General features: G+C 40.6%; 85 protein-coding genes, 2 long non-coding RNA genes, 2 other non-coding genes and 1 pseudogene across 175 annotated transcripts in view; 54 read left to right on the top strand and 36 right to left on the bottom strand.

Annotated features, from left to right (window-relative positions):
* LOC103996858 (tropinone reductase homolog At5g06060) overlaps nt 1-1,354 on the bottom strand; it is a 1,476-nt gene extending 122 nt beyond the window's left edge. Inside the window, exons 1-5 of one of the 2 annotated variants that reach the window (XM_009417886.3) lie at nt 1,223-1,354; nt 865-1,072; nt 546-762; nt 341-453; nt 1-229 (exon numbers count right to left, since the gene is read on the bottom strand). The exon at nt 1-229 is cut by the window's left edge and continues 122 nt beyond it. In XM_009417886.3, the coding sequence (XP_009416161.2) occupies nt 53-229; nt 341-453; nt 546-762; nt 865-1,072; nt 1,223-1,323 (816 nt within the window). In that variant the 5' untranslated portion in view covers nt 1,324-1,354 and the 3' untranslated portion in view covers nt 1-52. The remainder of the gene's footprint in view (nt 230-340; nt 454-545; nt 763-864; nt 1,073-1,222) is intronic. The other variant, XM_009417887.3, reaches the window with a different exon arrangement.
* A 130-nt stretch (nt 1,355-1,484) lies between these two features.
* On the bottom strand, nt 1,485-3,869 carry LOC135592431 (noroxomaritidine/norcraugsodine reductase-like). Of its 2 annotated transcripts, none has more exons than XM_065081885.1 (6): nt 3,717-3,869; nt 3,424-3,631; nt 3,136-3,352; nt 2,953-3,059; nt 2,699-2,871; nt 1,485-1,623 (listed from the first exon to the last, which is right to left on the bottom strand). In XM_065081885.1, the coding sequence occupies exons 1-6, from the start codon at nt 3,863-3,865 to the stop codon at nt 1,548-1,550; spliced, it is 930 nt and encodes a 309-aa protein (XP_064937957.1). In that variant the 5' UTR covers nt 3,866-3,869; the 3' UTR covers nt 1,485-1,547. The 2 variants fall into 2 exon arrangements, with proteins under 2 accessions (XP_064937957.1, XP_064937958.1); XM_065081886.1 differs by lacking the exon at nt 1,485-1,623 and adding an exon at nt 2,337-2,534.
* Nucleotides 3,870-5,748: 1,879 nt separating this feature from the next.
* On the bottom strand, nt 5,749-7,436 carry LOC135592429 (noroxomaritidine/norcraugsodine reductase-like). The gene is made up of 5 exons (XM_065081884.1): nt 6,986-7,436; nt 6,691-6,898; nt 6,395-6,611; nt 6,199-6,305; nt 5,749-6,110 (listed from the first exon to the last, which is right to left on the bottom strand). The coding sequence occupies exons 1-5, from the start codon at nt 7,063-7,065 to the stop codon at nt 5,934-5,936; spliced, it is 789 nt and encodes a 262-aa protein (XP_064937956.1). The 5' UTR covers nt 7,066-7,436; the 3' UTR covers nt 5,749-5,933.
* Nucleotides 7,437-7,786: 350 nt separating this feature from the next.
* LOC103996856 (tropinone reductase homolog At5g06060) lies at nt 7,787-9,699 on the bottom strand. Its single transcript, XM_009417883.3, has 5 exons — nt 9,094-9,699; nt 8,806-9,013; nt 8,436-8,652; nt 8,246-8,352; nt 7,787-8,139 (listed from the first exon to the last, which is right to left on the bottom strand). Exons 1-5 carry the CDS (start codon nt 9,288-9,290, stop codon nt 7,963-7,965), a joined length of 906 nt encoding a protein of 301 aa, XP_009416158.2. The 5' UTR covers nt 9,291-9,699; the 3' UTR covers nt 7,787-7,962.
* Nucleotides 9,700-18,856: 9,157 nt separating this feature from the next.
* Nucleotides 18,857-21,305, top strand: LOC135592428 (L-type lectin-domain containing receptor kinase S.4-like). Its single transcript, XM_065081883.1, has one exon. The coding sequence runs from the start codon at nt 18,889-18,891 to the stop codon at nt 21,043-21,045; it is 2,157 nt and encodes a 718-aa protein (XP_064937955.1). The 5' UTR covers nt 18,857-18,888; the 3' UTR covers nt 21,046-21,305.
* A 2,083-nt stretch (nt 21,306-23,388) lies between these two features.
* On the bottom strand, nt 23,389-26,576 carry LOC103996853 (uncharacterized). Its single transcript, XM_009417881.3, has 5 exons — nt 26,492-26,576; nt 24,473-26,320; nt 24,156-24,360; nt 23,851-24,047; nt 23,389-23,764 (listed from the first exon to the last, which is right to left on the bottom strand). Exons 2-5 carry the CDS (start codon nt 26,277-26,279, stop codon nt 23,664-23,666), a joined length of 2,310 nt encoding a protein of 769 aa, XP_009416156.2. The 5' UTR covers nt 26,280-26,320; nt 26,492-26,576; the 3' UTR covers nt 23,389-23,663.
* A 91-nt stretch (nt 26,577-26,667) lies between these two features.
* LOC135592427 (uncharacterized) lies at nt 26,668-30,688 on the top strand. 5 transcript variants are annotated; one of them, XR_010479047.1, is made up of 3 exons: nt 26,668-27,007; nt 27,322-27,785; nt 27,881-30,688. It is a non-coding gene; the product is annotated as an uncharacterized LOC135592427 (long non-coding RNA). The 5 variants fall into 5 exon arrangements; XR_010479043.1 differs by having other exon boundaries at nt 27,322-30,228; nt 30,294-30,688; XR_010479044.1 differs by having other exon boundaries at nt 27,322-30,428; nt 30,491-30,688.
* A 436-nt stretch (nt 30,689-31,124) lies between these two features.
* On the bottom strand, nt 31,125-34,469 carry LOC135592424 (uncharacterized). Of its 2 annotated transcripts, XM_065081880.1 has the most exons (5): nt 34,054-34,469; nt 32,237-32,390; nt 31,988-32,020; nt 31,795-31,889; nt 31,125-31,599 (listed from the first exon to the last, which is right to left on the bottom strand). In XM_065081880.1, the coding sequence occupies exons 1-5, from the start codon at nt 34,405-34,407 to the stop codon at nt 31,363-31,365; spliced, it is 873 nt and encodes a 290-aa protein (XP_064937952.1). In that variant the 5' UTR covers nt 34,408-34,469; the 3' UTR covers nt 31,125-31,362. The 2 variants fall into 2 exon arrangements, with proteins under 2 accessions (XP_064937952.1, XP_064937953.1); XM_065081881.1 differs by lacking the exon at nt 31,988-32,020 and having other exon boundaries at nt 34,054-34,459.
* Nucleotides 34,470-34,563: 94 nt separating this feature from the next.
* On the top strand, nt 34,564-35,746 carry LOC135592426 (thaumatin-like protein). The gene is made up of 2 exons (XM_065081882.1): nt 34,564-34,968; nt 35,039-35,746. The coding sequence occupies exons 1-2, from the start codon at nt 34,908-34,910 to the stop codon at nt 35,716-35,718; spliced, it is 741 nt and encodes a 246-aa protein (XP_064937954.1). The 5' UTR covers nt 34,564-34,907; the 3' UTR covers nt 35,719-35,746.
* A 2,216-nt stretch (nt 35,747-37,962) lies between these two features.
* Nucleotides 37,963-40,455, bottom strand: LOC135592423 (laccase-4-like). The gene is made up of 6 exons (XM_065081879.1): nt 40,236-40,455; nt 40,000-40,151; nt 39,668-39,912; nt 39,452-39,580; nt 38,408-39,361; nt 37,963-38,335 (listed from the first exon to the last, which is right to left on the bottom strand). The coding sequence occupies exons 1-6, from the start codon at nt 40,326-40,328 to the stop codon at nt 38,205-38,207; spliced, it is 1,704 nt and encodes a 567-aa protein (XP_064937951.1). The 5' UTR covers nt 40,329-40,455; the 3' UTR covers nt 37,963-38,204.
* A 1,226-nt stretch (nt 40,456-41,681) lies between these two features.
* Nucleotides 41,682-44,717, bottom strand: LOC135581505 (uncharacterized). The gene is made up of 6 exons (XM_065081878.1): nt 44,559-44,717; nt 44,383-44,469; nt 44,156-44,218; nt 43,909-44,010; nt 42,147-42,405; nt 41,682-42,046 (listed from the first exon to the last, which is right to left on the bottom strand). Exons 1-6 carry the CDS (start codon nt 44,634-44,636, stop codon nt 41,937-41,939), a joined length of 699 nt encoding a protein of 232 aa, XP_064937950.1. The 5' UTR covers nt 44,637-44,717; the 3' UTR covers nt 41,682-41,936.
* A 337-nt stretch (nt 44,718-45,054) lies between these two features.
* Nucleotides 45,055-51,846, top strand: LOC103996847 (ATP-dependent zinc metalloprotease FTSH 8, mitochondrial). Its single transcript, XM_009417873.3, has 8 exons — nt 45,055-45,256; nt 45,346-45,580; nt 45,684-45,755; nt 46,912-47,045; nt 48,803-49,288; nt 49,532-50,299; nt 50,750-50,977; nt 51,198-51,846. The coding sequence occupies exons 1-8, from the start codon at nt 45,197-45,199 to the stop codon at nt 51,642-51,644; spliced, it is 2,430 nt and encodes an 809-aa protein (XP_009416148.2). The 5' UTR covers nt 45,055-45,196; the 3' UTR covers nt 51,645-51,846.
* A 2,297-nt stretch (nt 51,847-54,143) lies between these two features.
* LOC135594194 (laccase-4-like) lies at nt 54,144-56,485 on the bottom strand. Its single transcript, XM_065084606.1, has 5 exons — nt 56,332-56,485; nt 56,099-56,250; nt 55,756-56,000; nt 55,549-55,677; nt 54,144-55,435 (listed from the first exon to the last, which is right to left on the bottom strand). The coding sequence occupies exons 1-5, from the start codon at nt 56,443-56,445 to the stop codon at nt 54,336-54,338; spliced, it is 1,740 nt and encodes a 579-aa protein (XP_064940678.1). The 5' UTR covers nt 56,446-56,485; the 3' UTR covers nt 54,144-54,335.
* A 958-nt stretch (nt 56,486-57,443) lies between these two features.
* Nucleotides 57,444-65,007, bottom strand: LOC135581475 (factor of DNA methylation 5-like). 4 transcript variants are annotated; one of them, XM_065081871.1, is made up of 7 exons: nt 64,629-65,007; nt 60,746-61,649; nt 59,912-60,093; nt 58,954-59,043; nt 58,565-58,852; nt 58,206-58,418; nt 57,444-57,834 (listed from the first exon to the last, which is right to left on the bottom strand). In XM_065081871.1, exons 2-7 carry the CDS (start codon nt 61,635-61,637, stop codon nt 57,607-57,609), a joined length of 1,893 nt encoding a protein of 630 aa, XP_064937943.1. In that variant the 5' UTR covers nt 61,638-61,649; nt 64,629-65,007; the 3' UTR covers nt 57,444-57,606. The 4 variants fall into 4 exon arrangements, with proteins under 4 accessions (XP_064937943.1, XP_064937942.1, XP_064937946.1 ...); XM_065081870.1 differs by having other exon boundaries at nt 64,721-65,007; XM_065081874.1 differs by having other exon boundaries at nt 64,731-65,007.
* A 275-nt stretch (nt 65,008-65,282) lies between these two features.
* On the bottom strand, nt 65,283-71,225 carry LOC103996843 (triosephosphate isomerase, cytosolic). Of its 5 annotated transcripts, none has more exons than XM_065081875.1 (9): nt 70,791-71,224; nt 70,617-70,692; nt 69,646-69,769; nt 68,555-68,639; nt 67,707-67,839; nt 67,288-67,382; nt 66,441-66,519; nt 66,113-66,195; nt 65,283-65,598 (listed from the first exon to the last, which is right to left on the bottom strand). In XM_065081875.1, the coding sequence occupies exons 1-9, from the start codon at nt 70,899-70,901 to the stop codon at nt 65,548-65,550; spliced, it is 837 nt and encodes a 278-aa protein (XP_064937947.1). In that variant the 5' UTR covers nt 70,902-71,224; the 3' UTR covers nt 65,283-65,547. The 5 variants fall into 5 exon arrangements, with proteins under 5 accessions (XP_064937947.1, XP_009416140.2, XP_009416141.2 ...); XM_009417865.3 differs by having other exon boundaries at nt 70,812-71,224; XM_009417866.3 differs by having other exon boundaries at nt 70,975-71,221.
* A 573-nt stretch (nt 71,226-71,798) lies between these two features.
* Nucleotides 71,799-75,147, top strand: LOC103996842 (transcription factor AS1-like). 6 transcript variants are annotated; one of them, XM_065081866.1, is made up of 4 exons: nt 71,799-72,745; nt 72,838-73,506; nt 73,653-73,730; nt 73,898-75,147. In XM_065081866.1, the coding sequence occupies exon 4, from the start codon at nt 73,941-73,943 to the stop codon at nt 74,967-74,969; it is 1,029 nt and encodes a 342-aa protein (XP_064937938.1). In that variant the 5' UTR covers nt 71,799-72,745; nt 72,838-73,506; nt 73,653-73,730; nt 73,898-73,940; the 3' UTR covers nt 74,970-75,147. The 6 variants fall into 6 exon arrangements, with proteins under 6 accessions (XP_064937938.1, XP_064937937.1, XP_064937939.1 ...); XM_065081865.1 differs by having other exon boundaries at nt 71,799-72,330; nt 72,449-72,745; nt 72,838-75,147; XM_065081867.1 differs by lacking the exon at nt 73,653-73,730 and having other exon boundaries at nt 72,838-73,446.
* Nucleotides 75,148-77,164: 2,017 nt separating this feature from the next.
* Nucleotides 77,165-78,084, bottom strand: LOC135592421 (uncharacterized). The gene has a single exon (XM_065081869.1). The coding sequence runs from the start codon at nt 77,940-77,942 to the stop codon at nt 77,277-77,279; it is 666 nt and encodes a 221-aa protein (XP_064937941.1). The 5' UTR covers nt 77,943-78,084; the 3' UTR covers nt 77,165-77,276.
* A 3,125-nt stretch (nt 78,085-81,209) lies between these two features.
* Nucleotides 81,210-89,844, top strand: LOC103996840 (protein ESMERALDA 1). Its single transcript, XM_009417860.3, has 10 exons — nt 81,210-81,893; nt 82,464-82,533; nt 83,777-83,844; nt 83,943-84,031; nt 84,410-84,607; nt 85,367-85,571; nt 85,662-85,829; nt 87,263-87,430; nt 87,524-87,714; nt 89,009-89,844. The coding sequence occupies exons 1-10, from the start codon at nt 81,303-81,305 to the stop codon at nt 89,169-89,171; spliced, it is 1,911 nt and encodes a 636-aa protein (XP_009416135.3). The 5' UTR covers nt 81,210-81,302; the 3' UTR covers nt 89,172-89,844.
* A 110-nt stretch (nt 89,845-89,954) lies between these two features.
* On the top strand, nt 89,955-91,924 carry LOC135594193 (fasciclin-like arabinogalactan protein 4). The gene has a single exon (XM_065084605.1). It carries the CDS (start codon nt 90,530-90,532, stop codon nt 91,844-91,846), a length of 1,317 nt encoding a protein of 438 aa, XP_064940677.1. The 5' UTR covers nt 89,955-90,529; the 3' UTR covers nt 91,847-91,924.
* A 7,121-nt stretch (nt 91,925-99,045) lies between these two features.
* LOC103996839 (dof zinc finger protein DOF3.6) lies at nt 99,046-100,905 on the bottom strand. Its single transcript, XM_009417859.3, has 2 exons — nt 100,459-100,905; nt 99,046-100,286 (listed from the first exon to the last, which is right to left on the bottom strand). The coding sequence occupies exons 1-2, from the start codon at nt 100,507-100,509 to the stop codon at nt 99,321-99,323; spliced, it is 1,017 nt and encodes a 338-aa protein (XP_009416134.2). The 5' UTR covers nt 100,510-100,905; the 3' UTR covers nt 99,046-99,320.
* Nucleotides 100,906-106,225: 5,320 nt separating this feature from the next.
* Nucleotides 106,226-108,787, bottom strand: LOC103996838 (uncharacterized). The gene is made up of 2 exons (XM_009417858.3): nt 108,429-108,787; nt 106,226-108,267 (listed from the first exon to the last, which is right to left on the bottom strand). Exon 2 carries the CDS (start codon nt 108,096-108,098, stop codon nt 107,130-107,132), a length of 969 nt encoding a protein of 322 aa, XP_009416133.2. The 5' UTR covers nt 108,099-108,267; nt 108,429-108,787; the 3' UTR covers nt 106,226-107,129.
* Nucleotides 108,788-110,852: 2,065 nt separating this feature from the next.
* Nucleotides 110,853-114,527, top strand: LOC135592418 (vacuolar protein sorting-associated protein 2 homolog 1). The gene is made up of 5 exons (XM_065081862.1): nt 110,853-111,032; nt 111,247-111,377; nt 112,267-112,371; nt 113,914-114,174; nt 114,272-114,527. Exons 1-5 carry the CDS (start codon nt 110,996-110,998, stop codon nt 114,407-114,409), a joined length of 672 nt encoding a protein of 223 aa, XP_064937934.1. The 5' UTR covers nt 110,853-110,995; the 3' UTR covers nt 114,410-114,527.
* Nucleotides 114,528-118,081: 3,554 nt separating this feature from the next.
* On the top strand, nt 118,082-119,699 carry LOC103996836 (CASP-like protein 4C1). Its single transcript, XM_009417856.3, has 3 exons — nt 118,082-118,534; nt 118,613-118,748; nt 118,840-119,699. Exons 1-3 carry the CDS (start codon nt 118,269-118,271, stop codon nt 119,062-119,064), a joined length of 627 nt encoding a protein of 208 aa, XP_009416131.2. The 5' UTR covers nt 118,082-118,268; the 3' UTR covers nt 119,065-119,699.
* Nucleotides 119,700-120,673: 974 nt separating this feature from the next.
* LOC103996835 (syntaxin-52) lies at nt 120,674-125,905 on the top strand. Of its 2 annotated transcripts, none has more exons than XM_009417855.3 (7): nt 120,674-120,833; nt 122,154-122,386; nt 124,280-124,381; nt 124,605-124,708; nt 124,790-124,890; nt 124,996-125,040; nt 125,546-125,905. In XM_009417855.3, the coding sequence occupies exons 2-7, from the start codon at nt 122,169-122,171 to the stop codon at nt 125,675-125,677; spliced, it is 702 nt and encodes a 233-aa protein (XP_009416130.2). In that variant the 5' UTR covers nt 120,674-120,833; nt 122,154-122,168; the 3' UTR covers nt 125,678-125,905. The 2 variants fall into 2 exon arrangements, with proteins under 2 accessions (XP_009416130.2, XP_009416129.2); XM_009417854.3 differs by having other exon boundaries at nt 120,699-120,838.
* Nucleotides 125,906-128,162: 2,257 nt separating this feature from the next.
* Nucleotides 128,163-131,733, top strand: LOC135592417 (ras-related protein RABE1c-like). The gene is made up of 9 exons (XM_065081861.1): nt 128,163-128,320; nt 128,435-128,610; nt 130,268-130,340; nt 130,465-130,565; nt 130,675-130,740; nt 130,834-130,931; nt 131,071-131,133; nt 131,268-131,360; nt 131,429-131,733. The coding sequence occupies exons 2-9, from the start codon at nt 128,538-128,540 to the stop codon at nt 131,510-131,512; spliced, it is 651 nt and encodes a 216-aa protein (XP_064937933.1). The 5' UTR covers nt 128,163-128,320; nt 128,435-128,537; the 3' UTR covers nt 131,513-131,733.
* Nucleotides 131,734-134,541: 2,808 nt separating this feature from the next.
* Nucleotides 134,542-135,396, bottom strand: LOC103997245 (zinc finger protein ZAT11-like). The gene has a single exon (XM_009418415.3). The coding sequence runs from the start codon at nt 135,289-135,291 to the stop codon at nt 134,800-134,802; it is 492 nt and encodes a 163-aa protein (XP_009416690.2). The 5' UTR covers nt 135,292-135,396; the 3' UTR covers nt 134,542-134,799.
* A 2,672-nt stretch (nt 135,397-138,068) lies between these two features.
* LOC103997244 (zinc finger protein ZAT5) lies at nt 138,069-138,583 on the top strand. The gene is made up of 2 exons (XM_065084847.1): nt 138,069-138,452; nt 138,554-138,583. Exons 1-2 carry the CDS (start codon nt 138,069-138,071, stop codon nt 138,581-138,583), a joined length of 414 nt encoding a protein of 137 aa, XP_064940919.1.
* Nucleotides 138,584-139,145: 562 nt separating this feature from the next.
* LOC135581355 (serine/threonine-protein kinase AFC1-like) lies at nt 139,146-145,450 on the top strand. Of its 7 annotated transcripts, XR_010479036.1 has the most exons (14): nt 139,210-139,556; nt 140,063-140,234; nt 140,407-140,433; nt 140,622-140,775; nt 140,864-140,912; nt 141,000-141,114; nt 141,315-141,406; nt 141,625-141,781; nt 141,880-141,944; nt 142,814-142,911; nt 143,024-143,135; nt 143,252-143,530; nt 143,695-143,753; nt 144,063-145,450. XR_010479036.1 is itself a non-coding variant. In XM_065081857.1 (12 exons), exons 1-12 carry the CDS (start codon nt 139,437-139,439, stop codon nt 143,411-143,413), a joined length of 1,323 nt encoding a protein of 440 aa, XP_064937929.1. In that variant the 5' UTR covers nt 139,211-139,436; the 3' UTR covers nt 143,414-143,582. The 7 variants fall into 7 exon arrangements, 4 of the variants coding, with proteins under 4 accessions (XP_064937929.1, XP_064937930.1, XP_064937932.1 ...); XR_010479035.1 differs by having other exon boundaries at nt 143,695-145,450; XR_010479037.1 differs by lacking the exons at nt 143,252-143,530; nt 143,695-143,753; nt 144,063-145,450 and adding an exon at nt 142,328-142,425 and having other exon boundaries at nt 139,146-139,556; nt 143,024-143,064.
* A 1,461-nt stretch (nt 145,451-146,911) lies between these two features.
* Nucleotides 146,912-151,369, top strand: LOC135581343 (metal tolerance protein 5). Of its 2 annotated transcripts, XM_065081856.1 has the most exons (7): nt 147,063-147,202; nt 147,282-147,741; nt 148,073-148,182; nt 148,285-148,530; nt 149,587-149,667; nt 149,936-150,169; nt 150,735-151,369. In XM_065081856.1, exons 3-7 carry the CDS (start codon nt 148,117-148,119, stop codon nt 151,083-151,085), a joined length of 978 nt encoding a protein of 325 aa, XP_064937928.1. In that variant the 5' UTR covers nt 147,063-147,202; nt 147,282-147,741; nt 148,073-148,116; the 3' UTR covers nt 151,086-151,369. The 2 variants fall into 2 exon arrangements, with proteins under 2 accessions (XP_064937927.1, XP_064937928.1); XM_065081855.1 differs by lacking the exon at nt 147,282-147,741 and having other exon boundaries at nt 146,912-147,202.
* A 796-nt stretch (nt 151,370-152,165) lies between these two features.
* On the bottom strand, nt 152,166-155,427 carry LOC103996830 (actin-7). The gene is made up of 5 exons (XM_009417849.3): nt 155,292-155,427; nt 153,883-153,950; nt 153,379-153,772; nt 152,691-153,304; nt 152,166-152,607 (listed from the first exon to the last, which is right to left on the bottom strand). The coding sequence occupies exons 2-5, from the start codon at nt 153,937-153,939 to the stop codon at nt 152,542-152,544; spliced, it is 1,131 nt and encodes a 376-aa protein (XP_009416124.1). The 5' UTR covers nt 153,940-153,950; nt 155,292-155,427; the 3' UTR covers nt 152,166-152,541.
* Nucleotides 155,428-158,835: 3,408 nt separating this feature from the next.
* On the top strand, nt 158,836-160,127 carry LOC103996829 (uncharacterized). The gene is made up of 3 exons (XM_009417848.3): nt 158,836-158,991; nt 159,101-159,206; nt 159,611-160,127. Exons 1-3 carry the CDS (start codon nt 158,947-158,949, stop codon nt 159,760-159,762), a joined length of 303 nt encoding a protein of 100 aa, XP_009416123.1. The 5' UTR covers nt 158,836-158,946; the 3' UTR covers nt 159,763-160,127.
* Nucleotides 160,128-161,797: 1,670 nt separating this feature from the next.
* On the bottom strand, nt 161,798-161,914 carry LOC135594545 (U5 spliceosomal RNA). The gene has a single exon (XR_010480100.1). It is a non-coding gene; the product is annotated as a U5 spliceosomal RNA (small nuclear RNA).
* A 477-nt stretch (nt 161,915-162,391) lies between these two features.
* Nucleotides 162,392-166,653, bottom strand: LOC103996828 (elongator complex protein 5). The gene is made up of 9 exons (XM_009417847.3): nt 166,435-166,653; nt 166,247-166,339; nt 165,989-166,149; nt 165,856-165,902; nt 165,571-165,640; nt 163,954-164,177; nt 163,781-163,870; nt 163,567-163,642; nt 162,392-162,817 (listed from the first exon to the last, which is right to left on the bottom strand). Exons 1-9 carry the CDS (start codon nt 166,599-166,601, stop codon nt 162,612-162,614), a joined length of 1,134 nt encoding a protein of 377 aa, XP_009416122.2. The 5' UTR covers nt 166,602-166,653; the 3' UTR covers nt 162,392-162,611.
* A 209-nt stretch (nt 166,654-166,862) lies between these two features.
* Nucleotides 166,863-170,460, top strand: LOC103996827 (uncharacterized). Of its 2 annotated transcripts, none has more exons than XM_009417844.3 (5): nt 166,863-167,001; nt 167,399-167,632; nt 168,501-168,676; nt 168,751-169,042; nt 169,889-170,460. In XM_009417844.3, exons 1-5 carry the CDS (start codon nt 166,928-166,930, stop codon nt 169,944-169,946), a joined length of 834 nt encoding a protein of 277 aa, XP_009416119.2. In that variant the 5' UTR covers nt 166,863-166,927; the 3' UTR covers nt 169,947-170,460. The 2 variants fall into 2 exon arrangements, with proteins under 2 accessions (XP_009416119.2, XP_009416120.2); XM_009417845.3 differs by having other exon boundaries at nt 166,881-167,001; nt 167,436-167,632.
* A 465-nt stretch (nt 170,461-170,925) lies between these two features.
* Nucleotides 170,926-177,667, top strand: LOC103996825 (uncharacterized). 5 transcript variants are annotated; one of them, XM_018818688.2, is made up of 6 exons: nt 170,970-171,511; nt 172,615-172,703; nt 173,176-173,571; nt 173,707-175,101; nt 176,137-176,287; nt 176,377-177,667. In XM_018818688.2, the coding sequence occupies exons 1-6, from the start codon at nt 171,409-171,411 to the stop codon at nt 177,006-177,008; spliced, it is 2,766 nt and encodes a 921-aa protein (XP_018674233.2). In that variant the 5' UTR covers nt 170,970-171,408; the 3' UTR covers nt 177,009-177,667. The 5 variants fall into 5 exon arrangements, with proteins under 5 accessions (XP_064937925.1, XP_064937924.1, XP_018674233.2 ...); XM_065081853.1 differs by having other exon boundaries at nt 170,926-171,876; nt 173,176-175,101; XM_065081852.1 differs by having other exon boundaries at nt 170,926-171,882; nt 173,176-175,101.
* A 2,194-nt stretch (nt 177,668-179,861) lies between these two features.
* LOC135581274 (protein SODIUM POTASSIUM ROOT DEFECTIVE 2-like) lies at nt 179,862-181,139 on the top strand. Its single transcript, XM_009417839.3, has 3 exons — nt 179,862-180,466; nt 180,554-180,629; nt 180,759-181,139. Exons 1-3 carry the CDS (start codon nt 180,020-180,022, stop codon nt 180,902-180,904), a joined length of 669 nt encoding a protein of 222 aa, XP_009416114.2. The 5' UTR covers nt 179,862-180,019; the 3' UTR covers nt 180,905-181,139.
* Nucleotides 181,140-182,583: 1,444 nt separating this feature from the next.
* Nucleotides 182,584-185,390, bottom strand: LOC135592413 (large ribosomal subunit protein uL29-like). Its single transcript, XM_065081851.1, has 4 exons — nt 185,233-185,390; nt 185,032-185,167; nt 184,802-184,958; nt 182,584-182,876 (listed from the first exon to the last, which is right to left on the bottom strand). Exons 1-4 carry the CDS (start codon nt 185,234-185,236, stop codon nt 182,802-182,804), a joined length of 372 nt encoding a protein of 123 aa, XP_064937923.1. The 5' UTR covers nt 185,237-185,390; the 3' UTR covers nt 182,584-182,801.
* A 2,953-nt stretch (nt 185,391-188,343) lies between these two features.
* On the top strand, nt 188,344-190,456 carry LOC103996822 (exocyst complex component EXO70H1-like). The gene has a single exon (XM_009417836.3). The coding sequence runs from the start codon at nt 188,449-188,451 to the stop codon at nt 190,375-190,377; it is 1,929 nt and encodes a 642-aa protein (XP_009416111.2). The 5' UTR covers nt 188,344-188,448; the 3' UTR covers nt 190,378-190,456.
* Nucleotides 190,457-190,594: 138 nt separating this feature from the next.
* On the top strand, nt 190,595-193,588 carry LOC135592412 (ankyrin repeat-containing protein ITN1-like; annotated as a pseudogene).
* A 1,018-nt stretch (nt 193,589-194,606) lies between these two features.
* Nucleotides 194,607-198,207, top strand: LOC103996820 (glycine-rich protein A3-like). 3 transcript variants are annotated; one of them, XM_009417832.3, is made up of 3 exons: nt 194,607-194,762; nt 197,258-197,593; nt 197,742-198,207. In XM_009417832.3, exons 2-3 carry the CDS (start codon nt 197,278-197,280, stop codon nt 198,011-198,013), a joined length of 588 nt encoding a protein of 195 aa, XP_009416107.1. In that variant the 5' UTR covers nt 194,607-194,762; nt 197,258-197,277; the 3' UTR covers nt 198,014-198,207. The 3 variants fall into 3 exon arrangements, with proteins under 3 accessions (XP_009416107.1, XP_009416108.1, XP_009416110.1); XM_009417833.3 differs by lacking the exon at nt 194,607-194,762 and adding an exon at nt 194,781-195,594; XM_009417835.3 differs by lacking the exon at nt 194,607-194,762 and adding an exon at nt 195,601-195,737.
* Nucleotides 198,208-198,953: 746 nt separating this feature from the next.
* LOC103996817 (uncharacterized) lies at nt 198,954-212,681 on the bottom strand. Of its 9 annotated transcripts, none has more exons than XM_065081846.1 (5): nt 212,246-212,387; nt 204,595-204,704; nt 204,306-204,470; nt 199,608-199,740; nt 198,954-199,513 (listed from the first exon to the last, which is right to left on the bottom strand). In XM_065081846.1, the coding sequence occupies exons 4-5, from the start codon at nt 199,678-199,680 to the stop codon at nt 199,266-199,268; spliced, it is 321 nt and encodes a 106-aa protein (XP_064937918.1). In that variant the 5' UTR covers nt 199,681-199,740; nt 204,306-204,470; nt 204,595-204,704; nt 212,246-212,387; the 3' UTR covers nt 198,954-199,265. The 9 variants fall into 9 exon arrangements, with proteins under 9 accessions (XP_064937918.1, XP_064937916.1, XP_064937919.1 ...); XM_065081844.1 differs by having other exon boundaries at nt 204,306-204,388; XM_065081847.1 differs by having other exon boundaries at nt 199,608-199,716; nt 204,306-204,388.
* Nucleotides 201,152-203,482, top strand: LOC103996816 (glycine-rich protein A3-like). Its single transcript, XM_065081842.1, has 3 exons — nt 201,152-201,255; nt 202,782-203,130; nt 203,283-203,482. The coding sequence occupies exons 1-3, from the start codon at nt 201,250-201,252 to the stop codon at nt 203,480-203,482; spliced, it is 555 nt and encodes a 184-aa protein (XP_064937914.1). The 5' UTR covers nt 201,152-201,249.
* Nucleotides 212,682-214,480: 1,799 nt separating the features above from the next.
* On the bottom strand, nt 214,481-223,249 carry LOC135581199 (APETALA2-like protein 2). Of its 8 annotated transcripts, XM_065081840.1 has the most exons (14): nt 223,092-223,249; nt 221,191-221,353; nt 220,988-221,078; nt 219,169-219,342; nt 217,869-218,756; nt 217,755-217,780; nt 217,625-217,655; nt 217,425-217,512; nt 217,127-217,272; nt 216,630-216,674; nt 216,426-216,529; nt 216,186-216,319; nt 215,252-215,514; nt 214,481-215,159 (listed from the first exon to the last, which is right to left on the bottom strand). In XM_065081840.1, exons 5-13 carry the CDS (start codon nt 218,582-218,584, stop codon nt 215,275-215,277), a joined length of 1,530 nt encoding a protein of 509 aa, XP_064937912.1. In that variant the 5' UTR covers nt 218,585-218,756; nt 219,169-219,342; nt 220,988-221,078; nt 221,191-221,353; nt 223,092-223,249; the 3' UTR covers nt 214,481-215,159; nt 215,252-215,274. The 8 variants fall into 8 exon arrangements, with proteins under 8 accessions (XP_064937912.1, XP_064937908.1, XP_064937907.1 ...); XM_065081836.1 differs by having other exon boundaries at nt 214,481-215,514; nt 221,178-221,353; XM_065081835.1 differs by having other exon boundaries at nt 214,481-215,514; nt 219,169-219,364.
* Nucleotides 223,250-230,745: 7,496 nt separating this feature from the next.
* LOC103996814 (uncharacterized) lies at nt 230,746-244,410 on the top strand. The gene is made up of 14 exons (XR_010479029.1): nt 230,746-230,880; nt 231,463-231,562; nt 231,693-231,823; nt 231,941-232,097; nt 232,187-232,296; nt 233,755-233,838; nt 233,920-233,968; nt 234,108-234,199; nt 238,764-238,893; nt 239,030-239,109; nt 239,175-240,669; nt 241,968-242,081; nt 242,157-242,858; nt 244,151-244,410. It is a non-coding gene; the product is annotated as an uncharacterized LOC103996814 (transcript).
* A 4,245-nt stretch (nt 244,411-248,655) lies between these two features.
* Nucleotides 248,656-252,134, top strand: LOC135592406 (probable WRKY transcription factor 14). The gene is made up of 3 exons (XM_065081830.1): nt 248,656-249,924; nt 250,495-250,635; nt 251,247-252,134. Exons 1-3 carry the CDS (start codon nt 249,401-249,403, stop codon nt 251,749-251,751), a joined length of 1,170 nt encoding a protein of 389 aa, XP_064937902.1. The 5' UTR covers nt 248,656-249,400; the 3' UTR covers nt 251,752-252,134.
* Nucleotides 252,135-252,776: 642 nt separating this feature from the next.
* On the top strand, nt 252,777-256,489 carry LOC103997243 (uncharacterized). Of its 2 annotated transcripts, none has more exons than XM_065081831.1 (5): nt 252,777-253,641; nt 254,530-254,632; nt 255,043-255,876; nt 256,051-256,165; nt 256,273-256,489. In XM_065081831.1, exons 1-3 carry the CDS (start codon nt 253,376-253,378, stop codon nt 255,076-255,078), a joined length of 405 nt encoding a protein of 134 aa, XP_064937903.1. In that variant the 5' UTR covers nt 252,777-253,375; the 3' UTR covers nt 255,079-255,876; nt 256,051-256,165; nt 256,273-256,489. The 2 variants fall into 2 exon arrangements, with proteins under 2 accessions (XP_064937903.1, XP_064937904.1); XM_065081832.1 differs by having other exon boundaries at nt 252,778-253,641; nt 254,545-254,632.
* Nucleotides 256,490-256,566: 77 nt separating this feature from the next.
* LOC135592405 (fe-S cluster assembly factor HCF101, chloroplastic-like) lies at nt 256,567-264,437 on the top strand. The gene is made up of 15 exons (XM_065081829.1): nt 256,567-256,985; nt 257,065-257,181; nt 257,261-257,403; nt 257,485-257,535; nt 258,113-258,268; nt 258,460-258,603; nt 258,683-258,825; nt 260,048-260,117; nt 260,207-260,302; nt 260,518-260,607; nt 260,713-260,766; nt 261,884-262,007; nt 262,693-262,817; nt 263,355-263,477; nt 264,129-264,437. Exons 1-15 carry the CDS (start codon nt 256,820-256,822, stop codon nt 264,213-264,215), a joined length of 1,689 nt encoding a protein of 562 aa, XP_064937901.1. The 5' UTR covers nt 256,567-256,819; the 3' UTR covers nt 264,216-264,437.
* An 863-nt stretch (nt 264,438-265,300) lies between these two features.
* On the top strand, nt 265,301-266,467 carry LOC135592407 (acyl transferase 5-like). The gene is made up of 2 exons (XM_065081833.1): nt 265,301-265,444; nt 265,521-266,467. The coding sequence occupies exon 2, from the start codon at nt 265,623-265,625 to the stop codon at nt 266,163-266,165; it is 543 nt and encodes a 180-aa protein (XP_064937905.1). The 5' UTR covers nt 265,301-265,444; nt 265,521-265,622; the 3' UTR covers nt 266,166-266,467.
* A 183-nt stretch (nt 266,468-266,650) lies between these two features.
* On the bottom strand, nt 266,651-280,347 carry LOC103996811 (uncharacterized). 4 transcript variants are annotated; one of them, XM_065081827.1, is made up of 12 exons: nt 280,037-280,347; nt 279,703-279,872; nt 279,458-279,546; nt 279,266-279,365; nt 278,053-278,270; nt 277,396-277,964; nt 277,037-277,216; nt 276,906-276,957; nt 276,329-276,411; nt 274,111-274,225; nt 273,916-274,023; nt 266,651-267,227 (listed from the first exon to the last, which is right to left on the bottom strand). In XM_065081827.1, exons 1-12 carry the CDS (start codon nt 280,052-280,054, stop codon nt 267,106-267,108), a joined length of 1,824 nt encoding a protein of 607 aa, XP_064937899.1. In that variant the 5' UTR covers nt 280,055-280,347; the 3' UTR covers nt 266,651-267,105. The 4 variants fall into 4 exon arrangements, with proteins under 4 accessions (XP_064937899.1, XP_009416096.3, XP_018686828.2 ...); XM_009417821.3 differs by having other exon boundaries at nt 280,083-280,347; XM_018831283.2 differs by having other exon boundaries at nt 277,837-277,964; nt 280,083-280,347.
* A 4,901-nt stretch (nt 280,348-285,248) lies between these two features.
* On the top strand, nt 285,249-304,331 carry LOC103996810 (N-terminal acetyltransferase A complex auxiliary subunit NAA15). Of its 2 annotated transcripts, XM_009417820.3 has the most exons (26): nt 285,249-285,424; nt 287,229-287,307; nt 287,409-287,491; nt 287,580-287,729; nt 289,586-289,701; nt 290,587-290,692; nt 291,495-291,566; nt 291,752-291,867; nt 293,444-293,576; nt 293,915-293,992; nt 294,165-294,218; nt 294,329-294,399; nt 295,443-295,497; nt 295,583-295,678; nt 297,293-297,421; nt 297,530-297,612; nt 297,719-297,949; nt 299,134-299,266; nt 299,348-299,461; nt 299,636-299,767; nt 300,328-300,384; nt 302,792-302,889; nt 302,969-303,027; nt 303,100-303,211; nt 303,304-303,404; nt 303,534-304,331. In XM_009417820.3, exons 1-26 carry the CDS (start codon nt 285,374-285,376, stop codon nt 303,734-303,736), a joined length of 2,712 nt encoding a protein of 903 aa, XP_009416095.2. In that variant the 5' UTR covers nt 285,249-285,373; the 3' UTR covers nt 303,737-304,331. The 2 variants fall into 2 exon arrangements, 1 of the variants encoding a protein (XP_009416095.2); XR_010479027.1 differs by lacking the exons at nt 302,792-302,889; nt 302,969-303,027; nt 303,534-304,331 and having other exon boundaries at nt 285,266-285,424; nt 303,304-303,342.
* A 1,699-nt stretch (nt 304,332-306,030) lies between these two features.
* On the top strand, nt 306,031-310,065 carry LOC103996809 (auxin-responsive protein IAA1). Of its 3 annotated transcripts, none has more exons than XM_009417819.3 (5): nt 306,032-306,330; nt 306,785-306,966; nt 307,145-307,256; nt 309,540-309,601; nt 309,857-310,065. In XM_009417819.3, the coding sequence occupies exons 1-5, from the start codon at nt 306,101-306,103 to the stop codon at nt 309,874-309,876; spliced, it is 606 nt and encodes a 201-aa protein (XP_009416094.2). In that variant the 5' UTR covers nt 306,032-306,100; the 3' UTR covers nt 309,877-310,065. The 3 variants fall into 3 exon arrangements, with proteins under 3 accessions (XP_018673804.2, XP_009416094.2, XP_009416093.2); XM_009417818.3 differs by having other exon boundaries at nt 309,839-310,065; XM_018818259.2 differs by lacking the exons at nt 309,540-309,601; nt 309,857-310,065 and adding an exon at nt 307,794-309,525 and having other exon boundaries at nt 306,031-306,330.
* A 45-nt stretch (nt 310,066-310,110) lies between these two features.
* Nucleotides 310,111-316,959, bottom strand: LOC135592403 (ABC transporter G family member 36-like). The gene is made up of 24 exons (XM_065081826.1): nt 316,421-316,959; nt 316,212-316,332; nt 316,016-316,104; nt 315,828-315,912; nt 315,568-315,727; nt 315,404-315,480; nt 315,245-315,298; nt 315,034-315,124; nt 314,653-314,954; nt 314,292-314,573; nt 313,893-314,209; nt 313,642-313,802; nt 313,448-313,551; nt 313,190-313,352; nt 312,976-313,101; nt 312,749-312,894; nt 312,329-312,661; nt 311,954-312,244; nt 311,791-311,874; nt 311,564-311,697; nt 311,253-311,480; nt 310,998-311,169; nt 310,671-310,925; nt 310,111-310,578 (listed from the first exon to the last, which is right to left on the bottom strand). Exons 1-24 carry the CDS (start codon nt 316,741-316,743, stop codon nt 310,318-310,320), a joined length of 4,359 nt encoding a protein of 1,452 aa, XP_064937898.1. The 5' UTR covers nt 316,744-316,959; the 3' UTR covers nt 310,111-310,317.
* A 4,750-nt stretch (nt 316,960-321,709) lies between these two features.
* On the bottom strand, nt 321,710-325,760 carry LOC103996807 (uncharacterized). Of its 2 annotated transcripts, none has more exons than XM_065081825.1 (3): nt 325,547-325,760; nt 324,097-324,219; nt 321,710-322,147 (listed from the first exon to the last, which is right to left on the bottom strand). In XM_065081825.1, exons 1-3 carry the CDS (start codon nt 325,713-325,715, stop codon nt 321,909-321,911), a joined length of 531 nt encoding a protein of 176 aa, XP_064937897.1. In that variant the 5' UTR covers nt 325,716-325,760; the 3' UTR covers nt 321,710-321,908. The 2 variants fall into 2 exon arrangements, with proteins under 2 accessions (XP_064937897.1, XP_009416091.2); XM_009417816.3 differs by having other exon boundaries at nt 321,710-322,126; nt 325,547-325,756.
* Nucleotides 325,761-327,842: 2,082 nt separating this feature from the next.
* On the bottom strand, nt 327,843-332,194 carry LOC103996806 (uncharacterized). Of its 3 annotated transcripts, XM_065081823.1 has the most exons (7): nt 331,968-332,194; nt 331,822-331,861; nt 331,637-331,720; nt 331,310-331,499; nt 330,106-330,373; nt 328,236-328,455; nt 327,843-328,139 (listed from the first exon to the last, which is right to left on the bottom strand). In XM_065081823.1, exons 1-6 carry the CDS (start codon nt 332,043-332,045, stop codon nt 328,240-328,242), a joined length of 876 nt encoding a protein of 291 aa, XP_064937895.1. In that variant the 5' UTR covers nt 332,046-332,194; the 3' UTR covers nt 327,843-328,139; nt 328,236-328,239. The 3 variants fall into 3 exon arrangements, with proteins under 3 accessions (XP_064937895.1, XP_009416090.2, XP_009416088.2); XM_009417815.3 differs by lacking the exon at nt 327,843-328,139 and having other exon boundaries at nt 328,143-328,455; XM_009417813.3 differs by lacking the exon at nt 327,843-328,139 and having other exon boundaries at nt 328,143-328,455; nt 331,971-332,194.
* Nucleotides 332,195-332,885: 691 nt separating this feature from the next.
* On the bottom strand, nt 332,886-335,889 carry LOC135592401 (uncharacterized). The gene is made up of 8 exons (XM_065081824.1): nt 335,583-335,889; nt 333,995-334,037; nt 333,822-333,914; nt 333,673-333,735; nt 333,462-333,557; nt 333,236-333,313; nt 333,093-333,162; nt 332,886-332,925 (listed from the first exon to the last, which is right to left on the bottom strand). Exons 1-8 carry the CDS (start codon nt 335,729-335,731, stop codon nt 332,921-332,923), a joined length of 597 nt encoding a protein of 198 aa, XP_064937896.1. The 5' UTR covers nt 335,732-335,889; the 3' UTR covers nt 332,886-332,920.
* A 2,098-nt stretch (nt 335,890-337,987) lies between these two features.
* On the bottom strand, nt 337,988-339,324 carry LOC135592400 (uncharacterized). Its single transcript, XM_065081822.1, has one exon. The coding sequence runs from the start codon at nt 338,948-338,950 to the stop codon at nt 338,084-338,086; it is 867 nt and encodes a 288-aa protein (XP_064937894.1). The 5' UTR covers nt 338,951-339,324; the 3' UTR covers nt 337,988-338,083.
* Nucleotides 339,325-342,076: 2,752 nt separating this feature from the next.
* LOC103996803 (protein STRUBBELIG-RECEPTOR FAMILY 3) lies at nt 342,077-351,330 on the top strand. Its single transcript, XM_018818124.2, has 19 exons — nt 342,077-342,398; nt 342,485-342,557; nt 343,146-343,294; nt 344,644-344,773; nt 344,851-344,922; nt 345,157-345,222; nt 345,326-345,397; nt 345,488-345,559; nt 345,646-345,717; nt 345,796-345,861; nt 346,987-347,052; nt 347,306-347,670; nt 347,754-347,810; nt 347,885-348,168; nt 348,630-348,898; nt 348,985-349,123; nt 349,882-350,021; nt 350,139-350,295; nt 350,963-351,330. Exons 1-19 carry the CDS (start codon nt 342,383-342,385, stop codon nt 351,059-351,061), a joined length of 2,364 nt encoding a protein of 787 aa, XP_018673669.2. The 5' UTR covers nt 342,077-342,382; the 3' UTR covers nt 351,062-351,330.
* On the top strand, nt 351,066-365,482 carry LOC135592398 (secretory carrier-associated membrane protein 2-like). Of its 4 annotated transcripts, none has more exons than XM_065081820.1 (14): nt 351,066-351,207; nt 351,355-351,414; nt 353,152-353,214; nt 353,363-353,479; nt 354,879-354,941; nt 358,492-358,525; nt 358,672-358,794; nt 361,632-361,694; nt 361,795-361,888; nt 362,016-362,061; nt 362,157-362,224; nt 364,199-364,247; nt 364,694-364,759; nt 365,122-365,482. In XM_065081820.1, the coding sequence occupies exons 3-14, from the start codon at nt 353,209-353,211 to the stop codon at nt 365,206-365,208; spliced, it is 816 nt and encodes a 271-aa protein (XP_064937892.1). In that variant the 5' UTR covers nt 351,066-351,207; nt 351,355-351,414; nt 353,152-353,208; the 3' UTR covers nt 365,209-365,482. The 4 variants fall into 4 exon arrangements, with proteins under 4 accessions (XP_064937892.1, XP_064937890.1, XP_064937893.1 ...); XM_065081818.1 differs by having other exon boundaries at nt 351,086-351,175; nt 351,355-352,135; XM_065081821.1 differs by having other exon boundaries at nt 351,097-351,175.
* Nucleotides 365,483-366,156: 674 nt separating this feature from the next.
* Nucleotides 366,157-367,162, top strand: LOC135594192 (uncharacterized). The gene has a single exon (XM_065084604.1). The coding sequence runs from the start codon at nt 366,609-366,611 to the stop codon at nt 366,816-366,818; it is 210 nt and encodes a 69-aa protein (XP_064940676.1). The 5' UTR covers nt 366,157-366,608; the 3' UTR covers nt 366,819-367,162.
* A 5,940-nt stretch (nt 367,163-373,102) lies between these two features.
* LOC103996798 (receptor-like protein kinase THESEUS 1) lies at nt 373,103-376,614 on the top strand. 7 transcript variants are annotated; one of them, XM_065081815.1, is made up of 2 exons: nt 373,103-373,203; nt 373,289-376,614. In XM_065081815.1, exon 2 carries the CDS (start codon nt 373,846-373,848, stop codon nt 376,366-376,368), a length of 2,523 nt encoding a protein of 840 aa, XP_064937887.1. In that variant the 5' UTR covers nt 373,103-373,203; nt 373,289-373,845; the 3' UTR covers nt 376,369-376,614. The 7 variants fall into 7 exon arrangements, with proteins under 7 accessions (XP_064937887.1, XP_009416070.2, XP_018674156.2 ...); XM_009417795.3 differs by lacking the exon at nt 373,103-373,203 and having other exon boundaries at nt 373,249-373,444; nt 373,715-376,614; XM_018818611.2 differs by lacking the exon at nt 373,103-373,203 and having other exon boundaries at nt 373,249-373,444; nt 373,633-376,614.
* Nucleotides 376,615-377,351: 737 nt separating this feature from the next.
* On the top strand, nt 377,352-382,572 carry LOC135592396 (uncharacterized). Its single transcript, XM_065081814.1, has 7 exons — nt 377,352-377,867; nt 379,981-380,058; nt 380,434-380,468; nt 380,573-380,628; nt 381,513-381,614; nt 381,743-381,827; nt 382,281-382,572. Exons 1-6 carry the CDS (start codon nt 377,445-377,447, stop codon nt 381,799-381,801), a joined length of 753 nt encoding a protein of 250 aa, XP_064937886.1. The 5' UTR covers nt 377,352-377,444; the 3' UTR covers nt 381,802-381,827; nt 382,281-382,572.
* A 151-nt stretch (nt 382,573-382,723) lies between these two features.
* LOC103997240 (uncharacterized) lies at nt 382,724-384,431 on the top strand. Its single transcript, XM_009418410.3, has 2 exons — nt 382,724-383,768; nt 383,887-384,431. The coding sequence occupies exons 1-2, from the start codon at nt 383,177-383,179 to the stop codon at nt 384,318-384,320; spliced, it is 1,026 nt and encodes a 341-aa protein (XP_009416685.2). The 5' UTR covers nt 382,724-383,176; the 3' UTR covers nt 384,321-384,431.
* A 124-nt stretch (nt 384,432-384,555) lies between these two features.
* Nucleotides 384,556-386,553, bottom strand: LOC103997238 (QWRF motif-containing protein 4-like). The gene is made up of 6 exons (XM_065081813.1): nt 385,975-386,553; nt 385,423-385,542; nt 385,140-385,256; nt 384,986-385,075; nt 384,768-384,878; nt 384,556-384,694 (listed from the first exon to the last, which is right to left on the bottom strand). The coding sequence occupies exons 1-6, from the start codon at nt 386,473-386,475 to the stop codon at nt 384,638-384,640; spliced, it is 996 nt and encodes a 331-aa protein (XP_064937885.1). The 5' UTR covers nt 386,476-386,553; the 3' UTR covers nt 384,556-384,637.
* A 3,068-nt stretch (nt 386,554-389,621) lies between these two features.
* Nucleotides 389,622-391,087, top strand: LOC135580932 (F-box protein SKIP27-like). 2 transcript variants are annotated; one of them, XM_065081811.1, is made up of 4 exons: nt 389,622-389,772; nt 390,171-390,390; nt 390,475-390,549; nt 390,638-391,087. In XM_065081811.1, exons 2-4 carry the CDS (start codon nt 390,187-390,189, stop codon nt 390,854-390,856), a joined length of 498 nt encoding a protein of 165 aa, XP_064937883.1. In that variant the 5' UTR covers nt 389,622-389,772; nt 390,171-390,186; the 3' UTR covers nt 390,857-391,087. The 2 variants fall into 2 exon arrangements, with proteins under 2 accessions (XP_064937883.1, XP_064937884.1); XM_065081812.1 differs by having other exon boundaries at nt 389,670-389,772; nt 390,105-390,390.
* A 9,300-nt stretch (nt 391,088-400,387) lies between these two features.
* Nucleotides 400,388-402,825, top strand: LOC135592395 (sugar transport protein MST3-like). The gene is made up of 4 exons (XM_065081810.1): nt 400,388-400,618; nt 400,728-401,050; nt 401,408-402,037; nt 402,153-402,825. The coding sequence occupies exons 1-4, from the start codon at nt 400,486-400,488 to the stop codon at nt 402,624-402,626; spliced, it is 1,560 nt and encodes a 519-aa protein (XP_064937882.1). The 5' UTR covers nt 400,388-400,485; the 3' UTR covers nt 402,627-402,825.
* An 854-nt stretch (nt 402,826-403,679) lies between these two features.
* Nucleotides 403,680-405,039, top strand: LOC103996794 (uncharacterized). The gene is made up of 2 exons (XM_065084603.1): nt 403,680-404,418; nt 404,575-405,039. Exons 1-2 carry the CDS (start codon nt 403,957-403,959, stop codon nt 404,932-404,934), a joined length of 822 nt encoding a protein of 273 aa, XP_064940675.1. The 5' UTR covers nt 403,680-403,956; the 3' UTR covers nt 404,935-405,039.
* Nucleotides 405,040-406,036: 997 nt separating this feature from the next.
* LOC103996793 (chlorophyll a-b binding protein CP29.2, chloroplastic-like) lies at nt 406,037-407,301 on the top strand. Its single transcript, XM_009417788.3, has 2 exons — nt 406,037-406,609; nt 406,822-407,301. The coding sequence occupies exons 1-2, from the start codon at nt 406,109-406,111 to the stop codon at nt 407,182-407,184; spliced, it is 864 nt and encodes a 287-aa protein (XP_009416063.2). The 5' UTR covers nt 406,037-406,108; the 3' UTR covers nt 407,185-407,301.
* A 2,012-nt stretch (nt 407,302-409,313) lies between these two features.
* LOC135592393 (putative disease resistance RPP13-like protein 1) lies at nt 409,314-413,682 on the bottom strand. The gene is made up of 2 exons (XM_065081809.1): nt 410,087-413,682; nt 409,314-409,638 (listed from the first exon to the last, which is right to left on the bottom strand). The coding sequence occupies exon 1, from the start codon at nt 412,811-412,813 to the stop codon at nt 410,204-410,206; it is 2,610 nt and encodes an 869-aa protein (XP_064937881.1). The 5' UTR covers nt 412,814-413,682; the 3' UTR covers nt 409,314-409,638; nt 410,087-410,203.
* Nucleotides 413,683-413,813: 131 nt separating this feature from the next.
* Nucleotides 413,814-420,413, bottom strand: LOC103996791 (microtubule-associated protein TORTIFOLIA1). The gene is made up of 6 exons (XM_009417787.3): nt 419,190-420,413; nt 417,945-418,136; nt 417,707-417,800; nt 416,907-417,628; nt 415,104-415,985; nt 413,814-414,173 (listed from the first exon to the last, which is right to left on the bottom strand). Exons 1-6 carry the CDS (start codon nt 420,018-420,020, stop codon nt 413,997-413,999), a joined length of 2,898 nt encoding a protein of 965 aa, XP_009416062.2. The 5' UTR covers nt 420,021-420,413; the 3' UTR covers nt 413,814-413,996.
* Nucleotides 420,414-421,556: 1,143 nt separating this feature from the next.
* Nucleotides 421,557-423,240, top strand: LOC103996789 (uncharacterized). Of its 4 annotated transcripts, none has more exons than XM_009417783.3 (3): nt 421,558-421,813; nt 421,929-422,465; nt 422,556-423,240. In XM_009417783.3, the coding sequence occupies exon 2, from the start codon at nt 421,959-421,961 to the stop codon at nt 422,424-422,426; it is 468 nt and encodes a 155-aa protein (XP_009416058.2). In that variant the 5' UTR covers nt 421,558-421,813; nt 421,929-421,958; the 3' UTR covers nt 422,427-422,465; nt 422,556-423,240. The 4 variants fall into 4 exon arrangements, with proteins under 4 accessions (XP_064937880.1, XP_009416058.2, XP_009416059.2 ...); XM_009417784.3 differs by having other exon boundaries at nt 421,559-421,813; nt 422,559-423,240; XM_065081808.1 differs by having other exon boundaries at nt 421,557-421,813; nt 421,936-423,240.
* Nucleotides 423,241-423,330: 90 nt separating this feature from the next.
* On the bottom strand, nt 423,331-425,325 carry LOC103996788 (F-box protein PP2-B11-like). Its single transcript, XM_009417780.3, has 3 exons — nt 424,962-425,325; nt 424,280-424,398; nt 423,331-424,017 (listed from the first exon to the last, which is right to left on the bottom strand). The coding sequence occupies exons 1-3, from the start codon at nt 425,298-425,300 to the stop codon at nt 423,588-423,590; spliced, it is 888 nt and encodes a 295-aa protein (XP_009416055.2). The 5' UTR covers nt 425,301-425,325; the 3' UTR covers nt 423,331-423,587.
* A 1,153-nt stretch (nt 425,326-426,478) lies between these two features.
* LOC135592391 (putative disease resistance protein RGA4) lies at nt 426,479-436,311 on the top strand. Of its 4 annotated transcripts, none has more exons than XR_010479020.1 (3): nt 426,479-426,684; nt 426,783-426,887; nt 426,971-427,398. XR_010479020.1 is itself a non-coding variant. In XM_065081807.1 (3 exons), exons 2-3 carry the CDS (start codon nt 427,584-427,586, stop codon nt 435,952-435,954), a joined length of 3,444 nt encoding a protein of 1,147 aa, XP_064937879.1. In that variant the 5' UTR covers nt 426,479-426,684; nt 427,567-427,583; the 3' UTR covers nt 435,955-436,311. The 4 variants fall into 4 exon arrangements, 1 of the variants encoding a protein (XP_064937879.1); XM_065081807.1 differs by lacking the exons at nt 426,783-426,887; nt 426,971-427,398 and adding exons at nt 427,567-429,039; nt 433,967-436,311; XR_010479021.1 differs by lacking the exon at nt 426,783-426,887 and having other exon boundaries at nt 427,204-427,398.
* Nucleotides 436,312-436,894: 583 nt separating this feature from the next.
* LOC103996786 (disease resistance protein RGA2) lies at nt 436,895-440,616 on the top strand. Its single transcript, XM_009417776.3, has one exon. The coding sequence runs from the start codon at nt 436,959-436,961 to the stop codon at nt 440,376-440,378; it is 3,420 nt and encodes a 1,139-aa protein (XP_009416051.2). The 5' UTR covers nt 436,895-436,958; the 3' UTR covers nt 440,379-440,616.
* A 3,930-nt stretch (nt 440,617-444,546) lies between these two features.
* LOC135592390 (glutamate receptor 3.4-like) lies at nt 444,547-448,609 on the top strand. Of its 2 annotated transcripts, XM_065081805.1 has the most exons (6): nt 444,547-445,273; nt 445,578-446,923; nt 447,017-447,294; nt 447,394-447,425; nt 447,537-447,943; nt 448,025-448,609. In XM_065081805.1, exons 2-6 carry the CDS (start codon nt 445,589-445,591, stop codon nt 448,478-448,480), a joined length of 2,508 nt encoding a protein of 835 aa, XP_064937877.1. In that variant the 5' UTR covers nt 444,547-445,273; nt 445,578-445,588; the 3' UTR covers nt 448,481-448,609. The 2 variants fall into 2 exon arrangements, with proteins under 2 accessions (XP_064937877.1, XP_064937878.1); XM_065081806.1 differs by lacking the exon at nt 444,547-445,273 and having other exon boundaries at nt 445,502-446,923.
* A 4,274-nt stretch (nt 448,610-452,883) lies between these two features.
* LOC135594465 (ankyrin repeat-containing protein At5g02620-like) lies at nt 452,884-453,486 on the top strand. Its single transcript, XM_065084846.1, has one exon. It carries the CDS (start codon nt 452,884-452,886, stop codon nt 453,484-453,486), a length of 603 nt encoding a protein of 200 aa, XP_064940918.1.
* Nucleotides 453,487-458,475: 4,989 nt separating this feature from the next.
* On the top strand, nt 458,476-459,087 carry LOC135594464 (uncharacterized). Its single transcript, XM_065084845.1, has one exon. The coding sequence runs from the start codon at nt 458,476-458,478 to the stop codon at nt 459,085-459,087; it is 612 nt and encodes a 203-aa protein (XP_064940917.1).
* Nucleotides 459,088-464,793: 5,706 nt separating this feature from the next.
* On the top strand, nt 464,794-467,939 carry LOC135594191 (ankyrin repeat-containing protein At5g02620-like). Its single transcript, XM_065084602.1, has 3 exons — nt 464,794-465,410; nt 465,963-466,492; nt 467,187-467,939. Exons 1-3 carry the CDS (start codon nt 464,807-464,809, stop codon nt 467,760-467,762), a joined length of 1,710 nt encoding a protein of 569 aa, XP_064940674.1. The 5' UTR covers nt 464,794-464,806; the 3' UTR covers nt 467,763-467,939.
* Nucleotides 467,940-469,558: 1,619 nt separating this feature from the next.
* Nucleotides 469,559-473,461, top strand: LOC135594463 (protein ACCELERATED CELL DEATH 6-like). Its single transcript, XM_065084844.1, has 4 exons — nt 469,559-470,153; nt 470,635-471,257; nt 471,975-472,188; nt 473,277-473,461. Exons 1-4 carry the CDS (start codon nt 469,559-469,561, stop codon nt 473,459-473,461), a joined length of 1,617 nt encoding a protein of 538 aa, XP_064940916.1.
* A 2,227-nt stretch (nt 473,462-475,688) lies between these two features.
* On the top strand, nt 475,689-479,254 carry LOC135594190 (putative disease resistance protein RGA1). Its single transcript, XM_065084601.1, has one exon. The coding sequence runs from the start codon at nt 475,720-475,722 to the stop codon at nt 478,720-478,722; it is 3,003 nt and encodes a 1,000-aa protein (XP_064940673.1). The 5' UTR covers nt 475,689-475,719; the 3' UTR covers nt 478,723-479,254.
* Nucleotides 479,255-481,415: 2,161 nt separating this feature from the next.
* Nucleotides 481,416-484,493, top strand: LOC135594189 (putative disease resistance protein RGA4). Its single transcript, XM_065084600.1, has one exon. The coding sequence runs from the start codon at nt 481,447-481,449 to the stop codon at nt 484,408-484,410; it is 2,964 nt and encodes a 987-aa protein (XP_064940672.1). The 5' UTR covers nt 481,416-481,446; the 3' UTR covers nt 484,411-484,493.
* Nucleotides 484,494-487,141: 2,648 nt separating this feature from the next.
* Nucleotides 487,142-489,830, top strand: LOC103997231 (ankyrin repeat-containing protein At5g02620-like). Of its 3 annotated transcripts, none has more exons than XM_065081804.1 (4): nt 487,142-487,802; nt 488,177-488,715; nt 488,792-489,416; nt 489,495-489,830. In XM_065081804.1, exons 1-4 carry the CDS (start codon nt 487,217-487,219, stop codon nt 489,545-489,547), a joined length of 1,803 nt encoding a protein of 600 aa, XP_064937876.1. In that variant the 5' UTR covers nt 487,142-487,216; the 3' UTR covers nt 489,548-489,830. The 3 variants fall into 3 exon arrangements, with proteins under 3 accessions (XP_064937876.1, XP_064937875.1, XP_018686998.2); XM_065081803.1 differs by having other exon boundaries at nt 489,492-489,830; XM_018831453.2 differs by having other exon boundaries at nt 488,792-489,830.
* Nucleotides 489,831-492,608: 2,778 nt separating this feature from the next.
* Nucleotides 492,609-495,398, top strand: LOC135594187 (protein ACCELERATED CELL DEATH 6-like). Its single transcript, XM_065084599.1, has 3 exons — nt 492,609-493,228; nt 493,652-494,190; nt 494,268-495,398. The coding sequence occupies exons 1-3, from the start codon at nt 492,628-492,630 to the stop codon at nt 495,024-495,026; spliced, it is 1,899 nt and encodes a 632-aa protein (XP_064940671.1). The 5' UTR covers nt 492,609-492,627; the 3' UTR covers nt 495,027-495,398.
* Nucleotides 495,399-502,078: 6,680 nt separating this feature from the next.
* On the top strand, nt 502,079-504,737 carry LOC103997229 (protein ACCELERATED CELL DEATH 6-like). Its single transcript, XM_009418399.3, has 3 exons — nt 502,079-502,679; nt 503,148-503,686; nt 503,763-504,737. The coding sequence occupies exons 1-3, from the start codon at nt 502,094-502,096 to the stop codon at nt 504,525-504,527; spliced, it is 1,890 nt and encodes a 629-aa protein (XP_009416674.3). The 5' UTR covers nt 502,079-502,093; the 3' UTR covers nt 504,528-504,737.
* Nucleotides 504,738-505,251: 514 nt separating this feature from the next.
* On the bottom strand, nt 505,252-506,287 carry LOC103996785 (uncharacterized). Its single transcript, XM_009417775.3, has 3 exons — nt 505,938-506,287; nt 505,658-505,855; nt 505,252-505,584 (listed from the first exon to the last, which is right to left on the bottom strand). The coding sequence occupies exons 1-3, from the start codon at nt 506,259-506,261 to the stop codon at nt 505,432-505,434; spliced, it is 675 nt and encodes a 224-aa protein (XP_009416050.2). The 5' UTR covers nt 506,262-506,287; the 3' UTR covers nt 505,252-505,431.
* Nucleotides 506,288-507,563: 1,276 nt separating this feature from the next.
* LOC103996783 (putative HVA22-like protein g) lies at nt 507,564-509,892 on the bottom strand. 8 transcript variants are annotated; one of them, XM_065081801.1, is made up of 7 exons: nt 509,636-509,892; nt 509,492-509,551; nt 509,269-509,367; nt 508,382-508,438; nt 508,237-508,300; nt 507,951-508,151; nt 507,564-507,809 (listed from the first exon to the last, which is right to left on the bottom strand). In XM_065081801.1, the coding sequence occupies exons 2-7, from the start codon at nt 509,521-509,523 to the stop codon at nt 507,678-507,680; spliced, it is 585 nt and encodes a 194-aa protein (XP_064937873.1). In that variant the 5' UTR covers nt 509,524-509,551; nt 509,636-509,892; the 3' UTR covers nt 507,564-507,677. The 8 variants fall into 8 exon arrangements, with proteins under 8 accessions (XP_064937873.1, XP_009416046.2, XP_064937874.1 ...); XM_009417771.3 differs by having other exon boundaries at nt 509,492-509,546; XM_065081802.1 differs by having other exon boundaries at nt 509,642-509,892.
* A 3,454-nt stretch (nt 509,893-513,346) lies between these two features.
* On the top strand, nt 513,347-515,799 carry LOC135594186 (transcription repressor OFP8-like). Its single transcript, XM_065084598.1, has one exon. The coding sequence runs from the start codon at nt 514,275-514,277 to the stop codon at nt 514,869-514,871; it is 597 nt and encodes a 198-aa protein (XP_064940670.1). The 5' UTR covers nt 513,347-514,274; the 3' UTR covers nt 514,872-515,799.
* Nucleotides 515,800-519,385: 3,586 nt separating this feature from the next.
* On the bottom strand, nt 519,386-520,299 carry LOC135594185 (transcription repressor OFP13-like). Its single transcript, XM_065084597.1, has one exon. It carries the CDS (start codon nt 520,147-520,149, stop codon nt 519,493-519,495), a length of 657 nt encoding a protein of 218 aa, XP_064940669.1. The 5' UTR covers nt 520,150-520,299; the 3' UTR covers nt 519,386-519,492.
* Nucleotides 520,300-524,101: 3,802 nt separating this feature from the next.
* On the bottom strand, nt 524,102-525,006 carry LOC135594184 (uncharacterized). The gene is made up of 2 exons (XR_010480024.1): nt 524,694-525,006; nt 524,102-524,602 (listed from the first exon to the last, which is right to left on the bottom strand). It is a non-coding gene; the product is annotated as an uncharacterized LOC135594184 (long non-coding RNA).
* A 2,940-nt stretch (nt 525,007-527,946) lies between these two features.
* Nucleotides 527,947-536,347, top strand: LOC103996778 (SH3 domain-containing protein 3). Of its 2 annotated transcripts, none has more exons than XM_009417765.3 (10): nt 527,947-528,239; nt 530,261-530,383; nt 530,801-530,870; nt 531,007-531,155; nt 532,812-532,913; nt 533,025-533,222; nt 533,308-533,370; nt 533,456-533,545; nt 533,618-533,692; nt 535,972-536,347. In XM_009417765.3, the coding sequence occupies exons 1-10, from the start codon at nt 528,186-528,188 to the stop codon at nt 536,089-536,091; spliced, it is 1,044 nt and encodes a 347-aa protein (XP_009416040.2). In that variant the 5' UTR covers nt 527,947-528,185; the 3' UTR covers nt 536,092-536,347. The 2 variants fall into 2 exon arrangements, with proteins under 2 accessions (XP_009416040.2, XP_064937871.1); XM_065081799.1 differs by lacking the exon at nt 535,972-536,347 and adding an exon at nt 535,853-535,919.
* Nucleotides 536,348-536,725: 378 nt separating this feature from the next.
* On the bottom strand, nt 536,726-539,038 carry LOC135592387 (putative pentatricopeptide repeat-containing protein At5g37570). The gene has a single exon (XM_065081798.1). It carries the CDS (start codon nt 538,997-538,999, stop codon nt 537,296-537,298), a length of 1,704 nt encoding a protein of 567 aa, XP_064937870.1. The 5' UTR covers nt 539,000-539,038; the 3' UTR covers nt 536,726-537,295.
* Nucleotides 539,039-546,425: the final 7,387 nt, after the last annotated feature.

Genomic DNA, 546,425 nt, shown 5'->3' with positions numbered 1-546,425 from the left:
GTATTGCTTCTCGGAACAACATAGATGGCAGCAATCGTGGGTAATGGAGACTTCAATTGTTGCCGTTCACAGTCCGACCTCCATCCACGATGATGACTTGGCCATCGACGTAGTCGGAAACGGGGAGGCAGAGGAAAGCCACCACGGCCGCCACCTCTTCTGGCTCACCCAGCCGCCCCAGAGGAACGCGACGAGCCTCCCTCGCTACGAACTCTTCGTCTTCGGATAGCTGTTGAGATTGTAAACACTGGTGCGTCACACAGCCATGCAGTACGAGGAGGAGAAAGAAGAGTTCACGAGGTTTTGATGATTCCTATTCAGGAGGGAGAACAGATAGAACCATTACGGTCTGAATGAGTGGAGTTCTGATGTACGCGGGAGCGACGCAGTTAACTCGAATGTTGTCCTTTGCCCACTCGCAAGCAAGGCTCCTTGTCAGCTGGTTCAGTGCTCCTGAAGAAAGAAGAAGAAGAAGAAGAAGAAGAAGAAGAAGAAGAAGTACTATTAGATTCGTGATGCAAGACGGTTGTGTCTGTGACATGTACCTTTAGTTGCTGCATAGACGGATGCAGAATCGATGGCGACGAAGCCACTGACGGAGGAGATGTTGACGATGCAGCCTCTTCCTGACGCCTTGAGAAGAGGATGGGCAAGCTGGCTCAGATGGAAGGCAGAGTCCAAGTTGGTGCTAATCATACGTCTGTAGTCCTCTGGGGTATGCTCCACCACCGGTTTACAAATCAACGTCCCGGCATTGTTTACCTACACCACGAGCATCAGCGAGGACGAGGAAGAAGCGTAGATGTGTTATCATCTTCTTCGGATGGATTAAATGCTGACGCTTAAGACGGCCGACAATCTCACCAAGATATGGAGCTTTCCATGGAAGACGGAGTTCACAGTCTGCATCAGTTTCTCCCTCTCGACGTCAGATGAGACGTCGCAGACGGAGCCGGTGATCTTGAGGTTCAAAGCTCTCCATTGTTGCAAGCACTCGTTGAGCTCTGCTTCGTTTCGAGAGCAGGTATGGACGGCTGCACCAAATCTAGCTAGTTCTTCTACTATGGCATGTCTGATCACCATAAAAGAACGGAAGAGAAAACCTCATAATAAGATGGACATAAGCTCCTTAATTTCGGCAGGCATTAGACTCCAGATTTCAGTATGAACTTGTTTGTGCTGTGAGGTAGATGAGCAAATGTCTGAAGAAAGATGACGATACCCGATTCCTTTAGTGCCTCCGGTGACCAAAGCTGTAGTTCCTACAAGAGTCCATCTCCCCACCGCTTGGTTATCGCCGCACTTCTGGTCGCCACCCTCCATTGTTTGCCTTCTTCTTCTTCTTCTTCTTTGTTTCTTCCTACTTCAATCCATTTATAGCTAAGATGTGAAAACTGTATGCAGATTGGATCAATAGAAGTCGTGTCCACACACATTTTCCAAATTATATTATTATTTCTGTAGATAAATATGACTTACTCGGAAACTTCGTCGGTATGAGATGGGCAAAGGATTGTGAGATCCTTGACCTAGCCTTTAATGCTCTATCATCTCGCATGTGGATTTCCTCCACCATCCACTTCCTCTCTCTCTGCCTCGTTGCACCACAAAGTGTCCGGTCTCCTTTAAAAAAATGAAAAACAAATCACCGTCAAATCAACTGACATCTAAATAAATTAAAAACTAAAAAACAAATCACCGTCAAATCAACTGACATCTAAATAAATTAAAAACTAAAAAACAAATCACCGTTAAATCCGATATCTAAATAAAAAAAATACTCTTCAAATATTTTTATAAGATAAAAAATTATCATAAGATGCTTATAGTCGGAATTAATTATATATTACCTCATGTAATTAATTATTTTCAGTATTTCGATTTTTTTATATTTTTAAAATTTAAATTATTTTTTTTTATATTTATGAAAGTAAAATATTTAACCTCATTTCTTCTGTTAACTCTATCGATGAAAATATCAAATAATTAATTACTATGCACGTGCTGACTCTACCTCAATTTGACGTATGTGTAGTATTTCAATCGACAGAATCAACTTGAGAAACAAAGTTAAATTTTTTACTTTTGTAATTATAGGAATCCCATTATAAGTTTTGAAAATACATAAACTGAAATAGTAAGAGAAAAATAATTATAAAAGATAATTTATAATTAACCTTGAAAAAATATTGATAAAAAAAATATTAGCCTCCAACTTCACACAAGTCCAAAAATCATCATGTTTATAGTCATTTATGGTTAGAATGAATCGTAAAGTCTACCATTCTTCCTCTCTGTTACCTAATTCGTTTCGAAAGTATAATGACATATCATCATAGGGCATAGGGGTCACATCGAGCACCCTTTCCTTTATCAATTATAGTACAATCTGATACGACATTGAATAACCTAAAATGCCTCCGATGGGACGAAAGGTTCCTTGCAAGTTGAATCTCAAAACTCAGCTCTAATTTCTGGCCATTCGAATTCCCAATCGGCAATTTCGATTGGCGAAGCGTCACGACTGTCTGCTTCTGCACGCATCAATGTCTCCGAGCATCTTAATTAATTTACACACCGTTATCTAATTAATGTTACACATCGTTTCGAATATTTAGAAAGGTATCGCGGCACACGTTATAACAGATAAGATTTTTTTAACTATATTCGCTGTTATATCTACCGGCCGGAAGCTCACCGGTTGCCGTTCACAGTTCGACCTCCGTCGATAACCACGACTTGGCCGTTGACATAGCGAGAAGCAGGAAGACAGAGGAAAGCGACCACCGGTGCCACGTCGTCGACCTCACCCAGACGTCCAAGAGGGATACGATTAGTCTCCTTCGCCACAAACTCCTCGTTTTCGCATAACTGTGACTCACACATATATGCTACTTAGTAGACACAGTGATTCGAAGGGAAACTAAACGTCGCTAAGTTGGCGTCCATTACCGGCTCGATGAGTGGCGTCCTGATGTAACCGGGCGCAACGCAGTTTGCTCGGATGTTATCCTTCGCCCACTCACAAGCGAGGCTCCTGGTGAGCTGATTCATTGCTCCTGAACAAGACGAAGAAGATGATGAGTGCTTGCATGTTGAAGAGCTCATAGAGGAACCAAGTTATCGAGTGCGTACCTTTGGTTGCCGCATAGACGGCTAGAGTATCGATGCCGACGAGGCTTGTTATGGAGGAGATGAACACAACGTTGCCACTTCCTGATGCCTTGAGAAGAGGATGAGCGAGCTGGCTCAAATGGACGGCAGAGTCCAAGTTGGTACTCATCAGCAGCTTGAAGTCCTCAGGAGTCACGTCCGTCACCGGTCTCTGAAAGCCCGTTCCTGCGTTGTTGACCTACGCAAACAGCAAACCGATTACGGTCCATGTTACGCTCATTCTAAGGTCAACTACGAGACTCGACTCGCCAGAATGTTGAGCTTTCCATGGAAGATGGACTTGACATCCTCCATTAGTTTCTCTCTCTCAACCGGAGAGGAGACGTCGCACACGGACCCTGTGACCTTGAGGTTCATGGCTTCCCATCTTTGTAAGCATCTGCTGAGTTCTGCTTCGTTGCGAGAGCAGGTATGGACGGCTGCTCCAAACCTAGCTAGCTGTTCGACTATGGCATGCCTGTGAGGTTAACATGAATTAGCACTCGTGAACTGTGGCGATGCGATCCACGTGATGAACTTTGAAGAGCAGATGTTACAAATACCCGATCCCTTTGGTGCCTCCGGTGACCAAAGCTGTTGTCGCACGGAAAGACCATCTATCTTCTCTGCTGTTGGCCCTGCAATCGGCTTCATCCTGCATAGTTGACTCCTCTCCTTCGGCCGACAGACCATGGAACTTCCTCCCTGTCATTGGGAGGCATAAAGAATCGGGGACCATACATCAAATAAAATCAACTCTCATGGCTTTCGTCATCTTTCGGGTCACATCTGGTGCCACGTCATAGTTTAGATAAGGCTCATCTCATGTCACATGGTATCACGTGATTGTGAAGGTATGACTTTGAACGATTGAAAGATTTTTCCGATCCGATATTATTGAATAAATTGATAATAATATCTGTACAGTGTTCGAACAGAATTCATCAATAATTCATAGATAGTTTCGATTTGAGAGGACTTTTGTTTGATTCGATTAATTATTTTGAATCAAATCAGACCGATCTTAATTCAAAAAATATTAGTTCGATCGAATTTATTATCTTAAGTCATTAATCAAATCGAACGGATCCAAATACCTCAAAAATTCTAAAATTCCTAAGATCAAACCGTAATTTCACGAAATTTATCGGTCCGATTGAACCAAGACTCTGGTTCGATTAAATTGAATCGAATGAATTCATTTTAAAATATATATTATTAAAATTTAATTATAAATTGATTAATCGAATCAGGTTAATATATTTTGAACTAATTTGATAGATCCAAACTAGAATCGATTCCGATATCAACCGAACCAGAAATCGGTTTGGTTCGATCGTTAAACGTTCGGTTCGAACCAGTAAATACTAATTGGTATTGCCAAGCTGACCGAGCTTCTCCTTCCTTTTCATTATCTTTTCTATCACCGGTCGCCGGCACATGGTATGACGTGCTGCTACAGCTTTGGTTCATGCTTTATATGATCTTATATTATATACATCGACATCAAATTGTATATTTTTAATATTAATAATTGTTTCGTCCAATTATTAGTGATCCATGCTATTAATTTAGACATGGCTCCGATCGCCTGCACGTGGTATGACGTGCCAACAGCTTTTGGTTCATACTTTATATGATCTTATTTTATATACACCAACATCAAATTGTATATTTTTAATATTAATAATTATTTCGTCCAATTATTAGTGATCCATGCTATTAACTAGTGATATGGCATATTATGGTATCACCCTCATGGCTACAATCAGCAAACATGCTAACGTGGACGTGGAGCCTCGAGACTGAGATGGAGCATCGCATCGAATGTGTCACCTCGAACTCGGGAGGACGATCACCCCTTCCTGCATCGTCTGAATCTGCACGAGACAACGTCATACCCTTCCTGCATCGTCTGAATCTACACGAGATAACGTCATACGGTACAAAGCCACTTTGGAAAAGCTTGAAACGATATCGCACGATGTCGTTTCGTGTAGGTTGGTCGGCACTCGTACAGAGGTTCAAGCCGGCCACCATCATTAGATCACGTACAATCGATCTTCGCTCACAAGTATAAAAGCTCCTTGATCGGCATTAGGTAGGAGAATTATTTTTTTTCAGAAAAACTTCTCCCAATACTAACTTAACCTTCAAATGGATCGAGTCGGAAAATCTCCCTACCGACCTCGACTTGTGTTCAGGAGTCTCACGATAAAAAAGCAAGCCACTTGCCAAAGGAGAATACCGCACTCGAGAGACAAGGCTCAAGCTCAATCTGACTCAGCAGAGGCTCCCATCTAATAATCAACCGCACCGACGATCCTGTGCATCGGGGATCGAATCGAACCATACTGACACCTCAGTTAACAACTAGGCTGATACTTGAATCCACAATGGATAACGATGATAGACTTATATTGATGAATGTCATTAGTCCAACACGTAATGGATGAAGCTGATCGGATTCATTTTCTTATTGCCCGTCGATATCGCAAGCACAATCAAGGCCATCAAGCTCCTTGCGATGATGAAGGTATTCCTACCAGATCTTGTTCTGACATAGACAGTAGAACTAATGAAGATAGAGCATACTGTGTTTAAGCACACGGCGACATATTTATTAGCCATAACAAAGTAAAAATGACCATATGATGGTCGACAACACGTGTTTTTGATGAGTGATTCGAATAGCTACGGACGCATCTCTCGAGTAGCGCTCGTCGTCTTGGAGAAGAAAAAGGGGTAGCAGCGGCAGCGGCAGCGGCAGCGGCTGAGACTTAAATGTTGCCGTTCACAACCCGACCTCCGTCCACCACAACGACTTGGCCATTGACGTAGCAAGAAGCGGGCAGGCACAGGAAAGCCACCACCGGGGCCACGTCTTGTACCTCGCCCAGACGCCCCATGGGGATACGACGTGTCTCCCCCGCCACAAACGCCTCGTCTTCCAGTGCCTGCCATCAAGACCAAAAACATTAATACATTCGTATCCGATGGAATCCTTATGTCACTCGTCGAACAAATGCTCTGCGTCTAGATTACGTTTTGAATGAGTGGGGTCTTGATGTATCCGGGCGCGACGCAGTTGGTTCGGATGTTGTCCTTTGCCCACTCGCAAGCAAGGCTCTTGGTGAGCTGGTTCAGTGCTCCTGCAGGAGAAGAAGAAGACAGGATCTTGAGAAGAGCTTATTACAAGGAATCTGTTCGATGAATTGCCGGCTACATGATGAAGGCAGACCTTTAGTGGCAGCATATAGGCAGAACATATCTATGCCCACCATGCCTGCGATGGAGGAGTTGAACACGATGGTGCCTCTTCCTGATGCCTTGAGAAGCGGGTGGGCGAGCTGACACAGATGGAAAGCCGACTCAAAATTGGTAGTCGTGATGAACTTGTATTCCTCAGGGGTCACACCCAACGCAGGTTTCATGATTCCTGTTCCTGCGTTGCTAACCTGTGACACAAAGATCAAACCACTTCGATCCATCTTCATTTGTTTTCTTATGCAAAGATCAAACCACCACGAGGCTTACCAAAATATCGAGCTTTCCATGAAACGCAGACTTGACGTTCTCCATTAATTTCTCCCTCTCGACTGGGGAGGAGACGTCGCAGGTGGACCCTGCGACCTTGAAGCTCTTTGCCTCCCATTGTTGGAGGCATTTCTTAAGCTCTGCTTCATTCCGAGCACAGGTATAGACTGTTGCCCCGAGCTTAGCTAATTCTTCTACTATGCCATACCTTTAATTCACATCGGCCAGCATATCAGACACGAGTCAGAACTCAGTTCAGAGAACATACACTAGTATATGTGCGTGAGATACGTACCCGATTCCTTTGGTGCCTCCGGTAACCAAAGCTGTTCTTCCGCTAAGAGACCACCTATCGAGCACTGCGTTGGTAGCCATGGCTTCTTTCTCTCTCTGCCAACCTACCAACCTCAGGTACCTTCCTCCGTAAAGAACTCTATTGCTTGTGCAATGGAAAGGCCTACAGCATTCCTGTCTCTTATATAATGAAGTCACTCCTGGGTTTCGCTCAACGCCGTGCGCGATAGGACGCTCAGGTATGTGGACCTCAACTCTATGTAGAACGGTCAAGCAACGAACGAGAGGTGTCGGGTCTCACCTCAGTGTGGCAAATTCATAGGTTGGAACGATGACTCTGTTGTGCATGAGGAAGGCCAGAAAATTCCAACTATAATATAAGGTGGAAAAGGCGAAGTGATACATCCATTCTCTTGTTTCCAAGTGAAGCTGATGCATCAAGAGGAAGTAGATGAGGATCCAAGGCACGAAAGTCGCAGAGAAGAATTAGATGTTAAAGTGTGCCTTTTCTTGGTTTCTTCACCTTCTCCTCATCCACATCTAAACCAAAGGAAAGCATTCAGCCAACGAGATTTGGGTCAACGCCCAGAAGTTTACGACGCTGACGGGAAGCAAATGTCCTCTTCAGACGATTTAAAGATTGTTAACTCATCCACGGAGTTGTGCCAATTTTACCAAGTCAAGAGTTCGTGGAACGACTAATCTCGAGAGATCTTTGGGAAGAAGGCGATCACCCTGAGAGCGTTTGTAGAGATCCATACAGCGATATTGGATATATCCAAGTGATATCGGACGTCATCAATTGCTAAATCATCATCACACTATGCACATATATTAAAGTCATCAACATCGATGGAGTCATCATACAGGCATGATAAGCACATCTTAGTATTAAATAACACCCGTCATACGAAACCCAAACCGTACGTAACCCATATCAGATGTAATAAACTTGTCATCATCGATGATAGATGGAACTCACAGGTTGCCGTTGATCGTCTTCCCTCCATCGATACAAATCACTTGACCATTGACATAGCAAGAAGCGGGGAGGCAAAGGAAAGCCACCACAGCCGCCACCTCCTTTGGCTCTCCGAAACGCCGCAGAGGCACCCGACGTGTCTCCTTCGCTACGAACTCTTTGTTATCCAGCAACTGTGCTTAGCATGCAAAACCATTGTCATTTACTACAATCATAAGAAGGTGTTTTTGTGTCAACTCTGATGGAACGCAATTTGGATCAAGAAGAAGGCCTCGTTACCGGCCGAACAAGCGGTGTCCTGATGACACCAGGAGCGACGCAATTGGTCCGGATGTTGTCCTTCGCCCACTCACACGCGAGGCTTCTGGTGAGTTGGTTCATTGCTCCTGACGAAGAAGACGAAGGAGAAGGATAAGGTGAACAGGTGTGAAGAGCTCACAGAGGAACCTAATCAATTACAAGCATGAACCTTTGGTTGCTCCATAGACGGACGCCGTATTTATGCCGAGGAAGCCTGCGACGGAGGAGATGAACACGATGCTGCCTCTCGCTGATGCCTTGAGAAGAGGATGAGCGAGCTGACTCAAATGGAAAGCAGAGTCCAAGTTGGTACTCATGACATGTTTGTACTCCTCGAGTGTGACCTTTATCGCTGGATTTATGTAGCCTATCGCTGCATTATTGATCTATAAAAGAGAGCAAAACATCTTTGAAGTAATACCGACGATTAGATTCTCTTTGTACATTTGTATAGATCGAGATTTGTGAGTTATACTCTGTTTTAATGCCGTATATCTCTGAAGCAGAGTTGAAACTTCAAAGACGACCATGAAACTCACCAGAATGTTGAGCTTTCCGTCGAAGATGGATCGAGCTTTGTCCATTAGATTCTCTCTCTCCACCGGCGACGAGACATCGCAGACGGACCCCGTGACGGTGAAGTTCATGGCCTCCCATCGCTGCAAACACTTGTTGAGCTCTTGTTCGTTCCGACAGCAGGTATGGATCGCTGCTCCAAATCTAGCCAGTTCTTCTACTATGGCACGCCTGAAAGATCCACAGACACAACTCAGTTCTCATCGGCAAAATCACAAACAACAGATGATGGCATGGGAACTGTACAATACCCGATTCCTTTGCTGCCTCCGGTGACCAAAGCTGTTGTTCCGCGAAGAGACCACCTGTCGTCTGTGATGTTAGGCCTGCAACCATTCCCGGCCTCCATGGCCTTCTTCTCCCTTTCGGTCGACAACCTCAGCCGTGAATTCCTTGGCTGAGAACCGTGTCTGAAGAGATCAAGCCAAGTCGTGTTCACGTGACTCATCCCTTCTGGTCGATTACCGTGCAGCTGACGTGAAGAATCTCATATTTTGCTGGGTGGTTCAAGTGGATCATATGGAATTCTATTTGCAGTAACGAAGAGGTGTGCTACGTTCCAATGGTATGGGTCATTTCGCTTCCCTTTTCTACGTCGCCTTATCGAATCAACAGCACATGTGCTTAGGATCATGTGGCGCAACCAACACAAATAATTCAGCAAGACCAGGAAAATATCTTTTGTCAGCGATGATGTCGGCAGAAATGGAAGACTTCGCCTTCAAGAATCTGTCATTGCTCAGCCACCAATGGTCCTTCGCAGCGGCAGCGCTGCAGCAGCACGAGGACTTGTGGCCAGGTGTAATGAAGCATCTGTATGCCTCTAAAATGGCGTGGAATCCAACCCACCATTAACCCGGCCAAAGCTTTCTTTTAATGGATCATAAGGACGTGGAAATGAGATGAGAAGGTGATGGAAGGTTTCATCTACTATTTAATCGATCAATTTTTTCTTCTTTCTTCTCCACCTTACCCTTTTTTCTTTTTCTAATCTGTTTCTCTAGAGGATAGTGAGACAGATAATATCAACGATCAATTTTTATCCCATATGTGATCTTCGTATATGTCTAGCTCGAAAGAAAGACAGATTATCTTTCCTTGGTCTACTTATATGGATAAGCGTCAAGACAATCAATTGCATACTGTCTCTTTCCTATTGTGAGCTGTCTCCTTATGAAATATTTTATGATATGTTTTGTCCCTTTATAATCAAATATAAAAACTCATTTTTAATGTTCCTACAAGAAGATCATTTTTTTATCACCTGTAATTATACTCATCTATCTTGAGTTACTAACTTAAGCGTCGAAGGACTCAAATAAAAAAAACTCCTTCCCACCTCGGTTTTCATAGGTGGCATCTCGAAAGCTCGACATTTTCATCTCAGAAGTACCTTGGATAACCTTGTACACACGGGTTTGACCATGTCGAGCTTATCATTGTCCGATATCTCCTAATAATATTTTGTGTTAAAAGTAGATTCTATTGTTATAAGAACATTCGCTCATCGATCCTCTTAATAAACACTCAAGCAAAGAATTTTTGCTCTTGACATATAATACGTTCACCCAAGGGAGGTCGCAACCATCCTTTCTATATATCAATGTATCTCGGCACAAATATTGATGTGATACTAGTAACTATTTAATAACCTAGGTCTCTCACCCCTCGGGATAGTCCCGAGCAACCGACTCATCCCCACCAAAGTGTTCTTAGATCTTACTCAGCGAGGACAAATGCTAACAGGCATGATGCAGGTCGTTGCTCTACTTTTATCCCAATTGATCTAATAGGCGATGCCACCAACTCGGTCATAGTCTCTGAATCCACCACTATTAGCACATGTTGAAATTTCCCGACTCGACATAGTGCTGGCATCCTAGGAGTGCTCGAGGCCTGTCGAGTAGGAGCATTAAGGGGGCACTTCGGTCCACGACCATGGAATTCAGTGGAGCGCACCACCCTCAATTTGTCTCATTTGAATCTAAGGTCTAATCAACGAACTTGATGGAGGATTCCCTATGGACCCAACTATAGTGGGTGGAATGATGTTTAGAGGAGATACGATGAGAGCTCCAATAGACAAAAGGGGAAGCACTAGCCAACCATACAATGAGTCGATCATCGTTCACATAAAAAATTCAAGAGGAATGGATTCTAGTAAGCTTATGTCTTCTATCCTTAAAGGTATTTGATAGTAATATCGATCTAATGGAGTACATTGTAGCTTTCCATGCCCAGATGTCGCTATAGAGCACTTCAAACATTCTAATATATTACACTTTTCGACCATGTTAAAAGACCCAACACAAGAATAGTACATTTGCCTAAAACTACTTTCCATCTACTTTTTTGCCCAACTAGTAAGAGAATTTAAATTTCACTTCCTCAGGAACTTATATCATCGGCCATGAGCAACAACACTCCTCAGACTCAAGTAGGGGGAGAAAAAAATACTTGTAGATTTCATTACGTAATTTACCAATGAGATCCAAGGCATAATAGATGTTCATCCATTGCTCATAATATAGACCTTTATGATGAGACTCGGACTTTTTCATTTCTCTTAGTTATTGATAGAAGGACTATCTACGACTATACCTGAAGCACTTTAAAAAGCCAATCAATATATTATCGTCGATGTAATAGTTTCAAGCAAGTGTGAGGAGTCACACAAGAGATTGAAACAAGAGCGACCATAATCAGCCTTAACCCCGAGGTCACTGTGTTGGAGGAGAAATGAATGACTAGAGTTACCTTGCTTAAGGTCTAAACTTACTCCTCTAAATATGATGAAAATTGAGGTTTTCCTATAGATAAAAGAGAAGGGGCTTTTAAGAGACCCTCACCCAATGAAGACCTTGTTTGCGAAAAGTGACAAGTGTAAGTATTATTGATTCTACCAAGATTATAGTCATGATATCAAAGATTATCATAATTTGAAAGAGTATATTGAAGAGTTATAGACCAACATAGGTCCTTTAGTGATGAGCAGAAGAGGAACCTACTTCCTCCTCCCACGATCCACCTCGACGAATGAGCAAAAGAATGAAAGGTGCCTACTCCTATCGAGTCAACATTGTCGACGTCAAAAGCCTTCATCTAGGATGTCATACTCTATTGAACGAGTAAAACAATAATGTTCTCCTCTAGTTACTCAATGTTCAAGAGTTTCTATTGCCCGACATGAGCCCCTCTATCGTCTACCCTACATCGTTCGAAGTGGATGGACCGACCAATCAATTAAAGTTGTACACTATCCGACATAAGCCCCATAATTGTACTACAATGGTTCAAGTATTGTTGTCTCCACTGTCATGACTCATTTAACAACTTGTGGTAGAAGAGGAACCTAATATGGCTCATCCCATAGTTTGCCTTGGTGATGACTAACAAAGGAGCATGCCTCGAATCCTACAACAAATCGATTAAGAGCAAGCTTTTTCTACCCGAAATTGGTCTCTTAACAGATCAAGTAGGCCGATTATATCTTATACTATACAAAATTGACATCTCGATGGCTCCCCCCCACCCCCTTACCCCTAACTTTTGCATGGTGCACGTGTCGGATAAGTTGACTGTTGCACTTTGGGGTCTCTCCGAAAGAAACCCAAAAGCACGCATTCATAGGAGACAAATGATAAGAAAAATATTGTTGATCAATTATCATCTGACATATGGTCTGCTCATGCGGATAAGAGTCCAAGAAGGCAGACAGTTGTAGGTTGTCTCCCCTTATAGCCCATGCAGAGAAAAGGTAAGTGAAGATTGTTAGAGGCGATTTAGGACTACCTCCCTACAAAAATTTTCATAAAATATTTTACCCCTTTATAATCAGATATAAAAGCTCATTTTTAATGCGATTTTAGGAGGATTACTTTTCACCACTCAGAATCACATGCACTTACCCGAGATTACTTACTTGGGTTTTGAAAGGACCAGATTAATAAATTATTTTAATATTTTCATTTCGAAGACATCTCGAACAACTCTACGCATACAGATTTAGATCACGTTAGACTAATATTAATTAGGACATCGATGATATCTTTCTTCTTATAATATATAGTTTATTTTATAAATCATAAATAAGGTAATGGGGTTTATATAATATAATAGATGACAGAAAGTATCCCTTAGAAACTGGACGGAAGATCTAAGGATCTAAATTATCTATTTAATTATGCATTGAATTTAAAAATCTCAAACTCATTAAATGATTCGTCCATCAATTCAAACATTCTCCTACCAGGGTATTATGGCTTCGGCCACTGGGCAACCTACCAAATGTCATTTTCTTCGAATCACGTCATAATTTGGGTGGAAGGATGACTCTAACACAAGGGAACGATCAGTCACATGATGTGATTCGAATCATAACACGAACCGAATCAAGGCCAATACTAAGCATAGTTCCTATCATTTGTGGTGTGGAGCTGCATTTTGCACCCGAAACCACTCCCCTTACCAAACACCGTGTCCTGCCATCATCACTCCCGCCTTGCCCTTCACCATTACTCTCTATCAGGAGTCCTTTCGTCGTCACATGACCATGCTTTGTAAACTTTACTCTGCGTGGTGTCAAAAGATACATCACTGACTCTCACTTTAATCTTTTAGTATCACAGAAATCTTGGATACCTATGATCTTGTGGTCAATGATCTCAATCAACCTGAGTGGAACAAGTTGCGCAAGCGTGAGGAGAACGGCGACATGGGTGGTGGAGGAGCAAGAGAATCCGACGCCACTGCAGTTGGCCGACAAGCGTTCGATTTCGGCTGAAGTGGGAGATGCTGCTGCGCACGCCGTCAACGCCACCGGGGCTTCTGCTACTAGGCCGGTCAGCGTCATCCACTTCCGAGATGGGTGTGGATAACGCGTTCCATCATTTCATATCAGCCGCTGCTGTAGACTTCGATCCTGCGTCTGGAAGCCATGATATGTTTATGAAGAAAGGGCATCCTTTCGAGTGTTCTGGTCATCAACATCTTATAGCTTACTAATATTTCACCTTTGTTAGGATGATGCAAAATTCGGCTACATGATCGAAATGGATAATAACTCATCCTCTCGAACGTTTCAAACCACAAATTACACCAGAGATCATCGAAAGCTACAGAATGAAGAGCTGTCCATATCGTCCTTAGGTTTTTCCCTTTAGAACGTGACACTGAGAAGTTTAGTCTTGATTGTTTTCTGCTTGTCTGAAGTCATATATTGAGGCTATAGAAACCTGCTTATCGAAGAATGTTTAACACATGATCAGGTGCTGATCATAGATGTTGATATCTATCCGCCATGGGAGTTCCACAACTCCTCGAGAGATCGTGACGCCTCATGACACTTAGACGAAGTCAAGGCCGTATCTCCATGTTCCACACAACTTCATCATCATCATCTCGGTCTGTTCTTTAGTGCCGAAAGAGGTTAATCCACTCCGCCCACATATTAGACTTAGGTTTAGACGATGCATACTGTAAGACATCCGGAACCCTTCCTAATCCCACACAATGACTCTTCTAACTCCTAACCACAATGACCGTCATCTAAGAATCTCACCTTTCACATTGGCAACTTTTCTTCTTCTTCTTCTTCCTCCTCCTTAAAAAACTTAGGATAATTAGAAAGCTCAAGATGAACTCCTTCCCATAAGAAACAGGAATCTCTTCGTCACTACTTCACCGCAACATTAACCCTTCGAATGTCGAATAAACTATCACTAAGTATATGAAACAACGAAACATCATCGACAATGTCACGTGGATGAATGACATATACATGACATAATTCGATGTCATCAATTTTAGTTTTAAATGAATTTACTCAGAATATATCTCCGCTTGTATGAGCTGTGCTGGGTTGTGTTGAGGTTAGGTTAGGTTAGGTTAATCTCCTTTTTCTTAATTGATCTGACTTCCTGTGGGCCAAATCTCTCGTCTAAGATGGATGATATTGTTCCAGAAGATGGTAGAATTGCCACCTAGTGCGTCAACTGCACGCTTTTGACTCCCATCGATTCGAAGAAGGCTCTGAAACCAAAAAGTCAAACTTTGCTGCCACAAGGCATTCGAGCCATCTTGAATTCTGCCAACGTTGACAGGTTTCCGGTCAACACAATCCATTTGCAGCTGCGAGTTGGAGTTGGCGAACGAATTGAGATTGCAGTATCCACCACCTTTTGAAAGAAACAAGCAACCTGTTGTCCACTGACGCCGTTAAAGACCATACCGTGCCACACCCATACCCTCGGGTCATAGCATAATCTACTTGTTAGTGTAAACAACTTTCAGCGGTGGCCTCGAGGCCGACGCGACTCGGTTCATATCCAAATAATATGGATCTTTTCGGTATGACCCCCGAGTCCGTCGAGGTGGCCGATCACGGTGGTTCGATCGGGATGGGTCATCGCTTCCTCCGGGAGGGGACTCCTCGCCTGGGCACGCGATGGGAGGTGCCCTGTCTTTGTTTCTACACACAGGTCGGGTCAGGAGGCTCGACCCAACCCCTCCGACGATCAAGTTAGTTGATGTGAAGAGGATTTCAGATGAAGAAGTTTTTTTTGGTCTCTCCCTCCCGTTTAGAATGCGATGGTATTTATAGGGAAGCTTACTGTTTCCTGATGTGCCCACTTGCAGGGGATAGGCTGGTAGCGTCTGACATTGGTGTTGGCGTGACATGAAGAACCGAGCCTAAGCAGGCGTTAATGCACCTCGGTCGGCATTCTGGTCCGTTTGACCAGGTGCTGTTGCGTCGATCGAGGCGTGAGGCGTCATCTAACGTCAGCCGAGTCTTATCATAATTATTATCCTCATCATATTCCCCTCCGGAAAGAAGCTATGCATCGGTCATTGTAACGGGAGTCCGAGGCATGGCTTTAGCTTTCAGGCGGGTTGGCCGTGCAGGCGCGGTCTCGAGGAGCATGGAGCCGAGGGGCACGACGCAGGTGGGCTGGTCGCGCAGGCGTGTCTTGGGGAGCTAGGAGCCAAGGAGCACGATATAGACGGGCTGGCCGCGCAGGTGTGTCCCAGGGAGCAGGGAGTCGAGGAGCACGACGCAGGCGGGTTGGCCGTGCAGGTGCATCTCGGGAAGCATGGGGTCGAGAAGTACGATGCAAGCGGGCTAGCCGCACAGGTGTGTCTCGAGGAGCATGGAGTCGGGGAGCACGACGCAGGCGGGTTGGCTGCGTAGGCGTGTCTCGGGAAGCATGGGGCCGAGGAGCACGACGCAAGCGGGCTGGCCGAGCAGGTGTGTCTCGGGGAGCATGGAACCGAGGAGCACGACGTAGGCAGGCTGACCGCGCAGGTGTGTCTCGGGGAGCATGGAGCCGAGGAGTACGACGGAAGCGAGCTGGCCGCGTAGGTGTGTCTCGGGAAGCATGGAGCCGAGGAGCACGACGCAGGCGGGCAGGCCGCGCAGGTGTGGTCTCGGGCATTATGGTCGGGGAGCACAACGTTGGCGGGGAGGCCGCCCTAAGGGGAACTCGGCAGTCTACGACCGAGAGATGCAGCTCAGGCGGGAAGGCCGCCCTAAGGTGGACTTGGCAGTCTACGGCCGAGCCGTGTAGATTCAGAAGGGTTTAAGCCGGGTCTAACTGCGAGCCGAGAGGGGGTCAGGTATATACTGGACCTTCGCTCGGAAGAGACTAAGGCAGGGCTTAGATTTCTTTTCATAAGGACTTCATCGGGTAGCCACCGCGGGTGCTTGACCTCTCTTATGGAGCCCGCTGTCGGGAGTCGTCCCTTCTCCTCACAGCCGCCCAGGCCTCTGCTGCGATGTATCGGTTAGCCCGTTGGAGCATCTCTGGCACCGTGGTGGGAGGTCGCTCCGCGAGGGACCAGAGGAATCTGGAAGGTCGCAGGCCTATCATAAACGCCTGCACCAACAGAGAGGGGTGAGTGTCCGACGAACCCCGGATTTGCGTGGTAAAACGATTCACAAAATGTGAGAGGAGATCGTCCTCCCTTTGTTTGAGTCCGAGGAGCAGTGCCGCGGAAGGCTTCGACCGTGCATAGGCCACGAAGTGGAGCTCGAAGTCTTTGACGAGCTGATCGAAGGAAGCAATCATTCCGGTCTTCAAGCCGCCATACCACGCGTGGGCTGACCCTCTCATAGTGGTAGGGAACGCTCTGCACATCAGGGCATCAGAGGTTCTGTATAGCGCCATTTGGGCACGAAAAGCAGCTACATGGTCCGTTGGGTCGGTGGAGCCATCGTAAGCGTCCAGAGAGGGGAGCTGGAAGTCCGGGGGGATTGTCTGATCCCATATCTCGGGCGTGAAGGGAGACCCTTGGTGTGCGTCCTCCCCGAGCTCCCCCTTGGACCTGTGAACCTCTTTCTGCACCTCGTCGAGTCGCTGGTTGACGAAGCGCAACTGGGTCCACAGGGAGTCCGAAGAGAGTGCCTTGGGTTCCGGGAGGTCGCTCGAGTTTGCCATCACTGGATCGCCGAGTGGGGCCGGTTGGACCCGAGGCAAAGTGGGGGGCTTCGGAAGTGTCATGTGGGCCCGAACGGGCGCCTTGCGTTGTCGTAGTGGTTCGATTACAAGCGGGTGCGTCGGATGAGAAACAAGCGGGATAATAGTTTGCAACATACCCATCAGAGCTCGGACTTGACGGACGAGGTCCTGAAAGGTCTCGGATGACACAGGCGTCGAGTCAGCTGGGGCGCTGTCGGGCGGCGACAAGCCCGGGTCGTTGAATATTCGCCAATATCGTTCTGAGGTCGTGGCGGAGTGTTCGTCACGATGGTCTCCGTGCGGGGGATGTTCCCCCGAGGCTTCAGTCGAGTGCGACATCTTAGCCGTGGGCTCATATGAGCCGCTCGGGTGATCCCCTGTCATTCCGGGCCCTCCTTCTAGCGCTAAAATGTTAGTGTAAACAACTTTGAGTCGTGGCCTCGGGGCCGACGCGACTCAGTTCGGGTCCGGATGATGGGGATCTTCCTGGTACGACCCTCGAGTCCATCGAGGTGACCGATCACGGTGGTCCGATCGGAACGGGGTCGTCGCTTCCTTTGGGAGGGGACTCCTCGCCTGGGCATGCGATGGGAGGCACCCCGTCTTTGTTCCTGCACACAGGTCGGGTTGGGAGGCTCGACCCGACCCCTCCGACGATCAAGTTAGTTGATGTGAAAGGGATTTCAGATAAAGAAGTCTTTTTTGTCTCTCCCTTCCATTTAGAATGCGAGGGTATTTATAGGGAAGCTTACTGTTTCCTGATGTGCCTACTTGCAAGGGGCAGGCTGGTAGCGTCTGACATTAGTGTTGACGTGACGTGAAGAACCGAGCATGAGAAGACATTAATGCGCCTCGATCGATGTTCTGGTCCATTTGACCAGGTGCTCTCGCATCGATTGAGACGTGAGACATCATCTAACGTCAGTAAGTCTTATCATAATTACTATCCTCGTAACTGCTTTGATCTCCCAATGGCCACTAGTGGTCAGGTCTTCGACGTGATAGGGATGTGGACTTCACCTCCACGGGGACGGTATACTTTGTAGCCTGATGCGATGATCAGTGGAGTCGAACTATATCAACACCAAGATGATGACTCCGTTTCTTGCCTTGGGTCTCATTTTTTCGGCCGTGATGGCGACGTGTGGGCGCTGCTGTCCTTGTCCCTCCGAGTGGGGTTGACGGACGGGCCAATTGGTCTCGCGGATTTTGACCTTCGGAAGCCCGTCACCTCCTCCAGGGTGTCCGACGAGTACCGCCGCACCGCTCGTCCGCGACCCTCATCCAACGGTCCTGGTTCGATCACGGGACATTAACGAAATGGATCGATGCCGATGGCCGCGACTTGCTCACCGCACGTGGCTCCCGGGCCCACTGCGTCGTTCCTGATGGTTCACCTACGATCCACCTGTCCCGTTACGAATCTGAAATATCGTATTTAACCCTGTCAGCGTTTACTTTTTGAGGGAAATGGGACGCGATTTCCCGAAAGCATATGGGCTTTCTGGTAATTTTAGTTTGCAAGTCGTCGACATCATACCAACGGGACGCCTTCTTGGTTCCTCCCTCGCTGCTACAAAACTCTCCTCGATGGCCCTTTCGAGATCCCTCGTTCGCAAGGAATCCCCCTTTCCCCTCTCTGTACGGGCTATCATCTCCTCTCCGATGCGTCAAAGTTGGATCTTTTTCCCTCTTATTGTCTCTCTCATCCTCTCCGCCGCCGCCCAGCAAGATGAGTTCATCTACACCGGCTTCTCTGCCGCAGCAGACGGTGGCGTAAATGGCGGCGGGCGAAACATAAGCTTGATCAAGACGGCGGAAATCCAGGACGGCGGGATCCTGCGCCTGACGAACGAGACGACCCGGTTGATCGGGCGCGCCTTCTACCCGGAGGCCCTCCGGTTCCGGAACGCTACCGACGGCTCTGCCTTCTCCTTCTCCACCGCCTTCGCCTTCGCCATCGTCCCCGAGTACCCCAAGCTCGGCGGCCACGGCTTTGCCTTCACCATCGCGCCCTCCAAGGAGCTCCCGGGTGCCCAGCCCAGCCAGTACCTCGGCCTCATGAACTCCTCCGACATCGGTAACGCCACCAACCACGTCTTCGCCGTGGAGTTCGACACTGTCCAGGACTTCGAGTTCTTGGACATCAACGACAACCATGTTGGAATCGACATCAACAACTTGGCCTCCAATCGGTCCGCTGCCGTCGCCTACTTCGGCAGCGACGGCGCCAAGAACGACCTCAATCTCAAAGGCGGCCACACGGTCCAAGCTTGGGTCGATTACGACGGAGTAGCGAAGGTCGTCAACGTCACTGTGTCGCCCTTCTCCTCGAAGCCGGACACTCCGCTGATATCCTTTCCGGTGGATTTGTCCCCGATTCTCCAGGACGAAATGTTTGTGGGCTTCTCGGCGTCCACCGGATTGCTCGCCAGTTCCCATTATCTCCTTGGTTGGAGTTTTAAGATGAATGGCGTCGCGCGATCGCTCGACCTCTCCTCCCTGCCTTCGCTTCCTGAGCCGAGCAAGAAAAATATTCCCTTGATCGTCGCTGCCCCTGTCACGGCCTTTGTCGTCCTTGTCGCCGCTATAGCCGCTGCAGCGTACCTCTTCTACAAGATCAAGAACGCCGACGTGATCGAGCCGTGGGAGCTGACCTGCGGCCCGCATCGCTTCTCCTACGAGGAGCTGAAGCGCGCCACCAAGGGATTTCGGGACCGAGAGCTCCTGGGCTTCGGCGGGTTCGGCAAGGTCTACAAGGGGACGCTTCCGGGCTCGCGGGTGGAGGTGGCGGTGAAGCGTGTCTCCCACGAGTCCAGGCAGGGGATTCGCGAGTTCGTAGCGGAGATCGCCAGCATCGGCCGGCTACGCCACCGGAACCTGGTGCAGCTGCAGGGCTGGTGTCGCCGCCGCGGCGACCTCCTCCTGGTGTACGACTACATGCCCAACGGAAGCCTGGATAAGTTCCTCTTCTGCGACGATCGCCACGGCCAGCCGCCAGGGCCGCTGCTATCGTGGTCGCAGCGCTTCAGGATCCTCCGCGGAGTCGCCTCCGCGCTCCTCTACCTCCACGAGGAATGGGAGCACGTGGTGATCCACCGGGACGTCAAGGCCAGCAACGTCCTCCTCGACGCCGAGCTCAACGGCCGCCTCGGCGACTTCGGGCTGGCCAAGCTATACGACCACGGCGCCAACCCAAGCACCACCCGCGTGGTGGGCACCCTCGGCTACCTGGCGCCCGAGCTCACCCGCACCGGCAAGGCCACCACCAGCTCCGACGTGTTCGCCTTCGGAGCCCTGGTGCTCGAGGTGGTGTGCGGGCGGCGGCCCATCGAGCCGAAGGCGGCGCCGGAGGAGCTGGTGCTGGTGGACTGGGTGTGGGAGCGGTGGACCGCGGGTCAGTGGGCCGACGTGGTGGACCCGCGGCTGGGCGGCGAGTACGATCTTGAGGAGGTAGCGGTGGCCTTAAAGGTGGGCGTCTGGTGCTCACACCCGTCGGCGGCGGCCAGGCCGGGCACGAGGGAGGTGGCGCGGTACCTCGACGGCGGTGATGCGGCGGAGGTACCGCCGATGCCCGGCCCGGCGGAATACTCCGCCGCCGGCGAGAGCAGCGTTGGCTTCGACGACTTCGTGCACTCCTACCCTTCATCGTTCGAGAAGGTCTCCATGAGCTCGGCTGCCGTTGTCGAGGAGGCGGCGGGGCCCGCTTACTCCCCCCTCTCCCGGTTCTCACAAGTGAGCTTGTGAGCCCGTACCGACGAAAAGAAGAGGGCGCTAAGATTTGCGTGAGGTTGGGCTCGGTGGGTCTGTCGGTTCGAGCTGATCTATCGGATGTCGATCACGGGACAGTGTCGGTAGTCCGTCCGTACGGGAGGCTGAGCGAATTGGTCGAATAGGACAGTTTGGTGTGAGGCGAGGACACTTTGTTGCCTTCGCTTCGCCGTTAAAAATCATTCCTACTTGCCTAACTGTTTTGGTGAACACGATCCCGATTTCTTTCTATCAAATTTGGAAGCAAACCAAAATGGATTCGGTTCAAGAACGGAACCCACTATTTTTATTTATTATTTGTTCAAAATACCTCTTTAATTAGTTGAAAGAGATAAATTCATTTGATTTTTTTTTTTTGGAATCAGAACGAATTCTGATTCGACTCTGATTTCGAATTAATGAACCATCGATTTAATTCGACTCTGATTCTTAATCGATTTGGTTTCGATTCAAATCGGGTCTTTTAACCCGATTGTTTATTATGTAACAGTGGTGACACACCAATGTCCAGTTTGATGTAATAGCATAGTATATGCTGTGGCTGTATGTGCTTTGGTCTACCAACTTAAATTTTTACCTACCCAGAGGGGGGTTTTCAATGCACTGATTTGACCACGAGGCCATGCATTCTTGCAGCAAGACAACTCTCCGTTAAAGATCCTGCCTGACACGCAGAATAACTCTGCACCACCAGCTACAAAGAACAACTTTACAGCTTTGATCCGATGAGATCTACCGATACAAATATGGCCCGCTTTAAAGTCAGACTGCACAATGCTCTAAAATAAGCAGATATGCTATTCTGAATCCTTTAGCTGATCTGAGTTATAGACAATTGGGGCTGAGTTATATATATATATATATATATATATATATATATATATATATATATATACACACACTTATAAAGCTCTCAAATAATATATTTGCCGCTGCAAATTTCAGTACGGCCATATACACCCTCCAAATATCATATTATCTCTCGTAATTAATTATTATTTTTATATTTTTAAAAGTTAAATTATTTTTACTTATGAAAATAAATAATTTAATCTTATTTTTTCTCACATCGTTAATTTTATTGATGAAAATATCACATAGTGATAAGTCGACGGTAAAATCAACTCTATGATATTTTCATCAACAAAATCAACGATATGAGGAAAAATATAATTAAATGTTTCATTTTGATAATATATAATTAGCCCTCCTATTATCTTTCATATATACCAAAAGAATATAGAGTATCTAACATGTGCACAAAAACCACAAGAAGCACAGATTTGAGGATAAACCTAAATTGATTGAAGACATTGTTTGGGAGCTTGGTCAACCATGAAAAGTCTCTATCAAATGCAACAAAACAAAACATGATAAGAGTGCAGCAAAACAATGACATATACCAAAGTGTAGAAGTCCACAGGTTAGGTGCATATGCTGGTGATGTGACAGCATGAAATGTGCTAATTGGCACATATATGTAGCTTGTTCTTCGCATGATATAAACACCCATGCTGATACCATGCCACCACAATACGATATGGTCAGCTTGGATCATCTGGAACCACCCTCAAGAATCCAAAGCATATATAACATGCATAAGTCACTTTTGTCCATCACAATAATATTATTAGCCTCTTAATTTCGGAAATAAGAGTTTTTCTTGTTGATCAGTCTCATAGAACTCTGGAAATCTAAGGAAACCAACACCTTGATCATTTCAGTTCCTTGAGACTAAAATCTAGCAAAGCATGTAGAATTCAAACCAAGACAAGAAACATATTGAGAAAGATGTCCATGAGAAGCATTGCGGCTCCCTTGCTTCATAAGTACAATGGGTTTCACAAATATAAGCTTGACATTAGGTCTCATCTCTATAGATCAGACCATGAAGTTCCTTATAACACAGTTGGCATTAGGTCTCATCTCTCCGATTGACCACTCACATTTTTCTGATATCCAAGGCCATAAGTTTATTGATCTTTGCTATTCCATCTTAGTTATAACCATTCATAATCTTGTGGGATCATATTATAGGTTGAACAAGAAAGCAGAAACCATACACTTTTCACATACTGACTTTTAGAGAAACCAGTGACTCCAGCTGTGGCGGGCATGTAAAGAACAAGCTGATTAAGCAAGGACAAGTTCTAGAACTTTCAGTGGTTAACTTAAAAGAAAGCTAAGATACTAACAATTTTTGTTGTTGCCAGCATGCAAGTTCATCATTATTTAGCATAAGAAATTGCTAAAAGAAAATTTGCTTCAAATATCAATCATTTCTTTTGAAATCCACTGCACCACTTCTATCAACAGGACTGGTTTAACTTGCTATATTATTGGGGAAACGGAGTGATACAGTCCACAAACTTAAAAAACTAGAATAAACAAAGGAATAAATAAAGTAGACTACAACTACAATTGCCATGTCAACTATCACTTTCAAATTGAAAACTTCTACAGATGTACAATATGATGTCTGCATAAGTAGCACTAAGTGGACTAAATCTCAGTGTTTAACAACAACATACCTCTTCTAGAGTGAGAGCACTCCTCTTGGAGCCATTTTTGCTTTATTCTTTGACAATCCAATTTCATGTAAAAGCCGTATCTTCTTGAACCTCATCATCCTCTTTTATATCACCATCATCCTCCACATTCTTGCCAGCAGCCTGGATCACCTCATCATCAATTCCTGTGAAAATAAGAATGCCAAAGTTCAAGTTAGCAATTGGTCGTGAGTTCAATCATCAAGATATATACAATATAGAAGAAGTATACCAGCAAGGAAAGTTTCGGTTTCCTCATCATTTATATACTCAGATTGCAATTGAGTAGCCACTGGTTGGTTCAGCGTCATCCAATTGGAATGGTCAGCATCAGCAGAGAGCAGATCATTTTTCTCCACAATCCAGTCACCAACAACATCAATGTTATCGACGGATATAGGATCAAATGGTTTATGCCTCAAAATCTTCCTGTATAAATTCATAATTCATATTTTGACCATGAGTTGCAAGAGTATTTGATTAAGATACTATAATCTACCATCAGCATGCAACATGCCAGAACATCATCATAGTTACCTTTGCTGTAGCTGCAAGTTATAATGTACGAAGATGAGGTCACAAAGTCGTTGATGTTCTAAATAGTTCATTCTGTGGTTGTGAATTTGTTCAAAAGGAAGGTGAACTCGCTCACATCCCCTTGCACTGCATGTTTGACTGAGGATGCGTATCGCCAAACGCATTAAGTTCGGGCAAGCGCCTCCATAAGTGGACCACCATTCAGCTACAAAATAACCAAAAGAAGAACAAAATCACCAACAAAAAAATCAAATGACAAACAATTCTTGCGTTAGTATTACTTTGGAGAAGAAACAATATTTTCAAGTTTTCCTTACCAGGAAGCAAAGTATTCCTTGCTCTAGTAGCCATTTTCCTACCGAAGTCCCCCGATGAGCTTTTATAAAGACTGAGCTCCTTTTGGATTTTATCTTGGATATTTGCCTCGGGGATTAGTCTTTCTATACAATCGAGCACCCCGGATGAGATCTCATTGCACACATCTTCTTGAATGCTGAAGAAGAAGCGAGGGTTCAAAAAGAAAGCAGCTGCATAAAGAGGACTAGGCGGATGTCTATTCCACTTCCAGTCTATAATTTCCCAGTAAATCATGTAGTCAGCCTTCTTCAAAAGTTCTTTCCTTATTGCCTGTTTGACTTGATACATCGCGACATGAATATATCCCATGGCAGGTTTCTTATCACTCTCTACTAATTTATAAACCTGCAAAAGTGGTTCTGTTATCCGGACGATTGCATCACAAGAAGACCAAAATGGCGGACTACAAACAAGTTCAGATACTGCAAGTCCTCCGGGCTTCCTTGAATATGGCGAATCCAACCACTCCCCTGAAGTGACCATCATTGTCAAGTCCTCCTTTAAGCTAATCAGACTCTTCAATGTGATGAAGTTCATGGCAGACCGGCTGTCACAAGGAAGTATTAAATCTTTCCCATTCGTATACTTCCTCGTCATATTCAAGACAACTGCATTAGAGTAGATAAACCCTGTGATGGCTTTAGCATTCTCGATGACCTCGCTTATCGCTTCCAACTTCCCGATGTCCTCTAGAATTTCTTCTATGCATTGAGAAGCACATGGCGTCCAAAACAACGTGGGAAATGTTTCTGCCAACTTGCTCCCGGCAGCAACATGGATCTCCGAATAACTAGTAATCACCTGAACTACATTTCTCTCACCGACTCCTTCCACAACATGCTTAAGCAGCTCATATAGAGTATCAGCAGACGTAACTATGTGTGATGCATCAACTGATTTCAGGAACATCGTTCCTTCAGGACAGTATACCATAAAGTTTATCAGGGTCTTACCGGTAGTCGTAGTCCATTCATCTGCCAACACCGAACACCCAGTTCGGCTCCATGTTGCCTTGTATTGCTCCAATGTGTTATTCAATTCATCAACTGATCTCTTCAAGATCCAACCACGGAAATCATGATAAGATAACATTCCCAGCCCCGGTCCTGCCGAAGCAATTGCATCAACCATTGGTTGGAAAGACGCACAGTTCACCGCTTCCAAAGGCACCCCAGCCTCGTATAAAAACCGCCCGATAGCCATACAAACTTGATCTTTGTTGATGGTGCCTCCAATGAAAGGCTTGCCAAGATCCGACACCGGAGCAGCAGTTTGTAGGGATAGAGGAGGAGGAAGAAGGGGAGGAGAAGTATATCTTGCTCTCTTCTTCCGCCCCCTCTCCGGAAGTTTAGTCACAACGTCCTCCTCTTTTACTTCCACCTGGACCGCACCCGTGTCGACCATCTCCGGGAGCTGGATTAAATGCAAACCGGCGTCCACATCGCCACCGTCTGCCTGAATAGGGTCGGCCCTGCTCACCTCCTCCGCAGGCTTCAGCTTCTTCTTCCTCCTCGCGGCGGAGCCGTCCAGGCTCTGCTGCATCGCGACCTGCACCTCCAGCGGCACCTTGGGGCAGCACGATGCATTGCCCTTGTGGCGGGCGAGGTGCTCCTTGATGCGGTGGATGCCGCCGCCGAGGAACTGCTTCATGCAGTACACGCACCTGAGCTTCGTCCGGCCGGCCGACCGCACCATCAGGCAGTGCTTCCAAGCCGGGTCGTGCTTTTGCGTGCCGATGGGCAGGATGATCTCGGAGGTCGAGGCCATTCCGCCGGCCGCAGGCAACGGAATTAACTTCCCACCTTCACCTGAGATCGACAGGGGGAAGCCACGGTGAGCGGCGCGGGCACGAGGGTGGAGCCCAAGGAAAGGTGAAGGGGCCGCGGGGCCCGCATGTGGTCTTACAGGTGGCGAAAGGAAAGAGGCAGACTAAGATTTCAAGGAAACAACGTGGGTTGGGGGGGTTGAGAGAGACTTACTAGGCTTTTCGCGTCGCGTTGCACTCCTGGCTGCGGGAGAACCGAAGGAGCGAGAGAGGGATTTGGTCCGGTTTGGTGGTATTTATAGCAGGGGGAGAGGATTAGGGGATCTGACCGGCTAAACCGGTAAGGCGTTCGGACTGGTTCCTTGGATTAGCCGCGGCCTAATCGCTGTTTACCGGTCAAGGCCCTGGCTGGACCGGTTCCCTGGCTTGGAGAACCGGGACTGCCGGTTGCCCTGAAGGGGCGGCTCCCTCCCCGAGCGGTTCGCTCTGCGGCGTCCGCCCCGGCTCGGATCGGCCGGCGTGACTTCCCGATGATTCGATCTTTTCTCTCCCACCCCTCTCCGGTTTTATCACCCGCTCCGTGGCGAATCGAGAACCCTCTCCTCGTGGGATCGAATTCTCTCCCACCCCTCTCTGGTTTCTCCCTGTCGTCTCCTCCCTGCTCCTGTTGGTACGGAGAGATTGATGATTCGAGAGCGGTTCAAAGAACCGATCGGCGGGGCAACTCCAGGTGTTGATTCGTTCCTTCGAGTCTTGTGGCGGATTGCTTCGAAAACCGGATCTGTTTGGGTTAGGGCTAAAGAAATTGAACTAGGGTTTTTAGTCGATCTCGTTCTTCTGTCTTTGGAGTCGGATTTAGGGTAGAAAGAGGTACATGATTGCGATTAATTTTTCCGTTTGCTTCCTTCCTTTTTTGCTTCGTCGTGCTTGAGATTTGTAATTTCGAAGTGCTCGGTTGTGTACACTTGGCTTAGATGATCGTTTCGTCCGCTGCTGCTTCCTGTCTGAGTTTTATCCTATACTTGTTATTGATGTTCGTTGCAGTGTTGGAAGAACGACAAAACACGGAGGTCTCTGATTCTTCGGTGTTTGCTTAAGAAGATGGAGGAAGGGTTTAAGAATTGGGGGACAAAGACATGATTGACGATTTATGCTTGCAATTTTTTTTGCTTTTGAGATGATCCAAGTGCTCGATTAAATATAACTATTTTGAGATGACTGGGTTGTCTAGTGTTCCTATTTCCGACATAGATTGGTACGTTATCCAGATCCTGAAATCAGTCCCTGCTTCCACAAAAAGAATTGGTGTTCAAGCTTGTTATATATTCAGGTACGTTTCGAATTAGATTGGTTGCTTTTAATAGACTGATGATTGTGATTGGTGAAACAATGGGGTGAACATTCCTTATTTTTCCTCCTTTACATACAATTCTTAAATTGTACATTACAAATCCTGTGTTCTGCTATTGAAGGACTTAAGTTGGGATCTTTGGTTTGATTTTGTTGAGGTATCAATATTTCTCTTGTATATGTATATGTACACCCATCTTTGTTAATCTTTATAGCTTCTTGAGTTAGTCATTTTGAAATTTGACTTCTCTAGCTTGCAGGGTATTTGAGCATTATTGACATCATTGTTCTTCTTTCATCTTGAAGAGAAGGTGTGTTTTCTTCATCCAGCTTATAGCTGGTTTAGTTTTTTATATTGCTTGAACTATTGTTGGTCATTCCTGCTGGAATTGGTAGCAAAACGTGTAGGATCAGTTTTTCAGGCTTTTAGATGATGATGATACTCTGATAGTACAAAGAAAAATGATCAAGTTTCTCTTTTATGTCATGTTTATGTTCTTACATTTTATTACTCTATGCATTGGGTCTTGAAGATTGCGTTTTTTAAGGTTAATGTCCTATCTTGTTCTTGTGGAGCAACTTGCCTTTGTTCCTCTTTGTTCAGTTTCATCCTTATAATCTGTATTAAGTTTGTGGGTAGCTCCGGGTTACATTGTGGAAACAAAAGACGTTCTTTTGCTACAAACATTGTCTTAGCTCAGGGTTACATGGTGGTCGGTAACTTGTTGACATAAATTGTCCTAGCTGGCACTCTTTCGAGTGAGGTTTCTGCTGACCGAAACAAACACTATGCTTCCTAGGTGTATAAGCAAATCCTTTGGACAGTGTGAAGTTCCATACTGGTGTTGTTCTGTAATGGTACATGTTGGCAGGCATCTGCAACGCTTTTCTATTGTTTTTTCCTAAACTTCTTTCCTCCAACAAAATATGTGGTTTCTTCTGATTTGGTAACGCTAATAATATTTGTTGAATTGTCATCTAGTGCTCGGATCCACAATGTGGCTAGTTATGAGCCTAAGTTACTGGTTGACAAAAACGTAGACAAATATAGTGCCTTTCTAGCAAACATGAAGTGCTATACAAGTGTTTTATCAAATGAACAATTTAGAATGTAGAACAACAATAATAGCAAAGCCATAAGCTCTAACTATTTGAGGTTGGCTACATGGATCATTTGACACCATTGAGACTTGTAAAAAGCTATATGTTAAGTTTAGAGTCTTTAGAACGCGATTTATAGTTTATATTAAAGTTTTTCTAGGTCCTCTTCTATTTTTTTTTATACCACTAATATTAATTATTTCATTTCTTCTGACCATTACATTCAGAGGTCTTCTAGGCACATGCACATATCATCTTAAACTATTTTCTCTCAAATTATCCTCTATCGAAGTGATATCTAGTTGTTTACAAATGCAAATATTTTTTTTCTCATCTTTCCTAGTAACTCCACATATTCATCTCAACATCACAAACATTTTGCATATATTGTTTTTTAACTGTCCAACACTCATATCCATAAAGTTTAGAACGTAGAAAAGACACATAAATTGATACTATTGATAACTAATATGCAATACATTGTATCTAGTGGTTTTAAAAAAAAAGAAGCTTAAAGTGGGTATATTGTGATGGACTTGTGATTTGGTATTCGCTTATTACTGAACTGATTTGTCCAGTGCTCTCATTGACTTATTGTGAACTCTACCACTGTCAATTTTTATCAGAATCATGAGAATCAAGTTGGACTTCATATGGCACGTTTAGATGAGGGTAATTGATTGTGTCAAGAATTTAGGGTAATATTCCAATTAGGAGCCACAGAATAATGCAGTTATGTAAATTTGCCCCTTTTTTGTTTATTAAACTGGCTTCCAATCTTTTTAGAACAATTTTCCTGCCTTTTCTTCTTAGAGCAATTTTCCTGCCTTTTATAGTCTGAATAATAGGCTCTATTCTATTCTGAAATAGAACCTTTAGAGAGAGAGAGAGAGAGAGAGAGAGTTGGAAGTCAGTGATCTTGATGTTAGAGATTCTAAGAGCTGATAGTTCTTTTATATAATCATGAACTTTCAATTCACCTGTTAGCCGGCCCATCACTGACATCAAGGTACCAGCAGTTCCCTTGAGGATAGTGAGGGTGTTATCCAAAATTCCAAACCATTCGTGGTGCAGTGTGTATGGTATTGCCTTGTGCCTTGTTAACCGAAGCATAAAGAATCACAAGTGGATGGATAAGAACCAACAAAGACGTGGTCAAGGTTGCATTATAATTTCTCAATTCACTCATCATTCTTCTTTTTGCTTTTGCATAGTAATTTCTTATATCTTCTTGTTTGACTTGCAACTCTCTTTGAGGTGGAGTGAACTAGTTGTTATCAGAACCAATCATCCTGAAATGATGCACTTGATTACATCTTCATCAAAAATAAGTAAACCACGGTAGCTGATGGTGATGCTGGATAGTTTGATACTGTTAACCGTGGAAGCTGCATCATAACTTTCATTTGCTGGGCTGGGGCTGCACTTATATCTCTGAGGAAGATTGATCAATTCCTTAAATGTGCTGACGAGGCTGGAAAGCTTGAGCAAGTGATTGATGTATGCACACTTACATGTTGGTTTTGTTTTCATAATTGGAAAATGCAATTTACTTTAATGTGCAGAAAAGCAAGACTGGAAATCGTGTGCACCAATTGCCTGCTTCCCATCATCTGGGCATTTCGCAACACAATTTCTCTTATGGATTTTGCAGTTGCGAACCCAAATCACCATTAGCCAGGAAAACTACTGCATCCAAGGTATGGTGAGCAAACCTATCTGAATCTTAGTGTTGCTTCATCATATTTCGTCACACATGCAGGCAAGTGTGGTTAGAGCCAACACAATACGAAGGGAAAGTATACATACAGTGGGGACGGAGGTTGGAGGTAGTTGTACTTTTTAAGAAATAAAAAAAGAAAAGGGGGAATGCTCAGAAAATATGAAAATAAGGACAAATTGCCCTTTGTATTTTCATCGATCATGGTAGAATTATAATGTTATGCGTAGTTGACGTACTTGGGCATGTGGTAGAATCTTCTCCCTGCCGCTACCGCTTGTGTACCCATTAAAACTACCTCCTCTGCTTCCTACAAGCATCTCGTGATTTCGATCGCTACCCCCCACCTATTGCAGCAGCCTTCTCATCGGCTCATCGGCCTCTGTAGCAACGAAATGATGCAACACACCTTATTTTCCTAAGATTATCGTGAGCCAATTTATCAATAAAAATGATGCAGCAGCAGACCTGAATCTTTCCCAAGCCAGGAATAAAAGAAAGCTACTTGATCAACGTAGATTTCTAAATATTACACTGATTTAACATATTTGCAGCTGAAACACCCGCCACATCTACCAGAAAGAATCATTTGAACCCTTATATAGAAAGAAACACAATTTCTCTTCTGCAAGAAGATCACTTGAACAGACCAAAGAATTATGACTTGTACGCATCATTTACAGGTAACAAAATAGATTTTCACCACATAATAGAGTTGCATATACAAAGTTATAAATATAATGAACGACTTTACAAGAAATAAAACAGTACATGGGTGTACTAGCTTTGGGAAAACCCAAAGCCTGTAAAGTAGATGGTGAAACATACTGGTTATCAACCAGTCCACCTGTTATGTCTATCTAAACCAGTAAACACTCCATGTAAACACTCCTTGAAGCTTGCCTTAGTTAGACCTACAGCCCCAGCTCTTTTTTCAGCTGCGCAAGAGCGGCCTCAATTTCATCGATGCTATCTTCAATGCTGTCCTCCTTCTTACTTTGATCTCTTACACTATTTTCCTCATTTCCATCCCTAGAAGATGCTGAGGGGTTTCCATTCCGATATTCATCCCAGGAGCTCTCCTTTTCAACATCCAAATCATTAATGTTGAGTTCCTTCTCTAAGAACTCAACAAACTCCTCACCAATGGCCTGAAAATTCAGGAATCTAATTAGAGGCAAATCACATCTTGAACCATAGAAAGGTCAGCTAATAATATCACAGAGTTCTCTCGAGTTTGCAAGGCAGAAAACTATATGTTTATGCAAGGAAAAATGAAAGCTAATGGGATAAACGATATTCTGAAAAAGTCTGGTTATCACGACAATGGTCAAACTTAAACTTACAGCCAACTCCTCCCAAAGGCTTTTGGGTTTCTCTTGTGAACTTATGCCTGCTTCCCAGTTCCGAAATTCTGCTTGCAGATCTTGAAAGAATTGTTCTGCAACATCATTTTTCTGGTTATTTTTAATCAGAGTAGCTCTTCTATTATAAGAATAAGGATACGATAGCTTGGTTCCTGACAAGAGTAAAATCTACCTAGTGATATTTGTACATCTCTCAAAAATTCACCTGCAGAATAAATGGTTATAGACTTACAATTAACTTAGGGATCAGAGCCTAGATAATAATATTATTTTGTAGTTACACCATATAAGATCTGGAGACAGCTGGTTAAAATAATCATGCCATCCAACAATCCTTCATCTAATTCTAGAATAATAGATACATATAACAGCAATGATTCTTAATGTCAAAAACCAGCAAGGGTATGATAGTGATATGTACCAAAGCCATAGAATTCCTCATCTGGGGCACTTCTGCTCCTTTCAGCTGTTCTTGAAAAATCTGCACTTTGATTTCCATACTTGAACTGTGATTCTGAATTCATTAAGGTATTGTATGCATGTTTAATTCTCATGAATTTCTCCTGAGCATTTGCCTTCAAAGATAAGAGAATATACTAATCAATGCAATGACATTAGCATGATAGGTCAAAGGATAGTCTCTTTGTTACTACAGGTAAAATATTGAATCAAATTGGAGAAATAATATGTCTACAGTTCCAAGTCATCAGAAGAAATTGCTGAGTGGCTTCATAGAATTAAAAAAAAAAAGATGAACCCAATAGGCAAAATTTTGGAATGGTAGGATCAAAATTTTAGAAGACTCAATATTCACTTAATTACATGAAAAAACCATGACATGATGTCTTAAAGCAAGCTTGTCAAGATTTCTTTGAGGAAAAGATCCTCTAAAGCAATATTTTGTTGTGACCAAATGATATAGTCTTCTGGTCAAGAACTATTCCAGTACTCAATATTCAAGCCCACTAACATTAGTTCCAATTTATATTAAAAAATAAAATTTAATTAAGAAACTTTCTTTTATCAAACAACTAAATTTGATTAGTGAAAATATAAAAAATATTTCTTGAAAGGGTTCCTACGGTTATCGTTTGAAGGAATGGTTTGAGATCATACCCAGCCAGCTCGGAGAGAGCAGCAAAGTCCTTAACAACTCAGATTCCCAGCAGAGACAAGTAGGCTTTTAATTCAGGTTCTTGGTTGATACATAACAACCTTGGGAGAAATATGAAATTATGCTACTTATTTTGGAAAAAGAAAAGGAAGGAGTCCTTTAGAAAATGACAACTACCTTATTTGCGATAGGTGACTGTGCTTTAGAAAAGGCATTCTCAAATAGAAATGGCAACTTATGCTGATATCTTTTCTAGTTTGTTTAAAGAACCTCCAAAGTTCCTCTAAGAGGGCTAGAACATGTTAGTTGTATAAGTACTAAAAAGAATCTAGTTAGAGCATTTATCAATTATGTTGCCAATAATGGATTATTTAATCATGATCACTACTTGATTGAAGTCATTGTGCATGCTCTAAACCATTGAAACCATTGAAGCCCTCTAGGGCAGTTCTGGACTACGCTACAGTTTGAATATTGACGATGATGTCAAGCTTTAAATAGGGAAGATTATGACATCCAGTTTAGTATCACATCGAGAGGGAGGGATGGTTATGAGCCTATAAAGAACAAGATTAATTATTATCTTTAGTTTGGATTTAAGCATTTTGGGTCAGTGATTCGGGTTCATCAATTTAATGGATTAATTATTTCATTGGGTCAAGCCATGGCACATAGCTTGCAAAAAGTGCTCTCCTTAAAAGAGATACACAATGTCTTATAGAATGACTTATATCTCATATACAACATCAAACAACATCAAGACATACACCAGCATGATGAGACTCCATGATAGCAGTAGATCTAATTAAGCATATAAAGAAACTATACATAGCAATAGATCAAGATCAGATTCTTTTTTGGGTAAATTAAAGATAGTATCGTCAGTAAGAATGAAAGACATAAAACCTATCAAGATATCGGTTTTATGGAATATTCAAAAACCAAATTATGAGTGGAATAGGGCATACATGCAGAATTGATTCAAGACACCAACTTTATGGGTTTTGTTCAAGAAATCAAAGGAGGACAAGTAAAATTAGATCAAGAACGAAGATCTATAGGAACCAAGAACAGGAAATACCAGAAAGAAGAATCCAAATGTTCAAGAAACAACAGGTACCTACTTCCTTATTGACATCGGGATGGTACTTGAGGGCGAGCTTTCGATAGGCTCGCTTGATCTCTTGAGCGCTCGCCGAAGGGGAGACGCCCAGGACCTCGTACGGTGACTCCCTGCGGCTCGCCCTCATCAGAGTAGTGCGCCATCGCGGGGAATCGCCGGCCCGCCTCTTCTTCCGGCTCCATCCGAGGCTCGCCGGAAGGGAAGCGAGGGAGAAGGCGTCACGACGAGGTACACGGGGCAAATCTTGAGGAGGGGCGGAGAGGAAGAGAGAGAGGCGGAGGAGGTGGCGGCGGATCGAAGCAGAGCACGAAGGGGAGGAATGGGTGGAGGAGGAAAGAGCCGTTAGCGGATGCATGGAGATGATGGAAGGCCATCGATCCGATTATTGCCTATTTACCCTAATAATATTATTCGTGGATAATATTGTGGTGAGATTGGGTCCAGTTGGAGGTTAACCATAATCTAATCCAACATGGAAGTGGCTCGAACCAAATCCACTCTTTGTGGTCGATTTATTTCCCACATCATCGATCGGTCGGTCCGATTTGGTTTTTTTGGACTTGATATAGGTTTAATTTGATCTGGTCCAAGTTGAACCCGAATTACGCTCGGAAATGAACCAAGATCAACTCATTCCGACCCAACCGGCTTGGGTTAGCCGGGTGAAACCCAACCCAATCTCCTCTTCAGGTATCGGTGACTCTTCTCGTCTTACCACCAGGTGAGCAGTTGCCACTCTGCTTCATGACAACGAAATCAAAGGAAGCCCACTCCCTCCACTCAACCCCTCTCTCCTTCCTCTTCGTACCCTTCTAATAGCCACAAGGCAGACTAAGAAGACCAGAACGAAGAACAATGTCGACTTCGGGACGACACACCTTGCTCCTCTGCCTCTTCATTCCTATCTCATTATCATGTGAGGCTCGCCACCAGCATCACCAAAAGGAGTTGGGTTGTAACTCACGGCCTTGTCTTTGTTGTTTCAGGTGAGATCCAACTCGTACTGGTGAACCACTGCAAAGACGGCGTGTGGCCTGGAGTACTCGGCAGTGCCGGCCACAGCTCCCCGGAGGGTGGTGGCTTCCATCTGGGCGTCGGCCAGGAGGCAGTCCTGGACGTGCCGAGTGGATGGTCGGGGAGAATCTGGGGTAGGCAGGGTTGCTGCTTCGATGAAAACGGGAAAGGAAGCTGCGACAGTGGCGACTGCGGCGGCCTGCTGCGCTGCAACGGTACTGGAGGCACACCGCCGGCGACCGTGGTCGAGATGACGTTGGGGACCCACCGGTCTCCTCTCCATTTCTATGACGTGAGTTTAGTGGAGGGCTTCAATCTTCCGGTCACGATCGCTCCGGTTGGCGGAGGGAAGGGATGCGGCGGCGTGGCGGGCTGCCAGGTGGACTTGAACACATGCTGCCCTTCCAGGTTCGAGGTGAAGCAGAAGGGGAAGGTGGTGGGATGCAAGAGCGCGTGCTTGGCCCTGAAGACGGACAAGTATTGCTGCACCGGGGAGTATGGCTCGCCGGAGCGCTGCAAGCCCACCCTCTTCTCCCATCTCTTCAAGTCCATCTGTCCTCGAGCTTATAGTTTCGCCTACGACTCTTCTTCCACTCTCAACATGTGCAGGGCATCGAGGTATCTCATTACCTTCTGCCCTTGTGCAACCTAAATCAAAGTCACAGATGCATTCAGTATGATTGCCAATGCCTTCCATTACTAACATTGTTCTTGAAGCACTAAACCATGATCGCTTTACATAGACGTGCATGGAAGAGAGAGAGAGAGAGAGAGAGAGAGAGAGAGAGAGAGAGAGAGAGAGTTGGAAGCATCAAAATAATACAAATATAGAGAGAACGGGGAGACACGCATGAACAAAATCAACCAATCGATCGATCGATCACAAATATAGAAGAGGACAAAGTATGGGATTACACCACCACATAACTCGAGCTAAGACTAATCGCAACTCAAAAAACAAGAGTAATGTGATCTTGTGATCCTTTCTACAAACTTCTAACCTAACACAAACACGAGGATATGTACAAGAAACCAGAGTATCTCTTTGATTTCACCATCTCTCTCTGGTTCTGCTTCTCCCTTCTCCTAGTTCATATGATCTCTTCTTCTGCCCTCGTCAGCCAGCAGAGACATCAGGAGTAGTCTCTCCAGCAAACGAGCATGACGACACAGCGGCGCATAATGTAGAACCTTGACCTCTGTTCTTTAACCAGACTCGCCCACCGCCTGGAGAACGACTCCGCCATGCTCCTCCTCCCCGCGTCCCTCCTGCTTCCCTTCGCCGATAGCTTCCACTTCTCATCCATGTACAGCTCCATCTTCAGATCTAGATCTCGCGACAGCTAACGTGCCTGGTTATATAGATGGAAGGAGCAACAGAGTGTATGTTGATTGATTGACGCAGTGAGGGTGGCCTTCGAGCTAATCATCGTTTAACTAGTAGCAGAGAAGGAATTGTGAAAGGTATTGCTCGCTCATTCTGAGGTGAAATCACATGGTTGAGACAGGGAAAAGACTGGCGGTTTCAGTCTTCATACTTTTCAGCTCCCTACAGATTTGGCACCGGATGACACCTCTGCAGCTGATCAGCTTTTCATCTTTGTAGCTGCAGACCGGGATTTGGATCTTCCGGGAGGCCACCCTGGACACAGCGCATCACAGCCCCCAGCGTCCTCCCTCCGCGGCTGTTGTGCGGTCAAAGCAACAAGATAAAGGGGAAAAAAAAAGCAGGGTTTTGTGCTCTCGTCCTGAGACGAGGGACATCCATGCATGCGCCCTCAGTTCCGAAAACACCCGTACAGGTTTCTGCTTCCCGTAATCATAAGTACGTGAGTCACTAATTGTTCTTATGATCCGATAACCTGCAGTTTCGATACAAATGTCGACGCTCATCATGCATGCCTACTACACGTTGTGTGTTGTGCAGGGAAACAGTGGAGAGGGCAAAATTTTCAGTGGCGTAAAGCTTGTCCGCCATGTGGTATGAATAGACGCCATCGAAGGTGTTGTCACGGTGAAGGATACAGACAGGGCATGTGGTGGGCAGCTTCATTTGGCCCGACCTTATGGTGTGCGTGATTCAAGGCATCTATGGGGTGTCTCAGGTGAGACCATTGAGGGAGGGTTGGACATTAGTGGCACAAGCTAATGATTGGCTGCATTTGGTACTACTTTGGATGTGCCACAATGCATTTCTTTTTTTTGAGGTTTGCATAGAGTTTAATACTGGAAAATAAATTTACCATTTGTTCTATGACGAATTCTCGAGAAAAAAAAAATCATTTTTTAATTTTTTTTTCCCTAAGAAATGCCTTCTATTTTTAAAATTCTCAAACTATATATATATATATATATATATATATATATATATTCATAAGAACCCAAATAACCATAGTCACCTATTTTTTTTCTCCCTTTTCTTATGCACCGATCCATGGGGTGAATTACATCATGTTGTAGTAATTTTAGTAATATAAAAAACATAATAATAGAATAAAAACTATATTATGATTTTGTATTATGTTATAATATTTTTCTCAAATTGCTTAAAACACTGTAACATAGTATAAAAATATTTATTATAATATAATATATTAGATTATAGTATTTTTTGATATTAATAAAAAAATACTATAATATAGTATACAAATATTGTACCTGAACAGATTTATCCAATGGATCGATACATAGTAAAAGAGAGAGAGAGAGAGAGAGAGAGAGAGAGAGAGAGAGAAAAGATAGGTGACTGATTGTCAAATTAAGGATATATCAAGTATTAAGAAAAAAAATATTATTTAAATTTTTAAAAAATATGTGATACATACTTCTCGAAAAGAATCAAAAAAAAAATCTGAGAATTCGTCATCTGTTCATTCAGAGGATGATTTAAGGCAGGAACCAATTTTATTTTTATTCAATTGGAAAACCAGCAAGAACAATATCAAAAAGTCTAATCTGGGAGCTTGTGATGTGGGAATTTACAGTTCAAAATAAGGAAACCCAATTTTGACCGCAACAGTAGGCGGGGAGAGAGAGAGAGAGAGAGAGAGAGAAGAGACGTAGTAAGTTTCGATACACCACGACAAAATTCCAACCAAGCAAGCCCCAGAACACACGCGACCGATCCAGCGGTCAGCATCAACATCTTGGAAGATCGGACGGTGGAGGAGGGAGCTTCTGGTTGGGGAGTGGCCCGTCGTTGACCACCCACACCATCTTCAACCCCCAGCTGAGATGCAAGTCGATGTGGCAGTGCATGAGCCATGCACCTGTTCCGTACCCAAGTCAACGTCCAGCAACTAAAGAAACCACCAGTGAAGATAGTAGTATCTGTCACTTACCGGGGTTGTCAGCTCGGAAGCGAATGGCGAGCCATCCGCCCACCGGGACGCCGGCGGTGTTCTTCTCCACAGGGTCGACGAGATTGAAGTTACAAGGCTCGGTTACCGGGTCATAGTTTCCGAAGCCTTGTCCCACCACGTGGAAGTTGTGGCCATGGAAGTGCATCGGATGGTTCTCGATTCCTTGAATGCTGGTGTCCTGCAGCACCAACTCCACGCTGGTGTTGAACGGAAGCACCACCACCTTGGTTCCCTTGCTCACGAACGTGTTGTTGGGTGGAGTCCCCGTGTAGTTGAAGGGGAACGGAGGGATGTCCGGGAAGTCTGTGGTGTAGACCCCGTTCGACTGATTGTAGTAGTGAGCCTGGAGAAGAGCAGTGGAGGGGAACACAAAGGAGGCGTTGTTGACCGATGCAGCAAACTTGGTGCCATTGGGGCCTTGACAGGTTTGGTTCGTGGGACAGGGGTCCGTGCCGAGGCCGATCGTGAAGTAGAATCGCCGATCGACGGTTCGTGGTACGTCGGAGGGGTACCGATCATCCGCGAGGCTGCGAAGCTTGCTGGTGAAGTTCGTGACGTTAGCAGTGTCGTTAAGGGACGGAAGTGCCGGTCTCAGTAGCGGCAGCTTCGTGCTGGCTCTGTTCGGATTGTGGTATTCGAGGACGCCGGCCGTGGTGGTGTTGTCGAAGGTGCCCTGCCCGGTGGCATAAGGCCTCGCGGCGAAGAGGAAGGCGGCGTTGGGGAAGGTCGGCTTGGAATGCAAAAGCACGTTGGCGGTCTGGCCGGGGGTGATAACGAGGGCTTCAGCGTCGAAGGGCTTAACGTAACTGGCGTCGGTTTCCACGACAGTGACGGTGTGGTTGGCGATGCCGAAGAAGAGCTCGTCGTTGAGTGCAGCGTTGATCAGTCGAAGGAGATACGTCTTTCCGGGCTTCACCTTCAGCTTGAACGTATCTATCAAACATGCATATCATACCGTTAATCTAAACAGCATCTCGCTGTCGCCAAAAGTGTTACAAAGGGAATGACTCGGAATCCAATCACCTTTCCCCGAGCAATTATACAGGGGACCGGGGAGGCCATTGATCGTGTAAGCGTCGGAAACATTTGGCCCTCCGCCAGTCCGAAGAGCTTGGGCGATGACGGCCTCCGGGTCTGCATTGAACCACTCACCTGCATTGCCAAAAACCAAGCGATCAACCGCTCGTAAATCATGATTTAAGGGGGACTAGTCCGTCCAAGTCAAGATCTAGTGATTACCTAAGATGATGGGGACTTCCTTGTATGGTCTCGCAAACGGGTAAGGAACACCACGCTTGGGGAGGATGACGAGAGAGCCATACACGGTGGCCCTCAGCCAAGAGGCGTGTGCATGCCACCAGAGAGTGCCTCTCTGACCTGCAGTGGTGAAGTTGTAGACGTAGCTCTGCCCGGTGCGGATGGGGCACTGCGTGATGTACTCCGGGCCATCCGCCCACCCGCTCTGCACCTGCCGTATGCCGTGCCTGCACACGTACCCGTTCGAACTCATCAGACAAACGCAGCAGTAAGAGGCACTCGGATACGTAACTCGAAGCCAAGGATTTGGATACCAGTGTATGGTGATGTCACTGCGAACATGGTTCACCACCTTAACCACGAGACGATCACCTTCTCTGACGACGATCCTTGGCCCCGGGAACTGCCCGTTGACCGTCACAATGCTCTTTGTCCTGCACAACCTCGTCGCGTTCCGTAGGGTTATCTGCAACAAAGAAACATGCTGGTAACGAAGAAACACGTCGACTACATTAGCTTCCGCGGACACAAACATAAGCACGTTACACACATCAAACTTGTAATGCCTGGTAACACCAGCTGAGAGCTGTGCCGACGAGAATAAGATGCACACTGCAAGAAGGAAAGTTCTGACGCCACCCATGCTTCGTCGTCCCACAGCTTGCAAGTGGATGGATTGAAGGGTGTCGTGAGCGAGTTACGACCTAGATATTGGCAAGAACGCTATATAGGCAAGAAACGGTAAGAGACAAAATTCCTCGGGTTCTCTGTCGGGGCTGCAAAAGGCGTCAGGTCTACCTGAACTTTAGAGTGTTCACAAAGAAATATTCAAGTGTAATTGGCCTGCGCCATCAGTCGAATGTTGAGGCAGTATTCTATCAGTTGAAGAAGAGAGAAGGGGCATTTCTTGATCACAAAGACAGCTCTAAAATATTGGTTTGTTGGTTTTGGCATTGACTTAGAAGCATAGAGTTGTTGTCGTATATATCAACAGCCCCCACTCGAACTTGCCTCCAACTTCATCAACCCCTCACTGTCCCTCTCTGATAAATGGAATATGTGATTGGGGCATTAGCTTGTTTGCTTTGTGACCAAGAGATTACTCAGCACGCACTATTCTCTGGAATTCAAATCCCTATCATTGAACATGGAAATCTTGCGTTGAAATCTCAACTATTTCCATCTTTCGTTAGTTGAGGCAATAAAAAGAAGAGAGAGACTGCCATGCATATATATATACACACACAGTTGAAAACATTATGAACATCCCTATAAACCTAATTCTTCCACATATATTTTCACAAAAATTCAAATTAAGTGCAGTAGGTGAAGTTGCCCTTGTTTGAAGATGAATCGATGACATTATGAAGGGCATCCATGCTTCATTTTGATCATCTGCATGACGGTTCACCAAACCGGGCCTCATTGTACTTCTCTTCCTCCTCCTTTTAACTCCGACAGTTTTAGCATCAAAAAAACCTAAAAGAAGATTCTACCATGGATTGAGCTAAAAATGTTTGTGATTCATGTGGTAACTCCAACAGGTTTAGCATCAAAAACATGCATCAATAGTATGAATAAGTTGTTGCGTCGAGGTTAAGCCAGATTCGACTAGCTCACCATTTCCACGGAGGGTAAAGATAGTAGTAATATATTGAAGATCAGCGGTCAATCCTAACCCCTAAATAAGGTGCAAGAAAGCTGGCAAGAACAAAGCTGTAGATGATGTGTCCAATCATCGTCTTGTTCCTCCTGTCATCTTAAAATTGATGACATGCTTTTCTTGCACCAACACTTTCAACTTGAAGAACACGGAAACACCAGCAATCCACTTTATACTAATAGTTCAAAACTATTAAGTTAATGAATCTGTTATTTCACCAACCATATCTCCTGCATAATTATGAAGCTGATATACAAAACACAAAATTATCAGAAAGGTTTGGATCACAAGGAACTTTTGCCATTAGCATCCTATGAAAACACTACAGAATGGTTGACAATCATAAACATCAAGGTTTTCTATAAAAAATTCTTCTAATTCAGAATTATTTAGTCATAAACACTTAGCTGCCTAAATCTCACACAAATTTCCCATCAAAACTTCATGTTCATGTGGAGGATTCCAACTCACACCATTTCACTTCCAACTTTACAACAATGTAAAACCAGATGTCAAGAAGTTGCATCCCACCATTGTGTTCGGCTGTCATGAAAAAAAAATACAGTTTTCTCAGTCGTGTAGTCCAAGCTATCGAAGACCTTGACATATCAAGTATATCTCTCTTGAGCAAGATCTGGTCGCCTTGGGCCTTAACCATGACACTTTTGTGAAACGCAGTTTGCAAAATTTCATGAATCCTGCAACCATCAATCCAAAACTAAATGCCTAAAGGTGATCCGAAAATTAATATGCAATCAACAAGGCTTGTATGCATTGCATACTAGGGAGTGTATGTACCTGCATTTTCTTCACTCTCGAGAAGTTTAATCACAAGGTTGCCCCCTCGTCGAAGAACACCAACTTCGTTTGCATCGAGACCTGTGCTGTTGAGGTGTAACTCTGTATTGGAATCACCAGCTGAGCAAGGTAAAGGTACCTTACCAATAGCCAATGAGAGCGCGCGCATGCCAAGCTGACAGGATAGAGCAGTATCTTTTGCCGTGATCCCAGAAACTGTTGGACACATATCCGATAATATCACTGAAAAACCCCTTTCCTGAAAAGCATATATGTAACCACCAATGACTCATCTTCGGTTCCGAAGAAACTACTACACAGATGGAAATTCTTATTATTTGAGATACAAAAAAGGCGCCAGCAGACTCATGATTAAATTGTGATATGATATCTACAGCCACAGATGGACTCTCTTTTGTTATTTGAAAAGACAAAAAGAGGTGCTGATGGACTTCAAAAGCATGATATGACATCTAGAAAGTGAAAGGCACAGGAGATAACCATTACCCCTATGGTCCGACTTACATGAGTTATTTTCAAGACTGTAATCACAGGTTATTAACCAGGGCCTCAGGCCTCAATGTTATACAAAGAACAAAATAGGAAGAGATTGACTGAATACAAGAGGAGATCACAGTAACTGCAATAAGAAGAATATTGAGAAGCTGATGTTGATTGTAGTTTTCAGAAACCTAGATAAGGGCATTTAAGGCGAGAAATGAACGATGACAAGAAAACAGTCCATGGTTTCTCTCAAGATATTCAAATGTCAGGGGAGTTGAAGCATTTGTGTGCAAAAAACAGACCTAAAACACACTAAGATGCCTTATGATGTAATAATATATCATAGTAGCATGATCCACAGAGGTCTTGGTTCATAGCAATATCAACATCAACAATAGGATATAATTAAAATGCAATAATCATTGGTCAAATCAGATATCAACAAGACTTCTAAACTTCCAGTGACTTAAACAGGAGTCACAAAGGAAGTAATTTTAAGTTATCAATCTAATCCTCTTTGTAGGATTCCTTATCTTCCCTCCCTCCAAATGTTCCCAACATTATCGACACCCAATGACTTCAATTAGGGGGACAAACTACCTGCATTTGTTCAACAATTTAACTGGTTCACATATATAAAAGAAACACATCCATTCCATATGGATTGAGATTAAAAGAGAACAAACACCACATCCAGCTCTACAGAAGCTGCTATACCCGTCTAGGAGTTTCACCCATATCCCAATGTCAAGCTGTTCTTGTCCATAGGACCATAACCAATGCATATGTGCTGAAAATAAAATGGCATTTCGTGTCCTCTTTTGGAACAGTGCTGCTGTATATGTCTAAATATTCCTAAGTAGCTAATTCAAGTGTTCCCACCCAAATTGGATAAGAAACACTAGTTTTGCAAATCACTGAACAGATGAGAAGTACTGACACCACACTAATCTACAAAATGGAGTTGTTTTATATCCAAAATCCTCTCATTCATCCACTACATGGGCTACTGTATACATAGCTAATTTTCCTTCATCTATCTGGTTGCTCTTATTATGACTAAGACTATGTTGATGGAATGGTCCCACTGATATAAGGCATCAACCGCATACAAGTTTTTCAAAAGCAAGCCGAAATTAAAAATTCTGAGCAACTAGAGAATGTAATTTCATAACAAAATCTGCATTATTTTGGCACTTGAAAGATACTAAAAAATGAAAATCATCATGCAAGCCCAAAACTAAGAAACAAATGATACCTGAGGAGACATTGCTCTCACTTGCTCCTTCAACAGGCTCATTACATCCGCACAAACTGTTCTGACCCGAGAATCACAATGAGAAGAGGGAGCCTTCATTTTCTGCCCAGCAATAAAAAACAAAACGCAATAAATAAAAAAGGATGTCTACAAAGATCCATTAAACCATGCCATCAATCTAATCCATTTTTTCATCAGCATTTTCATAGATGTCCACAGAAAACCGAAGCAGATTCATGTAAGCAACCTTCAGATCAATACCCACGACCGCCCCACCCTTTTCCAGGGCACCCAAGCTCTGGCATGCCACCTAGCAACACTAAAAGATCACTTCTTTAGAACATTTATCGTGACAAAAACCTCATAACAGGACTATATTACAAACGTATTCCGAAGTGTAATGATATACTTTAGGAGGAGAAAATAAAGGAGGTAGCTTCCGAGACGAATAGAAGGAATCCCAGGGGGCGGTACCTGAAGCCAAGCACCGGGAGCGCATCCAAGATCCAGAACCGAAGCCCCCGGAGTTATCAGTTTATGCTGCTTCTGCATCTGTAGAAGCTGAGAAGACAAAGGGAGAGTATACAAAGACATAGGTTTTGATTCGAACCAAAAAGATCTCAACCAGGAGGGGTACGAGGAGGAGAAACCTTGAATGCTGATCGAGCGACATAGCCGAGGCGCTGAGCCTCTCTGTAGAAGAAGTCCGGAGCCCCGGCACCGCTCATCGTCGCCGTCTTCCCTCTTTCCCCTCCCACGGCGATGACAAGACCCGTCAGACCTGTGAGGGTTTGAGGAACCCCGCGATAAATGGGCCGGGTCGATGTGAGAGACTTACAGGCCATGACCCGACCCACATCTGACGTAAGAGATGGAAGTTGTGTACCGACATAAGCCAGACTCACATCAAGCAGATGTGGTGAGGAAGGGCAGTGCGAATCTCAACGTGCACCACATCTCGCACTCCCGTGAGTTAAGTCGAGTGTCAAAGCATCACCCACACCCTCCGATCGTGACTAAATTCGATCATCTAATTTTCGTGTCTCTATCCTATCCGTCCATTTGAGCCGAAGTCCAAATCACGTCTCGCCTCATTTGTTGTCGTAGTCGTAGTCATTGTCGCTGCAAATAAAATTCGCGGTACGCCTCGGGGCCGCTCCCCCTTTTCGTCGATACTACCCCAAAAACTCCCCTCGCATCTCCTCGTTGCCTCCTCAATCCAATCCCTGCTCGCTGCCCCATCTCTCCCGAAGGTTTCTTCCCATTTCATGCGCGACTTCCCGGAAAGATGAACTTCTCCGGCCTCGGGCGCTCCCTCTTACGATCGGTGCGTTCCCGATCACCCAAGGTACGGCGGTCCTCCTCCCCCCTTCTTGCCACTTTCTACTGCGAGACCTATCATTTTGTGCATGTAACTATTGGGGTTCGGTCGTTAAGGGTGCTCTGTCGGGTGGCTATGGCGCGCGGCCTGTGATTTCTAGCGAAGTGCTCCTGCAAAAACCTTGCATTGGACGCGATATCACCGCCGGTATAGGGCTTCTTAGGGGTTACTTGACTTCGGTGGGGGCCAATAAGGCGATCGGCGTGGGGAGCCATCTCTCGCATTGGAGGTTCCTGCTTGCGAATCCTAATTTCAGGCGATTCTTCTCTAGTGGCTCCCCCAAAAAGAAAAGTATTGACCTTTGGATGACATTTGATTTCTTTGTGCTTCTTCTTTCTTTTTTAGTCTGGCAGCTCTTTATTTTAAAAAAAAAATTTTTTTTTGTTATTTTTAGATTACGAGAATTACTATCCAAGGGATAAGAAGGAAATCCCCAAAGACTCCAGCAACAAATCAGATTCCAAAGGTATGCAACGTTCAAATTATAGTTTGTAATTCCAGATTCAGCTATCACTAATTTTAGAAAGAATTGTAATTTTTGGAGCGTCAGAGTTGGAGTCAGTTCATTGGCTGTGCAACTAATCCTTTTACATGGAAATTAGTTCAAATCCATGACTACAATTTGCCAAAAAATGATCATCATTGGTGTACTTTATCATGCCCTGTATGTTTGATTCTTGCAAAATTTCCTCATCTTCAATAAAATTAGTTCAAAGGGAAGATTATAGTCTGTCTGAAAAAGATCTTCTTTTGGTATGCTTCGACATATGCCATATGTCTAATCGATGCGCAATTTCAAGTTTTGTTCTATGTGTCAAAGAATATCTCCAGAAGTAGCCACTGGTTTTCTTTGTTAGATGTGTTTTCTATGTTTAGCAGGAACCTAATTCTTTGATGGTATGAGCAAGTTGTTGATGTATTGGAGCCTGTTAATTCGAAATATGTAATCCATGAATGTGAATGTGCACACACAATGAATTATCTAATATGGTAATGATGATGAAAAGGATGCTATGCACTAAGGATAGAAAAATTAGGTATTGTTGCTTGAAGGCATTGATATCTGTTTTATACCTGACAGACCTTGTTTTAAATGCCACTTACAATAAGTGATAAAAGCTCTCTGGTTCAAAACACACCAAGCAGAATAAATGCTCTTAGGATGAATTAAAAGAAACAATAGTATATGGAAGAGAAAATAAGAACAAAGTTTTTGTCCTGTTAACCATTCCCCAATTTCCCATAGCATTAGATCTTAATTTTCATTTTGCCATTCTTCTTGGGCCATTATTAATAGATCCACATTCATCAAGAAATATTACCAGCAAGCTTCTGGGAGTTATTGAACGATTGTACAATATGTGTCAGACGTATATATTATTTCTATAAGATGTGATACCTACATGTATCATCGTATTCATATTCAAGAAGCTTCCAGGAGTATGTAGGATTGAGAAATAACTGCCTGACAGTATATGTCTTCAAAATATCCACTTTCGTATAAACTGATGATCATCTATTATTAACACTATATATTCTTTATTTCTGTTCAGAATTTATGGTGTGCTTCAAGCAATTTACTTATTATTAACAGTATATATTACTCTTTTAATTATTCCCAGGGGATTCAAGCACAGAAGATCATGGGAATTTCCAGGAGAATTTTATGAAGCAATTGCAGAATTACATAGCTCCTCTTATATTTATTGGCCTGTTGCTTTCATCTTTTTCTGCTGGTACATCTGACCAAAAAGAGGTTAGACTTCCAGTCTAACCATCTAAATGCTTTTGTTTTTATCCAGTAAAAATTTCTTTTCTCTGTAAAGTGTTTTGGAAATGTTTTCAGTCATTTTCTGTTATTTGATTCTACACAACTTTCCTATGTTATGACGAAGTTCCAATAGTTGAAACCAAATATTTTGTTGCACTAATTTTCTGGAATCCCTTTCCATAAAATGATTAGGAGGTAATTATACATTTTTGTGTCTGGGCCTCTTCTCTATATACTGATACATAAACATCATTATCTCTATCTGAATCTTAGGAAGTAAGTGTCTCGGTCTTTGAGTCTTTTTCAGAAACGTGATTGCTTGGAAAATCTAATTATGCTGCCATCTTATTCCTATATTTCTTGTAGATCTCATCATAGTAACCTCCTGCAGTACTGATAGAAGTTTTGGCCTTTCTAATTCTTTAGGTCTAGGTGTTAGAAATACTTTACCCCAGGATCCAACTTCATGCTGCATGCTTGACATAAAATTAAAAAGATTTTTTTTTTGTAATTGTTAATACACTAATTCCCAAGGATTGGTCACTTACCACTATGAACAATTCTGCTTAGTATGCATCATATTATACTGTAGAACAGAAAAGTTTTTTTTTGTGCTCATAGGTTGCTTTAACTTGTGAGGCTACAAATATTGATCAACTTATGCTTATTTTCATTTTCCTTGCTTGGCATCTGTATTATTATAATCGGTAAAGGTGAAGTTATATAATCTTGTTTATCTAGCATATCAGATGACGTAACAGTATTTGTTTCTGGGACAGTGTTAATTAATGATCTCCATGAGTTTATTCACATTATTTTTTGAGGACTGAAGTATTGGTACCTAGTACATGCTACAAACACAAGCCATTGAGGGAATGCACCATCTTGGATTGGTAATCTTCGAAGCACTTTTCCATTCCATTTGTGGATGAGTAATGGAAAATGACATGGCATGTGTGTGCATAGTAAATTTAATAAAGAGCCAATGACTGACACATTTCGTCTTTTGGATTCTTTTATTTTTGCAATAATGAAGTGCCTTAAAATGTACTACATCCAAAGGTGTTCTTGGTTTTTACATTCCTATTTTTTTCTGTATAAGTTTCTGCTTTTATTCATCTTAGTTTATCAATAAAGCTGATTGCAAGCATCTTTAGTTGCTCTATTCGAGTTGCTCTCAACTTTGCTAAATTTTCTCTTGTATATTATCTATGTACTGATGATTTTTAGCAGTTTCTCTTTTTAATTGAGCAAGAGCTTTTCCTGCAGTTAGCATCGTTGTTTGTCAAGTTATGGTTCATAAGAGGGAGTTCAGGGCCTTTTAGGCTGGTTGATGCAAGAAGTTCTTGATATTTGCTGCAAAAATTGAGTGATATTTGATAGCCACTGTGGATAGACACTTAATTGTCGGTTACCTTTCTCGTGTCTGAAGTCCACTAGCACCTCATAATTTTTGTGATAGTTCCTGCTGTCCTGTTGAGTCTCAGTGCATCAAAAATTCCACAAACATGTGAGCTATTACCTTTTCTCATTCTAGTAAATACCATTTTTTATCGATCACATCAGCTCTTTTATATTTAATATGATTATTGGTTTCTGCTTTGCCATCTTGGAACGCTGATAAATGACTATTTGGTAAAAATTAGATTACAAATATATAATGTAGTACTTATATGTTAAGACTATGTTGAGTTCTATCATGGTAAATATTTCCCCCTGATGCAGATTCTTCTTTCTTGCAGATTAGTTTTCAAGAGTTCAGAAACAAGCTATTGGAACCAGGTTTGGTTGATCATATTGTTGTATCCAATCGATCAGTTGCCAAAGTTTATGTCAGGAGTGCTCCTCAAGCAAACAATCAGAAACAGGACAATGAAATTAATAGTCCAAAAACAGATGTTCCCAGCAGACGTGATCCTGGCAGGTACAGATACTATTTCAATATTGGAAGTGTGGATTCATTTGAAGAGAAGTTGGAGGAAGCACAGGAAGCATTGGGCCGAGATCCACATGACTATGTTCCTGTAACTTATGTCTCTGAAGTAATTTGGTATCAGGAGCTTCTGAAATTTGCCCCAACGGCCTTCCTTTTGGGTCTTCTGTACTTCATGGGGAAAAGATTACAGGGTGGATTTAGCATAGGGGGTGGTGCAGGAAGGGGAAATCGAGGTATATTTAACATTGGAAAAGCTCATGTGACCAAGATGGATAAGAATTCGAAAAATAAGGTAAGAATGCCAGGTGAAGATTTGTTGGTAGTTCTAGTTGTACTTTTAGCTTTCTATTGATCAAGTGAAAAGCACAGAGTTATTTTTTCTTGTTGTATTTGTCAATGATATTGAGTAACCAACAATTACATTTGTGTGTACTTGTTGCTCATCTCTCAATAGAAAGAACTGCTTGCAAGACCTATATTCTTTTCTCATATGTAATGGTGTAACTGTCCTTATTTCTCCCAATGTGTAAACCAGGTGTATTTCAAAGATGTTGCTGGCTGTGATGAAGCCAAACAAGAAATAATGGAGTTTGTGCATTTCCTGAAAAATCCTAAGAAGTATGAGGAACTGGGAGCTAAAATACCAAAAGGTGCCCTTCTTGTAGGTCCTCCTGGTACAGGAAAGACGCTTCTTGCAAAAGCAACTGCAGGCGAATCTGATGTACCGTTTCTGTCAATTTCTGGTTCAGATTTCATGGAAATGTTTGTTGGTGTTGGACCATCCAGGGTAAGAAACTTGTTTCAAGAAGCAAGACAGTGTGCCCCTAGTATAATTTTCATTGATGAAATTGATGCTATCGGTCGAGCAAGAGGTCGTGGAGGTTTCTCAGGTTCAAATGATGAACGAGAAAGCACGCTGAATCAGTTGCTTGTAGAGATGGATGGGTTTGGAACCACCTCTGGAGTGGTTGTACTTGCTGGTACCAACAGACCTGATATCTTGGATAAGGCTTTATTAAGACCTGGCCGATTTGATCGTCAAATTACAATAGATAAACCTGATATTAAAGGCCGCGAGCAGATTTTTCGCATTTATCTTAAAAAGATTAAGCTAGATAATGATCCCTCATTTTATTCCCAAAGATTAGCTGCTCTTACTCCCGGATTTGCTGGAGCTGACATTGCCAATGTTTGTAATGAGGCTGCTTTGGTTGCTGCAAGAAGTGAAGAAACACAGGTTACAATGCAGCATTTTGAGGCTGCTATTGATAGGATCATTGGTGGATTAGAGAAGAAAAATAAGGTAATTTTTTCTTCTACCTTATTGTTTTTCTTAAGAAAATGTTTCTTGTTTGTATTGACTCTTGTTCTCTTCAGATATGTTAAACCTTATTCTGTAGATTGTCTTCTTTTTTACCTTGTTACAAATATAAGAATCAAGAGTTAAACTTATCTTACTTAAAGAATAAGTGACGACATTTTGTATGGTTATCGTGCAGCAATTCGTAAATTTACAAAAACTGTCTATGTGTTTTGGATTTCATTAGCTATTTGATGACTTTGTTATGTGGAAAATGATGCCATAAATATTTAGTCATGCGGCTATTGAGCCATGGTGTTGTTTTCCTTAAGTGAGTATCAATATTCTTTTTAGCAGGTTGAGGTGGTGAGTTGATTACCGAACATGTTAGTATTGCGTGGTCTAAGAATGTCTTCACACATGAAAACTTATCTGTGCTTGTCTGTACTCTAGGTAATTAGCAAGTTGGAACGCCGAACTGTTGCTTACCATGAAGCAGGTCATGCTGTTGCCGGATGGTTTTTGGAGCATGCAGAGCCCCTCCTCAAAGTAACAATTGTTCCTCGTGGTACTGCAGCTCTGGGCTTTGCTCAATATGTACCTAATGAGAACCTCCTAATGACTAAAGAGCAGCTCTTGGACATGACATGTATGACTCTCGGAGGCCGTGCATCTGAAGAGGTGCAAAGTGTCCCTCTTGACAGATATGCTTCTTGGAATTTTTTTCTATTAATGAGTTTCGTCGATGTTAAATTCTAGATCTATTTTCTATTACACTTGAAGTAATTCATATAATCTTTGGATGGAGTCCGTGGCAAATTCTCTTTTGTGATTTTAGAGGTAGCCTCTTCACAAATGATTAATAAAAGCTAGCGGAGAATGATTGTATTGGTTGTTTCAGGTTTTGCTGGGGAAGATCTCCACTGGTGCGCAGAACGACCTGGAGAAAGTGACGAAAATGACTTATGCCCAGGTTGCAGTATATGGTTTCAGCGACAAGGTTGGGCTCCTCTCTTTCCCCCAGCGAGAAGATGGTTTCGAGATGACCAAGCCTTATAGTAGCAAGACTGGAGCCATCATCGACAACGAGGTGAGGGAATGGATTTCCAAGGCCTACGAGAAGACGGTTGAATTGATAAAGGAGCACAAAGATCATGTGGCACAGGTTGCCAAGCTGCTGCTTGAAAAGGAAGTCCTGCACCAGGAAGACTTGGTGCGGGTCCTGGGAGAGCGGCCATTCAAATCGAGTGAGCCAACGAATTATGACAGATTTAAACAAGGTTTTCAGGAGGAAGAGGAAAACAAGAGCAGCCTCGAGACACTTGACGACGAGGTCGTTCCTACATAAGCGTATGGTTTTCTGTAGTGTATTCAGATGCTACTTCTATAGATGCTTGTTCATCTTTCCGGATCCAAAATAAATGTACAAATCTGCATCCACATTCATAGAATAAAAAAAAAAGGGTTGGGTGTAACTTTTTTACTAAGTTAATGTACGTGAGGTCGAGATGCTCCTCCCCCTTTATGGTGGATCGATCCACATTGGATCAGCAGTTCTTCTTTTGGTGTTGATTTCACTTTGCCTTGCTAGTGATACAGGGTTTGGATGAGGCACGACCTGTTTGCTAATGCATCCTTCGATTACATAACCATCTGTCCACATATCCACTATTTTGGATTCTGTGGTTATGATCTTTGTCGACCTCTTCTCTTCTGAGGGAAGATGATGAAATGGATCTGATCCATGAATTGAAGGTGTTTTGGCCTTCTGCCTTGTGTATTAATTCAACAGGAGGCTTGTTTTTTCTCATTTTTTCTTTTTGTTTTCTTTTCTTGTTATTTGGCAAACGCGAAACATGAGATGGGGGCATAAGAGAAGAGGAAATGGTTTCCGGAGCAAAAGAACAAGCACGTATGGATATGACAATCCTCAACAAGGAACAAATCTTGGCTTCTTGAGGATGGATTCAATGGGGGTTTTGTTTCCGTTTGTTTTCTTTTTTTCACCAGAGAAAATTTACTTAATCCATATTGATTAATTTAGGAGATTTTTATTGATAATCTATTTTTACTATTTATAATCTCATTTTAATAACTTATATTATTTCTAAGATACCCTTCTACAAAAGTATATAAATACTTTAAATGTACCAATTAATTCCAACACTTTTTCAACCTATTCCATCTGACTTTTTTTTGTTTCTTTCTGATCTTGTTCTTTTTCTTTAGCTTTTGCAATCTCCTCTTAGTCGCTTTTTTCTTCTCCTAATTGTCGAAAATGGTCGGAGAGAATATAGTGATGTCGGACGAGAGTGATAGAATGTTTTTTTTTATAATAAAAGAATATATAAAAAATAAAACATAATAACTAAAAGATAATAGAAAAACAAATTGATAAGTATTAGACTCGCTTAGAATTATGAGAATACTCCCGAAATGAAACCTTGTACCTTCACATGTGGTATGTAGACGATGAAATCATATTATTGGAAAACAAATGAAGCATTCCATGATGAATTCATACCATGGAAACCTTGTACCTTCGTGTGACACGTGGATGATACAATCATATTATCGCAAAACAAATAAAGTCTTACTTCATGGAATCATACCATCACAAAATAAATGTGGCTTCGCACCAATGACACTCAAGGTAAGGAAAAGAACTCATTTCATCGATCCATTTTTGATTTATTTGCATTACAATATTCTTACCCCTTTTATAGGCTAAATTACAAGGAAAAAAATAAAAAAAATAAAAAATTATAATTGAATCAAATCAAATATATGATTTGATCTTTTCGATAATATTCTTGATTAATATGCTTATATTCTTATAAGATCAATCTTGATTATTAATTATGAATCTTCAATCATAATTATAATTTAATTGTTTTAAAAAATTCATATTTTCTTCTTCCTGAAGTAAAGTAGGAAACTATATCAAAATTATTAGTATGTTATCAAAATTATCACGTGACAATTTATGATATACAAAATAATCTTTAAACTAATCAAATTTATTTGAATAAAAGATAGATAAAATTAATCTACATCATAAAACCTCACCTCCAAGTTCATATAATTGAGATATGATCGATCTAGAACATTTTAACTAAACTAAGAACTATGATATCAAATATGATGTAGGATGATAGATTTTTTTTTTTTGATAATAGAGAAACATAAAGGAGAGGAATAGAATATAATAATAGAAAGATAATAGAAAAATAAATGGATAACTACTTAACTCACTCTAGCTCAAGAGAATATCCTCCAGATGAAAGTCTCGTACCTCCGTAGGTGGACAATGAAATGGTACTATTAGAAAACAAATAAGTAATATCAATAATATTACTTATCGATATGCTTCCATCCTTGTAGAGATTAATCTTCACAAAAAATTTTATCGTGATTTATAATTTTCAATCATAATCATAATTTATGTTTTTTCAAATCCTTTTGATATTTTTTTTCTTAAGTAAAGGAGAAATCTAGACGAGAATTATTTAGTATATTATCATGTGGTAACTCAAAAAAACTTTAAATTAATTAAATTTATTTAAATAAAAGATAGACAATATTGATTCAACATCATATCATATGGCTAGGATTGTGATATGAAAGGATGCTCATGATGGTTATATAAAGTAATAATAATCGAGAGATTAAACATGATTGATGATTGAGAAGTTATAAATATTAAAATTATTTTTTATTAATGTGATAGAGTTGACATAAACGTATCGACATTAGATTAAAATGAACCTATAAATAAAATAACATGAACCTATCAACACTAAATTAAAATGCGCATATTAAGCAAATATCAAAATTTTATTATGGAGCAAAATTAGTGATGACATGGATACGTCTTTATTGCCACGTCCTTTTACAAAAAAGAAAAAATAAATCACCTTCTCCACAATTAGGAGCCAAAAAAACCCAATACCAAGCAAAACAAACTCACGAGAACAGACACGAAAAGGGCTTGGGGAGAAGCCTCCCATGGACGAGCCGAATCCAAAGCCCTTGAAGTCTAGCATTTGGGAAGATCCGACGGCGGAGGTGGCAACTTTTGGTGAGGAAGGCTTCCATCCAACACCAACCAGGCCATCTTCAAACCCCAGCTCGTGTGCACCTCCAAGTGGCAGTGCATGAACCACACACCCGGGTTGTCGGCCAGGAAACGGATGGCCACCCAGCCGCCGGCCGGCACCCCTACTGTGTTCCGCTCCACGGGGTCCACCAGGTTGAACTTGGCCGGGTCCTTCGCCGGATCGTAATTGCCGAATCCATGCCCCACGACGAAGAAGTTGAAGCCATGGAGGTGCAGCGGGTGGCTCTCTGCTCCTAGAATGCTGGTGTCCTGCATCACAAGCTCCACACTGGTGTTGAAGGGGAGCACCATTAGCTTCGTCCCGTTGCCCACCAACGTGTTGTTGGGCGGAGTCCCTGTGTAGTTGAACGGCGTCAGCGGGGTGACGGGGAAGTCCGGCGTGTAGACGCCCCTCGACTGCCCCAGGAAGTGCGCCTGCAGGAGGGCGGTGGTCGGCAGCGCGAAGGAGACGTTGTTGACGGTCGCCGCGAACTTGGTGCCGTTTGGCCCCTGGCACATCTGGTTCTCCGGGCAGGGGCTCGAACCGAGGCCCACGGTGAAGAAGACGTGCCGGTCGACGGCCTGCGGTACATTTGCCGGGAACCGAGCCGTCGCCAGACTCCGTAACTTGCCGGTGAAGTTGGCGAAGAAGGAGGTGTCGTTCAGGGACGGAAGGGTGGGTTTATACAGTGGGAGCTTACTATTGAAGCTGGCCCGGGACGAACTATTGGGATTACGGTACTCGAGGACGCCGGCGACGGTCGAGTTGTCGAATGTGCCAGATCCGGTGACGTATGGGCTGGCGCTCATGAAGAACATGGCATTAGGGTAATCAGGCTTGGCGCGGAGGAGGACGTCGGTGGTTTGGCCTGGTGAGATGAGGAGGGCATCACTTTCGAAGGGCTTCACGTAGACAGCGTCGACATCGACGACGGTGAGGGTGTGGTTGGCGATGCCGAAGAAGAGCTCGTCGTTGAGTGCAGCGTTGATGAGGCGGAGCAAGTACGTCTTCCCCGGTTTCACCTTCAGCTTGAACGTATCTGCATGCATGCATGCATGCGGCAGCGTGCCATCCAGTCTTAGGCGTGGGATGCTACTCTCTCTCTCTCTCTCCGATATATATATCAATCACTTGATTTTAGAGCTTTGATACCTTTAGCGGAGCAATTGTAGAAAGGACCAGGGAGGCCATTGATGGTGTAGGCGTCTGACACATTCGGTCCTCCACCAGTCTCAAGTGCCTGGCTGATGACGGCCTCCGTATCAGCCTTCCACCACTCCCCTGCATCAAGACTAATGGAGTCAATCTATGGCGTCCAAGCATCAAGCCGAGGCTGGTGATGGAAGAGCTCGAGATTACCCAGGATGACGGGGACTTCTTTGTAGGGTTTGGCGAAGGGGTAGGGAACCCCCAGGTGGGGGAGGACGACGATGGGGCCGTAGAGGGTGGCTCTCAGCCACGAGATGTGGGCGTGCCAGAAGAAGGTGCCTCTTTGGCCCACGATGGTGAAGTTGTACACGTAGCTGTGGCCGGTTTGAATCGGGCATTGGGTCACATAAGCCGGTCCATCGGCCCAACCACTTCGCAATTGCCGAATGCCATGCCTGTTTTCTCGAATATTATCGTGCAACGATGGGTCAATTAGAGGCTAATAGATTAAAGCTTGTGGGCTTCGGTTCAGCACAGGAAAGGAAATCCGTACCAATGCAAGGTGACATTGTGCTCGACATGGTTAACCACCTTAACGACAACTCGATCGCCTTCTCTCGCCACTATCTTTGGCCCCGGGAATTGACCATTGACGGTCACAATGGACTTGGTGTGGCACAGTCGTGTTGCATTTGCCATTTGGATCTGCATGTTACATGGTATCGGGATAAGAATAATCTTCCTTACAGTTGCACTGCAATGGAGGAAAGCGAGCTGAGAACACACATCGAACTTGTAATGCCTGGTTGGTGGGGCGACTGCGGCGTCCGAGAGAGCAAGCAACGCGATGCATGAGAGAAGGAAGGCCTTCACGAGGAGGTCAGATGACGAAGAGGCCATCGTTGTTCCTACGGTGAAGCGGGAGAGATGACAGAGAGGAAAAGGATGCTTAATTGGTGGGAATCCATGAGAAGCCAGGAGAAGTATATATAGGTGAACAAGAGACGCAGCATCGGCCTCGTTTGCTGAACTGTTTGGTGGACGACACCACATCGAAGCGATGCTGGTCCATGTTAGCTTCAGAGTATAGGCAAAGTCAACTTACATACATACATACATATCGTCTCTCCGGACTTCACCTTGAAGTTATATTGGTGACATATATATATATATATATATATATATATATATATATATATATATATATATATATATATATATATATATAATTTCTTGATTACCTTCATGAAAATTGTTTATACATATAATATTTATTTACAGGCAGGTAGATGTGGTATCGAAATCAAGATATTGGTGATATGAGGGGGTTGGTAGTTTCAAAGGCGGAGAGAGATGTCCGAACATACTTCACCTAAGTTTTCAATTTATTATTCTTCTTTTAGGGTCACAATGACCTCCAACTGCCAACTCCAAACAAACTTAACCAAGAAGATACTGATTAGAAGATTTCTGAAGTATATGCTTCTCCTTCTCTTTGAAGTCAGATCACAGTCAGCTGCATTGACCACGGGTTGGATTCAACTCAGAATCAAATCGGTCAAGAACCGAAATCAGATCAATGATTTTAAATTGAATCAGAATCAGGTTCCGTTCCTGTTCTTAAACTCTGGAATCGAAACCCAAATCAAAATTTCAAAACCGAAATCAAAATTGATGATTCTAAATCAGTTCCAAACCCCTACACATGACAAGTTTATCACTTCCTTGGTTTAATAACGATTCGAGCCACCATCATAAAATTCCGATTCCAAGTTCGATATAACTGAGGACAAGGATAAGCAAGACTACAGGGGACACCCATGCCCCGTGCAAAATGTTCAAACCCAGCCATGAAGTTGTGAAGACATTTCATCATATGGCAGGCATAAAGCAGACTCTAAAGCAATTTGAAAAAGTGATTGAAGAGGAAATGGTCCATACTTCTCTACAAGCCAATAATCGTACTATCCGAATCCATATAAAATGCCACAAGAGTCTAGTTAGCACAATTTGCCAACATTTATCTTCGTCCAAGTAGTGGAACTTAAATAAATGTACTTCTCATCGTTTCCGCTTATAGGTCTTCCATTGCTTCAAGATGTAATTTATCACTTCTGTAAGTGTTGCTTTCCGTTCTGCTTTTGAGTTCCAGAGTTCTGGGATGGGATATCTACCACTTGGATTGTACTCGTTCATCTCGAGTAGGGCTGTAGTTACAGCTTTGTAGACTGCATCACCCAATTCCTCCTTTAAAGCTCGTAATTTTTCATCATCCTCCTTTATAAATTCCTGCAACAGAATATCAATGTAAGATACGCTCAAAGAAAGTGAAAGCTAAAGATAGAGAACATTAATCTCTCGAGAGATAAAGAATAAAAGAATAAACAAGAACGGAAACTAAATGCACATGCAGCAGGATGACAAGAACGGAGAAATAAAAGAGATTAAGCCCCCTAAATTCCAATCTAGTTATGAACCCACCAAGTTTCCCAGGTTACCACAGCTGCAAGAAAGGTTAAAAAAACAAACAAGAAAACAAAGTGGGAAAAGTTAAAAAAATAAAAATATTATATATCAGTTCCTGTGGTATCCATGTCTTCAGCAGAAAATATTAAATTATGGTTTGGGCAGTCAAAGAAAAAATAATTAGTTATCCAAACCTGAGGCTTTCCATCTGTGTCAACAATTTTGAAGGGATGCCATTCAGGTTTCTTCAGTTCATGTTGCCAGTGAGAGCAATACTCTGCAGCTTTGATTTCTGCTTCATCTTTTGAGAACCTCTGCTTGCATGCAGGAAGAAACGGTCCATCATCAAGTTCACCCATCCTCTTGATGGCAATTAAAGATCGACTACCCAGCAAATCTCCCAGACCCTGTATATGTCAACAGATTTGTGATTATATCCCACAACCCAGATAATCCATGTAGATGAAGACAAAAAAAGGAGATATATACTACTATACAGAGGTCCAATTTGGAAAACAATATTCTGAAGCTAACATGGTTGTGGAAGTCATACTTGTATTAGCGCTTTACGAGCTTCTTGTAGCTCGTCATTGCTCATTCGTTCTTTAACAACCAAAGTCTGATTCAAAGCCTCCAAATCGTCCATTTCTTCAATTTTTTCTTTAAGCTGCTCGCTCATCTCATCAATTTTTTTCTTCACCGTTGCATCTTCGTCTCCTTCCATATGCTTCATAATCTGCAACTGCCCTTTCAACTGTTGTATTTCCAGTTCTAGCTTCTGCTTTTGATCCAGCTGTTTTTCCAGTTTAAGTATTTTCTTGAGAGCAGCCTCCTTTTCCCTCTGTTGAAATCAGTTCCAGACATGTAAAAACACTATTCCTACTGTGAAACAAGTATTGATAGAGAATTCCTGCTAAAGCAATCTAACTGAGAGCAAAACACCTTGTGATCTTCAAGAAGCTTCAACACATTTTCATCAGCTTTCTTCTGTTCCATAGTTGCCAACTGAAGTGAATTATTCTTCATGGCATTCTGCACCAAAATAACAATTCACTAAAAAGTACATATAAGAGTTGTCACAACAGTGATATCATGATGTTTCTCCCCGTCTCAGTTAAACGTGTGCTATTTTTTTATTCAGACAAATATCTGCCAAGCAAATTTTTTAGAAGTGGATGAACAAATGTTATAATTTGCTTTGCGTGGCATATGATGGCCTGACTCATTACTGCAACTTCCAGATCTGCATAGGTTAAAATTAATTAGAATCTAACGCCGTGTAAAGGAAAATTTTTGGATTGATCGTCAAAATAGCTAATGTTTTGCATGTGCTCAATCAAAATACCAAAGATCCCAAGACAGTCTTATTAGTGGTGGATTCATAATGCCTGAGTTATCCCATAATATATTGAAAAAATAAATTAAATAATACCAGGTTATGTAATGTAAACATATCATCGAGATACATGCTCTTAATAATCCCAATGAACACATCCTACATGTTTGATCCACCAATCAAGTCGCACACACAACTCTTCAGCAGCTAAGACATAACCAGCGTCTCTGCTTACAAGGATAAGTTTGCCGACATCGATCCTCCCCAAAAGCCTCGAACACCGGACTACTCTTTTTTCTGTAATTCATTTCTGACCAACAAATGGATGGAAACCGCCAATCTAACATGAAACCAACACAAGCGGTCCAGCTATCTATGTAAATCTCAATAATGCTACCTAGCTGTGGCAACTTACTGCAAAATACTCCATGTACTAGAATAGATTGGCATGTCAATCCAATATTACATTTCAAGTTCAACAAAGTCAAAGGAGCTTGCCAATCAAACAGTTTAAGAACATGAATACTATATATTATAAAAATATTAGATGTGAAAAATTCTTACCTTTTGTCTCTCATCGTCAAGCTTCCTTTTGTCAACATCATTTTGAGCAACCAGCTTATCAAGTTGATTGCGCCTCATTTCAAGCTCTTGTCGCTTGGAATCCAACTCCGACCTTAGCTTTTCGTTCTCAGTAAGTATCTTACGTGAATGATCACGAGCAAGGTGCTGCATTTTTCGAATTTCTGATGCAACAAGGTGTGTTATACAATAAATCATAGATCATGATCCAGTGACAAGAAAAAGGACATGAACAAGCTAAGTGACTGATCCAAATAAGCAGCTAATTATGTGCACACATGCTGATTTAAAAAAATTTGGGCAACATCATTCTCCAAGTGGTAAATTCTAGCTTCATATATCAATATACTCAGATAGCAGAAAAGAATAATCATTTAGTTGCCTCACTCACATAAGAAAGATACATCTGGGCCACATCATTCTCCGAGTGGTAAAGAACCTAGTTCAGCTGACTCATCTTTGACCAACGACATTAGATCACTATAAACCAAGCTACAAGTTCTTTTGGTATTTTACCATATCTTACAAATTGACAATAGAGGTACAATCATGAGATACACTACCAGTAAAAGAAATAACTAAGCTGTACTATAACATAGCATCAAGCCAAAGTTGTGTGCCACAGTGTTTATTTATCCTTTAATATTTTATGACGATGTGTCCATGCTATAAAGGATTGATATTTCTGTTTGTAGTTAAATCAACCATCCCGAACAGGATCAGAAAGCCTTTAGCCATGTAGAATACACTTGACAATTGAGAATTGGCATAATTATGGTGCCCGAAATTTGCAAAAGAGCAAAGGACCATACGAACCTTCATTATAAGCTTGGAGCAAGGAATCTCTCTCTTCCATCATTTTATCTAGCGATATTGTAGTTTCATTGTATTTACACTCTAACTCCTGTAAATGCTTGTTTTTCACTTCAATCTGGCTTGCTAAATTTGCCACAAGCCGATCTGTTTTGCGGGATTCTTCTGTTGCAAGATCAGCAACAGATTTCAGATCACCATTTTTTCGTAAATAATCACCAACAGGACCAGCAGAATTGTAATCATCTGCTCTTGCCACCCAACCATAAATATCAGAACCTCGTTGTTTTTTTTCTAACCAGTTCCTCTTTCCATAATGCTCCGCTTCAAAATTATTTTCAAAAGCCATTGCATCTTTAAAACCAGTCCAATCTTTGGTGAAATCCATGATAGCAATTCCTGTGTGTCCTCTATGGTTCCATAACGGATGAACTTTTAATGGGTGAAATCTGGAAAGCTGCTCCTTCAGTCTGTTTCCACTCTCACCTACATATTGTCCATTCTTAAATTCAGTTGGAACATTAACTACAACACCCATCCAGGGCCAAACAAACTGATCTTCTGATGTGCTTTTAGAAGGCTTAGGCTGGAAAACTACCAGCTGCTCTGATGAACATGTAGTGTCAGTGATGTCATTGTTCAAATATTTTGCCAAGGCACGATGTGTTGCCTTCACTTTTCCCTTCCTGTTGGATGCACCGATGCCAGTTGCATGCTGAAGCAAATCCTTGTAGTTGTAGTCCTGCTTCTTTTTCCCAGCACAAAAGGGACATCTGCATGTTTTGTCTGTGTTTCTCACTATAAACTGTCCTGCTTTAAGCCGAAGGTAAATTTTCTCCTCATACTCTGGAACGTCAGAGTCACTGATATCAGATTCTTCTGAACTCGGATCCATCTGCTGAAGGAACTGAAAAATGAAAAAAGGGCAATTCAAAAAGAGAGTGTCAAGAATAAATTATACACTTGAACAATGGTAAGCATTAATAAATAATATATTAAGGATAAAAGAAATGACATGTAATCCTGAAGAAAGATTCATTGGCCAGCGAGCAATAGCAAAATGATAAAGTGCAAAAATTTGAGTGGAGACAGAGAAACACAAGATCCAAAGTAGACACATAATCTAAAGAATATGAGACAACATAGACTTGAGAAGCAAAATACCTGATGTCAGGATAAACTAGTTTGATAGTGATGCAATATAAAGGCAACAACTCAAAGCTTACATCTCAATACCATCATCCAAATTCACAGAACTGTCAAATGAACCTTGATAACCACCAATTCACTCAAGAACAAAATGACCCATCACTACATAACTACACAGATAGTTCCACTTCCCTTCCCTTCTCAATCATCAGCATTCACCTACAGTAAAATCACCTATGAGCAGCTGCACAAGCCAATCCTTAGTTGCAAAATATGATGAATCTCCTTGCAAATCCAACCCATGATAAGAAGTCATTTACCATGACCTTGGGAGTAATCTACCACAAATTAGGGTAGCAAGTCTGGCTACAATACGGCATATGTAATTCTCATTGCAAAGTCTAGCAGTTTGCGGGGTATCAATGACTAGGAATCAGTTTAAGATGTTAAATTGTGAGAATGTTCAGATAAAACGTTAGAGAGACTATGAAAGCTCATAAAAAATAACAGACAGTAACATATATACTACCAGCAATGATACAACTAGATGACATAGGTCAATATCTAAAATATGCAACAATCTCCGAGACATTTCCACTGCTGTACCGGTTCCTGGACAGACCAGTTCGTACCAGGTATACACTTGGTATGTACCAAAGAGGAAGAGGAAGAGGAGGAGGAGGAGGAGGAGGAGGAGGAAGAGGAAGAAAGAAAAGAAGGCAGTGGAGGAAGAGGAGGAGAAACGGGAAGGAGGAAGAGAAAGGAAGAAAAGGAGGCAGTGGAAGAAAAGAAGGGAAAAAGGGAAAGAGGAAGAAAGAAGAGGAGGCAGTGCACCACATGATCATGTAATCATCAAGAACACAAAAGTCACACAAGTGTCAACATAGATCATCAGATTCACCCTCTAGGTGATGTGGGATCCTAGAGGCATTCTGGACTAGTATGTTGCTGCCACCTTCGATGATGTAAATCTCCACCAGATCATGGTTCACTATGACAAATAATAGTTACCATGTAACCCAACCACCAGGACTAGTCATTGTGCTAATATCATATTTGTCACAACTAAAGACCTAGAATGACATAGGTCAAGCCCGAAAAAAGAGCACTCAGAATTCATTCTTTGGATGTGAATAACCCAAATACCATCTAAAACCTTATTTCATAATCAACCTGGAACCATGTTGAGGTATCATATCTATTCACTAATAGACCACCTACTTTTGACACGAAACATCCCAGTGAACAAGGCTTCAACAAATATGGGATATTGAATCAATTTATACAACCTTATACCAACAATTGAAGAGGCCATTTTCATCAAACTCTTTACACTTTGGCCATAACAAGCAAGTAGCAACCTCTTACCAGTCTATGTTTTTTTCTTTGGCCCAAATGACAATTGGACAAATTTTGAGGCGTATCATTCATCAGAACTTCATTGGACAATCAGCATAACTTACAATTGACTTATAACTAATTCAATCTATTACACTAACTGAAAAAATTTGATGCCAAAAGTTTTACAGAAGATATGCATCTTAAAAAAATTAAACCGCATTGCTGCTCATTACTCACCAAACTAACAATATAAATAAAGATAACAGAAAATAGTAGAAAAACATAAAGTCATTTGGATCAAATATAAGTTTTAATGTTATATGAATAGATCTACGGTTGATTCTACAGTCATCCAAAATGAATAGATCTGGGTTGCTACTTCAGATGTACTAGCTTTTGATTCTTGCATATGCAAGTCCTTGGTCAACCTAAGTTAGTGAGAATTGTAAATCCCAATAAGAAGGGTTTAAAATAAATGAAAAGGACAGATTAAAAAGAACATATAGGTGTCCGTTGTGGTAGAAGGAAGATTTTTGACATTTTCTACTAGCATCAACCTACCTAGACCAGACTATTCCTTTGCAAAGGACAATAAACAAACGAGAGATCCAAAATATAATGTGGAATTATTGTTTTACCAAGATATCATCTATAACTGATCAAACAAGACTAATTCAATAACATCTCTACCGAATAGGATTCACTCTCTCAGCATAACAATGCATGGCGGAAAACAGAGGAAGAAATATATGATGGAAAACGGTCTTTAACAGTCATATAACATGGTGATATGTGTTAATTAAAAACGTCATATATAAAATTACAGCATCTGTTCAGCACCTTACACTTCATAAAAGCTTGATCAAGCAAACCAGATTTAACTTAGTTCTCACTATGGAAGCATAAACATCTAGAAAATATCATCGCATTACAAAAGAGGATACCTAAACAATAACTAAACAAGTCAAAACACATTCATGAGAACATGTTTCATTGTCTCAAATGCAATCCAACAAACATATTTGCTCAATGGCAGTATAAATTAGAATGGAGAAGCAAAAACACTCAAGAGAAGGTGCAATGGGCTCACTATAAACCCATCCGGACGTAACAATTGGATTCTAGAAGCCCAACACGTCTATCCAAACACACACAGACAGCAAAAGATCCACTACAGCAGCATATTCCAGTTGCATATTATCCGCAAAACCACTTATACGCCCGAAAAGTAGAACGATCGGAGGCAAGAAAAGTGAAATAGAGGATCAAAGAAAAGAAGGCACTACCACGAGCGATAAAAAAGCAAAACCACAACAAGACCAAGTTGTTGTATAACCATGGCCGAGAGCAAAAACCCTAAACCGCTAAACCCTACGGCAGGGATCTTTTCTCTTACTTAGAGAAGAGATGAACGACCGAAACGCGCAGCCCTAAGCATCAAACATCTCGGAAATTAGTTGAAATCAAGAAGAAGAGGTAGGTGATCACCGGCTCTAACCAAAGGACAGGATCGTGGGGGGAGGACGGAGAAAAGGGAGAACCGGAGAGAGATCCTTCGGGAAACTAAACTGAATCAAGCATTCAGGATATAAACATCGTTTTGGGGATTAAACGGAACGGGAAGAGAGACGCATGCCGTTCCGTTCCGTCCCGATCAGCATTCTCAAAATACGAAAATGTTGCCCCGGGGAAGGCAAAGAAGGGTAAGTGATGGTTGCTCTAAGGATAGCAGGCGCTCGGGGAATGAAGTACGTGCTTTGCACGTGAGGTATCCAAGATCGGTCGTTCGAGTGTCTAGAAAACCCAATAAAACGGGAAAGGTCCATTCTGGAATCATCTAACGCACACCACTTGAATGGCGACGAAATGAAAGGTGTTCAAGGGTCTTCCTTCGCGGGTGTCAGATTTATAATAAAAATTAAATAATAAAAACAATAATTCAACCAATTAGATGATTGGCTGATGTTTTTGACAAAAGATTTTCTTTTTCTTTTTGTGACGATACAACAGACTTTGATTCCATAAAATAAGTTCTGCAATTGCTAAAGGATTCAAATCAAATTGTTATTCCAAATCTGCATTCAAATCAAATCCCTTCTTCCAAAACCCATATAAGAAGAAAAGTCATCAACAAGAAGCCCCAAGTCCCACTCATTTTGGAGTCAAGCTAAATTGTGGGAGACAATACAGGTATCATTGAGCAAAACGGGAAAGTAGAACCAGCTTTATAACATTTCCCTGCCACTGTTGCCTCGTTCATAGTTTTACAAAAGATTCTGCCACACAAGTGTTGAAACATGAACAAATCCAGCGTCTTATGCAGATGACTTAACCGTAGCAGACTTGATAATGTCCACAAATTCTGGCTGTAGACAGAAAGGAAAAAGAAGTCAGAAACCAGATTGGGAAATCAAAGTGTAGCAGAGTTATAGAAGGGCTGATCATTTTTTACAGCCAGGTATGATCAACTAGCCATAAGAACATAATCGAGAAACAGCAAGCATGAACAATGGACAAGTTTTTGTAAGGTGGTGCAATTCCTTCCTGGTCAGAGGACACCATTCATTTCAATTGTTTCTCTAACAGCAGACTGCCTTCAGTACGATATGCTTGCTTCATTCATTCAAACAGGTTGTTTTCACAAACAAATGTGTCGTGTCAATTCCATCCAAGTGTGCATATTCAATTAAATTGGCAATGTCGACTATGCTGATAGACGCGAACAAATCCAACTGCCACTTGTATCAAGAAACACTCTTCAGCTGCAGCATAGTATAGCTTAACCGGTGATCAGGAGTCAAACTCTCAAAGGCCCAGAGATTTTTTTTTATAAATTCCTATTTTATAAAAAGGATAAAAGAAGAGTGACGTCAGACAAACCTTCAAGGAAGCTCCACCAACAAGAAACCCATCAACATCAGGTTGTGCTGCCAGTTCTTTGCAATTGGCTCCATTTACAGAACCTGCAATTATCATGATGGACAATTAACAGCTAAAATCCAGCAATAATCTTTATAAAGAAACAATATTTCACAGATATACACCATAGAAAATTCACTTCTCTGACAATCTTGACATATTGCATTAAATTCAACACGTTTGAAAATGTAATAGTTGGCTTCAACAAAAAGCTGAAGTCCACCAGTTAATGCAAAAATTGGTTTACGTTTGAGAAATATGACTTTTCTAGACAATTTGAAAGATGTACCTCCATATATAATCCTAGTTGATGCAGCAACTTCAGGACTCACATTATCATGAAGCAATTTCCTTAGAGCTGTGTGTACCTGGTATATTTTCCACATGATGGTGAGAAAAAATGTGCTAAAAATGATTTAATGAAGCTATACATAATGTGATATGTGTGTGATTATGTTAGTGGTACATATTTTGGTGCAAAAGTTTGATACCATAGCAAGGTCCATAACATCTTGTTTCAGAGTTAAAATAAAAAGAACCGGAATCAGTATGAGGATACAATAGTAGCAACCTTTACAATGGACACACAAAGTGTTTATATCTTGAATCACAATAGGTATATGCGCTAGGGAAACATTAAACTAAAACAGTGTCCATGTCCATTTAAAATAGAGTAGAGAATTCCTACTAGAAAACAGAAAAAAGAAAATGTGCAATTTAAATTACGTAGTATATTTCACAAATGAATAAAGCAAATTTGATTCCTATATGCACTTGAAACCTTCATAACTCCTCAGCAGCAGGAATACAACATCTTACTAGCAGATATCAAACATTAATAACCGTTGCATTTAACATAACAAAAAATGGTAAGAAATGATAGGATACAGTTAGTTAATTATCACTAGCATCAACTGATAACACAACCTAAACAACTGAAGCAAATTTGGTTATCTCTAGTTTATCTTGAATCGAGTAACCACAAGAATTTTGATAATGAATACTGATGATAAATTATCATGCCAAGTAGGATAAAGAGTTACTATATCTATCACTCACTTGGATAACATATTATTGTCCAAAAATTTAAGGTTGATGAAACAAGATACAGAGTCATCAGGTATCACATAACACACCTCCTGAGCCTGAGTGGGGGTTGCAACTTTGCCAGTTCCAATGGCCCAAACTGGCTCATAGGCTAACACAACATTGCTCCAATCGGATATCCAGCCTGCAAGAAACAACTCCTTTAATAGTAACCATTTGTGACTTTTGACATAAAAGTTCAAATTCAGATTATGATCCTTGAAAAAGTGAAATGAAGAACTGAAAGTTAAGAAACAGATCTATTCGTATAGGAAAAAAGAAAAGAAAATGGAGAAATAACATGGAAATGATGCAGTGGAAGATAAACCATCACAAGTTACCTAGTCTACCAGTTCAACAATAGCTAGATATACAGTTTTCCCAATGATGCAAAATGATAACACAAAAAGTAAATATCTGCTAATAATAAACAGTTCATAAAGTTATAAAAAATTAACACTCGCATTGCCTGCAATTGCTTTTGTTTGTGCAGCAACAATATCCATAGTTGATCCTGATTCTCGCTGCTCTAGTGTCTCACCAACACAGGCAATCACCTTTAATCCTTGAGAGAGTGCATATGCAACTTTGTCTCCCACAAACTGCCATTGATGAAGCAAATACATATCATGCTGAATAACTGTGTTACAAAACCTAACTGAGACCAAAAGAGTTCTAATTTATTGTTGAGGTACAATATTGACACTCACATGCCACCTATTAGGAAAGATTCTAGTCTATGCATTGAGCTGCAGACCTTGATGAAGACAATAATCCTTTGAGTTGGGAAGATAGATACTCCAGTTAGTACCACATAAAAAGAGGAAGGATATTTATGTTATCATCAGGGCTAGATTGGTTCACTCCAAGTTAGTGGGATTAATAATCCATCAAACCAGGTGGTGCAATGATTATTCATATCTTGTACCGGTTGATTAGTTTCAGGCACATACAGTCATAACATAACTCTAGGTTAAGCTACATTTTCCTCCATAAGTATACCAATTTTTGGCTCTCTGGCATAGCATTCTGCAGATATTCAGCTTATACAACATTAAAGATCATCCCATTAACTTTTATCGAAGTGGGTTCATTTTTTCTTGCACTTATATGTGCACATCACTGGGTTGCTTTTAATTAAGAGGAACTCCGACAATATCAAATTAGCTTAAAAAAAATTGAAGTACCTATTGCGATATTCCCAAAATTTAAACTGGGATATGCAGTGAGGAGGTCCACACAAGAATTATACAACGATTAAAATAACTGTCAACTAATATAAATGCAAATGATACAAGTGACATAAGGAAAACTTGCCTCATTTGTTTCACCCAACAATAGCCTCCTTTCAGAGTGACCCAAAATGACCCAAGGAATGCCCAGATTTACAAGCATCTCAGCACTGCATGAGAATCAATATGATAAACTTCTCAACTCTTGCATGTTCGAGTTTGTTTAAGAAGATTGAATTTAGTCAGGAACATTTATCAAGTATACATCACCATACATCACAAGAGCACAATATTAGATTTAAATTGCATTAGTTGAACCAATCAAAGAAAATGGAACAGATAGTTCTAGGGAATTTACCCTTATTTCCCTAAAATGACTATGGTGATTTTGGTGACACAGCATCTAGATTAAGATGCTTGACAAGAATTCAATAAAGTACAAGAGATGCCAATATGGCGACTAAGGCCAGCTCCTAGACTACATCCATCAAGAATGACATTTTCTTTGTTAAATATATTTTAACAATTCAGGTTTCATACATAAGCTGATACAAATGAGCAACTGTTGGTGAGAGCACAAGTTCTCTTGGCATATGATTAAATATGTTGAGATATAAGAAGATTACATCCAGTAGTTAACAATGACTCAGGACAAATGTGGTCTTTAAATTATCAAGACCCAACTTGCTGCAGTTTTGGCAACACTGAAATTTCAGCCACTGAAGAAATCACCACAGATTACAGAATCTAACGATGGAAAAATATATCTGCAATTTTGGTAGACTGAATACTTCTGTTTCCTGATGTTTCTGTATGATGACTTCTTGAGTTAATATATCTACTTCTTTTCTTTAAAAAAAAGGAAAAATAGTCTTTAAGTGAGCTTCTGATTCTAGCAGGTAATGAAAGTATGAAACAGCCTTCTCGCACATGAGAAGTTAATGTTTTCAGCTCAGTGATATTAATAAATCACATGTGAAAGTTTACAAAGGTTGAGCAATGTCTCGCTGATAATTAATATATCAAATTCATTTTGCAAGAAGGGTCAGAGAGGCATAATGAATACAAAGGTTGAGCATCCGATGAGTAGAATTGAGAGCATTGACCTTCAAGCATGAAATTTCCATATTTTAAAAATTTACATATCCTCAACAACCACTTAGAGGAATGTCTTACCTAACTTCACCTGTGAAAGCACCTCCTTTCCTTGCCCAACAATTCTGTGCAGCAACTTGAAAATCAGATCGCAGCAAGCTTTTCACCAAACTAAGGAAAACAAAAGGAGGGCTCACAACAACATCTGCAAAAACCATTTACAATAGTCATATGTTGACCAAAAGACAAATCATTGTGATGTCATCGAATGTCATAACACGTACATATTATTATGGTCATTTCCGATGATCCTATAATAAACAAGACTCTGAACAAGTGGCTCCAGCTAACTGTCAAGTGCATTCGTAGAGGTAAAGATCATAATTTCATTGTTCTCTGAGCCAACTTTGACTATTGCTCAAAGTTTACAAGTTTGTGCAGTCTAACATCCAGATACTCCTTTTAGCCCATATCAGGTGATTAGCCGGCTTAAGATGACATCTTTCTCTTCCATATGTGTATTTCTAACAGATCAGATATATTTGTGAAGCTTAACTAGTCTGGCCTTGCATGACGGTAAGAAGAGATCTTAACCTCCTCACTAGTCGGACTTGTTTACCATATAATTTTTCTTTGCGTGTACAAAGTTAATGCAATGTTTAAGGATATAGCAAAAAGTAAAATTCAACGATCTATGTCATCTTTCCTAGTGCAAGTCCATAACAGGCAAGTAGGACTCACAAAACGACACAGAAAAAAAGGGCATGCTCTAAAGCCATTTATAACTTAAGTGAAGTTACATAGATTCACATATTTAAGATGATGGCATCCTATCCTCCGAAGAACCACTATGAGAAAGAGTGCTGTTGGAGAACACAAGTGCATACACACACAATAAATGATCACAGGGAACTAAAAGTGCATTAAATTGGTACAAGAACAAATTTTCGTGCTTAACTGACATTGCGAAAATTACATGCCGAATCAAACACTCAAATCCATCTAACAAAAAAAAGGAAACATCATCAGAGCTATTTAGGTTTAAGCCATACCCACAACCTCCTCAGGCGGGACTTCAGCTTCGTTCAGGACGGTGACGATCTTCTTGACTTGTTCAACTGTCCCATTCTGCATAAATTCCCAACCAAAACCACATTTAGAGAAGGGAAACATAAAAGATCGAAGCAAAACAGGAGCAACCATTTCCAAATTATGAAAAAGATCACCAAAACCCCCTTTGTCCTCGCGTTTCGGAAACCGTAGAACAACCACAGACCAGGTGATTCAGAGATGTCGAAGAAACAATCCGAAAAAAGAGAAGCGACGCTAAGCTCCATCAACCGTGAACAGCGAAGAAATCAAATCCAAATGAAGTCATCGATCGAGAGCTCTTCAGAAACGGGAGCCTACGCATTTCCAGTTGCCGCCGACGAAAAACTTCCTGGCCATTGTTCTCCAAGAATCGGACGAGGAAACCAAGTAATCGGGGCGGTCCGATCACAGATTTCCCGTTCCGTGCAAGTCTCGAGACTCGAGAGAAAGGCGGAACGAGGCAGTATGAATGGGCCAAATGACTCTTACAATTAACCGGGCCGGAAAAGATGGCCATGGCCCGGCTCAGCTTTGAACCAACTCGATCATTGTGATCGGGTCAGGCTCGGCCCGCACGCTCGATCGATTTATATATTGGTAGTCATCGAATCCATTTATAGGGACAGTTATCGACTCCTAAACTTGGGAATCGAAATGGAATCAAGAATATTCTTCAGTCCACCACATGCAATAGTGCAGGAAGGGTCGACGAAGAAAGCTACAACTCAATTCGACGTAGTTGAATGATGGATGGGCGATGGAAGAGAGAGAAAAGATGAGTTGCTCCATTTGCACAGATCTGACAGGTTCGAGGATGCGTGCAGCCCAATCCACGTCCGGATTTATTGGATCTCATGTCTCGTGCACATGGGAGAGGAGTGATGCCGTGGCCTTTGGACCAGTAACCCAGTCAAAATTTTCAGCTACGTGTGTATGGCTTTAATATATCTTGAAGAACAATTATAGTTATGATTAAACATGTATTTAGTTGATAATTAGAATACGTAAAATTACCTAACACTTTGCAGACTCGATGTTGAAGACGAATGTCCTTTTACGTCAGGGTCGATCTGGTGATGCCCACAAGCAGACAAAGCGGTCCCACAGAGAAGTCGCACTGCCAAACAGGGTGGATGGCAGGGGCAGTGGAGGAAGATGAGACACGAACCCCGAAGCCAAGGAAGGGAGAGAGAGAGGAAGAGAAGGGTAATTGGATCGGCGAGGAAGAGGAGAGCGACGTAACCAGTCGCTGACACCAAAGACGAAGCGCCAGAGAGAGGAAGAGACGAGGTGGTGGAGGAAGAGGTCCAGTCTCCATCGATTCGTCTCCTTGTGCCGCGAAGCGCGCACTAAAACGCAAATCTTTCCACCGCGCCCCTCTCTCTCTGTCTCTCTTCTCAGGGCCCATGACTGTATCTGCAGTACAGGTCCCGCCATTGCCATTGCCAGGCATGGCCATTTCCACCCACAGTGTGCCACCACCCCCCTTGGCAACCGCGCCTTCTGTTTTCTCTTTTCCCCTGCCTTCTCATCTCTCTCCAATGATGCCACTTGCTCTCACAGTGAAAGTTCCCGTTCGTATCGGGGCACACAGTGCCGGACCCCAACTGTTACTGCTTTCTACAGTTTCTACAATTACTACGACGACGACGACGACGACGAAGAGGAGTTAAGGTGTCTCTTTATTCACTGTTACTACGATTACTGCTACGGCGACGACGACCATGAGTAAAGTTAGTATCTCTTATCCCCCCGTGTAGATAGATTTGAGTGAGTCCAATATCTTTGGCAGATCTGTAGCTCAGTAGCTCGTATCGGGAGGGGTTTTACATGCTTGAGGTAAGCGAGGAGGCGGGTAGCTTTTGCCATTAACTGGCAGCAGAGCTGCCGGTCCAGTCTTGTCTCGGAACGTAATGGATCCATGAGGGAAGGCTGGTCGCTCATGAGTTGGCAACGCAAGAAACAAAAAAGGGAAGGCTTCCCGTCGTACGACGCGATGGTTCTTGGCATGACAAAAAATGCAAGCGCAGCACAGAAGATCGCGCCACTCTCCGCCGGGGGGGCGGGGCGGGGCGGGCAGATTACCTCTGTAAGATTGTCAGATGTCCGGTTCCATTGATCTCTCTCTTCCATCATGCATTTATTACGTTCTTGTTCTTACACCTTCCCGTCTTTTGCAAGGATGAAGGCACTGTTCCCATCCGCTGGATACGTCTCATGTCCCAAAGCATGGATTCATCGTTTATGCTGCTCCGCACTAGCCTACCCTCTGCCACTGTTCCACCTCTAAGCCACCTCTCTCTCTCTCTGTCTCTCTCTCTCTCTGGGGACAGGAAACCTTTATCTTTTCTTTTCTTTTTATCCTTCTTCTTAACAGTAAAGTAAAAGACATCTTCCGTGGGATCAATGGATGGGTTTCCGCCGTGTGCAAATATGATCATGGCATCACGTTCCTTGCTCAAACATTGACACGGCGCCCACCGCACTCCACTGTCCCTGTTGTGAGTAGTCTTTTACCCCGACGACCTTCCTCCCCTCACCCTTTCTCTTCCCATCTCTCTCTTTCTTTACCACCTTTCGTCTTGTTGCCGTTCGCGTGCGTTTCCTTTACGTTGCTGTCCCGTCGCCCTGTCTCGACTTCCTCTTCCCTTATATTTGAAGCCCGCTTTGTTCGCCCTTGGCCAAATATTCCCTTTCCATTTCGCTGCTGCTGCATGGTTATGCGATGCCATGCTATGCTCTGCCCTTTGGATCGAAGCTGCTAGCCATCAGCATCATTGGAAGACCGTCGTAAGTCATCACTGGCGTCGAGTCTTCGAAGATACCGAGCTTCTATGAAGTGTTTTGTTGGTAATGTCGAATCTGGCTGGATTTGTGATCTCTCGTTATTCATTGATTTGGTCAAACGATCATTAGGTTTTTGTACCTTCGCTTCTCTACTCTAATCATATGGCGTATAATTGTTAATGGATTATTTAACGACTAAAATCACATAGATTCTGCAAGTACTATGCGTTGGGATTCTTCCGAACCAGCGGGCAATCTTTTGTGCTTCGAGATCTTTCAATGAAATGGTTTGTGGCATTAAGTTTCACTAGATTTCTATTTGGTGGCACTGCAGCGTCAGGGTGCTCGATATCTTGACTCTATCGAGACACCCCGAGATTCGTATGACTTGTCGATGTATCTGATGTCGTCTTCTTCCATGGATTGCCATTGTTCATGGTTTTATGTTTGGCAGAAAGCTATGAGGCGCCAGAGGAGATGGGAGTCGGCCACTGCAAATGAAGGATAGGCAGCGGTGGAGATCTGAAGAGGATGCTATATTGCGTGCGTACGTGAAGCAGTATGGTCCCAGGGAGTGGCACCTCGTGTCCCAGCGCATGAATGTTACCCTCGACCGGGACGCCAAATCCTGCTTGGAGAGGTGGAAGAATTATCTCAAGCCCGGCATCAAGAAGGGATCGCTCACCGAGGAGGAGCAGCGCCTGGTGATAAGGCTGCAGGCCAAGCACGGCAACAAGTGGAAGAAGATCGCGGCCGAGATCCCCGGACGCACAGCCAAGCGGCTGGGCAAGTGGTGGGAGGTGTTCAGGGAGAAGCAGCAGCGGGAGCAAAGAGAGAGCAACAAGTCCGGGGCCGCCACCGCCGAGCCGGGCAAGTACGACCGCATTCTCGAGAGCTTCGCCGAGAAGCTGGTTAAGGAGCAGCGGGCCGTCCCACTGCTCATGGCCACGCCATTCCTTCCACCGTGGCTGTCGAACAATGCCGGCTCCCGCAGGCCGCCGTCGCCATCGGTCACACTTACACTCTCACCTTCCACCGTCCCTCCTGCTCCTAAGCCCTGGCCGCAGCCTGAGCGAGGAGGAAACGGTGGTTTGGGGCTGACAACGTCTCAGCGCAGCGTGGTGCCGGGGTTCGCCAGTTCGGTCGACGGCAACATGATGTCGGAGCTGGTCGACTGTTGCAGAGAGTTAGAGGAAGGGCATCGAGCGTGGATGGAGCACAAGAAGGAAGCGGCATGGAGGCTGAAGAGGTTGGAGCTGCAGCTGGAGTCGGAGAAGGCTTGCAAGAGGAGGGAGAAGATGGAGGAGATCGAGGCCAAAGTGCGAGCACTCAGGGAGGAGCAGCAGGTGGTGCTGGAGAGGGTCGAAGCAGAGTACAAGGAGCAGATCGCGGGGTTGAGGAAGGATGCGGAAGCGAAGGAACAGAAACTAGCGGATCAGTGGGCTGCGAAGCATATGCGGCTGAGCAAGTTCCTTGAGCAGGTGGGCTGTCGCCAGTGGCCACCGGCCGACATGAATGGGCGGTGAGGATGAACCTCCCTACCTACCGTGGAACCTGAAGCTTAAGCCAATAACTCATCTGTTCGTCTTTATTGCCTTCATCCTCTCTTCCGAAGAAGAAATCCCAGTTTATCTATTTGTACTGCCTCGATCTAACTGTTCCCAGTAATTGAATATGCTGCAATCGTCTACGATGATTCGTTCATCATCTCCAAATCTAAAATTCCCAGGCATTTTTTTTTCTCTTCCATCTCCTCAAGATGCTACGCATTACTGAAAGGCAAAATGCTTAGGAACTGAGATATATACAGTTCTTAGAAACCCTAAACGTAGTAACATCTTTGACTCACACCACAGCTTCTCCGGATCCTTTATTTCGCCTACAAAACCCACCGATCCCAGTGTTATCCATCACGACGTCGGGTGATACTTCCGTCTCCTACATTTCGTCGAACACTTTAAACGCAGATCCCGAATCTTGGTATTTGCTACCCCCGGACATCAAAGCTTTATGCGTGTAAATAAAGATCGGTAAAGACACCCGCGCGCTTCATCTCATCACTCAGCTCGAACCGACCACTCCCGGAGTCGTTCCTGAATCACCTGCTAATCGTGACGGTGTAAGTGAACTCATTAGCGATCAAGCTCCTTAGTCCGATCGAACAATCGCCCCGCCACATCAAAGCTGCTTCTTTTTACAGCACCCATCGATCAAAGTGGTGCGCGTGACCGCATTGGGCGGCCTCGAACTCGTCCACCACGCTCGAAACTTGATCGAGCAATCTCGCGTGGCAGAGGCCGCGGAGGCGGAGAAGCTTGGCCTAGGTGGTGGATGCGGGAGTGGGGCGCATCGGAACGTTTGGTCGAGGTCCGAGGGCGGTGGGCGCGGGGATTAATTTTTCGAATATATATATATATATATATATATATATATATATATATATAACAATAATTTTCTTGAATAAGGTTCTAAAAACTATATGAATAATTTATTTATAATATTTTTATATAAAAATTGTTATTATTTTTCTCTGATATTTTTCCATTTGAATTGCTCATTGCTTATAAGCATAACAACGAATGATTCTCTTCTTTTCAATATGATAAATTGTATCACTTGTTATTCTTTCTTTTTTTTATTTTGATAAATTATATTATTTATTTTTTTTATTTTAATAGTATAAGTGATAATTTGGTAAAGTCTTTATGAGATAAGCTAGTCGACATCTTTCATGTAATTAATATTTATTTGATAATTATTCAATTATATTAAAATAGTGACATTATTCTATTATGCATTGACACTGTTTTCAGCTAAGTCATATCATATGCAAACATTATTTTCTTTCATTATTGACATTTTTCAAAAGAAAGAAAAGGGGGGGGGGGGGGGGGGGGCCTACCTTGATATCTATCTATCTATCTATTTCATTGTCTGTATTCTCCATCACACAAAGTTCTAAATTGAAATATTTGACTGTCTGCTATCAACATGATGAAACATGCTTGCCACAAACATGAGCAGGGCTTATTCAAGATCAACAGCTGATTTGTTCTTGGTCTGAGATACCACTCAATCAGTTGAATGGCAAAAGAGAAGTGCTTGCCATGATACATCTATTAATTTCCAGCAACCATAAATAATTAGACTTCCTTGTGCAACTGATGAAGCTGCTCTCTTGGCTGGAACGACATGCAGCAAAGTTATCTGCTAAATGAGATTATTTTAGCTATTTTTAGGTACATTATACAACCTCACTAACCCAGTCACTACTTGCACGCATAAGGTGGCAGCACCAAAGCTGAGGCTTCTGCATCAAGTGTGGTGGGGTAATGATGAAGAAGGCACTGCGAAGGAGGCCAAGGATGGGTCCATTTGCCATCGAACAAAGATGCGATGAGAAGATCAAGCTTAAAGAAGAGGAAGAGCGAGACTTGTGGGGGCCCTTTCCTTCCTCTCTTTGCGAAAAAGAAAAAGGCCACCACCACCTGTCATCATCCATCCAACCCACCACCTCCGGTGGTCATGATCAGCTTCTTCTTCCCTTGGTGAAAGCACCGGGGAAGGAGTCGAACATGAAAGCATGCAGTTGATGGATCTGTCTGTCTGCCTTTGAGAGAGACACATACGGTTCCGGTTTCCCTCAGAAGCACAATGGATGAAACAAGAATTTTTTGTACAGTTAAGATCGAGAAAAAGGGTTGTGTTAGAAAGAATTAGATGATCTCAACATGTTCAGATTAATTCCATTGTCGACGGAACAAAGAAGGGAGGAGCAAAAACTATGTTGCCATCAAAGAATCGAAAGACATGGAATAAAGAAGGAACAGATCTCAGCGTGCCATTGCAGGTGGATTGGGGAAGGTGATGCTTCGCTGGGTGGGTAGGGCGAGCATGGCGGTGTGGTCCAAGAAATCCTTGAGGGCCACGACCGCCTCGAGAATTCTTCTTAGGTCATCGGCGCACGAGAAGCCGGTAGCTCCCAGCCGCCGCAGGGCGTACACGTAGAACGTCAGGCACCCTTTCCGGAACTTGAACCTCGACATCTCGCAGCCGGAGAGCCCCCGAATGAGCTTCTTGTTGACGTCCCCCAGCGGGATCATGCGCGGCCACAGCTGGTCCACCGCCAGCTTCATGCTCTCCGACTCGAACACGAAGATCACCACCTTGGACTTGTTGGTGCCCAGGCCGAGGGTGAGCGTGTGCCATGCATGATGGGCCAGGATGGTGAAGTTGGTGGGCAGGTACGTGGTGGTGGAAAGGAAGGGAAGGCTCTGGCGTTGGCTGAGGCAGGAAGGCGGGATGTCCAGAAGCCGCAGCAGCTCGAGCGGCGCCGCCTGCCGGACGGTGAAGGACTTGACCACGAATTGGGCGCCGAAGCGGATGCCCTTGACGTCGGCGCTCGGCTTGAAGTGAGCGTCCGACGCAGGCTTTTGCTGATCATTCTTCTGGTCATCGTGCTTGTGTTTCTTCTTCTTCTTCTTCTTCTCCTCTGCCATGTTCGCTGCCGACTAAAAAGCTATAATGCGGGGGATGGCGACGGGGCTCGACCTGTCTTTCTTGCCTTGTTTGGTCGCTGGAAACCGGAAAGGAGCCGCCCACTTTACCCTTTATACGAGGCCGGTCCGCTGCTGCGAGGGAGTGAATCCAAATCTTTCTCGCTCTTCTTTTCTTTTCCGTGTTCACTTTGCTTCATATCTCATCAGACATACATATCCACGTATAGTTAATATAGTTAGAAGTGGCATCTTTTCCTCTATTCTTCTAATTCTGTTGGTATATGAATGGTTTTAGATCAGCTTCGTCACCATTTAATTTGAATCAAAATTGAATCGATAAAAAAGATCGGAATTGATTTGCTTATTTCAAATTGAACCAAAATACGGTTTGATTATTTCGATTCTAGTTTGAATCGATTATTCATGATTTTCTAAATTTTTTTATTTAAATTATTTTTAATTTAAAAAAAAAATAAGAATCGAAATCATGATGAGATCCATTCCAAATCGACTGAAAATAATGAAAAAATTAAGATTAAAATGGAACAATTAGCACTTATAAATTATAGTTTAATAATTCAGATTTGAATGTCGAAACTTTTTTCTTTTTCGATCGAAAAGTGATAAAGAGTATTTTGAGATTTATAAGTCTAAAAAGAATAAAAACATACGAGTACAGATATATTTTTTATGAATCTTTATATCAATAACGATCTAAATGTTAGACCGAGAGAAAGCATGACATGGAACAACCACCGTTTTCTACGTGGGCGATAGGTATTGTTAGCTTAAAACATTACGTAGAACTCACATCAACAACTGACATTACGTAGAACTCAAGGAAATGGCCTCTCGATTCGTCGAACTACTCAAGCACTTTTCTATCGCATAAGATACAATAGATGTCATCTATGGTCTTTAGCTATTACTAAGCATTCGATGCCAATCGTAAAAAAATAAGGTTTGGGTCAATGATAGGATGTTAAATCATCAACAAGTGTATCACATATTTATAATCCTTCCATTAGTCGTACGTCCAAAGTAAACTATAATTATTATTAATTTTATCTTAAATATATATTTTTATTAATAATTTAGGTTTAGTGAAATTAACATCAAACTAAATCTGATAGTTATTATTGGTATCAAAATAAATATCTTTTTTTATATATTATTATATTATGGTAGCTTTGAATGGTCCATAACATCATACAACACCAAACAAAGTAAAAAAAAAATTCAGCACACCACACCACCCTCGAAATTAACCTAACTCAACATGAGCCGATTTGGATTGATAAAAAATCATCAAAATTCAAATTCAACATGATTGAAATCATTCGAATCAAATTGAGACTGTTTAAGACCGATCGAAATCATCTCAAATCATATTGAATTGACTTAATTCAATCAAAAAAACATAAAAAAATATTAAAATTGAGTTGGAATCACTCTCGATTAACTTGAACTCACTAGACCTAACCTGATTCACGTTCAACTACACTGAACTATGAGATCATGTTAGTTTGTTCACAAGCACTAGGTCGATCCATGTCGAACTCCACCTAATTTGAGTTGGGTCCGACGAACCTTAATTGATTGATTTGACTCGAGCTAGATACAACTATGTCGATCTAGACTATACCCAACAGTCATCCGTAATCGAATTTGAATTATTTTTTGATTAATATGTAATGTGAACACATAAATAATATTATATTAGATTTCAAGACAAAAAAAAATTAGATATTGTTTTTGAAAAAAATAATATTAGCTTTAACAAAAGGCTAATTTAAATATATGAAGATATGAATCTCATGAAAATCATCAAATAGTGTTTAAAAAATTTAATGATATGATCCAAACAAATAAATTAACACTAAATTAATCTGTAGAGGCATGATCTCATGAATATCATCAAACGGATGTACTAATTTACATGTCAAGTTACAAAGTTAAGTATAATTAATCGAATCTAAAGCATGAATCACATCCCATTTTTAATTAATAAGAAAAAAATAATGAAGTATCAAACAAACTAAAATAGCAATCAAATATTTTCAAAAATAAAATAAAATAAAAATAAAATAAATTACCTAGAGCCGAAGATCTCCACCGATCACTTTGCGAGAATGGATTGAAAAGGAGAACTTCACCCTGTTTATAAAGGACGAAGAGAGCTTTAAAAAGGTAAGAAGTTTATTTTTTTTTTTCCATTTTATTAGTAAATAAAAAATAATTAAATAATTCCTTATAATCGCATTAATCGCTAAATAAGATTTCTTGTAAGGGCATGCAAATTAGGATATGGATAATATTATTTTAGTTAACAAACAAAAATTAGAATGATTATTCCTCATGTTGTGTGTGTGGCCTTTGAATTTTTTTTGATACCCTGTTGGTGTAATCGTATAGAATGCCATGAAAATGTTAATATAAATCAAGGAGTACAAAAATAAACTTTTATCTAGACAAATAACATGCAACAATATCTAAAAAATAATTACATTAATTGAATACGAAAAATTATCGAACGATACAAAAGAAATAATTTACCCAACATAATTATCATAACTTGTGATAGGAAACTTCCATATTTATGTAGATGAACTTATAAATATAAGTTTTTTTTCTTTTTTTCTTTTTATGACAACTAAAACAATCGTAAACTTTCTTCTCTTCTTTTATAACAAAGAATATAATTATATATTTTTTTTTATGATTTCAAATAGGCTTGAAATCGTATATCTCGATTTACTAGAAGGAGAAACTTAAAAGTCGAGAAACTCAGTCCAATCTTTGTCAGATGACATATCGAGAGTATGATATTTTTATCTTGAATATGTTTTATACAATCTTATGTATAAAGACTTGGATCATGTCAAATTGACCGAGACGTGCATACAAATTTTTAAAAAATTAAAATAAAATTTGATAAGATACTAAGAGAGAACATGAGAGCGAGAGGACGACGGTCGGAGTGATAAGGGCAAGTCCTGTGTCGTTATTTGGACTCTCGGACAGACATGGGTGTTGGGTTCGTATGGGACGGGAAAGTGGGAACCCACAAGCGAGGGTGGGACGAACATGGCGTCCTCTTTTGTGAGGCTCCGACACTGACACTGTTCCCCTTATTTCGTTGATAGATTACGGATTTGATCCGATAAGAGACGCCATTAATTCATTTAAATATGGAATCACCTCCGAATTATTCATATATGTATATATATACGTATATATATTACGCGTTTTGTGGTGACACGAAGACGGCGTCGGAGGAATGCGGGCGACAAACGGAGCGCGGAATCTGTGAAACGGGACCCACACAGACCACCGTGGCGCGTGTGCCGCACTTGCTCTATGTGGGAGTCCCAACACCGACTTCGGGGATGCGGTCGCCGCCCGGTCTCGCTTCCTCCGCTACCCAAGAAAAGAATACGACCACCGGGAGAAGCAACCGCGAGGCTCTCCCCCCGCACTCCCCGCCACACAAATCGAATCCGCCCCTGCCGTCGATCCAGCGGTCGAGGGTGGGCGAGCGGATCCACGCGGTCGACAGATATGCCGCACCACCATGCCTACAACCGCTTGGGGAGCGGCGGCGCAGGCGGTGGGGGGACGCCGTCGCCTCCGGCGTCGCCGCGGAGGTCGCCGAGGACCCAGCGGAGGGGCGGTAAGGCGGGCGGGGCGAAGGGGGCCGCGATGGGGGCGCCTCGGGCTATCGCGCAGCGGATGGCTTGGATGCTACTCTCCCTCTTCCTCCGCCGGCAGGCTATCTTCCTCTTCACGCCGCTCCTGTACGTCGCGGCCATGCTCTTCTACATGGGCACCGTGTCCCTCGAAAGCGTGCCCCACATCATCTCCCGCTCCGCCCCTGGCTCCGTCTACCGGAGCCCTAAGCTGTACGAGCGCCTCCGCAATGACATGGATGCCGATAACTCCTCCGACGGGGTCAGTTCCTGAACCCTAATCGACCCTGTTATGCTTCTTTTATTCTCGATTGATTTGGATTTGAGCCTTCTTTTCTTTCTTTCTTTTGATTTTACTCGTTTATTTCTGTTTCACGACATTTATATGTGCCATATTATCAAAATTTGCATTTGTTTGTGAACTCAAGGGAAGCCTGAGCGTGAATTGATGTATCGAGATCGTAGCTTCTTCGATGCATACTTCGCAACATCTTTGTTGAGCATAATTGAGTAGAAATTCTTGTGTTGTTTGTAAAATCACAATGCAGCTGATTTAGATGTTCCATAATAAAATTAAATACAACGAGCATTGATTTTTTTTCACTCCACAGTATCTTCCAAGCACTATACTAAATTTCTTCTTCTACCTCATTATGCTTATTGTAGGATTCATGGGTTGTGAACAAGACAGATGTGCTTTATAGTATACTTATGCAGTTTCAAGCTAGGATAATTAAAGCTTTTGTTCTTAGGATATTGGGCACAAATTGCAATTAGTGCGTTTTCTCGGCATCACTTCACCTAACGATTCAAATGTTGTATCATTTCGTAGTTAGCAACCGTGTGGAAGCACTCTTTCAAAGGTGGCGGCTGGCGGCCCTGTCTAGACACCTCTACTGATGGTACTGATTTTCGCCGAATCTTAAAAACTGATTTATTTTGCTCTCTCTCAAAAGAGAAAAAAAAAATGGAAAAGATATCTTGTCCATGCCAAAAACTCACATGTATTTCCAAAAAAAAAATTATCGTGTGAATTTCTTAACTCATAGATGCCCCTTATATATATTTTTTTATGTTGTACTTACCGAGAATTGAACTGTCAAGTTTTGAGGGGTTTGTCGGAACTCATATGGTTTTGTACTATGTATGTGCTGCTTTATGAAAATTGAGGTCCATGTCACAAAATCAGTTTGGTATTTTTTGGTATCATTTGTTGATGTTTTGCTACCTATTTATCTATTTAGTCATCTTCTTGTTTCTCAGTGTCTAATATCATGAAATGTAGAAATGTCAATTTAATTTTTCACAGATCTACTTGTCACTTGTGTCTACATCCTATATTTGTTGCTTAATCTGTCTTATTTTTCCTACTACATGAAAATTTTCTATTGTGATCCTTTTGGATCATGCAGAGCATGTTTTGTTAGTCCATGTATTTTCATGATTGCTTTCATAGAGTGAATTCTCTTTATATCTTTTGTTATTTAGCAAATTCCTCTTAAGCCATTCCACAGTGATCAAATTCTGTTTTTCCGCAAGACTGCACCATTGCCTTGAAGCTTTGAGAATTGGATTGGATTTGCTAGATCCATTTGTCACAATGGTTTTGACAAAATCTTGAAAGAAATAAAAAGTGATTGAAAAGAGAAAACAGGATGAAATATAAACAAAATAGAGAGAAATTCAAGAAGCAAAATAATATTACTTAAATTGCAATTTGGAGTTAATAAAACATGTTCTGTGTATAATTTCATCCTATAAATGATACAGATTGAATCCCAAAAATTTCAAACGATATGTATATATTGCCACTAAATACTAATATCGAAGCATTGGATTCTAAATGTAGGGATTGAGATATATAACTTTTCTTAAAGCATATTTTGTTGCTTAACTCAAAACCAGCAAGGGAAGGTTCTCCATAATTGGAGAGGTCAAGACTCGAAGCAAACCTTAAGGATAGTTCTTGTAATTGGAGGATGTTTTTAAGTCCGTAATGGGAGAACACTTTTTTTTTCTTTTCTTATTTCGTGTTTGTGTGAATTGAAGGATGGGGAAACTAATTGATCTGTTCTTAACTACTGTAAAATAATGAACAATCTGTACAAATGATTACTAATTTGAAGTTCTTTTCTCTTTTTTCAGTTTTGCCTGATTCTAATGGTTACATATTTGTTGAGGCAAATGGTGGCTTGAATCAGCAACGGACATCGGTTGTTCCCTTTCTCCTTCATGTTTCTTTTTTTTTCCTGTCATTCATTCTAGATATGTCATTGTGCCAATTTTATTTATATTTTTTTCTCCTTTGCAGATATGCAATGCGGTTGCAGTGGCAGGATATCTGAATGCGACACTTGTTATTCCTAAATTTCACTATCACAGCATTTGGAAAGATCCTAGGTTATTATCTATATCTCTATCTCATTTATTTTGTAGTTAAATTCTGACCTTTTTTCTTCATTGTCATTATATTTACGATCCAAAGTCTGTTTAATTAAAAAGAAAGCTTTCATATCTAGTAAGCAGCCTAATTGGTCCATAATCAAAATTCCATATATTTTTGTTGACAAATGGACCCACTGTAAAAGATTTAGCAGCATGGATAGACAATAAGAGTTAAATGGATAAAAGGTTGGACCCACTATATGCATCTTTTGCTTTGAACCTTGATTATATGTTATTTGACCAGGAGTGAAGCTTAATATACTTATTTATTTACTATGTTATTAGGAAGGCAAAAGATTAATGATGTTGTTTGATATTTTGACAATGATACAGCAAATTCAGTGAGATCTATGATGAGGATCACTTTATCAGTACTCTGAAAAATGAGGTGCATGTGGTCGACAAAATTCCTGAATTTATAATGGAACGCTTCGGTCACAACATGAGCAACGTGTTTAACTTCAAGATAAAAGCTTGGTCCTCCATTCAGTACTATAAGGATGCTGTTCTTCCTAAACTGGCTGAGGAAAAGTGAGTTCCTTTCTCATTGTTTCTGCCATCTTTAATCATTAGCTTGCAGTAAAAAAGGTCCACTGAAATTGTGTTATGCAATCTATTCTGATTTCTCCTTCATGCTTTATTTTCTTTGTCAATGTTTTATCCTCTTCAATTAGTTTCATGTACTATAGAACTTTTTTCTTCTTTTAATATCTCAGTGGACAAGGTATTGCTGCATCTTCAGTATTAGGAATGTCATGCCATTACAAATTGGGTGTTTTTTTGTCGTTAGGACATTTGAAGCTATCCAATCTTCTGGTCACATATGTATTTGTTTCTTAATGTTCTCCCTTATGCTTCTTGGCACAAGGTATAAGGTTTGTTGATGATATCATAGTAAAAAATGGAGGAATTATATTTTTAATTATGTGACAATTAAATAAACTTTAGTTTGGATATAGAAAATAGCAAAAAGCCATAATTTGTCCAAACATGTGGTGAATTCGGCAAAGGAAACTTTAACGACGATGAAAATAGGCTCAAGCATAGGACTTGAAACTAGTTTGTTTGATAATGTTTAGAAAAACTAAACGATGTGCAACGATTGCACAGGTGGCTTGATTTATGTTATAAATTGCAATGTCCATAATTTGAATGAGATATAATATTGTTCACAGTTTAAATTCTTCCAAAGCATTGAGCTACCTGTAGTTATGTTGATATAATCATACGAAAATTAATGTTGATAACTCCATTGTCACTCAACAAACTTCTACATTTAATTTGAATCAGGCTTATCAGGATATCTCCTTTTGCAAACCGGCTGTCATTTGATGCCCCTTCTGCAGTTCAGCGCCTAAGGTGCTTGGCCAATTTTAAAGCACTACGTTTTTCAAATCCTATAGCAACTTTGGCTGAAAATTTGGTTTCTCGAATGAAAGAGCGCAGTGTGGATAATAATGGGAAATATATTGCAGTGCATCTGCGTTTCGAAGAGGTCAATATTATACCTTCACATTTGTCCTGTTATCTCTTGATTTTATGTCATCCAGTTCAAGTGGACATTGTATTTTTTCAATTCTTTCAGGATATGGTTGCCTTCTCCTGTTGCATATTTAATGGTGGTGACGAAGAGAAACAGGATATGAATGCCGCAAGAGAGAGAGGTTGGAGAGGAAAATTTACTAAACGTGGCCGTGTCATTCGACCTGGGGCAATTAGGATGAATGGAAAATGTCCGCTTACACCTTTAGAGGTATAACCTTCTTTATCCTTGGTTACGTTATGCTGGTAATTTTTTATATTTGAATGAATAAGTGATGGTTTTTAAGTATTTTATTTCTACTTTTTTACTTCTAGGGTTCACTGAGTGACATGAACTTAAAAAGATGGAAATATGAAAGTGATATGCAATAAACTTTTACTAATATTTTTGATTGCATACATTTAAATTATGACCCATATGAAGTACTAATGGTTTACTTATCTCCTAATGTATTCTCATTCTTGTTGCTCTCGGCTGAAAATTTGTGTTGTTTTTGATGAATTACTTTTCTCCTGTCATTGCCACTTGATCATCCTTGGTTATCATTCAGATGAGTATAGGATAAGGTTTCAAATACCTGTCTTATATTAGTTTTAACAAGCTATCAAACTAATACAGTATAGAGATATTGCGTGGTACACTGAACTATACTACCGGTATCACTGAAAAAATAATATAAAAGAGAATAATGAAAGGATGGTGCAACCATCACCAGTGCTTGGTCAGGTCAGTAAAAAACAGGGAGAACAATGTGGTCTATTTTTAAAACATTGGTATATCATAAATTGCTGTACTACAAGAATCACATGTATATTATTTTAAGTTCTCTTCTCTATCGAAAACTTCTTAGATGCTCTTCCTATATCAATTGTTTGGGACGCAACATTGTTGCTACACTTTTGTTAGTTGCTTCCTCAGTATCATGTTTTTGAGACATCACACGGTCAAACACAATGCTCCTGTGGACATGACCTAATGATTAACTTTTTCTCCTGTGCTTCCTATGAATTTAGTTTGCTGATATGACAGAATCTTTCATCAAATGGTATTTCCTGGTTATATCAAACTGACTTTGACTGAATAGTCTTTTCAGCAATCATTTTCACTAATACCACATTAATGTATTCACAAATTTCTCCAGAAGATTTTATTTTCTGAACCATAACCATATCTAAAAGCAACTGCTCAAATTCATTATTTGCCTTTCTAGTCATAGTACACCCATTCATTAGTTTTGTAGTTGTAAGATAATAAGATTTATAATATATCATTTTGATTCTGAATAATAAGAATAATTTCGTGGATGCCTCTTAACTTATTGCTCACACTTTGATTAGAGATGGACAATCATTTTGATTATTTATTATGTTACAATTAATATACGAGAAATGATGACTTTAGCATAAGATGCTTTTAATCCAGAATTATGCTTATTGTGAAATTAGCATTGCATATTTTACAGTGATATATATATATGTCTTATTACTCTGCACCAATGAACACTAAGCAACTAACTTTTTTTCCATTGATTGGTGATCTTATTTAGCTATCATTGCTGATGCTTGAACTTGTAGTTTATTTGGTCATCCTGAGCATAACACACTTGAATGTTCTTCCAACTATTAATTCATTCTTGGAATCAGGTTGGTCTGATGCTCCGTGGCATGGGTTTCAATAATAACACTGCAATTTATTTGGCTTCTGGGAAAATATACAAGGCTGAGAAGAATATGGTTCCCCTTCTTGAAATGTTTCCTCTTCTACAAACTAAAGAAACACTGGCATCAGCAGAGGAACTTGCCCCATTTAAGGTTTTTGGTTTTGTTTTGTTTTTTTTCTGAGGGCCTCCTGTTGTAGCTTTTCTATGTCTTTATATTAATAACTTTAATGGCTGTTTTCTGCAGAACTATTCCTCTAGGATGGCTGCAATAGACTATAGTGTCTGTCTTCACAGTGAAGTGTTTGTGACTACTCAAGGTGGAAACTTCCCTCATTTTCTGATTGGCCACAGGAGATACTTGTATGATGGGCACTCTAAAACTATAAAACCTGACAAGAGGAAGTTAGCATTATTGTTTGATAATCCAACTATAGGGTATGCCAACTCATATTCCTGCTGTTGATATTTCCATAAACATTTATCTGGTTTGCTTTTGGAATTAAGTTCAACTCTAGCAGTTTTATGGCTTATAGATTTTAAGCACCTGATTAGTTTTACCTTTATTAAGTTATTTTGATCTTAATGCAACATCGCTAGTTGCATAGTTTATAGAATCGTCTGCTTGTTCCTACCTTAGCTCAATAAAGAAACTTTTCACTAAGTCTACTTTTGTGTTGATCACTTTCTGCCTTGAATCTGTAGAAATTAACTATATCAGAAGTTTTAATTGGATATTCTCATACGAGATCTAATTGCATTTAATTCATTGGATGTCAGTCCTCTTCCAGATGCAATTACTTTGAGGCAACAGGTTTAAACCTTGCCAACCACCAAGGGGTCATAATGTCCCTGTTAAATGAGAAACCCTGTGGTGATCTGAAGGGTCATGACTACCAAATGTGGAAACCCTGTGGGGGCTTTCAGAAAACAATTTTGCCCTGGACCATAGATGTGAAGGGGCATACAGGGAGTCAGTGTGCTTTATTCCTTTGTGTTTCTGTAGTTTGTATTGTTGGGCTTGGACTAAGTACACTGTTGATGGTATTGGATAAGATATTGAACATAAAATGTCAAAGCTTTATCAAACAACTATAACCTTGTCTATTGATGAACAAAGTTGAAGAATTTGTGATCAAGAAGCTGCATAATTACCCTGTTACGTAGGAAGGTCAATCTTTGTTATCTCGATCTTTCTATTTAGATTCAATGCCGGCTGTTACGTTATGAATGTGGAAATTTTAGGCCACTTGAACAGTTTCTAACTAGAGACTAATATATACAAAAAAAAAAAACTAGAGACTAATAATCAGTTGTTTCAACTCTTCCTAAAAATTAAATGGTAACATATATTATGTTGTCTTGTAGCCATACCCACAGCCAGATCTTGTCTTGCTTGATAAAGTTTTCTGTCCAGTGATAGCATTTGGGTAAAAGAATATATGAAAGTTTTCCAGTCATTTATTGGAGAAGTTTCATGAAGTACTCGTTGTTTAGATTCATATAATCCTTTTGTTCTTCTTCGACATCCAATAATGACTTAGATGAGTAGTTAAATAAAAGGACTCATTTTGTTGTTCACATCTTTGACTCATCGTCAACAACTATTCTCATGTGTTATTAGTTTTTTTTATTCCTTGCACGTCCACTTGTCATGCATAATATATCTTCGACAATCTTTTGCTTGTTTTCATGGTGTGAAATCTTTCCTTTTTACTTACTTTTTGAACAGGTGGAAGTCCTTGAAGCGCCAATTGCTAATCATGCGAGCTCAAAGTGATGCCAAGGGAATAGAGATGAAAAGACCAAATGAATCTATATACACTTACCCGTGTCCTCACTGTATGTGCCGCTCTAACAGGACGGAAGTATCAAGATCTTCGTCAGCTCGATAGTATAGTCCAGATAATTTTGGTTAAACATTTATGGTGATTCAACTGATGTTGGAGCTGGTGCATCATTTGTTCTTTCATTGGCCTCTTGCGAGACCACTATTCTTTCCAAGCTTGCAGGCTCCATGTAGACTGTATAGTGGCTATTCTTTACAACCTGAGATTACGGCATTTGTATAGGCGTCTCGTGAGAGCACTCTTCTTTCCAAGGTTGCAGGCTTCATTTAGACTGCATAACAACTATTCTTTTACAGCCTGGTGGGGTTCCTACTTTTTGTATATAGTTGAAGAGTTGATTGAAGAAGGGAATCCAAAAAATTGTTATCCAGGTGCTGACATGCACTTTTAACTTGTATTCACAACCTCTGCATCTATCTAGGCCTCGAAGCAAAGCGACCTGCAAATTTTGGTGTTCGGTGTCAGCAGAAGGCTTCTATATTAGTCGATTCTTTTCTACTTGATATCCAAATGTTTGTAAAGACATCAAAACTGGAGTCATCAGCATATTAGTCTGCATTCTTTTCACTTCTCTGTTGTAACATGAACAATTCTCTTTTAGGTGGAAGGGTGTCGTCCTTTTTATCTGTCTGTAATCACAATGGTTAACCTTAGGATCTTCGCCCCATTCAAGGGTGAGAAGAATAAATCGTATTGTCATGTTTCAGGTTCTTCAAAATTTCTCATTATTTATCCTCAGTCTCGTTCCCGAGGCTGGATTTATGATGGTGTTCCGGTTTTACCATTAAATCAATTTTCTGCATTGAAATTAAGTTACTGCTTCTCTTGTTTGTGCCGAAGGCAAATTTGGTTTTTGGTGGAGAATTGTTTCAGTGCATCATTTACCTCATCTTCGTGGAAAGGTTTGTAGGGTTCTCAGTCCAGCTTCTCTTTGAAGACGAAGATGATGACGGAGGTCGACGTCGGAGCAGTTATGGTGATGTGAGATGGCTACTGTCCCCCAACTCACGAAGGAGGATAGCACTGCAACCCACATCTCGACTCATCTGCGTCTAATAGTACTACCACGGGTGACCTGTCTTACACTGTCCTCTATTCACCTCGAAAGCTTTAGTTTCCTCGATGTCATCGGTTTTCCTGTGGTCGAGAGCTCGAGTTCGGTGTTCGTTTCCTGCTACGGACACTCAAACGAGACGCCACTCCTCTCTCGTCCTCGCCTCCGCTCACCAGAAGACAGCCCCTTCCGCCTCCTCCGCCCGAACGACAGCAATCCCACGTGCATAGTGGTGAAGCGGTAGGTGAACGTACCCCCAATCTGTCTCATCATTTCCTCTCAGATCATAAATTAGACGCATTTCCTCGAGTTAATTAAGTAGAGTAATATACATACACACGCCTATTTAATGGCCTCATCGAAGACGACGTCGTCGTCGTCTTTCTACTTCGCACTCTCCTTTCCTTCGCCCACTCACACGTGGGACCGCAGGAAGTCGCAGCAATTTGAAATGGCAGCGCCGCCGCCGCAGCGTCTCCACTCCGCTGTTGCCCCGCTCTTTCTCCTTTTCCTGTTGCTTGTCATCCTCGCACTGGCCCTGGCGGTTAACATCACGGCAGTGCTCTCCCCTTACCCCGACCTCTCCGCCTTCAACCGCCTCCTCAGCTCCACGTCGGTCCCCTGCGACCTCTCCGGCCGCTCATCCCTCACCATCCTCGCCATCCCCAACGCCTACCTTCTCCGTTCCTCCTCCGCCCGTGCCGCCGCCGATATCGCCGATGTCCTCCGCTACCACGTCCTCCTCGAGTATCTCTCCTCGCCTGACCTCCGCCGCATCCCCGCCGCCGGGAAGCTCGTCGCTACCCTGTACCAAACCACCGGCCGGGCCGACGGCAACCTCGGCACCGTCAACTTCACCCGGGACCGAATCGGTGCCGTCACAGCGCGCTTCCCCTCCCCTTTCCACGGATCCAAGGCTACCATCCTCGGCCTCGTCGGCACCCTCCCATACAACGTCTCCGTCCTCGCCATTGACGCGCTGCTCCTCCCCTACGGCTTCGACCTCGGAGCCACTGACATCCGCCCCTCCGTCGGCCTCAACATCACCCCGGTCCTCGTTGACGGCGGCAGCTTCAACGTGGCCGCCGCCATGCTCGAGGCCTCAGGTGTCGTGGCGGAGTTAGAGGCCGACGAGCACGGTGCCGGAATCACCGTCTTCGTCCCCACCGACGAGACCTTCGCCGACTTCCCGGCCACCGAGCGACTGCAGTCGCTGCCAGCGGACCGCAAGGCGCTGGTGCTCCGTTTCCACGTGCTCCGCTCCTATTACCCCCTCGGCTCCCTCGAGTCCATCGTCAACCCCGTCCAGCCCACGGTCGCTACCGAAGACACCGCCGCCGGCTGCTTCACCCTCAACATCACCCGCGTCAATGGCTCGGTGGCCATCGACACCGGTCTGGTCGTGGCGTCCATCACGCGCACTGTGTTCGACCAGAACCCGGTAGCCGTGTTCGCCGTCTCCAAGGTGCTCCTCCCGAGGGAGATCTTCGCGGGGGAAGCGGATGCGTCGAATCTCGCGCCGCAGTGTACGGAGGGGGTGGACACGCCTCCGGCGAGGCTGTCGCCGCCGCAGGGCTTCAAAGAGGAAGTCACGTCCGGGACCGGCGGCAAAGGAGTTGCTCTGTTTTATACAGTGTCGCTGTATCTACCGCTGCTATTTGCTTGACATTTGCTCGCTGCGCTGCTACATTTTGACTTTTCTATCATATACGTTACTGATGTTCGTAATAGCATCCAATTTTTTTTCGTGCTTATGTTGGTTGATTTCACGGCGGCATTCAATTTAGATCTGTCGGAATCATCCGATGGAATTCGAAGGAGGATTCATGTTTATATCATGTATTGTTTCGTAGGTAAAATATTTACATTTGTTTTATAATAACATCATGGATCCGAAAATATATAAATTTTTTTTTAATATTTTACGCCCATTACATCAAACGACTAAATGTGATATCTATGTCGATGCTAATGTAGTTGTTGAGAGATGTCGCTCCGCATCTAATTCGATAGGTCTTTTATTGTTCGGTATATGTGTCAGCAAGAATGTAAATACAGAGTAATCATTATCTTTCGTCGTCATTATTCTCATTCACAATACCCACTTATGACTCTTACTGAAATTATCGTCCGTTATTTATTTATTTTTATTTTTATATTAATAAAATTGATGATGTTAAATTAAATGGATTTAGATATTTTACTTTTATAATTTTAAGATATTAATATAATTTTTAAAATATAAATATTAAATTATTAAAGATGACTAATTATTAAAAAAAATATATAATTAGGCCGTATTGATAACAACATTTCATATTTTAATTTCAACGTTTCATACAGCCATAATAATTGAAATTTTTATATTAATTCTGGTCTTATTATCTTATGACTTACTGAGATTAAATGACATGACAACGACGACGATGATCGATGTTCTGATCGGCACAGAAACAATTTTTTCGCTGAATCAAACCCGTCCATCTTATTGCCCACATCTGATCAAACGTTCCTAATCGACTAGGGTAACCTCGTAATTGAAGGATAATTTGAGCCCCTCGTTTGTCTTTTCGTTCCATTCGCCTGGCGCCTCTTATTTAAAGGGTTCCCTGTTTTCGCCGAGCGTCGTCGGCTTTTGGGTTTCTCTTCGTCTCCGAGACGTCGGATGTCAGGTATCTCAACCATCTCGTCCTTCGAATCGTAGGCTTGAATTAGAAACCTCCGTTCTTTCTCGACTGTGGGTTCGGTCTTCTTCAAGTGTTTTCGGTTTGATCGATTCGGGGTCTTTGAGATGCCGATCTCTTCGTGGTTTGATCCTTTAGGAAACGGAACTGATTTGTTGATTTCAATTTGTTATCGATAGGAATCGGACGGTGTCCTCCATATGGGCGTTGGCCTTTAGCGATGCCCCATGCTCAGCCGAACACTGATTTCGGATCAACAAAAGGGCACACCGTCACGAAAAGGTATAAATCTGAACAACTTTTATCAAACGTTTCACTGTCTTGTTTTGTGTAGTTAACACATCTTTGTTTGGCTTCTTTGCATGATAACTACATCTGTTTGGGCCCTTCACATAACTCTTGATAGTTTCTTGCTTGGTAGGATTTTGACATATATAGTTGCCAGCAATAACTTCTTGCATGTCAAAGTGGTATGAATTTGATATTCTCATTTTCTGGGTATGTTGTTACTTGACAATTGTGGATTAGGCTGTCATCCTCTACATCAAAATTATTAAGATTATACTTGGTGTTATTTTAAGGTGTTATTTAGTTGTTGCCTTTGGCATTTGGAAAGAAAAACTGGATATGGACGTGTCGTCCGCCGAACTGGAAGCAAAAGAATTTTCACTAGGGAAACAAGTTTTTAGGTTACTTCCTGCAAAAGACTGCCATGACCAAGACCTTGGGTTATCAATTTGTGAAAAGGTTGCTCTGATTGTGTTTCCATGGACTCTTAGATGCATAATATTATTATTTTTACTTTGGCATTGATTGTCACTTTGTTCTTGGACATTCCCTCATGGTTTGAAGCCCTAGAAAGGGAGACGATGATGAAAAGATTTAAATTCTCAAATAAATCATGCTGTGGATTAAAAACTTTGATAAACTTGAAATATCAGAAATAAAGAACAGGGACAAACATCTGAAAGCAATAACTTACTTATTACTTGATTTAGACCATTAGGAAAGAATTTATTTCTTTTGCGAAAAACTTGAAATTATTTGTTCTCTCAAGGTTTCAAACTCAAGAATATCGAAATTGATTCTTTTAGTGTCTTTCATAATTAGGAGCATTTTGTATAGCTTGAGTCGGTACGTGCTCATTTTAAAAGAGCCAGATCATGAGATGACTTTCTCGATGGTGACCTCTACTCTAATTTCTTGTCTCCATATAATAAGAACCATCACACTATTGTAGACCCATGTACTAAAGGACGATTGGCAGAAAACTTATGGCTACTTACCATCTCTGACCTCAAACAAGAATCATTAGCTTTACGTGAGATGGTCTTTGCAAGTGGGGGTAGAAACATTGAAAATATGAGATGTTGTTGAAGGTGATAAAGGATCTTGTGCGGTCTTAAATTGAAAGCCTTTTCTCTTTTCATTGGAGAGCCAAGAGTTCCTATGGTTCCTGATGATTTCTGCTGTGCCCAATCTCACTGGAATTAATGATGAAAGATCCAGCCAATGGCACGGATCTCACCCAAATGCCTGTCCTAACCTAGTAAGCCTTAACTTAACTTGCTGCTTAAGTGAACTTGCTGATGTATATGCATTTTTTTGCAAGTTATCCTCTCGAAGTCTTGATGACCAAGTAGCAGCTTTTGGGGAGCTTCATCTGCTAGCCAAGTGTAATGTCGATGATGATCGCATATGGATAGCTGGGGCTGATGCTGTTTGCCTCCAGAAATCTACTCTCACCCATTGATTCCCGCGCCCAGGAGAGTCGCTGCCCTTTACAATCTTTACATCCGTGAGGACAAGAAGTCAATAATAATCTCTTTTGGGGCTATTCATGGTACCGTCCGTGTTCTATGAAATGGTAGCATGGAGGCACGGGAGATTGCTTCAGCCACACTCTTTAGCCTTTCGGTGGTGGATGAATCTAAGGTGACAAATGGGGCATCAGGAGCAACCTCAGCACTGGTGCAACTGCTGAGTGAAGGTACACATGGAAGGAAGAAAGATGTAGCAACCATACTGTTTTACCTGTGCATTTAATGAGGAAACAAGGGGAAGGCCTGCGGTGCCTATGATGTTTGAAGCCCTGGCATTATTGGCCTTACTGTCAAGCCCCCAAGAAGGAAAGTCGGCAACTGCAGCTGTTCAGGCCATGGCTCTGTTGGTGAAGAATATAGGAAGTGGTTTCCCCCATGAATAGAAAGAGTGCAGTGTGGTTATGGGACCATTGCAAGAATTGGACATTAGTGGCATCGATAAAGAGGAAGAGGACGGCCCAATTGCTAGAGCACATAAATACATGCTCGAGCTGAGGCTTCAACCCAGACTGCATATAAATGAGAAGGAGAAAAGTATGACGCTACTTCATCTGATTCTGTGAAGACCTAGGTTTTCTTCCCCTCGGAGGGAATTGGGGTTTGGTTATTGTATTTAGGCAAATGTCTTTTGTTTGGGTGAGAAGAGCGTTTAGTTTAGCGGAACATTTTGCATGCTGATGCTTTGTGGCTTGTGCGTTTATGCATCGACCATTGTTTATCCTTGAGCTGTAAAGGAACACATGATATGTGGAAATTCACCTGCCCTGCATCATTCGTGTGGTTGCAGGTTGGAGTAAGTGTAATAACGCTGATGTCTAGAAGGCAAAAGGTTTACTACGGTACAGCATTCTCCAATGAGAACTGCTGAGATGCTTTTTGTGGACCTAAAATTGACCACATTGTAATGACCGATACGTGCCCTTGGTTTAAGTGGGAACAGAAACAGATTCAGAAGCCATTATTCAATGAAAAGGTTGGAAACAAACAATGGTTCGAAATCTGATGCTAAGCTAACATTTAACATCTCTTTTACGTTTTCTATACAAAATCTTTCTTATAAGGTTAGAGGCTAAATCCTATCTGGAAACAACAAACCAAGTCAAAAGTTGCAACGAAGAGTGAATTGTAAGCAAAGTGAGTTTGGGTTGCTGGGCACGATATCCCAAAACTATCTCTTACTTTTTTGTTTCTCATAGCCTGTAAAGGCCCAAATTAGTTGCCTCAACGTTTGGTGCTATTCCTTCTCTCCAACTGTTTCTCATTCCAAGACTTTGGTGGAGAACACAAGTTATCGGCCATTGACCGCATGAAATGGTGGTGGGGTGCTCTCCTCAAGATGTGTACACAAGGGTTACCTTACTTGGCTTTCAGCTAACTTGGTAGAATAATTACATGGAACATTAGAATGACGACCAAGTCCTACGACATGATGTATTGACAAATTTCGCGGAAACATCAATCAACATGTTGTGTGTCGTGATGGAAAAATACCTGCAGGAGCGCAAATGTTTTTGCCATTCTTCATCTTTCGTAACATGAAGGGTGGAAAACCCACCCTACCACCCTACCACCCTACATGGTTTGTCTTAGAGTGCATCAATAAGCGTCATAGACGCGTATCACATGCTTTGATTGGAAAAGCTGTGTGGTAGAGGATCCGATCAGATGATTGTAACTGTTGCTGATCAAACTTCTACTGTTGCTGATCAAGCAGTCTTTCCTGCCTTCAACAAATTACTCGTATGTTTCGTGGCCCCAGCGTCAAGTATGGATGCCACAGTTATTTTGATTGTTATTGCCTACATAGATCATTTGCTTTGTCAATGATGGAGAGGAAATTACGCTGTTAGAATTATGTAGATTTAGTATTTAATATGATCTCTCTTGCAATTTAATAACTATATTTTATTATCAAACGATATTATGTCTTTAGAGCATTAAATATAAGTCCTCATACCAATAATTATATTCAAAAAATAAAAATAATAATCATATATTTATTAATTTGGGAAAACAGGTTAATTGTTAGCTAACTCAACAATTAGGTAATGTTGTATCGATTGATGTTTGAAAGCTAAGTTATTGATTAATTTTTTATTTGATAATTATGCAGTATTTTTAATAATTTTTTTTTTTCTGTACATCTCTCCCCCCTAGTTTATATCATCGACTAGAGAATTTAAGTATGTTTCCGTGAGCTTATGATAGTAATGATCTGCTCTACAATATGTCAACATATCAAGTATGAGTTAGTGGCCAAGATCTGAAGCCAGATAATTGTGTTATCTATGATGATTAGCTTATTCGCATATGAGACGAATCCAAAAGACTGTAATAGCAACAAAGAAGAAGGTCAAATATCATGCAAGAAGGACCTTCATAATTGTAGCAATGTATGTATTGATTACTCGTAGTTACTAGAGTAATGTATACCGCCAAAACCCCCACCGTGTGTGTCTCCGACACACACATTGCAGCAGGCCTTTGAATGCCTGAAATGAAAAGAAAGATATCCTCTGCTAACCAAGTGTTATCATATAGTAACTTACATGCTTTCAGCATTTTAGAATCTGATACCCCTCATGGTATCAGTGTCTGTCATACAGTTAACACGAGATTAACCCCCTCTGATTGAGCTCATGTGAGGCAACGTGAGCCAACATGGGTTCTCAGCCTCTCTCCAATTTAGTCTTTCCCTGCTTCAGCTGTCACTGAAGGAGGAGGCCCCAACGTAAAAGATTCTTAGGAGACCCCCCCTTTAACAAAAAGCTAAAGCTGCCAACCTCATGCTCTCTCTCTCTCTCTCTCTCTCTCTCTCTTTCTCTCTCTCTCTCTCTCTCACAAACACATATTCTACCCATCCATTTCAGCTTCCATTTCGTTCTATATTCTGCCATCTGCTGAGGATACACCGAGCGTTATCTCTCTATCTTTTTTCAAAAATTTTACAGGGGCTTGGTTGGTTGCTTTATTCTCTCCAAGAGAGGCTGCATTGGACTTGATGAAAGCAGACGAAAACCCAGATTCCCCACGACAGGGACAGATCAGCAAAGTTAACCTTTTCCCTCATCTCTACCGCTGTTTTATATACACGATTTAATCTTCTCTTTTTCTTTTTCATTGTTTCAGTGCTCAGTGTGTCCTTCCACGACCAGCATTGATCTTAGGTTTCTCGAACCACCCATTCTTTCATCCCCCGGTGCGTTCTCTCTCTCTCTCTCTCTCTCTCTCTCTCTCTCTCTCTCTGGTCCTTGAAGAGGTTGCATGGATGTTAATTACACGAATGCGTGTGTGGTATTAATTGAGTGTCAGCATAGGAAGAAAAAGGATGGAGTTCATTCAATCTGATGCATCATAACCCATGACCAAATCTAACAGCATATGCCCATATAAAGTGCTTGTCGCCTTGTCCCTCGCTCCTCATGACTGATTGTGTTTGTGGAAGTTCGTGCATCCCACGGCTGATGTACAAAATGCACCCGAAGCAAGAATTATTTGATGGAAGTTTGATTTCCCAATGAACATGCCCACGTTCCCTATCCAAATAAAATCGAGAATATGATGACGTTGGAAAAGAGATCAGATTAAATGATTGGGAAATTTTGGAGAGATAAAAAGTATTAAAAAAAGAAGATGATGATGATGTAGCAGTCAAAGGATGGGCTTCAAAGTTCTAGAAATATAATACTGGTGAGTGTTGAGATGCATGGTGACCGGGTTCTTTGACTGTCACCGAAGATATTGGTACTATTTTGTCTCCTGCAGGTGTATATGCTTCTTCCCAGCCTTCAAAGTAGGAGCACGACGTGTTGATGAAACCCAGCATGTCATACACCTCCTCCCTCCATTGAAGCAAATAATAAACTAGAGATAACGAGGAACAAGGTCAGCATATCTTCTAGGAATGGTGTACTAAATCCTCCTTTATCAGTTAATACAAAACTCTGGATACTAGAATTGCTAGCTTTCATAGTCACAGAATAGAGAGAGAGAGAGAGAGAAACAACTGGTATAGGTATGACAACAACAATATCTATTCATATCTGACACCATAGCCTTGTCAAATGATCTTTAGCCTATGGCTAAAGAACAAAGATTCAAAATTATCATGACTAGATTGGATTTTTTTTCACCAGTAAATGACAGAATATAGAGAAAAACTTCAGCTTGTAATGTTAAGGTTGCCGAAAAAGAACAAGATGTGAGATATTTACAGCATTGTTCTAATTGCTAAATGTGGTCACGTTTGATGAAGCAGCAGCAGCAGCAGCAGCAATGGAATACCATAGTACTTGCCGTAGCAAAAGAGCAGTCAATATGGGATGGCAGTACCGAGGGCAATGATGTGCGAACAAAGCTTCCACACAAGCCAATGGAGCACATTACTATGATTCATTGTTGACAGCCAACCTTATGTCAGAGATACAACTCTGCATGAGTTCATGCACTTCCTCTCTCTAAACGTACTGCGCAAAAGTAAGATAGGAAACAACCAACACAAAGTAGATGGATGATACACTAACCTACCCACCATCAGCATGTTCTTCATCATCTGCTCTCTGAGATTGCTATACTTCAGCTTGCGAGGCTTATGGTTACAGCCGAAATGAAACTCTAGTGATGGAACCTGAAATTACAAGATGTTGCCGGCTGAGGAAGAGTTGAATCCCGCGAGATCTGTGGCCCAACCTCCGCTGCTGTTGCCACCGCCATCGCCGCCGTGCCAATATTGCTCGCTGCCTGGAAGACCTAAATACTCCCTTGGAAGATTACGACCCTGAGATTTGTCTTCCACCTTCACCGAAGCCAGCTGCGTGATCAGTGAAGAGCCGGGAACCCTAGCGAGGTCTCTACCTGCGCCGCCGCCGCTCCCGCCTTCCCCGTAGAAATTGTACAGTCCCGACACGGGTTGCACCCCAGCCGGCTGTGGTGGCTCCAATCCTCCCAGGAGAGAGAATTGCTGGATCTGCGGCAGTCTCCACTGTTCGAGCCCGATGCCGGAACTGCTTCCCACATGATAATCCGCTGCATCGATGGTGGGAATACCCTCAAAGTTGAGGCCGAGGTTTGAGGCACCGTAGTCGGCCAGTGTGTGCATGGAAGCCAAGAAGGGCAATTGGGCCGGCTGGGGCATGCTAGGCAGGATAGCGCCACCGCCACCAGTGACGACGTCTGGAGACGCGGACGAGGGTCCCGGCTGGCGGTCAGCCGTGAAGGTAGTGGCTGCCGATTTCGAGGAGCTCCCTGTAGATTTATTCCTCTTGTTGCGACGGCAGCCTCCGCCCACGGGAACGTTTCGGAGAGCGCCGCCTCGGGTCCAGTAGCGACGGCAGGTCTTGCAGAAGTGGCGAGGCTGTGACAGGGAATAATTGTTGAAGTAGCAGAACTTGGTGTTGGTGGAGTCGCAACGCGGGCACCTGAGCTGCTGCTCCGGCTGCGGGACGATCTTGGCGAGGCGAGCTCGTTCGGTCATGGAGATGGGCCTGGCTGAGCCGGCAGCAGCGGTGCCAGCTTCTGGTCGCTGTGCCGACTGCATGTGAGGAAGCTGAGGAGCCTCACCGCCGCCACCTGCAGCGGCTGGACGCTGAATCGATCGTTGCTAAGCATGACAGATGGAGAGTATAAGATTAACGCTGCGGTATATTCAAGAAGATATCAGGAAAAGGATGCGAATATCTTCTCCTTTATTATGCCTTTTTTGATGAAGAAGCCAAAGGAATTGGAAGCTCGGAAGGAAGAAAAGAAGAAGAGAGAAAGGTGGTAGCACTCACCTGGTTCCAGTTGGGTGGATCCAGATAGACTGGAACAGAGGAAAAAACCATGCTGTCACTACTTCTTCTTCCTCCTCCTCCTCCTCCTCCTCCTCCTCCTAATAATAATAAAAATAATAGTTCTTTCTTAAAGATGATAGGATTTAAGAGAAGGTAGAGAATCAAGTATGCACAAGTGGTAGCATAGAGAGGAAAGTTGGGGGAGGCAAAGAGATAGCAAGAGAGGAAGAGGAGTGGATGGGAAAAGGAGGTGATTTATTTCTTTTATTCTTCCATGGTGTCAAGTGTATTATATACGGTAGGGTTGGAGGAAGAGAGGGGCGATGTCCAGGGAGAGTTTCTTGGCCTTTTCAAGTGTCTCGGTGTCGATTACAGGAACAGTGTTAAAGAGGCGAGCTGATGCGGTGGTTCATGTCGGGGAATGGTGGAAAGGGCTGAGTAAGCTGAAACCCTAATGCCATGATAATTTGGAAGTGAGATGCTGAGACCTAAGTCTTCATATAGTCCAAACTTTGTCCATGAAAGAATATGGGTCCCTCTCTCTCTCTCTCTCTCTCTCTCTCTCTCTCTCTCTCTCTCTCTCTCTCACACACGTATAAGGCAGCACAATATGATAAATGAGTATGTTCATCGTTACCATCTCATTAGAAATTGCAAGTTTGCATTTAAATGTTTAATGCATGGAATGTCGTGGAGGATGATGATTTGGCTTAGTCGAATCAAAGGAAAGCAAGAGCTATTGTTGTTAATGATGTTAAATTGAATGATGCTGCTCTTGCATTGGATTGTATTGACCGGTGTGCATGTAAGCACCTACGGGGTGTTTCATTAGATGGAATTTGCCTAAGGCTTCGTGGCATACTCTTTGAAGCTCTATCCGGTGGATGTCCAAAGAAAAGAAATGATATTGTTCGCGAGTAAGTTATAACACATCCGGGGATATAATGCATGAATACGGAGGAGATTGACTATCATCAACACATTTTTTAATGTAGATTTTAGAGTATAATCTTGTTTCTCATTGAGGGATAGCTTGATTATAAAATTACTTACTACTGATACGAAAATATTTTATAATCGGTGTCATCCTCTACTATCATCTCGAAAGGATAAAATTATACAACAAATAATTTCTTACTGGCCTTTGTGCTTGTGCTAATAATATCTCTAATACATTTTTTTTTTGAGTTTGATATTTTTATTTTTATTTCTATAAAATAATTATATATATTGATTGAGAAAATATTCATCTCAATCGAGGCTTGACATCATGACGGTAGCCTAATGAAATTGAGATAATCGACGATCCAATCAACGGAAGAACCGTATAAAATTATTAAAAAAATTATATTTTTTTCAATCAAACCAACTATACATGTTATTATTTTACTCGAAATTAAGCATAAAAAAGATGGCATCTAACTTAATCTTTGTATAAGTCAAAATTCGATCAACGTCCAAGATTTCTTCGACTCCACTTGAATTTTTTTCTTATGACGTCCGAATCCAAGTCGGATATGAGATGCTGTAGCAGCGATCGAAAAGATGCGCGGCGGCCGCTCATCGGATATAGATTCCCGGTCGACGATGCCTGATAGATAACACAGCCTCCACCAACTTGTGCTCTTTGACCAACGTTTCTTTCCCTTCCATCATGACTGACTATCGAATTCCCAGGTAGCTTACGAACTCAACTCTTCTTACTTCGGCCGTGTGAGATTGATCGGAACCGACTCTCAGATCTAACAGCCATTAAAGCTAGTCAAAGAGAACATCGGCGACTATAGATTTACGTAAATATAGAATCACAATCTGATCGATCTCGGCTCGTCTGTGGATATTAATTAATCCGGTGGTCACACAGATGATGAGTAGCTTCTTCCAAGATTATGATCGATGAGAGCAGCTTTACTCGTGTAAAGGTAGCAACAGTGGTAGGACAGACTCGACGCCATCGAACACGGCGGAAAAGGACGGGCATTACCGCTTGTTTACATCGTCGTTCCGTAGCACCAATGGCAGCTTTGCATGTCAATGTCACACCCTCCTCCTTTTTCTCGTCTCCGAGTGCTCTCCATCCAGTTTGTAGATCACCACTGCCGCAACAGTCAGCCTAACGATGGACGAGAACGAACCCGAGATAGGATTACTTCAACAGTGAGTGAGTGCATCGAGAATTAATTGAGAGGTCTTTCTTTGGGTTGGGTATGTGTGAATCGCTTATGCATATGGAGTTTGTTCTCTTCCCATTTTCACTTGCTCTCTCCATTAAAACACACACATAAAATCGCTTATGCTTTAGCACTATGGGTGTTCAAATCCAATTGAATTATTTGTTCAATTCAGTTCAATTAAAATAAGATAGTTCGAACTCGAATCGATCGATTCGGTCTGATTAATCGATTTATGATTTTGAATAATTTAAAAATATTATTTTCAAATAGATCGGTTTAATTGAATCAAATTAAAATTTTGATCCCATTATGTCCACACAAAAAAGATTTATGAAATTAAATCCACATCACTTATAAAATTTGAACGTTGATTGGTTTGAGTAATCAATTTGAACCGATTAAAGGCCTAAGAAAATGAATTCAATCATAAGAAAAATATGTTATTACGATGGATCACATTAAGCTATTATTGTATGTTATTCTATAACAAAATAAAATGAAAAAAAATGTCTGTATTGTATAAATATGTTATGTCGTTTAAAGTGTTGGGCTGACAACCATATATTCAGCCTAAGGTGGGCTTTATTAGTCTACAGCCCACCCCCTTTGACCTAACACTAGATCAAAATTAGGGGGTATGTGGTGGATGCGAAAAGAGACAGAAAAAGATAACAACGAGGGAGAAGGCTGTAGCCAGTGACGTAATCCTTGTATCCCAGTTATTCTCTTATAATTATTGCTAGGGTTTTGGGCAAGAGATTGAGATTTGTATATTCATTATTCTTATAGTGGATTATCTCTAGTTTATCCCGTGGTTTTTACCCTTCACATTAGAGGAATTTTTCACATATATCTTGGTGTTTTATTTTATTGTGATTTCATTTAATTCCGCTGCGTATTATAGCCTGCTAGTATTTATCCATATACAAAAGTTATTTCTCTTTATATTCCATCGTAAATAAAGAAGACTTATAGATGTTATGATTAAACATGAATAACCGATTAGTACTACTGATAGCATAAGAGGCAAAGATCGAGAAACTTTATCAAAATAATAATAATAATAATAAGGCTATAATACTTTTGTATTTATTTAATGATATTATGCTGTACACAATTAAATGATAAAGAAACTACACAGTTGAAAGATCATTTGCATCATTCTTTTTAATCTTTTTCATGCTTAAACATTTGAGAGGCTTTCTTTCTTTTCTCATGCGTCAAGGATTGGTTTAATATTTTAGTTCAATTAAGCAGAGGGAACTAAGAAACTAACAAAAATAATCTGTGTGTTTTTTTCCTATAAACAAAATATTATTACCGACAATTATTTTGAGAATCTTAGAAGGATTCCGAAGAGAAATTTGTCTTTTCTACCTCTTTATTCTTTCTTTCTTTCTGATCAATCCATACATTTGATGAGCACGCCATGTTTATGGTTTGCTACCACACCACGTTACACAGTTTGGAAAGAAGGCCACATTCCTCACCTAAAAGCTGGCTACAATAAGTGGCCACCAAGTGTGACACTTGCTTTAACTACTTACTTATATTTTTCTCTTAATACATCTTAATATAAAAAGGAATTCTTTCGATGCAAAATTTTATTAAGTCGACAATCTTAATATAATACCTAAGGTTACACATATACAGGCATTAATTTATTCTGGTGTTTGGAATGATTTAGTATTTTTCAAATTCTTAAAATCAAGTGTCTAAAACGATAAGAAATCTTATTCATAGACTAATCATGAAGAGAATAAATCCTAAAAATTAGGGTTTTGTTCTTGTTATCTCATGCATCTCTAGGCCATGCGAAGAGTAAGATTTAACGATATATATATATATATATATATATATATATATATATATATATATATATATATAGGGATAAATCAAGAATTACGTAATTGATCTGAAGAATTTAATTTTTTTTGGTATATAGTTATAATATAATTTATATTTTTCTTTCTATTTCGTAATTCTTCTCTTACTCGCCAAACGCTTCCGTGTCAAGCAGCATCGTCGTGGAGATCATCGAGCATGGTGGCCATTCAAAGAGACTCTACAGGACCAAGATGGCATGGCGAAGCTAAGTTTGGCTGTGGGCCGACCACCGAGCGTGTTGGCTAAAGCAAAAAGGGAGGAATAAAACTGGGTCTGGGATTCCCCCTTGGATTGTGCCACTGATGTGACTTCTCTTCTTTTGGGGGGGGGGAAGGAGAATGGTCCAAAGACAAAGCGCCTGTTCTTGCTGTTGGACTGCGGGTGTTCGACCTCTGCCCACTTCCTTCTTTCCTCGTGCTGGGATGTTGTTAGCTCTTAGGACAAGCATCGCATTTTGTACAGGTTGGGTTGTTGTTCAGCTGCGAGTTTAGTTCATGGCAGAAAGCATTCCTGCAAAGACTTGAATGCTACAGGTGTTTGACAAAGACACTTCAGATCTACAAAAACACCTCTTAATTGAAGTTGAAAAGGAATCCGAGTTTTAGCTAGCGATGGGAATTCCATTGTTTTCCTTTTGTAGCTTCTCCTACGCGGCACGGGAGTGAGAGATCAGGAGAGATTTATTACGGTGAATGAACTGTGCGTCCGTGACGAAGTCGACGTTGACGGAACTGCTCAGCAATTCTGGCATGTCTTCTTCCTCTACAGCAGCAGGAACGCAAACGAAATCTGGCTAACATGAGGTGAGCTCCAAGGAACAAAGAACACGACCGATACACAGTGCAACCATAAAAGACGAGTAGTTCAAATCGTCTCCCAAGGAACAAAGCATTTAGGGACACAAACAATCGACAAGGCAAAGATGCCATCTTCCGGCAGAAACGAAGGGTCGAAAGATAAAACTCCTCCTCACGTACCTATTTTTAGTGATATGAGTGGGATTTCAGCCAAAGAAGAAGGAGTGGCGTCGAGAGCTTTGATAGCTCCGGCAACGAGTATGAACCACGATGGCGACCTGCTCACATGCTGTGCGCGCCGGATGACTCAGTACCACAGTAGCTGCATTGCTATCATGGTTTTCTCTTCATTTCTCTCTACCATGTTATCTTCGGTGGCTATCCTCCTCTCCCCATTCGTTTGCGACGGATGTATATTTTGGGTGTATTTTTTATTTTATTTTTCTTCAGGATGTATTCTCATTTCCTAATATATATAATACTTTTTTTTCTCTCTCTTTTCCTATAGATTGAGATCCATATATTATGTGCAAAAACACTGTAACACAATTTTTTTGTATAAATTTTACAAAAATATTAAATTAATAACATTTTTACATTAGTTTTCAATAATACTAAAAATATTATAATGTAGTACAAAAATATTATATTCGAGTGATTCGAATCGGTCTATAGAAAAACAATGTAATTCACCTTACGAATCCGTCTATAGAAAAATGAAAAGAAAGAAACGGAATAAGTGTTGAGAGTATTTTATATATTAGACAAAAAAATTATTCATAAAAATTATTTTATGAAAATTTAACTTTTTTTTATCAAAAGAAAATAAAATATTCATGGATAATACCTCCCAATTTTCAAGAGGAAAACAATATATGAGGTAGAATAGAACAACGACAACTGTTCATCTGGATAAGAGGTGGGACTATATTGGATTCATTGACGGACCACACGTTGAATTGATGAGAAACAGGTGTTTGGTTCTTGGAGTAGTAACATCGAGCGATCATCGAAACTTAGGTGCAGGGATACAGACAGAGGCTGTCGAGCAGAGCCACCTACATATTTTTGAGGGCTCCTTGGATTCCTCGACTTCAGAATACGGAAATCATGTTTCTTTTGACTTGTGTGCCATTGCATCTCCCTCATCAGAAACGCAGTCAAACGGTGCGGCCGATGGTCGTCTTCACGCCCACATGACTCAAGCTGCTCGCATTGTTAGCGTACAAATCTATCCGCGATGTCCGCCTTGATCTCCGACCAAGCTTGCATCCACTCGGAAACACTGCCCTGTTCATCTATAGGCTCTCTACATCGATAGGGATGGGGGAATAGCGTCGAGCGAAGTCTCCCTCTTCGTCGAGCGATTTCATCGAGCAACTGGGATTCCGACAGATGAGATAAAAGGTTGTGAAAGAGAAAAGATCAAAATTTTCTTATTTTTTAAGAGTAATTACCAATGGCAGACAAAAAAGATCGCCATTGAGTTAGCAAAACTCTCTGCAAACCACAGGAATGATTACAAGTTCAGGCACTCAAAGACATGCAGATAGAAAAGGTGCAGCTTTCTGGTGCTCGGCAACTGGCCAGATATCAAACGTCAATTGGATCACAAGAAAAGAGGTGTTTTGATGACTTCCACCCCCCCCCCCCCCCCCACAGCTCCCTTTTCAGAATCAAGGAATTGAAGCAAAGACAACGAAACTAGGTACAAGTGGAGAAATCAAACAACAACAGCAACAAAAAAAGGTTATCTTGTCACCGAATTCGCCGACTGCATGTGAAAGTATGGTTGTTGATGAGGACTCAATTGTCAAATCGAGGAACTTCGTTTCCCTTGCACTGGTCTGAAGCTCGAAGGAGAAGAAGGTAATGGAATCACCTGCGAGGAACTTGAATGGTGCTGCTGCCCTCTCTCTTTGTTCTTTCCTATCACTATGGTGATGAAGGATCCATCCTCTTCTTCTGGGCCCGTGGGATGTGAGGCGGCGACACCAGGTGGATGAGAAGAAACATGACTCTCTTGTCTCGCGGTGCTGTTAACCAGCCCACCATTCCTGTGAACCTTGCCTGCTTCTTCCATCAGTTTCTTCCTGTGTAATTTTTCCTCGGCGTCCTTCAGAAACTTGAACTTTGGAGGCGGCGAGGACCACACCTTGATGAAGTCTTCTTCCTTTGTGGACTCAAAGAGGGGGTTGAATCCACTTTGTTTGTAGCAGTCCAAAGGAGTCAGAGGCGGAGTGAAGAGAGGCGGGGAAGAGAGAGGTGTCAAGAATGGGGTATCCGAAGAAACAAACAGCTCGCTCAAGCTCTTCCCTCTGGAACTTTTCCTGCTCCTTCCCCCTCTCGACCTCCCGTCCTCTGACTCCAAATCCTCCTTCGTTTCCTCTTTGATGGTGAAGAGAAACCTGGGAGGGCCTGCGAGGCCATGGAGCCTCATGAGCTCTGCCTCCATACCGTCCTCTCCTCCGAATGCCTTCAAAAGAAGATCTTTGCTGGAGGAGTCGGAGCGGAGCTGCAGTTGTCCCTCGTCGGAATAAGCAGCTGCATCCACCGAGGTGGTCATGTCTCGGGGGTTGAGCGCTGTGGAACTCAGGGAAGATGGCTTCCTCCAGCAGCAGAGATAAAGCAGCTCCCCGGCTGGGCTTCTGGAATCGTGGTCGACCTCTCTGCTACTCCTCTTCTTCCACCAAAGCAGATAGTATAGCTCTGCAACAAGAGCCAAGAACAGGCAACCGGAAACCAGGCTCAAACCGATGCCCAGACTGCTCAAAGGTCGCATCTTTTTTCGCAGTAATCTCTACAAAGTCTGGTCTCGATCAAGCCTATCGTCGACAGATCTTCCAGCCAAAAGGAACTACAAACACAACAATTCTGAGCTTACAAAGGGAAGGCGAGCGTATTAAGAAGGTACAGCTAGCTATCGGTGGAGATTCAGAACACAGTCATCCCTGAAACAAATGCAACACCCATTACGATAAAAGCAGGGGAAAATTACAGGGAGAAAAACAAGGAAATTTATCGCTCAAATCAGTCTCCGGCCTCCCTTCAAAACTCAAACCGAACACCACCAATCTAGTAAATACTACAAACAAAAAGATGGCACCTTTACCCTGCTCTTTGACCTGCGAGAAGTAAATCAAAAGCCCCGAACAAAAACGATGCATCCAATGACTAAATCATCACAAAGATCATATTCTGAGAGCCACGATTCACAGGTAGCATCACCACCATGCGTCCAACAAACAAGCCGGCTTCTCTTCCCCGAAAGCTTACACGAGCTCTGCAATCCACCACTACTGCCAAAACCCCTCAGCTTTTGCCCTGGAAAAGCCCAGCCGAGACAAGGAATCTCAAAAGAAATCACCACCCTGCAGAACTCCCTTGCGGGGCTCGTCTCCCTCCCGAGCTGGTGCGGTCGATAAGGTTGCGTTGTTCCCGAGAGCGGCTCACATGAGCTGGATAGCGAAAGCGGGGGCTGTCGTTTCCCTCCTGGCCAATAAAAGAAAGGGAAACGCCCGGGAATCGAATTGTTTACCTCGACACAGCTGGGGCTTTGGTTTACTCCGCGGTGCATTTTATTTTAACGTGCACTCCAATTTGTTTTCGATCTGGAGCGTCCGATTAGTGGATACTTCTTCAGCCTCGCGCGCAAATTGGTGGGTGTGCGTGTGCTGCGCAACAAGTGCATCTGACGAGCACCGGTCACCAATCATACTGCGCCATGTGTCATTTCCTTCCCAACATCTCCGTCCCCAAAACCTATTATATTATATTATATTATATTAGAATATCAATTAAAAACAGAAAAAAGAATTTTGCTCAAATATTCACCCTTCCACGTGGACATCGTCTGTGATCTCGAGACAAGTGACACCTCGGCTAAATCAGGCACGTCTTTCATTAGCTTCCTTTGCAGAATCCCCATGGATGATGTGTGACAGCCAGAGAGTAAAGGCCGTGTGCAGCACTCGTGCTGCTGCCCCTCATGCATCGAGTCATGCACGTAATTAATGAGCAACAAGAGAAATAAATCTTTTTCTTTTACAGTGCCAGTCCAAGAGAGAACAGATGATGGCAAGATGGCATGGAAACCACAACACCAACTCACTGGGGGAAGATCTAAAGGATGTTACGACTTGAAAGGTAAAAGAGATTGTTGTGGTCATGTTGATCTCCATAACGTGTCCATTTGGTCCATGCAAACAGCATTAAAAATTTATAGGTTTCAATAAAAGATCTCCCCCTCTTATTAGTTAGTGTGGGAGGTATTCACTCCACTAACAAAAGTAGATTAATTTATCCAGAAAAGATCTATATTATTCGTTTTCTTTAATAAGAGGATGTCCCCGTGAATAAGTTATTTTCACATCGTCCTTCTTGTTCTTCTCCTTCGTCTAGCTTTGTCTCTTCGTCATCATTCTTCGTCTAATTCTTATATATAAAATATATTTTTATATATTAAAAATAATTAATTATTAAATTATATATTTTTGGGGATAGATTTGAGACTGTTTAGTTTATTTTTTATATAACAATATCAATTTCAATCAAAACATTTCAATTTTAAAAGGATTTATTATCATTAATTATTAAATTTTAATTTTTTTGATAGATTTTATGAATGCTTATATTTTATTTTATTTGAAGTTTAATAGGCTTAACTTCAATCAAACAATTTCAAATTTTCATCAGTCTATTAGAACATGATTCCAACATCATTAGAAATGTTTTCCCATTGTTATAATATTTTAGGATAATTATTTATTAAAATTTTAATTTTTTAGTTCAATATCAAGTGTAATATAATCAAATTTAATCAAATAATCTTAAACTTTCATCAATCTATTAGACATAATTCTAACATCATTAGTCATATATTTTTTATTTCTAGAAGGTTCTATGATAATTTATTACCAGAATTTAGATTTTTTTTAATATGTTTTGTGAATGAGTGTATTTAGTTTATTTTTTAGTGTAACAGAGTTAATTTCGGTCAAATTATCAGAAAATTTTTAATAATTACTACTGATCCTATCAAGGAATATTATATATTTTTTAATTTATATTAAATTATTTTTTTATAAAAGTAATATTTTTGTGAAAATGAGGCGAAGTTACGAGAGACGGAGAAAAAAAAAGGAAAGAGAGAATATATTATTTAAAATTTATTTAAAAATTTTTGTGAGGAAAAATTAGTATTTATGGAAAAAAAAAAAAGGTATAAATCATCATATTATAAAAAGTGATTATGAGATTCTTTATTTGATACATTATCCATAAAAGCATTTGTTGCCTTCAAATTATGGCGATGGACGAGATCAAATATATCACAGCAAGCGGGCGGTTCAGATGGACGCTCGAGTGAAATATATTTGGTGATCTCAAAAGATTCGGTGACACGAGACCCTCCCGACTGCCACACCCACTCACGTTTTGGGCCTTTCTGCTGCTTAATAAGCCCATTCGATAAGAGGTAAAGGTAGCTTTTTGGAGAAGAAGAATTACCAAAAGGGTTTAGCCCTCGAATCGTCAAACCCTCCACCGGAATCGAGATCGAGTCGCGATAGGGGGTGGCAATCAAAGCTTTCTTCCTCTTTGCCGTAATTCGAGCGCCAATTTGATCGACAATTGTGAGAGAAAGCGCGGAATAGGTTCGTGATCGCTTGATCTATCACGATGAGTTTCATCTTCGGGAAGCGGAAAACCCCGGCAGGTACCCTCGATCTCTTCCCCACCTATTTCAAGATCAAAGTTATCGGTCGATGCGCTTTGCGATTTGATCGATTATTGTTAGTATTAAGTTTCCAATCTTTCGTTTGCTTTTGCATTAAATAAGAGAACCCTATTCGGGTGGTATCATTCTTTGGTTTCTGGAAAGGAAAGTTGCGATGGGTCGGAAGCTTTATGGTGGCTGTTTTTGGCTGCAGAGCTGCTGAGGGAGAACAAGAGAATGCTGGATAAATCAATTAGGGAAATCGAAAGGGAGAGGCAAGGGCTGCAAACACAGGAGAAGAAGCTTATTGCGGAGATCAAGAAAACTGCTAAGCAGGGCCAGATGGTATACATTCTTTACCGCAAATGATTGATCTTGTATAGATCCGATCATGAACGCCCACCTCCACAAGAGTATTCTGTCTTCCATGTTGTGCTAGCTTAAGCTATTATCATGTTTTCCCATGTAGGTATTGTCACAAGATACTAATGATATTGATTCAATAGCCGAGTGCTAAGAACTAGAATGAAAGTGTCAAATATGCTTAGGAGAGAAAAGATGGAAGGAGTTAGAAGCTGAAAGAAACAGAGAGGAAACTAGCAGAATTTTACCATGCTTGTGAGAGTTAGGTGATTTGATACTGGGGTATGAGCTGAACCCTTTTTTCGGTACCTGATGGTCTATGCTAGGCATGTTGAGATGGTATAATGGAAACCAGGATTATATATATAAGTGGTCTTTCTTCTGGAAATGTTACTAGCTCAAATTCATTTCCTTCACCAGGCAGCTGAGCACTCCTTCTTGATCTTCATGGATCTAGCTATAGCTGTATTGGATATTATATGTTTCACATACATAGAAGATGTGGTCAAAAAATGGCATTGCCATTCTGAGTATAGGCTACATACCATTTCGTTTGATATTGATCAAACACCCCAATTCGTAGAAAAAGGGACAAAAAGAACCATGGTGCCTTTGTAATACACACTTTCTATATTCTTAGTCATGTTGTCTCTAGTTCTTTTTTAACATCTTCGTTCTAGAATTCTGATTATTATTATTTTTACTATTTTTTGTTCCATATCAGTCCAATTTGGCATTTTTTATGGATTTTATTAGAACGCTTCTTTATGCATGATTTTTTAAATTGTTTATTATCACATCGTGTGTGATTTGTGCTGCAGATTCTTTGTTGTATGAGTTGTCTATTCTTGCTGGCTATTACTTGTTACAGGCAGCAGTGAAGGTCATGGCTAAGGATCTCATTCGAACAAGACACCAGATTACAAAATTTTATGCACTCAAGTCGCAACTCCAAGGTGTATCTCTGAGAATTCAGGTAAAACATTATCTTTTTACATTTTTCGCTTACTAACCATTCATCTAAACAATTGTTACTTCTACTGATGAGTACATTGCAAGAATCATCTCCATTTGAAATGATACTACTGTTGTTTGCTCTCATCCATGAGATTGCAGTAGGCATACTTATCCTTGTTATTAACCATGTTGTAGTCATTACATTTATTTTTGTTGTTAGCCTCTTTAGGCACAGATTGTATAAAAGAAAATGGCTAACATGAATAAAATAAGGGATAAATGCTGAGTTGCTTCAGGCATGAACTCTTTCTTGGTGTTTTTGGTTTGAAAATATAGGATGTCAGAAAATGCGAAAAGTAGTTTTAGCATCAGTCTAGTCTGCAGATCATGAGAAAGAAAGTGGACATATTGGGGGTCGAACAATTTCAGGAAAATTGATTAGGAGGTAAATCACATAAGGGCTAGAAGAGAAGAAAGCAGCAAGGAGAAGGTATGTCATAACACCAGGTCTGGATTGTATGTCGTGACACCGGATTGTACCCAACCAGTTCTGTTATGAATCATTGGAACTTGCCTTTTTTTTCCAAATACATGAAGGAAGGTGATATCATTGGTATCTAAATTTAGTTTAATAATAATTGTGTGTGATTAAGTAATAGCAACATAAGAAATTAAAGAAAAAGAAATTCCTTGCGATCTCTTCCATCTTTGTCCCCATTTGTCCCCATTTGACCCGTGTGATCACAGACGCCCTGCCATCCTGCCCACTTTGGCACAACCATTGATTTTATCAACGAGTGGAGAAAGAAAGCACGAGGAAGACAAGAACGCACAGAAGAAGAGCAAAAGATTAAAAGAAAAAAAAAGGAAAAGAGAGTGGAGGAGAAGAGAATCATTGAAAAGAAGAAGAGGAGCATAGTAAGGTGAAGAGAATGCAAGGAGGGAGAAAAGACGATTATAGAAGGACAGTGAAGGAGAAGAACGAACAAATAAGCAGATTAAAGAAACAGAAAAAGAAAAAGAAAACAATATTTGTAATATATCCATCTGACCAATGGATTAGTGAACCAAAGTTTGACGTGATCCTGGTTTGGTTGTATAACTATGGTTGTAGCTGAGAGCGGGAGGTATTATTAGGTCTGTAGAATTTAGATAGAAGAGCTGGATATTGATTGACGTTAAAAAGAAGATGGTGGGGGCATAAGTTCTTTACTTTTGAAGTTAGGTATAAAGACTGTCTGGAAAAACGCAATGAGGAGAAAGTTATGACCGAAAATTATATAATCCCTATTATGGTTCGATCTTTTAAACCCTTGTTAAATTTGCTTGAGTTTGCCTAAATAAACATAAAATTCAAATGAAACATGTTGATAGTAGGTAAGAAATCTGAAGTTTTGCAGCATGGAAAATGAAGCTTCATATCCATTTGAAGTCGATTATATGTATAGGTTACGCAAAAGCTTCAGCCTAGAGTTGAGGATGGACTTAGTTATGAACCAAGTCATTCCATTCAGTTAATTAACTGATTGACATCAAAACCAATATTTGATGATTTCTGCAGACACTGAAATCAACACAAGCAATGGGAGAAGCTATGAAAGGTGTTACAAAGGCTATGGGACAGATGAACAGGCAGATGAACCTCCCTGCATTACAGAAGATAATGCAAGAGTTTGAGCGGCAAAATGAGAAAATGGAAATGGTCAGCGAGGTTATGGGAGATGCCATAGATGATGCTTTGGAAGGAGACGAGGAAGAGGAAGAAACTGAAGAACTTGTGAACCAAGTCCTTGATGAAATTGGAATCGACATTAATTCAGAGGTGAATCTAAATGATACCTTTATCGTGCATTTCCTTCAAAATTATCGGCACTCCTGTTGTTTTTGCGTAAAGCAACTGGTCCCTCATTTGCTTACAGCTTGTAAAGGCACCGTCAACTGCAGTGGCTAAAGCCGAGGCATCCAAGAAGGTTGCCCAAGCTGAAGCAGCTGGAAGTGAAGATGGTGGAATTGATAACGACTTACAAGCAAGATTAGACAACTTGAGAAAAATGTAAGTCCATATGACGAGACTGTGTATAGAGTTGTAGTGGTACTGTGAAATTGCTCCACTATAATCGCCTTGCTGTCTGGTTGACTTATGGTACACCTTATAAAGTCTATTGCGGTTCGGAAGTCTTTCCCTTGCTTTTTCTCGTGCTTCCAAATGATCATGCGCTTCTCTGCAAGTTGTTGTTGAATAGGTAAACGTAGGTTGCTATTAGTAACGTCAGTTTGTAGCCTTGCGCATGTGGTTCGCACAATTTCAGCCAATGGGGACGGGACACGCTCTTTTTCCAGTTTGATGGGTTGGCCGGGACAGGTGGATCCGACACGTTCTGAAGCTCCGTTGCCCGGACCGATGTGCGCAACAACCGCCGCGTTTATATTTGTTTATAACGAAAGTAGAGCGTGGCTATCTTTACCTAACGAAAGTAGAGCGTAGCTACCTTTATAATTCTGAAAGTGAAATAATTAGTTTTATTTGTTATAACAACATCAATTATATTGACTAAAAATATAATTCGTCACATAAGGTAGGTGTTAGATCGATATCAAAATGATGAGCAAAGAGAATTTCAATATTATCAGGATGTTTTGCTATCTAGTTCGTCTCTTGCTACGTTGTTAGGATGCTCAGGGCATGATCATCGTCTCGCTTGGCTCATAGTGTAGCGAAAGTGATTGTCGTTGGGATACTCAAAGTTTACGAGAGCATAACCCCTCTTCACAGGCGTTATCGTCTCTCACCATAGCATCCCATTCTCGATCCTCATTGTGCCACTTTCAATATTCATGATGCCTACGTTGTCATCTTTTATGCACTCGACACATATGGTTGGTTCAATATTGAAACTTGGATCGATGCCTTAAGCAAGAGACAAACTAATTAGGTGGTAGGGCATCCCGATATTGTTATTTTCTTTTAATCATCATTTTCATGTTGATCCAACACGTGACGTCATGTGTTGTATTTTTCATCAATATAACTAATAACATTATGATAAATATGATTATTTATTTTATTTTAAAATTATAAAATTTGTAATATAATTTTTTTAAATACGAACATCCATGTTAGTAGGATCCAAAGTTCGACAAGCTAATATGTAATTAGCCTCCAACCTCTCCCGTCTCCTTCATCGGCATATAAGTAGCCCCCCTCGTCGTTCTTTAAACCCCTCTCTCCCTCCTCCCTTCGCGTCTCTTCCACGGCATTGCAGGATCAGTGGATGAGACTCTTTTTTGCGCGTATCTCGTCGAATGGCGGCATCGAGCCTTCTGCTCCAGAAGCAGCTTAAAGGTATGGATCGGATTCCTCCCCATGTAGATTGCTCATGCCTAGGTTCTCGAATGAGGGTTTGCTTTGGTGTTTCTTGGATTAGATATTTTGAAGAATCCGGTGCGTTATCCAGTGGAGCGTGACCATTCGATGATCGCCTGACACGTTGTAGTGAGTGATCCCCCCCCCCCCCCCCCCCCCCCCTGAGTCGATTAGTCATGCTTCTTTCCTCTTTTATTACCTTTCTGATATGATGGATTCTTTTGACGAATTCTGTTCGTGATCGGACGGGTTTATCGCCATCGTTGGTAGCGATGGGTTAGGATCTCATGCGACTTTTCGCACGGGGCTTGATAACTTTACATTTGTGCGTCATTGATTAGAACTTGGGACTGGACATTGAAGGACGATTAGTGTTTTTGATGCATAGTATCGATAGCATCTCTGATTGATGCAGACCATCTGTTTGTTGGTTTGCCTCATCATTTATAGTGCTGCTTAAGCATGGTTGTTTTTTCTGCATAGTACCGATAACATCTTTAATTGATGCAGACCATCTGTTTGTTGGTTTGCTTCATCATTCATAGTGCTGCTTAAACATGGTTCAAACCGAGATAGCATATACGTAGTAATTAGATATTATCTGATATCTTATGTGTTATTTATTATTAACATTAGATGACGTAGGTCGGTGGTTTACTTGGTACAACTCAAATTTACTGCTCTTTATTTTGCTTCGTACTAAAACATGTTCCGTGTCAGGCCTACGGCCATTGGTTATTGCGATTTCCATGGCCCTGTCGGTGTCTGTAAGAAGAGTAGTGTCAGAGGTCACGAGGCATTCTCACCCCGTGACCTCCGCGCGGTGTAAATCCCAGGTTGTTGCTGTCACACGAGGGAGTTTAGAAGATCCCCTTGACAAGGGGAATTGACATTTCCGTAGTCATGGGGAATCGAGATGAGCGTTGGAAGTCTGCATCAATTTGAAATCCGTGGAGATAACCTTACTGGTTCTCTTTTGGTTAAGGCCTAATTCCGAATCTTTTTTTAAATATATATTGGAGCTTACTTTTTACTAGTTCTCTTTACTATTTATAATCATATTTTATAATTATATATATATATATATTAAAAAAATTTCTCACCTAATTTTCTTTCTCTTCGTCTTTTCTTATTCTTCCTCCTCTACCTCAATACGTAACTTTGACAGGTTATAACTGTATTGTTTTCATTATCAAGTTCTCCTTGGACGAGATGATAAGACCCGAGGGCATTTGACGGTCACATTGTTTGAATTTGGGATCTTGTTGTCAATATTGTTTGGAGTGAAGTGACAAGGAGCATGGGTTGAGAGGCGATGATCGATGGGAAGAAGCTTTTGGGTGTGTGCTAAGGGGTGACGATTGACGACAAAAAAACATTAGGGAGTGTCTGTAGCGACGATCGCAAAAGCTATGGAGAAGGGAACAAAAGAAAAAAAAGATTAAATCCAAATTAAGGAGATTGTAAATAAAAATATATTATTTTATTAATTTTTAAGAGAGTATGAATAGTAAAAAAATTTAAATAGTAATCTCCTTTTATTATTTCTCAAAGGACATCTTTATTATCATAATTATTTAAATATCTCTTATAAGATAATTGAAATAATATTCGATTACATCCTATGGATTAATATTTTTTTATAAACTCGATGTTATGGAAAACAGTATAACATATTCAAAAATATTATAATTGATATAAAAATTTTATTTGATTATTTTTATTCCTAAACTAATAAGAATACCTATTTAAAAGTTATATGAGGTATTTTCTATTATTTTTTAGTTCATTTACAGTATTTTTGAAACTCATAGTATTTTGATGGAGATAAAAAAAATACTATAATTAATACTGTAAATTTATACCTGTGAGATTAGACCAGTCTATAAAATGTAACTTACATATTATAAATCTTATAAATTGAGGATGCTATATGGGAAATATGAAAAAGAAAATTTTAAAAATACACCTCCTGAACGGCTGCGGCCGATGCGGTAGATACTTGACAGAACCGTACGGAAGAGCTCAGGTGCCTTGTCAAACATCACCTGTACAGTGAGTAAATGCAACGAGACGAAGGATGCTTCAACCAGCTCTCCGGTAGACTCGAGAGTGACCGAATGATATCTTTCTTTTGGCGTTTCTACTGTTCTGGTGGTAGAAGGGGCAGTCCATGGATAAGCATCCTTTGCTACTACTACACAAACAAGATGCATCAAAATAACTAGTGAGGCACCTCGAGAAATAAAAACCTTGTATTTCGTCGGTGGGGTTGCCGGATCGGGCACTCACGGGGGAGTTTGAGGCGGCCATTGCGCCGCAGAAGCTTCCCCTCTAGGTTTGGTTACCTCCGATTAAACCTTCGTTGACTGACAGGTAAACGAGGAAAAGGTGTGTTAATTGAACCGTTGGTTGGAAATATATAAAATGGTCAAATTTACAAACACTGAGCCCACTTTTCCAATGACCGGAGTTGTTTGGATATCGTCGTCATCATCACCATCCACTCCCTCTACCCCTACTACTACTACGAGTCTTTGTTCGCCACGACGATGCCGTCTCCACTTCGCAACGGCGATGCCGCCCATCCACGCCTCCCCTCGCCCGCTGCCCCTACGCCGCTCCACCACCACAACCACAACTACCCTTCCTTCCGCTCCACCGTCTCCGAGCAGAAGATCCGCCGCCTCAACCTGCTCATCCTCCTCCTCCGCCTCGCCGCCTTCTGCTTTTCCCTCTCCGCTGCCGTCTTCACCGCCGCAAACTCCTCCCGCTCCGCCTCATCCCCTTATTCCTGGCTGAGCGTCGACTCCTTCCGGTAACTTGTGGATCTCGTTCATCCTCCCCTTTTCTCGTTAACATCTCTGTTCTCTTCCCCTGATCATACTTCCGGCAGAGTCATGTTTGCGGCGAACGCCATCGTGGCCGTCTATTCGCTCCTCGAGATGTGCGCTTCCATCCGGGAGATCCTCCACGGCGCCACCCTCCTCCCGGAGCCCATGCAACTCTGGTTCGACTTCGCCCACGACCAGGTTCCGTTCTCCGCTCCTCCAAATTCTTCATCTCTCTCTCTCTCTCTCTTCCGATCTATATTATTGATGGGTGTCGGACCACTCGTCGCAGCTGTTCGCGTACCTGGCGCTCTCGGCGGGGGTGGCGGGGGCGACGGCTGCGCGGGGGCTAAGCGGGTGTACCGCGGACAAGCCGGCCGCCTCCTTCTGCGTGCAGGCGTACATATCGGTGGCCCTGGGCTTCGCGGGCTTCGCGTTTCTCGCCCTTTCCGCCCTCGTTTCCGGTTTCCGCGTCGCCTCGTTCGTCCTCACCGGCTCCCGCTTCCCCCTCCAGTGACGGCGGGGCTCGGTTCGTCCGCTCGTCGCCTCCCCGCTGCGCGGCCACCGTCGATGCCTCGAAGCGCGAATCCTAAAGCCCCGTGAGCTTGTAAAAACCTTTGGTGAAATAGCTACATGTGTTTTGCATCAAGACACACCGTCACCGTCCGATGGACCCTCCTCGCACGTGGAGACGTAGGATTTCGCTGTGTAATAAATGCACCCTTGAGTCAGGCGGCGTCCCACACCGGCAGCAGCCACTGGCAGACAGAGAAGGACGGTCTTGCGCGAACAACGCGAGGCGAGATGGATGGTATGACAATGGTATATGATTCCTTGCCCCCTCTCCCTGGCCGATATTATCTATCAGTGGCGTGGCCGACACAAGGAACAGATTCTTCTCATTTACTGTTGTGTTGCCTCGCCTCCCTTCTCTCGCTCGGCTTCCCCTCCTTTATTCTTCGGCCGAGACACAAAAGGGCTGTGCTCTCGAGCGTAAGACCGCACTAGCGGTCTTACGGGTGAAGTCATGGTTACGGACATAATTAATGTTGAGGCAGATCCATTGATTGCACGGCAGAGACGACATTGTACCATCTCAGATGTGGTCGCTTTATTTTATCTCGTTAATAGCCGCTGGAACCTCATTCAAGACGATCTTGTGTTTTTTTTATCTCCATTGTTCATCTATACGAGTAATAGCAGAGATAATGCATGAAGCCAATTATATGAGAAAGTTATTATCTCGATTATTACTCCCTTTCGGCCACAACTTGATCTGGAAAGTCGAAAGTCTCTGATTCATCTGACCTTTGCGGAATTGATCGTCGATTCGTCCGTTTGGTTTCATTGATTCCTGCTGATCTCTCTTCTCGTAACCAAGTGGGGTTTGGCGTTCAGATCAAATCTTTGTTCCGATACGTTCAGATTAATTATCTTGATTAATCTTACTTCTCTTGATCGTCGACTAATTATAAATTACTTTTCTTAGTTAATTATCCTTTAAAAGTGAAACATCCATAATTTACCATTTTGACAAACAAAAGATAAGAACACTCATAGAATAATAGTGTGGAGATTCATGAGATTCCCATCGATAAATGGTTGGAGGAGATACCCGAAGATTCAATGTATGGTTATGTTGGTATTGTCAAACTAGGAAAGATGCGACTCTATGGTTATGCCATCTAAAGACAACGATATTTGTATTTAGGAAAATTTTCATAAGACAAAAAAGAATTTTCCATCTGTATCAGTGTCCCTAAAAAGATGTGAACGACGAGTGACTTGATTTCTGGATCGAGATGTCAACACGACTCGATCCAACCTCGAATGCGTAAGGTTATCCACACGAATGCTTGGGCCGTGAAGACGAGTGTCAGATCGACTTGAGTTTGAGCTTCGTCTCCCAAGTACGGTCTTATCCGGTCTTCTCTCACACAGGCTAAGGTTGTGACCCAATTCCAACCAACCAAATGGGTCGGATCTGACAAAAAACAAAAGATCCAACCCGATTGAATTCTGACGGGACTCCCAAAATGTCCCCGTGGTCTTGACGTTAATTAAACGGTTTAATTAAGCCATGTTATCCGAGTAAGTTCGGTAGTCGGAATCTGCTGCTTATTTGGCACATTTCTTTTGTCGTCGGCGGAGGAAATAGATTGGGACGACAACGTAGACCCCTTCCAATTGCGACTTCCCAACGCGGCGCAGAAGCTTTATTTGGTATCGAGGAAAGGGGGAACTAAAGCGAGAAGAGCAGCCATCCTCGATCGTGTCCTTCGAGCAGTAAGGTCCTTAATCTCATCTTTTGATTGCTTCTCCTCTTCGTTTCTTTACCCAAGTTCGTGTTTTCGAGGGATTATCGAGGTTCTTTTTAGTTTAATTCTTCGTTGAGTAATTATGATTGGATTTGTGATTGTCGTTATTCCTTTAATGATAACAATAATTTCATCCTCTTTTTCGGGGCATCGGATGTGTTCAAGTCCAAATTTAGGATTTATGATTGGAATTAGTGATTGTTGATGTGGTGCGGTGTGGCTGGGGTTTCGCCCAATTCCTTCAGTGACAATATCACCCTTTTTTCGTTTTCTGGCACATTCGATTTGCTTCGGTCGAGATCGACGGAGGGGGGTCGATTCATAAGAGAAATGGGTATTAGGGTTGCGAATGATGATTATTAGGTTCGGAGAATTGAGCTTCGATTGTATGTTTTCTGGAAATTCATGGCGATGGGAGAGTAACACTTGGGAAAATCGTAAATGTGATGGAAAAAGGATCACGTTCTTTAGCTGGTCTGAGTTAACAATGTTATATTTTATTGGAAATGGATATATTTTCAGTTGGGAGCTGCTTGAATCGGAGTAGATACGGACAACCCCAAAGGCATCAAGTCTGTTCCCAGACAGAGGTCTCGATCCTCGTCCGATTGAGAGTCTGATCTTCTCTAGGGTGACGGATCTGAGTGTTGTTTGGGCGTGACATATTCTGTCCTCTCAGTCTAACTATTGCTTATTAGCCATTACCGCGTAAGAGTTGTGATTCTTCCTTGTATGTGGATGTTCAATGTTAGTCAGCTTGATCGATCTTCCCTGATGTTTTTTATCATGATGAGGTCATTGCCGAGAATCCTGAACTAATAGGATAGATATCCAACATTACTATTGCCAGTCCTTGTGTCCAGGAAGGTCTCTTTGAATCATTCACATGATTCAAATAAGTTGAAGCCATCTGTGGCTCTTATAAATGTTCCAAGGAGACCTATAGATGTTTTGGTTACACAAGGTGCTTTAATTAAGATTTTGTGGTGTGAGGAGAGGCAGATTTATATTAGGAACAAGGAAAATATATTTGAATATTCTTAATTTAAATGGAGATATTGCTTTACATATATTTGAATGATGGAAAAAAGATTGACATAGTTGATTTTGGATACTTGGGGCATTATGACTTGTTGTTGGTCTTAATGTTGTCATTTTTCCGATAGATTAAGTTCCTAATTTCATCGGCATCATCTGTTTGTTTTTGGGGCTTCGTCATAACAATTTCTCATTGTAATATCATGAGATTAGATATCTTGGATCCTCACTGTGGAGATTGTGTTTGTAGATTCTGTCAAAACCAATGGCATCTTCTTTAGATCAATGGATGAGGGAGTTCAATGAAGCTTCAAAGCTATCTGAGGATATTAGTGCCATGATGTCTGAAAGGGGCTCTTTGCCTCCATCAGGCCCCGATACACAACGCCACTTAACTGCGATGAGGAGGAAGATAACAATTCTTCGGACCAGACTGGACAGCTTGGAGTCTCTCCTTTCAAAGCTTCCTAGTATGCAGCCAATGTATGTGTTTCCTATTCCTACAAGTTCTCACTATTCTCCTAAGGAATACTTTTGCTTTTGTTTTTTGCTTGTAATTACAGCTGCTTTGCTCCCTTTTTTCTAGTTGCATCAGGCAAGTGTTTGTTTAGTAGATTGGAAGCATTAATCATGGCACTGTCACAATCTACAAAAACTTCAGCATATCTTTCATTCAAAAGAGTTATTATCATGAAAGGGCAAGCTCTTTGAAGAGACAGCTTCATCTTTTCATGCGGTTCAGTTCCTTATTAGCTCTATCTTAGTTTTAGTTGAAGTCCACATTAGCAGTTCTAGGATTGAATCATTTTGAGTCTTCATTTGTTCCAACTATTGAGGACACATAAGTGGGGTTGTTGGCCACAGATTAACGCTGTTCAGAAGATTAGGCTGAGAGGAGAGAATACTGGAAGCATTAATCATGGCACTGTCACAATCTACAAAAACTTCAGCACATCTTTCATTCAAAAGAGTTATTATCATGAAAGGGAAAGCTCTTTGATGAACAGCTACATCTTTTCATGCAGTTCAGTTCCTAATTAGCTCTATCTTAGTTTTAGTTGAAGTCCACATTAGCAGTTCTAGGATTGAATCATTTTGAGTTTTCATTTGTTCCAACTATTGAGGACACATAAGTGGGGTTGTTGGCCACAGATTAACGCTGTTCAGAAGATTAGGCTGAGAGGAGAGAATACTGGAAGCATTAATCATGGCACTGTCACAATCTACAAAAACTTCAGCACATCTTTCATTCAAAAGAGTTATTATCATGAAAGGGAAAGCTCTTTGATGAACAGCTACATCTTTTCATGCAGTTCAGTTCCTAATTAGCTCTATCTTAGTTTTAGTTGAAGTCCACATTAGCAGTTCTAGGATTGAATCATTTTGAGTCTTCATTTGTTCCAACTATTGAGGACACATAAGTGGGGTTATTGGCAACAGATTAACGCTGTTCAGAATATTTGGCTGAGAGGAGAGAATGCTTTTGTGTTACTGCTATGAGAGAAGAAGATAAGTGATAAGGGAAAGAAGGAAAAGGGAAGAGGGATCTAATAGAGATAAAGGGTTAAGTCAGATGCAGAAGAAAAATCAAAGAGATGAGAGGTCTATGTCCTGTTAATACTGTATTTCTGGTAGCAGAAAGACTACCGTATATTATCATTCGCTAAAAGAAAGATTCCCCTCCTAGTAGCTCTTCAGTAGGATCAATTCTAATGAACTTAGGATTCCACTATTCTTGCTTTATCCACCAAAGAAGCTGCCAAAGTAGACAAAAGCTGAAATGCTGAAACTTGGACAAAATTAAATTAACTCCATTCAAGTCTCAGAGAATTTTAATTAAGTCATTGCTGAAGAAGGCCAGCTCTGATCAATTAAGCTTGACTTCCAAAATCGTTGGGGTTCTTAGCTGACAACTCTCTGATCCGAAGTTGGATCATGATCGCACAATTCATCTGTCTACATCAACAAACACTTCTGATCAACTTTACCCATGAAAGCCATATATTGTTAGCCATAGGAAGCTATGAATTTTGGTGGTGGTTTAATTATTACGATTATTATTTTAGAGCACCATCGAAAAGTTTGTAGACTTAGCTGTAAAGTTCGTAGTTCCTCATCGCAACGGGCTTCTTTGTATTCTCCATATACTGCTGATATAAATTTACTCAAATTTCTTACGACACAAGTACTTTTTTTTTTCCTCTACCACCATTTTGTGTTAGCTAGCATAAGGTTACGGTTAATTTTCATGTATAGACTGAGTACTCACGATTATGATATTGTAAATTTTGTTCAATTTGCTTCAGAACTTTTTTCTACATTCAGAACATGAGAAGCATACTGTTTTCTCATATATTAACTTCCTTCTTAATGCAGAAAGGATAAGGACTTACATAAGCGCCAAGAAATTCTAGCAAACATGAAATCTAAAGCAAATCAGATGGCTTCTACGTTGAACATGTCAAACTTCAGTAACAGGTCTGGCTTCACATAGTAAACTACATTTACTGTGGAGTTCTTTGTAATGCTACTTCTTTACACTCTTGTTTCACTATAATGTTCTAGCATGTTGTGGAAGTGAAAGCCATTCTAGTCTCCCTGCTGGGAATCATAGAGCTTTTGCATGCAAGGCATATTGTTGGCCTCTGTTATATTGTTTCTCAATAGGCAGTCATCAAGTTACCTACTTTGCTAAATATAGGGAGGACTTATTTGGAGATGGTATAAAGTCAGCTGATGTGATGAGCAGAACTTCTGGGTTGGATAATCAAGGTATCGTTGCTTTACAGAGGCAGGTTATGAGAGGTATGCCCTTATAAATTTTCTTTTCTGTCTTCAATAATTTGTTTTCTGTTCAACACATTATCTATTTATATGGTTCTACAGAGCAAGATGAGGGCCTTGAAAAGTTGGAGGAGACAGTTTTAAGCACAAAACATATTGCGTTAGCAGTCAATGAAGAATTGGATCTTCATACAAGATTAATTGTATGTAACATCATGACCCAGAAATAGGCTTATTCTTTCTAATGTCAAAATCTTTTTTAGGATTTCAGCAGCCATTGTTAACTCAAATTGTTTGGCCTGATGCAGGATGATCTGGACGAACATGTTGATGTAACCGACTCACGGCTACAGGTAAAATGTTATTCTTTCACTTCATTGGCTTGTATCAACCCTATAGTAAGTATTCTGATGTTGCCACTGACACACCCTAAAACAGGACCTGTTAGAAGTTTTAATTATTGCTTTTTCTTTTGTATCTGTTTTTCCCGTTCAAATGAAACTTCACATTACTGATGCACAAAACTATGGTAGCCGGCCAATGTATATACACAGATATATATACAGTGTTGTCGATCAAATGTTCAGGTGAGCAGAATATAAAACCGACCTTTGTGAACAGTGACCATCGTGGAGATGGATGTTTGTATATTTCTCGAGTTTTTGGCACTTACGCTTTGTCAAGGTTATACGCTGTTTGAATACTGTTCAAGACAGATTTTATTTTACCACTCAGAGCTTTTCTTTTATATTTGGTGGAAGAAACTTAAGTTACGTTTTTGACCTAGGAGATCACGATAAATACTGAGCACTATTACTTATTAGCCAGAGGTTGATTGAGTGTGTTGACTTAATGCAGCGAGTGCAAAAGAGGCTGGCAATCCTTAACAAGCGCACAAAGGGTGGTTGTTCATGCATGTGCCTGCTCCTGTCCGTGGTAGCAATTGTGATTCTGGTCATTGTAGCTTGGCTTCTCATCAAGTACTTGTAGGCGAAGCGCAAGTATAAAACAATGTGTATCTCTGTATTTGTTACCTCTTCAGCGAAAGCTAGGCTTGTGTGCCTAAACTGCTGAGCTTTCATTTGGTCAATATCTTTGAATTTGAGATACGTCAGAAGTGTCTTAAGCCTTTTGTATGTGATATCTTGTGTCCAAGCACAATGATTGGATTTGTATGATGAACAACAGATCGCCTTGAAATATTTGCTGTTGACTTAATGCCTGATCAAGTTGCTAAACTCCAAAGATTAGGTCAATTAGCAATGCAGAGGGAAACAGCGAAGTAATGCATGAAGTAAGCACCGATAAATCTCTGGCTCGTAATGCAGAGTGCAGCAGGTATGGCTCAGCTGTAGTGTCGTGAGGAGCAGAGTCCATTGTTGGCTCACTCTGCTGGTTTAATGCTCGAATGCTACAGCTAATAGTATGAATCGATCAGTGCGCTGCAGCTTCCTGCCCCACTGCTCGAACGCCGGACTCTTCCGTGGGCGCTGCCTGGAAACATAGTCATCAACTCCAGGCACCCGTTTCGCTTGAAAGGCCACCAAACCAAGCACAGTGCTATACGGTAATATATTGTAATGGTGAAGCCACCAATAAGACACCCAATAACAGCACCTATGTATTAAGATATATCAAAGCATGGCGAGTACAGCTGCGCAAACTAAGAGAAAACTTGGTGAGCGTCACACGACTGCTTCCATACCTCGCCATGGCGTTGCCAAGCCCGGCCTTGGCTTGTAGCTCAGTCGAGGCTACCACTCAACAGCAGAGGCCAAGACGAAACACAAGAGAGAGAGAGAGAGAGAGAGAGAGTTGACACCGTACATATTTGATCTCAAAATGCACCAGGAAGAAATTACATGACTCTCCAAAGGTATCGGTTTACATCGGAAACATCTCGGCCAAGTGTTTGAGAACTGCCAAAGGTTCAAAGTTGCCCTACATGACCCGACCGTGGTGGTTACTTCACCGCCGGCATCCACGTAGTTGGCACCGACGCCGGCTTCTGCTGCTCATTAGAGCACTGCTGGGGAAGGAGTCCCAAGAGAGACTCCTCCATGCCGCTTTGGAGAGAGATGGTGTTCATGGCTGATGGGGAACGAACTTTAATATACTGAACAGATGTGGTGCGCTGGAACGGAGCAGGAAGCTTTGGATTGTGGGAGACGCTTTCGTGGACTCATGTGTAGGGGGATCTTCTAAGCATATACCTCGAGCACATCTCTTCCCCCCACTCCCCTTTATCTCCCTTTCCAATTTTGTCTGCTTTGTTTATGTAAAAGGCGTTTGTGGAATCTACCTAAGTTTTTCTTTCCTTTGTCTGCTAAAGAACTCGGACCCAAGTTTTGTTCTTCAACCGATCGAGTTTTGGATGAACAACAGTGGAGGTTCTGATGTCGGTAGTCCATTGGGCTCCGGTTCTGTATAGCCCATCATCTGTGCTCTCGAACTGAGTTCCACGGCGAACTCAGTTCTCGCTCTCGAAGAACTACGACAAGCCACTGCGCTTCCTCACATTCATGAAACAGCAGTCCGTGGAAGATGACATGATGCTCCACCCAAAACGACTTCTCTGATCTCATAATGGTCTGGAGAAGCATCGATCAAGGGAAGAAAGTTTCAGTGACTTAGTATGTCGTCCGACAAGCATGCATGTCCAAGTTGTTCGTCTGACTGCTTGTTTCAGCTTCAGCTCTTTGTCCTCTTCCCACAGCCAAATTAAGTTGATGCGGTATGGTCGACTACGATCGGTAGAATCATGTTATCAAGCATCAGAAGGGATAGAATATTGTGTCTCCAACCATGTCCAGCCTTATCACTCGTAGATTAAGCCTGTCGTAGCTGTTTGTTTCCATGTTCAAAGATGGGAACCGAGGAGGACTACTGCTGCAAACAATCCGCACGTCAACCCTGCGTCCAACCCGTCGGAAGCTTCGACTTCCAAGGCCGAATCGGAACCATTCATGCGCGTGGGCTCCACTACCACCAACTCGATGATGGATGGGACTCGGTGGGCTCCACTACACACAGCCATTTACATCCTCCAAGGCAGAATAAATCTCAATTGATATTTATATCCTCTCTGTTGATGATGTCTCCCTGCAGCCACTAAATTAAGGAGTTTGATAACATGTTTCTTCTCGTGTGGAACAGCAAGCAATGATGTCAACACCCATCTGTCATAGTATTATTATCACCAAGATGCCTTTGGATTGGGCAACTCGATGGGCCCCATCAATTCTATCAGTAGTCTCTATTATTTAATGTTGCTTGCATGAATTTTCTTTTTCACGGATAATAATTAGTCAAACTAAGACTCAGTAAATGTTTTTATCTATCCGTATTTGTTGTTATTTTTATTATCAGCAATTAGTTATATAAATATAATTATATTTGTATGGAAAACTAAATTACAATAAAATCTTACTCATAAATAATAAAATACAAAAAATACAATTATAACAAAAAGAGATTAAATATATAATAAGGCGGTGCGGTGGTCGCTCGATCATTTCCTCCTCTTCAAACCCTCTCAACGGGCACGGCGACCCAAACAAGTCTTCTTCTTCTCGATACCTTCACATCCGAGATCTCAAAGCCTTCGTCCTCTTCTTTCCGCCGGGAAATCTCGTAAGCGCTTCTGCTCTCTCTCTCTCTCTCTCTTCTTCTTTTTCTCCTTTTGTCCATTTGGTTTCCTGGATCGTTGTATGGAGCGGTTGGAATTTGTTGATCTGTTTTCCTCAGGGAGGGAGGGGGGATCTGTGGCCGTGGCGTAGGATTAGGGATTCTCGATCCCTCGATCGGTCTGTTTTTCCTCTATATTTTGGGTGTTTCGTTGTGATTGGCGATGGCTGCTCCACCTGTTAGGGCTCGGGCCGACTACGATTACCTCATCAAGCTTCTCCTGATCGGCGACAGCGGTAAGGGTTACCGTTCCCCTCTCATTCCCATGGATACGGTGAATTATTTCTGTGTTTCTTTTTTATTTGCTGTCCATTTTGAAGTTTCGGTCTTTCTTCCCTTTACGGTTTGGGTGGGATCTTTTCATTCCTGACTTGAGGAATACGTGGCTTGATGGTTCGATATGGTTGGGATGGATCAGCATGAAAGCCTGGATCTTTAGGGGATCTGTCAATAGGGCATCGCTTGTCCGTAGTCATTTTGAGATATTAGACTAAAATATGGGAGCTAGATCTCGGTCGATATTAGACTTTTGATTGGGGCACCGGTTTCTTACGGCATGGCGTCCGAAGTCAACCATTTAATGATGCTCTGTCCTGGATTCCAATGCGTTCAATTTCTGCCAAAATTCCTTTTAATAGAACAATCCAAACCTTCTTCCTTTTTCTCTGGTAGGATGCTTTGAGATCAAGGTTTTGTTGTCTAGGTGGACATTGACCTGATTGAAAAGCTTGATATGTTTATCTGTTTACAGTTCCATGCCAGGAGTATGCCGTTGTGCAGTTTGTTAGTCTACCCGTTTGGAGTATTATCGAATCCCTCAGCTAAAATTGAGCTATCTATATCTTGTTTTTGTGCTTATGGATCAGAGCTTATCAGATTTTCAAGCCCATGAGATTGAACATATCTTTTAGTTGACAGCTTCCAGTGCCATTTTTATTTCTTTGTTGGTCAGGATATCTCCAATATGCAGGAACTAGGATCCATGATGGAAGTTTGTATACTTGAGATTCGAGAAAGATGCTAGAGAATAGAGATTATAATTTTACAATTCTTATGTGATTGGTGAGACTTGATAGATACCATAACTTGAGAGCAAGAATGGATTCAAAATTATAATTTGGTATGTACATGTTCAATTTACTAAAGATAATAGTAATTATGGTCAGAGTCTTTGCTAGATGAGTCTTTTATGTTGTCCCTTCCTATAAACCCTTAAGTTGTTTGTGTATCCATTAGATTATGTGAACATGTTGTTGTTTATCTTTCTATTCTTAAAAAGATAATTATATCCTTGTGTGTGGTAACTTCTTTAAATATTATACTCCACTATCAAGTGTGCTTCTTGCCATGCAATGTTGCCAGACTCTTCTCTCTCTCTCTCTCTCTCTTTTCCTATAACTTTGCTAACTTGTTTTTAATTGAATATTTTGGTATTTGTCTGGGCACTTAGACATGTATCTGGATTAGACAAACATAATCAATAAAAAGAGATTGAGATTAATATCTTAGTAGTTTTGAGTCACTTCAGGTGATCTGTCGATTGTCTCACATATGAAGTTGTTTGAACCCTCTTCCCAGACTTCTAATAAACTTTGTGCGCTTCTACATGAAGGATGATAATATTAGATAGTTGCATAACGTATAAGTAAAAACTCAGGTGGGCCCTGTCAGTTCTACCTCTAAGCTATAGTTTCATTGTTAGGAGTTCAGGGCATGACTCAGATTCTCTTCTAAATAAGAAATCTGAAAAGGGGAGAGTGAACTTTTTAATTGCATATAACAAAGTTGATTGGACCGACTGATGTCAAAATCAGAACAATCTTAGATCACATAGTTTGTCTCTTGAGATCTTTATGAGATTTTTATTATTTTGTCATGAGCCTTTTCCTGCAGGTGTTGGGAAGAGTTGCCTCCTTTTGCGTTTCTCTGACGGCTCTTTCACAACAAGTTTCATTACTACTATAGGGTGGGTTATGTTTCGAGCCTTGCTAGATTCAATTTCGTTTTTCCTTTGAACTTATGATTGTTTTGGTGTAGTCCAATGGTCACAACTTTCTAGTTCTGATTGCAAACTGCTGGTCTTTACACAGTATTGATTTTAAGATTAGAACTATTGAGCTGGATGGCAAGCGGATTAAACTTCAAATTTGGGATACTGCTGGTCAGGAGCGCTTTAGAACTATAACAACTGGTGGGTTTATTGCTTTTCTGAAGTTGGAATTTTGCAGGGTGCATCTTTTGCATATATTAGGTTTTCAAATGCTTCTGTGGTAACCCTCTCTTATTTTCTTCTGTTGCAGCTTACTATAGAGGCGCTATGGGTATTTTGCTTGTCTATGATGTTACTGATGAGTCATCTTTTAACAGTAATCACCTTTTACACCTTTTATTTTTTGTAGCTTAGTTTCTATATAATTTCACTTCTGATCCCTTTAGTGCATGATTTTCGTAACATACAGATATAAGGAATTGGATTCGCAACATTGAACAGCATGCTTCTGATAACGTTAACAAGATTCTCGTTGGTAACAAGGCCGACATGGATGAAAGCAAACGGGTATGTTACCATAGTTCATCATAGCTGGTTGGTACACACACACACACACACACACACACACACACACACACACGTATATTTCAGTTCATATAGGCACTCAAGACCCTGCCAATGAGGATGCTTAAACTGTGCTTCACAGGCTGTGCCGACTGCAAAGGGACAAGCACTTGCTGATGAATATGGAATCAAGTTTTTTGAAACTGTAAGTAGTAGTATGTTATGTCATCGAAAATTAAGAAGGCTGAGGGGATGGATAGATGTTCTCCGTTGGGCTTCACCTTTGTTTTCACTTGCCTTCATGCTGGTCTATAGTAACTGGTATTTTGCACGTCGCAGAGTGCAAAGACGAACCTAAACGTGGAACAGGTCTTCTTTTCAATAGCTAGAGATATCAAGCAAAGACTTGCAGAAACTGATTCCAAACCTGAGGTAAGGATTCTCTGTGGAACTAACCTGGTATTCTATGTATGGAGCTTAATCAGTTGGTTTGGTTGCAGGATCGAACAATCAAGATTAACAAACCAGACCAGGCAGCTGCTGAGGGTACTGCAGCACCGAGATCAGCGTGTTGTGGGTCTTAGTGACCAGTGAGGTTGTGATGAATAGAATGTTGTTGGGAACTAAAATGTTTGTCATACGTAACTGGTGCTATGAATATAAGGAAGATATGACGACACTACTTGTAATTTTAATTCTTCTATTTATTTTCGTTACATTGGTTCTTAGGCTGGTGAACTATTCTGTCATTCTTTCTCTTTTATGTATGGTCTTCCGAAATCAGTATCTTTACATCTTTCTGTCACATGTTTAGTGCCATTGCTGTTCATTTATGCATGTATCTTACGGCAGGAGACATCTTATCTGCTTATTGAATCGATTTAGGAACTGGTTTTTTCCCTGAGATTGGCAACCTGTCTTATGGCATTTTTACATGGAATCTTATATTGATCGCTACTGCTATAGTGGAAATTGTTGAATCTGCTGCTCTTGCTACTCTTAAGTTACAGTCACTCTGATACAAATGGAGAAGATGAACTTATAAAGGTGACAATTCTACTTTTTCATTATCCGTACGGTTCCATATTATGGAACGGACGAGGACAGAGAGAGCACTTTCCATCTTATCCTCGTCCTATTTATATTATTATATTATATAAAAAATATATATTAATAATAATATAAATAAAAATATATATTTAATAATCGAACTCAATATTTATAATCACTAAGCCAATCTTTTCATTTCATGATTTTTATTTCCCAATCTCTTTTTCATTTTGATATTATTATTTATATTTTTTTTTCTAAAATAGAATTAATTAATTATAAGAATAGAAGGAATCCACAAGTTGATTGTCCCGTCTCACCACCCTATTGATACCCTTAGAACCATGCAAGATGTAATATGAGATATCATTGCCGAAGTGTCTGACAAGTTCAGTACGTCAACTTCAGATCTCACAAGTTGTCAGTGTGTCGACTTCAGGATCTTACTCTACCGATTCCATTAATCTATGAGTGCGCACCACGTATTGTGATGTGGTTGCAACAACTTGTAATGGAGAAGTAAATGTTCTCAAGTTTATGCAGCCAAGTCACAAGTGACATGTAGCCAAGTATCTACTAACAAGAGAAGAGCATTCCGTAGCATAGAGCTTACCTGTGATTACATTTATGTGCATGCCAATTTCGAAAATGTAGCCAAAACAAATGAGAAACTTTTCCTTATCATCTCTCAGATTATTAGATCTTGATGTGTAATTGCGTTGTTCATGATCGCTTAAAGCTGCTATTACGTCTGTAAGCCAATTAAACAGTTTAATCAGTTGACTTTTTTACTCTTTCTAATTATTTGACTTTGTGGATGATTCTTATTTTTTTATTAAAAAATTAGGATGAATTCTCGAAACAAATCTTTATTTTTGAAGTTTTTCATAAATGACCATGTTGCCCCTAGCTCTCACTGAACCCATCATCGCCTCTACCTTGCATCGCCCCTATGTCGCCCTGCATTATCATCGTCATGCTCGTTTGTGGCTTTGCACGGTCTATGCGTTGAACCCATTGCTCGTAGCCCTCGCTCGAGGAAAGAAGGAGCGCGAGGGCTGTTATCGCCTCTGCAAACCCTATCAATCTCACCTTTGAGTGTCTCATATGTAATTCTCATGCAAGTGTCGAGAGAGCTATGCGCGATAGATCCGAAATGATCTTTTCACATAAGAAGAGATGCTCTATATAAATTTTTTTAAGTAGAGACGCTCTAGGAAACATTTTCAAAAGTAAATATTTTTAAAAAACTTCATCTAAAAGTTATTCATAAATGAATTAAAATGAGGTGCACATTTGAATAAGCGTAAGTGCCTTCGCACAGAGAAGAGATGACACCAAGTTTTTTTTTAAAGCACATGCTTAAAGAAATCTACTTGCATTGCACTTTTCATCTTAAAATTATATCTTTATTATATTTAATTGAATAATATTCTATTATTATCAATTAAGGGTAATTTTAAAAAAAAACTCGTAACTTTGAGATATTTTCATAGAACACTCATTTTTTCATAAATGATCATTTTGTTCCTAACCTTTACTATACTTTTATCGCCCCTACTTTGCACAATCCTCATCATGCTTGCCTATAGTCTAGCATGAGGATAAGGGTCGCTTCCACCTATACAAACCCTATCAACCTTGATTAAACCTAGGTTTATGCATGTGGAGGCGATGACAATTTTGATGGGGACCAATGAGACCTGCGAAGGTAGCGACGACTCTTGCACCCCCTCCTTCCTCGCACAAGGGTCACGAGCGAGGCCAATGGGATTAGCATAAGCTACGACGAGTTTGATGAAGATAGAGATAAAATAATCTTTTCACATAGCCAGGGATACTCTATTGGAATTTTCAAAGTTAGGGCACTTTACAAAAAATTCTCAAAGTTAAGAGCATTTTTTGAGAATTTACCCATCAATTAATTGAGGAGGAATTTTAAGTTGTATATAATTACTCGTATAAAGAAGGAATTTTTTATTATTTATTATTTTTATTATTATTAGAAACAAAATAAAGAAAGACAATTGAATTCTCGAAAAAAGCTTTTACTTTTTTTTTTTTTTTGCAAAACTAACGTACTTTGAAAATTTTGGAAACAACACTCCTAGTCATATGAAAAGATTATTTTACCTCTTCTTTCGCTGGACTCGTTGTCGCCCGTAGCCTATGAGGATTGGCTCCGCTAACTTGATCAACCTAGTCATTTCATGTCTTGCCCGTGACTATCATATAAGGTGATGACGACAAAGGCGTGCACTCCCCTCCTCCTTCCTCTCCTACTCAAGTAACTTTGACTAAGCAATGGGTGGAGAGCGATGGCAAGACTAAATGGGTCATTTTGACTTTTTAAAAAAAAACACTGTTTAAAATTTTTTTAGAGTAAGAATGTTTTGCATAAAATTTTGAAAAGTATAAGCTTTTCTCGAGAATTTGCCGTACAAGAAATCGAGTTGTTGGCTAACATTGAGAAGACAGTAATTTTCTTTCTCATAAAAAATATTCCCCTCAAAAAGAGAAAAAGAAATTAAAAAAAGCATTTGTTAGAGCAGACAACGATTCCTGTGCAAAAAGGTATAAACATAAAACTAAGCCGGTCTACCAACGGTGGCAACCAATGGGAAGGCCCTCAACAAAGATCATGCATGCTTGTTGTGACATGTGATGCAACGTACAACATGGAAAGAAGAAGGGAGGAGGAGACGACGAAGTCCTCGACAAAGAACATGAACATGCATGCATGTTGTGACATGTGATGCAACGTCCAAAATGGAAAGAGCACCAACATGCATGCAGAAGAAGTCGAAGGAACATGCGAATATTATCCACAATCTCCAAGCTTGAGTTCATTCTCTAGAGGCGGCAAGTTCAAGTCCAGAAACATCCCTCCCCGGTCGTCGCCGGTCTTCTTCTCTGCGAGGCTATGCACGAATCCTTCGGTCGTGGTCCTGTGCCGCCTCATGTGGCCTCCTAAAGCCTGCCCGAGGGCGAACTCCTGCCCGCAGATGGAACACTGATGGACCTTGGGCTTATCAGCCACCGCTTCCGCTCGGCCGTGATCACCGGCAGCCAGCCTAGATTTCTTGTGGCTCGCTCGGTGGCCACCGAGCGCTTGGAAGGAAGAGAACTGCCGGTTGCAGGTTTTGCACTCGAACATCCGACCTCCTGACGACGACGACGCCGACTGCGCCAAGCGACCACTCTCGTCTACTCCGCCGCCACCACCACCTCCTCCTCCTCGAGAGAGAAGCATTAAGACATGGGCCATCCTAGCGCAGTCTATCTCTCCTCCTCCAATTATGTATCTCTTCATGTCTTATGGTGTGCAACAAACGAAGCTTTTTCCTCAAAAGATAAAAGGAAGTATGGAGCTGTTGCGGAGTGTAGGAGGTGATGATGCAATGAACGAGACAAAAGATACCTATATAGATGCGTGTTTAAAGGCAGACGACGTCTGATGACAGGAACGGATAAAAACAAGCTGGACTTGGGATAACCTGGTGGACACGCAAATCTTAGCTAGCTGTAAGATGGAAAATGCCGGTCTTCCTGTTCTAGAACCGCGCCAATGGTAAAGTGAGATGACATATCCTTAACGAGGTATGACAAATCACAGCAAAACAACCGAGAGCGAGTCAGCGGCAGAAGCGAAAGAGATGGGGATATAAGCTCGAGCGGCAGGGATTTAATCTGATTCATCTTATCATCTTTGGCACGAGATGGACTCTCTTCGATTAGGTTATGGTCATGAACATGCGCAGATCTTTCAAGTTGTTGTTTGACTCGGGGGAAGAAGTTTGAGTAAGTTTTGAGAGTCGGAAGATTCAGTCCATCGTAGATGGTGGAAGTTCCTCGAAGCTGTTTTCTAGGATTTATTATGCTGCGAGATGAGTTTGCGACTTGGAAGTGATAATGTATATTTTGGGTTCAAAACACGTCACAATCGATGTCACGCCACGCTACAGTTGAGTCAGCAAGGGGAGCATCCCCACGTGCCAAGTCAGAACCCATACCAAGGCGTTGTTTGGCATGTCCCGTCCCGGAAGCTCTGGACGGCGCTGTCTGGCGCCGTTCCGCGTGTCCCGGAACGACGGCCGCACAAAAGTATCATCTCATCCCTCGAGAATCGGCCGTCATGTCAAACCCGCATACGGCCGACCCACGTACAGTAGTATAAAAGCCCCTGGTCGGCATCCGGCCAGAGGAGGAGGAAAAAGAAAAGAAACAACTACTGACTTGCTCGTCGGAGGGTACAAAGTCAGGAAACACCCGACAATGGTAATTTTTGTAGGAAAATGACCACCATCGAGCCGCGAGCGTCTCAACTTGGGAATTACCATCCAGTGTACGAAGGCGAGTTGCTGACTAGCCTGAGATGGAGAGACGCTACTCAACACAAATGATGCCCCGGACTGAGGAACGTCGATCAACACCCTATCGAGAGGGCTCAACCTACCACGGTATATTTGTTCACCAACAACAAACAGTGTGGGAAAAAGGCTGTGAAGAGAATATTTCAATGGTGGAATTGTGTGACTTGGGGGATTTGTCAATTGTTCTAGATTGAGTGGTTGGTGGAGAAGTATGATCGATTCCCATTTGCTCTACGACACAGCGAGTGTCAGGAGAATTTTTCCGTTGACTTCATTCGGGTCCATTGACTTGGCATACGGAAAGACCGAAGAGAGTTGATCTAATGTTAGATACCAACCGCTGCATGCAACACATCTCACAGCTGCTCAAATAGATGACAAAAAAAAATACAGTGCATGAACTTTAGTTGTAGTTTTATGGGTTTAATTAAGTAATGTAACATAACAGCATTACTTAATTGGGAGAACACTGTGAACAGCCTTGCAGCATGCGACCTAATCATTATTATTAAATATTTTATTTAATAATAATGTAATCGTTCTCATTAAGTTCATCGTTCATTATAATCAATTTCTTCATTTATTATAGTTCAAATATTTTGATTTTTCAATCTATATATAACTATTATTATTAAATATTTTATTTAATATCGTTAAAAATGTTTAAATATGGTCCAAACATTACAAATTTGAATTGATTCTTTAACGTTATGGAGTTGATGATAATAAATGTTATTGATGGGAGAACATCTATATAAACGAGGGTTTTGATCCCTGGGCTTATAATCTCTTTTAAGTCTAAATGATTTTTTATATCATCTAAAGTGAGAGTTTTGAGTCGAAAAGTATTATAATTCGAGAAGAAATCGTTGTTGAAATTCTTGACAATGACTAAAAGTAATAATTTCTTTTTCATATTAGTTTTTCTTATGTTTTTATTATAATAATTTAAAAACATATTTTGGTATTAAAATTTCTAACATGCAAATTAAACTCTTGTCACATATGTATCATATGAACTCTGAAATGTGTACCGGAAGAAACTTGGTATCTGATGTCATAGAAAAGGACTTCATGTGAAGATAAATCTTAGAAATTAGTGTCTAGTTATTCTTATTTATAGGTTTTGGGATAGGAGCAAGATATGAAGAAATATTTTCACCTCCAATTCTAGTCACAAGTCACAATCCGGACAGCAAGATAAAAGTATCGGTCGACGAGGACGATGATGCAGGATGACATATGACGCATGGGTAGATAAGACGGCCAAATCAGCTGTACCAAATCAAGCAAACAATATGGTCGTCTTGCGGTGATCTCTTCCTCTATCTTCTCGACATTGGGTAATGCTGTGGTCGATATTTCAATGTCGATGTCGGCATATCTCCTCTCGTTCTTAGCCTCACTTTGAAGGCGAGTACCGAGTCAACTCTCGTCACTTGTAAACCAAGTAAGCCGGTAACAAAAGCAACACCTCCGCAGCCTTCCTTCCTTCACTGCGAAGCTATCCCATGCGCAGTTCTCACTGCAATCTGCTTGCTCCATGACAACAGTGGAGCAGCAAGTCTTTGGAACCTTCCCAGCTGTCGCGATCTGAAGCCTAGACCAAATGCACGGCGGAGAATGTGTGTGCGTGTGTCTATATATACATATATATCTCGGGAGGTGGATACAATACATGTTTGGGTGCAAAGCTCTATCATCTCCATCCCAATACATGAAGAGTCCAAGAGCCGACGAAGACGATGCAGAGCTGCTGCTGTCGCTCTCCTGCGGGGCGACGACGGCGAAGACCCACAGTGAGCCGAGGGCGGCGGTCGGTGTCTTCGAGTGCAAGACGTGCAGTCGCCAATTCCCGACGTTCCAAGCGCTCGGCGGCCACCGGACGAGCCACAAGCGCCCGAGAACCGATCGTTCCGTCTCCAAACGTAGCGTGCATCGGTGCTCCATCTGTGGCATGAATTTCGCGATGGGGCAAGCTTTGGGCGGCCACATGCGCCGCCATAAGCCCACGGCCGAGGAGTACTCGAAACAGACTCATCAGAAGAAGGAATCGAGCATGGCTGGTCTACAGATTGACGTCTCCGATGATGATCGGATTGTAGCCCATACGAGTAGTTCTTATCATCAGCTGCTTCAGTTATTCGTATAGAGAAATACAGGATTTGATTGTAATATACATTTTTCGTTTCTTTTCTATAGAAATTCGCGTTCAAAGCTGCTATCACATAGGAATAGAGAAATTAGATATTTCATATGCATAGAAATATGATTGAGAGAGACTATACGTTACTATTTCCTTGTGAGAATACGGAGAGGATGAATCTTTGCTGATCTGAGAACTACTTGGACTGATGATACCAGGGATCATCATCTCTTGTATCAGTAGGTTGATCTCTCTCTGACGCGTCTCGTGTACTCTCGTCTCCTCCAAGAAATAGCCATGACCAGCCCATGGCAAGCCCAATTGGAAAGCATTCTACAGTCTAAAATCCTACCACAAGAAACCATGTAAACTGTTTGTAACGCCTAAAGACTCGAGCGGTAGATCTATATTAATCAGTTCGAATGTTACAATAAAAACATATAATCTCTTTTGAGAGTTTATTATTTACTGTAACACTTCAGAAAAAAACATATGTACGTGTTGTTTGGAAGACATACATGCAAATACAAACTTATACGGGAAGATACGCATGATATCCACTATTGTAGAGGAGGTATTCATGCAAATGTGACTGTTGGAGGGGCTATTGGCAGATTACATGTTTTGCGGGGGTGTATATAAGCAAAACTCCTCAAAGAAAATAAAATCCTTTTGGGAGGACCAAAACATAAATGTGATCCGACTCAGAGGGATTCGAGGGATCTTCTTCCGGAAACGGTTTCCAAGTAACTGCGGTTAAGATGACACACCTCGTCCCCGCGATCAACGTTCATTTAAACCGTAGTTAGCCTGAGAAAAAGGGCGGCCGATTAGGGCTTGCTGGGAGAAAACGAAGAAGAGAACCTGGGTTGTCGTTCTTGATTCGCATCGATTTCACCATCTGATGAATTGGGTGTTGCTTTGGTGATTTGTTCGGAGATGGAGACCCAGTGGATGGCCGAATTCCCGCACGCGGCCACGGACAAGCGCCCGCGGAAGAGGCCCAGGTTCACTTGGGATGTGCCCCCTCCGATCCCCCCCGCAATGGTCTTTCTTCCCGTTTGCTCTTCGCCCCGATCTCTTCTTTCGATCTTTCTCCTGCGTCCGGCCCTTTTTTGAATTGAGCCTTCTGTTGGTATTCGTGCTTCTTTTCATAAATTTCGGTTTTGATGATAGATCTCGAAGAAAAAAAAGGGAGCATTTTTAGTTGTTTTCATGTGAATTTCGTAAAGGATCTCGTTGACCCGTTCGTTGTCCGGCCTGATTCATCCTAGTGCTATTCGGTTCTCGAGCGATTCTGGACTCAATTGCTGTTGTGCTGCATCGAAATATGGTATATTTTTATTTGTTGAACTGAACTTTGTAGCGGAGCGACAGGTTTTTGTTTTCTTTTTATTGCTTCGATGCCAGTGAATTTTGCTTTTGCTGGTAAAAGTAGTGCATTTTTTTTTTTCCTTCAGAAGGACTTTTTTGGGTGTGGTATTAACCTGATTAAATGCTTGAGAATTCTGTTTGTGCAATTCTCAGAATTGTCTAACATGGAAATGAACTTATCCTTTTTGTAGGTTCCTGTGACGTTGTACTGCGGAAAGGAAGCTGCCCATGTAGCTGGTGCCAACCAGTTATTGCAATCATTCTACCATGGTGGAGTCCCTCGATATGCATCTCCTCCCTGGAGGGGCGACAACAAAGACGGCCATTATATTTTTAGCATCGGCGAGAATCTAACACCGAGATGTAATTGTTTGTCGCTGTTCTGTTTATATTTGTGTAAATAGTAGCACCATGTTTTCAAGTACGTGCTATCATTTTAATTTTATCGATGCATCTGCAACCTCAACTGCACTTTTCATTTTAATTTTATGGATACACCCTGATATTAACACATTTACACTGTTGACCTATGCAGATAGGATACTGAACAAAATGGGTGAAGGTGAGTTTGTTTCACTCCTGCATTAGCCAACATGCGATAATACTAGAAAGACATTTGATTTCTTCTTTTACATCATCTCCCTTTTAACTGATTCTAATATTTAAAATTTATGAGTGACGAACCTTTGTTTGTTATGAACTCTTAGTTTTCTCCCTGTATTTTCATTTTATGCATTGCATATTCTGCAGGAACATTTGGGCAAGTCTTGGAATGTTGGGACTTGGAAAATCAAGAACCAGTTGCTATCAAAATTGTGCGTTCGCTTCAGAAATATCGTGATGCTGCAATGATCGAAATTGACGTACTTCAAAGGCTTGCAAAAGCTGACAGAAGTGGCACTCGGTAGGTCAACAATATTTCAGCCTATTATTTTATTTATTGAATACTTAGGACTTTAAGATGGATACATATACGTGGTTTCTTCATGCAGTTGTGTGCAAATACGGAATTGGTTTGACTATCGTAATCATATATGTATAGTAAGTACATATGCATTTGTGACTCAGTTTTCTGTGGTGGCCTAATGTTTCTCTCTAAGCATTTCTATTTTTATGTGATCTCAACAGGTCTTTGAGAAGCTTGGACCAAGTTTGTATGACTTCCTTCGGAAAAATAGCTACCGCTCTTTCCCCATTGACTTAGTCCGGGAACTTGGGAGACAGCTTTTGGAGTCTGTAGCATGTACTTGTTCTGTCCCTTCCATTACATGCAATTCAGTAATCAAGCATTAGATTGTGTGGTGCTCAATCATTTTTTGACACTATGTTGTTGTGTACTAAACAGTAGTGAGGTTTACAATCTTCTTTACTAGCTTGGGATTCTATTGAAATGTGGCTTTAGTGGTTTCTATAAAGGTTATCACACTTTTATTTGTGTCACAGTTATGCATGAGTTGCAGCTAATTCACACTGACTTGAAGCCAGAGAACATTCTTCTTGTCTCCTCTGAATACGTTAAGGTTCCTGATTACAAGGTACTGTAGATGGTCCTAAGGTGAATTTACCTGCATCTCATTATTCTTGTTATTAGCCAGTGTCCAAGAAACTATGTATTCTATGATGACTGATAGGAAGTTAATACTCTTTGTTTTCCTGCAGCAACAAGCTTATGTTCCCCCCCCCCTCCCCCCCCTTTTTTTTGTTTATCTGTTCTACTAATATTAAAATTGTCTCTGTATTATGATTAATGCAGGTTCTGTCATGGTCAACCAAAAGTGGTTTATTTTTCATGAATCTCCCAAAAACTAGTGCAATCAAGCTTATAGACTTTGGAAGTACAACATTTGAACATCAGGACCACAGTTACGTGGTCTCAACTAGGCATTACCGTGCACCTGAGGTTATTCTTGGTAAAATTTTGTTTTGCCTCAAATGATATTTCACAAGTTGTGTAGTTATATATATTTTTTCTTTTTATACTTGTTGACTTTTCTTTATTATTTTGAAGGGCTTGGGTGGAATTATCCCTGTGATATGTGGAGCGTGGGTTGCATTCTTGTTGAACTTTGCTCGGTGAGTTCATTCTTACTGATCCTGTTAGCAGATTGTCTTTCATTGTCAGTTCTATATAGTGGCCTTTGTTCTGGATGCTCTTACTTTAACTAGTTGTCTTACACAAAACTCGATGGTGAAAAGATGCATCTTATGATGTACTTAACAGTAGCAATCCAAGAAATATATTTTATGGGTTTTTGGATAATCTGCTTTACCAGTTGAACTAACAACATGTAGTTTCTAATATGCTTTTAAAAATAATTCTGTCCGATTAGTTTAGTGGTGACCATTGTGCGTCCTTTCTTTTCCTTTCGTTTGATGAACTAAAGGTTGCTGGATATTCTCTGTCTGTGACTGTGCATTTTGTACAACATTGCGTGGTCGCTTGTAATGGCTTAAAGGCAAACACAATGGACTTCCAAGCAGTTAGGTGGTTGCCTGGACATTACCACAACCCAAAGGGGAATTACATCATCGCGGAAAAACGCTCCTAAAGGAGGTAAATCCAGGTGCTGATGTGTGTCATACTTCCAAGTGTCATGTTCTGGCTGATTCATTGCACTCAATGGTCTGGTGAAAGATAATGTGAGATAATTTTAGCTCGAGAGCTTTAGGGCTTGATCTGGTGAAGCCTTGAAGGATAAGTTTGTTTTACTACTTGCTAATGCTCCGAAAATATTGTGATTATTGGCTCGTTTGTTTGCCCACATCTTCTGCATTAAGGTTCTTGACACTGGAGTATATGTATTTTCCTTAAGAGTAACTCAACATGGTTGTTATTTTAAGGCATCAGTAAAATAGAAATATAACAGTAAATATGTTATCCATATAAGTTATGTAGCAAGTAGTTATACTAAAATACATTGTATTTAATTTCTCAACATTAGGGGGAGGCACTTTTTCAAACCCATGAAAACTTGGAGCATTTGGCTATGATGGAGAGGGTGTTAGGACCACTTCCTCAGCATATGGTCATCAGAGCTGAGTGAGTCCTACATTTTGTTTCTTTTTTTATGATTTTGTTATTACTCAACCAAATTTGTTGACAGGTTAATCTTATGATATTTAATACTTGTTTTCTTGTATGTCCATGGTAGCCGGCATGCAGAGAAATATTTCAGGCAAGGTAGAGGAGTGCGATTAGACTGGCCTGAAGGGGCAACCTCAAGGGAAAGTATTAGAGCAGTTTGGAAATTGCCTCGTCTTCAGGTAGGTGTCAGTTTGGAAATTGACCTATTTCTGTTTTGAAAGAATATCCATCTTTTCCTATGATGTTTTTCATTCTAGTTAAGTCATGCTATCTAATAATTGTAAATGCTTTGCAGAACTTGGTAATGCAGCATGTTGATCATTCTGCTGGGGATTTAATTGATCTCCTGCAAGGGCTTCTCCGCTATGATCCGACGGAGCGTCTAAAAGCGCAAGAAGCCCTTAGACACCCCTTCTTTACCAGAGTGTGGAGAAGATGTGGTTATTCTTTGAACTAAGGGCTTCACCCTTCTTTCTTAAATCAAGTATGTAAGTGAATTATTAGAAAGAGACACGTGTCTTAGCTGAACCTGCAGACTTCATGGACAGGAAGTTGCTGCTGTACAGGGAACACAGTTGTGTAACGATGAACTTGTCAGGCTTGAATAATGCAATTTATTTTCTCCATGTTTGCACCATCACTACATCCATGACATGAATGTACACGTTTGTTGCTTGTTCAACCTGAATATGTACCAGCCAAACTGACACCAACATGGGAATTGTCTTCTCTTTGCAGAGTTTCAGTTGTGCATGTGTCTCCTGTGGTTGCAATTTAGAGAAGGGACTGGATGAAAGGTATGAAAGGAAGTTCTAATAATATGGTCACATCTTTTTGTGATCTGAGCAAACTTGAGCTCAGTATTGCTGGCATCCTTTTATCTGAATAACCAGCCGTTGGCTCAAGGCAGATGGAATATATTGGTTTCAAGCACAATATAAATAAATGTGCCTAGAGGCTGGAATCGCTAGTATGCTCCTTATTGAGTATGATATCATAATTGTGTTTGCGTTGGCAGCTGGTGTTGAACTATTCACTTAATTTTGCGTGGCTACCATATATTTTATCATCTTAATATTCTAATTGACATATTTTATTTTGTTCAGTTCATACAGAATTTTGTTCTAGTGCTTGTATATTCATACTCATGCAGGAGCCGCAGCTTGCTGATGATTTAGTTCTTGAAGGTATGTAATTTAATACAATGATTTAGTTCTTGAAGGTATGTAATTTAATACAAATTGTTCTTGGTAGAACGATAATTTTGCTGCTACTACAGAATTTTTAGTTTGCATTGTTAAATTAAAATGATCCTCATCCCGATACTCTGATGAGCTACAAGATCCTTTTTCTTTGTGTTATACTGGCCCTCCATCAAAATGAAGTTTTCACATAGAACTTGATTTCTGCTGCTGAGATTTTTTTAGCATAAATAGTATGTTTTACTCTGAACATCTTGAGCAAGAACAAGATGGAATGAAGACATTTGCTGTGTTGCCAGCGATTCGGCCAAGATGAACTGTTGCACTGTGGCTGGCATTTGACACTTCACAGGAACAACCCTTGGTTTCGATTATTGTCTTGATGTAATTGTAGATGTGAGGATTTCTCTTTATGTAAGAGAAGTCTCTTGAAGCCACGCTGGATATACCAGGTAAAAGCCTCCTACTTGATTAAAGATGTACTTCTTCAACAAATGATTTGTACAGCATTATGTGGCCTGTGTTTCCTTAGAACTTTCTTTGTCCTCTTAATTGAACAGAATTGTGAGACTGACTCAGGTGTTTCAGTGAGGAACCTAAAACTGAAAGCTGTTCACCTTAGAGCTAAATTTTTATTTTGATCATTTGCCCATCTTACTCAGGATTCATGTTTTATATGAAGGCTGATGAGGATTTAATGATGCAAATTTGAGCTTCAGATTCTTTCAGATGATGTAGATGTTTGACATCCAAAATCTTCATGTTTGTAACAGGGGTGGCCTGCTGCCTAAGCATCTGTGCTTAGGATGCTGTAAATTGAAGCATGATTCAGAGAAGTTGAAGCGCAGATGATCTTAACTCATCCATTTATTTCCATCAATCCTATGGTTGAAGGTTAGCAGCCTTTCACAGAGGTTATAATAATTATGCTCAGGAAGAATCACAAAAGTTGCTTGTAAGTGTGGTTCTCTCGAAGTAGCGTGTCAAACTTGGATAAAGAGAGAGCGAGTACGCCTGTGGTTGGTGGCTCGCTTGTCAATCGCATGATCGAGATGCATCATTTGTCACTGTAAAGTGACTGTATCTTCCTTTTTCTTCTCCTGAAGTGTTTACGCAGAGATTCTAAGGTTAGGTTCTAAGATTGATTTTTCTTTTTTTCGTATTTATTTATTTATTATTTTTATAAGAAATAAGGACATGCAACTCATCCCTGTATTAAGTATAATTTTTTGTACGACTAGTGACAAGAGACAGGTCAAGAGTTAATAATTGCTTCATGTGATTGGTCTTAAGTCACACCCATCATGTGATGGGTGGGTGCGTTATCCGTCGAGTGGGGAAATGATATATTTATGGTCATATAACTTTTTCTTTCAACATGAGAGCGGCTTTCGGGCTCAGTGATTAGCGCAAATAATTGTGGCATACGTCGTCTTCCTCGGAAGATTGTTTGTAATGAAGAAGTCGAGTGACTGATGCACACATGACTTGAGTTTGTTGGCTTTGAAAACGCCATGTGTGGCATATGGCTTTGAAAACGTCACGTTTAAAGTGCTTTTCACATTATAATTTGTTCCCGTCTGTTGCCTCCGAATTGGTTCCAAACAACGAATCCATGAAAACAAGATAACATCCGCAGATGATTCCTTAATTGTGCTATTCATTTCGAATTATAAATTTATATGTAATATTTTGGATAAATTCTTCCGAAACAATATCTACGAATATAATTTTTATATTTTTATATTATTCCATAAAAGAATCCAATAACATAAATTACAAACTAATTTATCGATTTTTGGTTGAGTAACTTTTAAATATATATATATATATATTTGTTATTTTAGGAAAAAAAATTAAAAGTATTTTAATTTTCTGAAAAATCGCCTTACCTTAATATAAGAATACTTGGAATCAACAGTCCGTTGGGCGTATGCACCGCACCAACGATATTGGTGCCACGCGTCATTCATCCCTGACTAACAGGTGACAGAAAGAGAGAGGAAACGGACGACCGGATCAAGCGGCCAATCCGCGGCGGCCGATCCCCTCTCATCCGAAACAGATTCCCCATAGTATGATCACAACTTTTTGTTTGCATCAAACGATTCTTTGCCACGAAATATATATGTATATATATACATATACATATATATATATATACATATACATATATATATATATATATATATATATATATATATATATATATTGAGGTGTACAGGAACAACATTCTCGGAGTATATATATGTATATTAATTGTGGAGAGTTGGGTGGTGCCTCGTGTGATCCTTCTTTTTGTTTTTATTTTATGTTTTAGGTGCATGATTGATAATAAAAATAAAATATTTAATTTATTTAATTGTAACAGCATCTGATATTTTATCTTTGTCATGATTAGCGTGATAGTTCACATGAATTAGATGAGCCTAGTCATGATTAATCCAACAGCTAATCGTTAGCGCCCACTCTTATCTAATAATTTTGAGAATTATCGTGGTTCAAATTAATTTGACAACATACGCCTGGTTTCTCTCATCCACGGTCGTCCATTATCTCACGATTAAATCATCACCGTCCATTAATCATTCAGGACAAAACAGAATAATACAAAGAATATATATATATATTATCATATACACCGCACAATAAATAATAATAATAATAATAATAATATTTTAGATATATCTTCCTCCACAGGAGGGGATGGTGGTCCCCGCGTTTTGATTGCTTTCGCCGCCGTCTCGGAGGACGTGTACCAAGGAAGCAATAAAAGTCGGAAAACCTGCTCTCTTCTCACCGCGGTGGCGTGACTCCACTCACCTGCTTACCTTTGCGCTCTGTTTCCCCGGCGGCGGAGCTCGCGACGACGAGGCGGATGGGAGAGCCGGAGAGGGCGTACGACGAGGAGGGAACCGAGCTCCTCTTGGTGGAGTCCGGGGAAAGGGAGCGGTCGTGGCGGCTCAACTTCGACGGGTTCCGACCGTCCGAGCCCCGCGAGAAGCCTCCCCCCCGCGGCCTCCATGACTGCCTCGGCGTCTTAGGTTCGCCTTCCCTTTCTTTCTTTTTCTATTCCCTTCGTAATCTGACCGCTCGAGTTCGATGCGTGTTTTTCTTTATTAGGCATATGCATGCTTCCCGTTCATATTATTATGGTCTTTCTTCCGTCATCCCCTTTGATCAGAAGAGCAGCCTACCACATCATCCAATTGTATCGACCGGTGCTTTCTTTATTCTACTTGCGGAAATGTTGGGCTATATTGTTTCAGATGCGATCTTTTTCTGCTAGCCTTTTGGGGATCGGAAAAAGGTGTCTCCTTGGTTTAAGGTATCTTCGTTTTGGGAATATGAGAAATCGCGGATGAGTATTTTGGCTTTTAGTCAATAATCTGGATGCTGATGAAGTATATAATACACTAGTTGATAGGAAGGCTTGTAGTTGTGGGTATTTGGAAATTGAGATCGGATCCAGTTTCATCCCCACCCTTTTTCTTGACGAATCCTTTGCTACTAGATTATTGATTTCAAAGTGGATTACTGAGATTGAAACGAGAAAACCTGAGGGTGGAAGTCATTGTTCATGGTGAGTAGTCCCTCCGTATTCATTTATTTTTCTTTACTTTTTTTTTAAATGGAGATTTATTTTTCTGGAGTCACCTCACTGATTAAGCACCTTACTCTAGATAAACATGAGAAACAATATCTGAAAAAAATTTTGCTCTTGAATTACCGACGCCTATTTCTCGGATTTGGTTTGCTAATCATGTTTTGCATCAGCTGATCGTTTTGTGATATAATTAATATGCTGAAATCTCATTTGCCTCTTAACTGTGAAGGTAGTGTTAGAGCAGTATGTTGAACAAATGAGTTTGGGATTTTTAACTGAGAAAAAAGTGTTGACGTGATGGTCATAGGCACTGGAGATGTGGTGGCAGAATATTATCAGCAACAGGAAGAAATGCTTGAGGGTTTTAACGAAATGGATGCCTTAACTGAACGTGGTTTTCTTCCTGGAATGTCGAAGGTACGAGTTCTCCTGAGGCTGAAGAGGGCAAATACTTCTGAAGGAAAGTGTTAGCTTGATATGAAATAAGCCATGGACTGACATCGTTATGTTTCGAAACAGGAGGAGCGCGAGAAGATTGCTAAGAGTGAGACAATGGCCATTAGACTATCGAACATCGCTAACATGGTTCTCTTTGCTGCAAAAGTTTATGCTTCAGTCAGGAGTGCCTCGTTGGCAATTATTGCATCTACACTCGATTCTCTCCTTGATCTTTTATCAGGGTTTATCCTATGGTTTACTGCATGCCAAATGCAGTCAAGAAATCCCTACCAATATCCTATTGGCAAAAGACGCATGCAACCATTGGTAAGTGTATTTCTTTTTCTTTTTATTTTTAATTAGTCAAGTTGATATTATACAAGGTTTACCATTGTTTGCATGGAACAGTATGTTTCCTTTCTTTAGCGACTCACTATTCAAAAAATATATTCATATGGAACTAGGCTATATGCAGCCACAACAACTGGAAATGTCATTAACTTTAGCATTTATTTATCCTTTTATGGTTATGCAAAGCACAATAATTGATATGTCCTTGTTATAGCATTTGTTTATCCTTTTACTGTTATGCAAGGCAAAGTAATTGATATGTCCTTGTTAGTTGTGGTGTGTCATCCTTGGGATTCCTCTACTGGAACTATGTCCTCGTTAGTTGTGGTGTGTCATCCTTGGGGTTCCTCTACAGGAACTATGTTCCAATTGTTTTTTGTTTCCAACTGGCTGCACACTTTTGCACTGGAAAAGATACATTTACGTGTGGGGAGTCAGCTACTCTTGCTCATAAAAAATTTACTGTTGTTAAAGCCGAGCTTTACCCATATCTATTACATTTATTTTATGGGTCATACTAGAAATACTTGGGTTATTTTGGTAATTTATTATTATCTTTTACACATTTTTCATGTATTCAGATTTCTTGCCAACTATTGCAGCCGGGTAATCATCTCTATATCTGAATGGGATGGCCCTGTAAAGAGTTTGTTTCATGTGAATTCTATTCTAGCAACTACACTATGTTATTGGGAGCAAATTCATCTTTTCTTTCTTAGATGGGTCTATCTTGGGTTTATAGTTTATCACTATAATGGGTAACAAACACTGTTTTTCTTTGAACTTATTGATTTCATGTTGCATTATCCTTGTTACTGGCTCAGGAATAGGGCTCAGCTCAAGTAACTCCAACTGGGTATCTTGTGTAAAATCCAACCTCCAACTCTAGCACCTGTGGTAGTTGTTTTACCCTTAAGGTTTATGTTTTTTTGGACACTTAATCCTCTCATTAGTTGATTTCTTCTGCTTCCACTACGTTTACTTTTCTTGATTTGTTCACAGTTGCACTAAGAATATTTCTATGATTTGCAGGGAATTCTTGTTTTTGCATCTGTTATGGCAACATTGGGTCTACAGATAATCTTAGAGTCAGTGCGCTCACTGATGTCTGATGTAAGTGCATTTGACAATATTTGGTATTGACAACCCTTGGAGTAGATGTGAAATTTCATCCTTGATCATGAATCCTGAGTGTATAATCTAAATACAGTAGAAATGTTTGCTTTCATGGGGCCTATAAAATCTATGACCTCTGTTTATAGATTATAACCCAGTACACAGCCTTTCTCTGTTTATAGATTATAGAAAATCTAAATACAGTATCGACAATCCTGCATTTATAGTATGAAAGTCTCATGCTTGTTGATATGTCAATATGCAGGACAATGAATTCAGGTTGACCAAGGAGCAAGAAACCTGGTTGGTTGACATCATGCTATCAGTGACGTTGGTGAAGCTTGGCCTTGTTGTTTACTGCCGTTCGTTCACTAATGAAATAGTTAAGGCTTATGCACAGGATCACTTTTTCGATGTCATTACAAATATCATTGGCCTTGTGGCTGCACTGCTTGCCAACTACGTCAAAGGCTGGATAGACCCTGTTGGCGCCGTAATTGTAAGTAGGAGAGGCATTATCTTCTTTCACATGCTAATTTTAGATCCTTCCGTTTAATTTTTCTTTGCATGTTATGTCCTAAGCTTCTAAATCCACAAATGGATTTTCTAGGCTGTATATTTATAGACTTTGTTGTTTTTAGTATTTTCTTTCTTAAAATAATTGTGTGCTTTAATATTGTGATAAACAGTTTTTATAGTTTGATCAATCTTTTTTTTTATAGAATATTAGGAGAAATAGAGTAAGGTTGATGCTTTGTCGGATGATAAAACTCACTTTTCTGAAAATCTTCCCTTTGGGATTGAGCATCAATTGCAATGAATCGGTAGATGGCTGGCTCATTGGACAAATGTACGTAAGCAACGCTCTAGAAACTTACAGGAAGTTTCCTCATACGGCTTTAGAAATTTTGACTTCAATTTATCTGTGATATTTTCATCTATGATTTTAAACACTAAAGAGAAAACAACACTCAAATCATTTGTGTATGAGTCAATATTTTCATTCTTTTGCATCGATACAGACACTTGAGGCATAGAGCTGATATTATTGTCTATCGTGACAGTTGGCACTGTATACCATCCGTACATGGTCGATGACTGTGCTGGAAAACGTGAACTCGTTGGTAGGGCGGTCGGCAGCACCGGAATACCTACAGAAGCTCACATACCTGTGCTGGAACCACCACAAGGCCATACGGCACATTGATACGGTGCGAGCGTACACATTCGGATCGCACTACTTTGTGGAGGTGGACATCGTCTTGCCATCAGAGATGCCACTTAGAGAAGCTCACGACATCGGGGAGGCCCTGCAAGAGAAACTAGAGCAGTTGCCTGAGATAGAACGAGCTTTCGTTCACCTCGACTATGAATTCACCCATAAGCCTGAGCATGCCCAGTCCCATGACGATTAGCCACCACACAAAGGTGTGTCGTGCCAAAATAACTCAAGGTTAAAGTCCAGTAGCGTCTTCCAAGTTCTATAGATGGCTGTCATCGTTGTTCAAATTATCAAGCGGACCGACCCTACTTGTGGTTGGTTTAATTTGCAACCTTGCTTGGAACATCATGAAGGCCAGCAGATTGGGTAGCTCGCTTATGAGAAGATAAGATGGCTTGTTGGCATCAGCGTTCATACATCCTTTGCAGTTTGTAGCTTGTGGACATTTCCATTCTAACTTGAGGAAGCTTTGTGATATGCCACTCTTCATAAAAATGCCTCGTTGCATCAAAACTTTTTATCTTCTTCCTTTCATGTGGTAGGCTTGAAGGAAAGCTACGGTATCGTGCATCTGGACCTGGTGAGTTCCCAAGTCATCATCATGATCGCATAAGCCACAGCATTCGTTTTGTCTTTTCTCTTCCCGGTGGATCCTGTTGTCATCACTCGGAAAGCCAAATGGTCCTCCACGACTCATTCGCTTGGCCATTGATGTGATGTGGAAGCATCATGGCAGCACTTGTGGAAACACTTCTTGTGGGAATAATGCATATGCATGCACATGAATCGTGGATAACAAAGTTGATATCGAAGATGTGCCGAAGAAATCATTTGGCCAGGTTCATGCCGTCCTACGATACCCATCCCACTGTAATGCCTTGCAAAACACACACAAGAACATCTTTATGGTTCTTGTGTTTAGGACTACAAAGATCGTATTGTGATTTAGCAGTGGCTGCATCTAGGTTATGCTGAGCAAATTCAATGAACAAGTGAAAGAAAGATCATCGTGCTTAGCCTTCGAATTCATCTCGGTGCAGAAAAAAGTACATTGTATTGGCAAAAGATTCATTGACCCAACAACAGCAAAGCAATCCTTCTCATGTTAAGATGTCAAGTGTCAATTATCTCAACCTCGAAGCTAAAAGTTGGTGATGCTGGAAGCGCACCGATCATAATTTGCAAGAGCAAACTGGTAAGCAGTTAAAAGCAACACATCTTGGAAGAGCAATATCAAGAAAATAGATGAGAAGAAATAACAAAAATGATGATGTAAAAACCAACGGAACTACAAAGTCCCTTTGAAACCCTCCAATCTTACAAATTCGTACAATAGTTTACTATAAGAAAACACCAAACCGTACCAGGTAAACCGAAAGAAAAGGTCACAAGCCCGAGCCTCATCCAAACTAAAGTGAACACAGACCAGAAGAGGATCTTGGCGGCACCAACTGCAAATACTGATGTTGCCTATGCTCAAGACATCATCTAACAAGAGGGCTTCTGTTAGCCCAGACTCGAAACAGACAGGAATCTCACAAGCAAATCTGACAACCTTCACCAAATCTACTAATCCAGATCGAGCCACGGATACACGGGCCTTGAGATCTGCCTGAAGTACAGGCAAGCGACGCGCCAGACACGGAAGCTCAGAAGCATTTTCGGTGGACAATTGCTGGACCAGACTCCTCGTACTCTTCCTTTGAAATCCACATCTGCATGTTTAAAGTTTGACAAAGTGATGCATCTCATATTATAAGAGAAAATATAATGACACAAGACTAGAACTAGGATGTACCTGCTGGAAAGTGCTAAGAGAGGCAAGGATGGATCCTCCAATCCAAACACTGTATTTACGCTCTGGCGGGGCAACTACCTTAATCTTCATGCTGCTTGGGGCAAGAGCAGTGATTTCCTTGCTCATACGATCAGCAATACCAGGAAACATGGTTGATCCACCACTGAGCACAATGTTGCCATACAAATCTTTCCTGATATCGACATCACATTTCATAATCGAGTTATATGTGGTCTCGTGAATTCCAGCGGCTTCCATGCCTATAAGTGATGGCTGGAAGAGGACCTCTGGACACCTAAATCTCTCGGCGCCAATAGTAATGACCTGCCCATCTGGGAGTTCATAGCTCTTCTCCACACCTGAGCTAGTCTTGGCAGTCTCCAGCTCCTGCTCGTAATCAAGGGCAACGTATGCAAGCTTCTCTTTTATGTCCCTCACAATTTCCCGTTCTGCAGTAGTAGTGAATGAATAGCCTCTCTCAGTAAGGATCTTCATGAGGGAGTCTGTGAGATCACGACCGGCGAGATCCAAACGAAGAATGGCATGAGGTAGTGCATATCCCTCATAAATCGGAACAGTATGGCTGACACCATCACCAGAGTCGAGCACAATACCTGTTGACAAATAGCCCAATCAAACAAATGAAAATTTTAAAATTTCCCACTGAAGCACACAGATTGATACAAACCAGTGGTGCGGCCACTAGCATAGAGGGAAAGAACTGCCTGGATCGCAACGTACATGGCAGGCACATTAAAAGTTTCAAACATAATCTGGGTCATTTTCTCTCTGTTTGCCTTGGGGTTAAGAGGAGCTTCAGTTAGAAGTACCGGGTGCTCCTCGGGAGCCACACGGAGCTCGTTGTAGAAGGTATGATGCCATATCTTTTCCATGTCATCCCAGTTGCTAACAATTCCATGCTCGATTGGATACTTCAAGGTGAGGATCCCTCTTTTAGACTGGGCCTCATCACCGACATAAGCATCTTTTTGGCCCATCCCAACCATAACACCAGTATGGCGAGGTCTGCCAACAATACTGGGGAATACAGCCCTGGGTGCATCATCACCAGCAAATCCAGCCTGTTTGATGAAGACAAGAGAAGCACAAGACAATTTGGTGTCCATGTTGAGAATCAAAGGATAAAAACACTCTTCAAAGAGAAAGAAACTCCGACAGTGAACTGACTGACCTTGACCATCCCAGTTCCATTGTCACAGACGAGAGGTTGGATATCCTCGTCGGCCATCTTCGATAAACCTGAAAAATATATGTGTATGAGGATAAACTCTCATCATGTATAAAGAGCCAATGAACCAACCATCGAAAACTCACCAACTCTATTATTTTCAATCATGTGGATTGTGACATTGGCATTATCAATTGATACAAGTAAAATAGTCAAGCAATACTAAAGAACCAATAAACAAATTGCTGATTTATTTTCTTATTATGTAAATTATGAGAATAAACAATACACAGTGTCACCAATCTCATTATCAATCATGGACAACAACTAAAGAGTGAAAAATTGTGCGTATAGCCATACATCCATGAGGAAGAGTGGTCAGGAACATCTTATGTAGTAGTTACAAACAGGAAGCCCCGATGTGAGTTAGAAACACCAGTAAGGATCTAGAAGAATTTGTTAGCTCTCTACCGAAAAGTATCATCTTTCAGGAAGACCAGATAATTTGTGTTTATCTCTTAAATGAGACACTATAACATGGAATCTGTTGTCTTCCCTCCGTGGAAAGATCAACTGATGTTGCAAGCGGTTTGTGATTAGCTCCCCAAATAAAGGATATAAAAAAGCCTCATAGAAGAAATGTTTATTTAGTGTTCAAACACTGAAACCATGAAAAGACAAGGTCAAAAGTCCAATGTAAGCCTGCAAACCAAAATACTAGAATACCAATGTACCCAGGTCATTCCTTGCTTTGATTCTCCGATTGTGTTATAATTAGTAATCGGCATGTAATATAGTACTACCAACACTACATTCACTATCTGTGCCGGTCATCGGAAACGAAATAGTATCACGAAGGCATAAACACCGACAATAAAAGGGGCAAAGAAACAGAATAAGCAGCAACCACAAAGAAGATCCCATTCTTCTTTACCACCAAGCAGACAGCAAAGTTCCGCATAAATGGATGCAATAAATAGGTCAGATCCAACAACAGATTAATAAAAGCCTACAAAAATAGCCTACTGGAGAATGCAAACGGATCAGAGAGCCATCAAAAAAGCAGATCTCCGCATAAGCATATCAATCGATAATCGAAGGAACTGACGCCGATAGAATGAAACCAGCGATCAATTAAAAAAGAATAAAGCACAAATAGCATCCGGTTTCCGAATGTGCAGCTCGCGACCAGCTCAAAATTAAACCCTAAAAATTCAACTTTTTGATTGAAAGACAGCATCTTTCACTGTTAAACAAGATAGACCGTCTTGAATGCACCGATCGGGGTCGATATCACCGGATGCAAACCACCAGACCGCGGATCCTAAGTTTCAGAAACAAAAAGAACACCCCAGCCGCCGATCGATCAATGAAAGCACAGATCTATGAGATCGGAGGGACCGAGATATTACCTTTGTCGAAGACAGCGATCAAGGGGAAGAGGAACGATCGAAGACGAGGAGCAGTGAGTAGCTTTTATACTGACAGATTGGAAATCGACATCCCTTTTCTCGTTTAAAAGAAGGCAATCGTCCCTCCCAACTGATTTTTCAGTTATTTTCTTTTAATGCAAATTCAGCATATGTATTCCTCCGATCAATATATATAATTAAAATATATTTTGCGTATATAAATTATTATTTATTTATTTATAGTAGCTAATGTGATTTTATTAGACAAGTAATTATGGTGTATATAAGGAAGATGTATATGTTAAATCTAAATTTTAGACGGTGTCGAAGCTCTGACTTTCTGATTTGGATGTCATTTCTTAGTTAATCGATTATACCTTGTGTTCATGTGATAATTTATTTATAAAATTACATCGGGAGCGTACTCGATAATTCTCCTCTAGTATTTATGTTATTAAGAGACTTGGAAGGTTCGATCTAAGTGTTGAATACAAAGAGTGTAATTCATTAAGGATAGAGAGGAGCCCTCCTTGAGATATGCTCGAGGATCTTATAGTGATTCTTTGAATGATTAAGTTTAAGATTATAGTTTAATACTAAGAGTCTTTATTATAAGGTGAGGGTGACATTGTGTTATAAGGTATCGATAGTCTTTATTATATTATTATTCTCATATCACTTGTCCTTTTTCATCGTGTCTTAACATGTGTAATAGAGTCGATGCGTGATAAAATTTTTATTCGATCATCGACCTTGAAGGGGGGAGGATTCAGTTATCCTATCATCGAAAGGAGAGCTTTAGATCAATTAGATCGTATTGTCGTCGAATGGAGCAATTTGAGCAATTTCGATCATATTATTGTGGAATGAAATACTTTGGGTTGTCTCAATCATGCTATCACTAAAGGAAGCGCTTTCGATCGATTCGATCATGTTATCATCTAAGAGAGTATTTTAGATTGATTTGATCATGCTATCATTGAAGAGGGCCCTTTCTTCATCGAATCGAATGGAGCGCTTTAGATCGATTCAACTATGCTGATGTTGAAGGATGCACTTTGTGTTGATTCAAATGGGTTATCGTCGAAGGACACCTCATGGTTTGGTGCAATCTTTTTCTTGGGAAATGAGTTGAGTCACTGATCTCTACCTTTCATAAGGCTAAGTACTTGATCGATAGACATCAATGTCGGATTGGCACAGTTAGTCATATTAGCCCTCCTTCATTGGATTTTTTACTATTAGGAATTCAACCACGAGGTGTTGGTTTGTGTCCTTAGGAACCAACGGTTTGGTATGACTGATGAGAAGAATCAAGATAGACAAAAGCCATTAATGTTGGCATTGATCAGGATCGATGGGTTAGGATTTGAAACCTTTCTTCCTTTTCATCTTGGCCTTGTTTTATTGTCATTAAAGAGGTGGTTGGCTTCTTATGGAGCTTATGATTAATGAAAATGAGCTCAAACTTCTTAGTTAGATCACTGTTCTAACTAAGTGTGACACATGAGAGCATCATTGCTCATAGTTACTTAGAATTCATGTGGTATTGGCTCCTCCTCGATGCTTCCAACGATGGGAGATTACAAGTAAGGCTCTAGCTCAGGTTGTTTTCTTTGCTTAATCTTTTTATATTTTCAAGACGTTAATTTATTACGAGTAATAAAATTTCATAGAATGAATATTTGACTTCTTTTGATACTTTAATTTCTTATACTAAGATATTTCGTAGTAACTATGTCTTCCAGTGGATCTCTTGACTTAGCTACAATGTTGGGTACTAATACCGATAAAGAAACACTAATGATAGTTGAAGGAGTTGATATTTGCTGTGTTAATTAGGCATTAGGCTTGTTTAATTACGTGTCAAATTTAGATAATTTAAGTAGTCATCTCGAATATCCAACATTGTTTCTTATGACCACCATTCACATTGTAAAAATCAATGAGAACGTCTTTGTCAAATTATCCTGATGTAATTTTGTACTATCATCGTACTTATATTCAATGCTCTCACTTTGATTTCTCGAGAGACATATTCAAGAAAAAAAAGTTAATAGTTAGATCGACCAATCAAAATATATTTTAACAGATAGATATGTAAAGTCATATTTTCTTCTTTTTTTTTCTAAAATCCCTCAGCAGCTCGGACCGGGCCGGATGATGTTGAACTGGGTTGAACCTATGGGCTTGTTTTGGGCTTATCTCGGCCCATTAAACACCCCATCAGTGAAAGACCCGTAGGCGCCGGCCACGTCGTGTCGTACAGTCAATAAAGCCGAGTCAGTCGACCCTTTCAAGTTCATTTTGAGATGTATAAATCAATCCGGTCGCCAAATAATAATACATGCTGATTTGTGGTTCTCTCCATCTAATTCCAGCTATGGATCTGATTGAGCGAGTGTGATCCACAATAGTGGTGCTCCAGAACAGTGTTACATGTAGTCAATTGGAAGATGGTACTGTGGGTTCTTTTGTACTCCATGATTCGTGCTGGTCGATTTCGATCCTGTTAGACCCAACATCCATGAGTTCAAGCAAAAGCTAAGCGAGTTCGATTGGCACAGGAAACTTCGCCTGCGAAGTCCGTCTCTGTGCTCTTCTCGACCTTAATCCAAGGTGAAGGACCACTCCGGCACACAGAGAAAGGACTAAAAGAATCCACTCCGACCATTACTCCGACAAAAGGAGAATCCTGCGCCTTGGCCTCTCCATGCGACTGAATCCTCTTCCTGCATGCCATCAGCTCTGGGGAACCATAAATCTGGCCTCCGGTTTGACGTTTGCCACACCCAATCATCAGTCGCTTTTGTGGTCGCAACCCAATAGCAATGAGCCACGTCAGTACGTTGTTCAAAGTTCAGGATGCCACACGTGAAGCCTCACAGCCTGGTCATCGTTAGAGCGGCTCTCTCACTCGACGGTGGCAGTGGGGTCCACACCATGTGGCCGGATTTGGACACTGCCGGGTGTCGCAACCCAGAGTCGTGATTGCAAACGCAAGACGCACCGAGACAAAGCTACTGCTATTGGGGCTGCTGAATGACCCATACCTCTCCCGTGGCAACCTCACTATGGCTACGTCCCGATGGGCCCCAAGTCGAACGTACAGAACACTGGTGTTGGACCCCACCTTCCCCAAAGTTGAATTCAAAGTGAGGCTTAAATAGGACAGCCACCGCAGAGCGCGTCGAGCGGAACATACGACACGGAGTCTACTGCTTGCTTCTATCTCTTTCTCGAATCCGACGTGCATGGAATCTAATTTAGACTCGGCCATGTCGGGATCGTGAGAACGACGCCATTTAGCCCGACCCAATCACACTCGAAAACGTCACCACTATCGAGCATCGGGGCCCATATATCTGCGCACACAAACGGGAGAGCCGACGACGGCAGCGGCTGGTTGCGTACGTGTGTCATGGTTCATCTGGGAATGTAGGGCCCACGGGCCACGTGAAGGGAGGGCCCACATGAGGGACGGACGTGGCTTTAGTGCAACTCGTCTGCACCAATCGTCGCTCGTCGCCCACGTGGTCGCCGGCCTTGCTCTGATCACATCGGTGCTGCCGCCTTCTTTTTAAGGACTAATCCCACCCCCCCGGTCGGTCGTGTAGCTTGTGTGTATGCCGACCGCGTCTGGTTTAGCTTCGTCATGGGTGACTCCTCTTCTTCATCATCGGCCTCCTACATCCGCATGGTGATCCACGAGGAGAAGAACCCCCTACAAATTTGCTCTTCTCTTTCCCCGGTTACCGTGAGACATCTTGATCTTGATCTTAATCTTCCTTCATGGGTGTTGCTTGCAGGTGCAGCACCTGATCGAGAAATGTCTCCTCTTCCACATGAGCAAGGAGGAGTGCGTGGAAGCCCTCTCCAAACACGCCAACATCAAGCCTGTCATCACTGCCACAGGTATATATGTATATATATAGAGAAAGAGAGAGAGAGAGAGAGAGAGAGCGACGACACATAATCCATGACACGTAACAAAAGCTTGATGCTCTTTTGTAAGTGATCGTATCAACATTCGAACCCTGCAGGTAACCTAGGGATTTATGTCTTAGGATAGACAAGAAATCTTGTAATAGCTTTACGTGCATGCTCGCGTATAAGAAGAAGACCTCCGTTGTTGGAGATATAGGAAGGAAGATTATAAGCGAGGAGATGAGATAGTCGCTAGATGCCTTCTCCTTTTACAAAGAAAGAATTCTAATATTAAAATCACCTTCTGTGTATATTAAGATCTAACATATGCGAAGACCGTCATTGATTTTGATCTAGCATTTATGATAGCAGTTGTGTGCTTAAATTGCCAGTGTGGGCTGAGCTGGAGAAGGAGAACACGGAGTTCTTTGAGGCGTACTCGAAGAACCGAGAGGAGAGCGTGATGGAGATGAGAACAATGCAGATGATCCGGACGATGCTCACCCGGATGGCTTCCAGAGATCCGGACGAAGACGAAGACTAAGGTGGCACCCATCCGTTGAAATTAACTATCTATATAGCCTGCGTCCAAGCTAGCGTTACTGTCGAAGGTGGTGGCCACAAGCTGCACCCTCCACGCGAGGCAAGGATGGTAAGGTAAAGTAAATTAGCCTCCGGAGATCATCCTGCGGCGGGCATTAGATCGAACAACTCGGTGGCATAGGCCGCATGCAGCATGATCTTTGTCATTGCAAATCTGTAAATTAATCCCGTACGTCGAGATTGCAAATGAAGTAACGTTTTGTGGCTACTGTTGTCGACTTCTTGTGTGGTTACAGTCGACCTCTGCTGAAAAGTTTCGGTTGATTGGGACTTCACCAGTAATGTAGGTGTGCCTCTTTACCTTTACGTGTATGATTTTGGAGGTCGAAGTTGATGGGAGATCTGAGAGCTCAACATACTATTCCACATAGTATGTCAAATATCATATATGACTTGAAGTTTTACAGGTACCGGAACAGTCATGTGACATAAACAATAAGAGCAACCCCACCTATCATCACAGAAGAAGTTGTCAGAGTCCATGCTTTTCAGCAAAGATTACCAGCTTTCTGCGAGACAGAAACAACGGAGAAGACGCATGGGACATCTCTGCTGTTGCTGTAGCTTCTTGATATGCTCACACAAGCCACACAATGGACCGAGGCAATTATATGTGTGTCATTTCCAGTTTCGATGAATTAGCTCTTCCTGAATGATGCCTTCCCGACATTACACGGTATCATTATTTTACCGGGAAGCCAGAGCTTGTCTCCATGGTTTTTACGTGTGTGGATTGGAGTCGAGCAAGCGTGATGGTGTCGTCGTCGGCGGGCAAGCATGCGAAAAATGAGAGTCGCAGGGAAGTCCAAAGAAGCGTACATCTGTTGAAAGCTGTAATCATTGTATGAAGAAATTATAAGCGCATTTATTTCTGCAGTGTCCCTTTCCATTTCTCGATTTCTTTGACAGGGTTTGGATTCTGTCTCCGCGTGATTGATGGGAATGGCATCGTTTCAATGGTTTGTTTGTCACGAAACACAAGGGGAAAGCAAATCAACGCGGAGCTCGGTCGGCCGCGATCATCATCGTCATCATCATCATCATCATCATACAACCTTTTGACTGGGTCATCAATAATGTCCGAACCACAGCTTCAAATCGTAGAGAACATTAGAAGAACCTTTCGGCAACCAGAATCTATTTTCAGATTGCTTGCAATAACACTCATCAGATGACTCTAAAAGGAGATGAAAGAACAGATAGTACCAGAGATTTTTTTATAGGTTGATTATTGTATTTTTTTATAGGTTTACAATATTTTTATAAAGTTAATAAAAATATGGATGAATTTTCATAAAAATTCTATAGTTTCACAATTGTAGAGCACCTTAAGTATAAAAATTTCATATAAATACCTCTAGCTACGTAGAAAGATGATTTTACTTTTATTATTTTAAAAATATCATACCTCAACCCTAGTCACACCTTTGCTCCGTTTCGTCTTACGCATGATCGTCAACCCTCATTATCATCATTTGTCATAAGGGTGAGTTGCCCCTCTTCTTTCTTGTCGATCGATGACAATGAGAAAGCATGAGGAGATCGCATCGACAATGAAGAAATGCAAAGAGACTACATGACATCGTTAGATCTTATGGGGCCCTTGACCTTCGTTGTTATCACTAATCTTAGAATAATCTTAGAAGTGTCATACATCATCGTTGTTTGCATCTCTTCTCGGAGACCACTATACCTTTACCTTCATCTTTGGTTAGGTTTAGTAATTGGTGGGACAGTAAAAGAGTGAAAAACAATAAGTTATCATAGAAAATTTTAAAAATTCATCTTAAAAATAGTATAATCTTATTAAAAATACTATAATTTACATGATAATAAATCGGTTCACCTAATAATGCAGTAATATCTCACCTTAGACATTTTCCGATAAAATTAGTTAATATAATTTATTTGAAGACTAGGAAAATATCCTCTAGTCTCAAGAGAGGAGCAATCTTTAGATTTAGGCTTGATGGGGCATCCTTCGACGAAGAATCGGCCTCCAAAAATAGGCGTATGCTGCTCAGAGTGGCGGGCACACGGTATTCTTTAGTAAAAGGCGAAAGAATAGTTCGCTTTGCGCCCACCACGCAGCTGCGTGACAATGTGATCGGCAGGCCGTGCCTTATGAAGGAGGTCACCGGATGTGATACGCTTTTCTTGCCGATGTGGGACTAAAATATCATCACGGTCCACAAAACAAACAGGAACTGTTGTTGAATGAAGCCTTCTTCTTCCAAAACACATTCGAACAGCGAAAGAAAGATGGTCCATATCATCGACCAAAACCCATCGCCTCCCATCTAATTGCTCTCAAACCGTAAACTCAGCTCCACGAATCATTTCTATTTAGGTCGATATCATTGATCAAATTATATATGAGAGTCTCCTTTGGAACTACATATAATCGATAATTCAACGCGAAAAAAATAATAAAATGTCACTGAATTAGCCATACATTTAACAATAAACCGTCGTCAGATTATGGTAATTTGTTCTCATTTGATGAAATCCAACGATGCTGTTGCTATGGTAAATGCTGTGATGATGTCACTACTGGGAAAAGGACACAAGGATCAAACTTTCACCTTCTTATTTGCATCTGAACGTTTACCATCAATATTTTAGCAAAATTGCTTTTCTTTATCAAAGCTATATATCCAGTCTTAACAGAGTTTGCACAAGCAAGGAAGACGAGTTACAGACTCATGCCGTGTGAAATGATGGCATTTGATATGTGCGTTCTGGGATCAACAGGAAGAGACACAGCAACATCAGACGATCCGGGTCATCTTAAATATTCAAATCATCATCTGGGTCCTCATCTGAATCTGGTTGCTCATCATCTGAATCACGAATATAATGTATTTCACCATTCCCAGAAGTGGCCTGGGCGTCTGTCATCACCGAGAAAGTAGACGGCTGGACTAAATGCGGATCCTTTTGGTCGTCAGAAAGAGATCGCCGCCCATCATAGATCTGTATGGCCTCACCATTGCCTAATATGAAAATAGTGTCATAAGAAACCAGAATGCAATCATGCACTAGTTGACCATTTCCAAACCATCATATTTAAATGTTGAGAATAGGCAGCTTAAAATAATTAGTAGTATTGTTCAATTGTTGGTCAACATAAGCTTCCATGAATAGAAACATGGATCTGATTGTATCCAGTATTAATATTGTTACAGTTCTTTAAAACACCAAAATCGAGAACCATGCAAACAGTCTGTTCCCTTTGCTCCTACAACCAGTTATTTGAAACCTTTAATACTACATATCATACTAATATCACGTAGAACCAACATCTTAATGCACTAAACAACAAGAACATGCAAATGAAGCATATTGTTTTTCTTCAACCAAACGAGTGGCAGCTTTTTATTATCTTCCTAAGCCTCGGGTATTTTAAGATATGAATTGTCAAGGAAACATTCTCGTGGACATGTCAATATCCTTTAGTCTGCTAGTGTCACCCAATGACATGGCTAAGCATAAAAATCGAAACTCAATCATAAATGATCTAACCATGTCTGCAACTTATGCATCAAAATCTACATCACCTTGTAAAAATTGACTCCTTAAATTATAGAACTGGTTATCATCAACAACTGCAGTATGCACTTTTTTCTTACCAGCACCATAAATGACAAATTTTCATCATAAAGAAATAAGATAAACTAGATTAACAATGATAGTAAGGCCACAAAATGTAAATTCATTAAATTTGTTTTGATAAGCTCTATACCTTGATGTTCATATGGAAGAACAACTTTTGCCCTATCAACACGTTCCTGATCTGATAGCTGAAGATTGAACTGTACCTGTTGAAGGATAGTGTGTTATGTATGGGGAAGCTCCTCACTTAAGCTTGTAACATTCTGAATCTAGAGTGAAAAAGAAGTGGACATGCAGGTCCCTAGATACAAAAGCTATGACAGGAAAAGGTAAATGGTGATAACCTTTGGCAAAAGGCTTTTGTTGACAAATGAATTTTCAGAGGTTACAGCTGCAAATTTAACACCAACTTGATCCATGTGTAGCTCTTCTGCCTGGAAATTAAATACCACATTATTCTGAATATATGAGTCTTTATTCCTTAACATAAAAAAATACAAAAGACGAGGGAGCCCACAAGTAGCTTCACTCTCCCATTGCGACGTTTAAGGCGTACGTAAAATTTTGCTTTACAAGAATTCTTCTCAAGCCATAGAAAGTCTCGTCGACTTCTATGTTCATCAGTAAGCTGCATTATTGGCTGTACACTAGCAACCACAGTAGACACATATGCAAGAGCTGTGGAGACCCTGGGTTCATGAAGGTCCGAGTGTATTAACCAAAAGATACATGAAATTTGATCTGCAATTAAAAGCCAATAAGTTTTCCACATTCAAGTATCCATCTTTATTATAATGATATTACAGAAAATTATGGTAATAATATTTAGCAGCAACAATGTTGACAAGTGTGATTTGAGCATTTCAGAGAGTTTGAATATGATAAACCTATTGCCACTTCACAAACTTCCATCACAAATAAAAAATAGACATAAGGTATCCAATTCACTGAAATTAAAAGTTAATGCACGTTTTCATTTGTTGCTACAGGAAAAAGAATACCTACTAGCAAACCCAAAAAATATACAAACAAGAAAGGATTACTACAATGGAGAAAGAAACTTTCACAAGATGTGAAATTCTATTCACACTTCACAGATTGATGAAGAAGCCCAGAAGCTCTATTCACAGACTTCATGTCAGTGCACACAGAAGAAATGAACCTTATATAATTTTGAATCAGCAAGCATTTAACAATACATGTAAAAGAAGATATAGGACAACACTACAATATCAATCTCTGTAGGCATTTCAAATGAATTATTATGTGGACACACATAAATACACTTGGAATGCTTTCCTTATGTGTCACCATGGTAGCCTGCAACTGCAAAGCCCTGGTTAACTTCAAGCGTACCTCGTTGTTAGCTTCACGACGAACCATATCATGTCACAGAGAGATTCTGACATACTAAATACAGATTCTGATAAGCACCCAGTCTCATAATCAGAGCTATGGGCTGTTCTGGAGTGTTTAAGGATAGCTCAAAGGGAAGGCTTCTCCAACATCTGGGTCAAAACTGATTACCTCCAGACCATTAACGTTTTGAACAAAGTGATGGAATGCCCCTGGTCTATCCAAAACATTTTGTCGGATGTTTTATCCTTCACCATCCATGCCAGAACTAATAGACTGTCTTTCACTTGAATTGCCCAAGTTTTAACGATCTGCACTCCTTCCCATTTTTGCTCTAAGTTAATCTTTGTCACTTTTTCAAAAAAAAAAAAAAACCTTTTTGCTCTTAGGCCACTTATTGTCTCTCCTAATTTGTTGAATCTACCAACAAAGAAAAGATAAAATTCTGTATAAATTTGTCTGTTTTTCCTACTTATAAAACTCATACATGGCAGATATACTCTGAAGATTATATCATTCATTTTATACCATGTATAAGAAGACAAGACAACATTATATATCACAATTAGGCATGCATAGAAAATTGATCTATCATTCAGACATCATGAAAAATCTCTTTTTATGAACTATCAACTATGATCATGACATCTGTCCAAACTCTCAAAATTAGCAGGTTAATTTGATGATAAAGTCAAACAATGATTAACATCAACAACTATCGTTGGCTTTCAGATTCTAAAAAAATTATTCATGTAAAAAACTATAAAAATGAATATACCATTGCTGCGAAGATTATTAAGTAGGCCTGCAACTGATGGTAATGATGTGTGTCGCAGCAAATTACTAACCTGAAAAAGATTACATCAAACAATAACTTAGAGTAAGAACATAAATCTGCACATTTACTGGAAACTCAGATGTAATGAGCACATGGAACTGGGATACAAAAAAGCAGAATATGGATGATCCCAATGAAAAATTAGGTGATAGTCAGACTGTATATCCTTCATTTGCAATACTTAATTATCATCAAGCATGTGTTACTGTAAGATTCTGAGCATACCTGGTCAACAGCTACTGCAAAGCGAGTCTTGCCTTGCCCAACAAACCCTGACAATAGAAGTCGTGAGTGAACGAATGTAACCCCTGGTTCAAGAAAAATAAATTAAGAGCATCAAACCAACTACAGGTAATACCTTTTCCAAGGTCAAGAACTGAAGACAACAGCTTATTGATGTCCCTCACATCTCTGAAGAAAGAGACGTTTTCCCTCGTAGAGGGCTTTTGAACATTCATTAACGGCGGAATTCGGTCCTTCCAATCGAGCGGGTCCGAGTAGCAGTCCAGAATCCGAACCCTGCTACCGAGCCGATACCAAATGACGTTCCAATACCACTCCAAGTAGCAACGTAAATACAGGTCTTTTATTTCACTTCGGCGCCAAGAACCCTTACCATTTATCAACCAGCGATGCGTCTACCCCCTTGCGCCTTAGCAAATCGATATAGAACGACGGGCTCCGATTCAACGCAACGAGCACCAAGCCACTGCCTCAAATAATCCAAGAATCAGTGAGCAATGATGTAAAAGCCTAAAAATTCGAACTTTCTACATCCCCCTACCTGGGGGCACTTGCACTGACCGTGCTTGAGATGTTCCATCGGCGATTTGGGACGCGAGATTGGCGAGGAAGTGATCGAAGACGTGGGAACCGAGAGGGCAAGCAAGGGAGTCTTCGATGGTCAGGGCCGGCGCATGCTCTCCTTCCAAGCATCCGTCCCTCAGTGACCTTGAGATCGATTCCGCCATCGTAGAACCCCCAGGCGGGAATAGAAACCCTAAAACCCATAGCAACTGTTCGTTCGCAAATATAGGGAACGCGCGGTCGGGTCACCGCGATGTATTTGAGGTTCTATGGAGGTTTCAAACACTAAAACGCGCGGTCAGGTCACCTCCCTTTCAAGAGGAGAAGCTTGCGGTCAGCTGCCCTACCTTCCCCGAGAGCCATCCACCGCCGTTCGATGCCAAATGAGTGGCTGGATCTTGCGCTTTCCAAGATTATAGGACGTTGGAGAACGTGGTCATCGGCCGGCAACTAATTAAACTATTTATCTCGGAGATAGGGAGAAGGGCTCATGATTTCGTCGGCGAAGACGATAGAAAGATTGCCTCTTTGTCCCCTCTTTGTCTTAAAGCGCCTTCCGCATAGGTTTGTCCGTCTCTGAACTCGGCGCTCTTGAGAGCTTTTCTCTTCTTCTTCTTCTTCTTCTTCTTCTTATATCCTTTTCTTTGGAGGAACACTTTCTGAAGATATGATTCCCAAAAGATTTGGTTTTGGAGCAGCCGTGGTTGGAATTAATGCCTTTGACTTCTATCTTTATCTTCAAAATTCGAATTTTTAGTATTTAGGCAGTTTGTTCTCCCCGCTTAGCGCAAATTCCTCTATTTTGCTTGTTTATATTAAAGCATTAATCTTTTTTTTTTTTCATATTTCTTTGCTTCCCTTTAGCATGCAAAGCCCTAATAATGAATTTTTGACAAAGATGGAGTTTTGTAGTGACTCCTTAATGTTTGTTCTTTGCTATCGATAGTATCTGTTGTTTCAGGTGTGTTCAGGTTAGTAGCTTTCCTCTTTTGTCTCAGAAGAGGAGATCGTCTGGGGCTATCCGGAGCTATATGTCGCAAAGTGTGGACAACTCTGAGATAGGCTCTAAGGTTAGGGCAGGAGTAATCCTTCCAGCAACAGATGATCACATTGAAGAAGCAATCGAGGCGATTAAAACTGAGCAAGTTATTGCGGTGCCGACCGATACACTTTATGGATTTGCATGTGATGCCTGGTAAGCGGGCTGGCCTTTTTCTTTGAGCTTCAGATGCTTTATTATTCTTGGCATCTTAACTCTTCATTTGCTTAATATTCATGGGACATTCTAGTTTTCAATTTTCTTCCGGTTGAATGCCGAACTGATACTCAAACTGACAATTCAGCTTCATTTTAGTATGCATGTAGTTAAATAGGTTCCCCCTTTGTAGGGAAAGAAGGAATAAGACAGAAATGCTGAGAAAATAGAAAAGAAATGCGACAATTGGTATTCGTAATCTACTGCAATGAGTAAGCAGAGAGGAGGGAAAAATATGATAATAAAGGATATTGCTGGTTCACAAAAAGTATGATTAGTTTTGGAAAAATTGAAGCTATAGAAAGAAAATGATGAATTGAAGAAACAAGATGATAAGATGAACAAAATTGTTCTTTGTTGATCATGTCTACTTCCTTTAGTCAATATCGAAGCAAACTGTTGCCAAGAAATATCTAGGAATTGGGTTTCATGGCAAGGGTACAAGGTTTTCATAAAGCAGGTGGTACAGATTTTGGTACCGATGTGAGAAATAATTCACCCACTTAATCTTCAAGATTGGTGTTGGAGTTGTCTGTTGAGCATAACCATCAAAATGGAGGGATGAAAAACTTATACTTAGCAGAGAATGAACTATTGCAGTTAATAATAGAGAATAGGTGAATTTGCAGAATTTGTTACTTGTTATTGTTGCTTTTGCAGCCACAGTTGCTGCTTTTACATTTACGAGTTACTTGGTTGGAGAATTTTCTAGTGGTATGCAAATTTTCAAAATTTTCTGTTATATCATATGCCTTAATACATTGTCCTGGGAACATTATTTTGGACTTTAAAAGTGCATTTTTGTCAGCTCTGCAGATGCAGTAAATAAAATTTATGAGATTAAAGGACGGAAGCAGACAAGTCCTCTAGCAATTTCTGTTGCTGGTGTATCAGATATATCTCGCTTTGCCACCGTTAATCACTTGCCTCATGGTTTGCTTGACAGCCTCCTTCCTGGTCCTGTGACTGTTGTTCTGAGGCGAGGTCTGGCTAATTTTACATACAAGTACAGAACATCATATGATTTTTCCTTTGTAACAGTCAGATTCAATTTTCAGGCGATTCTAGCATATTGGACAAATCTCTCAATCCAGGTTTAGATAGCATTGGAGTTCGTGTGCCTGATTTCAACTTTATTCGAGCCGTTGCTCGTGGTTCTGGAAGTGCACTGGCTCTAACAAGTGCTAATTTTAGTGGACAGCCCAGTAGCGTCAGTATCAAGGATTTTGAAAACCTTTGGCAATATTGTGCATATGTTTATGATGGTGGAGTGCTTCCTTCTGGCCGTGCTGGTTCAACAGTGGTTGATTTGATAAAGCCAGGACTATTCAAAATTCTAAGACCTGGAAGGTAATTCTTTCAAATTTAATAAGTAATTATCATCAGATTCAACTATGCCAATTAGGAAGATCAGCTAAGTTTTGCACTACATGCATAGTTTGTGTGCAACATAACAATTATATGCACATTGCACAACATAGTTGCTAGGTTCTACCAGCAGAGAGTTCACATGCTATGGATGTTTCATTATGTGTATGACATACTGGGTCAGATATACACAGTTTGTATCGAGGTATGTAATACCGTACCATACCGGTGTTTCAAAGTTGGCTCGATATGGTACAGTACCGGTGTATCGAGTGGTACACCAGGGCGTACCGATCGGTACACCCTGATGTACCGAACAATTTTATATATTTTCTTCATACTGTAGCGGTACTGGGCGGTCCATGTACCGGTATGCCATCGGACCGGTATGTACCGCCTGTACCGGGCGGTACCATTCGGTACTGCATACCATGGTTTGTATTACATACATATTGGTTGCTGTCGGTGTATTTCTGTATATGCTTGCATGAAGTTATATATCTATGCATGTAGAGAGATAGATGGGTGTTATTAGTAAGGTTTTGGAGGATCAGTGATCTCAGTTGAGATAGGGATTGGTTGAGTCTGATACCTAAACCCCATGATTTAGGCTAATTGGCCAAACTCGACTAGAATTAACTGAAAGGCAACCAGAGTTGAGAAACACCTATCAGGTCTGGCCAGTTAGCGGCTTTTACAACTCAAGGCTGTTATTCATAGAAATAATGGTTGTGTTAGCATTTTAGAAGTACATTCTATAAATTACTTGATTGTCGTCCTCAAACAATTGACATGGTTTTCATTTATTCTGTTTATCTTTGTTTACAGTGCAAGACAAGAAACAACAGCAATTCTTGAGAAATTTGGTCTAGAAGAGGTTCCTTGAGAACATGGAGTTCATGAAACTATTCTTTTAAACAGCTTACTCTTATACAATTTCTCATGTTCGAGATACACCAGTTACAAAGACCCGGAGCGGACGGGGCTTACCCTGAATCATTTACATAAGATTGAATTTACATTTTACCATTTTCGTGCATTCAGTGTTCCACATCAAGCAACAATGGTTCCCGTGGACCAGTCTTTGTTATGTAGCTGCTGATTGCAAGGGATAAAGCTGCAAGATCTTTTCAGTTAACCTGCTGTTGCAATGGAATTCTAGCTATGTTATAGTCAACATTCTTGGAGCTGCAAGCGCTGTTACTACTGCTTTAAATACCCTTTTTATCTGTGATATTAGTGATTGCTTCTCGATGAACTGAGCGTTGCAGCAGCTCCCTGCAAATCTGTTAATAGTATTATCATCTGTTAAGCACAGAAATATACATGCATGGTGTTTGACAGTGCGAAGAGAAACAAGCGTGGTGGTTGTGATCCTTAAGACAGCTCCTATTCATGCTTGTGGGGTTCTGTGGCTTGTGGTTCCATGTGGGAACACTTGTTTCTTTTGTCATCATGAGCTGCTGCTTCCTCCAGCATTAGTTAACACCGTCGAACAATTACTCGAACCATTTGTTTTGCCTTGTGAACTTTCATTTCGATCCAATAAAAAAAAGGAAAGTAAAAGAGAATGATACAAACAATTTGATTTGCTTCGTTGGGCTCACAAATAATGCCACAAACCAATATTCTATGTGATTGTAACATGAACACGAACAGGAAGATTTGCAGTGTTGCTGCCAAAAAGTAAAATTACCAGAGAAAGAAGAAAAAGATAATTATTCACATTTTTTGTTATTGAATATATTTAAAGAACTTATATCCATATAATCTCGTGCTTATTAAGAACTCAGGTATTTGTGTCTCAACAGATCTTAATTGGGGGCAACGCCGGATTTGACGCTGAAGAAAAGATGGAATTCAATAAGTAAAACCTTATTTCCATATCTGAACATAGATTTTTCACACCATTCATATTATTGCATGCGATTCCCATATCCCAACATAGATCTTTTGCGTGTAATTTTCCGAATCCAAATACGTATCACTCACATCGCCAAGTAGCCGCCACAGCCTTATGCGTGTATTCTATTTTTGCCCGACACAGTGGCATACCCACAAGCGTACCACACGAGGCACGTACCCACACGCCACACCCAACCACCGCCACGCCGCCGTTTACTCGATCGCCCTCCTCCCCAAACGTTGCGTTCCCAATCACGAAGCTCTTCTCTCGATTTGATCTCTCTCCCCTGGCGTCTCGCTTCGACAACGATTCGTAGAGTCTGGTATTTGCTCTCGAATTGGTCCGGAGAAGAGGAACCATGGAGGACGCGATCTGCGGGCATTGCTAGAGATTTCTCCTCCTCCTCCTCCTCTTTGTATGGGAGAAGGGAAGGGAAGAAGACATGGAGGTGGATTGGTTTCGGACGCAGCAGGGTTCAGGAGTCCGGCGAGGCCGGCGGAGGAAGAGGGCGTATCGGGTCGGCGGTGGCATGTTGCGGACACCCGGTGCGTCTTGGATTTGTTCCGTCCCCTTCCCGGTGGTTTGGATTTACGTGCTTCGAGTATTTATGTCTCTTTTCGTCGGTTTCTTTTCTTGGCTATGCGTGTGGCTGCGTGGCTTTCGTAAGTTGTGGACAGAACGATCGAGTCTTTGACGATGACGATTACTTGTGGCTTTCTTTCAATTTGTGGTCGTGCTTTGATCCTGTCATATGAGAAATATGAATAAAAAGGCAATTTTGGGAGGGCCGCTTTTTTAGTGGAGCGTCGGAGCAATTTCGCTGTCGGAGAAAGATTTGATTCTTCTTAATTCACGATGATTGATTTCAATAGCAGGAGTTTGTCAGAGTACTTATGCGAAATCTCTGCAGGTGCAGGTTGTCAAGTAGTTCTTCGATGTGTTTCGTTCTTAAGGTTACCTGAAGATTCTGTGTTGCTTCATCTACGTGAAGTTCGTACCACGGCTGATACTTTGAATCATTTCATCACCATCATCATCATCATCATCATCATCATCATCGTCGTCCAAACTTGATTCCTTTTTCCACCAGGATCTTTTTTGCTCTCTTAATTGAGGTCCCCCTTCATATGGCTTCTTCTTCCCCATTGTTTCGGGTTTGCTAAGCATAGAGTTCACCGATGATAGCCATATGGGCCTTTTCTGTTGACGAGACATGTCTACGCACAGAAGCACAGCTAAATTCGTTTGTGTTTTTGTTGTAGTCTTTCCTTAACTTGAGAGTTCTGCTATTGATTGGATGAATTGCTGTTAGTTATCCCTACCGAAGAACCAATAACTACTCCCAGCAAAGCTTTTGCAGCAGCTGAGTCCCTTTCCGCGTCTAAGCTAAATAATTCCACATATTTTTCAGATACCGCGACTAAGCTAAATAGTTCAAGCATCAATGACCGATTATGTATTGATGTTTGTATTTTGCATCGATGTCGCCTTGAGACCAAGTATTTTTCATAATTTGGTTCATGTTCTGAATCTCCAATGCCTGTCGTAAGCTATTCAGAGCTGTCTGAGGACAGCGATTAATGTTTACATTTGTTTGAACTTATATTTGGCTAGTAGTCATCTTCAATTAGTTTTAATTTATTTTCAGGATGCGGTTATCTAAAGGGCCAAAGGAATGATTTTGGCGTAGAATATGGTTCTGATTGCAGCAGTAGCTTTCGAAAAGAAGAAAGTTCTGTAAGTGTCACTCTTCCTTCTTAATCTAATATTGCTTTGATGAGCTGCATGTGCGCTGGAACAAGAATGCCTTTTGCAAGAGGATCTGCATATCTTCATGCATTTAAAATGCAAAGAGTTTTAAAGAAAAAACATAGGATATTTTACTTTTTTTAAGGTTAATTTTGAAATATCCAGATATCTGTAATGGATATCATAGTGGTGTAATAAAAAAGCATGATGTTTTTTTTTCAGCAATATTTGATGTTATCTCAAGTTTTCTTGATGGATGCTGTAAAAATCTCTCATTACTTGTACTGGAGACTTGATATCAGATCCAATCATCTCACGCCCAAAACAAAAGCCCTTAACTTGAGAACAAAAAAGAGAGGATCTTTCTTCTCTGTCTGATTTGTGTGTTTGGACACGTGTTCAACTTGTGACGCCTATATTATTTGTTAAAACATTCTGATGGTTCTGATTTGCTCTTCAGTCAGGCCAAGGCTCATATAATACCAGTGTAAAACCAAGAGAGAGACCCATGGATAAAGAGATACCAAAAGAAGCAGAAATAAGGTGGTCGTCGCCTAGTGTAATTGCAAAATTAATGGGTCTTGACGAACAGCCACCTGTACAAGTAGCCCATAAACGAAAGAAGACAATAAATGGTTATTTTCAAGATATACCATCTACAGGCTTGCAAGAGAAGTACCTAACCAGGGAGGAATGTTTGCCTTGGATGAGCATGGCTGAGCACCAAGAATTTAAGGATGTCTATGAAGTCATTCAAAGACTGAAAGTTGAGAGGGACAGGACAAAAACAGATAGCAGTGCATTGCCAAGTTTTAAACAACGCAAGCTTAATGCAAGCAAACAATGGAAAAGTGATGTAAGCTTTCTTGGCCAAAATTTATTGGATGCAGTGCATCTTCCAAGTGATGAATCACTTCGAATTTCTGAAAAATTTACCAGTGAGTTGGGGAACCAAGACTGCACTGAGCATAATTTTCTAAATGTCTTCCAGGAACCCGATTTCTTGTTCAGAAAGTATTTCCATGATTCAAAGCGGCTTGCACCCTCTCATTTAACAAGCAAGAAAACAATTTTCAAATCATCAAATGGTGCTAAGACAGAAAGTGGTGAAGTATATCGTTCATTGAAGAAGAAGACGGACAGGTTTGTTCATATGCAAAATGGTGTCTTTAGCTCTTTTCGGATACCCATTGCTGGTAAGGCTAGTCGATTTCTCAAGGTTCAGAATGATTCTCTTTCACATAAGTTAGCACGGTTTGCCAGCAACAATTACCAGTGTATCCATCCTAATCATATTGTTCTTTTGAAGCATAACATTGATAAATCCCGTGGAAGTGTTCATTTAAGAACCCCTGAGAATTTTAAGTTTTCTCACAGAAGACCATCCGCTCAAACTGGGATTCGAGAGGCCAACATTGGAAGAAGGGATTGGCTGAACTTTTCCCATAACTCGGAAGCTTTTCATTGCAAGAATAAAGGTTCCAGAGAACTAGATAGAGAGATTACAGAACTGAGAGAGTCTGTAAGCAGCAGTAAGATGAGCATACCAGTTGTGGAGTATAACAGATTCTCCAGGGAAGACAGCTCTTGCAATATCTCTGACATGAAGAGTTTCTGCAGCCCTGAAGGATCATCCAACCATTTTAATAACTGGAATAGCATATGTTTTGCCTTAGCTCCTTCAACTGAATTTATAAGAAGTGAAGCTAGAAAAAACTTCTCTGGGAACTGGAAGATGGCTGGTAACTCTAAGGAGACAGTAGACTGTGGTAAATGCTCAAGTGTTTTGGCTGAAATGCTTGCTTTATCTGATGTGGTAGGACAAAATTCAGTGTCCAGTTCATCGAAGGTTCATAATGTTTCAGTTGAGAAATCAACTAGACCTGATATGCGAGCATCAGGGGGTTCTCCTTTGAGTATTAGCAATAGTGACAGTTGGGAAGATGGATTCTTAACAAATCTACCAAACCCTGCATCTGTTCCCGCTTCATCAACAACTTATGGAAGTCAAAATCTAAGTAGCATGAATCGATTTTGTGATGAACATTTTTGTACACCTAATGATGTGCTGAAATTGAGACCTAAAAAATCCGATCAGAGAGGAAGTTCTTCACTCGTTGGTTTTAAAAGCAGTAATAACCAGCTTTACTCTAATTTGAGCGGGAAGGAAAACAACCTGTCTTCACAGGAAATTCACTTGAACCAAGACAGGACAAGGAAAGGTGTGCTTGCAAAAATGGCTGGTGAAGGAAATTTTAAACCTCTTTCTATTCCCAATTATATGGATGTGGATATGATGATGATAAATAATGAGGAGCTACCTCAGTTGTCAATGGCCAGTATAGCTGTAAAGGATCCTAAAGTGTCCAACAGTAATCTGCTGAAGGTTTGTGTCAACTTTACTTCAGAATTTACAGAGTATGTGTAGCAGTACATCATAAATAAGAGGATATCGTTTGAATCCTCTCTTCACCTATTTGTTTCTTTGTTTACTACTATTATCATTCATTTATAATGATCTTGCTTCCAACTTCCATGCATCCTGTGGTCATTGTAAATCTCACAGATCCTCTTTTGTGTCGAATATAAATTACTTTAATTTATTTTATCATAATTAAATTACTAATTTTCTTCTATCATACTGTTTACCATAACCTCTTACACCAGTGTTATAATGCATTTGCTATGGTATTATCTGAGTATAATAGCAGCCTAAACTGACCCCATTACTTGTAGAAAAATGTCTCATTATATTCAAGTATATACCTGAAAGGGTTTGTGGACCATACACTACAAGCATCCAGCTTTTTTTATCTTTTGATGTGATATGAAACAATTGTAAATGATTTTGTATTTCTTTAACAAAGAGTGAGAACCTATATAGAGAGTCTAGATTATATACTTGGGTTCCACCATCACTAGGATCCAAACTAAAAAGCACAGATAAACTTTTCATTATTCTCATTGCTGTTAATCATAGCATCAGAAAAGCTGAGGCATGGTCTGATATAAACCTACACTGTGTATAAGGGTATGCCTGCACACCATCATGGAAGGGACCACTGTCCTGACAGTGTGTCATCATATAGCTGAAACTTGACAAAAACTTTTTAAAGCACGTTAATTCTTTCCAAAATTCAGACCATTGTTTGAGTGTAGGAACAAATGAGATTCTCGGATACGTATGTGAATATTACCTTATGCAATGTCATTTAGAACAAATGTAGGAGAAACACAAGGTTCTTCTTTCATAATTTTTTGTTTGCCTAGAAGCTTACTTCTCGGCTTTTGTTAATTGTGGAGCCCTTCAGTTTCTTGTCATCTTTTTATTTTTATTTGTACGAAAAGTATCTAAATCATTTTCAATTGCAACTTGAAGCTCAAGATGGATCACTTTTATAACGTATTTCTGTTCTTGCAGGAAACATCATTCAGTCATCTTCAGGTAGATCGTGAACGGCTCACTTCTGTAAGAATTACAAAGGCTTTGCAACCATGTGCTGTTTCTGAACTCGAGCTTCCATTGAGAGTAAATGGTTCAGGATGTTCTGAAAGCCTAACTGGAGATCTTGGTAAGTGTAAGAAGTCATAGTATGTTCTTCATCTCTCGTCGTATTCCATTTGCTTCTTAATATGTACATAAATGACTTTCTTATTGCAGAGCTCCATTCAAAAATTTTAACCTCCAAGCTAGGAGATCAATGTGCTGAGGCATCAGAAGTTCTTACTTCAAGTAATGACGATGACAGAGAAGTGTGTGAATTCTTTCAACAGGCTGGTCATCTAGAAGAGGAATTTATGGATGAAGAGGAGAGGGAGTACACCTACCTACTCGACATACTTATCTTTTCTGGTGTTCACAGTGCCAAGCAAGACAGTCTTCGTTATGCATGTTACTTACCAGAATATCCAGTGAACCCAAACTTATTTGAAAAGCTCGAAAAGAAGTACGGTAAGCTGGTTGCATGGTCACGGTCGGAAAGGAAGTTGATGTTTGATCTGTCAAACTCAATCGTGGCTGAGATCCTTGCTCCATGTATGGATCTGCATCCATGGGTTAATTCTACAGGAAGGATCGGACCCATGTGGGGTTCTGAGGGGCTTGTTGAGAAAACTTGGCAGATGTTGGTGAAAAAACGTATCGAGCTTGGTGCAGGTAACGCAGAAAAGAAAGTTCTGGATACAAAATGGTTTAATTTAGGAGGCAACATCGATGAGATAGGAAGGGAGATTGAGAGGACTCTGAAGGAGGAACTCTTGGAAGAACTTGTTGAAGAGTTCATCATAGGTTAGGCTCCTCTGGCTGGAGGAAGCATGTGCTTCTGTGAGGCTATGCTTCAGCTTAACATGTCAATCGCCACCAAGCTTCAGCTGATTTTTGAACCATCGGCAAGTGCGACGGTTACTCCTAAGAGATCAACAATAAGAACCGAGGCATTTATAACTAGAGGGCTTTCAACAATATGCAGTAAGAACTCCAATGACAATGGTCTTTGATTGGATTGCCACAAAATTTCGATATTATGTCGGTGGTGAGTAATGAGTAATTTTGCTGGTCATTTACTCAGTTGGTGAAATCACATTAAACTGGTCCAAATCATCAAAAGGCTGTGCCGATGGTCAAGTAGACATTCTTGTGGTCTTGGCTTTGAGTTTGTGCATCTCATACCAGAGCAAAGAAATACAGATAGGAACACTAGGAGTTTTGCAATATTTTAGCAGGATAATGAGGGTGAGTCATTTGTTAGGTGGAAGTCAGCTACCCTGAGGCAATAAAGTTTTTTTTGTTTTGTTTGATTGTTTGGCTTGCAGCTCAGAAATTATTTCCTTTTTTCGGGGGGATATAGAACACGTTTGAAGGGTGTATTTTTGTTTGTGGGGTAATTTTGTCTGTGACTATATTGTTTTTGCACAATACAATAAAGGATTTAGCAGTCAATTTCCAGGATTCATTCTTCGATGAAACAACTAAAGCATGATTCGAGAATCTTTCAACAATTCTGAGGATCAATATCATTGTTATTTTGTTATCGACTGCAGACAGCCTCAGATCTGTTTTCTCATCTTTTCCTGGTCTGCTAAGATTCTGAAAATAGAACTTGATTACTAATTTACAGCCAACAATGTTAACACAATTTCCAACCTTTTAATGCTGTTTTACCATTTGATGAATACCTGAGTTTGGTTGATGGAGAATTGATGGAAAGGTTCTCAAAATTTGCATTAATTGTTGATCAACATGAACTGAAACTGACCCTAGACAATGAAAATTTTCTTTTTTCTTTTTTCGAGGAAATGGTGCCTAATTGTTCCATCTTGTTATAGTAAAGATTGGAAAATTGAAACAATCCTAAGGGGGATGCAAGCTTGAAGCCTAACCAAGTCTTCTCCATGGTACAATTGCATCATGTTTTTACCCTGTTTCTGAAGTAGCTACTGCAGGATCCTCATTACACAACTGTTAGGCCTTGACTGACTTTAATGTTCCTGATGCCTCTTAGATTCTTACTAGTGTTTTGTCGGGCACATCTACTTATGTTGAAGTGCACTTACTGGAAGCTTGTTGTAGTTTATCTTATGAGGAATAAAGTGGTTTGTTAATTACATTATCAGTGCAAGAGTGGAAGCTACTATGCTCTTTAATTTGCCTGCAGGAATCTTTAGTTATCATGAAGTTTCATCAGCATAGAATTCTCAAATTTCTAGTTTTTATATATCAGGATAACTATGATTCATCAGGTTGGTAATATAATAATCCATGGGGCCAACTGTTTGGCAATTAGCAATGACCTGCTGTTCCAGTGAAAACCATTGCTGTACCAGAAGAAATTGACTTCCTCCTCTAAATGTGTTGTGGTTATATGAACTCAAGCTGATCTTTATTCTTTATCTGAGTGGGGATGTTGATCCTTTGCCACGAGTTGGTTTTGGGAAAAAAAAGAGGTGTTGAATCTCTATCCCAACAATCAAATAAATTAATGCTACTTTCTGCTGGTGAGAGAGATTTCTGCCAGCTTCAGTATTGTGGCTTAGTGCTCAATGATTGCATGTGCTGAGAGGATGATATGGTAATGAAGTCAAAGTCTGAGAAACAAGATTGAGATCTCTGGAAATGCTAAGAGCCTAAGATCAATAGCTAAAGATTTATCAAAAGCGAAAGCTTTTCTTTGGAGATCGACTTCTTTGATCAGAACAGGTTTTTTTTGCATAAATATAAGAAAGCAGAGATATAAACCTGAGAACTCTTGTACTCCATGCATGGAAGCAGAACTGGTTTCATGGAATTATTTGAGACGAGAATCCAGTAATGGGGCACGAAAGGGGAAGAGAAAGAAGCATCTGATTCTATAGTTAGTGGACCAGAGCTTTGAGATGATGGTGATAAGAAAGGCGGCCGCTTTCTTTATGCATCTCCATCGTGAGTTCTCCTTCCCTAATCATCCACCAGTCTGCTGCCTTGCAGATGTGAGAACCAATGCAGGATTGCTCCTAAACACATTACCGTCTCTGTTCAACTGAATTGGATCTGTGATATCATTCTGAGATCCTTCGAATATGTTCTCCCTGACCAGAATTCCACTAGGAAAAAGTGAATCAGGTGTCGTGAAGCTTTTCTTAAGGTGGCAGGAAAGAATCCATTCAGATTTCTGGGAGAACAGTACTCTGGTGATTAGGGAGCTCAGGTAACTCATATTCTGCACAATAATGACCGTGGTTCAGCTGCAAAGTGCCATGACAGCAGCAATAGCAGAGATGAAATCATGGAAGAGGATGATGATGCCCTCATTCCATCACAGTAGACAAGCTCGATCGCCGAGAATGTATATTACACCAAAATGAGTACATAGGTAGGTGGAGGCAGTACAAGCTCTCTGTATTCTTGTTTTGCCTTTAGATTGTGGTGTATGATGGAGGAAGTCAGTGTTCACGTGAATCGAGGGCTCAGATCATGTGAAGTATCCCACAGTTCATGTTATTACAGCATTGCAACAACAAGTTAAATCTTGCCAGCTTGCTTTTGAGATGTTTCTCTGAGTTGAGTCTGGTAAATGGTCCAAAGAGCATTAAATTGAACTTACACAGACGAGTGTAGCCACTCAAAGTTTTCTTTGAGGACGTCTGCAAGCTCTTTGTAGCACTGCTGAAACTTGTGGGCTTCAATAATGGATTAACCGTAGGGGAATGCAGAGATTACAGATAACTAAATCTTCCCACCTTCTATATATCCATGCTTATAAGTACATCAAACCATCTCTCTCTCTCTCTCTCTCTCGTATCTTCCTTGTCTAGTTACTGACTGTACCATGGCTTCTTTGCTGTTCAAGGAAAAGAGAGGAGCTAACTTCTCCTGCGTCTCCCCGGCATCAGCAGCAATATGCACAAGCATAGATCGGCGGTCCATGGTACAGCCGAGCACCGGCAGAGCCATCGACCGCCACACGCCTCATCTGAGAGATCCGCGACGAGTTAAGGCGACTGTTAACTCCATGTCTCAGACCCCCACCAAGCCAAAAACCTGCAACCAGAAGAACGGGAAGAGCTTGGAGAGACCAAGTGATGCGTTCGGTGTGCCAGGCTCTACTCGGTATCTACTGGATGATGAAGCCGATGATGCCTACTTCAATACCATGGTGCCTGATCTGGAACCTGTCCCTCCTCTTATATCCTTGGGGCCACCTTCTCTACGAGCTCTGATGAGAGAAGAACAGAGAAGACCGAGGCCATCTTCTGCTGCCAGAATGCAAGACCAGGTTCTGAACGCATGCAACTTCCTTTACTCTACCGTTCCGCTTAACTTGCTGGAGGTTAAACGTAAATTTAGCATGTCTGCTGCTTAGGTTGTGGTGTTGAGGGTGTCTTTGCACTGCAAGGGCTGCGAAGGGAAGGTCAGGAAGCATATTTCGAGGATGGAAGGTGAGACTCTTAGCGTGACGCTACTAAGTGACCAACACCAACATAGTTTAGCTCTTCTGTGATAATTCGAGTGTGTTGTATTCATCAGAAGAAAGAAATGTGATGATGGTGGTGGTTGTTCTTGGCCAGGGGTGACATCGTACGACATAGACTTCGCGACGAAGAAGGTGACGGTGGTCGGGGACGTGACGCCACTGGGAGTTCTGAGTAGCATCTCTAAGGTGAAGCATGCACAATTCTGGCCATCGCCACCCCGCGCACCGGCTTCCCTGTGACGAGAAAGGCTGTAAAAAGGAGAATGTAGTGTCTGTAAAAAAGAAGAGAAGATATGCAGCGTGCATCTTCTCGGATGTTTGGTGTAGAGCATGATGAACTCGTGCGATGGTGGTGCGTCTGGCAAAGAAAGGGATGATAGACTTGATTCATCTCCGTGTCATTTTGGTCATCATGAATCCCATCTGTTCCTTATCCACTAGAGAAAAAGAGAAAACTTGTTGGTCTGCCTGATCACTATAACCAGCATGCATTTAATCTCAAGCTTCATATCCTTGTCTGGAACTCTGAGATATCACAAATCTGTAGTACTTCCGGTAATGTGGCCTATCACCTTCACCCCCTACTTCTAATGGCCGATAACTGTGACGAACGAGTGTTTGGAGATGCTTTCTTGCAGGTGAAGCCGTCGAGGCAAGAAACGGGAATTTTGGCTTGTACTCGATGCATTTAAGAAAGCAATAATGGCTGGTGGTACAATGATACGATTCCATCAGCAGCATTCAATTATTTCAGCATGGTACTTGGCGCATCATGTGGCATACTTACCGAATAGCTTCCGAGCATCGGAATCCCAAGTAGCCAACTTGTTTCTTTCTTCTAGAGACACCACAATCCGAAATTTAAATTTCGAACATGTTGCTAATGTCTTCTGTGGGTAATTCTCAGTGAGGTGGAGAGATGTCAGATTGATGCTGTTTTGACATATTAATCTGATCACTCCGTGGGGTTCTGTTCGACACACAAAAAGAAAGGAGGTAGTACAGCAAGAAATAATGGTTGGAAATGGGGTTGATAAGATTGAAGTCTTTGAGATCCACCAGCTCTTCTGGCTGAGTCAGGTTGTACAGCAGTTGCCGACACTTGGAAATGACACTCGAGCAACGTAGCCATTGAAGTGCGGCTATTCGGCCACGTGAAAGGAAGCAGAAATAGAACTGTTTGGTCATGAGATGATGTAGCAGCACTGTGGGCATTGCATTCTGCATGACACTGTTTCACAGCAACTTCTCTCTGTAACACATTGCTGGACGACAGTGCTTTCAGCTTTATTCACGCACTAAACGGTTCGTTTTCTCGAAGGAGTACTGTATTTGCTGTTCTGGAGGTAAAGTCTATAGTCTGCAATTGAAAGAAGATACTTTTTTTTTATTTTAAACAATTATCAAAAAGTTCTTAAATAAATCAGGGCGAAGAATGACCAAGAAGATTGATTGTACATACCATCTTCGAATTGCCGGCATGAATTGAGGTATCAAGGAAGCAATCACAATCAATAATATCACCGTTCCTCACTTGTTCATGAACTGGAAGCTTAAGCTCAATAGTGAAGCAGAGTCCTGTGGGTCTTAGTAGTATCTCCTACTCAGAAAATCTTATTAATACATCCATCAAATCCCTTATAAATAAATCAATATGCAATACTAAGTTAGTTTTGAATTGACAAAGACAGTTGAAAGTTTAGGCGCTTGCTATGATTGGTGGTGGATGTCAAGGCAGCCTCGGTGATCCTCTTCAAACCGTAGTGCATCTCTTCGTGTTCATCTTCAAGTCATGAAGAGCCCATAGACAAGTGAATCATTGGACAGGCCACCGATAAGGTGACTGGGGTTCACCTGGAAGCACGACGAAACAGCAAACAGCAGCTATCCAACATTCTCAACAGAGTGAGACGAGAAAATACTACAAGTGCCACACTGGCATAACATTGACATTGACATTGACAATGAAGCACCAGGACATTAACATATTTCACGTGTCAAGAACATAGCTCATATTCCAGATGGAAACTCAATGTTTGCAAGTTCAGAACTCTCTAAAATGTAGTCTCTAGTGGATAAACTAATAAAACCACAGCTGGAAAAGAAGAGCTTGGTTTAGGAGAGACCCTATCTTCGTCTAAGCTTTGATTGCATACTTCCTAGTTGGGAAGTACATCTCTTTCTTCTTCTGTCGTTCTGTCTTCAAGGACTCCTGCATCCAGAATGAACCAACATTTCCATCAATACAAACCAGCAAGATGGAAGAACAGATTTATATGGTAGCCGTCAAACTATTGATTATGAATGTTCTATCATGGAATGTCACACTATTATCTAGAGAATCATCTATATTAGCATTACAGAAACATAAAAGTGTGGCATATATATCCAATGTAATTATATATGTATGACATGAGATAAATGCAATATTCATGAAATTACTAGTGAAACGCCGAGTCAATGAATGACTACAAAAGAGTTTGAATACAACTTGTTCTTTTGCATTTTAGAACCTACAATATCTGCTGTAAATTTAACAATAAAACCAGCATGTCCACAGATCTCCATTTTACTACTTAACTGAGCTTATGGTTCAACGGAAGTAAGGCACTATAAGAGGTTATCCAAAAAAACATCTTTTTGGTCATCGAACTTGCTAATCCTAGAAAAACAATCTCACAATAAGCAGCAGAATAGATAAGCCCTCCATTCTTTATAGAGTCTCTAAGCGTTCTTGCTTCGGCCTCATAAAGTCTCGCTTTTAAATTAGCTCTTTATTACAAACGTCAAGATAATATATTAAAAGGAAAACAATGTATAATGCGAAAAAAACTTTTAGTCATCCGACTTTCTATCGCTAGAAAGTCAATCTCCTCAACATGCAGCAGAAGAGGTACGATGCACTGGTCACTCTATTATTTTACACAGCATCTCACTGTTCTTGGTTGCGCCGCATAAGTGACTTGCAGGTATCAGCCAGACCTAGTTACTTCTCAAGACCAAAAGAAAGATCCTCTTTACAAACACTTGGATTTGAAACCTACATATTACTCTGGAAAAGATACATTCTTGGAAAGGCAACCACTGTACCCAAATGGACATGACTCTCTTTAGCAGTCACATAACGTTATGAATGTACATGTTATCCCAACATCTTTCTCAATTCTCATGTATTGGAACGCGAGGCTCCCCTCAACATCAAGATTTGGATGCAACATCCATGTGGAATCTCACTTATTGCTACCCTCACTATGGTGTGACCAATAACAATGGCAATAATACATTTAAAAAGTCACCATCGAAGTAAAATATACACATCATACAAATTAACACAATGGCAGAGCAGACATATGGTATTAGTCTCCGAATTCTGAAAAAACATATTTTGATACAGTACCATATTAAGTTTGGTGTTCTTTGAGCCCAGATTAAGCTAGGTTTGAGTTACATCAGGTTTTGTTCTGGTCTATTCTTTGTCCTTTTCAAGAAACCTATGTTCTACCATCATCCTAGGTCCTGATATAGCCATAATTCGAAGCCACATATGGGAATAAAAAAGGATAAGCCATTTGCTCTGTTCGGCCAACATGAGACCCAACAAGCAAAAGAGAAAAGAATTCAAATATATCGAATGGAAGGAGAGGGGAGTGGGGAAACTTAAATGGAAAGAAATAAGCTACAGTTGCTCATCCCGTTTTATCTGGTTGTCTCAAGAGTTAAAAATGGAGCCCATGCCTCTTATTAAATTAGCCTCTTGTAAACAAAAAGGACAATCACCAAAGCTTAATTCACTCTTACTTTCACTTTTTCCCAACACAAATTATCCACATTTTCAAACACCATACATGCTAATGGAAATTGGTAAAAGAACAAATGCAACTACTCATCGAAACACAAAACCATACACACACCATAAGCAGCAAGCTTGTAAAACTCATGGGATGGACTATCGGTAAACGTTGCACACACTGGAGCACCACGTCTGAACCCACATTACCAATTATACAGAAGCAAACAATAAAGAGCGGATGCTAATATGCATATCGGCCATATCAATAAGCAAAGCAATGCCTATCTCCCAAAGAAATCATGTAGCTAGCTTAAAAAATAAGGGTTTTCCTTTGAAACAAGCATTACCTGATGCTTGGTAAGGCGGCGGCGGATGGCGCGAGTCTTCTTGGGCCGGAGGTCCAGCGGGATGTGCTTCTTCTTCTTGTATACCTCCCTCAGCGCCGCCTTCTGCTTCTGTGAGTTGACCGTCAGCACCCGCGCGATCGACAGCCTCACCACCTTACTGCAAGACAAGAGCCGGCAGAGTGAGCGCCCAGGGATGACATGGATCGAAGGAGGAGATGGGGATAGGGTACATCTTGGAGAGCTTGTTGGGGGCACCGCCGGTGACCTTGGCGACGCGGAGGAGGCTGAGCTCGTTCTTGAGGTCCTTGAGCTGGTTATGAAGCTCCGTCCTCGACTTCCCCCGGAGCTCGTGGACCTTAATCCTCGCTGCGACGGAGAATCGGCAGTGAGATCCGACGGCAATCCAACCTTTAAAGGGAAACACTTCTTACCCATTGGGAACGGATGTCTTCTTCCTGTGACTCTCCGACCTCGAACGCAGGTGGCGGCGGGCGGCACTCAGCGAAGGCCGGACGGGAGATGCTTCTTTTAAAACCCTAGATGGTCATAATGGGCTTATCGGGCCCCCCCGTTTGGGCGTTACAAGCCTACGGTATCTTATCCCAATTATTCATTCAAACAACGCAAAGACCATATAACTACTATGGTTGACTTGTCAAGAGAGATATTTCAGGAATTATAATAAATAAAAGAAGAAATATAGAAAAAGTAAATCCACCTCTCAAGAAAAATTAAAAAATAGAGGGGTTTTTTAAATTGAAAATTCATTATTTAGATTATAACAAAATATAATTACCATATCGATGTCTTTGGTGTACTTTTCCACGATGATGATAGAGATCTCTCTTATTCGTACATGGTGTGTGGAAGCAGCTGATAGTAAAGAGATCCCAGCGGAAACATCCTTTTTCCTCCACCCTTTTTCCAAGAAACAACAGAAGAAAATTCCTACCAAGGATTTATTGCAGGATCTCATTCTCCCATTGTTCTTGCTTTCGGCTAAATCTTTAAGTGGACTTATCAGAGTCAACTTTTCAAGCTGAGGTTGTGGACCGCAACCTTCGGAATCCGTTCCAGGAAATGGCTGCTGCCGCTGCAGCTGATTGTGAACTGATCTGAGGTTGATGTGAGTTGACAAGATTGTCGAAGCAACGTAAGTTTTCACCGTTATCATAATTACGATCTAATGTTATAATTATTGAATCTCGAATTTTGATGATAAAATTAAATTATAATATAATCGACGTTTGATCATGAAAATATATATTATACTTGAGGATCATTATATTCAAATAAATATATTAATGTTGGAGACGATTACACATTTTTCTCTATCCTTACGGAATCATATCGTATTGAATCTGAAAGACATACCACGTCAAGATATTGAGATGTATACAGGTGTCAACTAATGAGGTATATTAGTAAGTGTTGAGATGTATATAACATCAAGATATCATATTAAATCTAATAAATAAGGGTTGATCACATAATGTTAGGTGTCGGCTATGTGGTATATAGGTATCAGCTACGTGATGCAAGGGTGTCGACTACATGGCAAGTAGGTATCAACCGTATCATTATTCTCTCATGAGATGTGTACATTGAATGTTATTGATACATGGATCAACCATACTTAGTTTAGATCCACATGTTCAAAAGGTCTGATATGTACTGGGATGCTTATCTCGTAATTGACCCACACGAAGATCATGATAAGTTGATTTCTTGATATGGTCCATTCGATGACCAAGTATAAAGATAAAATAAGTTTAATAAATAATAATTGATCATAATTATAATGCTTCTTATAGTCGATTAACGAGGAAGAATATTAAACTGGCCTTGATAACGATGTTTTGAGTTGTGCTCGGAGAAGAATATTTTATCAATTAATATATTAACAATGAATCACCCAAATCGAATCCAAACCGTTACCAAAATGGTCAAATATACGGTCAACTTTTTTTGCTCGGCAGGTTGATCGAGTGTTTGACTAATTCCACTTGACTGAGTCCCGAGCTAGCGTGAGTTTGCACGGACCTATAGAAAGCTGCTTCCGAGGCTGTCGTGACCTACCCAATCCAAATCCGAGACTGTCACCGTCACCTCATATGGTCACTCATTGCATCATAGATCAAGTGTTTTAAGATTGAAAGATATATAAATGACTAAAAACAACCGAACCGATTGATCCGACCAGAAAATTACCGATATTAATCATAATATCCTTTGTTTTAAATATATTTGTTTTTTTCTTTCTCAAGGTGATATATATATATATATATATATATATATATATATATATATGAAAACAGTGTTTTCTCAAAGTATATGTTATTAGATCCTTTTTTTCATGACCTCTTTTACTCTTTTATTAACTCCCTTCTTTTTCTTTTTTATTTCAAATAAGTAAAGGTAAATTAAACCTTTATTGGTCCACAACATGACCTTTGCAAGTCATTACCTAAGATGGACACAATATTTTCTTTCCATAGAATTGAGTAATTCTTTCTCTCACAACAGTCAAATTAGCCGTGTGATTACATTCCTTTCAGATATCCAACCTTTTTTGTTTAATTTCTTCGTTATTTTTTTATAATCTTATTATAATTTTTTTATCACATTAGAACATTTTAGTCATAAAAAAATTATCAATTTTGTTGTATAAAAAAGATGCATTTCATGACTGTATTTTTATTATAATTTTAAATATATATTTGTATTTTTTAGGATGAATTGTTGAAATAAAATTATTACCTTTAAACATTTTTCATAAAGCATCATTACTTTGAAAATTTTGATGATCTTTTCATAAATGATCATTTTATCCCTCGTTCTAGTTGGACTTATCACTACCTTCGCCCTATACTATCGTCTTGTACCGTGTTTATCCATTAAGATTATCTCTATGGATTTACGTTGCCTTTTGTCCTCTTTGTCTCGTCGGAATCATCATTTGTAATACTCGATCGAGGAAATATGGGGGCCATCATCGCTTCCATGAATCTCATTGGCCTAGTTAGATCTATCATACACAACCCTCCTACAAGGAAAAAAGGGAGCCTTGCTGACTTTATCCTTATGCTCCTCGCCCGTAACTCTTGCACGAGGAAGAAGATGACACGAGGGATGTCGTCGTCTTCGTAAATCTCGCTAGCCTCAATCAAACTTATCGTTATCTTTACGCACATTTTTTTCTTGCGCAAAGGTCATGATGCACGAGAGTTACTGACGATGGTGTAGGATATATCTAATGGTAAGTTCGATGAAGATAAAAGTAAAATAAATTTTTGGAGGGACAATCTGCTGAAAATATTTAAAGGTAGGAGCTTCCATTGGAATTTCCTCCCTTGTTTTTGTTATTTATATATGTAAAATATAGATACGATATTTTAACATTTTATATCCAATGTAAGATCCGATTTATTGATGTCATTGCCAACGTAACAACGCAGCCAGCTTTCCCACCTCCTTCCTCTGACTCGGACTGTGCTCGTTCCTCCCTCCTCTCCTTCCCCTCTACTCTATAAATAGGTGTCTGATTCCCTCTTTGGGGACCCAACTTCGCCTCGTGATCTCCTCTCCTCCCTGCACAACTCACGGCAACACTGGCAGAGGCTCTTGGTCACTGGAGAGGCAAGGGAATGCGGAGCCTTCTCTCATCGTCTCCCTCGCCGCAGGACGGTCCTCAGCTTCACCATCTCCATCGTAATCATCGTCGTCCTGTGGAGCTCTCGCCTTCCCGACAGACGTTCTCGGACAGGATGATGGAGGACAGCATCGCGGCTGCGGAGGAGATCATCAGCAAGTGGGGTCCAGAAGTGGAAGCCTCCCTCTTCTCTGGCAATGGACGCGCCGAGGCCGACCGATTCCTCCGCGCCGCCTCGGACCTCCACCGCTCCATGCTCTTCTTCACCTCCCCTTCGGCCAACTCCGCGGCCTCCCCGGCCACCCGCTCCGCGGTGCTCTTCCGCGCCCAGTCGCTCCTCTCGGCCGCCATGCGCCGCCTCGAGCGTGAGCTCCACCTCCTCCTCTCCTACCATTGCCGCCTCCTCGACTCCCACTGCTCGTCCTCCCCCGAAACCTCCACCATCGAGGACGCCGCCGAGTCCATCACCGAGATGGAAAGCGCCTTAGACGTCGTCATGCGTGATCTTCGAGCGGTCGCCGAGGCTATGATCTCCGCCGGCTACACCAAGGAGTGCGTTCGGGTCTACAAGACGGTGAGCAAATCCTTCATCGACAAGTCCATCCGTCGGTTGGGCTTCGAGCGGCTGACGCAGTCGCAGGTCCAGAAGCTCGATGGGTCGGCACTCGAGTCCCGGATCCGAGCTTGGCTCGCCGCCGCCCCGATCGCCTTCAGAATCCTCTTTTCCCGCGAGCGCCTCCTCTGCGACCGCATCTTCGCCGGCTCAGATGCCGTCCGCGAGTCCTGCTTCGCCGACGTCGCTCGCGACGCAGCAGCCGCACTCCTCGCCTTTCCGGAGTCGGCAGCGAGATCGAAGAGATCGCCGGAGAAGCTGTTCCGTATACTGGATCTCTACGACACCCTGGTGGTGCTCTGGCCGGATATCGAGTCGCTGTTCATCTTCGAGTCCACCGCCGCCGTCCGATCGCAGGCGGTCGTCTCCCTCCTCAGGCTAGCGGAGGTGGCACGGTCGACCCTGGCCGACTTCGAGGCGGCTATCGAGAGGGACGCCTCCAGGTCACCAGTTCCCGGCGGCGACGTCCACCCACTCACCCGTTACGTGATGAACTACCTCGTCTTCCTCGCCGACTACGAGCTTGCCCTCGACGACATCTTCGCGGACTTCCCCTTGCAGACCCCGAGCCCCTTGCTGGATTCCTTCTTCGAAGCGGCAGCTGTGGCGACGTCACCCACCTCCTCTCACTCCTCCCCCTCCTCAGCCTCTACCACCATCTCCTTCGAGGGCAGTCCTTGGAGCTCCTCCTCTTCTGCCGCCGCCCGGTCGATTTCGGACCGAATCGCGTGGCTGGTCCTGGTGCTCATCTGCAAGCTCGACAGCAAGGCAGAGCTCTATCGGGAGGCGGCCCTCTCCTACCTCTTCCTGGCGAACAACATCCAGTACATACTGCGGAAGGTGAAGGAGAGCGGGCTGGCCCCCCACCTCGGGGACGAGTGGGTGGCGCGGCACGGGGCAAAGGCGAGGCACTATGCGGCGAGCTACGCGCAGCTAGCGTGGGCGAAGGTAGCGGCGGCGATTCCGGCGGACGTGTCCGGCATGGAGGCGGAGGAGCGGATGCGTGGGTTCAACGCGGCGCTGGAGGCGGAGTGCCGGGGGCAAGCAGGGTGGGTGGTGGTCTCAGACGGTGGGTTGAGAGAAGAGGTGAGGGAAGCAGTGGCGGAGATGGTGGTTCCGGCGTACCGAGTGTTCTACGAGAGGTGCCGTCCGATGCTGAGGGACTCCGGCGCCGGGTCCACGGCGGTGGTGCGATTCTCGCCAGAGGACGTCAGCAACCATTTGAACGGGATCTTCAGCGGCTCGACCGGGTCCGGTTCTTCCAGAAACAGAGTGTCCGGTTCGTCTAAAGACTCGAACCGGTCGCAATAGAAGATTGATTATTTTTCATCATGTAAAAAAAAAGAGATCATATTAAATTTATTATTATTAAAATTAAACTTGTTAAGATATCATAAAAAGATTCATTATATATAACAAAATTCATTACATCAAAAGAAAAAACACAAAAGGATAAATCAAAATTTACTATTAATTCTTGAAAAGGATTTCTTAGAAAAGAATGATTCATATTACATATAATTAGTGTAAAATATTTTTGAAGACTATATAAACCTATTAGGTCATAAAATAAAATCTTTATAGCAAACCTTTATCCAACTCACAGTTGTAAAGGTGGGCGGAGAGGAGAACATGATAAAAGATGACGAAGACGACGATGATTTCAGCAAATGATTAATATTCAACAAGTCAAATCAGTCAACGATCATTACAGATAATGGAGTACGAACCCTCATAGAGAAACATGGGAGGACAGCTGATGGTTTCTGCAACCTTTTTGCGTGCTCCTTTTCCATGTTGCAGCCGAGAGGGACCTGGAAATGGGACCGGCGTCGCCGGGGGAGCCTTCGACGGCCGGCGCGACACCAGCTCTGGTTTTGTCGAGCTCGGTGGACGAGAAGAGAACGAAGTACGTGAAGCAGGTGTCGGGCAGGCACAACGATACCGAGCTCCATCTCGCGGCGCGACGATGGGATCTGGCGGCGGTGATGCGGATCCTCCGCGACGTCGGTGCCCAGATGACGGAGACCGCGGAAGGGGCGGAGGTGATGTCGGCGGTGGTCAACGAGACCAACGATTTCTAGGAGACGGCGTTGATGACAGCGGCGGAGAAGGGGCAACTTGGTGTGGTGGCAGAGCTGCTCAAGTACTCGAATAAGGCAAGCATATCGAGGAAGAACAGATCGGGGTTCGATGCTTTTCATGTAGCGGTGAAAGGAGGACATCAAGGTGAAAGCTTATATCTATCGCCCACACAGTCTACTTGTCTTCCTCCTTTATATTACCTTAGAGCTCAACCCAGGGCTTCATTATCGAAGCTAGGACACTGTATTCTGATATCATTTGCTCATGTCACTTCTCAGATCTTCGACTTTATGTGCCCTTTCACTTCCTGACAAGGGAGCAAGCGATTGCAATGTTTCTGCAACTTCAAACATGATCCTTTTTGCTTTGCAATTATCCCATAAATCACAAAACCACTCGAACTTTGGTACAGTAGTCGCCACAGAGATAAATTTTAAAGCTTGGACATTGCTTGCTTTATGCTTTATGCTATATGCTATTTGTTTCTGTTAGTGAAATCATGTGTCCATAAATGCACAAGGAAAGAAGTCAAATGATGGATAGATTTCTGTAAGCAAGAAGATCACACTGAAATATTAGTGAATCAGTGAGCTTCCAGCTTTCGCTTGAAACTATTTTTGTTCAGTGGCATGCTAAAACTTTACTATCCTGTTTTATACAGACATTGTCCGGTTACTTCTCAGCCATGACCCAACACTCGGCAAGACATTTGGCCCCTCAAATGTAACACCTCTTATATCTGCAGCAGCAAGAGGCCACACCCAAGTGATCAAGCTGCTGCTTGCTCAAAATTTCAGCATGGTTTAGGTGGCCAAACGCAATGGGAAGAATGCTTTGCACTTTGCTGCCAGATCAGGCCATGTAGAGCCATCGAAAGCATTACTGGAGAAAGATCCACAACTCGCTCGAAGGACCGACATAAAAGGGCAGACTGCATTGCAAATGGCTGCAAAAGGAACAAGCCATGATGTTATCGAAGCACTTGTGGATGCTGATCCGGCCATAGTTATGTTGCCTGACAAATATGGGAACACAGCCTTACATGTAGCTACCAGAAAAAAGCGAGCAGAGGTATATTTTGCAGAGGCTTGGTCAATTATGCAGTTTATCTTGATTCCTGCATCCAATTATTTCTTACTCGAATCTATATGAATGAGCTCTTATGTGATTGGTAAGTGTTTGGATGTTCATCTCATCTCTGTTGTGCTTGGGTTTGCTTGTCATATGATACAACTTATAATGCTTTGCCAAGGTATAGAGGGTTGACTCTGATGACTATCATTTTCCTTTTTTGTAGGAAAATTCACTCTTATGTTAGTTTAGTTTATATTGGTAATGTATCATAGATCATTGAACTAACACCAATAGTGTGCAGAGATGATACAGCAAATTCTGATACGTCTAAGGAACCCCACACCAGCAATGTGAACTAATTCATCTCACCTAACCCCACCCTTTAGAAACTCCTTGATATCTAATTGTTCATGAACTATACTATTTTTTACCTAATTTTTCAAGTAATTTCAGGTATTCATATGATATTGCAGAAGAGTTACCTCTCTCCGAGGAGTCCACATACATCAAAGAGTGTTTGTGTCGCCATGGAGCACTGAGGTCAAAGGAATTAAACCAGCCTCGAGATGAGCTTCGGAAAACTGTGACAGAGATTAAGAAAGACGTCCACACACAGCTTGAGCAGACCAGAAAGACAAACAAGAATGTCTATGGCATTGCAAAGGAGCTAAGGAAACTCCACAGGGAGGGCATCAATAATGCCACAGACTCTGTGACTGTGGTCGCTGTGCTCTTTGCGACTGTGGCGTTTGCAGCTGTATTCACTGTTCCAGGTGGAAGCGAAGACGACGGCGTTGCCGTGGCTGTTCATGCCGCTTCTTTCAGAATCTTCTTCATCTTCAATGCGATAGCTCTGTTTACATCGCTGGCGGTGGTGGTGGTTCAGATCACTCTCGTGAGGAGAGAGACGAAGTCGGAGCGGAGGGTGGTGGAGGTGATCAACAAGTTGATGTGGTTGGCGTCGGTGTGCACCACAGTCGCGTTTCTGACCTCCACCTACATTGTGTTGGGCCATCGTTTGCAGTGGGCAGCGGCACTGGTTACGTTGATCGGAGGAGTGATAATGGCCGGCGCCCTCGGCTCCATGACTGACTTTGTGGTGAAATCGAAGCGCATTCGTAAGAGCAGGAAGAGGGACAAGTCGTCGAGGAGAAGCGGTTCTGTTTCATGGTATCACACCTCCGACTTCTCGGATTCTGAATTCAATCCAATCTACGCAATTTAAAGATGGATGGGAATTCATTGTATAGGAGAAAATTCTTGATTTATATTCGTTTCCGATACAACTTGTTCTTGAAGGTGGCGATTAGATTTCATTCGGAGTTTACACGTCGACTAAGATTCTTCGACGTCCTTGCAATAGCAATGGAAAATATTTTTTAATTCATTTTATATCAAGAATCACATTGTAGTAATGGATGTTAATTACATATTATCTTAGCTATATTTAATATATCAATTCTTGCTCTTTAAAAAATTATATTGGTATCTCTAACGATTATTCTAACAATTATCATTTTTATCGATGAAAATATAAAAATAAAAAGTAAACAAATAATTTTAACGTTTTAGTTGATGATAATGAACGATAACGTCGTTGGGGATTGACAATGGCTATTATGGATGAGAAGAGTGGTAGCAAGAGATTAGAGTCATTTTATATCTACGTTTTATCAAGTGACTCTTTTTCGTTGCTCGATAATTACATCGACATCGACGTCGATACAAAGCGACCCTTCGTTAGTGCACTTTTCATCCGTTACTATCAATTAAAATATTTTATTTTTTGTTTTTATTAGTAAAATCGATAATATTAAGATAAATAAATTATCGAAAATTATTATACTAAATAATTTAATATGATGATTTAGTAATTTCAAATCAAATCGAAACCGATAATGTACGGTTTAGTTAGCCGTTACGACGGTTTGTCAGCCTTGGTTCACAAAATTTAGTAACGGGAACCGTGGGCATATGGGAGACGTTATTTTCTGGGCCCAACAAACGCTTACCCGTGTCCGCCATCTATCTACCTTTTCATTGGAGATGCTTTGGGACCCGCAAACCAGACACATGACGTGGATAATGATCGTCGCCACCTCCCGTCCCGGCGATTCCTTCGAGGTGAAGACGGACCACGCGGAACGCGGCGACGTGGGTCCCTATAGGTGAAAGCGTCCCACCTAAACTGGCTGATAGTGTTACCCGTTCTCCTACCTCACCTGCTCTGTGGTTCGAAGACTCTGTTGCTGCTACTGCTCCCTCCAATCACAGCAGAGAGTATTCGCACGGGCGAGCCCAATAAGTGCGTGTCTTGTGTTCCTTGCGCGTCACTGATGAGAGCACGACGCGTCGAGTGCGCGTCCCCAAAAGAAAGTCGTTGACGCGTCCGTATCCCACCGCGTCAGCTTCCGATTTCTCTCTCCCCCTCTCCTAACTTATATACGAGATTGATGGATGGATGTATCGATCGATCGAGATATTTTGTTGCGGACGCTCCTTGGAGAGGCGAAGGGGATAGGGATCCATTTGGTTTGGTAATGCCTCTCCCTCTGTTTGATGTCGTTGTTGTTAAGATCGTATGGAACCATTTCCGGTGGACGATGTTCCTTCCTCGTTTGTTTGGTTTCTGCATCGTGTGCTAGGGCTGCTTTATTTACCCTGTTCTGTTGATTTCCCTTTGATATTGATCTTGGCATGTTTTAGTAGCGGAGAGGTCGTGCAGAACCGTAGGGTGATGGATATTCTTGGATCGGATTTGGAATTGCTTAATTAATCGAAAAGTAGGGTTCAAGATTGTGGGGTTATGAATCCTAGATGATCTGCCTCTTCGATTTGTTTGATTTTGTTGAGATGGAAGGCGTTTGTTTATATTATAGATTTAGGGATTGTGCTAGCCCCAACATATTCCTCTTGGGGCGACCCTTTCCCCCTTCGAAAGTCAACGCCTTGTTCGATTCCTATCCTTTACTCTGGACTGGCCTTCCACTACTAGTTCCCCTCGGTTATGTCTTCTTCTTCGACCGCAAAATTGCAAAGGCTTAATCCCCCAATATCGCGATGTCGATCGATTCTCACCAAAAAGATCTGATCTTTGCGCCTCCTTATCGTTCAAAGATGAATGAGTCGCAAGTAAAGAGTCCCCACCTAACAAGTTTGGTACGAACACGTGTCCCACTTTGCGTGACCAAACTCGATTTCGCATAGCACCACCCGCAGAACGCGTCCATTGCGCGTGGTCAAAGCAAAGCACGCGAGCGTTATCTCCGTGTTGTTTATCTAGTGGAATCGTCCTCTCTCCGATCTGTCTATATATTTGATTAGAAGTATCACTACGACATACATCACAGCGAGAGGGCTCATCATCTGGTAGAATTTGCCTCTCTTTTCTGTTCATTCTTTTTGCCTCTCTCTTTGCCGTTGATTAGAATTTGCCGTTTATCCTGTCGAAGAGCAAGATATTGGATCTTTCTTGAGGTTTTCAAAGCCATATTTTCTGTTTGGTTCAACATGTAAGGGTTTATTTCATCACCCTTTTTTCCTTTTTTTTGTTCCTTTCACTTTTTTTTCACTTGTAGCAAATCGCTTCTGTGTTTGGGAACAATTTTGGCTTAATTTGTCAAAGAAAGCTTAGGATTGAGTAACCAAAATATTAACATTTTTCATTTACTTTCCTAATTATTTTTTCGTTTTTTCTTCTTTTTCCTTTTTTTCCCCTTTCCTTCATCTCATTTTCAACATGCCATTTTAGTCGGGTCATTGAAGACCTGAAATTTTAACTTACCTGAGAATTCTCTATAAAAAGCACCAAGGTCTATTTTGATTTTCCAAACCCCCAAGATCTTCTTTTCTCAAAAGATCTTAGTCCTGGTCTCAACTTGGGGTATCTTTTCCACATCACTTGATTTCTGTAGTTTCATTGGAAATGATTGGTTGGGGCAACAGGGTTCAAGAACTTAAATTGTGTTCTTATGCATCATATTGTCATTTGCCTTGTTGCATTATCAAACTGGCAAAAGGAGTTTTCTTAGGCTAGGTTATAAGCAATCAATTCACTGTAGGATTTTCCATCGCCTCATGGGTCTGTTTAGGTTTTTTTTTTCTTGACTGCATTATCTGTTTGATAAAAGATATCTGGAAGAGGATTGTGGTTCATTTCTCAGATCTTACAGCATGCTACTTTACATGACAGACATCATTCTATTTGATCCACACACAAAAAAGAATTTGCTTAGATGTAGAAGAAAGAAATTTTATGACTAGCGGAGGCAGCATATGACCTTTTGACAGGTTTAGGATTGTATATGGGATGGAGTAAATGATTTGCGATCATCAAACTATTATTTTGGTTCCACATCAGGTTCTCATCTGGATAGAAGAAGGTTTGCTAGAGCCAAATGTACATGTTTTCATACTGTTGGAACTCAAGGATGTTGATCGAGATGGTTCTTTTTTCCTTCTTGTATGGTTAATCATCTATGTCTTTGAAGTCAAAGATTGTGTCAAACTTGTTCTGTCAAATGAAGTATAGTAGTTGCGAAACTTCAGACTTATTCTAACAAATAAAATATGTTAGCGATTGTAAATTAAGCTTTTTTATTTTTTTATTTAAAGGATATGCTATTAACAATTGTGCTTCCTCTTTAGGTATGTTTTTGCTATTTAGCTAATCCTTGTGGAGTTGGTAGTGTCTTCTCTCAAATTGGTAGCATCAGAACTCTTTATATTTTGGACACATGGCATTATCTGTTTGTATTAACATTTCATCATCAAGTACCCATACATGCTTCTTCTTCTGAGTAATTTGGGTCTAGAGTATATCTTGATCCATTACACGCTGCTTCATGGCTGGTGTTTTCCTATGTAGTTTGCATCTAGGGCATTCTTTGGATTAATGTTTGGAATTGTATGAAGATATGATCTCTATCAGCTTGTTAAGAAATGTTTTAGAGATTAATTTTGCTGTACATATCTGTTGTTTGTGATCCATCTCAAGAAATCAGCATTAACCATTGTCACATTTCTCTTTCAGCCATCTTCATTGAAGAGAAAATGGGAGGGGGAAAGGATAAGCATGATGAATCTGATAAAGGATTGTTTTCAAACTTAGCTCATGGGCTTGCTGGACATGGACAACATGGGGGGTATCCTCCATACCCTGGGGCGTACCCACCACCCGGGGCATACCCTCCACAAGGATATCCTCCCGCACCCGGTGCATATCCTCCGCATGGACATCCTTCTCAGGGATATCCCCCTCAAGGCTATCCACCATCAGGGTATCCTGGATATCCTCCATCAGGCGGATACCCACCTTCGGGATATCCACCTGCTGCTTATCCTGGTCCATCGGCTCCGTCACATCATGGTAAGTTGCCCAACTTTAGTTTCAGGAGATATACTTAAGCTTCTTTAGACAGACCATGTTAAAATCACTATTGCTGAGAACTCATTGCATCACATGGATGGCCAAAGTGTCTGTGTTCCCTAAACTTGATGATAAATTGTGGACACAGGGCATGGATCTAACATGGGAGCGATGCTGGCGGGGGGAGCTGCAGCTGCTGCGGCAGCTTACGGGGTTCACCAATTGTCTCACGGCCATCATCAGATGGGACATGGAATGCACCATGGCTTGGGCCACCATGGCAAGTTCAAGCACCATGGCTTTGGCCACCATGGCAAGTTCAAGCACCATGGCAAGTTCAAGCATGGAAAATTTGGCAAGCACGGCATGTTTGGTGGGAAACACGGCATGTTTGGTGGCAAGTTCAAGAAGTGGAAGTGATCCGTGATTGCCTGAATCCGTATCAATATCTCGCTATTGTTTTTATTTTCTTGCTCTAAATTCTGTCTTATATGCGTCACTCTCGTTTGTGATATGACTGTGTTGGGGATGTGTTATCGGCCTTAGGACATTTTAATCTGACATTTGTCTTGTACCTCCTGGTATTTATTATTGGTGCCCAATGATGCTGTTCATAGTGTTCGAAGAGTATACTTCCTATTGCTTCCTTCTACGCTTGGCAAATACATGCACGGTTGATTTTGGCTCGACCACCATAGACCTTTTGCTTGTTGTATGAAAAGCTGTATGGCACTCCCTTTTTCAGATATTATCTAACACGAAATTTACATTAAAAACCTACTCAACATTTTTATTTTCCTCAGAAGGCTACTTTTTAAAAAAAAAATTATTTTTTGACAAAGATGAGATTCGATTTTAGATCTTACGATAAGTAAGTTAAAAAAAGTTAGCATCTTATTACGGTAAATAGGTTATCATCTTAGAAGGTTAAGGGTTTACACCTAAAATATGTTTTTACACTCTTACACCTAAGATATTGACTTGGTGAAGATATCAAATTCATTTACAAAAAGTTGAATGTTTGAACTTTCAGATATTTACATTTTTATATATAAATGGTTGGGAGTTGGAAACTTAGTTCGATATATTTTTATATCTAAAATATTATTTGTTTATCAAATATTAAGACATATTTAGTTAAGGTTCAAGATTCACATTCTAATCTGACATATATATAGATGATTTATTAATATTGATTATCTTCAAAATTGATATCCAACACATGATAAAATTAGAACAATTCAGAGAAGATTTATATAATCCTTCATAAGTATTAAAGTTCAAAAATAAAAATAAAAACTCGAAAGTCACGTGATAAAATTAGAACAATTCAGAGAAGATTTATATAACCCTCCATAAGTATGAAAGTTAAAAATAAAAATAAAAATTCGGAACCTCCCCCGACAAATGTTTAGATTATATATCAATGTTAGTTGTCTTCAAAACTGATGTCACTCTGAAGACGCCCGATAAAATTGGAAGGACATATAGAGTATTTACATAGCCCTATGTAAGTAAAAAAGTTTACAAAAGAGTTGCATCAAGGTTTTCCACGCGCAGCAGTGGCCCGCATGGAAGTTTCAAAAGCTTCAACAAGGGAAAGCAAGGCAATTGAAGCACTGTAACTGTGGCTAAGCATGAGGAGGTTGAAAAAAAGGCATGGTAGTGACCTTCAAGTATCATCCGCCATGGTTTCTCGATACCTTCTGATGACATCCTTGTTAGGTTTCCTGTAGGTTTCTTCTATGTGATTTGCTACAAACATCCAAGTACTTATGAGCTTCTTTATGTTTGGGACGTTGTAGTTCTGGGCTATGTAAATACCACAGCCAGTTTCCAGCAAAAAAGAGAAACTGCTTCTTATCATCCCCATCGTAGACTGCTCTCTGTTACCCAAATTCAAAATGAATGCTAATATCCCTACAAAGGATAAAGAAGAAAGAGTCATTCAAATTCAAAAATACATTACTTTGATGCAAGGAGAAAGAAATGCCTTAATACATGAAAGTATAACCTTGAGAAGCAGCATAAACCAGACAACCGACTATAGTGGTGGCAGCAATGCCTAATGATTGACCATCTTGCATCAGGTGCTGTGAATTTCGCTCCTTTCGGTGCACGTGCTTACACACACAAGTAAAATGTGCCTAAGACAATTGTGAAATTTATTAAAGAAAGGCATTTATCAGAAACAAGTTAAGTTTCAGTGCAGGCTGAAAGATAGCATCAGCTTGCAATAGTGCAGATTTTGACTGACACAGGAATTTCTCCCTAATAACTTCTCTATGATAATAAAAACAAAGTTGCTAAACAACATCAAAATAAGTCAATTGGTCCCCAAATATGACAGACCTATGCATCGACAGATTACCAAAACAAAGTTTTCTAAAACTTGGATGAACCTTAAAGTTGGGCTGCTACATTGAGCTCCACCATTGTTTTATCAGGGAGGTCATCCTTCCTCCACACCCTCTTTTTCCTCTAGTTTCCTCTTCTTCATTAATATCTTTAAGAAACATAGTCTCGGTCTAAACCTTGCAATGGTAGTGACCAAAAACCCAATAACACAATTCAGTCCTTTCTCAGAAGATCAATATTTTTTACCTTCTAAATAGCAAATTTCTTTCATCAAGATAGCAATTACACAAAGTAAAAGAACTATAATGAGATGTCGAGAGCAAATGTGCATCTCTGAAAATTCCCCAACACTTGAACAGCTTCAGAAGTTAAAACTGGCTTCATTATGGAATTCTCTCACCTAATAATAAAAAAATATAAATAATTTTGCAAGTGGTCACCTAGACCCAGAGGACAAGACATATATTAACACATCAATGGCATGCATCGAATATAGAAATGGTGGAGCACAATTATAATTCTGAATACATTAAAACCGATATGAGATGAATGTTGGCACTTTTCCTATACTGTACTAAAATTTTAAATTTTGAAAATTTTCAGTTTTTGTAAATGTAGCATGGATCACTTCCAGGCTTCATTGATCTTATTGAAGATCTTCATTTTTCAGAAGTATATTTCCACGACACATATTGTACTTTCACATTTTGCCATCAAGAGTTGATGCATTATCATTTGAATCATTTTCAAAGACATACAAATAAAAGTAAGTTCTGATTTAAAGTTCATTCCATCTTTGCACTAACGAGTTAAAAAGCTTGAGTGATTAAGAATCTAGCAATATTTGAAATCCTAATAAATTAGGTCATTAAATGATTCACATGTATGATGGCTCTGTGGACAGGTGAACTGTGATTTAATGTTTCTTGTATTTTAGTCTTTCATACCTTTCTTATTTATAAATTATTGAAGTTGTTAAAGCTTAACTTTGTACAAAATATGGATTGCGATGTAGTAGAAGGTGGGTGTTCCTAATTTGCTACAGAACAAGAACGATTGAATAGATGAATCGTTGTTTCAGGTGTGAGGTTCCTCTTATTATACCAAATAGGCAGTAGTCCTACTAACATTTAGCTTCCTCTTACCTTAGTGTTACAGCCCCAGACACCGTGCATGACCATGAATTGTCATAGCACTGTGACACCACTACAAAAGACCAGTGGCAATGGAAAGAGAATAGCTCGACCGGGAATCAACACAGCAGAGGCTATAATACCGCAGGCAGATGCGATGCGACGATGATGGTTGTAACTTCACATATCACACCTCTCTTTTCTATTTCTTCTATTTGCCATTACTCTCGCACATTTATCCTGTCGAAGAGCAAGATATTGGATTTTTCTTGAGGTTTTCAAAGCCATCTTTTCTGCTTGGTTCAACATTTAAGGGTTTATTTCATCACCTTTTTTCCCTTTTTTTTTTTCATTCCTTTCACTTTTTTCACTTATAGCAAATTGCTTCTCTGTTTGGGAACGATTTTGGCTTGATTTGTCAAAGAAAGCTTAGGATTGAGTAACCAAAAATATTAACATTTTTCATTTACTTTCCTAACTCTTTTTTCGTTTTTTCTTCTTTTTCCTTTCTTTCCCTTTCCTTCGTCTGATTTTCGACATGCCATTTTAGTCGGGTCATTGAAGACCTGAAATTTTAACTTACCTGAGAATTCTTTATAAAAAGCACCACGATCTCTTTTGATTTTCCAAATCCCAAGATCTTCTTTTCTCAAAAGATCTTAGTCCCTGTCTCAACTTGGGTTATCTTTTCGACACCACTTGATTTCAGGTTCTTCTTTTCTTCAATTTTCTGTATTTTCATTGGAAATGATTGGTTGGGGCAATAGGGTTCAAGAACTTAAATTGTGTTCTTATGCATCATATTGTCATTTGCCTTCTTGGATTATCAAACTGGCAAAAGGAGTTTTCTTAGGCTACGTTATAAGCAATCAGTTCAATATAGGATTTTCCATTGGCTCATGTGTCTGTTTGACTTTTTTTTTCTTGACTGCATTATCTGTTTGATAAAAGAGATCTGGAAGAGGATTGTGGTCCATTTCTCAGATCTTACAGCATGCTATTTTACATGATAGACATCGTTCTATTTGATCCACACACAAAAAAGAATTTGCTTAGATGTAGAAAGAAATTTTATGACTAGCGGAGGCAGCATACCTTCTGAAAGGTTTAAGATTGCATGTGGGATGGAGTAAATAGTTTGCCATCATCGAACTATTATTTCTGTTCCATAACAGGCTCTAAAAACATCTGGATAGAAGAAGGTTTGCTAGAGCTAAATGTACATGTTTTCATACTGCTGGCACTCAAGGATGTTGATCAAGATAGTTCTTTTTACCTTCTTGTATGGTTAATCATCTATGTCTTTTAAATCGAAGATTTTGTCAAACGTTTTCTATCAAATGAAATAGAGTAGTCGTGAAACAATGTCCTCCCTGTGGTAGCATCAGAACTCAATATTTTGGAGATATGTTAGTACCCATACTCGCCTCTTATTGCAAGTAATTTGGGTCTAGAGTATATCTTGATCTGTTACACACTGCTTCATGGCTGCTGGTGTTTTCCTCTATGGTTTGCATTTAGGGTATGCGTTGGATTAATGTTCAGAATCATGTGAAGATATGATATGTATCAGCTTGTTAAGAACTTTTTTACAGATTACTTTTGCTCTACGTATCTGTATTGTTTGTGATCCATCTCAAGGTAGATAGAGCAATAATGTGGAATCACCATTAACCATTGTCATATTTTTCTTTCAGCCATCTTCATCAAAGAGAATGGAAGGGGGAAAGGATAAGCATGACGAATCTGATAAAGGATTGTTTTCGAACTTAGCGCATGGACTTATTGGAGGACATGGAAACCATGGGGGATATCCTCCACCACCCGGGGCATACCCACCTCCTGGAGCATATGCTCCACACGGATATCCTCCCGCACCCGGCGCATACCTACCTCCTGGGGCATATGCACCACATGGATATCCTCCCACGTCCAGCACATATCCTCCGCATGGCTATCCTCATCAGGGATATCCACCTCATGGTTATCCACCTTCGGGATATCTACCTACCGCTTACCCTGGTCCATCGGCTCCGTCGCATCATGGTAAGTACCACATCTTTAGTTTCAGGCAATATGCTTAAACTGCTTTAGACACACCATGCTATAATGATTAGTGCTGCATTACAAGAAGACCAATTGCTTGGATGACCAAAATATGCATGTTCCCTAAACTCGATAATAAATTGTGGACACAGGACATGGATCTAAAATGGGAGCGTTGCTGGCAGGGGGAGCTGCTGCTGCTGCAGCAGCTTACGGTGCTTACCAATTGATGCACGGCCATCATCAGACGGGACATGGAATGCCCCACTTTGGCCAGCATGGCAAGTTCAAGCATGGGATGTTCGGTGGGAAACACGGTAGATTTGGTGGCAAGTTCAAGAAGTGGAAGTGATCCACAATTGCTCGACTCCATCAGCCTTATCCATAAATCCATACGGTTTTTAATTTCTTGTTTCTAAGTTATATCTTATCTGCATCGGTCTCATTTTTTATATGACTGTGTTCAGGCTGTGTTATCGACCTTAGTACATTTTAATCATAGATATTTTTCTTGCACCTGCCAGTGGCATCCGTGCCCAATGATGCCGTTCAGTGTTGAAGAGTATACTTCTATTGCCTCCTTACGCCTTGCAAATGCATGCGCAGTTATGAGCTAAATTTTGATTTGGCTTGACCAACATGGACATATTTGTTAGTTGTACAATAAGCTCTCAGCCACTCACTTGTTTCAGATATTAGCTAAAACAAAAATTACTTGAAAATATGAGATCCGAGCCTAAGATCTTACAATGATGTATCAGATTCACTTATCAATCGAGGTTTAAAATTTCGTCTTTACACTTTAAATAATGATCTAATGGTGATATATCAAAGTATCAAACCTTACGTCTAAAACATCCTCATCCAATATATTTTTGATCTGATGATGGCATACTGAATCCAATATATCTTTATACCTAAAATATTGATTGGATAGTGGTGTATCAAATCTACTTAAAAGTTGAGAATTCGAAATATCATCAATTTTATTTAGATGATTTGTCAATGTTGATTGTCTTCAAAATCGATGATTCTTAGGAGACACCCGATAAAAGATCTACATGAACCCATGCAAGAATGAAAACTAAAAATAAAAAGAGTTGCATCAAAGTTTTCCACACACGACATATGTTTCAAAAGCTTCAATAAGGAAAAGGGCAAATAAAGAACTGTACCAGTAACTGTGGTTAAGTATGAGAGAGCTTCTTTATGTTTGGGATGTTGTAGTTCTGGGTGCTGTAAATACCACAGCCAGTTCCTAGCAAAAAAGAGAAACTGCTTCTTATTATCCCCATCTTAGACTGCTCTGATATCCAAATTCAAAATGAACGTTAATATCCCTACAAAGGAGCGAGGAGAAAGTGTGGTTCAAATTCAAAAAGAATGTTAACACCCCTAACAGAGAAGCAAGAAGAAAGAAATGCCTTAATACTTGAAAGTATAACTTTGAGAACCAGTATATACCTGACAACCGAGTATGGTGGTGACCGCGATGCCCAACAATGACGGTCTTGGATTAGGTGCTGTGACTTTCACTCCTTTCCGTGCACATGCTTACGACGAGTCAAATGTGTCTAACAATTGTGAATAATTTTTTTAAAAAGGACATTTATCAATACAAATTCAAAAGTTCTAGTGCAGGCCGAAAGAGAGTGTCGGCTTTGCAATTGAGTAGATTTGATTATCTTACGCAGAAATTTCTCCCTAATAACTTCTGTATGATACAAAAAACGAAGTTGCTAAACAACATCAAACTAAGTCAATTGGTCCCCAAATATGAGAGACATATGCATCTACAGAGTTCTAAAACAAAGTTTTCTAAAACTTGGATGAACCTTAAAGTTGGGCTGCTACATTGAGCTCCACCATTGTTTCATCGGGGAGGTTTTTCAGATGGTCATCCTTCCTCCACACCAGGGTTTGTAGTACCGAACTGTACCGCCCAGTATGGGCGGTACGTACCGGTCCGATAGGTTGCCGGTACACGGACCGCCTGTTACCGGTCCGAGTGCACTGTAGCAATGCTACATTACTCGGCGTACCTGGGTGTACCGCTCTGTCACGGACAAACTTTGAAACAGGATGTTTGATGTAATGCTTATATCTGTCCGTGTCTGTTGGCATGTTCATGCCTTGTACAGCATGTAGAGGGGCAGCCGAAGGCTTATAAGTCCCATTTTAGTTGGGTGGTGGCCTCTTTAGGCTTGTAAATAAAGGTTGTGTCATGTGGACACGTGCGAGAGCTTTTCGGTCTGTAATGGACCATTTTACCCTTTGTTGTGCCACTGTTCAGAGCTTGTAAAGTCTGTTTGTAATTTGCATTGTCTATAAAGTGTTTTTCGGAGATGTTTGCTTGTGGATCCCGATTGAGGCGTTCTCTCTAACCCGTTCTCTCTTTTGGTGGTCCTAAGGGACAATGGGAGGCTTTGGGGAGGCTGACCTTTGCGGACGGACACGCAAGGGTGCCGCACGACTTAGGCAAAACCAGCTAAGTCCGTGTCATATGGTATCAGAGCTGGACAAGCACTCATAGAAACACTTAGCATGCAAACGTGGGGGACCTAGCGAGACTGCGTTGAGGGCAGTCAGCACACGCGCGACCGCTTGAGGGAAAACGGGCATGGAGATGCAGGGAAAAGAGTCGCTCAGAGGAGCGGGCATCTGAGATTGGCATTCAGAGGAATGGCCAACCCTTCGCGTAAGAGGCACCACGAGAACAGGCAAGCTTGGAAGAATTTGGAGCGCACAAAGGTTGGGATGGCTGAGTTTGAGCTACGGCTCAACGTTGACAACTATACTTGATGGTGCTCTAGGCAAGCGAGGCGCTTGACAAGAATGAGACCATGCAAGGTGGAATGAGTTGCTCAACGACCAAAAGAGTTATGCAAAGCTCACAGAGGTGAGGGGAATTGCTAACTCGAAGAATTTGGTACTCATGCATGGGCTTGTATGCGGACGACGGAATGTTCGTGGCCATCCCAAGGCGACCGAAACTCGGCGCCATGGAGCATTGAAACTTTCTCTTCGGCATGTGAAGGATACGTCCGTCGGAGGCTAAAGTGTGCAACGAGTTCAGCATGTTGCTAGGCCTTGAGGGGTGCAGTGGGGGCTGTATTGACATGGAGTCGCAATCTAGCAAGTGCGTTTGCAGGAGGCAGAACAGTGCACAGTCTGTTTAGCAGATCGGAGTAGTCCAAGGGGATGGTGGTCTCCGAAACGAAGAGAGATGTTGCTCCAACGGGATAGTTATCCAGGAGGGATAAGTCCCGGCTCTCCAGAGGGAGAATCATGTGAGACGGACCTCACATGTTGAGGAGGAGTACCTCAACAAACAACAACTCCACGAAGCTCGATGGACTGAGAAAGCGGCGAGGAGTTGTCGCATGATCTCGCTCGAGAGAATGCATTGGTGGATGCATTGCGAGATTAAGTGGGGGAGCGACCTAAAGCAACTTAAATGAAGGCACACTTGGAGTCGATGTGGAGATCAGACTCAAGGGAGGGTTGACCCGTGGAATGGAGGGCACGAGGGCCACCATCGACTCAATGCAGAAGCGAGGAGCGGAGCAACTTGGGTGTAACTTGGCGAAGTACCCAAGCCGCATGAAGGGAGCCAGCATAGAAGTTGGAACATGGAGCAGAGGCACAGTGCTTTCCTTAGACGGAGGTCAAGGACATGGACTCTTGCAGAGGTAAGAGTAGGATCATGTTGTTCCATGGGCCATTCATTCTGTCGGAGTGGACTCATCTTGCATGGTGCCAAAGACGAAGGGAGCTTCTGGGCACATGCACCTTATCTCGGAGGAGTATTTGATGGAGGAACTAAGGTGACTCAATTTGCAGAGGCGAAGTCGAGTTCAGAAGACCTTAGCACGGGGCAAGAGGACGCAGAGGCGGGTACTCTTGAAGAATATGCCACAGTGTTGCCATTCGAGTTGCTATGAAGGAAGCAGTGCGCAGCGGAGATTGTGCTGGTAGGGGTAGAGGCCCAGGATCCAGACAATGATGCACAAATTACAGTGAAGTCGGTGGACTTCGGGAGCTACTAGGCGACGGACTGTCCTAGAGCGGTGCTTCATCTAGGTGTGACCCAAGAGTGGGTGGATGAAGGTCGATTGCCAAAGGAGCGAACAAAATCGAAGGTGGAGAAGACCCTGCGATGTATTGGCAGAGGCCACACATGGAGGGTTCACAATTCGAGTTTATTCCACAAGGATCAGAATGCAATGGAGATGTCACCAGGAGGCGACATGGTGCAGCGGATCGTGGTGGAACAGTTCGTGGCATTGCGACACACACGACATAGTCCCGTGAGGGATGAGATCATATGGAGGTATGATCGGGAGCTACTGGGAGCTCTGCTTTGGTGAACAACACGACGGCAAGAAGGGCTATGGATTCAAGGAGTGAAGGCCATGGTACCGCAGAGGCGGGTCTTCCGGGCGTGCACCGAATTTTGCATCGGATGAAAACCTTGGTCATCAGCATATGGGGGCTGTGTTCCACCAAGGGAAAAAGTTCGAATGCAGGTACCAGTGAGTTCCATGGGAGGGACTTGATCATGCAGAGGTATGATCGAAGCAGCTGGAGAGTTGGACTGCTTCAGAGCTCATATTCGCTTAAGGGAGCCCGACAAGTCAAAGGACAAGGTCGAGTAAGCGAACGTTGCTACCAAGGAAGCTAAGGAGAACAGAATCGGTGCAAACCCTATAATGTGATGGCAGAGGCCATGCATGGGAGTTGCAGTCTGTCTTTCCATCGACCAAACAGACTGCTTGGAGAACACAGAGGTGTTGAAGCAGGAGGTCGAAAGGGGCGAGGAAGCGACGGCGAGTCCAGAGGGACTTAGCTACCCAAAATCAAGCATCAGTCAGAATGGAGGTGGACTCAGAGGAGTGCCACGGAGACATATCTACTGATCGTGAAGAAAAGGGATGTAGATGCGAGGAGACGGATAGTAGGGCCATGGGCATGGCAGCGCCATGGTACCGCAGAGGCGGGACTTCCGTGAAAGTCATTGATCCCTTGCTCTCACGGAGGGAGAGCGTTTGGTCGTGAAAGGGGCCGAGGAGGTGGAGCATGCAGAGGCAATCTCTAAGTACCGAGACAAGGCTGAAGGGCAGAGGCCAAGAAACTTCGTAAGACCGGTGTCAACAAGTTTCTCATCAAGATAGCCGTAAGTGAAGGACTTCGGGTCATGCAAGAGTGCACGACCAAGGAACGAAGCAGGCAGTACGCGGTGCTGTACCTTTGCTACTCAGTGGAGTAGGCGGCAGGGTTGATGGAGAAGACGGTAAAATCCCAGAGGCGACCTCATCTATCAGAGAATTACTCCAAGTTGGGGTGAAAACTTCCTGCATTCCAGAAGTTCAATGGCATTGAGAAGGTGAATCACAGTAACTAACTCAACGCAAGGAGTGCAAACACTTCAAGTGCTTCAGAAGTGTGAGCAAAGAGCAGGCGAATACCAGTAACCAGCTCGATGCATGAAGTACAACCTCGAGGAGGCGGGCGAAGTCAAGTAACCTTTGCCTTCTCAACTCTTAAGAGAATGGGCGAAACCGAGTACCCCAATTCTCTTATCTATCCAGCAGAAGAGCTCTGCACAAGTTCAAAGACCCTTCGAAGATAATGAAAGACAATAGTTGTCAAATCCTCACCAACGGTGATCAGTGCTACTGAGAGTAGATTGTCCGCTTCATTTCCCAACGAAATGTCAATCGAAAGCGGAAGTGATGCGAACCTACTTGGATGCGACAACTAACTGAAAGAAGAGTCAATGAGCAGATTTTGTGGAGGAAGGACCCAAAACTTCAGAAGTTTACGAGGCGATGCTCGTTAAAGCTCCAACAAGCATCCACCCAGTTCAAGCAGCATGTGGAAATTTTGAGAGACTGGCGCAGTAAGGATGATCTTTTCCTTCATTTGGTGGATCCGCAGGAATCAACGAGGATCAACACAACTCAGCCAACCCCACACCAGAGTCAGAGTCATTGGCGAGTTGAAGCAGCATGGCGGATCAAAAGGTTCGACTACTCAAAAACAGCAGCGGAGAGCAGCTGGGAGCCAGGAGGCGCATTGCAGCTGGAGCGGAAGATTGAAGACTCAGCAAAGGCGAAAGGTTGCAGTGTTCACAAAGGCTTCGACGAGGACGTCGAAGGGATAAGTGGGGGAGAATGTCACGGACAAACTTTGAAACAGGATGTTTGATGTAATGCTTATATCTGTCCGTGTCTGTTGGCATGTTCATGCCTTGTACAGCATGTAGAGGGGCAGCCGAAGGCTTATAAGTCCCATTTTAGTTGGGTGGTGGCCTCTTTAGGCTTGTAAATAAAGGTTGTGTCATGTGGACACGTGCGAGAGCTTTTCGGTCTGTAATGGACCATTTTACCCTTTGTTGTGCCACTGTTCAGAGCTTGTAAAGTCTGTTTGTAATTTGTATTGTCTATAAAGTGTTTTTCGGAGATGTTTGCTTGTGGATCCCAATTGAGGCGTTCTCTCTAACCCGTTCTCTCTTTTGGTGGTCCTAAGGGACAATGGGAGGCTTTGGGGAGGCTGACCTTTGCGGACGGACACGCAAGGGTGCCGCACGACTTAGGCAAAACCAGCTAAGTCCGTGTCAGCTCGGTATACTATACCGTACCGGTACCGAGCCCAAGTCGAAATACCGGTATGGTACGGTATTGCGAACCTTGCTCCACATCCTCTTTTTCCTCAAGTTTCTTCTTTTCTATTATTATCTTTAAGAAACATAGTCTCAGTCTAAACCTTGTAATAGTAGTGACCAAAAACCCAATAACACAATTCAGTCCTTTCTCAAAAAATCAATATTTTCACATTGACCTTCTAAATAGCAAATTTTCTTTCATCTAGATATCAATTATACCAAGTAAAAGAACTTCGATGAGATGTCAAAAGCAAATGATAATTTGAGAGAATTCCCCAATGCTTGACCAGCTTCAGAAGTTAAAACTGTCATTATGGCATTCTCTCACCTAATGATAAAAAACATTGGTGACTTAGACTCAGAGGAGAAGACATATATTAATATGTCGATGACATGCATCAAGAACAGATATGGTGGAGCACAATTATAATTCTGAATAGATTGAAACCAAGATGACAACTGAGGAAACTTAAAGGATGTCTTTAATCTCATAAGAACTCAGCTTCCACTTTTCTTTATAAATTTGGATTTTGGATTGATGCATAACTTACCATGTCATAAGTAGGTCTTGTGAAACAAATGAAGCCTATCACGAGTTTCTTAATTCTTTGGATGATTTCCTATTCACTTACCGATGTCACTTGTCATCATCCTAGGCTCCTAGCAAAAATTTTAATCTGCTGACTTAACAGATGTGTCACCAGTGTCATCCTACAGCGTAGAAATTTCAATTAACATTCAACAAATTGTCTCATTTATGAAATAAACAATCCTTTTTCCATCTGCTATATTATCAGAGCAATATGAGATGAATGTTTGTACTTTTCCTATCCTCTACTAAATTGTAAATTTCTTCAGCTTTTGTAACAATATCCGATCTTTGAAGCGTCATTGATCTTATTGAATATCTGCATTTTTCAAAAGTTTTTTTCGAGCTCACTGTACTTTTACATTTTTCCATCAAAGACTGACACATTATCTTTGAAATCTTCAAAGACATACAAATAAAAGTGAATTTTGATTTTAAGTTCATTCCATCTTTACATTAATGAATTAGTTAGATACAACATCTCTTTAATATGGGAAGGAGGCTTAGGAAGGCTATAATTTTTTTTTCTGAAGGCTCAAATAACAAGTTGTCCCACCCACTATTTTGTGTAAGTTTTTCAGTTCTTAGCAAGGATTTCAATTGCTGATACTTGGACCATGTGCTTGAATGTCATCATTGGTTAAGTAAAATATCATATATATGGAATATTGTCAGACCCAACAAGGAAGAAAGACAAAGAAAATCCATGCCTTAATTATCTGTAAACTCTTAATTTGATTTTAACCTTTAGATTCTTTAAAAATTATATATTTATACAAGATGTTGCAAACTCACTTCACTATTCATCAAATTAAGACTAAAAAGCATACAGCATCTATGAAGTCTTATGCACAAGCACAGCACCTCTGTAACACACAAACATCAAAATTTTATCCATTTTTATAAAGAACTAATAATTCATGAAAAGAAAAGACTCAATCCTTGATGATATCATGGTTCTATAATTTATTTATACAAACCATGCATCTATCTCAAAAGATGACCCTGAACAAACCCCAAATCAGTGGATTCCCTTGTGCACTAAGACACCCTCTTTACCTTAGTCACCCATCAAATTGGTTAGCCAAAATCATTTAGTGTCATAACTCCATGACCTACGAGGAGCAAGTTCAATGACACCCGAGACAACGACTTAATTTGGAGATCATATTTCCAGGTTTAAGCAACAAAATTCAAGCCATAATGAGAAGTTCATGAGACACCCTACCTTGTCTTGGAACTGTATTTGACATTCCCAATTGGAACTCTAATTGAAGACACCACAAATCATTTATTAGATTTAACAATGACTTATTTTGAGATCATATTGCTAAGTCTAAGCACCAAAATTCAAGCCACCTTCCTTGTCTTGGAACTTTGTTTGGCATCCCCAATTGGGATTCTATGACATAATTGAAGACTCACTACAAAAATCATATATCAGATTTGTCAAATCTTACAAATTTTCAGCAGACAACGGAGTCAATGGAATAGATTTCAACTATAACTGAGGACAATGTGAAGCCCAAAAGAGCATGAATCCACGAAGAACAAACCCTACGCGGAAGAACACCTAACGATCCCAGGGTGCCAAGAATTCAAAGGGAAGGCGAGCCCCGGATCCTTTACATTTACGCCTCAATGGGGTGAAGACGCTCGTAAATGAACGCAGAACCCTGATCGATTCGGGAAAAGAAAATAAAATTACTAGGGTTGTGTCTGTTCTGTTCTGCTGCAGAGATCAGGTTCTGCTCCTTATTCTGTTCTTCCCCAAACCAGATAATGATCTTACCACAGGATAAACGAAACGACACCAGAAATTTAGAGGCCAGAGGGGTTCGATAGAAAACAAATCTCACCGGATCGTCGCAGCCCTCGAGACGGAGCCGTGACCGACGACAGCAGAGAGAGAGAGAGAGAGAGAGAGATGTTTCCAGATCCACCGCGAAGCGTGAACGCCGCCGGCGCCGCCTCGTCGGATTGCGTTCCATGCGAGTTCGGTCGGGACTACTTGGAGCACCGTAATGATGAACGGCCCTGCGAACCCGATCTGGAGCTCAGCATCCCGACGCGAATCTCGACGTCCACTTCCTTGTCTCGTCCTAAACGGGCGGGCGGCATCCCGGCGAATCACACGACGCCTTGTTAACCTGTCGGATCCGAATGGATCCAAATGTTCTTTGGTTGCCGACTCGCATCATCGGCTCCGAGGTTTTATTCGCTTGGCCGTGTTAATTGTAGAGGACAAAGAAGAACATAAAAAAAAAACAGAAAAAATCTCTAATATTTCGGAGAGTAGCAATTCGGAAGAGAATCCTATCATCTATAGTTTTCCTTCTTATTTATTAGGATTATTATTGTTTTGACCCAATATTCCATGTATCACGTAACAAAATTTTCGATAAATTTAACCACTTATCTTTTATAATATATATATATATATATATATATATATATATATATATATATATATATATATATATATGTGACGACACTTCAATCATAACCGCCTCGAGTACGACAGCCCAACAACAGTGTCTGGAATAGGGTCACATTATGATATACCTAAATAATACGCAAGCATTCTACGCTGTACGAAAACTGCAAAGCACAACATACATAGATAGCATCAAACAACTAATTTTATGCTTCAAGCGATTATTACAGGACACCGTAGACAGTAAACCCCATTCAACAACATCAAACGAACTCATGCATACAACCACTTGGATGAAGTTTTGTCCCATAAAGGAACGAACAAGAAACAGAATGCATAGAGAAGCCATCTCTGTCATCTTCGCCACTCGGTTGTCTCTCCCTGCATACAGCTAATCTATCTATTACCCCACTCTGCTGGATTATGGCATCAGATCTCTCGTATTGCTCGCATCGACTCTCGAACGCGCGCTCCCGCGACCTCAGATCTCTCTGTTGAACACATAAACGTACCTCGTTGCATCATCGATCTCCTTAACGCGCGCGCTGACGTCGGATCTCTCGCTCGGACTCATGAACGTGCCTCGGAACCGTATCGTTCGCATCATCTCTCGAGCTCATGAACGCGCCTTGGAACCGTACCGTAACGTCGTTCGTGCCTCCAGTTGTGTGCGTCTTCTGCGAGGGAGACCTGTGGTTTGCTATGTTCATCTTCCCTCATATATAACATGCGTCCTTATCTTCTCGAGCCAATTAATCGTCACGATGCTACGCCACTCTCTCGATGCTGGAGTCATCTCGTTCTCCTACATTATGACGTGGATTTGTCTTCTGTTCCAAGTTAACTGACACGTAGAAACGTCAGGAGGCGATCCGCTACGGCCTCGTAGACGTTACTCCCATCGATCTACTACCACGTAACGAGGTCGGTGGTCGAGGAGGGACAGGTGTCGAGTGGAGCGCGGGGATTGGATGGAGCTGCTTCCTGTGAAGATTACACCGGATCCAGGGGAGGAGAGCGGTGCAGGGTTCCTACGCCGCTGCGGTGACGGAGTCGGTGTCGGTCGGATCCTGCGGCGGGTGATCATAGCGATACCACGGGAACGCGGACAAACGATGAATCTTTGTAGGCGACGTCGCGTTTTGCACACCTACTAATTATCTTGTTTATGCTAAGCCATTAAATTATAATGTTATTAGAAAAAAAGCTTGAGCGATTAAGAATCTAACAATATGATGGCTCCGTAGACAAGTGAACTGTGATTTAACGTTTCTTGTATTTTAGTCTTTCATACCTTTTCTTATTTATAAATTATCGTAAGTTGTTAAAGCTTAAGTTTGTACAAAATACGATGTAGTATAAGGTGAAGAGATCCTGAATTCCTACAGTACAAGAACGAATGAATAAATGAATCGTTGTTTCAGGTGTGAGGTTCCTCTTATTATACCGAATAGGCACGAGTCCTCCTAACATTTAGCATCCTCTTACCTTGGTGTTACAGCCCCAGACACCGTGCATGACCATGAATTGTCACAGCACTGTGACGCCGCTACGAAATACCAGTGGCATTTGAGAGAGAATAGCTCGACCGGGAATCAACACAACCGAGGCTATGATACCGTAGGCACATGCGATGCGACGACCACTTCACATATCACAGTCCATCACTTCACCTCATTGGAAGATACGTGTTGAGCACAACATGAAACAGAGCAGAACAGAACAACCCACCTACTATCATCTCTGCGCGACACAGCACCTTCACTGGATCCACAGTGAACCGCAACGAGGAAGGGGCTGAGACGACGGGACAGCAAAAGCTGCCGCAGTTGCAGGGTCTCCCCCTCCCCCCCATCCAATCACATCCTCGACTCTGACACGAGAAAGAAACCACTCATTAGGCGCCATGCGGTTTAGTCTTTTCCCCAGTTGTACACTGGACAAACGTCTCTCTCTCTCTTCCGGTCCTATCATCCCTGTACCCACAAACAAGAAGGTAACAACAAACGATGATGTCTAATCCTTGAAAGGTGGAACTCCCCTCCCCAGCAACTACAAGTCAACATCACGCACAGCAGGGAGGCATCACAGCTGGAAGCCAGTAAGGAAAAGCCCTCCAGCTTTTAAATCAGCTACAGTTCTCGAGCATCAGGTACTGTTGTAGTGGAGTGAATCGGCATTCTTCATAGTAGAAAATGAACGATGCCAGTATTGTTTCAGACGGCGGAAGGGAAGCTGGCATCTAATCTAACCCCACCCAGCATTTCTCTCTCATTATTAGCCAAGACATGGAAGCTTTTCCCTGACCAATGCTCGACCATAGCTATCACACCTGCCTGCAAGTATCCACCATATCGAACTTTATGACTTAATGCAACAAACAGTCTATACTGAGAATGGAGAACCAAACATTTCTGATTGGTGCTACCTAGCACCAACTCGTAATCAGTTTCAGAAATGGTAGCTGGTGCTTGCTGACTGAGGGAACAATACGGGATGGATAATTGGAGGTGGCGGAGCTGGCAGCGGTGGAATCACAGCCGCTGTGGAGGCGCTAGAGAATCCTGATGATGCTGCAGAAGAGACTAATGGCAAGAGAGTTGGACCATGCATTTGCCACGCCCAGTTTGGAAAGACTAGCAAACCCACCTCCTGCCTCTGATCTTTCCCTCTTTCCTGTATAATTCGATGCTGTCCATTAGACCATATCAGCATGAATTCAACAATTGTAGCATAACAAATTATTTCATGGACATATGAACACCGATGCATTAGTGGGAGCCTCGGACGTTCACTCTTTTTATCAAAAACCCAAGTGCGATACTGAAGTTGGTCAATAATGCATTTATTATTGTCAAATTGATGCTGATTGCTGAAGAAAGTAAATGAAATGAAAATGACTTTGTTGCTTAGCATATAGCTTATAAAACAGTTGATTATGTAAACAAACTTCTACTTTCTTGCAATGCACTTGGATGTCTCGTGTACACTAAAACCAGGCAAGAAATATGTGGTTGATTGTCCTAAGAGATCTTCTGAATATATAAACTATTTCCCTTTTATCTCCAACTCCATCAGTTTCTGACATAATAATTCTTTTGCCAGTAATTATTGACCATCGTACCAATTTTTTTTTTCTTGTTAAGAGATGCGACTTCAAAAGGACTTAATCATAAGAAAATCATAGTTGGAGCTAAAGTATTACTGTCACAATAGTGGAATGGGGGGGATCAGTTAGAAGGTCATTAGTATGAGAGGAAAACATTTACAGCAACTGGCACATTTAAGAACATTCAGAATATGCCTGATATCTCAACAAAATGATATATATCGAAAAATCTACAAGGTAAAAGACTATTTACCTGAGCATTTCCAGTTTCCATATCTCCAAATAAGCCACAATTGAAATTGGTACTAGTAGAGCTACCATCCCTTTTTGCACTGTCGAGGTTAGGTTGAGAAATCCTCAGGCTTAAATCAACGTCCTTGAAGCCAACTATCACGAACATAAGTTTATGAAAAGATTACTCAGAAACAACTAAATGCATAAAGAACATAATTTAGGATAGACTGGAAAACACAAGAATATTTCATAATGATACCTTCATTTTCAGGCTCAAAAAGTATCTCATCTTGATAGAGGCTTGGCTCAAAATTGGTGATAGCTACCCTTCCATTACATTTAATTGCAGCCTTGTCATATGCCCTAACAATCAAAGAAAAATAAAAGTTTTTGACTGTTTTTGTTAACCCTTTAATGTAAACATTTGTATCAGAATATGGTTATAAGCAATCAGAAATTAGACCTTGCAGCCTCTATTTCGCTGTCGAATAAACCAAGATAAATATACCTGTACAAGATAAAGAAAAAAAAAATCATGTTTTCAAATGTAAACATGGACTTTAGTCTTATAATTCAAGAAGCCAGAAAGGTTTAGGAGATGATGACCTTTAGTTTTACATTTACGTTTAATGGCGATCTAATGTTCCATGCGCTTTATTAGTGGTATTTATGTGCTATCTAAGAATTTGATTTGGAATTTGTATGTCTAACATACTTGTGTTTCACTCCTTAAACCCTGCATTTTTTTCCTATTACTTCTCTGCATTAATAACTGTTCCATTCACATTTCACTATAGTCGCATATGAATACATAACTTGCATTAAATCCTCAAACTGTCATTGGGTTCAAATACACAAACCACCTAGTTGAGATTAGATTGCATGGATAGAAAACATAAGCTTATTTGAGATCCAACTCGAGAATGAAGCAAGAAAATTAGAGAAGCTACGACATCATACTTTTTGCCAAGGAACTGTCCCATGCGAGCCTCCCAACGGCCACACTTGTGTAGTGTCACGCCTCTGTACTTGGAGCTTCCTCTTGCAAACCCAGTACTTTGACGACGAAGTATATGCACAAATTCTTCCTTTGATAGATTCCTCATCTGAAATCAAATAACATATTCACTGTAGCTTGCTTAAATTTAATGTCAGTTCTACACACATGCAAAGAAAGATGGAGGCCTGTCAGTCCCACACATAAATGTGATGTCACATTGATGTTCATACAGACATGTCTTTCTGTTTCTAGGATTACCTGCTTCAAATCCTCGTCATAATCACTGAGACTAAAGTTAATGTCAGCACCAAGTCCCCGAAATTTGATTGCAGCACGATCATATGCTCTGCAATCCATTTCAGAGACAACATAACAGTTCCCAAACGATGAACTACTGGAATAGTACATATACTCCACGACCAAAGCACTAATGGGGGATGGAGCAAAAGAAATCAAACCTTGCAGCAGCATGAGCAGTATCGAAGCCTCCTGAAGTTTCCATCGAAACAGAGCAAAAGAGTTAAAAACCCCAAACATATCGAATTAGCAATCTTTCCCCTGTTCAAGCAAAGAGAGATCGATTCTTACCCAAATAGACTTGCTTTCCACAATCCCTGGGCAAGGTTAAGGGAGAAAGGGGCACATCCCATTAAGTTAGAACATTACATAAATAACAAGGGGCAGGAGAAAGAACTTGCTAACCAGATGTGGGACTCCCATCTCCCGGTTCTCCTGTAGAAGGTGACGCCGCGATACTGCGAACTCCGAGACCTTGGGCCTCGCCTGCTCTTCTTCACCTGCTGCTGCTGCTGCAGATGACATAAAGCCTTCCCCCCCGTCGCCTCCACCGCACCGCCCACCATCCCCTTTCCGAAACTGAGATCGGCCCAGCCCAAGGACGAGCAAGAGGCCGCAGCCACCGGAGGCTGGAATGTCACCGCCTCCGCCGTAGGGAACAGCTGCTGCGTGACGATGCCCGGTTCAGGCCAGACACCACTCTCCTCCTCAATCTCATCATCATAATCATCAAAAACCGGCTCGGTGGGGTGCCTAAAGATGCCGAAGCGGCAGGTGGCGGCGCCTTCTCCGTTGGCGGCGGTTGCTTCGTTGATGGACACCTCAGAGGAGTTGGAAGCCGCAATGAACGACTCTCCGGGAGAGACCACATTAAGATCAAACCCCATCTTCGTCTCCAGAGACACCGATGGGCACTTGGCCAAAGTCCGAAGAGAGCCAACAGATTGCAGCAATCCGAGAGGAGTCAGAGGGAAGCGAGGAGTAAACTTCGGAGGATGAATTCGCCGTCGGAGGAGATTCGATCCATCTGGAGGGAGACGGATTGGTGGAAGGCAGAGGGAGTGAGATGGAGACGAGACAGGAGTGACGAGCAGTGGAGGGAGAATGCACGCAAGAGGCATGTATATTATAGTATTATCAGGACCAATAGAGCTATTGATGATCCGTCTCTTGTCCTTATCGAATCACATAGCGGGGGAGTACGCCGCAGGTGAGATATGCCGAATCTTTCGGTCACGTGCTCACGTCCTCCGTGCAAACGCTGGCAAACTACTGTTATTTAGAACGCAATGCCTGCAATTAGATACCAACTTAAACGTAATCTATGTATTCAAGAACAAATAATTATTATTATTTCTTGATCTTATGACGAACAACAATTAATTCTTTGGCAATAAAAAAAAAGCATAGATTAAAGTTTGCTGATGATAGCAGGAAAATTTAATCTAGTTATTTTCACCCAGAACCAAAACTTGCCAAAGGATTCAAAATAGATTGCCTGCAGTTCCATTGTTGACGGAAAAAGCCTGAAAACTTCAAATTTATTAAAGGAACAAAAAATTCACTAGAATGCCAGGACATGGTAAGCATGTGATAGCTTATCAATTCAATCAGTAACAACTGTCAAAACAAATACAACGTTAACACCATTCATAAAAGATTCTAAAACACCAATATTTCGAAACAGTGAAAAGATTGGTTCTACCTTTTCCGTCCTTATGTTCTGTCATCCTTGTATTTGTCACTGAAAGAATTGATGTGGACTGCACTGTATGCTTTAATCTTGTGTGGTCGATGCAACAGTGAGATAGACTGACCCGTCAATCATTCATCTAAAATATATACTAAGTCCACGTTGGCCCTCATCCCTGCTTGATCCCTGTGGATCGCCAATCATTCATCTAAAATATATACATCAGTATATCCAAGTCAATCATTCATCTAAAATATATACATAAATCCTTCCACTAAACGCTTATGATTTAAATAGGATGATCCATATCACTTGAAGATTGCCACGATTATGCTCCATCATCAAAAAAATCAATGACTAGTTTTTCTGGCCATAAAATAGAAGTATCGATAGTTCTAATCTATATCTGTTAATAGTATGCAACAAAACAAAAGAGAGCCAGGGAAGCAATACCCCTTGCAACGTGTTCCTCAAAGAAACATGTGAATAGCACTCCACAAACAAGAAATTAATGTGGGATATGAGAACAAAAACTTATTATTATTGGAAGCTAGATGCATTCTCGAATTCTTTTTGACTTCTTTCAGACTAATGAAACCATCTCAAGTTGCTAACTCATAAACCAGCAAAATACTCGAACTCGATCGAGTCATACCCAAAAGAATATAACAGAGATAATTTTTTCTATCCAGATCCCTGCCACAGAAATCACCTATAGATATGTCAGCACTCGGTTTTCCTGTTTACACTCGATGAATAGAGAAGAAACTGAGAAAAAAAAGAAGAAGAAGGATTTATCCATCTTTACCGAGGTAATTGACATCAGTTGATTCTGCATATCACAGATAGTGATCATCCTTGTCAATTCACAAAAAAAATTTTGGCAAGCAATGACCCTATCACCTTCATTATTGACCCCCCTAATCGTAGCTCGTTACTTGACTGCTTGGTCAACACAAGAGGCAGGACCCACACGATGTGGCAGCCACCTAAGTGCAGCAACAATGGTGAACATAGAAGAGAATATTCTGTCATACCACATAATATTCTTTTGGGTCTGGCCTGCTACAAAGTCCATTAATTTACTATACCAACATCAATTACTATTCACTCATGACTCTACTTTCCATCTCAATCCTAACTTCTTCGACTCTAAAATTCTTACAGGTCGGCTCCTCGATGGATGTTTGAACCATCTTTTTGCTCATCTTTAGAGTCTTGTGCACACAGACCAGGATCAATTCGGGCAGACAGAAACATCACTGACAACCACATCATCAACTATCAAGTCCTTAATTTGCAAATCATCAGCATCTTTGTATCTCTCTTCCCATATATACTACAGCAAAACTCTATTGATTTAAAAAAGTTCATCTAATCTGCAACAAGAATTCCAAGATCAATTCTTGGAACTATAGATTAAATTCAAACATTACTTCCTTAATTTAAATGTATGTTTTTATTTGTCTCCTGGATAACTTGGATAACTATCTAGTAATTTCATTTTCATTGAGCTTTATGCCTAAATCATCGGCCCAAAATACTTAAAGCCCAAGTTGCCAATAGTATACCCACCAAATCCCAATATAATTTAATTCACTTCCGATATGAGGTTAAATCAGAATATTACATTTATCTAAATAGGTCAAAAACTAGTATGCAAATAAAACAGTTTCCACGGCCTACAAGATATTATCACTTCAACAATTTGATCTCTTTTTACTCGTGAAACTTTTCCAGAATTATCATGAACGTCATAACAGTAACAACTCCTTTGTCAAACTTATCTTTGTCTAGTTCTTTTTATTAAAATATTTCTCTAGTTTCTTACCATGTAGCTCTGTTGGTAGACTTCTAATATTGAGCCTTATCAACCAGACATCAGATACCACATGGAAGTCAAGTATGCACGTTTCCCCAGCCTGCAAGAAATTATTCCATAATTTAAAGTTACCTCAAAGCTGTCTTGATGAAAAAAATCTTCCATAAGTATCTAAATCTCAAGAGGAAGGAAGACCAACAGTTCCATTGCACCTTGAGCAAGTTTCATAACCAGCTGGCCAATTCATCACAGCTACTCTTATAAGAAATTCTTTTCTTTTTTTGGTTGTATGGCAGGTATTATTTGCTTGCAACACATGACTGTGTCATTACCCAGAAAAATGCACAAATACACCATTTTCTTTCTGATCAACAACTGCAGCAAATTAGATAAGCAACAATTAAAATACCATCTCCTCTAGCACAAGTTACATGAGTGGGAATTTGAGGCTAATGTAAGTTCATAAAGATGTAGTCATTAAAAATAATGAAGTTTCACAAATTAACGGAAAAGTTAACAATTCGGCCCAGGATGAACTTCAAGACTGCATGATAAATATAAAATGTTGAAAAAATAAAATATAATGAAATATTATGATCCGTCATGTCCCGCCCAATGGGATAATCATATCACAACCCATCCTAATAGGATAATTATATTCTTAATGTATTGAGTTTGAATCATTAATTCAAAATATTTAAGTCCACACTAATAATAGTACACCTATCCAATGCTTATAGATGAATTCAAATTTTTATCCACTCTTGATGTGTAGTATACTCATGGATGTTAGACACATTTCCTGTGCTCTCTCCTATGGATGTCTTCGCATGAATTCTTTCTAAATGCACTAAAGTATTTATGGTCAACTTGTTTTCTTCTTAAGAGAGAAAAAATGAAGTATAAAAGCAGGCTATATGTGACTTCTGATAAATGTTTACTTATATTCACCTATCAACAGGTGGTTTATGCATTTACTCTAATGATTATTCACATTGTACTTATGGAAGGAATGCCTAGCCGGAAATTTTGAAAGGTCATCACATTTGTTTGACCATTGTAACAATGAAGAAGAAGAGTGTGAACATGTGGATAAGATAATAGTTAGTTAAGAACTGATGCCAAGCACAAAGAGTAGATTCAGCAAAGGGATGATAGCTTCCATCGATGAATGCATGAGGGATTTAGAAAAATTGCCAAAACTTGTCTAGTCTGGACCGTTACACAATATAAAATCAGGGGAAACAGCATTACAATTGAGCTCTATGAAATGACAAGATTATAAATTAGCTGTCTAAATGCACTAAAGGATTTATGGTCAACTTGTTTTCTTCTTGAGAGAGCAAAAATGAAGTATAAAAGCGGGCTATATGTTACTTCTGATAAATGTTAAGTTTTACTTATATTCACCTATCAACAGGTGGTTTATGTATATTGATTATTCACGTTGTACTTATGGAAGGAATGCCTAGCCGGAAATCTTGAAAGGTCATCACATTTGTTTGACCTTTGTAACGATGAAGAAGAAGAGTGTGAACATGTGGATAAGGTAATAATTAGTTTGCAACTGATGCCAACGACGAAGAGTGGATTCAGCAAAGGGATGATAGCTTCCATCGATGATTGATGCTGGGCTTGCATGAGGGATTTAGAAACATTGCCAAAACTCGTCTAGTCTGGACCATTACACAATATAAAATCAGGGGAAACAGCATTATAATTGAGCTCTACGAAGTGACAAGATTATAAATTAGGGTTCTCCCTCGTCGCTTGGACGACAGATTTAGTCAGATTCAGATTAAATTAATCTCTTCCAACTTTGCCACACCGAGCCAATATCCGTTGTACAAAATAACATCCAAACATGAAGAGACCAGAACTTGAAGAAGATTACCATCAAACCAAACGAAAGGAAACAGAGAAACTGACAAGACTATGATGAGATCTAGGGTTAAGTCGGCATTTGGTGTTAGAAAAAGAAAGCACCGGAAACTATCGATGACTAGAGCAACACGAATTGGTGCAATATCATATCATGGAACGAACATCGCATAAAGCGAATAACTAATTTGTGTCGATAAAAACTCCCAAAGAAGTGACAAGATTTCCTTACTAGAGAGACCTCGCCGCCGCAGAGCGACGATACTGTTCTCCAGCTCCAACGTGAACCACGCCATCGCCGCCAGTGATCAGGACGAAGAGGAGGAATCCATGGGCCTCTCTCTATCTCCGATCGATAACCGAGGGGCTCCGACCGGAACAAGAAATTGGCAGTTGGGAGCGGGTTGTTGGGTTTCGATCCGAAGTCTAATCTTAAGGAAGAGCACCGAAGGATCCGATAGGAAGTTTATGTTGTTCATGGGCTTGACTCACCAACCCGGCTCAACCTTGCCACTTAATTACTTTTTATTAAAAATACTAAATATTTATATTATATTATGAAACATTGATGTTAAATGATATGGGCAACGTTACGATAGCAACTGGATAATATATTTCTAATTTTCATGGTTCTATATACTTTTTATAGAGATATGTTCTGAATAATACTTTAGCATTTCCAATTTAATAGATAATTGATCAATCATCTTTTATTATTTTTTGGACTAATTGATTTAATCAGCCTATATTTTGTTATTATCCATATAGGATTAAGGAAGGAACAATATGTGGATGTGGGCAGTGACTTAGTTTAAGATTTCATGTGCAAGAAGTTCTTTGCTGTGGTCAAAGTGACTAGAATGCTTATTTGGTGATTAAGAAGGGCTTGAACGTTTGCTTGACGATCAAAATTAAATGGGTCCCTTATTACTATGGTCTGATAAGTTTTTTATAGTAGATTTAATCAGAAAAATATTCTTTAGCACGGGTAAAATATTTCATCGACATTTTATGTTAGGTTTATGTCCATTTAGGCTTAACAGTTGGTTGATGCCTTCCTCTTTATACCAATTAAGTTACCATGTGTCAAGCATTAATCGAGGCTAATATTTTTTTATCATGTATACTTTAGGAATTCTCTTGGAGGGATTTGGAAGTGTATTCATATGTTGGCTCAATATATTGGTCACTAGTGCAATAGGCAACCTCTTTAACTCTTGACTTAGCGAGCACATTAGACACCCTTCGATGCTTAACTCGAGAAGGGCGCATTAGGTGTATTTTTTTGTTTAGCCTGAGAAGAATGCATCAAACAATGGAAGAAGAGATGATGTCAACTAAACTATTTTGATGTTTTACATCAAGTAGTGGAGGGGGAAATTATGCTACTTAAACTACTAGAGTAATGCTAATGAGCATATGTCGGGTAGAGTATCTCGACGAATTGGTCAATCCATCCACTTCAGATAATAAAAGATGGACATGACTGACCTTATATAGTTGCACTCAGGCGTCTACATTGGGCGATAAAGGAAATGACAATCGATTCACTATAGAGTTATCAACCAATTTGTTATAGAGTAGTCGATATGGCCACATTTGGCAATAGAGGAGATAATGATCGATCCCTACTGCAACGATGTCGAGGAAGCCACATTGGGTAGTCGAAGCTTGTCATCATATGATCCATAATGAAGATGCTGAGAAGCCCACATTGGGCAATGGAAGTCCATCATCAATATGTTGCTCTATTGTGAAATAAGTTGAGCGATGTGAGATGCTACGTTTGACCAACTACAGGGCTACCAAGGGGCTCACATGAGAGAAAAGAGGAAAGTTTCTATATACCTACTATAAGGTCACCGAGGGATCCACATCAAGCGGTGGGGATGCTTAATTTACAATGAAGATGTTGAGTTCCATCTACCCCTTCTCTCAACCTCATCTTTTCGATATGTCAACAGGGTATCAATTAGGGTACTTTGTAGAGGAATAATTGGTATGAAATTCTTTAAGGGTAAACATTTCCGAAGAGCGCTCAATCATGGACCCCAATGTGTGGAGTTTGATGAAGGAGAAGATGACTCACATAGAATTTCCATATCTATTATGCTATACGGATTTCAACATTGTTAGCTTCTACTGCAGGGCTGCAAAGAGACCCGCATCAGATAGTGGAAGCTTGTCGTTGTTCAATCTGTAACGGAGATGTCGCGAGGCCCATATCAGGCAATATAGGTCTTTCATTGCCTAATCTAGCCTACATTAACTCAATCTATAGCTGAGATGCAACGAGGCCCACATCCGATGATTGAAGTATGTTACAACTAGTTTTAGCCCATATCATTACCCAATATCCTATAAGGTGTCAAGACGCCCACATCGGGATGTGGAACAAGCCAAGGTGCTCAGCATTGCCCCACCAACCAAGTCATATATAACATCACCAATATATTGAAGTGAAGTTGAGAAGTCTACCTCAAGTGTATTATCGTCTCTACCCAATACTAAAATGGAGCCAAGGGACCTAACTCAAGTGGGCAAGGTGGCCTCCAGTTGGTCAATCAACTTTAGTGAACCTCGATCTTGATGGGAAATCTCAAATTGACATCTCATGCGCAGTGCAAAAAATAAAAAATAAAAATAAATTTATCAAAGTCAAGTACTTGGTCATTATGCGACGATTGGTGTGCGAGAAAATCGCAAAACTAAATATCACACATATCATGTAAAAAGTGTTACATAGGGAGATCGTATATATCTGAAATTTCCATATCTGATAGAGAGGATGAAGGAGAACTTGTATACTCCTCTCTAGCGGTGATCCACACGACATATACAACGATGATAATTCTCATATCGTTGTGAGATCTCCCTCTCCACACGAATCACAAGGCTACTGGAGCCAAGGAGGAGGAGAGGAGACCGAGGAGAATAGGAGAGGCAACCATCAAAAGCTCTAGCCTATGAACTTTGAGATTTGTCATATTTATAAAGGTGCATGCAGCTTAACCCTTAATGGATCATGCCATTATTGGGTATTGGATCTCTATCCAATTATCCAGTCTTATTAGATCTCATCCATAGGATGTAAATAAAGGCTCCACATATATCTCATATATGCACCTCTACTAGTCGCAACATCCACCATATATGTCTGACTCGTTAGGCCCAATATCAAGCTGACCGTGAGTCGATCCTGTCAGAACTCCTTCTGACTTAGAATTCCTTCTAATATAGTGAATTATTATCTCTATAATAATTCACTTGACTCATTGATTATGGATATACTAGGCTACTATGCCATAGTCACCTAATGGTACAAGAGATCTAATCCATCGGACCTATTTGTCCATAATTACCGTATATCTATATTTTTTTATCCATCTAATATCCCAGAGACTATATATTAGGCATGATAATGTTAGGCCCATATAGAATCCAGTTCGAATCTTGCTTTAATCGGATTCTCACAAATAACTCTTCTCTTAATCCGAGTGACCTTGGCCTGAGATTTTGTCTGAGCGAGCACATATAAGATATTTCTCTCACGATACCAGGAGTGGATGATCCTTTGTTGATACCCAATTGCCTTCGTAAGGTTGGTTGTCATTCTCGGTAATCGATTATACCAAATCTGAAACTTTCAAACTTGTAAGTCCAGTGTCAAAGAATGTAGTATACAAGATGCATCATTGGTGTCTCAAGTCTAAGAATCAAACACATAATTGGGACCACAGAATCATTATCTGACGTTAGGTATCATTAACTATCTAGCATTCCATAAGCAAATCAATCAGTGAACTCATTCTCTAATTAGCACATGCACTGTACCTCTAGTGTCCCCCCATGAGCGACTATGAGACCAGTTATCTTCATCATATGGACGAGTATATAGCACACTAGTCTGTCCGGTTATCTCGATGTCCCTCTCGAGTAACCTATGATCGGGATGATTTAAGGTCTATGTTTAAAAGCGAATCAGTCTCATTATCGTGATATCATTATGATCTGTTTTCTATTGCACAGATCCAAGAATATCATAATATATACCTAGATAATATATAATATGATAAAATTTTAGTAATAATAAGCAAAGAGATTATCGCAGTGTGTCACAAGTCCCATCACTCACATGATTGGCTTGTAAGACACCCATAACTAACAAATCTACCCTCATTGAGCAGATAATCTTACACTTCAATCAGATTGCAGGCGATCCTAAGCTGCCCACAATGAGTTGCTTACTTTATGTGATCAATCAACTATGGGTGTCCCTGATTTGTCCATAGGGCAAATTACTTTGTGATCAACCATAGGGGCTCTCGACTTGCTTTGCATGGTCGATAAACTATGCGTGCTCTCGATTTATCCATATTAGACATATTACTTCGCAATCAACTATAAGTGCTTCCAATCTACCCATATTAGGCAACTTTGTTAGGCCAATTTGCTCACTTATCCATAAATTTGGAGTTACAAACCTTCACATTCACAAAGGATGCGTCGAACATCAAGATATATTTTTACCCATGAAGGGTGTGTTGGATGCTTTGAATGCTTTTGTTTGTAAATGATACGTTATGTGTCAGAGATGCTTATGTCTATGAAAGATGCACTAGAAGTCAAGATACTTTTGTTAGCAAAGGACTCATTAGACGCTTCATATGTTTTTTTTTCATGACAGACACATCATGCATTAGAGATGCTTATGTCTACAAAGGATACATCAGACATTGGGATGCTTTTGTGCATGAAGGATGTATTAAATGCTTTAAATGCTTTTGTTTGTAAAGGGTGCATCGCATGTTGGATACGCTTATATTTGTGAAGGATGTATCAAATATTGAGATGCTTTCATCCGCAAATGATGTATCAAATGCTTTTGATGCTTTTATACATACATGGCATATCACGTGTCAAAGACACTTATGTCTGTGATGGATGTTCATATGCTTTTGTTCATTAAGAACACATTAGATACGTAAGATGCTTTTGTCCGCTTAAGAATGTATCACACAATAGAAATTGAGATGCTTTTGTCGGTGAAGTGATGCATGAGATGCTTTATATACTTTGTGGTGTTCTAACCATGTTTTGGGTCGAGGGTGGAGCGCATTTGCTATATTACATGTTGAGTAGGTTAACCGATGACGTTCTTATGACATGGGTCCTCATTATAATACCATAATGATAAAAAGGAAGATGACTAAATTATTTTAACTTGAGTCAAGCCCATGCACGCAAGAAGTCCTCTTGCTCGAAGGGACTCAGACGCTTGCTCGATGGCTAAGAATGGTCAAATGCTTGCTTGATGTTTGACCTACATGAAGATAGAGATAAAAAAGGTCTCTGATGTAGCCCCTCCAATGCTTTAGTCAGTTACAAAACATAGTAAAAGTTTATAATAACCAATCAGCCTTGATTATTATTGTATACTAGATTTTTTATATTAGAGAATATTTTACGATACAAGCAAAATATTCTCCTAGTCTTCTGCTTGGATTGATATCCATGTAGCCCAATTGTAAACCGAGGTCTATTTCCCTTTACCATCATGTGTCGAGTCATTATTAAGATAAATATTTTTCATCTAAATTGTCTTATCTCTAAATATAAATAGACTATTTTCATAACTTAAATTCTATTTTTTAAGTTATAAATGAGCAACCTTATCATTATTATCAAGGTCACCCTCCTCAATCTATTTATATATCCATGGGTTTAATAGTGTTAGAGTAAGAATGACATGGCTATCTTATCAATACCTTATGTGACTAACTCGTCAGCATTCCACACCATTGTTCTTGCCATATGTATAGCAAGAGCCCGCACATCACATGTTCAAGCTATTGATCAACACATGACTGAGCTAAACTAGCATGATGGAACTGTCTAATGACAACTTCGATATTCTAAACCAAATAATAAATGAATATAATAATATGAGGTCATTGGGCTATTATAGTCATGTCTTACTAAACAAACTATGTAATATCTTCTCTCGGAGCCTACTATAAAAGGGATCGCACATGTATGCGTAATACATAATACAATTACGGTAAACAAAATATGGTTTATTTGACTAGTTCAATTTTCCTGATTTGAGCACTGAATAAACATCGGAGGGGCATTATCAAGATTGCCTCTAACTTAATTTTACTTGGATCGGATGTCCATCTTGATAAAATTTTCTAAGATTGGCTCAATAAAGAACCAAGTTGGATTCGAGTTGGCGTATAGCTCGGACAACATAAAATAAACTCTGTCATTTTGTTGCTACATAGAAGGGGCAACTACAATATCTTAAAAAAAATATCATTAGGAACCATCTTAGGCAAGAAACCTCGAAGATCAAAACCTCCTAAAAATATCATCAGACCATCTGTCGGGCAACCTCAAAGAGGGTCCCGTCGATCGTAGTGGGGGATGGACCAACCGGTTTACGGCCTGGTATTTTACTTCAGTTTCGAGCATCTCCAAAATTCAGGGTCCGATGGGGGTTCAAATAGAAAAATCCCTCAATCTGTTCTTGACCCTAATCTTTTTTATGATTTTTTTCGAGATCCAACCTTTACTAAACATCTCCTCAAATCCTTCTCTAGAAACCTTTCTACACTCTACTTCAGTAAATGTAAGTTCTAATGTGAATAGTTCGAACTGTCATTCCATACCTTCCTCACCTTACCCAATTAGCTCGTCAAACTCCACATATGTTTGTGCCCCTTGTTTCTACCTTTGCTCTGCCACCTATACTTGTTATGAGATAAGTAATCGAGTAACTCTATCCATCGTTCCGACTTACTTAAGTCGAGCATTGATTATCGAACGAAAGTTGTTTGGACTATCCCCGACTTAATTTCGAGAGATCGAATATTCAATTTAATGAATTTTTCTGAAATCAACTTAAAAGGAACTATATTAGATACAAATTAGCTTCCAGTTCAAATGATCCAAAATCAACTCCAACAAATGAACAATTTAAGATTTAACCTACTAGAATTCTCGGTCGTTTGCCGATATGCTCATATGTATTTTCAATGAGCAACCATTTAGAGCAAGATTGATTATCAAAGTAGGTCATTCAAACTCAAGCCACGTCCAATCTCGGTCAAACATAGCTCGACTAAAATCAAGTTTGGCTCCTAACTGATTTCGATATCGAATCGAACTTAATCGAGCCTTAACCAGACTTAAGTTGAAGTTGATGATTGGATCGTTCACATGCTTTTCTAGGCTTGGATGTGCTTCACCAGATCACGAAATAGGGATGCCCACCACCTTCATCTTGCCATGTCCCACGGACCCTCTCATCATCCTCACCAGTCATCGATGAATCTTTATGTATCGATTACCTACCATGAAACTATGGCCACCATGCATGACATGACCATGACGCATCATTCACCTGCCACGAAACTATGGCTACCATGCATTAAATTTAAAATTCCGATATAAAAAATTCCGATATATTATCTCGATTGGCCGGCCGTCCCCACTAATCTGCAAATGGTAGCTTGCCACGTTACGACGTGCTCTTCCGGAATGGATTTCACGCGGAGCCAAACGCTGCGGCCGACCGGGGGCAAAGCTGATATAACCATTCCTAATACCCGCTCGTTGATTGCTCTATCCTCTATCTTCTTTATGATTGGTACGTTAATGTGGTGCCACAAATCAACCCACACTTCCTCCAATCGTAAGGCAGGTAGCCAATCACGGCGATCGCGCGACTAATAATAGAAATAGTGCTGAAAGGAAGGTTTGGATGGTAATTGTCCGAAATATAAGGGCTGTTTGGTGTCGGTGGGGAGCAGGCCAAAATACAAAAAGAAATAAAAGAAGGGCAAAAACGCAAGAAAGAGACTAGAAATCGACCCCCCGGGGGGGGTGTTTGGGGTCTTCCCGACCTCTCCTTATTTTTTCCCCCTTTCCTCTCCTCTCTCCGTATTTTCGCCCCTCGCTCGAGCTCGGCCTCTTGATCCTTCCCTCTCCGATTCCGCAACCTCCCCGCTCCCAACGTAAGTATTTCCTCTTCGATCTCTCTCTCGATATGGTTTCATTTTCGATCGGATTCCGCGTCTTTCTTCAGATCTGTTCGTTTCCTTGAATTATTTCTGTGCTTAGGATCGCTGGTGTGCGATTGATCTTGAAATTTTGTCTCGATTTTCTCCGCATCGCGACGATATGCAGGTGAATTTATATGATTTCTCTGATGGATCTTTAGGGTTTCTGTATTTTGCGGTTACTTTGTGTGCATGCATGGAGAGATTTTAACCGGTTCAGGATTTTGTCAGATTATAAAATTGAATTAGTTTGTTTGTCAATTCTTCTTGATTTTAGGCTTTTATTTGCTTTTTCCCCTAAAATAATCTAATTGGGTGATCGAGGCGAGGAGATTGGGGTTGTTAGTACCCACGATTGGGTCGGCTAGAGGGAATATTTGTACTTGGGAACGGATTTTGTTGTGTATTTGCTGATCTGTCAGTATCAAAAAGCAAAGTTTATGCTGCTATTATGTTTGTTTCCTTATCGACGACAAATTGTGCCTGCTGATTTGTTTGCTTCATTATTATCGGTCTGAAACCTTCATTTGTCTGAAGCGCGACAATGAGTGACGATGGAGAAAGGACTTGCCCTCTGTGCGCAGAGGAGATGGATCTTACTGACCAACAGTTGAAGCCTTGCAAATGTGGCTATGAGGTGCGAGTCCCTTACATGCAAAAAGCATTAAACTTTCAGAGATGATCTATCTTGTTTAAATATATGCATTGCTGTTGATATAAAATATTTTAGGTTTGATGTCTCATCTTGCATTTTCTTTTATGCATAGATTTGTATTTGGTGTTGGCATCATATAATTGAGATGGCCGAGAAAGAAGACACCGAGGCTCGGTGTCCAGCATGCCGTACACCTTATGATAAAGACAGAGTCCTTAAAGTGGCTGCTGCCAATTCTGAGAGGTTAATCATTGTGTTATAATTCTGCTACTTTCTGCTTTCATTAATCCAATCAATTTATTCTTTGTTTTATATATCATACCAAGAGTTCACATGAAATTTCTCTTCCCTTGGGGCCAGGATAATAGCTGAGATGTATTCTGAGAAAAAGCAAAAGTCTCAAAGAGCAAAGACCAAGATATCTGCAGAAGCTATGAAGCATCTTAGCAGTGTCAGAGTGATGCAAAAAAATCTTGTATACATAACTGGATTACCGACCAGCTTATGTGATGAAAGTGTATGGACTTTGACATTTACTGCACCAAGATTAATATCCTATATCTGTACACATGACATTTTTAATAGGTAGCCATGTTTCTGCATCAGATTCTTGAGCGCAAAGAATACTTTGGTCAGTATGGGAAAGTTCTAAAGGTTTCAATTTCTCGTCCTGCTGGAACATCTTTCCAGAAAACAAGTAACAGCGCATTTGGCGTGTAAGTCTCTTTGCACCGGTTCACTATGTTGTCCTCTTGGTTAAGGTGTGAAGACATGTTTTTTTTTCTTCACCACAAATTCATGTATAGAAGAGAAAATTATATTCTATAAGCATTTTTATCACCAAGAATCTAAATTTTGATTATGCTGGTTCTTCAGTTGACCTTTTCTTTTTAAACAAAGGCTAAACTTTCTCACACACACACACTCTCTCTCTCTCTCTCTCTCACACACACACACACACACACACACGCACGCACGCACGCACAATCATGTCAGTGACTTGCTTAGACTTGACTTTCTAAACCTTTTCAAGTCCTATAGTGGAAAATGTCTTTCTCATATGTTTCCTTGTTTAGTGATCTATGATGGTGTATTTGCATTTTGGTGTTTTATGATCTAAATGACATCGTCATCCTCCTAGATGCCTACTTTGTTATTTTCCCTGATGTTTTGATTGATATTACAGTTTGATGACTAAATTTTCGCAGAATTTAGTATTAGATTGTGATGAGTCGGTAATTCGCCCTCTTTAAATTACTCTTGACATATAAACTTACCTTATCTTTATTAAGGTTTTCCTTCTGAAGTTACTTTTACTTTGGTACTTCCGGTGCAATGTGTCCTAGGCATCATTCTCATGCCTAGCGGCCTATGTTTTGGATGGCCCCTTGATTGATGGTTGCCTTTTGCAGAACAGTTGACACAGTATTGTAATTTAGACATTTTGTCTCCAATATATATATATATATATATATATACACTTAATAAATCTTTTCAGAAGTGCTGCATTTTATGAAGTATTAGATGAGTTCACTTAGCTTTGCTGAAGTGCAAACCAAGCAAATAATTTCTATGTTAGACTATAGGAAATGAGATTACAATTCGTCTTCGATAGAATTTTGTGAGACAACTGTAAGGTCATTTATACTTTATAGATCATAATGTTGGGCAGCTGAGAAAAAAAACTCATAAAAGTTAGTGTGGCTAAGATGAGGATGATAAATTGAATGTGTGGAGCCAGTAAAAAATGATAAAAGAAGTTACATTTATTAATAATTAGGTGTCTTCTCCCATCAAAGTTGTAATGGGGGAAACTGTTTAAGATGCATTATGATTAGTTGTGTTAAGATAGGCAGTTTGAAGATCTAGCAAGAATTTCACTGCAAACAATAAAAGAAGATTTTATAACTCTTACTTTGACTAGTGATGTTGCTTTTCTTAGTGTTCAACATCAGGTAAAAATCTATATAAACATCCTCAAATAGTTGTGGCATTACAGCTTTTTGCAGTAGCTGTTATCGAATGGCCATTCATGTGGTCTAAGCTTCACTGTTAGTTTGCTTGTTTTGTTGGACAAACTGGGACATGTCTTAGCTTTGGCTTGCCAGCATTTGCTCTTCATGCTTTCTCCTGTCTAGAGGATATTTAAATGTTACACGACTTTTGTTGGACAGGTATATTACATATGCCAAAGATGAGGAAGCTGTTCGATGTATACAAGCTGTACATAACTTTGTGTTAGAAGGTAAATCCTTGAGGTAAGCACATAACTAAAATTCTCTTTTTGTAGACTTGTGCATATTATCGTATTAAGATGCTATGACACTGGTTTCCGTCAGGGCATGTTATGGTACCACAAAGTATTGCCGTGCATGGTTAAGAAATATGGTAAGTAGAGTTGCTTAATTGTGCCCTTCTGTGTTGTTACTTGTTAAAAGTTCTGCTAATACAAGGTTTTCCATCTATTAGACTTGCATGGATAATTTTTTTTGTTTCATTTCCATTCTGAGTTGTGTTTTTTATTCAGACTTGCAGCAATCCCGATTGTCTATATTTGCATGACATAGGTAGCCAGGAGGATAGCTTCACTAAAGATGAGATAATTTCTGCTTATACAAGGTATTTTTTTCCCCACACTTTTTGCATGTACGGTGATTTTTTGACTTGTTAGTATGACCCTTACATTGCAGCTACATGTTAGAAGTGCAATCATATTGGTTGTGAGTCCATCTAGAACCTTTTTTCAGATACTAAATTATTGAGCTGCAAATTGTCAGTATTATTAATGTTTGTCCTGCAAACAATTCCAGATGTGGAGGTTACTATTGCTGCCTTGATGGCACAAAAATTTTAATGTCATGAGTAATTAGGCCATTTTAAACTGGCAAACTTGCTGCCATAATAAATTAATGCATAATTTTTATCTAACATGCTTAGTGGGCACAAGCTTGAAATGCTATATCATCATTGAGTCAGCCTACCTTTGTGGAATATTGTAGTGTATTTACAAGTGCTAGGTTCCAAAAGGCACGAAGGTCCTAAAACTCCTAAGGCGCTCGGTGCTTGCCTAGGTGCTCGTCGAGCAAAGCAAGGTGCTCCCAAATATTAAAATTAAAAATATATATTATAATTGATAAATATGATAATAGGAATAAAAATGACATCAAATTGAAATCATATAAAGTACGAAATTACATTGTCTAAATTCTAATAACAAGAATGTCAAAAGTTGCGATGTTCCTACCCAATAATATACTGTTCTGTTATGTCCTAACTCCTAATAGTGCACCCACCTCAAGCTGGTGCAGGAAATAGAAATAGGAAATAGGAGATCATTAAAGGTGTTGGAAATTAACAAAGTTGTTGCTGACTTGTTGTTATCTATAAAAGGAGAAAGAGAGAAAATGGAAAAGTAATCGGCGAAAGGATATGGAGGAAAGTGGCACTCAGCAGCGAAACAAAGCTACAAACAATGACGACGGACAAAACTGTAAGCAACGACACACGATATTGCAGTAGTAGATGAAGCTATAAACGGTGGCAAACGAAGCTTCAGCGACTAACGAAACTGGGGACAGTGTAGTCAAAGGCGCCAAGGTGTCAAAACACTTGAGGCACTGGGCGCTTGCAAATATTAAAATTTTTAAAAATATATGATTAAGAAGAAATGTGATCACTGTAGTAAAATGAGGAATTACATTTTTTCTATATCACTTTATCTTTCAGATATCACCACTAAAATATTAACTTACATTCATTTAAAATACCAAAGTACTATATTGTTTAAATCTAATAATAAAAATGACAAAACAAGAGAAGATTACTATTAAAAATCCAATAAATTCCCTTAAGAAAGTCAATGATCATCAAGTTTGTAGACTATAGAACATTATTAATAATGATTAATATGATTACAAGAGAAAGAAAAAAGAGGGAAGAAGAGGAAGAAGGGGGGCATGTTGTTGATTATTGGTTGGGAGGGGAGGGGAAGATGTAGAGAGAAGGCAATGAGGGGTGTAGCTGTTGGGGAGGAGGGGGAGGCAGAGGGGCTATTGGGGTCGGAGTAGGAGGATAGAGAGGTCGTCGTAGTAGGATGGAGAGGTCGTCGTAGTAGGATGGAGATGGGGGCTGTCGGGATCTAAGGAGTTGGGAGGATGGTTGTCAGGGTTCGTCGGGGGGCAATGGTGGAAATGAAGGAGGCCAAGGTGAGGACAGTGGTGGGCAGTGCTGGGGTAGGAGGGAGAAGGGAGCTGTCGGGGAGAAGGCAAGGGGCGATGGAGGAGAGGGTGAGGATAGCAGGAAGAGAGGAGCTGTCGGAGAGGGGAAAGAGAAACATATAGAGTTCTTGTGAGAAGAAGACATCATGGAGATCTGCCTTATACACGGAAGTTGCTTGTCGGAGGCTACCTTAGGGGGTGACAGCAAAGGAGGAAGAGGAGAGAGAGGGGAAGAGCTCGGTAGAGGAAGACGATGTCGTTGTCGTCGTTCACTAGAGACGAAGACGAAGTTGTTGCTGTCACCATTCATTGGAGAGGAAGACAAAGTTGTCGCCATTGTTCATTAGAGAGGAAGACGTTGTCATCACAATTAAGTTTCCAAAGGGGGTAGGGCCTCGTGTGTGTGGGGTGGGTGGGAGTTAAGATATCTAGTTTGATCGAACCAGAACCAAGGAACTAATACATTTAAGCTCTACCCATGCTTCAATTAAAGGCGCCTGCTTGGACCTCTTGCCAGACACTCAAGCCTCGCTTCGCCTGGGTGCTTAGGGGAGCGCCCCTTGACTTCCCTGGTTGTAGATGGCAGTGGGTGAAGATGCATATGGTAGCAAGCGTAGCGCTAGGGTTTCGTTGAGTTCCTTTCACTAGGGTTCGAGGGGGAAGGGGGGATTTGAGGGAAGTAAGTTGAATCAAGTTGGTTTGGTTGAGCCAACTTAGTCGCCTATGATTGAATGCAGATTGAACAGCCCAAGATTGGCTTGGGCATACGCCCGAGTCGCCTAGTGCCTGAGCTGAGGTGTGCGCCTAAGTGGTGCCTCCTTCAATCGCTCGCCCAAATCAGCAATGAGGCGCTTGAGTCTCGCCTTGCTTGAGCGCCTGAGCACCTGAGCACCTTTTGAAACTCTGTTGTAGAGAATAATATACCCGAAGAAAATATGATTCCAAGTGCCTTGCTTGGGCGAGGCGAGATCCAAATGCCTTTTGAAAACTCTAACGTAGAGAAGAATATAAATTAAGAAAATACGATTCCAAGTGCCTCCTATGATACATATGCAGAAATGGAGCACCTTTCAAGTGAGGCTATAAGAAAATGCTAAGAAAGAAGCAGAAACCATACAAGTATCAAGTAAAACATGGGAGATAGCTTGTTTTGTTGTATTTGCATGATATCATTTACTTCAACATGAAGTAATATGCACCATTTAACTCAATTGAGTATGCAATGGCGAGCCATGTTTTTGGATTTTACAGTTTTAGGATATATAGTTTCTGATGGCATAATCCATATTCATTAATTATTTTTATATTGTATTTTAAGATTTTCTCCTGCATACTATATAATACTAATTGTATGTTTTCTGTATGGTCCTTTTACTGCATAATCTTAAAATTATGATATAACAAAAAATATGTTGTTCCAAAAGTTTATATAGGTCATCCCAATGCATAAGGCTTTTTCTAATAGGGAAACTGAAGGTCCTGGTACACAACGATGCAAGTAGTTGTTTCTATGACTTGAATTATTGTTATGGACCTGGACTCCGCTACTGAATTCCTTGAAATCATCCCTTCTGTTAAGTAATCATTCCTCTTGTTGATTGGCGTCGTGCACCGTCCTCAACTGTCCATCTTCTTCACTCTACTCCCTTCCACTCTCTCTCTCTCTCTCTCTCTCTCTCTCTCTCTCTCTCTCTCTCTCTCCCAGACCCTCCCTCCGTCTCTCTCTCATCTACATCTCACTTTCAGTGAGAGCCACAAATTTTAAGATATTAAAATACCTTTTCCCTCCCTCTTGCAGCGTCTTTTTACCGGAGAAATAGTGGAAGCCATGACCAGCACAGTCACCACAGTTTTCTTTCCTCTTATCCCTGTCTTCATTTCTTTGTTGACCATCATAGAAACATGGAATCAGCAAGAATTCGTTGATTCCTGTATGGGGCATCCAATTCTTAGAGGTTCTGCTGGTTTTGCTTGGATTTTAATGATCTACATAAATAAATGATGATGTTGAATCATCCATGGCCTATCCTGACCTGAATTGACCGATCCAGCAAATCATTGATTATATCTGATGAGCTTTGTCTTGAACTTGTAAAAGAAATGTTTGGCATGTCTTGGTTGAACCAAAAGTAACTTGATAGACCAATTGTTTTAACATAGGAAGTTTGAAATTTTTGTTTATTTAAATTACAAATTATCCGAAGGGTTATTGTGTTTAGATTTCCGTTTATATGAGAAATAATATTTTGGATTAATGTAAATTGTCATCCTGACTAATGCAACAAGATAATTACTTCATAATATGCAAGATAGAGTTCTTTATGGGTTTCCACTTTGGCATAGTTTGTTCCAGCCAGATCCATGCATGAAGTTTCAGTGACTAAATAAATGATCTATTGACCTAGTAACTAATATATAGTCAAGCTCAAGTTATTGTTGATTGGCCAATAAATTATGCCTTAATAAGTGAGAACATTGTGTCATCTCTAGCCTGTGCATGCCAGATGTGACATTAATGCTAAGCTGCAGTATATTTCGCGTGTTAACCACCAAGTGATGTCCGTGGACTTGCTTTCATGCCATTTGTTCTCAATACTTTATCCAAGTAACCTAATAGTTCAAAGCTCGTATATAATGTATTTCAGCCAGTGTGATTCAAGTAAAGTTTAGTCCTAAATTGTTGAAGTGGACTATGCAAGTCATATGTTCAGATGTGGACCCATCTGGGTGCCATGATGGATGCATCTTAACACTTGTTCATTGTCTAAGCTAGGTATATATGTGAATTAAACCTTGTGTACTTCAGACCATCTTGCAGCAGATGACAAAGCAATTATTTTCTATTGTTTTTCCCGTTTGAGTAAAAATAATGTTTATTACTTATGGCACATTATTTTCTGCTCATATACTTGGTCTTTTGTAAGTTCACTTGCACTCCTGAATTTGTTTCGTATATGGTACCACAGGAGTAGGGTTCCACAAATTGCTTCGAGCAATTCTCAACGTCGTTCAGGAAATGTTTTACCCTCACCAATGGATGACTTGAACAACAATGGAACAGTCTTGGACAAGCATCCAGTCAAGAGTGCCTGTAATGTAAGTCAAGTTCTTTTGGGGCATAGGCATGCGTTTTTATAGGATTAGCCACTTTAAGTGAAGTTATTTGCATTATGTTTTGTTATGATTAGGTCTCATTCACTCTCTTTGTTGACCGAGATATATTTTTATGCAGAGTGCCTCAAGTCTAGTCAAAGGTTTACCTCTTAATACGGGTGCTGGGAAGTCCAATGCATTACCAGCCGCTGCTTCATGGTATGTTTCTTTTAATGCCCTGTATTGGCAAAGGTCATTTTTGCTAATATTTCAATTATTTACAGGGGACTTCGTGGTTCAAATTGCCGGCTTTTGGCTTCAAGTGTACAGTACTCTCAAACTCATGCCAAACAGAAAGTAGAGACTATCAACAATTCATCTTTACATTCTTTATTGTCGAGAAGTCCAAAGCATTCTTCGGCGCAGCATGATGGATTACTTATGACATCAAAGATACCTGAAAGCAAGGAAGCTGTTGGTGCCATATCTGGTCCATTGGAACCTTTACAACTTGGTACTTTGGCAGATTTACAACTGACTCTATCACCAGAGACAATCGTCAATGATGATTCTTCTTTAAGACCTTCATCAAATGATGACCTGACGCTGGCAGGCAGCACCAAATATCTTCATCGGAATGGTCAAAACAGGTTGTCTCAGAGATAAGCGATACTTCCCATGTTTCATCAGGTTCCTTATCTAGCTCTCCAGCTGTAGCACTTGAAGAAAAGGAAAGAGACATTGCTTTAAATTGTATTGACATGAAGCCAAGAAATACCATTATTTCTAAAAACCATGTTAGACAATTTAGCAACTCTGGTCCTGATAGAGTTATCCATGATTCTACTGTTGTTAATGGTGAGGTGCAGAGCATGGGTTCAGGATTTTCTTCAGTTAATATAGACGGCCATGATATGGAGAATCAGTTAGATATTGACCAGCATCAAACCTTATCCTCTGATCTCTGCTCAAGTGAGAGGTCCAGAAGTCGAGATTTAGATTCAGCCCCAGTTGCATTGAGCACAAATGAATTAACTGATTGGAATTCTAAGCGCTCAAAACAACAATTGATCTCCTTTATTGATGGGAAGGAAGATTCTGTGAAAGTGCATAACAATCAGTCTGTACCTTGTCTAAGTCCCCAAGATACTAATACAAATCATGCAAGTTCTACCTCCTGCAGTGATGGACTCGGAAGTAAACAACACCAATTTATTGATAGTTCATTGGACATGGATAGAAAGCAGGTCACCATGTGTTCCTTAGGTGACAAAGAATCTGCAGTTCACAATGGACATAGAGAGGATGACATAAGCTCCAACTCTTTTAGCAGGAGCGATTTGAGTTGTCCTGGGTTCAACTGCATGGAAGAAAATATGAGAACTGGTGGTGACAACAATTCTAGTGTAGATAAAATGGGCGAGAGCAACATAATTTCGAACATATTGTCACTAGATTTCAATCCATGGGATGATTCATTATCCTCCTCTGACAGTTTGGTTAAGCTGCTTGGTGAAAAGGAGGAACAAGATGGGTCTTTTAAGCTATCAAATTCATGGAAATCACTAACCAGTAACCAGTCCAGATTTTCTTTTGCCAGGCAAGAAAGTCAAGCAAGTCTTTTAGAACCTCATGTTGGAGAAATTGATAATGCTCAGAGACTTCACTCCTTATCACAGGATTCATACAAAGATAGTTTTCATAACAGACTTCAATTCAATGATTCTGACGGTTCTTATGTTATTACCAGTGGTGACACCTTGTCTGATAGGACTACTAGTAAGTATTTCCTGCTTGTTTTATACATCTCTGAAGCTATGTTTTTGAAATATTTGACGCAATAATCTGATGTATTTACTGGTCCTCTGTCAATCTATTTCTTTGTCATGTTTATGCTCTTTTTGCTTCTGCTTTGTGTATAACAGGTCTAATAATAATTTTGCTCGCTTATTTGTGTTTTTAATTGTCTGCCACAATTGAATCTCTATCCATTGATATGACTGTTCTCTTGATGGTTAAGAGGCTTCTATCCAATGGTATTATTGCCATGCCTGAAAGGTATTATCAACAAGCAACATGCTGCTAAGCTAGAAGATGATAAATCCTCACCAATACCTTTTAACTCTTTTTTTTCTTTTAATTAATACATTGATCAAAGTTCACACAACCCAGATAGGGGATAGAATGGTTCAGTGTGATCTGATCTGGGATGAAAAATTGCCAAATTGGATCGATTGAAATATATACTACAATAAATAAACAGCAGAAAGGGTAAATTGGTAAAATGACAGTTTAGAATTATATATGCCTAAAGATTCTTAATGAAAAAGATGAAAAAGAAAAATATATTAAAGATAGATATGATATGTAACCTAGTGGACGGGGGCTTCATTAACGCAAGGTTTAGAGAGGGTCAATGTATGCTCTCAGAAACATATAAAAGTAAATAATTCCAAAATATAGATAATAGTTCATTAAGAAAAAATATATATATTATGTACTTATATTAAAATAAATGTTGATCAATGTTTTATAAATATGTTATCGCAATAAAGAACTATTAGATATATGACAGAGAAGAGACCCAAAACTTACCTGCCTACAACTATGGAGATAGTGACGAGCCGTATTGTTGCCACGATACTTCTAATCACCTTACGAGTTAAACAATTATGCAGTGCAATGATGGTAAAGAAAAGGATTTTCTTTGAAGAAAACACACGATTTGAGACTACTCTGTGCTTCCATGACGTTTTCTTAAGAGTCTAAGAGCTAAACCCTCACCTTCCTTTTCCTTCTTCCTCAATCCTTTCCAACAAACTATTGACATGGCAACAGGTGGTGAATGATTCTGCAGATGGTGATCAAAACAGCTAAGAGCATCTTGTTTACTTAATTAATTATCTCACCTTATTGTACAATCATTGTGTTCGTTGCCCCCTCTACCCCTTGGAGCAAATCAGTTCATTGCTTCTCTGTTTCAGTATAATTGCTAACATTTAATGTGCAAGTCTTTGCATTTTGTGTCTCCTATGCTTTTAGCTCTATATATTTAAAATCCTACTTTTTATTCGAAGGTGTCTCGAAGGCTAAGATAACAGCTCCACCTGGATTCTCAGCTCCAAGCAGAGCTCCACCCCCAGGGTTTTCTATACCAGACAGATTTAACCAGGCATATGAGGGCTACACAGGTTTGTACTTATATTGTCAGGTGCGTGCTGCATGCATGATTGATACTTGTTTTGCTGACTTATTTCCCCTTGCAGAAAAACATATGCTTGGCTGTTCTTCAGGTGGAAATAATTATCAATCAGATTTGATTGGAAATTCATGTGATGTGGAGTTTATAGATCCAGCAATATTGGCTATTGGCAAGGGCCGGATACATCTTGGACCAAATAATTCAGCATTTGGGTTGAAATCTTCATTTCCTGAACAGATTTGCACCTCTAGTAGCGATCCAAGGCTTCATCTAATGATGCAGCAATCTGTTTCTTCTAATCAGAACATGAGGATACCAGATCAAATGGGAGAAAGATTCTTGCCATTAAATGATGCATATATTGCATCTCAATTTTTAGCAAAAAGCCATTCCAGTGTATCTCCATTTTCACAGTTGTCATACCAGCAACTGAGAAATTCACCTTTTCCTAATAACCAGTGGGATGCCTGTAACAGTTACAACGGTATACGGACTGGCAATGATATAGGCATGAGTGAAATCTTCAGAAACGAGAGATTTGGGCTTAATGACTACTACACAAGCACTCATGAAAACAAGTTCCACATACCGAGTACAGGTGATCTATACAATCGTGCATTTGGAATGTAATGCTGATCTGTTGCTGCGCAGCTTTGACCTCCTTTGTTAAGGGCACCTCTGACCATGGATGACAGCTGATTCCTTGAAGCAGATTTTTTCCAAAAATTTTCTGAGAGCTTGATATTTGGCCAATTTCCATCAACAGGTATAAACATTTCTTCTTAATCTGCCAATGAACTTTAGGGAATGCTACTTGGTGAAGGGTGCTAAAAAAATATATCTAGAAATCTGCAACATTGTCAAATATCAGGTGTGCCATGCCATTTGGATTCCTGGGAAATCTTTAGAAGTGCATAGAATCTTTAATAAATTTCCGAGCTATAAAGATGTTTTGTACCTTTCATATATCGCATGCCAATTGGACGGTCAAGCTCCTTTTGTAGAGGAAAACATTTGCCATGGATTTGCATGTTCATTGTCTTGCTTTCATTTATTAGTGTTTGAGATTGTCTAGCTGCCTTTTTGCTGGACGATTGTATCTGATGGTAGTAATAACTAATTTGTTTGTTAGGTGTTGTTTAACATGTAATAACTAACTACTAATTACTCAATGAGAGGGAGTGTGCGTATACTTGTGATGTTATGAAGTATAGGAAGATCATCAAGGTTAGCTGTGTCAGTTGCTTGGCAATGTAAAATTAAGTACATGCCTGGTGTCGAGTTTATTGCATTAATGATGTGTCGGGGACCTGGGAATTTGGTTCTCATTTCTGTCACTGTTGATATTTGCGAAGTGGCCTGTCATGGATGCGACTTAACATTAAAACATCTGGAATCACCAATGGTTGTTGCATTCAAACTGACTAGTGTCTGCTTAAGCTTGTATAACTTATTTAGGTGGTCCCCATTTTTTTTTTGTCTGTGTTCCTGCTTTCCTTTATTTATAAAACTTATCTAGCTTGGGTATCTGGCATTTTCTTTTTAAAATTTAGTTTGTGTTGCAAGGATTAGTATTATATGGCTAAGTCGCTAAGTGATTTGTTGTATTTATCCTGTTAAACTTATTAGCATATTTATCCTTTCAAAATTTGAAAAATTTATACATGGCATCTATGATAAGTTAACCAATAACTTAATTCCAATATCTATTGTAAGTAAACTGTTTATTGAAACTCTAATTTACATTAATGCCTTCTAATTGATGTTTTGGGTGCTTTTATATTTTTCTTTAAAAAATATTTTTAAAATCAAAGAAGCTAGTTTTAACCATGGTTAGCAATGGTTAATCTAGGTTTTATGGATGGATGCTAAGGACAGGAACACATGAAGAGATTCTTTTAATATATAGGGGGATATACATGCTACATTAAGATTTGTAAGCATGTTTAAAGCTTTGAAGGATATGTATAAAACCCCTTATACTCTACACTGTGATGATGTCTTATATGTTTTCAGTGTTAAATCGTGTTTTGATTGATGTTTTTGGTCATGTTGCAGGGAGGGATACATTGGTTTCATTGTGCCCTAAATCCTGATGCTTGTGTTCTCGAGGGAGAAGGCATACGGAGTGCTGTCATCTTGATGTGTCTCGTTAAATTTTCCAGGTCATGATAAATACTGCTGCTTATGCGTGGAATTGTTCTGAAACTTCGACTCTACATTGAAAAACTTCCATGTAAATATATGTATTTTATTTAAATTGGTGTATACCATTTAATGCCCAAAGTGATTGTATAGTTGAAATCGTGGTTGGCATATGGGATATGTCTTCTCGGCGACATTGTCTCATCGTCGGTTCGAATTTTCGCTTTGTCTTTGCACGCGTAAGTCCGGAATTTTCGTTTGTGACGTGAAGGGGTGAGATAGCTACATTCGGAGTATGATGGAAGATAAAAGAGAGCGCTGACAACGGAGGGTGATGACAATCCTCATGCGGGCGACGACAATCACATTTTAAGTGTTGAACTATTAAAAATTATTTTTGGGCTAACTGTAGATTATATTTTATAGATAGATATTCTTTAGCATTTTATTGTTAGGTTTAAAAAAAATTATATTTATTTATTCTAACATTGTTGGTTTTATCAACATGTCCATCCAAGATGTCAAATATTTCGTGGCTTGCCACATCTACAAGGTCACTTATGTCATTTACCACTCTTTCGAAGTTGGCTATTCGTCTTCGGCGCAGGTCCACAATAGGATTGCCCCTTTTGCGCTTCTTGCGATCCTAATCCTTCTGCGTTCTCTTCACACTTCGTGGCCTCATCCTCCAGCTCTTACATCTCCACCTTCGAGTCCACAATGATGCCTCAAGTGAAGAAGCCTACAGATCCTCGGTAAATAGCTATGAAGCGTCAGTGTGGGGTGGTTGAGGAGAGGGTAGAGGCCATCCCGCTAGGCAAGAGCTAGAGGATCGGATTGCAAAGCGATGTCATTCTACATCTACATCGATGTTGCTCCGTGTCTGCATTGGCGACAATGCATACGCTGAGTGGTATCGCTCTATGTCGTCCTCTTCCTCCAATCTCTTTGCCTCAACTCTTATCACCACTCTTCTTCCTCATCCATAATAGCGACCTGTAGCCCCCAACGATATCTTTGTCTACTACCACCATAAACGGAATTTGGACATTGAACTTATTTTTTTTGCTCATTATTTTTGTGCTTCCATCGGTAAAACAAATAATGTTATGATAAAAGGACTAGATATTTCACTTTGGAATTCTAATATAAAATTTTTAATTATAAAGATTAAAATGCTAAAGAGGTCAAATTATAAGGAGTAATATATAATTAGTCTAATTATTCTATGTAGTTATGACATACTTTTATCCATTAATTTTGTGTTACTATAGGATATATGGTGTGAATAATTTACAATCTCTTTTTTATTATTAATAATTTCATTTTATTTTTTTAGTATTTTTAAATATCTCTGGACGAAAATATCATCTTTCTCTCTCTCTCTCTCTCTCTCTCTCTCTCTCTCACTTCTTCCTACTCTTACTTCACTTCTTCTTGTTCCTTCGAGGGGACGGCGAGGACGAAGTGCAGCGACGACGGTGAGCGGAGGGGTGATGAGTAGCGTCGCCTGATTACACCTGCCGGGAGGGGAGTCAATAGCAAAGGGCTATGGGGTGAAGAAAGGGGGAAAATTTGAGGTGGAAATTGGGCCGCCGCCTTCTCCCTTCCTTGCACTCTTCTTTTTCTTCACACGTCATCGGAAGACGGTGCAATTCATCTCTATGCTCCCATGTTGACTTGGGGTGGAGGACAAGTGAGCTTCCGTTTTGTTGCAGTGAGAACGCGCAGAAAACCTTAAGAGGGCGGGCGCTCGGGAACATAACAGCAGCGCCGCCAAAGGCCTGCTTAAGAATCTTGTTGGCCGCAACAATTATCCACGCCGGCACCGCCAGATGCAAGACTTCAACAACCTCGGACAGCCCAGGCACACGGACATGACGAGCATTCCATCGAATAGCAGCTGGTAAGCATACCATTGACAAAAAATCCTGCAGGCGATGGTACTCGCGCGAAAAGAGCTTCGGTAACGACGGCCATGGGTGCCGGTGGATCTCGCCGTCTTCGTTCCGATGCAATAAGCGGGGTGATCTGGGGGATCGAGAGACCGGAGGGGCAACGCTTGGCGTACGCGCGATGGCGGTTCCGCAGGACCCGACGCAGACGTCGTGCATTTGGCGACTCATATACTGTCATTACTATATAACGAACGAACTCATCAAAATTTTATTGGATATGTTTTATATTTAAAATATTTGTCTAATGGTCAGTGGTGATTTACAAATCCATTTATTTGGGTTCGAAATCCTATTTAATATATTTTGATACCCAGAATATTGTTGATTTGAAGATGATTTACCGGACCTATTCATCAAATATTGAACGTTTGAAATCTTGTCTAATATAATCTATACCTAAAATATCGATCAGATTACTAACCCAGTTCGCAAACCTCAATTCATCAAAGGTTATCAGATCACCACAAGTTCTTGTGAAGAAAAAAAAAAGAAAAAAAAGAGAGTGTAACATCATATATAATCATGCTAATTACATATTACCTATTATAATTAGTGACCTTTTGCATTCCAATATTTATATTTTAAAAAGTTATATTTACATTTTTCATTCCAATATTTATATTTTAAAAAGTTATATTTGTAACTATATAGTAACGAAAGTGAAACATTTAAGTCCATTTACGACATCAATTTTACCAATGAAAACATGAAAATATTGGGCAAATCTTAGGCTCGACTCGAAGCTGGGGTCGTTGGAGCTCTTGTCGATCCCCCTGCTACTACGTTAATTTCAGCACCACCTCTTGCCAAGCAACCCTTTCGTCACCTGCTCTACATTGCTTTGCCTCTGCATCAATGCTAATAAAGTTATTGAGCGATAACTATGTCAGCATCGACGTAGATGGTAGTGGCCACCACAATGTCTACGGCAAAGATAGTGGCTGCCTCGTAGTTGACTCATTGGCAGATCTCATCCTCAACCCTAAGTTGGGGTCATCGGAGCTCCTATCGCTCCTCTCATTGTCATACTAGTTCTGACACCACCTCTTGCCGAACAACCATTTCGCTGCTCACCCCATGCCGCTTTGTATTTGCACCGATACCGCTTTGATAATTATAGGAATATAAATATAATTTTTTATACTTTGATAACTATAGGAATATAAATATAATTTTTAAAAATGTAAGGATCAGAAATAACTAACTATGAGTAATGAGTAATTAGCCTTATATAATTCAGAGTGTTGATTTGAATGCTACACCGCATCTGATACGACTCGCATGCAATTTCTAGGATGCCCCGACGCCATGTGCTGTACGGCTGATGCTACGATGAGCACTATCGACATGGTTGTCACCATTTCCATTGCTTCAAGTTCATCATATTAGTCTGAGCGCCACGTTGCTTAGTCGTCCGCAACGCAGTACTAATACATAGTAACTGTTTGGATCGCGTGGTTGGATGCTTCTGATTCCAATTCCCGGAGGAGGAGGAGAGAATCCCAGCGAGTGCTTGCTCTCCTAGTGGGCGTTCTAATCTCATGCACACACACACATATATATATATATATATATATATATATATATATATATATATATATATATATATATATATATATATATATATATATATATATATATATATATATATATATATCAAGTGGCCAAGTGGGCACTTCATTATAGGACCGTGGAATCAGTCAATGCACCCCAAACGAAGTAACATGTGCAATTGTTGGCTGCTTAGCCATTTTTTAGAGAGAGAGAGAGAGAGAGAGTGCATGGTGCCATGGTTTAGCATCACATTAGCCATTCCATAACCTTCTATAAGCTAAGCACATGGATTGGAAAGCATAAAAAAGAATTGGGTCTTTCTATATATTTTAAACACATCATGGTTTCATGATACAGCGACATCGAACAATATTATATATCTCTTTCTCACACATCTCATCAGAATCTTTGAACTTCTTATGATGGATGTGAGATTAAATCTTATTCTCTCCCCTATTTAAAGACTAGAGGTCAATGCTCACATGTATTTATATATATATATATATATATATATATATATATATATATATATATATATATATATATATATATATATATATATATATATATATATATATATATATATAGTTCAGCTCATGTCATGATATAAATGATACGAGGATTTATATTCGAGCCAAATTGATTCCACTATTATTTAGGCTCGTACTATTGTTTGAGTTTGTTCATGTCATTGCTTAATTTGATGGATGAAAGCTAATACATCATCAACAACATCTCTTTCTTTTTGTCCATATATGATTTGTTTCTACCTACAAGACAATTTCATACTACATAATAAAAGAATGATCATTAAATATCGTTTCTAGTTTTTCCGTAAATCCATAGGCTAATGCATCATCAATTCATTCATGATATGAAACACAAGTGATGACTTCGTAGGTGACTCCACACAACTTCCATTTTCCTGTCCACCACACCAACATCTCCATGAAACAAGAGAGCTAAGAACTATAGAATAATATTAATAATACACTGTAAATATTGATCCGATTGATAATATACCAAACTCATTTATCAAAAGTTAAAGATTCAAAATTTAAAAGATAGTTCAGGGAAAAAAGAAAAGAAAAGAAAAAAAAAACATCTCTCAAGGTTAAGTTGGCTAAATAGACACATTGGGAGGTCTCCTCCTCCGGACACTGAACAAGGAAAAGAGACAGCTTTTCCTGCTGAGAAATCCTCCAAGCTAATACAACAAAAGCTACAAGTTAGAATCCCCCCCGAAGAAAAATCTAAGACACAGGGATGGTGTAGATTTGAGCATGACAAATCCACCCCCTCCTTCCTATATGCTCTCTCTGCCTCTCAAGTTGCGTATGGAGAAGTGTCCCTTCTGAAATGTCAGCTTCTTCTACCTATAATATATCCCCGTCATCTGTTTCTCTTTCTCTCTCGTCATAACTCTTCTACAGTGTCAGTCTCCTCTTGTTAGGTTTAGAGAAGAGCCTTGCTGCTCTCTTCTTTCTCTTGGTTAAGGCTCCTTTTCTGCCCTCCTGCCACCTGATCTCTGTCCCATGCTTCCAGATCTAAAAGAACAAGAAACCTATCCTCTCTGAAGACGCATGGAACTTGGCATTGGGTGCAACACCATCAAATCCTAATCTTGCTGCTGCTGCTACTATCTGGACACATGTACGACTATCTCTGGAAACGGATGGAGAACGACCACGGTGACCTCGGCGACATAGTCCGAGCAGGCGGCCGAATCGGGCCACGGAACATGGAGATCGAGCCGGCCGTCGAGCGGGAGCTTCCTACCGAGCCCGTTGCCTTTCGCACCAGAACCGAAAGCCCTACCGACAGCTTCGGCCATCCTTTGGTCGATCTCCGTGACTCTCTACTCGGTCGGAACACAGGTACGGAGTTCTTGGATGGGGCAGAAGCGATGCTGGCGCCGTCCAAGATGGCCATGGAGAGCAGCAGCGACCCTGGAGGAGGTGGGAGGTTTATCTTAGCTCAGAAGGTACTATCAGGCAAGCAGGAGGTCGAGATATCCTGCAGTATCTTCTCGAGCAAGCCTTCCCTGTCCTCACCCGGGGAGATGTTGCAGTTGAGCGGCGGCTCCACAGCCGGCCCAATGGATCACGGCGATGATGTACAGATCTGGTCTCCTCGGAGTAGTCAAGAGATCAAACGCAGGTTCGAGATCCACAAGTACTCATCTAGCCTTCCTGTCATGGGCGAGATCTAACATCTTAAGCATTTCTTTCCTTCTTTGGTAGGTAAGTTATATGAGTCTTGATTTTGTCTTCGGAAGATCTATTCAAAATCTTGGTGTCGATCATCTTATGGATTTGCTCCCCAGAATCTTTCTAGTCTTCCGGTAGTAGGTGAGCACATTCAGACTAGGTTAGTGGATTTTGATGGAAATGCGAGGAGCTTTCTTGTTTGAACTGACCGATTGAAGAGCTGATGGAAATCTAAGGATCCGAGCCATCAGAAGGAGATGGTCTCTTTTCCTCTTTTGTAGCACCACCCGCAGATCAAGTGGTACAGATCTTGGCTAAAAAGAGTTAACATAGACAAACACCTACAGATTCCCAGGAAACTCTTCATGTCTCATCGTAGCATGCAAGCACAATATTTCCCCCTTCATTCTGGAAAAACATGATCATCCTGTGTCTTTCGTCTCCTGGAGCTCAACATTAACTATTAGGATTTCCTTTTCTTTCTTCCTGTGTGTGCGATTGTGCTCGGAGTTAACTAGACTTGTTTATGTCACAGAAAAAGCCAGGCAAAGAAGGTGGTGTGTGTTCCAGCGCCGGTGGCTCCCAGCAGCCGGCCGAGCAGCGAGGCTGTTCCATCCGATCTATGGGCTTGGAGGAAGTATGGTCAGAAACCGATCAAGGGTTCTCCTTATCCAAGGTAAATTCTTTTCATCATTATATATGTGCACAAATGTTTTGATTCCTTTGCTAATTGCAAAGGCACATTTCGTTACTTGGTAAAGCCACATTACTTGCTCACTGCATAAAGAAAGAATAAGGTGTCGTAGTTAGCGAAGAACAAGGAGAAGCTGCTTCTATCATTTGATACGATGTTAAGTAATATAAGGTATGATGCTTCTTCACGAGGGAGCACTGACCATTTTGGCTCTTCCTTCGGACCAGTAGCTACGTAAAACCTAATATGAATACACGTGAACTAAAAGATCGATTTCAACTAGTTGACTTTCTGAATTTGTACATAAACAAACGTTGTCTCATCTCTCAGCAAACACCAAGTATTAGGTTGTTCTTCTTCCTTTTCCGGCTTGTGTTGAACATCTATAATGCTGAATGCGAATTGTTATTGCCCCCTCCGTTGCTTGTGTTGAAGCAGCAGTCTTTTTGAACTCAGAAAGAGGTAAGGATTTAGTCTTCATCTTATCGATCACCATCGTGATCAAGTATGATAAGAATACTGTAATCTCTTAACGAGTACTCGGAGCTTTTTTCCTTGTAAAAGCTGCTGAATTCCATGAGCATATATATCAGGGGCTATTACAGATGTAGCAGTTCAAAAGGATGCTCGGCGAGGAAGCAAGTGGAGCGCAGCCGGACTGATCCTAACATATTGGTCATCACCTACACATCCGAGCACAACCACCCGTGGCCTACACAACGCAATGCGCTTGCCGGAACCGCAAGATCGCATCCATCCAAGAATGGCCCCAAGTGCTCCAGCGATCAGGGTGTTCTAAAGTCGCGCACAGCTCCGAAGGAGGACCCCATGGAACGTCTGGTGAAGCATGAAGTTGCTGAGATGGAGAAGGCAATCGAACCAGCTGCTGAGGACGACGAATTCCACCAAAGCCACACGCGGATGCTCCCGGAAGAGGACCAGCCGGACGACTTCTTCGAAGATCTGTCGGAGTTGGAGACGGACCCCTTGAGCCTCATCTTCTCCTCCGAGGGATTCATGGAAAGTAAGCCGGATGAAGAGAGGGCGAACAAGGCCTTGGACCCGTTCAGCACGTTTGACTGGGCAGGCAGCTCGTGAAAGGAAAGAAAATGACTATCATAACAGGATCTTATATCAGCAAAGACCTCAGCAGGAGAAAGACGATAGAGAATAAGGAGCCATTCTTGATCCTACACGGTTCAAGCCCCGAACCTTTTCATGAACTCACAAGGTTGATTGAACATGGCAGCGTGAGGATGACTCTGTTGTGTTTCCTACACATGGTTTTAGTTGTTTAACCGAACAGTCTAGAGATCAGGATTGTAGAAGAAGAAGAGGAGGGGTTGTCATTACCCGCAAGTTTGGGATGTGACAGAAAGCTGATGAGCAACAGAAGCTAGAAACAGTTGCGCCAAGTACAGATGCGCTTGACGTGACCGAGGATGTCGAGATAAAATATATGAATGGCTTTTCTCCTTTCACTCCTCTCTCTTTCCCTCTCTTTCTCGGCCACGGCTTTTCCCAAGTGCGCTAAATAGTTCACCTCTGCTGAGAACAGTAGTCCAGGTTGCTCGAGTACGAACGCCTGGACACAAAGAAGAAGAGCTCGAGGATGCGTAGCAGGAGCTTTAACTTCTTCGACTGTTCCACATCATGTCATGAAATATGATAAAAATGATTCGGGACTCGAAGACGAACAGAATGTGTCACGGAGCTCCTCCGCTTTCACGGCGTGGTGGTTCTCATACAGCAGGTGAGAGGGAAGGCAAATGTTATACTGATGTGATTAATTTCAGCTATTTCTTTGAAGTTGACTACACAAAGCATCCCGTGCATCATGTACATGAAGAATATATTCTTCATGTACATTCACCACCTGCTCGACATTATGATACTTTTAATGGCTCACAGCGATGGTTTACAGGACCACTCACCTAACCAAACAAGATGGATGGATAGTGTTTTTGTGGATCTAATAATTCATCGCCGTCAATCTGCAGCTTATCAGATCATCCTAATTGCTGATATTGTTGATGACATATTAAGATGATATCATTTTTCAATCATATATGCTTGAATTCGAAATCTAATCGTTTAGGATCAAGAAAATATGTCAGAATCGTAAACGATACAACAATTTTTCGATTGCAATGATCATAAATGATTCATGACATAATTTTTTATTCTAATGGTTACTTGGGAGAAAAGAAAAGAGGAAGCAATCAATTACAGGCTATCAAGAAAAGACAAAAGGGAGTTATTGCAACAAACCTCGTTCCACTACACCACACCGCACCGGTGAGCACCGGCGGGGCTCGCCGGCGGCCTCGTGTCGTCGGAGCCGGCGTTAAAGACGGGGTTTCGCCGTGGGTCTGCCAATGGGTGTTCGTGAAAGTACGTCGTCATAGATGTGTTTGATTCAGGAGGAGGATGGGAAGTAAGCGTTCCCCCAAGCCAAATATCCCTGAGTCACGCCTCTCCCCCTCGTCGATCGATATCCCTCAGCTTTCTGGTTGGAATCAGAATTTGAGGAGGAATCTTGGGGGTTTGGAGTGTCGAATAGGGTTTGAGCAGAGATCGATGGCGGCCGCGGAGGAGGGCGTGACGTACGAGAGCGATCCCGCGGAGGCGCGCTGCCCACGATGCGCCGTAGGGGGGGCGAGCGACGAGGAGGAAGGGGAGGGATCCGACGGGCGAGGGAAAGTCTAAGGTGCATGGCTGGATGCGACGACGAGTCAAGGCGGCGCGGAGGCTTATGATGACGAAGAGGAATGCTACGAGGAGGAGGAGGAGGAGGAGAAGAAGCGGTGGAAGGCGAAGTTGGAATCGTGCTGTTGTGGCAGTGGGCGGAAGCCCCGGCGAGGGAGATGGACAGAAGTTTGGTAGGAAGCTAGAGGAAATTAAGGACAAGAATCAGGTGGACGATGAAGATAAGAAGAGATGCATGATGATCGATCGGTTCCAGGAGAATGGCAGAGGACGCCACAGGTGATTTTTTCTTTAATGTGTAAAAACAAATAACAAAACATTTATTTTTGTGCTTAGTCTGTAGGTGTCTATTTTCCAGCAGTATCTACTAATATGCTTCACGAACACCATTTCATTTTCGCAAATGTCGAGCTTTTTAGTCACCATTGTGGTACATTAGCGATCAAGACATAGTTGGAAGAACAACATTGGGTTACAGGTTAGCGGAATTCTCTTATTGAATAATCTATATATATGAGTCGAGATTTGACCCGAGAAAGGAATCCCTTAAATCCTTGATATAGAAGTAAACGCTAAGTACTGTTCTATAGTTTTATGTTGATAGCTTCAGGAAATATGTTTGACTAAGTGTCATCCTTGGGTTGCTTTCCAAAAGTGGTCTAATTCAGTGACGTTGGGTGCCATGTTTTATGCTTTTTTCTATAATTACTTTGTTTACTTGTTATTCTATATCCTAGGAGAGATTGCAAAGGACCATTAGCAGCAGTTTCCATTATCTTGCTCTCAAGTCCTTTATGAAATATATGGAATCCTACATAGGACATGATCATAAACAAAAGTTTACTTGTTATTGTGGTTCCATTTACAGTTGTTTGTAAGTGGTTGATTTTTTTCGTTTGCTTAATTCTACTTTTTCTGCCAATGCTTGTTTATGCTTCTATTATGCAACAAGGTCTTGAATTGGGTGAAATATCATCCTGAATCGGATGATGTTTCTTGAGTTTTATACTCTCATCTCTTGACATCTTCTGAAGGCACTTTTTAACTATTCATAGTCTCGTCTTTTCTGCTTCTCGTCTTGGAGGTATCCTCTGTCTTGCCTGGCATTTGCACTGTTGAATCATATTTCCTCTGATCATGAGTCTTTATTTAATAACCACTATCTAGGCATATGTTTGGTAGGCGCAAATTGCGGGACCCAAAAGATGAACGTGCTTGGGTGCACGATGGACTTAAAGAAATGAATCTGCATGAAACACATAACAGTGAGGTATTTAAATTCCATGCTGATTTGTTTTTTTGAACAATCTATGATGAGGTTTAGGTTCTTAGATATGCATGATGTGTTTGTCTCCTAAAAAGACACATTTCTAGGCATCGTTCTAGAGGTCGTGGTAGTGCCAAAAGCTGGGGTGCTGAAGGTTGTCATATTAGAGGAAACTGACACCGCATGATAAGTATCTATCTTGATGATGGAAACATACAAAATTGTGCTCCATAGACTGTTAAGAGGGAGGAGATCTAAGTGCTATGAGCCTATTTCAAAGAGCATAAGAGACATTCCTGCAACTCAATGCAAAGAGTCATTGATGGATTTCACTTTTATTGTTAATCACATGTATTCATTCTGTGGGATATGCCGCATAAGGGATACTTTGTTCTTCTTGCATTACTTGTCAGGTCACCTGTAAACCATCAAGAGCCAGCATCAGATGATGATATCGGGAGACAGTCTCCTCAAGCTGCAAGCATGCAATCAGACCATGTTCTTCCATAGAAGAATACATTTGCTTCAAGCGTCAATTCTGTGTCACCCTCAATTTACCCCTTTGGGTCAAGACACAACCTTGATCCAGAAAAGGGCTGTGCAAACTGGAAGTACCAATAAGGCCATTTCTTGATTGAGAGGGATGGAAGAAAATGCTATTACATCCCAGTCTAACTCATCAATGAAATATGGTTGGCCATGATAGGTTGTATATGGACGATTCCCTGGATCCGGCTGCAGGAATGACTGCAACTAACTCTAGTCTCCAGCCTTTAGGATCTTTATTGCCATTAAAAAAATTATTCAGTCTGCTAGTTGTAGGGTTCAAGTGAGGGGCTTAAGTACTGCAGGACCTCCAGATAGTCCCTTCAGAATCACCAATTAGCCAAGTTGGAAGAGTTGCTGCTCAAATTAAACCTATTTTAACTGAACACGACCGGTTCAAGTTCCAACACAATCTGCAATGGGAATTTCAACTCGGCAACTGGTCCAGTCCCCTGTGATGGAAATCAAGCATCAGCTTCTCTGCCCTCATCTGCCAATTCATCTCAAGTTGGAGAAACTGATTCACCTCCAGGTTCAAGTAAATCAAACATCTCACTGGGGTGGAAAAGCTAGGATTAGCAACCAAGCAAGTGGAAGCGACTCTTTTCTGTATGGTGGAGCTCAGGTGATTGGAGCAACTGGAGCTATGGGCCTTGCCTACGGTGATCAAAACTTTCCTGTCACTCCAGTAAATTTACCAGGTCAGTGTTGTTATGGGACTGCCATATCTTTCATCTTTATTTTTCTTCTGATGCAGTTACTTGACATGGAATAGCACTAGTTGTTAAAATTTTATATGCTGATTGATGCTTTCTATCTACAATTTTTTGTTAAATATTGTTCCATCCGATTGTATTTTCTTATTTATTTCACAGTTACGCAACTTGAGGGTCAGCATCCTGGTACTGTTGGGTTTTCTGCTACGAGAATTGCTCTTCCGGGACATGTAGCTCAGCAGCAACTTGGTTTTAGCAATTCTGAAATCACTTGGTATGAATTTATATTGTAATCGGCCAATACATTCATGTGGTTTCATTCTTCATCGTCTAAACTTAACATATTCCTGAAATAAATCTTTTAAGAAATTTATTGTGCAGAACATTTGTTAATACTACGTTCACTGCTTGGACAAGGTGATCCTATGTTCCAGGCTGTGGTGGAGGCTCGTCCAAATGATACGGTCGGTGGGGAAGCTTTTCTTTTAAGAGTTCCGAAGCAATAACCGAGATCAATCTGCAGTGGCGTTCTACTCCTTTTTTTGGTTTCTTTGTTGCTATGACTGTTGCTTGTTGAGTGGAACATTATGTTGTTTGAGTCTGCACGCATTAACTTGTGCTCTTTTGGTTAGCTAATATGACTGTAGTCACAACCTTGCCTGCCTTAACAGAACTTGTGACGCTCGTATTGAAGAAGGTTTGTCTGAACTTGTGCAGGACCGTTCCGTTAGCCTTGGGCTTTAGATTTAGAGTTGCCATGCCTCTGCAGCGAACACGGGCCTCGTTGGTTGTACGGACCAGCTCGAGGCCATCAGAACACTTGCTCGCTTGGCGGAAGAGTGGGCGCACAGATGTTGTCGGTTGCGTGGACTCGGGCCAGGCCCAACTACTTCCGCGTTAGAATGCGGCCGCGAGTCCACAGCCACACATGTATTGTGCCTCCGCAAGCCTTACGGATGTAAGCGGTGGAAACTTGAGGTCCATACGCCTCTTCTCTCTCCCTGTATCGCTTGAGCGAGTGCCGAGGATGCAGCTTCTTCAAACCCCTCCCAGTGGACTTGCCATCTCAACACAGTCTCCCCTACCCAGAAGCGGTTCTACTCACCGTCATATTTTCCACCTTCCCGACGCTGACTCTTGATGTGCTTACGTTGCATCCTGTTCTTGTGATAGGTGCGAATTCCTTGAAAGCCCACCGGCTTTCCTCCACGCTCAGGTGTTCCTCCTCGGTTCGCGTCCACCGACGCTTTGTACGGCCTCCTAGCCTCCCAAGAGCTTCTTCCGTTGAAGGTGCTGTCTCCTTACATCGCTTCGCTTCCGTACCGTTTCGTGGATATGCTTTCTTTGTTCTATAGATTTCCCCTTACAGCCAGCGCGTCAGTGGAATCAGTGGACGCAGCCAAGAAGGAAGTTCTGGTGGCCTTGTCCCAAATTATCGATCCAGATTTCGGCACGGATATTGTATCGTGTGGTTTTGTGAAGGATTTGTTCGTTGATGAAGCTTTGAAAGAGGTAATTCTGGGCATAGACTTTGCCTGCTCAATGTAACGTGATTGAATAAAGTCAACAGAGTATGTTTATCCTGTCTCTCAGGTTTCATTCCGGTTGGAGCTAACCACGCCCGCATGTCCAATCAAAGACATGGTAAGGGAGACTTTGCACCCTGTCAGCTATTCATGAACCTCTTGATTTTTTCTCTCAATTGTCCGAATTTTTTAAGCAATGAACCTGCTTGATTTGAATTCCTCCAGGACAATGCCATCACGTTACACTTCGGCCATGCACTCTTACTGTTGTATTCATGACTGATTCCCGCCTGAACTTAACATCTCACTTGCTCTGATATAGTTGTGCCATATCTAGCGCTTTTTTTCTTTTTTGTATTTCTGGAAGCATCCATTATACATCTTCCATGAACCTGTATTAACTAGTTCTAAAAGCAGCATTGTTTCTGGCGGGAGATAGTGAATTATTAGTCAAATGTTGCTATTTTTTTACTTGAGTTGTTTGGCAGATGATTTAATGTTGATATACTAATATGTTTTTCAACTCTTACATTTTGCTATTGTCACATGTTTGTTTTAGGATAACCTTACTGTCAAGCCTTAGAAATTTACTCTGAATTTTGCCATAAAACCTCAATTCAGATGCATTTGTGTCATATTGTTAGTCTGACAATGCTTCTTTCAAGAATGTGTCTGATACTTTGATAATTGACCAGTTTGAACAAAGGGCAAATGAGGTTGTTGGAGCACTTCCTTGGGTTAAAAAGGTCAACGTGACAATGTCAGCTCAACCCGCCAAACCGGTTTTTGCAGGAGAGCTGCCCAAGGGATTACAAAGAATCTCAAACATTGTAGCTGTCTCCAGTTGCAAGGCAAAAAATTTCAGCACCTGGTTATTTTCCGCATTAACATAATCTTGAATAAACTTTGCATCACATCAGTTTATACAAACATTAATTTTACCGGAGACCTCATCCGTACATAGATGGTACTACTTGTTATATATTCTATATTAGACATATTTTTGTTACTCTTAGGTGACATTTCTAACTTCTATGTACAGGGTGGCGTTGGGAAGTCTACTGTGGCTGTAAACCTTGCTTACACATTAGTTGGAATGGGAGCTAGAGTTGGCATATTTGATGCTGATGTTTATGGTCCAAGTTTACCAACAATGGTTTCACCAGAAAATCGGTTGCTAGAAATGGTACATGTCATCTGCCTCATCATAAGACTTCTGACTCTAGAAAATACACCGATGGTCATGAAACAGCTGGTCTTTATAGAACCCTGAAACAAGAACTATACTTCCAACTGAGTTCATGGGCGTCAAGTTGGTTTCTTTTGGTTTTGCTGGCCAAGGGCGTGCAATAATGCGTGGTCCAATGGTTTCAGGGGTCATCAATCAACTACTCACTACTGCTGAATGGTATGCAATACTTTTTTATACAACAAAAGAGAAATATCTGTTAATTCTTTTACTTTTCATATTTATAATTAGATTATTGAAGTTTATTTTGCCAAAATTGTTAAAGATTAAACATTACTGTTTACAAGGGCACTAAATTAAGCTTATTTCATTGTTTAACAGTGCAATGATTCATGAGATCAACTCTTCTGAAATGCATATTTTAGTTGAAATATTGCTTTAAACTTTGATGGTTTCACATGTCTATGGTTCTTTGTTAAAGCATTTTGATCTCTCCAGGTAGAGATCATCATCCATCTTTTAAAGTGCTAATAGTAAACAGGGTCTACTATTTTGAAATAGATAAAGTTCATCATGACCAATTTCACCTTCTGGAGGTATATGAACACATGCAGGTAATTCTGATTGATTTTAGCCAAAAGAAGAATCAGCTCTGCCTCCTGTTGAATTTGGTGCATCCAATACCTCTGCACGTTGTACTATGACCCATTAGAACTCGAACTGTATATCATTCCGTTTGGACTTTTGGAACCTATACATATTGTTTCCTGCTTATTCCTTTCAGAGTAACTTATCTTGTAGTAAAAAAGTCTATAGGTAAGAAACCATCAGAAGTAGCTAACGGTATCAGTCTATCCTGCTTGTCAAGCAAGAAAAGGATATTTGAACTTTTTCAATAAATCAACAGTTTCAGTACATGGGGTTCCTTTTCCATGATCATTTCCTTAATTAGGTATAGTTCATCTTGATCTACTTGACCATACAACAAAGTTTTAAGTCCATGGCGAGTCTATTTTGTGCTTCCTATTGAATACATCACAGTTTGATCGTGGACTGTCAAGATCATCATACTGGAGCCCTGCCCTTTTACATTTGGAAACAGATATAAGTATCATTTTTTTAAATATTTTTGGTTAGTTTTCATATGCTTCAAAATAATCATTTTCCATTTTTGCCCCATAAATTTGATGGTAGCTACAGAAAGATTATACTCTGTGGTTCAGACCTAGCGAAATACTTATTTTACATATCAAAATCATAACCATGTTAAGGTTCCTTTCCCCCCTGTGGTGACCTACTCATGGTTAATTGTAGTACTTTCTGGTATTATTCTTTTCATAGTCACCATTAAAGCTTTACCCTTAAAAAAGAGAAAAACATCATGCTTCTTTGGGTGGAGCAATTTTGTAGAATTTGGCATTCTAATGTTTGCACCATACAGGGGAGAGTTAGACTATCTTGTTATTGATATGCCTCCTGGGACTGGTGATATTCAGCTCACCTTATGTCAGGTAGCCTTTCACACCACTAATCATGAAGTAGACATGTTTAATCAATCCCATTATTTTCTTCCATGCAACTCAGGTTCAATTTCTCTCAGGTTGCTCCATTAACAGCAGCTGTGATTGTTACCACCCCACAGAAGTTAGCATTTATTGATGTTGCAAAAGGAGTTCGTATGTTTTCAAAACTTAAGGTGATTTGTTAAGCATGTCTATGGGATCTTGGTTACTCAGAAAGAGATAGAGGGATTCGATAGTCTTAGTGTTCTCATAGTCAGCCTGATCAATTATCATTGATGCTTGATTCCATGCTACACTATTGGTGTTCAGAATTCAAATCTCTGCTTAATTTCAATTATGGCTAGATCATACTATTTTGATAAATTTTTATAAATGTTTGTTTTTGAAGGTTCCATGCATAGCTGTGGTTGAGAACATGTGCTACTTTGATGCTGACAGCAAACGATATTACCCATTTGGAAAAGGTTCGGGTTCTCAGGCATGTGACTAACCGATGATTGGTGTTTTCTTTCTCCCCCCACCCCATCCTTTCTTGAGAACTGATTCTTGTTTTGGTGTGGTCTATTTTATCTTTTTCCTACAGGTTGTTCAACAGTTTGGGATACCACATCTCTTTGATCTTCCAATTAGGCCAACTGTATGTGTTTCATTAAGACCCTAACTTAGTTCTGTGAATTCTCAGAAAGTACAGTCATTTATAAGAATGATATGTATGTTTAAGTTTCATACTTAAAGGCATTGTGAAGCTTGAAGCTTCGGTGACTTATCTAGTACTAGTTTTCTCATACAGTCATGCATGTTTTTAGATATAGCATTTTATGTATTTACACATCAATGAAGCATTGTTGGGAATTAAGCCTTAGGATTATTCGCGTTACCCATGGGTGAGTTACAAACAAAAGTAGAATTCTAGGAGCACACAGGAATACATTATCACAATATCATGGATTTGATTTTTATGACCTGGTGATCTAAGGCCTCCTCTCAAGGAATGAAATGTCATTTCCATTGGCTTTGTTTTCTAACTTCATCTTCCCAAATCAAGTGCACTATTTGTTCTCCCAAGTCCTAAAAGCCCTTCTGTTTTCCTGTTTTGTTCGCATGATTTGTATGGGAACTATAGAGATGATGCTATCTGGTTTACTCGAGTCAAATTAACCTAAACTATTGCTGAAACCCAAATACTTTAAGATCTGAAACCCAACACAAGCAACGTTTTGCTGTGTGAGTTAATCATAGGATAATGAGAGACATCACTATACCAGAAAGTTGTAAAAAAATACCAATGATACCTTAAAGTTGAATAACCATGTACCTTGGTGAATTACCATCTTTTTGGTTTATAATTGTTACAAATACAAAAGTGATGTTTTTGTCCTTTCTGACATACTAAGATGATTGAACCTTATATCATTTTGTTTTTTGTTTGACATTCATATGAAATAGACTTTCACCTTTAGATGGCACTTGTTAGATATCGGAAAGTTGTATAAATATGAGGATATACATATTGGATGTGCATAATGCCCAGAAAATGTTGGTAAGACTGGGAATGTTCATCGATGACATGTTTAATAATCACCTCAGACAGAAGATAACTATGTTTATATTTGAATCTTGATTATCGACAGTTAATACCAAAAATGCTTGTATAGTTGATTTTCTACATCAATCTCAAGTCTTGTCGGTCCATTCAATACTTAACTTTCTGTTGAAAAAGAAGGGTATTACAGTCCTAGATTTTTTTTTTCTAGCTGTCGGCATCTGGAGATAGTGGAACACCCGAAGTAGTGGCTGACCCTCAAGGTGAAGTAGCCAAGACATTCCAAGATCTCGGTGTATGTGTGGTGCAACAGTGTGCCAAAATTCGCCAACAAGGTGATTCATGATTCAGCAAACAGCTTCAAATTAAATTGTTATGTTATACAATGACTCGGAAAGCCTTTTTTTTTCATCGAAATTTACTTGTGAATTATAAATCAACATTCCACTTTTAAAGACTGTTAAAAGTCACAATTTTTAGTATACTGAGAGTTGTGATGTGCATAACCATGAAAAGCAATCAACTTTAAACTGTACTACTGAAGTTTGCCAAACCTTTCTATATTACCTTGTACTTTCTGCTGACAGACTAAGACTCTATTATTCTTTATTTGTGGTGATATTGTTATTCAACCATCACGTGTGTTCTTCGAGTGATTTTTTTGATCAGTTGTCGTAATTTATTATCCTGTACTCCAGTGAGTGTCCCAAGATGTTGTCATAAACAAGTGGTTAGCAGTGCATGACTAAAGTTGATTGCGTTCTGAAAGTATCAACCATACAAGTATGACCTACACAACAAAAAATTTATTTCTCAATTTATTGCCACTTTAGACAACTGCCATTTTTATTTATTTATCTGCTTGTTCATGTAAAGAACTGACAAATAAAGAACATTTTGTCTTGATACAAGTGAATGGAATATCAGGACCATCAGCAGCCAGCTATAGCCCTTTTTCACTGTTTGCATAGTGGTTGTTCTTCTATAAATTATTATGACATAATGTTTTCCCTTTTTCAGTCTCAACAGCAGTATCGTATGATAAATCTATCAGAGCTATCAAAGTGAAAGTGCCTGATTCCGATGAAGAATTTTTACTTCACCCTGCTACCGTTAGGAGGAATGACCGCTCAGCCCAAAGTGTCGTACGTGTAGCATATTTGTGACTATATTGTTTCTTTGTTTCTGAGTTATTGCAACATTTTATTGTACTATCTACTTGGTATTCAATTTAGTCCATAGAAACTATTTGAATTTTCACACAGATTTTGGACCAGCTTGGTCCTTTCCACTGCTGTGAGATTATTTATGATTTGCTATATAACAAACTCCCTGTGAATCTGCATGACTCAATGATTTGCTATTGTATATGAAGCATCCTTTTATTTTACTATTTATCTAGAGATAGAACAGACTCAAAAGTAACCGCCACCAGAAAGTATAAATTGAACAAAATGTGTACCACTAAATGCTGGTTAACTGAACAATATGATGTGCATATTCCTATATGTTAGGTCTTGAATATAACCTTGTTTCTATTTATTTACAAAGTCGTTTTTCTGATACATACATATGCATATTAATATTTCGGTATGTTGAAATGAAATGTTGGCTTCTTTTAGCTTTTCTGAAAAAAGAAAGAAAATGCTTATTTGTCGTAAATATTGAAACTCTAAATACAGGATGAGTGGACTGGAGAGCAAAAATTACAATACGGTGATGTTGCAGAAGATATTGAGCCTGAAGATATTCGGCCCATGGGGAACTATGCTGTTTCAATAACATGGCCTGATGGATTCAACCAGGTAACTAGGGCTCAAATTTTATTTTGGTTCTCTAGTATCTGATGAACCATTTGCATGACAGAAGCATGATTAACCACCTATCGGGTGTGTCACTTCATATTTTTGGACTTTGCTTTACTTAAGCATGGTGATTTGCATTAGATGTGCCTGTAGCATGGTTTTCTGCAAAACTTTGGACTATATGTCTTCGACAGTGGACATTGATAACTCGTATCTAGAAATAACAGAAATGTCTAATTTGACATTCAATGTTAGGTGATTTGGTTATCCTATTATATGTCAATGATAATAGGGAAGATCTTCCTTCATAAGTAGCTTGTCAATCAAATGACATGATCGCAACTTTGGACTTGTATTAATTGATCTCCATGTCCTCTACATTTATTCTGGAGTGGCAGTGCCCTCCATTTTGCTCAAAATGGAATTATCAACTAGATTTGATATAATCAGCAAGGGGTCCTATGGTCAAAGAATTTCTAATGGTAAAACGATTTATTTCTGAAGATCGACTAAATTTGAGAAGGGAAAAGATATTGCATTAGAGTAAATGGTGTTACGGTCAGACCGATGGTCCTATTGCATGTGAGGACATTGAAGCCAAGAAGGAATGGTATGATCAATTTCAGTTGATCCATTCTGTTTTCCTAGCAGATTGCTCCTTACGATCAATTGGAAACCATGGAACGCTTGGTTGATGTTCCAGAACCGATGAGGGCTGCAGGGATTAGTGCCGTTTGAAGCTGTCACGGCAGATGGTGGTGGTAAGGGCCATTGCATGATGAGCACCAGTCTCACTCAATCTGCCAAGCTTGTGGGGGCTTCACCTGGGAGCTGATTTCGGCAGGATGCCTGAAGAAATGGCTTATGTCGGCATTGTTTTGTCACCAGAGGAACAGTTCCAAATGTTGTGGGATATATGTATATTTATAAAAGATGTACTACTGCCTCACCATTCTTGCATCTTTTTACGGCAGTCTTTGGATGGAGTCTTGAAAGCTAATTCTTGATATCGTTCAACTGAGCCTGCTTATTCTCGTTGGCATTTATGTGCTCAACACATTTTACTTGGAACAAGTCTTTTGTTTTGTTTTTGTTGTTTCACAGGAATGGAAAGAGAGAAAAAATAATGATACTTAAATGATAGTATAAAAAATTTTGGATAAGTATCAAGCAGTCATGATGTGGAAAATTAATTATTGATTCTTCTTCCTTTTATGATGATTCATTATAATCTTACTGGATTTTTGTTTCTTTCGATCACATTCTTAGTTGAACACTTTTTTTCCATACAAAGATAATATTTAAGATGTTTAATTAAAGTGCATTCCATCGAAACCTGCAGTGCTCGATTACGATTAGAACGTACTGCCACGGTGAGCGCCGCGCCGTCTTCCGTCGATCCATTTTGGCCGCCAAGCCGAGTTAGTGCTCCACGAGAAGACAAGAGTGGATAAACATATGGTCTGCTTCAGTTGGTCTTCCGCCAATTACTCCGTATGGATCACATGCGTCGACATGAAGATGGATAACACACCACCTGTGGCCAAACAAATGTTTGGTAATTTTCATTTATTTTCTATTGAAAAAAATTATCTCTCCATCTCGATCCAATAATTGAGCTGTCCATCTTTCCGCCCACTTAATTGGTGCGGACATGCATCCACAAGGCACGAAGGCCAAAATCGAATTCGTGGCTCACTAATGATGAGGGTGTGCATCGTCTGATCCTGGTTTTAGAGTCATTTTCTAGGCAGCTTCGACTTTGCCGGGCGGATCGTGGCGTCAGACAAGGGTGAAGCGGAGGTCGCTTGCACTGCTAGTGGCGTGTATGGTTCGTGGAGGCCTCGGCGGATTGCACCCTGGAAGACGTCAACCGTCTCCAGCGCCCTCTCTCAATACCTGCAGCAGAGCTTCTTCCCCAAGCTCCCACCAAAGCGTACTCGGAAGGATTGATTCTTTTGGTGCAGGTATGCTACTTGGTGTTACTAGAATTTACCTAAAAGATTCGGGTAGAACTTTGATTGCATGGGTAATCGCCATCAGGTTACACAGTTCAGGTGTGGCGGATTTGCAGTCGGCATCAGATTCAACCATGCAATTTTCGATGGCGTCGGAGCTGTGCAGTTCTTTAAAGCAATCGGCGAGATGGCCAGAGGTCTGCCGCAGCCGACCGCGAAGCCGGTATGGTGCAGGGAAGCCATCCCAAGCCCACCCAAGGCCTCTCCGGACGACCATGATCTACCATTCTTCACCCCTCCTCGATTCGTCAAAACGGTGTCCGACGTCTCCTTAGACAGCATTAATCTGATCAAAAACGAGTACGTGAAAGAGACGGGTCGAAAGTGTTCGACCTTCGACGCCGTGGCTGCCGCGCTCTGGCAATCCCGAACACGAGCGATCGGTGTTGAGCTCCATGCCGATGTTAGCGTTGGGTTGGTCGCCGACGTCCGACACTTGATGGGCGACGTGCTGCCCGCCGACGTCCGACACTTGATGGGCAATTGTGTGTACCCTACGGGATTGACGGCTTCCGGGGACATGATCGTGCATGCTTCGCTGGTTGAGGTCGTCGACCTTATCAAAGAAGACAAGAAGTTGCTGCCTGAAAAGATGGCAGACTGGTTCAAGGGGTATCCACGGGAAGAGCCGTCGAAGCCGCGTATGGACACTACGGAGCGCTGTGCTTGACGGACTGGAGTCGTGTGGGGTTCGCCGAAGTGGATTATGGCTGGGGAGATCCAATCCACGTGGTTCCTTTGATCGGGGAGGGACACCCGATCGCGTCGGCCATTTTCCTCGAGCCGCCGGTGCCCAACCAGGGTTTGAGGGTAATGACCAGTTGTGTCATCGAGGAGCATCGAGCAGCCTTCAACGATGAGATGATGAAGTTTCTGTAGTGCTTGCTTTTACGTCTTGTGTGAAATCAATTGTCGTGTGTGTTGTTAAGCTTGACTCCTTTTTTAAGCTTCTGATATAAATCTCTTTCGGCACTCTCATCTAATAAAAAAAATCAGTGCTTGTCTTTAGTAAAATCCAAATCCATCTTTACATCCACGTATCAGCTCAGAGGGCATTGACACCACATCGATATAAATCTCCATTATCAGCCGTAGTAATGCACTCTCCAAATAGGGTATAGGTCGACCTGAACTATACCCATAACCCCCTCCAAATTCATGACAACAAATACCGTCAACCTGATAAATAATATCAAGAGAGGTTAATTGCCTCCCTACTACAAACTCACTCTGCCATGTACAAGTCTCTGGTTCCAGATAAACAACACCCACGGAATCCTATTTAAATTGATGAAATATGGAACAGAAACATTAAGATGCACGCATTTATATACATCTCTGGTTGTATGTACCTAACCATCCTTCAGGATTTGTCAAGCCCATCGAACAGAAGACGAGGATATCAAGTAGGCTTTCATATTTCACAAAGACAACTTGGCAGAGTCTGGTAATCCTCTCGTTCAGACCCTTTTGAGTGCAAACTTGAGTCACCGGTGGGCTTTCTGACACAAGTCCAAATGATCATGCAGTATCCAAATGAAAAATTGGATAATAACATCACATAAAACGAGGGCAAGCAAAGGCAGAGATGAGTAAATAAGTCTGGGAGGTCAATGCAGTGCTGCTTGGGCAACAAGATGTGAATATTCCTCAGAGACAAATGACTTCACCTTCAGCTCAGCATCTTTACCATCTTCACCTGTATACTTCAACCCAATAACTGTTGTCAAGCCTGTCAGGTAATAAAACTTCAGCTTATTAATGATTTTCTCAGATACCACTAGAAAACTAAGTTGCACATAAAACAGTATTATCGTAAGAGGATCAGAAAAACATTAGGCACATGACCTTAATCCCAAGCTTGCAACTACAGAGGTTTGGTATCGTCAAAAAAGCTGATCTACTATTACTTTGATAGGCCTAGGATAAAGTTAGATAAGAGCTGGACCATGGTTATGCTTTTGCAATATGGCAATTTGGAGAATTCCATTTAGTAATGAAGCCTACAGATTAGTTTACCACAAAAGTGGAACAAGATTTAGGGAGGTCTGGCTCCTAAGACCTAAATGCTATATTTGCAATGCCATAGTTTGCATGCAAATACAAGACTCTCTAAAGTGCATGACAGGAAAGGAAGCCTTTCTACCCAGTTGCATATGCTGGAATGACATGACTCAGCTCCATACAGAGTAAAAAAAATTTTCACTGTCTAAAAGAAATGTACTTTGTTCCATGATTGCATAATGTGCTTTGTTCCATAATTGAAAAATTCAATGTGTTTTAGTAATAAATGTGCTTAAACTTTATTCATCACCAGGGGATTACTTCAGAACATCCCCTGATCATAAAGTCATACAATAAATTGAATGCAATAAGTCAATACTTCAAAACAACTCGAGTACTAGTATAGTAGTATTAAATAATGTTCTGTAATAAATCTGCTATTGTACATTGCAAATACTCCCCTCATATTTGGAAGTAGCCTAATTAATATGGTATGCATATGATTATTTGGAAGCGAACTTCAAAACACTGAATTAATTAGACCACTGGAGGTGCTTATGAATGATGCCTCCCGCAATGTAACAAGATCTCGAGAGATGGATAAGCAGCTAAATGAGATAGAGCAGGTCAGCCTTAAGTCATTATTGATCATGTAACAACCAACAGAGACTTGACATAGGCATGACATACTGTCACGGACAAACTTCTAAACAAGGTGTTTGATGTAATGCTTATGTATGTCCGTGTCGTTTTGCATGTTCATGCCTTGTACAAAATGTAAAGGGGCGACCGAAGGCTTAATAGTCCCATTTTAGTTGGGTTGGTGGCCTCTTTAGGCTTGTAAATAAAGGTTGTGTCATGTAGACACGTGCGAGAGCTTTTTGGTCTGTAATGGACCATTTTACCCTTTGTTGTGCCACTGTTCAGAGCTTGTAAAGTCTGTTTGTAATTTGCTTTGTCAATGAAGTGTTTTTCGGACATGTTTGCTTGTGGATCCCGTTTGAGGCGTTCTCTTTAACCCGTTCTCTCTTTTGTTGGTCCTAAGGGACAATGGGAGGCTTCGGGGAGGCTGACCTTTGCGGACGGACGCGCAAGGGTGTCGCACGACTTAGGCAAAACCAGCTAAGTCCGTGTCATATGGTGTCAGAGCGGGACAAGCACTCATAGAAACACTTGACATGCAAACGTGGGGGACCTAGTGGGGCTGCATGGAGGGCAGTCAGCACACGCGCGACCGTTTGAGGGAAAACGGGCATGGAGATGTAGGGAAAAGAGTCGCTCAGAGGAGCGGGCATCTGACATTGGCATTCAGAGGAATGGCCAACCCTTCGCGCAAGCGGCACCACGAGAATAGGCAAGCTTGGAAGAATGCGGAGCGCACAAAGGTTTGGATGGCTGAGTTTGAGCTTCGGCTCAACGTTGACAACTTTACTTGATGGTGCTCAAGGCAAGCGAGGCGCTTGGCAAAAGGACGAGACCATGCAAAGTGGAATGAGTTGCTCAGCGACCGAAAGAGTTGTGCAAAGCTCACAGAGGTGAGGGGAATTGCTAACTCGAAGAATTCGGTACTCATGCATGGGCTTGTATGCGGACGATGGATTGTTCGTGGCCATCCCAAGGCGGTCGAGACTCGGCGCCATGGAGCATTGAAACTTTCTCTTCGGCATGCGAAGGATACGTCCGGAGGAGGCTGAAGTGTGCAACGAGTTCAGCATGTTGCTAGGCCTTGAGGGGTGCAGTGGTGGCTGTATTGACGTGGAGGCGCAATCTAGCAAGTGCGTTTGCAGGAGGCAGAACAATGCACAGTTTGTTCAGCAGATCGGAGTAGTCCAAGGGGATGGTGGTCTCCGAAACGAAGAGAGATGTTGCTCCAATGGGACAGTTATCCAGGAGGGATAAGTCTCGGCTCTCCAGAGGGAGAATCATGTGAGACGGACCTCACATGTTGAGGAGGAGTACCTCAACAAACAACAACTCCACGAAGCTCGATGGACTGAGCAAGCGGCGAGGAGTCGTCGCATGATCTCGCTTGAGAGAATGCATTGGTGGATGCATTGCGAGATCAAGTGGGGGAGCGACCTGAAGCAACTTAAATGAAGGCACACTTAGAGTCGATATGGAGATTGGACTCAAAGGGAGGGCTGACCCGTGGAATGGTGGGTGCGAGGGCCACCATCGACTCAATGCAAAAACGAGGAGCGGAGCAACTTGGGTGTAACCTGGCGAAGTACCCAAGCCGCATGAAGGGAGCCAGCAGAGAAGTTGGAACATGGAGCAAAAGCACAGTGCTTTCCTTAGACAGAGGTCAAAGACATGAACTCTTGCAGAGGCAAGAGTAGGATCATGTTGTTCCATGGGTCCTTCGTTCTGACGGAGCGGACTCATCTTGCATGGTGCCAAAGACGAAGGGAGCTTCTGGGCACATGCACCTTATCTCGGAGGAGCATTTGATGGAGGAACTAAGGTGACTCAATTTGCGGAGGCGAAGTTGGGTTCAGAAGGCCTTAGCACGGGGCAAGTGGACGCAGAGGCAGGTACTCTTGAAGAATATGCCACAGTGTTGCCATTCGAGTTGCTATGAAGGAAGCGGTGTGCAGCGGAGATTGTGCTGGTAGGGGCAGAGGCCCAGGATCCAGACAATGGTGCACAAATTACAGTGAAGTCGGTGGACTTCGGGAGCTATTAGGCGACGGACTCTCCTAGAGCGGTGCTTCATCTAGGTGTGACCCAAGAGTGGGTGGATAAAGGTCGATTGCCAAAGGAGCGAACAAAATCGAAGGTGGAGGAGACCCTGCGATGTATTGGCAGAGGCCACACATGGAGGGTTCACAATTCGAGTTTATTCCACAAGGATCAGAATGCAATGGAGATGTCACCAGGAGGTGACATGGTGCAGCGGATCGTGGTGGAACAGTTTATGGCAATGCGACACACACGACATAGTCCCGGGAGGGACTAGATCATATGGAGGTATGATCGGGAGCTACTGGAAGCTCCACTTCGGTGAACAACACGACGGCAAGAAGGGCTATGGATTCAAGGACTGAAGGTCATGGTACCGCAGAGGCGGGTCTTCCGGGCGTGCATCGAATTTTGCATCGGATGGAAACCTTGGTCATCAGCATATGGGGGCTGTGTTCCACTAAGGGAAAAGTTCGAATGCAAGTACCAGTGAGTTCCATGGGAGGGACTTGATCATGCAGAGGTATGATCGAAGCAGCTGGAGAGTTGGACTGCTCCAGAGTTCATATTCGCTTAAGGGAGCCCGGCAAGTCAGAGGACAAGGCCCAGTAAGCGAACGTTGCTACCAAGGAAGCTAAGGAGAACAGAATCGGTGCAAACTCTACAACGTGATGGCAGAGGCCATGCATGGGAGTTGCAGTCTGTCTTTCCATCGACCAAACAGACTGCTTGGAGAACACAGAGGTGTTGAAGCGGGAGGTCGAAAGGGGCAAGGAAGCGACGACGAGTCCAGAGGGACTTAGCTACCCAAAATCAAGCATCAGTTAGAATGGAGGTGGACTCAGAGGAGTGCCACGGAGACATATCTACTGATCGTGAAGAAAAGGGATTCAGAGGCGAGGCGACGGATAGTAGCGCCATGGGCATGGCAGCGCCATGGTACCGCAGAGGCGGGACTTCCGTGAAAGTCATTGATCCCTTGCTCTCACGGAGGGAGAGCGCTTGGTCGTGAAAGGGGCCGAGGAGGTGGAGCATGCAGAGGCAATCTCCAAGTACCGAGACAAGGCTGAAGGGCAGAGGCCAAGAAACTTCGTAAGACCGGTGTCAACAAGTTTCTCATCAAGATAGCCGTAAGTGAAGGACTTCGGGTCATGCAAGAGTGCACGACCAAGGAACGAAGCAGGCAGTACGTGGTGCTGTACCTTTGCTACTCAGTGGAGTAGGCGGCAGGGTTGATGTAGAAGACGGTACAATCCCAGAGGCGACCTCATCTATCAGAGAATTACTCCAAGTTGGGGTGAAAACTTCCTGCATTCCAGAAGTTCAATGGCATTGAGAAGGTGAATCACAGTAGCTAACTCAACGCAAGGAGTGCAAACACTTCAAGTGCTTCAGAAGTGTGAGCAAAGAGCAGGCGAAGGCCAGTAACCAGCTCGATGCATGAAGTACAACCTCGAGGAGGCGGGCGAAGTCAAGTAACCTTTGCCTTCTCAACTCTTAAGAGAATGGGCGAAACCGAGTACCCCAGTTCTCTTATCTATCCAGCAGAGGAGCTCTGCACAAGTTCAAAGACCCTTCGAAGATAATGGAAGACAATAGTTGTCAAATCCTCACCAACGGTGATCAGTGCTACTGAGAGTAGATTGTCCGCTTCATTTCCCAACGAAATGCCAATCGAAAGCGGAAGTGATGCGAACCTACTTGGATGTGACAACTAAATGAAAGAAGAGTCAATGAGCAGATTTTGTGGAGGAAGGACCCAAAACTTCAGAAGTTTGCGAGGCGATGCTCGTTAAAGCTCCAACAAGCATCCACCCAGTTCAAGCAGCATGTGGAAATTTTGAGAAACTGGCGCAGTAAGAATGGTCTTTTCCTTCATTTGGTGGATCCGCAGGAATCAACGAGGATCAACACAACTCAGCCAACCCCACACCAGAGTCAGAGTCATTGGCGAGTTGAAGCAGCATGGCGGATCAAAGGTTCGACTACTCAAAAACAGCAGCGGAGAGCAGCTGGGAGCCAGGAGGCGCATTGCAGCTGGAGCAGAAGATTGAAGACTCAGCAAAGGCGAAGAGTTGCAGTGTTCACAAAGGCTTCGACGAGGATGTCGAAGGGATAAGTGGGGGAGAATGTCACGGACAAACTTCTAAACAAGGTGTTTGATGTAATGCTTATGTATGTCCGTGTCGTTTGGCATGTTCATGCCTTGTACAAAATGTAAAGGGGCGGCCGAAGGCTTAATAGTCCCATTTTAGTTGGGTTGGTGGCCTCTTTAGGCTTGTAAATAAAGGTTGTGTCATGTAGACACGTGCGAGAGCTTTTCGGTATGTAATGGACCATTTTACCCTTTGTTGTGCCACTGTTCAGAGCTTGTAAAGTCTGTTTGTAATTTGCTTTGTCTATGAAGTGTTTTTCGGACATGTTTGCTTGTGGATCCCGTTTGAGGCGTTCTCTTTAACCCGTTCTCTCTTTTGTTAGTCCTAAGGGACAATGGGAGGCTTCGGGGAGGCTGACCTTTGCGGACGGACGCGCAAGGGTGCCGCACGACTTAGGCAAAACCAGCTAAGTCCGTGTCAATACGTTAAAAGGAATTTCTTGAATACAACACACCCAGATGACAGCATACATTTTGAATAAATAGCTTGATTCCAATTGAAATTACGTAGAATGCACTCACTAACAATTCTGCCCATAAATTAAAATCTCAATCTGGTACCGATGGCCAAAGCAGTATGATATTAGCAAAGAGAATAATACCAATGGTTGAGTAGCATGCTACCAATACGAGACGGTGTACCAACACTTGGTACAGGTTGGTACTGCACAGACAAAGAGAAGAGGAGAGGAGCAGATGAGGAGACGGGGGAGGATTAGATAGAGGAGGAGGCGCAGATGGAGAAAGATAAGAGAAAAGGAGTGGAGCAAGAGGAAGAAGAGGCAAAGATGGAGGAGGTGCAGGAGGAAACATATCCATAAGAGGCTATGACCCAGACAAAGTGACCGCAATGATGTGGCAAAGAGGAGGTGCCACACACCAGGAAAGAGGCAGTAAGGCGAGAGAGGGGAGGAAGCAAACGTGGAGTAGGAGGTGTAGCATGAGTAGGAGGAAGAAGATGTGGCAGAGCAAGAGGAGGAAGATCTGGCAAAGGAGGAGAAGGCAAAGACAGAGGAGATGTAGAAGCAGGTGTACTAGTAGGAGACTGACTCAGACAAGGAGGAAGTAATGGCAATGATGCAGCAGATAGAAGGAAGCAGAAGTAGCCAAACAATGGGGTAGAGGCAGAGAAGGGGAGAGAGACATACAGAAAGAGAGAAAGAGAAGAAAAAGAAAAGACAATTGAGAACCCACCATGCAGTAACTTTACCACACTGGGCTTGTCAATGTAAGTAGACCAACACCAAACTATACTGGATGATCATCAGCCTACCAGTTGGTTGCTGAATCAGTAAATACCAACATGTACCCACCGTTGTGGGTGATATTCCAAGTTTTTGCCTTTGTAAAATCAGTGCAAAGAACTTTTCTAAAGTGTTGTCAAAATTTTCTCTGAAGATGTAAAGAAAGGCAACAAAGCCAAACTTTTTGCCCTTTTTGTACATACTCTTTCATTACAATAAGTCAATAATTTTGTAGGTTTTCTAAAGCAAAAACATGTCAAAAATTTCAATGTAAATAATACCTTTTAACAATATAAGATAACACAATGAATGAATAACCATAAAATAATACTCACTATCATGTATGCGCCCATATAAAAATCTCTCACCACGCCAATATTGTAAGGGTCTCGACTTAATTCTTGTGCTTTGCCTTACACCGGATTTCCACATCATACCAGCATCTGAAGTTGTAAATGAGTGAGTTTCCAAATATTCTCAATGGAAAACATTCCTATGGTTTACACCTTTAAGGCATTGGTAAATCAGACCTGCAAGACTTTGTCTTCTTGAAACAAGTTTTCGCTTGTTTTTTCTACTTGGCAATGCTTTTTGTTTCTTTCCATTATTTTGGGATGTTGCAGAAGTCGCATTATGTCCTCGTGTCTAAAACGGTATAAGAATATTAGATGCATAACAAGACTATACCCCACCAACGAAAAGTTTCAAACATCCATAATGGTCCTGATTAAAAGATGAGAAACACAAACTACAATAAAACAAGGATTTTCAATCTTATATTAACAATGGAATATAACATGTCAATCTGTTATCACTAGAAAATACAGTAGGTGATCATATATCTCTATGACATCCTTCATGTAACCAGCATATCATTCATCGAAATGTTTAGAATGATAAGGTGTCTGTATAAATCATTCTCTTTTATCAAGTTAATGTGGTACATATTATAGTTACTGATGACATGAGTAAAAACTCATGCATTGGAAGCTCCTGATATGCCTGAAAATAGTCCACAGACTACATGTGATAGTGAGCATGGCTTAATATGTGGACTTTGCAAATAAGTGGTTATTGGAAAAGATAGAGCAAGTTTATAACTCCATGTACCTACCACCACTCATAATCTACTCCTAGCCATAGGGGTTTAGCCCGATGATAACCTTAAATGATATGATACAATGGGTGTCCACTAGTATTTATGTATCATTTATTATTTTTCGGTTGGTATCAGGTGTATGGGTTGGTATATTGTCCAATACACCAAACCAGTATCAAACCGAGATTTAAAACCTTGATGGTGCATAAAATGATCTCCAACCATTTGTGGTTTTAGGATAAATTACATGGAACATGCATTAAATTATGTTTTGATCTTCAAACCAATTTAGCTCATTCTTTGGACATGTAAATTTTTTTTATCAAGTCATGTTAATAGCTTTTGTCAATAATTAATGATAAAAAGAAGATAAATAATAGACACATGTCAGCTCATCACAATCATTTAATACTATCATAGTGGTATTGTCATGCAGACTAGAAACTTAGTAGGAATCGAAGTTAAACCCAGGCCTTTATATTCACATCATAATCAGACCACTCCTGAGTGAAAATGTGTGGCAAATCACATTCCTAGCCTGAAAAGATGTGGAAGAAGAGGATAAGAAGAATCACAATTCTTGACAATCCTAATTGAATTTCCTAGCATACACAGATGAGGAGGAAGAGGATGAGAAGAATATGAGTAAATAAAACTTTTTGGTTGATTTTGAGACTAGGAAGTTTTTCAAACATCATTGATTTTGAGGCGAAAGAACCAAGCCCTTCAATCCTTCAAATTAGGTTCAAGCTCAAGCTCAAGCTCAACTCTCTCTCTCTCTCTCTCTCTCTCTCTCTCTCTCTCTCTCTCTCTCTCTCTCTCTATATATATATATATATATATATATATATATATATATATATATATATATAACTTAACAAGAACTTTGTCGCTAAGAAGACATCTTGGTGGTTAAAGCCCTCTATGCACAATTAAGAAGCAGGTTTGATTCCCATTGTAAGCATGTTATGTAATATTTGAACGAAAGGAGTAGGAAAAAAAAACATAACAAGATTTGTGGCAAGTTCCTTTCTTACCAAAATATGCCTTACAAAGAAACCCAAATGATTGCTGACATGAAATGGTATTTGGCTATAAAATCTTGCAACTTCCCATTACACAAGACTATATTCAAGTGTCAAAGAAAGTTAATTTTCACTTAAAAACCATAAAGCATTCTTATTTTTTCCTTTCTTTTCTATTTTGAAAGTTCTGGAGATGTCGTCACTCCAATCTAATTGTTTCATCATTGATGAGAGTAATCTAAAGAAAACATTCTAAGACTTGTGGTATTACATAAAAGTGGCAAACGTGTCGCATAGGTGCATATACGTACAGAAAAGTAAGAGACCAAAGTTCCTTGCATTCTCCCAAAATACTATGACGTTGTTTGGCATACACCTTTATTCCAATTAGTTTTTTTTATTACTTACAGCAAAAAAATGGACAATAATTGCCTTGATTAATTATGGCCTAATATAGTGTAAATTGGGTTCATTGATTGCACTAGTAATTAACAAGTTATCATTGAGAAACATAGGGATCCAACTAGTTCTGAAGATCTCAATGAACCATATAGTGATATAAAAGAAATAAACCTCTAATGCAAAAAAAAAAGGTAATACAAGAAATAGATACAAAAGGCAAACCTCAGTGTCCGCTCCTGTTATTATGTGTTCATCTTTAGATTGCTCACTCGGAGGAAGAACTGTTGTCCAGGGAATTGAATTTTCTGACAAATATTATATGATGCAACTAAGACTTAAAAGTAATATAAAAACTACTACCACAGTAAATTGCATTTGTGCTTGCAACAGTGAAATAATGGAGAAATTATAGACAAGCTACACATTGTACTATTGCATATATCACAATCACAAAAAATCCAAAGCAAGATAACTGGACATATAACGAACAGCCATAAACCACCACAACAAAAAACGAAACCAAAGTTAAATTCCCTTAGCTGCATATGTAAGAGGGAAAAAAAGAAGGATAGAACCTAAAAAGGCAATTTTACAGTGTAGGCAGGCATTGACATGATAAAAGGAAGGTAATGACTTAGAAATAAAAATAAAAAAGACACTGGAACAGGACAAATTAATGTTTCTTCTTTAAACAAACCACAGTAGATACGAACAGAAGAAGATGGTTTAACTTGCATTATCTGGATAAAATCCTTAAGAATATGTCAAATTTGAAAACCATCTCAGCAAGCATACATACCTCTGGATGCCTCTGGACCAACGACCAGAACATCTGGTGCTCTAACTTTTACCTAGAGTTTGCATAAACTAGCTATATTTCAGCACCCTTATAAAATTCTCAGAGTAACCTTTACATCTACAAGCACTTGCCTGATTTTGCATATTGTCATCAGCACCACCTTCATTTACATTAGTAATACTTTGAGAAATCACATGGTCTTCAGCTGTAACCAATCCTTTTCTGTTCTTGTGATTGGTGCAACTAGGAGCTGGATCCTCAGCTTCATGATCAGGATGTTCACATGATGGATCAAGTTGGATATGATTGTCCTGCAAGGTACATATGCCAGTCTTAGAATATGATACAGTAGTACTATGAATATGGCCCAGAAACAGAATTGCTAATTCCTCTGCCATTTGCTTGTTTAACCCACCGGAAACACTCCAGTCATTCTATGGTATCTATGTTCTATGGTACTCTCAGGTGAGCAACACACATGTTCTGTTACCTTTTTGTCTATTTCAATCTTATCATTGATGGTTTTATCTGCTTCAATAACTGGAATCACCAATTTAGCAACCAAACTTGATTTTTTGTCATATGTCTTTGCTGAAACAGAAGCATGTCTAGCAAGCAAACCATTCTGATCAGTATTATTGAAATCATCAGGAGGTGGAAGAGTCTTTTTCTTTTGGCAGCTAGTTGGACAAGGAACTTGAGAATATGGTGAATCCTCACTTGGAGAGATCATGTATGGATCTTTCAGGGGATCATTAAGTGAAATACGCCGTTGCAATTCTGCAATCACTGCAAGCGGACCTGTTGCTAGGTTTGGTGAAGTTTGTGTAAGTTGGTGTACTTCCAATTTCGTTAGCATAACTCTATTGTCCATAGTCCTAAAGTCATTTCTTTGGACAGTATACCATTCAGGGACATGCGTTTTTCCCACCTCCATTGACTTAATCTGCAAGTTCTCCGTCAGCAGTGCTGTCCCTTCACCTTCATCCAAAGCTTCAAATGAAGACAACAACTTCTCTAGAATATTGTTTACATCGTTCTCCTCATCAGCTACAGAATCTGTTAATATTATAGAAAAACCAATTCAGAGTCTCATCCAGTGAAGGATAATTAACTAACATATGATTATTTGATAGAATTACTAAACCTTCTTGTTCAATGCCAACAAATAGTCCATTATTTGTTTCTGTCAAATATAAATTGTAAGGTTGATCAAATGAATCAGGATGCAGATTTTCATTTGACTTAGTTCTGGTTGAAACCTTGTAAGAAATAGCATTCCTTCCGTCACTGTCTTCTTTTGATGCATTAAAAGCTTTGATAGTATCAATAGCAGAAACGTGAGGTTTATAGCTAACTGTCTTCCTGTTGCAACAAAAGAAAACAAATATCAGCGCAAAAGATCAATAACAAGATAATTTCATCTTTAAAAAGGTGAAGCACTTAACAAACATAAAGGATATAATGTTTTTCATTGTAACTAATTTATGAAATATCCAGTAACCCTTGACCAGGATGAGCAACTACATCAGATCATAAGATAGCACAGTTTGGGTCTCAGCTGGCAACTATGGTATAAACACCCATAGCATTGGGGGATTCATGCCTATTACCTATTACAAGTCTATTCTAAATTGTCTAGGTAGCTAATACAAAAATACATACCGCGCCATCTATAAAGCTTTTCATGTGGGTTTGCAGAGTTAATAATTTTGTAAATGGAGTCACTCAATTTTTAATGATTGTAAAAATTGTCAACAAAATGTACAATTATCTTAAAGTTCTATAAGAAACATCAAGTGTTTCACATCTAACATTCATCCATTTATTATATGCACGATGAAGTTGGGTTTATCTCACTCCAATTTTAAGAACACAGGTTGGAATACAACTTGAAGGGGAGGAAACAAAAAGAAAAGCAACATGCATTATATTAAAATGACCTTTGCAATTGCAACTCCAATATGACATCGGAAAACAGTATGAAACATTATAGTGAATTATGAACAATGATTGATCTCCAATATCAGTGCACCATTCAAACTCGGAACTTTATCCTGGTGAGTGCAATGCCAATGTCATTTTGCAAGTCTTGTTCTATTTTACTCTCCTAATCAATTAGGCAGCAGACAACACATTAAGAAGTATGGAGATGAAGAAAAATAAGGGATCTGAAACCTAGTTGCTCACGTATAGAGAGTGTCATCAACAAGTCAAGCAGGATTTAATATGGAACTCAAGTATTAACAAATATTAGCATCATTAAAGGTTCCTGTACATAACAACTAAGTTTAAACAATGCATTTGTAGACAACAAGCAAAAGCATACTGAACCAACTACACATCAAAGTCAGTCATACCCCAGAATTCCAGGACGACGTCTATGCCCGGTGGCTCGCTGATTCTTTGCAGCTTCAGTAGCAACCTCACCCCTTAGTTTCTTTAGCTCTTTGTCCGCATCTAGACCCATAAAAAGAAATGGGGTGGGGGATGAACAACCAGGAGGTAGTAGTTAGAAGACAGATTAACTTTAAAAGTAGGCAAAGGATTACTCTCAAGCTGCTCAAAGGCAAAATAGTACTCCTCCGGATCATCTATATGATCTAGTTGAGAATTCAAATCAAAATCTGGGACAGGGTTGCTGTAAAAGGACAATAATTTCATAGCTCCTTTTAGTAGTCTCATCAGATAATGAAAAATTAAAGCATTTGACATGATACACCGGGTGAGGAGGCAAGAGGTTGAACGAGACAGTTACAAGGGCAAAACTTATGGCTTGTAAAAACTGCTGCTTTACCCAGAGAGAGGTTTCAAACGAAACATAGCCCGTTTCCGGCCCAGCGCTGGTCTTCTTCCAAGAGGCTGATATGTGGCATCTGCAGGAATAGTCTTGTCCCCATCCTGAATCGAACAACTCTTGTTAATAGCCTGTGCCTGCTCCATGACCTCCTTGGAGCAATTCAGAACCTGGTCGTCAACAAAAAATTACCAATCAGAACCTTAGGATGACCAAAACCTAAATCGATAGCCTACCAAACTTGAGAATACTCCAAATATAAAAAGTTAGGGTCGATCCTCGGACTCGCATTGAAACACCAAAACCCTGATAGAAAGATACTAAAACCTCAAACCTGCGTACAATAACCCATAAGATTGGAGAGGGAGACCGAACGTCACCATGGAGTCAGGAACAGCTTCGATCAACTCCATGAAGGGGTTCTACATGAAGCGCGACTCCTGATGTCTGAGTGAGGAGAGAACCAAGGGAAGACGTCCGTAAAGAGCTCCTCGAACTCGCGCCCCCGATGGCCAACCGCCACGAATCACGGCGGTTTCGTGGAGTTGAGAAGCCCTCGGTAGCTAAACCGACGAAGAAGAGATGTAGACGACTGGAGAAATGGCCATCGGAATTCGGGAGAGCCGAAGTGAATATTTCCTTCGAACTTCGTAGCATAAGATCGGTTAAATAAGTTGTCGAGTCATATAAATGGAACGGGCTAATTTAATATTAGCTCGGGTACGTGTTTGTAGTCCTGATTTTTAATTTAAAAATTATATTAAAATTTTTATAATTATAAAAATAAACCTTCTAATTTTATTCATCATAATATCGATTGATTTTATTAATAAAAATATAATTTTAATAAGTAAAAATATAATTTTAATATCTTAATTATGTATATGTAAAACGACGAAATAACTACTTAGCATTGGTGTTGACAGATATATAGCATTGATATCTATGTCATCATTTTTCTTATTTCTCATATTTATCTCCGTTCCAATCCACATAAAGGCCCCAACAACGTTATTATCCATCATCATAGAAAACATAATTGAGAAGTTGAAATTATAATTGTACTTATTATTTTTATACTTTTATTAGTAAAACCGATGATGTTAACATAAATGAAGCTAGATACTTTATTTTTATAATTATATAATTTTTAATATAATTTTTTTAAATATATGAACCAATATGTTAAATAGATATAACTGATAATATATAATTAACCCAAGTTTTGATCTACAAATATGGTAACACGAAATCATTTGCTATTACTTAATTGATCGAGGAGTCTGTTGATCCACTAAACACTATGGCTGTCGCATGCAAAGTTTGTTAGGATCAGGGTCGGCACTAAGAGGGGGTGAATTAATATAGCGGATAAAAACGTCGGTTTCAAAAAATCTTTTATACGATAAAACCCGAACTCGAAAATGCTTAAGTTGAAACACGTGTTCGTAAATGTATTGAAGGCAGTAAGTTATTAAAGAGGTTTGCAGTAAGATAATAACAAGAATAAAATGCAAACCAGAGAATACAATAGTTTTAGAGTGGTTCGGTCAACGTGACCTACATCCACTTTCGGCTTCCTCCGACGACGACGTCACCGACGTCCACTAGAGGCCTTCCTTCAATAGGCGAATGCCAATCACCTTTTATACCCCTCTTCTTCTTTTCACGGGTTTAGGAGATAACTCTTACAAGCACTCACTCTCCTCTCTAAACAGAATTCTAACACTTAGACTAGAGGAGGATTCTCACAAGAGATTTATATAACGATTCTTTACTTTTAAACTCTCTATGCTTGTGTATTTTAATCAGGGATGAGAGGGGTATTTATAAGCTTCAAGTTGATTCAAATTTGGAGCCTAAAACTTTCTCATCCTTGGTTCCCTAGGCATGGGCAGTACCACCACCCAGTATCAGTCTAACACTAACACTGTCTTGGGCGGTACCACCGCCTAGGTCTGGCGGTACCACCGCCTGGGGGCAATGCTGGGCGGTACCACAACCTGGCACCCTGCCAGGGGTGGTACAATCGCCCAGACTGACGGTACCACCGCTTGACACTGTCTTCGAAGACTATGCCACGATGGTGAGACTTCTTGGGGCACTATTTGGGCCTCTTATTATGCCCAACACAGTCCTTACATGGGCCTAGCTAGCCCCTAATTGAGTTGGCCCAAATCCAAACCCAATTACGTGATAACTACGAAATCCAAGACATGATCTGAGCTAAACAAGTCTGTAAGTCTATTCTTCTAGCAATCTTCCGACGATCTCTCGGCAATGTTCCGGCAGACTCCCGGCAAGCTCTTGGACTTCACGATGATCTTCTTGGTGAGTTCCGACGAGCTTCTCTAGCAAGCTCCGAGACTTCTCGATTGGTTCCGATAGAACTTCTGACGAACGTCTGGACTTCCGACGAACTCTCGAACTCCCAACGAAGTCGCGTCCATGACTCCGGGACTTCATTTTGTTTCATGTTTTGCTATCATAGTTAATCATACACATGTAAAACACACTTCGATCTAGACAATTAATACTAAGCATTAATCATGTTGTCCGGCATGTCATTGATCCCTCGACGCTTCGTCCGAATCTTCGACGCATCGTCCTCTCTTGCAGTCTATTGCCCAATCGGCCAGTTGACTCCGCAACTCCGATATCCTCGGCGTAATAATCGCTCTTTTTGGCCCGATGCCCGAATCCATGGCCCGAAGCCTTCTGTCGATATGTCGATTGATCCTCTGGCCCGACGTCCAATCTTCTGACATGTTTCTTCAGCCCAACACGATTCTTCTTGCTTTAATTGTCTCATCCTGATCGAAGCATCCAACGTCACTCAAAACGCAGATTAAAACATAAATAATTATCAATTTTAAAAGTTTACTGAATATTATGTGATATATTTATCATTCTAATTTTATTATGTTTATTCAAAAATAAATATATTTTTATTATTTAAATTAATAAGCAAATGAATTAAATGAATGTAATCTTATAAAAAAAATTAATATGGTCCATATATATAATAAATAAATAAATATAATCATAAAATGAAATATAATATAATTTATTTAATATGTAAATAATATTTATTTCTTACTTAAATCACGTTATTACATTAAGATATATTGCTCACTAAGTTGACAAGTATTTAATCACGTAATTTTGCCATGTTATAACATACATTGCTATTTACCTTATTATAATCATCAATTACAATGTCAATAAATTAAGTGGAAAGCATTTGTAATGCAACATTCAAGTTAAATATATTTTTTAAAAAAAATTAATTTCTATTTTTAATATATATTGAACCCTTAATGTATATTTTAAATATGTTTCTGACTATCATGTTAAAATAGTACAAATAGCACATCCACGATGGAGCACGCCATTAATTTTTCATCAAAACAATTATCAGGTTTATATATATATATATATATATATATATATATATATATATATATAATATACATTAGATGTTTTTATATAGATTTAAATATGATGTCAATAAAATGAGATAATACTATACAAAACAAACCAAATGTCCATATCTAAAATGCGAAACATGAAATACTTTTAGCACGATGACACACCCAAATTTATACTTCTTTGCATGGCCACGTTTGTTTCCAACTATAATTAAATCAAAATTGTAAATCGGGCCAAGGAGGAAACAGTTCCAATCCCAATTGGGTAAAACCAAAATTAGAATCGGACTCAATAATTTTGATTTTGATTCTTCTTCAAACTGATCAAATTATATTAAAAAAAAACAAGAATCAAATTGATCGTTGATCGGGCAGCGCTGACCGTTAGATCGAAGGAGTGGCAAATGACTAAATTACCCGATCAATAGATAAATTTACTCTTTTCAACAACTAGGAGGAGGGTATTTGAAAATAAAAACTCAATTTTTTTTATTCTTTCTCTCACCCATTCATCAACCAATCATAATATTTTTTAAACTCCCTATTTTTAATATTATTTACAATATCATTCTCTTCCAATAGGACATATTCTGGTAACACCCCGTGCCAATAGTTAGCAGCCACATCAACGCTAACATAGCCTTAGGGTTGATATAGTGCACTACGTTGACGCAACATCTCGGGCTCTAATGGGACGATCGCTTATTCCCGTGTTATCCGAGGTCGTACAAGTTAGCATCGCATAGTACAAAAGTCACTTCGAAAAGTTCAAAACGATATCGCGTGGCGCCAATCCATGTAGGTCGATCAATACCTACACGAAATGTATGAGCCGACCACCTGAGGAGTCGATGGCTATTAACATACAATGTATAACTGACATTCGTTCACAGGTATAAAAATCAATCTCTTGGCCAGCCCGAACACCACTTAACGTTGACTTGAGCTTCGGAGGGATTGACTTAAAAAATCTCCCTCTTGACCTTCACTTGTGTGCAGGAACTCGATGGCGAAGCAAGCAATAACCAGACATGGAATGAAGAAAAACCCCTTACTCTACCTTGGATCGATAAAGCCTAGACCCGAGCCACTTCAATTTGAGCATCAATATGGGCGAATATACAAACTCGGGATTGAACCAAATCGTACTAATCTAATACCCAACACCTATCATAAGCTCTTTTTCAAATTTGATAAGTGAAAACTCCACGTGCCCAATGCCCGAGGATAATTTTTCAAATCATAATATGTCTTTATTGAGCATACGCAATAAAACCAATACTTTCAAATTTCCTTTCAATAATATATAAAATACTGATGGAAAGTAAAAAAAATGACAATTAACTTATATGATCATTATAGTACAAATTATAATAAATAACGAATTACCTTGAATCTTCTGAATTTATAGGTCCCAATAATGATCAGAGTTATATAATTCCTAAAGGAAGAAAATTATTATTACAAATAAAAATATCGATGAGATCGTTATTTGATATTTATCTAATGATTTTGTGTGCATGTGTTTGGGTGCAACACTACAAGTATATGATTTCTATTTTTTCAATAGCTATACATCATGCAATAATCTTTTTAATTTTAGCCATTATTACAAGATAAATATTAACAACGAGTTATTTATTTAATTCATAACAAGATAAATGTTGAGCTTCATATATACTATACCATAGCTGACTATACCAGAGATGATCCATGAAAATTATGAAGATTCATTTAATTTATCAATCAAATGAAGACATCCGACACTACGAGCGATCGATGATTGATTTTTTGATATATTTATTTTTGTATCATTAGATGTATATATATATATATATATATATATATATATATATATATATCAAATAATATATATGAAGCTCATGAACTTGAACATGAGACTTATCACTTGCCGAGCCGAAATCAACCCCGCAAGTTCGATTAGCTCGATCTCTCCACACCAAGGGGCTCCAACAGCCGTCCGACCCACCCTGCCCCAAGACCCCGCGTCGCGAGCCGCTCAACGGTGAGATCACGAGAGCACGACCCTCAAAGCGAACGAGCGGTCCGGAACCCATCATCATTTAATGGAGGGCCCTGGTTCCTTCTATTTTCCGTCGGTCAGCAGCTACTAGTGAAGGAAGCGAGGGGTAGGGTTGCAGCAGCCTCGCATACCACCACACTCGGCACCTTCCTCCTCTTCTTCCCTCCCCCTAGGGTTTCCTCAGATCTTCCCGAGAATGGGGTCTTCTCTCCCGCCCAGGGAAGCTAATCTTTTCAAGGTCATCGTGGTAAGTGCCCTCTCTCGCTATCCCGCTCGATCGCCGGCAGTTCCGGTTCATCCGGTGTTTGTGTTCTTTTTCCTCATCCGACCCGTTTCTTGTATTGGATTTTTCGGAGCCGGTGCTTGTGGTGATTTCGATGATGGTCTGGTCATGTCGTTGCTGAAATCGGCGGTTCTTTACGTTTTCTTGTTCTGCACCACTCCGTCACGCATATTTTCGGAACCAGGAATTGACGGGATTAGGTTTTAGCTGATCGCTTCGAGATGGATGGGATGACGTTACATCACTCCGCGAAGTCATTGATGTTACATAATTTGATGGAATTCTCTATTGCCTGACAAAATTTGTACCTATGTTTGGATGTTTGCTTCTCCATTTTCGTGTTTAGGACTACCTTCAGCTGATTATTTCAGAATTAGGTAGGTTTTGGAGCGAAGGGTTCTTTGCTTTTGGCTCTGAATTTTTCATGACCCAAAAGCAAACGTAGTACAAGATTATCATCTTAGTACCAGTGGCAGCTTTATGTCACCAGATCTTTCAACGTTTGTCTGAATAATTATTGTGCACCTTTTGTACAAATAATTTGTATGAGTTAAGTGAAATAAAAAAGGCTTTCCGTTTCAAACTAGCAACTTGTCAACTAGTACTGCTGTTGAATGCGTGCAAAATTCAGTCAGCTCGACTTTGTTAACATTTTTGTTTCAGACATACATTTGCTGGTTTTTGCAATCCATGGGCTGCTATCTTCTAGCTAATCCTATTTGGTCGTCTACATTAGAATCAAAGATTCATGATTTCATATAAAATTTATTTTTTAAAAAATATATAAGTCAAGACATGTTTGTTGTTGACGTGCTTTCAAGTGTATTATGCTATATTTGTTAAACCAAGTGGGACCAAGGTCTGGAACTATTTCTTGAATGAACTTCAGAATCCCCATCATCATTCAGTTGGGGTATCCTTGTCAGTTATTCTGCATACAAGCATGGATGTATTAGACAACTCCGTACAAGTATAACCCGAATTGGCAAGAAGCGAAATAGCATATGATGCAGGAGATCCTTTTTTGAAAAAGACATATGTAGTTGGCACTGACTACAATTTGAAACCTTTTGGTATATGTGAGAGTGACTGTGACAGACCAATATGTACTTGATAAAGAGTTCCAAGATTTAGCACTTATATAGGCTACACTGGTTATAATTGTACATAGTGATGCAGCATTATTACCCATTAGGATGTATCATTTCAGAGATTAGTTCCCAACAACAAGTTTGCCATTCTTCAAATTTAAGAAGGTAATACCACATGTAGCAGGGCAATATAATGAAAGCTAACAGATCCAGTGTCTGGTCTTTGTTGAAATTAGTTACTTGCCTTCTAGGCATCAGCAACACTAGTCCTTTTGGCAGACGTAACAAATTTATGTGCCAGAGCTTTTTCTGTACTAGCATGAAGTTTTTAGAATGTTGCACTGACTGACCCATTATATTCTTCATTCATTTGTCACCTATGAAATCCTAATCAGCTACTTGGGTATTGCAAATTTCAAGTCTAATGTCTTTTTATAAATAGTGTAATAGGTATTTTTTTTAGAAAGTGTTGGAAGAATTTGTTTGAGTTATTGCATGTTTTCATCTATTATCTGCATAAATAATTAAATAAATTATTTGTTATTTGAACAATCACTGGAAGAATTTGTCTTATTAAAAAAAGTTCTAGAAGGCATTAGCTTGACATTTTTCAACTTTGCCTCCTTTGTATGGTTTCTCAACATCAAGCTAAAGCAAACATTTTCTTTTTTCTTCAGAAATCATATGAGACCAAACAGTATAAAAAGGGACTAAAGTCTGCAGATTCTATCTTGAAGAAGTTTCCTGAACATGGAGGTAGGTTTGTGAGAGGTCTCAGTGCCTTGCCTCTTTTCTGTATTCTCACTAACTTGTTTTAGTATGATTGTTGGCTGATGTCATGTTTCTACTGCCGATAGAAACCTTGTCCATGAAGGGATTAACATTGAATTGCATGGACCGGAAATCAGAAGCATATGATCTTGTTCGTCGTGGTCTTAAGGTTAGCCAGTAATTTGCACAAAAAGAAAAAAAAAGTTGCTTTGTACTTTATATAAACTTTGTGTTGTGCTGATTTCTACCTTTTGCAGAATGACCTTAAAAGTCATGTGTGCTGGCATGTTTATGGTCTACTCTATCGGTCAGACAGAGAATATAGAGAAGCAATTAAGTGCTACAGAAATGCTTTGAAGATTGATCCTGATAATATTGAAATTTTGCGTGATTTATCATTGTTGCAGGTTGGTATGGAAGTGCCAACTCTCTGTTGAAATTACTTTTAGATTTTTTTTGAAAATGAAATTAAAGTTGTCTTCTGCTTTTTGCTACTGAATGTGGTTAGCTGTGGTGAAATTTACGGGTGTATAGATCTTAGAACTCAGAGGCATTGGTCATGCTTTTCAGTTATTCGGTCCTTTGATCCTGTTGTGGGTCATTATGTTGTCTGATGATTTGAATCATCTTTAGCCTGGTACAGTTGATGAAAAAACAAGAAGCTATGATTCCAATCATTTGGGATTGGCACTCAAGTAGAACTACTTTTTTTCCTCCTTGATTAAGATTTTGGTGGTAATATCATTTTTAACTAAGAACCATCAAAAGCTTCCCTTTTTGGTTTAATAAGTGTTTCTAGGAGTCCTTGTACCACTAATCTTAATTTAGTTCCATCATCTAACTGATACATTTGCATGCCACAAGTTCTTCATTGTACCCTTAATCGGAATTATCCCTAATTTTTCAAGAATGCAAAGCATTTCTTATCCAAAATATAGGGTGCAGATTAAAATGTATATACAAGTAATTTTAGGTGTAGACTCAATTGAGCACAGATGTCTTAATGCTAAGTCAAGGTTTCATTGAGGTTTGAGCATTACTTGCAGTTCAATCATCAAGGAAGTTTGTCGAGAAAACTGGATAGTGAAAATGTTGTGAGTGGCTAAATTGTTTTGTCAGAACTATAAAGACCATTTTTCAACATTACATCATTAAGAATCAGCACTTTGGACGCTGATACAAGACATATATTGTCAAATGATATTTTCTTTACAAGTTTTAAAGTTGTAGTTCTGCACAAACTTGGTAATTGATGCTGAAGCATGTTGGTTCCGTAAGAATGGATCAGTAAGGCCAGCAATCAAGTCTTACAGAAAGCCATATTTATTGCACCATTAATTCTTTCTCAATTTTCATCCATTAAATCTCGAGGACATGATTCAAGATTGATTTTGGAGATTGCAAATTTCATGGAGATTTAGGATCACCATATTTTTTGTTCTGAAATATTTTAGGTGATTCTATGCTTTCTGGCTATTTTGATTGTTAAAATGGTTGAAAACACAACTGCAAGTAGGCAATGGAAGGAAGTGAACCTGATTGGGAAGGAAGGAAGTGAACCTGATCTCGACAGTTTGCCAATGGAAGGGATGGTAGATCATCTTAACCTAAGGGACTTATCTTCTGAAGCGCATGTAGAATGTTCTAGAGATGGATAATAGCAGCAACAATAGCTACTCCAACCAGGTTGTGGTTGGGCATGCAGGTGGAGGGAGTGAGATCTAAGTCTATAGAGGGGAAGGCAAGGTAGAGAAGGCTGAAAAGGGTCTGGAGTTCCTTTCCTTTTCTGTTATTAGGTGATGTTAACAGCAACGGCTTGACATTATCAAAACCTATACATAAATATTTCTGGTCACGATTGTTACATAAGAATCTGTTTATGAATAATGCGTGATTTGTCATTTATACCATCACATAAAAAATTTTAGTTCAAGAAATGTTTGGGTGCCTCTTTAAATTTCATGGGTACTTGATGCCCAGAACCGATCATCCTCTGTTGGTTTGTACTGATTGTTTGGTGGTTTCAGTTTGTTAATTAAGAAGAGAGCTTTCCATGTTTTAATTTTCATGTTAATGTGAATTAAGCTTAAATTGTTGTGTTTTTGTAATGTTTTTACTTATGTTTTGTTATTTCTTAAAAATGTTGTTTTGTCTTTTTCTTTTCATGTTACTTGGATTCTCTTGGCTAATTGATGTCATAAATGTTTTATTCAAGTTTAACTAAAATTTGTGTATGAAACAGTAATACATGCTTTTTTTGCAGGTACAGATGCGGGACCTGATAGGGTTTGTTGAAACGAGACAGCAACTTCTGGCATTGAAGCCAAACCACCGGATGAACTGGATTGGCTTTGCTGTTGCTCACCACTTGAATTCCAAGTAAGTTTTATTTCATTCGGAAAATTATTCCAATAATTCACGAATGCCCATCGATTTTTTTACTATAAATATATCAATAAAATTTCACAAAAATTGGAAGTCTTCTGTTTCATAGGATAGTAAATTACATTTAAACACATTTGTCCCTTCTATTTGGAATTTGGTGAGAGAACTATATTCTTTGGTAGTTTGGTTCAATCAGAACATAGTATGTTAACCTTTTCTAGGAATTGATGGTTAGGATAGCATTTTAATATGGATGATACGCGTATGATCTAATATCCATTGCATGGTACAGAATCATGGAGATTGATATTCATAGCAGTACTATATGGAGAATACACAAATTCCCTGATATACATTGCATGATACGGAAGCACTGAGATCAATATTAAAGCATTATTATAAAAATGGCACTGGAGAACCAACAAACATCTGCAATTAAATGAGAAACTTGACCATATTGATGGGATATTGTCTCCATGCTCATCTTTGAATTTTGCATGATAGGTTTTCGGCTAGTTATTTTGATTGCATTGCTGCTGGTAAATTCAAATTTCTAAACTTAATGAGATATTAAGGTTCCGGTTTTTGGTACTTCCATAAAACCACACAACGGCTTACTTCTTGTGATGTCCTTTATCATTGGGGGAACCAGCATGACGATGACAGGTCATTCAAATTCCATGTTTGTGTGCAAGCTAGCGCCAAAAGGACTTGTAAAGGAATGTTTGTTCTAAGCTAGCAAAATTATAATGGAACATAGGTGGATAAATTGTTGGAAGTTGATATTAGTAATTTTGATACTTAATAATCTCTAATAAGTTCTCTTAGTATTAAAACATAATCTTTTTGTTACTTATCCTTGATTTCTGTATCTGATAGTGCTTCAAAGGCAATTGATATTCTAGAAGCTTATGAAGGAACACTAGAAGATGATTATCCTCCAGAGAGTGAGCGTTATGAACATGGTGAAATGCTCTTGTATAAGGTATACATAATGTTTATAAATGTAACTTCAAGCCATTAGTGTATTTTTTCTTTTTTTTGTTAATTATATTTTTAGAACTAATTATTCTTCCTCTCCAATTTTATGTAGTAACCAAGATTGTAATAACTAGGCCGGTTGTCTCACGTGTCACTATGTGAAGAGTTTGGTTTGGTAATTCTTTTGCATGGGAGGATTTGCAATTATGATCCCCATGCACCGAAAGTTGCCTTCAAATTTTTAGACCAATGATTTAATGAAGTTTCCGTGTTACAATTTTCAAGCTAAAGTAACATTGTGTTGATGGTGATTATGTTACACTATGACATCCTATGGTGATTATAAATGTTTTCCCAGTATTTTTACTCCATACTTTGGTATGTTATAGCTTATTTTTCTTTCTTTGTATGACTAATCAACCTGCTTGATCAGTGCCAAATGGTGGCTCCTACCATTTGTAAGAGTAATTTTTCATGGGAACATATAAAGTGTGTAAAGTATATATATCTTTAAGAGCGGACATTAATTAGTACTGCTTTATGGAACTTGTAGTTTATTTGAAAGATGTATGGTCAAAGGGAACCTTGACGCCTATGGTCACGTGCTAATTGTAAAGCATCTTTATTTTGTGCTATAATGTTTCGACAGAAGGCTTTGTTCTGTCCTGTGAATTATCAGCGGATGAAGTAATACAATTTATGTTGGGTCCTTTTTTTTCTTTCACCATTCATAATTCTTTTGTACTATAATGGATCGGCTTTGTTGGTGAGCATGAGGAAATTTATACAACAGGCATATTTTACAGATTTCATTGTTGGAGGAATGTGGGTTATTTGACAGAGCACTGGAGGAAATGCATAAGAAGGAGGCTAAAATTGTAAGTTTTCACTGTGGCTGATGCAGTTTAGGTTCATGATCGATAGTCTTAGTTGGACAAATCATAGATGGAAAAGTTGGCATATTTTACTTGAAGGCCTTAATAGTCAATATCAGACACCATTTTGGTGCATTAGATCATCTTTTACAGCATATCTGTTACCTGTATGCTTAATGTCTCATCAGGTGGATAAGTTGGCTTTCAAGGAAGAAATGGCTTCTATAGTCTTGAAGCTTGGTCGTTTTGAGGAAGCAGAGAAAATGTACAGGTTCCTGCTTGTTATGAATCCTGATAATTACAGGTAAGTAGTTTGATAATATTCCACTTCATATAAATATGCATTTTTTTTTTATCGTGTATATGTGAATTCAAGGTTCAAAATTGTGTACTAGTAATGCACCAGTCAGGACTCGAATCAGTACTTTATCATCTTGTACGGGTGTATTGAGTGTCGGTATGTCGGTATGTACCAAGTTTTAAAAAAAATCTGAAAAAACAAAATAACAAACTGACTGATACCAGACCTGTACAGATGGTACAGGCTCTGTACCATGTGTACCAGATGGTATAGGCCCTATACCAGACAGTACAGCCTTGTATGCTCCTATACCAGATTGTATAGGCTCCATACCAGACAGTACAGGCCTTGCATGCTCCTCTACTGACAGAGCAGGCCCTGTACTGGGTGTAGCAGATGCTATAGGCCCTATATCGGACAATACAGCCCCTGTATGGTCCTGTACCAGACATACCACCCAGTTTATCTTGATCTGCATATCGGTAGGTTTACCTTTTTAATTTCCACTATCCTCTTTCTCATTGCTTTTTGTTGTATTTTCATCTCTTTCTCGGTTCCTATTCATTCTTTTAACTGGTCACATCAGTTGATCAAGAATAATTTTGATCAAGATAGTTGGTTCTTCTAAATAAATATTTATCTTGCTTTAAACTGACTGATACCCATTGGAAATGGCTATACCAATAAAATTTATTCTTTGGTGGACAACTGGTTTGACTGACATTAACTAATTTTAGCAAATCTTTAGAAGGTTTTGAGTTCTGAAGTCTCCATAGTCGAGAAGTCTGGAATCAGGGTCAGCCCTTGCCAATACTCTTCCAGCTGCTTGTTCAGCCATCCCTAAAATTTATGCAAATGATATAACATTATGCACATTTGGGTAGCATTTATACTCTGTTGATGTGCTCTTTGAAATAGTCACCACAGATATATTGTCCTTGATAAAATCTTGTCTATGGATAGCTATTTGAAACCATGGCTATATATCTTGTTGGACTCTACTTCTAAACAAAAAATATTTAATCACCGAGCGACTTCCATTTGTAAATATATAAATCTTGGTCATGATTATCTATTTTTATTACCAAAGCTAGCTATATTGGACTAATATCTGCATCGAGAATAAAATTACTCTCTCAAAATGGGGTGAGATGATTAACAAGACAATCCTGTTGCTTAGACAGAAGTATTGGAATTTCCATAAGCATTTTGCAGTCATTTCGCTAGGGGTAGCAATGAATTTACAGTTCTTTGTTCTAAACTTACTCAATGTGGTTGATTGCTATATTTCGTGTTTTCTGTTTCTTGGCCATTTTCTTTCTTGCCTGATAAGGTGTCTTTTTCTCTCTTTCTTCCTTGAATTGAAAAAGAAAAAGGGTGCGGGGGATGACTGGGTGGGGGGGGGGATCTTTATCGATTAACTTCGTTCATTGTTGTGCATCAAGAGTTGTTTCATATGCAGTTTAATTTTAAATGACTTTGGCTTTTTGGTTATGTTTCATCCCTTTCTTAATACAAACTGTCAACACATTTTGGAGGATTTGAACTTTGTTCATTATTGTTGCTTACTTTTGAACAGGTACTTTATTGGCCTGCAAAAATGTCTTGGACTATATTCTGATAAAGGTGAATATACGTCTGATGAAATTGAAAGATTAGATGCCTTGTATATGTCACTTAGGGATCAATACAGTTGGTCTTCTGCTGTCAAGGTAAGATAAAACTTCGTTCGTTGCTTGACCATGATGCTGCTCTATGTTCTGTTATTCTTTTCAGTTACACTGCTATAATTATTGGTAGGAATGAGAAAGATCTAGCCTTTCTCTTGTTGCAAGAAATTAGCAACATGCCTGTTAGAATGTATTGGTTCTTTCGAAACAAATTGAATGTTGATTGCGCATAGATATACTCTACAATAAAACCTTTTTCTTCTTGATTGTGTTAATGCCATCATGCTCTATTTGCTGATTAGTTATGCAAGCTTCTTAATCTTTATGAAAAAATATATTTTAATTGGATTATTTATTGCTGTGTCATCTTTTTGGCTCAGCGAATACCACTTGATTTTCTAGAAGGGGACAAGTTTCAGGAAGCGGTGGATAACTATGTCAGGCCTTTATTAACTAAGGTGGGAAGAACTCTGTTACCATATAATTTGTTGTGGATCTTGTGCTATAACATATTCTGTTCCGTTATGGGTCATGTTGTCTCTTATTTTTTTTGTACTTTTTTTATTATTATCTTCAAATTAGGTATATAATGGATAACCATAGCTAACATTTGTCACCTATATTCATTAGGGTGTCCCCTCATTGTTCTCTGATCTTAGTCCGTTGTATGACCACATCGGAAAGGTATGCAGAATCACTTCAAAAATGATTATGCAATTTTTTTCCTCCCAAATTCTGTATTTTTTAAAGTCAAAAGTTGACATGATCATTGAGTAGTTGAATCCCTTTTGCAGGCATCTATTCTTGAACAATTATTTCTTCACTTGGAAGACTCAATTAGGTCAACAGGAAGCTTTCCTGGAAGGTAAAATTGAGACCAAATTTTTTCTCCCTTTATATTTTGCATATTTGTGAATTATGTTAATTATAATGTGGGAAAAATAGTAGAGCACACTGTATTGGTGTAACATTTGTACAATTTATCAAGCAAAGGGCGTTGACACTTTTATCTGCTTGTATTTATATTTTTTTTCTCTAGGTGAAAATGTATGACTGAAAACAATTTTCTCCAGAGCACTTACTGGATGTGTGTGTATGTGTATGTTTATGTATATCTATATGTATATCTATATATATATATATATATATATATATATATATAGATATTTATATAGTATGTACAGTATGTTTCAGTGACTTGAATTTCGGTTAAGTAGAGAGATTGTTTCAGTGATTTGAATCTTATCAATTATTGAAGATTATATCAAAAAGTGGGTTTAACTAGCTATGGTGTAAAGGAGCTGGCTGGTTCAACTCGGGACAACTTGGGAATTGGCATTAGATTCATTTTGTCATTTCAAACTTTAATTCTTGCATACGCAGACCCTTTTGAGACTTCTTAATACATAATGTAAAAAGTAACAAGATAAAGGTTTTGACCAAAAATGTAAACCACTTTGCATCAAATTGAAATGACTGGGCACATGCACATGATTATGAGGTTTTGACATCATATTATCCTCTTCATTTAACAGTTATATTCCCTTTCGGAGGTTATAGAGATGTGAATCAACTAAAGGCACAAATTTTGCAACGCATTTTGTTAGACCATCTCATTGTAGAAACTAGATGGTGAGGAGCCTTATTTGAGTGACTCATTCATATGGAAGTAGAGCACTATCATCAGTTGATGGCGTCTTTTTTCATATATACTGAATATTGCATTGGCTTTTCGACCTTTGAAATCATCACTTTTCAGCCAACTAGAAGCATGTGTCTTCCAAACAATGGTCTGTACCTTCAAAATGGCTGCTAAACTTTCTGTTTAACATGCATGCTTTTGATGTAAAGTGCTTCTTGATAACAACATTTGTGAATCCTGTTTCTAAGGATTTAAAAAAATTTCAGTTCAAAAAAGGAGCCTCCTTCGACACTCATGTGGACATTGTTTTTGCTATCCCAGGTTTGTATTTGGTGTATCTTTTTATGAATTTAGAATTATTTTATGTGTTATATATGCCAAGATTTTTGCTTCTGTTGTGGTGCAGCACTATGACAGACTAGGCCAGTATGATCTTGCTCTAGCTAAAATTGATGAAGCTATCGAACACACTCCAACAGTGATTGATTTGTACTCCATTAAGGTTCGTGTCATAAGTCAATGATATTAAACTTGGGGACCTAGTATTTGATTGTTACTTGTATTTCTATTTTAGCAGTGTGAAGTTTGTCATATGCAAAATCTTAATTGGTTATGTTTGTTTTGATTTCTGAAGATACAAAAACTGTTCGGTAGAAGTTAAAAGTTAAAACCCTTCCATATTTTATGTCCTGCTTATTTCTTGTATAATAAAGGAGGGTGGCAATTTATTTTGTTCAGAAAATTATGATGCACTTTTCTAAATTTCTGTTATTAATCATTGAAATCAAGATTTTCTTGAGTTTCAAGCTTTATATCTTCAGAGTTAAAGGTTATAATTATACATGATAATATATAACCCTGTTCCTCAAATGCAGGTGCAGATCTATGTTTTCTAAATACAATTTGATAATATGATTTTTCATGGTGTCAAGTTAAAAGAATTAAACATTAGATATAACACGTAGCAAATAAGAATTACAACTAGGAACCCATGAATCTATTATTACAGTTGTTAGCTAACTAGATGATGATGAATTCTGAACAGTAGAAATGAGAAAAGTGCAAAATGATTATTGATTGGCACCTTAACTATAGAGTCTTCTCTAGATGTCATGTAAGATATGCCTTTATGAAAACACTTGGTATCTGCAACAAATGTAAAATCTATCAAAAGCTTGTGCATATCAGATTGTTTTTGATTAAATTTTGAGAGCAAAAGTCTTGAACGCTAGAACCCTGTCTCTAAGATTAGTACATCCCCATCTTAGTTTTCCAGATTGTTAACCAGGGTACCAGTGGACCTGGCTGAAAACCTTCATAATTTCGAGTATTGACAACGTACTTTACGTGCACCTTCTACTTGATTGGTTAGCCATGATGATGCTGGAAACAGTGTTGGATGAAGACTTCATAATTTGGCCCTGTACGAAGAAAGATGGTCTGGAAGTGGTTTTATGAGGAAATTTTTATGATTCTCCAAGTCCAGATGTAGTTATAATGGAAGACATTTCAGAAGGCAACAACAACAACAATAAAGCCATAAAGTCCTAACATCTTGGGGTGGCAAAAGTTAGAAAACTTGCATGAAAGGTGGTCTACATGTATAGTTTGTTAAGACCTGGCCATGTGAGGACAGCATTTTTAGGATGCAGTATCATGGGGCGATTAAAGTTTCTTCTCAGCGAGATGTGATCAGACCTTATCAGGAAAGGGGTCTCATTTTGATGTCTGCAGTGTTCACACCAGTATCTGTGCTTGTTAGGAAATGGAGATCAATATGGCACAATTGGACCATGTAAGACTCCTACCAAGCTACTTCATGCGTCTTGAAGCCTCTGACTTCATTTGTTCTAGTAGTATGGGACACACAGTAATCTGTGTTAGGGTGATATTTATTTTGACATCAGATATTTATTTTGGCTGAGGCTTCATGTTATGATTAATATTTGAGCATCTTAAATTTCTTTGAGAAGTGCCCTCCAGATCGACAATTGTTCTTGTTGTTAATTCTAAGCAAACCTCTGTAATCAGTGGACTGAATTCCTTTGTTAAAATTTTGAAATAATAAATTGTCATGTATTCATTTACGGCATTAACATACTCTCTGCTGATACAGGGCAGAATATTAGAACATGCAGGTGATTTGCCTGCTGCTGCTGCCTTGGCAGATGAAGCTAGGTCAATGGATCTTGCTGATCGTTACTTAAATAGTGAGTGTGTTATGCGTATGCTTCAAGCTGATCAGGTATTACTGTCAAAAATGGATGTTCAATGTCCCGAATGATATTCTTGTTTGGATCAATTTTTGCTTTTGCACATGGAAATAATATTTTTTATGCATTGATTGATGAAGGTTGGATTAGCAGAGAAGACAGCTGTTTTGTTCACCAAGGATGGTGATCAGCACAATAATCTTCATGACATGCAGTGCATGTGGTATATATGTTTGAATTTCTTATCTCATTCTTTACTATTTGCTTGAAGAATCTGGCATATGTACTGGCACCTTTTTTTTACTCTATGTGTGTGTGTCTTGTGTAAGGTATGAACTTGCTTCTGGTGAAAGTTACTTTCGTCAAGGTGATCTAGGACATGCACTCAAAAATTTCTTAGCTGTTGAGAAGCATTATTCAGACATGACAGAGGATCAATTTGACTTCCATTCTTACTGTCTGCGTAAAATGACTCTACGAGCTTATGTATCGATGCTGAAGTTTCAAAATCAGTTGCATTCACATGAGTATTTCCATAAAGCTGCAGCAGGTGCTATAAGGTGAAGTTTCCATTTTGATATGTTCAGATGTTTATTTGACAAGGTTCTTCATTGCAGTGTGTTTTTTAACAGTTTGACTTGTTCAAGTGTTACCGTATTATTTTTAAATATACTTCACACCTTATTAGTTTATAGTTACAATCAAAACTTAAACTATGACAAGATAGACAAATTTTTTATCATTTATACCTGATAATTTTTCACCTAATTGAAGAAGTTTGACGATGAAATGAATAATATTTTTCTTCTTGGTACTCTACATCATGATCTGAAAAAACTTTGAAGAAGGATTAATAGCCAGATTTCCATAAAAGCATTTAATTCTTATGTTCTTCATTATTCTCTTCAGCTTAATTATGGGTGCATCATCAACTACTGAAAATTAGTTTTAGTGCATAAAAAGGAAATATAGGTGCTTGTTAACTTATTTTGAAGAAAACAAAATAACATCTTTGACTATCATGCAGAAATTGACCACCAGAACCAGAAAGTATTTGAATTCTAAACTTTTGAGGCCTCAAAAAACTGATCCTCCCATCTGCACTGCTTGATCTGGATGCTGTCAATACTGATGTGGTTTAATAGTCAGCCTTGTTTTAACATTAGCTATAGGTATCGAGATCTTTTCTGACTGTATCGCCCCAGGTCTTAGGGCAAATACATTTGCTGCTTTGGCATGGTATCTTGTCCTTAGTGGTTCCATCAACATAATTGTCTTTTCTTATGCCATAAGCTTTCTGGACTATCAACATGAAACACTTCATCCTTGCTATAACCAGAGTTGGTCCATATTAACATGTTAAGCAAATCATTAGGTATTTGTTTTTGTTTTCTTTTTTGTGTATGTGTGTTGGGGAAGCAGGAGGGAAGAGAGAGAGAGAGAGAGAGAGAGAGAGAGAGAGAGAGAGGAGGTTTGAGGGGGTGTTGAGGTGTGACCTATGATTCTTTGATCACAGAAAAATTAGATGGCAAAACAGAAGATATTATTTCCTTACTAAATAGATCCGCTGAGGGATGCTCTCATAACACATATGCTCAGCTGACTGTTTAACTAGGAATCTGCTAATGTTGTATACAGGATTTTACCTTGAAAAACATTTATGTAAGTACTTTCTTTTTGCTTGGAATTTTAATTGATTCAACTCTTGAAAAAAATGACATTGAATGTGACCTTTTAAGTGCAGATGCTACATGAAGTTGTATGATTCTCCATCAAAATTGATGACAGAGGAAAGTGATGAGATGTCAAAGTTGCCTCCTTCACAGAGGAAGAAAATGAGACAAAAACAGAAAAAGGCGGAAGCTCGTGCCAAGAAAGTAATCTTGCTAGTAGTTTGTAGTCATAGATGTTGTTCTGTTGGGATGTTTTCCTTGAAAATTCTCTTTGATATTCCACAGGAAGCTGAAGAAAGAAATGAGGAGGAAACAACTTCTTCTGGCATGTCTAAATCCGGCAGGCGGCCAAATGTCAGACTTGTTGATTTAGATCCTCATGGGGAAAAGCTCATGCAGGTTCCTTAATTCAAACAATTATTGTTCATCTGAATTCTTTTTTCTTTTGGCTTTGCAATGCAACTGCTTACTGGTGTTCTCACTAGGTAGTTTAGAATGGATCTTCCAAGAAAATCTGCATTGGTTTTTATGATACTGCTTAAACAACTAACTGAAGTTATGCTTTCTAAGCAGGTCGAAGATCCACTATTGGAAGCTACAAAATATTTGAAATTGCTTCAGAGCAACTCTGCTAATTCATTGGAAACTCATATTCTTTCTTTTGAAGCAAACATGAGAAAACAGAAGATTTTGTTAGCATTTCAGGTAAATTTATAGTTAATGCAGTTCTTTAATATCTCACTTACTGCTTAAAATGTTATTATGCTTCAATTACTGTATAAAACATTGTTCTCACAAATGAGCTGTTCCAAATATGATATATGTTTATCTACTTACTACCAACCAGGCAGCAAGCCTTTCTTAATAGGGTTTGTTCAGCATGTGAATTAAGAATGTCTCCACAACTTATGAAAGAGTAATTTGTAGTCACCCTCCATGCTTGATATCGCAAATAAGATTTCAGATATAGTCAAGAAGAATGGATGAAATAAAGAGTTTTGCTTGCTACCCAGAATTCTGTTGATGAAATAAATCTAGAATTCTGTGGTTAAAGCTAAAAACAAGCAAAGGAAACTGTAATTTTCTTAATTGGGTCCAAACAAGTTTAATATGTATGCCTGCTACCCATACATTGTTAGTACTTCTAACATCTTATGTGATCTTAAATTGAACTTTATGCCAGATGTTGTATATTCACGTTGCAAAGATTGTTCTTTGATCTCCACCTTTGTTATTGTTCTGACTTCAAAATTTCAATTCTTCAGGCTGTTAAGCAGCTGATTAAATTGAATGAGAATGATCCAGATAGTCATCGATGTTTGGTATGTCTTGTCAACTAGCAGATTTTCTTAATTTAACTTTTGCTTCTAAACTGTCACTTGTCCTAATTAAAATGAAAAGGAACATATTCAAATTAGAAGCACTGATGACTGATTTGTCTACATCTTTGTATAGTGTTTATAGTCTTATAATCTTTATGGATTTCAATCATATTTATTTCAGTTAGCCGAAATATTTTATTTACATTTAACTATGGTCTTGATTATAGCCTTTGCTTGTGTTCATATTGGTCAGGTTCTCATTTTCTGTGACAATCAGTTAGCATACTTTAATATTTTAAGGAACTACACATTGACCTTATTAGAAAGGGATAAACTGGCAAAAAAGTTCTAATTTCAGAGAATGCAAGTTTTCACTGAAAACTGTAGGTTTGATGTTGTGGTAATAGAATGGTGGTGCAATTTTCTTGTGGAGGTTGCTTGAATTTGAGAGGCAATTACTACCAAATTTGAGCTGTGTTTATAACATGATTGAGTTTTTGGCTATGTCGAGTCTTTGTTGAGACATCCGAGTTGGTTAGTGCATTATTGCACAAAATATTCAAGGCCACATGTGTGCGTCATGTACATCATTTAATGTAATGAAAACATATTCTAATTTTTGTTAAAAAAAAGTTTTTGGCTATGACTTTAGTCATTAAACATTTGATACAAGTATTAACAAGTGATTTGGTTCTTTTCAGCTTGTTTTCTGTAGTGATGATAATAGGACCTGACTGCCCATAGGCAACACACATGTGGCCCATGGGTTGAGCATGGGACTATATTTTTCTAAACCTGGATCTGCATCCAGATCCAGGTCTGATCAGAACTTAGCTATTTTACTCAATACTCCGTGCATATGTTTATTTCTAAACCTGTGCAACATATATCTTGTGATGTCAATGATGTCTTTGCTTTTTTTCATCGGTTTGCTTGAAGATTTGGGTGGTCTTTAAATTTCTATTTTTTATAAATTAATTCGTTTTTGTAACATGGAATTTTAATTATATATATTAATATTAATATAGCAGTTTTTTTTTTCACGACACCTGAACACATCTTGGACCTGTGCTCAACCTTGGCTGATTCAGACTTGATTTCCTGTTACCAGAACCCAGCAACTAAAGATAGAAACAAGCCTGATAATCATGTTTCTGTATATTATTTTTGACTTCTATAATTTTTCTGAGATCAAGTTATCTTGAGTGACTATTCACCTGATGACTCGTGAAAATTGAAAGTTAACTAATTTTCTAAGGTAGGATGATTGATAATCCAATCACAAAGATAAACCCTTTTCTTGTGTCTTCCTATTGCCTTGCTTGATTGTCTATTAATCTAAGCCTCCTATGCTTTGTACACCGTCTAGGATGCTTGTAACATTAAGGTGTGCTATGTTTCCTCACGCCTTGTGGATCCCATTCTTCATGCTTGTTTCCTGCATGCTCTGTTGCTTTTCGAAACTTGTTTCTTCTATTTTTTGTTCATAAAAGTAACACTAATCAGAAATTTGTCCTAAGACATCCTATGCTAATTGTTCTATAAATCTTAAAAGTACTTAACAAGAATCCTAATATCACTTTTACATCTGGAGTTTCTGTCATAATGAATGGAGCGGGATCAAGCACATTGATCACACCTGAAGAAAACTCTAGGTGTGTAATCCTATCTGGCCTATATTCCTGATTTTTATAATGCAAGCCTTTCGGCAAGGACTGCTTAGTGCAAGAATTTTAGATGAACATGATATACACTAATCACTTCACATCTGAATTATGGGTTTGGCATCTCAATGGTGGAACGGATGAAGCTGCTATTCTTGTTGCAAATTTCAGTAGCAGAAGCAATGCTGGAGAGATAATTTGAAGACAAAAGTGGAAGGAAAAAGGTGGGGCATGGGAATCATGATTAATTTCATAGTGCTATATAACCTGTGGGCACGTACCCTGTACAAGGGACTAGAAGATCAGCTACAAGTGATTGTAAATTAGAACCAGAAACAACTATAATATGTGCCAAGATTGGATGGGGTCAGACCGAGGCATTCCTGAATGTATATTATGACCCTCGAGGACAGTTTATATCAGAATGTGTGTTGCAGAAACTTCTTCGTTGTTTGATTTGGAATCTGAACACCTAAAAAAGAGGATCCAATTTTGTCCACTGTTGATCACATCATAGCATCAGACATCTTATGTGGTTCTGACATATGCAAGAAAGCTTTGTTTCTATTTCTTTTTTATATAGACATATATCAGATAAACATGAAGCATAAATGGCCTTCAACCTCCTTGTTCACCACTTACAGTTTTACCTTTGTAATCTAAAACTTTTAGCATCTGTTTTGGCCCGGTAGATTGTCACGGTCATTATTTTTGGTAGATTTATCCTGTGTACCATTTCACAGATAAAGTTCTTTCACAAAATTAGCAGCTTTACTTCACCAGTTTCAGACTCAGAGAAGCTCGTTTGGAATGTATTAGAAGCAGAACGACCACAGATAAGGTTGTTGATGTCTGTTTTACACTCAAATTCACATTGTTCTTGAAGTTGTTGATAGGTTTCTGGTTCTCATCTCTTGCAGTCAGTTGAATGGAAAGTCACTAATTGAAGCTAACAAATCTTTCCTTGAGAAGCACAAAGGTTTCTAAATCATTCCTCTTAGTGTGGATCACAAATTGTAATATTGTTAATATCATTTCTTTGATGTTCCAGATTCCTTAATCCATAGAGCAGCTGCTGCTGAAATGCTGTATGTTCTTGAGCCAGAGAAGAAGCTGGAGGCAATTAAATTAATTGAAGATTCAAAAAACAACATAGCAGTGGGGTAAAAATGCTCAAAACTTGTTAATGATTTATATACTTTATGTCACTGCGATTATGGGAGCAACTTTGATATGTTGCTGGATTTTTAAGCAGAAATGGGGCACTCGGTCCGGTCAGCGTATGGAAACTCCCAGACTGTATTACCGTCCACAGATTGCTTGAGACAGTGTTTGACGATCAGGGTGCTGCTTCTAGTAAGTACATGAGTATTAGTCAATTAAGCCTTCAACGCATACGAAACTGATAGTCATCTTGGAGTTTGGAATTTTTAGTTTAGTATATACCAAAATATCCTTCTTCCTGATAATTCTGTTCAACTGCAGGATGGAAAGCACGGTGTGCAGAATACTTTCCATGCTCGACACACTTTGGAGGCTGCAGAAACTCCACTCTTACTTGCACTTTAAATAACAATTTAAAAAATTTGCCAGAAAATGGGGTTGCCGCTAGCCAAGATGACAACCTCGCTGATTCTCATTCCTTGAATGGAGAGTTACATGCATTTAAGGACCTGAAAATTTCATAATATAGTCCGTTCTTTTGTCTAACCCTACAGGTGGAGACAAAAAGCTTAAGAGACGTCGATAAACTGAGTTTTCTGCACTCATTACAGTGACAATCCTTGATGAAGAGAAAAACGCATGTCCTTGCCGGAGCACTGCATTTTGTTGTCTCATAGCATTACGGATTGCATTATTGGGTTAGGACTCACATCTCGAGCAAATGCTTCTCTCTGGCTTGTTCCAAGATTGTATTGTTAATTATCATCTCATGAAAATGGTGGAAGATTTTCTCTTACGTCACAAGATCAGCTATTTCTTGATTATGAGTTAAGTGGCAAAGATATGAAAGCGGTCAGCTAGCTCTGCAACCAATGTTTTCAAGTAGTTGGCGTATAGTTTCGCATCTGATTATATTTTGTACTCCTTACGGACCATAAATTTTGTGCAATGTGTTTTTATTGAAGTACAAATTGTTTTGGCACAAACGACTCGTGACTCCGTCATTCTCCGACAGATGAATAATGTTGCGTTTTCATATCCGATTGATGATGATAAATGTATATTTCCTCGTCTCTCACAAGATCAAGTAATGCTGTGAAGTTGGCAGTTTGGTTTCAATCATATTCTTTTATTCTGTCTTGTGTTGTTGTGATTTGTATTTGTATAACGTGTGTCCTCAACCTAACATTAATATCTATGAATATATTTATATATAGAGAGAGAGCGAGAGATTACGGCTCATGCAAATGTCAAGTGGGTCAGTTCACCCGATCAGCAGAAGCATCTGTTCACGATAGTTCATTGGATTAAAAACTATGGAGTTCTGATACCTGCTGGAGATGATGAAAACTCACTAAAATAAACGACGTGATTCTTTGAATCAGGGGATGAACAATCCCATGTCTCAAGGCGTATGGCAACGCTGATGACTTCTTTAATCTTACCCAAAGCACGAAGTCATTCATTGACAAGTTTTGGTCGATCGGCTCTCACTTGTCGTGCTTATCTTTAAATCAATGTAGCTTTTCTTTATCTAAATGAAAAGATGCCGATTAGGGATCCGTGTGGCTCTACATTATTGTATCTTCTATGATACATATTTAATGGAAGAGCCCCCTGTTGTCACAGAATCCGTGCATGCACAGGCGCAACGGGAACTCTCGGAATCCTGCGTACAGAATCTAATCTGCATCAAGTCTCATACGTATGCTTCTGTCTCCCATTGACATGTTAGCTTATTATTAATTGACATTTTATCAACAACGTTACGTGCGATGCGTCCAGCCAAACATCGTCACATGTATCCTTTGACTTGCATTGCCGGACAGCTTCGTTTACTAATGCCTATTACGCCGCCAAACGGAACTCACGTATCGACTAAATACGTTGTACTATCAGCCATCGCATGCATGTGGCAACAGTTAACAGGAATATGTCTACAAGCAAAGCCTACAATTAGTAATTTATTCGGAAGCAATTTGTAATTCTAAAATAAAAAAAAAGAAGTAATTTGAGTTGTGATTACACCATTAATTCGAGCGATCTCAAAAATTGCCACCCTCGCTCGCTGACCTACATTGCTTCCTTGGACTGAAATCAGCAATCATCTTCACTTCTTTCCTCTGATCCGTCCTGAGGCCCACGCAAAGGCGGAGGAGATGATGATGACCCTAAAAAGAAAAGAAAAGAAAAGGCTTCGCTAGTCCCAAAGACGATGGCATCCCGTCCATCGGCACGCTGCTACAGTGGAGAGGAAATCTTTGACGGACTGTTCGCCATTAAAAAGCTGCTAATAGTTATTGATTAAACGCCACATTGAGTTGGGCTTTTACACGACACTGCGCCAAACTCCATCATTATATTACTCCCGCTTCCCTAATCTCTCTTTTGCCGACTTAGTTCAGCCCCCGTTGGGTGGCCGTCCTCTCTCGCCTCTCTCTCTCTCTCTCTCTGTCTCTCTCTATATATATACACACACACAGTCAAAAGAAGATGAAATAAAAGAATAATCTCACATCATTAGAGATTAGATGAGTTGGATTATATACATTAATTTTGGTTTGGAAATCTAATAAATTTAATTTTTTTTATTTAATTAGTATCAAATTCGATGTGTGTCATTTGATTTTTTGACATGTTATGAAATGGACCAAAAAGAGTGGGGTTATATACAATTGAGTCCCTCCCTATCTTACATGGGAGACAAGGGCTGTGGCCCACATTTCCCACCCAACCCATGGGCCCACCAAAGCCCAACCAACGACTCCCTCCCTCCAATTCCTGTGCCCCCCTCCTCGCTATATATTGGAGCTTCTCCTACTCTGCCCGCATCGCCTCTCGCATCGGTCATTTGCGGATTCACCCCTAGCTAGGAGACATCGTGGGAGATGTCGACGACGGAGACAGGGAATAGCTCGACGACGGAGTCGGCGGTGTCCGGGCTCGACTACGAGGAAACGCAGCTGACTCTCGCCCCACCGGGGGGCTCTAGATCCGAGTTCGAGAGGAAGCGCGGCTTCTCGGAGGGCGTCGGTCTCAGCCTCGAGACCAAGGATTTCTTGTCGGGCTCTTCCGATGAGCCCCCCATTTCCGGTGCCGGGGAGCCTTCCGCAGCCAAGTAAGTTGTACTTACTACTGATCGAGATGACGCACGCATTTCCCTCCCTCTGATCTCTCTCCACTGCCAGAGTTGATGGGTGTTTTTCGAATTAGAAGGGCCTCGGACCGTCGATGAGAGGACTAATGTGCCCCTCCCATTGATTAAAGTTCTTGGATTCACCAAGCCGTGCCTTTGCTCCACAAAAGTTTCTATTCTAACAGTCGTAGTACTCGTTTGTAAGACGAGATTTCTCTTCACATTTACATCGAGATACGGACGCTAAGCGTACGACTGGGCATTTCGTAAGAAGAAAAGCTACTACTTCCATAATCCGGTGGTTCATCCTAAGGAAAGGAGAAAGAACGAAAAATCCAAAAACAATTTTAACCCTTTTTTGGTTGGGGCGCAAAGGATTAATATGTTTGTTGACTTCAAGTGTATTCATAGCACTTCTTTTCCTGTTTTTTGACAGGGCACAGGTGGTGGGGTGGCCGCCGGTGAGGTCCTTCAGGCGGAACGTCCTGAAGAGCTGCACCTACGTGAAGGTGGCCGTCGACGGGACGCCCTACCTTCGTAAGGTTGACCTCGAGGCATACGCAGGATACCAGCAGCTGCTGATCGCCCTCGAGGAGATGTTCTCCTGCTTCACCGCCCGTGAGTCCATTTCCTCTCTCTTGGCCACATTGCCATCCCATCCTTCATGTATATATCATTTATTCATTCATCATCATCCTCTTCAGTTTAGTTGCTTGGTGAAATGGTCCATCCAGACAACTTGAAGCAGGGATCGCTAGCATTTGATGATGACTGGTTTTATATTGATTTACGGCAGGTAACTATCCCAACGAGAGGAGGCTGGTTGATCCTGTGAACGGGACAGAGTACGTTCCAACTTACGAGGACAAGGATGGTGATTGGATGCTTATCGGTGATGTCCCTTGGAAGTAAGTTTTCCCTTTCCTTGTATGGCTGTGAAAGTGAAAAACTGAAATTGCAAAAAGATGTTAAAAATTGCTTCAGGTGGTTCTCAAGTCAGATGCATGCTCACTAAGAACTTTGACTTTTGAAACTTTAAGAGTCACTCAACTTTACCATGATGCATAGTTATAAATGAACATTCCTATATTCTGTATTGGATTGTGTTTTTCCCTCTCAAATAGGTTCCTTCCTTAAGTAACATTCATTGGTGTCTATAAATGTGTTCTTTGAAGGATCTATAGAATTTACAAGTTGTATTGGTTCGGTTGAAGAGGATTTTGAGGCATTTGGATTAGGAGAAAAGATGTCTGTGCATGCTAGTTGTTAAATGGAAATGGAGGATTGGTAGAAATGCATTCTTTACAATCTGAGCAGTGTCGAATGTGGAAATGCAACTTTATGTCTGCAAATATCTTGTAAGTAGTGATAATGCTAAAGTTATATATGCATAATATACAATATTATGACATTATAGTAAGAAGGAGATGAGCTTCACTTTGTAGGGTAAGGTCGAGTAGCAATTTCCTAGGAAACATCGAGGGGTTTGGTTCACATGTTGAGGCTATTGACAAAGAAGAGCTTGAAGGGGCTATCTCAACCGTCCATGGCGAGCATCATGCCACTGAGAATAACTTTGTAGAGTGGTCAGAGCTATATGTCAAACTAATCTTGTCCTAGGGGGCCTATTTTAAGGTTTATGTTGCTGAAAATTGTAAGAAACAATTGGAAGACCCTTTTTCTCAATAAATTGAACTGGGAACTGAACTTTTGTGCTAGTGGATGAACTAGAATGTTCAAAGAATAGCTTGAAGCTGTTAGGACAAGGTTTTTGTGCTTTGTGTTCCAATCTGATCAGTTCAAAGTTGCATCAATTTTTTCCCAATTTTCCAAGTAGTTTAAATTTCATTCTTCTTGCAAATTCGCTTGTTTCCACTGTTGAGTATAACCCAGTTTGTAAAGTTTGCACATGTCAACTTGCTTGCTTCCAACAAGAACTGAAGTATGAATGGTATCCTTATTGTCATTCAACAGTTGTGATGGTATGTGTTGCACATAGCATGAATTTAACATCTAGTTCCCTGGAAGGAACAAGAATATCTGCACAAAATATAAATCGGTGACACTCAACGCTTAAAACAACATAGTCGAGCTTATTATGTGGCTTACTCTTGTAAGAATAACTAATCACAACTTGTCTTATAGATAGTCTTCATGTTTAACTAAGCACAACCTGTGATGTGATTAACTAATTAAGCTTATAAATTACTCAGGCTTGTAGTTAGTCTTCATGATTAATTAATCACAACTTGCAATGCCAAATAACCCAAAAAAAAAAAAAATCCTAATCAGATGCCTGATCTTATTAGGCATCTGATAAAAAACATATGGCCATATGTGCTTTTCTGGTTACGCATCTGATTAATCACAACCTATTACTAAGCCTTAACAACTTATGGCCAGATTGATAAAAAAAAAAACATATGTGCTTTTCTGGATTTTTTTTGGCTATATGATCCCCTTGAATTTATATTTTCTCAATGCATCCATCTTGGTATTAACCGTGTGAGTGACATGATTGAATGAATAATCATTCGATAGATGCAGAATTGAGGGTGTAAATCTGATCACATGGATTTTCATGAACTAATCATTAAGATATGTACGTGTGATTTTTCATCTGGTACAGAGCGTAGATATGATAAAATGAATCTATGATTTCTTCATTATTTGATCCATAATTGAGAGGAAACAGAGCCCTGTCAAAAAGTTGTACAGGGCTCTTAATTCGAAATGTTGAATTTGATGAGAGTTCTCTTTCCTGTTCTTTTACCAAGTTACTTTTGCTTTATTAATGAACGTGTGGTGTTCTCAAGACTACTGCAAACATGCTGACAACTTATATTTATTTTCACATTAGTTATCTCAAGTATCTAGACCATCTTTATTTGTTAATGGTTAAACATTGCTGATCTTGTAAAGATAATGATGAATTGAAATTTTGTACTGTGAATTTGGACTTGCATTAACTGTTCTATAGGACATCCCACTTCTCCACCATGGTCTTGGTAAACTGAAGGCAAATTTGCCCATTATCAGACAAATCTAATCCAGTTGATGTACCCATGGCAAATTTGCCCACAATTTGTTGATGAAGTCAAATTTCAGTTCAGTTATGTTGTATGACCTGTAGCTCGAAGCTTCATCATTATATTGTAGGAGCAGTTCATATGGTTGATTCTTGCTTGCAGGATGTTTGTAGCATCATGCAAACGGCTTCGGTTGATGAAAAGCTCAGAAGCTGTTGATTTAGGTAATTTTGACAAACCTTCCCCAATATCAATGGCAATTTTCTTTTTTTCTTTTGAACTCCGATCACCATTTTTATCTGCATATGGATGGTGTGGAGCACATAGATGTCCATCTCTGAAATCCCATGCTTATTGTAATATTCATTCCCACAGAGACATCTCCTCATTTCCTGTACTTTTCACGGGCTCACGTTTATTTTACTTTTTTTTTTTTTTTTGGTCTGTTATGGTTCTAACAGCTCCAAGAACACCCACAGGTTGCATCACTGCGAGGTGAATTGGGATCCACAACATCTCCAAACGATGCGATCATGTACAGAAGCAGTTTCGCATATGTTTTGAGTAGCATCTAGGAGAGTAGGAATAAGATAATTGTTGTCTGTGGGCAGATGTGTTTGGGTTTGTTGTTGTCGTGTGAGAATAAGCAGACCTGCGTTATCCAGCCAGAAATTTTCTTCTCGTGTTAGCATTTTGGATGAACATTGCTTTCTGATGCTTGATTGCCAAGGCCTTGAAAAGTATTGAAATCATTTATTTCTCGGTTATATTGGTGATTTCCGTTGTTCATTGATGGCAATCAATTCATTCATAATACAATAATAAATATCCCAAAATTACAAATGTCAATTATATAGGCATATATATGTATATGGTTCGGTTGCAAGGACATCTCTCATATCTTTGTAGATCCTTGGCAGGCAGGCAGGCAATCCCATCTTCATCTCTTCTGGAAGTTGAGCATCTTGATGGAAAATGCAAAGAGGAAAGCAAACATCACAGGAAACGCCACCACCACGGCAGCCACCACCCCCAAGAAGCTATGTTTGAATCCAAAATAACTCCTCAAGAACTCTGACACCGGCACGTTCTTGTCATCCATGATAGTCTCTATATCACCGAACTGTGAGGCGACTAGACCGTACAAGGTCCAAGCTACGGGACACGCCCAGTAATACCATCTCCACCACACCGGGATTCTCTGTGGACACGATGAACCAAGTCAGCGGATGTATGGCAATGGATCGAATGCGAAACACCTTCAAGAATCAAGCGAATGAAGCTTCGACTTACCGGCCGCGGAATAATGAATCCAGAGAAAAGGTTCCATATTGCGTAGAAGAAAGCGGAAACAATGGAGGCGATGCTGTGATTGGGAGTGATACCCACCGCCATCATCCCGTAGAATGTGAAGTAGAGGAGAGTGAAGTACATGAAGAACAAGTACCAAAAGAACTTTGCAACAGTCCACTCGAATCCAATCATCGCGTAGACGATCACACCATATAGGGCGGACTGACACAGAATGTATGGAAGCTCAATCGCCACCTGCGAGTGGAAGAACACTGTGAGTGAGTAGAGAAGCGTATTGTCAAATTGACCGGAGAAACAATGACGTACTTGTCCGAACGCGTAAGGCAAAGCGGAGTACATTCCAGCCGCTTTCTCCCTGTAAAAGACTGTTCGTTCGACTGCCACCACCGGCTGAACCGATGAACAGTTCTGTATACCCATGAACAGAACCGCGGCATACATCGAACCCATCGCATTAAACAGATCTTGCTGAGTGTTCCTGCAATGTGAGTTTCCACCACCGTGACTCCTCGGATCAATTCATCGAGTGGAGTGACAGGTTGAGGAGGATCGAGGACTTACATTTTGCCGCCCAGGTCCCAGAATATGGTGCCGAACAGAAGAGCTACGATGGTGGTGAAGAAGAACCTCACGGCGGTGTACGGCGGATTCCTCCAGTACGACAAGTGCTGCTTCCACAGGCACGCCATGCATTGTACAGGAAATGACTGCGAGTACTGGGTGGGGAAGTACAGGTCGCTCGAACCAGCAGGAGGTATGCTGAGATCCTTTATCAAGCTCTTGTTCCTCCTGAAATTGCAGAACACGCACGCACTCATGTGAGACATGATAGCATCTCGAAGAATCCTTACGGCAGGAGGAAGCACACTCACCGATACAGCTCCGAATTCCTGTATATCTCATTGAAATTGGCGCCCAGTATATTTTCTTGTGCCTGCGAAGTCACTTCCAACATCCATGTCGCGGGGTTGTAACCATCTTTGATCTTACTGATACCATTGATTCCCTTGGAAGAACAAACATCGAACACATACTATCAATCGTATTGTTCTGCTAAATCATACATATCTATATATCTATATATGTATAGTTTCCTCACCTCAAAATAGCTAATCAGATGGGAAGAGTCACGACCGAGCGGACCCACATATATCTCTTCCCCGCCACGCTTTAATAAGAAGAGCTACGAAAAATGCAGCAAAAACCCCCATTAGAAAGAAGCATGAATTGCGAACCTACAAACCTGAGAGAATTCTGCTCACCTCATCGAAAGCTTCAAATATGTCGATGCTGGGTTGGTGAATGGTACACACCACAGTCCTTCCGGTGTCCACTGTGTTCCTCACGGCTCTCATGACAATGGCGGCGGCCCTTGCGTCAAGCCCAGAGGTGGGTTCATCCATGAATATGATCGATGGGTTGGCGACCAGCTCCACAGCGATGGTCAACCTCTTCCGTTGCTCTGTCGATAACCCATCTACTCCCGGCAACCCGACGAGTGCATCCCTCAGCGGCGTCAGCTCTACCAGCTCCATGACCTCCTCCACGAACATCTGCAACAACAAGTAGCTAGGCGTGAGTCTTTTGCATGGAGATTAGCTCAAAAGTCACGGTCTGCTGTGGATGCTTCGACCAACCTTCCTCGTTTCAGAATCGACCTCAGAAGGTAACCGGAGCCACGCCGAGTAGGCGAGAGACTCCTGAACCGTGACATGAGGAGAGTGGATGTCGTTCTGTTCGCAGTATCCCGAGATGCGAGCAAAGGTCTCCTGCTTCTTGGGGTAGCCAGATATGCTGATGTCTCCTTCAATGTATCCCCCTGTCTTTCTCCCAGCCAGCACATCCATCAGCGTCGTTTTGCCAGCTCCACTCACCCCCATTAGAGCTGTAAGCACTCCCGGCCTGAAAGATCCACTGACGCCCTTCAGCAGCTCCAACCGGTCTTCAACCACACCTTGAGCTTTCATTTCCTGCATGTTTGTTCATCACGATCGTCAAAGGTGTCCAAGGAGATATCTGCAACATGTTCTTGAATTGTTCGTGAGGAAAAGAATTACCTGCGGCATGTCCACAGAGTACCTCACGTCGTCGAAGGTGATGGACAGTGGAGTAAACGGAAGGACCATTCCCTTCTTGTTCTGTTCGAAGGCCGCCCTCATGGAACCCAATGAGCTGCTCTTCCTCCCTATCCCACTCGCGCTCTCTGTACACCAAACTTTCAGTCGGTAAAACACGTCGAGAAATATGCAGCAGAGTTAGCACAACATATCGATAGGTCTCTCACTCTTGGATGCAGAGTGACGCACGGATCTTCTTCCTCTGGACGAGTTCTCCAACACTTCTCCGGTTAGATTGGCGTGTTTCTCCTTTAAGGTCTCTTCAGATAGAGGTGGCTGAGATTTCCCAAAAGCTGCAAAATACGATATGGTCGATCAAGATCTCAGTTGTCGATTCAGGAACTTCAAGTCAAACAAACTTGCTTGTGGAACTATACTCACGATCGAGGTAAGTGAGAGCCAAAGTGAAAAGAGCATTGAAGAGAAGTACGTAGCCGACCGTAGCCCCAAGGCCAATCCAATACCATTTGGCTTCGGCAAAGATACCACGGGACTCCAGAACTGTGACTCCCAGCGGCTCTGTTGAATTCAAATTCGAAGGAATCTGTGGCGCAAAGATAGATCAAACGTGTCAACAAATCTTCTGATGAAAACTAGCGCTTACAATTCTTCTACTCGCTAAAAGCAATATCCTCTCACATGACTCCAGCTGTGCCCCAAGAATTCATTCACTGAGATTGCGTTCTGGGGGTACATCAGCGGCGAGATCCAGTAGCCCCAAATCCACCATTTCTTCACTTTCTCTGCCACGAGCAGGACGCCTCAGTGGTTCAGCCATTTGTGGAACTGAGATGTCTACGATATGGAGAAAGGAATCATTCGGTGGTACTTACCTCGTGAAAGAATGAAGCCACCCAGCACCAGAAGAATGAGAAGAGCAAAAGCCCCGAAGGTATTTGCCACTATCATGTTCCTCCCGACGGCCCCGATGGTGCGGAAGAGTCCAGATGCCATCTGGTTCGTCACCAGCAGCAGCAGGTATTGCTTGAACAGCCTGTTACAGGAGAAACGTATGATATCACAAGGGTAGAATGGAAGGGCGTTGTTTCCCCAGTACGAACTCCACATCCCGATTTCTTCTTACCTTCCAACATTTGGATCGAATCCAATGACGTAGTAGGTTGTGAAAACCCACACTGCAACTTCAGCAAATGCAATGGGGATCTTAAGGATCCATGCGGGTATTGTGTATGACCATGCGGGATAGAAAAGGAGATCTCTCTGCTTGAAGAAAACAGGTAGCTTCATAATGGTCATGGCAAGTTCAGAGAACCCGTTGAACATGATCGTCACTATCCCATAGAAAAGCGCGCCATTATAGATCATCCCGTCATCTATATCGTTCCGGTGCATCTTAGTACGCAGAAACACCGTCATCGCAATGACCGCCATGATGACAAGCTGTAAACAGAGGATCGCAGAAGATGAATCACCGTTCATGGTATTAAAGGCCATCGATCAAGGTAGGGAGAGGGTAGCTTACTTGAACGGCCTTGAAGATGTAGACGAACGAGTTCCTCTTCATCAGCAATAGTTCTCTGGCCATGTTTGCTTTTAACACCTCCTTCTTGCTCACCCCATATCTCGTGGTGGTAAGAGCAGCAGGATGGCTCTTGCTCTTATCAAACGGGACAGAAAGTTCTTCGGCTAAAGCCCGACCAATATGGAATTGTTGGAATGCCTCGGCAAATTCTCTAACGGGCACGTATCTGTAAGGTTCATCCTGGCGTGACCAGTACTGTTGTTGATCCTTCCTCGACGTTACCTTTGAACACAAAGTGAGTGTCAGATTGAAGATCACGACAGGAAGGAATTAATGGAACCATTTCTTACGGAAAACCTACTTCTTGCAGGAAGTCCGCAACACCCTTCCTCTCTGGGCACTTGAAGCCCATGGACTCGAAGAACTCGACGACATTTTCACGAGGGCCTTGATACACGATCAGGCCATCGGAGAGAAGAATGATGTCGTCGAAAAGGTCATACGTCTCCGGTGCTGGCTGCAGCAGGGAGATAACAGCAGTCCCTCCAAGAATGTGGATGGTTTGCCTGAGCGAGTTCACTATCTGGAAAGTCGTTGAGCTATCCAGACCAGTCGATATCTCATCCATGAACAGAGCTCTTGCAGGTCCAACAAGCATTTCACCTACGTCGAGCAAAATGGAAATCAGAGACACACAACCGGCAACAACATAACCGGCAATTCAACCATCGATGATATCTACCTGTGGTGACACGCTTCCTTTGTCCACCAGAGATGCCTCTCAGCATCTCATCTCCTACCATCGTGTCAGCACAGACCTCCAAACCCAGGATCTGTACAGAACGTTTAAATTAGTCCATTGTTCCCGAATCAATCATCTTGCTCGGGCAGTTTATGGGGTTGAGACAATCGACTAACATCTTCGTAGATATGATTAGAATAAAAGCTAATACCTTCAGTATGTAGTCTGTGGTCACATTGGTTTCTTGTCCTTTCATTGCAGATGCCTGCAGGAAAATTGACACAAGAGTTGGACATGATCCACGAGTAATTCTTCTCCAGTTCAATTCATTGAGAAGCCCTGCTTTATCTAAGATGAAGTTGATCTATACCTTCATGAAGACATCTACGTCTGGATCTGGCTTGATGTTTGCTGCCTTCTCTCTCCTAGCTAACTCAGTTAACATATCTGAGGAACACCCACAAAAACCAGTTTAATCGTGATTCGCTCATAGCTTTCAAGTAATCGAAGACCGATAAGGTGGGAGGAACTTACCATAACGAGTGCCAACTCCTTGGCACCTCGCAGAGAAGGCTAATGTTTCACGGACTGTCATCTCCCCTATATGAAGATCATACTGGCTGATGTATGCAGCGGTTCTCTGAGGGACGAATTCTTTCATTTCATGACCGTTGTAGGTCACTTTTCCGGAGGTCTGTGGTTAATTTCCAGATGAAGGAAGTATCAGTCACAACCCAACAAAGAAAGAACAACATTATGAAAATGGAACAGAGCATCGAGTCTTGTCTTTTCACCTTCAAATCAGAGCTGAGCTTTCCAGCCAAAGCCAACAACAGTGTAGTTTTTCCTGATCCTGGAGGACCTAAGAGCAAAGTCATCCTGAAGAACCAAGTTCCAGGCGTTGGTATTCGATTAGACAGAGAGAACAGTGTGAAGTAACGAGAGATGGGTCAAATGAATAGAAAAGAAGGAAACATCGTACCTGCGAGGTTTGATGATTCCATTGACGTCATGAAGGATCGATAAAGGTTTCTTTCTACTCGGTAGTATGTGCAAGTAATTTGCGGCGGTCTTTTGTTTCCACAAGGAGAAAAACAAGAACCGTGGTGATGATCAGTATGATATTATCAGAACAGGAAGAAGATTTCGTTCTGCTTATGTGTGAACGGTGGTTGTACCTCCAGTACGTTAGCGACGGAATTGAAGACGGTAGGCAATCCTCTGTTGCCCACGTGTGTCTCTGCTTCGATGCTTAGGTGCTCATACCGCACTTCGATGGTGGGAAGATCAATCCCAACTCTACCATCGACAAAAGCAACCGAGACAGAGTTAGCAGCAGCAGCAGCAGAAGAACAAGGAACTACTTGTTGTCGCATCATTTTCTTACCGGTCGATACGGTCCTTGAGCTTGAGCAAGAAACGCTCATTGTCCTCCTCGGCGACCCGAACGAGGCGCTCCATGAGGGTCTTCCTCTCCTGGAAGCCGAGCCGCTGGACGTCGACCTCTTGCAGCTGCCTGCCATCCTCGGCCAGCGTCAGGATGCCACGGCGCACGCGGTCGAAGGTGGGCAGCTTCTCGAGGGCGGCCCACTTGAGGGCCTCCTCGTCGTCTTCGTCCCGCGACGACCGCGAGAAGATGTTATCGTCCCTCTTCCATATCGAACTATTCCTTCGCAAGCTCGCGATCCTGTGCACCTCGCTCGGTTCCATCTCCACCTCTCTCCCCCTCTCTCCGCCGGCCTGCGCCTCCTTTTCCAACCAACGCAAAATCCTTATGAATGATGATCACAAGAAAAGAACGAGAGCCAAAACCGAAGCCGCTGTTCTTCCGCTCCTCTTCCTCCGCCTCTTAATTTTGTCTCCCTTCTTTGCTTGCGATGGAGAGAGAGAGAGACAGACAGAGGATATCCTGTTTGGTGTGGGAAAGCCGAGCAAGAGAGTATAAATAGATGCAAGGACGCGTGACGAAGCTCTGCAGTAACAGACGAAGAGTGCACAGTAGCGGTGCTACGTTTTCTCCACGATAGTATGCGCGCGAGTGGTGGAATTAGCCGTCTGAAGGGGAAGGGAAGGAGAGCGACGAAAGTTCCCCTTCGAGACTGGTCAGAGAGAGATTGCTTGTCGACCGCCACCGTTCTGGTCCCTATAACGACCGTTGACCCTCCTGCTTCTGGAAAGAAATGGGTAGACGTAGCAACACAAACCTCCCCATGCGTTTACCGACCAGTCCTAACCAACATCCCGGGCCCACGTTCCCTTGTCCCGCAAAGAAGTCGACGAATAAAATAATTGGTAGAACACCGGGTGTGTTTTCGTAGGTCAGAAAATGAGGCGTGTTGAACCACGAGAGAGACCGATGCTTCCAGCCGCCTAAAAGCTCTTCTGACTGACGGGCGTCGGGAAGGAGCGAGCCTGGCGAGGTTAGCGAGTCAGCCAATACTACAAACAAGATAGATGAACTTGTCATTACGTCGTAGCTTTTACACGTTTTTGGTGTTCTGACGAGGCGAAAGATGGAAGAAGACCGAGTCTGGTGATAGCTTTGACGAGGCACAAATCATTCGGTAGGAGAGGCTGCTTCCAATCCCATCAATCTAAAAAAAGGTCACAGGCCTCCAGAAGTATAGACGTCCCGTGCCTCTCCTCCTCTTCGCAGCATGTGAGGAGAAAATAATTAAGCTTCAGGTTCTGCCTCGGTTTTCCAAGCGCCCAGCGATGCAAAGTCGTTTGGATAACTTCTCTAAACAAAATTTCTTTTATTTTTTCTCCTGTTTAACATATTTTCTTATTTATTCTTATATAATATTTTTATTTTCTAAAAAATAAAATTATCCTGGCTTATGTTTCGTTCACTATTGTCATCGCCCTCGCCAATCTCCTCTTCCCGTTCGATCAAATAGATCATCTCACTCTTCGACACAAAGTTGCGTTAAAACTTTCTAACATAATATATTTTTTTTTATCACCCGTTGTGCCTCCAATAACAAGCCCCTCATCGATTGCTTGACATCCCTCCCACTACCATCGCATCAATCGCTAATCTCCACGACTACTAGTAAGATGAAGAAGCTCATCATTGATGCTAATCTCCCCCTTCGCCTTCGGCTAATTGGGTATCCCATTCTTCGACGTAAAGCTACGTGAGAGTACCTATGAGATTTTCATCATCAATGGTAAACCCCTCACCTACACACAGTTAATGAAAGATTAAGACGATAATGAGAGCATGCGAACAAGGATGTTGACGAGGGTATATAAGCAAAGTGAGACGGAGGTTGCCATAGTAATATGTGATAGAGATCGAAACTAAGATTAATTTTATTTTTAAAAAAAATAAAAATATATGCATAGAATTAAAGTCTTTTGTTGCCATTTCTGTTTCTCTGATTGAACAGCAGTTGTGGGTCCATTTGAGTGATTGATTTCTTAGCCAAACAAAAACTAGAACAGTGGTCCTTTCGTCACCCTTTGGACTCCATCACCATCGACCAATAGTTTGGGTGATACAGGAGGTGTCCTTCCATCAATATCCATAAGCGTTTCTTAGAGTCTCCAGTATTCCTTTTCCATTAATGACTATCTGCGTTGAGTTTATTGATTGTATGATTTTTCTTTTTTCCTATTATGCACGATATTAAATGGATATTTTGTTGGTAAAAAAGATGGAGAGGTGATCTTTTTAATGATAAATCGGATAAAGGGTTTGAACTGTGATTCGAAGAGTCTGATTCAGAGTTCAAAGAACAGATGCTGCTGCTAATATGGGTTGAACACTAGAGAATTTGAATCATCATACCTGGAAATGCCATTCAAACTGCACGAGGCTATTTTACAGGCTTGCAATCGGTCCACAAAGGAAGGAATGGCCGCCATCATGTCGACCCTTTGACCGTTGACCATTGCATTGAGGTGACGACACTCATGACGTGCGAGGCAATAAATCTTGGTTTAGTGTCCGGTGTCTAGAAACACATTAATTATCGTGATGATTAAGAGATAGTCACACGAGATTAAGATCCAAAGATTAGTCTCACGTCGATACAATTTAAATTTCTCAAAACGAAACAGAGTCATTAGCAGTAGCAACAAAATAAATTAGGTTGTGATAGATAGGTTTATTATAGTTGGCTGTAGGAAAAGTCGAGGGATTTGGTAGAATAGCTTGCACACGGACAAGTATCACAAAAGTCCAAATGATCATTAAATTAGTGGAGAATCTTGAATGATTCAAAAAATAGCCATAAATATTCCTTAACCTTGAAAGATTCAAAAAATAATTATTTGAAATCTTTTTTTAGTGTGTTAGGATGGATGACTATTGAAATCAAAGAAAGATTTAGTCTTTTATCATAGGGATACAAATCAACATGAATAAATATGCTATCCTTTTCCAAGCACTAAACACAAAATCTGTAATAGCTTGGGAATCAAGCAAGGATCTTTGGCTTTTGAACTTATCTTGGTGTTTACATCCGTCACTATCGGTTGGAATAGAGGTATGTTTGTCTGATTAATCTATGCTAATAAACTCTGTAATAAATGCTATGTCGCTCTAATAATCTTAATCGACATCTAAATATCTAACAAGAACATCTCTAGGAATAAGGGACATAACCTTATCAAATCTACCATCTGTACTAGACATAAAACTCATCCCTCTCCTTAACATCAAGGACAACCTATGGGTTAAACTCCTCACCAACAAATACAGGAAAGCTTCTACTGCCTGGAAGAACCTTTGCCACTTGCTTGACGTCTTTCCAAAAGTCATTGGAAGTGGACAAAAGACTTCTATTTGGAATGACCATTGGATAAGTAGCACCGCTTTAGCATCCTGGCCTACTTCCCGTCAACATGGTAGGCAGCCAGCCTCACCCTCTTTTTGCTCTTGCAAGCGATGTCATGACATCCTTCCTGTGGGCCAACAGCCATCTAGAACCTCTCCTATGATCCCTGTGAGGATTTCTAGGTCCGAACCTCTCGTTCCATGAAAACGATCGCACCGAAGAGTACATACAAATTTCTACAAGATATGTGGGTTCCATGGATTCCACCGATTGATTCAGTGAGTTAAAACATTTATATGAAAACTTGTATGGAAAAGGCTCCCCATTCTCTAAGGAAACTTTGTATCATATGGAAGCTTCGTTTTTAAGATATATATATATATATATTATAAAGAAAAGAAATGACGAAGGAGATGCTAGGAAGTATTGATTGATATAGACACGTAACGTTCTCATATGATGTGATTTAAGAAATATATATAACATATATTTTTTTCTCGATATGCTCTGATATCCTATTTAAGTAGTTTTAGCTTAAATACATTAACATATTCTTCTCCTATTTATATAGATTAAGTGAGAGATTTTTCGTCGAGGAGAAAAGATTTATCGCATCGATAGCCTGACAGCTTGTTCTAGGCAAACGGCTCTGATACCCTAATAGAAATGAAATAGAAAGAAGAAGATTGTATTGAAAAAACTTTATTGAAGAAACTTTATCGAAGTAGCTTTAGCTTGAATATATTAAGCTGTTCCTCTCCTATTTATATGGATTAAAAGGGAGGGTTTTCCTCAACAGAGTAGAAAGATTTCCTAGAAAATTTTATCTGTTATCACTGAAACATATATAACATAAATTTTTTCTCGATATGCTCCGATATCCATACAAAAGTAGCGACGAGTTTTTCGTGAATGAGACAGACAGGATTTGGGGGAAGGGATAAATGATACGATTCTGGTTTCGACCAGATTCGGATAACAATTATGCTGTCAGGGTGGTGTTGTTTATCTTGACTCACCTGTATTACTTACTATTCCTTCATCCACCAACGTCGTTCTTCGACCCAGTACGTCAGATTAGATGATTTATCGGGTTATTCTTGAATTGGATACGGATCCAAGAAAAATCTTATTTATGAACACCTTAACTACGGCAACCCAGCCATGACTTTGGTCCCTGATGACTCCACCCTTCTCGATGCTGTGAGGATCCAACCGAACAACCACCGTGGATCTGTGATCCGATGACAATCTCCGTTCCCTCTAGAATCTTGACTATTGACTTTCTGGCAAGCATTCCAGATGTTAGAATCGGTCAAGTTCATATTCCGATATATCCTCAACGATTCATTCATGTCAATGTTTTGCTCGTGGATTCATATGGTAAGAACACGTTGGGCTTTCAGCATCGCATGTTTACTTCAACGCGTCACGTCATTCATGCATTTAAAGTCGTGTACTCGTTGGAAGTTACAATGGCTTTCAGGTTAGACAGACGCCTTTACTGGGGTTTTGTCAGCTCACTCTATGATCTCTCTCCGTCTCTCTCTCACGTTGCTGTCAGTGCAGACAGGCCATCCCATAGCGAACTAGCACTGCTTTCTCGGACTAACTCGGACCCGATCAACCATGAAGAAAACCAGTTAAGAAGGTCTCAAGTAAATGATGTTGCAAAATTAGAAACATCTCCTCCCTTAGCCTGCAATTGTTTTTATCTTTATATAAGCATTTCCGAAGGTTTAGAGAACCATGAAGTGGTGGTATAGTAAAGCATATTCAGCAGTAATTGTAGCTCATTTTGGCTATTCAGCTCACTCATGCGCCATCAATCAAATCAACAGCAATGCATGCTATTTAATATGCCGTTGCAACTCCAAACATTCAAGTACTCGACCAAATCAGACACACAAATTAATGCCTGTCGCCCAAAACATTCAATGTACTGACTACCCCCCAAGGGATTAAGGTCAGCTGTGAAGATTTACAAAGATGATTGAGCTATATGAAAAAAATGTAACCAAAATTATTTGGAAGATCTCATAAGCTGGAGAGTATCAATTTGTTGGTACAAATAAATACATAAGAGGATCACTTTTTTGCATGATCTTGGGCAATACTTTTACTCAGCACATAACAATCAGGTGGGCTAATGTTCGTATAGTAATTTTGTATTGTATCTACGACTTCAAATCCAAACTTTTTGTAGAAGGCAATTGCGTCATCATTGTTAGTCTGCACATGCAAGTACACCTCCGAGATGTTCTGCTTGCAAGAAAGATCCAGTACATGACTCAACAACTTCGTACCTGTAAAACACAACTTTGTACCTGTTTAAGTTGATGATTTTTCTAAAATGAACTTGATTTACCAATTACATTTTTTATATACATAAAATCTAAATAACATTGATACTAGGTGAAACACCAAAAAAAGCCCTCAAAAACAGGAAGTTGTGTTAGATCTGTATATACACCAATAAACATGATTACTATGGAAAATCAAACACAGAATACCAGGCTAGAAATAACCAATTTATCAAGTTCTCTCTCACAGATTTTTGGTACCAAATGCAGTGTGCAAGTATCGACATAAAGTTATGAATAGATCGAGTCTTCAAGTCTGCCAAACGTGTAAAAAACTTGACAGTGACAAGCACAATCTTCATCCATGAGTAGACTCTAAAAACTCTAGCAGGTGATTTCCCTAGAAAATAATCGTATTTTGGATACTTTTCAAAAGGTACATCTTCTTTTGCTTTTTCCCAAATCATACCCCTAATTTAAAAAATACCCAAAATACTCCTAACAAATTTTCCTACCAAAATTTTCCATTGATTCTTTTACCCGTTTTCAACTCTTTTAGTGTTTTCATTTGACTCGTTTACATTGATTTTCAATAGCATTTATAAGATTTTATTAATATATTAAAAACATCGTAAACATTATTGAAAAATATTGTATCTGACATCATATCGTACCTCTTTAGTTGTCATTGCTCATAGACTATTATAATATCATATTTTTATGCTTGTAGCTAGTTTGGTGGGAGGGGATGCAATATAAGGATGTAGTGGATGAACAGCCAACATGGATGACCTTAACTTCGACACCTGAAGTCACTAATTTGACACCTAAAGCACATTAAGTCAAAGTGCAAATCGACTACCATTTAGTTTTATATATGCATGATTAAGTTGTCATGATGACAAAGTTCTCTTTGATGCTCTGCTCTTTCATCTGCTTAACAATTGTAAGACCCAGTATTGCATTTTTAGTTGGTCAAGTCATTCTATGCAATCTGCGAGGAACCAAATATGTGAATTTTATTTTTAATTCTGGGTTGTCCTACAAAAAAATATATTCACCTTAACTTGTGTGATTTTAAAAATGTTGATTTGACAGTGAACAAGATAATCAGATATCTACGTTTGAATGTTGTTTTTACTACACTTCTCTATCACAGAAGCATAATACAAGGCTTCTTTGCTTACTACTTAGGAGTGTATAAAGTGTTTTATTGAAGATGTTTGCTTTCGTATTTGCAAACCACCTATTTTACACGGTGACAATCAAGATGCTTTAAAATTAACTTCAAATCCAAATTATCATACAAGAACTAAAGATGTTGAGATTGAATACTCTTTCATGCGGAAAAGGTGCTTGACAGAATCATTGACGTCATAGATGTCAAGAGCAAAATACAACAGATCCTTTTATTAAATCTCTATATTTTAAGGAGAGTGTAAAGATTAATGTTATATCTTTTGGAGTTTCTAAGAACTTTATCTTGTAAAGAGTAGATAAGATAGAATTATAAATAGTTTGGTCACATCTAGGAGAGTTTTAATAAGACTAATAGAGTTTAATATTATAAAAGAAGATTATCCTAGTTTAAAACATCATCCTACCTCTATAATTAGGTACAATATCCAGTAGATCAGCCAAATCCAAAATAATCAAGCCCAGTATTAGAATTTAGGTTCTTGTAAGTATTTTCAGAAGTTCTATACAAGTTTCTATGTTCCACCTTGTTTTCTTCTTCTTTTTCGTTTTAGATCTTGACTAGTAGTATTCCTTGCTGCTATTTGAGAAAGGGTTACACATGTATGTGGTACCTCCCTTTCTTCACAGCCCCCATACTTAGATATCATCATTATCTATGTGTTTTGTCTGTTCATGCACATATATATCCACAGCATGAAATAAGGAAAAATTACAACATTTTCTATAGATATAAGGTGATCTATAATTTTAAGATCGTACATTTAAAGTCTTACCAATTCCAAGCCCACGATATGGTGCCAAAACACCCAGGGTCATGATATAAACACAGATGGCCCCTCCTTCCTTCTTCTCGAGTCGACATGCAATGGAACCAACACATATGTCACTGAAATAAGCTACAAAAGCATGAAAGTGTCAGAAAAAAAATGCTATCTGTAATAGTATAAAAAGAAAATAGGATCAACACCTTTCTTCATATCTTTCTTTAATCACTATCAAGATTTAATAGTATGAAATAAGTATGGTTCTCCTTATTATATATCAGTACCAAAATGCCTTCTTCAATTAATAAAACACGTTAATAGGTATTAGGTTCTATGTTCTAATCTATATTATGATCAAATGCTTCTCTTTTTTGCATTTGCATTAATTTTTCAAACAATTTCATGTTTCCTAGTCACATAATTATTTCTAACTCCAAGTCTATAGGCTGCAAATGCAATTTTTATTCAATAACTATGGAGTAACTCTTTGACCTCCTTACCTTCAAAGATCTTTTGTAGGAACTATTTCATCTTTGCAAGCATGCGTCTTCATACACATCTGTAGTTCTTAGCTTATTTTAGACCCATCATATTCCTTATATTAAGTATTCCTAGCAACTCCTTTAAAAAAAAAAAACAATTAAAGGTTATCATTATTGCATTGGTATAAAGCTCTATAATTTATACTCTTTGCAGAAGTTGTTTTTATTATTGCAACATCACCAAATTTCATCAAAGACACCAATACCTATTCTCCTATAAAGATTTTTTTCACTCTCTTAATTTGATTGCCCACAAATGTCCACATGTTTTTGGAAATCCAAGCATTCAAACTCTTTGAAATCCATATGAAGTAGCATAATGAGAATATATAGTCAGGCAAAATTAACACAATTATGAAATTTAGGGACCAAATAAAAGTGAGAGGCCATTTATAAAGATGAGTTCATTCAGTAAACGCAGAAAGAAAACCACAATATTCACGGCACCAAGAAACATGGTAAATAAAGAATATTGTTTGAACCCCTACAATCGAGAACACCCAACAAATTTATTCAAGATAAGGCCGAAAGAAGATACTTCTTTGGAGCTATGATCGGAAACCCTCCCCATAAGCTTATCATCAACAAAGAAACCAAGCAATAAAAACTCAAAGCGACAGCATGCAGCTACTTGATAAGAAACCAAAGTAACACAAATCAAGAAGTTAAATCATTATAAGAAGCCCCTGGTAAGATAAATCAAGAAACTAATAGGCACCAACCAAATGCATTGTTGATCCGATACGATGATGAGTCAGAATCAGCAGGTGAGACGACAGATGACGAGTTAGAAAACAGATCGATCACCCGCGTCAAGATCTCACGCACCACCAGAGCAGCAAGGAGGAAAGATCAAAGCAAAGAAAAGATAACGGTAGAGTGCATCCAGGAAAGGAGGGGGAGGAGATGGGACGGACCGAGTTTGGTGAAGTCGCCGGAGGCGAGAGCGTCGGCGTAATACTTGTCGTTGTAGCGGACGGGGAAGAGGGCGGTGTTGAGCTTCTTCAATTGCATCACGTTTTTGTCCCGAACCCCGTCCAGCGATATCGCCGCTGCCATCTCCATCCGTCGTCCTCCCGCCCCCATTCAATGGTTCATCTGATTAACAAACCCTACTAATTGCCCCGCCTCCCTCTCCCCTTCGTTCTCTCTGACGTACGTACATATGTATATTACGTCAGCAAACAAATAAACAAACATATTAAGCGTCGATTGACATTCCGCATATATAAACGGGTTAATTGTAAATTATCGAGATAGTCAATCCTCTTTAATATTTCGATGTCTAGATTTAAAAAAATTATATTATTTTTTTATAATAATAAAAATAAAATATCTATTTTTATTTATATAAATATTGCTGGTTTTATCGATTAAAGCATAAAAACGATAGACAAAAAAGTAATTTTAATATCTCAATTACGTTTTCAATGGTGATGGACGATGATGTTGCTGATATTCATGGTGACTGTTATGGATGAGAAGGGAGAGCGACAACGAGAAGTAAAACAAAGGAAGAGGAGGAAGAGGATGACGCAAAGCGACGATAGTCTATTGCAAGCCGAATGTGGTCTTCCTTTTGAGTCTGCAACATTATCGTCCACGATGCCAACTTCCTTTTGGCTCATCATGTTTGCTAGGTCACTTATGCCGCTTGCCACTCCCATGATGCTGACTGTCACGTGTCTGGTGCAAGTCTACAATGGGTCCACCTCCTTTGCACTTCATGTGATCCCCAGCCTTTTGGCTCCTCTTCGCACTCCTTGGTCTCCTTGTCATCTAGCTCTTATCTCTCCACCTCTTAGTCCATAGTGACATCTTAGGCAAAGAAGCCCATAGATTCTTGACAGATGGCCACAAAGCAGTAATGCATGATGGTTGAGGAGAGGGTGGAGGCTATCCTACTAGGCTGGAGCCGAAGGATGAGGCTGTGGAGTAGACGACGGTGCATGAAAGCGACAACCTGCGTGGTTGGCCCGCACTAGGAAACGACTATGGCCTTGCCACTACAGGTGACCCTCGTAACTACATTGTGGTTCGTCATCAAGCATCTCCCAAAGTAGGATGTGATAGTGGAAAGGGGCAATTGAGCGATGCTCTAACGACTTAAGGCATGCTCCGGAGTGCTTACGAGGCTAATCATCACCACCGCCATATAGATTGCTCGGGTCGTTGAGGGCAAAGCCCGAGTCATCGACATAGTTATTAAGCGACACAAATGTATATGCAAAGTATCGACATATGCATTGTTCTCTTCCTCCTCTCCCTTTACCTCAACTCTCGTTAGTACTCTCTCTCCTCATCCATAACAGTCATCTACGAGTCCCAACAACATCGTCGTCTAACCTCATCGAAAACATAATTGGGATGTTAAAATTATATTTTGATCCATTATTTTTATGCGTGAGTAAAATTAATGATGTTAGGGTAAATAGAATTAGATGCTTTACTTTCATATATATATATATATATATATATATATATATATAATCAAACCCATATAAACTGATTCTATATAGCCTATCTGTGTCAAGGCTGCATATATGCTCTTTAGACCTTCGTGTAAAAGATCTTTTACACGGGTTCTTTCTGATCAAACTCCATATATTGTTTGATCACTCTCTGAATCAAAGAGCTTATGAAAAGGCAAATTATAATTTTCAATTTTCACTTATATTATTGATTTAAAACCAAATTATAATTTGATATTATCAAGCTATTTGAATCGATAACATTCAATAGAAGATCAGTTTCATGAATAATAAAATAATATTTATAAATAATTAAATATTACTTCAATAGAAAATAAGATAAGAGAAAATAGATATCTAGATATGATAATATAATTAATATTAATAATATAAGAAAAGATAAAGGAAGAGCTAATTTTTTAATAAAAAATTATAAATAAAAATTTAAATATTTTAAACTTAACTAAATATACAATTTTTTATAAATCTCAATGATAGCAAAATATTCTTAAATAGTTAGGATTTACAAATTTATTGTTGTTATCAATGTAGCATGTACTTTAATGGGTTCCACACGATGCACCTCAAGAGTGGCATTTCTCATGGGACACTCACGACGTAGTTGCAGCAACCAAATTTCCACGGAAAAAAGTACGCCCATTCGTGATTGTCTTTCTTTACGTATATCAAATATTGTGGTAAATTTCCAGCAAAAGATCACAAAAAATCTGTCATGCCATGCTCGAGACAAAAGAATGCCAGACAGACTAATCTAAATACATCATTCAACAACATGACTATGTAGATGTTTGTCATTTTTCATACGACCCCCTCAGATACTATAACCAAGCTTTCTCCAAGAAAGATTGTTTCATGGGGTTGAGAATTCATCTGATTTCTATGAAGACACTAATTTTATGGCTAATACAATCATAAGATAAACTTAAAATGGAATAAAAAGATGTGTTTGGTTAAAGAGTGCTGGGCACCACACCATGCTGGATGCCAAGAAGTCTGGTGTTGCAAAAAGTGAACAGAGCTATTGAATTGGAAAGATGAAAAATTAGACTGCTGCATGAACTGATACGTGAGCAAAAAAGTCATAATAAAAACATAAATGCAGTACCAAGAATACCATATTAATTCGTTCCCACTGTAATGGTGAAGAAGTAGAGCTTCAAAACTACCGCAAGACCTAACTGCAACAAAAATATTCCAGCAACAATCAGGAACCATCTCTCCCCAGCAGATTTGATGTGCGTACGAAGATTGAGGGCAACAAAAGTTGCAGACATGAATCCGGCAACACCAGCAATCACCCATCTGAAGATTTCTACAGGTACAATGGAGAGACACTGCAACAATGCAGATAAACAAACAAGCATTAAATAAATGACCAGGCAAACCTACCCAAATAAACAAACAATGCAGATGAGCAAACTTGATATCCAAAACTCACTAGTGCAAGGACAACAAAGATATCAATAGAAGGAACATTGCAGGCTAAGACAAATTATAGAGCAGATATTCTAACCCTTACATTTTGCATGTAGAAAATATTTCACAAGGTGTTATGCTGATGGGATTCAGATCAAAGAACTACCAACAGGAAGTAATTATGAATAACAGGATGAAGTAGCAATGCAGATTCAATCCTTTTATGGTGATGTAGCATGCAACAAGAGATAATTCCTAGCACCTCCCAACCTTAACAGCACTAGCTATATTTTGTATATATTTCCAATTTAACAAATGTCATCATATAATAAATACTTTCAAATTCTAGCTTTATTCCATATTCCCATGACACAGTAATAAGAAAATCTTGAAACTGTTTTCATGACATTGCAGAGACTCGAGGACTAAAGTAGACCTCTCCTGAATTTTTGGAATCATTGCCTGGTGGCTGAACAAAATAGGAACATTGAAAACCCTAAGCTAGTCAAAACAGAAAAGCAAAGCATACTGTTTGTTATACCCGTTCTTGAAACACAAACTAAACACTGCAAAGACATGGTAGCTTGCACCAACAATGTATAGGTAAACTATAGACAGGCAAACTAAAATTATCAACCATGGAGACTTAAAAGATGCTTCAACTTGCAAAATATGAATCCGGAAGACACACAATCTTAACAATGGCTATAAATAATGAATGGTCGAAGCCCTAGAATGTATGAGAACATAACATGATTGACCCAATCAACATGTAAGATGATAGCTAACACAGATCAAGTTTGCTTCATCAAAAAGTTTGAACTAAGGAACAAACTACTCCATGTACCACCAAGCCCTTGGCTCCTGAAGTTTTCAAGTAGCAAGCTTACCCATTTTCTCATCAAAAACAGGTGTTTCATATACAAGTTCTAAACTATTGCTCATGTCATTCTATTGATCAAATTATATCTCGAAGTCTCAGAAAAATATAACATAGGCATCTGACATGTCTTTTATTTTTATACAATTGTTTCCAAGCTTCTGGATGGCCCAAGCAAGCTTAGCAAAGGAAGTTACAAATCTAAATGGCAGTTGACATATAAGCTATCTTGGTGATGTAAATGCCATGGGTACGATTTGGTACAAATGGTGTATACCAGTCCGACAGCACATAAAACCGGGTAGTACACTCGGTACAGGACCTATATCGCCAGGGACAAGCCCTGTAACAGGCAGCAATTGTTTTTATTTTTATTTTTATTTTTTAGCTTCTTTTCATGCCTTTTCAAATCTCAGCACATACCAGTATATTGACACATGGTATGCTAGCGGACTGGTATGGGTTCGGTGCCTGATATTAAAAACCTTGGTCAATGCACATTATAAGGTCATATTATGGAAGATGATGTTGCTCTAGATACTACAAACCAGTTGAATCAACTTAATAAAAATATCCCCATTGTTCACGAGTTTGGATCTTCGAACAATAAAAATTAATGGCAAGAAAGATGCCGTGGGAAAGCTGCTTTTGAATGGAACCAACATATAAAATAGAATGCATAGCATACCGAGGCAGGAATGAAAACAAATAAGGAATATCCATATAGACACCAAAGCTGAACGAGCCCGGATGGTGCTGAAAAGTACTTAAGTATGGCGTATAAACCAAGAGGGACCAAGGTGACATAGCCATAGAATAAACCAGCAGACCACGTGACCAGGTTAATGTCGTAGTTCCACTCTTTCTTCTGCAACTCATGTGCCACATAAGTGACAAATGTGCCAATAGCAGCCGCCACAAAGATCAAAGTGGTGCATATCCAGAATGGGCCATACCTGCAAGAAGTACAAAGCAGAAGTAATAAAAATCCAGTATTACAATTGTTCATGTTATACATGTTGGCAGACCTTTAAATGAATAAGGATATCATCCACCAAACGTTCCATACATGGCACAAGATCTCAATATGTAGAAGTTTAGGTGTTTGATTAAAAAAGAACCGAAATGGTATTTGTTTCATCATCAAAATGAGGATGAGGTTTAAAAATCCACTTACTAGACTTAAATAATTAAATCACTTCACATGTCTGGTTCAACTTTAAGCTTGGAACCAAAGTTGATCAAGGTTGGCAGATGCTAATCATAAAGTTTATATATAATTTATCAATCTGATTACATTACTAATTGTCTACGTTTGAAGTAATGTTATAATATATTATGTTTTGTTAATATTATTATCAATATCTATTACATATTTATATTTAATATTTTAATTATTTTAAGCTTATCGATTGTTTAATGCTGTTATATCAGACATCATTATATACTTCTAATTATTTATAATTATGGTTCAAATAGTTTTATATAAAGTTTAGATCATACTTTATCTTATTTATGTCATCTAATATTTTATTTTATTTATATGTATATTTTTAGTATTATATATATATGGCTAATATGTTGTAATAATTTATTGTAATTTATTTATAAATATTACATAGCTACCGATCCTAGAATTCCAAATATTCACCTTCACACAATTTTCCCAGATCCATGGAAGGCAGCAAAACTAAAAGTGTCAGAGACTACCTAAAAAATTGTCCAACAAATTCATTGTTGATAATTATTGAAGCTTCATAGAACGAGGGTCAGAACTTGAAGGGTTGCATCAGATAGTGTGCCGAGGCTAAGCTAAGTAGCAACTCATACAATGGCGGATGCAAGACCAGCATAATAAGGTAGAAGATCATGTAAGGAGATGGGGTACGTACAGGTCCGGATTATCTGCCGTATTCTCGGTGAAGGTCCCCCTGAATGGGAAAAGGGAGTCTCTGATCCTTTGTAAGACATCAGACGTATCCACATCAAAGTACGGCTTGTATGCACCGACGGTGAAAGCATGCATCCATCCCGTCGATCGGGGCTCATCGGAGATCCCGCGAGCTGGCTTTGAAAAGCTATCTAACAAAATAGGATCTCAGATCAGGATGAGACCTCAACAGAAAGCAAACGCAGACACGACGAGGCAATTAGCCAGAAGAAACAATAATCATCAGAGAGAAAGGTAAGGAAAGGGACGAGGGGAAGGGGACGGTCACCGTCGGCATCGGAAGGGGGGCGGAAGACGGCGGCGATCTTGCCCTGGGACTCGGATGAAGGTGGAAAGGTCTGCAGTTTGGACTCTGCATCAAAGAAAAACCACAAACGATGGCAACAATCTGAGAACGAATTGCATCAAGAGAAAGAAACCACGAATCTGACGGGAGACGACGGTAGTACTAACCTGTGAATTTGAGGGTCACGTGATCCGGATCGGAGACAGCCTGCGGAAGCAGATCAAGCCAAAGTGCAACGGATCGGGTCAAGTCAGATCCAAGAAAACAAATGAAAATACCTGACCGCCGTCATGAAAGAGGAAAAAACGCTTACTACCGGGACGGATCCGGAGACGACGCTGTTCTTATTCTGGTCGTCGTCAACGGTGGTGTAGCCACCGCTCGACATCATCTTCTTTGAACTTCCTTAATGGATTTCGTTTCTCACAACAACGACAAGACGGGTGGCCGTGGGAGCGTCTCCTCCGCCTCCTAGCGGCTCGATCTATTTTCGAGTCCTAGGGGACGTCGCCACCAAGAGAGAATTGTCGAGGTTGACTCTCTTTCTTTAAAAAAATAGATTGATTTAAGGGGAAATAATGCAGATGCGGGGTCACGGCATCACACCGAACCGCCTCCAAAGAACCACCGACGTCGTGTTTGGGTTCGAATTTACCGCACCCAGTACTCACCTCGGTGGAAGAAATGCCTTGCAGAGTTAAAAGATACATAAAAGAATAAGACAAATAGTTTATGATTTTAATGCAAGTTGTCCAGCCCTAAGGTACTGAAAACATATAACAAAAATTGCATAAACTAAACAAATCAATCAGCACAAGGTAAGTATTACAAACAGCATGCACAACTGAGGTTATTGATGATGTGGTAAATGGCCAATCAATTCTGAACTGAAAAATTATTATTGAAACAGGCGGGTGTGATCCTGATCCATCAAAACTCTCTTTCCCAAGAAAGAACGCCAATGTGCCATTGCACAATGTTGCATCGCAGCCACCGCCGTTGTAGAAACAAACAGTGAGATCAACTTTGTCTCAAAACCAAGATATATACACATCAATGGAAAAAAGAGCTCTTCAATCACGGAACTGTGTCAGTCTGTTACACCAGCACGAAAATTAGAGTACAAGTTTTCAAGAACACCCCATTTTTTATTTTTCTCTTTCAAAAGCACTATAAAAGACGAACAAAAGAGAACCTGTAAACTGTAGCAGACGACAACCTTTAACCCTACTCAAGCAAACCAAATTCAACTTTCAAACACTCAAGCTAATCTGTAAAAAAAATTACAGACTCATGAAATACACAAGGTAGCTTTGCATAATTTATGTACATAAAAGATGCGCAATATTCGTATTTTGCTAAAAATGCATGATAATATGTAGATGTGATAGTGCAACAGAGATATAGACATGTGCCACTACCTAATAGGCAACCCCACCTGAAAATCCATCCCCATCATGTAGCAAGCTCTCGGTTAACCAGTAACCATCCCAGGAACCACCTATCCTCTGTAACCAATGCAACAGTCAGATCAACTTTATTAAATATCACCAATGCAGACAGGGTAGAGCAAAACCAAACCTGAACCATTGTAAATTGAAAGATCTCTTCCTCCTCTGGGCGAGAGCCTTGTATCCATACTCTTTGCTTAAATCGGTTCTTTTGGGATGCATGTGTGCCATGAAATAACAAGGCAGAGTAAATTGTTTTGGCATGCTACATAACCTCACTGAAAATATTCATCTATCTAGAATATTAGTGCTGAAATCAGATTGGACACACAAGCTTTCACTTAAATGGGACCAACCTCTTCAACCCACAAACTGCTCAAGATTCTCCTTTCCTTGTGACCAAGCAAGACCCGGTAAGTCGAATGGTGAAATATTCGTCGAAAGCGTTCAAACTACATTGCCAAATTTGAGAAAACCAAGAAGCGTAAGGAATGACTTAAAAGAGTAAGGAATGCATGTGATTATGTACCGGTCAACACAACTCCTTAAACTGAATATCTTTCTAACCTGTCCTAGGTCAAAGAATGGTCCAAAATAGGTTGACCTTTCAAAAGGATCAAATCCAGCAAACTGGTAGAAACATACAGCAATGCTATCATCTCTACCGTGGAAACATAAGCTACAAGTGTGCTGATAGCAGAGACAAAAGAACATACCCTGTACATGACCTCTATCCCATAGTCTTGACGAGGTTGATCATTGTATTTTAATGCATCAAGCTGCCATTTAACCGCTTCTTCTGCACTAAACTAAAACATGCAATAACAGTTCTTCATATTGCACACACAAATATAGGGAAACTAATGCTGTTTTGCAGTCAGAACATTACTTCCAGCCTAGGGCCAAAAGGTCTTTTCCTGCGGGATTCAAGCCTGAAAAAGAACCAGAGAAACCCATAAATCTTTGTTGAGAAGCAAAATGAAATCTTTTAACATAAACTTTTAAAAAGATAAGAAGCATAGAGAAGTTGTCATGACAGTTGACATTAAAAATTTGCATTAGATACTACATTTAATTATTCACAAATGAACAAAAACTCTTCTCTTTTCTAATAACTTTATACATCCACCTCAACAATCTCGTTTCAACGACATAAATTTTTTTTGTACGTGTTGCTTTTTAATCACCCAACACTCAGATACATAAGCATCATGGTCCAACAATTGTCTTATAAATTTTTTTAGTCTAAAAGAAGCACGGTGGTTACGTGTACAACAAAACTTGATTGTATAGGACAACAAAACTTACAGAATAAGAGAAAACACCACAATTATTTTGTAATGGGATGATAAATAATGGAATGAGAACTAGATTGTTAGAATCAAAGTTATGAAACAATGGTGATAAGGGACTATTTGGTCGACCGGCCATTGGTGCGGCTTATAGGCTCGCGAAGAATTATCCGCTTTGGACGATGGGCGTACCCGCACGGTTTTGTCCTTTCAGAGCATGTGAGCTCCAAAAGGCGCATCTGAGATTAAGGGAGACTCGACGGACTTATGAGACCTTGATTCTCATACTCCTCGATCAATATGGGACTAAATGGCCTTATCAAATGGTTATGCTTATAACAAAAGAAAGATAATAAACGAAGCATAATAAGTTTGTCTTGTCTTCTTGATTGACATGCAATTCCAAACAAACAAAAATAAAATCAACACACAAGAAAAATATGAAGTAGGTTATACCGAGAACATCATGAAATGTCTTATGTTAAAATTAGGCCTACCATGGATTAACTGGAGTTGTAAAGGAAATGCAGACGATGGTATTTGGTTTTAGGAGAGACTTTTGACAAAACCCTAGATACTAAAAACATTTTCTATTTTACCTTTTTTTTGTTTTTTCTTTCTGTAATACACTTAGAGTCTTAGTTGTGCCTTACCAAAGAATAAAAAAGGAGATGCAAGTTATATTTAATTACGATTACTTGATTTTGTGGGAATTGTTGAATTCTTGCTGTTTTCAAGAATCTAATGAAATACTGGATGCTTGATTTGTTAATTCAATAAACAACCATAGACGATCGCATAGGTTGACTAAGCAACGTATAACTATTTTCAGACGCTTAAGGTAATAAGGATATCATATGTGGTCATTAAACCTACGGTGGTTGGTCATTAAACCTTGTCTAAGACACGCCCAGAGGGGATGAAGGTGGATCAACTGGTAATTGTCTATGTTTCCTAGAAATCTCTTAAAACGCCATGAAATTGCTTCTTTTGTTTTCCTTCTCACTTCGCCTCACCATTTGCAATTGGATAATGTGTAATCAATCGATTTCTCGTCCAAACTCTCAGGAATCCTTGCAGAAAGGGACCCATAATTAGCGCCTAAACAACAGAAATCAAGCTAAAGAAGCGCCGCGCTAATTTCCACATGAGAAAGCGGGGGTTAAAAATGAAGGACAAATTTACCAATCGGAGGAGAGGAAGTCGGGAACGGGGACGTCCGAGGAAGACGAAGCTCTGATGGATGGAATCACAGATGAGGGTTTGGACTGGCGGCCGCGAAAGGGACTCGCGCACAGAGAGATCGGTCGAAGCGGGGACGACGATAGCGCCATGATGCTTTGATCTGATCTGCCCCCAGCTTCTCTTCGTTTCGATCTTGCCTTAGTTTCCCCCTCCCTCTCTCTTCCCGCTGGTCGATTCCTCTTCGTTATCCCAATTAATAATAGAAAGCGTTGTTTTGAGGGTCTGGTTGCCGCCTTGTCTAAAGGCTTACGCAAAGGCTATTAATGAGAGGAAAAAAAATGAATGTCTCATCACAAAAATATATTTTTTCGTTTTTTATGGCTCCTCGTGTAAAGAGGCTTTAACACTTAGAATCAAACCACAGGTCACGACTTTGAGGAACAAGCGAGAGTTAGTTAGTATACTTATCAGACTCGATTAATTATACATATTATTCATTTTTGATATGGGATTAATGGGATGTTACAGTATGGTGGAGTCTCCACCATGACACCACTGTCCACTTATGTGATTGACATCTTAGCTTCACATGGTCACCCTCCAGTGTCACCTCATTGTCACGTGACCAAATACTCTGTCTTATTAGAGATAATACACTAATAACAAACAATCTCCATATTTTCACACATTTTGAATAATTACACGTCTCCCCTATCCGATCGCAACGATATACTTAGAAATTGCTTAATCTCGAACTCTGCATGAGTGAGTTATGTTCGAGATCGACATCCCATGACTTCATAAGCATGTCATTCAAAGGTATTGGAGACCTACTACAAAAGAGACCTACTAGAAAAGATTCATATTGATTCCGAATCGACTTTCACCTCTTGCACAATAAAAAAAAAATTGGTACATGTATTCTTATGTTCCAAATGTATTATGTAGAATAAAATTGATGTCCATGTTTTGTTATATTTCTCGTCTTTATTATTTTCATGAATAATTTTATGATAATGTTAAAAATGTCTTAAGAACATTTGGTTCCATTCGACCACCGAAGAGACGTCCATTTAATTCCATCACACTCATCAAATGATAGAATATATTCTATTAGAGATGAATGAGTATCTATCATTACAAAGTTTGAAAAATATATATAATGGTACAAGGGCTTATGGTCTCTGACAACAAAGACGAAAAAAAGTCGAAGTTTTGTGATTATAAAAATATTTTTTTTAAATAAAAATAATTCGAATAATATTTTTTATTAGAATGATGACTGATGTGACAGATTTAACATAATGAATTTTATCGTTTCTTGTCATCGTAGATATCTTTATATTAAATTTGAAGATTTCAAAATAACTCATTGGATGATCAATTATTTTTATTATATATTTGTTATAATTTGATTGGATAATTAATCTATTAATATTATTGAGCCTACCCCATTAATCCAAAATATTACTATATTATACTCTTCAACTTATTATAAGTAAACTCAATTCACATGTTTATGAAACACTATAAATGCATAATCAATAAAATATTATTTATTATTATGATATTTTACATGATCCTAATTATATATTATCTTTTATAATTAATTACTTTTAGTATCTCGATTCATATACTTCTAAAAATGATATTGAGTTCTCTATACTTATAAGAATAAAATATTTAATCTCGTTTTTTCTTGTACCTTTGATTCTGTTGATGAAAATATCATAGGGTTTATCATTGAGTGCATATGTAGTATTTTCATAAGCAAAATTATGAGGAGACACATAAATAAATATTTTTAATTTTATAAATATAAAATAAATAATATATTTTTAAAAAAATAAAAAAATATTAAAAATAAATTAACTATAAAAGATTATAATTAGTCCTTTGATGGACTTGGAAGTATCTCCAATGACAACTGAACTTTTCCTACGACACTTCCAAGTGACAGAGCGATACACGACAAACAGTTGTCGCCATGGCATAACTTTGAGGTGGACAGGTGGGTAGATAGTGTGTCTGATGCGACCTGGTGAGCCGAACTTGTATCCCATCGTGCTGACAACTCGATAGGAAGAATCACTTGTGCTAACTTGACACATGGCAGTGTATGACCCAGGAACACATGACGTGCAGGCACAACGACGGGGATCGGTCTACAACTTAAAGCAAGCTATGAAGACACTGCGTTCTATGTTGGTGGAGTTCATTTGGTTTATATGCTTTTAGCATTTTTTGTATATAAAGCAAACCACATTTATTCCCCTCATATCTGCATCGTGATCACCAGTCACAACATCGTAGCCCATTTTTGGACCGCCGTGCTTACAAATGCTACCAGCGACGAACATTTACACTTGCGGCTGGCAGCACGTCGAAGATCTTAGTAAATCATATGAAAAGGAAAAGATATTTAAGTAAGAAAGAGAAAAAAAAGGTGATCGTATAGTGATCTCTGGATGCGGTGCCGCCGAGCGGCGGAGCGTCGTCCGTCAGCACATGTCGGCGGCCCAGTGTGGGTCATGGAAGAGCGGCTGCGGCAAGGGCTGTTTTTGTTCCATGGGCTTTCGGAAGGAGACGATGTGGCTGCCCACCATGTAGGCCGTTACCGGATCGGATAGGCGGACGTTCTCCATCCGCATCTCCCGCAACCTCTGCGCGTACTCGGACCCGCGTAACAGGTCCCACACCACTCCCACTCCGCCGGGCTTCAGCACCCTAACCATCTCCGCCAGCCCCCGCCCCCTCTCCTCGGCCGCCGCTGCCCCCAGCCCGCTCGCCGACACCACGACGTCGAAGTAGCCGTCCGCAAAGGGCAGCCTCCTGGCGTCGCCCTCTCGGCACGTGACGTACTCCTGCACCCCTTCCGCCCCAGCCCGGCGAAGCGCCTCCACCGCCGTCTCCCTCCGCCGGTCGAGGCCCACCACCCGTCCGCCGGAGCCCTCCTTCTTCATCTGCATGGCGACGGCGTTGAGAAGGATGCCCCGGCCGCAGCCGACGTCGAGGGCCGTGCGGACCGCCGACCAGTCCGGGACGGCGGCGACCATCCGCTGGGCCATCTCCCAGCGGAGAGCGAGGGAGGAGTGGAGCACACTGCCGGCAGCGTAGAGGAGGCAGAGGGCGGAGAGCGCAGCGGTAGAGCCGGCGAGTCCGGCGAGGAAGCGGAGGGCGGTGAGGGGGACGGCGGCAGGGAGGAGGGAGCGGAGGAGGGCGAGGGAGGAGGGGAAGCGGAGGAGGAGGAGGAGAGCGATGGCGGCGAAGAGGGTCGCGTGTAGGGCTAGGAACGCCACCGTTTGCCACCTATCCGTGCCGTAGATGGCGTAGATCTGCATCCAATCCCGGTCACCGGTCTTCCCCATTCGTAGTCGACTTGGAATTCGATCGACTGACTGCTTACGGATCCGTCCTTCCGCCCACCAGATGCAACGAATCGGGAACCGATCACTCCTTCAGATTTCGATCTCTCCGGATCAGTCGGATCTCCCCATCTATCAATTCCTCTGCCAAGAAACAACACTTCGGCAGTGTCGATCACAGTCAAGCATGTTTCACTTGTGCCGCCGAGTTTCTTGGGAGGGCGGTGGGAGACAGTGCCGAGGCGGACTCCTCGTACACTATATCTTGCTCCCTGCTTGACTGCCTCATTCCATTTAACGTGGACTGCACTGACCGGGCTGCTACTCCGGCGTCCGTTTTGTATCGCTGATTCAGGAAGATAATAATAATAATAATTAATATTATTAGAATGTTACTATCGTTAGCTTGATTTTGATGCGGTATATAAATTAATAGACGCCGACAGTGTGTAATGAGGACCATAAGCTGTGGTAGCAATTTTTGGGATTAGGAAGGTGTGAAGAGAAATGATGTGAGATTAGGTTTGATTTGGCGGTGCGTCCCAAAGTCCAAATCGTGGAATTCTGCTCTCAGGGAAAAAGGCATGCAGAGACAAAGAAGGAAAAGATGGAAGCAGACAGCTGTTTGCAAGATTGGCTTGTGGTGGGAGACTGGGGCATCATTGATCATCACGACCGGAGGCGCCGCTCTGCGTGTTGACGTGGGCAGCCGCGGAATCGGAGATTGCCGCTCGGTGCTTTATCTTTGCGAAGAAAAAGCAAAAGAAAATTAATGTATTTTAATCTGTAGCAAAAGAAAATTGCATCGATCGTTTGCCCTCTCACTAAAAGTGTTGGAATATAGTATTATTAGACACAATGACCACAGGTTGTTTAGTGGAAATCAAAATCTTTATTTCGATCCTGTAAATAAAAAAAATAACATAATGCATTGAATATCAAAGAGAGTCAAGAGAACAAGATGAGTAGATCATTTAGTCCCACGTTGATCGAGGAGTACAAGAACTAATAACTCATAAGTCAGTCAGATCTCTCTTGCTCTTAGAAACGTCTTTTAGAACTCATATACTTCGAAAAGATAAAATCGTGCGGGTATGCCCATCGTCTAAAACAAATAATTCTTTATGAGCCTATTGGTCATACCAATTATCGACTGACCAAATGGTTCCTTATTAGATCGGTCTTAAGAGAGCTCGAGATCAGCATCTCGGTCGAGCAAATTCGCTCCCGAATCATACATCTCGATTATGAGCTCTTGGCTCCCCTATAGAAGGGATCACTAATAATGTCATTTAGTTTCATATTGATTGAGGAGTATGAGAACCTAAAATTCATAAGTCTGTCAAATTTTTTTTACCTTTAAAGATTATTTTTTGAGCTTAGGATAAATCAAATACTCCGTTCTGAAAGTTTGGATAATATCATCTTCAAATTTGCATAATGTTATTTACATTTTTCTGCCACATGAATTATGCAACAACTTATATGATTGTGGTAAAGCTTTTACGGGATATGATAGTTTTGGATGCCGTTTCTTTACGACATGTAACACAATAGATTGCTCGATAATATGATCACAACAGAGAAAAAATATTGATGCTATAATAAAAATGGACCCTACGAAAAAAGTAAAACTTAGAAGGTTTTATTAGGCTCATAACTCACAAATATTTTTCGGAGTCATAATTATATTCAAATTATTTGAAGGATAAAAATTGTAGTGAACTCAAACTTATTTATTTTATATATTAGAAAAATAGTTTGGAACACTTTGGGTGCTTGTAGATTTTTTATAGTATGTATAAAGAGGGCTAAGAGGAAAAAAAAACTTCTTTAGCATTTACATGAGAATGTGTATAATAAATTTTGAACTTAGATTTGGGTTGACACAACAAAATGTTAATTTTTATATTTATTTTTCTCATATAAAGGATATATGATTTTTCTATATAGACATAGGCAAATAGACAAATGGTTTTGAACCATGAAATTTAGTGTTCTTCTTTTAGTTTATTCGTTGTTATTTTTGATATTTTTCTTTTTTGTTTTAAAATATTCTATCTCAATAAGATGAGATCAAAAATATCTTAGATTGTTTCTGCATGCTTTACTATTGAGAAATTTAATGAAGAAAAAAGTTTGATTCTATAGTAATCAATGATGAATGATCTTCTTATTTAGGAATATCTAGAAAAAAATTACAGCGACAAGCGATAAAGATCATGAGAATTTTGAGGTAAAATATGTAAATAATATTTATATTATTATTATTAATATTATTGATGATAACTTGATCGCACTTAATTGAGATAAGTCAAAAAAAAATTATTTGGTTAAATGTTCTACAACCATGTTATATTCGAAGTGAAAGTTGTCAAGGTTGAGGATGAAAATGACGAGACTTGGTAAAATATTTGAACATATTAAAATAATTATTTAATTAATTTAGAAAAATTAATATAAAAATAAAGTCTTATTGCCTCTTATATCATTCATTAACTTAATAATTTTATGAATAATATAATAATTCAAGTTGAAAAAGATTTAATATCTTATACTACTAGAAAGAAGAATAAACGTTAGAACACGAACGATAATATATTAATTACTTAGGGTCGACTTTCTGACAAAATGGATCCTATCATAATAGATATACTTAAAAATATTAAGTAAAATTATTTTTAAAAATAAAAAAAAGAAAGAAGGGATCGACGATTGTTTTTCGGTTTTGAAAAATGATAAATCCTTATAGAAAAGCTATATTTAGATTCTTCTTTTTATTATTTATATTTGTTTCGAAAAGGAGGATCATTTTAATTTATTAACTATTTTACTAGCAACATATAAAGAATCAAATTCAACCAAGACAAGAAAAGAAATGCAAGAAATTGACTGTATGGGATGATAGGATCAAGAAAAAAACATCATCCGAGAGATTGAAGGCGAAGCCTCACTCAATGAGAAACACACACAAAGTTCGTTCATTAGTCACTGGCAAAAGGATCACAACTACTACTATTTATTTCTTTATTTATTATTCTGGCAGTCAAAGAGACTTCTCTTCAGACCTCAGGGGATAAACGTCCACTTCGCTCGGCCGCAACTACGACAGTGTGAGTCTTATCCGAACGAATCTCCCACGAAAGCAATCAACCCTTCCGGTACAAGTAATGCTTTAATAATGGTACAGATTCACGAGGGCATGCTACTATAACATCAGATTACCCAAACGAACTATGCTTGATATGTACTACAATCATATAATTTAATGTCGAATAGAATTGGTCGGATTTATAGTGCTGGTTCGAGTGTTATGATCATGTAAGAAGCGAATCCAGAACTTGATATAGGTTTAGTGGTACTACACTTGCGTAATTTTTGCTAGATTTCGTCTTCGTCTGGGTGGAGCTGCGGCGGTGGTGTGCACTCCGTGCTATGGCACTTGCTCTTTGTCTGTGTCTCCCCTTTTCTCTCCGCCTTTCTTTCTTTCTTTCTGTTCCCTACTTTTTACCCGTTGCGATCTAAGTGGAATCTTAGCATCCAAGGCTTGGCGCGGGCGGCAGCTGCGAGGGGAGCTTCGGTGTGGTATTGGATTGCAAGATCTGTTGGGGTATCTGACCTCTCTGCTCCTTTCTGAATCTTGCGATTTTTCACTTTGTACTCGGAAATGACGCATTTGCTGCTTCCTGTGGTGATTTCTTGTAAAATGATTGGTCTTTTTCTTTTAGGTTGCTGCATTTTTGGTGCTTCTCGCCGCGTATAGTTTGTTCAGCAGCAAAAAGATTTCAGTTTTCTGTTCTTTTTTCGTTTTGCTCGTTTGTTCCTCACATCTTTTTTAGCAAATTTGAGATACTTCTGTAGCTACCTGCGATCCTCGGAGGGATTTCCTAAGAACACGCTTCCTCTTTCAGTACATGTGTAATTTGATTTTGCGGTTCGTATAGGACGGACTTTCTGATTTCCATTTCCAAGAACTTGAAATTTTAGTTCTTTTTCGCATTTAGCGTACTCGTAACTAAAAAATAGCAGTAGATGTGCAGGTATTCAAACAACGCAAAGTTATGCCAGTGAAAAGTTAGCTTCTTCACTTTTTATTTGTTTAAATCGGTAATATAGAGCATCTTAGGTGGGCATGGAAGGAAGTGTGCACGTAATGTGTATTCTATAATCATCTTTTCCTTATTTTTCTTCATCTCAGCAGGATTGTCAGTTTGCTGCTTCAGAAGAGAGATACCATCATGCTATTTGCTCGGGTGCATCGTTTGAATTTAAGACTCTTCTTGTGGGTTGGCTTGATGTTGATTCTGGGATTGCCATATTGCTGTGCATACACTAACGAACTAGATGGTACGCCAAGTTGTTTTATATGCATCTGAACACATTGATTCCTGAAACTTGAAAACTGGCTCCTATTCAACTCATGATAAATTGCTTTGCAAGTTCTGTCTCTTTATTTGACATATAAATCATGTTTTATAACCTTTTCAAGCATATATGCTATTATACGCCTACAATGCTTAGCAGCACACTTTCAGAAATTATTAATGTTGTTCCCCTACGATGGTGTCAAGTATCAATTAGAAAATATATAGATAGATGTCCATCTTCCATCTTCACGCAACAAATTAATCTGCTATTCTCATTTTGAAGCTAAATACTGAAGATCTACAGGTAAGGAATGTGGGGAAATATGATCAAGTGATTCAGGAACCAAATGTCGATGTTTTTTTCACTGGAAACCGAAAAGTTCATCATTGATCATACATTCTCACTTGACATTTTTAGGCCTATACCAGTTGGTCACACAAAAAATGACTTTTCAAAAGGTAAGGAGCTTTGTTATGAGTGAAGGTGGTGATCGAAAAATGGCCATGGTGGCTGCAATGTAGGTTTGCAGTAGCAAGTGCCACCATACTACAGATCGTGTATTATGGCTATTCGTCTGATCATTTCTACAAATGGGTGCTAGTATGCGATAAAACACCTGACTTCAGTTGGAATCAACTGAACCTGGCAGATCCAAGTGGCAATCTGCTGATTCTTGATGATTCCAGCTGATTTGTCATTTGTGAAGAAGAAGAAGCGTGAGAACGGGCAATCACCACAAATCTATCATAGTTGAAAAAAAAAAAAAGAAAACAAGAAGATTAACTGATTAAGAAAACTGGAAGAGAAATACCTCTGTGGCTGCTGCTGCTGTTGTCACTGATATATCAGTGCCACTGCATCTATCAATCCCATGCTGCTGCTGCTATAGTCCCACATTGATATGAACGGGCATTGATATTTAGATGATCATCTTCACATTCATCAATATGTATCTATTTTCTTTTACATGTGGCTGAAATTAAAGGATTTGGCTCCCATTCTGTCATTTGTTTTTCTTTTGAGGTTTTTCTTTTCTTTTTACTACTTTAATTTTTATTTACATTCTTATTTGACTTTCTTCTTTGTTGTGATACCGTTAATGTGTTCAAAGCGGTACATCACAATAAATACTTATCATACTTAATTGTCATCTAAAAACTGCATTAGGAAACTTCTACAGTAGAAATTATGTTTTTTGGCTCTTGTTTTGGGAAAAGAACTTTGGAGCTTCATTTTACGTAGGTGACAAATGTTTTATATATGCAGAATGTCACTATTTGCCTATTCAGCTTATAGTTAATATTTGCACAAAAATGGTTTTCTCTTAGTTTCTGCTATAAATAGCTTTTATGCTGCCTTGGGTTCACCTCCTCTTCCTGGATGGGTTCCGAGTGGAGGAGACCCCTGCATGGAGGGCTGGCAAGGTGTCCAATGTGTTGACTCAAATATAACTGGAATGTACGGTAATTTCCTCCTAACTTATCCTATTGAAGTAATCACTATTTGTTCTCATCTAAATGGTCTGATTTTGTTAGAGTTATAAATGGCGCAAATCTTGGGGGGCAACTGGGTGATGGATTAGGCAATTTTTCGTCAATAACGACAATGTAAGTGATACTTCATTGAAATTCATTCTTCTGTTGACATGAGCACAATGCTATTTTTTGTACTGCCATATTGTTGCTACAACAAACAACAGCCTGTAATGTTGTCATCTTGTTTCTCTATTCTCCAAATTGAGCTGTTCATTTCAGAAAGCTCCTTTAGCATTATAATCCCCCCTTCTAATGCCATCATCAGGAACTCGTGGATTGATCTTTGTCTGCTATTTTATGTTGTAGAGATTTGAGTAACAACAATATTGGCAGTGGCATACCAGAAAATCTGCCTCTTACGTTGCAGAAATTGTATGTTTTAAACAGATTAAAGTATATTCTAGGTTTCGTTCTTTCTGATCTCACTATGTTACTAATGTTGAGTAAAGCTGTATTGTTTCCTTCTCTGGGGCAGCTTTCTTTCAGCTAACCAGTTCGCAGGAAGCATTCCAAGTTCTTTATCAAAGTTAACACTTCTGACTGACATGTAATTTCTTGCTTATTTTGCTTAAGGGAACCTGCATTTTATCTTAGTTGATAGATATATCTTACATTTTCTGATCTTTGTAATTGACAGGTCAGTTAATAATAATCATTTGACTGGAGATTTGCCAGATGCTTTTAGTTCTCTTACTGGACTAATAAATTTGTAAGTTAGACTTTCTACTTTAATAATCTTCTTTCTGCTTGTCATTCAATATTCTTGATAATTGTTATGCCAAAACATTCACACAGGGATCTTTCTGTCAACAACATAAGTGGCCAGTTGCCACCTTCAATGGGAAGCTTGTCATCTTTAACTACATTGTAAGTGTCAGCTGCTTATATATCTGATAATTTTGCTATTTTTTTAGCGTGGTATTAGCTTAATAACTTGTTTTGCAGGCATGTGCAAAATAATCAGCTTTCTGGGATCCTTGATGTGTTGGAAGATCTTCCTCTCAAGAATTTGTATTTTTCCAAATAGACCTCTAACGTTTTTTTCACCTTTATTTTTTCACTACATATTCTTAATTGTTTTTTAGTCAATTTGAATTAAATCCAGGGTCTGCCGTACCGAGCCATACCGCCCGGTACGGGCGGTACGTACCGGTCTGACAGGTTGTCGGTACGCGGACCGATTGTTACCGGTCCGAGAGTATTGTAGCACTATAGCAGTGCTACAGTACTCGGTACACCTGGGTGTACCGCTCGATATACCGTACCGTACCGGTACCGAGCCCAGGTCGAAATACCGGTACGGTACGGTATTGTGAACCTTGATTAAATCTATTACTTTAATTCAAAAATGGAAGTAAATATTGGCTTAATGTTTACTGTGAAGAGGTTAAAAGATCATACGAAACCGTTGGCCTAAATGGTGATATTGATAAGGTCTTAAGTATCACTCTGATATCGGCTTGGTAAGCTATTGAACTATTCTGGTGCCAATATATTGGGCAATATATGAACTTGTTTCACTCGGTATCATTAGAAAAAGAAGATAAAAAGTTTAAAAGTGAATGGTATTATACTTAAATCAAGCTATAATTTTTTATAACAGTACATCATCGGGCCAGCAAATACCTGTCAGTCTTCAGTATTCTGACCAGTATTTAGCCTCGGTTGGGTAGGACTCTCACGTTGTGTAACATAAGTAGACTAAGCTTATTTAGTTAATCGTTTATGTGTTGAGTTTTAGTTCCTAAGCTGTCAGATGAGTTCTCTCTCTCTCTCTCTCTCTCTCTCTCTCACTTGCTCGCTTTTTCTCTTGCTGGACCATATAGGTCAGTATTAATTCTTTTTTTATCTTTTCGGTGATACCTGGTTGTAGAGATCAGTTTGCCAGCCAGTATATGTATACTGTACAAGTCTAACAAGTTGTGAGTCATTTCTTTGCTCACTAGTCCTCTTGACATGAATGCTAATTAAACAAGCTTTGTCTTTTAGTGCTTGTGTTAAACTTGAATGAACAAGTGTGAAGTTTTGTTGCCTATGCTTCCGAGTAAGAGGACATAGGACTCTGTCAAAGCTGCCTGTGTTGAGATGCATTAAGGTTCACAGTTTTTAAACATGTTTCTTGATCTGGCTTAACAGGAACATAGAGAACAATCTGTTTTCTGGACCTGTCCCAGAGAAGTTGCTGAATATTCCAAATTTCAAGTAAGCATCTCATACTGATTGAATTCTCTCATTTTGCGCATACATTATGTTTTAAAGTGGGAAACATTAGGTCTTGAGTTACAGGGCTAATTTACTATAAATATCAGTCAAACTTTCTTGTTGTTTTTTCACTCAATCTCAATATTGAATTGGTAGAAGATATGTATACATGTACACATAAGTCACACACATACACACACACTGATATATACACAATGAAAGTCTACTACTAACTTGTTGAACTGCTGCACAGAAAGGATGGAAACCCGTTTAATACCTCCATCACACCATCATCAGCGCCACGTCAATCTCCACCACAATCTTCTCCTTCAGGGTCTCCTATACCTGATACCATGCATACAAACTCTTCAGATGGTCCATCCAGTCAAGAAAGTCCCCACAAACTGTCAACCGTAAAAATCGTTGGATATGTCGTTGTCGCTGTGTTTCTAGTTATTGTCATTGTATTGATGGTAATATTTTGCTTATCAAAATACCAAGAGAGGAAATCAAAGCATGATGAATTGTTCAGAAGCCAGGTTGGAAGAACAGAAATGGGATACAAAAAGCCTAGAAGCGAAGAACATTTTGCAGAGACAAAAAACGAAGTTCCAGAAGGTAAGATTAATGCATCTAAGATATTTTATCTTCAGGCTGTATTACTTTCTTTTTCTGTACAATCTAGAAATGGTTGTTTATAGCTGCAAAGAAGGGCCACAGAGAAAGAAAGGAATATGTAACTGATATGGTAATGACAGGTATATTCCATTCTGCTTGGTGGTCTTGTTACTAGTTTATGTAATTATGACTATTGTCTTCCGTCCTGTACCAGTTGTGAAGGACTCTGAAAAGAAGAAGGAACACATAATTGATATGAATGAGACAGCTGATATTGTTATGCCACAGTCCCCTGTGGAAAATGTTACTGTAACTCCGATTGTCCTCAGAAAAAATGTTGTGGGCCATTCTCCAGAGATGATGAACACCACACCAACTTCTGTGAGATCCTTTTCTGTTGGAGATCTTCAACAATACACAGACAATTTTAGTGAAGAAAATCTGATCAGAGATGATAGATTGGGCAAAGCATACCTTGCACAATCTTCTGATGGAAAGGTATGCCGTTAATCTTTGTGCCTATAACATGAGAAGAACATTCTGTTTCGTTTTTTTTTATTCAAATGTCTATTCAGCTTTCGGGCCATGAAATATTAAAATGTCTGTGCAGTTTGCTACTTTGTGTAGCTGTCTAGATGATGTTGACAACACAATCATAGACCACCAATATTAATGAAAATTGCATTCAACATTACACTTAGTTTTTCTAGTTTATTAAGTTGATGACCTGATGCTTTAAGAGGAAGAAGCTTTCCAGGTTGGCTTATTCACACCTATGTTGTGTTGTTTAAATTTTACACCCGATTTTTGGAAAATCTTTGTTGTCCATATTCACTATTTTTTATTATGTCAAAATAGTAACATCCCTGACACTTGCTGTAAGCATGTACTTAAATTGTATTCTTCAGCACTTTCTGAAAAGATTGTCCACTGATACTTTTACTAATCCTGCTGTGCAGCTATTGGAAGTCATGAAGCTTGACAATGTGAACTCAAGAGTACCTGCTGATGACTTTCTGGAGCTAGTATTAGCTGTCTCTGAACTGAGGCATCCTAACATTCTTGAGCTTGTGGGGTATTGTGCGGAGTTTGACCAGCGTTTATTTGTATATAGATACTTCAGTCAGAAGACCTTACATGACATACTTCATGTTGGAGATGATCTCAACAGTAGACTATCTTGGACTGCCCGCCTTGAAGTGGCCCTTGGAGCTGCAAAAGCCTTAGAGTAAGTAGAATATTTTTCCATCGTAGATGTGTGGTATAAGAAATATAGATTTTTGGACTGAGAAAGTTCACCTATTGTTGTGCTAGGTATCTGCATGAGAATTGTCAACCATCATTTGTGCATCAGAATTTTGGACCTGCCAATCTTCTCCTTAATGATGAGCTTGCTGTATGTGTTACTGAATGTGGCTTGTCTTCTCTAATGTCAACCAACTCTGTTATGCAGGTAATTCCAGTTAGTTGCATATTACAGACAGCCATACTTCAAAATTAAGGCTTAAATCAGTGAGTAATAGAAATTTGATCGTTACATACCTGTACTAGTCCGTAATGGTCGAATTTTGATCGAAATCAATCAAGGGCCTAGATTGAACTGGTTCCAACGGTGAATTTGATCGTCGGATCCATTTGAATGCCTATTTAACCTCATTCCTCCCCCCTATTTTATCCTATTCCAGTCTCATATCTTCTAATACTCTTTCTCACTCAATCACTCTCTCGTTCTAAAAAATTCTCACTCTTGTTCAATATCAATGGAAGAATCGTTCGGAACGTGCTGCAAAGTTATTAATCAACATCCGAAAAAGATAAATCCACTATCGCTTCCTTATTTGGATATATTTTATTGAAATAGAACTAAATGCTTTGGATATATTTTATTGAAATAAAACTAAATTTGCATTTAGTTCTAATTAAAATACACTAATTTAGATTTTGTCCTAATTTTCATGTATTTTCGGAGATTTTCTGGGCATTTTTTGGGACTGTCGGCACATTCTAGCGCATCGCGTATCGGTACATTGGTATAGACCGATGTAATGGACCGACCAAAGACCGGAACAGCCAGTCGGCATGAAATTGCAGTCCTTGACACAAACCATTTTAATTATTGCACCTTTTAGTTTTTTTCATAAGACTATAAAGGGATCCAACCCACTCCTTGCTTTCCTATAGGACTAACTGTTGGTGCTATTTTCATATCAGTTGTCAGGCCGAATGCGTGCAATGTACAATTATGAAGCCCCTGAAGTAAATGAATCTGGGAAATTTACTGATAGAAGTGACGTTTACAGCTTTGGGGTTGTCATGCTAGAACTTCTTACCGGACGGAAACCTTATGACAGGTAAAAGAACTTATTTGCATGCCTACTGATTGACTTTCTTTAATTGTTCTCTTTCCTGTCTTCCTTCATGTGATACAGGGAATTGTCTGTAATCTGTTTTCTTACCATAACTTGCAGTGCCCGCCCTCATTCTGAACAACATCTTGTCAGATGGGCTAGTTCTCAGCTATATGATATCAATGCTTTATCAAAAATGGTGGATCCTTTAATATCTGGAAGTTATCCTGAGAAATCATTGTCCTGCTTTGCTGATATTATAAGCCGTTGCATTCAGGTACCTCTTTGCTCGACTATGCACCTGCAATTTTGAAGTTATCGTACCATTGGGTTTTCTTTTCTTACGCTATAGTCGTTTATAATCAGTAAACATGCTTCCATTCCCTAGACAATATCATAAATCAGCTTTTACTTCTTTTTGGGCATGCAATCAGTAACAAAAACACATTTTCTGATCTCAACATAGATCTGGCACTCGAAGTTTGGAATCAATTGTCTATATTCTTTTCCTTTCATCACTGCGGTCACAACAATATAGTATTGAAACATTGTATTATTTTCTGCGCCTTCATTATTGCATTAGCTTGTTTTAGTATTTACTCCTAGGTTGATTCTGATGTTTCAGATGTTGCACTTTGATTTGTTTCTGAGAACACCAAATTCCAAGATGATGACCAAATACTTCCTGCAACAATCACATAGCATCTTTATGTAGAAAAACACATCCCTAATAAATGGTTCTTGAATTTGGACAAATTTGTACAAGTTCAAAGCACATATGGTTTAGAAATGGTAAAATTTCATGTTAATTCAAGCAAATCTGCAGCTGCTGGCACATGATTTACATGCTTTTCAAATGAAAGTATTACTTTAAGCATTCCAACTCATGTTTGTACTTCCAAGAGGCAAAATAAAATGTTCTAACATGAGATTTTATTCTGCAGCAAGAGCCAGAATTTAGGCCACCAATCTCTGAGGTTGTTCACGACCTCATTCGCATGGTAAATGATGTGAAACATGCAACAAATGATGACCATGTCTAATCTGCAAGAGGAAGTTTGTTCTGCAAGTAGGACGTGAATGCCGGAGCTAAATAATGTGCAGCACCAAATTGCTGCTTCCTGAACATGGTTTCTTGTAATCCTTTTGCCTATGCGGTGATGATCTCAACCCATGAGAAAGAATGGTGGTTGGCTTCTTATTGTTGATCCATCATCTGACACATTTAGCTTACTTTGTCATTGTTTTAAGTTTTAACATTAACACGAACACATCATCGTACTTTTTATGGTATGAAACAGAATTTTTCTCACCTTGTTTCCTTTTCAATCTTCAGAATACTGAAGGATGAAGCTATGTTCCATTTCACCACCACTTGGAGAAGTTAGCGTCAGAGGTAGGAAACTGTGAAGGCACATTTGTCTGCTTAACTTTATATTGCATTATGCCATGGATTTGGGATTCAGTCACTTGATTGCTTCTATCTCACTTTTCTTAATGTGGATATTAGTTTTTGCAGCCTTAGACCTTAAACCGTTTGTAATATTTGAGCCGCCATTGGTGGCACAGACATTTGCAAGATTGCATCGCTTACATCCCACATAGATTTATCAGTCTACGATATCAATATCTAAGCATGTGTTTGGGTTGGAAGGCAAACTGGTAGGATAAAACTATCAGCTGAGATCTACAGTTTGATGATCACATTGCATTCTAAATTGTTATCGGATCCGTCTATTAAATGGCCAACCTGAAATCAACAGCGTGGTCCATTTATTGGCCTCTCAAAAATGATTCAGGAGGCATGAATCGAACCGTTGGCGGTTTGGTCTCCGCTTGGATCTGCTCCACGTAATGAATGAACCACACACAACCAGAGTCGTGGTCGAGTCGGAACGTCGGTTAGGTCTCCAAGGAAGTATCCTACGTGGCTAACCATAACCCCGTCCTTAGCCCAAACGAACTGCCACACGCCACCCGCGGAAGGCTTTCTGTCACATCCAAGAAATCTGAATCGATCTCTTTGTTGGTGGGAGGGGAAGGGCGCTTTCATTGTCATGGCGGGGCGTTACGACAGAAACCCTTTCGACGAGGAGGAAGATGTTAATCCTTTCGCGGTACTAATTGACTTCTTCCCTCTCTTCCCTTCTTTCGTCACTCTACTCTGTCCTCCTTCCTTTTGCCGTAGATCCAATGTCACCCGGTTAGCTTCGGGTTCTTGTGGCAAACATAACTAAACGAAAGAAATCCGCCCGATGAAGATTTGCGGCACCCGGGAGATCCGAGATTTTAGGGTTCTTATTCCTGAATGTCGTTCGATATGCTTGACATTGTGGATCTTTGAAAACCGAGGAAATCGTTATGTGGGCTTTCTTTTGCATCGGCGACGTGGAGTCTCCTGTCGTACCTTCTCGTTTGCTTTGGGACCTACGGAACGGAAAATTATGTTTGTTTGGTATTTTGGTGTCCTTGTCCTATTTAATATGTCGAACTAGATGGCTAAGGTGCTGGACATAAGAACTTTGATTACGAAACCCACATAAGTAAGATCATGTGAACTAGACGACATCTTAATGAAATTTCCCTGAAAAAAAAAGGCAACGTTGTGAAATACTATAATGTTTTAATTCATGTAGTATAATAGTTGCTAACTTGTTGTCTTTGATTACCTGATGATTTATATTAACCCCTATACTAATTTGTAGAAAGAATCATTCCCCAGAGTAGAATTTTCTTTATTGAATAATTGACAAAAACATTCAATGTGAAGGTGATAGTACCCAGATAGAGGGCTTTTTTCCTTAAAATCATACGAGAGCATTAAGCGTTCTTAAGGAATCATACTTCTATATTCCCATGATTTGACTTGTTTAATCTTGGTATCAGCAAACAGATCTGTGAGTTTATTCTTATTGATAGAGATACAACTAGCCTAGAAGTGATCCTTGGTGCCACCTTGTTGTTGTTCTTTTTTGACCAAGGTGTCAAGGATTCAAATAATTGGTACAACCTTTCTGCATGTGGATGATTAAGACTGTAAATTTTATCCTTCTGAGATGCTACATTGGCAGGAGCTTTGTGTACTGACCTTTTCTTTACATATATTGATGCTGCCTAGAAATTTGTGTTGCAGGATCCTGGTGTTCGTGGAAAAGCAGCTGGATCAAATTATGGTGGAGGGTCATTTTACATGACAGTAAGTTTTTTTTGCTGAACATGTGGATTATTTGTACTAGACAAATCAAGACCTAGATTCTAAATAGGTTGTATTTGTTATCTGCTTGTATATATAATTTACTAGATGTCCATTCTAATTAATAAATTCCCATATATGAATATTCCAGAACCCTGGAAATGTCCCTCCCGCTTCCAAGCCTAGACTTTCACCCCTTCCTCCAGAGCCTGCTGATTTTCACAATGATCGTGGTGCAACAGTTGATATTCCTCTTGATACAGAAAAGGTATGCTAGTGTAATCTTGGTGACTTTGACTGAACTTGTGGTTATAGGATTTCTTTATTTTGGTTTCATGATTGAAACAGATCTGTTATATATCTGAGAAACTGATGCATGCATATGCATTTACATAGGAAGATGAAGTCATAGAGTTAGGAAGGGTTACAGAAAACGGAAGCTATAAGAGGAAGAAAAACTCACCCAAGGTAGAAGTTAACTAGGCACTTCACTAACACTAAGAAATACAAGTTTTATATACAAAAACAACTTTACTAGCTAGCTATCTAGAAAACATGAGTTATTATTTATGAACAATCATTTCACTACAATCGCTCTATCTTAGCCTATACAAGTCCTCATTTTTAATATTTTATGTGTGGAATAAGTTGGGCCTCCTAAATCAATTGGCTTTACTTGATTGGAGGTTTCATTTTGGCCTTGGTCACCTTTTGTAGTCTCTGGACACAAGGATTAAGAGTTCTGGACACATTTTTGGACTCCCAAAAATTCTGAGAAGTTACCATAAACATCTAGCCAAAATAAACTCTTTTATTATGTTCTCTATAAGACTAGAGAGAAATTGTGGGCAACCCAGTAAAATAAAAGAAGATCTTTACCTAAACGTGGGAAAATAAAAACTTCTACCATAGTACTCAAAGAGCAACTTGAACTTCAGATCTTCTCATTCTGCTTGCTTTCGTTGTTCTTCACTTGAAGCATAGGCAAAATTTTCGGTAAATGGATTCCCTGCCTGGACAATTTTGCAGGTAATACCATGTTGTTTAGGTGTCACCATCGGTAACCCCTAATGAATTTACATGTTGCCACAGCCATCATTATTGTTTTTTGGTGGTGATACATTTTATATATTGGTAGGTTAGATGTGAATGCTTTCAGATAGTCTTCTTTCTTTCTCTATTTAGAGGTGAATGCTTTCAGATAATCTTTTTTCTTTCTTCTTTATATGTTGTATTTTTTTCCTTTTTATTTTTAATTTGTTCAGACTGGCACGCTTGTGTTAAGCTAGGTTTGTTGTTTCTGGCATCATACCTTTCTCATTTGGAATGCTGCAAACTAAACCCATAATCAGGATGCTATATTAATAGTAAGTTAGACCAATCAATAGAGATGTTTTAGTACCATAGGCCATAAACAAGAAGTTGCACCTCTTGCAATACCAGCTGAATGCACTAATAACAAAAAATATTTGAAGTATGACCCAGCTCTTAAAGGACTTTGCTAGGGGGCAACGGCCTTAATCAACTAGTGGTTCTACACATGTTTAATATTTACACCTATGGCTTGATCATTTCTTTTTAATTAATAAATTATATAGATTCTGATGTTCTACCTTCTTCATATGTGTAAAATTTGCTCTCTCTTGAGTTCCATTTTTGTCACATAGGACTTAAAGAAAAAGGAGAAAGAACTTCAAGCAAAGGAAGCTGAATTAAATAGGAGGGAAAAGGTATGCATTTGAATCAAATACTGAAAAGTTAATTCTTACATGTAATATTGATGTACTCAAATACTGAAAAGCAAAGGAAGCTGAACTTTATTTGTGGTTCTTCTATGATGTACTCTTAACATTTTGTAAGTGTTTATTGTGTGGCTTATAACTAACTAAAGATAATGATATATTATTGTGGATGATCATATTTAGATATTTTGATGACCAGGAATGGGTTCAGGGGGTTTTGATGACCATAATAGTTTTTCAACCCTTGAATCCTCCTCATTCCCCAGATCGAAACATGGTTTGGGACCTTAATCACCTTATCATCAATTTATATCTTTGACCTTGGTCATTCTTTTTTTTACACATTGAGGAAGGATGTGCAGGAACCATAGTGCAGTGACAAAGTCAATAATTAACACATTGCATAAACTATTATTAATAAGAATTACCTATACCATGTGCAGGAACCATAGTACAGTGGTTAGTTCTACTGTTCCAGCACTGCAGTTAATTCTACTATACCATGTGTAGGTACGCCGGAATGGATTGGACCCTGAAACCTTGGAATACTAGGCTAAACAAGCTTTGATTGCTCCGAAGCCTTAAGAGCTATCAGATGTTCAAGTGTCACAGTGTGCTTTATTCTTACTGAACAGACCTTAAATGAATATGAATAGGTTTGTTGACCAGCTGCTGAGGTGGGGATTTTTATCAATTTTTGTCAGACAAAAATTCATCATGCTGTGAGTTCTCGATGGTGATTTTGAGGCTGTATGGACCACCAGAAGATTCTTCATATAAATTAACACAACAGTTATGACTTAGGATATTGTGTTTGACATTTGAAAATAAGCTATAATGACATAAAACGCAACAATTTAAGATACAAATTGAAGAACATTTTATTAATTTAAAACAACAAAACAAATACTCATTTGATAAGGTTTGTTGGAAAACATGGACATGTCATGTGACAAAGTTCAAAAGAGTTATGGAATAAGACCACATTGAATCGAATCATGATGGCACATCCTTGTAATTCAAAGAAGTTATTATGAGGGACTGTAAGTCTGCAAGAAGTTCAATCATAGTTAAATATCCTTTAATACAGCCTAATATTTAGATGGAGATTATCAGTCACTTGGAGTACATTCATTAAGAAATTAATGAAACATAATTTTGCATGCTTCTTGTGTGAATTAAACAGAATGAAAATTTAATATCCAGATTGTTTAAGATTCATAAACTTTTTACTATATAGCAGCTATGGTATGTGTTTGGTATGCATTTTATGTTTGTTAAAATATTGACATATTGAAGTGTGCATAAAAAGCTATTTTCTTACAATAAATAATTTTCATTCATTATATTAAATAACGTACAAAACATTCTCACTTGGACTCGTACATGAGACCTTATCAATTGTGCAACAGCACTTACTAATGGAATGTCTCAATAGAGGCAAAAAATCTAAACATGTGAAGTATCATTTTTAGATTATGTGAAAGATAGATATGTTGTCTTGAACATTAGTTGCGGATTGGTCAAACTACATAGGATAACTTCTTGAAGTGACAACATATGCAATCCTTTATTATTATTTACACACACTATATTGATTGTTCTTGGAATCTTTACTAGTTCTAATGGTTATAAAATACATCTTTGATACATAAAAGGATTTGATACTTATACATGCCTTTATAATGAGTCTCTTTGTCATGAACCCAGCAATTTATCCCATATTTCCCATGTCAAGATGACTTGACTCAAGTCCTAGTGCGGGATATGAGCCCAACTCGGTTGATATTGGTTCGGAACAAAATCTGTCTTGCCTCAGCTTGAATTGGTCAATTCTGCCCATCAAGCCATTTCTGGCAGACCTGCCATTAGTTAGAAGAGGAGCAGCAGCAGTCCAGTGGAGGAAAAAAAGACAACAAAAGACAGAGGGAGGAGGAAGAGAAAAGGATGAGGATAATATCCACCGTCATACACTCTCATCCTGCTTTGTTACTCTGTGCCAGCCACTTGCCACTGCTTCCCACTACCATTGTCCATTGTGGTGAAGAGATTTTATTATGAAGAGAGGGGAGAAGAGAAGAGCAAGAGAAGAAATAAGAGTGGGAAAAAGGAGAAGGGTAGAGGAGAGAAAAGAGAATAAATTTTGGAATTAGCAACCTGTTTTTTACTTTAATATTTTTTAAAAATTAGTTAAGATATCATCATATCCTTATAATATAACCTAATATTTGGATAGGGATCATGAACAAACATGACAGATTTACGAAATGAGACAGCAAGAAGGCAAATCATGATTGCATGTCCTTTTAATACCAACTTCATAGTTGGATTGGATCATGAACCATTAGAAATTTATGAAACTTTATTTTGTGTGATTCTCGCGTGAACAGAACGGAACTATAAAATAGAGATTTCTATCATTCCTAAGATTTTTAGCATATGGAAGCTGAGATTTATTTTTATTTATGCTTTGAGTTTGTTTTAAGTCTTGATATTAGAATGTATGTATGAAAACCTAAATTTCTGAAGTGTTGGTTGCTGACTATGCAAAAGATAGATGCTTTGCCCATTATATTTTACATAAGTAGCTGAAAGAGCAAAAAGATTGTACATTTAAAAATGTTAACTTATGCAATTTATTAAGTATTATCACAGACCCCATTTTGGTGGGAATCTCATGCACTATGTTTGTCCTTTCAATTATCGTAGGTTTCAAATACCTGTCAGACCAATATGTATTGATTGGTAAATATAGGACCATGGACCATTACTGAAACTTATATATTGGTATTGATTGGAATTCAATTTATATTTTCTTTTAATACCACCCAATATACTAGTACCATATTGGTTTATCTAAGTGTCAAAACTGGTATTGGACTGAGATTTATAACCTCGATCTTTATTGATTGAAGTGATCATGAAATACAGTTTTGATAGTTAATAGGATTTTGAGTTTTTTAAATGTGTCCATTATTAGTACTAGGGAACCTATAATAAAAGTCTTGACTTACCAAGACCTGTAAAGTCAGTAAATATCATCTTTGGAATTACAAATATTTACTAATTTCATAGGTGCTTGATTTCTGTGCTCCTACAGCAGCTTGTTTCCAAGACAGATATAAGCAAAAATACCATAAAGTATTGATTTCAATCAAAGTCATCAGTTGGTGTGTGGCAAAATCCATGTCATTGTTATCTGATTATAAATATTTTCTGCATTTCTGTATGCTGTTTGAGTAAATTTATGCTTGCACTTGCGTCACTATTGACATTTGGTATGGTTATGCTATTTCTCATTGCCTTATAGAATAATATATTTCGTATACCTATTTCATGTCAGAGATAACATTTTACAATCCTCTTTTAGAGCAGTCCTAAGAATAAGCACCTTATTTGATAAGTTTCTTGTTTATATTGCCACACAAAATAACCTGTAAAAGTCATGCATTTACATGTCAATTTTCTAGTTACTACAATTTGTTGTCAATTAGTTGAGATGTTTTGATACACCATTTGATCTGTATCTGTCATTTAGGAAATCAAACGAAGGGAAGAGGCTGCAGCCCGTGGTAAAATCTATTAGTTCTATTGATTAATCAGAATGACTATTCATCTTAATTGTTCTTATTTAAAGAGGCACCTAATTTTCTTTGAGAAACTAAAGCACATTTATCTCTACAACTTTTGTGCTTCATTAACTTTTCTGCTTTTGCAGCCGGTATTATTATTGAGGACAAAAATTGGCCACCCTTTTTTCCTATTATTCATCATGATATTGTGAATGAGATACCTGTCCACTTGCAAAGATTGCAGTACTTCGCATTTGCATCTTTGATAGGTACGCCGTGGTTTATTATGACTTCTTGTTCTTTGTCTTTCTGTTTTCAGGCATTAAGATAAATGACAATACTTCTAAAAACAATTATTATGTACTTTTCCTGTTGTTTTGACATAATTTCTGTGTCAAATCAACAGTGCCATAGATGCATAGATGCAATATGCGGCATGAGACTTGGATATGCTTCAAGGCTAACTGCACCAGTGGCATTATTGGCATAGATGCAATATGCGGCATGAGACTTGGATATCCTTTATGGCTATGTTATTAGGGGGAGGCTTACATCACAGTATAAGTAGAGATTATTAACATGATGTTTTGGCTTATCAGCTTAAAGCAGTTAACACTTGTCTCATAGTTAAATTGAGTCATGCTTTAGACCAGCTCCTTTTTTCAGACTACACATGTTGCAGTGCTTCGGTGCTACAGATGATTCACTAGTCCAATTGATCTAGGAATGAGTCGTACTCTAATTTAGCCCAACCCCATTTTGACTCGTATTTCAATTTAACTCAATCGGAGTTTGAGGCAAACTCTAAATCAATCCCAATCTGGCCGAACCAAGCTTAATCTCAAATCTAAATTCAATAAATTTGATCGCGTTCCAAGACTATACCGAAATTGAATGGTCGGATTTACATAATGCGTTGCAAGACAAATAATTTTATTAGTAAAAATATTTTAAATATTAAAAAATTATGAATTAAATTACACTGAATATGAATTTACTTGCATTATGGATGTCTTGGTTTATATAAACTTCAGTCTTGCGATCAATGATTTGTAAGTACCAATTGACCTTAAAATAATTTGTGAATGCTTTCTTAATCTCCTATCTTGCTGTTATCAACATATGTCTAAGATATGACATTTCGGGATGCTTGTCCATATCAACCCTACGGAGGACAACATAAAGTGGTTCTACTCCAATTATAATTTTCATTCACGGTATCCCAAAATATAGAAGAAAGAATAATCTTTTTCACCTTTTTTCTGTCTTTCGATCTCGAATACCTAGAATCGAATCATTCCTGTGAGGTGACCATTGCTTTGAGACCTTGCCTCTTTTGTTGTTTTGACTTTAAGGTACTGAAATTTATAGCAAATCGAGTGACTCCAGGTTGGAGTATCTCACCATTTGTATACTTTTATATCAAATAGTGGACCCAATAATTATAAACTTTGTTATCGACTGTGCCCGAGCTACACACTTGCTAACTTATGATAGCTTGCTAATATCCTTCAGCATTAGATCCACATAATGAGCTACATATGGAATCTAAAACAATATTATTATTTTTTCATTAATTGTAAACTAGTCTTCTTGAAATTGGCTTCATTGCCGGTGACTATTTAGACAATGTATTATGGTCTGATCTCCTCTACTACGTTGTCTATTAGGTTTTCAATATAGTTTGTATTTTAAATCTTGTCGGAAGCATTACTTGACTTATGTAAAACCATCTATCTGTTGTAATACACAAGAAAATTGATGATGCTTATTCTTGTTGGCCTTGTCCAAGTGTCACACATCAGTGTCACCCCATATCTGTCCCACTATCTTTTAAAGGATTTGGTCCAATCCTTCAGTTCTGTCACCTCCTCATCTAAATACACATCGTGAATCTCCTTTAGTGTTGGAGGTTGGATCCTCATGCTTGCCTTTTGAAGAGAGGAGATCATGCTCTAAAAATATGGACCTTGGGTCATGTTTGTTGGAATCTTGTGGAAGTTGAACCATTTTGTAATTGTCTTCTCAATATTCCGTTTCTTTTCTTTTGTATATGCACCATGTATTAGTCGAAATCCGACCGTTACCGATCAATACAGGTCGGTAATGGTTGGATTTCGTCCGTTCCGATTGGTATAGACCCCATATCAACCTATACAAGGTCATGTAACGTGTATCACCCGATATGGGGTGGTCCGTGGATCGGTCCCTTGTTCAATTAGTATATGTCGCCCATACCAAGAGGTACACCATGGTACGACGAACCTTGTCTTTTGTGTAACATCTAGGTTACACCCACATGAGATGTGGGTGGAGAGTTTAGTCGGTTTATAAGATTAGATAAGTTAACTAATTTTAACTTGAATTGAATCATTTTAGGCCAAGCCTATGATGTTAATGGAATGATACCAGATGGCCCTAGTATTGAGTATGATGAGGGGCTCAAGTTTGATAGGAGCACCCGTGGATGGGGCAACAAGCTTTAAATGAGATGGACTGTAATGTTACAATTTAGTCTCTTGGATTTTTTTTTTTTTTTGCTGCTGCAGCTATTTTTGAACTATCTTATCTTCATTAGTACTTAAATCTTTCATTTAAATTTTGGTCAGTTGGTTTTAATTTTTGAACTCTATAATTTTTTACTTAAATCATTCATTTAAATTTTGGTCAGTTGGTTTTAATTTTTGAACTCTATAATTATTAGAATGCTTGCTTTTGGTTCAGAAAATGTAAATAATTGCACATATAATTATTTTCTTTGCCTGCATGAGTAGGTGCATTATCAGCTTTTTCTGGATGACCTGATTGATATAGTGGATGAACATAGAGGAGAGGGAAGGGGAATACTAGCAAATTTGATTATTCCTGTGGTTGAACATGCAGTTTGATTTCTATGTTTGGACATTTTATGAAGCAAAACGTGTGAATTTTTCACAAGATGCATAATCTATGTTATAATTCAAAGGCCTTATTAAACAAATTAAAAAAGGTGGCAATTTTTAAGTTTATGTATAGTACTTGTAAATTTGATGAAAATTGTTCTTTAAATTTTAGATTATGGTGAAAGTAAAATATTATAATCTTTTGCAACTTGGACATGCTGCAGGTTTGACCGCATGCCTATTTTGGAATATTGTAGCAACTACAGCAGCTTGGATTAAGGGAGACGGTACTGCAAAAAAAATGTTCTCATCCGATGAGTATATGTTCTAGATATTGTCCGAGTATTGTAGTGAATATTACAATGAAGATCAATCTTTGTTTTCCAGGTGTAAAGATCTGGTTCCTTGCCATCATTTACTTTATTTCTGGAGTTCCAGGAGCATATGTCTTGTGGTATCGACCTCTTTATCGTGCCATGAGGTACTATATATATATACATATATATTTTTATTTATTTATATCTAATTGTTGGTTCTGATAAGCATTTAATTTCACTGGAGTTAAATGATCTTGTACACTGATGTGGCATTTGGCAATATATCTGCAGGACTGATAGTGCTTTGAACTATGGATGGTTTTTCCTGTTTTACCTGGTATGTTTATTTTATGTTTTTAGATTTCATGGTGATTCTTCATATTTTTCCAGTGAAGAAACATTGAATGGCTCACTGATCCTTACTGTTTGCAGCTTCACATTGGCTTTGTCGTCTATTCAGCTGTGGCTCCTCCACTCATTTTCCATGGAAAATCTTTGACGTAAAGTTTTGTTTTTGGCATGATACTAACAAAGAGGAAGAAAATTTCCTCTTGGAAGGCACTTTAAATCCAATTTTGCTGTTAATTATTTTTCTGAATTAGTTTTCTTGTGTTTTCTTATTAGTTTTTCTTCTATCTTCAAGTTTACTTCTTCGCAACCATAGTTTCTAAGCTCTTGCCTTTGCGTTGTACTCTTTTTACATCAGTTCTCAATTATTACATGCTGCATTAATTTTCCACACCAAAGCCTAGATTTGGATGACCATGTCATTTACAATATTTCATGTCCTTTTAATCCTGGAAATCCTTAGTAAAAGAATATATTTTTTATCTACTTCTACTTGATATGATCCTACTTCCAACGTTTTATTTATTATCTTTAATATTCTCTTTATTGGGAATATAAATATTTCTTTAAACAAGAAGCTGCAATTGCAACAGTCACCCACGATAGATCCATGTTGGCCATGGTGCCAAGACAAGTATAAAGGTCTAGAATAGTGCAATTCTACAACTTAGTATTCTCAAGGATGTGCTCTATCTAGCAAAAGGCAACAAATATGATCCAATTCAAAGGTTTTAAGCAAGTTAAGCCTATGTTGCGTCATTAGCTTATTAAGTATCAAATTAGATTTAAGGGTGCTTTTTTAATTTTTGGTTTTTTTCATTTATTTTTTAAGATTAGGTGAGAGATTCAATAATTGAAGCTCTTTTAGTGAGGAAAGAATTATCATGTTATCTAATTTTTGAAATCTTGAGGGCTCAGCAGACAGGAGCTACTCTTCTCAGCAATGAACTCAGAGAGGCATCTCCTCAAGCTGCCTTTCTCCAAACATCGACTGTATAAATTGTATATTAGTCCAGTAAAATTACTCCTTTGCTACACTTCTCAGCAATGGACTCAGAGAGGCATCTCCTCAAGCTGCCTTTCTCCAAACATTGACTGCATAAATGGTATATTAGTCCAGTAAATTTACTCCTTTGCTAACCTGATGACCAAGGTTCTACTCATAAAAATAGTATCGATGTTCACAAACATAAGGCTGCATATGTTGATCTTCCTAAGACCCCAATTTGGTGGGAGCCTCATCCACTGGGACCACCTATTTCCTGTTAGGAAAAAAGTTTTTGTAGTTATAGGATCTCTTTAGATTTATTGAATTTAGTTTCTTAGAAAGGAACTAAACCTAATGAATGTCTCAGATGATGCAAAATATCCTAATATCTGATTGGATACATCAATATATGGTTAATGGATTAAGAGTTTCTTTTTAAAGAATGCATAGAGTAAATAGATGTTGTTAAGTCAAACTTGGTTGGGAACAAATAAGAAAGGACATGATGGTTAATCAGTGACATATCCTTGACAAAGCTAAATTGTCAGAAGGGATCCATGTAGTTGATACTGTCATTGTCAAATTCTAGATGTGGTCCCTAACATGCCTAATGAAATTGGTGATATGAATTGGTCCTATGACACTTTTGTTCCGAAGGTTCGAGTGGAGTTAAGAAATTGTAAACTGGTCTGATCATAGGAAGGGCCTATCGTACTCTCTTGAAACTGTTCTTTAAGCTATACCATTTTGGTTTCCTGATAACAATTGATAGCATGGTTGGATAGGTGATTAGGAAAGTTTTGGCTGAGAATTGGCTAATGTTTGACCTTTTATGTTTTGGCTGAGTATGCATGTGTAACCTTAATGTCTGATGGTTTTAAGCAGAACATGTTGTATAATTTTGATCTTTCCCGTACCAAAGTCTATTACAAAATTTAGAAGAAAAATATGAAAGTTGCCAAAGCTCCCCCATTGAAGATCTTTTGGCGATGATGAATATTTTAACAGATCAAAGTAACTTCATTTTGTCAGTAGATGTTGAAATACTGTAAATATTGGATTTGCAAGTTTTACGGCAGAAGCTCATTGTGCGTTTCTTTTCATTTTATGACTTATTAATATTGCTTTTCTGTTGCAGAGGTATTCTGCCAGCTGTAGATCTTATCAGCGAAGATGTTTTGGTTGGGGTAAGATGTAGATAAATTAAAGATGTACAACTCAAGGCCTTCTCATTAATTATTATTATGCCATTACAATATTGCTTAAAGTAGCTTGTAAATAATGGAGTTGGCAAAAATTTAGGAAAGGCTGTTGCCAGCTCCATGGTCATGATCATCGAAGAATCACTCTTTTGCCAGTCATGCATAGGTTGCTATCTTTGTAGCGTGACATGGTGCAAAAAAGCACTTCATGTTTGTAATTGTGATAAGTGCTGTATGCAATAAAATGAAATATTATTCACTCATTTTAGCTTGTTTGAATTGAATTTTCATAGTTGATTTATATGTTTCTTGGTTGAAATGGTAAAGAAAGCTGTTATAAATGATTGTTAAGATTCTGTAAGGAATATCTCTCTTCACCGCCACCGATTTCTAATGCAACCTTATCTAACTCTCGATGATTTTACTTGTAGATCTTCTATTTAGTCGGATTTGGATTGTTCTGCATTGAATCCCTGCTCAGTATCTGGGTTATGCAGGTTTGTTTACATACCCTTGAAAATTCATTTGTTGATGATCTCTTAAGTTTAAATTATGTGTTCTATTATTACTGCAGTAAGTCAAAAAGGAAAACATAATATGAATAATTTATACGGTGACCTAATTGATCACCATACTTGTCTTTGAATCTTGAAAATATAATACATATTGTTTGCACAAGCCTTCATGGGAGAATATACCATTTTTTAAAGAAATTAATATGTTCCTTCACCTCAATTTGAACTTTGAGAAAAGAAACTTGTCGTTTCCATGGTTTGGGAATATTCTCATTCGTGTACAGTTCACTTTTTTATCTTCCTATGTGTTCTCACCGATGATCCTTGCATCCTTCTACTTGCAGCAAATATACATGTATTTCCGGGGGAGCGGGAAAGCTGCAGAATTAAAGCATGAGGCAGCTCGTGGTGCTCTGAGGGCTGCAATGTGATTTACATATACATCACTGGTCGCCAAAAGACTAAATAGGATATACGATGGAATCAGCACCAAAAATATTGCAGTAATGCTTTCTTTGTTTCTTCTGTCATTGAATTATCTGACAGTTGACGTTTGGATGTCACAGTGTTCGTCCATGTGAGGGTGTTATTTGAAGCTTCTTTGTAGCCGTATTGGCTGCTTGTGTCTCGTATGCTCTTTTTGTTTTGTGCTGTTGTGCTATAGAACAACTACTTTCGTAATAGTCGCGGACAGAATTGAGTTCATGCGTCTGCTATTCGTTCATTTATTAAGTTTTTGATTGGCGATGACTCTTTTAAAAGTGTGTTGTCGCTTGGCATGATCAAAATGAATTGCAAGATCTACCAGATCTAATTTTTGACACTTACTGGACTTATATTGTGCATTGATGTAAATCAAATATACATACAAAAGAACGAGATACAGTTACGGAACTTGCTACTGCAAGTTTGATCATAAGTTTCTGATGATCATATCTCATATATAAATACATGTAACTCAAAAATGTTTACATTAGGAAAAATTGAGAACAAATATTTTTCTTTAAAAAAATAAATTTTATCTTTTATATATATTAATATAACATAAACAATCAAATACTCTTGATAAAACTTAGTTTGGTTTATGAGTCTAAAACTTCTTTATATTAATTTTTTTACCAAAGAACATTAACTGTGCATCCGATTAACCTTAGTATTATAAACAAGTATATTTTAGTCTGATGTACCTGATTCATTTATTGAGAATTGTAACCAGTTGTTGGCTAGCTCTAATAAGCACTTTATCAAATCATTACAAATATCCTCCTATTTCACAACTAGTCATTGTAATAATAATAATAAATTATCTGGTAGATCAAGAAAAGGCACGCGATCCTTTGATTTGGGTCGCCATCCGTCTCGTCTCCTCACCACCTTTGGTTAGTTGACTGCGGGGGTGGGAAAGGCTGCCCGTCACCGTGCCAACTTCTCTTTCGCGCCTACCAGGCGGCAGCAGATCCATCATGTTTTGCTCGACGGTGGTCACACGGTTCTCATGATATATCCCCTTCCAAATCCTTCGCCTCGTCTACCAAAACCGCGTGCCCCATTGCCACCCACGCGTCGCTCATCCGTTTCAGCTTCCTCCCTCTCTAACTCCCAACTTCCTCTTTCTTTGATTTGCTTCGCCTTCCGTTTCTTCTTTCTTCCCTTGCTCGTCTCTCGGCCTTTCTCATCAGTCATTTCCGCATTCATCTTTGCAAGCTCGCAGTCCACCAGTGAGAGCAGAGATGAGGCCTATCATTTAACAAACAGAGACATATCTACATAGGAGAGAGAGAGAGAGAGACAGAGAGAGAGAGATCTGGTGCGCGGAAGGAGAAAGGAGAAGATGGTGTTCTTCTGCTTCCTAGTGGATCAGCGGCGGAGGGTGCGGAGCAGCAAGCCGGCGGCAGGGATCTGCTCGTGCTGCGGTGCCTGCGCGAGCGTCGCCGACATGGTGACGTGCACGCGCTTCTGCTACGTGACCGTTCATCGTAAGGCCTGGCGGGCCATCATTTGCACCTTCTGCGGCGCCCTCCTCAAGTCCTACAACCGGTAGATACATAGTAGATGGATTTGCACAGACCACCTATGAGATCTATGCATGTAGGCTGAGATCTACGAGGACCATTTGTTTCTTGGTCGCATGAGATGGGATCGACGGAGCGCTTGCCTTTTGATTTCCGTTGTGAGATTGTGTGTATATATGATGGTTAATTTGATGCAATTGTTCTTCTAAAAGAAAACTTGGCTTCTCGGGTTGGATTTAGGGATCGATCAGATGAAACACTAGTAGGATCGTATTGGATGAAAGCCGATGGCCATTAATTGTTGCTGCCCACCAAATGCAGTCGAATATTAGCTGTCCCAATTAATTGCCCACTTGGCCCCGCTAGTTCTTTTTCATCCGCGTTTCCAAGGACTGAAGTCGCCCTGGCCCACAGATGGGGCCGTCGCCTGCTTACGAGCAGTGGTGGGCCATGGCAACAGAAGCGCGTCTTCTATTGGATGGATGGAGAGGAGAGGGGGGCTCATATAATAGAATGATCAAAAAGGTAGGATTTCTTCGATTATGATACAAATACAGTTACATAACTGAATTAACCTGCCCTTTATTCTCATCGTAACTCGCCCATTTATTGATTTCCAACCATTCACTGTTCTCATGTCAGGACATTAATACGAGAAAGAGAGAGAGAGAGAGTTACAGCCGTTCACTCTGCTACCGTTGTCATCATCTCTCATGTCGTCTTCTCCTATGTGACGAGCTTCATACTCCGGGTGCTGGATCTGCGGCCGCGGCCGTTCCTCAACACCTTGATGGCCAACCTGAAGGAGACCTTCCCCGATGACCCACCCCCTCCGGCACTGCTGGAAGCCAATCATCACGAGATATAAGAGGACAAATGTTAAGAAAATAATTTGTTCATATTTTATAATCTTTTTTTTATTAAATCTATTATTAAAAAATTATCATGGCACAATAATCGAGGCTAGAGATTATTTATTAAAATTATTTTGTCATAGTTAGTTATTGACATAAGTATACGAAAAATCACGTTTAAATCCACGTGATCTTGATTTTTATATAAATCGATTATGAAATAACCGTTCGAACCTTCTCGACTATCGAGGGAGCATTTGAGCCCCATCTTTGACTACATTGGATTTCTTGTCCATATGATCATCAATCGAGTTGGGTTGATTCAAGTATCATTAATATTATCACTATCATTTTGGCGCTAAAAGAAGAATCCCATATCGCAAGAATGTCATTCCGCCAACTCACTAAACATGTAGTTTATCGAGGATACCTCGCCTCCAACCACAATACGATTAACATGGTCTATAGAGCTCTCTATGATGATTGTACGATTGACACACCTCGAAGTATTTTCTATAACAACATTATGACTAACACAGCCCAAGGCATTCTCTATGATGATAATATGATTGACATAGCCTGAGATGCTCTCTACGATGATAGTACGATCGAAAGGACCCTGAAGCATCTCAACATCCAAGATATCCTTCGTGGATATAGGCATTTTTGATGTGCGATGCATCCTTTGTAGTAAGAGCATCCCAACGTCCGATGTATCCTTTATGAAAAAGAGCATCTAAATATCTGATGCATCCTTTACAGACATAAGCATCTTCGACATGTGATGCATCTTTTGCGGATAAGAGCATCCCAATGCTCGATGCATCCTTTATGAATATAGATGTCTTTGACCCGCTATATATCCTCCGTGGATAAAAAATATCATGATAGTTGACATGCCTTTCGTGGACATAAGCATGTTTAATGCGTGATGCATACTTAATCGATGAGAATATCTAAAGTGTATGATGCATCCTCTATAGCCAAAAAAATATCTTAGTAGTTGACACATCTTTCATGGACATAAGCATCTTTAATGCTGATGCATCCTTGACAATCAAGAGCATCTAAGGTATCTAATGCATCCTCCATGGACAAAAAAACATCTCAATAGTTGATGCGTCCTTTGTGGACACAAGCGTCACTATCATAGAGCTAACTTGCCTGATTTGAGTAGATCGTATACAGATAAATTTCTACCTGAGGTGAGTTAGATTAACTGAACTTAGAGCCAGTTTTTTTAATATGAATAGGTCGACATTTGAATTTCAGCCCAAGATGGTTGGATCAAGAATAAGCTACTTGATATGGGCATATTGAGATCTTGCCCGACATGGGTAGATTGAGAGCTTAACTTATGCTATGTAGAAATTTGCCCAATGTGATAATAGCATATCAAGATCTACCCAATATGGGTGTCTTTCCCATCACCCGATGTGGGCAAATAAAAAAAATCTGACAAATTTTATTGCTTGATGTGGGCAAGTTTGGGATCTATTTGATGAGACAAAATCATAATCCTAGCACATCAATAACCATAATACAAGATGTTGGTAGATTGGGATCAAAATCTTACCCGATATTGGCGCATCGTCTCCATTACTACAGATTGTGCGAGATGGGCTTTTGTTACAGAAGATCGGGTGAAGACGTTTCTAATATTTGTTGTATGAAGATTAGCATGTCCAAGGTGGATTGGGTGGCAACATGGGCATTTAATAGTGCATTGGCAGGCAACAAATCGAGAGGATAGCTGAGATCAGTTGATAAGCTATATAAGTTAATGAATTATGTGTAGCTCTTCTTCATGGCTATTCTCGCTTCCACCCCAACCATTTGCCATCACGAAGACCTCCTCCCTCGTGTCATCGAAGCGATCATTAATGGGCCAATCTTGAGCTCGGTGGAGAGTACGTCAATGATATTTATCTGACTTAGTTTAGGACTACATACTCAATATGTTTAATTTGGTTGAAGAGGAGGCTAAAATGCTCACTCGATAATCGAGAGGACTCGAACACTTGTTCCGTGGCCAACTTGCATAAAGACTAAGTCCGAGTGGATTTCGGGCATGATCTCTTCGAAACTTAAGTCAATATCTAACGGAGATAAAGTGATTCTATTAAATAGTTTATGACATTGATTATTGTGTCATGATAGTCTTCATATAATAGGTTTTACTCGAACGAATATTCTAAGGTATGGGCAGAATATTTTCTTAGCATTTGTTCTCTATATCCAAAATAAGACCTCGATCTACAAAAGTAGAAGATTGGTCAGGTGGACAAGACAAACGATATGACAAAGTAAAGACATAAGGACTAAGTTGGGTATATAAACCCAACTTAGTCCTTAGTAGCACTACTCACTTTTTTATTTCGAGGTGATAGGCTCCATCTCACATGGGTTTAAACCACATTGGGTTTTCCCATATGTCAATGACATCTTCCTACTTCATAATCTCAAGATTCAGAATCACAAGAATGGAATTTAGTTTAATAATGTAAAGTTTAAAGAGTTTTGTTAATCTAATAAAGTTCAACTAAGGTTTAGCTCGATAGCTCATTTTTAGACCAATGATATTATCGAGATCACCAATTGATCCATTCTCAAAGGGCTCAAGAAGTTGGTCCTTAGATCACTTGGGTGGATGAGCTATCGAGTATCTTGAGGGCCTCCCGAATAATACTTAAGACTGAGTCGGGAGAGTCATTATTCAGCTTAGCCTTTGGCGTTGAGGTTATCCTATAACCTGAAATAGTATTTTCAATATCTCAGGTTGAGAATTTTGATGAGAAAGCCTCCTAAGAAGAACTTCGGGCCAGACTTGACCTAATCAATGAGGTTAGAGCAGAAGAACACTTAAAGGTACTGAGATATAATAAAGTGATGACCAAACTTTACAACTAAAGTATTCACTCTCGATGAGTCAAATTAGGGGACTTAGTGCGTCGAAAAGCTAAAATTAGTAATCCAACTAGATCATGGGGTAAGTTAACGTCAAATTAGGAAGGGCTTTATCGAGTTGTCGTGGTCATTTGAGATGGAGCCTATCACCTCGAAATAAAAAAGTGAGTAGTGCTACTAAGGACTTAACACATTGTAAGCTTAAAGAAGTTCTACCCCTGTGGCATCTCTCATAATCAGCTTAGGGTGACTATCCCCTAAGCTTCAAGCCTTAATCTTCTATATTATTGGTACCAATTGTAAAAAAAAGAATATTTTTCAAGTGTAAATGCTGTAAACTAAGGAAAGAAAGTTTCATTACTTTAAAAAGACTACACTAACTTGATCAAGCCTCTATATCCAAAATAAGACCTTGATCTACAAAAGTAGAAGATTGGTCAGGTGGACAAGACCAACGATATGACAAAGTAAAGACATAAGGACTAAGTTAGGTATATAAACCCGATGACTCAATGAAGGCCAACATAACATGACAAAACTCCAGATCCTTCTTGAACTCGATAGAGGCCTTTTTTAGTCGATGATCGTCTCCTTCTAATACCTTGGTATTATGGCCTTCTCAACCCCCAACATCTCCTTTGGAGCCCTTAGTTTGTTGCCTAAACTCTGAATCTGCTCATTCAAGATAGCCAATTGCTCAGTCATACTCATGATTCACTTGCTAGGTGTGATAATTTGCCCAACAAGCTCAGAGTTATAGGTCCTCAGCAAGTCTAGGTCTTGAGTAAGTCGTAGTAGCTTGTCCTCCATGATACGGTTGTTCCCATCCTCAATTGTTCAACCTAATAAGTGAGGTATCATTCGACCTCTTCTAGCTACATCACTAGCTTGGCTCCTTGAGCCTCTACTTCATAGGTAAGTGTTGGGTCTCCCCTCTCCCTCTTTAGCCCCTCCATCTTCTCCCAAAGATTGTCAATCATAAGATATTATTAATTAATCATATATTTTGAACATGGTTGAGAAGGGCCATGATATAGTGATGCTATAAGTCAAAGACAAAAGAGTTAATAGTGACACAACAATAATATACTAAAGTATTTAGCCCGACCCACACAGAAACTTGCCATGATAGGAGGCACAAGGTAAGACATGCTGCATATGCATGTTAAGAAAGCCTAATCCATATGGGAAGAAACCCATTATAGTGAGAGGGCACAAAGCAAAACATGCTTGAGATGCATGAGTCGAGAAAGCTTAACTTGCGTAGAAAGAACCAACTGTGGAAGGAGGCACATGGTAAAATATGCTAAAAACACATAAGTCGATAAAACCAAACCCGCATATAAAGAAATCTATCATGATGAGAGGCATAAGGTAAAATATGTCTGAGACACAAGTCGAAAAAACCTATCCCACTTTAAGAGAGCCCTCTAGGTCGAGAAAGCCAAAGCACCTAAAGAAAGGCTCCCTTGAGACATGGAGGTTGGGAAAACCCAACTCCCTTAAGACTAGCTCAAAGTGGAGGGGGAGAGCATCGACTCTCTTTCCACTTGAGGCAAGTGGGTCATGTACCAACCCTTTCCCCACTTAAGGCAAGTGGGTCATGTTACTTTTTTACGATTGGTGACTGCACCCATCTAACTTTGGTTACTAAATTAGGTGTTGAAGGGACTAGCTTAGAAATTTTCTCTCTTCCTTAGTATTCGTATAGGTGGCACCTCGGACGATCTCATTGGGAGCTCAATATTTTCACCTCATAAACACCTCAAATAACACTGCACATATGGATCTGAACCACATCAGTTTGACTTAGACGTCAATGATATCTTCTCCTAACAATAATGAACATAATAATAATAATGATGATATCGATGAATAACGAGGCAATAAGATGTCTTCTTCGATGCTACGTTATCCTTCTTCTATAATAAGATAGAAGTGACAACCGTCAGAACAAACAAGATGGTCGACCGACATGGAGTTGAACCCATATTAACAAATACAATTGGTATTACATGACAGGGATGCATGTGTCGAGTTCGACCTGTAGATCCGATCATGGTTAGGTAGTCCCGAATTGAATCGAATTCTAACGGTTTGACCTCGACTAAAAATAATAATAATAACAAACGATCAAACATCTATCCAAATAATGAATCTATTCATTCCAATAACTTAAAATTAATTAATTGGAGATATTTTTAAAATAAAAAAATTAAAATTAAAATAAACAGTTTCGATTCCAAACTAAAAGCAAAACTGAAATCGAAACCACCGATGGATGCAACTAGTCATTCTTCCTCCTGCAGAAGAGAGTGGACAATGTATTAGTAGGACATGCAAATAATTAGGGAAGACGCATCCCTAGTATTTGTTCCGTAGCCGCGTGGCAGCACACGTACGTCCACCTCGTCTCTCCCATCACCAAAAAGAGGGCAGGACCTGATGCGATAGATGCATACGTGTCTTCTCTCCGATGGAGGGTTAAATTGACTCCCCAACGAGTGAATTCAACAGTATGTCCTGTCTCTCCGCTTGCAAGAACTCTGTTGCAGATCTTTACGTTCGCGGACGGAAGGAAAAGGAACCCCGCAGCACGTGATCTCCGGTAACGGACGGAAACATCTCTGGCTCCACTCGTTGCCGTCCAAAAGTTGGTCATCATGTCTCCGTTCTTTCATTTTCTAGATAAAGAGGCGATGATAGCCGGTGTGGGGTCCTGTGGCTTCTCCATGTAGGTGGTGACAGCCTCGTCTCCTTCCCCAGGCTGGAAAGCAGCTGCTTTGGGTCTCACCAAAGCCTCGGGGGATCCATTTGGTCGGCGCATTCAGCTCATCTTGGTCTCTCCTTGAGTAGTGCTACTGGGCCTGAACGCAGAGTTTGGAGCGAGAGCGGTGCGTCTGAGTGAGAAGAACAAATTCCTTGGTTTATTTCCTTTCCTTCGTCTTCTCTGGTTTTGGTCCCTAAATAAAGACTTCATATACTCATCCATTTCCGTTGGTTTGACTAAGGATTTGGCATTTGGATTTCCTCTTTTTAATCTTTCGACTGAGATTTTTTTCTGTTTCTTTTTTCCTTGTAGTTTCCATTTTACCGAAATCAGAAATATTAGCCGTCAGAATGTGCTGATCTAGATTTGTATGTTGGTAATTTTCTTTGCATAGATTTCTAGAATATGATCAAGAATTATTAGGATTTTTAAGATGGAAACTGGAACCACAAGTTCCAAGTTGGGAAATGGTGATCTTGAAGTGCTCGAGAGATTCATCTCATAATCTAGCTGGGGAATCTGAAAATGTTGAGGCGGATTTGCTTGGGACTGTCCATTGCATGCCTTGCTTTGATTCTCGTCGATGGTTCCTTTGCTGCATTCACTCCTGCGGACAACTATCTTCTCGCCTGCGGATCTTCCCAGAATGTGTCAGTCCAAGGCCAAGTCTTCCTTCCTGATTCACAGCAATCCTCCTTTTCTCTAAGAACCTCTGGAGATGGTACCCTTTCCACCTCCAATTCTGCTCTGCCATCCCCAATATACCAATCCCTTCGTATCTTCTCGGAACCAGCCTCCTATAACTTTTATCTCCGGCAACAGGGCCGCCACTGGATCCGTCTCTACTTCTATCCTATTGCCAATTCCGGCCATAACTTGAGCGCTGCTCCTTTAACCGTCATCACAGATGAGTTCGTCCTGATGAACAACTTCACCTTCAAGAACTCAAACCGCACTTACCTGTTCAAGGAGTACTCGGTGAACGTGACCTCTGATTGCTTGGCCCTCACTTTTATCCCATCACATGGTTCTGTCTCATTCGTGAATGGGATCGAAGTCGTCTCGGTTCCTGATGAGCTGATCTATGACCAGGCTCTTGCAGTACCTAATGCTCCTTTCAGTGGTCTCTCTGTGCTTGGTCTTGAGACCATGTATCGCTTGAATATGGGCGGTCCTTTGCTCACTCCACAGAATGATTCTCTCGGGAGGACTTGGGAAAATGATGCCAAGTACCTCCATGTCAACAGCTCCGCCGTGAAGGCATCTGCGGATCTTGCGACCATAACTTACCCTGATGGAATCACCATTGAAACAGCACCGAGGTTGGTCTATTCCACTGCAGAAACAATGGGAGATGCAAATGTGACAGATTTAAATTTCAACATCACCTGGGTTTTCTCGGTAGATCAGAACTTCCTTTACTTGATCCGCTTTCACTTCTGCGATATCGTTAGCAAGGCTCTGAACACACTTGTGTTCAATGTCTATATCAATTCTGATATTGCTATTGCCAGTTTGGATTTGTCATCACTGAAGGGTGATCTATCAGTGCCCTACTACAAGGATTTTGTTTCCAACTCCTCGGATGGTTCAAACACAATGACCGTCAGCGTCGGTCCAGACGTAGTGGCTGATTTCAGCAATGCTATACTGAATGGACTGGAGATCATGAAGATTAGCAACGGTGCGAAAAGCTTAGATGGAGTCTATGCTGTTGAGGACCTTCTTCCAGAGTCACCCCCAGGAAGGAATAAGTTGGGAATCGTAATTGGAATAGTCTTGGGATCAATGACTGTCATTACACTGATAACTTTGTGCTACTGCTGTTTCATCGTTCGCAGGAGAAAGACTAAACCCCATGATCATGCATGGTTACCACTACCCTTTTATGGCCACTCCCACACCATCAGCAAAGTATCGACAACTTCTCAGAAGAGTGGGACAGCAAGCTGCATATCTTTGGCATCTACAAACCTTGGACGGGTTTTCATGTTCCAAGAGATCCTGGATGCGACCAACAAGTTTGATGAGAACTTGGTTCTTGGAGTGGGTGGGTTTGGAAAGGTCTATGAGGGGACACTAGAAGATGGTACTAAGGTTGCTATCAAGAGAGGGAATCCGAGGTCTGAGCAAGGGCTGGCTGAATTCCAGACAGAGATTGAGATGTTATCCAAGCTCCGGCATCGTCATCTGGTCTCGCTCATTGGCTACTGTGATGAACGTTCTGAGATGATTTTGGTGTACGAATACATGGCAAATGGACCCTTACGGAGCCATCTATACGGTGCCAACCTTCCATCACTTCCATGGAGACAGCGCCTTGAGATCTGCATTGGTGCTGCAAGAGGGTTGCACTACCTCCACACCGGTGCAGCACAGAGCATCATCCACCGTGACGTGAAGACGACCAACATTCTCTTGGATGAGAACTTTGTTGCAAAGGTAGCAGACTTCGGTCTTTCGAAGACTGGCCCTGCTTTGGATCAGACCCATGTTAGCACCGCAGTGAAAGGGAGCTTCGGGTATCTTGATCCTGAGTACTTCAGGAGGCAGCAGCTGACCGAGAAGTCGGATGTCTACTCCTTTGGTGTCGTATTGCTGGAAGTTCTCTGTGCAAGGCCAGCTCTCAACCCGGTGCTCCCGAGGGAGCAGGTAAACATCGCAGAGTGGGCAATGAACTGGCAGAAGAAAGGAATGCTGGAAAGAATAGTAGATCCAGCATTGACAGGGAAAATTAATGCAACTTCCCTTAGAAAATATGGTGATACAGCTGAAAAATGCTTGGCAGAACAGGGAGTTGACAGGCCAACAATGGGAGATGTTCTATGGAACCTCGAGTATGCTCTCCAGCTTGAGGAGACTTCTTCGCTTGATGACCCATATGAGAACAGCATAAAGAGTATTTCTGGTATCGTACTACCACACATGGAACCCCTTGACAACAGCATTAGTGTCGTCGAGGGAGCAAACACCGGTTCCGAAAACGACGCAGAAGATGCTACGACAAGTGCAGTGTTCTCTCAGATTGTAAACCCTCGAGGGAGATAAAAGATCGACGGCATTCCTGCTTCAGAATTGGTCTTGCATGCCATGTTGTTCTCTCTTCCATCATCTTGTTTCCATTTGTAACACACCTGTCGGTTTAAGGAGGTTATGCTTCAGTGTTGTAGGTTAGACTTTTCCAGATGTAATGTGAGCTAAGTCATCTTTTGAAATATGGATGATTGAGATCAAATGATGAAGGACAGAGTTTACCTTCTTAGGCTATCTACCAATAAAGAGAGGATGTCAACATGTGAAGATCTTATGCTTGAGTTGAATGTTTTGTTCTTTACTGTACCTTTTTATCTTGAAGTTTAAATGTTCAGCAATGCACGAGACACCGACAGATATCAGAATGTCTATGATTAGATCCTGAACGGCCCGTACCATCTACAAGAATGCATTGCATAACATGCTTCATTTCCCATATGAACGGCCCATATGAAGGCCCTATCCATGAACGGCCCATATAAATGCTATATCTTCTCTCTCTCTTTCTTTTTTTTTTTTTTTTTTCTTTTTTACTTTTCTTTTTTTCCAATGCCTTCTTGATTTTCTTTTTCTTTTAGGTCAAATCTATCAAAAAAAAAAACTTCACTTTTTTACTTTTCTTTTTTTCCAATGCCCTTAGTTATCATTTTTATCACCTCTATCTTATGAAAAGATCTCATCGATCACCTACATTGATTACTAATTCTATTTTAAATTTTTTTTCTCATATAAAAAAAGAAACGAAGGTAAAACAGACAAGATGACAACAAAAGTCAAGGATAATATTATCTTTTAAAAAATAAAAGATACTTTGTGATAAATAAATAAATAAAAACTCTGTGATAAAAATAAAAATTTAAAAGTTTTTTTTTTAGTTTATCCTCTTTTTATCCATTTATTATTAATTTTTTTAAAAAAAATTCATAGCAGAAAAAAACATGAGAGAGGAAAAGATCAGCGGAAGAATCCAGATTTGGTGAGCCCGGAACAGATAAAACCACCACGGGCTTCGTTCCTCCTCAGTTCATTGCCATCCGTTCACCTTCCACTTCTTTTGGCGTCTTATTTCTTAGCTGAATGATTTGTTCGCCATGGTCTCGCTGCAAGTCTCTATTCTTTCTCCAAATTCCGGATTCTCTTTTGGTAATCTTTACGGCCAAGGATACCGACTCGATCTAGGTTCACTAAAGCACGCCATAAATTGCTCGCTCCCAAGAAGAAATACTGTCGGATCTTTGCATAGAAATGGGCGCTTCATCGAGTATCCTCGGCAGGTGTTTCCATATCCAGGAGGTAATTTGAAAGATTTGATTTTGGTGGGTAGAGGGAGGAAGGGGAGCTTGGTTGTAGTCGCAGCCAACCAGGGATTTGGTTTCAATGGTGGTGGTGGGGGAGATTGGGACAAGGGTACCACCACGAGGGTGCTGGGTAATCTGGCTTTGGCTATCGGGCTGACATACCTCACCATGACCGGGCAACTTGGCTGGATCTTGGATACTATCGTTTCCATCTGGGTAAAGAGCTTATATCCTGTGATTTAGTAAAGAGCTTATATCCATGGGCAAAGGGCTCATGTTCTTGGATTCTCTGATGGATTCTTTTCACTCAGCAAGTAGTCGATTGATGTTTGATCGTGTGTTTGGTGCATTCATGATGTATTGATTCTTGTAGATGCATGTTCATATTATGATGACTTTCTCAGTGTGACCAAATGCTTCCTTTCTGTTTCCTATAAGATGTTCTTAACTCTCCTTATTATCTATGTGTTAATAGGAATACCTTTTGTGAATTTGGATTAATTTCTTTTTGCTAATTTTTTCATCCAGTCATTGTGCTTTGATACATCATTCTATTGTATGAAATGAGAAATATTGGTATCTTAGGTCGAATCGGTCTCATTCTTTCAGGGATTGTCACAATTAGAATTTTGTTAGGGGAGATGGAAAGTGATTTTATTTCCCATGAGAAACGGAAAATTTGTTTATTTGATGTCCTCCTAATAGGTACTTCTCTCATTTTTTTGGCCAAGAGTTGATCTCAAAATTAAGTATAACTAGGTGGCATCTTGTCTAACTCCGATACAGAAAACTTTACTCTCTTTTAAATTAAATTAAAAATTATAAAAATTTCTTTAGATGGGCATAGAAGGAAGTATGACATCGTATTCTGATGCAACTGTCAACTTCAGAAGTTCCCCCAAAAAAATGCATTTCATACTTTGGTAGCTGATGAGAGTAATGGGCAATTGCTAGCGAGAGTCGTGAAGTAATTGTTGAATTGAAGTTCGTAATTTAAAAAGGGTATGTTAATGTCCAACTAATTCTTGAGTTACTGGTAAGGGGATCACAAATTGTTCGAGACGTCTTACTCATGGTTATTGGGCAAATTTGGGACTAGGAAGATCCAATGATTCATGACCATTCAAAGGAGTAGCAGTGATTGACTTCAGGAAAGTTGAAAGTAGACTGAATATTATCTGAGTCAAATTTCTGTCCTAAATTTTGTTGCTCATATTGCACATATGTCCCGTCCGAAGGTGATGTTTTGATCTCTACAGGTATTGAAAAGCTAAGTAACATTGCATACGGTCACTCTTCTTAAACCTGCATTATTGGAGGCCTTGTGCATTGGACCATTCTTTTCTTACTTATTCAAAAACTAGGAAATTACTGAATATATCTGCTTCTCATTCCATTGACCTCTCCAACCAAACCTCAAAGCCACTTCACCAAATAAAGGCACAGAGCACAAAGATGAGGAAAAAAGTAAAAGAGAGATAATTAAATTGAAGGCACTCAGATTTGATATGGTTCAGTCAATTGACCTGTATCCATAAGAAAAGACGATGAAGAGAGTTTTATTGCTATGGAGATAAGACATGACAATGGTGTAGATCCCAAGATAAGTTTCTCAAGAATAGCCATCTCTCTACAAAATACCAGCTTACTATTCCTAGCCCTAAGTATCAATTTATATACATACATGGGGTATATAAATCGTCAATTTATGTGTACTCTGTCTAGTAGAGGAGGAATGGGTAAGGGGCTCTTTCCATTGGTCTGCAATTAGATGGTCTGTCCTTAGTGGTCTGAGGTCTGAGCGGATGTTGGATGCCATACAACAGATATGTAAGACATCTTTCACAATCTTCAACACCACATCTAGCACGTTGATTTGGTTGAATTCTTTTGTAGAGCCGGGCTATCCTCATCATATCCTGCAATCAGAACAATATGAGTTATATGGCTACATTCTGTTGTAGTTATAGTTCAAAATTTTTTATAAGATTGTTTTCAGGGACCTCCCAAATATCCTGGTAAGAACTTGTAGTAATATTTTTAATATAAACCAATTAGTGTACCACTAATATGTTTAATTTTTAATGGGTTAATATTTTCTTGTCATTCTGTTTGAAGCTTATACAAGCCTTTACCAGCTCAACAAAGCTGAACAACCATGCTGCTCTGCCATCCCTCTCCCTGTGAAAGAAAACCACATAAATGACAATAGAAAAGACAACAAATAAATAAAAACATATGAAATGCCTTCCTTTGTTCTTTCATTTTATTCATATTATCTATGTTTTGACATTTTTCTCAATGTTTCACTAAAAACACATATCAACAGCTCCTTGCAGTATTGTTACCTATTGTGGGGTTTGGCGCTTTCTTCTGGTTTGCTGGACGAGACATAGTTCAAAGTGGTGTGAGTATTTTTCCATTTCATAATTTTTTTTTTTCTATTTCTTACATTCCAGTTGCATCTGATCCAAGAAATAAGCTGTTGAAGAATTGACATTTATGCATCAGATACGCTTAAGAAAATGATATCCAAAATTTACTTTATATTTTCAATTCTGAAGCCTCAATATTGGAACTGTCATTACTGAATGTAGGTGTTCTCTATAAGGCTGCCCATTATCTTTGTTTCTTTTGTTTTTTCTTTTTCTTCATGGATGATGTGGTTCATTTTGTAGCTTGAGCTTTTCTGTTTACAATAGTGACTCTGGAATTTCATTTGAGCTTGTTTCTGAGTATTTAATCTGGAGATTTACTAACCTTTTAGCTCTTCCATGTGCAGTGTCCCAACTGTGGAAAGGAATTCCAGATTTTTAAGTAAGCATGGCAGTCATCCTCTAGATTAAAATTCTCTACAGTAGTGAGCTTTAAGTGCTTTTCTCTTTACTGGAACAATATAACAACAAATTGTTTTCTTTTAGGTCAGCTATGAAGGATGGTCCACAACTCTGCCCTTTCTGCAGTCAACCTTTCTCTGGTAGTAAACCTATCTTGATTTTAAATATATTCTGTGCACCACTTGGTTGATCTGATTCCTTATAAATATACGTCCCATTTTGTTCTTTTGCCAGCTTATTAGTTGATAAATCTAATGAAGATGTAACTAAAGAACAAATGACATATGAGAATTTCTATTCAAGTGTATATACCATCTTATTCTGAAAATGAAAATATTATATCTGGTGCTTGAAGGCCATGTAGTGATAAATATCGTTTGGATCATACCAAATCTAAGTCTGGATAGTGCCTAATTGTTCACCGAGCTCTTTGCATAGCCAAGTTGGAAGCTTACAGTTGTAATTCTATCTTGTATGATTGAAGATCTCCGAAATGACTATTAGACTCACTCACATGTTTCCTACCCGTCTCTTTTAGTTGGGATTACAGATGTCAGATTTTTAGAAACTGGATAATTAATCAAATGAGTCACTACTGTATATATGGTAGTGATGGTGACCATATATATATATACACACACACACACATACATACATACATACTTACATACATACATATATGTGGGTCTAACTGCAACTGCTTCAGTATATTTTGACAAGATTGATTGTGCTGCTACTGTTGCTGCATGTGCTTGGCAATTAGAACTTATATGAAATGAACGATCAGAAATATTTGTGTCCTTTAGGATTCATTTTCTTGGATTTTGGTTGGAAATTTTTTTGCAATTGAAGTATATTTTTGTTAACATTCTAGTGTTTTCTAGAATTATCTTTTATTACTTGCTTCCTTCCATTTTATTGTACCTTTGTATTTCATTGTCTCCAAATAAAGTGCTTTAGCAGTGGAGGACGTGAGAAAAGTCTACTTATGTTTTAGCTCTGAAACGGTGTTATCTGATTGCAGTACAGGGCAACATGTTTGTAAGAGAATCAGCTAGGTTTTCATCTGAACGCTCCACAAATTACGGACAAGCCTTCAATGGATTCTCATCTCGAGTTGAGAAAGGTAGCACTTGCTGCATATTTTGTCGTATACTTGGCTTTCAATAATAGTTTATTATGCAGAATCTCTTTCTACTCGAAGCCTTGGACAAAAATCATGATCTTATTATCGCAGCTGTTTAACATATGCAGGAAAGGCCTCTTCTGCTGCAGTTGTTGACATTGAAGCCGAAGTGAAGGACATAGATTGATTTCTTTCCAAACCGAACCGAAAATGGTAAGGGGCTCTCTTAGATTTGAGTGCATAAAATGTTCTCATTCCTCCCAATTTTTTCAAGAATGCAACCATTAATTTGTTTATACTTGCATATTTGCCATTTTGCCTTTTCAAAATGTCATTTTGCACCGATACTTCGAGGAATTCCTTTTCTTTCCCACTGATACTTCCTTCCAGGAAATCATACCCAAAAAACATCAATTGCACAGTTTTCCGTCTTTCTGGACAGCTCTAGAAAGAAATTATAAAAGTCAAAGCTAATTTGTTCTAGACATAAATCAATTGCATTCCACTTATCATTTGAGGCACCATTTTGCCGCCTGCATATTTCATGCCAGAAATTCTTTTTTTTTTCGAGGGTAGAAAATTCATTTAACATATTCGCGTAAATTCTTGTATGTATAGTCACTGTGAGTTGAGTTGAGGAATTGACCTAGACAATGAACTTGACAGGATGACAGGATTCTAGTATTCTCCGAGTTGCAACCTCGACTCTCTCAAAGTATCAACTTCGGACATCATACTATGTGCAGCTGTCGCAAGGCCCCAACATGCATAAACAATGAGTTGTTGGGTATATACTGTGAAGCTTCAAATCGAAAAATGGGTTGTATTCATAGAAATCTATTTCGTCATTTAGGGGCAGGCATCTCACATGGAGACTCTCTCTACATCTCATGTACACAATTAGAACTGCTGTTCGCAATAATTTTTAGTGAAAACCATAAGTTATAAGATTGCTTTACCTGTGGTCATTTGTGATTAGTGATGATGGTCGGAGAGACAGTATGATGGAGTACAGAGGGATAAACACTTGTTTACTGAGTTTTAGTCAGCAATTATTGTACTAACAACTAATCCTGTAAGTGAATATTCATACGTGCGAAAGATTGGTTCTGAAAGAGGATTTAAGTGCGAAGGAATGAATGTTTCAACGCTGAATTCTCTGAGGAAACAACAATGAGCGTTGACCAGCATATCAGCGACTCTCACATCACTTGAAGAAGCGGATTTGCGTGGTGGGGGAGAGGAAGACTGGTTAGCAGGCGACGACCCTGGGCTAAAATTCGTAATCGGCAGGATTTAAGATGCATATCGAGACCACAGGGGGGGGATAACGATGATGATAAATGATGATGCAACGGAGGCGACACAGCAGATAACGAAGAGCGAGCGATGATGTTTTCGGAGCGAGATCCAAGCCGCAATCTCCCTGCTTCTACATCCTATCCAATGGTCCCTATATCATCATCACGACTCAAACCCCGCTCCTGCTGCTCTTGGTATATCCACTAGCGCACTCCGTGGCGATCATAGGCTTACCCAACACGAGAGGCGGCGGAGCGCGGATGGTAATGCTGTCCCACAAGGCGGCGCTCGCCTCGGCCGTGGTGGTGGTAACGGCGGCCGCGATGCTGCTCCACGCGGGTCCACCTATTAAACGGCTCCTCGCCGCCGAGGTCCCACGGGCGTTCGCCTCCATTGTTGTCTGGCTCACACCGCCCTACCTCTACTTTGTACTCAACGCTGTCATCCTTTGTATCGCCGCCTCCTTCCGCTTCGACAAGCCGCACGCCGAATCCACCGAGTTGGCATCTTCTCCTACGCCTGAAATGGTTGTTCACCTCATGGAATACATGCCTCCTTACGAGGAGGAGCTAGTGGAAAACGCCTCCTCGACGCGGTTCGTCACCGCGACGACGGAGGATGACAGAGGAGACCAGGAAGCGATAGTTCTGGGCGAGAAGGAGACGGTGTCCAAGGCGGAGACAGTGGGAGAAGAACAAGAAGTGGGTCCGGAATTCGTGACTTCGAGCTCAAACTTCTCTCCGGAGCAGAGGCCGTCGACGGAGTCCCCGATGGAGTACCTGGCCGGGTTGGAGAAACCGCTTGTTTCGATCAGATTCGGACACCGCAAGAGCCTCAAGCCCGGCCCTGACGGTGAGGCGTCCATCTGACGTCTTCCGTTTCTTTTTCCGTCGGTGGCGATTGGCGGCGCCAATGATTCCAGGTTTGAATTGCTCAGTAGGAGTAAAATGGTGAATCTACGATGGTGCAGGTAAGGCGTTGAGGAGGGTGGCAAGGCCAAGGCGAGAGGAGACGCTGGAGAGCACGTGGCGGACGATTACGGAGGGCCGTGCGATGCCGCTCGCGCGCCACCTCAAGAAATCCGACACGTTGGACACACGTGTCGTTCGCGAGGATGCCGCAGAATCGGATGCGGCGGCGGCGATCCGGAAGTCAGAGACGTTCAGCGACCGCGCCACCGCGAGACCGCTGGCTGGCGGAGGCGTCGGGGAGTCATCGTCTTCTTTGACGTCGAAAACGTCGGGAGTGGGGCGGGGGAGGCTGCGGAGGGAGCCGTCGCTGGGGCAGGAGGAGCTGAACCGGCGGGTGGAGGCGTTCATAAAGAAGTTCAACGAGGACATGAGGCTGCAGCGGCAGCAGTCGCTTCAGCAGTTCATGGAGATGATCAACCGTGGGAGTCACTGATCAATCTCACTACTGGTAGAAGATATAGAAGCATGACTCGCTGTTTGTGTTTGGTTATGGCCATTGGTTTCTTTCCCTTTCGGCTTTAATTCTGTGCTATATTTCTGTTCATTTGCAAGTTCGTAAAATGTAAGAGATTGCAGTCTGTTCCTCGACGAGTAACCAGCTACCCTGTGAAGCTGTATCATTGGTGACAGGACGGCCCTGTTCTTGTTGAGTGGGGAGGTCACTGAGACGACGAGGTGGACGGCAAGAGGGAGGGTTTTGGCTCCCTTCCTATCGATCGCTCGCCACGATATGGCTCCATTGATCACCCACTAACTATATTCTAAGTGCAATTGGATCAGATGGCACTTGAGGCTTTGCTCCTGAATCTGTTCCACAAACAAACGGTAGATTAAGCATCCCAGTTGTACCACACGATCTATTCGTGATGTGATTACTTACATGCAGAGAAGACATGCGAACCAGCAAACAGAAACATTCTTGCAGAAGAGCTCCTTCGCTGCTGACCACCTGCCTGAGCTCCGGAAGCAATGAGACCATCTTCTGCGCATTCTATTGCCATTACCCAATACGTTGGCAACTTTGTTAGCACTGACAGAAGGAAAACATAATACTACTCGTCCGTAGAACAACTCAATATGGCTACATGTTGTTCTTACCGTGTCAGTAAGTCTGCTTATTGTCGTCCTCGTCGTCAAAGCGAAGTCCGTTGCATGTGTTAGAGCTGATACTAAAAGTTGCAGATCAACCTGCAAAATTAGATGCTAAATCGTACGTACGTAATTGGCACAACAAAGCACAAACACAAAGCACCTTTGCTCCATCAGCTAAAGGCAACCTACACACAGATGCCTGTAAGCAGTCATTAATGGCAGAAAGAGCAGAGGTGTGCTGCCGCTCCATCTCACTAAAGTCTTCCAGTATCTTCAACTGCCGTCATCATAGCTATCAGAATTAGGCTCTATAAAACTGCCATTTTTATTATATCATACTTAAAATAATTATTTTCTTTCTTTCTTCTCTTAAATATATATATAATAATATCTTTCAATATAAAGAAAGTCTTCGTGGCTCAAATATTGATTCTATTACTGACCTGAGAAGAGAGCAATGGCATCAACTTCAGGTGCAACTTATCCTTTTCCAGCTGCATCCTTTTTCTAGCCACCCTTGCTCGCAAATTGGATAGTCCGACCCATGCACCGAATACTTTAACCTGAGTTCATGTCACAGGGATGAATTCATGAGGAAACTATTGGATCTTAATTGGAGTTTTAACACAATTATGCTAACAATTATCTATCAAATGTTTATTGCAATAGTATATTTGCTAGTTTCGAGTTGTATAGTTACATATAAGCTAAACTTGGATTTAAAAAGGTAAACCAAAAAACTTAATAGTTTGGGAGACAAGACCTGATTAGGTACAAATTTATTTTAAGGAATTATTTATACACATGCATGTCATAAAATAATATAGTTAATCTTTAACGAGAAAAAAAAATATTATTACCGAATGAAAGTTACCAACTAATCCTATTGAATTTTTTTTGACTAAGAGTTAAAATTTATTTTTTTTGTGAAAAATAGTGTTTTAATAATGAAAATTATAGTTGCACATTATTTTGGGAAAAAGAGTTAAGTGTACCTCTGCGTGGGTCCTCTTGATCAGACCCACCTCATCCGACCCAGCGTTCACCCACCTCCACTGAATCAAACGGTTCCACGTTAGTTGGAGTTGGTGGGCCACCATACCCTTCTTCAACTTCGTGGTATCAGACGGACTCCCCTGCCACTTTCGTCGTAGCAAATCCAAACCCGAGCTCGTAAAAGAGCGGCTCTTGCCCTTCTCCGCACTCGCCACCGGAGCCTCCACCATCAGCGGCGACACCGACCGCTTAGCTGGCGATGGCGACCACGAGCTCGACGAACGGACTGGTCTTCGCAATTCGTCGTGATTGGGAAGATTAACGCTCTCGAGGCGGGGCTTGCCGTGGAGGATGCCAGAGCGGGAGTTGAGGACAGACGGCGGGAGGGAGGAGGCGGGTGTGGGCGAGGGAGGAAAGCGGATGACCTCGCCGATGTGCCGCATGGAGCCGCCAAGGATGGGTCGACTGCTCTCTTTCAGATTATGTCGCATCTTCTTCATCTCGTCCTTCTCCTCTTGTTTGAATCGACCGGAGTACTGGGAGTGGCTCCTCTGGCGTCCGAGGATCGTTGACTGGGGAGAGGCGTTGCCAGCGGCCATGGGGTGAAGGAATCGCCTCCCTCCGTTCTTCTTGGGTTCAGCAGAGAGATCTCTGAGACGGTCGTCACTGAGGTGGTCCGCGAGGCAGAGGGACTTTTCGGTGGCAGAAGAGGCAGAAGGCCAGAGGACGACAGAGGCCAAGGAGGAGGTGGAAGAGTCTCCGGAGCGGCGTTTGAGGGAAGAAGACGAGGATAAGGAGGAGAGGCGGGAAGGGGAGCTGCTCAACTCTCGGGATTTGGTCCTCCGCGGTGTGTGCTTCTCCATCGTCGTTTCAACTTGAGGAACGGAGAGGATGGCCGGAGGAAGAGAGGAGCAAAGACGAAGGAATCGAGAAACGTGAGGAGATTTGTTCCAAATAGTCACGTCAGACAATTACTTATAATTATCTACGGAAGAGGAAATTATATATCATTGAATGACTATAGAAAGTGATTTGCCGGCCACAATCGTGCATCAAAAAACACATTACGGTAGATTGCGTCGGCCATGTGTCAAGAGAAGGGCGACAGTACATGCCGGCTTCTGAAGGGTTCCTTTGCTTTCGTTTCATTCCCTTTCCTATGATCTCCTGCTATCGATGTGCACTCCGAGGCTGAAGGATTCCGACTGCAAACAATGGTGTCTCATAAAATTAACTCCATCTTCAAGTGGATTCTCCTCATAAAATTACTTTTGCAGATCAAATTAAATTGCGATGATTTTTGAGATCATGAGTGTGATAATATCGACTTCATTACTAGACATAATGATATTTCTTTTTTTTTTTGGTTTATAAGTATTTTACCACAAAGGATAATAATTATTGTGAGACAGGCTATTTTGGAATGGTTTATGTTGTCTTTTGGGAATTGGTCAATATCCTTAGTAGATAATTTTCTCTCCCTTACAGAATTTTGAATGTTATTAGAGATATATTTCACTTAATACCTAGGTGATTGTAAAATTTCGCATATATTTCGTGACGAAAACTGTGGTGCTAATTGGCTAGAATGCTGAGGCCAACAAACTTTCTAGTCTTCTTGAGGAATTCATTTCTTCTAAACTTAGTTTTCTTGGTTTATGTGATGCTAATAGGGTTGTTTCATTTCATCAATAAAGATTTATAGCTTTTCCTTAAAAAAAGGATAAATTTCTAAAAAAACTCAAGTTTTTTTTCCAACATAGTATCTAATTTTTGGTTTATTTTCATATAATATCCTTTATGTTTTTAAAAAAATTACTCTTAACCTTCATTCGGTATCTTCACTCCTTATCCGTTGTTATCGTTATGTCTTGTTCGTCGCCTCCGCATCCACTCCCTCTATGCATTCTCCTCCTCTATTGACTCCTTTTCATGCGTCCTCCTTTTCGTCATATCTCGAGATCACTCATTTCTGTTAGAAAAAGAGTCGACACTAAGAGGGGGGTGAATTAGTGCAGCAGTAAAAATTACGTTAGTTCAAAACTTCGTTGCGATTAAATTCGTTTCCAACGGAAAACCGTTTCGTAAAGGTATTAACTTTGAAAGCATACAGAAGAGCTTAGTGGATATAAAGCAAGTAAAATTGTTTGCAATAAAGTAAATTGCATAAGAGAAACGCAAACCTGATTTTTATAGTGGTTCGGTCGTTATGACTTACATCCACTTCGCCGATTCCTCTTCCGTCGAGACCATGTCTTGGTTTCTTCCGATGAGCTTCCGGCGATCTTCCAGTGAACTTCCGACGATCTCTCGACAATATTTTCGCGGACTCTCGGCAAGCTCCTAGACTTCACAATGATCTTCTTGGTGAGTTCCAATGAGCTTCTCTAGCAAGCTCCGAGACTTCTTGACCAATTCTGACAGAACTTCCGATGAACGTCTGGATTTTCGACGAACTCTTGAACTCCCAACGAAATCACGTCCTTGACTCCATGATTTCATTTTGCTTTATGTCTTGTTATCGTAGTTAATCCTGCATATGTAAAAATATACTTCGATCTAGACAATTAATACTAAGCATGAATCATGTTGTCCGGCATGTCATTGATCCCTCGACACTTCGTCCGATTCTTCGGCACATTGTCCTCTCATGTGGCCTATTGCCCAATCGATCAGTTGACTCTGCAACTCCGATATCTTTAGCGCAATATCCGTTCTTCTTGATCCGATGCTCGAATCCATGACCCGAAGCCTTCTGTCGATACATCGATCAATCCTCCGGCTCGACATCCATTCTTCTGACATGTTCCTCCAACCCAACATGATTCTTCCTATTTTAATTATCTCATCCTGATTGAAGCATCCTACGTCACTAAAATCATAGATCAAATCATAAATACTTATCAATTGATTTCATCATCAAAATCATAGATTCAACACTCCCTCCTCTCTATTAGATTTCGACGATACAAACTTCTTATCGAGTTGGTAGTTACACCTCCACTATCACCCTTGGATCTCAACACCATCAATTCTTCCTTTGTTCAAACAGAGCAAAGAGGACGGATGTGGGGTAGAGACGAGGCAAGTAAGCAAAAACGTTATATAGAAATAAAAATAAGTAAAAATTTAAGATTTTTTAGGAAATAAAAAAAATACAAAGTTACTACATGGGCACCGGTGTTTTATCGGAACCGCGTCATCGTGGTCAAAATAAGTCGGAGGCAAACTCGACGGCGGACGCGTCTCAAGCCGAGTCGAGATCGGCTCAGCTCGCCCGTTGACCGGGACCCGGCGCGCTTTCCACAAAAGCCACCGACGTCCACGGCCGACTTCCACCGACCCCATCGCCACGTCCGCCAAATCTGATCCACCTCCCCTTTGCCCAACGTGGGCGACACGACATTCCCACCCAACGGCTAGTTCTCCGCTTGCCAGGATTTCGCCACGTGCAGACAGGGACACGCGTACGCTGGTGGTGCAGCTGGGCTCTGGGTACGAAGGCGGGAAACCTAAACTTGTATTTCTTTTTCTTTCTCTCTCTATTATATATTTTTTTTTTGTCGGATATTTTTAGTCGTCGTATAACTTTGACGGCAGTTTCCAAGAAAACTCCAGGTTTTTTAAATTAGATAAAACGAGTAGTTTTCGCATTTATATAGGCGGCATAGTTTCCTTCGACGCGGTGGCGGACAGGTGCTGCGTCAGTTCCATTCCATCTCCACTTCGTTCATCTCCAAGTGGTAGACAGCCGGGCTATTGAAGCTCGTACCGTCGCAATTTAGGGCTATCATCAGGTATCTCATTAAAGATTTTGTTAGGATGTTTTAGGTCTCTTGTTTTGTTCCCCGAAGATTTTTCTGTAGTTGAGCATTAGTTTGTGTGGTTGATTAGAAGCTTAGCAAGAAGGGTCCTTTGTGCTTGTTGAGTCTTCCTTTTCTCCCTCCCATTCAGCATCTCGGGTTTTGTTTTTGTCAAGCATTAGAGAAATCTTTTATCCGCAGTTTTAGCCGAATACAGTGTCAAAATGTGTTATTTTGTTCTTAAGCTTTTGGTGATGTTGTCGTCTTTTCAATAAAGTTCATTGAAAGTCTTCCATTGTTTGGGCGATTCATTTTGCCAAAATTAGGTCTTGGGGCGATTTAGGATTGAATGTTCTTCCAGTTTCCCTAAGATTCTTTCCACTTCTAAACAGAGTGGATCATTCAAGTATGGCAGTAGGAAAGATTCAGCACGAGGAATCGATTGCAGCTGGCTTAAAATTTGTTCGTAGCACAAGCATAATGGGGAGGAAACGCGTTGTGTTATCCAGAACTGTTGATTCTGCCAATTGTTGGCACTCTCCTAAGAGGCTGAGCAGAATGTCGAGCATGGAGAGACTGAATCGCTTAGAGGCCCTGCCTCAAGATATCTTGGTACTCCTCCCACTTCTTCTTTATCACCAAACAAGTTCTGATCTTTAGTTTCCAAAAATCTAACATCATGATCTGATTCTGTAGGTAAAAATACTGTGCAAGGTGGACCACAGCGACTTGAAGCAGCTTGTGTTGGTGTCTAAGACGGTCAACGGAGCGGTAATCCTCCTCATTGAAATCGCAGTTTGATTGTGGTGCCTCTCTAATTTCTCGAGGTTCTCACTTGCGTTTTGCCAATCTTCTTCAGACGTTGATCGCCAAGAGGTTGCATTTTGCTTTTAGCACGCCGTCCTCGAAGCCCGTGTTCAGGAGACATGAGATCAGTGACGAGGCTCCAAACGCACCGATGCAACAGAGGGTTGCAAAATCGCGGCTGGATGGTGGAAAGGTCTCGAGTGTTGCCATCGCCCTTTTCCGTTCGCTCGAGGACGAGTGGCCGCAGAGTCAACTTGATTCAGAGATGTAGATATGTGCAGTAGGCTTGTACGTAAACAACACATTATATTCTTTTGTTCTCCACTTCTATATAGTTTGTTTTGCACTGTGTTCTTGTAAGGCACACTTCAAGTCATCTTCAATCCATTCATTGAAGAGGATTGGATTTCTCCAATGTAAGTAGCTGCTACTTGTAGGAATTTTCTAAGGTGAATTCTTCATTGTCATGTAAAATTCTTATAAGTGAGTGACTACTTGTATCCTCAGCTTCCTCACAAAACCATAGGTTAATTTTCATAAATATATCGAATCCTTTCTTGATCTAAATGACACAAAAAAAAGCAAGCTTTACCTTCTGGATTGATCAAAACTGTGACGCTAAATGTTTACTGCTGCAGGCAATCTGTTCAGAAAAACCAGAGATCCATACTGAATCCAACGAGCCAGTTCTGATCTTTAATGTTTCCAGTGCCATGAGAAAGGCACCTACCATCTAGTCGTATCACAGAAAGCTCTCAATCATGCATGGGAAAGCCGTATGTATGTACCTTCTGATTTGTTCGATCAAAGGCTTTTGGGGTCCCCTTCATTCATGAATTGCATGTGGATGATGAGGACTTTATGATCGACCGCACATCGCATGCTTGTCCCACTACTAAGCTTAACAAAATATTAGCTTTGTGTAAGGAGACTACTGCCTGAAGATGCTGCGAGACCATTGTTTTGCTAGCAGCAGAGCATGGCATAGCACAAAGCTAAGATATTCGAGAGGGTTTTGCTGCAGCATTTGGCGTGTGCAGAGAGGTTCTTTGATACGCCAAAAATCATTTGTGAGGTCTTCATCAGTTCCTGCTGTTCCAGAACTCAGCAAGCGTAAACTTTTGATGGCAGAAAGGGCGTATCTTGCAAATGGCTCAAGCACCAAATGATCCTCTTCCGACATACCATGAGGCAATGCTCTTTCCCCCTTGCATCCTTCTAGGTGGATTCTCCCTTTCAGTGACCTTAAAGTGATGTCAACAAAGTGGGTAGAGGACTTGGGGGCGTCCCTCACCTCCGGATGTTGTTGGAAAAGTGGATTGAAAGGTGTTCCAAAAGCTGTGAAGATCGAGTTGGCAAAGGAAGGTAAACAAGCAACGCACTTCACTCAATCATTCACTATTTTGTTGCTATCCAAATGAACAGAGAAGGCCATTATTATGTGTTATGTTTGGTCATCTATGTTAATTTGCATGTGGCATCTTTCTTCAACATCTGACTTAAAATCCGATCGAAGAAAGCAATGTAAATACTTGGATAGATACCGCTAGCCTGAGAAGGAGATCGCTCTGACTCTTCCTCTAATGCCTCGCTCACCTTCCACTCCACATCCTGTATTATCTGTGTCAGAGTTGATACCGAATGCCAAAACAAAAGCCAACACATTCCAACCAGTTGTAGAGGACTGGAGCCAAGAAAACACAGCAAGTAGTCTCAACATGAGAGACAAAGGGATGTTATGCTCACACACCTTAGTATCTCTCTCTCTCCCTCTTCCCCTGTTTTATTCTTTCTCACGTTTTGTTCCCCTTTTAAAGGTTCATTCTCCCTATCAACTTCCCTCTTCTCAGCAGGCTTTTTCTCAGCCTGAACTTTTGGATCAGAGAGCAGTCTTTTCTTTGCCCAATGGAGGTAGCAAAAGCGGAGGAATCCACTGCTCCTGTAGCAGAGTTCTCGATACAAGCGCTGAGACTCCTCTCGAGATCCCTCCTCTTCCTTTCCACCCACTCCACCCACCCTCTCTTCGGCATCCTCGCTGCCGCCTCCCTCCTCGTCATCCTATACCTCCCCCGCTCGCTCCTCTCCCTCGTCCTGTCCCCCGTTCCCATCTCCACATTCTTCCTCCTCGCTGCCCTCCTCCGCCACGGCTCCCCGCAGCTCAAGTGCCCCGCTGCTGTTGCCACCGTCGTTGACGGGGAGGAGGAGCTTACCTCACTCTGCCCGGAAACCAAGGCGGAATCCTCCTGTTACCATCAAGAAGTTATCTTTAGCAATGATTTCATCAGCTGCGGACGGAGGAGCAGGCCGCTCGAGATCATATACGAAGAGTACGAGGGGGAGGAGGAGGAGGAGCGCGGCGGCGGAGGATCGCACCAGTACCGGGGCTGGCTGCAAAATGCCGACTTGGAAAGCGTGAGACTCGGGTCTCTCGGGTTCACGTACGCGGAGGACTACCGGATGTGGCCGCAAAATGCCGACTTAGGAAGCAGGAGAGCGGGGCCGATCAGGTTCGCGTACGGTACCGATTCCGACACCGAGAGCAACGGTGGCTCGCAGGCTGCGTCGGAGGCGGAGGAGTCGAGCTCGCCGGAGGAACACCGGCTCATGTGGGAGGACGACGAGGACGGGGACGACATGATCGAGATCGAGCTCGAGCTCGAGGAGGAGAACATGATCGAGATCGATATCTCCGGCGGCCGGTGATCGAGAAGTCTCTGCCGTCGCCATCGCCGGCGGCCGGTCAGAGATTCTTGGTCGGGGGCTAAGGGGAGATCTTTGCTCGTTAATGAAAGGACCAATGGGTCGTTGGATTTCCACGTATATGTACACGACATATATGGACGAGGAAAGAGAGTGCAAAATCAAGTACAATTCCTCCATAAGTTCACTTCTCCGTCATCCAACGAGTGGCAGCCATAGGCGTACATGAGGAAGCCCGACAAGCTCGTGCAATTATATGGCCGCCACACAGAAGAAACCAACGAAACTTATCGTCTTCTTTACGTGTAAGCTAAGTTTGATCCATATATCACCCGAAAGCATCGAAGTCGAGGACAAGGTAAGTGAGAATCTACTTCAGAGTTAAGCGAGGTGTCTTTTCGAGTCTATCTCAGATCGAATCGATATCTTCGTCAACGCCATACTACCGACCTTTAGGATCAGGTCTCACGTAACCTAACGTGTCGGTCAAATCAAAGCGAGGTGTCGGTAAGGTGGATGCGGTATGTCCGCCGGGTGGAATTGAAGCGGCGATGACGTGAAAGTGTCGTGATGACGATTGCCTTCGTGACACGACTAGCTTATCATATCGCCAAACCCATCGTCAATCACCAGCTTCAACATGCATTGAATGGTCGATGGCTGTTCCACCGTTGTTGTCACTCTTAAAACAAAATATATTTGCACAATGATTTGTGCAGGTTCAAACCCTCCAACTAGGTTGATTATAGTCGTGTTTGAAATGGAAATAGGATAGATTTCAAGAATATATATATATATATATATATATATATATATTAGTAAAGATTAAAAGATTAGAATAGCTCGACGTTACTAAGAATGAAAAGAATCAGATTAGATGTATTTAATTTAATATACTTTAATAAGATTAAGCTTTTTGGAATGTCGATTGACTACTTACCATTATATGCAACAAACAATTGTATCATTATAATAAGTATTAAATAAGTTGTATGTGTCTTATAAGGTATACATCACATATCAGTAGTTTATCGTACATTACAAATATATGATTGTAGATCAGTTTTTGGAAGAGCCGACGTGCCGACGACGTGGCTCCACCGTGTCGACCACGTGGAGCTGAAATTGGCAGAAACATCTGTACACGAGGTTTTATTGCATTTGCCAGTGCATCTGAGATTTTTTTGAGTGTGTATAAAAGTTACGTTCTCAAGCTCAACACACAGAATTCTTACGTAGTAATCATAATAGTTAAATAATGGCAGCATGACGAGCAATTGTGGAAAAAATTAGTCTTATTGCTGCAGCAAGTGCCAAGTGTACGTGGCTTATTATTGACTAGGCCCGGACTCTTTATGTTGACCGGACTACCGGATACCGAATTTTGATTGGGATAAATATTTTTCATATCATTTTGTTTCATTTAAAGTATACTTCTATAGCTCTCTCAAAGTGATTCTGAAGTGCAACCATATGTTGGTTTGATAAGTTGGTCATCGACACCTCTATCAAGAAGTCGCTAATGACCCATTTGAGGGATCAACGAGTTTTGCCAAGTAGCTCGCTAAACAACTTCTAATGTTTGTCTAGAGGGAAGCACATCGAGTGACCTTCAATACTTATTATGAGAAAATCATATATGATAACCTTTTATGCTAAGCTAGAGAGGGCACATCGAGTGATTTTCGATGTTTAACACGAGAAGGACACATCAAACAATCTTTGATATGTAGCCCAAGGAGTGGTGAGAAGGGCGCATCGAGTAACTTTCGATATTTAGTCTAAGAAGGATTGATCAAACAATCTTTGATGCTTAGCCTAAGAATGCATTGATCGACTTTCATGCTTAGCCCAATAAAGACGTATAGGGCAATCTTTGATGTTTTGCCCAATACGGGTGCATCATGTGACTTTTGATGCTTGACCTAAGGAGAATGCATTAGGTGACTTTTGGTGCTTAGCCTGAGAGAGGCACATCGAGGTGACCTTTGATGCTTAGGCCGTGACAGGTATATTGGGGTGACCTTCGTTGCTTATCCCAAGAGAGACATTAAGCAACTTTCAATGCTTAGCTCAAGAAATACATATCAAATAACATTCAATACTCAGCCCGAGAAAGAACACATCAAACATTTTTCAATGCTTAGCTTGAGAAGGGTGAGAATATCTTTGATACTTAGCTAGAGAATGACATATTAGGTAATCTTTAATGGTTTGTCTGATAATGACACATTGGATGACTTTTGATGTTTATCCCAAGGAAGGTGCATCAGATAATTTTTTTATACTTGGCTCAAGAATAATGCATTGTGCATATATTTGATGCTAGCACTAGCGATAAACGTTTGTGCTAGTTAATGCCTCAATGAGTGGGAAAAATTGACAGGTCACTTGAAAGATTGATAAGTGACGAGACGTTACTTGTGTGAGAAAATTAGGTAAGAAGCCATCGATGAGACACTTGAAAGTTAAAGTGATGCTTTAAGGCTATAAGAAGCCTCTTCATAGTAATGGGGCACACTCTACGATCTGAGACCTCGCTAGAAGCCTTTTTAGCTTTCAATCCTCACATCTTATTCCTCAACTCTGAAGTATCATCCCTCATTCTTTTATATCAGGTTGGGAAGATATCTTCTTCTGTATTGTTCAAGTCTTATTCTCTCAGCCAATCTGTTGTCATAGATAAATTTATACAAAGAGTGTTCAATATAATATTTATATATGTATATATCTTTCGATTTTTTTATGCTTTGTATATCATATAGAGGGCTTGCATTAAGTTTGACAATCTCATTTTAGTTGATTTTTATAATTGTCTTAGATTTGTAAACATAAGTTATGTGCAGTTGCCATGTATAGGTAAAACTATCCAAAAATAGGTCATCCAAGCAATTATTTTAGAGATTTTCTAGCTCTATAGAGTGATGCAAGTGTGAACCAATACAACACCTTAGAGCTACCCAAGTGACACATAACTGAATAAGCCTTTAGGATAGTGTTTAGGGTTAGTTCGTTGTTTTGTTTCACAATAAAGTCATGTGAGCATTTGTAAAGACTTTTGGCTATAGTGGACTATCTTAGATTCTTTATTATGTGATCAATTAGAGCTTACGAAGTCTATATTTATAATTTATATTATTCATTAAGTGTTTGCTGAAATATCTATTTGTGAGATCTTGAGTTAAATGTTTATTCTAACTCATCCTTTCTTTTGTAGGTCCTTGAGGGACTATAAGAGATTTTGGGGAGACTGACATTTTACGAATGGACATACAAAGGTATCGCATAACTTAAGTAAAACCAATAAAGTCTATGGTAGTATAATCTAAAGAGTTGAAGTCCTATCCTTGGATATCCTAAGACAACAAGAGAGTGTGTATTCATCTCTTTCCTTAGGGGAGACAATAAGTATGGACCCAAAGCTCACTAGCAACCTTTACATCATGATGAGTGCCTATGTGTAAGACTCCACTCTAATTCTCAAGTATTTAGAGTACTAGCACTTTAGGTACTCCATCTCAATCGAGTACCAACTATAGGTGCTTTGATCTGAGTTATGTCTATTAGGAATAAGTCAACACTAAGAGAGGAGAGTGAATTAGTATAGTGGTAAAAACATCAGTTTGAAAAATCTTTGTATGATTAAAATCGATCGAAAATATATTTAACTTAAAAACACTTACGTAAGCGTGTAATGAGGAAGTAGAGTAGTGGGAGTAAAGAAGGGTAGTTTGCAGTAATTGTAAATTGCAAAAAGTAAATGCAAATCGAGTTATAGTGGTTCAATCGTCATGATCTACATCTACTCCACTAATTCCTCTTCCGTCAAGGCCATCGGCATCCACTAACGATCTTCCTTTAATAAGCGAAGATCAACCTCCTTCTTACAACTCTATTCTCCTTTTGCAGACTTTAGGAGAGAACCTTTACACCCTCATTTACTCATCTCTCAAACTATAGTAACATTTAGATCTTTGAGAGGAGTTCACACAAGATTACAACACCATTTTCTTTCTTTTTCACTCTCATTTTTTGTGTATATTAACTTGGGATGAGAGGGGTATTTATAGGCTTCAAATTGATTCAAACTTGGAACTTAAAAATGTCTTATCCCGGGTTTTCCGGGTACGGGTGGTACCACCACCTATAGCACTGACACTAGGTGGTACCATCGCTTGACAGTCTCTTGGAGACTATGTCTGGGCGGTACCATCGCCTAGACTAGCGGTACTACCACCTGATATAGTCTCGGAGACTATGCCACGACGGTGCCACCTATTGGGTCATTATTTAGGCCTTTCATTGGCCTAACATAGTCCACCCAACTGGCTCCTAATTAGGTTAGCCTAATTCTAATATCAATTATATGCTAACTACGAAATTTAAAACATTTACTAAGCTAAACAAGTCATAAGTCTAGGTTTCTTTCGGTGAGCTTCTGACAATCTTCCGACGAACTTCTGACGATCTCTTAATAATGTTCCAATAGACTCCCGGCAAGTACCTGGACTTCACGACGATCTTCTTGGCGATTTCCGATGAGCTTTTTTGGTAAGCTTGTGGACTTCTCGGTCAATTCAGGCAGAACTTCTAACGAACGTCCGGACTTCCGACGAACTCTCGAACTCCCAACGAAATCGTGCCCTTGACTCTAAGACTTCATTTTGCTTTATGCCTTGCTATCCTAGTTAATCCTGCATAGTTAAAACCTACTTCGATCTAGACAATTATTACTAAGCTAATCAAATATTATCCGGCATGTTATTGGTTCATCGACGCTTCATCCGATTCTTCGACGCATCATCCTCTCTTGCGGCTTATTGCCCAATCGGCCAATTGACCTTCGCAACTCTGATTTTCTTGGTACAATATGTGCTCTTCTTGGCCCGATGCCCGAACTCATAGCCCAAAGTCTTCTATCGATACGTCGACCAATCTTTCAGCTCGACGTCCAATCTTCTGACATGTTTTTCTCCGGCCCAATATGATTCTTCCCGCTTTAATTATCTCTCCCTGATCGAAGCATCCTGCATCACTCAAAACACAGATCAAATAATAAACACTATCAATTAATTTCATCATCAAAATTTAAGATTCAACAATGCTCATATCTGTAGCTATCTTTATCCGTACATCAATACATTGTAGGCCAGGCTTACCTTTTTCTTCCATCAATTGAATGGAGGATGCCTACAATGGTATATGATATCGTCTTCTCAAAATGGTGCATACTTATGGTACATCAATACATTATAGGCCAGGTTTAGATTTTTCTTACATCCATTGAATATAGCATGCCTTCAATGGTATATGATATCGTCTTCTCAAAATGGTACTTGTGGTGCTCAATGAATGTTGCTACACCAACATTACCTATATCATGAACCTGTTTCACTCCTAATTTTAGGAAAATGGCGATAATAGTTGAATAACCCGGCTTAATTCGGATTCCAGAGGATCTCTGTATGGCCTGCCTGGGAGCCCCGAACTTCTTATGATAACTGGGTTGGCACATTTCCCCTATGAATGGTATATTTCAATTCAAATATCTATTGTATATTTCAATCTAGATGTCTAAAAAAACAAAAAAAACATACAAATAACGCAAACATTTAAGCAATTAGTTTTTTGGAATTATTACTTCCGTCAACGATCCATCAATTTTTTTTAAGTTTCTCGTCCCCGTCGACTTCCAAGTCAAGCCGATCCCACTTTGGCAGCACAAGCGGCAGAAGCTGAAGCAAGTGAACAGAATAGGATAGAACAGAATAGGCAACGTTTTGTCACCGGGAATTGATGGATCCTAACGCGGTTTGACCAAAGTGGAGGGATATGGCCGGTGCATTGGGAATGCTTTCGTCGTCTCCGCGGTAAGGATAAGGACTTGGTTGCTTGCCATCTGAACTATAGCACGAAATGAACTATCAAGCGGAGGGGCAGACTCCGTCTTTCAAAGCTCAGCCACGGATCTCATAAAACAAGCAACAATGCTTAGTGGATTCACACCATTGAATCGGAAATCAAAGTCAACCCAACTCTCGAGTACAAACATAGGAGAGTTGTTTTGGCTGGGTATCAGACCAGGAAATCTGTGTCCTCTTCAGCTTCTCTCTGATTCACACAGAAACGGAGGGACGCTTCTTCAACACTCAACCTACTTGCACTGTTTAATTCTCATGTGCATAAACAATCGCTTGATCTCCATCTCTACCATACGCAGAGACTCGTCATTCACAGAGAAAGACCAGTAGATGTCATCGTCTACTGTTGATTCTGTGTATCCGCCAATGTCCGCATCAGAGTTGCATTTTTGGTAGAATGGCCGCGTAAGATACATAAATATACGTCATCTTCTTGACGTCTTTTTCCTTGTTTAGAATTCCCCAAGAATCAGAATGGGGAGGAAGAATCAACGACGGCTAATCGAATTGATTCGCCACGTTAAGATTCGTAAGGTGGTGTCAAATCACCCATTCCTTTGGGAAAACCCACGCAAGGAAAGCCGAAACCACATAATGACCTCGTCATCGTCCATATCCTCTTTGTCTTAGCCGTTGGCGGTCGCGTGGTCATCATGTGCCGTTGCAAGTCTCCTGCAAGCTTATTTGATTGATTACTTCACGCTCAATCTCCGCTGACAATAAACTATCATCAATGTCCCAAGGCTCCCTCTCATCCTAATCTTCCATGAATATAGTATAATCAAAGATCCGTTGTTTGATTACATAAATCATAAATTTTGAGGCGATTTAGTCAACCCCAGTTTCTCTAATAAAACGTTCCTAGGAATCCTTTACCGAAGATTGAGATTTAGAGTCCAACGTCTCACAAGGAAACCTTTGATTAGATCATAAGAAATCGTGGGAGTGGAGGATCCATCGGATCCAATTCCTAGTCCTTTACGTTGATTGGTGTATCTAATTCTGAAGTCTCCAGCCTGCAACCGACGGTCAAGATCCGACGGTCTGTGTCGGTACGCGGATCGCCGCAACTCCATACGCTTTGCACCCGATAAGGTAGGCTAAATCCCGCACCAATTACAGTCGTCACGGATTCTCTCTTCCTCCCATTATATATATGGGCACCCTTCCCACCCTCTTACCTCTCATCCTCATCTCTTCTCGTCTTCCTCTTCTCTCTCTCTCTCTCTCTCTCTGCGATCCTAGTGTGGGTATAGTTTTCGGAGGTCCGGCGGAAACAATGGCGGGGGGTGCGATCGTCAACACCAGGGGTGGAAAAGACTACCCGGGGAAGCTCACTCTCTTCGTCTTCCTCACCTGCGTTGTCGCTGCCACCGGCGGTCTCATCTTCGGCTACGATATCGGCATCTCCGGTGCGACTTTGGATCTTGCAACTAGTTGTTTCGATCTTACTGCTTTTGTGTCCTTTTTATCTCGTTTGGATCTGACGGGGGAGGGGGGATTTGGATTGGTGGAGTGTAGGTGGGGTGACGTCGATGGACTCGTTCCTGGAAAAGTTCTTCCCGGAGGTGTACAGGAAGGAGAAGTCGGACAAGAGCACCAACCAGTACTGCAAGTTCGACAGCCAGCTGCTGACCACCTTCACGTCATCGCTGTATCTGGCGGCGTTGATCGCCTCCTTCTTCGCGTCGACGGTCACGAGGACGTTCGGCCGTAAGTGGTCCATGTTCGGCGGAGGGCTCGTCTTCCTTATTGGCGCCGCACTCAACGGCGCTGCTAAGAACGTCCTCATGCTCATCCTCGGCCGCATCCTCCTCGGCGTCGGCGTCGGCTTCGCCAACCAGGTAAGCCGTGGGGGTAATTTTCGATACCAAATTTTAGTTTTTTGGTGAGATAATTTTGATGCGATCTTATTATAGTGATTATATTCTTTATGGGTCTTCGAAAATTTCAACAAGTGGCACGATGCCAACTTGTGTACTTGCAGTCCACCGACCCTTTACTTGTCAAAGTTGACTAAATCTTGGAGCTTTGTTAGAATATTAAAGCAGAGAAAGTATTTTGGAAGCGAGCTTTCAATGACAAATATGAGTTTAATATATTTTAAGTCAGACATCAATTTAATCTAAAAATTTATATTGTTAGATTATTTAATCTTATATTTTAATCTCTCTTCATATATAAATATTTTATCTTCGCAGTCCGTTCCCGTGTACCTGTCGGAGATGGCGCCTGCTCGACTCCGCGGCATGCTCAACATCGGGTTCCAGCTCATGATCACCATCGGCATCCTCGCCGCCAACCTCATCAACTACGGCACGTCTAAGATCGAGGGCGGGTGGGGGTGGCGCGTCAGCCTCGCGCTTGCCGCCGTCCCCGCTGGCATCATCAGCCTCGGCGCCCTCTTTCTGCCCGACACCCCCAACTCCCTCATCGAGCGCGGCCACCCCGAGGAGGCCAAGCACATGCTTCGCCGCATCCGCGGCACCGACGACATCGATGAGGAGTACGACGACTTGGTCGCTGCCAGCCAAGAGTCGAACCGGGTGAAGCACCCGTGGGCCAACATCGTGAAGAGGAAGTACCGTCCTCAGCTCACCATGACCATCCTCATCCCCTTCTTCCAGCAGCTCACCGGCATCAACGTGATCATGTTTTACGCCCCCGTGCTGTTTAAGACTATCGGTTTCGGTGACGATGCTTCTCTCATGTCTGCCGTGATCACTGGCCTCGTGAACGTGTTCGCCACCTTCGTCTCCATCTTCACCGCCGACAAGCTCGGCCGCAGGAAATTGTTCTTGCAGGGAGGATGTCAGATGCTTGTTTGTCAGGTACGAATACATCTAGGACTTGATTCCTCTCCATGATCAGTCTTCAGAAGAGGGAGTTCTTCTTTCACTAATAATTCAGCTTTTCATGAGCTACGTTACTCATTTTGGGATGCAGATCATTGTTGGAACCTTAATTGCAATCAAATTCGGTACCAGCGGGGAGGGCCACTTTTCCAAGGCCTACGCTGCATTCGTGGTGCTGTTTATTTGCGTCTACGTCGCTGGATTTGCATGGTCTTGGGGTCCCCTCGGATGGCTGGTTCCCAGCGAGATATTTCCCCTGGAGATCAGATCGGCGGGGCAGAGCATCAACGTATCCGTCAACATGCTCTTCACCTTCGTCATCGCCCAAGCATTCCTGGCCATGCTCTGCCACATGAAGTTTGGTCTCTTCTATTTCTTTGGTGGATGGGTGCTCATCATGACCATCTTCATCGCCCTTTTCCTTCCCGAGACCAAGAACGTCCCCATTGAAGAGATGATCCTCGTCTGGAAGGCCCACTGGTTCTGGGGCAAGTTCATTGCAGATGATGACATCCATGTCGGCAATGTTGAGATGGGCATTGACAGATCCAAAATCTACGCATGACTCAGTGGACTGTGTTATTAAGCTATAGGTATAGGTTTTAGCAAACCCTTCATCAGTATTAGCTCTTATCCTTTCACCATCCTCTGAACTATGCTATCCTTTTTTCTTTCTTTTGGTTTCTTACCACTGCAATATACAGCGGCTAAAGATTCTTGTTAATCTACACCATATGAACCATGTTTGATTAGTGATGGACAAAGCTGTGTGCACGATTGTCTCCAACTTTTTCTTGCCTCTATGATGTGTTGCTTTATCCTCCATAATTCTCAACATGCGTTGTATGGCAGTTTTGGATGCATGTGAACAAAAAGCTTCTGCTCACACAAATTACCTGAGCCTAATATTTCTAAGCAGATAGATGCATGCACCTCACTCAAGAAAAAATATTCAGTTTGATAACAAGTAAACATGATGTCTTCTGCCAACTTTCGGCAGCTGATGCATGCAGATGATGTCAAAGGTGCATGAACAGGTGGTTCTGTTCTATCATGGTGCAAAACTGGTCCACGTAAACCTTTCTAGAGAAAGTTCATGAAAATGATATGTTGTTCACGGGAAGGCAGCTTGTATTCATTCCCTAAATACTAAGAACTTTGTTTATCCACAAAATAAGGCCCTTGTGAAGGCTGGCTAGCTGACTTTAAACGAATAGAGAACTTGGTGCTCCGTAAAATGAAAGCTCTTCCCGTGTCTCACATGTGAGAGGCCGAAAGCCGAGGGCATGGAAAAGTTTGTGGTGGAGACCTGTTTGTCTCGTGAATCGGATTAATGGTTCTCGAGGATATGGTTTAGATAAAATTGTGGATAGAATCTGGTGATGTGGAGCTGAGCTGTAAATCCTTTAATCCTTGGGTCGAAAAGTCAAACTTACCTTTCGGCAATGGATTTCCATTGACTGCGACCTTTACTTACTCCGTCAGTTCATATGTAGTGCGTGCCGACACGGATCGATTGGGCCGGCTACGGGTTCGATGGCACTTTCTCATGAAACCCAATGGACTCCAAGCCACGAGCTGAGGTCCAATTGTCTATATTTTCTTTTAGGTGTTGGCACGGTTGTCTCCCGCATCGCAGCGAAACGACGACTAAGCATGCGGGTCCCATAATTATACGTGCCAGGTCATCATCCACCACCGAGTCTCGCGGCCACCACCCGCGTCTGTTTCCCTCTCTTCCATTTCTTGTGCCACCAACGTTATGTATAGGTGTCTCCGTCATCTCGCCCTCTTCCTCTCGATTTCGTCGTCCTCCTCCTGTCTTCTTCCTCTCGTTCGTTATAATTGGAGATCTCCAAGGAGTGAAAGCCCCCTTTTTTACTCTCCGATCGGCCATGGCGCCGCGGCTGTTCGCGTGCTTCGGCCGTGGCCGCGGACGGGCGACCTCCTCGTCCGAATCACCGGAAGCGAACGCGACGGTGGACCAGAATGTGGAGGAGCAGCGGCGGATGGGCCCCGTGCTGGTGGAGCTGTTCTCGTCGCAGGGATGCGGAACCTCCGCAGAGGCCGAGGCGGTGGCCATGCAACTGGGCCGCGGGGAGCTCGTGGGCGACCTGCCGCCGGTGGCGGTGTTGGGGTTCCACGTGGAATACTGGGACTACCGGGGGTGGAAGGACCCCTTCGGCTCCAGCATCTGGACCGTGCGCCAGAAGGCCTACGTCGACGCGTTGCACCTCGACACCCTGTACACTCCGCAAGTGGTGGTCAACGGCCGCGCCCAGTGCGTCGGCACCGACCTCGACGCCATTTCGGCCGCCCTCCGATCCGTCCCCAGGTTCCCGTCACCCACCATGCAGGTTTGGCTTCCTCCTCTGTGACCAGAACTGATCATAATATTTCCTAACAACGAGTGGATCGAATCCAATATATATTAATTACCGACTCTTTCTAATTCTTAGTCCTCTCCACATGAATATTTCCTTGATAATGAGGAGGTTGCATGGGCATTGCAGGCGACGTTCCAAAAGCCAGCGCCCGACATACTGCAGGTGTCCTTCACAGGGGCGTTGCGGAGCAAGGTGGTCGGACGCGCCGACGTGATGGTAGCACTCTACGAGAGCGGCCTCGTCACCGAGTGCGACAAGGGCGAGAACAAGGGCCGCGTTCTCACCAATAACTACGTAGTCCGACGTCTCGAGAAGCTCGTCTCCGTCAAGGGCATCTCGCCAAATAAGAACCTCTCTGCTTCTCTCCAGTTCACCCTCTGGGATGGCTTCAACTCTGCAACATGCGGCCTCCTCCTCTTCGTTCAGAATGCCTCCCTTCATACTTTTGGCGTGCAACGGTTCCAAATCCCAGAAGACACCCTCTGATATATATATATATATATATATATCCGTTCCTTGTTGATCCATGCCTTGTCGATCCATGTAGTCATGTAGTAAGTGAAGACCATGACCATTCCTCGAATAAAAAGCTCGATGTTTGTGTTGTGTTAGGATGACATTGACTCCAGGTCAGCATGGCTCACAAGTTTGTCATAGAAAGATACGTGGTGCTTTCGAATGTTGGTTGGTGTGGAGCGAACCGGTGAGCACGATGCCGAGGTATTGCTTGTTGCCTAAGGTAGATTCTATGTCCTCAAGGTTCCGGAGCTTAATCGAGATGGACCTTCACTTCATCGAAGTTCCTGCACAGGAGATTGGTATCGGGGAGGTTTCCAACTCAACCCTTTCGATTTTGAGAGCTAACTTTTTATACATGGGCGATCAATGACGGGAGGCTAATAACTTCTCTCCTTAATCCGCGGTTCTTCAGGCGTTCATTTATATCGATGATTGACTGATATTTTACTTTGATGTATTGTTTATGAAAGACGATCACAGGCGCATCATTTATTTGGGTTATAGAGTCTGCAGGATAAGCAGACATCAGTTGCCTGTGTTAAGTGATCGGGAAAGAGGGAGATGGGTTCTACCGTCGAGATTAATGCTCCCGAAAAAGGGAAGATGAGTTCTGCCATTGAGAATTAATGCTCAAGAGAGAGATAGGTTCTATCATCATTGATTAATACTCTTGTGATCGGGCTTGTAAGCTCTCCATAATAGTCCAATATCGTAGTCCCTGATTTATTTTATTCGATAATGTTTACTATCAGCGTCTTATCGACAACATCCAGTAGATAAATATGCAAGATTATTTTTCTCTGACGAGAATAATCTTCTCGGTTCCTTTTTGATACTTGCATGAGTTGAATCAATAGAGACCACATATACTAAGCAGATCTCTCCAACCTTTCCCATTTGTCAACCTCATTACGGCAGATCTCCCGACATGGCCACCTCTTCGGATAAGGAGAGGATAAGGCCACAAACCGCACGGCCGTCAGATAGATCTCAACTCCACATCATCCATTCATCTGATATCCCAAGATAACCCCCACAAAGCCTATAACCCACCACATGGTCACAGGCTTCCAACACCTGACTCGACTCTCGCGCTATACTTCAGTTGGAGAAGTGAGGAGGAGGAGAGTGTTCGTGAGAAATGGCCTCCACAGCCGCCGCCACCTCCCCGTTCTTGGGCATCCGCCTGCGCGAGCACGGTGTCGTCGCGAGGGCGGTCGGCCGATTCCAGGCGCAGTTCGGGTTCGGCAAAAAGAAGTCCCTGCGCAAGAAGGTCAAGGCGCCGACGTCGGACAGGCCGCTGTGGTACCCGGGCGCCAAGGCACCGGAGTGGCTGGATGGCTCGCTCGTCGGCGACTACGGGTTCGACCCCTTCGGCCTCGGCAAGCCGGCCGAGTACCTTCAGTACGACTTGGATTCACTGGACCAGAACCTGGCGAAGAATCCGGCGGGGGATGTGATCGGGACTCGGACGGAGAGCGCCGACGTGAAGTCCACTCCCTTCCAGCCCTACTCTGAGGTGTTTGGGCTCCAGAGGTTCCGTGAGTGCGAGCTCATCCACGGTCGGTGGGCTATGCTCGCCATCCTCGGGGCGCTTTCCGTCGAGTGGCTCACCGGCGTTACATGGCAAGATGCTGGCAAGGTACGATGACGTCGCACACCATAGTTATGCGCGTACGTAAAAGAATGTTTATATTTACTGCCGAATTCTTTCTTACGTGAAAGCTTTACTTTCAGAAACAACAGTATTCATCTACCCAAGTCTTCCTACATTATTGTTTCTTTCTATTTTCCTCTGGAATAAAAACACTTTCAACGCTGTATGTAAAACACTGGTTGGATGTGTTACTGCAGGTAGAGTTGGTGGATGGGTCCTCATACCTCGGCCTCTCCCTCCCCTTCGACATCACCGCATTGATATGGATCGAGGTGCTCGTGATAGGGTACATCGAGTTCCAGAGGAACGCAGAGCTCGACCCGGAGAAGAGGCTGTACCCCGGCGGCAAGTACTTCGACCCTCTCGGCCTGGCGGACGACCCTGAGAAGAAGGCCTCCCTGCAGCTGGCGGAGATCAAGCACGCCCGCCTCGCGATGGTGGCCTTCCTAGGCTTCGCTGTCCAGGCCGCCGCCACCGGCAAGGGTCCCCTCAACAACTGGGCCACTCACCTGAGCGACCCACTTCACACCACCATCTTTGACACCTTCTCCTCCTCTTAATTGCAGCCACCTCTTCTTGTTGATCCTCGTCATGTAATTCCATCGAGTGAGGTTATCTTTGTATATTACTTATTTGACTTGGAATTCCTAATTAATTCTTGGTTTATGTGGTACTAATTCCCGGCATAGTTAAGAGCTGATTTAATCAAATTAATTTTTTATTCGATCGGATTCGATTAAAATAAGATAGATTCAAATTGGAATCATTTCGGATCTACCTAATTGAATTGATTTAAAATCGATTAATCTGATTCGATTAACTAGTTAATCAATTTATAATTTTAAATAATTTAAAATATATACTTTTTTTTAAAATCTGATTAATCTGATTCGATTAACAAGTTAATCAATTTATAATTTTAAATATAGTTTTCAAATGAACCGGTTCGATTTAATTAAATCGAACATAATCTTGCTTCAATTAGATCAACATAATATAATTTATGAAATCAGACTTATGTCATTTGTGAAATTGAACATTTAGATCGATTTGATTAGTCAGTTTTAATTGATTAAGAGTTCATGACAAATAACTCAATTGGATTGATATTTTTAAATTAAAATTAATTTAATTCAATCAGAACTGAATAATCGAACCAATTGATAAATAATTGGATTGACGAATAGAAACTTTTTGTAGCCTTTATAATTGAATAATTGATAAATCAATTGAGACCGAACCAATTCAATTTTAGTTTGGTTTTGTTTTTTTTGTTTTTTTTTGTTATATTTGAACACTCATGTTAACAAGAAATTTTATATTAAAGAATTATATAATCCAAGGTTTGCTAAATCAATATGTACCACCCATATACGTACTAGTTCTATAGGATACTAGTATATCTCTCTACTAAGTGATATTGAGTAATAATGATCGAAATTTTACCGACTTGATCATACATTTAAATCTCAATTCATATTGTCCTATTTTAAATGATTAATTTGACCATTTGAGACTTATAAATTAGTTTCTAAACCCTTTCCCCCCTCTTTTTAACTCATTTCACTCGCTTTAATTTTTTTAATTCTCTCAAACTCTTTTTCACTCACATCTTTATCTGATTCTCAAATTTTCACTCTAAGTACACTGATATATATCAGTATACTATACTGTGAAATCAATTTCAAGAATGAGTTCAAAAAATATATTATATTAATATACATATACATAGGATTAAGAACTTCGATCCATCACTCATGGAGTCCTGTCATTCTTTGGGTGGTAGAACCAAGTATGTCCATTGATTAATTACTTAATTTATTTCAATATTCAAGTTTAAGTTATATAAAAAATAATATAATAATTTAAATATTTTTTTTGATAATTCAATATTAATGGAAGGATGATCCGAAACATACCACAAAACTACTTTTTAAAGTCTGAAAAAGATAAATGACATAATTCTTTCCTAATTTATATTATTTTTGCTAAAATTATACTAAATTTATTTTTATTTTTGCTTAAAAATCCTAATCTAATATTTTTTTCAGATTTTTTATTTTTTTTAATAATTTTGGACATAACATCGATGCATCTCGGTAAATAGCACAAATAGGGCTCAATACATCGGTATGGGCTAAAATTATACTCCTTGTTACAATATATTGAAATGATAAACTCAACTTGATAGTGTTGCTTTCCCGACCATGTATGGTCTTGTCTTAGGAAATGCATAGAACATTTAGATAAATGTATGATCATTTAGTTAGGTGTAAAGTGGATGCTTCGAACATAAGAATGCTAACTTTGTAAGGAATGATCAACGATCAATGCTGGTTCTGGATAACCATACGAACCCAAATCATTGCCACGGTTGTCTTGTAAAGCAGATGGATCCCTTAAGCAATGCCAAGGCCGGAAGTAATCAACTAATCACTTGCCATGACTCGATTTAATAAAATAATTGATCTATTAATTTTTATAGAACATGAATTATTGACCCAAAATACATAAATCCAACTTAATCGTAATATATCCATCATATTTTTTTTTATATGCCAATCCAAGTCTTTACCTATTTCGATAGGAGATTGAACCGAGATGCTACAGATTTCAGAAAGAACTGTTACCTCCCCAGTGTAAGACTCACAATGGCTGGAACTGACCTTTATCGATTTGCTCACAAATCTGTTATCTGAAATTTTGTTTCACTTATTGATTTCATGAAAAAACAGCATTGGTTAAATGAATGATTTTGCATGATCCTTACATGTCAATACCTCGGGCTTTCAAGAATGATATCACCAAACATAACAAAAATCTGAAATTACTCTGTTCTGTTGAGCATGCTTCCCATACTTTGTCCCTCCTGGATACACTTAATTCACTTTGTAGTCATAGGTTTTGGTGGTATTCATCATGTGCTTCTTGCACCCGAGACTCTTGAAGAATCTTTTCGATCATCCTTTGTCGAAGTGATACGGTCTGATCATATTGGGAATAGACAATCTCATCTGACCACAAGGATAAACAAAAATTAAAACACAACTTAGTAAACCTGTAAGTTGAGAGCACTGTTGCTAAGAAACTCTGCTATGTAAGGTTCTGAATGATTAAATAGCAAGGAATTAACCACTAGAGTCACTTACAAAAATGTAAATATAAACTTCTTTTCTTATTTAATTGTGAAAATTTAGATTGGTGTCTATTGTTTTGTAGCCAAAAGATGATTTACGTCATCAGAGAGATTTTTCGTTGTGTTCATTTTCTTAATCGCTTGTTTACATTGTTCAGAAGATGCAGTGTTGTTCCTATGTCTTCTTGTTATTTGTTTTCTTCTTAATAGGAAAGATATAAATCTTTTTGTATTTTAATGGTATCTGTATAAGAAACATGGTCTTGATAAGTATAGAGACAATTTAAGAAGAGTATGTCTTGATGATGCTGTTGTAATGCACTTACCAAATGCAGAAGATGGTAGTGCCCAAAATTTAGGCTTGCAACATGCGGAGCATGAAGCAGGGTTAACCCCCAAGGCTTGCAACCAGTTGCTCATCTTCTGACGATATCCCGCAATGTCTAAATGCCCTTCTCAGGCCGCGAGTCAATTTTTGGGCACCCCTCGATGTGCAGTGTCTTCAGCAATACAAGGCTATTCAGATCTGTTGGCAGTCTGGTTAGATTGTCGCAGTCGCTGAATCTTAGTTCTTCAAGGGAGGAGAGCCTCTGGAGCCACTTCTCTTGTTCATCGGTAAAGGATTCAAGGGAGCTGCAGTAAACAACATCCAGTCTCTGGAGTGAGGGAAGGCATTCAGCTGGAAGGCAATTAGTGAGAAGTGAGATATTATCTATGCTAAGTTTCAGAATTGCAGAGATATCATTGGTTTCACTACTCTCCCAGATAACATCATCGGATAGCACGACATGAGGCTTTTTGTATGATTCCCAGGTAACATCATCAGATAGCACAACATGAAGTCTTTCAAGCATGGTAGGCAAAACAAGCGATCCCCTTAACTTGTGGCAGCGGTCAATCTGCAGCCTACGGAGGCGAGGGAATAACTGAGAGCTTGCCTTTACACCTGACCACTGCCTCCATTCACCCATATCACTGAACAGCAGCTCTTCCAGCAAGGGGAACGCTATGCTATGCCCTCCATAGAATCCAGAGCAAATATGCTTTACTAACTTGAGAGACTTGAGATGCAGGATTTTGAGGAACGGCAGCTGCCCAAGCGGTGGCAAGACTTCCCAGCCCTGGCAATCCTCCAATTCAATATGTTCCAGATTGGACAACCACAACATCTTCAGCCAACTTGGAGACTCGGTCCCCATGTAGCCTATGATTCTCAACTCAGTGAGATTGTGATGTGGCCGAAGGGCTTCCAGTACCTCCTCATGCTTGTTGTTATCTTTTCTTCCTAATTGTCCCCAGTACAAATGCAATGCACTAAGGTGCTCTTTATTGTCTAACTCGGCTGCCCTGCAGTCGCTTGCACTTCCTGCCATATCCAGATTCATGATGCTTAATTGTCCTCGCAGCTGCCTCATGTCCCTCAACTGTCCTAGCTCGTATCCATTTTTCTTCCTTACATGAAACTCTCGTAGTTCTTGGAGGGATCTCAACTTGCCAATCTCGACGATAGTGGAAACCTTTTCTGGATTTATATTCAGATAACGCATATTGACTAATCTGTGCATTCCTCTCGGTAAAGGCCTGCCCAGATGCAGCGGTGAACGAAACTGGAGACTCAACCCTTGTAGCTGGTAAAGCCTGCAGATCCACTTGGGCAAATCTATGAACTGGCCACCTGGAACTTCTAGGTACCGGAGATGTCTCATGTGACCAATGCTCTCCGGCAATACATCCAGCGCTAGCCCATCGAATACAATGACTCGAAGGCGTTTTAGTTGTTTCAATGTGACTTCGATGAAATCCATGAGCTTGGACTTGGCAACCGTATCCAGTAAACTACCATTCACTACTAGGCTGCGCAAATTTTTCAGCTTGGGTGCGGTCTCATAAAGCTTAGCCAGATTGCTTGAACTAACATAGACATGGCGTACCTTATCTGGAATTTCCTCTGATTCATCGTCTTCAACTCTACAGTACTCATGTGCAGATAAAGATTCGGCAAGCTGATGCAGCAAATCATGAACCACGTAATTGCCAGATTGACCGTTCAATGAGTCCTGAAAGAAGGACCGATGCAGTAACTCATCAAAGTAGTCCTCGCCTACGTCCTCCGGTCTCCTCCCTCGTTCACCAGGTTGGAGAAAACCTTGTGCCATCCACATACGCACCAGTCTGTCTTTCTCAAAGCAGTAATTCTTGGGAAACAAAGAAAAGTAGACAAAGCATTGTTTCAGGCCGGAAGTAGGCAAGTGCTCATAACTCAACCTCAATGCTGGGAAGATGTCATCCCCTTTTTGTTGCATTTGCCACAGTTTGCTCTCCATGATACTCCTCCAGTGTTCTTCCTCTAACTTGGACTTCAATGCCCCCCCCACGGTCTTTGCTGCTAAGGGTGAACCAACAAGCTTGTTGGCTATCCGCTCTCCAATCAACTTCAATTTCGGATGATCGTCGGGGTTGGCATCACCGAATGCACATCGTTCGAAGAATTTCCGGTAGTCAGCTCCATTTAAGCCCTTAAGGATTACCCGTGCCTTGGTGCCCATATTATTTGCTACCATTGGAATCCTCGAGGTAACTAAAACTCTGCTACCCTCCTTTCCAAAATGAAATGGTTTCCGGAGGGTCTCCCATCTACTTCTCACCTCGTTCCACACATCGTCCAGGACAATTAAGAACTGCTTATCCTTTAGCTTATCCTTGAGAATTTCTTGGAGTGTATCCAGATTTGTGAGATGGCGGCGACTGTCTCGGCAAACGGACTCCAACATCTTTCTTGTGAGCCTTCTCACATCGAATTTTTCTGAGACGCACACCCATAATTTCACATCAAAATGATCATCGATCCGGCTATCATTGTAGACACATTGTGCAACGGTGGTCTTTCCCACCCCTCCGATCCCAACTATCGACACCACAGAGAACCTCTCGTTGTTGGACCTCGAGGGCGTACGAGACTGTTGATCTCGTGTTCTCGGCCCAAAACTTCCGATTCGTTCATGATGGAGGTCGTCTCCCTCCACTCCGGCACATCGCTTTGCGCATCGGCACATAAAACCCCATGCTTCTGGTTCTGAGCACCTGAATCTGACGGTAACAGGAAGATCCCAATCGTTGCCACAATCTTATCGAATCTTTCGATAACCTTGTCCAGTTCATTTAGATCCTCATCACGGAAAAATAGACGCTTAAAAAAGACACTAGTCGAGTGGGCAAAACTAGCAGAAGCGGATGAGAAGTTGGTGTGCACCTTGTCCTTGCCCTTTACTGTGTCCCTGAGGATCTGGTACTCGAAGCCATCCAGCACGTCCTCTGCTTCGAAAGCGGCATCCTTGAGCTCACACAACCAGGCTTCCAAGTGTTCTTTCTGGTGGCGACCGAGATCGGTTGCATGGATCACGGCATGTATCTTTCTGAGATTGACTTCCAGCTTGTTCAGCTTGTTCTTCGCACCCTTCTGATACTTGAGCTGCTTTCCGATGTAGGAGCCGACCTGATCGGCCAATCTGGCAAAGAAGATAGACGCGAACCATCCTCCTATCACGAGTCCTGCCATGGATTTAAGCTTTCGATTTGGCACGGATGTGAATGGTGATTCCTGCTGCCCTCTATCACAACAAAAAAGAACATATCTGCTGTGAAGACCACATCTTTCTTTGGAAGTGCTATGATGTGGGTTGACAAAGTTAGGCCAGTCTCCAGGATATGCTGCAACCGCTGACGACGTCAAATGTGGGTAGGATGCACATGATGAGGGTGGTTGCTTTGATCCAACCAATCAAATGTCTTGGTCGAGTTGCTTGGAAATTCCCGTGTCCGGATGTAACACAACAGAACAAGAAGAACGTTTCCTTAACAAGATTGTTCATCGATATCTACGTTTTCCACCACCAACAACAGCAAACTGAGCAACAAGATTTCCAAAGTGATACATGCCAAGTTATCTGCTCTACATGCATCAGGAAAGCATCATCTCTTCGTGTTAGCTTCCCTGATTTGTTTTTCTTCTGGGCTCAACAAAAAAGTAATTGTGTACACAATCAACAGAGATGATTGGTAAAGAACGAGTGACACCTCATAAGTGTCATCACATTTCTGCTAGAAAAGCTCCATATTTTTCTCGTAGATTCCATTACATACGCTATATTATCCTTCTAATGAGCCAAAGCTGATGAAAAAAATAGAATTAGACGACACCCATGAGAAACTTGTTACATGCTACTTAATATGCTGTTGCTAGTTGAGACCCCATGCAGCCGCTAAATGCATCATTAGCTGATCCGGTGGTGTCCCCTCCCAATATTCTGGTGGTTCTGAAACAGAAGCTTCACGAAGATTCAGCAACATCTCTCTCTTCCATTCGAGGGGGATGCTGAGAAACTCGCTTCCATTCTCCACGACAAGATCCGATAACTACAAAAGCAAACATTGAACGATTACATAATTTCCGCAAAAGTCCCCATTGAGCTTTACTTTCTTTTTGCAAATAAATGAAAAGAAAGGCAAACTTGATTTATTGTCTTTTTGTTTTTTTTAATGAGCAAAAGCTTTGTGGACGCCACAAAAGAGTAGCACTCAAAAGTGGGAATTTAAATGACTGCATGTTCGGATCGCATGGTCTCGTAATTTGTTTCTTTAAAAGATAGGCTTTTTGCTTCAAGAAACATCTGAAATAGAGATATATTCTTAAAATACAATAAAACAAAAAAAATATGAAACATGTCTCTTGCGTTTGACCTTTGGCATTTTATTTTTAGATGAAAGAAAAAGAAACATCATCATGCAGTTTAGTTATCCAAAATGAAAGATGCTAAACTAACATTTGCACAGCTGAAACGAACTCAACTTTCAGATGAACTAGTGGATTTTCCACAAGCTCCAAATACTGAAGAATTTGTTTGTGGATGTCAGAAAGCTAACAGGAAAACAGAATGTCCAATAAGTTGGCACATTCTCCTATTCTCCACGTGCTCTGCCATGAATAATGTCAAATAAGTTGGTATATTTTCCTAATTTTTCTCTTAAACACCATAGTAGGAATACAGAAAAGAAAACTTCATCATGCTTAACCACATGGGTGTAAACAAGTGTACTACTTTTGTCAACTTCACAAAAGTCTACCTTAATAATCAAGATAAATCATATACACCCCAAACATAAAAAAGAATCAATATAATCTAGCTTTGTGCATTAACGAATTTAATCTATTTGCACAACAATAATATCAACAACAACTATAAAACCATAATTGCCCAACTATTTGCACAATATTTTATAAAAGATATTGTAATAGAGAATAACTGAAACACAATCAAATAAATATTTGTATATCAATAATGATACCTGATGGAGCCAGCTAAGCGCTATATCAAACAAGCTTTCTTCCAGAACAAACTGTCCAATTGCACGAAAGACTTCGCTCGCTATTTCATTAGAGAGCTGATCAAATACTGGACCAGATTTATCCATTAGCTTTACAAGTAATAAGTCATCACCAGTAGACAGAATCTCTGCATAAGCTGAATCAACATCGCCAACATAAAGTGAATCCATCGCACGAGTCCACGAAGCCCAAAGTGGACCCTTGTCCAGCCCCAGATTATCATCTGCTATACCTTCAGCATCTAATTCAGGAACAGCTACTCGTGCTGCAGTTATGGATGTTATGTTGTCTTCCCCAGCTACTCGGATAGCTTCTAAAGTAGCCTCATCCTTTGAGGCTTGCCAAACACTTCTTGCAGAAGGCCCTTCACCAAGCCTAAATGGTCCTGGTCCCTTATCCCAGGCCCACCTGCCACCAACTTGATCAGCGTCATGCTCAGATCTAGGTACTCTACCATCCACTGGAACAGCATTGAACCCTCTCCTAGAGTTCACGACACCATTCCTTGAGGCACCATGGCAATCCCATGTTTCAGATTCTGACCTCCAAGGAGAACCTCGTCTCCTTACTCCAGAAACCATACTTTCTGATGAGAGAAACCTCTCTGGAAATGGGAACCGCCCCTCACTGTCCCTGCCAAACTTTGAGTTGGAGCAATCATGAAGGCCATTGTACTTGCCTGAAGACCTACCTGGAGAGTTATCGAATCCCTGCATCATATTTCCACCTCTCCTTCCTGGTTTAATAGCCAAATCATGGGCCATTTCATCAACAACTCTCTCAAGACCCCTCACTCGATTTTCTAGAGTTACCATGCTATCATGGGAACCTCCCATAAAGTCCTGCAATACAAAAGCAACAGGTGAGCTGCTTGCCAGCTGGCAACATGTATATCAGGCATATGGTAACAGGCAGAAAAATCTTCTCAATGTGATTGTCCAAATCCCAGAAAATCTTTTCAATGTGACAGTGGGCTTTACTCGCATCAGTGGTATTCACATGACATCGGTATGCATTCACACATCGTTTCAGTAGTTGCTTGTGTTAGAAGGAAGTACCTGTGCATGAACAATTGCTTCTGAATATCCAAGGCGGAGTGCGCCTGAATATATTGTATAAACAAGAAAAAGGTACAATATCAAAGTTGCAACCATATTTGATCCTTTAACACAAGTGGATCACATAATGAAGTCACCTTTACCAAGATACCACTTCTTCAAGCGACTAAAAGACAGAAAAAAGAATTAAGTTATCAACTTGATCTTATACTATTATATAAAGAAAAAAAGGCAAATGTAAATAGTGATATCACACAATAGATGAATCAATTATATGAGGCAAACCAATCAGTATTTGTGGCACATTAAGAGGTGGAGCAAGAATAGAATAAATGGACAGCATTCAGTGAGAAAGTTTTCAAAAAGTCCAATTATAGGCTGAAGGTAGGAAAAGTTTGAGGAATATTATCTTAGAACAACAAATTATCATAAAGTGCAAGAAAAAGAAACAAGATACTTGTAGAAACACATCTAAACATGAATGAGAAATATAAAACTACTCTTTGTAAATCAATCTTCATAAACAACGAAAAACATAATGAGACCAATCTTGAGAGCCAACAGGCACTAAAAGGATATGCAGTCTAACAATCTGCTAAAAGCAATAAAAAAATGAGCTACTAAATCATTAAATGAAGGAAAGAAAAAAGAATTTATTGTTACATAAAAAATAATGAAAAACTAGCAACTTCATTTATGGCAAACCTGTAACATGTTCATAAGACTGATTTGTTGCCTCTCTAATTGGGCTAGCTGCCTCTGTGTGGCAGACCAATTCGCTTTATTGCTCATAAAGGACCCTTCAGCATGAGCATCAGATCTAGGGACATTAAGACAGCCGGGAGAGGGATCTTTCTGACAGACCTCCAATCTATCGTCACCATCAAAATCCTCTGCTTTTGATTCTTTTGCTCTGATACCTCTTTGCTCTATCCATCTCCCCCTAGGAAAATAATCCGAGTCTTGCACATTATTGTGAACCCCCAGTCGTTTCTCTGCATTATGATAATTAGCATTATTATGTCCATGAATGTCATCCGATTGCTGGAGTGTTGCTCCACTATGCTTTGGTGTTTCCGTTGAATCACTATAAATTGCTTCTGGTCCTTCTTCACATTGTGAATGGGAAGACTGCAAACAATTACGAGGTAACACTACTTCTACAGGCAGGTCATCTGAACTCTTCTTCTCAAGCTTTTGGAAGAAGTCTGGGTTCAATTCTTTGTCAGTCAAAGATGGTGCTTTTTTCTTTAACAGTATGACTGCTTTCTCAGGCATATTAGTGCCTTTTCCTCTGGATACAGAATCATTTTCACTGGGTGAAGAACCAGCAGATGAGTTTTTCAAAGTTTCTGACCTCTTATTAGAGTTGGACCTCTTGTGAGTTGCCTTTTCCTCACTATCAGTTAAGTCAGAGTTTCTAGAATCTGCAGGTCAGAAAAAAGGAAGTAACAGAAACTGGAAAAGAAGGATAAGTTTAAAATGTCAGAACACTCAGCACATGCCTTTTTTGTCTCCTGATGTTCCATCCTCTCCTTGTCCTTTGATCTTCTTCCATAGCTGCAGTGCCTCCATCATGCTATCTCTGACAGGTTTTACCTAAAAAGGATAATGCAAGATGTTGACAGACCTAGCAAAACAAGATGTATAGCCTTTGACAAACTTCCATTAAAAATTATGTTCAACTGACTATATCAAGTTTAAGCACATATTTTGTAATTGATGCATTAATAAAAGAGACACCTTATCAAAACGGCAAGCGTCAAGGGCAGTTATTGTTGCTGCAGCTCCATCACCAAGCAAATGACTCGAGTGAGAGGCCAAGACACACAATGTGTCTGCAGCTGCCTTACGGGTAGCCCATTCACTGCTTTCAAGACATTCACGAACAATTTGCAGCAGTTGTTGCATGCTCTGCAGATGTATCGCTCCTACCTGAAAAACAAAGTGGTAAGTATTCTGTTTGGACCAACCTAATCTAATCTGATTTCCTTCAGAAACTGTAGCCTGTTCTCTTGGTGTATGCAAAGAGAGCACTTTTCTCTATCAAGAATAATAGTAAATGATATATTGCCAACAGAAGCCCCTGACCAAACACTAGTAAATTACAACAGAAATAAAAATAAAAAGCGAGGATTCAAAATATCATTTCCATCTTGAAATTGTTTATTTGATGAAGAAGACATACATTTAAAGCTGAGGTAAAAAGATTGTGTTATTTTACAAGTGGAATAATTGACTACTGATTTCAAACCGTGAATATGTTTCTTTGAGGAGAAAAATAGGCAACATCTCAATTTTTTTTTTTTTTGGTTTATCAGTTCTTATTAACACTCTAAAAAAACAAAGCATACGATCAGATAAGTTTATTAAACACCAAAGAGCATTTACAAGATATATCTGATGCTGCCCAACTCTGAGGTATAAAATTAAAAAGACAAGCTGCTTCTCTGCAAAGATGATGAAACATGCTGAAATTGAGATAAACCATACTAGACATGATTTGAAAACCATTAAAAATGTATACATTCTTAAATTAGAACATAACTACATAAGTGTCAAGAAGAAAGAAGACAAACAGGATACCATGAAGTAAGAGCAACAGAAAGGATCAATTAGGTAAAAAAAAAAAATCAAAGCATTGTTAAGAAAGAATTTAATCAGACAACAGGAGTACAGAAGAGAAGAACACAGAGAGCCAACATAAATTTCCCACAATCAAGACTACAAAAATGAGAATATGGAAAATCTCATTGGCTTCAATGAGACCATTAAGGACAGATTAACCGAAAGAAGAGAGGAAAATTCCATGGATCTGATCTCCAGTTCAGATCGCACAATGTGGTTTACCTTGAATGCCATCATCACCGTCGACACATACAAACCCAGGAGGTTGTTCTAACGTAAGGGCTTAATGCCTACCAAAACAATCTACATTGGTAGGTTATATAGACTATGTCAAGAAACTAAAAGAATCCACGAACAGACCTGCGCCAAGCTAGAGACAACTGAAAGCAACGCCCCCTTGGCAAGAAAGCTCTGGCCTCCAAGAAGCTTACAGATCCTGGGGCACAACCTCTGGAGCATCGTCCCCGACGCCGTCACCCTTACCTCATCCCCCTCCCCACCATCATCGTTAACCCCGGCACACTCCACCACCCTAGCAAGGCACATGGCTGCCCCGCCTTGCACCGCCTTATTCTGCTCCCCCATGGCGTCGAACAGCGGCTTCACGAACAGCGCCACCATCGAAGATGACCCTCCGATGCCGCCAGCGCTGTCCTCCGGCGCAGCCGCTGCCGCGACCCAGGGGCGAAGGTAGAGAGCCGCGAGCGAGCCCGCGGCGTCGCGACAGGCATCGCGAACAGAGGAGTCAGAGGCCGAGTCCTTGATGCGGCGGGCAATGTGGGCCATGATCTTGGAAAGGTGGGCGGAGGCGGCGTCAGTGTGGACGGCACAGAGGAGGGCGAGGAGGCGGAGGGACTCGCGGCGAGCGATCAGAAAGGAGGGGTGCTTGGAGCCGGGGGTGTCTTGCGGGGTGGGCGAAGGCAGGGAGGGGTCGTGGACGAGGGCGTTGAGGAGCACGGGGACGCCCTCGGCGGGGAGGGTGCGGATGATCTTCTCGAGGTCGTCGACGGCGATCTGGTGGGTGTCGCGATCGGATAGCTTCGCGAGCGCCGCGAGGATCCGCGACTTGAGCTCCACCATGGCGACATGGGAGGAAAGGCCAGAAGAGGAGGAAGAGCAAGATTGGGATTTGGAAGAGGAGGAAGAGGGTTTGGAGAGCCTAGAAGAGGGTTTGGAGGTGGAAGTAGCCATTTAAAGAGAGACAAAAATTGGATCTTGATGGAACAAAGAAGGAATGTAGCAAATGGGAGGAGGGAAAGATTGTGGAACGAAAGGTCAAAGAGGGGAGGAGAAGGGGTGGTTTGGGTTGAGGGATCTTGAAATGTTTGTTGTTGGGAGGAGAAGAGGAGGAGGAGGAAGTTGGAGAGAGAGGAGGGGGAGAGTGAAGGGGAATAGAGTAGACTTGAAGGCTTGGCCTTTTCTTTGTGAGAGCGGCGAGGAGTGAACTGTAAGTGAGGAGTCGTCCAAGGTTGGTATTAAAGAGGGGGAAGGAGCGGAATCAACATGATGATGATGATGTTGATGATGATGATGTGTGTGATCCAAGCAAGCGATGTGAGGTTGGAGATGACAAGGAAAGGGATCATAATGGGAATCGGACGATGGATGTTGGGGGACATTGGAGATTACCCTTGTGAGATGAGGAACTCGATTCTGGGAAGAGTGGTATCGTAAATTGCCACATCAAATAGGACACACATGTTTGAGATGCACGCGGGGGATGGTTTTTAGTGGTGAGCTGATTTGAGAACGGTGTATGAATTCTTTCACATGATTGGCGTTCTCGAAGAATTCACGTGAAACGAGAGCTGCACAGCCACCGATCTCTCGATCAACAAATGTATTGTCTTTGTTTCAGCAAACGAATGACATTAATAATTGGGATAATAATTGACTACTCATGAATGTCGATCTTAAATAAAGTTAGTAGACAAAGTATCTCATTGAACCATAAATTATATGTTACTGGCTATAGTGAGAGAGACTCGAATAAGAAAAAATATAATCACCCAATTATGTTTCACATGAGTCAGATTATACTTCAATTTTGAATCATCTTGGGCTTAAAAAAGATATTAAGCCATTAAATAAAGAAATGATAACATCTTAATTTAATCCTATACTAAAAAAAGATAAAGACTATTAGCTGCCCATCGAGTCTAATCATGACATGTTGAAACTAATTTATCTTTTATTATTATTATTATTATTATTATTAATTTTCTCTCTTAATTTATATATGTAACAAACTAATAGCGGATACCATTTTTCATTATGCATAAATATACTACAACACTAAGGCTGCGATGCTCTTGTCATCATCCTTCATCAAATGCAACCAGTCATATTATTAATGGATCATTTGATGTTCTTACAATTATGATGAAAGTAATGCTGCGACGCTTGCATAGTAGTAGTTAAAAGATAGATCTCAATCACAAATTTTGAATTAGGAAAGCTCCAAAAAAAGTACTCCTTGGTGATCGAATTCCACCTTGAGGTCCAAGGCATTGTGAGGGCGATGGACCCAACCTCAACCAGACACATCATTGTTTTATATGTACCTATACGTTTTATTTGGATCGGTGTATTCATGCATGCATGTGGTTTGCACAGTGAATTCAAGATTTGGTTGGCCATGATATCTTAAACTTGTGCTTTTGGGGCCTTAAGTTGCTCGATGCTTTATGATGTGTATTTAATTATGGTTTCACCTATGCCCCCAATCTCTGTAAGTCATGTCATCAGGAGCGTCTGCTTGCAATAATGCTGTGGCTCTCTCTTCATGGATAGCTTTACAGGAGGAGTGGCACTCTCCATCTCTTTATGTTTCTTTCCTAGATTTTTGACGTCTTGGAGTTGTTCTTGTTGGATCGTATGATATCTGATGATAGATTCCATCGGTCTTAGGTAAGATCTTTATGAACGAGAGAATGCTTCCGGTGAAGAATTCCGACCTCTGGCTTTTGTGATATTTAGTTTCTGTGAGTGAATCAAATCTCCGAATCCTCTATGCTTCTATTTTTGTGTTGTTTTATTCGAAAGAAAAAGGAAAACTTTTGATGAACTCTTTTCAGAATTCATAACGCCGATCCACAGCTTGCAGGATCAATTCTCCATCGACATAACATGGATGTCAGTGACGATGGCGAAGGCTCTCTCGAGGTCGGCACAACCGGCACCATTGGCTCCCTGATGACTCGAGAATTAGAATCCATGAAGCACTCGGAACAAGCATCTTCTTCCGCTCGAAGAAGACAACAAACAGGTCCCGTCTTCGTACCCTGCGGTGCTGCTCCTGGGAAAGCATCGCGAAGGAGAAATCAAGCAGATGGATGTGGCAGCAGCGGCAGCAGTATCGGGCAGGGTCACTGTGCGGATGCTCAGAAACGCCGACACAGCACACGCAAAAATGGCCATCGAGTTCCGATATTAGGGTATGGTGACAGTCCGATGGCTCGGAACTCTGGTACGGATAAGGTGGAGAAGAAAGGTCAGGGTTACACTGTGGAAGTTGTCGATCTGAAGTGCAGCAACCCGATGAGCAACCGCCTCAAGAAGCTCAGCTTCTCCAAGCTCTCCGAATCCATCTCCTAGTCCTCGGGCATGCTCAGCTTCTTCCCACTCTGTTCTCAGGTGCCTGTACATTCATTTTCACTCTGTGCTGTTCCACCGTAAAGACCGGATCAGAATCTGCCGTAAAATTCAACTCCGATTCGCTTTCAGCAGGCATTAACTCGATGTGTAATACCCTCGAGAAAGGGAAGCTGCCCCGAGGGTGGGAGACTTTGACAATTTGCACAGCCACCGAGGAAGATAGATACAAGATTTATGAGACGCGGATTGGCGGTCACCAACCAAGTTGGATATGTCGGATCACCGTAGCGGTCGATCGTAAGCTTTCTAAGATCGATCACATCTCTCCCTTGGCTTCCTACGCCAGGATTCCAGGACAACAACGGTTGATCGAGGTGCTCTTTCTCCTTTAATTTTGCTTCCGCGGCCTCCTCCTTGCTCTCGACATTCTCAAGCTTCTGTACAGTAAGTCGCCGCCTGATACTTCGTAGGTCCTCCTTGCTCTTGATTTAGGCAGTCGTATGATCATAGTGTGAGAATGGTCTAAATACCGAAGACATGGAAGGTCACAGATAGCCTCTGGTAACATCTGACCACCATGTGGGCTGTATGAAAAATCCAACACTAGCAGGCTCTTGATGTTTTCTAGGACTTGGCAGAACTGTTGCAATTCTCTGAGCGCGGCTCGACAGTAGATTGGTCAGCACGATTCTATGATTGCTGGAGACTTTTTGAACATTGTGCAGCATAATTGTAGTCCTTATCATAAGCATCATCTTTGAGTTCACCTAGCCAATCGGTCAGTACTCGGCTCTCGATCGGCTTCCCCTCAGCTGCATGGATCATAGCTTGGATTCGAGCAAGTCTGTCCTCTACATCCACAAGCATGTTATCGTTCTCAGAGTCAGAGGAGAACAACTCCGAATGAAAAAAGTTTCATGGTAAAATACTAAATCATATGACAAGAATATTTTTCCAACAAAATAATCAGTACGACTAATAACAGTGCCATCAGGTGATGATGAAATAAACCTTACAAGTTTATTCTATATGAAATAAGCTTAGAAGCCCAGAGTTTCTCTCTCTATCAACTCATGATGAAATAGATCATGAAAAGCAAAGTTCAAGTTCTTTAAAAGAGTCATCGAGTCTCCTTCTGGCTAGTACGCATGCATGTCCTGCTTAAATCTTGGGTCTGAACTCAAGTCCCTCGATGAGGAGTCCATGCTTGAAATGCAGGGCTTCGCACTGGCTCAGGTGGATGCTTACTTCCCCTTTATCCCCTTCATCGGTATAGAAATCACCCAGCTCGATCTCCATCCAACCATCGTCCCTCAGCTTCCTCTTTCCTTGCTCGTCCTCCTCCTCCTGGTCGTCGTCATCATCATCATCATCATCATCATCCTGTTGTAGAGTAATGACTCTATCGGATGAATAGGTTCCCAAGCTGACCGAGACTTTCTGCGGAGGGGAATTGAGGCCATATGCGCCGGAGGCCAACTGGAAGACCATATAAGCTGTATACCACGTCTTCTTAGAGAGCAGTCCACTATTTATGCTGCCAGTGATTTCAAGCCAACAAACGGATACAAGCTCTGCCACCTCTCCAAACCTGATGATCCAAAATGAATAAAGTGACAACGTTAGTAACTGAAGTGAAATTTCTAATGGGTCACTGAATCCATTCCTCCTCCAACTTTGGAGCAAATCTCAATCGAGCTTTAAATGAATTGATACTGTGAAATAAATTGTTTCATGGTTCAATCAGGTGACCACCAGTATTTGCATTTGCCCTTCTCTCGCTTCTTAGAAATGCTTGCAAATGTATTGTGTTATTTTCAGTTCAGTGTACAAGTAGTGGTAGTAGCAGTCACCTGGAGTCTGAATGTGAGATCCATCTCCAGTGTCGCCATACGTGCTTCCATGCTATCCCCAAGCTACTCGAAGACACCATGTAACACTTGCGCCCAGTCGATCTCTCCAAATGAAAGCTCTGACATTGAAGAGAAATTGGCAGTTCAGAAGAAGCTTTTCGGTCCGCGTATGGAGAAGAACCAAGTATTGGATACACGGAGATGGATGGATCGCATGGAAAATTTAGTGTTCTAATTTCGAGAAGAGCTATGTAATTTGATGCCTTTCTTATTGTTTCGTCTTCCTTGTTAATGCTAATGATACAAATAATTTCAGATCTCACAAATAATTTGATTACAACTTCGCAGCAATCGTTTACAGTCGAGTGAATCGTAGCCGCAAAAGTATACTTTTACTTGAACTTAGCAACGCTTATGTCATATTAATCAATCATCAAACCAACGAAAAGGAAAATAAGAAAATTAAATGAAATAGAATATATCTAAATTTTTAGATTAGTTCGAACTGACAATCGGTAGATGCAAGAAAGAATTTGATTGCTACATAATTAATTTAATTACTGTTAAAGGATTAATATGATAAAAAAGACTAAATTGAGAATCAACTTTCAGTTTCACTCGAATAAATAGTATGCAATTTTTAGATGGAAGGAAGGGAGTTCTAAGGAATCATTTCACGTACCAGTTTGCCGCCGTCGATGAGGATGGGCTTGCAGAGACCAAAATAGAGCTCCTTCTTGGAGGAGGAGGAGGAGGAGACGGGATTAACGGCCCGCGATAGGATCTCGGCATAATCCGACGGCAGGAAACGCTCCCACAGGGCATCGGTCCCCGTGCAGGAGAGGAAAGCCTTGGAGACGACAGCCGACCTGCACGAATCACGAGGTGTCGCGAAGGAGAAAACGTGGAGGATGCACTCCTTCGGCAGCTTCGCAAACTCGTTGCCCCGCTCGCGTTCTTCTTCTTCTTCTTCTTCTTCTTCTTTCTCCACCCTTCTGGCTCTCTTTTTTTCCATCACCATTACTCCGGCGGAATGGAGGTTTCTCTCTTCCTCGAACCAATCAACTATAGAAGACGAAGCCGCGGTAGACTTACTTTTCTTTTTCCTAAAAAGAAAAAGTCGGAAAATTTTATTAACGAAAGAAAATAATCTCTTTTGCATTAGCACGAACCAAAATAAATAAATTTCTCTAAAGATTAACAAATTTATTAGTTCGAACATGAATAACTAACGAATTAGTTACACGATTTCTTTCTATATATATATATATATATATAATAATAATAATAATAATAATATTCATAATCATTAAAGGTGAGAAGATTATCTATTAAGGATATCAACTTCATCTTAACAATTCTAACAAAAAAAAAAGAGTCAATATTGATAGGGGGGTATCTGTTTAAGCCGTGGCCTCGGGGCCGACGCGGTTTGGTTCGAGGGTCCGGATGTCGGGGATCTCGGACGACATCCCTCGGGTCAGCCGGGGTGGCCGGTCGCGGTAGTCCGGATGGAATGTGGCGTCGGGGAGGTGCGACCTCGCCTTCGTTCCTGCATGCAGGTCAGGTCGGGAGCTTGGCCCGACCCCACCGACGATCAAGTTAGATGATGTGGAAGGGAGTTTTTCTCGTGAAGAAGTGTCCCCCTTTCGTTTAGAACTCTGGGGTATTTATAGATAAGTTTGATGTTACCTGATGTGGTTGTTTGTCGAGGTAGGACAGTACCTCTAGTGACGTCTGACATTGCCACTAGGGTTGCGTGGAGAATCGAGCTGCCGCAGGGTACGAGTGAGCCTCGATCAACGTGCTCCCATCAGGTCGGCATTAAAGCTTGCTTCCTTGGGCAGTGCGTCCACCTAGCGTGGCTGACGTCGTGGCACGTCACGTTACCATTTTTACCCTTATCAAATATCATCATTATACTCATGATTTAAAAAATATCATAATTTAATTTGATCTAATTAATTATTAATATTTTAATATAATAAGAATAGAGGAAGACCTGAAACAATGATAAGAATAGAAACTTGACTAATAAACCCAGGAAACTTCTACGAAACTCTGTAGACTTGACAGACGACAATAGGCTTAGAAAACGTCCACATAACTCCTTTGTTCTTCTTGGAACGTATAAATTGTCTTCGTATCTTGAATGGGCGGCGTAGGTGCACGCATCTTCCATTTATTCAACGACTGCGATGTTGTCGTCTTTTGAAGACCCACCTGATGTTGGCTTTTTCATTACAGTGTGAACCATTCTTGCTGAACGGTAAACACGAGCTTTGAAGAAGGGCGTCCAGAGAGGAGCTCTGAAGTCGCTTCGCTGTTTCCCAAATCCTCTGCTCAAGTGTATCGCCGCCTGGCTCTTATCGACCAGTCACTTCTTTTCTTCCAGAGGCCATAACGTAAGTATGCCCGCGCCAACTTTTTTTTTTGGGTGGCAAATGGAGTTCTTCTTGATGCCCATGGTAGATTTCTTTCGTCTTCCTGGTATCTGAATCAGGTCGTGGGCCGGAAAGATCCACACATCAGATATTGGAGTATCGATCGATTTGCTTGCTTTGTTATCTCATGAGATTTCTGCCTTTTCGAATCTTCGATCGGAAAAGTACAAGTCTATTACTTTGCCTTTTAGATTAAAACAGAAAACCGATAGAATTTACTGATTCATTTACTAAAAATTAATTTCAGGTCCGGAAGTATTTCGCTTTTAGATCTGAAAAACCCTTTTTTTAAAGCAATTTGGGCCTGATAGAGTACTCAACAAGAATTTCTGCCTTTTTCTTGTTCTTTTGTTTGGATGTCCATATCGTTTCCATATTAGAACTGTAAATAATCATCATTCCTGGAAAAAACAAACAAACTGATTTTGTTCTTTATGGTGGTGCACATCCCTTTTCTGACGAATCCTCATTCTTTTCGAGGATGCCCAATGTTTTGGAGTCATAACATCTGGTGAAGCAGCGATGGAGATGGCTAGACTGTTGTTCTCTTTCCTACTTTTGATCGAATATGTCTACTAGCATGCTGTTTATCATGAATTATCATGTCCGTTTGAATTGCTCTTGATTATATACATACATATTGATTTTGTCTTGGAAATATTTTGAAGTTAGTCATCTTGTTGGTATGGTGTATGATCGACTTTGACATGTCTAAAAGTGTGGTGGAGAGTGCTTTTTGTTGGAATGACTACTCCTGAGTTAGTTAATATCCAGTTAATGGGAGTCTCTTTGGAGCTTCCCTTGTTCCATTACTTATCCAAATAAGAACCTCAAACCATGCAGTGCAAGTATTGGCATCAATGGGTCCGACAGGCATGTTTATGATGGTGGGAGAATGGTTTGCACGGTATGTTGCGGGTAAGGTTATGGACAAGATGGGAGACAAGGCCCTCTCCTCTACTTCTGACAATGACAACATGCTGGTGGATGTTAGGACCATGCTGAAGAAAGTGGAGGACAGTCTTCCTCGCATTTTAGCTGTGATCCATGCAGCCGAGGGGAAGCCTATCAGGAGCCAAGTGCTGGTCAATTGGCTAAGGGAACTCAAAGATGCTGCTTATGAGGCTGACGATGCACTCGATGAGTTCGAATTCAGAGAACTTCAAGAGTCGCAAGACAGTAGCAAGGTGGCTGCATTTGTGTCCTCAGCTCGTAGATTTATCAAGAATTTATTTGTCTCAGATGATGAACTTCAAAGGTTGAAGAATCTTGTGGGGGATATCGATGAAATTTTTCTCGACATCGACAGCAAGACGGCTGAAGTGGATGAGTACATAGCAAAGGGGAAATCTGCAACTAGGGAGACCAGCTCGTTCATGCGAGAGGAAGTGTTCGGGAGGGACAAAGAGAGGGACAGGATACTAGATATGCTGCTGCGTTTAGATGATGAACCTGATTTTGGTAGCAAGGGTGCTGGGAGTAGCAGCTATCCTAGTCTTGGTGTTCTTCCAATTGTAGGCATCGGAGGAGTAGGCAAGACAGCTCTGGCACAACTTGTTTACAATGATTCAAGGGTCGCTAACCATTTCAAGCGGAAGTGGGTTTATGTCTCTGATGATTTCAAGATGAAGAGGATTTTCAAAGAGCTGATATATGACTCTCCAGGTGGAGTCTTTGAGGACAACATCAGTTCAGCTGCCATGCTCAAGAAACTTACGGATGACTTTAAGGATAAAAGGTTCTTGATTGTGCTGGATGATGTGTGGGATGAAACGGGAACGACTTGGAAGGAAATCCGTAGTGCCTTAACATTCGGGGCCAAACGTAGCACAATTTTGCTAACAACTCAGAGTCCAAAAGTAGCAGAGATTATGGGGACCATGAACCCGATCCACCTGGAGCCTCTAGAGGAGCATGATTTCAGGAGACTTTTCGAGCTTTGTGCATTTGGCGATGAGGAGCTCAAACCAGATTTGAAAGCAAAGCTACAATTAATTGGTCAACAAATATTGCAAAAGCTACATGGCTTGCCTTTAGCAGGGAAGGCACTGGGAAGTTTGCTAAGAACCAGATTCGATGAGAAATTTTGGAACGCAGTCTTGGAAAGCGAATGGTGGGAAGAAGATTTTGCTGTGAGCAACATCCTGCCATCTTTGGGGTTGGGTTATCAACACCTGAGCACAAACCTGAAACAATGTTTTGCTTATGCTTCTGTATTTCCCAAGGCTTACGTCTTCCACAAGGAACGTTTAGCACAAATGTGGATTGCTCAAGGTTTTATCCAATCCAAATCCCAGGGAAGAATGAGTTTAGAGGATATTGTGTTAGAGCTAGCCCCAGGATATTTACCAAAGGATAATTTTGGCAACACAACAAGATAATAAAGCGGAAAGAATAAAGCGACAAGAACAAACAAAACACCAGAACACCAGATATACGTGGTTCGGTCAATTGACTTTGACCTACATCCACGGAAGAAAGAGGAGCAAATTACTACTATAAAAGAGGGACACTTACAAATGCCTTAGGAAATGTTCCTAGGCCATAAAACACCTTCAGCTTCCTAAACAAGAAGACTTCAAACCATAAGCAGGTTTTCTTGTGATGCCTGCTGTACTTCTTGTGGTGTCTGTGGTACTTCTCGTGGTGTGTCTAACATCAAAGCTCAGGCCCTTATTTATAGTTCCAAGACGAGACAACAAGTCTGATTTTCCCGATGTGGGACTATGGGACTTGCCAAACTAACAAATCTCCACCTTGGCATGTCCCAACAAAACTTGCTCCACCTTCTTCACAAAAGCCCCAACGGGCAATCACCAACAATGAACACCAACCAAGTCCAAGCACTGCTTGAACTTGTAAACCGGAAGAGGCTTCGTAAACATATCAGCTGGATTGTCCTTCGTATGAATTTTCTGAACAAGGACTTTTCCTTCAGCAATGATATCCCGAATAAAATGAAACTTCACATCGATGTGTTTTGTCCTCTCATGATACATCTGGTCTTTAGTCAAATGAATAGCACTTTGACTATCACAGTAAATTGTAGTAACACTTTGATGCAGACATAATTCGCTGAACAATCCTCTTAACCATAAAACTTCTTTGATCGCCTCTGTCACTGCCATATATTCTGCCTCTGTAGTAGATAAAGCTACGACAGGTTGTAGGGAAGCTTTCCAACTAACTGCACAACCGCCAACGCAAAATACATAGCCTATCAAAGATCTTCGTTTATCAAGATCCGCAGCATAATCAGAGTCGACGAAACCAACCAAAGTGTCACGATTTTTTCCAAACTCCAAACAAGCATCTGAAGTCCCTTGCAAGTATCTGAGAATCCACTTCACAGCCTGCCAATGTGTTTTACCCGGGCGAGACATATATCTACTAACCACACTGACTGCTTGTGAAATATCTGGACGAGTACAAACCATTGCATACATAATACTGCCGATGGCACTAGAATATGGAACTTTCACCATATATTCTTCCTCTTCAATTGACTGTGGTGACTGAGCAGCAGATAGCCGAAAATGGCTAGCAAGAGGAGTACTAACTGGCTTAGCATTTTTCATGCCAAACCTCTCCAAGACTTTCTTGAGGTAATTTTTCTGAGTCAGAAATAATTTTCCAACTCCTCGATCTCTTTTGATCTCCATGCCAAGAATTTTCTTAGCTGCTCCCAAATCTTTCATTTCAAATTCACTACTCAGCTGCATTTTCAAAATGTGAATTTCTGACAAATTCTTAGCTGCAATAAGCATGTCATCAACATAAAGCAACAAATACACAAAAGAGCCATCAGTTAACTTCCGGAAGTAAACACAACTATCATACATGCTCCTCGTGTAACCATGACCCAACATAAAAGAATCAAACCTCTTATACCACTGTCTTGGAGACTGCTTTAATCCATACAAAGATTTCTTTAACAAGCAAACATGGTCTTCCTTACCATCAACTTCAAATCCATGAGGTTGCTCCATATAAATTTGTTCTTCAAGTTCACCATGTAAGAAAGCTGTCTTGACATCAAGTTGCTCCAATTCCAAATCATACATGGCAACTAAAGCAAGCAAAACACGAATAGAGCTATGTTTAACAACAGGTGAAAATACGTCATTAAAATCAACACCATGTACCTGACTATAGCCCTTTGCAACCAACCGTGCTTTGTACCTTGCATCTTCAACCCCTGGAATACCTTCCTTCCTTTTGAAGACCCATTTGCATCCAACAATTTTCTTACCAGAAGGCGGCTTCACAAGATCCCAAGTTCTATTCCGATGGAGAGACTCAATTTCTTCATTCATCGCAATCAACCACTTAGCGGAATTATCACAAGAAACTGCATCTGAGTAGGAAGTAGGCTCACCAACTTCACTCGTCTCTTCTGCAACAGACAAAGCATATGCAACCAAATTTGCATATCTTTGTGGTGGTCGAATTTCTCTCCGTGGTCTATCCTTGGCTATGGAATATTGTTCTTCCTCTGGATCATCTGCATCAGTAGGCTCGGGACCACCTACTGGCATTCTTTGAGTAGAAGAGTTCGACTTAAAAGAATCTGAACTACCAATCTCAAGCTCCACCTGCTTCTGCGCACTATCATTTGTACAACTAGTAGATTCCTCTTTAGAAGATAGCATAGATAATTCATCAAAAGTAACATCTCTACTGATTATAAATTTTGGGGATTTGGGATCAGGACACCATAATCTGTATCCTTTCACCCCAGAAGCATACCCAAGGAAAATATACTTTTTAGCCCGAGGCTCTAATTTTCCTTCATTTACATGCATGTATGCTGGGCACCCAAAAATTTTAAAATCAGAATAATCAGCAGGAGTACCTGACCAAACTTCCTCTGGAGTTTTAAAGTTAAGTGCTGCAGAAGGAGCGCGGTTGACAACGTAACAGGCCATATTAATCGCCTCTGCCCAAAAGTCTTTTGTCAACCCTGCATTTGAGATCATACACCTCGCTCTCTCCAAGAGTGTTCTATTCATACGTTCTGCCACACCATTTTGCTGAGGTGTCATCCTAACAGTGCGATGCCGAACGATTCCTTCATTTTTGCAGAATTCTTCAAAGTCACCTTCACAAAATTCCATGCCATTATCTGTTCGAAGCCGCTTAATCTGTTTACATGTTTGCTTCTCAATCAAAACCTTCCATTGTTTAAAGGTTAGAAAAACATCATTTTTATGCTTCAGAAAATAAACCCAAACTTTCCTGGAATAATCATCAATGAAAGTCAACATATACCTGGCACCACCCTTAGACTGAACTTGAGCTGGACCCCAAAGGTCTGAATGAATATAGTCAAGAGTACCTTTCGTTTTGTGAACTGCCGGAGAATTGAAGCTGACTCTTTTCTGCTTTCCAAAAATGCAGTGTTCACAAAAGTCCAGTGGCCCAGTACTCTGTCCGCAAAGTAGACCTCTTTTGCTCAATATGCTCAAACCTTTTTCGCTCATATGACCCAAACGCATATGCCATAATTTGGTGATGTCAGAATCAGACAATGATGATGACGAAACTGCAACTGAACCTGTGACAGTAGTTCCCTGCAGAATATACAAGCTACCAGACCTACAAGCTTTCATAACAATAAGGGCACTTCTAGAAACTTTCATAACTCCACCTTCAGCTGTGTATTTACACCCAAGGGCCTCTAGGGTGCCTAAAGAGATGAGATTCTTTTTCAAATCAGGAACATGTCTAACATTAGTGAGCGTCCTCACAATACCATCATGCATTTTAATTCGGATTGTTCCTCTACCAACAACATCACATGCGGCATTATTGCCCATCAAAACAATTCCACCATTACAAGATTCATATGTGGAAAACAAATCCCTATTGGGACACATGTGATAAGAACAACCTGAATCTAAAATCCATTCATTTTTAGACTTTGTCCTGTCATCAGTAGCAAAGAAAATATTTCCAAAATTCTCATCAGATGCTACACTAGCTTCAGCGGATTTAATAGTTTTCTCAACAAATTTTTCCTTTTGCTTTAATTTATTTTTCAATTTAAAGCAATCAGATTTAATGTGCCCCATTTTATGACAATATCTGCATTCCAAATTTCTATGTCTGGATTTAGATCTAGATTTAGATCTACTACTGTCAAATTCTCTTTTATCCATTCTCCCCCTAACAACCAGACCCTCAGCCTGATTCTCTCTACTTTCCCCAGTGATATTCTTGTCTATCTGCTCCTTAGATTTCAGTGCAGATTTAATTTCTTGATACGAAACTGTTTCTTTTCCATAAATCAAAGTATCACGGAAATGCTTAAAAGATTGGGGAAGAGAACACAAGAGCAACAAAGCCTTATCCTCATCATCAATTTTTGCATCTATATTCTCTAAATCCATAACCAAAGAATCAAACTTATCAAGATGCGAGAGTATAGATGTACCTTCAACCATCCGAAGCATATACAGACTCTGCTTCAAGTAGAGACGATTCTCCACTGTCCTCTTCATGTACAAGGCTTTAAGTTTGTCCCACATGCTCTTAGCCGTAGTCTCCGTAGCTACCTCCCGTAAAACCTCATCAGAGAGATTTAGAATGATGCTGGATCGGGCCTTCTTATCCATACCCGCAAGATCTTCTTTTGACGTACCATCTGGAATGTTCTCAGCACCCTGAAGTGCCAAATCAACTCCGTCTTGAACCAGAATGGCCTCCATCTTGAGTTGCCACATGCCGAAGTTGACATTTCTATCGAATTTCTCGACAACGATCTTTGATATTGTCATTGTTGCCAAAAGATCCCAGAACCAGGCTCTGATACCAGTTTGTTAGAGCTAGCCCCAGGATATTTACCAAAGGATAATTTTGGCAACACAACAAGATAATAAAGCGGAAAGAATAAAGCGACAAGAACAAACAAAACACCAGAACACCAGATATACGTGGTTCGGTCAATTGACTTTGACCTACATCCACGGAAGAAAGAGGAGCAAATTACTACTATAAAAGAGGGACACTTACAAATGCCTTAGGAAATGTTCCTAGGCCATAAAACACCTTCAGCTTCCTAAACAAGAAGACTTCAAACCATAAGCAGGTTTTCTTGTGATGCCTGCTGTACTTCTTGTGGTGTCTGTGGTACTTCTCGTGGTGTGTCTAACATCAAAGCTCAGGCCCTTATTTATAGTTCCAAGACGAGACAACAAGTCTGATTTTCCCGATGTGGGACTATGGGACTTGCCAAACTAACATATTGGGAGCCAGATTTTCGATGAATTAGCTGACAGGTACTTCTTTCTGAGTAAACAGGATGGTGGATATATGATGCATGACTTGATCAGAGAATTGGCTGTGTGTGTTTCACAGGATGAATGTTGTGTGGTCAACGATGATGAGCCTGTGGAAATTCCACCAACCGTTCGCCACTTATCTCTTACAGCTGCAAAACTTGATGCGGTGAGACAAGTGCACAAATTTAGGAAGGTAAGAACTATTATATTTTTTCATGAGTTTAATCCTACAGAGTTTTATGCGGTCTTAGAAGACATCTTAGAAAACATCAAGAGCCTGCGGGTGTTAGATTTGTCATATGTTCACATGGGATTAAAGAGGTTACCAGATGCAATCTGCGAGCTATCACATCTTCGATATTTGGACATTTCTCACACCAAGATCAGACAGCTGCCTAAATCGTTTTCTAGGCTGTGCCATCTACAAGTGCTGAATGTGAAGGGGTGCTTCTCTTTATACAAGCTAACACAAGGAATGGACAGACTGATCAGGTTGCGATACTTTTATGCTGAAGCTGGAACAATCTCACTAATAAATGGGATTGGGAAACTGACCGACCTTCAGGAATTAGAAATTTTCCAGGTTGCAAGGAAGAGAGGGCACCAGATAGGAGAGTTGAAGCAGTTGAGAAATCTCAGAAGACGACTGTGCATACGGAATCTTGAGAATGTGGAAAGCAAGGAAGAGGCCATGGAGGGACAATTGAAGGATAAACATCAGCTCGATGAGGTGTCAAACATCTGGACCGAGGATAGGGAAGACCTCCGTGGAGACCTGGACATGGATATACTTGAAGGCCTCGAACCACCATGCGGTTTGAAACGGCTTGAGATCATGTTTTATGGAGGTCTGAGGTGTCCAACTTGGTTGGTAACCAATCATCTCATCAGCCTGGTATCTGTTTGTTTAACTTCGTGTAAAAGGCTTGTCAGTCTCCCCCCTCTTGGGAAGCTTCCCTTTCTCAAAAATCTTGAATTCAAGGCGATGCCTGCGCTAAAACTCATTGGAGTTGAACTTTATGAGAATGCTGATCCAGTCTTCCCGTCGTTGGAGTTTCTAAGATTCGAGTTATTGGAGGGATGCGAGGAATGGTCTGAAGCAGACAGTAGGCAGTTTTTACCTCGTCTTCGTGAACTCCACATTTATAATTGCATGAAGCTGAGAAAAGCACCTCTTCCTCACCTGCCTACTTCGTTTCTAAAATTGCTAAAGTTATGGAACTCTGGCGACCTTGGTAGTGATATATCTGGATGTCTCCTGTTGCTAACCTCTCTCGACTTTCTGGAGCTTTCTGATTTCAAACGTAGAGCCTCAGTTTGTCTGTCTAACCTCAGCAATCTCAATGTTTTAAGGCTTATTGATTGCCCGGAGTTGAGATTACCTGGTGGGATTCGATCCCTTCCCAAACTGAGAGAGCTAACGATCGAAGGATGTCCTAACTTGTATGAGCCGGGCTTACAGTGGGACCAACCAAGTGATGAGCAGAACTTGAGATCTCTCTCTTATTTCAGCACCGGCGGATATGCTCTTGATAATATGAGGCTCATGTTTGGAAGAATCCACGCTCTACGGACACTGCAGTTTTGGAGTTGCAAACATCTTGCTTCCTTCACAGTCGAGCAGGAGGAGTGGCTTCAACAGTTACCCTCCCTGGAAGAACTTGAATTCGCATTTTGTGCAGAACTGCTGAGCCTTCCTGCAAATTTGGCCAACATTTCCTCCATGAAGAAGTTGGAAATCTTTTACTGTCCTGAAATCAAGTCACTGCCCGAGAGTGGCCTGCCATTGTTGCTGAAAGAATTGATTATCTTGCATTGCCCATCACTGAGCGAGCGGTGCAGAAAGGATGAGGGAGCTGACTGGCCAAAGATTGCCCATATTCCTTACATACGAACTGATGATCAGGAAATTGAATCTGTGGCATCGCAGCAACAGGAACAGGAATAGCAGTCCTCGGTTCTTTGGGTTTGTTTTCCCTTTTCTTTTCCAATCTATGTTTTATTCTTTTTGCATGATCATCTTCTTATCTCGGTTGTTGTTGCCATCAGTCCAATAAACGCATCGATGCACCGGGCATGGAAGAACACATCATCTTTGGCTATGTATTTCTTGCAGATGACCAGAGTCACTTGCGGTGGTGCTGCTGCCGACCAAGTTTGTATCGGAGATGGAGCTGAACATGATGATGATGATAACTGGGGGAATGAATTGAATTGTCAAAAAGTGTTTTATGTGCTTTAGTTATTCAAACTTTATATGATATGTAGTGTGGTACGATCAATTTGGCAGTCACTTGAGTATTGTTTCTAGAAAATAGAATCTACGGGAGGATAATAAAATTCTTTGGGAAAATATAAAAACCTCATTTGGTATTTGACCATTGGCAACCATATTAGTTTTCCTTGATAGCATCCATTGGTGATATAATGTTATTTAAATCTAAAATCTTATCGATGGGCTTGCAGAGTAATCAATAGGATCAGCAAGGTGGTATTGCTTATTATTTGATGATGTGTATGATCTATAAGCCCTCCAGATCTAATGCTCCTTTGTTTCCCTTCCGAAGCAACCAAGTTGGTGACCAACCACCTTAATTAAATTTCATGTTTTGGATCCATCTAAATGTTACGATTCATACGTTAAATTATTGATTGTAAGCTTATTTGGTCGAATGGCTTCTGCTATGAGACCAAAGGGTGGTTTGCTTTCAGGCTTCATATTAATTATGGTTGTTGCGTGAGCTTGTGGGAATATTTGAACTGGTCTTAGAAGTCATTGGCAAAGAGGTCAACGGCTCAGCTTTTGGATTCCCAATGTATGCTCAATATTTAATTTGTTAGGAAAGTCGTCGGTGGCAATTTCAAGGATCGTTTGCGCCCGCAGGGAAGAAGGAACAATTAGGTCTTGACTCTTCGGCCGAGAAGCAATCTGCGGATCGAGTATCTCCCCGGATGAAGACGGCAGGCGTGGTGATGATGGTTGGAGAGTGGTTTGCGCGTTATGTCGCAGGGAAGGTGAGGGACAAGATGACGGAGGAGGCCTTCTCCTCTTGCGCCGACGACCGCAATGTGCTGGGGGATGTCAGAGCCATGCTGAAGAGAGTGGAGGAGAGACTTCCCGGCGTGCACGCCGTGATCCATGCGGCCGAGGGGAGGCCGATCAGAGACACGTCGCTGGCATTGTGGCTAGCGGAACTCAAAGATGCTGCTTACGAGGCCGACGACATGCTCGACGAGTTCGAGTTGAAGGAACTCCGCAGTCGTCATCTGCATGACAGCAGCAAGGTGACGGCACTCGCCTCCTCGGCCCTCAGATTTCTGAAGAACCTATTCGTCACCGACGACGAGCTCCGAAGGTTAGGGAAACTCGTGGGGGATCTCGACGATATTTGCCTTGACATCGACCGGAAGAAAGCAGAGCTGGACGAGTACAACGGGAAGGACAATTCTGCCACCAGGGAGACCAGCTCATTCCTCCACGATGAAGTGATCGGGAGAGATGAAGAGAGAAACAAGATACTGGACATATTGCTGAGTTCGGCACATGATCCCGATTTCGGCGACAAGAGGGCCGGGAGTAGCAGCCACCCCAGTCTCGGAGTTCTTCCGATCGTAGGCATGGGAGGAGTGGGGAAGACCACACTGGCACAGCTCGTCTACAACGACCAACTGGTGGCCGACCATTTTGAGCTCCGGAGGTGGGTGTACGTCTCCGACGATTTCAACCTGAGAAAAATCGTCAAAGAACTGGTGTACGACATGGCGTTCGATCCTCTCTTTGATGATATCTGCTCAGGAGAAATCCAAGCCAAGCTCCAGGATGCTACAAGAAACGTGAGGTTCTTGTTTGTGCTCGATGATGTGTGGGATGAAACAGGAAGCAAATGGAAACAACTCCGCGACGCCTTGGTCTCTGGGGCCAGAGGAAGCACCATACTGGTGACGACTCAGAGCCCCCTGGTTGCAGAGACCATGGGGACCATGGAGCCGATCAAACTGGAGGTGTTGGGGCAAGATGACTTTTGGAGACTCTTCGAGCGATGTGCATTCGGTGACAAGGTGCTCGACCCCGATTTAGCGAGAAAGTTGGAATTGATAGGTCGGGAAATCTCGGGAAAGCTGCATGGCTTACCTTTAGCAGGGAAGGCGATGGGAAGCTTGTTGAGACGCAGGTTAGAGGAGCAGTTTTGGACGACGATCTCGGAAAGCGAGTGGTGGGAGGACGACTTCGCCGTGGAAAACATCCTTCCATCTCTGGGTCTGAGTTATCAGCACCTGAGCACAAATCTGAAACAATGCTTTGCTTACACTTCCATATTCCCGAAGGGCCATGTGTTCGATAAAGAACGATTAGTCCAGATGTGGATCGCCCAAGGTTTCATCCATCCCAAATCCGAGGGAAGAACGAGACCGGAGGACTTGGGGAGTCAGATGTTTGATGAATTAACCAACAGGTACTTCTTCCTTCCTACGCTGAACAACAAACATGTGATGCATGATCTGATGAGGGATTTGGCTGTTTATGTTTCTTGGGACGAATGTTTCGTGGTCGACGACGAGCCTGCGGAAATTCCACCCACCGTTCGCCACTTGGCTCTCAGGACAACGAAACTGGATGCGGTGAGAGGTGTCTGCAAGTTCCGAAAGCTTCGAACGATCATACTTCTCAACGAGTATGATTCTGAAGATTTTTATCATGTTTTGGAAGACATGCTTGAGAATCTCAAGAGCCTCCGGGTGTTAGATCTGTCGAACGTCCGCATGGGGAAGAAGAAGAAGTTACCCGATGCAATCTGCGACCTACCACACCTTCGGTTTTTGGACCTTTCCTGCACGAAGACGAGACACTTGCCTAAATCATTTTCCAGGATCTGCCATCTGCAGGTGCTGAATCTGAATTCATGCCGCTTTAAGAAGATGGCGGAAGGAATGAACAGGCTGATCAAATTGCGGCATCTGTACGCGGATGCTGAAACGATTTCTCTGATCGACGGGATCGGGAAATTGACGGAGCTCCAGGAACTCGCAGAATTCCGCGTCGCCAGGAAGAGAGGACACCACATAGGAGAGTTGAAGGAACTGAGAAATCTCCGAAGGCGGCTCACGATACAGAATCTCGAGAATGTCGAAACCAAGGACGAGGCAATGGAGGCGAAACTGAAGGACAAATCGCACCTCGATTCGCTGTGGTTGAATAGGAAACCCGACATGCATAGCCCCGGCGATCGGGAAAAGGAGATACTCGAAGGTCTGGAGCCACACTGCAACCTCAAAGAGCTCAGAATCCAGCACTACGGAGGTACAACTTCCCCAGATTGGCTGGTGAGGAATCAGCATCTCACCAATCTTGAGTCTCTCTACCTGAACAATTGTGCGAGGTGCGAAAGTCTCCCACCGCTCGGGCAGCTTCCCTTCCTCAAGCTATTACATCTCATGTCGATGCCGGTGAAACGAATAGGAGCAGAGTTTTACGGAGATGCAGAGCAGGCGTTTCCGTCATTGGAGACGCTAAAATTTGAATCTTTGAAGGAGTGGGAGGAATGGGCTGAAGCAGATGGCAGGCAATTCTTGGGCCGCCTTCGTGTGCTCCACTTGTACGATTGCCCGAGGCTGAGAAAAGCGCCCCTTCTCTACCTGACCTCGTCGCCATTGGCAGAGCTCAGTCTTAAGCATTGTGGTGACCTCGGCAGTGCGCTACCTGGATGTCTCCAAACCCTCTCCTCTCTCAACCAGTTGGAGTTGTATCATTACGCACACAGAACGGAGATTTGTCTATCCAACCTGAGTGAACTCCGGGAGCTGCACCTTTATCACTGCCCGGAGTTGAGCTTACTTGGTGGTCTGAGGTCTCTTGCCAACATGAGACATATGGAGACCGAAGGATGCCCCAAGTTGTATGAGACCTCACAGCCAGGCCAACGATACGGGGAGCGGGAACTGAGATCTCTCTGTCATCTCCAAACAGATGAAAACCTCATCGACAATGTATGGTTCACGTTAGGAAGAATCTCTTCCCTCCGGAATCTGGCACTTCATCGTTGCGGTGATCTCGTCTCCTTCACAGTGGAGCAGGAGGAGTGGTTTCAGCAGCTGACCTCCCTCGAACATCTGCAATTTCTCAACTGCCCGAATCTGCAGGCACTTCCTACTTCCTTGGTCACCGTTTCCTCCATCAAGAAGCTGAGCATAGGCAACTGCCCCAAGATCAGTTCACTGCCGGAGAGTGGCGTGCCAATGTCGGTCAAAGAAGTGCGAATATGGGGGTGCCCGTCGCTGAGTGATCGGTGCAGAAAGGATCGAGGACCTGACTGGCCAAAGATCGATCACATTCCTCGCGTATGCATCGATGATGAAATCATACAAATGATGTGATGACAGCATTGGGAAGTCACTCTTCAGGTGCACTTCTATTACCATCGTCGCTATATGATCACTGGCATAATGGCTAGAGCTCCCATCTCCCTACAAAATCTCATCACCTCGTACGACATAAGCCATAGATCCGAAGGCATCTCTTGCAGGTGAACATGGCCTGCATGAAACTGGTTCTCTAAATCGAAGTACGCTAAAAGGACTCGAATAAAGCATTGTTGTGTGGATGTAGACATCATGCACGCGCTTTGTTTATTCTTCTTTTCTTTGACGAAAGGGAGACGATCGTTCCGTTCCGCCTTCAGTTCCATATGCAAGAGAAATGGAATCAATACGAAAGCAAGGGAAGAAAAAAGACAAGTAAGAAAGAGAGATAAACGCAAGGCAGAGAAAGTAAGGAAAAGAAGAAAGCAACAGAATTCATGCAATAAGATGTTGTGGTCAGTGATTAGCAAAAGGTGGATAAGAGTCAAGTTGTCTACCATTTTGTCTTTCCTCCTTAGATGTGACATGTCGTTAAAACTAAATAGCCATCTAATTATGGTCTTGATGCTTAATTCCGTGAATGCGACGGTCAATCTCGACTCCTAAAGATCTTGGTATTAGTCTTTATCATGATTTAATTTCAATGAAAATTAAATCGAGTCAAAACTAGAATTGAACTAACACCGAATGGACGATTCGATTCCGATTCCTAATTTGGAAAAATCAAAATCGATGATTCTGGTTCTTCTAAACCGATGGTTTTGGATTCAAAATTGATTAGACATGATAAAAAAAAAGTTTAAATTATTAATTTTGATAGAGGCATTTTAGCTATATTAAAAATTTTATAATTTTATTCTTTTTTTAAATATCATTACACTCATTATAGATGGACATTTTATTTTTTAAATTTTAAAATAAGATTATAATTTTTTAATATTTTAATTTAATTAAAAATAAAATAAAAAAACTTATGATTTGAATCAAAATCGGAATCAGAATATACGATTTTGGTTCTGATTCCAGAACTAGAATCGGGGTGATTCAATTCTGATTCACACCAAAAACAACGATATTTATCCTACGCGGAAGTCAACCAACCTTCAAGTCAAACTTTAAATAACCTTTAAAAAAGACTTCTTCTTCAAGTCAAACTTGACCTTTAAATAAGCAGAGTACAATAATTGTAATGACCGTTCCCACACACACGTATGTGAGTTTTACAGTTATCTATCCCAAAAAGAGTAATCATTAATATTTTTTATTTTGTGACAAATACAGCATCAAAGCTTCGAATGTTCAATGATGTATGTGTAGGTTACTTACTTACACTTCATGATGGGGTCGCACAAATCTCTTCTAGCAAGATGGATGGCACAAGAAGCATGGAGAGCGTCAGAAGTAACCAAATGCCAGCTTAATGAATTTTATGGTTCTTGAAACTAAATGTGGATTCCACATCCTTTCACCCATCTTTAAATGACTGGTAAAGATGTTTCTAATGTAGTTCTCTGGGTTGCCGCTTTGCTTCCCAAACATGCAAGTATAGATTCCTTGACCGTAGAGGAAGCACAGAGCAACGCGGCATACGGTCGGTCGGTCTTACTCCTGCTTACCCCATCCAACACTCAAATCTTAGTCTTTCCTTGGAACCATTAGATTCTCATTGGTTATCCAAATTCCAACAACAGTTGCATTCATCAGTTCAAAGTCTACCTATGTTTCTGAATCCTCGAATAATCCAAAAGTTTCCTTCCTTCTTTCTACACTAGTTTTCCTTAACTTTGACTAATTTTCCTCTCCGATCGAGTCTTCGTTCTCTAAGCTCCTATAGCTTTTATACTTCATTATAGCCGATAAACATTCTTGCTGTTGTTCACGAAGATGGGTTCGATTTCTTTCTTGGCTTTGTGTTTTTCTTCTACTATAATGGGTGCCATGGCCGCCGGTGGCAATGGTACGAGTCCTGGCACGAGGCCGGGCGAGATCAGAGTGGGGACTCTGTTTACCTTCAACTCCACGATTGGGAGAGCTGCGAAGCTTGCGATTGAGCTCGCGGTAGATGACGTCAACAGAAATCCGAGCGTTCTCGCTGGAACAAAGCTCAGGTTGCTTGCGCAGGACACAAATTGCAGTGAGTTTCTTGGAACCATGGAAGGTAACTGCAATTGATCTCTTACTCCCACTCGATTGTTAGGATCATTCGGCTTCGGTTTTTTTGTTTTATCTGATCTGTGAAGCTTTCTTGTGAAATTTCTAGATTTGAGATATCGATCGTATCATTTAGGAGTGCATTTATTACCACAAAAAAGAAATAAACATCTTCTCTCTCCGAGGAAAGAAGTAATCTTTGCTCATGTCGTTCTGAACTGCCAATTTTACAGTGATTCTTCCTCTTCTCCTTTATCAGTCTCCCTCAGGAGGGAGAAAAACCTCATTTTTTGAGTCTCATTTCTTTCTAGTTTGCTTTTTAGAGGTATTGGTGAACTCGACAAGTGAAATCCGGAGGATAGCTTCGATAATGGATCCGTTTGCTTCATTTTTCTGCCTTGTTCCTGCCTTATTTCTTCTTCCCCTTTTAGAAGGTTTAGCTGTTAGTTTGGCAAGTCCCATAGTCCCACATCGGGAAAATTAGACTTGTTGTCTCGTCTTGGAACTATAAATAAGGGCCTGAGCTTTGATGTTAGACACACCACGAGAAGTACCACAGACACCACAAGAAGTACAGCAGGCATCACAAGAAAACCTGCTTATGGTTTGAAGTCTTCTTGTTTAGGAAGCCGAAGGTGTTTTATGGCCTAGGAACATTTCCTAAGGCATTTGTAAGTGTCCCTCTTTTATAGTAGTAATTTGCTCCTCTTTCTTCCGTGGATGTAGGTCAAAGTCAATTGACCGAACCACGTATATCTGGTGTTCTGGTGTTTTGTTTGTTCTTGTCGCTTTATTCTTTCCGCTTTATTATCTTGTTGTGTTGCCAAAATTATCCTTTGGTAAATATCCTGGGGCTAGCTCTAACAAACTGGTATCAGAGCCTGGTTCTGGGATCTTTTGGCAACAATGACAATATCAAAGATCGTTGTCGAGAAATTCGATAAAAATGTCAACTTCGGCATGTGGCAACTCAAGATGGAGGCCATTCTGGTTCAAGACGGAGTTGATTTGGCACTTCAGGGTGCTGAGAACATTCCAGATGGTACGTCAAAAGAAGATCTTGCGGGTATGGATAAGAAGGCCCGATCCAGCATCATTCTAAATCTCTCTGATGAGGTTTTACGGGAGGTAGCTACGGAGACTACGGCTAAGAGCATGTGGGACAAACTTAAAGCCTTGTACATGAAGAGGACAGTGGAGAATCGTCTCTACTTGAAGCAGAGACTGTATATGCTTCCGATGGTTGAAGGTACATCTATACTCTCGCATCTTGATAAGTTTGATTCTTTGGTTATGGATTTGGAGAATATAGATGCAAAAATTGATGATGAGGATAAGGCTTTGTTGCTCTTGTGTTCTCTTCCCCAATCTTTTAAGCATTTCCGTGATACTTTGATTTATGGAAAAGAAACAGTTTCGTATCAGGAAATTAAATCTGCACTAAAATCTAAGGAGCAAATAGACAGAGATATCACTGGGGAAAGTAAAGGAAATCAGGCTGAGAGTCTGGTTGTCAGGGATAAAATGGATAAAAGAGAATTTGACAGTAGTAGATCTAAATCTAGATCTAAATCCAGACATAGAAATTTGGAATGCAGATATTGTCATAAAATGGGGCACATTAAATCTGATTGCTTTAAATTGAAAAATAAATTAAAGCAAAAGGAAAAATTTGTTGAGAAAACTATTAAATCCGCTGAAGCTAGTGTAGCATCTGATGAGAATTTTGGAAATATTTTCTTTGCTATTGATGACAGGACAAAGTCTAAAAATAAATGGATTTTAGATTCAGGTTGTTCTTATCACATGTGTCCCAATAGGGATTTGTTTTCCACATATGAATCTTGTAATGGTGGAATTGTTTTGATGGGCAATAATGCCGCATGTGATGTTGTTGGTAGAGGAACAATCCGAATTAAAATGCATGATGGTATTGTGAGGACGCTCACTAATGTTAGACATGTTCCTGATTTGAAAAAGAATCTCATCTCTTTAGGCACCCTAGAGGCCCTTGGGTGTAAATACACAGCTGAAGGTGGAGTTATGAAAGTTTCTAGAAGTGCTCTTATTGTTATGAAAGCTTGTAGGTCTGGTAGCTTGTATATTCTGCAGGGAACTACTGTCACAGGTTCAGTTGCAGTTTCGTCATCATCATTGTCTGATTCTGACATCACCAAATTATGGCATATACGTCATATGAGAAATATTCGACCACCACAAAGGTATGCAAATTTGGTTGCATATGCTTTGTCTGTTGCAGAAGAAACAAGTGAAGTTGGTGAGCCTACTTCCTATTCAGATGTAGTTTCTTGTGATAATTCCGCTAAGTGGTTGATTGCTGAGGGGAAAGTCCTTGTTCAGAGAATTCATACGAAGGACGATTCAGCTGATATGTTTACGAAGCCTCTTCCGGTTTACAAGTTCAAGCAGTGCTTGGACTTGGTTGGTGTTCATTGTTGGTGATTGCCCGTTGGGGCTTTTGTGAAGAAGGTGGAGCAAGTTTTGTTGGGACATGCCAAGGTGGAGATTTGTTAGTTTGGCAAGTCCCATAGTCCCACATCGGGAAAATTAGACTTGTTGTCTCGTCTTGGAACTATAAATAAGGGCCTGAGCTTTGAAGTTAGACACACCACGAGAAGTACCACAGACACCACAAGAAGTACAGCAGGCATCACAAGAAAACCTGCTTATGGTTTGAAGTCTTCTTGTTTAGGAAGCCGAAGGTGTTTTATGGCCTAGGAACATTTCCTAAGGCATTTGTAAGTGTCCCTCTTTTATGGTAGTAATTTGCTCCTCTTTCTTCCGTGGATGTAGGTCAAAGTCAATTGACCGAACCACGTATATCTGGTGTTCTGGTGTTTTGTTTGTTCTTGTCGCTTTATTCTTTCCGCTTTATTATCTTGTTGTGTTGCCAAAATTATCCTTTGGTAAATATCCTGGGGCTAGCTCTAACATTAGCTACCGAGCTGCAATCCTGTAGAGTTGATGTAGGTGGAACTTCCATTGATGTTTCTGTGGTCTTGGATTGGGTTTCTGTGACGAGGAAAGTTGTTGCTGTTGCAGCATTGCAGTTGATGGAGAAACAGGTGGTTGCCATAATAGGACCTCAGTCCTCTGGAATCGCCCATGTTGTCTCACATGCTGCCAAGGAGCTCCGTGTGCCACTCCTCGCTTTCGCTGCCACAGATCCTTCGCTTTCTTCTCTGGAGTACTCTTATTTGGTTCGCACGACGCAGAGCGATCATTTCCAGATGAATGCAGTAGCTGATATAATCGATCACTACGGTTGGAGAGAGGTCATTGCCATCTTTGTGGATGACGATTTTGGTAGAGGAGGAATAAATGCTTTAGGTGATGCTCTGGCCGAGAAACGCTCTAAGATCTCCTACAAAGCTGCCTTCCCTCCGAACGCGGACGGAAGCGCGATCACTGACTTGCTGGAGAAGATAAATCTATTGGAATCCCGGGTTTACGTCGTTCATGTAAACCCTGATTCGGGTCTCACGGTCTTCTCGGTGGCAAGATCTCTAGGAATGATGGGTGATGGTTATGTGTGGATAGCATCAGATTGGCTTGCTTCTGTTGTAGATTCGACCGAGTCAGCCAACCCAGACACGATGGATCTTATACAAGGGGCCATTGTTCTTCGCCAGCATGTCCCGGAGTCTGATCTCAAGCGAGCATTTACCTTCAGATGGAGCAATATGTTTCGGAACGGGAAGGCAAGCTCAAGCTTGAACACTTATGCGTTTCACGCGTATGATTCTGTTTGGTTGCTCGCTCATGCTATCGATCAGTTCCTCCACGAAGAACAAACAATTGCTTTCTCCGATGATCCTATATTGCATGACCCGAGTGGAAGTTCACTGCATTTGTCGGCGCTCAAACGCTTTGATGGTGGCGATAAGTTACTCGACAAATTGCTGCTGACAAACTTCTCGGGTGTGAGCGGTCAAGTCCAGTTCGATTCCGATGGCGATCTGATCAATCCAGCCTATGACATACTTAACATCGGAGGCACAGGTTCGCGGAGGATCGGATTCTGGTCGAACTATTCCGGTCTTTCAGTCGTTGCTCCTCAAGTGTCGTATCGAAATCCACCAAACGCTTCCACCAGTAGCCGGCAGCTTTACAGTGTCATCTGGCCTGGAGAAACCACGGCTACTCCAAGAGGTTGGGCGTTCCCCAACAATGGAAAGCCTTTGCGGATTGGGGTCCCGTATCGAACGAGTTACAAGGAATTTGTATCGAGAGATGACAGCCCTGACGGCGTCCAAGGATACTGCATTGATGTGTTCAAAGCTGCAGTTGACTTGTTGCCATACCCGGTTCCCTTGTCATTCATTCTGTTTGGAGATGGGCTGAAGAATCCCAGCTACGATGATCTCGTGCAAAGGGTCTATGAAAACGTGAGTGCTGCGCTGGTTTGGTTCTTCTGTCATTCTAACATGCTTTAGATATATGCATCTGCAGTCATGTAACTTCTCGAGTTTGTTCTTCAGTACTTCGATGCAGCTGTGGGGGACATAACCATCGTGACGAACAGGACACGGATCGTCGATTTCACACAGCCATACGTGGAATCGGGCCTCGTCATTGTTGCACCGGTCAAGGAGACGAACTCGAGCGCATGGGCTTTCCTGAAACCTTTTACGATACAGATGTGGTGCGTCACAGGGGCTTTCTTTCTTTTTGTGGGAGCAGTAGTTTGGATTCTTGAGCATCGCCTGAACGCCGAATTCCGTGGGTCTCCAAGAAAGCAACTCGTGACGATATGCTGGTTAGTGTTCCTACACTACTCGTCTTTACTTCTTTCCATGGTTTACCAATGCAACACTATTCAGATGTACTGATGGATTCAAAGATTTATCTTTTGCAGGTTTAGTTTCTCCACGATGTTCTTTGCTCAGAGTAAGTAAATCATACGAACACCTCAAATCCCCGATGTGCTAATAACGAGTATTTGAGATGATTTTGTTCTTTTACACTCTGAACATTGAAATCACATCGGCATACTTGCAGAAGAGAGAACTGTGAGTTCGCTCGGGCGGTTCGTGCTGATCATCTGGCTTTTCGTAGTCTTGATCATCAATTCAAGCTACACTGCAAGTCTGACATCCATCCTCACGGTTGAGCAACTCTCGTCAGGGATCCGAGGACTGGATAGCTTGATACATACCTCTGACCCTATCGGATATCAGGTGGGTTCATTTGCGAAGAACTATATGACGGAAGAGCTCAACATCGCCGAGTCACGGTTGGTATCCCTGAATAATCCTGAAGACTACGCCAGGGCACTCGAGCTCGGGCCACAACGTGGAGGCGTAGCCGCCATAGTCGACGAGCTTCCCTACGTGGAACTCTTCTTGTCCACAAACTGCAAGTTCAAGACGGTCGGTCAGGAGTTCACCAAAAGTGGATGGGGCTTCGTAAGTACTCTTGTCTTCACCACCGCACTCGTATCCCCTTCTCTCAAACACCTTGACAACTCGAAGCCCATGTCTCGACAGGCATTCCCGAGAGACTCTCCTCTTGCGGTGGACTTGTCCACGGCCATCCTGAGACTGTCGGAAAACGGTGATCTCCAGAGGATCCACGACAAATGGTTGCCACCCACCGGATGCAGCTCACAGGACAGCGGGATCGGTTCGAACCGGCTAAGCCTCGGGAGTTTCTGGGGCCTTTTTCTTATCTCTGGTCTTGCATGTCTGGTTGCTCTCGTCATCTTCTTCGCGAGAATACTTTGCCAGTATAACGAGTACAGTAGTAGCCAAGAAACGGTCGGAATCCCCGAATCGGAGCGCAGCTTCAAGCGTCCGATGCGTTTAACCAGCATCAAGGATCTGATTGCTTTCGTCGATAAGAAAGAACATGAAGTCAAGAGTGTCATCAAGCAAAAATCGATCAGTCAACAGCAACGACGGAGCTCCCAAGTCTCGGATGGACAGTACATGTCTCCAGCATAGAGAGAACGTTCGAGTGATGCCATCGAGATAAACACATCCTTTTATGATTAGCATATGAGCCCATATGCGACGATCGTGTCCTTTTTCTAATCACCAAATTAATAATGACATCAAGAATTAATAATAGCATCGCAAGGTGTCGATCAGCTTAGATTTGATTATTGATAGTACAGTCTTGGAATCAGTGGTCGCCGCCGATATCTCATCGATTCACGCAAGTGTTTGTTCCATACTTACAATTTATAAACTGCAATGATGCATTTCTAGAGAAATCACAATGATATTGCTGGAGAAGAGAGAAACATTGATCGGAACAGCCCAATGAAATTGCAGAGGAAGGAAAGATCCGACTATCGAGTCCTTCACTAAATTAGAAGTGGTGTATTAGCTTTGACCAGCATCACAGATTTGATGTAAGAAACAAAAGTTATATCCTTTACACACAGTTTGTGAATGATCCAACAAAAAAAACTCAAACAGCTCCAACATTGATTCGGTTGGATGGCTTGAGAGTGCTCCCAAGAAATCAACTTCCGAAAACTAATCTTCCATTCAAAAATTATATGATTTGGTTGTACGTTCATACCTCGCCAACCAATTAACAACAAGGATTCTTTGGTAGATTTCAATGTGCATAGCTCCAAAAATCACAATAGAGATTATTCCTATCCATCATATACGTACAACTAAGAAAAACAAATGTAGTAATACAATTCTTTGCAACAAATCCAAAACCATCATTGGGGCAGTAGTCCCAAGCCCTCTCATAATTTATCTTAGTCCATTCAATTTCGGATGGATCCCACCTAATAGGGAAAGAAGAAATTTTATAAAAAAAATTAAAAAAAATTATCGTGTAACAATGCACTAATCAACTCAAATATCTCAACATAAATACAAGGAAAGAAGAAATACTATTTCTAATAATCTCTTTAGAAACACTTGAGTCAACATGGAGAGTAAATAGGACACTATCCTATAGAATAAACTACTAGATTTGGGAATAATTTTGTTAAAAATAAGAGCTTACGGCTCTTGGTATTGTTATTTCCAACTCTAAACATGGATAAGAGATCCTGATAAGGAATGCCACTCTTCCCTTGCTGATCACTAAATTAATTGCAATGTGAACTAGCTATCCCTTCCAAATCTGATTTAAGAAAATATTAACATTGGCATCAATACTTGAAAATATTCTCACTCAATATATTATGTTAGACCAAATCTTATATAATATACAATATTTCTTATCTAATCTATATAATAATATATAATGTACCTTTTAATAATATAATAAAATATGATAAATGCATTTTTTTAATATAATATAAAAATGGTATAATATAAATTATAATATTTTTTTCATTTTTTTCACCACTCCTTTTTTATCTTTTATACTTTCATGATTGCGACTATTCAAATAAGAATAGTTCAAAACTCAAGAATTTGAGTATATTATAATTTTTTTTCCTCCTTTGGAACACTTGCTGAGAATAAATTTGGGTGAATTTCTAGACTTTTCTTTGGAAACGTGCCCTTTTTCATATTTCTCAAAGGGTGCACCCTAATTTTCTCACACTAATTTAATATAAGTAAAAAATTTTAAAGAAAAGAAAATGTTATATTTTCAACTTTTTTTTTCTTCATTCTTGCATCATAATCTCTTTCTCAAAATGTTAGTCAAATTTAAATCTTTTCTTTTCATTACGAGCATGTCACGTTCTATCAACAACAAACACATAAGGTCTTTAACTACAAATCTCTTTTTAACAATATCTTTTCATCAAATATCTCGAAAAAATAGACAGGTTTGAGATTCGTTAATGAAATTAATTGATTAATTTCAAATTCTAGAACCGAACTAAAATTTCTGCTAGTCTATACAAAACTACGTTTATGGAAGTCATTATCAGATCGAATATAATCAAGATAAGTGTACGAAATAAAGATTGAGGGTCTATAACTAAAATTTTGGATAAGTATCTAATTTATTTCATCACTTATATGTTATTAGCATAGAATTTGATTGTTCGATCTAGATTTAGATTTAAAGTTAACAGAGGTTCATTACACTCATTTGACCCTGAAGGTGCCAAACTCATTTGACTCGGAGGAGGTCAAATCTTGTCGACTGCGAAGAGGCCAAACCCTATTGACTATGAATAGGTCAAACCCTATAAAACTATATCAAGGACATTCCCAATAATTGCTCCTTTGATGCTTAATTTATTTTGGGCTCAGAGGATTTAGCTAATGACTTGAATAATATTATGAAAAGTTTCATATAATATATTTGGGGAATACTTTTATAGTGGACTCTTTGAACCATTATAATCATAATCGATACCGATTATAAGTGATGGTTGCTAAAGTATCGGTCATGTGTCAACCATATGTCAGTCATGTGTCATGGAACGATGCATAGTAGGTGTTCGTCACTTATTCATGATGGTTTTCGATTCTTGTTTTATGTTATTTTCGTTAGAACAACTTGTACCAGATAGAAAACACTAGAGTCAGCCTCATTTTTATTTGTTGTCATTGTTTTTATTTCATGTAATCATTATATAAAACTCAAAAATATTTTTGGTTATGCGGTACCGTGCAAAGGAAAAAATTGACTCAAAACTATGCCATTCTCACGTGCTATGAACTGATTTTTAGTTGATAGCTTAGTAATATGAAACGTCAATCATTTCAGCAACTTAGAACCCCTTTAGGTGGCACCAGAGAAGATAGGGCTTTGGGTAGGTGTTTGAGGGGTGATGCAACATCTTTAGTGTGTCCATTTTCTATTCGACAAAAATGCTAGGTAAACATTAGGCCTATATCTACCTTCAGAACCCCCTTTATGTGTGCTCATTTAACCTATTTTTGATACTCCTTCGAGTCTAATAAACATTGGTTACTTTGTGTTGCTTTGATTGTCGATTATCTTACCCATTTTGTATGCAATGATGGTAAATTACTTGTATATTTGTCTTTTTAATCAGGTCGACTGTAGTTCAAAAGTTTGACTAAAATGTTAGTAGCATAAAAGCTTGGTGTAGAAGAGTGAAACCAATTTTAACTATGTGTTGATACTTTCGTTGGATAGAGCTAACTATTTGAGTTATGTGCGGTGATAACTTGAGATATTGTATATCATATGATGAGAGATAAGTTATTCTTAATATTCATCTTCTCCATAAGAGTAAATTATTTTAATGGTAGGTTAGTAGAAGTTCTCGATCATATTTCATAAATAAGTAAAACTATAGATTAATAATATATTTATTTTTATTATTTTTTATATAAAAAAAAGAGAAAGATTGAACCAGGGTTAAAAAAATCATAGGCAAGAACAAGATGTTTAGATCCTTTACAGCTAGCTTCAGACGAAGATTGTGAGATTGCAAGAGAGTCACGTAAAGATAACTAACTTAATTGAAGAATCAAACATTATATTATTTAGAGCTTGCTGGGATGATTGATTCGTTACTTGCACCGACGGTAAAGTAGCTCCCAAGAGCATCATTGTATCAGTGGCACCACCTTTATTACCTTTCATCAAGAATTAATGGTTGCTTGAGATGAAACCCAAGTGTTGTAGAAAAAGAAACAACTATGAAGCACAAGACACGATGTTTTGTTCCTTTGTAAGATTACAGAAGAGACAAGCAAAGATAACTAACTACATTAAAGAATCAAGCATTATATTAAATTATTATTCTATATTTATTTTTATTATTTTTTAAAAATAAAAATAATAAGAGAAAGATTGAATCAGGGTTAAAAATATCATAGGCAAGAACAAGATGTTTTGTTCCTTTACAGCTCGCTTCATACGAAGATTGTGAGATTGCAAGAGAGCCATATAAAGATAACTAACTTAATTGAAGAGTCAAACATTATATTATTTAGAGCTTGTTGGGATGATTGATTCGTTAGTTGCACCGATGGTGAAGGTAGCTCCCAAGAGCATCATTGTATCGGTGGCACTACCTTTATTACCTTTCATCAAGAATTAATGATTGCTTACATGAAACCCAAAGTGTTGTCATAAAAGGAACATCACAATACAAAGGACAGGAACTACTTTGTAGATTCGCGCGTGTACACACACGTGTGTGTGTGTATATATATATATATATATATATATATATATATATATATATATATATATATATATATATATATATATATATATATAATGATGCAGAATATACTAGCAATATTAAAAGAATAAAATATGAAAACTAGTATATGCTTCCACGTATTGCTTCAATTTGTATGCATCTACTCGACAAAGTGTGCGTGGATTGAACATGTAGAAAAGATTTCATTCAACCCCTCTGCTATATAAGGAGCACCTCTGGCCTAGATTACTATGTGCTTCATCACTGTCTCAAAGCATGCAGGTCATGGAATCAGTTCCTGAACTGTTCACTCCAATGAGCCCCAAACTGTTGGAGGCTGCAAGGAACGGCGATACCAAAATACTCGAAACAAGCATCCCTGACGTTCATGTGACGGCCGGAGGGAACTCGATGCTTCACATCGCAGCCAAGCCGGGACACACCGATTTCTGCAAAAGAGCCCTCGACCTACAGCCCTTTCTCCTCCAGTTGAAGAACGCACGAGGAGACACTCCATTGCACATCGCCGCGAGGGCAAGCCATCACCAGCTAGTGAATGACCTCATCTCTACTGCCTCTGAAAGGAGCGCGCAGGGCGACGACGGAGTGTGTTCACTAGTCCAGATGGCAAACGATGTTGGTAACACTGCCATGCACGAGGCGGTACAGAACGGCCATGAACAGGTCGTCGATGCACTAATGGCGAAGGCTCCAGGTGTGTCCGCGGTGACCAACAACGTCAACGGCCTCTCGCCCCTCTTCATGGCGGTAGAGTGCGAGTCGGTGCCGATCGTGCGACGATTACTGGAGGCGGGCGAGGCGTCATGCGACGGACCCAACGGGCAGACAGCAATGCACTCCGCTGTCTTTGCGAGCTACGGTGAGTAAATTAATTACACGAGCATGCAATCATATATGGGCTATTAACTTGCATGTGTACGATCCATGTAAGTATACTGTATTGGATCACCATCTCCTAGCTAATAGGCTGTCCGTGCACAAATTGGAACTAGGAACAAACTTAAATCAAACATTATAGTGAATCGAAAGAATTATGATTTGGCACTAAAAAAAGTTCTTACACAAATTAGGTTTATATCTAAGTCACTGATAGCTGAAGAAATGCTAAACTCAGAAGTAGAACCTGTCATAATCTGAATAACAATCAAATAGATATGGGCCTGACCCACTCAGATAATTCCTCATGTTTAATGGGTGTAGATGAGTCTTCCAAAACCAAAATACTTGTTCCAGTTGGGATTACCTAAGTTGCATGTTCAATCAACTTTTATGGATTAAAACCATGTTTTCTTTGGATTAATTATTATTGTCATAGCTACAAGTGGGGTTATGAAGCAAAAATCTCATTTCTTTTTGTATGATTTTAACTCACTCATTCTTATCCTAATGTAGAATAGCTTCTTAATAAGTTTATGGCTCTCCCCCGTCAGTAAGCATAACATATCCATGTAGAGGATAGATGGTTGTCGCTCTCTTGTGGATCTTTTCAATGAAATCTCAATTAGTAGTGGAGGTGCTTATTCAGTTGATTCAACATCATCAACTATAGGAGTATCATCACTTGCATTCTAACCAATCCAACTGCAATTATTTTGTTGGTCGGGGAGGCGTCTGTCGGGGACCTTAAAATGGTGAAGAGGATGCTGCGTCCACGACGTATTTGCGGGACGATGAGGTGCCTCTGCGATACATTTAGATATAATATTCGAACATCTCACAGAAAAATGCTCCTGCTCTATGCGGCTGATGGACAATCGGGACAGGAACTCTTTCCATGTAGCCACGAGCGGTCAAATTAGTGCTTGGACTGCCAGAGCTTGTTGATGATCTTGTGAGCCAGCCTGATAAAGATGGGAACACACCCTTTGATTTAGCAGTCATCTCCCGCGAAGCTCGAGTCTCACAACCATGTTGTCATACAATAAAAAAGAGTTACGAATAGTGCAATGAACAATGACGGTCGACTTACTGCTCTTGATATTGCTTTCTCCAATATTAAGATCTTTCACTTCAGAAAGGTCAGGTCGGCACAGTTGGATCCATCTTCTAGACTCGCTCGCAACAATAGAATCCAAAAAAAGAAATCACTATTTCGTGGCTGCAAACCCCTTATCTTTTTATGACCCCTCGTGGTTGGCCAGTGCACTTGACTTGGGTAGGGCTCAGATAATTCATTTGCTCTGAATCCCCAACCGTAGCCAAGCAAAATATAAGTGGTGGTGATTGTATGTATATATTTACGTGGACGCCAAACGAGGAAGGCGAGATAATGAGCGTTTGGTGAAACATCGACGACAAAGAAAACTCCGAGAAAACGAGAGTTGCAATTTGTTAGATAGAGACCGGCCAATTTGTTAAGCACAGGTCTCATAAAATATTTATTAATGTTATTATTTTGTATTAAAGTATTATAAAATATTTTTATTTGAGAGTTTTTAAATAATTTCAAATCAAAATTAAGAATATTTTTTATATATTTCAAAATAATAAATAGCAATTTTTTAGATAACCTTAACAAAAGCTGGAGTCATGTGGTTGAAAAATGATAGCCAATAGCAATCGTGTAGGTTCTTTGATTTGGTCAAGATAACGATTCGTGACTCCAATGATGTTTTGGGACGTGTCAAAATTATATAAGTTTGGAATGATCAACTCAATTGACTAAGTCAAACGAACATCGACATTGAATGAGCTATCATGACGCATATAAATTTCTTATGCAACTCCTCTTCAATTGGCAAACTGGTCTTCGCGCTTTCATGTTCCATGTGGCTTAATTTTGTCCTTCAAATCTCATGTCCGCATCATCCTCCTGGGATCAGTCACAACAAATATAAAAAGACATATGTGAACTAAAAGATGCAATAAGAGAGTTGTCGGAGAAAGAGAAAAAATTTTAACATTAAAAAATATCTAGAGATTAATCAACTTAAAAATATATTAAAAAAATTAATATGATTCAATAAATCTCATCTATATCCTAAAAAAAAAAAATCAAATTCTTTAACATGTAGGATCAATTACAAGATACTAAGATATTCATACTCAAGCATTACTTCCTAGTAGACCCTTCCACATCAATTCCAAAGAATTTAGACTCTTCTCTCTTATTTTTTTTCTAGACACTATAGAGAGAAACTCATGAGCATCAAAAGTATTTTTTACCTTTTGCTCTTCCCCTGTCAAGATCCAAAAATACATAAGATATTTATAGAAGAACTAAACATTAATTACTAGGGTTTTTTTCTTTCACAAGAATTATTTCTTGTATTAAGATTTCATATCCCATCGGAGTAGTGGCTCCAAGAATTATAAAATATTATCAATCCCAACAATTTTTTCCCTAGTAAGTATTTTATCCATTTTTGTGTATCGAAAATATTTTATTTCATGCTCCTCTCTAAAACTCTAGAGAGTATCCTCTCTAAACATCATAGAGAGAAGCTTAGAAAACACAAGAAGTATTTTTTTTTATCTTGCTCTCCCCCTTCAAAAACTCAAAGATATATAAGATATTTATGGAAGAATTAAACTCTAATTATCAGAATTTTATTTCTTTATAAGAACTCATAAAGATGGGAGCTCTAGAAATATTAAAATATATATTAATCTCGACAAAAATTAAAACAGTAAACGCTATTAAAATTCAATAGGAAATGGGAGGATAATTGCCAACTATATATTAACATATGCTACTATTCATCCGTCGGACAAATCCGGTCACACTCATACAGCAATAACCCAGAAAAGTTAAAGCGAAGAAGAATGAATGGAATATCCCCAAAACATTACGCATGCTGATTGAACATGTAGAAATGATTCCACTCAACCCCTCTGCTACGTAAGGAGAACCTGTGGATTAGATTACCATGTGCTTCATCATTATCTCAAGCCTCGCAGGTCATGGAATCAGTTCCTGAGCTGTTCACTCCAATGAGCCGCGATCTGTTGGAGGCTGCAAGGTTGGGCGATACCAACATACTTGGAACGAGCATCCCTGACGTCCGTGCGACGGCAGGAGGGACTTCGATGCTTCACATCACAGGCAAGGACACATCGATTTCAGCCATAAAGCCCTCGACCGAAAGCCCTTGCTCCTCCGGCAGCTAACGTGTTGGTTACTGTCATCCACAAGAAAACAAAGATTTGGAATCGGCACTTCCCAAAGGTCGAGCTCATCTTCTGAGACAGTGGATCCAGAATCCAGTCGGCTTTGTGCAATCAGCCATCCACAGTACAAACAAACTAAGATCTTTCACTTCACAAAGGTCAAGTCGCCACACTTGGATCCATGTTATTGTGGTTGAAAAATAATAGCCAATAGCAATCGTGTAGGTTTTTTGATTTGGTCAAGATAATGATTCCGGACTCCAATGATGTTTTGGGACGTGTCAAAATTATATAAGTTTGGAATGATCAACTCAATTGACTAAGTCAAACTAACATCGACATTGAATGAGCTATCAGGACGCATATAAATATCTTATGCAACTCCTCTTCAATCGCCAAACTGGTCTTCGCGAATTCATCTTCCATGAAGCTAAATTTTACACTTAAAATTTCACGGCCACATCCTCCTGGGATCAGTCGCAGCGAATATAAAAGGACATATTGGAACTATAAGATGCTAAAAGAAGGTTGGTGAAGGTAGAGAGAAAATTTTCAAAACTAAAATAATATGTAATGATCAACCAGCTAAAAAGTATATCAGAAAATTGATATAATATTTACTATAATTCGATAAATTCTATCTATATTTACAAAGAGAAAAATTAAATTATTTGGATCAATCAAAAGACCTTGAATTATCCCTACTCAAATATTACTTTTTTTAGACATTCTTATATAAATTTTGAAGAATTTATATATTTTTCTTTTACCCTCTCTATATATCATATATATCATTGAGAGAAACTCATAAGCAATAAAAGTATTTCTCATATCTTACTCTTCCCTTTTTGAGATTTAGAAATATATAAGATATTTATAAAATAACCAAACATTAATTATTAGGTTTCCTTCATGAGAATTCTTTGCCCCTTTGTAAGTATTTTATTTATTTTTGTGTACCCCGAAGAGAAAATACTTTTGTTTCATACTCCTAATCTTCATCACTCATCTTTATTGAATCTTTGACAATTAAATCTTTTGAGCTCTAATACCACTTGTCGAAGAAGAAGAAATTTTTAAAACCAATAAATACCCAAAGATTAATGAATCAGAAAGCATATCAGAAAATCAACATAATATTTAACATGATTTAGCAAATCCTACCTAGAAGAAAATTCAAAATTTTTTATATCAATTTCTTATAGATCCCTCAAACATAACTTTCTTATAGATCCTATGATATAAATTTTAATAAGTTTATACTATTTTCTCTCCTTATTTTTAGAAACCCTTAAGAGAGTATTATCTCTAAACACTAAAGGTATTTCTCACATATTGCTTTGGCCTAAAAAACCTCATAGATATATAAAATATTTGGAAAAGAACTAAACTCTAATTATTAGGATCTTCTTTCCTTATGAGAACTCATACGAGCTCTAGAAAATTTAAAATACTTATTAATCACAATAAAAATTAAAATGATAAATATTATTAAAATTCAATAAGAATAGGGAGGATCATTGCCAACTTATATGAACATTAACATAATGCCACCATTCATCCATCAAACAAACCCGGTCACACTCATAGTAATCCAGAAAAGTTAAAGCGAAGAAAATGAATGGAATATCCCCGAAACATTACGCATACTGACCGAACATGTAGAAAAGATTCCACTCAACCCCTCTGCTATATAAGGAGCACCTCTGGTCTAGATTACTATGTGCTTCATCACTATCTCAAAGCATGCAGATCACGGAATCAGTTCCTGAACTGTTCACTCCAATGAGCCTCGAACTGTTGGAGGCTGCAAGGTCGGGCGACACCAACATACTTGGAACGAGCATCCCTGACGTCCATGTGACGGCCGGAGGGAACTCGATGCTTCACATCGCAGCCAAGCCGGGACACACCGATTTCTGCAATAAAGCCCTCTACCTACAGCCCTTGCTCCTCCAGTTGAAGAACGCACGAGGAGACACTCCATTGCACATCGCCGCGAGGGCAGGCCATCACCAGCTAGTGAATGACCTCATCTCTACTGCCTCTGGAAGGAGCGCCCAGGGCGACGACAGAGTGTGTTCACTAGTCCAGATGGCAAACGACGTTGGTAACACTGTCTTGCACGAGGCGGTACAGAACGGCCATGAACAGGTCGTCGATGCACTAATGGCGAAGGCTCCAGGTGTGTCCGCGGTGACCAACAACGTCAACAGCCTCTCGCCCCTCTTCATGGCGGTAGAGTGCGAGTCGGTGCCGATCGTGCGACGATTACTGGAGGCGGGCGAGGCGTCACGCGACGGACCCAACGGGCAGACAGCAATGCACTCCGCTGTCTTTGCGAGCTACGGTGAGTAAATTAATTACACGAAATGCAGTCATATATGGGCTATTAACTTGCATGTGTACGTACCATGTAAGTATACCGTATTGGATCACCATCTCCTAGCTAATAGGCTGTCCGTGCACAAATTGGAACTAGGAACAAACTTAAATCAAACATTATAGTAAATCGAAATAATTATGATTTGGCACTAAAAAAAGTTCTTACACAAATTAGGTTTATATCTAAGTCACTGATAGCTGAAGAAATGCTAAACTCAGAAGTAGAACCTGTCATAATCTGAATAACCATCAAATAGATATGGGCCTGACCCACTCAGATAATTCCTCATGTTTAATGGGTGTAGATGAGTCTTCCAAAACCAAAATACTTGTTCCAGTTGGGATTACCTGAGTTGCATATTCAATCAACTTTTATGGATTAAAGCCATGTTTTCTTTGGATTAATTATTATTGTCATAGCTACGAGTGCGGTTATGAAGCAAAGATCATTTCTTCTTGTATGATTTTAGCTCACTCATTTTTTTGCTCATGTAGAATAGCTTCTTAATGAGTTTATAGTTTTCCCCGTCAGTAAGCATAACATACCCATGTGAAGGATAGATGGTTGTCGCTCTCTTGTGAATCTTTTCAATGAAATCTCAATTAGTGGTGGAGGTGCTTGTTTAGTTGATTCAACATCATCAACTATATGAGTATCATTACTTGCATTCTAACCATAATATTTTTGTTTATCTCCCTTATGACCATCATAAACTACAAGTGAAGGAACTGGACCTAAACTCCAAGGAAAATAAATAGAGATTTTTGGCTTCTCAATATTATCATCATCATCAAATAATTGGTCTTCAAGAAATACAACATCTCTACTTCTAATAATCTTTTTGTTTACTGGATCCCATAATCTGTACCCAAACTATTCATAACGATATCATAAGAAGATAAATGCTTTTGCCTTATTATCAAGCTTGAAACTCTTATCTTTCATAATATGAACAAATGCTTTACATCTAAAGACTCTCAAATATTTATAAGATATATCTTTTCCTTTCTATACTCTCTTTGGAATATCACCTTTTAGAGGAACTGATAGAGAAAGATTTATCAGGTCCATTGTAATTCTCATAGCCTCCCTCCAAAATGACTTAGGTAATTTGACGTAAGAAAGCATACACCTAATCCATTCTTCAATTGTTTTGTTCATCCTTTCTGCCACATCATTCTGCTGAGGAGTTTTAGGAACCGTTTTCTCAAGCCTGATACCATGAAACCTGTAATAATTCTCAAAAGGACCCCTGTACTTGCCACCATTATCTGCTCGAACACATTTTAGATTTCTACCGGTTTCTCTTTTAACATTTACATGAAACTCTTTGAAAAAATCGAGAACCTAGTCTTTAGATTTCAAAGCAAAAGCTCAAACTTTTTTAGAATGATCATCAATAAAAATAATAAAATAAATAACACCTCCAAGAGTTCTAGTTTGCACAGTACAAACATTAGTATCAACTAAATCATCAAGGTATAGATGATGGATATATATGAAATGTAACACTATGTGTTTTTCCAACTAAACAATGATCACAAAATTTAAGAGATATACCTTGCAACTCTAGTAAGAACTGGCTTTTATTAAGAGTTTAAAGTCCCTTCTCGCTAATATGACCAAGCCTCTTATGCCAAAAATCTATACTTTCATCCTTTTGAATTGCATTAATCTTTCCTTTGTATAGCTTAGCTTCCATGACATAAAAAGAATTAATTTTTTTTCTCTTACCACAATTAAAGAACATTTAGTGAATTTTCATTTGCTTGCACCAAAATAATGTGTAAATCCCTCATCATTAAGTCTGCTTATAAATATCAAGTTAAGATGAATATCTAGAACATGCCTAACATCTTTGAGTATTAATTTGCTCCTAATACTGGTCTCAAAGCAAATATCTCCAATACTTATAATCTTAGATGTATCAATGTTTCTCATTCTAATATTACTAAAATCACCAACAGTATAAGATATGAAGAAATCACCATAAGAAGTGACATAAAATGAAGCACCAGAGTCAATTACCCAGTTACTATCATGAGCTACAAAATTAACACAACTATCATCACAAACAATAATGATATCACTTTCAATGTATTGGTCTCTTTCTTATTTTTCTTTCTTTTATTCTGTTTTCGCTTTCAAAATATACACTCTTTCTCCATATGACCTGGCCTATTATAATATAAACATTTAATATCTCTTTTATACTTGGATCTTTCTTTATAACCATATGAATTTCTGCTATGACTTCTTCCACGTCTTTCTTATTTTTCAGTAACAAATACACCAGAAGAAGATTCACCATATTCTTTCCTTCTGACATCTTCATTTAGCAAACTATCTTTAATCATATCTATAGTTAGAATCCCCTTTGGCATAGAGTTACAAATCGTCACAATATATATTTCTAAACTTTCTGATAAAGAGCTGAGAAATAATAATCCTTGCATCTCATAATCTATATTCATTTTTATAGCAACTAGCTTGTTTACAATACCCTGAAATAGACTTATATGCTCAATAATATTATCACAATCATTATACTTCAAATTTACAAGTCTTCTAACGAAAGAAATTCTATTTCCCACTATCTTTTTCGCAAAGAAGTTTTTTAATCTTTGTCAAACAACATAAGCTTTTCTATGTTGAACTTCTCATTATTATATTCATTCATCTTCTAATATAGGCAATAACTTTTTTACGTTGAACTTCTCATTCTTCATAATCAATAGTAGAAGGTTTATCTTTATCATTGATGAGTTTATACAAATATTTACAATAAAGCATATCTTCCATCTTACTTCTCTAAGTGAAATAATTTGATGTGTTCAATTTAATCATATCATTTAACTCTTCCATTTCAATCACACAAGAAAAAATTAGCACCAAATAACATATCATTTGTTGGGAAAAATATGTTAAAGTGGAATAATTTTTTTCCTTTTTTATTTATCAAAATATCAAATTGTTATTACAAGCATATATTAACCAAAAGCAATGAATCAATCATACTATGAGACCAAATTTTTAAGATGAAAAACCTAATATAAAAAAATTACGGGACCATAATCATCTCAAACTTCCAAATATATCTTGACTAAATTTTAAATCTCACAAAGTGAATAACATAAGCTAAACTGTATATTAACGCCCGTTAAAATTATACGGTTTGATTCGATCATTAAACAGAAAACTCAAAATCTTAGTTTTTTTCTCTCCTCTCTCTCTCTCTCTCTGTTCTTTTCTCTCTCCGTGCGTCGCCACCGCTGCACGCTCTTTGCTCACGTTGCCCTCAACTCTTTGTTTTTTTACTTTTTATTATTGATTTGGGCTAAAAAAAACTTAATTATCGAGTTGAAGCCCACGTATGGGGTGGACCAACAAGAGGGACCCTTCGTCATTAGTTCACGTGTTGGCTGCTGTCACCCACAAGAAAACAAAACAAGACAAAGACTTGGAATCGGCACTTCCCAAAGGTGAAGCTCATCTACCGAGACAGTGGATCCAGAATCCAGTCGACTTTGCGGCATCAGCCATCCACTGTACAAACATACAAAGATCTTTCACTTCACAAAGGTCAGGTTGGCACAGTTGGATCCATCTTCTAGACTCGCTCGCAACAATAGAATCCAAAAAAGAAATCACTATTTCGTGGCTGCAAACCCCTTATCTTTGGTTGGCCAGTGCACTTGACTTGGGGAGGGCTCAGATAATTTATTTGCTCTGAATCCCCAACCGTAGCCAAGCAAAATATAAGTGGTGGTGATTGTATGTATATATTTACGTGGACGCCAAACGAGGAAGGCGAGATAATGAGCGTTTGGTGAAAAATCGACGACAAAGAAAACTCCGAGAAAACGAGAGTTGCAATTTGTTAGATAGAGACCAGCTATTTTGTAGAGGCAAGAAGACTAATCAGGATGGCAGACACAAACGAATGCCATGATCAGGCATTAAGCACAGGTCTCATAAAATATCTAATGTTATTATTTTGTATTAAAGTATTATAAAATATTTTTATTTGAGAGTTTTTAAATAATTTCAAATCAAAATTAAGAATATTTTTTGATATATTTCAAAATAATAAATAGAAATTTTTTAGATAACCTTAACAAAAGCTGGAGTCATGTGGTTGAAAAATGATAGCCAATAGCAATCGTGTAGGTTCTTTGATTTGGTCAAGATAACGATTCGGGACTCCAATGATGTTTTGGGACGTGTCAAAATTCTATAAGTTTGGAATGATCAACTCAATTTCTTGTCCCGTTAGACTAAGTCAAACGAACATCGACATTGAATGAGCTATCAGGACGCATATATATTTCTTATGCACTCCTCTTCAATTGCCAAACTGGTCTTCGCGCTTTCATCTTCCATGTGGCTTAATTTCATCGTCCTCCTGGGATCAGTCGCCGCAAATATAACAAGACATATTTGAACTAAAAGATGCTAAAAGAAAGTTGGTGAAGATAGAGAGAAAATTTTCAAAACTAAAATAATATGTGATGACCAACCAGCTAAAAAGTGTCTCAGAAAATCGATATAATATTTACTATAATTCGATAAATTCTAACTATATTTACAAAGAGAAAAATTAAATTATTCACTGCATGAGATCAATCAAAAGACCTTGAATTATCCCTAATCAAATATTAATTTTTTTAGACATTCTTACATAAATTTTGAAGAATTTATATATTTTTCTTTTACCCTCTCTATATATCATATATATCATTGAGAGAAACTCATAATCAATAAAAGTATTTCTCATATCTTACTCTTCCCTTTTTAAGATTTAGAAATATATAAGATATTTATAAAATAACCAAACATTAATTACTAGGTTTCCTTTCTTCACGAGAATTCTTTTCCCCTTTGTGAGTATTTTATTTATTTTTGTGTATCCCGAAGAGAAAATACTTTTGTTTCATACTCGTAATCTTCATCACTCATCTTTATTCAATCTTTGACAATTAAATCTTTTGGACTCTAATACCACTTGTCGGAGAAGAAGAAAACTTTAAAACCAATAAATACCCAGAGATTAATAAGTCAGAAAGCATGTCAAAAAATCAACATAATATTTAACATGGTTAGCAAATCCTACCTATATCTATGAAGAAAATTCAAAATTTTTTATATCAATTACAAGATGTTAAGCTATCTTCACTCAAACATAACTTTCTTATAGATCCTATAATATAAAATTTAAAAAGTTTATACTATTTTCTCTCGTTCTTTTTAGAAACCCTTAGAGAGTATTATCTCTAAACACTAAAGGTATTTCTCACCTATTGCTGTCGCCTAAAAAACCTCATAAATATATAAAATATTTAGAAAAGAACTAAACTCTAATTATTAGTATCTTCTTTCCTTATGAGAACTCATACGAGCTCTAGAAATTTTAAAATACTTATTAATCACAATAAAAATTAAAATGATAAATATTATTAAAATTCAATAAGAATAGGGAGGATCATTGCCAACTTATATGAACATTAACATAATGCCACCATTCATCCATCAAACAAACCCGGTCACACTCATAGTAACCCAGAAAAGTTAAAACGAAGAAAATGAATGGAATATCCCCGAAACATTACGAAAAGATTCCACTCAACCCCTCTGCTATATAAGGAGCACCTCTGGTCTAGATTACTATGTGCTTCATCACTGTCTCCAAGCATGCAGGTCATGGAATCAGTTCCTGAGCTGTTCACTCCAATGAGCCGCGAACTGTTGGAAGCTGCAAGGTCGGGCGATACCAACATACTTGGAACGAGCATCCCTGACGTCCATGTGACGGCCGGTGGGAACTCGATGCTTCACATCGCAGCCAAGCTGGGACACACCGATTTCTGCAATATAGCCCTCGACCTACAACCCTTGCTCCTCCAGTTGAAGAACGCACGAGGAGACACTCCATTGCACATCGCCGCGAGGGCAGGCCATCACCAGCTAGTGAATGACCTCATCTCTACTGCCTCTGAAAGGAGCGCGCAGGGCGACGACGGAGTGGGTTCACTAGTCCAGATGGCAAACGACGTTGGTAACACTGCCTTGCACGAGGCGGTACAGAACGGCCATGAACAGGTCGTCGATGCACTAATGGCGAATGCTCCAGGTGTGTCCGCGGTGACCAACAACGTCAATGGCGTGTCGCCCCTCTTCATGGCGGTAGAGTGCGAGTCGGTGCCGATCGTGCGACGATTACTGGAGGCGGGCGAGGCGTCATGCGACGGACCCAACGGGCAGACGGCAATGCACTCCGCTGTCCTTGTGAGCTACGGTCAGTAAATTAATTACACGAGCATGCAGTCATATATAGGGTGTTAACTTGCATGTGTACGTACTATGTAAGTATACTGTACTGGATCACCATCTCCTAGCAAATAAGCTGTCCGTGTACAAATATGGAACTAGGAACCAACTTAAATAAAACATTAGAGTAAATCGAAAGAATTATGATTTGGCACTACAAAAAGTTCTTACACAAATTAGGTTTATATCTAAGCCACTGATAGCTGAAGAAATGCTAAACTCAAAGGCAGAACTTATCATAAATCTGAATAACCATCAAAGATGAGTCTTCCAATACCAAAATACGTGTTCCAACTGGGACTACCCTGCATTGCATGTTCAATCAACTTTTTGTGGATTAAAATCATGCTTTTTTTGGGGATTAATTATTGTTGTCACAGCTATAAGAAAATCTTAAGAGGATTATTTCAACAATAGCTAGCTACCTGGTTTCTTTTTTTTTAATTTTTTATAAGGAATACATGTAATTACTTAAACCGATGTGATGAGTTAGTTTTAAGCAATGACGTATATGTTTTAGATATCACAAAAATATTGCTGGAGGAGAGACCAAGGTTACTGAAGAAAGCCGATAACAATGGAAGTACTCCTCTCCACTTTGCTGCCTCGGACAGTGATATTGCAATGGTAAAACTACTCCTGGAAAAGGATGCATCCATTGCGCGTCTGCAAGACAATGATGGTGCCTCTGCAATTCATGTTGCTGCTAGTGGCGGGCATGTAAGTACAATTGAGCATCTCGATAAAGTATTGCCTGATTGTGTGGAGCTGATGGACAATCAAGGCAGGAGCTTCCTTCATGTAGCCATCGAGAAGGAAAGGTGTGCTGTTATCAAATATGTTATCCGATCACCGGATCTCGTTGATCTTCTAAATCAGCCAGATAAAAAAGGGAACAGGCCCTTACATGCAGCTGCGTTATCTGGAAACGTAGACATCACATGGATGCTGTCGTCCAATAAAAACGTTAAGAAAAATGCAATGAACAACGAAGGTCATACCGCTCTTGATGTCATTTCGTGCCGCACACCTGCAGAACTTGAACCTCCGGTACGTACAAACTAATTACACTTACGTTGTTCTATAATGAACTGTCGTACATTAATTATAGGATATTACGGATTGTTCTCTTTATCCCTTGGTTTTGTGTTGGTTCCCACATCATAATCTTATATAATCGTTGGTGATTTTTATTTATTTATTTTATTTGAATACTGAATTTCATGATCATACTTTGACTACAAATCTCTTTTTTATATTTACATTTATGACTTAAATGGAAGTACCCATTATATATATATATATGTATATATATATGTATATATATGTATATATATATGTATATATATGTATATATATATATATACACAAAGGTCAACGTAGTGCAAAATTATATCTAGGTTTGTTAGTATTAGATCAGGTCTACCCAGAACTTGTATTCAATTCCAAGAAATCTACGGACCAGAAAATAAAGATCTGTAGCCAAATTTTTGGATCAAACATCGTGTTTTATCACAGTGAAACTTGGTGTTGGATTCGAGTTGAATTTTCAGGCTCCATTAATACCCATAAGGATATCAGCAGTTATTATTAGAATTTTAAGTTTTATATCAATATTGGATTAGGAAAGTGATTATAAGTATCTGATATGATACTCAAAAAAATATACGATTATGTTTGATACATACTTCGAAACTATATAGTACGTTGTTATGACTGGATCAATCTTCTTGTTGTTGTACAGTCCTCATTGATTGAGATTCTGAAGACCAGTGGTTCACGGCGCAGTCCGCAACGCCATGATTCTATCACAGATCATTTGCAGAAGAAAGAAGAAGAACCTAAAGATTATAAATCATTCGTCAACAACTTGTTCCTTACGGCAGCGCTTATTGCCACCATCTCATTCGCTGCAGCATTTACTGTGCCAGGAGGCTACAAAAGTGAGGGGAGCAATGATCCAGGCTCGCCAATATTACTGAAGCGTATTAATTTCCCACAGTTTCTGGTATGGGACAGCTTGGCTATGACAACCTCCATCATGGTTCTCCTCCTCCTCCTTCACAGCCGCTTGGGCAGTAAAATTTATCAGATCCGGCAACTTTCCCGAGCCATTGTGCTGTTGCAGTACTCAACATCGGCGTTGATGCTAGCATTCCTCAATGGTTTATTCCTGGTCACTGCTAGTGAATATCCTTGGCTCGAGATATTCATTTGGATTTTATTTTGTATTACTGGTATATATATCGTTATATTCTCATATAAGGTCTATAAAAAAATAAGACAAGTTAGCTATAGATTCCCAAAAAATATCGTTTAGAGAAAAAAAGATTCATATTAAATATAATTAATATAATATATTTATAGGGATTATATAAACCTTATGTGTTGGGGTATGAAGAATATAGGGTTTTAAAGTTATGGTAAGTGTTTTTAAGTGAAATAGAGAATACTTTGTATTATCTTTATTTTTACTTTTGCTTATGTGATAGCTTCATCTCTTCTCGTTATCTATTTTAACAATTGGTATTAAAGCTCACGTTAAGCATGCTTTTTTTCTAACTTCTAACTTTAAATCCCTAGATTGATAAAAGAAACTTACAATATAATGCATATAAAAGAAGGTATTTTTAGGTTGCTAAGAAATTTATGTAGAAAATAAATATATTAAACCAAATCCAACAAAAGAAGAAGTAATAGATAGAGAAATAAGAAAACAACTAAAAAATTAAAGAAAGAAGAAGAAAAAAGGTTTATTCATGATTTACTAATAACTTATGCTATATATGTTTGAGATCATTGCTTGAGTAAAACTATAAAAAGAGGCTTGAGAAATTCTTCAAAAGGATTCAGTGGTGTGGACAAGGTAAAAAAACTTCATAAGTTTTACGAGTTGAGTTTAAAAAATTATAGTAAGGTACTTCTAAATCTAATTATAATTACTTTTCAAAAAATATTTCTATTCTTTAGAACAACTAATGTTGAAAAAATGTCTTTAAGTGACATTTTTAGACAAAATGGTGAAAAAATAAGTGACAAAAGAGTAAAAGAAAAAAAAATTAAGATCTCTAGATCCAAAGTTTGATTTTATTGTTATAGTAATTGAAGAGTTTAAAAACTTGAAACAAATGTCTTTAGAACAACTAATGAGTTTTTTTTTAGGTTGATGAACAAAGACTTATGAAAAGAGGAGAAGAAAAATCTACAAGCAAAAACTACAAATCAAGCTCATTATTAAAAATAAAAATGAATCAAAATCTAAAAAAGGAAGAGGTGGTAGACAAAGAGAAAAATGTGACTAAAATTAGACCAATCAAAAATCTCAAAATAATAAAAGTGATAAAGAAAATTTTAGTCAAACAGATCGAGGTTATAGTAGATGATGTGGTTGAGGCCATGCACATAATAGAAATTCTAAAAGGTTTAAAATATAATGTTATGTTTATAAAATGTATGGATACTATTCTTTTGAATGTTATTATAATCCTAATAATTAAGATGATAAAATAAATTTTGTTGAGAAAAAAAGAAAAGAATGAAGATCATATTTTATTAAAAACTTATGATAATTTGAAAGAAAATTAGTCTGACATAGTACCAAAGAATTTTTTTTTCGAAATAGATATAAGTTACATGTGCATCAAAGAATTTATTTTCGAAATAGATATAAGTTATTTCGGCACCTATTTCTTACATCTTGCAATCTCTCTAAAAGAATTAAAAATACATAAAATATTTATAAAAAATTAAACTCTAATTATCAGGATTTTTTCCTTTACGAAAACTCATAAGGACATAGGCTGTAGAAATCTTAAGATACTTATTAATCCTGACAAAAATTGAAACTGTAAATGTTATTAGAATTCAATAGGAATTAGTGGGATCATTGCCAACTTATAATGGCACCACTATTTATCCGTCGAACAAATCGGGTCACACTTATACAGAGAGAACCCAGAAAAGTTAAAGCGAAGAAGAATGAATGGAATATCCCCAAAACATTACGCATACTGATTGAACTTGCAGAAAAGATTCCACTCAACCTCTCTGATATATAAGGAGCACCTCTGGATTAGATTACCATATGTTTCGTCATTATCTCAAAGCATGCCGGTCATGGAATCAGTTCTTGAACTGTTCACTCCAATGAGCCGCAAACTGTTGGAGGGTGCAAGGTTGGGCGATACCAACATGCTTGGAACGACCATCCCTGACGTCCATGTGATGGCTGGAGGGAACTCGATGCTTCACATCGCAGCCAAGCTGGGACACACCGATTTCTGCAAAAAAGCCCTCGACCTACTGCCCTCACTCCTCCAGTTGAAGAACGCACGAGGAGACACTCCATTGCACATCGCCGCGAGGGCAGGCCATCACCAGCTAGTGAATGACCTCATCTCTATTGCCTCTGGAAGGAGCGCCCAGGGCGACGACAGAGTGTGTTCACTAGTCCAGATGGCAAACGACGTTGGTAACACTGCCTTGCACGAGGCGGTACAGAACGGCCATGAACAGGTCGTCGATGCACTAATGGCGAAGGCTCCAGGTGTGTCCGCGGTGACCAACAACGTCAACGGCCTCTCGCCCCTCTTCATGGCGGTGGAGTGCGAGTCGGTGCCGATCGTGCGACGATTACTGGAGGCGGGCGAGGCGTCATGCGACGGACCCAACGGGCAGACGGCAATGCACTCCGCTGTCCTTGTGAGATACGGTCAGTAAATTAATTACACGAGCATGCAGTCGTATATAGGGTGTTAACTTGCATGTGTACGTACTATGTAAGTATACTGTACTGGATCACCATCTCCTAGCTAATAGGCTGTCCGTGTACAAATTTGGAACTAGGAACCAACTTAAATCAAACATTAGAGTAAATCGAAAGAATTATGATTTGGCACTACAAAAAGTTCTTACACATATTAGGTTTATATCTAAGGCACTGATAGCTGAAGATTTGCTATAACTCAAAAGTAGAACTTGTCATAAATCTGAATAACCATCAAAGAGATATGGGCCTGACCCGCTCAAATAGTTCCTCATGTTTAATGGGTGTACATGAGTCTTCCAAAACCAAAATACGTGTTCCAATTGGGACTACCCTGCAATGCATGTTCGATCAACTTTTTATGGGTTAAAGTCATGCTCTTTTTGGATTAATTATTGTTGTCACAGCTATTAGAAAATCTTATGAGGATTATTTCTTTTTCTTTTTTTTGTAAGGAATATATGTAATTACTTAAACCGATGTGATGAGTTAGTTTTAAGCAATGACGTATATGTTTTAGAAATCACAAAAATATTGCTGGAGGAGAGACCAAGATTACTGAAGAAAGCCGATAACAATGGAAACTCTCCTCTCCACTTTGCTGCCTCGGACCGTGATATTGAAAAGGTAAAACTACTCCTGGAAAAGGATGCATCCATTGCGCGTCTGCAAGACAATAATGGTGCCTCTGCAATTCATGTTGCTGCTAGTTGCGGGCATGTAAGTACAATTGAGCATCTCGATAAAGTATTGCCTGATTGTGTGGAGCTGATGGACAATGAAGGCAGGAGCTTCCTTCATGTAGCCATTGAAAAGGAAAGGGAAATGGTTATCAGATATGTTCTCCGATCACCGGATCTCATTGATCTTCTAAATCAGCCAGATAAAAAAGGGAACACGCCCTTACATGCAGCTGCGTTATCTGGAAACGTAGATATCACATGGATGCTGTCGTCCAATAAAAACGTTAAGAAAAATGCAATGAACAACGAAGGTCATACCGCTCTTGATGTCGCTTCGCGCCGCACATGGACACCACTTGAACGTCCGGTACGTACAAACTAATTACACTTCGTGTTTCTATAATGAACTGTACGTACATTGATATTACGGATGGTTCTTTTTATCCCTTGGTTTTGTGTCAGTTCTCACATCATAATCTTATATAATTGTTGGTGATTTTTTAATTTTTTTTTATTTGAATACTGAATTTCATGATCACACTGTGACTACAAATCTCTTTTTAATATTTACATTTATGACTTAAATGGAAGTACTAATTTTAAAATCCTATCCTAGAATTGAAATACAAACGGTCTATTTCTCCATGCTATATATATATATATATATATATATATATATATATATATATATATATATATATATATATATATATATATGATTTTTGCTTGTATAAGCGTCAAGCTAGTGCAAAATTATAACCAGGGTTGATATTATTAGATCAGGTCCATCCAGAACTTGTATTTAATTTCAAGAAATCTACGGATCAGAAATTAAGGATCTGTAGTGAAATTTTCGGATCAAACATTGTGTTTTATCATAGTTGAATTTTCAGGCTCCATTAATACCCATAAGGATATGTGCAGTTATTTTCAGAATTTTAGGGTTTATGTCAATATTGGATTAGGAAAGTGATTATACGTATATTATACGATACACAAAAAAATATACGATTATGTTTGATACATACTTCGAAACTATATAGTACGTTGTCATGACTGATTCAATCTTCTTGCTGTTGTACAGAACTTATTGATTAAGCAACTGATGATCAATGGTTCACGGTTCAGTCCGCAGTGCCGTGATTCAAATCGTTTGGAGATGCAAGAAGAAGAACCTCGAGATTATATATTATTCGCCAACAACTTGTCCGTGACGGCAGCGCTTATTACCACCGTCACATTCGGTGCAGCATTTACTTTGTCAGGAGGCTACAAAAGTGATGTGAGCAATGATCCAGGCATGCTAATATCACGGAAGAGATATAGTTTCAAAATGTTTCTGATATGTGACACCTTGGCTTTTACAACATCCTTCCTGGTTCTCCTCCTCGTCCTTCAAATCCACTTGGGCCGTAAAAATTATCAGATCCGGCAACTTCCCAATGCCATACTGCTGTTGCAGTGCTCAATATTAGCTTTGATATTAGCATTCTCCAGTGGTTTAGGCCTACTCATTGAGGATGAATTCTTCTGGCTCGCTCTTTCCCTTTCGGTTTGGAGTCTCATTTTTATTGCGTACATTACATGGAAGATTCTTTTTACCTTGCATTTGTTGGGACTAAGTGCGGCAACGAAACTCCGTGACGTTTATACGTCCTATTCAGAGGCGTTTTCTTCACATGGTCGGTAATGTAATATCATTAGATTTTCTGCAGTGCCCTGGAATGTGGGAGATTTTACAATCATCAACGTGAGTGATTGAGAAAAATAATGTAATTGAACTATGAGTGCGTCGCAAAATGTCAAGAAAATGAAGACATAATTTCTCGTAAGTTCATCATGTAAGACTTCATAATTGTAGTAGTGATGGAATGGTGGCTCCAGAATAAAGTGCCCCCCCTTCAAAATTTTCTTGTTTGTCGGACTCCATGTATTGTCATATTCTAGAATACAGCTTGTTTCCATGGAATATAAGTGCCAGCCCCTTCAAAATTCCCTTTTTGCTGAAAGCTTATTTGCTATTCTTTATTGTTTTTCTTTTTGGAATGAAAATGCCATTCATTGTATTAGAAAAACTTTACAAGGGGAATGCACAAGCTTTCTACATCATCCATCGTACAAATTAAAAGAGGGAAACTTGGAGGTTCTACCAAGAAATGTAGGTTGGTGAGCTTTGTGGTTGAGTGTCCTAGGCATGAAACTGAAACAGGAGACCCGGAGGCTACCCAATAAGATTTTTACATCAGAAATAATTGCTTGCAACTGCCAAGGAGTTTGTTTGCTGGAAGCCATTAACGAAGTAGATGATAGCTTGAGCATCGGATCGAAACCAAATGTTCTTCGAGCCCATAGCTTTACCATGCCTGAGAGCCTCCAAAATGGCCAGAGCTTCTACCATCGTGGGATTGTGGGTTTTTGCAAGCCGAGCATCCAACTGCAATTGTTTTGTTGGTCGGGGAGGCGTCTGCCGGCGACCTTAAAATGGTGAAGAGGATGCTGCGTCCACGGCGTATTTGCGTGACGATGACGGAGCCTTTGCGATACACGTTGCAGCAAGTTGCGGACATTTAGATATAGTATTCAAACATCCCACAGAAAAATGCCCCTATTTATTCTATGCAGCTGATGGACGATCGGGACAGGAACTCTTTCCATGTAGCCATCGAGAAAAGAAGGAATGATTCTACCCCTTCGTGCATGTTTATAGTTGAATTCATCCTCCAAAAATAAGATCAAGATTCTTTTTTTTTTACCGGCACCACCACTGTGAGGAAGTTGGCATAATATCACGAGCGCAAAGGTGAGCATCAAAAACAAAGAACATAGTGTTAGATCTTCTCCTTATTTGTGTAACATAAGTGATAGATCTTCTCCTTATTTATACATGACCTTAGAGAAGAATCTATAATCATAGCTAATATTCCTTATTTGTGTGTAAGATGGTGAGGAAGTTGATGCAGTATCACGAGCGCAAAGGTGTGCAGCAAAAACAAAAAAAAAAACATAATGTGAAAACACAAGAATTTTTTAAATTAATATTCTTTTTCTATCAAAAATCGAGTAGAGAATAATGAATAACCATTCTGCAAGTTATTTAAAACAAAAAAACAAAAAACAAGAAAAAGCAGAACTCAAGCAATATAAAGAAATAGAGTACAATTCTGTCCATTGTGGTAGTGCTTATCGCTACCCTCACCTATGCTTTGGAAATTAAAAAAACAAAAAAAGGTTGTTGTGTTATCGAAAATTTTGGCCGGAAAATAACACATCTCCAGACATGGGGTTTGTTTCCAACCAGGAAGGGTAAATGTATTTGATATGAAAATGGATAGGTATTCTGTATAATAGAAATTTCAGCTAATGCCTTTCAACCCAGCTTACACTAACGAGTTGAAGTCACGAGTGTCATGGAGATTAGATATGGTATTGATTATTGACTATCGAGATCGGATTACCTCAATCTAATATAATATTGAGTCTATGTAAATATTGAATTCGGACCACCTCGGCCTATACATTCTTCTCTGTTTTCGGAAACCTAGACATGTATATATCATGATATATTCTTGATCTACATATTCCTTTGCTTTTGATTAATTTGATATAAAAAAATATTTGTTATGTGTTTCTAGTGATGTTCTTAAAGAAATTTGATGGCATACATTTATATTCTTCTTTTACTTTCTTTTGCCTTCTTGATTATATAAGCACTTACATTTTTTTTCTTCAAAATCAGCTATTTCTTTTTTAATCGCAACTCGGTGCTGATTACATATCATATATTTTTATCAAAGATCTTGCCATTTTCTTGGGAAACCTTAACATATAATGGACCCTTAATTAACCTCATCTCTGCTTGTAACTGACCTAAACCCAAAGCCGAGCAACCATAAGAAGAGGCATGCAGGGATGCTGCCATCCAACTTCGTACGCATTACCATCTTTTAATGGCCCAATTCCGACAAGGTGGAAAGTTTTCTTATTATTACCCATCTTTCAATGGCTAAATGTTGTTGATTGGAAGATTTCTCCAATCCTCTCCTGTTTAGGTATGTATAGCGATGATATTTGGTCTTGAAACATTATATTTGCACAACTACTGAAGCTTCGCCTCTGCAATGTTGCAGTTGCCTTCACGTCCACTACCTTAATTAAAGGGCAGCAGGGCATGCAAGGATTCTTGTTTTTTACCCCAAGAAAAGAAGATGTCTATTAAATCGAAATACTGGTGATGTAATGCTTTAATTAAAAGCTGTACAATTCTTAGTGAAGAAGAGGAAGGTTAGCACATTCATGCCTCCCTCGGAGCATCAGAGAAAGGCAAACGGTAAGGAAAAAGAAACCCACTGGCTCGGTGTCTTGACACAGACGAAAGAAGACAAGAAATAAGAGAGAATGAACGAGGGGTAGAGAATCGTAGGCGTCCACAACTTCTTTTGCTCCTTTACAGCTCGCTCGCTCGCTCGAGACAAAGGCAACATCTTTTGCACCCTTACAGCTCGCTCGCTCGACACAAAGATTGTGAGATTGCAGGAGAGCCACGCAAAGGTAACTAACTACAGAGAAGAATCAAACATTGCTTGGATGATTGATTCGTTACTTGCACAGATTGTGACGATAGATTCCAAGTGCGTCATTGTATCCGTGGCACCACCGTATTAGCTTTCATCAAGCATCGATGGTTGCTTGAGCCGAAAACAAAGTGTTGCACGAAAAGGAACAACTGTGAGTTACAAATACTTTGTAGATTCCAAGTGGCTCGAGTAATACAAGCCCACAGCTTAATTGATAATCTAGAGTTCCATAGCTGCCACCCTGACATCAAAGCCATGGCGTTGGCGTCAGATCTGGAGCGCGTACTATCGCATATACTGCCGATGCCTGCGATGATGGCGCAGGGGCGACTACTAGGCATGCCAAACCACATGGAGATGATTCGAGACCGCCTGTGGGCTATCAATGGCACGATCAAGGACGCCGAGCATCGAGCGTTGAAGGAGCCGGAGTCGGAGGAGTGGGTGACCGACGTCGGTGCAGCCATTGTGGACATCGACGATCTGCTCGGTAGGATCCTCGACTGGCACCCAAGAGGAGGAGCGGCTGCAGCATCGAATCGCTCGTCACACTCCATCTGCAGCATCCGAGAGGCCTCTCGCCAAGCCATTCTATTGGAGCTCAAGGAGATGGTAGGCAGGCTGAACTATCTGGTGAGGAGGGGGTCTGTGTTGGGCCTCTCGAAGGAGATAATGGAGTCTGTGGATCCACGACAAGAAGAAGAGTACTCCACCGTCCTAAAAGAAGAGGTGGTGGGACGCAACGAGCATGTAGAAGAAATCATCGACAGTTTGAAGCAACCACAGTCTGGCGATTGTGATGAATTGCAGATCATAAATGACCTTGGTGGGAAGACGACCCTTGCACGGCTGATTTACCACCACCCTTGGGTGCAGGAGCAATTCCAGCATCGAATCTGGGTGGATGTCCCAAACATTGCTTCTCTGGATCCCATGTGGATCATGAGAGAATTCACGAGTTCAATAACCGGGGAGCCATGCGAGGACATCTGGCTATTCTTCGACGGAATCCATGGAAGCAAATACTTGCTCGTTCTGGATGATCTCAACATCGGGGAGGAGGACAGGGATAAGTGGCTCCAATTGGAGAACTTTCTATTGCTCGTCGGCGCACCGGGGAGTACCGTGGTGGTCATTCCTGACTTGTTTTTTATTCAGGATGTATTGGGGTCCGCTGTCCGAACGTGGCATTTCAGCGGCCTACCGGAGGATGATTGGGTACAATTGTGCTTGAGACAAGCACTCATCCGGCCCGATCAACGGGAGGAAGCAAAAGCGATAATTCACTCCTGTAAGAGAAACACACAAGATTGGTCTCCCACGGACGCCAAGATTTTTGGCTCCGTACTCAGATACACTGAAATGAGTCGATGGCAACAACAACTTGATGCTGTAAATATGCGTCAGTGGGAGAAAGTGAGACACGACAAGGATATGGCTTTAATTTTTCTTCATTACATGACACCTACGATGACACGATTGGTATTGTACCGCTGGTTGATCGTACAAGATGGCAAGACCAATTATGAGGTCTTAGCTGCTGAAGGCTTTCTGTCGTATTCAGACGTCGAAGGCACCATAACGGAAAAGCTGGAGTTCCACGTCTACGATTATATGCATTTTTTATTTACTACCACAAAACATTGCTACGACATGAGGGGGGTTTTATCAAATTCAACAATACCACGACAGTGTCTTTATTTACGTATGTTCGTCGATTCCAATTCGATCACATTTCCGATGACCTTATTCGATGGGATAAATCAGTTGAGAGGTTTGCTATTACAACAAGAGATGGATCTCCAACATAAATATCATATCCTACATATTCCGGAAGGTATGTTTACCAATCTTATTCATCTACGTATATTATATTTACGAGCTATCAAAGTCCAACAGTTACCTACTTCAGTGGGCAAGTTGCTTATCTTGAGATACCTCAACCTTTCCCAGTCCGAGATCCAAGCACTTCCTAAATCCTTATGCAAGCTCAGAAATTTACGAGTACTAAATCTAGCTCATTGTGAAAAGCTTCAGAAACTACCAAAGCGAATACATAATCTTGTGAACTTACATGTTTTAAAACTTGCTTATTGTACAAAACTTCAGATGCTACCTATTTCGGTCACCGGCCTTATAAATCTGCAAGAGTTAGACTTGGAAGGTTGTCAATGGCTTCTCGAATTGCCTGAAGGTTTGAATAACATGAAAAAACTGGCAAATCTTAATGTATATAGATGTCCATTGAATCAAATGCCACATGGAATAAGTCAGATGAGTAACCTCCTAAAGTTGTCTGGACATATCGTAGTTGGTGATCTTGGAAATGCCTTTTCAAAGTTGGAATCGTTGAGGAATCTAAAAGAATTATGGCTACAAAATCTCGAACAAGTGTTAAATTCAGAAGATGCTTTGACTCCTTTAAAGTTGAATGATATACTTCCGCAGCTCATTTATTTGAAGCTATGTTGGAAATGGATAAACATGGAAGATATGAGAACCTCAGAGGTGGTTTCACTGCATGTACTTGAAGGCCTCCAACCCAATTCAAACTTGAAAAGATTAGAGATTATTTTATATGTCGGTGAAGAATTTCCTGTATGGATAAAAGAGGGGTTTAACTATCTCCACAAGTTGAAAGAGATCAAACTAATCAATCTCAAGAGATGCAAAAAGTTACCATCACTTGGAGGGCTACTCGATCTCGAGATTGTTGAGCTAAGTGGTATGGATTTAATCAATGTTGTGGATGAAGCCTTTTATGGTGACGATGGGACATTTCCTGAGTTGAAAAGACTCACGTTGTCTCATATGCTTGCACTAGAAAAATGGCTAAAGGTGGACAGAAAAAAAGAATTTTTGTTCCCGAAACTTCGTCGATTGACACTGATCCAATGTCCAAAATTCAAAGCTTTAGAGGTGGATCTTGAGGTCTCAACGTTGAGTATTTGGTTGAACAATAAAATGCTGCGGACATCTGAATTCGAGGGTTGGCAGAACCTCCCAATAAAGAACTTGGAGATAGTTGGATGCCAGGAGATGAGGTGTTTGCCACAGGACATGGAACGATGTGTTAAACTCAGAAGCTTGACGATCAACGGATGCGACAATTTGGACTGTTTGCCGGAGTGGCTACAAGGATTCAAGCATCTGAAATCTGTATGTTTATATGACTGCGGTGCTCTGTCATCCATACCTGAGAAGCTTAAACGACTAAGAAAAGTTGTTATTAAAGGTTGTCCAAAGCTGCGACTTTAACCAGTGGAACAGAGTATGTTCTTCTACCTTCGAATATTTTATACTGTGATTAGAGTAGATTGAGATAGAATTAATTGTATTTCATTTAACTGTTCAGAACATGCTTAGACACCATCTGATTCCGGCAGCAATTGACGCATCAAATTGTATTTGATGTGTCGAGTATGTCCTGCCATTCAAACAACAAAAAACCTTTCGATGAACAGCTCAAAGACGGGCCCGTACTACATAACCACGGAGTACATGGTGTGTATAAGGACCATCTCTCCTGTATCATCGATCAGTGTCTCAACGCCGGCCAAGCAACCAGTGCCTAAGGTATTCACTCCACCGAGATGTGCATTGATCAACAAAGCCGACGCCGCAGGAAGACATCACCATTACTTTTGCAGTGCCTCTGCGACACACGTCGTGGACATTAATTTATATACAATAAACAAGACATCCAATTTGGTAGTGATTTAAAGATTGCGTTTGTCACAATTGTCTGCGTATCTTAATGTCTATTCTTGTTTGTCTTCAGAGAGCTTTTTTTTTCCCTTGTTATAATTTGTAAATTTATCATTACACATGCAATATTCTGACTTGTGTTATCTGTGGTGAGATTGTGCGACTCTTAAGATCTTGAGTAAGTTTGAATTGAATATACTGTTGAAATGAATGGTTGATTGCCACAAAATTGACAATTTATGGCGCATCCTTTATTTATATACACGTAATTCAGAAAAGAAATAAGATGGAATCTTCTAAAAGCTTTTTCGAGTAACTTTCCAACGTCTTCCAATTTATCAGCTGTGGAAATCACAAGGATGTTGCTGCAGCAGAGGGCCAGTTTAACCCGAAAAGCCGATGCCGCCGGACTCGTACCTCTCCACTTTTTAGCCGCCCGCGGAGACCTCGAAATGGTGAGACTTCTGCTACAAAATGATGCATCTACCGCGTATTTGCGAGACAATGGTGGCGCCTCTGCAATCTATGTCGCCGCAAGCTTTGGGCATGTGAACGTGATCAAACATCTCATCGAAACATGCCCCGGTTGCACGGAGGTGAGGGACGGGGAGGGCAGAAACTTCTTCCACGTAGCCATCAGCAAACGAAGAGAACAAGTGGTCCGATTTGTGGCTACATCACCTCGTCTCACTGATCTCTTGAAGCATTATATTTACAGAACTACTGAAGCTTCACCTCTGCAATGTTGCAGTTGCCTTCACGTCCACTACCTTAATTAAAGTTTGAGTCGCGCTTATGAAAGAGAAGCAGGGCATGCAAGGGTTCCTTCCCTCTTGTTCTTGCCTTGATGCCGTAAACCTTAAAGTCGACACCGTTTGATTTGATCCTAAGTGTAAGCTCGTTCCAGGGCTAACGAGGGTCACATGAGGGCAAACCCGGTTGGTACGATCCCGAAGTATTATTCACGAAGAGAAAATTTGGTGTCATCCCATGATGCATTTTAGTCTTGCCGAGGTCTCTGCATAAACAGTCAGCGTCGAGGGATGTTCCTAACTCGACCCATTCGATAATAAAATTAGTAGAGAAGTGAAAATAGTCTAGTTACCCCCTTAAGCCTTAGGGGTTAGCTTTTATACATAAGCAACCGATGTAATAAGGTCGACAGGGGTTAGGGTACCTATTACTTCGGCTCATTGATATTAATGGTTGGCAGGCACATCTTCCTATGGGTAGCATCAAGAAAGGACGACTACGAGGGTGCTATTTATTCGGGCTAATGCTTGTTTGAGATAAGTAGGGAATGATCCTTTGTGCCAAAGAGGCGAAAGGGAAACTCGACCACGTCGCCTAGAATTAATACCCTCTATGGTTGGGTGTGCAAGTCTTTCCCAAATTATAGTCGGTGGGATGTGTCAGGTTGCTGCAATAGGTGATTCAAGAAAGGGGAGAAGAGGGGATGGGCTTTGCTGTCATGGGTTAATGCATCATGTGGTCTCGTCCGACTCTCCTAGAGATCGAGACGGGTAGAAGCTGATGGATCATGCTCCTACCTATGGCTGCAGGGGAAGGGCACAGGCTCTTTCGACCACGTCATTATCTTAGTGACAATTCTCGACTGAATGAATTGGCATGTGGTCATTACTTTCCCTCTCACTTACTAAATAAAGAAAAGGAAGGCAAGCACATTCCTGGCTTCCTCGGAGCATCAGAGAAAGGCAAACGTCAAGGGAAAAGAAACCCATTTGCTCTGTGTCTTGACACAGACAAAGGAAGAAAAGAAATAAGAGAAAGAATGAATGAGAGGTAGAGAATCGTAGGCGACCACGTGTTCTTTTGTTCCTTTACAGCTCGCTTGAGACAAAGACATCGTCTTTTGCTCCATTACAGCTCGCTCGAGACAAAGATTGTGCGATTGCAGGTGAGCCGCGCAAACGTAACTAACCGCATAGAAGAATCAAGCATTACTTGGAGCTTGGTTGGATGATCGATTCGTTACTTGCACAGGTTGTGAAGGTAGATTCCTAGAGCGTCATTGTATCGGTGGCACCACCCGTATTAGCTTTCATCGAGCATTAATGGTTGCTTGGGATGAAAACAAAGTGTTGTACGAAAAGGAACAACTACGGGGCACAAATACTTTGTAGATTCCAAGTCGGTCGAGTAATGTTAGTACACAGCTCAATTGATAATCTAGAGTTCCATAGTTGCCACCCTGACATCAAAGCCATGGCGTTGGCGTCAGATCTGGAACGCGTACTATTGCATATACTGCCGATGCCTGCGATGATGGCGCAGGGACGACTACTGGGCATGCCAAACCACATGGAAGTGATTCGAGACCGCCTCTGGGCTATCAATGGCACGATCTTCGACGCTGAGCTTCGAGCGTTGAAGGAGCCGGAGTTGGAGGAGTGGTTGACCGACGTCGGTGCAACCATTGTGAGCGTCGACGATCTGCTCGGTAGGATCCTTGACTGGCATCCAAGTGGAGAAGCGAATGCAACATCGAATCGCTTGCCACACTCCATCTGCAGCATCAGAGAGGCCTCTCGCCAAGCCATTCTATTGGAGCTCAAGGAGATGGTAGGCAGGCTGAACTATCTGGTGAGGAGGGGGTCTGTGTTGGGCCTCTCGAAGGAGATACTGGAGTCTGTGGATCCACGACAAGAAGAAGAGTACTCCACCGTCCTAAGAGAAGAGGTGGTGGGACGCAACGAGGATGTAGAAGAAATCATCAAGATTTTGCAGCAACAACAATCTGGCGATGGTGTTGAATGGCTGCTCATAGATGGCGGTGATGGGAGGACGACCCTTGCTCGGTTGATTTACCACCACTCCTGGGTGCAGGAGCAATTCCAGCATCGAATCTGGGTGGATGTCCCAAACATTGCTTCTTTGGATCCCATGTGGATCATGAGAGAATTCACGAGATCAATAACCGGGGAGCCATGCGAGGACATATGGCTATTCTACGATGGATTCCATGGAAGCAAATACTTGCTCGTTCTGGATGATCTCAACCTCGAGGAGGAGGACAAGGATAAGTGGCTCCAATTGGAGAACTTTCTATTGCTCGTCGGCGCACCGGGGAGTACCGTGGTCATTCCTGACCTGCGTTTCAGTGAGCGTATACTGGGGTCCTCGTACTATTTGAGCGGCCTATCGGAGGATGATTGGGTAAAATTGTGCATGAGACGAGCACTCATCCGGCCTGATCAACACGAGGAAGCAAACGCGATAATTCAATTCTGTAGTAGTAACTATTATTCATCTGATGGGTCTCCCACGGACGCCAAGATCTTTGGCTCCATATTCAGATATACTGAAATGAATCGATGGCAACAACAAATTGATGCTCTAAATGCGCATCAGTGGGAGGAAGTGATGCACAACCAGGACACGGCTTTAATTTTTCTTCATTACATGCCACCAACAAGGACGCGATTAGTTTTGTACCGCTGGTTGATTCTACGAGATGACATGCCCAATTATAAAGACGTCTCGCACGTCTTAGCTGCTGAAGGCCTTCTGCCATATTCAAACGACGAAGGGATGATAAGGAAATATCTGCAGACCCACATCTCTGACGATATACATTTTTTATTTACTGCCACAAAACAATGCTATATCTTGAAGGGGGTTGATTCAAATTCAATAATCCCACAACAATGTCTCTATCTACGTATGCTTGTCGATTCTAATACTATCACATTTCCGAAGGTCTTGTCGAATGGGGTAAACAAGTTGAGAGGTTTGGTACTACAACAGCCGAAGCAGTTGGATCTCCAACACAAATATCATATCCTACATATTCCAGAAGGTATGTTTACCGATCTTGTACATTTACGTATATTATCTTTACGAGCTGTTAGAGTCCAGCAGCTACCTCATACAGTGGGCAATTTGCTTATCTTGAGATACCTTAACCTTTCTCAGTCCGAGATCCAAGTACTTCCTAAATCCTTGTGCAAGCTCAGGAATTTACGAGTCTTAAATTTAGCTCATTGCGAAAAGCTTCAGAAGCTACCGAGACGAATGCATAATCTTGAGAATTTGCATGTTTTAAGACTAGCTTACTGTACAAAGCTTCAAATGCTACCCATTTCGGTCACTGGCCTTATAAATTTGCATGAGTTAGACTTGGAAGGTTGTCAATGGCTTGTCCAGTTGCCTGAAGGTTTGAGTAATATGAAAAAGCTAATGAACCTCAATGTGTATAGATGTCCATTGAATCAAATACCACGTGGAATAAATCAGATGAGTAACCTCCTGAAATTGTATGGACATATCGTTGTTGGTGGTCTTGGAAATGCCTTCTCAGAGTTGCAATCGTTGATGAATCTAAAAGAATTATGGCTACAAAACCTTGAACAAGTATCAAATTCTGAAGATGCTTCGACTCCTTTAAAGTTGCATGATGTACTTCCACGACTCACGTATTTGAGGTTACATTGGAAATGGGTAAATATGGATGACATAAGAACCTTTGAATTGGTTTCGCTGCAAGTACTTGATGGCCTCCAACCCAATCTAAACTTAAAAAAATTAGAAATTATTTTATATGCTGGCCAGGAATTGCCCGTATGGATAAAAGAGAGTTTTGACTATCTCCACAACTTGAAAGAGATCAAATTAATCGATCTTAAGAGATGTAAAAGACTACCATCACTCGGAGGACTACTCGATCTCAAAATTATTGAGATTAGTGGTATGGATTTAATCAACGTTGTGGATGAAGCATTCTACGGTAACAATGGAATGTTTCCCAAGTTGGAAAAACTCACATTGTCTCATATGCCTGCACTAGAAAAATGGCTAAAAGTGGAGAGAGCAGAACGTTTGTTCCCGAGACTTTATGAATTGACACTAATCGAATGCCCAAAATTTAAAGCTTTAGAGGTGAATCTCGAGATCATAAGATTGAGTGTTTGGTTGAACAATGAGATCCTGCGGACATCTGAATTCAAGGGTTGGCATAACCTCCAAATATTTAACTTGGAGATAGTTGGATGCCAAGAGATGAGGTGTTTGCCACAGAACATGCAACGATGTGTTAAACTCAGAAGCTTGACGATTATCGGATGTGACAATTTGGACTGTTTGCCGGAGTGGCTGCAAGGATTTGAACGTCTGAAATCTTTATGTATGTATGGGTGCAGAGCTCTGTCATCCATGCCAGAGAAGCTTAAACGACTGCCAAACGTGGATGTTAAAGGTTGTCCAAAGCTGCGACTTTAACCAGCGAAGTAGATAGAGTACGTTCTCTTACCTTGGAATATTTTATACTACGATTAGAGCAGATTGAGATAGAATTATTAATATTTCATTTAGCTATTCAGAAAACACCATCGGCTTCCGGCACCAGTTGACGCGTCAAATTGTATTTGATGTGTCGAGTATGTCCTGCCATTCTAACGACATAAAACCTTTCGTTGAACAGCTCAAAGACGGCCCGTACTACATAACCACGGTGTTCATGGTGTGTACAAGGACCATCTCTCCTGTATCATCGATCGGTGTCTCAACGCCGGCCAAGCAACCGGTGCCAAAGCTATTCACTCCACCGAGATATGCATTGATGCGCATTGATCGACAAAGCCGACGTCGCAGGAAGACATCTCAACATTACTTTTGCAGTGCCTTTGTCTATTCGTTTAATTTACATACAAAGCCGACAATAAACAAGACATCCAATTTGGTAGTGATTTGAAGATTGCGTTTGTCACAATTGTCTGCGTATCTTAATGTCTATTCTTGTTTGTCTTCAGAGAGCTTTTTTTTTTTCCCTTGTTATAATTTGTAAATTTATCATTACACATGCAATATTCTGACTTGTGTTATCTGTGGTGAGATTGTGCGACTATAAGATCTTGAGTAAGTTTGAAATGAAAATACTGTTGAAATGAATGGTTGATTGCCACATAATTGAATGTCCAAAGTTCAAAGCTTTAGAGGTAGACCTCACGGTTACAAGATTGAGAATTTGGTTGAACAATGAGGTGCTGTGGATGTCTGAATTCAAGGGTTGGGACACCTATATAACTCGGAGATAGTTGGATGCCAAGAGATGAAGTGCTTACCACAGCATATGAAGCAGTGGGATATGCTCAGCTGCTTGTTGATTACCGGATGCGATAATTTGGACTGTTTGCGAGTGGCGGCGGGGATTTAAACGTCTGAATTCTTTATTTATACAAGGCTGCACAGCTCTATCATCCATGCCACAGAAGTTTAGATGACTGCTAGATATTGATGTCAATGGTCGTCCAAAGCTGCAACTTCAACCAGCACAGTATGTTCTTCTACCACCGAGTAATTTATACTGTGATTAGATTATATTGAGATAGGATTCGAGTTGGTTATCCGAGTTAGATGTTCCGATTCACGATAGTTGAGCTGGTCAACTTAATTGCGAGGCCCCTAGCTAGCTAGTATCTGTGACTAACTTATATGGTTAACTTCGAAATTTGGTAAAATGCATTCATTTATATGTGACAATCAAGATGTACTTTGATTTGGGCAATCTTAGCAACGTGTGCTAACTTAACATCAAGAGACTACATTTGCATGTTGGTATATAGAAAAGGATGGTTATAATTATCATTTTTCATAAAACAGTAGTGTGGTTTGTGTGAGAGGAGAAGGCAGGTATTATTGTGGCACTACTGAAATGAATGTGACTAAATATGCAAGCATCACAGAAACCAGAAAGACTTTGTTGGATGAGAGAGATGCATTGATCAGCAAAGCCGACGCCGCAGGAAGCGCTGCCATCCGCTTTTGCGGCCTTGAAATGGCGAAACTCCCACTGGAACGGGATGTATGTGCCCCTGTTCTATTCTGTTCTATGCAGGTGATGGTCGATCGATGGGGACTTCCCATCCAAACCATCTCATGGCTTCACCATGTGTTAGTCACTGTCATCCACAATAAAACAAAGACTTGCAGTCGGCATGACCCGAAGGTCAACCTCATCATCCGAGAAACTGAATCCAGAAGGCAGTCAACTTTGTGGAGTCCATCAGCCATCCACTGTGACAAAATACTAAGATCTTTCACTTCACAATTCTCAGGTCTTTGGTCTTCCCACACATTTGGATCCATCTAGTAGACTTACTACGCAAGAATAGTACGAAATAAAATAAACTTTTTATATAAAAAAATTCTGATCTTATTTTTTTTTAATTCTCTAGGATATTTTTTATTTTTTTAAAAAAATAAGATTATTCGTAGCCTCCACACCATCGATCATTGCCTCTATATCTTGCCACCCTTGCTCCCACTATATCTCTTCTCTTTTTGTCCGTCCTTTCCTTCATCAGATCTTAACACCATAGGTTTCCCATCGAGATTGTAATCGCAAACATAGATAAGAGTGGAGGCATTGAATGTCGACGAGTGATGGTGGTGATCTTAACGATGGATAAAAAGAGATCGGAGGAAGAGGATAAGGGAGGCAAGAATGAAGGAAGAGGAGAGGGTAGATAAGAGTGAAGGAAGAAGAAAGGCAAAATAAAGGTGATGGGGTCTCGTGATAAAGCGATGGCACCCCCGACAATGACTTTGATAGAGAAAGAGGAAACAAGAGGCAAGCGTAGTGTGGCCTAGTGACAAGATGGAGATAGTGATAGGTGACGAGGACATTAAACAACTCTATTAAAAAATATTATAATCTTATAATGATTTAGTTCAAATTAAATTTTGATGAGAAATTTTTTAAAATATTTTTTTTAAACAAGATTTTGACGAGAAATATCTTTCAACCTCCAAAAACTTCTAAAACGTTAAGAATCACGTGGTTGAAAGATATTTTAGACTTAGTCAAAATACAAGTTCAGACCTGATTTTACATTGACTCTGTTTAGTCGTGCTTTGGAGACTGGGTCAAAGAGTGCCAACCACCAAGCTTCAGTTTAACTCGATATCGTACCGACATCAAATGAGTTAGAACCATAACCACACAAACGCCTTCTTATCGACGGCATATCGTCTTGGATTGCTGTGTAATAGTTTAAGAGTATCTCGACAAGGAGAGGAGGCGGCCATGGAGCCAATCCCTTGCTTATTCTCTACTCCAATGAGCCATGAATTGTTGGTGGCAGCGAGGACAGGCGACGTCAGCGTACTCGGAGGGAACGACTCCCTCCTTCAAGTCACGGCCGAAAGGAACACCGTGCTTCACATTGCGGCCAAGCTAGGGCACACTAACTTCGCCTCCATAGCCCTCATCCGGCAGCCCTTCCTCCTCACGATCCAAAACCGACAAGGAGACACTCCGTTGCACTGCGCTGCCAGAGCCGGCCACACGCCCATGGTGGATGTCTTCATCCCTCACCCTCCCCGTCGGGGCGATCCTGAACGTCGGCTGCCCTACATGGTAAACAACGTTGGTAACACAGCCTTGCACGAGGCGGCACGGAACGGCCACGATTCCTTCGTCGAGGAACTGATGGCGAGGGCTCCGGGCGAATCGGCGGCGACCAACAACGTCAACGGCGTGTCGGCCCTCTATATGGCGGTGGAAAGCGGGTCAGCGTCGATCGTGCGGCGTTTGCTGGCGGCGACGGAGGCGTCATGCGACGGACCTAATGGGCGGACAGCTTTGCACTCAGCCGTGCTCAGGAGCTCCCGTAAGTCGATCGATCACACGAACCCTCTGTGTCAAATTGTACTGTTAAATCTTATAGACATAGAACTATTCATCTGTTTCAATTAAGACTGACTCTCACTTATGAATTAGAACAGTAGATTGTTCCAATAGTAGTTTCCTTAGTGTATAATTAATTTCGTTTATTTCGAACGAAAGGTTTGACAATATATTTTTTATATGGGTTTCTTGAAATATTAAATTAATAAGATTTTGATTTAAGAGTCTTAGTCATACGTAATTCAGAAAGGAAATAAGATTGAATCTTCTAAAAGATTATAAATACTCATGTTTAATATAAGCTTTTAGTTTATTGGTGGGTCCCACAACCTTTTCCGACGTCTTCCGATTTATCAGCTGTGGAAATCACAAGGATGTTGCTGCAGCAGAGGGCCAGTTTAACCCGAAAGGCCGATGCCGCCGGACTCGTACCTCTCCACTTTGCAGCCGCCCGCGGAGACCTCGAAATGGTGAGACTTCTGCTACAAAATGATGCATCTACCGCGTATTTGCGAGACAATGGTGGCGCCTCTGCAATCCATGTCGCTGCAAGCTTCGGGCATGTGAACGTGATCAAACATCTCATCGAAACATGCCCCGGTTGTTCGGAGGTGAGGGACGGGGAGGGCAGCAACTTCTTCCACGTAGCCATCAGCAAACGAAGAGAACAAGTCGTCCGATTTGTGGCTACATCACCTCGTCTCACTGATCTATTGAACGAGCCGGATTCGGATGGGAACACTCCCCTGCATCGAGCTATAATATCTCGAGACATGGCCATCATACAAATATTGTCGTCCAGTCCAAGCGTCAAGCTTAGTGCAACCAACAACCGCGGTCAAACCGCTCTTGATGTCGCTCTATCCAACACAAGGAACCGCCTGGTAATCAAAATGGTACGTACTTTCAACCCTTCACTCCTGTTCTTGGTGTCCGTCTAAATGATCTAACAGGTTCTACTTGTTTTTGCAGTTCAAGGTAGTGATTGATTTGACGAATAAGGGTGCGCGATTCAGTGACCCGCAGCTCCTTCAGGACACGATCCATCCGGTAGACCAGAAGGGCACGGTCGAAGAGAAGAATCATAAAGAAATAGCCGACAGTAAGCATACAGGAGACCAAAAGAGCAAATTCGAAGAGAAGAACTATAAAGAGATCGCCGATAGTCTACCCGTCGTGGCAGCGCTTATTACCACCGTCACCTTCACTGCAGCATTCACCTTATCAAGGAGTTTTGAGAGGGATCGCAGCGATGATGGGAGCGTCTACAGGCGTATAAGGGGGATAGCCTTTGTGGTGTTTCTGATATCTGATGCCCTGGCCATGATATCCTCCATTTGTGTTCCCTTCCTCGTCATCTATGTGCGGGTAGGAACTTCTGTTACCCAGGTCTACAGTCTTACTCTATCCGAAATACTACTGCAGGTCGCGTTCATAGGGTTCAAGGCAGCATTCGCCAGTGGTGTGTGTGTGCTGATTGCGGATCACTACATGTGGCTCACCAGCCTCATCTGCCTCGTGATTCTGCTCTCTGCTATGGCCCTCAAGAGAAAGATCCTTCCTTTCTACCCTTACCTATGTTGGCTGACCAGAGGGAGTGAGTTCCAGATCATTTACATTAGCTTAATGATCGCTCGGTATAGGCTGATACGAATTGCCAACTATGAATTAGCAGTGGACTTAATCAAGTTTCCTGGTGTGTGGGGCTTCTCCATCACAAAATCCTGAGCAGTACCCGAGCGAGGGATGATTGGTGGTCATGACCTGTATCTCTCTGCCTAGCTGCAAACTCGAAGAGTATGTTGCTGTGGTGATCGATAGGCTCGAATGGTCTTCTTCCACAAATGGACGATCCAAATTTGAGCTCGTCAACAAGTAACAATGTTAATTTGACCATTGTCTGCGATGTGGTTAGATGTATGACAGATGCACCTGATCAACAAATAGCAACTTGTCACATGCTTATGCCAACACTTATCTCAATAATCTCGAGACCAATTAGTTCTTCAAATGGTCTGTTGAGTTTGATCACTTTCAGATTTTAGAGACATTAAAAACCCACCCGCTTTTATTCACAAGAGGGAATGGGGTGACTCAACCAGGAGTCGCGTCTATGCCCTCTTATGAAACTCTCAAGTATCGTCTCATTCCTCTGTGCTCAATTTTATTGTTGTTCTCTGTGTCTTATACATTAGGCAGCAAATTTCTACTTTTCCCTGTTGACCTCTCTGTTAATTTAATCATCTTCATCAGCCTATGTGGCTAAAGCTAAACTTGCAATAATGGTCAACACGATAGCTGCCCCTGCACCGTGCATCGGTTCCCGGGGCGCCTATCTCCCCCATCTTAACACCACGTCATGCAGATTTCAGTTCCTAAATGTAGTCTCACCGATATTAGAATCTAAATCACTCACTCTGCATTGGAGCAGTAAGTAATTAAAGCAAAAGTGATTCGTTAGATAATTTATGAAACTAATAATTAAAGCAAAACTGAATGTTCTCGTTTTCAGATCGTTTATAGCAAACGAGTAACTTAATAAAAAATATTTTATTTACAAAATTAAAATACAAAAATAAGATTCCGTAACGAGTATAAAAATGTTTCTATATAAATTATTATAAAATTAGTGTAAGTGATAAAAAATTTATTATTGTCATTATCTTCGTTACCTCCATAATCAGTATAGATAAATAAATTTCACATATTATAAGTGATATGATGGAAAGCGCCAAAGTCGTCGGTCCAATTGCTTGGATAATAAGACGGAATAGTTATAGCGTTGAGTCTAATAGTAAACTTAGGTTGAGATTAATAAATTTTTATTATGTGTGTAATTTTATCTCAAAGTTACTAAATATCTTTTTACTAATTATTATTATTATGACCTTAGAACTGATAATAGTTGTAGCAATTATTATGATTAAAGTTATTTCCTTGAGTTGAAGTGTTTAATGTTTTCATTATCCATTCATTTGGATTTTTAATTGAATTAAACTGTGATAACTAATATTGTATTTCTCTCTTCTTGTTTCATATATGTTTTATGACTAATCAAGTTATCATATAATTCTTCAAATAACATTGATGAGTCATATGAATTGCTATCGTAAATTCCTTGTATTGTTTCCTAAGTCATAATCATCATTTAGATTTTGATATAATCATCAATAGTATTTTTCTCTTAGATTGTTTTCATCTGGTGTTGCATGAAAAGATTAATGGTGTTATAAAGCTAATAACTGAGGGTTAAATGACTTACAGAATAAGATGGTCTTAACATAATTAGGATTTGTTATTAAAGTTGATTCTCTTAGTATTTGAATATTTTTGATTGGACAATTAAGGAAGTCATCGACGTAGCATGATAAGTTATATTCGAAAAGAAGGTTGGTGAATTATGCTCCATAGGATGCTACCTTTTGAGAGTTTAAAGGCGATCAAAATTACTGCATTAATAGAGATGAATCTTGTAGGTTGAGAAAAACTATTGTTTTGTTAAAGAATAATCACCGAAGCGACAAACCTAGAGGAGGAAGAAGACATGAATGTTTGATGTGGTTGGATGCCGCACTGGATGGAGTTGTTATCATGCACTAACAAGAGATTGAGCACCATTGGATTAATGTAGATCAGATCAGATCGGATTAGATCAACACTGACTATTACTGATATGGTGTTGAAAAAGAAATCATCAATATTAAAAACAGAGCCTCAAAGCCCGAAATGTGCTACCAGAGCAAGAGTTGGTTCGAAGAGAAGCTGCAAAAAGAAATCTCACCAATGGTTGAAGAGAGGGTATGTCGGAGTAGCAGTGGACAATAGCAGATCCAGGTAGGGGCCTTTGATCTACGATGTCGCCGATGGCTTACAGCAAGGAACATATCACTGGCCATGAGTTGGAGACAAGGGAGTATTACCTGCGATCAATGGAGAGAAGGGGGAGACATCGATGAGGGAGTAAGGAGACACCCAAATCAGCGGGCAGTGATGGTGAGCAGATCTGCTACAAAGCAGATAGGGAGGAATGGAGTACATAAGTGAGGAGTCATTGTTGTTATTGCAACAAAGGCAATGACGAACAGCAAGAGGATTAAGAAAAAGCAAGGGGAGCTAGACACCGTTGCAGAGATCCTGATCACTGGATTTGCAACCGAGAAGAATAAAAGATGACTCTGCAGCAATTGGATCTGTATCCCAGAAGAGCAAAGGATGACTCTACTACAGCGGAGAATAGAAGATGGCTACAGGGGGAAGATGAGAGTTTGTCGAGGAAAGAAGACCTATACTTGATCGAGGTAAGATTGCTTTGATACAATAAGAAATTTAATGTGAAAGAGATGATAATTTTTCTTAATCATGTGCTCATCATGCATAGCATATATATCATGATGATCAATCCTTAAATTATAGATTGATTGAGGATTAAAAAATATAAAATTATTATTTTATATTTATGTTTATGATCCTAAAATGAACGAGGGGTAGAGAACCGTAAACAATCATAAGATCATTTGTTCCTTTAAAGCTGACAAAGATTCTGAGATTTCAGCAAACTCACGCAAAGGTAACTAACTACATTGAAGAATCAAGCATTACTTGGAGCTTGCTTGGATGATTGATTCGTTACTTGCACAACAAAATATGAAAACTAGTATATGCTTCCACGTATTGCTTCAATATGTATGCATCTACTCTGGCAAAGTGTGCGTGGATTGAACATGTAGAAAAGATTCCATTCAACCCCTCTGCTATATAAGGAACACCTCTGTTCTAGATTACCATGTGCTTTGTCATTATCTCAAAGCATGCCGGTCATGGAATCAGTTCCTGAACTGTTCACTCCAATGAGCCGCGAACTGTTGGAGGCTGCAAGGTTGGGCGATACCAACATACTCGGAACGAGCATCCCTGACGTCCATGTGACGGCTGGACGGAACTCGACGCTTCACATCGCAGCCAAGCTCGGACACACCGATTTCTGCAATAAAACCCTCGACCTACAGCCCTCGCTCCTCCTGTTGAAGAACGCACGAGGAGACACTCCGTTGCACATCGCCGCGAGGGCAGGCCATCACCAGCTAGTGAATGACCTCATCTCTACTTCCTCTGAAAGGAGAGCTCAGGGCGACGACAGAGTGCGGTCACTAGTCCAGATGGCAAACAACGTTGGTAACACCGCCTTGCACGAGGCGGTACAGAACGGCCATCAACAGGTCGTCGCTGCACTGATGGAGAAGTCTCCACGTGTGTCGGCGGTGACCAACGTCAATGGCGTGTCGCCCCTCTACAGGGCGGTGGAAATCGGGTCAACGTCGATCGTCCGGCTTTTACTGGCGGCGGCGGACGCGTCATGCGACGGACCTAATGGGCAGACAGCTTTGCATCTAGCCGTGCTGAGGAGCTACCGTAAGTCCATCGATCACACGAACCCTGTTTGTCAAATTGTATTGTCAAATCTTACAAACATAGAACTATCTATCTGTTTCAATTAACACTCTCACAGTAGTTTATTTAGTGTATAATTAATTCCGTTTATTTCAAACGAAAAGTCTGACACTACATTTTTATATGGGTTTCCTTTATTCAAACACTAAATCAATAGGATTTTGGTCTAGTAGTTTTAGTCATAATTCATATTATAATTGGGCTCAACGTCCTCATGCTTTAAATACACATAATTTAGCGAAGAAATAAGATAAAATCAAAAGATGCTCATAAATTCGGGGTCTAAAATATTATAAATTATCATGTTTAATATAAAAATTTTAATTTATTTTTGGAACTCCACAACCTGTTCGAGAAATTTTCCAACATCTTCCAATTTCTCAGGTTCAGAAATCACAAGGATGTTGCTGCAGCAGAGGGGCAGTTTAACTCGAAAAGGCGATGCTGCCGAACGAGTACCTCTCCACTTTGCAGCCGCCCGCGGAGACCTTGAAATGGTGAGACTTCTGCTAGAAAATGATGCATCTACTGCGTATCTGCAAGACAATGGTGGCGCCACTGCAATCCACGTTGCTGCAAGCTTCGGATATGTCAACGTAATCAAACATCTCATAGAAACATGCCCCGGTTGTGTGGAGGTGATGGACGGTGAGGGCAGCAACTTCTTCCACGTAGCCATCAGCAAACGAAGAGAACAAGTGGTCCGATTTGTGGCTAAATTACCTCGTCCCAGTGATCTGTTGAACGAGCCGGATTCGGCTGGGAACACTCCCTTGCATCGAGCTATTATGTCTCGAGACATGGCCATCATACAAATGTTGTCGTCCAATCCAAGCGTCAAGCTTAGTGCAACCAACAACCGCGGTCAAACCGCTCTCGATGTCGCTCTATCCAACACAAGGAAACGCCTGGTAATCAAAATGGTACTCACTTTCAACCCCTTCACCCCTGTTCTTGGTGTCCGTCTAAATGATCTTACAGGCTCTACTTGATTTTGCAGTTCAAGGTAGTGATTGATTTGACGAATAAGGGTGCGCGATTCAGCGACCAACAGCTCCTTGAGGATATGGGACATCCGGTAGACCAAAAGGGTACGGTTGAAAAGAAGAATCATAAAGAAAACGCTGACAGTAAACATGCAGTGCATACGGTAGACCAAAAGGGCAAAGTTGAGGAGAAGAACTATCAAGATATCGCCGATACTCTACCCGTCGTGGCAGCGCTTATCACCACCGCCACCTTCACTGCAGCATTCACCTTGTCAAGTAGTTTTAAGAGGGATCGCAGCGATTATGGCAGCATCTACATGCGTATAAGGGGGATTGCCTTCGTGGTGTTTCTGATATTTGATGCCCTGGCCATGATAACCGCCATTTGTGTTCCCTTCCTCGTCATCTATGTGCGAGTAGGAACTCCTGTTACCCAGGTCAACAGTCTTACTCTATCCGAAATATTGCTGCAGGTCGCGTTCATAGGGTTCACGGTAGCATTCGCCAGTGGTGTGTGTGTGCTGCTTGCGGATCACTGGCTCATCATCCTCATCTGGCTCGTGATTCTGCTCTTTATTCCAATCCTCAAGAGAAGGATCATTCCTTTCTACCCTTACCTATGTTGGTTGACTAGAGGGAGTGAGTTCCAGATCATTTACGCTAGATTAATGATCGCCCGGCATAGGCTGATACGAATTGGCAACTATGAATTAGCAATAGACTTCATCAAGTTTCCTGGTGTGTGGGGCTTCTCCATCACAAAATTCTGAGCAGTACCCGAGCGAGGGATGATTGGTGGTCACGACCTGTATCCCTCTGCCTCGCTGCAAACTCGAAGAGTATGTTGCTGTGGTGATCGATAGGCTCGAATGGTCTTCTTCCACAAATGGACGATCCAAATTTGAGCTCGTCAACAAGAAACAATGTTAATTTGACCATTGTCTGCGATGTGGTTAGATGTATGACAGATGCACCTGATCGACAAATAGCAACTCGTCGCATGCTTATGCCAACACTTATCTCAATAATCTCGAGACCAATTAGTTTCTGTTGAGTTTGATCACTTTCAGATTATAGAGATATCAAAAAACCGCTTTTATTCATATTGGGAATCTCTTGTCAGCATATGAAATGATTTCTAATTTTTTTTAATTTTGTGATGGGTTGGAGACCTTCAAATATTTACAATTCAAATGTCTTATTTAACCATTTCGAATGTAATACGTAAGTAAGTTGTACAACTTTAAAGGAGTAGGGAGGTTTTGTAGATGTCGTTCTTTTGAATCTCTTAATGACTACAACTCTGTGATAGTGTTTCCCATCTTCTCTATTCCCTGCGACATTTAAGCCATTGGACATCTATAGACTTGACGAATCATTGGCATCCTTCAAGATCTAACTCTTAAAAATTCACAAGACTTTGCAATCGATAGGGGAGCATCTAAAGAATAAAGTGCTTGTATTCCCTGTGACATTTAAGCCAATGGACATCTATAGACTCGACGAATCATTGACATCCTTCAAGATCTAACTCTTATAAATTCACAAGACTTTACGATCGATAAGAGAGCATCTAAAGAATAAAGTGCTCTTATAAATTCACAAGATCTAACTCTTATAAATTCACAAGACTTTATCATGTAAGACTTCATATTTGTGATAGTGATGGAACGGTGGCTCCAGAAAAAAAAAAAATGCTCTATTCAAAATTTTTTTGTTTGTCGGACTCCATCTATTGTCATCATAGAATACAAGTAAGTGCCTGCCCCCTTCAAATAATTTTCTGGTTTACGGATCAAGAAGCTCCATATTCAAGTGGGGTCCGAATTTTGATGCACAAACTTAACCCTTTATTCATAATGAGATGCACGATATCGATGTATATATGCTATCGTTTGAGGAAGCTAAAGTATCTCTCGTTCGTCTATGGAGCAAAATCGAACAACTAATTGACTAGCGAATGCCGCTAAAGTTAGTGGCTATGGAAATTTTTGGGTCGAGGGGTTTTCTTAATGTTTTGATTTGGAAATTATATATGTTTTTAATATTAATTATACATGTTTTGCTTTAGAAAGTCAAAAACAAAAAACAGATTGTTAATGTTATCGAAGAACTTTGGCCTGAAAATAACACATCTCGAGACATGGGCTTGTTTTACGAGCTTACGGCTCTTGGTATTGTTATTTCCAACTCTAAACGTGGATAAGAGATCCTGATAAGGAATGCCACTCTTCCGTTGCTGATCACTAAATTAATTGCATTTTCATATTTCTCAAAGGGTGCACCCTAATTTTCTCACACTAATTTAATATAAGTAAAAAAATTTGAAGGAAGGAAAATGTTATATTTTCAACTTTTTTTTTCTTCATTCTTGCATCATAATCTCTTTCTCAAAATGTTAGTCAAATTTAAATATTTTCTTTTCATTACAAGCATGTCACGTTCTATCAACAACAAACACATAAGGTCTTTAACTACAAATCTCTTCTTAACAATATTTTCTCATCAAATATCTCAAAAAAAAAAGACAGGTTTTAGATTCGTTAATGAAATTAATTGATTGATTTCAAATTCTAGAACCGAACTAAAATTTCTGCTAGTCTATACAAAACCACGTTTATGGAAGTATCGAATATATTCAAGATAAGTGTATAAACCAAAGATTGAGGGTCTACAGCTAAAATTTTGGATCAAGCATCTAATTTATTTCATCACTTATATGTTATTAGCATAGAATTTAGTTGTACATTTGTCATAATTTGTCTCGGTCGATATCATACTTGTTCAACCTTGAAGGTGCCAAACCCATCTGATCTGGATGAGGTTGAATCCTATCAATTTCGAAGAGGCTGAATCCTACTGACTCTGATGGGCCAAACTTTATAGAACTATATTAGAGGCATTCTCAATAAATACTCTTTTGATGCTTAAGTTTATTTTGGGCTTGAAGGATTCAACCAATAACTTAAATAATATTGGAAAAAGTTTCATAGAACATACTTGAGAAACTCCTTTATAATAGATTTTTTAGACCATTATAATCATGATCGATACATAAAGGGTGGTTGCTGAGGTGTCAATCATGTGTCAACCGATGTCATGGAATGATGCAAACAAGGTATTCATCACTTGTCCATGATGATTTTCAATTCTTGTTTTATGTTGTTTTCTTCATATTTTCGATGTTTTCTTTAGGGCAGCTTGTACGAGGCAGAAAACACTATAGTCAACCCCATTTTTGTATATTATCAGTGTTTTTATTTTATGTTTTTATCATGTAAAACTTAAAAATATTTTTGGTTGTGCGGCACCAAAGGGGAAAATGACCTAAAACTATACTGTTCTCACTAGGAGTTGATTTTTGGTTGATGGCCTAGTGATATGAAATGTCAGTTGTCTCGTTACTTTAGAACCCCTCCTCCTCCCCCCCCCCCCCCCCGCCATGTGGCACTGGGGAGGATGGGGCTTTGAGTAGGTGTCTATGGGGTGATGCAACATCTTTAGTATATCCACTTTCTGTTCGACAAAAATGCTTTGAGTAAGTGTCTATGGGGTGATGCAACATCTTTAGTATATCCACTTTCTGTTCGACAAAAATGCTAGGTAAATATTAGACCTACATCTACCTTCGGAACCTCCTTTGTGTACACTCGTTCAACCTATTTTTGAGATCCTTTCGAGTCTAATAAAGACCAATTGCTTTGTGTTACTTTGAATGTTGATTATCTTGCCCTTTTTATATGCAACAATGGTAAATTACCCTTATATTCACCTTTTTAACATTTTTTTCGTTATACAGGTTCTTTATAGACGGCACGAGGTTAAGGTCTAGATTAATCCTTTTGGACTCATATCATTTTAATATCACATGCCTTAAGCAATTATAGCTAAGGACATAATAGAGTGGTTTTAGAGTGGATAAAGCAATTATTGAATTGTCATAACAAGATAGTATGACAAAACCAACACTAATATATATAATGGGCAACAATAATATATGACCATTTTCAAGAAATGAATGGGTACTCACATGGAAACTAGTAAAGCGACTCAAGTGGATGTACACATAGAAAACTGTAATATATTGAATTAAACACAAAAATGATTTTTTATACCAAGGTTAAAATCAAATACTTAGATCTAGTTTAACAATGCATACCTTTTGATGTTATCTGAAAAAAAAAATCTTTGTTTGATCTGCAATCTTGCAATCTGAAAGAGGAACTAGATCCTTCTCATATCTTCCTCTTCTTTCACGTGACCACGTTTAGGAAAAAGAGTTGGGGGGAAGACTGAAATCCCTCAACTATAATCTCCGTGAGATATTATGGACTTTTTTTTCTTACCGGTCAAAATATTTTATCAGAATTTAATTAGTTATATTATATATATATCTTATCCGGTCCCAAACTTTGAATCTCTGGATCCCATGTGGATCATGAGAGAATTCACGAGTTCAATAACCGGGGAGCCATGCGATGACATCGGGCTATTCTACGATGGAATCTATGGAAGCAAATACTTCCTCGTTCTGGATGATCTTCCATCTATGGAAGCAAATACTTCCTCGTTCTGGATGATCTTGATCTTCCATCTATGGAAGCAAATACTTCCTCGTTCTGGATGATCTAGGGGAGGAGGATAGGGATAAGTGGCTCCAATTGGAGAACTTTCTATTGCTCATCGGCGCACCGGGGAGTACCATGGTGGTCATTCCTGACTTGTTTTTTATTCTGGATATATTGGGGTCCTCCGTCCGAACGTGGCAATTCAGCGGCCTATCGGAGGATGAGTGAGTAAAATTATGCATGAGACAAGCACTCATCCGGCATGATCAACACGAGCAAGCAAACGCGATATTTCAATCCTGTAAGAGAAACTATTATTTATATGATTGGTCTCTCACGGAGGCGAAAATTTTTGGCTCCGTATTCAGATATACTGAAATGAATCGATGGCAACAACAAATTTACGCGTCAATGGGAGAAAGTGATGCACAACCAGGACACGGCTTTAATTTTTCTTCATTTCATGCCACATACGATGACACGATTAGTCTTGTACCGCTGTTTGATTGTACAAGATGACAAGACCAATTATGAAGACCTCTTGCACGTCTTAGCTGTTGAAGGCTTTCTGCCGTATTCAGACGTCGAAGGCACCATTAAAGGCAAATCTGGAGTTCCACGTCTATGATGATATGTATTTTTTATTTACTACCACAAAACATTGCTATGACTTTGAGGGGAGTTTTATCAAATTCAACAATACCATGACAATATCTTTATTTACGTATGTTCATCGATTCCAATACGATCACATTTCCGATGACCTTATTCGACGGGATAAATCAGTTGAGAGGTTTGCTATTACAACAAGAGATGGATCTTTAATATAAATATCATATCCTACAAATTCCGAAAGGTATGTTTACCAATCTTATACATCTACGTATATTATATTTACGAGTCATCAAAGTCGAACAGCTACCTAATTCGGTGGACAAGTTGCTTATCTTGAGATACCTCAATCTTTCCCGGTCCGAGATCCAAGCACTTCCTAAATCCTTATGCAAGCTCAGAAATTTATGAGTATTAAATCTAGCTTATTATGAAAAGCTTTAGAAACTACCGAAGCGAATAAATAATCTTGAGAACTTACATGTTTTAAAACTGCTTATTGTACAAAACTTGCTTATTTCGGTCACCAACCTTATAAATCTGCAAGAGTTAGACCTAAAAGGTTATCAATGACTTATCGAATTGCCTGAGGGTTTGCATAATATGAAAAAGCTGACAAATCTTATTGTATATAGATGTCAATTGAATCAAATATCATATGGAATAAGTCAGATGAGTAACCTCCTAAAGTTGTCTGGACATATCGTAGTTGATGATCTTGGAAATGCCTTCTCAAAGTTGGAATCGTTGATGAATCTAAATGAATTATAGTTATAAAACCTCGAACAAGTGTCAAATTCAGAAGATACTTTGACTTATTTAAAGTTGTATGATATACTTCCGTAACTCATGTATTTGAAGTTACATTAGAAATGAGTAAATAGGGAAAATATGATAACTTCAGAATTGGTTTCGCTACAATTACTTGAAAGGCCTCCAACCCAATCCAAACTTGAAAAAATTAGAGATCATTTTATATGTTGGTGAAGAATTCCTGTATAGATAAAAGAGGGGTTTAATTATCTCCACAAGTTGAAAGAGATCAAACTAATCAATCTTAAGAGATGTAAAAAGTTACCATCACTCGAAGGACTACTCGATCTTGAGATTGTTGAGATAAGTGGTATGGATTTAATCAATGTTGTGGACGAAGCATTTTATGGTAATAATGGGATATTTCCGGAGTTGAAAAGACTCATATTGTCTCATATGCTTGCACTAGAAAAATGGCTAAAGGTGGAGAGAAAAAAAGATTTTTTGTTCCCGAAACTTCGTCGACTTTATTAAAGGTTGTCCAAAGCTGCGACTTTAACCAGCGAAGTAGAGCACGTTCTCTTACCTTGGAATATTTTATACTACGATTAGAGCAGATTGAGACAGAATTATTAATATTTCATTTAACTATTCAGAAAGCACCATCTGATTCCGGCAGCAGTTGACGCATCAAATTGTATTTGATGTGTCGAGTATGTCCTGCCATTCTAACAACATAAAACCTTTCGATGAACAGCTCAAAGACGGCCAGTGGATTCTTTATTTATATATGGTTGCAACTTCAACCAGCACAGTATTGTTCTTCTACCACTGAGTAATTTTTACTTTGATTATATTAGAATGAGATATGATTTGAGTTGGTTATCCGAGTTAGATGTTCCGATTCACGATAGTTGAGTTGGTCAACTTGATTGCGAGGCTCCTAGCTAGCTAGTATCTGTGGCTAACTTATGTGGTTTACTTTGAAATTTGGTCAAATGCATTCATTTATATTGACGTGACTTCTTTTATCATGCAAGTCTTTTTTTTTTTTTCTTCTCATCTAATAGGTTGGTTTCATCTACCAATGCCGAAAAGAAAGCGAATAAAGATGAAATTGGGGCTCGAGCGAGATCTATTAGGCCACCGGCCGTAGGGACTATTTCAAAGGAGTAGAAGGAGAAGAATTAATTGAACTCAAAAACGAAGAATAACTAAAGAGGGCAGTTAATATGGTCGCATCACAGATTAGAAGAGTAGAGGGAGGAACTGATGTGACAATCAAGATGTACTTCGATTTGGGCAATCTTAGCAATGTGTGCTAACTTAACATCAAGAGACCACATTTGCTTGTTTGTATATAGAAAAGCATGGTTATAAGTATCATTTTTCACAAAACAGTAGTGTGGTTTGTGTGAGAGGAGAAGGCAGGTATTGTGGCACTGTCATAAGAAATCAGAAATCAGAAACTCCCACTGGAACGGGATGTATGTGCCGCTGTTCTATTCTATTCTATGCAGATGATGGACGATCGATGGGGACTTCCCATCCAAACCATCTCATGGCTTGATCATGTGTTAGCTACTGTCATCCACAATAAGAAAGACTTGGGAGTCGGCTGGTTTTACATTGACTCTGATTTTATACAATTTTAGACTTGGTCAAAACACAAGTTCACACTTGATTTTACATTGACTCTGTTCAGACATGTTTTGGAGAATGGGTCAAAGATTACCAACTACCAAGTTTCGGTTTAATTCATTATCGCACTGTTTAGAGACACACTGACATCAACATCGAATGAGTTAGAACCATAACACACAAACGCCTTCTTATCGACGGCATATCGTCTTGGGTTACTTTATAATAGTTTAAGAGTATCTCGACAAGGAGAGGAGGAGGCCATGGAACCACTCCCTGGCTTATTCGCTACTCCGATGAGCCATGAATTGTTGGTGGCAGCGAGGACGGGCGACATGAGCGTACTCGGAGGGAGTGACTCCCTCCTTCAAGTCACGGCCGAAAGGAACACCGTGCTTCACATTGCAGCCAAGCTAGGACACACTGACTTCGCCACCAGAGCCCTCAGCCGGCAGCCCTTCTTCCTCGTTATCCAAAACGGACAAGGAGACACTCCGTTGCACTGCGCTGCCAGAGCCGGCCACACGCCCATGGTGGATGTCTTCATCCCTCACCCTCCCCGTCGCGGCGATCCTGAACGTCGGCTGCCCTACATGGTAAACAACGTTGGTAACACAGCCTTGCACGAGGCAGCACTGAACGGCCACGATTCCTTCGTCGAGGAACTGATGGCGAAGGCTCCGGGCGTATTGGCGGTGACCAACAACGTCAACGGCGTGTCGCCCCTCTATATGGCGGTGGAAAGCGGGTCAGCGTCGATCGTGCGGCGTTTGCTGGCGGCGACGGAGGCGTCATGCGACGGACCCAATGGGCGGACGGCTTTGCACTCAGCCGTGCTCAGGAGCTCCCGTAAGTCATCGATCGCACGAACCCTCTGTGTCAAATTGTACTGTTAAATCTTATAGACATAGAACTATCCATCTGTTTCAATTAAGACTGACTCTCTCATAGTGCCTGTGTTTTGTATGCTGGATCAACCTTTTATGACTTAGAACAGTAGATTGTTCCAATAGTAGTTTCCTTAGTGTATAATTAATTATGTTTATTTCAAAAGAAAGGTTTGACAATATATTTTTTATATTGGGTTTCTTGAAATATTAAATATATAGGATTTTGATTTAGGAGTCTTAGTCATACTTCATTTCATAATTGGAGTCGAGATCCTGCGTTTACGGCGCATGCTTTATTTATATACACGTAATTCAGAAAAGAAATAAGATGGAATCTTCTAAAAGATTATAAATACTCATGTTTAATATAAGCTTTTAGTTTATTGGTGGATCCCGCAACCTTTTCCAACGTCTTCCGATTTATCAGCTGTGGAAATCACAAGGATGTTGCTGCAGCAGAGGGCCAGTTTAACCCGAAAAGCCGATGCCGCCGGACTCGTACCTCTCCACTTTGCAGCCGCCCGCGGAGACCTCGAAATGGTGAGACTTCTGCTACAAAATGATGCATCTACCGCGTATATGCGAGACAATGGTGGCGCCTCTGCAATCCATGTCGCTGCAAGCTTCGGGCATGTGAACGTGATCAAATATCTCATCGAAACATGCCCCGGTTGTTCGGAGGTGAGGGACGGGGAGGGCGGCAACTTCTTCCACGTAGCCATCAGCAAACGAAGAGAACAAGTGGTCCGATTTGTGGCTACATCACCTCGTCTCACTGATCTATTGAACGAGCCGGATTCGGATGGGAACACTCCCCTGCATCGAGCTATAATATCTCGAGACATGGCCATCATACAAATGTTGTCGTCCAGTCCAAGCGTCAAGCTTAGTGCATCCAACAACCGCGGTCAAACCGCTCTTGATGTCGCTCTATCCAACACAAGGAACCGCCTGGTAATCAAAATGGTACGTACTTTCAACCCTTCACTCCTGTTCTTGGTGTCCGTCTAAATGATCTAACGGGTTCTACTTGTTTTTGCAGTTCAAGGTAGTGATTGATTTGACGAATAAGGGTGCGCGATTCAGTGACCCGCAGCTCCTTCAGGACATGGTCCATCCGGTAGACCAAAAGGGCACGGTTGAAGAGAAGAATCATAAAGAAATAGCCGACAGTAAGCATATAGTGCATACGGTAGTCCAAAAGAGCAAAGTCGAAGAGAAGAACTATAAAGAGATCGCCGATAGTCTACCCGTCGTGGCAGCGCTTATTACCACCGTCACCTTTACTGCAGCATTCACCTTATCAGGGAGTTTTGAGAGGGATCGCAGCGATGATGAGAGCATCTACAGGCGTATAAGGGGGATTGCCTTTGTGGTGTTTCTGATATCTGATGCCCTGGCCATGATATCCTCCATTTGTGTTCCCTTCCTCGTCATCTATGTGCGGGTAGGAACTCCTGTTACCCAGGTCTACAGTCTTACTCTATCCGAAATACTACTGCAGGTCGCGTTCATAGGGTTCAAGGCAGCATTCGCCAGTGGTGTGTGTGTGCTGATTGCGGATCACTACATGTGGCTCACCATCCTCATCTGCCTCGTGATTCTGCTCTCTGCTATGGCCCTCAAGAGAAAGATCCTTCCTTTCTACCCTTACCTATGTTGGCTGACCAGAGGGAGTGAGTTCCAGATCATTTACATTAGCTTAATGATCGCCCGGCATAAGCTGATACGAATTGCCAACTATGAAATAGCAATAGACTTCATCAAGTTTCCTGGTGTGTGGGGCTTCTCCATCACAAAATTCTGAGCAGTACCCGAGGGAGGGATGATTGGTGGTCATGACCTGTATCCCTCTGCCTCGCCGCAAACTTGAAGAATATGTTGCTGTGGTGATACGCTCAAATGGTCTTCTTCCACAAATGGACGATCCAAATTTGACCTCATCAACAAGTAATAATGTTGATTTGACCATTATCCGCATTGTGCTTATATGTATGACAGATGCACCTCGTCAATAAGTAGCAACTTGTCGCATGGTTATGCCATTGCGACATTTGAGCCAATGGACATCTACACATTGAGACTTGATGAATCATTGACATCCTTCAAAATCTAACTCTTATAAATTCACATGACTTTGCAATCGATAGGGGAGCATCTAAAGACATGTGAAATAAACTAGTTTCAAAATATGTAAATTCTTAAGATCATGTACTTATCTACATAGCTTTCAAAGCTTTTCACAATGAATTAGATTTAAAACCCATGTATTCTTGCATGAGAATTTAGGGGGTGCTTCGATCTTGGTGTGGGAAAGGCTGAGGCATAACAAGATAAACAACTTGTCCACTGTGTTAGGTGGCTGCTGAATTCGAGTAGCTCATAAATATCATATACATGGATGAATAAGGTTGGTAAACATGGGTTGTGGACAATATAGAATATGATGTTTGTGTTACAGATCCATCTCCTTCCTCTGTGGTAAGACCAAGATTCTCAAAACCCTGAGGGTTTGCACAAGACGATTCTAGTTTTCCAGCAAGCCAGTGTTTCATTCCTGTATAATAGTAGCTACTACATGACTGACAAATCTACAGCCACCCACCCAGTTCACAAAACTCTGATGAATGGAATGGGATGGACAGTTTTGTAGTGGCAAGTCAACAGAGAGTGAAGAAGCATAAGGTGGAAGGGTCTGCTCGCAGATCCGGTCACTTGTTGGTCTTCTTCCCGATCCAACCGGCGACGATCGGGGTGAGGGCGACCGTCGGCGGGAACCTGATCGGAGATGCTGCCTTGTGTGCAGCATATGCCAGCGCAAAGGTGCCGACCTTGCCCCCAGTCTCATCGGTCGCAATGCCAATCTGTCACATAGGCCATGGGACCTTCTGTTAGCTACGACGCGCAACTTTGCTTCGAGAGGTTCTCGTGTCTTACCTTGTTGAGCAGCGCCTGCACATCGATTCCGGCACCGATGAGGAGGTAGCAGAGGGAGAAGGAGATCAAGGAGAGGGTGATTGAGGTGGCCAAGTAAGCTCCTCCGTACTTGGCCAGCAGTTCCTTGGCCTGATCAGCTTTGGACTTCTCTTTGCCTTCCCCCTCCGCTCCGTCGCCGCCCTCCTTGGAGCTAAATATCTGCACGGACAAGCAAAGAGGGCAGATGAGTCGAGGGCAGACTTTGGGAGTGTAACTCCAGGTGCGGCAGCTAGTGGCTCACCTTCCAGAGGCCAAACTCCAGCCCGTACTTCTCGGTGATCTCCTCGGCAGAGGACGAGGCCTTGGCTTTCTCTTCGGTCTCTTGGAGCGCGCGGATGGGGGTGGGCAAGCGACGGCGCTGCCTCCCCTGCAGTGGAGAGGCGGGGAGAAGGCGGCAGCGGCGGCGGGTAGAGTGGTGGTACTGGAGGAGGCCGTGGCGTTGTGCCGGGGGAAGAGTAGATAAGAGGAGAGCTGTGGTGGCCATTGCGGTGTCCCCTGAGAAGGAATTGTGGGTTGGGGGGATGCAGGGAAAAGTCGAGGAGGAGACGAGGTGGGATTGGTTCATGTCAGGCCACCCGTCCAGGCTTGCTTGTAGTGCGTGGATTAATGGAGGCTTTCCAAATGCGTGACCACGTGGCTGGATCTGACATCGTTGGTTCCTCACCGGATACCGTTGACTTAGGGCACGCACAATTAAAATTCTCTGTTATTTTTCTCCAATTTTTTTGCAGAGAAAATAAATTATATATATATATATATATAAATAGAGGGTCAAATGCACTATTTTTCATACCTAGAAAGGATGATAATTACTGTCGATGTGATCAATTCACCGCATCAGGTGATTACTCGGGCATATCATTTATTATTTTATTTGTCTTATACATTAACCATCAAATTATTTTTTTCCACGTAAACTCTTTTGGTACTTTTCCCTGTTTGTCCTCTCGGTTAATTAAATCGTCTTATGCGACTAAAGCTAAACTTGGAATAGTGGTCAACACGGTAGCTGCCCCTGCACCGTGCCTCGGTTCCCGGGTCGGCTATCTCCCTTATCCAACCACCGCATCATGCTGATTCCAATTACTAAGGACCGTCTCACTAATATTAGAATCCAAACCCCTCACGCTGCACCGCCGCATCACCAACCAAAGTTTCTGACCATTTCCTCGCATCTCCGTGCGAGTCTCAAAGCCTTTTTGGACGGGCCGTCAAACGAACCTATGTATGGTGGTGCTCTCAAACAGCCGTTCCCTCCCTATAAATTCTCCTCCTCGATCTCTACCTGCATTCTTCCTCCCTCCCTTCTTTCTCTCGTTCCATGCCATGGGAAACGAAGCCACCGATGAGAAGAAGCCCTTGCTGTCTCCGCTGGCCAGCGGCAAGCTGTCGTTGTCGCTGCGACGGCGGGGGGTGACGCTGCCCGCGGCGCTCGACATCGTGCCCGCCCACGCCGCCGCTGCCGGCCGCCGCTGGCCCAAGGACATCGACTACACCAGCCTCCGCGACATCATGAGTTCCACGCCGCCGCCGTCCGGGATGGCGTCGCCTACCACGCCCGGCGCCCCGGGGTGCGGCGGGGGACCCGGCGGCGGTGGGGGCGGCGAGATCAGGATCCGGAACCGCCTCGTGCAGCAGGCGGCGCACGCGTACCTGCAGCTGACGCCGAGGGCGGCCGCCCCTCCCCCCCGCGGGCTGCTCCGGCGGGCGCTCGCCGTCCTCTCCTGCGCCGACCTCCTCTCCCCCTGCCTCCATTTCCTCCGCCGCCTCTTTCGATCCTTGTGCCGCTTAGGATGATAGCACAACCTTTACATTGTATACATCAACCGCTGATCCGTCGACGAATAGCAAAAGGATTCGACAAGCATTCCCCAAAACGAAAAATCACGATTCAAATCGAAAAAGAAACGTCAATAACCAGTAATTCATCATCATTTTTGTCTATTTTTAATCTCCCTAAATTTACGGCTATTGTGTGATCTTATTTGTGCTGGCGCGATCCCCGTTGCTTCGCATTTGTGGCAAACAAGGCTTCGGCGATGTCCTCCAATTCGTCCGCACCCTGCTTCTCCCGTTTCTTGTTCTTGGAAGACGATCCTCGTCCTCTAATCCGCTGAAGAAAAAAGAGAGAAAAGTTAGGCTTTATGAACTAGTCAATCTTCCGCATCATCCGACAACGTTTGACATCATTTATCGTCAACCGAGTCAACCACCATGCTGTCTTACGACGACCTTATAAGCGTACCATCATTACCTCGGTACCGCTCGAGGCCTTGGAGACCACATAGCGGAGGACATCGAGGAACAAGATCTGGCCTTTCTCTGTGAAGTTCTTGAGGTAGAAGATGAGCAGCTGCCCGGACTTAGCCCGCAGGTTTCGGAACCTCTCCTCGATGTCAGGTTCGTACTGCATGACGAGCGGGCGGAGGAAGGTGTCGTACACCAGATCGGATCCCTGCATTGTTCGCGAGACCAAAGAAGATGAGCACCAAGTGAAATCTCCATTAATGTCGATCACCGCATCTCGTTTGAACGAATACCTTGGTTTTCGGGTACCACAGGTAGACCAAGAAGGCCAGCTTGGCTTCGCCATACATGGGCAACCTTCATGGAGAGGAATCAAGTCACGCACATATCGAACTGAAACATCAAGAAACGAACGAGACTACCAGAGTCAAGCATTACATTGAGACTAGAAACTCGCCCACCATCTCGATGACCGTCAGTATCGCCACGATGATCCTGCAAATACGAAGCTCATCATTCGCAAACATGAGGGTGACAGGAATACCAGAGTCTCGTTCATTTTCCCCCATTAATGAAACAGCTCCATTGAATCCCCCGATTCAACAGAAGGTGAATCAAGTTGAGCACAACTCTAATCAGTTGTCAGAAATCGAGGATGACATGTAAAGGAACTCAGCTCACAGATCTGGAGGTAGAGTTGACTTTTGCCATATAGGTTTGGAACACGATGCTACTAATGCGTGCCACTACCAGTCCACCAAACCTAATCAGTGGTGTATAAACTATAAATCAATCATCGCCATCAGACAGAGGTACAGATGCAGCGCTGGCCAGCTTCTCTTCACCATATTAGTTACCATTGCAGACTTCGAATTAGGTGTATATATGGGTGAAGATTGCGACGTGACATCTTATCCAAGGAAAAAAAATATATATATTATCTTTATGTTCCAGAATTATTATGTTTTCTCAATCTCAGAACAGAGTTCCTCAGCATCCCATTCCATTCAGTTCCTAACGAGAGCTATCAATCGTAAAGCATCATTCTAATATATCTGACTCAACAATTTGAATTGTTCTTTTGCTAAGATGTAAACCGATCAGTTCCCTAAACAAAAATTACCCAGTTGCAAATTGTTGGATAAGGCAACATAATCTCAATCTTACTCTTAAATTGATAGCTTTCTCATATTAAGATCCCAAAGTCCATAATTTGTAAGGTTTTCTCCGCGACAGGACCAAAGAAAAAACATGGCAATTAAATCCAAGCATCAGAATGTATATTTACTTTCTTTTCCTTCCTGTTGTCAAGGAGAAGAATTTACCAGTATTGGCACCAGAATTGAAGCTGCCTTGTGTTGCCCGGATGCTGTTCCAATGTCTTGAAGCATTCGAAAGCCGGATAAGCGTAGCCAAACAACACCCTGCCATTGTTTTGCTTGTAGTCTTTAGCTCGAGATTTCTCAGAGTCAGATCAAAGGTAAACATGGAAGAACAAAAAAGAGGAGAAAACAATTCATCAGAAAAATTCTATAAACGACGACTCACACGAGAAATCTGGTTATGTACTCTGCCAACATCTTCGAACTGATCCCACAAAATTCTGCACTTCGCAATCGAAATGAACAACATATATAAGAAACCCAAGAAACCAAGACATGTAAGAAGAGAACGACTAAGCCAAGATCTCACACGCACAATCTTCAAATTCTACGGCGTTGACCGTTGAACTTCTTTCTTCGTCGGTGCGTGAGGAAATGATGGAACTCCGAAGCTTCAAAGCCCGAAGCCGAAAACGCCCCAGTATTATCCTCTTCTCTTTCTTCTTTCCCTCTTGATAATGGTGATCAAGAAATCTCTACAATACGCTCCTCTGCTGCGGAAGTCTCGACTTAACGGAGAAGAAAAAGAGAGAGGAGTTTGCTTTCGCGGGACGTCTTCTCACGAAAGCAACGAGGAAGGATGGGTGGACCTCGTGTCCTCCGGATAAATTTATTGACGAAAATACCCTACTATTCCTTTTTACTTTGACTCTTTAGCGACCAACGGAATCTGTAATATGAAAAGATGACAAGAGCATAACGGAGATTTCGCTGCACCAATAAGGACTGCCTCAACCGAACCATCGGACCGGTTTAATTCCGGAATATGACTCTAACCGAGATGGTCAGCTCATCTTGGTTTTAGACTGATGAGGGGATACTCTGAATACACCGGGTGGAAAGTGAACCGCCGGTCGGACCGAACCGGGGCCTTGACTTGAATGGGTCAAACTGGATGGTTTAGCTGGGCAAAAGATGCACAATGATACGACAGTGTGACAACTCACATCAGTTTAATGCAGGGATGTGGACATCTTGGTTGCATTAATGCCATCAATTATGAAATTGTTAGGTTGGCTAATCAACAAAATCATCACTCTAACATGAATATTAAAGCCTCAAATTTGTTAGGTCTGCCTGTTTTCACTCCCACCATCATGGATCTTTCTTTATAGGACAAAACAAAGAAGTCATTTTCCATTTTTATTATTTTCATGATAAGACTATCGGTTGTATAATTCATCATACGTTTGTCTTCTTTCTTTCTTGTTCTTTTTCTTTTGGGGCTTGGATTGTTCAACCAAGAATTCTCTTATCCACACCAACCATGGTTGAATGGGGCTCTGGTCCACAAAAGAAGCTGGGGGGGCATGACTTAGAGCAAGGTTGAGATGATGATCTTGAACACCTTCAAGATGGAATACTCCTGCTGGATCTTTACCCATCATCCTTGATGATTGACTGGTGAATGGATACACTGCTCTGTTCTGTCAATGATGTGGAACATGTGCATTACATAAAGAAAGAGATTAATGGTCAGTCAAGAAGATGATGTGAAAGCCTACTTCATGTCTTATTTTGTGGTCCAGCAATCTGCTCATCCAGAAGCAAACCCAGAGCAAGATTCATTTGGGTTGACCAGTGCAGATGCTTGAATCCTGAAGTGGAAGAGCACTGGAATCGGAAGAAAAGTCGTAGTAAATGCATGACTTTGTTGATCATTTTGGCAGCCAAATAGAGGAATGAGAAGAATTGGGAGGTAATATCTGCTACTTATCCTGCTGTTTGGATGAATAACTTCTTCGTTATCCCTCTCTTTCACCTCAATTGCCAATTACCAGACAAAGAAAGCTTTCTTTCTTTTGCATTATGAGCACAAGTCGATGAAAGTGAAGAATGCAGCACTATGCCAAGCTTTGACTAGTCCAACGCTGTTGTCTCTGCTTCATCTAGAGACCTCCACTGCCATTCATCATGCACACAGCCTTTTCATCATCGAATGGAAGAAAAGAAAGGGGAAAAAGGAAACCTGTGATACAAGATTGACACTGACGGCCATGATAAGTAGAACATGGTCAGGAAAAGAATGTTCTTGTGAGACTCTGAAACTGAAAAAGATGATGATACTAAAACAAAGAATCATTTAGACTGCAACTGAGATGAGTTGGTCCAATTGATTCTTTTTGTTCTTCTTTATCTATAAAATCTTTTAGATTCATCCTAAAATAGGACCATGCCTTCTTCCACAAGAAATAAACACAGATGCTATGATGGAATTTATACTACAATTATGCATATAGATGATGGAATTTTCTACTCCATTTTAGGTAGGAGATTGCCTTTTTAGGATCCCTCTACTTGAGAAAAGAACATTGAATTAGTGTAGGAGGAGACAACAAAATAGCTTATGGACACTCCCCATCCTATCTTATTAAATGTACTTGTGATCAACAACATGATAATAATGAAATGCCTGTGATCAATATATGATGGTTCAGGGAATACAAAAGGAAAATATTCTTCTTTACTAGCCTCAATCCACTGTACATAAATCATGAGAGCATCTCTATCATGGCAATCATACAAACAATTTATGTATTATAATCAGTAGTCAATTTGATCCAAATAAAAAATGTCAAATAATTAATTTTCAGATGCCAGAAGAACTAGATTGAGTGTTTACAAAAAGGAAAAAAAAGGGGGGAAATTTCACCCTTTTTGGCAGTGATGATCGTTGGGGTCTGCATCACATTTTCAATAGCTAAAAATGTCTTCTTTTTCATTTTCCAGATTACTGGATAGAATCAAAATCTTGAGAAGTTGATATTCTCTATGCACTCTGTTTCCTTTCTGCTTCTCTCTGCAAAATTGCTGGAAAGATTGTGTGCACAGGGAATCAAAGAAAACACAACTTTTCATTCATGTAAACTCGAAGTTTTGTGATTTTGCACCATTATCCTCCTAAACTTGCTGGTTCTTCCATCTATCCATCCTTCTCAAACCTCCGTACGCTTATACGAGCTTTAAAGCTGGTCACTGTTTGGTGATCGAGTTAATCTGCATGCACATCAGATGCTGGTGACCCAGAGAAATTCTAAGATATTGTCTGATAGTTATCATGTCTCAATCTAAGGCTGGTGCCAAATTTTGCTTCATCAATCGAAAGAGAGAGCCACCAGCATGCTTTCTGCTGCACCGAGGTTGGTTCTCTATCCAGATTGCAAAGATCAAATGAGACCATGTAGTTAATGTCGTTGGTAGCAACGCTGCAGAAAGGTTGCAAACTGCCTCTGTTCTCCTTCCACTAGAGCAAGAATCCTGCTCTGTAGAGTGAACTCTTTAGACTGATCTATCTAGGATTTGCCACAGCATCAAATTTGTTTGCAGAAGGAGGATTGTGACATCAAAGTGCATCTGCTACTGGAGAATGGTCATGGTCAATCGTCGTTTTATCAACAATCGGTGAAATGATGCTACCTTCGAGAGCATTTTCCTAGCAAATCTGCCACTTAACTTCTGGTGGTGAGAAGAGTCAACCTAAACAGTAATGCCCTTAAAGTTTGCCTTTATCTTGTACCAGTAGCAAAAGACAGCATGGTCTAATGTCGGTGGTCTCTCCGTTGGGCCAATGGCCACCATGATGCTTGCTTCTTTGTGCAGACAAAGGATTCCATGCTTCCTCCACGCATGCCAAACTTGGACGTTTCGACGCAGTGTTGTGTGTAAAAAGGCCAAACGAGTACCTGAGTCGGCCTCAATTCCACTGAACAAAGGCTTCCTCCTCAGTGCACGAGCAGTCTCCCACAGTGTCACCTTTCGTGAGTTCCGAACACCTTCCACTCCTACAGTGAGTCTTTTGATGGTTTGCCCAAAAAGTACTTCTCTTCCCGGACTTCAACTCACAGACAAAGATTTGGAATGAGCCTCCTCCAGGTTTGTTGTTCCTCATAACAATTGCAGAGCAAGACTGATTGGATTCTTTTGACTATGATATAAGAAACATTATGATTTTGATCCGAAGGTGCTCACTGTGAAGGGATTTAGTACCCACCTGCAACCTTAAATTCTTGGAACTCTGCAGGGGTCATGAAACAGTACCAGATTTCACTGGTGCCTATCTTCACCCAGCACAGGTTCTCCATCACATGCAGTACACAGGCACGAAGAGGTGGAGATGGCCCTAGGTTTCTTCCTAAATTTCTTCACCTCACAAGAACCTTGGCGGTCTGGTATTCCCTCCCAAAATTTCCTTCTCATGAAGATGCCCATAATGATCCACCGGGAGAGTTTTGAGCCAAGTAAACAGGGAAACAGAATAGAGGACCCCTTTATTCGCATGGCCTGTTAAATCCTCTAGCTTTTCTTCAAAGGTCCATAAGTATATTAAAACTCAATCCCCTCATTGTCCTGCTTAAAGCTGAGCCTCCACCATCTTAAAGCTAACACCACCACAAGGCTCCAACTAAAAGGCAATAGTTTCTCCAACTGACACCCCCTTTCCCTCATCTCCTCCCTTTAACTCTACTGTCATTCCCTCCCTCTCATCACGTTCTATAATGCCTCTCAGTTACAGACCTCATTCATCTCTCTATAACACTCCCTTTCACCTCTGAGTCCAAATACTGTTTCGTCGATCACCAACACCTCTAGTCGCAGATCAAAACCTGAACTTTCCTTCTCTCTTTTCATTCCATCCTTTTCTTCTGGAGGATTCCACACTGCAAACGATTCCTCCGTGATGAACAAAACCCAATTTTATATCGCCATTTTCTTCCCCTGTTTCGATAAATAAGAAAACAGAGCCATCTTCTCCTATCCCTTCAATCGTAGACATCGCGCGTCCAAGACTCTTTTTCCTACACTTTGCTTCCTCTGCTTCTGTCGATCTCGAAAGAGCAAATCTTTTGGGTTTTCTTCATTGCTGGAATTTCTCATTACACGCAAGGTCCGAACTTTCTGCGCTCCATCACACCCCCTGCCTCTGCAACCCCATAAATTTCGCGTTCTAGATGCCTTCTGGCCGGAGAAAGTTCTTGGTGCGGCATCCGGTGGTGGTCGACATCGGCTGCAGCTGCCGGCGGCCGAAGCTCCCATCTTTCTTCTCCTTCTCGCAGAAACCCAAGCCGCCGAAGAGTCCCAGTCTCCTCTCCCCTTCGACCACCATTTCCCACTGGGAGACCAGCCTCACCGCCGCCGCCGCCACCAGCACCACAACAGCCACCGCCACCGACTCCTCTCCCTCACGCTACGGAGACTACACCTCTCCGCAGTATCCGGCGTCATACCCACTGGAGAGCCCGCAGAAGGCGGCCGCTACGGGCCAGCGGAAGCCGTACCAGAAGAAGAAGAAGCACAAGTGCCCGGCGACGGCTGCGGCCAAAATGGGGGTCGTCGAGGGGAGCATGGCGGTGGTGAAGGAGTCGTCGGACCCGTACCTGGACTTCCGGGACTCGATGCTGCAAATGATCGTGGAGATGGAGATCTACGCGTGGGAGGACCTCCGCGACCTCCTCCATCGCTTCCTCGCCCTCAACGCCCCACGCCACCACCACCTCATTCTCCGTGCCTTCGCCGAGATCTTGAACGGCCTCTTCTCACCACCCTAGCCCTCGCCGCCGCCGCCGCCCTCCTCTGCCACCGGCTGCAGACGGCGGTGACGGCACACCCCCGCACGCGGCCGCAACGGCCCACGAAAAGGACAAGAGTTGAGATCCTGCCACGACCGGGTGCCACGTGGATAATCAGAGGGTAACTCCACTGCTGGTGACAGGATCTCGAATTCCCAGAACAAAGCTACCAAAAAGAAGCAATTTGGTGGAAGCTGAAGTGTGTTTCGTTTGAATGGTTGGATGCGGTGAAGATGTTGTGACCTGCGCAAAGCCGCCTGTCGATGATGTGATGGTATGTGGAGAGCCTTCGCTCTGTTCTTTTGCCTCCTAAAACCCACATTTACTGCCCGCAGTGTTTGTCTGAGTTCTTCAACGAGTCACTGTCTCATGGATCTTCCAGTGATTCACCTTCTTCTGCTCTACCAGTGCATGCCATCATGCCTTGCGCAGCTTCTGCATCAGAGATCAAAAGCAGCAAAAAGAACAGGCAAACAAGCTTCAAGTATACTGCTAGATTAAGTATATTTGAGCTCAGATTGAGCTGCAACTCTGAAAAAGAACAAGAGGAATTAGTTCAGGTTGTTTCTTGCTTTTGATGGGAAGTTCTAGCTGTAGGTGTAAAAGCAAATTTTGATAGGGATTAGTTGCAGAAAAAAAAACTTAGGAACTACTTCAAAAATTAAGATGACAAGTCCTTTTTCATTGCGATCTGGTCAAAGTATACATAGTAGAACCAATTATTCTTTTAAATATCATACACTAAATGATATGGCCTATACATCACCAAATGAAAATTCTGCTACTGAGAAATCTCATTTTCTGTATGTTAATAATCACTTGATTACCTTTTGGCCAATTAAGTGGTAAGAGTTGGTGAATCACAAACTATGATCAATCAGCAAGAAACAGAGTCACTTTGTTTTGTTACAGAACATACACACATCAATTGCTTCATTGCCTCTGCAACAGATGTTGCATGGCTTATTCTATACATGTTGAGAGCTATGGAAACACTAGTAATGGCGAACCAACGAGGAAGCAATCGCCAAGTTCTGTCTCTAGATCTGTATCTTCTCCTTTTCTCTTCTATTCATAACTTATTCGGACTCGTGTAATCAGCATTTTCCAGTTTCTACCTTTAATTAAGTGATATATGTAAAGTGGTAAGAGATAGAGAGAAGAAAAGAAACTTTCAAGTGCTCAAGCCAAGTGTTCTCCCAAAGTTTCCTTTCCATATCAGGATGCATACAACACTTAATTTTGTAGGAAATGCAGCTGAAATCCAACTGATAGCTTCCTTTCATCAACGAGCAGTGAACACGCAATCATACTAATGCCTTCTGAAAACTCGCAGAGTGTTTTGCTGCCAGCATTGGAACTTGGGACTCAGAAACTTTGGATGCTACCCCACCCTCACTTGAAGTGCAGGGTAACATCACAGTAATTACATCTTCCTAGGGGTCAGATGTTATTGTTGGCTTCTGATGTTTTGACTTTGGATCTAATGAGTGCCATTGCCACTTCATTCCAGTCTTCTCTGAAGAGTTCAGAGAATTTATTTTCTGAACTTAGGAACACAACAACATGATTAGGTGGCTGTGCTTTTAATTGTTGAAACTGTTTGTGCAGCTCTTGTGTAGAGACAAAACACAAATCTCTTGTTCTTGTCCTCTGACAGGTCATCCAACAGGAGAATACAAACTAGTCATCATGACAAAATGCATTCGACTTGTGGGGTTCCTCAATGCCTTCTAGTGATCTGTTTGAGCCATTTCTGTAACCTCTCACTTTGTTTAAACCATGTTGTACCCTTGATGCAATTCCCTTCTCAGTCAATTTACCTCAAAGATACAAATTATAGTCACTGAGGGTTACCTGAAGTTATTAGCTCAACAAATACAGGGAGGGAAACCTAAACATGCACAGCTGAAATCAATCATCATTCTGTAGACCCTGAGGATATGGACAAGTCGAATGTGATCATGCTGCCAATAGATTAAATTTGCATTTGAGTTAACCATCTTGACTAATTAAAGTTTTACATATAGTTAGTTCTTGGTTTCTCTCATGGAGGCTTTAGTTCTTGAGTTGTCTCAGTTACTGTTGTAACAACACAAGCATATGATACATGTAAAAGGACATGTTTTACGTCAGAACATTGAACAATTCATCACTGCATTTGTGAACTATCTATATGGATCCATCATTAATTGATAGCTGAGCAATAAATTTCTACCTATGGAGAATGCAGCGACTTGGCGCCATGCCTTATCTCATATGACACAGCACGGCCACTGGAATCCAAATTAAGAGACAGCAATTTTGGTGGCTGATATCATCTTGAAGCACTCACGAGAGACAGCTGCAGGAGCGCCGTGGTGGTCGCAGGATCCCATGATTCATTACTAGTCAGAGCTTGAAACCCTTGGCCATGGCCATGGCCATTAATGGCCCACCTTTTGGCTTCACAAAGAACCTTGTGAGACCTCCTCACTGTGTAGAACTCAGTTTGACTCCTATGAAGAAGAAAATTTGACTTTGTTTTGGTACTTGCATATTACTGATCAAAATGTCCTAATGATACCTTATTTCACAGAAGTACTGCACACTAAGCACCTAAATGAGTTCTGAGCTAAAGCTTGTAGACTTTGTTTGATTTATTGGATGGTTCATTCATGGTTTGGTTCTTTGGCTAAACCATCCAAAACTCTCTCTTTTTGGTCCCCTACTGAATTGTTCAGTAGTTGGTACGTATGCATGAATTGCTTTTGTGTATTTATACAGCATAAAGGTACTGCAATTAATGTTCCATTAAGCTAAACTTCAAAATCATTTAATGCACAAGAATATTATGGAGCATAATTCACTGGAGCTTGAATCGAATCAATTGCTAGAGCCAAAATTTGGGTTTGGAAGTCTTTGATACTGGACAGGTATCAGGTACATTCATTGATGTAGAGTAGCCAAGTCAAGCCCTTTTGTTTTTCTCAAAGAATAATAGAGTGAAGTTGATCCCCACACACACAGAATTAATTGCTTGAGTAAGGTGCTTGACACCACCTTCACAGAGATCTGAACTCATAATCTCTTCAGAGGTGTGTGGTAGAAAGCCATTTTTCATTGGAGGAAGCTGCTTCAGACACAATTGTTCTGTTCTCACCAATGTTCAGCACTACTAGCTAGTCTTCATCAAAAGTCCAATTTTTAGTTAGCATAATGGATCTCTTAGTGAAGAATCAATGTGACAAACACTTTGCCATTATACTCCACTCAAGAGGGCATCATTCACTGCAAAGGAAATAATGCAAGCTTTAGAAGCTTCTCTTTCTTGTGATACAGAAAAGAATCCAATTTGCATTGGCCTACTGTCCTTATCCACCATGCATACACCCATTACTTCAACAATAATTCCATGTGCAAGCTTTGTCATGTTGCTTAAATAATCCACTAGCAACTGTCACTTAACTTTGTCCTACTTCTAAAGTCAGCTACTCTTCCCTCAATCATCATCATTTGTTGTCAATGGCACTTGATGTCACTTGAGATTTCTTATATTGCGTGAAGAGAAGCCATTTTGAGTTAACTCTGTTCACAGCAAGGCAGGGGTTGCCAGGTTGTATAAACTATGAATAGCTCATGGATTTCCTTGGAATCCATCAGCTTCAAACACCAATCGAAACCAACATGCATATCATGTTATGTTCTTCCATGAATATTTCTGTAGAATGTGTCTATATAATATTATGATAAGATTAATTGACCTAAACTGATGGAAATGAGCTTGGCCTCCGAGAGTTTGTGGGTGGCAAACCATTTTTATTTGCTCACAAACTGCTGGATCTTCAGGCCAAGCTGGTAATTGACTGGCTCACCTGTGCATATTCCCTACATTAGAACTCTAGAACATTTAATTGATAGCAAATCCAGTGAGTAGACGGCTACATCAGAGGTTTCAAGAATTGCTTCAACCCTGCATGAATCCAACATGAAAACACAAAGGATTGCAAGTAGTCATTAACCATAAAAAGGGGAAACCACAAGCCATGCATTCCATCACAGCATTTGTTCCTTCATGAACTGATAGTTTGCACCTATTCGACAACATCGACAGTTCAGCCCCAAGCTCCTACTGGAGAAGGATTTGGACTCAGTGCTCTGATGTGAGCAATGTTTGGTTGTTGTCATGATCTGCTGCAGAAGCAGTGCTGTCCAATTTATCTATCGAGCATTTGTCTTACCGTAATAGATAACTGGGCGATTGGCCACGACTGTTATGAGCCTTTCATCTGCTATGCTAGAGGACAGCCGGCCTTGGCTTCTTCAGCTACAAAAAAAAGGACTCTTGCAAAAATAATATGAGCTTGATAAGTATATTACATGATATAAAACTATCATGCCATACACATAATAGCGAACGCTGGAAAGTATTCCTCTGTCATTGGACATCTGAGAACTTAGGTGAGAGGGAGGAGGGAGAAGTAGCACAGAAAGAAGGAAGAGAAAGGTGTTCATAGCCATCAGCCTTGAAGGTTTAATATCTGAAAGCTACCTGACAATATGAACTGGAAGTGCTCAAAAAAGAAGATCAATGTACATATTTTCTTGGATCCAAAAGAAGTTAACTTGATCTGCTTCCTTCTTCCTCTTTGATTTCCTCCATTTCCATTGACTTGGAGGGTGAAAAAGAAGATGGAAGAGGAGAAGCGAAGCCTGCAAGCAGATCCACGAAGGCTCCAACTATGAAGCCATGAGTCTTCTTCCCGTTGACGCGTAGGTACCACTCCAGAAGCTCCTCAAGCCGCTCCCAGTCTCTGAGCCCATGAGCCACCACCATCTCCTCCATGGACAGCCGGAAGTCGCGGTACGGGTCTTCCGACTCCATCGCCAGCACGACGCTGTCCTTGAAGGGTAGCTCTCCGGTCTTCGCCTCCTCAAGTATCGAGCTCGTCTCGCCGGGGCGGAAGAAGAGGCGGTCCGACCGCAGCCCCCGCACCACCGTCTCCACCGAGTCCCCGTCCGAGTCCTCCGACGCCGTGGAGAAGCTCTCCTGCTCCTCCGACGAGCGGGTGAAGAACGAGTCCGTGGAGTCGAAGTACACCGAGTTCACAGTCTTGTAGATGGCGCCTCCATCGACGTCCCGGAAGGAGCTGGTCCTCGGGTGCCTACAGGAAGGCCAAGGCCACGAAGGAGGAGGAGGAGAAGAGAAGTAGCAAGAAGGCTTGGGTGAGTCCCTAAGCCTGAACAGGAAGGAACTCAAGCTTAGCTTCTTGCCCATCTGGTCTTCCCACAGTAGGGCGAGGAAGGAGGAGAAGCGGTGGGAGGGATTTAAATTCTTCCCTCGAGCTTTGTGGCATGCATTAATGGAGGGGGTGTGAGTACGTGAGGGAAGCTTGAGGTCAGTTCCTTTTAAAACTGAGGGGGGGGATGGGGGAGGGAAACATGAGAAGGAGAAAGGGTTGGTGGGGTCACTCATGTGGGCATTAACTATAAGGGTTTTGGGGACTACATTTACATTGAATACATCATTCAATTGAGGCTACACTAATGTGCTCCTAACATGTATTTTGAGCTTTGTTTACAAGTCTATAGGTTTGGTGAGAACATTAATGGTGCCAAATTATGTTGTCCATCATGTCCAAAATCTCCTCAGACCTCTCACTCATCACATCTTACGATGGATTGTCTGCTTCTACAATTAAGCACCAAAGGCACATCTAATTAGTACCTTGGAAGCAAATGCAAATCACAACAGATGATGTATGGAGTAAGAAGAAGGAGAGATGAGGCAATGATTTGTTGGCCTCTAATATATTGAAGGAGTCCTCATCTGTGTGCCTTGAGCTACAGGGTTTTTAAGGTTTATATCACACCCTACTTCTCATCATTTAGTGGCAGAAACAAGACTACTGAGACCTGAAGAAGCCATCAGCAAGCAAATTTTCCTGAAGGATGGAGTTAAAACCCTACTGTGATATTTCCCATTACATGATCTTTATGATCTCTTAATTATTCACTTGGTCCCAAGTTTCTGAAGCAGAGTTTGTAATGGGGGTAATGGACAAACTCCACAATCTTCTTCCTGGCCAAGTGAATGATTCTGTGATTGACATGTTTGGACACATTGTGACAATAACAGTGAGAAGTAACTTTCTTCACTGCCCAAAGGACCATTTCTTCAATCTAGAAAAAATATAATGTGTTGAACCAGTAATCACAGAGTATAAAAATCTAGAAATGTGGTTTCTTATTTTGATTTGTTTTTCCATACAAACCTTTGATCTACATATATTTGCATTAGTTTTATTTTTGATCAGTTTTTCCAAAAACAATTTCATCTTTTTTCACTGTTGTTCTTACAACTACACAAACTCCCTTGATGTTTTTTCTTCTCATACTGCATCTACATCTCTTGTACAGCAGCAGGCAAAATCTTGTGTTATCTCTGGATCAACTATAAGAAAATTGAATTCACAAGAAAAAGGTATAAGATGCTGAACCCTATTTATGTTGAGAATTTAACAATCCGAAAAACTTGAACTTGAGTTATGAGTCACTAGACTCATAATTTCTCTCATTATTTTTTTTAGTCATTCATTCTTTTAAACCTTGACTCTGTTCATAGCAATTTGATCATCACCAGATGTTGCCTTTCTTGGGATTTATATTTCAACTTCTGCCATTATGATTCTTGTTAATGTTTCATACTGTGTCACTCATCTCTATCATTAGACAACTAGCTAAACTTTCAGTGCATCACTGATTGCCTGTTCCAAGGAACTACATCAGAATCAGATAGAATAAAATAGAGACAGAGGTAGGGAATATGTATGCATGGACAAGCCACCATTTTTCTTCTTTCTCGTGGAGGATTCCTTGCAGCTCTGCGCCAAGAAAGCTTATCACAGACACCTTCTGCACCATGGCAAGCATATCTCGACTGTCATGCTTGATATCTCATGAAAAATACTCATACTTCAATCTTGGTGTGAAGAAGACACTCGTACGAAGCAAATAATTACCAACTTGTCTCCACAGTACGAATCTTTTGTGGACCATGTCCTGCTCGCAATTATCTCAAGGCATCTCAGTTGACTACCTGTGATTGATGTGGGTAGTTCATTATAATCTAGTTTAGTTGGAAGCATTAATCTTTGCAATATCAGCTCCTTCAAACAAGTTCTCCTTGTAAGCCCTCCTTACTTGATCCAGGAGGAAGTGTCGTTCCGATGCAGTCTTGCAGAAACGATAGGCCATGGGAGTCATTTTAGCACCTTAGGAGGGCTTAGACAAAGATTTATAGATTGGCTAATGAGACAAGGCCTCACCTTTGCTTTAGATTATTATCTACTCGGATAGCAGTCATAGACTATGAAGCGTGTCTCGCTCAAGTGGGCAAGCAAACAAAAGAAAATGAGTTGATGGATCGGACACCAAACCTGTAGTCTCTCAGCCGTTTGGTGAGGGTGCAAGAACTCTGCTTGAAATAGTTTTGGCTACAAAGCATATGTTATCATGATTGGTATCTTGTGGGGAAGGAGTGGAACACACAGACTTTTCTGCACTTGTTTATGGCTTTCTTACAGGAAAGAAGCAAGAATCTTATCGGTAGCAACCATCAGTGTGGTGGTGCATCAGAGTTTATAACATCAATTGAGGAAGAAGATAAAAGTGATCGATATGTATCCAAGTCCTCTCTTCATAAAGCAGTCTCTAAAATCGACCTTCTTAGCATGAGAAATCTGAAATCTACAGAATTTTACACGAGAAACATGGAGTGTTGTTAATCTTTAGCCCATGTAGTTAATCCAAATTCTTCACGAGAAGGTCATTGTGCCATGATCATCATGTAAAGAGCAATTTCTTGGTTCATTTGATCCTTCTTCCAGAAATCTACAGCTTTACAAGAATTTGAAGAAGCTTCATCCCATTATGATACCACTTCACACTGTATGCATGCCATTCCAATTTCCAAGCCTACAAGAATCTGAGTAGCTCTGGCCCATTTCAGATTGTTTTCTCTGATGATTCCATGGATGGTAGCATCTGAGGTAAGAAAAAGCAGGATTAAACCTTACATCTTGCCCAGAAGAGAAGCCATTTACCCCTCCAGACTGTAGTAGATTTTACCTTCTTTGAAACATCATATCTGTCCTTGTTCTAAAAGCCATCTGCTTCCAGGTAAAACTCCAATTCGGAATCTTACTTTCTTGGCAAGCATTGGAACTTACTGAAACCGAGTCCTTTAAATCTCATACCCTTTGTTCCACTTCCAATGCCTCCGAAAGTGAAACATGACAAATTTAATCAGATCTTTTTCTTTTGTGGTAAATTCTGCTCACCTGAACTCCACGCACTAAAGATCTTGAGTGCAGATGGAAAAGTATACACAAGGAGATGCAAGATTTCCTTGTCTGAGTCAGATGTTTCAAGCACATCTCAGACCTGGTCTACCATCCATTAAAACTAAGAGAAGCTTCCTTGTACTTCTTTTTTGCTTCATTTCGCAAGCTATGTGAATGGTTATCCATCTTTCTGTTTGTCCATGCACACAAGAAAAGAAGCCGGTGTGCTGATGCTGAACTGTGAAGAGGCTTTAAATTTCAACAGTTGGAATTCTATTCTGCTCACTTCCCTGATTGTTCCATGTAGAGTTGCATGCCCCTTTCGAACTCCCCTCCATTTATTAGTCACCTACAGCAAAATCTAGTAGTCGGTGCGAGGTGGCCACCTACATGGTTGCTCGCTTTTGCTTCCATGGCGCGGCGCTCTATTTCCTCGTGTAATGAATGCTTCTTTGCTTGATCGCCCACGCCAACCATTCAAAGGTGGTTGGCGACTTCATTTATATCTGGGCTTCTTAGAAAAGTACATGATTCTACATCTGATGCTCGTGCCTTTGATCTGTCTACCGTCCTCCTATGAAACCATGGTTTGCACTTTGCATACCCCTACCGTTCTGTATTTAATCCTTTGTTCTACATGACAAGGATGTTCACTTCGAAACACATTCAAAACTACTGGCGAAATAATGCAAGAGATGTTCTCAACCATATCAATTATTAATGCATTAAATTCACTTTTCATTGGTTTCCGGTAGAGATTAGTCTACCATTTCAATGTTCCTTTCTTTGTGGATAGCCACGCAAACTCCATCTTGTATAGCTAAACTCGCATGATCATGGTTTCCCCTCGAGTACTTCAACTTGATTACAGATGCAAACAGAGGGTTATAAGATGAAGCCAAGTGCTCATTCCTTGAATCACAGCTAACGTAATTAAAGACAAGAGATGACTGGTACTGAAAGAGACAACCGAAGAAGGAATGAATCACGAAGAAGGTGTTTTGCAGGGAGGTTTAGCACATCCTGCTCTTCTTGCTGCTGTTCTTCTTGTTCTTGGTGGTGGTGTTGTGGAAGAAGTTGAGGGCGGTGCTCCAGCACTTGGGACACTTGAGGTCGTCCGCAGAGAGCATGACGTACATGAGGCACCGCTGGCAGCCGGCGAGCACCATGGGCGTCGCCACCTCTGTGCTCACCGGGGTCATCATCCCCAGCTCGGCCTCCGACGACGACGACGCCGTCGTCAAACATGAGCTCGCCGGGGAGGCGTCATCGGCGACGCCCATCCTTCTCGATGCGTCCCCCCTGGCCGGCATCAGCGAAAGGTTCAGCTTCAGGTCCAGAGTCTGGCTCCTGCGGTTGTCCCGGCTCATCCTTGCGATCGCTCACCTGAGTTCACAAGCAGGCGGAAATGCTCGGTTAGAAGAACGGTGAAAGCCGTGCAATAATACACGACTGCAATCAAGGAACATGGTCTAACCCTGACAAAGATGGAGAGGCAGCGGTGAGCAGCGGAGGCCGACTTCGCAGAAGCTACACCACCGCAAGGATGTGGGCGATCCTGGCTGAGGAAGAGAGAGAGCTCCCGATGCCTTTATATAGGGAGATATAGAGGGTCAAAGCAACAAGCACTTTGTTTCTTCCACGTCCATCTTTACTTCCTTCTCATTCCGAGGAGGGAGAGAGAGAGAGAGAGAGAGAGAGAGAGGGGAACGGAGTAAAGAAATAGTAGTAGTGAAGATGATGACTGTAACGTGCGATCGCCACCATTTATTTCTCCAAGTAAAAGTGACAATTAAATTAACCAAAACAAGGAACGAAATAAAAACAAACACAAGTCAACTGTGTGTGTGTGTGTGTGTGTGTGAGCGTGTGGGAGTTTGAACCAACGAGCTGCTTCTTTACGTGCAAACTTTAAGATGAATGATATCGATCGGTGTGCATTAGTCTGTGGACGTGCGATTAATTGTATCACCATATCTTACTAACACATGTACTTCCTACGCTTGCATCGATGATTAGAAAATATTAGCGGTTTGTACTTCCCTTGCCGTTTAAATCAAAACTATGTTAGCATAATGGTTTTGAGGCCCCAATTTAAGATTAACATAGCATTAATCATGGTGTCAGTTGAGACATCCATATTGATTACTATAATGTTATAAGTATCGAGTTTGAATCCACATATTACTATATATAAATATATGTGTATATATATGTAAAAAATAATAATATAATACTAAAAGTTTAGAGTGGTAAATAAGTAATCTTAAAAACTTTGAAAAGGATAGATACATCAAAACCCCGAAATTGAAGGACCGGAGATGCAATTAATAGTATCAGCTCGGGAGTTCACTAAATCTTAGACATGTACTAAGCCGGCATTAAATGATTAGAAGAGATTAGTGATGTGTGCGTGCCTCTTTGTAAGCAATAGTAAAGGCACACCTGCTTCGTTACAGCTGAAAATTTAAGAGCGCATCTAATCTAATTAAGATCTTAATGATCTCGATCCGTGTGCGTCCATCACTCGACGTGCTAAAAGCCTCGAACTCCATGCAACTAAAATGACGAACAAAATTTGCCTCTTCTACAAATTATAAGCATCCCTATTTGATCGATCTGAATCATACGTTCACCGCCCATAAGAAATCATCCACAAGTGATTAATTCCAACCTCGTGAAGAGACTCCGATCGTGCAGCTTTGCCTCTTCTTTGTCCTTTGTCTTTGCCCATAAAACTATAAGCATGCATCAACGCCCTCCTCCTTGTAAACTAAGAACCGAGTTGGATCTCCACATTCAATGAGTACAAAGGTTGACCTTTTGCATTTGTTTACGCCCGTATTCTACCATCCAAGTCAAACATCAAGTAGGAAGGAAACAAACAAGTGTTTCATATGTTGGGTCTCTCTCTCTTTCTCTTTCTCTTTCTCTTTCTCTTTTCCATTGATGAACACAGCTGTTAACCCACAAAACGGTGGTGAGCTCGTATTATAATCAAGACAAAGATTTTTGAAGTATTTCTGCTGAATCTCATGGAACTTATTTTGAATTATCCATGCACATTTTTCCAAACCTTGAGTCATGACCTCAAGAACATGTCTCCTGCTGAGTGCATTACGTGGAGAATAAGCGAACGATGTTGCATTACATGAGGGTGATACTTTACTCGCTTAATCGTGTAGTTTGCCGTTGCTCACGAGATATGTAGTGGAGAATTAGTGCTCCTCTTAGCTCCTAAACAAGAGATAAAAGTATTCATTAATGAGCCAAGCAATCCTCATCACTCAAACACAAAAGTAAACTAATGAAGCATATGGTTAAATAGTGGCTTATTTGTATACACCATGTGCCATTAATCATGTCTACCCAAGTCCATGGATGTACCTTGAGGAGATTAATGGTGGAAGGGGATAGAAAAATGTGTTGCAAAGCATTGATTGGAGATGCTCACTTAATTAAATGTGGGAGATGGATTAGTGGTGGATGGTAGCAGCCAACTCCTCTCAACTGGTGAGGGAATTATTAATGCTTCCTTTCAATGAGTCAACAATTCTTGTTTGGCTTTGCTGTGGATTAATTGAATATTTCCATCACCTTTTCGCCCATGAAGGCAACATTTTGTGAAATATATGAAGAAGGTTCAAGATATTAATATAGTTTGGTAAAATATCACCATATTCCAAATCTTAAGGTATTTGAGTCATTATCATACAGTTAACTATTAGTTCTAATTTATTTTCTTGATGGTATTATTTAACTATGAGTACACAAAAAACACATACAGTTGTATCATCCATTATATATATATATATATATATATATATATATATATATATATATATATATATATATATATATATATATATATATATATATATACACACATACACACACACACACACACACACACACACACACACAATTAAGAATTTGTAATATTCCACTATATTGGTTCACCAATAAAAAATTAATAGAATATTTAATGAGAAATTATAGTGATTAACACATTGTATGCGTAGATATGATATATAATATTTTAATTTGTTATGTAATAGTTGAATGAAAGGAGTAAAACTAAAATGAAAGAAACAGGATGATGCTATTAAAGACGCAATTGGGTCGCTTTCGGGTCCATGGGATGTGGTCGGGCTCAACCTAATAATAGCATCACCAATAGTTACGATGGGTCACATTGGCTCGGCCGCAATTGGGTCGCATTAGGATCTTGATCCGGAACTCGAGTTTGACCCAAACTAGACCATTGCATCCTCACCGTTGGAACAGACTGTCGCGCAGCGAGAGCCCTTGGATCTCAGAGCCTTGCAACGATCATTCTCGGCCACTACTTCTCATACCCAGCGCTGGTGACGGGTTGAGTTATCTATCGATGGGTCTTATGCGGGCTCCACAACTGTGTCCAGTCATCAGAAAGGTGAACTCGCAGGTAAATAATTCACTAATATTGTCTCAGATTCGATTGGGTCGCATTAGAATCTTGATCCGGAACTCGAGCTTGACCCAAACTAGATAACATCTTCACCGTTGGAATTATTTGTCGCGCAGCAAGAGCCCTTGGATCTCAGAGCCTTTCAACGATCATTATCGAACACTATTTTCACCCCGGTCTCTCGTGATAGGTTGAGGCAACGTAGACAGGTCTTATGCGAGCTCCACAGATGTATCCATTCATCAAAAAGGTAGAAATTCGGGTCACGGAATATAAAACGTCCGTTTTGTCACCGTTGTCTTGGCGTTCTTCTCCCGTGCCGATCCTTCCCTTTCTGTCTCCCCCACATCCTCCCTCGTTTCGATTTCGCTTTCGCTGGCAGATCCGAGTGATCTGAGCGCCGAGCCTCTGCCAAATCGTTGATTCATTGGGAGATTTCTGGTGCGGAGTTGCCGGCAGCAGTAGGAGCTTCCTGAGGGTACCGGTGATTGGCTTGGGATTGGGGTTTTGGGTGCAAGAATGGACGCGCTGAGGAAGCAGGCCAGCAAGCTGCGGGAGCAGGTTGCCAAGCAGGTGATGTCCATTTTTCCTCTCTTTCCGGTGCCCCATTCTTAGCTTTTCATTTCTTCTGCACGAAGATCTTGCTTATATCCGATCCATTTTCTTTCATTTCTCTTTGGATTCTGGAAATGCTAGCTCCAATTTGGGTAAAATTAAGTTTTCATGATAAAGAGAACAATTCCCATTTGAAACTGCTGAATTGTGATTTTTTTTTTTTGGTTATTGATCATGTGAATGCACTGCTCATTTGAGTGCCTCCGTAGGGGAAACTGAGTCAAATGTACAGTTAAAGGTGTAATTAAACAGCGAAAATGAACTTTCTCACCACTAAAAGGATTAGTACAACAAAGTCTCGTACAAGCACGTTTTAACTTTTAACTAAAGAAGCATCGGTACCTGCATGGGGGACTGATATGAGAGAAAACATGTGCACCGGTGCCGCAGATCTTGACACTAATATGATCGGAACAAATTGATTCTTTTAGGTATTAATGGTATAATATGCAGAATTGAATCAGAATGTATCTTACCAAGTAATTAACAAAAAAATGTACTTTATGCACTAAGTTTGATCTTCCAACACAATATCCTAGCATGTATAAAAGTTGATCAGAGTGTATGATGTAAGAATACCAGGGTTCAACTTCTTTAAACATCAGGGCAACAAGAATTTTCACAACTCAACTTTTCAGTGTCAGGGCAGCATATATCTGAATAATTTTTGTATGTTGATGTCTTAGTCAGTGCAGAAGATGTATATTTTTTTGTTTATTTGAGTTTTACATATCTGAATATCTCCTGTAGAACCACATTCTAATATAGTGTCATGCTGAAGGTACTTTGACAAAGTTCCATTTTTAGTGTGTAATGGAAATGCTGTCTTTTTGAAAATCATAGAGGAGGCTACTGCAGGTTATTGCATATGCATTGGCTGGAACTTGAACATTTGAACTGGAATACAAAAATTTTAGAAAACCAAACCAAGTATTTAACTTAGAATGCCAGTGGCAGATTGTGTGTGGAATGATATCTCACATGGTATGTTTTGTCATTACACGCTATGTTGATGCCATGCTAAAAAACTTGTGCCCATGGCACATGTTGGGTAAAAAGAGAAAATTTTTGTGTGTGAGAGAGGGAAAAGAAATGGCATCCATTACTGTTAACCTTTGTCATACTCTACATTTTCCATTATGCATCGTTCTTTTACCAATGGTCTCAAGGTTGTCCAAACAAGAATGTTGCTTTAGTTATCTGATACTGAGTGTGAATCTTTTTGGTAGATGTTCACAAAGTGTGAACATGCGTTTGTTTATATATTTTGGGCATGCTTCAGAATTAAATATATGGCCCTTTATTGAACTAAATATGTGAAGAGGACCTGTAGAACACCCTAATTAAAATGGTCTTAATTATCATGAGGCCTATTGTTATGCTGCCAGCCGTTTTATAATTCCATCTAACTACTACGTGCTATTTCAATTATTTAGAGTGAGTTGAATATGATGAATAAACAATGGAGGTCATTTATTGATGGAAAATAAGACCTTTTATAACTCATGCGGCTTTTAGAAATTCCTCCTATTAAAAGGCTCCTCTCGTTTCAGAACCTATACTCTTCCTGAGTCCAAGGCAGTTTGTATAACTGACCTATTTTAAGGCATTGCTCTTATTTATTAGATTATGTAGAAGAAGAGAAAGATTTAATCTGCTTTTCTTTCTTTGTTATCAAAACCTATCCAAATTATTTCACACAATATGTGTCTATAGCATCCTTTATTTGTCTTTAAATTGTCTAAAGCATTCATCTTTTGTTTTTACACTGAGTAGCATAACTGGATATTGTTATTTATATTTTTTCTTGCCATTAGCTTGTTATCTTTTACAAGTCTTTGCATATATAATTTTAATTATAGAAGAGTTATTAAAATTTTCTTTACAACTCTTCTATTGTTGGAGTTGCATGTGGTTAATGTGGTTTTATATTTTATTGATCCTACATGTTTATAATTTTTTATTTTAATAAATCTCAGGCAGTGTTAAAGCAGTTTAGTACGAGTGGTTATGAGAGCTCTGATGTGATGGTTATTGATGAAGTTGAATTGCAGAGACATCAACAACTAGAAAAGTTATATAAGTCTACTCGTGAAGGAAGGGTAAGAAAGAATGGGCTATACTGTGTTTCTGCTCTTTGATTTTCTTCAGTGTTCATTTTTGTTGTGATGTTTGTCTTTCCAAAAGTTCCCTTGTTGTAAGTAGTCCATAATCACGTTTCTCATATATTCATTCTGCATTGCACTTTCAGCGTTTTAGATAAGGAAATTTCCTGAGCATAAAAGTATTTTCACAAAGAATGTAACATTCATATATCCTACATCTTAGGATGCATGTGACTGTTTACTTTTTGGCCAGACTATTTCCATGAATATGCATAGTTGTCAAAAGACCAGTGTACATATTCTGTTTTGCATAATCTTCAAGATGTACCATTCTTGTCTTGTTATCGTGGGATAGGAAGTTGAATGTCGATGACAAATGAGGTTGTCAGACTTGAATTTCTTTTTTGGTTTCAGGATTTTCAGAAAGATATTGCTCGTGCAGCTGAAGTCTATGCATCGATAGGGCATAAACACATTGAAATTGGTAATATTTTTTACTTTTCTTACATTTTTGTCCTTCGTGATAGTTTTATAGTTTGTTGTCTTAATTATGTTTTGGCATAATGAGCAGTCAAATGATTTCAGACATGCATGCACTTATCTAAAGTTTTTTTGTTAAGGGACAAAACTGTCAGAAGATTGCTATAGATATGGAGGTGAGAATCATGCTAGCGGTGCAATTTTAGCCAAAGCAGCAGCATTATATGGTGGTTCACTAAGAAATGTCACGAAGGAGCATGAAGATTTTGGTTCCTTTCTATCTTCACAGGTTCGTTATATCTGATCCCAAATGAGTATAAGGAAATATTTGAACTTATAGCATGAATTGAGAATCTGGTATGTCCATGAGATTTTTTCTGCTACTTAGCTTTAAGCATATGACTTCAGAAGTTCTCAGAGTTGTTAGAATCACTTACCATTTCTTGATATCAGAACTTTGTCATGTGACATTGGTTAAGTGACATGGTATCTTGTCTTGATTTCCCAAATATTCCCAATTTGGGGTAATAAGGCCCTCTTGTTTTTAGCTATGCCTCAGTAAATTTTCATCTATGTTGTAGCTTACATAATATTTGGAAACATTTGTTATTCATAAAATATTGGATTTGAAGACCAAGCAAAAAAGTTAGGTTTTTTGGAGCTTGTCTCATGTCTTATGTCAAAATTCACCTGTTTAGGTTTCATATGGCTTTTGTCTCTGGTCAATTTTTGTGGTACCAATTTTTCATCCTTCTGTGATCTCTCAGTTTGCTCTTTTCTGTTTTCATTGTCTACTAGAAGATTCCTATCATTTCATTGTTTATGAGAAAGAAGCTAATGGAATGGCTTAGCTTTTTGTTTAATATTGGTATTTCTCTCAGCTGTCAAAGTAGTTCTTTCAGTCCTCATATAAGAGCGTAAATATTTTTCTCATTGTAATTGTAGGCTTTTTGTTGAAAATTTTTCTTATTGCTGATCTAGTCCTGAGAGTAGAAGCTAATATATATATTTACAAGCATATTCAAGTTATTGTTGTAACAGATAAAGGATCATATTCATTCAAGTTAAGAGTTGTAACAAGCTGAAAGTGTGTTGAACATGTTTTTACCTTGCAATTATATAGTTTCTACCAACATTTCTGATACACTTCAAACATCACAGTGAGAAGGGTGACATTGTGATTTCATTATCTGACGGTCCAAGATGTCACTCGAATATGTAACTAAAACATTTATTTGCCTTGTTAAGTTTCTAAAATACTTTTATTTAACAAAAAGAAAAGCAAAATGCCCTCTCTGTGGAATGCACAATTATTAAAATGGGAAACCAACATAACTTTCTTTATTGGTGTAAATGTGTCTAACATATGCACTAGTATACATTTTGGAGACAGAAAACAAAAAGGGTTGGGAGGAAATACATCGAGAAAGAGAAGTTGGATTTAGATTTACAGGATTTGGTGGTGGACCTGCTTGATGAAGATCAAGTGATGGAGATTCAACAGTGCATGCTTTCCAAGATGCTGCACTTTCTAAATTGTCTAAGACCAGTTTGCCCATCAGATCTGAATGCAAATCTTTTTTCTTTAATAATGGTTTTCTTCTGCATCTTTCATCGTCTTCTTTGCCTAATTAGCTAATTTTCGAGTTTACATTAGTGTACCAAGGATACATTTTGTTGCATTTTGAGATAAGTTATTTTCTGTGAGTCAAGAACCATCGCTGGTACCATAAATATTAAATGATAATCGCTATATTGCTACATGTTCTTTGATAGTTTTCCCATCTTGAAGAAAGCTATTTCTTACCTTACAATGCATGGTATGATCTTAATCCAAGGTGACCTATGTTTTTTCTTTTTCTTTCATCAAATTTCTCAAGCGGCACTGCAGCTTATCTTTCCTAATATGAGGAACATGTCTGATTTAAATTGTTTGATTGCTCAGATTATAGAACCATTAAAAGCAATGGCTACTGGTGCTCCACTGGAAGACGCTCGTGGTCTTGCTCAACGTTATAGTCGCTTGAGACATGAGGCTGAGACCCTGGTAAGGACTTGTTTGGTTCTCTGTCGGTGACATTATGTAGATCATGTATTTAGATATATGCATCAGGTTTATTCGCTTCTGTAGTTTCTGTTAACACTGAAACTTAAACAGGCAGGAGAAATCTCGAGAAGGCACTCTCGAGTAAGAGAATCTCCCATTCTGGAAAATACTGCAAAACTTCAAACTTCTGAAGCTAAAATGCGTGAACTGAAAGCAAACATGGCAGTTTTGGGAAAGGAAGCCGCTGCTGCATTAGCTGCTGTCGAATCACAACAGCAAAGACAGACATTTCAGCGTATACTTAACATGGTATGACCTTGTGATAAAAATAATGACATAACATCAAGTTATCACATTGCTCTATGTTTTATGTTGTTCATATTTACTGTTGAAGGTAGAGGCAGAAAAATCATTCCATCTAAGAGTTGCTGCTATACTTGATGATTTTGAAGCTGAGGTATCTACTTAGCATGTATACTATATAAAGCCTGTCCACTATTTGGAAGATTTGATTATTTTCAGCACTTATAAATTTTGTATAGATGGTCACTGAAAAACAACAAAAGGTGTCTGCACTTCCTTCTGTTCCTTCCCATAATCGTTCTGAGAAGGCCTTATATTTTCTTGCTGAGGTAATTTAAGATGAATTTAGCTGAGACTTTCCAATATGAGTATGTATTGATGCATATTGGTTATAATTCCAGGCTATGTATCATTTCAATGCTACTTCTGAAAAGGAATTAAGCTTGGTGGTGGGTGACTATGTTGTCGTACGGCAGGTTAGCTTTTTGGATGCATAGTAAACAGTTCTTTTCAAGTTATTATTTTATGTCAAATGATGCTTGATGTACTTGCTTGCTTGCCAGGAAAATCATTTTGTCAGACAGTTACCCCTTTATCATGACAATAATAATTTATGACCAACAATAGAACTTTTAAGTGAATAATCAGTACAAGTGGATCAAGAAGTTGTGATGGGAAAATCATAGTGCTGAAGATCATTAGTCAGTATATTTTGTGACTTTGCAAGACGAAGTTAGAGAAGAGAAAATAGTCTGTTGGCTTATAGGATAATATAGAAAATAACTCTGTGTCTCATCTAGTGTTTTTAATAGGTGCCCGATCACTCACTTAGGCGCTCGAGCAAGGTGAGACCCGAGTTTCTCACACAACCTCTGACCGAGGTGTTTTGATTAAGCACTGCCCAGGTGCTCTTGAGCCCAAGTGTCGGGCACCTCGAGCAAGCGCCCAATTGAAGAGGCAAGTTGGTACCGGGTGCAGTTTGTGCCTGGTTCAATTGAACCAGCAAGTTGGTTCAATTGAACCAACTAAAGTGCCCTAACAAAAACCCACCCCCCGGCCCAGCTTTGAAACCCTACCATCCGCAGCTCCCTCCTCTGCTGTTGCTTTTGTTCAAAGCTTCCTTCATTGTCAACACCTTTGCTCATAGCTTCCTTCGCCCTTGTCGCCTTCGTTTGTAGCTTCGTCCGTCACCACAACCTTCGTCCACAGCTCCGATCCCCCGACCCAGCTTTGAAACCCTATGGCCGCTACTTACTCCGCCATCCTTTCCTTCCTCACCTTCCTCTATAGCTGCCGGTTACTCCTCTTCTCTTTCCCCCCACCCTTCCTCTCTATATATTTTTTTATATTTTTAATATTCTAGAGGGGCTCGGGCGTTTTGGGACTTTGGTGCCTAGTGCTTTTAAAAACTCTGATCTTATCAGATGTTATCTACAATGTTGATATTTAGACACAAACTCCAAGCCTGTTCTCAGCATATATTTCAATTTCTTGTTTGCAGGAGTTACAATCATAACCTGAAATTTGCTACTTTGCAATTAAGGCTAGGAGTTCTTATAATCTTTTTAATTTTAAGTGGGATACGGCCATATGGGAGACATATACAGCAACAATGGTCCTGGCAAGGAAGCCTTCTCAAACTTGTCTACCAGTCTATATTTATGTGAAGAGATCATAGTACATTTATAATAAGACAAAGCTAAAATCTTTCTTTCTAACACAAAACATGGTTTTTCTTTAGCATCACTGAGGGTTATTTTATTAGTCATCACTGTTCAGATTGGTTATTTGGTGCTAATTCATATCCTTATTGTGTTGTCTTGCAAAACTTACATGAAATAGGACTGGCTGATCAATTGAACCATGGTATAGGTAGTTTCTGCAATGGTTTTTTTAGCGAACAGTCTCATACCATTGGCCCCCACTTTTTTCTAATTTTATATTCAACTAGCGAAGTTTTAAATTGTTCATCTTGGAGAAAATTTTTTGTCGGTGCATATCTACAATCTCATATATACCATTATTTGACTTTGTTTATATTAACTTGATTCAAAATCTTATGAGAAATTCTTGCACCCCCTCCTCTGTGTATGTGGTATAATAGATACCATTGTACTTGCTGTATGACTATTCATATCAAATAGTTTTTTCTAGATTGTGGTGAAGGAAACAAACAGAAATAATAATCAACCATCTTCTGACATATATGATGATGTTCAGTGGTATAGTTAGGCCACAATGTAGTGGGCTAAAATGGATATGATTCTTCACATACTCTCTGGGTGGTTGCACAAGCTGAGGGAAAAAAATTTATGCCTTGATATTGTGAAATTTTTTAGCTTCAATCTCTTTCTGAAACTGTTTGAATGTCTTTTGAAGATCTAGTGGAATATGAACATTAGAATTAAGGAACTTAATCGCTCATGTATGTTTGTGATTTGTAAAGGATCCTGATACCAATTGTTGCCAAATCTAAATATTCATCCATTAGATTGGTGGCCAAGCATCTGTTGATCATGTTTATATTATGAGATTTCTAATCACTGGATCTAATCTGTTTTGGTGTTTTCTTTGTTATTTGTAATGTCTAACATCCTTTTTGACTTGAAAAGAAACCTGCTCATCTGCTATTTCAGGTGTGAAGCTATATGATGACTTGGTGAAGCAATTACACTCATTGCTTCTATGTTAGAGTTGTTTGGATATCAATGTTATAGCATTGATGTTCTTTCCCGTGTCAACTTTGTGCATTCAGGTGTCTCCATCAGGATGGTCCGAAGGAGAATGCAGAGGCAAGGCAGGTTGGTTTCCATCAGCATACGTGGAGAAACGTGAAAACATCCCTCCTAACAAGGTCTTCTCCCAAGTATACTAATCTCGGATGCTGTTTCAACTTGTTGGTTGCGTTCGAGAAGTTTAGTTATGACTTGAAGAATGGATCCTCATATTCGTCTGGGCTAGCCGCTAGAGACTTCCGAAAGATGTTAGCGATTCTTTTCTGTAAGAAATGGATTTATGATGATATTATGATTCCAGTTATTTTTGTATGAGATTGAAATTTGAAGTCATAACAGTTCATGTTGTATCAGTATTGCCATTTGAGCCTTTTGAAGAACATACAGACTGATCTACTGTCGGTGTTTGATGAATAGTTGTTATTGTCCAAACCAGAAGTTACATGTGAATGCGAACTGTGTGGCTTTTGGGGATCAAATTGCTTACAAGAGACATGTTTATTTGGTGAGTAGGATTAGTTGGACTTGCTTTCATCTAACATCAAACATTTGAACTAGCATTAGTGCTCATCATTGACAAAGCGTACCTGACTTGTTCTTGATTACTGGACATATATAATGCTCTACTCTGGATAAAAGAATGTGCAACGTTGTGATGGATACTGTGAAAGTAAGGAACAAGTGAGATAATTGCATAGCAAAACATAACATATACGATTAATCTAACGCCAAGCCAAACCTTTTCCATATGAATTTAATTTGCCCATTGGCGCCTGAAAAGGGTGTATCAATTCATCTGCTACATTACTTTTCTGTAAGAGGCTCACATCTCTTTGTACATTTTAGGAACAATATTTCCTAATCAACCGATATAGTACTCAAAATCCAACTCGAGAATGTTGTCACATTACAATACCTTCGCGTATCAGTCATAAACTGACAGAATTCAAGCAGCCACCATTTTCCAGTACTGAGGTGAACATACATCAGCAATGCAGCAATGACAACCCATTTCAGAGACCTTATCTGCATGAACTTATAAACCCAGCATTCAATATGTGCTTTTGTGGAAGATCTCATGATGGGCAAAAATTAGTCAGCTGAGCTGATATTTGCAATAGATAGTTCTGAAGCATGTCTTGGCCGGTCTTGTTTTAGCCTTCAACAGTGAATTCTTCGTGTAACCAGAACAAGGAGATTAAGGCTTGTTTTCCCAGCCACAAAGAGCTCAGACATTCCATGCAAAGCCACACAAATGCTGGTCTCACGCCAGTTTTTCTTGGACCAAGTCCTGCAAATTCCCGTACCAGAACAAATCGATACCATGAACATTGTGTCTCACGGCTAAATCCAAGTATAACCAGGCACTTTCCTGATCCCTTTTCCTCTCATCATAGTCCTTAACTCTGATACATCTGCCCACCGATCTGCCACCGCATAGACATTTGATAGCAAGACATAGTTACCTGCGTTTGTCGGCTCGATTTCAAAGAGCTTTCGAGCAATAGTTTCTCCTAGTGATATATCACCATGGAGTCTGCAAGCCCCTAATAATGCTCCCCAAGCTCCGGCATGAGGCTCCACAGGCATTGATCTGATCAGCTCATAGGCATCCGTTAATCTCCCTGCCCGTCCGAGAAGATCCACCATGCAAGCATAATGATCTGGAGATGGAACGATCAGGTGTTCATTCGTCATCAAGTCAAAATACTGTCTCCCTTCTTCGACAAGCCCAGCACGACTGCATGCTGCAAGGACTACTGTGAAAGTGATACTGTCAGGCATGAGTCCTTCCTCAAGCATCTGATGGAACAGCCCCACAGCCTTGTCTCCGGCACCATGGAGAGAATACCCTTGCATCAGAGAACAGTAGGAGATTAGATCCTTGTTCGGCATTGATTCAAACAAACTGGCAGCTCTTTCCATGTTGCCGCACTTTGAGTTCATGTCTATCAAAGCAGCCAAGACATGGGCCTTGCTGAGATCGATCGAGCTCCGAGTGACATACAAGTCCACCCATTTCGCCAATGTGAGGCTACCCAACTGGGAGCATGCTGACATCAACCCAACCACCACAAATTCGTCAGGCTTGATGTTCTGATTGTACATCTCGAGAAAGATCTTCAAGGCGGCGCCTGGCTGACCATTCTGAGCGTACCCTGAGATCATTGCTGACCATGAGAACACATCCCGTTCTGGCAACTGCTCGAACAAGACCCTGGCCGATGCCAAGTCCCCAGCTTTGGCATAGCCATCAATCAACGAAGTGTAGGAGACAGCATTTCTCTCTGGCATTTTATCAAAAAATTGGCGGGCACTTACCAAATCCCCAGACTTGACGTATCCATCGATCATGGCGTTCCAAGTTACCACGTTTCTCTTCGGCATTTCGTCAAAAAGAGATCTTGCGGAGGCCAGATCGCCGGAACTCAGGTAACCAACGATCATTGCGGTCCAAGATACCTCGTTTCGATGTCGCATGGAATCAAATAGCTTCCTCGCTGCGCCAAGCTCGCGGCACTTGCCGTAGAAATCGATGAGCGCCGTCCGGACGAAGACATCGGCCTCCAGGCCGCAGCGGAGTATGGTAGCGTGGACAGAGGAGCCGAGTGAAAGGGCCACGGAATGAGAACAGGATGAGAGGAGAGAAGGGAAGGTGAATGCATCGGGAGGCAGGGGGGAGCGGCGGCGGAGGAGGTTGAATAGGGCGACAGTGGTGGGAAGGGGAGAGTGGCGGGCGTGGGCGGTAAGGAGGGCGTTCCAGACGATGAGGTTGGGGGCGGAAAGACGGTCGAAGGCGGACGAAGCGTAGGCTGGGGCGGAGAAGGCGGCGCAGAAGGAAAGGAAGCGGGTGGCAAGGACCGGGTGCTGCTCGAGGCCCTTGCGGATGATGCGGGCGTGGATCTGCTCGAGGCTGCGGAGGGAGCGGCAGGAGATGAGGAGCGCCGCGACGGAGAGTGCGGAAGACGAGGAGGAGGAGCTGAATATTGAGGCGGCAACGGCAGTGGCGGCGGCTGTGGAGGAGAAGCTACGGAGGAGCACGCTCATAGGGCGGAGAGTAGAGGAGGGATGGGCATAGGCGGGCTTCTCATTTCTTTTGTTAGTCTGAACACTATATATATATATATATATATATATATATATATATATATATATATATATATAATAGACACATACGAAATACATTGATATTTTCGTATCATAGTTCTAACTTAAAAGTATAACTAATGAATAATTGACTCGTTGATTTTACGTAATGCAAGGTGTTGATTTTACGTATTTGACTCGTTAAATCATGTAAGGTTACAATATCCGTCGCATGTCATCAACATGTCAACCACATAGCTCGACCATGTTAACCTCATGGGGTCGAGTAAATGGCTATATGACACTAATGTATCAGCTCAGTTGTGTGAAGTCAAGTCATCGACTCAGTATGGCCAACATGTTTGTCACATGGTTCTAGCATATTAGAGTGATGTAGTGTCGATATGTTGACCGTACATGTCGATCACATGGCGTCAACATGTCAACCACATCTTTTTTTTCTATAACACATGCCCTTCCCCACTTCTCGAGCTAGGAAGTATAGTGGAATTAGGTCAAGAAGTGGAGGGGTCCTTGTGGTTAAATAGTGACACTCGATGAGTCAATGATGTCGTATGCTCGACTAGACTACGTGTGGCGATGCTTAGTGAGCGAGCTGATTGGGTCGAGCATGGTGGCACACAATGGATCAACTTGGCCGGGTGTGATGGTGCACAATGGGCTGACTCAATTGGGTGTGATGACACGCGATAGATTGACTAGGCCGAGCACGGTGGCGCATGATGGACTAACTGTGTTGGATGTAGTGACACACGATGGGCTGACTTGGTAGGGCACAATGGTGGAGTTATCTATCACACACGAACTCCACCTCTATGGTTGTGTAAATTCGAGAGTGATATGACATCAGAGCACGTGCCACACTCACTTACGATTATGCTGGCGTGGTGGGATCTCAAGCATCCATCTACTATACTGATAATGTTATCTTTTTCGAGAGGGTGACTGATGTTGAGTAGCATTGTCTGGATTCTCATGAGTCGCCTTTTAATTATTCAATTATTGAACTAGTTAAAAACTTTAGTGTGATATAGTATGTTGACACAAATACCCTTAATCGATTGAGCATAGGCCAACCCACAACGGCATCGTATACTGATGGGATGTACAACTAGGAATATTGTCTTCAAGATTTTTGAACAATTGTCGTACCCAAAGGTCACATAAAGATCAATAATCCCAAGAGAGTGATAAAATCTCTTGTACAGCTAGTGAGGGTCAAAGATTTTGATTGGAGGTCCCTTGTTGTTAGACTAATCTTTTGGAAGGCATCATCGTATAAAATATCTCCAAAGCTCCAATTGTCAATCATGATGTTTTTCATCAAGACATTTGCAATCCTGAAGGAATAGTTTCATCGTGTATCTAAATGTTCTGTCTCCTTCATAAACATAATTGGTGGATCTCCATTATAATGGAATATTTTCATTTGAGGCTCTCTAGCATATGACTTTCGAGCAAAAGAGTTACTACCTTTAGTAGCTGGTCCATCGATGATCACATCTACAAATCATTCCATGGGCCCTTTAGGCCTTGGAAACATCTCGTGGACCCTTAGAAGGAATTTATTAATATGCCCTCTTTGAATCAACTCCTCAATTTATTTCTTCCTTCAGGGTGTAACGTTCTTTGGTGTCATACTCATGATCTTGATGAAAGCAAAAGACTTTTATCATATTCCTCATCATCGCTAAAGCCCTTAAAGGATAAGGTATATAAAGAAGTTCGTATTCTCATATTTGCATACACACCACTATACAAGACATGTTTAATGGTGTTTAATTGTGTAAAATTATATCGAGAGAGAATACGATCACCCTTTACTTAGTCGAACTGTCTCATTAGTTATCCGAACGAGGAGATAGATTCAGGAGGAAGTTTGGCAAACCACTCTCGTGTTGTGTCTTACAAGGTTGTAGGGAAAATCTAATAGATAAGGTAGTCCATAATCACATAAAGTATCATCTGGAAAGTAAATATTGTCTGGTGCTCTGATGGGTTGAACTTCCTATCATATAGATTTAGGGTTGGCAATTGAAAACACTGTAGAATTGGCTCCTTGTTTATGATATTGTTTTATTTCCTTTGAATGTCTTTGTTTTATTTCCTTATTTTATTGGCTTCTTGTTTATGATATAGATCTAGGGTTGAACTTTTCTTATTTTATTTCCCTCCAAATGTCTTTCTAGTCTCCGATCCATTTCATTGAGGTGGTCTCGAACATCGGAGGGGAGTTCAGTCAATTGCACCATTGATTTGTTTTGAATGAGGGTTTGAAATTTGGATTAGTTGAGGTGAGTGTGCCTACGAAGATACATTGGCTTAAGTAGAATGTGACTCAATCATGAGGCTAGGAATTGGGAAAGGTGATGACATTAGAGCTAGGAATTGTTACCGTAAGTAACTTTTTGAGCCGTGGCCTCGGGGCCGACGCGGCTCGGTTCTGGGTCCGGATGTCGAGGATCTCGGGCGGCGTCCCTCGGGGTCTCCTTGCGGCCGGGCACCGTGGTCCGGGGCGATTGTTCGGGTCGACAGGTCGGCGGTTCGGGTCAGGAGGAAACTCTGCCGCAGCATCGGGAAGAAGCGACACCGTCTTCGTTCCTGCACACAGGTCGGGTCGGGGTGCTCGACCCGACCCCTCTGACGATCAAATTAGAGAAAGAAGTGGAAGGGATTGTGGTTGAGGCAGAAGAAGAGCCTCTGAGTGTTTTTGTCTCTGAATGAGTTCTCCCCTTTTGCTCAGGACTCAGGGGTATTTATAGAGGAGGTTTGATGTTGTCTGATGCGCCAACCTGTCGGAGACGAGCCGTACCTCTGGTAGCGCTTGTCGATGTCATGGGCGTTGCGTGGAAGGCCGAGCTGCCGCGAGGTGTGGGGGGTGTCAGTCAGCGCCATCTCCTGCCTCGGCTGGGTACGAGGGTCAACCGAGGAGGTTGTTGGGGTACAGTCGGCGTGGGTGCGTGTCGTGTCGTTGTTAATGTTCGCGCTGGGGCAGTGTGCCGCGACAGGGTGTCCCACGTGGAGATGATGTATTATGACAAATCGGGGGTGTTATGTCAAATCAGTTTCTATCCCTATCAGGAATGATGGTGTGAATAGGGTAGGTTGTGATTGCCAAACTAATTGAGTCAAGAAGGTACAGGGCTACAATTTGAACTATCCTGATCAAGACCTAAGGTAATGGTGTAAGCTATTGGGGAGGAGGTGGCTAATTAAAAGTTGAATCTTACATAAGTTGTCAAAATAATATAGGATTAGGAATATGGAGCGTAGAAGTTGGTTCAGCCAACACCCTGAGTTGCCTAAGCCCTGGAATCATCATAACTAGAGGATTCAATAGAGGTGTGTTCAGGGCTATCAGACTTGGTCCATTCGGACTCAGGTCCTTAGGGTTAGGTCAAGATGGTCCAACAAAGTTTCTTTTAAACATTCTGGTTAGTTCTCCTTCTAATACTAAATTATTAAATTAGTTTTTTATTATCCAAAGTGGAAGCTGATTCAGATTTAACCTAGTTCTTTTCTTGATCCAATTTTAAGTTGAACTTCTCCGTCAATCATTAGAATCTTAGAAAATTATATCGGGGCACTCCCATCAATACCCTTTCAATACATAATTTAGAAAACAAGTTGAATAGACCTTAAGTTTTTTATGTGTATTGTGACACATCTACAAAACCCTTTTTATAATGGGTCCTTATATTGTTACCTTTGTATGGTGCCATGCTTGTCCGAACATGGAACTAATTTCATGTGTAATCATCATTAGCCCACGCTAAGTCTAGGATTGCATAACCTCCTAGAATGTGGTGTGGATATGATGGCAAGGGTGACCATTTGGGTAGAGAACATGGATCTATGGGGAGACAATGTGCTTCTCATGGGAAAGTTACTAACCATACGTGTGTCATCCTCCTAAAGCCCAGGATCCAACCCATTAACTATGCAATGCCACGATGTCTATTGTGTGTCATCAACATGTTAGTCACATGGCTTGGGTATGTCGACCTCGTGGGACCAAGTCAATGGTCATGTGGCATCAATGTGTCAACTACATAGAGTCGAGTCGGTGGCTGAGTATGACCAACATGTTGATTGCATGATCCTTCAACGTGTCAATCGTACTAGTTCACCTATTGGCTACATAGCACCGATGCATCAACCACATTATTTTTCTCATAACAATGCAAAGTTTATATCATTTCTTTTAAACTCAAACAACATTTTAGACGTATAGGATCTCCGATCTCAATCTTGGTAATAATAAAATATTGGTTTATGATGCTAAACTAATCCATAATCTTTTATAATATTTAGAAAACCAATAATATGATAGTTGAAAATTACAAATGATTTTTTATAGTCATGGAAAAATTAATATATTTGTTAAAAGATAATAATATTGACAATAAAATTTTGTTTGTTTATATTCCTATATAACATTTTTGATACATTATATATATATATATATATATATATATATATATATATATATACACATATATATATATATATATATACATATATATATATATATATATATATATATATATATATATATATAATTTCTATCACACTAATATTTGATGAATTAGATTATAATAAGAGTATATCCATGAGGATCTTGTCAATGCAGGGTGTGGGAATTAATGTATATAATCTTACCTCTAATTATAGAGATGAATGAGTTTAGAAGAGAATCTTATAAATAAAAATATATCGAGATGTCTAACACAGATCCTGAGGTGTTTAGGTTGGTCGAGGGATTCGAGAAAGGAAATTATTGTATAATCGAGTTGTTTGAGAGAATTTTAGAAATGCACTTTGGGTTCTTTATAGAAAAAATTTAAAATTATTACGTAGAATCATTGATCATTACTCGATCTGAGAAAGATCTGTCACACCGTCGAGTGTTCCAGTTACTGCACATATGTTGGTGTTCTCAAGGTGAGGGAGTGTTGGCCGAGGCGAATGGACTTATAAGGCAGCACCGAGTCGGCAATGACGTGGGTGTGAAGCGCAATCGACGTGTTGGGTTGATGAAATAGTTGATGGCCTGTGATGTTATGTCGGATTGTGTCTAAGCCCCATTGTTCAATCCTTCAGATAGAACTTAGATGATGTTTGGAGGAGTGTTGAAGGTGGATTTCAAATGGATGAGACATATTTAGGCAGAGTTTTCGTATTGTTTTTGTTTGTTTGTCGAGGAACATGCAGTGTGATTATATCGGATTTGGAGTTTAAGTTGTATCGGAGTGTGAATCGTACTGAGCTTTCATTACTTTTTACATAAAGAAGATATTATACTCCGCGGTCAATTTTTATCTACCTCACCGCGATAATCTTTGCCGAGTAAAATCCTCTATTCTGTTTAGAAAACACCTCCTTACTATCTTCTATCTTCTCGCATCTCTGTCAATCTTCAGTAGTTTCTTCAATGCCCAGCTTGCATCATGGGTTGGGCTTCCACACCATGTGCTTCCATTCCTTGCTATCTATCTACCCATACCGCTCACAGAACAGAGCTGCAATTTTCTGCAGAAGCAAAACAGTTGATTTCCTGTTCTGTCGCCTGACTCTGTTTTTCCCAGAGTTCTCTTCCTATTCTTCTGTTCATAGCAGGAGGACCTCCAGAGAAGAACTACCCACAAACATCGACTTCCTTTGGTATGATAAAGATGTCTCACCGACTTATTGAAAGGTTGACGAAGACCGAGTTCATCAGTGGCAACACGCCTTCATATGACAAATATCTGCCAGTCCTACATGAATCTTAGCTGGAGTTTATTGTGGAAGAAATCAGAGGTGCTCCTGAGTAACCCACAGGTAGCTGACAGTCTTTGAACCCAGAACTCAACAAAAAGGAAAGAGCTTTCCTAAGCAATCGCCTTCCATTCGACACTGTTTCTTCAGCACCATCCTCATCAAGTATGGGGAGGGTAAATCTCCTTGTTCGAGCCATCTCTTCCTCTAGAGCTGAACACTTGCGTTTGTAGTCTTATGTATGAACTCACAACAGGAACTCTTTTCTTTTCGAGCGAGTACCACTTCTCGTGACAAGAACAAAAATCCATCTCTGACGCGATTTGTTGAGGATGCATGCCAGGGCAGGTGATTGCCGTCCATCCGTCCGTCCGGCCCCGTCGCATGCGCATGAATCACACCATGAACTCCACCTTGTGTGCATGGGGCCAACCCATGGCCTGTTACGTCCAAAAACTGGCAGTGAGTAGTATCTATCAGCGACATCGAAAGTGGGAGATCAAATGATTTCCAGCTGAAACATTAGCTGCTTAAAGTGACGGTGTGCGCAAGTCTCACATGTCTTGCTTAACTGTCAACTACTCCTCTCAGAGATGATCAGGTACGCCCAATGATTGGAGTCTCTCCCTCCTTTGAAAAGGCCCGGGGGCCTGCTGCAACATGCCAAGCTCTTTCCCTGTCGTGCCATCTTCGCCATTGCCACCGGAGTTCAAACTCAACTTGTTCTTCAATCATCCCATCATTTAGTCCCCATTCAGTACAGTGACCTGAAAACAATTTCATGAAAGCTCCTCCTCCCCTTTTACAGCCTGATGCCAGTGACCATTCCCGCCACCAGAAGAAAAGTAAGAGAGAGAAAGAGAACATCTACCGTCTTAGCTCATCCACATCGATTCGTAAAATTACTAATCCTTGTGCATCGGTTTGCTGACAAAAGAACAATTTAAACTCCTCAGAGTTCCATGAATTCAGCAGCAGATATATGGCCTGACCCAGAAAGCTCACAGTGTTTAAGCACATTCCCATGTGTTTTCTTATCTCCTTGTTCAGATGACCCCACACAACACATGCAAAGAGGACTACCACGCCAGCGCTCTGCATCCTAATTCAAAGATACCCACTCATCCATGGGTGTGAGGTGGGCTTCCCCACAGCCAACAGGTGTACCATCATATGCTCCTGCAGGTGGGTTGCATGATGGGAGAAGTGGAGGAGGGAGCGCATGCAGAGCACACCACACACAACAGCAGGAGAGATGAATGGCTTGGCGAGTGGGAGCAATCCTGAGGACAGGCTTCGGACACGCCTGCAGCAGCAGATGTTGGACTAATCTTATCTTCCTGTCCAGCTTATCGGAAAATGGAGATGAGATCTGTGAAGCTCCATCTGATCCCATCATATATAATATACATTCCTTGTTGGTCCCCGTCAAGATGAACCAATAATTCCTACAAGTCACATGAGGAACTATCTAAATCTGACACGAGGATATTAGCTTCACTGTTCTCTGCAACACTATCACCACCTTAAGCACCCACCCCATGTCGCCTTCTCAGGTTCACATCGGAAGCTTTGTTAGTTGCTGATTCTGATGATATATATTGGG

The sequence above is a fragment of the Musa acuminata genome, chromosome BXJ1-9 (assembly GCF_036884655.1).
Source record: "Musa acuminata AAA Group cultivar baxijiao chromosome BXJ1-9, Cavendish_Baxijiao_AAA, whole genome shotgun sequence".
Taxonomy (NCBI): domain Eukaryota; kingdom Viridiplantae; phylum Streptophyta; class Magnoliopsida; order Zingiberales; family Musaceae; genus Musa; species Musa acuminata.
Note: the sequence above shows the minus strand (reverse complement) of the source record. Positions and strands in the feature narration are given on the sequence as shown.

Excerpts from the sequence above, each read along its gene's own strand:
- LOC135594187 (XM_065084599.1), top strand. The coding sequence starts at position 492,628 with ATGCCGGTCATGGAATCAGTTCCTGAACTGTTCACTCCAATGAGCCGC. Across the intron at positions 493,229-493,651 it reads AGCCGTGCTGAGGAGCTACC|GTTCAGAAATCACAAGGATG; the intron begins GTAAGTCCATCG and ends CCAATTTCTCAG. Across the intron at positions 494,191-494,267 it reads AACGCCTGGTAATCAAAATG|TTCAAGGTAGTGATTGATTT; the intron begins GTACTCACTTTC and ends TTGATTTTGCAG.
- LOC135592421 (XM_065081869.1), bottom strand. The coding sequence starts at position 77,942 with ATGGCAGAGGAGAAGAAGAAGAAGAAGAAGAAACACAAGCACGATGAC.
- LOC135592400 (XM_065081822.1), bottom strand. The coding sequence starts at position 338,950 with ATGGGGAAGACCGGTGACCGGGATTGGATGCAGATCTACGCCATCTAC.
- LOC103996827 (XM_009417844.3), top strand. The coding sequence starts at position 166,928 with ATGATTTCGTCGGCGAAGACGATAGAAAGATTGCCTCTTTGTCCCCTC. Across the intron at positions 167,633-168,500 it reads GGATTTGCATGTGATGCCTG|CTCTGCAGATGCAGTAAATA; the intron begins GTAAGCGGGCTG and ends CATTTTTGTCAG. Across the intron at positions 169,043-169,888 it reads AAAATTCTAAGACCTGGAAG|TGCAAGACAAGAAACAACAG; the intron begins GTAATTCTTTCA and ends CTTTGTTTACAG.
- LOC135594465 (XM_065084846.1), top strand. The coding sequence starts at position 452,884 with ATGGAATCAGTTCCTGAACTGTTCACTCCAATGAGCCCCAAACTGTTG.
- LOC103996810 (XM_009417820.3), top strand. The coding sequence starts at position 285,374 with ATGGGGTCTTCTCTCCCGCCCAGGGAAGCTAATCTTTTCAAGGTCATC. Across the intron at positions 295,679-297,292 it reads TTGATTTGTACTCCATTAAG|GGCAGAATATTAGAACATGC; the intron begins GTTCGTGTCATA and ends CTGCTGATACAG. Across the intron at positions 297,613-297,718 it reads CATGACATGCAGTGCATGTG|GTATGAACTTGCTTCTGGTG; the intron begins GTATATATGTTT and ends GTCTTGTGTAAG.
- LOC103996847 (XM_009417873.3), top strand. The coding sequence starts at position 45,197 with ATGAACTTCTCCGGCCTCGGGCGCTCCCTCTTACGATCGGTGCGTTCC. Across the intron at positions 45,257-45,345 it reads TGCGTTCCCGATCACCCAAG|GGTGCTCTGTCGGGTGGCTA; the intron begins GTACGGCGGTCC and ends TCGGTCGTTAAG. Across the intron at positions 45,581-45,683 it reads TGGCTCCCCCAAAAAGAAAA|ATTACGAGAATTACTATCCA; the intron begins GTATTGACCTTT and ends TGTTATTTTTAG.
- LOC103996806 (XM_065081823.1), bottom strand. The coding sequence starts at position 332,045 with ATGATGTCGAGCGGTGGCTACACCACCGTTGACGACGACCAGAATAAG. Across the intron at positions 331,862-331,967 it reads TCTCCGGATCCGTCCCGGTA|GCTGTCTCCGATCCGGATCA; the intron begins GTAAGCGTTTTT and ends CTGCTTCCGCAG. Across the intron at positions 331,721-331,821 it reads CGTGACCCTCAAATTCACAG|AGTCCAAACTGCAGACCTTT; the intron begins GTTAGTACTACC and ends TCTTTGATGCAG.
- LOC135594192 (XM_065084604.1), top strand. The coding sequence starts at position 366,609 with ATGGTGTTCTTCTGCTTCCTAGTGGATCAGCGGCGGAGGGTGCGGAGC.
- LOC135594463 (XM_065084844.1), top strand. The coding sequence starts at position 469,559 with ATGGAATCAGTTCTTGAACTGTTCACTCCAATGAGCCGCAAACTGTTG. Across the intron at positions 471,258-471,974 it reads GGACACCACTTGAACGTCCG|AACTTATTGATTAAGCAACT; the intron begins GTACGTACAAAC and ends GCTGTTGTACAG. Across the intron at positions 472,189-473,276 it reads TGATGTGAGCAATGATCCAG|AGCTTCTACCATCGTGGGAT; the intron begins GCATGCTAATAT and ends CAAAATGGCCAG.
- LOC135594189 (XM_065084600.1), top strand. The coding sequence starts at position 481,447 with ATGCCTGCGATGATGGCGCAGGGACGACTACTGGGCATGCCAAACCAC.
- LOC103996786 (XM_009417776.3), top strand. The coding sequence starts at position 436,959 with ATGAAGACGGCAGGCGTGGTGATGATGGTTGGAGAGTGGTTTGCGCGT.
- LOC135592429 (XM_065081884.1), bottom strand. The coding sequence starts at position 7,065 with ATGGCTACCAACGCAGTGCTCGATAGGTGGTCTCTTAGCGGAAGAACA. Across the intron at positions 6,899-6,985 it reads GGAGGCACCAAAGGAATCGG|GTATGGCATAGTAGAAGAAT; the intron begins GTACGTATCTCA and ends TGTGAATTAAAG. Across the intron at positions 6,111-6,198 it reads AGACCCCACTCATTCAAAAC|GCACTGGAAGACGAGGCGTT; the intron begins GTAATCTAGACG and ends TCTTGATGGCAG.
- LOC135592423 (XM_065081879.1), bottom strand. The coding sequence starts at position 40,328 with ATGGGTGGCGTCAGAACTTTCCTTCTTGCAGTGTGCATCTTATTCTCG. Across the intron at positions 39,913-39,999 it reads AGTGACATCACCATACACTG|GCACGGCATACGGCAGGTGC; the intron begins GTATCCAAATCC and ends GTACGTGTGCAG. Across the intron at positions 39,362-39,451 it reads GTATAATTGCTCGGGGAAAG|ATACGTTCAAGCTGAAGGTG; the intron begins GTGATTGGATTC and ends CATGTTTGATAG.
- LOC103996811 (XM_009417821.3), bottom strand. The coding sequence starts at position 280,115 with ATGGAGTTGATCGAAGCTGTTCCTGACTCCATG. Across the intron at positions 279,873-280,082 it reads AAGCTGTTCCTGACTCCATG|GTTCTGAATTGCTCCAAGGA; the intron begins GTGACGTTCGGT and ends GTTGACGACCAG. Across the intron at positions 277,217-277,395 it reads AGATTGAAATAGACAAAAAG|GACAATCATATCCAACTTGA; the intron begins GTAACAGAACAT and ends TGTACCTTGCAG.
- LOC135592426 (XM_065081882.1), top strand. The coding sequence starts at position 34,908 with ATGTCGACTTCGGGACGACACACCTTGCTCCTCTGCCTCTTCATTCCT. Across the intron at positions 34,969-35,038 it reads CATTCCTATCTCATTATCAT|GTGAGATCCAACTCGTACTG; the intron begins GTGAGGCTCGCC and ends TTGTTGTTTCAG.
- LOC103996791 (XM_009417787.3), bottom strand. The coding sequence starts at position 420,020 with ATGGCTACTTCCACCTCCAAACCCTCTTCTAGGCTCTCCAAACCCTCT. Across the intron at positions 417,801-417,944 it reads ACGCTTGCCGTTTTGATAAG|GTAAAACCTGTCAGAGATAG; the intron begins GTGTCTCTTTTA and ends TATCCTTTTTAG. Across the intron at positions 415,986-416,906 it reads GTCTTATGAACATGTTACAG|GACTTTATGGGAGGTTCCCA; the intron begins GTTTGCCATAAA and ends TTTGTATTGCAG.
- LOC135592428 (XM_065081883.1), top strand. The coding sequence starts at position 18,889 with ATGGCCCTTTCGAGATCCCTCGTTCGCAAGGAATCCCCCTTTCCCCTC.
- LOC135592393 (XM_065081809.1), bottom strand. The coding sequence starts at position 412,813 with ATGTGCCGATGCGCAAAGCGATGTGCCGGAGTGGAGGGAGACGACCTC.
- LOC135594191 (XM_065084602.1), top strand. The coding sequence starts at position 464,807 with ATGCAGGTCATGGAATCAGTTCCTGAGCTGTTCACTCCAATGAGCCGC. Across the intron at positions 465,411-465,962 it reads CGCTGTCCTTGTGAGCTACG|ATATCACAAAAATATTGCTG; the intron begins GTCAGTAAATTA and ends TATATGTTTTAG. Across the intron at positions 466,493-467,186 it reads CTGCAGAACTTGAACCTCCG|TCCTCATTGATTGAGATTCT; the intron begins GTACGTACAAAC and ends GTTGTTGTACAG.
- LOC103996853 (XM_009417881.3), bottom strand. The coding sequence starts at position 26,279 with ATGGCCTCGACCTCCGAGATCATCCTGCCCATCGGCACGCAAAAGCAC. Across the intron at positions 24,361-24,472 it reads AAGGAATACTTTGCTTCCTG|CTGAATGGTGGTCCACTTAT; the intron begins GTAAGGAAAACT and ends GTTATTTTGTAG. Across the intron at positions 23,765-23,850 it reads AACCGAAACTTTCCTTGCTG|GAATTGATGATGAGGTGATC; the intron begins GTATACTTCTTC and ends TTATTTTCACAG.
- LOC103996809 (XM_018818259.2), top strand. The coding sequence starts at position 306,101 with ATGTCGACGACGGAGACAGGGAATAGCTCGACGACGGAGTCGGCGGTG. Across the intron at positions 306,331-306,784 it reads GGGGAGCCTTCCGCAGCCAA|GGCACAGGTGGTGGGGTGGC; the intron begins GTAAGTTGTACT and ends GTTTTTTGACAG. Across the intron at positions 306,967-307,144 it reads GTTCTCCTGCTTCACCGCCC|GTAACTATCCCAACGAGAGG; the intron begins GTGAGTCCATTT and ends GATTTACGGCAG.
- LOC135581274 (XM_009417839.3), top strand. The coding sequence starts at position 180,020 with ATGGCTTCTTTGCTGTTCAAGGAAAAGAGAGGAGCTAACTTCTCCTGC. Across the intron at positions 180,467-180,553 it reads CTGCCAGAATGCAAGACCAG|GTTGTGGTGTTGAGGGTGTC; the intron begins GTTCTGAACGCA and ends TCTGCTGCTTAG. Across the intron at positions 180,630-180,758 it reads GCATATTTCGAGGATGGAAG|GGGTGACATCGTACGACATA; the intron begins GTGAGACTCTTA and ends GTTCTTGGCCAG.
- LOC103996825 (XM_009417840.3), top strand. The coding sequence starts at position 171,409 with ATGGAGGTGGATTGGTTTCGGACGCAGCAGGGTTCAGGAGTCCGGCGA. Across the intron at positions 175,102-176,136 it reads CCAACAGTAATCTGCTGAAG|GAAACATCATTCAGTCATCT; the intron begins GTTTGTGTCAAC and ends CTGTTCTTGCAG. Across the intron at positions 176,288-176,376 it reads AAGCCTAACTGGAGATCTTG|AGCTCCATTCAAAAATTTTA; the intron begins GTAAGTGTAAGA and ends TTCTTATTGCAG.
- LOC135592424 (XM_065081880.1), bottom strand. The coding sequence starts at position 34,407 with ATGCATCCGCTAACGGCTCTTTCCTCCTCCACCCATTCCTCCCCTTCG. Across the intron at positions 31,890-31,987 it reads AGATGTACAAATATCACTAG|AACAATTCTTTCAAGATCTG; the intron begins GTAGATTTTACT and ends ATGATGTTGCAG. Across the intron at positions 31,600-31,794 it reads GCCTTTGGGAGGAGTTGGCT|GCCATTGGTGAGGAGTTTGT; the intron begins GTAAGTTTAAGT and ends CTGAATTTTCAG.
- LOC103996817 (XM_065081843.1), bottom strand. The coding sequence starts at position 212,377 with ATGGAACGCAATCCGACGAGGCGGCGCCGGCGGCGTTCACGCTTCGCG. Across the intron at positions 199,741-212,245 it reads TCGAGGGCTGCGACGATCCG|GCACATTTTACTTGTGTGTG; the intron begins GTGAGATTTGTT and ends CAATTGTCTTAG. Across the intron at positions 199,514-199,607 it reads GGTTTATGCTGCTTCTCAAG|GGATATTAGCATTCATTTTG; the intron begins GTTATACTTTCA and ends TATCCTTTGTAG.
- LOC135592417 (XM_065081861.1), top strand. The coding sequence starts at position 128,538 with ATGGCTGCTCCACCTGTTAGGGCTCGGGCCGACTACGATTACCTCATC. Across the intron at positions 130,932-131,070 it reads ACATGGATGAAAGCAAACGG|GCTGTGCCGACTGCAAAGGG; the intron begins GTATGTTACCAT and ends TGTGCTTCACAG. Across the intron at positions 131,361-131,428 it reads AAACTGATTCCAAACCTGAG|GATCGAACAATCAAGATTAA; the intron begins GTAAGGATTCTC and ends GTTTGGTTGCAG.
- LOC135592405 (XM_065081829.1), top strand. The coding sequence starts at position 256,820 with ATGTATTGTGCCTCCGCAAGCCTTACGGATGTAAGCGGTGGAAACTTG. Across the intron at positions 258,269-258,459 it reads TAGCTGTCTCCAGTTGCAAG|GGTGGCGTTGGGAAGTCTAC; the intron begins GCAAAAAATTTC and ends TTCTATGTACAG. Across the intron at positions 260,118-260,206 it reads TTCAGCTCACCTTATGTCAG|GTTGCTCCATTAACAGCAGC; the intron begins GTAGCCTTTCAC and ends AATTTCTCTCAG.
- LOC103996788 (XM_009417780.3), bottom strand. The coding sequence starts at position 425,300 with ATGGTGATGGAAAAAAAGAGAGCCAGAAGGGTGGAGAAAGAAGAAGAA. Across the intron at positions 424,399-424,961 it reads TCATCGACGGCGGCAAACTG|AGCTTTCATTTGGAGAGATC; the intron begins GTACGTGAAATG and ends CTTCAATGTCAG. Across the intron at positions 424,018-424,279 it reads ATCTCACATTCAGACTCCAG|GTTTGGAGAGGTGGCAGAGC; the intron begins GTGACTGCTACT and ends TTGGATCATCAG.
- LOC135581343 (XM_065081855.1), top strand. The coding sequence starts at position 147,037 with ATGGGAGAGCCGGAGAGGGCGTACGACGAGGAGGGAACCGAGCTCCTC. Across the intron at positions 148,183-148,284 it reads TTCTTCCTGGAATGTCGAAG|GAGGAGCGCGAGAAGATTGC; the intron begins GTACGAGTTCTC and ends GTTTCGAAACAG. Across the intron at positions 150,170-150,734 it reads ACCCTGTTGGCGCCGTAATT|TTGGCACTGTATACCATCCG; the intron begins GTAAGTAGGAGA and ends CTATCGTGACAG.
- LOC103997231 (XM_018831453.2), top strand. The coding sequence starts at position 487,217 with ATGGAGCCAATCCCTTGCTTATTCTCTACTCCAATGAGCCATGAATTG. Across the intron at positions 487,803-488,176 it reads AGCCGTGCTCAGGAGCTCCC|CTGTGGAAATCACAAGGATG; the intron begins GTAAGTCGATCG and ends CCGATTTATCAG. Across the intron at positions 488,716-488,791 it reads ACCGCCTGGTAATCAAAATG|TTCAAGGTAGTGATTGATTT; the intron begins GTACGTACTTTC and ends TTGTTTTTGCAG.
- LOC103996822 (XM_009417836.3), top strand. The coding sequence starts at position 188,449 with ATGCGGAGCCTTCTCTCATCGTCTCCCTCGCCGCAGGACGGTCCTCAG.
- LOC103996794 (XM_065084603.1), top strand. The coding sequence starts at position 403,957 with ATGGCGCCGCGGCTGTTCGCGTGCTTCGGCCGTGGCCGCGGACGGGCG. Across the intron at positions 404,419-404,574 it reads TCCCGTCACCCACCATGCAG|GCGACGTTCCAAAAGCCAGC; the intron begins GTTTGGCTTCCT and ends TGGGCATTGCAG.
- LOC103996828 (XM_009417847.3), bottom strand. The coding sequence starts at position 166,601 with ATGGCGGAATCGATCTCAAGGTCACTGAGGGACGGATGCTTGGAAGGA. Across the intron at positions 165,641-165,855 it reads TTGCAGTAGCTGTTGACCAG|GTTAGTAATTTGCTGCGACA; the intron begins GTATGCTCAGAA and ends AATCTTTTTCAG. Across the intron at positions 164,178-165,570 it reads TAATAATCTTCGCAGCAATG|ATCAAATTTCATGTATCTTT; the intron begins GTATATTCATTT and ends TTTTAATTGCAG.
- LOC103997245 (XM_009418415.3), bottom strand. The coding sequence starts at position 135,291 with ATGAAGAGATACATAATTGGAGGAGGAGAGATAGACTGCGCTAGGATG.
- LOC135592418 (XM_065081862.1), top strand. The coding sequence starts at position 110,996 with ATGAGTTTCATCTTCGGGAAGCGGAAAACCCCGGCAG. Across the intron at positions 111,378-112,266 it reads CTGCTAAGCAGGGCCAGATG|GCAGCAGTGAAGGTCATGGC; the intron begins GTATACATTCTT and ends TACTTGTTACAG. Across the intron at positions 112,372-113,913 it reads GTGTATCTCTGAGAATTCAG|ACACTGAAATCAACACAAGC; the intron begins GTAAAACATTAT and ends TGATTTCTGCAG.
- LOC103996856 (XM_009417883.3), bottom strand. The coding sequence starts at position 9,290 with ATGAGTCACGTGAACACGACTTGGCTTGATCTCTTCAGACACGGTTCT. Across the intron at positions 8,353-8,435 it reads CGTCTATGGAGCAACCAAAG|GAGCAATGAACCAACTCACC; the intron begins GTTCATGCTTGT and ends CTTCTTCGTCAG. Across the intron at positions 8,140-8,245 it reads GGACACCGCTTGTTCGGCCG|TTGCTGGATAACAAAGAGTT; the intron begins GTAACGAGGCCT and ends TGCTAAGCACAG.
- LOC135594190 (XM_065084601.1), top strand. The coding sequence starts at position 475,720 with ATGGCGTTGGCGTCAGATCTGGAGCGCGTACTATCGCATATACTGCCG.
- LOC103996803 (XM_018818124.2), top strand. Across the intron at positions 347,811-347,884 it reads AACTGATATGGTAATGACAG|TTGTGAAGGACTCTGAAAAG; the intron begins GTATATTCCATT and ends GTCCTGTACCAG. Across the intron at positions 349,124-349,881 it reads CAACCAACTCTGTTATGCAG|TTGTCAGGCCGAATGCGTGC; the intron begins GTAATTCCAGTT and ends TTTTCATATCAG.
- LOC135592403 (XM_065081826.1), bottom strand. The coding sequence starts at position 316,743 with ATGGAACCGAGCGAGGTGCACAGGATCGCGAGCTTGCGAAGGAATAGT. Across the intron at positions 313,353-313,447 it reads TGGGGCACAGCTGGAGTCAT|ATTCCTTCGAATTTGAATTC; the intron begins GTGAGAGGATAT and ends TTTGCGCCACAG. Across the intron at positions 313,102-313,189 it reads GGCTCTCACTTACCTCGATC|CTTTTGGGAAATCTCAGCCA; the intron begins GTGAGTATAGTT and ends CGTATTTTGCAG.
- LOC135594464 (XM_065084845.1), top strand. The coding sequence starts at position 458,476 with ATGCAGATCACGGAATCAGTTCCTGAACTGTTCACTCCAATGAGCCTC.
- LOC103996843 (XM_065081875.1), bottom strand. The coding sequence starts at position 70,901 with ATGGAGCTTAGCGTCGCTTCTCTTTTTTCGGATTGTTTCTTCGACATC. Across the intron at positions 67,383-67,706 it reads ACAAACAAAAGCAATTGCAG|GCTGGATATCCGATTGGAGC; the intron begins GCAATGCGAGTG and ends TGTTTCTTGCAG. Across the intron at positions 66,520-67,287 it reads CCCCCACTCAGGCTCAGGAG|GTACACACAGCTCTAAGGAA; the intron begins GTGTGTTATGTG and ends AAAATATACCAG.
- LOC135581355 (XM_065081857.1), top strand. The coding sequence starts at position 139,437 with ATGGAGACCCAGTGGATGGCCGAATTCCCGCACGCGGCCACGGACAAG. Across the intron at positions 140,776-140,863 it reads GCTGACAGAAGTGGCACTCG|TTGTGTGCAAATACGGAATT; the intron begins GTAGGTCAACAA and ends TTCTTCATGCAG. Across the intron at positions 141,115-141,314 it reads GCTTTTGGAGTCTGTAGCAT|TTATGCATGAGTTGCAGCTA; the intron begins GTACTTGTTCTG and ends TTTGTGTCACAG.
- LOC103996829 (XM_009417848.3), top strand. The coding sequence starts at position 158,947 with ATGGGTGACTCCTCTTCTTCATCATCGGCCTCCTACATCCGCATG. Across the intron at positions 158,992-159,100 it reads CGGCCTCCTACATCCGCATG|GTGCAGCACCTGATCGAGAA; the intron begins GTGATCCACGAG and ends TGTTGCTTGCAG. Across the intron at positions 159,207-159,610 it reads GCCTGTCATCACTGCCACAG|TGTGGGCTGAGCTGGAGAAG; the intron begins GTATATATGTAT and ends TTAAATTGCCAG.
- LOC135592387 (XM_065081798.1), bottom strand. The coding sequence starts at position 538,999 with ATGAGCGTGCTCCTCCGTAGCTTCTCCTCCACAGCCGCCGCCACTGCC.
- LOC103996798 (XM_065081815.1), top strand. The coding sequence starts at position 373,846 with ATGTTGAGGCGGATTTGCTTGGGACTGTCCATTGCATGCCTTGCTTTG.
- LOC103996838 (XM_009417858.3), bottom strand. The coding sequence starts at position 108,098 with ATGCGACCTTTGAGCAGTCTGGGCATCGGTTTGAGCCTGGTTTCCGGT.
- LOC135580932 (XM_065081811.1), top strand. The coding sequence starts at position 390,187 with ATGGCAGTAGGAAAGATTCAGCACGAGGAATCGATTGCAGCTGGCTTA. Across the intron at positions 390,391-390,474 it reads CCCTGCCTCAAGATATCTTG|GTAAAAATACTGTGCAAGGT; the intron begins GTACTCCTCCCA and ends CTGATTCTGTAG. Across the intron at positions 390,550-390,637 it reads CTAAGACGGTCAACGGAGCG|ACGTTGATCGCCAAGAGGTT; the intron begins GTAATCCTCCTC and ends AATCTTCTTCAG.
- LOC103996783 (XM_018831177.2), bottom strand. The coding sequence starts at position 509,523 with ATGTTGGCAGAGTACATAACCAGATTTCTCGT. Across the intron at positions 508,301-508,381 it reads GGCGAGTTTCTAGTCTCAAT|GTTGCCCATGTATGGCGAAG; the intron begins GTAATGCTTGAC and ends CTCTCCATGAAG. Across the intron at positions 507,810-507,941 it reads GCGGTACCGAGGTAATGATG|CGGATTAGAGGACGAGGATC; the intron begins GTACGCTTATAA and ends TTTTTTCTTCAG.
- LOC103997244 (XM_065084847.1), top strand. The coding sequence starts at position 138,069 with ATGAAGAGTCCAAGAGCCGACGAAGACGATGCAGAGCTGCTGCTGTCG. Across the intron at positions 138,453-138,553 it reads TCTCCGATGATGATCGGATT|AAATTCGCGTTCAAAGCTGC; the intron begins GTAGCCCATACG and ends TCTTTTCTATAG.
- LOC135581199 (XM_065081836.1), bottom strand. The coding sequence starts at position 218,584 with ATGCCTCTTGCGTGCATTCTCCCTCCACTGCTCGTCACTCCTGTCTCG. Across the intron at positions 216,675-217,126 it reads GGACAGTTCCTTGGCAAAAA|GTATATTTATCTTGGTTTAT; the intron begins GTATGATGTCGT and ends TATCTTGTACAG. Across the intron at positions 216,320-216,425 it reads TTTTGAGCCTGAAAATGAAG|TTGGCTTCAAGGACGTTGAT; the intron begins GTATCATTATGA and ends TGTTCGTGATAG.
- LOC103997240 (XM_009418410.3), top strand. The coding sequence starts at position 383,177 with ATGGTAATGCTGTCCCACAAGGCGGCGCTCGCCTCGGCCGTGGTGGTG. Across the intron at positions 383,769-383,886 it reads CCTCAAGCCCGGCCCTGACG|GTAAGGCGTTGAGGAGGGTG; the intron begins GTGAGGCGTCCA and ends ACGATGGTGCAG.
- LOC103996793 (XM_009417788.3), top strand. The coding sequence starts at position 406,109 with ATGGCCTCCACAGCCGCCGCCACCTCCCCGTTCTTGGGCATCCGCCTG. Across the intron at positions 406,610-406,821 it reads CATGGCAAGATGCTGGCAAG|GTAGAGTTGGTGGATGGGTC; the intron begins GTACGATGACGT and ends GTGTTACTGCAG.
- LOC135592413 (XM_065081851.1), bottom strand. Across the intron at positions 184,959-185,031 it reads CCCAACAAGCTCTCCAAGAT|TAAGGTGGTGAGGCTGTCGA; the intron begins GTACCCTATCCC and ends CTTGTCTTGCAG. Across the intron at positions 182,877-184,801 it reads GCCGCCTTACCAAGCATCAG|GAGTCCTTGAAGACAGAACG; the intron begins GTAATGCTTGTT and ends TTCTGGATGCAG.
- LOC103996789 (XM_065081808.1), top strand. The coding sequence starts at position 421,959 with ATGGATGTCAGTGACGATGGCGAAGGCTCTCTCGAGGTCGGCACAACC.
- LOC103996835 (XM_009417855.3), top strand. The coding sequence starts at position 122,169 with ATGGCATCTTCTTTAGATCAATGGATGAGGGAGTTCAATGAAGCTTCA. Across the intron at positions 124,891-124,995 it reads ATCTTCATACAAGATTAATT|GATGATCTGGACGAACATGT; the intron begins GTATGTAACATC and ends GGCCTGATGCAG. Across the intron at positions 125,041-125,545 it reads TAACCGACTCACGGCTACAG|CGAGTGCAAAAGAGGCTGGC; the intron begins GTAAAATGTTAT and ends GACTTAATGCAG.
- LOC103996842 (XM_065081865.1), top strand. The coding sequence starts at position 73,941 with ATGAAGGATAGGCAGCGGTGGAGATCTGAAGAGGATGCTATATTGCGT.
- LOC135592401 (XM_065081824.1), bottom strand. The coding sequence starts at position 335,731 with ATGGCGCTATCGTCGTCCCCGCTTCGACCGATCTCTCTGTGCGCGAGT. Across the intron at positions 333,915-333,994 it reads CTTTTGGCCCTAGGCTGGAA|TTTAGTGCAGAAGAAGCGGT; the intron begins GTAATGTTCTGA and ends TGCATGTTTTAG. Across the intron at positions 333,558-333,672 it reads CATTCTTTGACCTAGGACAG|TTTGAACGCTTTCGACGAAT; the intron begins GTTAGAAAGATA and ends TTGGCAATGTAG.
- LOC103996816 (XM_065081842.1), top strand. Across the intron at positions 203,131-203,282 it reads ATCGGCTCCGTCGCATCATG|GACATGGATCTAAAATGGGA; the intron begins GTAAGTACCACA and ends TTGTGGACACAG.
- LOC135592407 (XM_065081833.1), top strand. The coding sequence starts at position 265,623 with ATGGCCAGAGGTCTGCCGCAGCCGACCGCGAAGCCGGTATGGTGCAGG.
- LOC103996785 (XM_009417775.3), bottom strand. The coding sequence starts at position 506,261 with ATGAACCAATCCCACCTCGTCTCCTCCTCGACTTTTCCCTGCATCCCC. Across the intron at positions 505,856-505,937 it reads TGGAGTTTGGCCTCTGGAAG|ATATTTAGCTCCAAGGAGGG; the intron begins GTGAGCCACTAG and ends TTGTCCGTGCAG. Across the intron at positions 505,585-505,657 it reads TGCAGGCGCTGCTCAACAAG|ATTGGCATTGCGACCGATGA; the intron begins GTAAGACACGAG and ends CCTATGTGACAG.
- LOC135594194 (XM_065084606.1), bottom strand. The coding sequence starts at position 56,445 with ATGGCCTCTTCGTCATCTGACCTCCTCGTGAAGGCCTTCCTTCTCTCA. Across the intron at positions 56,001-56,098 it reads CACAATGTCACCTTGCATTG|GCATGGCATTCGGCAATTGC; the intron begins GTACGGATTTCC and ends TCGAGAAAACAG. Across the intron at positions 55,436-55,548 it reads CTACAATTGCTCCGCTAAAG|ATACGTTCAAGCTGAAGGTG; the intron begins GTATCAAAGCTC and ends GCATGCATGCAG.
- LOC103996836 (XM_009417856.3), top strand. The coding sequence starts at position 118,269 with ATGCCGTCTCCACTTCGCAACGGCGATGCCGCCCATCCACGCCTCCCC. Across the intron at positions 118,535-118,612 it reads CTGAGCGTCGACTCCTTCCG|AGTCATGTTTGCGGCGAACG; the intron begins GTAACTTGTGGA and ends TACTTCCGGCAG. Across the intron at positions 118,749-118,839 it reads TCGACTTCGCCCACGACCAG|CTGTTCGCGTACCTGGCGCT; the intron begins GTTCCGTTCTCC and ends CACTCGTCGCAG.
- LOC135592396 (XM_065081814.1), top strand. The coding sequence starts at position 377,445 with ATGGTCTCGCTGCAAGTCTCTATTCTTTCTCCAAATTCCGGATTCTCT. Across the intron at positions 380,059-380,433 it reads GAGACATAGTTCAAAGTGGT|TGTCCCAACTGTGGAAAGGA; the intron begins GTGAGTATTTTT and ends TTCCATGTGCAG. Across the intron at positions 380,629-381,512 it reads CTGCAGTCAACCTTTCTCTG|TACAGGGCAACATGTTTGTA; the intron begins GTAGTAAACCTA and ends ATCTGATTGCAG.
- LOC135592391 (XM_065081807.1), top strand. The coding sequence starts at position 427,584 with ATGGGTCCGACAGGCATGTTTATGATGGTGGGAGAATGGTTTGCACGG. Across the intron at positions 429,040-433,966 it reads GGGAAGAATGAGTTTAGAGG|ATATTGGGAGCCAGATTTTC; the intron begins ATATTGTGTTAG and ends TGCCAAACTAAC.
- LOC135594193 (XM_065084605.1), top strand. The coding sequence starts at position 90,530 with ATGGCCTCATCGAAGACGACGTCGTCGTCGTCTTTCTACTTCGCACTC.
- LOC135594185 (XM_065084597.1), bottom strand. The coding sequence starts at position 520,149 with ATGGGCAAGAAGCTAAGCTTGAGTTCCTTCCTGTTCAGGCTTAGGGAC.
- LOC103996778 (XM_009417765.3), top strand. The coding sequence starts at position 528,186 with ATGGACGCGCTGAGGAAGCAGGCCAGCAAGCTGCGGGAGCAGGTTGCC. Across the intron at positions 531,156-532,811 it reads GTTCCTTTCTATCTTCACAG|ATTATAGAACCATTAAAAGC; the intron begins GTTCGTTATATC and ends TTGATTGCTCAG. Across the intron at positions 533,546-533,617 it reads CCTTATATTTTCTTGCTGAG|GCTATGTATCATTTCAATGC; the intron begins GTAATTTAAGAT and ends TTATAATTCCAG.
- LOC135594186 (XM_065084598.1), top strand. The coding sequence starts at position 514,275 with ATGCCTTCTGGCCGGAGAAAGTTCTTGGTGCGGCATCCGGTGGTGGTC.
- LOC135592390 (XM_065081805.1), top strand. The coding sequence starts at position 445,589 with ATGGAGAAACAGGTGGTTGCCATAATAGGACCTCAGTCCTCTGGAATC. Across the intron at positions 447,426-447,536 it reads CACGATGTTCTTTGCTCAGA|AAGAGAGAACTGTGAGTTCG; the intron begins GTAAGTAAATCA and ends GCATACTTGCAG. Across the intron at positions 447,944-448,024 it reads CCAAAAGTGGATGGGGCTTC|GCATTCCCGAGAGACTCTCC; the intron begins GTAAGTACTCTT and ends ATGTCTCGACAG.
- LOC135592395 (XM_065081810.1), top strand. The coding sequence starts at position 400,486 with ATGGCGGGGGGTGCGATCGTCAACACCAGGGGTGGAAAAGACTACCCG. Across the intron at positions 401,051-401,407 it reads GCGTCGGCTTCGCCAACCAG|TCCGTTCCCGTGTACCTGTC; the intron begins GTAAGCCGTGGG and ends TTATCTTCGCAG. Across the intron at positions 402,038-402,152 it reads GTCAGATGCTTGTTTGTCAG|ATCATTGTTGGAACCTTAAT; the intron begins GTACGAATACAT and ends TTTGGGATGCAG.
- LOC103997229 (XM_009418399.3), top strand. The coding sequence starts at position 502,094 with ATGGAACCACTCCCTGGCTTATTCGCTACTCCGATGAGCCATGAATTG. Across the intron at positions 502,680-503,147 it reads AGCCGTGCTCAGGAGCTCCC|CTGTGGAAATCACAAGGATG; the intron begins GTAAGTCATCGA and ends CCGATTTATCAG. Across the intron at positions 503,687-503,762 it reads ACCGCCTGGTAATCAAAATG|TTCAAGGTAGTGATTGATTT; the intron begins GTACGTACTTTC and ends TTGTTTTTGCAG.
- LOC135581475 (XM_065081871.1), bottom strand. The coding sequence starts at position 61,637 with ATGGATCCGAGTTCAGAAGAATCTGATATCAGTGACTCTGACGTTCCA. Across the intron at positions 60,094-60,745 it reads GCTCCAAGCTTATAATGAAG|AAATTCGAAAAATGCAGCAC; the intron begins GTTCGTATGGTC and ends TTGTTGCATCAG. Across the intron at positions 58,853-58,953 it reads AGCTTCTTGAAGATCACAAG|AGGGAAAAGGAGGCTGCTCT; the intron begins GTGTTTTGCTCT and ends TGATTTCAACAG.
- LOC103996840 (XM_009417860.3), top strand. The coding sequence starts at position 81,303 with ATGTGGGAGTCCCAACACCGACTTCGGGGATGCGGTCGCCGCCCGGTC. Across the intron at positions 83,845-83,942 it reads TGAATCAGCAACGGACATCG|ATATGCAATGCGGTTGCAGT; the intron begins GTTGTTCCCTTT and ends TCTCCTTTGCAG. Across the intron at positions 84,608-85,366 it reads CCTAAACTGGCTGAGGAAAA|GCTTATCAGGATATCTCCTT; the intron begins GTGAGTTCCTTT and ends AATTTGAATCAG.
- LOC135592406 (XM_065081830.1), top strand. The coding sequence starts at position 249,401 with ATGTACGACTATCTCTGGAAACGGATGGAGAACGACCACGGTGACCTC. Across the intron at positions 249,925-250,494 it reads CGCAGGTTCGAGATCCACAA|AAAAAGCCAGGCAAAGAAGG; the intron begins GTACTCATCTAG and ends TTTATGTCACAG. Across the intron at positions 250,636-251,246 it reads AAGGGTTCTCCTTATCCAAG|GGGCTATTACAGATGTAGCA; the intron begins GTAAATTCTTTT and ends CATATATATCAG.
- LOC103996807 (XM_065081825.1), bottom strand. The coding sequence starts at position 325,715 with ATGGGGGCGGGAGGACGACGGATGGAGATGGCAGCGGCGATATCGCTG. Across the intron at positions 324,220-325,546 it reads CGGCGACTTCACCAAACTCG|CTTATTTCAGTGACATATGT; the intron begins GTCCGTCCCATC and ends ATGCTTTTGTAG. Across the intron at positions 322,148-324,096 it reads ATATCGTGGGCTTGGAATTG|GTACAAAGTTGTGTTTTACA; the intron begins GTAAGACTTTAA and ends CAACTTAAACAG.
- LOC135592431 (XM_065081885.1), bottom strand. The coding sequence starts at position 3,865 with ATGACAGGGAGGAAGTTCCATGGTCTGTCGGCCGAAGGAGAGGAGTCA. Across the intron at positions 2,872-2,952 it reads GGACGCCACTCATCGAGCCG|TTATGCGAAAACGAGGAGTT; the intron begins GTAATGGACGCC and ends TGTGAGTCACAG. Across the intron at positions 1,624-2,698 it reads CGAACTGTGAACGGCAACCG|GAGACCGGACACTTTGTGGT; the intron begins GTGAGCTTCCGG and ends ATTTTTTTAAAG.
- LOC103996830 (XM_009417849.3), bottom strand. The coding sequence starts at position 153,939 with ATGGCCGACGAGGATATCCAACCTCTCGTCTGTGACAATGGAACTGGG. Across the intron at positions 153,305-153,378 it reads TGCTAGTGGCCGCACCACTG|GTATTGTGCTCGACTCTGGT; the intron begins GTTTGTATCAAT and ends ATTTGTCAACAG. Across the intron at positions 152,608-152,690 it reads CTCTTAGCACTTTCCAGCAG|ATGTGGATTTCAAAGGAAGA; the intron begins GTACATCCTAGT and ends TTAAACATGCAG.
- LOC135592398 (XM_065081818.1), top strand. The coding sequence starts at position 352,076 with ATGGCGGGGCGTTACGACAGAAACCCTTTCGACGAGGAGGAAGATGTT. Across the intron at positions 361,695-361,794 it reads AGCTTGGATTAAGGGAGACG|GTGTAAAGATCTGGTTCCTT; the intron begins GTACTGCAAAAA and ends TTTGTTTTCCAG. Across the intron at positions 362,062-362,156 it reads GGTTTTTCCTGTTTTACCTG|CTTCACATTGGCTTTGTCGT; the intron begins GTATGTTTATTT and ends TACTGTTTGCAG.
- LOC103997243 (XM_065081831.1), top strand. The coding sequence starts at position 253,376 with ATGCGACGACGAGTCAAGGCGGCGCGGAGGCTTATGATGACGAAGAGG. Across the intron at positions 253,642-254,529 it reads AATGGCAGAGGACGCCACAG|GCATATGTTTGGTAGGCGCA; the intron begins GTGATTTTTTCT and ends ACCACTATCTAG. Across the intron at positions 254,633-255,042 it reads ATGAAACACATAACAGTGAG|GTCACCTGTAAACCATCAAG; the intron begins GTATTTAAATTC and ends ATTACTTGTCAG.
- LOC103997238 (XM_065081813.1), bottom strand. The coding sequence starts at position 386,475 with ATGAAGAAGATGCGACATAATCTGAAAGAGAGCAGTCGACCCATCCTT. Across the intron at positions 385,543-385,974 it reads TCAAGAGGACCCACGCAGAG|GTTAAAGTATTCGGTGCATG; the intron begins GTACACTTAACT and ends ACATGAACTCAG. Across the intron at positions 384,695-384,767 it reads TTCGCATGTCTTCTCTGCAT|ATTCAGGAGCAAAGCCTCAA; the intron begins GTAAGTAATCAC and ends TTTGTGGAACAG.
- LOC103996820 (XM_009417832.3), top strand. The coding sequence starts at position 197,278 with ATGGGAGGGGGAAAGGATAAGCATGATGAATCTGATAAAGGATTGTTT. Across the intron at positions 197,594-197,741 it reads ATCGGCTCCGTCACATCATG|GGCATGGATCTAACATGGGA; the intron begins GTAAGTTGCCCA and ends TTGTGGACACAG.
- LOC135581505 (XM_065081878.1), bottom strand. The coding sequence starts at position 44,636 with ATGAGCGGTGCCGGGGCTCCGGACTTCTTCTACAGAGAGGCTCAGCGC. Across the intron at positions 44,470-44,558 it reads TCGCTCGATCAGCATTCAAG|CTTCTACAGATGCAGAAGCA; the intron begins GTTTCTCCTCCT and ends TTGTCTTCTCAG. Across the intron at positions 44,219-44,382 it reads CTCCCGGTGCTTGGCTTCAG|GTGGCATGCCAGAGCTTGGG; the intron begins GTACCGCCCCCT and ends TAGTGTTGCTAG.
- LOC103996839 (XM_009417859.3), bottom strand. The coding sequence starts at position 100,509 with ATGGTTTTTTCCTCTGTTCCAGTCTATCTGGATCCACCCAACTGGAAC. Across the intron at positions 100,287-100,458 it reads ATCCACCCAACTGGAACCAG|CAACGATCGATTCAGCGTCC; the intron begins GTGAGTGCTACC and ends TGTCATGCTTAG.